At 43.1% G+C, this 576716-nt stretch overlaps 1 protein-coding gene and 1 pseudogene across 1 annotated transcript; both read right to left on the bottom strand.

Moving 5' to 3' along the window:
- Positions 1-183728: 183728 nt before the first annotated feature.
- On the bottom strand, positions 183729-451605 carry RPH3A (rabphilin 3A). The gene is made up of 20 exons (XM_088449094.1): positions 451264-451605; positions 339596-339685; positions 308551-308697; positions 281857-281986; positions 279726-279809; positions 274051-274210; positions 272029-272070; positions 265689-265859; positions 239544-239627; positions 239069-239134; positions 236167-236400; positions 234658-234737; positions 222451-222525; positions 221612-221721; positions 219972-220098; positions 219554-219610; positions 204431-204582; positions 196646-196727; positions 193505-193601; positions 183729-184584 (listed from the first exon to the last, which is right to left on the bottom strand). The coding sequence occupies exons 2-20, from the start codon at positions 339670-339672 to the stop codon at positions 184454-184456; spliced, it is 2106 nt and encodes a 701-aa protein (XP_088305220.1). The 5' UTR covers positions 339673-339685; positions 451264-451605; the 3' UTR covers positions 183729-184453.
- Positions 451606-548153: 96548 nt separating this feature from the next.
- LOC148502967 (5S ribosomal RNA) lies at positions 548154-548272 on the bottom strand (annotated as a pseudogene).
- Between the last annotated feature and the right edge of the window lie 28444 nt (positions 548273-576716).

The raw sequence follows: 576716 nt of genomic DNA, 5'->3' as shown, positions 1-576716 counted from the left end.
GGTGGTCACTAGGAGGCCACACCAAAAAAAAAAACGCCTAGATTCAGAGCGAGCGCTCTTTTAGAGCGTCCGTCTCTGAATCAGGGCCAGAGACCCAAATGTTTCATGAGTAACAGTGTGATAGATGGGACAGAGTATCAGTGTGATAGTCTGTCTCTCCAGCCACCCATACACAGGTCTCTTTAAAGTATTACTTTTTCCTCTAAAAGTTATTGTGTCACAAGATTCACTGCTGAGTTTACTTCTTTTACCCATTTATACAGCCCAATTCCTCAATCTTCAAAGCTTTAAGAGGACTCTGAAAATTGCAGATGGCATTTAACAAATGAAATACTGTAATAAATATAAAGACTTCATCATGCCTTTCATGGTGTGTAATAGTTTAGTCATCTTCCATAGTTACCTATATTATCATCACCCCTCACTTTTATTTATTTACTTCCACTTCAGTTCTGTAAGAAATTAAAATCACAGTATTTATGTACTTCTGCAGTGCAAATCCATTGGCAATACATTGCTAGCTCAACAGGTATACTATTTTAAAAGAAAATATATATTGCATATATACAGTGCTTAGCACTGGAGTACTTTAAATTAATATAATATGATAATAAATCAGGCCTAAATTATGCAATGGTATGATGACCATAAAAACCTGGAATAATATAAATAATATATATTTTTATTAGTTAAAATACAACATAATATAGCCACTTAAATAAACAGTGGTAAACAGGTATAGATCAATAGAGCATGTATAATCTTGATATCTAAAGTTTACCAAAACAATGAACAACAGCAGCAGCCACAGATGAAACTGTCTGGGCATCCATGTCTTAATTGTAAACATTAAAAATAATTCTCAATTGAGTGCACTTTACGAATTTCAAAGAGATATCAAATATTTAACAGTTTTGATAGAAGCATGGAGTCCGGATAGGCACACATATGCAATACATCCTCCTAGGCAAATATGTATTTTCAATATGTCTTTTGCAGCAATAATGACTGGAAGCTTTTTGTACTTTCCACAGTCCTGATTATAAATCTATATAATACATCTAGTTTCCATTAAGTAAATATATGTCTCTGATGAAAGTAGAATAGCTCTGGAAAAACGTGTCAGCATTGATCTTTGCTACAGATGTGTCCTCACTTACTGGTTGTTCGTATGCCACATGATGCAAGACACCAATCGCGACTGAGATGCCCCGAGAGGTGTAGCTTATCATATTTTTCTTTACATTTTGCAGTGAAAAGTCACTCATAGTGAGAGGCTTGGCGGTGACTTTAATAGCAAAATAATTGGTTTTACTCAATGTCACACATCAAACTAATCATTGTAAGCTAGGAATGGACTTTTGCTGCTCTCAGTTGTTTTATTTATGCAAAAAAGATGAAAATGTAAGCAAGAAAGAGGCTCGATGGGGCCGAGTTGCACAGGACCAAAAGAGGGGCTATTTCACACTATTGAAGGCTCAATAAGAAAGGACACATCTGTAAGTCCCAAGTATGTGGGAAATGTTTTTTTCATCCTGTGCTCCTTTTATATGATAGCCAAATGTGTCATTGATTATTGTAGCATTGACATTTTAACTATTATTATTATTATTATTATTATTATTATTTTTACTATTATTTGGTATAGCAGCTTTAAAGTTATGTGCAGCAGAATAATAAATGTGATCCACACAACAAATTGCTGTTATCTTTAAATCAATGAATTCAGGTACAGGGTATCCAGGCAACCAATGATGATGATGATGAAGATATTGCAGCTAAGATTTGTACTGATAATGGGGAGGGAGTTAATATTTGATCATTGATAATGTTGAAAACCAGTTGAAGTATACTGTACTTTGAAAATACAGTATTTTCTATGGAAATTTAAGTTTCTGTGTAGTTTCTGAATGTTTTCCCTTCCATCTCCCTCAGTGGCATATCTAGGGTGCAGGGTGTGCAGTCTACATGGACACATCATTTAAGGGAGCCCAATGCCACCCACTCTTCACTCAGATTGCCACAGTTTATTCTTCTATCATAAGTAGCTTCTATATTTCACCCACTTACAGCATTGGCGCATTATATGACCCTACCTCCCCAGCTTTCATAGTACAAACTCTGACTCCTCCATTCCTGTCTTTTTGGATGAAGTTGACAAGACAATAGATTCATCCATCACTTTCCACCAGTACCACTCTGTTAATGAATAAAGATATATCACTTCTGGCCAGGGAGCAGGGGTAGTCAAAACATTCCAGCATTGATTGTGACCAATGCTTGTTCCCCTGGAGGAGGAGGAGCAGGTGTGTATGTGTGCGTGTGTGTGTGTGGGGGGGGGGTGGATGGCTGGGGGTGGTAGTCTGTGTGCAGTAATTTGTCCCACAGGCCCCACTATACTCATAAACACCTCACATTTCCTTCTTCCACTCCACACCCTTCTGCCTTTTACACAATCACAGCAGGATCAGTAAAGGTGCCCATACACAGTGCGATATTCACCTTGCGACGTGACCTGCGATCCGATGGATGACATTTCGGGCGGTCCCCGCACACGGAGCGATCGGGTGGCCGACCACCCCCCTCCCCCACCCGCATAGCGTTGCATGGGATCGTACATCTCATTCCCAGATCAAGTGAACCTGCAGTAAGATATGGAGGTGCGATGTACAACCCCACAGGAGCACTCACTGGCTGATATGATGCCCATACATGGTACGATATAGCAGTGATATCGTACCAATCCGTCGGATCGGCTGCTATATTGCACCGTGTATGGGCATCTTAAGTGTGTAACAGCGAGTGACAGCTAAGGAGATTATTTAGCTTGTTACTAGAAAGCTTGTAGAAGAAAATAAAATATACATATGTAATCTTTCATTGTTAAATACTGTACTAACATAGCTACCAGATTTGAAGAAAATAATAAAAGAAATGCAGGACCATTATTGTTTTTTCCAATTCAATAGACCATGACCAATACTGTATTTATTTAAAAATAATATTTTTATGATTGAGTATGGACATGAAATATATTTTTTAATATATTTACTATGTAAGTGTATAGAAGCACATACAAACTGCTTGCTGAGACATTAGTTCTATTGAAGAAAATTGGTGTTCAGTGTCGGACTGGCTGGTAAACAATTTTACACCTTGACAGTTATACGATGTACTATATACTATATTTTAAATATATATATATATATATATATAAAATTTTTATATATATATATATATATATATAATTATTTTATTGTATATAGAAATTGCTGATATTTCTTCCTTTAGCTCTCTAAATATTAAGCCATTGGGGTTTTTATTGCACAACATTGATATTGAGAAATAATTACTTGAAGCAAACTGCCCTTACATACTGGTTCTGTTCTAGACATTAGAAACCTAATCCAATAGTTTTTGTTTTTTTTTTTATTTAAAAAGACTACTCAAACAATAACATACCTACTCTAATGTTTTAAAACACCAGAGACAAAACTATTAAATTTATAAAACAGTAATACCAGTGGCGGTTACCATAGGGGGTGCCGTTTAAGCAATAATACTAAGTCTGCTCCAAACTCTGCTGCTGGGGATCATTAAACTCAACAGGGATCAGCTGGATCTCAGTGTGTGTGATAGGTGCGCCTGATTAGCCTGCCCCCAGACTTTTATGTCAGCTAGCTCCCATTGTCTAGTTTTGGCCAATGGGAGCTAGCTGATACAAGAGTCTAGTGGCGGGCTAATCTGGCACGCCTATAATACACAGAGAAACTAAGCTGATCCCCATGAGTTTAACAATCCCCAGTAGCAGCCGAGGAATACGAGTAGACTTAATTTTATTGTTCAACAGCTCCCTCTCTGGCAGTTGTGGACTGCGCTGCTGCCCAAACCTTGCAACCACCACTGAGTAATACCATTCTCACTTTTTAAACATCTTCCTAAACCAAACAATAGAAGAAAGAGTCTGAGTCTTAGTCAGACGCAAAGTGGCTGTTTTGTGTGATGCCGTGGGAAGCCTGCTTTACTAACATATGCCAATGCAAGTATCTTTAAGGCGTGGATCCATGCAGCTTCAAGCGGGAAGACCTATCTGAAATAGGCTGCCCTTCTCTGTACGCAGGGAACTCAAGCTACATGCCCATTACACTCCTGCGGCACCATGACCAGCCCACAAGACAGAACAACTCTGTACAAACATATTGTCGCTTCTCTGTTCCCACCCTCAATCTGGCAAAGATCCATCCATCTCAGAATAGGAAAGGGATATGAAAAAATGTGCACAGTATATTTGCATCTGCACATGCGCAGTGTGATAACACTTGCTATTTGCTTCTGTGCAAAGAGATCCGTCCAACTCAGGATCAGCCCCAAAGTAAATAAAAGCCATACACTCAAACATTCCATATTGTGTAGGTGAAACTGATGCTGCTCTGACCAAAACATCCATCTGCTCCTGTACCTTTTCCAAGCCCTGCTCCAGGACAGAGGCTGTCAGACGCAGCAAACAGAGCAGTGTGTTAAGCCTTACAACAATGAAGTGCTCTTGGTGGTCGTAGATACAGACAATTAAAGCAGGAGCACAATAAAGCAAGAAAAGAGATTTGTTGACACTCATGATATTGTACGGGTGATGGACAACTGTATGATCTGTCTCCACATCTTTATTTAGTGATGTAACAAAGTAAATGGGTGCAATGCTAGTCCTGCTGATGGCATTAAGGGCCTAAATCAGAGATGTATGCAATGCCGGTGTTTATGCAGTATTGGTAACCTGTGCATGCGTCTGAATCGCACTGCGCATGCGTCAAGTTTCATTTTCAATGTTGATCGCAGTGAATATTTATTCGCAAAGTGATTGACAGTCAGGGTCCGTCTGTGGGCATCAAAGGGGAGGTGGTGCCTCAAACACAGGCATGCCATGACCGTTTTCATAGTATCTCTCAGACTGTGACTGCGATACCATATGCAGTAAAAATGGCTCCAGCGTCTCAGTTCCTGCGGCCATTCTGTGCAACCATAGGGTTCATCAGAAGTCTGATAATCGACTGATCAGTGACCGAGCTGCGTATTTGTACTGCATGGATTTGCCACGCTGCCGGTGGGTGTCTCAATACAAATCCAGGCGACTGCAACATACATATTTTCTGTGTACAAATCTGCAGCTGCATACTGTACATACAGTATCTGAATCAGGCCCTCAGCCATACACCAACAAGGAATGTGGAGGAACTAAACTTCAAAGCATTGAGTGTATATCTGCAAGGAGGATCCTTATCTAACATATCCCTTGGTGCATAAAAGAGGATGATTGAGGATGACAGATCTCCAGCATCACCTCAGGTTCCAGTCTGGGGTCATTAAAGGTGAGCAATGCACAAGTGTTCTGTCTGAATAAGCAGCAGATTGTATGCACCTCTCTCCCCAAAAGACACCCTTTCATAGCAAACACATGGGCCTTAGCCTATATGTCATCTCACCATAAAGGGGCTGAATGATACTTTGGCTTATAATTTGCCCTTCTCCCCACAATAATGTACTTTATCCCAATTATTGCCTGGGGCTGGGAAAATAGAGCAGAATGTATTTTTTGAACAATTTTTGGTTTAGATAGATGGTTTTCTCCTTGCTACATTGTGTTTTGTTGATTATCACAACACTTGGATTTCTAGTGGACTTTTGTCCCAATCTAACCTGTTTAGTGCTGCTAGTCCAGGGGTGTGGAGTCTAACAGCCTTACTGGTGTTCACCAAGAACCACCACAAACCTGCATGTACTTTGCAGCAGAGAGCTCACCCCCCCCCCCCCGACTAGCACAGGATGTGATTAGTAGGGAAAGTAGATACACTCATTAACTGGATCAAGAAGCAGAAAGTATTCTGGTATAGATGATGCATTGTAGAGCAAGCAAGGTTTAATGTACAGATGATGCTGCAGGATTGCTGAAGTAGTGAAAGGTAATTCACGGTAGATGTTGCAGGACTGCTGGAGCAGTGTGAGAGACAAAGCACTAGAGGTTGGTGGACACCACAGTGAGAGGAAGAGAGTCCAGCAGCCAACTGACCCCGGTAAGTTGGAGCTGCAGTCTGGGGGTTTGTGACATTAATTGTATTTAAAATATTATCATGATAGTACCTCCTATTTTATATATATTGCAATATGATAGGAATGGCGAGTAGGAGCATAAATTGTTCTGAAAGTGTCTTTTTTAAATTAATATTCATTGAAACCTAAATATCTTTTTTCACCCGGTACATTTTGGTTAGTGCAGTCTATAGCTGGCCTGTCTAGTGATGCTGTACAGTGTACATAGCAGAAATCAGTGAGGTTGCAAAATCTGAATGCACAATCCGGGATGCAGTTATGTGACGACAATCCCAACAGCAGAATGCCGGCTAGGGATTTATGTTAAGCGTCGAAATACCTGCGCCTATCATAATCCCGATGCCAGAATCCAGGATGACGCGTGCCCGAATGAGGTAAATCCGGGGTGCCCGTCCTGTTAGCTGCGGGGGGAGGGTTAGGTTTAGGGCAGTTAACGGGGTTAGCACTCGATTTTGGGGGGCTGGTTAGGGTTAGGCACCCCTAGGGGGAAGGGTTAGCATTAGGCACCCCCATGGAGAGGTTAGGGTTAGGCACCCCCCTGGGAGGGTTGGGTTTAGGGAGCGGTAGGGGGGGTTAGGGTTAGGAACCCCTGGGGGAGGTTAGAGTTAGATACCACTAAAGGAGGGTTAGGGGGGGGAAGGGAAGATTAGCATACTTACCTGCCTCTGACGGGATTTTCATCCTGTCGGGCAGCCGCTGTCGGGATTTGAACCAGCGGCTGTTCAACCCCATTCCGCACAATCCTATTGTCAGCACTGTTTGCAAGAAAGTAAAGAGGAGCAATATTTTGGATGTGGGCAGTTGCAGATTCTACCAAGGGGCTGCAGCCCCCCCAGTTTAAATCCGCCACTGCTCCTGATTATCACTATCAGGGCAGGCACAGCTGGGAGCAGGAGACAGTCTCCCTGCGTAGATCTGCCCTGCATGTGTTGGCAGTGTAGCGGCTTTCTATTTGAAGCCCTACCTGCTAATCTCACACAGGGTTAGCAGTCTCAGGTGAGGAAACTCCTCCTGTTGTGGGACTGCCAATAGTGTGATAGCACAGTAAAGAGCTTACAGCAGGAAGCCTGATCTGTGCTTTTCTTTACTTCCACGAGCCCAGTTTCTGTGCATGCATAATACAAGATAGGGACTCTAGTCAGCGCTGACCTAAGCTGCAGCCTGGGCAGCCCCCCGGACTTGAAAAGCTAGGAACCACCACTGGATGTGGGGATTGGGTTTTCAGGAGCAATCCATCAGAGCACACATGAAAAAGGAGGCATTTTCACACATCACACCCACATTACATGTCCTGCTGCGGGTATGCACATTGCTTCCCAGCTGCTGGGTTGCTCCTAGCCTCACACGTACAGCAGGTAAGAGAATTTCCTCCGTACAGTATCTTTTCTCCCTGGACACTGCAGTCCACGGGTGTGACAATACCTGCAAAGTGGGGCTGTTCTGTTGAAATCAGGATGGTTGGAGGGTATGCAGACATACAGTCACACATATATAGACATATATACATACAGTCACACACATACACAAACATACAGTAATACATTTACATACAGCAACATATATTCATAGTCACATATACATGCATGTATGATTAATGTGTAATTAATAAATTGCTATCCAGAAATGCATAGACATGAAGAGCAATGTACTGTATACAAAGTATGTCTCACTGGAAAGTTAGAAAGGGCCGAGTCAGGACTGCAAAAAATCTGCTTTTGATCGATATGATGATTCCCACATCAGCAATATATGTAAATATAACTCCTTGAGAGTACTAACACTATAACCATAATTTATTTATATACTATATAGAGCTTGTTAAATTCCAGAAAAAATTATTTAATTATTGAACTTAAAATATAATTTTTTTACTTTTTAGTGTCCTTGGCCCCTATTTACTACAATCATCGTTTCAAATGCGGTTTTAGTGTGATATTTTGGACTAAATTTGCATTGTGAATTTAGGAAATATCACTTGGATGTACTAACATCCCCATGCAGGGACAGAGCCTATGATAAAGCTCCGTCCCTGTGAATCCCCTCCGCACACTTCTCACTGTAGTTTCCGGGAAAAAATACAGTGAGAATGTGTCTGTTCATGTGCCACCAATCTCTGAAATCCACTTTTGCTGTAGCATTCACTGGAATTGCGTTCCACATTGTGGGCCTGATCCAGATCCACACGCAAATGCCATCGCAGCTACAATCTCTCACAAAATTCTAATCGCTGTGTATGCGCAGTGTAGCTTTCACGCATTGCGCAATGGCTAACAGTCGCTCAATCTGTGTGAACATCGCCATTTGTGTGCGGATCTGAATCAGGCACTGTGTTTGTAAATTTGCCTTTCATGGAATTTATAGTCTATAAATAGAACTGGGATGTAGATGGGTAATTTATACTGCTGTTCGGTGTGTTTACATAGAACAGGGAACACCTAAGAATAAAGTCTGACAATGAAAAATGTTGTGGAATGAGGCAAATATTAGTTGTGAAAATTTTGCTTATGTACAGTATAGTAATTTCCAGTTCTCATCCTCCAGTGTATATACAGTAATTTCCTTATACATGAGCACAGTCCTTCTTACTTTACAAAGAAAGAAATAAATAAATAAAAATGAAGTATTATAAAAATAGCTGCATCTCTTGGTTTATATAAAATGAGAAAATACATTTTTCATTTTTATTCCTCACTTGATAATAACATGATTTGCAAATACTGCTATTCATTTCCCTTCAGTTTAGTTGTGCTTGATACAGTAATCAATAACAACTATTTTATTTTAGTTTCTGGTATTTCTATGTACTCCTTTTAGGCAATTAGTCTGTTGGGACCAAATGCAAGAAGCTCTCAAGCATACTAAATTATGAAAGCGCTTCATAAAATAGCAATAAAAATATTTCACTTTGTTGCATTCATAATATATGGATATAGGTGGCACTTTTTCTTTATTGTGGTTTTTAATTTTTATAGGCTATTAGTAAATGTATTTGAATTTAATTAAAATATTTATTATTAAAATGTATTTATACATTATTTAGATAGGATAGTTAGACAAAAGCCTTATCCAATAATTCGTGCTCAGGATTTTAAATTGATTCAGAATTTAAGAAGGTTATTGGGACATTTACTATGTAAGTAATGACACTGGAAGACAAGGTTCAAATCCTGAGGACTGCTTGTAACAATGGACAAGTTAATTTTTCTCCTACTGTCCCAAGAGACTGTGGGCCTGATTCAGACTCGGTCGCTAAGCCGCTATCGCACGCTATGGCCGATAGTCACCTGTCTGCGCATGCATATGCGTTGCAGTGCACGTGCGCGAGCCAGTCACTGCAATCGTGAATCGTGCGCTCGTAGCACAAAGATTCTGGAAAACGGGAGTGGATGAACGTACGCAGGCGTGTCTGAGCGTCAAAACGGCGTTCTTTGGGTGTGCATAATTAGCATGGAAGCATCATTGTACACGTCACCTGGTTGTATTTCAGCCTGCAGTGATTGCAGTGGGGTAGGGTCTACCTCAATGGTTGCGAGCAGCTCCGATGGCCCTCGATGTTACTGAATAATCATACACAGTGGGCGTCATTACACCGGCGTGCTATCACTCTGCCGTCTCTCTCTATAGAGGGCGTCTTTAAACCTGGCCCTGCGATCGCAGAATTTGCATACCCGAACCCTGGCGGCTGCGAAAGTGCGCTGCGTTGCGTCTGGGTCTGAATCAGGCCCTGTGTCTTGCTGATTGTAAGGAAATTATTTCATAAGAAGGTTTGTAGCAGAGAACAGAATTGTAAAGCTGCACACAAGCGGCTGTGCAATTCCATCCTGCAAAAATGCAAATGCAGCAGGTGGTGTCTGACACCTCCTTGCTGCATCTGTGATCCTAACATTGCAACCGAGGTCACAGCCTGGGATCGCCATCGCAACCATCATGACCATAGGTCGCAATGGTTGCCCCTTTGATCAGGCTGTGGTAGTGCCGCGCGCTGTGCCTGCTGGCTTGCTGGAGATTCTAACCGGCAGTTGTCTAAGCTGAAAGTCTGCCGGGTGCCAGCATCTGAAGCACTTCCGTCTTGTGCCTTGTGCGCAGGGGGCCCCAGGGGTTAGAGGGGCAGAAAACAGGGCAGTGGCATAAGAACGGCCCCCGCAGCGGCTAGGGGGCATCGCCGGCCGTTGCTTCCCCACTGCAACTGTGAACGCTGGCCTCTGAAGTGACCGGAGGCAAAGGAAGCCTCTGATTGCTTCAGAGGCCAGCGTTCCCACTGATGCAGTGCGTGGGTGATGTCATGATGTCACCCGTGCACTGAAGGAGCCTGCGCAGCCACGCCTGCTTGATCTAGTTACATCCAGTCAGTATGGCAGCAGGAACGACAGCCCGGACGACGGCTGCGATGGATCAGGTAAGTACCGGGTGGAGGCACTACTTTAAGGGACAGAACAACAGGGGCACTACTTTAAGGGGCACTGTTTTAAGGGACAGAACAACAGGGGAACTACTTTAAGGGGCACTGTTTTAAGGGGCAGAACTACAGGGGCACTACTTTAAGGGGCACAACATATAGGCATCTACACAGAGCACTGCATATGGGCACCACTACAGGGGGCACTGCATATGGGCACAGCTACAGGTGGCACTGTATATGGGCACAACTACAGGGGGCAATGCATATGGGCACTACTACAGATGGCCCTGCATAATGGGTACTACTACAGGAGTGATACAGAAGGAGCATGGAAAGCTGGGGCAGGAGGATGGAGAGACAGGGGGAAGAAGGTGGAATATATTTAGCTCTCCATGCCCCATTTTGATGCTGCCCCTAATCTTTATTTTTACTTCTCCTTACTTTAATCCTATATGGATCCACCTCCTCCCTGGAACACTTAAGAGGGGTGTGCCATAGCACGCACGTACTCCAGGCGCCCTGTCTACACAGTACACGTCAGCCTACGAGGCCAGGAAGTCTGCATCCATGGACGCAGATCCTGGCCTTGTCACTCCTGGATAACAGATGCGACACGCCCCCATTTCCGGGAACGCAGGTCGTCCCCGCCATGCCTCTGCCTTTCAGGCAGTGGCAAACGGAACCCTACATGCAAATCACTGCTTAATCAGGCCCAGAGTCAGAGAAATACTTTAACATAAACACATCAACAGGCACACATACACACATACACACATGCACACAGGCACACAGGCACACATACACACAGGCACACATACACACATAATAAACACATACACACAGGCACACATACACACATAAACACATACACACAGGCACACATACACACATAAACACATACACACAGGCACACATACACACATAAACACATAAACACATTCACACAGGCACACATACACACAGGCACACAGGCACACATACACACAGGCACACAGGCACACATACACACATACACACAGGCACACATACACACAGGCACACATACACACAGGCACACATACACACATACACACAGGCACACATACACACATGCACACAGGCACACATACACACAGGCACACAGGCACACATACACACATACACACAGGCACACAAGCACACATACACACATACACACAGGCACACAGGCACACATACACACATACACACAGGCACACATACACACAGGCACACATACACACAGGCACACATACACACAGGCACACATACACACATACATACACACATGCACACAGGCACACATACACACAGGCACACAGGCACACATACACACATGCACACAGGCACACATACACCCAGGCACACAGGCACACATACACATGCACACAGGCACACAGGCACACATACACATATACACACATACACACATACACACAGGCACACAGGCACACATACACATATACACACATACACACAGGCACACATACACACAGGCACACAGGCACACAGGCACACAGGCACACATACACACATGCACACAGGCACACATACACACATACACCCAGGCACACAGGCACACATACACATGCACACAGGCACACATACACATATACACACATACACACATACACACAGGCACACAGGCACACATACACATATACACATATACACACATACACACAGGCACACATACACACATGCACACAGGCACACAGGCACACATACACACAGGCACACAGGCACACATACACACAGGCACACAGGCACACATACACACATATACACATACACACAGGCACACATACACATATACACACATACACACATACACACAGGCACACATACACATATACACATATACACACATACACACAGGCACACATACACACATATACACACAGGCACACATACACACAGGCACACATACACACATACACACATACACAAAATCTGCCAGATATTGTAACTCACAAATTTGAGGAAAACTATTTTTTTTTATTGATCTTCTTTCCTTGTTTGCTTACCAGGGACCACTGTTGGTACAACTGATTCACTAACTTACCCTGGTATGGCACTGTCTCTTACCAATTGCAGAATGTAGGTCTGAGTACAACAAGAGCGTGTTCACGCAAATGAAAGAATATTCACATTTGACTTTTTAAAGGGAAGTACAATGTACAATTATGTATTTTAACTGAATTCGAACTTAACTTTTTGTATTTGCTTCCATATTTAGATTTATATTACATGCTAACTCATTGTCTTATGTATATGACATTTAATTAAATTACTATATTGTGTACAAATTAAATATTGTAACTTTAGCATTTACTCCTAGCATTGTCAAGTCACATCACCTGGTGTAAATCAGGTGCAAATAATAGTATACAGTTTTAGCATGGCATAAATCTTATGCATATACTACTATTTTTCCCTAGTGTAAATCTGAAGCATATACCACCATTTCAGAGCTGGCATCAGCCCCATTTCGATTTATTTGCGCAGTATAATTTATATATAATTAATTATAATGATCTTCAATGTATACACTTCTCAATAAAACACCACAATTCCATATGCAAGTAGTATGCACTTATGCTCTCAGTTCAACATAGCTATGATGCTTTGTGGTTTATAACTTGCATAACTGATACAGAAAATTTCCTTAACCAAAGAAACACTAAAATCAGTATTTAGTCTGACAAGCCTACACCTGCAAAATAATGTATACATTTGTATTGAATAATTAATATAGCGAATATTAATAAACAATATTTCTGAATTACTTACTGTAATTTGTCATTTTGAAGTATATAACTGCATAAGAGAAACTGGAGGAAAAAGTAACTGTAGAGCAAATTTGTAATAAAAAGTATAAAATGAGCTCCTACCTGTACGTGACTCAGGCTGGTTGTCAGGAACAAAATACTTTGCCATGCTTGGTTTGGTTTATATGTTCACACACATTCTGGCTTGTACAAGATGATAAAAGTTTACCATTTAATTAATTTTACAGAAATGGAGACAAATGCCACAATAATGTATCCACTTGTTTGGTTCTACTTGGAATGTAACTTGAAACATTATTACTATATACGGGTCTATGTATCAAGCAGTGAAAAGTGTGGACAAGTAGACCAGTGGAGAAGTTGTCCATAACAACAGCTTTGAAGTAGCATTTATCAAGTACAGTCTATAAAATAATAGGTTGGAGCTGATTGGTTGCTATGAGCAACTTCTCCACTGGTCCACTACGCCACACTTTTTACTGCTCGATACATAGACCCCATTGTCTGTTCCTTAGCTTTTAGGCAATCTAGGCAGGTACAGTCAGTTATTACACTCTTATGGGGCACATCCACTAGCAGTCATAGGGGTCTATTTACTAAGCAGTGTTAGGAGATAGAGTGAAAAGTGATAAGAAAGTGATAAGGTGCCAGCCAATCAGCTCCCAACTGTCATCTCACAGGCTGTGTTTGAAAAATGACAGTTGGGAGCTGATTGGCTGGCACCTTATCACTTTCTTACCACTTTTCACTCTGTCTCCTAACACTGCTTAGTAAATAGACCCCTTTACCCACACAACATTGTAATCGTGCAGTCGTTTCACAGTCTAGTGCTGTGCCTACACTGAATGATCAGTTGTTCAGTGTAGGCACATCAATCATCCCCTAACATGCTCAGCCTGACGTTATCGTCAGGTTGACAAGCATATTTGGGTGAGGATTGATGTCAGAAATGACCAGCGGGAGGGCGCATCACTGGTCGCTTACGACATTTACATCCCAGATGTATGCCCGATTACTGAGTGATTGCACAATTACGATGTCGTAATCATGCAATCGCTCAGTAATGTCGCGTAGTGGATACACGGCATTACTGTTTTCATTTGGCCAAGGAAACTTCAGTCTTTCTCCAAGTCATGGCCCATCTCTGTTCTATCCCTCTTGAGTATCTGTCGTAATCAGGTATTGCTTGCCTTGTTTCTCTTTGATATGCATCATATTATCCTTTTTTGCTGTTTAACCTTATTTACCACTCCTGATCTTGTCATCACAACTTGTTCTAATGTATATCAGTACCAGAAAGAGAGCCCTGAGGCACAAACACACTCTCCACCAGTGGCTCAGGTGTTAGACCATTTACCTCTGTTGTGTCTGTGGCTTGCTACTATTTCTGTTGACTTACTGATACTGACCTATGACCTGTCTAACAGTCTCAGTTCTGATCTAGCGTAATGGTCCACTCTGAACCTTGACTTGTCTAAATATCCTATTCTGACCACTTGCATGACTATGTCCAGCTTAACTCATACACCTACAGTAGTTTCTATATCAGCCTTTCCTACACAAGGGCACCTAACACCTGATTGCCGACTCCCTGCTGCTTATTTTGAATGTTTTTATCACTATTGCAGCAATGTATATAAACCATGTCCTTGTCCTGCAGTATACTGTACTGTAAGTTACTCGTTTCTTGTTCACTTATTTGTTTATGTACTTTGTAAGGCGCTGCAGAACACTTGTGGCGCCATATAAATGAAGGTTAATAATAATAATAATAATAATAATAATATTATGTTATTGAGTTATAGTTACACAATGTCCTCCTAACCTACCTATCCTGCTCATTGTTGCTAGATTCTGCCCTTGGATTTCATAACACATCTGTTCTTGGTCAGTAGTCTTATGCTGATCATTACATGCTTCACTGCTTTATTAATATGAGAAGAAATTAATAAATCAAAGGTTGAGATGAGATAAAGAGACCACCCATTTTAATTAAGCATGGTAAATAGGTATGTAAATGTCCAGGTATTAACTCTGCATTCTTGAAACTAATGTCTTGTAGAGATTTGAAGTTCAAGCCAGGACTCTGGCTGAGCATAATTAAACCCCTAGGTAGTGGCAGACTGGGGCGTGCAGGGCGCACTGGGGGAATGCAATATTAGGAGCCCACAAAGTGGCGTGACCAGTCACAAAAGGGACTGTGGTGGCCAACTGCCAGAGATATTTAGTCATCTGGATTTTCTCTCTCGCTCTCTCTCTGGCACTTACATATATATAGGGGAGAATTCAAATAGTCACAGGCTTTACAGCCTGGCCTCAGATTCCAGGTAAAGTGCCTGGAGCTATTTAGTTAATGGCCCACGATCAGCCCTCAACTAGCCCCGAGGCTTCACTTAATGCAGTATTCTGTTTGTAACTCCATAGAGTATTAGCAGAAATCCACGTTATGCAAATTTACAAATTAACTACAAATTGGCAATCCCCCACGGTATCACAAGGCAAAAGTGGAAGTTTAACATTTATCATTGGAAACTTACACTGGAAATGCAAAAATGCCAAGTTCTTCTGCAATCTATTGTTTGCATGACATTTAATAGCAGCTGAGTTAGCTCGCTGCTGAGCTTAAGGCTGCATTCTACAGAAACTGGAGAATGACACTTTTTGCCAACAGAGTTTTTTCTTTGTTCAAATTCTATGAAATATATAAAAATATAAACAGCTGATAATAATAATAATAATAATAATAATAATAATAATAATAATAATAATAATAATAAGCAATAGATCCAGAACTTATGGAAAAGTTATTATTTTTAACAATAATTACTCTTGTTATTCTATTAGCAGAAATTGTTCAGACATCTCAACCATATTTAGTAGAGTTTGGTATATTATGTTGATCTTCCTCATGGTGACATTCAGAAACTGACTGCAAACCTTTCACTCACTGATGGCTCCTGACTTGTCATTCATACATTTTAGGGCTGACAATAGTGCGTAGTATACCAGTTTACATAGTTCATCTTGTGTAAATGCAGCTATGCTCACTCACACATACAACCTTTACAACTGGAGAGCTGGAACTAGGGTATGAAAGGGCTTTTCCCATGTAGACAGTTTACATAAGTGTGGCCATGCAGACCAGCAAGTAAACGCCTGTTAGGGGGAACTAAAGATGAGTAAATTAGGCACATACTGTATGTTGCCAATGCAGAGGCTTATGCATCACAAGATGAGTACAGTTCTGCATGTCCTTTTGTCCCGAAGAGCTTCATCTGGGCAAAAATTACTAAAGGCCCCCATACATCAGCAATCGATTGTGGCAATTCTGCAAACTGCAATCGATTGAAAAAGGGAAAGATTTTTATACACAATCGATTGCAAATTGCATAATTGCTGCAATCAATTGCTGATGTATGGGGGCCTTAAGATTCCCCAAAATTATATATAACACTCATCATTAACTTCTCAGTCAGAGTTGTATGCAATCCATACTTGCCTACTTTTGAAAAAAGCATTTCAGGGAGATTGTGAAAGCAACAACTATGAGCGCGACGGTAAAGTGGACTGTACTGTTATACCTGAGAGGAGTGTCATAAAATCGACTTTCACCCAAATGTAAATGAGCCACAAAGCAGTTAGTAAGAGCAGTGCCAGATTAAGGTTCACATGGGCCTGGAGCTGAAATTTATGAAGGGCCTACTGTGTGCCGCAGTAAGGTGTGTGACCAGCGGCGTGAAAGTATGACTAGTTATATGGTGTGTGTGACTACTGTTGCGGAGATGTGGCCTGCACAGGGGGTGTGGCCTGTGCCGAAGGGGTGACTAGCACCTACCTTCAAAAACACAATCTTTCTCCCCTCTTCGCTTAATGTGCCTAAAAATGAACAAAGGGAAACACCCATTGTTAATGTGACTGTAATATGCCAAAATAGGTTAATAGCTATAGGAGCATATCTATTAAAATATGTGGTCTGTCCTTCGATAAGAGCCCGTCCCACGATCAGGAAGAAATAAAGTGAACTTATCTGCAATCTTACTTTTATCTACGGACCCCCTTGCGGCTACTGGAAAGCTACGTATGCGCAGTAGCCGCAAGGGTGCAGAAGGTAGAAGTAAATTGTGTATGTGAAGCTCTTAGGGACGTCCTACAGCCCACCAGAGAGGGATTGCAGGGCAGCCCCATAGTAGGTGAAGATGGCGTTAGCCCAAGCAGGCAACATCCACAAAGCAGAGCTTTACAGATCTTGTTAAATTTTGTCCCTATAGAAAATGGGTGCAATAGATGCTGCATGAGCAGGCGGACAGTAAGCAGGATATAGCTCAGACACTGTGGGGCCTATTCATCAACACTAAAATAAAGTTTTTAAGGACATTTTCCTTAATTAACGTTATTTTAGGATTCATGAACACACTTAGCACATGATATATCACTGATATCTCCTTGCTAAGTCCCCCTGTGTTAATTTCCACACTCCCCATACATTAGTATGCGGATATGGAAATTATGCTATTCATCAAATTTCGAAAATTATGTATTTTCGGAATTTGATGGTGTTACTATTCGCCACTGTGAGGTAGCGTATAGTAGGTAACACTTACCTGCTTCCAGCCAGGCATGTCCCCTGGCGTCTTCCCCCATTGCTCTGGACTCTCCTCTGGCTCCGTCTGCTATGCTGTCATGTGTTTTCCTCAGCAGAACACAATAAAGTTTAGAAAAAAAAAAAGTTTTTTTTCCCCGTAAACTACCGAGTTCTGCTGGGGAGAACACATGACAGGTAAGTCGGGGATGGGGACGGGGAGGTGAGCATCAGCTGTAGGTAGTGCTGCTCATGTGCTGGGTTAAAGAATGTAACGGATTACAGCTGCAGTAAGTTAGTGTAGGTAGAGATAACTATATATTTCCTGAAAAGCTGTCATTGCAAAAATGACAGCTTTTCGGAATAGACAGTTATGGGGAGGAGGAATGATGAATTCCTCCGGTAATTAGGTAGAACTCCATGCGAGTTCTAAACCTAATTACCTCCAGAGAAATTTTAGGTATGATGAATAGGCCCCTGTATCTCCTGCTTTCCTCATTTGGCATAGTGTAGCCCACCAGAGAGGGATTGCAAGATCCCTCTATGGCAGCGCAGCCCCATAGCAGGTGGGGATGTGGCTACTGCGGGAGCTGGTGGATGGAGATATCTCCTGCTCTGCTCGGTGCATCTGAGAAATACCTTATTCTGTCCTTGAACATTGCGGAAACTGCAGTTTATACACACACATTTATTTATATATACAGGTTGAGTCTCCCATATCCAAATATTCCGAAATACGGAATATTCCGAAATACGGAATATTTTTAGCATGACTGAGCAAGTGAAACCCTTGATTTTTGATGGTTTAATGTACACAAACTTTGTTTAAAGCACAAAAGTATTAAAAATATTGTATAAAATAACCTTCAGGCTTTGTGTATAAGGTGTAAATGAAACATGAATGAATTTCATGTATGTACACAAACTTTGTTTGAGCCACAAAATTATTGAAAATATTGTATAAAATCACCTTCAGGCTGTGTGTATAAGGTGCATATAAAACATAAATGCATTCTGTGTTTAGATTTGGGTCCTATTCCCAATATATTTCACTATAGTATGCAATTATTCCAAAATACGGAATATTCCGATATCCAAAATACCTCTGGTCCCAAGAATTTTGGATATGGGAGACTCAACCTGCTATATATATATATATATATATATATATATATATATATATATATATATATATCTACTATATAAAATTGAAAATTTGTCCTTCTATCATTCTGTCCTTCTGTCTTTCTATACAAATCCACAGTTTACAAGCCAAGATCGTGAAATTTTACATACGAGCGTATTAAAACACGGCGGAGGCAACTAAAAAATTGAAATTGAAATTAATTACTGGTCATTTTTAATTAATTAAAAAACACCATTTTTGCATAGCATTCGCCCTCTACAGGTCAGGTACGGAATTAGAAAAGGATTTCGCTTATCTAATTCTTTCTTTTCTATCTCTACTGTCTACTATATAAAAGCTAAATATTTTCCTTCTGTCTTTCTATACAAATCGACAGTTTACAAGCCAAGATCTCTCATGGTTCTACACCTTAAACACCAAAGAAGAATAAAAGCATTATCCTGTTTGGTTTACTGTTAGATGCAGATTTGGACACCATTCTTCTTGGGCCATCTGCAAGGTCAATAATTTGATTTTATAACATGCATTTTGCTACATACTAAGGAATTATGGAATTTTATTCTGTAGCATATAATTTAAGTCACTGAACATCATTTACTATGGCTCTCGCGTGGAGTTTACAGTACCTTTTAAATGTTGTATAAATTTATAACCACTATTAATTAGGTATGAGCAGATTTGGTTTTCAGAGAACCGAACCCACCAGAATTTTGGGGATCCGGGGCGATCCGAGCCGACACCCCCACTGGCAGCATCCCCCACTGCCGGCACCCCTGCACTGCTGCCCCACGTATTGAGGACACCGTCAGTGACCCCCACACTGCTGACACTGCCGGCACTCCCACACTGAGGACACCACACATGCACTGAGGATACCGCTGGCATCCCCGCTCTGCCGACACCGCCGCACCCTGCATTGAGAACACCCCTGCACTGCCGACACAGTCAGCAAACCTGCACTGAGGACACCGCTGGCACCCCCGCACTGCTGACATCGCCGGTACCCTTCACTGAGGATACTGTCAGCACCACAGCACTGCCATTCCATGTACTGCGGACACTGCCAGCAACCCCCGCACTGCCAACACAGCCAGCAAACCTGCACTGAACACGCCGATGGCACCCCCGCACTGCCGACATTGCTGGTACCCTTCACTGAGGACACTGCCAGTACCGCAGCACTACTGCCCCACGGATTGAGGACAGCAACCCCCACAATGCCAGCACTTCCACACTGAGGACACCACCGGCACACCCCTGCACTGCCGACACTGTCAGCACACATGCAATGAGGACACCGCTGGCACCCCTGTTTTGCCAACACCACCAGCACCCTGCACTAAGGACACTGCCAGCACCCCCGCACTACTGCCCCATGGATTGAGGACTCCGTCAGTCACCCCACACTGTCGCTACTCCCACACCAAGGGCATCCCTGCACAGCCTACACTGTCAGCACTCCTGCACTGAGGACACCGCTGGCACCCCCGCTCTGCTGACACTGCCGGCACTATGCACTCAGGACACTGCCAGGGGCCCCCACTCTGCCAACACCGCCACACTGCCAACACTGACGGCACTTCCGCATTGAGGACACCACTGGCACTCTCGCATTGAGGACACCTCAAGCACCCCGCACTGCTGACACTGCTGTCACAGTAAGTGCACTATTGGTGCATCCAACCAACACTGTATAACACACTGTATCTGTGTTGGAACTTGGAAGCTGAACTTCCACATGTTAGTGCCGCCCACTGTGTCTCTTAGCTTAGTCAGCCAGCTAGCTGGATGCAACCTTTTGGCCTTAACTAGATGAAAAAATAATATTGTGAGGTGGTCAAAATTGATTGGAAATGACTGGAAATAAATGTTGTTGAGGTTAATTATAATTATAAAAACAGGCCCATTTTATGTGATTTTAGCTGTTTTTATGATATTTTAAGAAAAAAATCCAGATCCAAAACCAAAACCGAAAAACAAAACACCAAGGAAAAAAATTCAAAACCAGATTCAGATCCAAAACCAGGGGAGATCCAGATCCAAAACCAAAACACGAGGGTAGGCGCACATCTGAGTCTGAATATGGTACAAATTGCTATCTGTATCCATGAGGAGAGATCCATCTGATTTAGAATCAGGCCCATAAAGATGGCAACTATACTGGGAGGCAAAACGCAGCTCTGCAGCACATATTTTTATTTATACTTGCTCATGCATCAGCTTGCACAACTAGATGGTGTCAACAGTGGAGACCAAACTTTTTTGTCTACCACCTTGGTTCCTGGACCGTACTATGGAACGCACAGAGGCTACTTCCGGTTCATTCCTTTGTCAGCCCCTGAAGGGTGAAACCGATTGGATGAATTTTATACACTGTGGAGACCCTGAATGCCGGAAACAGCTGCACAAGGAGCTGGAAGTAGTTGCTGTGCATTTCATAGTGCAATCCAGCAACCAGGAAGTACACAGTCATCCTGGTATCAGAGCAACAGAAGCTCTTGGCCGTGTTTACACTGTACATCCGACAAATGTTGAATGCTTCTATCTCTGAAGTTTGCTTTACACCGTTACAGGTTCTACTTCCTTCAAAGGCCGTAGGACTGTGGATGGGGAAGTTTGTCACAGTTTTCGTAAGGCCTGCCTAAGGAGAAGATTGTTGGAGGCTGATGTGTAAACAAACCTTCTTAAAATACCGGGCACTGCCGTGTACTCCAGCTAGTATATATATATATATATATATATATATACACACACACACAACAGTCCCTGATGAAGCACAGCGTCAGTGCCGTATCAGGACGGCAGTGCTCCCTGTGCTGCACTGCCGCCTCTCTCGCTCCCCGCTTACTGCCGAAGTTTAACTATTACTTATTTAAAAATTGTTGTCTCTATTACTATATGTGCTTTTACATCAATAGTGCCTGTGGTGTTTTATAAAATTTTAACTACCTTGGTTTTTATACAGTATGTATGATCCAATGTTTTATGAATTATTTTGTTTATAAACTGTTTTTATTTTAACCATGTATTGAGTTACATAAAGCATATTTTAATTTATACAATCTGTATTGGTCTAATATATACTAATTATTCACATAATTTTCAAGTCATTATTTGTGCAAGATATTTATACATTATATATATATATATATATATATATATATATATTTATATACATATATATATATATAATACATATATAAGCACCTCACCTTGGGGGGACTCAGAAGTTCACACCCTGCAGTGCTGCTGCTGTCACCAGGTCACCTTCACAGAGGTGCTGTGACTGAGTCTGAGCGGTGCCTATGCTGCTGGTGGTCGGTGCACAGGGACGGGCTGCGTGAGGGCACAGTGACATCACGTGATGCAGCGCCGCTGCCGAGTCTTTGAGTGCTAGCGGCGCTGGGAGGGCTAGTTAAGCCCAGCCCTCCATTGTGCTGCCTTCCTGTTTATGCACCGGTGCCATGGCCGTTGAGGAGTGGGGGTGCAGCCGAGGAGGGAGGGTGCGCGGATGGGGGGGGGGGAGTGGGTCCTCAGGCTGCTGTAGACAGAAAATAAAATCCGGTCTACAGCAGCACACACATCAGATGGCTATGGGCCTATTCTGATGGTGGATCTGGAGCTGTAGCTCCATCAGCCCCATTAGTAATCCGGCCCAGAGTAAGAGCTACTTGTTGATGAAAACATACTGTACTGATACTTTTCAATTTTCATGTACTGTATGGTGTTTTACATGGGGTTCCATATAGGCATGCTAACTACATCCCCCAAGAGGGTCTACTTACCCGGGCCCGTGCCTGCTAGAGGTGCCCGGCGCCACTCCATTCCCTCTTATCTCACAGCAGCCCAGCACATGCAGCAGTCTCCTATGCCTGTGGGGGGGAGCGATCACACTGCCCTCCCCAGCGCCCCCTTTTTTAGCCTAAGGGGGCATGGCCACGCCTCGTGCAATTACACCATGCCTCTTGACGCCCCTGCCTGGACCCCCTTCTCGCAGGAAGGAGCGGGGCTCTGAGAACCAGCGCCATCTGAAGATGATATTTGTTCTTGCAAGCTAGTTTCCACATATTTTATGGCCATTCATTATTAGGGGTCCGATAGGGCCGTCTAATATTCAGCAAACGAGTAAACTTAAATCTTTTGGAGTTTGCTTGTGAGAACAAATTTCATCTTCAGATGGCGCTGGTTCTCGGAGCCCCGCTCCTTCCTGTGAGAAGGAGGTCTGGGCAGGGGGAATCGGTATGATATCCCGGCTGCCGCATGGCCGGGAGTTCGAATCCCAGCAGCGGCAACCCGACAAACCAGTAGAGCCCGGCAGCTGAAGCCCAACAGCGCTGGAAATCCCGATCGTCCTAAGGTAAGTATCTACTAACCTAACCCCCCTAACCCTAACCCTCCTTAGGGGTGCCTAACCCTAACCTCCCCCCTGTGTCTAACCCTAATCCTCCTCTAAGTGCCTAACCCTAAACCCCCCTTCCCCGCTGCCTAAACCTAAGTCTTCTGGGGGGGTGCCTAATCCTAAGTCCCCCCCGGCGGAGCCTAACCCTCCCTCCCCCTAGCCTAACCCTAACCCTCCCGGGGGGTGCCTAACCATAAGTCCCCCCCGGGTGCCCTAAACCTAACCCTCCCCCCCTCCGGCTGTCCGTTCGCGGCGCCCTGCATCCCTTTGATCAGGATGCCGGACGCCTGTCTCCCGGCGTTGTGGAAATGACAGGCGTATAGATACAGACGCCCGGCATTTCACCCTGGCCGGCATATGAAGGAAGCCGGTTGCCGGTATTAAGGTAGCCGGCTTCCCGATTGTATAGCGGACAGGGGTGTCAAGAGGCACGGCGTAATTGTGGGAGGCGTGGCCATGCCCCCTTAGGCTAAAAAAGGGGGCGCTGGGGAGGGCAGTGTGATCGCACCCCCACACAGGCATAGTAGACTGCTGCATGTCCTGGGCTGCTGTGAGATATGAGGGAGGGGGGCGGTGCCGGGCACCTCTAGCAGGCCTGGGCAAGTAGTACCTCTTGGGGGATGTAGTCAGCATGCCTCCACATGACATGCCGTCAGACTATATCTAGACTCCAGAATACCGACCGCCGGCATGCCGTAAGGTAAGTATCGGGGGATTAGGGGGGTCGGTTTAGGGTTAGGAACAAGGGGGAGGGTTAGGTTTAAGCACTAGGCGGAGGGTTTGATTTAGGCAGTAAGTGGGGTAGGGTTGGGATTAGGCACCGAAGAGGTTAGGGTTAGGCACCAAAGAGGGAGGGTTAGGGTAGGGATAGGGTGAGGGTTAGCATACCGACCAACAAGTGTCGGTATGTTAACCCTGTCGGGATCCCGGCATCAGGATACTGTCCGCTGGTATCCCGACTTTCGACATTACATACCCATCCCCCTATTGGCGCCCCTGGGTCTTGGGTTATGAACAGGGATCTGAATAGATCCCTCCGCCTCCTCACTGCATACCCAGCGGCTTTGCGCATGCATGACTTCCGGTCACACATGCGCAGAAGCCGGCACGTGAGGACTGCTGATTTTCAGAGCAGCCGTCCCCGCACCGGAGCAATGCAGCCGTCCCCTGCAGCGAGTTAGATACTTAATCATCGTGGGCCATACGGCGCTACCTGATGAATGGGCCCCTTACTGCATGATAGTGACGTTTGTTCATAATAAAGAGTTTCTCATCTTACCATTTAAAATAACAGTTGCCATTCTTATCAGTGGTAGCAGTCAGATGTGGATTATTATCTAGTTAAATAAGTGAATCAGGGGAGAGTTAAGGAAAGTAAAACAAAGAGGAGAACCCTTTCATTCTATGAAATAATTCATATGAATTCAAGTGAAGTTCATAAAAGGAAAGTTATATACAACAAATGCTTTGCAGACAAACAAAATTATTGTTTTGCTAAAATATTAGATGCTTTCCACTGTGACTCAAAAATCATTATTTATTTATTTATTAACAATTAACATCATAAATAAATTTAAAAACTGCTCACTATTTTCTATCTGAATGCTAGAAGGAAATATTGTTCTGCAAATGAAAAAATCCCTTTGCATTCAGACTATAAATGTCTGGATGGAGTCATACAGTGCGTAACAAAGGATTTTCCTCTTTCTTACAACACAGCTTTGTATGATTTGTATGTTTTTAGGTTCATATACATAAGTCCATATCAGTCTATTGTCATTTAAAATGGTAGCTAAATGCACACATACAGTACTATAACAACATTAATAAAACCTATGGATGTAGCATATGCGCACAATACCATAAAAATAAATAAAGAAGAAGGTCCACCTTACTTATCAAATAGAATTTTTGAAATTATAAAGTATTTATATCTATAAAAGCGCTCTTCCTAGTGATATGTATCCTTATATGTTTCACCATGTGAAAGAGAAAATAATGAAAACAAACAGTGTAATCAAATAAACAAATTGCAATGATTGTTTATACCTTTCGGGTAGTTAAAATAGAGGAAAATGTGTGAAGGTCATTTTAGCCTTTCAGGGTAACTATCATCAATTCCCTTTTGGAAAGATCCTTACGAGAAATACGAATGGATGGATCATCTGTGGGATATGCAATATGAAAAAGGAATAAAACTATGGGGGTCATTCAGACCCGGTCGCAAGCACCGATGTGCTCGCAGCCGGGTCGATGGGTAGCCCTGCGCACGCGCAGCGGCCGCACTGCGCGTGCACAAGCCCCGGAGTGAAAGAGAAACTCTCTCGCTCCGGAGCTCACTACAAAAGGGACGGCTGTTGATGTTGATCGACAGCTCGACCCTTTTTGTAGGCGGGCCCGGGGGGTGGCTTCCAAAATGGAGGCGTTCCTTAAGGAACGCCTACTGTTTTGTGGGCGGCCGCACTGACATCATCAGTGATGTCAGTGGGGAGCTTCCTGCTCCATCAGAGCAGAAAGCTCCCTGGGGCTTACCAATGCCCAGACCTAACCTCAGGGTCTGGTCGCAAGCCCCGATGGTCGCGATGGTGATCACCATCGTGACCATCACCCTGGTCACTAGCTAAGCTGTGGGTGGTAACCCACAGCTTGGCCTGCGACCAGGAGGCCGCACCAAAAAAAAAGCAGCGCCCACCCTCATTCAGAGAGAGCGATCGCTTCTTGCGACCGCCTCTGAATGAGGTCCTATGTGCTTGATGATTAAAGTTCATTCCTGGGTACTGCTCTGGACCCGGCAAGTCTTTTACCATTGGCATCTACAGTATAAAGCGATAGAGGATATTGGGTCGGTTTCATTATGGATCGCAACTGCAAATGCAATAGTGATTACGCATGCAGTTTAACTGCGATAGTATGCTAATTCATTGCGATCGCTATGCCGCCTCAGCATTACATAAGGACGCCCACTTTACCTAATGGTACATACACATGGTCAGATTTTTCTTCAGAACTGAACGATAACGATTTTAAAAATATCTGAAAGAAAAATCTGACATGTGGGCAACGATGAACGATGTGCGTTCCCGTTTGTCAGATAACGATATCTGACATCTGATGCGTTTGCAGTCAGATTTGGTCGATTTCATTAATTTTAATACAGGCTGAAATTGTTCAATCGTTCAAATCATTGGTAAAATCGTTCAGTCGTTCATCTGACATATCTGACCGTGTGTATGCACCATTACACACATCCGTAATGTTTAGCAAGACTGCGAAAACATCGGTACAATTGAGTAGCATCACAGCCTCTGACACACTTGCACAAGCTCTGACCTTACTCAGAAATTGCTAACTTCATCGCACGCTATGAGGCCTCAACAGCTTATGGCATCGCAGTGGATAATTTATGCACACCCATGCAATGGCATTGAAACGCACCGGCACGTCTGCGTTTCCCTGACCACCCCCCCATTACACCCACAAATGGCACCTCATGTCAATCACTCTGTGATGGGTCTGCGTAGTCACTGCGATCATAATCCTGATCACAATGGCTAGCGCACGTGCACTGCGATGCATACGCATGCACAGTACGCAACAATTGGCCGATTGCGTGCATATTAGCAACTGCATTCCTTGCTGAATCAGGCCCATTGTTCGGATTTAGAAATAGAGTAAAAGAGGGCACTATGCTCCTTGGTGAAACCATGCTGCACTGCAGGTGGGGCAGATATAAAGTGTGCAGTGAGATTTAGATTTGGGAGGGGTGTGTCCAAACTGACATCTAAATTGCAGTGTAATAATAAAGCTGTCCAGCATTTATGGGCTACATGCAAAAGCCACCAGTATTTACACCACATGCAAAACAAATGTCTGTATTTGCAGCACCCCTTGCATTGCAACATGGTTTGTCCATGTACACAGCTACTTGCTCTATCTTACTCTATTTACAAATCTGAATCAGGCCCTTAGTGGCATGCAACTTTATATGCGGCTGCATCTATCTAACTTCAGCCAACGTTGCATGTGCTGCAGAGTATATGCATCTTTGCATAATCTCTGTTCAATTTTAGTTTGGACAGATCTTGGCCATTTTCTCAGTCCACGAAATGGGTATTTTTGAGTTCAAGCTATCCAGACTTTGCAAGAACAGTTAAGCTGAGCACACACTTACACGACAGATCAGTTAGTGTGGCCACAGGGGTGTGGCCACAGCATTTTAGGGACAGGGCTGTATCTCTTTGGGGGTGTATCAGATTTGTGCCTTGTATGATGATGACATGGTTATATTCCTACACAAACAGGCATCTTCTGGGACCATGTGATCTCCAACATGAATAGTGAATACTGACTGAAGACAACGTCTGCCCAGGGAGGATCAGTTTCTTCAGAGGTTCTACGTTGCAGAGAAACCACCATATAGGTAAGGTGTATTTGGAACAGAATGGAGAGGAATGTTCCCAGAGTGACTAGAAATGGGTGGAGTGTCATGATGACATGCCCCCATTTCCAGTGGCCACGCCTCTAATGACACGTAACCATGCCTATTTTTTTGATGCGCGCCGAAGGCGTGCATACCCTACATGTTGCTTTGTTTTCAAACTTGCGCCACTAAAGTTAACATAAGTTATGGAACTGGGACCACCCATTATCAAATGGCTAGTTTCACCTATGGCTGCCGACAGTGAGTCGGAACAAGACTGTCACTGTCTGTGAAGGGATGCCTAACCCTAACCTGCCCCCGTGTGTAAATATCTATCTATCTATTTATCGATCTATCTATCTGTATGTGTGGAGAGATAGATAGAGATAGATAGCAATATATGGAGAGAAGCGGCACTCAGTCTTTTCAATCGAAAAGTGAACCCTATGCCAGGGTGATTTATTTGGACAATGTTTCGGTACCGTATCCCCTTCCTCAGAACAACATCAATTGTAATGGGAGCATGCCATAATACCACGCCCCTCTTTGGTGCGCGGATGTCCCAACCGCTGAACACCAGTGTTGGGAGGTATGATCCTAATAGTGAATAGCTGCTGGTAGCCATGTCATGCTCCTGTGGGTGGGTGCTACTCAAATGAAAGACACGCCCCCAAAGAGATACAGCCCTGTCCCTAAAATGCTGTGGCCACACCCCCTCCAGGGGGGGCCCTGGGAATTTGCTGTAACGGGGCCCAGGATTTCTCTTGGCAGCCCTGCCAACCCTAACATAGTGCATATTCCTAAACATAAACATAACCCTCCCCCTAACCCCTGGTGCTCTGGATTCTGGAGACAGAGGGACTGATTCAGAGCCGGACGCTCTGAAAGAGCGCTCGCTCTGAATCAGGGCATTTTTTTTTTGGGCGCGGCCTCTGGGCCGCTCGCATAGCTGTGGGTGACCACCCACAGCTATTGCGAGCGACCAGGTGCCGGCTCCAGCGTGCGCATGCGCAGTGGCCAAACATCGACCTGCTCGTGAGTGGGTCTGAGTCAGGCCCAGAGTCCCGACTGCTGTTGGGATTCCGGTGCTGGTTTTTGAATGTCAGCATCCCATCTGCCGGGATGCTGACTACCTCCTTGTTGGAAGTTGCAGAGTTTAAAGACATATATTTTTACAAAGTTACATAAAAATAAAAATAAAGAATGAATAAAAATAGGGATTCCCCCCATTACAGAGTAATAAATCACAACAAGCAAAGGAAGCCCCACCTTCTCCCCTGCAAAGCTGCAGCCAGAGACATTGCCTTACCTGGGGAAAGCAAAGAATTGATTTAAATCAAATTCTCTGACGTCTGATCCCCTCTCCTCTTCTGCTACAAACAGGCTATCACTGACACACAGACTGACTGTAGCATGGTGGCTGGGTGAAGCGTTCTCCTCGGGGCCTTGGTGCACAGCTTCTCCTCCATTCCTCTCCACAGCAGCATACTGAGCAGAGCAAGTGCGCGCGACCTGACGTCACGACGCCAGACTGCGCCACATACTGTAGGCTGCCCGCGGTCACCTGTCTCCCTCCCAATCTCCGCCCGGAGCCTGGAACTGGTACTGAGAGAAAGCCTTGCGAGATGATGACGTAATTATCTCTCAAGGCTTTCTCTCAGTACCAGCTCCGCGGCTGCACTGACTGCAATGAATGAAAGTCAAGTGAGTGACAGTCAGTGCGCCACTACTCTCCTCTCCCCACCCTCCTCCCTCCTACTCCCCCCGAACTGCCGCCAGCCGCCACCCCCGGTGGTTTTAGTAAAGCATTTAAAAAAATTGAAAAAAAAAGCGGTGATGTGCTGTGGGTGGCCCGGGCCCCCTGCCAAGTCCGGGCCCGGGTAATCTGTACCCCCCCCCTCACAGCGCCCCTGCCGATTGGTAAGCTATGCACACTTGCCAACCGATATGTCTGAACTGACATCACAACTGGGTGGGCATTTAAATTTGCCCACCCAGTTGTGATGTCAGTGTCTGCAGTCCCTGCAGCCAGTGTACGAGCTATCGGCAGGTCACCGGTACACACATGCAGATGCACCACTATATCTTTCAGATATATTGGCATCCGCTTTGCTGCCGGGCTGACCTGAAATGTGAATGTATGACATGGTGCACAGACATATTGGGTGTAGACACATATTGCCAATGCACTTGCGATATATATCGTTCATCGATTGAACTAACGATATTTTGAAAACTATGTACCCAGTATTAGCCACATTACAACAGAGAAAGGAGTCAATACAAGATACACAGAATATGCGTACTCAGAGCCTGACTCAAATGTACGCAATGGCGATTTTTACACAGAAGGAGCAATGTGCATTGTGCATGCTCCAAAGTCACACCGCGCACGTCCAGCAATTTTCTTGCGATTCTGCAAGCACAGAGAACCCATTTGCAACGTAAGTGAAAGGTAGCTAGCGTTTGGGGGAAGTAACAGTGGATAGTCAGAAAAATGCAGGCGTATCCCTTTTAAACGCCGTAGGCATACATAAATTAGTCATTGCGATCACATACACAGCATGAGAGCTCTGGGCCTGATTCAGACCCGCTCGCAAGCGCTCGCAAGCGGGTCTCGCACCAAAGGGGGCATGCTGTCGATGCTGATTGACAGCACGCCCCCTTTGGTGGGCGTGCCGGGGGCGTGGCTGGCCAGACGGAGGCGTTCCCATGGGAACGCCTACCATCTGGGGCCGGCCCCACTGACATCACTAGTGATGTCAGTGGGAGTGCTTTTGTCTCTGATAGAGCCAAAAGCACTCCAGGGCTTGCGGCAGCGAGACCCTACCACAGAGTCTCGTCGCAAGCCCGATGGTCGCGATGGTCTTGACCATCGCGACCATCACTTTGGCTGCTCGCTATAGCTGTGGGTGGTCACCCACAGCTATGCGAGCGGCCAAGAGGCTGCTCCAAAAAGGAGAAGGGACGGCCCTGATTCAGAGCGAGCGCTCTGTCAGAGCGTCCGGCTCTGAATCAGGGCCTCTGTGTGTGCCGGGATAGCCGCTGCATTTGAGACAGGTCAGACTGGCCGCAAATGCTGCATGAGTTGTAGGGGCAGACAAACAGATGGGCTAGACAGGGAGGAAGGAGCATGTAGCAGCGGGTTAGGATGAGAGCTGGAAGGCCATGATGAAGTAGTGGGTCTTGAGAGCCCATTTGAATATTTGTAGAGCGGTGGAGAGTCTGATAGGGGGATGGAGAGTATTCCAGAGGTAGGAAGAAGCATGGACAAAATCTTGGAGGCAGGAGTGGGAGGAAGTAATCACTTGGCAGGAGAGGCGACGTGCATTTGTTGAGAGAAGAGGGCGGACGGGAGAGTGAAATGAGATGTGGTCAATGATGTAAATTGGAGAGGAGTACAGTAGGTGAGGACTTTGTAAGTGAGTTGAATTGGGTTCTGATGGGGAAGGGGAGCCAGAGAAGGGATTGTAGGAGAGGGGAGTCTCAATACAGTATCTGGCCCCTACAGAATTGCTATAATAATTCTCAACATTCATCATTTCTGCAAAGTCCATTAATCATCAATTATGGATATCACACTCAGGACCTGATTCAGAGAACTATACGCTATGCTGATGTTTTGTCAGCTGAACGATTATTGGTAAACTGTGCATGCATCTAAGTCACATTACGCATGCGTCAAGATACAGTACCATAGACTCTTGCTGCAACTTTTTACTCTGTGTGATTGACAGGGCGGCAGTGGTTGGGGGAGGTAACAGGGAGTGGCAGCAAAGAATGCAGGCATGTTGCAACAACCGTTATCAGGGCGTGCGCTGCCTGCTTCTGCAATCCCGTATGCAGGAAACATGGCTCTGGCGTCTCACTTTCCACATACTTTCTTTGGGACTATAGACCTACTCAGGACTGCGACAATCTAATGATCTACGACCAATGCTACAACTTTTTGTGCAAATGCTGCAGGCTACACATTTGCAAATTTTCACATAGCAGCTGCATACAAATTAGTAGCTGTGGTGGCATTAGCGTACTTCTCTGAATTAGGCCCTCAGTCATTCCCTGTCTCTTATAACTCAGTGAAGTTCGAGTGAGAGCGTAAAGAAATACTGAAAAAATATTCTAATAATTTACAATGGGCACAACTTTAGCATAAAGATCATGATTATTGGAAAATATTGACACCTCCAGATGCAACATTTTTCCAATCTTATTATTAGATTCATATGGCCATTGAATGCAGTTTCTGTTCCTTAGTCTGTGACAGTTAAACTTATGGGTTCAATGAAAGGATACAGTACACGTGTTATTACATGGGAATCGGTATGATATACCAGCGGAAGGATTGCCGGTGATCAGAAGACCAACAGCAACATACCAATGGTGAACATCCCAATAGGGGCCAGTAAGTAGCCTAACCCTCTCCCCCCTAACCCTCACCTTCCCCCGGTAGTGTCTAACCCAAACCTCCCCCCAGTGGTGCCTAACCCTAACCCCCCTTCCCGCACCCTAAACCTAACCCTCCCTGGATGGGGCATAACCCTAACCTCCCCCTGATAGTACCTAGACCTAACCCCCCCTCCCTGCAGCCTAACCCTAACCCTCCCCGGTCAGTGCATAACCCTAACCCACCTCTGCAGGTTCCTAAACCTAACCCCCTCATCCCCGGCCTAATCCTAAACCGCATACTTACCTTCGGGATGCCGGCAGTTGGGTTGCCGACGTTGGTATCTTGATCTTGATCCCTTTGGGTTGCCAACATCAGTATCTTGATGTTGATCCTTTCGGGATGCCGGCGTCGGTATTCTGACGGGCGTCGGGATTCCGGCTTCGGTATCCTGACTCCGGCATCACGTCCACTAGCATCTTGACTGGAACCCATTTCATGTATCCTAAATCAAACTAGAACTATGTTATGCTCCTAGTGCAATGACTTCTGTTAAAGTTCAGGGTCAAGATTAATTTTTAGTAGAGAAAATACTGGACTATTGAATAAGAGGCAAAAAACTGTCCTTCTCTATAAAGTGGAAAAGTTATGGATTGGAGTAGAGGGCCTGATTCAGCTTTGGGAATAGAGTGAGATTTAGCACGTAACTGATCATCTTGGTGAAACCATGTTGCACTGCAGGTGGGGCATATTTAAAATGTGCAGAGAGATTTAATTTTGGAAGGGAGGTGTCCAAACTGACATCTAAATTATAGAGCAATAATAAAGCTGTGCAGTATTTGTGAGCTACATACAAAAGCAGCAAGTATTTACACTACATGCAAAAAAAAATATGTATTTATTTACACCCCTTGCATTGCAACATGGTTTGTCCAGGTACACAGTTAAGTGCTAATTCTCACTCTACTCCAAAAGCTGAATCAGGCCCAGAGTTCCCAAGAGACAGTTGAAAATGTTCATTCTGTACAGCTGATTGGGGAATTCTTCAAACCTGGAGATAGTTTCTCATTCTGGGTCATGTTATGCAGTACCTGCAGTCAGGATAAAGAGTGCATTATTTGGGACATTGGCTAAATGTTGTGGCTCTCAGGCCTTTGACAGTATTGCCCCTGGCTTTAAACAGAGACACTCATCCCATTATTTTCACATACAGGGCCTGATTCAGAGGTAGACGCTTTTGTGTATGGACGTTCTGGCATTAGAACCAGTGAGGCATTCCAGGGTGGTGTCTGGGAGGTGGCCTGAAGGGAATGCAAAAAAAGGTCTCATGGGCATTATGGGAGAGTCAGTGAACGTGGCTGCATTCCCATATACAGGGCAGCAGCCACAGAGACCATGTTTAGCTGGAGTTGAAAAGGAGACGCTGTGTCAGCCATAGGCTGGATTAAATGTCAATGGTGGACGTGATGGTGCATCGATGGTGGAGTGTTTGGAACCAAGGGGCGGATTTGCACTGTCCATGGGCATCAAAGTGGGCATCTCAGGACTTGCACAGTCTGATGCACGCTAGTGCACAAGGGGAAAGCTGAAATGAACATTCGCCTATTACAGCTGCTGCGACTCTGCGGCGGTAACTGTGTCCACCTCTGAATCAGGCCCGTAAAGTGTACCTGCACAGAGTTAAGAGAACTGCTTATGTAATAGGTGTGCAAGTTTGTGCCGCTGCGGGAATGCATATGAGTGTTCCCGTGTTTTTAAAGCGGCAATCATTTTAAAGGTAAAATTAGCTTGGTTTTGCCCTTAAAATGATTGCTGCTTTAAAATTACGAGATCACTTGCATGAATTCCCGCAGTGGCACAAGCTTGCACCCCTATTACATAAACCCTTGGATATCCCATATAATCTGCAATAAAGACGGAATGTGGCTTAAACAGAATTCATATAGGTCAAATTATTATAGAAACATAGGATGATCAGAAATTCATGGGAAAGGATTCCAATGGCTGAAGTCCAGTAGTGAAGATTACATTCAGTGTCAAGTGTCAGGAACATAGTTGTTTAGGGCCGATGAGGAAACAATTCTATCTAACTAGGCTGGATTAAAAGCGATGTCAGATGCAGATTGAGGTGAATATCAGGAATCAATAGTAGGAACCAATGAGTCAGAATCACATACAAGAACAAGAACATGCCGAGGTCAATATTAGGCAGAAGGACAGGAACAAGATGAGGTGCAGGAGTATTGTTATATAAACTCAATAATCTGGCAAGGTGTTAGTGCTAGTGGGCATGAGAAATAGTGAATCCAGACCACTGCCAGAAAATAGAAGAACCCAGCACTACCAGGACAGTGCTAGTTTTAGGAAATTATTTCTACATTGTACAGATGTGTCCTCACACCCCTTTCCTTTTTTGCTTCATATGGCACGATATGTTTAGCAAGGCTAAGACGCTCCACCACGTCTGACACAGAGTTTCCAGAATTTAACAGTGTAAGTCACTGATGCAAGACTGGGAAGAATTTATCTGATGAAAATTATGGGCAATGGGTCTGATAACATTGTACAAAACATGCACATGATTCTAGAGTAGTATATTCTAAAAATGATTAAGCAACCTGGGTTGTATTAGGTGTGTGTTTAATTTTCCTGTTTATGGTTCAGCGAACTGACTTGTGTTATTATGTAGCTATTCCACTATACATAATATATATATATTTATTGTTTTATATTGTGAAAATATGTTGATAAATAGTAACCAGCTCTCTCATAAATTTCCATCAATGCTGTCAACTTTGGACAGATTTTACTTAGGCATCAGAAATATGCAGTTTCAAGGCTCAGCAAACAACTTTTCAAAAGCAACTTCAATACTTTCAAATATGTGCTGAGTAATGACAGCAGGCCACAGAGTTAGCATAACACTGGTTGGTTAGAGGGCACAAGATCATCTCACTTGGCTAAAGCACAATTTTATTGATTTTGAACTGAAACAGGTAGCGCTGCATTAATATTATATTTTGTACTTTCCCACTGAAGTGATGCCTACTGTAGTTTTTAAGCTATCTGTAGATGAATATAGAATATAAGTTGTGGCAATAGAGTATCAGCTACAGCCTTTGCAAGTCCCGTTGCCTCTGCAATGTCGCTCGCAGAGAGGATTTAAATGCAGAGTGATTGACAGTTGTAGGCAGTTTGTGGGTGGCAACTGGTGGTAACAAAGGGGTGGTTAGATAAACGCGTGGGGTATCGCAACTGTTTCTGGGGCGTGTCGGATCCAGCGCCTGCGCCTTTGTACGCAGTTTCACTGGTGCCAGCGTCTTCATTTTGTTACCATTCTGCAGGACGATACGATTACTCGGAGGGCCAATGATCGACTGATCTGTGGCCTATTCTACAACATTTTACACAGATGCTGCAACATTTTACGCAGATGCTTGGATTTGCAAAGCTGCAGGTGATTATCGCAATACATTTCCTGGCAGCTGCGTCATTTGCATATTTTCTCAGAGCAGAAGTATAAAATGTTGCAGTTACGAATGGATTAGTATACAACTCTGAATCAGGACCATAATTGGGCATGGAGTATCAGTCCTTCATGGACTGGTAATCGTTTAATCAATCACTAGTGTCTCCATGCTATACATTACATTGGGGGAGATGTGTCTAAACTCTACAAGTAGACATGTATCCCATCGCAAAAAATAAGCTTCTGGCTATCATTTATCAAGTACACTCAGTGGTGTAACTATAAATTTTGCTCCTCCCTGCCAAAAAGTTTCTGGTCAACCCCCTCCCCCACCCCTATTTATATATTTCTCTGCATGCACAAATAAAATGTCACAAACATGTACTCACAATATGAGATGATTGCAGGGCAGTGTGGTGCTGCTGGGTATTCATTCTGCAACTAGCAGCCAATCACAGGTCAAGATGAGGGAAGCCAGATACGAGGGATTCTGGGAATTGTATTTCTGGGAGACAACAGCTAATGACAGCAGTAAAGGAAAGGACTACATCCCCCAGAGTGCACTGCAGGAGACAGATCTGGGAGGCTAATGGGGCCAGAGATTGGTGAAAACTGGAGGATTCTAGGCATTCGGTATCGCAGTCACAGTGCAACAATGTGCACTGACCGGGGGGGCCCACTGAGATAGAGGGGCCTGGAACACCACACCTCCCACCCTTAATCAGGCCCTGCCGCCACCCCCAAGCCACCACAGGGTCTGCAGGGGCTGTTGCTACGTCACTGAGTACACCCTATAAAATGTTAGGTAGAAATTGTTTAATTGCTATACACGACTTCTAAACCTGACCTTTGTAAAATATTTGAAACATCTAAACACTGTTACGAATGATTGTCTCCAGCCTATGTGGATCCAACTCCAGCAGGGTAAATTCATCCCCACTCCAGATAAGAAAAACCAATGCAACCCGACTGTGGTAAACAGGGAGACTACTGTATGAAACCTGATGTCAGTGAGAAGTGACACTGGCTGGGAATTAAGATTCCCGATGAATTTAGATAATTGAGGGACAGGTACAAAGCTGCTGCTGACTCCAGGAAGACTTTGGATGATATTAAAGAAATTTGTATGTTGAAATTAGGATGTCACTAGACTTATATCACTACATCGCTAGTAGTGAGTCAGGAAAATATCTTTAGGAAAAAAGAAAAAATCAGTTTCTTGGTCTCCTGTACCTACTTGTAGTTTATTCGAAAATCTATTTTACGAAATATAAATGATAAAATTGGGTATATGCAGGGCTAGCTTGAGGTCGGTTCCAGAAGAGCGGCTGCACAAAACCGCCACCCCATGGGGGGTGCCATGCAGTGAACAAATGCTGGGAACAATGAATTCTGACCGCTGGAGCCAGCTCCTACATTAACTTCTGGCCTGGGCAACGCTGGGCTCATCTTCCAGCTCAGACACTGCACTGACTGTGGCCCATATTCAACATAGCTGCTGCGTTACATCATGAAGGTCACATAGCCCAGGTGGGAGCAGGTAGGGAGTTTCAGCGGGATAGCGGGTACAGACATGTCATGCTGTGCAGCTGCAGCAGATTCTGGCCATCATCCTTACACTGGGAGAGTAACTGCATGTAGGCAGCAGCAGTGTGAAGAAACTAGATCTAAGTGAGGCAGTGATTGTGCTAAATTTTTTATCTATGTAGTAAGCGAGAAAACCTGTCTGTCTGTCCGTCCTTTTGTTCTTTATCCACGGCCAGAGTTTTGGACCTAGGTCCACCAAATTTGGCATGGTGGTGTAGTTTGACCAGGATTAGGTTTTTGCCTAGGTTAGAACTTTGTCAGGCTCACACACTGTCACGCAATCGCTAAAAATGGGGACACTCTTAAATTACACAGGGTCCAGGGCTGGCTCCAGTGGAAATTGGCAGTCTGACAAAAACCTGTGAGAATGCAACAAAAGTATCCTTTTTACCTCAGTCTGAACATGCATGATCATATTAAGTCCAGAGCCTCTGTGTTTGCATACAAGCGTCGCATAACTAGAACTTTGTGGGCCACATAGCAATATCTTAAAAGAGCCACCAGAGGTAAAAAAAACCCACATACATTTGCCTCCTCACAGAGCCCATTCATGTTATGCCCCAAAGAACCCATTCAGATTGTGCCACACAGAGCCCATTCAGGTTATGCCACACAATAGTACCCCTTATACACATTATGCCAGACAGTAGTGCCCCTTATGTATTATGCCACATAGTATGCCATATAGTAGTAGTGCCCCATATAACACATTATTACATACAATAGTTGTGCCCCTTACACATTATGCCCCCCAAGCAACTCACCTCCCCATGTCCCTCCAGCAGCCTATTGTCTCCCCCTGTGTGCCATCAGCAGCCAGCAGGTGTTGTTTTGGGGCCAGGCTGCCAGTTAATTACAGCTAGCTCACCTGTAGGCAGCGGCAGACATGGACATAGAGCGCAATTTAAATCTGGCACTGGTCACAAGCCAATCAGAGCTTGCGGACCGGCAGCCAATAGGAGCTGCCACTGCTGATTGGTTGCCAGTCTACAAGCCTAGATTGCCTCGTGATCGGCGGCACTATCTCTGCATGACTGCCTGCCAGTGCGCCAGCTGTAGTCAGCTGGAGAGCCAGCACTAAATCAACATTGCTGAAATCCGGGTCCCCCTCATCGGCCCTGACTGGACCGGCCCACCTTGTGTGCATGACTGTGTGGTCCACAGCGGTGGGCCGCAGCACAGCTTGGGCACCATAGCAGCCGCAACCATTGCATCCATGGTAGTTACACCACTATTTGCAAGCACCTTAGCAATCAATGGAATGGGGATATAGGTGAGGACAATGAAAAACAAATAAAGGCTGCAGGTGTACTTAAGGGTCCTGTCTTCAACCCGGGAAATGTCAGGTATCCCAGCTAGTTTAAAATAATATTGTGGTTTCTACAGCAAATGTTTTTTTACTGTATGTATTGAAGATTTGGTAAAAGTTCAGAACATGGGGTACAATGTGTTGTAAGGGACATTTCTGTGTGGCATAATGTGTTGTAAGGAGCAGTACTGTGTGGCATAATGTGTTGTAAGGAGCAGTACTGTGTGGCATAATGTGTTGTAGGGGGCATTACAGTGTCAGAAAACCATGCACCAAAGGCCTCTTTATTGTTTTGTTTCTTTTTTTGGGGGGGGGGGCACCAAATTACTGCCTTACCCCAGGTAACAAAAAATCCTAGTTTCGGCCATGGATAACACAACAGCTCGGCTCCAACAACTCCGGTGACTGTCAGCACTGTACACTGACTTCAACAGTCAGTCGATGAGTGAAAAGGCGCACAGAACCTTGTGGGTGGTCTCTCGGTCAGTCAGTCTGGTCAGTTGGTCTCAGACAGTTAGTCAGTCAGTCAGTCAGTCAGTCACGGTTTGTCTACAGATAGTTGGTGAGTGAAAAGGTGCACAGAACCTTGGGGGTTCTGTGCACCTTCTATATACTCAGTCAGTCGGTCTCGTACAATTGATCTCACAGACAGTTGGTCAGTCAGTCAACCACGGTAGGTCCAAGAATAGTTGATGAATGAAAAGGCACGCAGAACTTTGAGGGTAGTCTCTTGGTCAGTCAGTGAATGAGTAACAGCATGGAAGTCAGTGTACCCCATGTTCTGAACTTTTACAGAAGATTTTCTTTATCATATGCCTAGGGGTGTATCTATAATGGATGCAATATGTGCGGTGCACACGGGCTCCTGGATACAGGGGGGCCCACACACCCTGCATCCATCCGTCCTCCCCACACACCCTTACCGATCCATCCGTCCTGCGCAGGCTGCAGAGCCATTTTTCCGTGATTTGCACATGTGCAGTACAGATGTCCTGGGAATGCGGCACTGGCACCATGTTCCCGGAGACCTGCGCATGCGCAGTAGACTCTGGCACAATGTGAGAGTCTACTGCACCGCCGAAGAGGAGGGGGCCCGATCGGAGCCTGCACACGGGCCCACTTCTCTCTTAAACAACTTCTGCATATACCCCCTACTTTAAAAGGCTTAAAGGAATATTTATTAAGCTTTTTTTCCATAAAATTATGTAGCAGTGTTACTGATGACTGGGACAGCTGCTTTTTGGAGCAGCTGTCCCCAGACTGGTGCATTGCTAAATTGCTCTGATGAAAAGTATCCCCCCGGCCTCCCATGATAAATAAATAACCCCATAGTGTTTTATTTCAAAAAGGGATAAAAACCCTAAATCTGATGAAAACCTCTCCCAGATTATCAAGCCTCACTGGATATGTAGGCTATTATTGGGTAATACCCATGCAAAGCAAATCATAGAGAAGCTATTTACTACTTATCTAAGAAGGACAGCATACTGTACTTGGGGCCTGATTCACACTTATACGTAAACCTTTGGAGATTACGCACATGCACACGACTCATTCTGCGCATGTGCAGAATGGGTCCTGCTTGGTTACACACAGTGCTGCCTAAGCTGCAGCTTGATTGACAGGCTGCGCCCATTTTTGAGCGAAGAGGAAGTGACACCAGGCAGTGTGTTGTCCCCCCCCCATTTTATTTGTAACCAATAAGTACCAAGAAGGGCAAATATAGGCCTCCAGCTGCAGTGCTCCTGTGTGATGCAGTAATGCAGGCCAAACATGCTGCATTGATCCCAACTGGCCAGCAATGCAGTAATACTATGCCTACTGCTGCCGGACAGGGAGCTGAGCATCACTCATCTGCCCTGGCGATATTTCTTTTAGCCTGAAAGCTATTTTCTATCACTGCAAAACCCCATATTCTTCTCAATGCATTACAAGATAGTGAGTTTAATGTCTCTAGATGATAACTGAAGTCTTAGATGTGAAAAATAATAATGGGATATAGCAAATTGCTTTCAGTTTCTAATAAAGGGCTAAGGGTCTGATTCAGAGCCGCTCGCAAACGGGTCGATGGTGGCCCAATGCGCACATGCGATGTGCGCAATGCGAGTGCGCGAGTCCAGGAGCGAGTGAGACCTTCACTCGCTCCGGAGCTCGCAGCAAATCAGGGCGGCTATCGATATTGATCGACAGCTCGTCCCGTTTTGTAGGCGGGTGGGGGGGTGGCTGATCAAACGGAGGCGTTCCCGAAGGAACGCTTGTCGTTTGTGGGCGCCCCTACTGACATCACTCGTGATGTCAGTAGTGGACTTCCGGCTCTATAAGAGCTGGAAGTCCACTTGGCATTGTGAGTGCTGAGACCCTAACCACAAGGGTCTCCTCGCAATGCCGATGGTCGCGATAATCGTGACCATCGCCAGGTCGCTCGCACAAGCTGTGGGTGGTCACCCACAGCTGTGTGAGCGGCCTGGAGGCCAGGATAAAAAAAAATAGGGACACCCTGATTTAGAGCAAGCGCACGCAAATAGCGTGCGCCTCTGAATCAGGCCCTAATTTCCTTAACTCCTTCATATTTCAGTGTGACAGGCAAATAATCCTGCAGTCCATAAATAGTTTCTTCTACAAAAGTACTTAAAGCTTACTTTTACTTATATACAGTGTTCACGAGAACAAAAAATAGGAATGCATACAGTTTAAACTTACTGTAAATGGTCTGTAAACTCTGCATGCCAAAATTAGGCTACCTAGTGTGGCACAGCAAGGATGGCACAGTCAGCCCAGTCCATAGTCTGTCCTTCTCAGTGAACATCTCTGACTGTCTTTCAAGATATTTTACCACCTACTAAGTCTCACTGTTCTCTATGTTTATGTATCATCATTTGCTCATCTGAAGCTTCACAATGCTTTCTTGCTCATCTCTTATGCTGGGTACACACCTATATAATCATTGTGTTGTTCTTTCAATTTCAAACTGTTCATGCAATATCGCAAGAGTGTGTACGCACCTTCAATCATGTTTTGTAGGAAGAAAACTGGTTGAATCAAAAGATCACATGTTATGTGCATTTTAATATTCATCCGATTCCCCAGGACGAGGACTTCTGATCAGGGGCGGGATGCAGTGAACGAAAAATGCGGTAAACTTCCCGTTTACCGCACTATTCTTATGCATCATTCTGCTAGCCGCCAGGCTGCGATGTGGAGGGTAACGCCAGCTTTTGCTGGCGTTAGCCTATAGAAGCCTATGGGCTTCTGCCGCATCGCACTGCTATGAGGGATCCGATTGGATCCCTCCCAGCATGCCCTGCGGCCGTCGCTTCAGTCTGCACATGCGCAGATGGACTCCCGGGTCATAAACCCGGAAGTCCACTGTGCAGGAGAGATCGCAAAGGACAGCTCTTATCGGAAGAGCTGTCCTTCGCTGTACAGATCGCATATGTTAGTGCATATGCGATCTGTATGTTTGCGATGTCTGGCGGTAAATATTAGTGCATGTCGCATCAGGAGTGGAGTCCATCAAACCATCGTTTTGAAAGAGTGATCACAAAGGTGTGTACCAAGCTTTACTGTTTTGGTATCTTTTCTCTGTAGTTAGTAATGGTTGTGCTTTAGATCAGCTTTGTGACCTCCTTCCCACATAATAATCATCTCAGAAATATAAAACAGTTAAACATTTGTGAGTACAGTGGGAGATTATGGTTTTGCCGCAATCACACCAAGGACAGGGTTATTTAAAAGATTTACAGAATACCATCGCAGCTCAGTTGCTGGTCAAAGTGAGTTGGGAATTGCTGTCAACTGTTATTGCTGCTGCTCTCTCTGTTACTCCTCTGGTGACTTCCTATACCTCCAGGGCCGTAACTAGCGGTGTGTGAGCTGTGCTCCCTCACAAAATACAGGGGTCTGTGGGCATCACCAGTGCTGCCCCACGGCCCATGCTTCTGCCTAGCAGGATGCCAGGAACGGTCCCTGCAGCCAGGATCGCTGCTGCAGTGCCGTTGAACACTCCAGACAGGCACCCTGCAGTCTGAACAGTCAGTTGGAGCATCCTCCGGACACTCCGGTCAGTTCTGCACTTATCGGTGATGGCAGTTCTGCCCACTCTGCATGACTTAATGGTGGGGTCAGCACAGGGCTCAGTTGAGCACTGTTACAGCACTGACCACTTCCTTTGTGACAGCAGCTATAGGCTGAGATGCATGACGCATCGCACTCTGGATGCGATGCATTCCGCCGGTCTTCGTATGCCTACTGGTGTTGCTAACACCGGTATGCATGATGATCACCACAAAGGACTGCTCCGTCAGTAAGAGAGGCCCTTTGCGATGGAGGGACTTCCGGGTCTATGACCAGAAGCCCCTCCAGCGTCCTTCTGTGCATGCACAGAAGGATGCACGTGCCGCATGGGGTGCTGGGAGGGATCCGATTGGATCCCTCTATCAACACTCTGTGGAGAGAAGCCCATAGGCTTCTATAGGTAACTCCATTAGGAAGATGGCATTACCCACCGCAACCAATGCACTCCAGGGCTTGGTGAATATGAGAAATCTGGTCAAACCTGCATTTTGGGGGTTTGACTGCATTTCTCCCCTTCCTGCATCTCGCCCACTGAGAGACATGGGGAACAAGTGTTTGGTTTCTGGGATAGACACCGAGTTGGTAGCAAAATGAGCACAAATTGCATTTAGCCAAAGCGAAGGCAAAACTACCATCTCTTTGTACATATTTAGTACAATCCGCATTTAAAGTGCGGTTGTAGTGTGATATGTTTGCCTAAATTTATATTGTGAATTCAGGAAATATCACTTGAACTTATAAAAAATCACTTGCAGGGACAGAGCCTGCGAGAAAGCTCTGTCCCTGTGAATCCCTTCTGCACAATTCTCACTGAGAATGTGGACCTCATTCAGAGTCGGTCGAAGCGGCCGCACGGTCGTACGGAAAAAGGGGACGGATATGCAAATGATTCCCTCGCAAGTTGCATCCCTAAGATCGGATCGGTAGTTGGCCGACCAAGGGGAGGAAGCGGTCGGAAGACAAAAAAATACACCCCCTTCTCGTACGCATTGCACGTCATCTCCGGGCATATAAGGATTAATCGAGACCATTGGGAACCATCGGAACTGGTCGTAGAGCTTAAGGTTGACGATACCCTCTCTTAAGCTCTACGATCATGTCAGTGTAAAATCTTCCCATGTCACATGTGCCATGACGCTACTTTGTTAATTATGCACTCTCATAATCCGTATGCACTCCCATAAAACGCCGTTCGCATAATGAGGCACGCCTGCGTTCGGATCTCCACTCCCCCGTTTTCAAGCTGTGGGTGGGTCACCCACAGCTATGCGAGCGGCCAGGAGGCCGCTCCAAAAAGGAGCAAGGACGGCTCTGATTCAGAGCGAGCGCTCTGTCAGAGCGTCCGGCTCTGAATCAGGGCCAGATTTCCTAAAACTTGTAAAAAAAAAAAAGTACATGGTGCCCAAAGCAGTGCGGCAGCAAGCAGCAGGGTGCACAAGTGCCCTGGTTTATACCCCATCTCAGCTACACATGATGCCATGAAGTCACACAAAAAAGTGCTGAGGGAGCAATAAGCTAACTGCTGGGCGTGTCCTCTCCAGGGTAGTGGCACCGGTTACACACCTCTTATTACAACCCTGACCATAGCAACCCATGAAATGAACCAAATAAATAATAGCTAGAATCTGAATGGTTGATATACCTAACTAAGGATGTGTGAGCAATGCTGTTGCACCATACTTGCCTACCCTCCCGATTTGGTTGGGAGCCTCTCGAATATCGGGTGCCGCTCCCGACCTCCCGGGAAAGCGGGCAAGCCTCCCAGCTGCTGCAGACCCCTCCTATCCCCCCCTGCAATTCCATGTAAAACCCCCGCAGCAGGGGGGGGGGCGGTGACGCAATTAATGAGGAATATCGGCAGTGTGTAGCGGGGTCGGGGCCAAAATGACACGATCGCGTGGCTCTGTCCCCCGCCCACAAACACTTGTCATCTGCCCGGCCCCGCCCCCGTGTGCTGGCCACCCCCCCCCCCCCTGTGATGCTGATCTGGCTGCTCCCACCCAGAAGGGGCAGCCAGATAGTCGGCAAGTATGCGTTGCACAGAGCTCAGGGCCTTGGAGGTTACATGGTTGATGCTTTATGGGGCCTAAACATGGCTTGCAGGTTGCCTGGAACAGCACCCTGCAGCCAGTAGCACAGCAGCAGAGTTGCCCGGAGCCTGCAAGGGCACTCCAGGGAAGCACTCTACAGCCTGTGGAACTGTTTGGAGTGCCTTGGGATGTTCCAGACAGTGCTCTACTTCCTAGAGCTGGCAGCCTTGCCCCATAGGCATACCAACATGGCATCATGGGTTTAGTGGGCAAGGCAGCACAGGGCATCATAGAGCCCTGTTCCAGCCTTGTCTAAATTCACTTCATAAGCAGGAATTCTAGCTAAAGCTTTTCACTGGTCATGCAGAAACTGCCACCAACATATTGGACATTACAATGCCAAAGCTATATTCAAGAAAACGTCACCCAGAACAAGCATATTCAAGACCTTATTTCAGAGTTGGATGTAAAGGTAATAGCAAAATGTGGTCATAGTAAAAACCTATGCTACCTAAGAGTTGATCACATAAGTAGCAAGGGTAGCAAAAGTGGGGCATGACTTTGAGTACAAATATGCTCATAAACACTGTACATAATGCATACACATTACAGTAGCTGGCCAGAGAATGCAGAAAATACAGTAAGTACACAAGTTTGATGGAGCATGTGAAATACTAAATCAGAGAAGAAGCACATGTAAAAAGTTATTACTTTTAAAGTCAACAGTACTGTAATAAACCTTACTTACCAACTTCATCAATGTGTAGGGAGTGATACAGAAGAAGTGGGCAGTGTGAGGGGGCATGATGGTGTGATTGTGCCATCATAGCCCAACCCCTCCCTCCCTCCTCCGCCTCGCTATTCAATGCCATGATTACCAACATAACATTGGGGGTGGAGCCTCAATGTTACTCACTTTACTTGGTAAGTGGGCTGCACCAGGCAACTGCGGGCGACCTCTGTGATACTTGTCTGCCTGAGAATCGGGATCCTCCAGGATATTCTGGGACAGTAGGAAAATATGTAATACCATATTCCCCTTCCCAAACTGAGTAGTAACCATCATTTCTCTTTGTAAAATGAGTGTTCATTAAAATGTAATCTTGTTTTTAGATTACAGTTGCAGCAATTTAACTTCACTTGCATTACTGGTTGTGACTTAGTTGCATTATACGAATCAGAAGCGGTCTGCGGCTATCATCAGTTTACAACCTTCAGACAGGTACATATGTGACCTTCTGCTGACACCAATTCACATTATAACACCCACAAGTATGCTCTATATGATGAAAGATAACATTTTGGGGTTTATGTATCAAGCAGTGAAAAGGGTGGAGAAGTAGACCGATGAAGAAGTTGCCCATAGCAACCAATCCGCATTGAAGTAGTATTTATCAAGTACTAGTCAATTAAATAGGTAGAAGCAGATTGGTTGCTATGGGTAACTTTTCCAATGGTCCACTTCTCCACGCTTTTCACTGCTTTATATACATGAACCCCTATGTCTGAAAAAATTGCACTTGTTATCCATTTAGCAAATTAAATCCCAGTATGTATAGTATAGTTGGTGACAGCGTATTGCAGTTGTGCTAGAAAGAGACAGAATTCGAACAGAAAAGGTTTGACAGTGGTTAAGGGGCAACCCTGCCTAGTGCAGTTATGGATTGAGAAAGACAAGGAGGCAAACCCATAAGGGAGGACAGTGACTGAGGGGTTGAAGTACAAGGAAGACACTCCACAAAGAAAGTTCCCACAAAATCCAAAAGTCTGAATGGTGAGGTGCATAAAACTCCAATCTACGCTATCAAAGGCCACCACCATGGCAGAGAATGACCTCTCGTTGGCTAGATGAATAAGATCAATAGCTTTGCAGTTATTACCAGCCAATTGGCCACTGAGGATAAATCCAACTTGGTATGGATGGACTTGGTCTGGAGGGACAGATGTCAATAGAAGAGAAATCTGTCTGTCACAACTGTCTTTTAGGTAAACCACAATCTGAGCCCTGGTGGTGGCAACATTGAATTTATCGCCTATTAGAATCACATTATAAAGGCTAAGGAGAACAGGAGAAAGGACATTCTGGAGCTTTTTGTAGAAAGAGACGGTGTAGCCATCCAGGCCTGGGGTAGCAGAGGATTTGAGTAATTTAATTGCTGCCAATGATGATCAATTCAGGGACCTGCAAGACAAAAGATTGTTTTGTTTCGAATCACCTCTGCAGATGAGATAGTAGTAGAGGATTGTTTGCAGAGGTTCTAGAGAAAGGCATAGAATTTGCAAAATCTGTATATAATGGCCTGCTGGTCATAGATTGAGGGACCAGCAGAGTTGTTTATAAAGAGGATGCAATTCCTAATGTGCATAGATCAGAGCTTCTGAGCCAGAATGGAGTCTACCTTGTTGCCACACTCGTAACTGCGGTGGGTGAGCCAATGGAGCATACGAGTGGCCTTTGAGGAAAGAAGCTTGTTAAGTTGGCTCCTCAGAAACTGAAGCTGACAAAGTGATTCTGCTTGGGGAAGCAGTGACATTTAGCAGTCAATTCTGCTATGCACAACTCAAGGAAAGTGATTTCAGCTTGCTCAGCCTTTCTTTTGGAGGCCAAGATCTGGATAAATGGACTTCTTATTGTAGCTTCAGGGCTTCTCAGTTAATGGAGTGTGATGTTTGGTCTGGATTATTATGGATGAGGAACTCCTCAATTGCCTGGGAGACACAGTGGGGAAATCAACCACCAATGAAACCGTAAAATAGTTCAACCTGGAGACAGGAGAGATCTATGAAACACGGAGAGTGTGAGTATTGGAGTGATCCACTAAGACCATTTAATGCATGAGAAAACCCCATGGGGGGGGCAGAGTAGTGCAAGATATCACAGGCTGTAGGGTAGAGCACTCTGCAGGAATCATACATGTTGTGGGATTTTGCAAGGAGTTTTATATATTCCATGGACTGAGATGGTCAAGGTTTAGAACCATTGGACTTATCAATGGCCTGCTCTAAATTGTATTAAAATCACCACCCAAAATAATTTGCCCACTTGCTAGCTCGGATAGTTAAAAAAAACGTGGGAAAAGAAAGCCTCCTGGCATGGGCGTAACTACCATAGGTGCAAGGGGTGCAGCTGCTATGGGGCCCAGAGCTAAGAGGGGCCCATCTTCCTTGTCAAATTTACATCTGTTATATACATTTTTCACCATTGGGTTGTACATAGGGGCCCTTACAAACTTTTGCTATGGGGCCTTCAAATACCAAGTTATGCCCCTGCCTCCTGGACCACATTGGGAGCATATACATTGGCAATAGTTGAGGGAGTCCCATTTACACTGCCCACTAGGAAAGATAAGGATCCTGCAAGTCAGCATGGGTATACTCAACTGAAAGTGTGAAGATGTTATGTAGGAGGATCAATACACCTTTTGATTTTGCAATCAGAGGTAGTGTAATACACCTGAGGGAAGGTTTTATTGGACTGGCCGGGCTACGTGTAGTAAATGTGTCTCTTGAAGCAGGGCTACGTGGGCTTGCTGACACTTGTGAAAATGAAAGGCCATAGTACACTTATATCGGGAATTGAGGCCATTAAAATTATGGGCAAAAGTCAGCTGAGGAAGGCTGTAGTCACTGTTAACCAGCAGCAAAAATGGAAAGGGAGAAGAGAGAAGACACGGGAGGGAAAGACAGGAGTGGGGTGGGAGAAAAAGAAGGAGACAGGGGTTGTTAGTAAAGGGAGGGAGGAAAAATGAAAGAGTAGAAAAGAGGACATGACCCTAACAAGGAAAATATCTATAAGGAAATATAAATATCTATATCTAAAAGGAAAGACAGTGCATCCTGTGCACTTAGGACATGGGGAACATGGACAAGGCAGAAGGTGAAGCAGTACATAGAAAGGGAGAAGCTTGAGGGGCCTAAAGGTACTGTATATGATACCTAGGAAAGGACACGTAGGGAGTGAAAAGGAATGGAAATTAAACAGCTGGAATAGACTACTCTAAAGCAAAACAGGGAAAGACACAAGTAAAAAAGTATGTAACATTATAACATTATTATAACATTATAGCAATATAAAACAAATTAACCATGATGAGCACAAAGTAACATGTGGACCATCAGGCGGGAGGGGCTCAGTCAAACCGCAGTTCTAACCTAACCCCAAGAACCACAGTAAAATAAATTACAGATTAATCAATGTGGAGAGGGCATTGAAAACCACAAACATTACAATAAGTAACAAGTAGGTTATAGTAAAACATGTGCACCTTCTAAACAGTAGAAACTACTGCTGGTACATCTGGGCCCTAGTCAGTTTAACTTTAAAATAATTTAAAGTACTGTAACAAACAATAAAATGTAAACCACAACGTGTTCACTCAACTCTAATTCTTCATAATTTGCAGTAATCTACAGTTTTTTCTAAATAGTCTTTTTTTTAGATGTGGTATTAATTAAAAATATATTTCTGCAATTCTTGATCATACTATAAACATGTTAGTTGCAAATACTATAGTGAAAACCGTTGACTGCACTCTCCACTAAGCACCAATTTATAGCAAGTTGTAGGTGGATAAAGTACTTAGAAAATCAGAATATAGATTGAAGAACATTCAATCTGAATATACAAATGAAAGACACAAAAGAACTTTTCTTTCAGTGATAGAAGGTTAATCAGCAGATGGAAGGCAAACAATTAAATGAAGATTCCATCATAGCAACCAGACCTTGAATAGCAGTTAGAAGTGTCCTTATGAGTTACAAAACGTGACAAACTCTGCTTCATAATAATTTCTAGTATGCTTTTTCGAATTCTTTGATTCAAATAAACTTACAATAGGATCATAGTATATGCTGGTATAAGAAATAATTACTAAAAGAGCATTAAAATCACAAATTATTTTATTTTACAAATTGAAATATCAGAAAGTACAAGAGTATAACTAGCAGTGGCAAATGCAGGATTTCCAGAGGGGAAGTCAAATGCTTGATATTAGAGTGAGTGTGTCCATGAAGAGGGCATAATTAGCACTTAACCAGCTTTAATATGTGTCATAGAAAGTGTATTGTGCAGAGGGGTGTAGCAAGTGTGGTTCCAGTGGAGCATGACCTCCAGGTGCAAGAATGGACAGGGGGCGCCATCCAGGATTCTGGAATTCATGGGGTGCTGCACAGTTTTATCTCAGTTTGTTTGCTCTATATCCCACATAAATTAACGATCTGAGATCCGTTTCTACATTTCACGCTCCTTCAAACTGCCCAGATTACCTCCCCTCTGTAAAGATCTTCTGTCGCCTCTTTACTGTCAGTTTGGTTACATTCACTTCTTTCATTCCTCCCCTCCCTGTGATCGACTTTTTATTGTCTTCTATCACCACCCCTCTCCTCTCTTTTCTTATTGTCTTCTGTCACCACCCCTCTCCTCTCTTTTCTTATTGTCTTCTGTCACCACCCCTCTCCTCTCTTTTCTTATTGTCTTCTGTCACCACCCCTCTCCTCTCTTTCTTATTGTCTTCTGTCAACACCCCTCTCCTCTCTTTTCTTATTGGGTTCTGTCACCACCCCTCTCCTCTCTTTTCTTATTGGGTTCTGTCACCACCCCTCTCCTCACTTTTCTTATTGGGTTCTGTCACCACCCCTCTCCTCTCTTTTCTTATTGGGTTCTGTCACCACCCCTCTCCTCTCTTTTCTTATTGGGTTCTGTCACCACCCCTCTCCTCTCTTTTCTTATTGGGTTCTGTCACCACCCCTCTCCTCTCTTTTCTTATTGGGTTCTGTCACCACCCCTCTCCTCTCTTTTTTTATTGGGTTCTGTCACCACCCCTCTCCTCTCTTTTCTTATTGTCTTCTGTCACCACCCCTCTCCTCTCTTTTCTTATTGGGTTCTGTCACCACCCCTCTCCTCTCTTTTCTTATTGGCTTCTGTCACCACCCCTCTCCTCTCTTTTCTTTTTGGCTTCTGTCACCACCCCTCTCCTCTCTTTTCTTATTGTCTTCTGTCACCACCCCTCTCCTCTCTTTTCTTATTGTCTTCTGTCACCACCCCTCTCCTCTCTTTTCTTATTGGGTTCTGTCACCACCCCTCTCCTCTCTTTTCTTATTGTCTTCTGTCACCACCCCTCTCCTCTCTTTTCTTATTGGGTTCTGTCACCACCCCTCTCCTCTCTTTTCTTATTGGTTTCTGTCACCACCTCTCTCCTCTCTTTTCTTATTGAGTTCTGTCACCACCCCTTTCCTCTCTTTTCTTATTGGTTTCTGTCACCACCCCTCTCCTCTCTTTTCTTATTGGGTTCTGTCACCACCCCTCTCCTCTCTTTTCTTATTGGTTTCTGTCACCACCCCTCTCCTCTCTTTTCTTATTGGGTTCTGTCACCACCCCTCTCCTCTCTTTTCTTATTGGGTTCTGTCACCACCCCTCTCCTCTCTTTTCTTATTGGTTTCTGTCACCACCCCTCTCCTCTCTTTTCTTATTTGGTTCTGTCACCACCCCTCTCCTCTCTTTTCTTATTGGGTTCTGTCACCACCCCTCTCCTCTCTTTTCTTATTGGGTTCTGTCACCACCCCTCTCCTCTCTTTTTTTATTGGGTTCTGTCACCACCCCTCTCCTCTCTTTTCTTATTGGGTTCTGTCACCACCCCTCTCCTCTCTTTTCTTATTGGCTTCTGTCACCACCCCTCTCCTCTCTTTTCTTTTTGGCTTCTGTCACCACCCCTCTCCTCTCTTTTCTTATTGTCTTCTGTCACCACCCCTCTCCTCTCTTTTCTTATTGTCTTCTGTCACCACCCCTCTCCTCTCTTTTCTTATTGGGTTCTGTCACCACCCCTCTCCTCTCTTTTCTTATTGTCTTCTGTCACCACCCCTCTCCTCTCTTTTCTTATTGGGTTCTGTCACCACCCCTCTCCTCTCTTTTCTTATTGGTTTCTGTCACCACCCCTCTCCTCTCTTTTCTTATTGAGTTCTGTCACCACCCCTTTCCTCTCTTTTCTTATTGAGTTATGTCACCACCCCTCTCCTCTCTTTTCTTATTGGGTTCTGTCACCACCCCTCTCCTCTCTTTTCTTATTGGCTTCTGTCACCACCCCTCTCCTGTCTTTTCTTATTGGCTTCTGTCACCACCCCTCTCCTCTCTTTTCTTATTGGTTTCTGTCACCACCCCTCTCCACTCTTTTCTTATTGGGTTCTGTCACCACCCCTCTCCTCTCTTTTCTTATTGGTTTCTGTCACCACCCCACTCCTCTCTTTTCTTATTGGGTTCTGTCACCACCCCTCTCCTCTCTTTTCTTATTGGCTTCTATCACCTTTCCTCTCTAAAGGCACTTACCTCTTGGTTAGGTCTAGAATGAGGTGGTGTACTGGACCTCTAATGTCACAACCACGTGATCCATGATAAAGGAGGGAGGGGCAGGGTTCAGAATGGGGGGCCAAAAGTGGCCCCTCATGGGCTTATTTCACTCACCATGCTTCGGGCATAAAGGCTCGCTTCACTCACTACAGGTTTATATACCCCCTCTATGCCCACGTGTATAGTCGCTAGTGGTCCGGCCCTGCTGCAGCGGTCACGTGGTTGTGACGTCAGCTGGTCCTGTCTCCAACTTGAATCTAGCAACAACGCACTCCAGTGAAAGCTGCTTGGGGCAGTAATTGCAGTCATAAGCTGTGCACCCTGTCGAATCTCACTCTTGCACATTTATTCTGTTAATTTAAGTAAAATGATCAGCATATACTGTATAATACAATCTCCTCTACTGACTAATAGTTGATTTAAATGATTCAAAATAGCTAAATTCAGATCCTTGGTGCTATACATAAATAAAGCAGTGCCAAAGGAGCTACCCCTTAATGTCAGATAGTGCATCACCGAAGCATTCTATTACACCAATAGGAACTCCATACCCTAGTGTGATACTACCAGTGTTTGCTATTTTCTCATCCCTTCAATTTTCCCCCGCCAGCTGGCCATACCCCACTGGCACAGTTCAGCACAGGGAGAGGGGGAGGGGGGGCATTATGGCATGCAGTTTCTCTGGGCACCATGATTCTACGCTACTCATCTGATTGTGCACAGGCATAACTAGGGTTTTCTGGTGCCAAGGGTGAATTGAAAAAGCCCCCCCCTAAAAATAAAAAAGGAGAGGAGACATTTACAAAAAATATTTTTCTCATTCACATCAGCCCTTGCCCCAGAAGAATCCTTGAGTGCTATGCCTGCTGCTGCTGGGAGTGGATTTTCATCTCAGAAGGGGACCAGGAAGACTACTAATAGTGGTTTCAAAAATAATTGACTGTTAAACAATCCTTTGCAAAGATCCCACTTCACTAGAAAAGCATTTCCCAATCTGTACAGAAACATTAAAAAAACTTAATTAGTGGCCTCCAAAATGCTGTTGTACCCACTGTCCACTTAACCACAGATATGTGGACAAGCCAAACAGAGCAAATGCAAGATTTAAGATTTAAGGTGCTGCTGCTGGGAGTGGATTTTCATCCAAGAACGGATGAAGACGTTGTGTCTTTCTTCCCAATGGACATAGATCTGAAGAGATGCAAAGAGCTGTTGGTAAGCAATTGTCAGCTCAAGTGGCGCATGATGCAGCGGCGGCTTCGCCTTTAGTTTCTCCAGCAAGTGCTTCTGCCGAGAAAAAACTAAACTTTCCACAAAAAGAAACACTGGCAATGCTGATGAGTCAACACAACCAATTTTTTTTGTCTTGTGCCCAAGCATTACAATGGGCTTTTTCTTATCATGTGCAACAACTGTTTCATCCACTGGTGCCTAATTTACACAAACAACATTCTCATCAACAACATCCTCATCATCAACATCCTCATCAACATCCTCATCATCAACATCCTCATTAGCATCAGGCTACACAAATATCGTGCTCATCCTGGTGCACTTCCACAGAAGCATCCTCCATTTCTATGTCAGCATGTTCACTTGTGCTTACATCATCATAAGAGGCAGAACCACCAGTCATAAATAAAGGCCAAGGCCTTAGCCTTTCCTTGCCACTTCATGTGGTGAAAGGCATATTGACAATTTTATGTCTTTCTGCAGCTAACTTTCACTTTGATGTTTTCTTCTTTACTACTGTAAAAGATTAATTAGATGTCCTGACTTAAGTCCTGTATGCCCTTGGGCATCAGCTTTAATAGATGATGTAGATGGACTAGTATCATCATGACTGGTGGCACTGGAAGCAGCTCCAGCACTAGTATGTGGTTCCTGCTCTCCTCTCAAGTCTCAACTGATCGTTCTCAATATCAACAAACACGAATGAAGTGGGGTACAACACACACATCAATTTGTACCAATTTTAAATATTACACTGCTGTATCAATGACCTACAGTGTCACAAGATTTTTTATGAATAAGAAAAGAATAACACACTGCTCCTCCACTTACAGTCTCACAGGATTATTTATGCATAAGAATAACACACTGCGCTACCACTTAGTGTCACAAGATTAATTATTTCTGAATAAGAATAACACACTGCACTACCACTTACAGTGATGTCATTATGTTTTATGTATAACGCATGTTATTTAGCACTTTGTTGTGGTCTGGTAGTCGGCGTGTAGAGTAATCATTTATTCACAATTGAGGAAAAAAGTGAAAAGTTGAATATTAGATAGCACTACCACTTACAGTGTCACAAGATTAATTATTTATGAAGAAGAATAACACACTGGGCTGCCATTTACAGTGTCACAAGATTTATCAATAAGAATAACACTGCACCGCCACTTACAATGTCACGAGATTATGTATGAATAAGAAAAGAACAACACAAAATGCGCTGCCACTAACAGTGTGACAATATTTTTAATGAATACACTGTTTCCACTATCAATGTGACAATATTTTAAAGAAATACACTGCGTTTCCACTAGCAGTGTCACAATATTTTTTATGAATACACTGTGTTTTTCACTTACAGTGTGACAATATTTTTAACAAATACACTGCGTTTCCATTAACACTATCACAATATTTTTTACGAATACACTGCGTTTCCACTAACAGTGTCACAATATTTTTAACAAATACACTGCATTTTCCACACTGTCACAATATTTATTATACACTGCGCTACCACTTACAGTGTCACAAACAATATGTGTATGAATAAAGTGAAAAGTAAGTGTTATGCCAACACCTGGGTGCAAGGATACTGTGACAGCTGCAACTGGGTAGTCTATGGTGTCACGCTATAACACCAATGTGGAACAGAAGTATAAAATAGATGACAACCCAATATCGCTAGTGACAAGAAAGCATATGAAAAATTCACACATGTAGGAAGAAAAATAATTCACTTCCCCTCAGTAGAAACAGAACTGACTGATGGCTGTGATATTCTTTTCTTTGTAGAACGCCACTCATGCCATGTAAGATAAAAAATAGGTATATGCATATGTCCCTAGTAATAGGGCTTGTAGACAGATGGTGGAGATCTCCGGAAACCCCTTGTAGGAACCTAAATGGGGGACCAGGTACTAAATGGTATCTCCAACAGATATCCTAAAGTCTTTAAAGTCTAATATAAACTGGTTAATTGCTATAAAACCCAGATCCACATCAAATACATTGAAAAATCGAGATTCATGTTACATTATAACAGCCAGATCCATGCTAAATTATATGTACTGTAATATACTGCCCCCAATTCACATTATGTCACATAGTGCCCAAAATTCCCATGCCACACAAAAATTCCCCCCTATTTACATTTCACCACACACAAATGCTCCCTTATTTACATTTTACCACACAAAAATGCTCCCCATTTACATTCATCACACAAAAATGCTCCCCTATCTACATTTCACCATACAAAAATGCCCCCATATTTACAATTGACCACACAAAAATGCCCCTTAGTCAGTAGCAGAGTTCCTTATAAACAATATGCCCCTCAGGGAGGGGGCTATTCTGTGCTAATGGGTGATGATGATCTGTCTGTGGGCGAGGGGGGCTATTCTGTGCTAGGGGAGCATGGTGCTGGGGATGATGGTCATGTGACTTTGACTTACAGGTCAGAGCTGTGAACCTCTGGTGTTCCAGTTAGTATTTCTCTTTTAACCTTAATTCCTACCCCTAACCTAAACCTCCTTCTAGTGCCTACTGTAACCCTAACCCCCCCCCCCACAGTCTAACCCTATCCTCCAACCACAGTCTAACCCTATCCTCTCCCCACAGCCTAACCCTAACTTTCTCACCTGTGTCAGATGAGGCAGGGCCATAGCAAGTGGTGAGCTGTGCCTTTGCCTAGAGGGCAGGACCCTGGGAGCAGCACCAGGCCATTGCATCTGGCTAGCAGGAACAGCACCCTGCAGTCAAAGGATGCTCCAAGCATGCACCCTGCTGTGTGTAGAGCCACCGAATAACAAGGCAGCTCTCCACTTTCTGCTATCGCCGAGCCAAACCCACGCTTGACATCACAGGTTGGACGGGTCTGACACAAGGTGGCAGCGAACCCTGCTCTGCCGCTGAGATGTGTTTGGAATATGACTGGAGATGTGGTTTCACTGTGAGTAGTAAAATACTAAAAACCAGACTACAAAATGGAAACACGTTACAGTTAATGGCCAAAGAGTGCAGATAATAAGCACTCAAGTGGCTTGGAGCATCTGACATGGCAAACAAAGCAGATACAAATAGGATTTTTCTTTTTATGACAACACTTAAAAACATATGTGCAGGCTTCCCCTTTCCTGATAATGATGATGCTGACACAGTCATCATCATCAGTGTGCAACTTACTGCAGGGTTTTACCACCCACAAGTTAGACCAACTCCAACCAGCTACAGTATGTTCACTACTTTCTACAGCAATTCAGACTACACACCAATACTATGCCCTTACTGTACTTTGCTATATCTACAGGCCCACTGTTCACGTCTGCATGTCCATTTCTGCCCCAGACCCTGCCCCCTAGTTGTACACAGCTGCATGCCCCACATACAAGTGACAAATAAAAATAACATTGCCCTATGACCAGCACCACTCTATATGTGTGCCTATATTGTCTATATGGTAAATACAGAACTGGTGATGCAGGGGAATAGCATGGGGGATCATATGCTAGAGATTAGGTTACTTGTGTTATCTACCTACCACACAGCGGGTCTGATTCAGAGGTGGACACAGTTGCATTCGCAACTGCGATTTTGGATGCAGTGGACTTGTGAAAATATGCTAATGACCCAGCTGCTGTCTTGGATGCAGAGATACCCACGGCCGGCGTCTCAGATTCGCTGCTTATGTACTAAAAACAGAACATCAGTCACACCATTGAACTTATGAGCAACCCAATGGTTTCTCAGAATATCCGTCTAAACTAAGACGCCAGGGCCAGTCCACCTGCAAAAAAAACTTCAGTAGCTGACTAGGATACGCCCAAAAAACGGTAGTGACACGCCTGAATTTTTGTAGTCATCCCGTTACCTCCCCAAAACAGTCACTACCTGTCACTCACTTTGTGAATACATCCTCACTGCATCCACCATCGCTAATCAATCGCAGTGCTTGCGCAGTGCGGCTATGAGGAATGCGCATTGACAAAAAGTCACTCCACTGCGTCCGACGTCCACACTGTGTCCAACTGTGAGCCCAGTGTAACTAAAAGACATTTAAAAAAGAAGCAAAGTTGATTTTTCAGACATGATGGGTAAATAGAAAACTCTGAAACAGTTTTGGAAAGAGTTAAAACTTTTGCCCTTCTTGGAAAATTTCTAGGCTGCAATTGGGGCTCCACATGCTATACTATGCCAATGCCACAGAGCCACATTGCCTTAAAGTTGAGCATGTCCAAGATGTAGAATAAATAAATGTGTACTAATACTATTTAAAAAATACTATGCATTCTGCCCCAGCACACTTGTTATCTTACTGACAGGTTTAGCAATACGTACTGTTAGTATATTAGGGGTGAAGCAGAGTATACAGCTGCCATCAGTTGGCTGTACAAGGGTCTACTAGTTATACCCTTTCTTAGGCCAAAAATCTTTTATTGGCAAAATGTACAAAAGAAAACCCCATCAGCTGAGTATACTTCCCGGCATTAGCTATACCTAAAACTGAGCTCACCTCTAAATGAGGCGCAGTATCATTGTCTGATGGAGCGTATAGGTCATTTATTCATGCTTAAATTTTATTTACTGGAAAACTTTATTAGTACTATCAACTTAGATGCAGTTATCAACAGAGAGGCATTCTTTTATATGTGGTGCCTCATACAGACTCTCATTTGTCTAGTTCAAAATACGGTTCAGCAAAGCTTGCTTTTGAAACGCTGGTTGATGCTGCCCTTGGCTTCTTGTCTGCATCTCTGTAACTATAGTACAGTATGTTTGTAGCACAAGATGCGTTACAGCTATACAACGAAAGCAACATTATACATGGAAGTCAGATTAATTGAAGTGGACTGCTTCCCCTCTAGGAACTCCGCACTGCGCTTTAATCTGCTTCCTCGGAAATTATTACTCAAAGCAGGGATGTAGGGAAGGCTGAAATTTTCGCCCTGCAGCTTTACATACTATGAAATGTAAATGTGATGGGTGGCAGAATACAAAGTCAGAAATCTAGCTTTTCTGCCCATTTTTTCTGAATTTCCCTGTGGTTTTCATTCTGAATAGATTGCCATTTTATTCTGTGTTTATTATCCTATATAACAGCTTTGGGGGTGAAGCCGATCGGCTTTGCCTTTTGCTTTAATCAGCTATTGAAAAGGATTTGAGATTCAGATTCTAGAACTTAAAATTCAGATTCCTAATAGCGCTCAGCAGACGCCCTTCTGAAGAGTCATTCCATGTTCCAATCAACCTTTCGCTGTTCTGTGGGAAGTGCCGAGCAACAATCTGAATTAATCCTTTTTACAGCCACAGCTAATTCCATTACAATTGCATTAAAAATGTTCTGCAAATGGAACTGCCAGGATTATGATTATGCAAAAGGCTTATTGTCCCTGAATGTTCTGTAAAATTATTTGAGGGCAAGTTCTGTGCGATACTTAACATGAATGATTCATCATGAAATCTCAAGACCAGGGGGCAATCTTACTAGTCACATGGAAGTCTTTGGGAATATGTGACATTTTTGCTTTTAGCTGTTTGTATGGTAGACGGATCATTTATTGTAAAACTGACATGATTCCAGTCCAAGCTAACTTTAACAGACATGCGGTTCTTCCAAACGAGACAGAATATTTTTTTTTCAGTTTGAGGATAGCATATTAAAAAGAAAGTGATTGTTGTATAAAGCAAGAAAAATTCAAATAAGTGAGACTTCTATGACTGAAATGATCACATAATGATTCCTCTCGTGTATTAATGTTCAGCTATCTGCTGAAATAAATCTAAGAATATGGAAATTGTTGCCAGGCTGGCTTGACAAAGTGTACATTGTCAACAATTTTCAGATTGGGCCTCTGAATAATTACCTGGCTGAACCAGACAGAGTGACAGCATTAATATTTTCTCTCCTGAAATTGGTTTGCTGTTGGCATTTAAATTTCCCCTTAAAATCTGTTCTGATATTTAGAAGACATCAGGTGAGAGGTAATAATTGGTGGCCCAGTTTATGACAAATGACAGATTCATATATAGCACTTATGCTGTATACTGTACCATTTCACAGGATATTGTGTATGCAGTGTAACAGTTCTAAGAAAAGTGGCAGTAACGATCCTAAGTATTGATGTGTATCCTTATATTTCACTGTAATTTTCCCCTCAATTGCACAGCTAATGCAGCTTATACTAATGCTTTATAAATAACAATAATTATTAAAAACACTAGATGTAAACCCTTCACATTACAGGCTATAATGTCAATGGCTAGTGCATGCTGCCTTTAAGTACTGTCCTCTTACTAGGGGCATTCATACATTCACTAAGTGTTTTCAAGCATAAAGATTCAGAGCCCATTTATAACATATACCTGACGCTGAAACTGATCTGAGCTTAAAAAAAAGAGAAAAAACTCTTTGCCACTCCATAGACAATATGAAACCCAAAAGAAACAGCTAGAAGAGTTTATGTTGTGGTGCACTTATTATTACAGATGAGTCTTCTTGCCGATCACACTACAAATGTGCGCAGGCATCACGCCATGTGATTACCCGCAGCAGCGTACACTATGGTACTCTATGGCGCACACTGAGATCGCACCATGCAGTCCTATGGAGTCGTGAGTGCGAATGTAGTGCGTGAATCCACTCGCAGGCACACATCTCGCACCATGCGTGGTGCGATTTGCCATGTACGCAGCAAAGATGTAGCAGGTCAACATTTTCGTTACATCATTATCCCTGGAAAATAGTTAAAATACAATTAATCTTTATTAGTTACTATATTAAAATGTGTTCAGAATTAGGGTGGAATATTATTAAAATAAACATAGTATAGATAGTCAAGATGTGAAGAAAAAAAAAAGATATTGATTAGAAAAGTGTTTCTCAAGGCACTGACGAAACGCACATCGCCGTTTCCAATGTAGCCGCTGGTCACTGCATTACCAAATGCGGCACGTGCTATACATACAGTAGAAGCATGTTGATCTATAATGAAATGTCAGCCGATTAACACTGCTTACTGTGGATGTGGTGTAAGGGTAATTATAGTGAATGATAGTGAATGATTAATAGACCACTTACATTAGGGTGTTAGATACCATCGAGATATAGGGAGGAATATAACTATGTAGCATGTGATAGTTTAGATCTAAATATAAGGGATACTGTTACCAGGAGTTTGCAACAATTGTATCTTAACCTGCCTGCCACATACTCTTAAAAAGTGAAACTGTGATATAGCTACTAATAAGGGGGAACAATTATAGTAAAATTGGTTTATTGAAATATTGCTACAGAATTAGCTAATGAGATATGAGCAGGGATATAATACAACACTGATACTATAAAAGTGTCCCTTTTTGAGAACCAAAAAGTTCCTATGTAGGTAATCCTATGTGTACACACTAACACTGCTTATAATGGAGAAAATTCCCTACATGTGAAATAATAAATTATTTGATCTACATATAGTTACCTAATTTCCACAGTAGTAAATAGAGTCAGTGACCTATATAATAAGCTATTTTTCACTGATAAAAAATACAAGTCAGGTACAATGACATAGAATAAGTATGGTTGTATCAAATAAATTCAAAAATGTCATGTGACCAGCGATTAAAGGAATTTTTAAAAACACTTTTCTAAGCAGTACCTTTTTTCTGTTACATCATGACTATCTATACTGTGTTTATTTTAATAATATTTTGCCCTAATTCCGACCACATTTTAATACAGTAACTAATAAAGATTAATTGTATTCTAACCAGTAGCGGATTTTACCTAGGGGCTGTGAGGCTGCAGCCACCCCAGTAAAATCAGCTACTTCAGTGACACAGTGCAGTCTGTGACTGCACTGGCTTCACTGTGACTGGAGGTGGCGTCCCACTGGAAGCGCCACCTGCCAGTCACGCTGAAGACAGGCAATCACAGGAGGAGGTGTCTCCTCCCCCTGGGACTGCCAGTCCGAGCTGAGAACAGCAGAGAGCAGTTTCCAGTGGAAGCCGCTGCTCTGCCTTTCGGACAGTCCTAAAGCATTTTTCAGGGCTGCAACCAATGCAGCCCCGAGAAGCTGGTGATATGCACTTGTGTGGTGCCACCGCTGCTTATGTGCATGCGTTGCACCACCGCCCCTTATGCGCATACGCCGGTTGCGGCTCCTGCCAGATTCATAGAGCAGGCGCTGGGACCCAGGCCAGCATCAGCGGCAGCCCCCCTTCAGGTAAGAGAGCAGGAGCTGCTGCTGATTCAAACTATTTTTCAGGGCTGTAACTAAAATGTTGACCTAATAAATGCACCATAACATACACTATTCTTGCTGTTTTTTTGTGTATTATAGATGTAAATCTAAGAGTGATCAGTAGCACCTCAGCAGACAATTACAGAGCAATACAAATAAGAAAGAGTATTATTTATATATATATATATATATATATATATATAGGCATGAGAGTTTGGCTCATCAATATTATTTCTCTGGATTGGACATAAATGTACATTTAGCACTGGTGCAGGACCATAAATAGTTAATTAAAATAGCAAGTTAAATGTTAAGTAGCATCTGATTGTTAGAAGTGGATATGTTGTCCATAGCAACCAATTGGATTCTAGCTATTATCATCTAGATTCTAGAAGGTGCTAGTTAAATGTTAAGTAGAATCTGATTGGTTGCTATGGGCAACATCTCCATTTCTGAAAACTCTCACTTCAGTAAATATACTCCCTTATCTTATATCTAATAATAAGGCTATTATTGAAAATTATTTACATTAAGCCATGTAGCTATAGTGCTGTCGAGTCCCCTAAACAATTGCAATAAATATTGTTATAAATTTAGGAGTTTACATTTACTTTTACAATGAACTCTTGATATATTTATTTGGGTAATATACATAGGATAGTATGTATTCATCGTAAAAATGTAATAAAACCTTACAAAATTTAAATTTTCTGAGTTTTACGCAGCAAATATTAATCCTATATGTATTAAAAAGGTCCACAGCAGGTATCAACCACAGCACAGCAATCTCCATAGGATTCTATGGGGCTGCCATTTGCCCACATTCCTACAAACTCCAGCAAGCGTAACTTTCCCGAGCTTGTGTCTGCTATGCAACACCATCAATAGATGCAGTGCATATAAAAGCCTATCGGCTTCTTATCGCAAGATATAAGGAATTAGGAATGTTAGGGACCCATCCGATGGGGTTCACCAAGTCGGGGTAGATGGCAAACATTCTTTGCCAAATGAACCTCACTTATACTCCATGTTAATTGTAGAGTTTATCAAAATGATTTGACTATTAGTATTCCTAGTGCTTAGAGCGTGCACCTACATGTACTTTTCCTGCATAGTGCTTCAACAGTAAACTCAATAAGTATTTCCTATCTTTTCCATAGGTAGAAAAACTCCTTAAAATGTAATCCGATGGCAAAAAATTAATACAGCAAAGTAAAAAAAATTCACAAGAAAAAGCCATAGACATCATCAATTGTTTACAAAATAATAAGCTATTACTACTGTTCCTGAAAGGGGTAAGACGTGTAGTCCCCAACTGCATAATAAAGTGAAGCTGACATGATCTGCAGTTGCAGTCACAGCTGAGATTACATACACTACATATGAAAGTGCAAAATACTTAATTATACCAGAATTCTTAAAGCACAGAAAGGGAGTGCAACCATGGTTATACCTGAAAATAGCACTTACTGTATCTCCACAGTATGAGCTGTATGACTAACTCTTAAGTGCTGCCGCTAAGACACCATCAGTCAAGTATTCTTTCTTATTATTATTGTTATTATTTTTTTATACATAAGGCACAAATGGTCTGCAGTGCAGTATAACTTAGGGTGTGAACAAAGAACAAAAGTAACTATATTAAACAATGCACAGACAACAACGAACAGTTCCACAATACAAAATAATCCAAAGATTTATCAGCAAATGAACAGAGTATAAACAGAACATTGAATTGCAGATCAAGCGATTGACATGAAAGTGAGCATCTGTGATAAGTAGCAGTTGGCAGTGTTTGTCACAACCCGGGCCTGCTTTCCTTGCCGCCGAGTCACTTACCTACAGGATTCTGCTAGCGCTCTCTGTTACATCCTGGTCATACAGGCTGCAGTATTTCCCGGCCTGCTAGGCCTCAGACAACATCAAAGCCTGTGCTAAAGTTCTGTGATGACAAGTCCCGATCAGCTGACTGCAGCATCCAATTGAGTGACAGCCTGAGCCTCCCTGTACCACCTGACTTGGTTCAGCCTATCCTGGGGAACTGAGGGGTATAAATCCCAGCTGCTGACTCTACCTACAGTAATTGCCAGTACAATGTCTATCCTCAGTCCTTGCTGAGTAAGCTATACTGTGCTCCTATTGCATTCCTGTGAAGTTTTGTTCCAGATTGCTGCACGGATCTCTGCGAGTGTTCTACACCTGTGTCAGCTATCCCACTGGCTGAACAGGTAATCTCTGCTGGTTCCAGTTACCCCAACCAGTATCCTGCCTGCTGCTAGTGAGCCTGCTGGTTCCTCTCCATCTGTTCTGTTCCTGGTACCAGTTTCCGCTACCCATTCCGGGGTTGGTCTGCTTCCGGTCCTGCTATCATCTGAGTGCTCCTGGATCCTGGACTACAGCGACAACCCAGTTCCAGCCTGGTTAATCCGTTGCTAGGATCTACCACTCCAGCATCTCCACTATATAATATCTTCAGTAATAATCCAGTACCAGCCTGGTTAAACTACTGTTCCACTCTTCCCTGCAACACATACCAACCTGTCGCCAACACCGAAGTCCTCGTGGTCTAGTAGGTACGATCCGGCATCTCTCCGCCGAGACCCGGGTTCGATTCCCAGTCAGGGAGGTATTCTCTATCTCATGTCAGACCTGCCAGCTTACTATACACACCTCAAGACACCCATACAGACTTTCTTCAGACACCAGGTTCACAAACTAATAGAAGTCTGACAGTGTTAGGCTGAGTAAAGACTAGGACGACGGGCAATTGGCTAGATAGTCGGGATGAATTCCTTTCATCGCGGACCAAGAGAGATTGCCTGTCCTATGAATAACGGAATGATATCTCATTCCGTTCTTCATTGAATTGCACCACATTGTACAGTTCAGCACGGCCAGCCAGAAGATATCACATATGACCTATGGGAGCCTGCAATCAGGTGTACACACTGTACGATCCACACGATATGTCATTCCAATTTGCTTGGAAATGACATATTGTGCAGATATTGTCCTAGTGTGTACTAGGCCATAAGGGAAAAAGAGGATGTGTAACTAGAAATTAGGTTAAAGATGTATAGGAGCAGAGCGCTCGCTCTGAATGAGGGCCGTCCTCCATAAAAATGGAGCGTCCTCCTGGACGCTTGTATAGCTGTGGGTCACCACCCACAGCACATACAAGCGTGCAGGATGATGGTCGCGATGGTCTTGACCATCGCGACCATCGCCAGTGCGACCAGAAGCCTGTGGTCGGGTTTTTCGACCACAAGCCCTGGAGTGATTTTGGTTCTATCAGAGCCAAAATCACTCCCACTGACATCACTAGTGATGTCAGTGGGCCGGCTTCTGACGGTAGGCGTTCCCTTGGGAACGCCCCCGTCTGGGAGGCACGCCCCCGGCACGCCCACCAAAGGGGGCGTGCTGTCAATCAACATCGACAGCACGCCCCCTTTGATCAGACACAACGAGCGAAGGAAAGTCCTTCGCTCGACGCGTCTCGCGCATGCGCACGACGGAGCTCCCTCCGTCGTGCGCATGCTCAGTGCACACCATCGACCCACTTGTGAGCGGACAGCCACTCACGAGTGGGTCTGAATCAGGCCCTTTATTCGGTAGGAGTCAGAAATTAAGTGTAGCATTAGTCAGAGAGGGTGAGCTGAGGTGGAGCTGCGAGAGAGGGAAAAAAGGCAGGCAGCAGTTTGTACAATAGATTAAAGAGGAGCAAGGTGGGATTTGGAAAGATTTAAGAGAAGGAGATTACAGTAATTGAGTCTAGAGATAATGAGGGTTTTAATGAGAGTTTTTATCACTTCCAGTGTGAGAAGGGGTCCGATCCTGGAGTTGTTATGGGGGGCAAATGAGCAAGATTGGGATGGACTCAATATGTGTAGTATAGGAGATGCAGGAGTCGAGGATGACTTACAGGCAGTGGAATTGAGAGACAGTGGACTTGCTGTCAACGGAGAGGAAGAGGAAGAGAAATAATAGGAGCGGACAATAAATTTAGACATATTTGATTTCAGAAAGTGATGTCTGAAAAACAACTGGAAACACAAATCAGGAGGGAGGAGGGGAGGTCAGGAGAAGAGAGATATATTTGTTTGACATCAGCATATAGGGAATTTTAGAAACCAAAAGAGCTGATGAGATCACCAATGGTGGAGCTATAGAAGGAGGTGAGTAGAGGGATAGAAGAGAGAAGTGCAGTCAGGATTTGATAGAGAACATAGGGATTGATTTACTAAGCCTAAAATGGAGATAAAGTGAACGGAGATAAAGTACCAACCAACCAGCTCCTAACTATCATTTTTCAAACATAGTCTGTGACATGGCAGAGAGGAGCTGATTGGCTGGTACATCTCTGTTCACTTTATCTCCATCCAAATAGACCCCATACTTTCTTAGAGTACAGTTACCAGATAACTTACAAGAAGAAATTCTCACAGAGGGTTTGCTGTACAGCCATGGCCAAAAGTTTTGAGAATGATACAAGTATGGTTTTTCACAAAGTCTGCTGCTTCAGTTTTTATGATGCCAATTTGCATACACTCCAGAATGTCATGAAGAGTGATCAGATAAATTGCAATTAATTGCAAAGTCCCTCTTTGCCATGACAATGAACTTAATCCCAAAAACAACATTTCCACTGCATTACAGGCCTGCCACAAAAGGACCAGCGACATCAGTTGACACAGGTGAGTGTTGACGAGGACAAGGCTGGAAATCACTCTGTCATGCTGATTGAGTTAGAATAACAGACTGGAAGCTTTTAAAGGTAGCTTGAAATCATTGATCTTCCTCTGTTAACCATGGTTACCTGCAAGAAAACATGTGCAGTCATCATTGCTTTGCACAAAAAGGGCTTCACTGGCAAGTATATTGCTGCTAGTAAGATTGCACCTAAATCAACCATTTATCAGATCATCAAGAAGGATAGTTGTGAAGAAGGTTTCAGGGTGCCAAAGAACGGCCAGCAAGCGCCAGGACCGTCTCCTAAAGTTGATTCAGCTGTGGGATCGGGGCACCACCAGTGCAGAGCTTGCACAGGAAAGGCATCAGGCAGGTGTGAGTGCATCTTCACGCACAGTGAGGCGAAGACTTTAAGAGGACAGCTTGGTGTCAAGCCACTTCTCTACAGGAAAAACATCATGGACAGACTGATATTCTGCAAAAGGTAAAGGGATTGGACTGCTGAGGACTGGGGTAAAGTTATTTTCTCTGATGAATCCCCTTGCAGATTGTTTGGGGCATCTGGAAAAATGCTTGTCTGGAAAAGGAAAGGTGAGCGCTACCATCAGTCCTGTGTCATGCCAACAGTAAAGCATCCTGAGACCATTCATGTGTGTGGCTGTTTCTCAGCCAAGGGAGTGGGTTCACTCACAATTTTGCTTGAGAACACAGCCATGAATAAAGAGTGGTACCAAAACATCCTCCAAGAACAACTTCTCACAACCATCCAAGAACAGTTTGGTGATGAACAATGCCTTTTCCAGCATGATGGAGCACCTCGCCATAAGGCAAAAGTAATAACTAAGTGGCTCGGGAACAAAACATCTAAATTTTGGGTCCATGGCCAAGAAACTCCTCAGACCTTATTCCCATTGAGAACTTGTGGTTAATCATCAAGAGGCGGGTGCACAAACAAAAACCCACATATTCTGACAGGCTCCAAGCATTGATTAGGTAAGAATGGGCAGCCATCAGTTAGTATGTGGCCCAGAAGTTGATTGACAGCATGCCAGGGCAAATTGCAGAGGTCTTGAAAAAGAAGGGTCAACACTGCAAATATTGACTCTTTGTATAAACTTAATGTACAGTAATTGTCAATAAAAACCTTTGATACTTATGAAATGCTTGTAATATTAGTTCAGTATACCATAGTAACATCTGACAAAAGGTCTAAAAACACTGAAGCAGCAAACTTTGTGAAAATCAATACTTGTGTCATTCTCCAAACTTTTGGCCATGGCTGTACAGTAAGACGCATAATTGGAACACAGTTTCACAGGCGACCATGAGCTAATAACAAGAGCATGGCCACATATAAACCTCTAGGCAAAACTATAGGGAAGGCTAATGAGGCCGGGGGAGTGGGCTGAATGCCCAACAGACATGGTAGAATGAAGAGGCAGAGAATGGCATTAAAACAAACAAAATAAATTGATGAAGGTGTTAGACTTTAAGCATTGCCAACCACTGGTGTGAGCGGCAGCTTGAAACTGGTGAATGACACACATGCTAAAACACACTGTATGCAGGAACAGGTCAGAAACACAGGATAAATGCTATTCTATGTGTGTGCTACTTAAGACTGCAATAAATAAGGAACTAGTTCCACACTAGGGGCTTTATTTACAAAGCAGCGGTTTGTGTAAACCGATGCTTCCTGGCTGGTTGCAGGTGAAAATTTAAAATGGCACCCTCGGTAAGTGTAAAGCATGCCGAGCCTTACACTTACTGTGGGTGCCGTTTTAAGTTTCCACCTGCAACCCATCGAAAAGCAGCAGCTTACACAAACCACTGCTTCGTAAATAAATCCCTAGGTATATGGTCACAGGAACACTAGATCACAGCACCGTATCTGGATGGCAGTGCACCCTGTGCAGCACTGCCGCCCCTCTCGCTCACTCTCCGCACCCCTCCTCCCCCTGAGCGCTTACCTTTCCTTTTAGGGGGTAGAGGGCGGGATACTGCGCCAATGTTATTCATGTGCTGCGCACCACTGCCGGAGGTCTCTTCCTGCAGACCTCCGGTGCCAGGAAGTGTGTGGCCGGTGCCGCTGGAGGATTCCGCCCTGTGCGTAGGCACCGGCTGCACCACCATCCCTACAGCCCTGCTAGATCATACTTGCCTACACTCCCGGAAGTTGCAGGAGCAGTGGCGTAACTAGGGGGAGTCTAGAAGGGCTTGTGCCTTTGGCGCCATGAGGCACTGCTGGGCGCAGTCCAGTATACTCGTCAGTGTAGTGTGAACTGCACAGAGTGCGGTCCATACTACACAGTAACAAACACCACCGCCGGCTAGTACACTCGTACTACCCGGTGGCAGTGTGTTTGATTTGGCAGCCAGTGAGAGTCAGACAGACTATCATTGACTGCTGCCCCCACTGTCAGAGCTGGGCTGGAACTCACTCATGAGCTTCATCTTCCAGGCTCCCGCAGTGGATGATGAGAGAGACGTCATGATGGGCCGGCCCTGGAGGATGAAGGAGCGGAAGGTGGCGGGCGCAGGAGTGGGGATTCAGGTAAGTGGGGTTTTTTTTGTTTTGTGTGACTTTGTCTAGCACTGTCAGGCACTGCTGGGGGGGGGCAGTGCATAAGGGGTCTACTATTGGGGACACTGCATAGGAGGGACCACTACTGAGGGCACTATATAAGGGGAACTACTGGGGGCAGTGCATAGGGGGGCTACTACTGGGGGCACTATATAAGGGGCACTCCTGGGGGCACTGCATAGGGGGGACTACTACTAGGGGCACTATATAAGGGGCACTACTGGGGGCACTGCATAAGGGGGACCACTACTGGGAGCACTGCATAGGGGGGACCATTACTGGGGGCACTGTAGAAGGGGCACTATTAGGAGCACAGCATAGGGGGGACCACTACTAGTGGCACTGTATAAGTGGCACTACTGGGTGCACTGCATAATGGGCACTGTATAAGGAGCACTACTGGGGGCTCTACTGGGAGCACAGCATAGGGGGGACCACTACTGGGGGTACTGCATAGGGGGACCACTACTGGCAGCACTGTATAAGGGGCATTACTGGGGGTACTGTATAAGGGGCACTACTGGGGGCACTGTATAAGGGGCACTACATAATGGGCACTGTATAAGGGTGCATTACTGGGGACACTCTATAAGGGTACACTACTGGGTACTGTATAAGGGGCACTACTGGGGGCACTGTATAAAGGGCATTACTGGAGGCACTGTATAAGGGGCACTGTACAAGGGGCACTGTTGTCGAAGCCAGATAATTGGCTGAGCCCTAAATTGTAAAGATAATATCTGCACGATGCCATTTTGCGAATGGCTACACAACACCATTTTGTGAATGGCTACACAGCGCTATTTTGCATCGTTACAGAAGAACCAAGAAGAAGAACCAATGGGATTATGCCAACTCGTTCTATTGTATTGCCTATCTCTGTAAGGGTATACTATATATGCAAGTTTTCTATATCTGGTAGCTAGTCTTCTCTTTCTTTCTGTTGGCGGAGGTTTCATAGTTGATGCCGGGAAATCTGGATCCAGAGCGCATGCGTATGTATTGACTGTACCTTGTGATTGTATAATCTGTTTGCGCTAATTGTATTTAGATCACAGCGTGTAACTATATGCTTTTTGGTGAATAATATCTTTTGGTGCTTTGGAACCACAATCAAAGTCTGGAAAGCAATTATTTCTTGTGCGACTTACAATGCTAAATAGCGACATTTAGGGTGTATAGATAAGCAGGTATTCATACTGTATAAGTGGCACTACTGGGGGCACTGTATAATGGGCATTGTATAAGGGTGCATTACTAGGGGCATTGTATAAGGGGTATTACTGGGGGCACTACTGGGAGCACAGCATAGGTGATACCACTACTAGCAGCACTGTATAAGGGGCATTACTGGGGGCACTGTATATGGGGCACTACTGGGGGCACTGTATGAGGATGCATTACTGGGGGCACTATATAAGGGTACACTACTGGGGGCACTGTATAAGTGGTACTACTGGGGACACTGTATAGGGACACTACTACAGCGGGCACTGCATAAGGGGCACTGCTACTGAGGACATTGCATAAGGGGCACTACTACAGTGGGCATTGCAAGAGGGGCACTACCACTTGGGGCATTAAGGTGCATATGGAATGGAAAGGAATGTTCCCAGAGTGATGAGAAACGGTGGTGTCATATTGCCATGCCCCCATTTTCCAGTGGCCACACCCCTTGTGGCATGTGACCATGCCCACTTTTTCAGCACACACCGACTAGGGGAGGCTCCATTTTTTTACTTGCCCTGGGCTCCTAATACCCTAGTTATGCCACTGTGTGGGAGGCTCTTGATTTTTCAGGTAGCCACCCGCACCCCCAGAAGTGTAGGCAGTTCTCCCACATCCTGCCCAACTCCTAGTGAATCGGGAAAGATGGGGAGATTTAATGGGGAACTTGCAGGTCCACGAAGAGGGGACAGGGCTAAATGGAGTGATTTGAATCATTTAGCCCCACCCCCTCATCATGGACCCGTGAATCAAAAGCTTTTCTGAGAAAGGGGCAGGGCCTAATTATGTCACCAGTACGGCCCGCCACTTAAACCGGCCTGCAGAAACAGCTCTCCGGGCTGCTCCAGTGAAAGGATGAAAACAAAGTCAGTAAGTATGCACTAGATAACTGATAGCAGGGCCACAAAGTACAGATAATCAGGGTCTGGATCACATGAATTACAAATGTATAGCAACATACTGTACACATATTCATAGTACTTACAGACTCCCAGGAGAGTAAGCCAACTTCCTGGATCCCGCTCACCTCCATAGCTGTAATTTATGCTATGCAGTTGCATACTTCTTTGGAAGACCCTCCATGAGGGAGTAGCAAGGGGCAAGTGTGCGGGATGTGATGTTGCAAATCACATCACCATAGACCCGCTGCACAATGTTGCAAACCTCAGAGGGAAGATCCGAAAAAGCAGGCAAGTATGCCTAGAATATAGCTCAACAAAGATCTACAATTGATTGCAAGGATAGCCAGACTCTTAATGGCCAGGAAACATGTGCAGTATGCTAATTGATGGATAAAGAAGCATTGCTGATTAACAATTAATTTGCCAGAGTAGGAAATGTCCAGGAGAGAACAGCACCTTTTGTTTCTAATGAAGTACTACAATAGCAAGGTTTAAAGAGAGCAATACCAGAATGCCAGATGCAGGGCATTTCTTAAAATTGGGATATCCTGGGACAAGGAAAACTTTATTGATGCCTTCAGTTAAGGGATCTTTGGAGACTGAGAAGAGGCATCAGAGTGGGGACTGCTGGATATCCCAGAGTGACTGAACCAGTGTCACTGTGAGGCTGCTGAAAGGGACCATCAGGAACAACTTCTCCCACCGTGCCTTTTTATATATTGTGGCTCATACAAAGACTCTACTGAAAGTTCCGCTATTTACAAGACATCCGTCTGTTCACCCGTTACATGTCATTTGATACTGGACAGCATCGTTCTCTACACCTTGCTGACAGTGGAACAAATTGTCAGCTGTTTCTGATATGTCTGCCGCCCGTTCCCTTTGCCGAGAGACAGAGTTCCGTTAAGCCGGGCAGCACTCCGGCTGCTGCACTGTGGATGCCGCTCTATCATCTACAGATATGTCCAGTGGCATCATTGCTGCTTGTGCGGCAAATCGTACCATGCATGGCATGAGTCGCGCATCCGTGAACGAGTTCACACGCTGCATTCGCAACTGTCTCCCCATAGGATTGTATGGTACGAACGTAGTGCGCGGCATGGCATACCATGGTGCACGCAGCCGCAACTAATCACATGGTGGCAAGGATGCAGCACGAGCGGCAAGGATGCAAGAGGACACATCTGTATTTGCCTCCCATCCCCCCTGTTGAGGGACGGAGATCGAGAGGAGCCGGGCAGCAATCCCATCCGGCCGCTCTACTGCGGATACTGTATCAGGTGATTTATACTAAACACCCCTTTCCTACTACAGTATAGTAGGACTACAATATAAGCGGTGTCAATAAAAGACAGCTCTTTACACTGATAGCGGAAGTCTGCTTATACTCCGATAACCATTGCACTCACAAAGTATAGTGCCTTATTTATATTCTCTATATAAGGAAGACATATAAGTACTTATTTAAAGTTATTTGTTAAAGTTACAACAGCAAGCTTTTGGCACTAGCCTGTTGATTAATTATTGGACACTAAACGCAGAGGTTTTACCGACAGCTGGATGCAGCTGTTAGGTCATATAATTTGCCACACAGAGTTCAGATATTTCATAGTGCTGGAGCGGGATGCAGTTAATTTACCGGCGTCCGGAATGCCGGATGTTGGAATACTGATGCTGGAACCCCGACTCTGTACTAAAGATAGGCGTCTAAATACGAACACCCGGCATCCCGAACGAGGCAAGCTGGGAATATTAACTGTTAGCCGTGGGGGGAGGGTTAGCTTTAGACACCCCCGTGGGGACTTAAGGTTAGGCACCCCCCGGGAGGGTTAGGGTTAGGCTAGCGCAGGGATGGGGAACCTTTTTATCAGGCCCAGACAGCTGTGGCTCTCTCTTTGTTTTTTGGTGAGCAGCGCTGAGCCCTGAGCACTCGGCTCAGATGCTACCCGGCTGTGTGCGGCTGTGCACGCTGCCAGGTGTGACATCAGAAGTCACACAGCGCCCTGCAGCCTCACACCTCCCGTCCTCCTTTAGCTCGTCCACAGACATCTTAAGCGGAGGAGAACGGAGAGGTGCAGCGCAGAGCAGCGGTGTGGCCGTGGGACACGGATTCAGGCAGCCCTCAAGCTGTCTTCAATTAATAAAAATACAGTGCTACTGAATCTCTGGGGGATGGAAGGAGGGAGGGAGCCCTGCTGATGCACTCCCAGGGAGCCTTGCTGCTTCACCCCCACACCCAGTGACTGATGACTGAGTGAGGCAGTGGGTGTCTGTGCCTGCTGGAGCACCCCTTGCTGCTGTGCTGTAGCCATTTTGGAGGAGGGGAGACTGGACTGGAGTCATACAATACTGGCCTGGGTGAGTCTTATAATTTTCCTGTTGAGCTGGCCTCTATATAGCAGGCACATTTTTAAGTTTATAATTTTGTATGGCCCGCAAATGATTTTATAAATATACAAATGGCCCTTGGCAGAAAAAGGTTCCCCACTTCTGGGCTAAGGGAAGGGGAGGATAGGGTTAGACACCACTGGGGGAAAGGTAGGGTTAGGCACCCCCCGGGAGGGTTAAGTTTAGGTCGTGGGAAGGGGGTTAAGGTAGGCATCACCGGGGGGGAGGTTAGGGTTAGGCACCATAGGGGAAGGTTTGGGTTAGGCACCACTAAGTAAGGTATAGGGTACTTACCAACCCCAGTCAGGATCCTGACGGTTCAAGCTTCCAGCGTCTGTATTTAGTCTGCTGGCAATACATCCAGCAGCATTACATACCGATTCTGCTGGAGCTGTGGATATTATATTTACAATATTGTTATTATTGTTGCTTTATAGACTTCTGTTGATATTATTCTATGTTTTGATTTATTGATACATTTTTTTTTCTATTCTCTCTATATGCATTTGCAATTCTTAAATATTTTGTCTAATATGCACTCACAATCTTTTATAAATTCTTAAGAAGCTATTTTATGTCGATGTACTAAATAAATTGTGCTTGAGGTTTCTATTATTTTTTTAGGGTACATTTTAATTATTTACTCCTCATAGCACTGTTCATCTATCTCAAATTTGTTTTTTCTTTTTGGCTTGCAACCAATCCAGAAAAGCTGCGTGAGGTGTAATATTTATATGATTTATAATATTTTTAAATAGTTTAAATTTAATCTCCATTAAGCGCCTATAATTACTATATTGTTGATTTTCTGCTTGTTTTGTTATACTAGAGGATGTCAAAGAGGAAATATTTTCCCATTTAGCAATTTGGATGATAAAGAATTATAATTTGTATTTCAGTACAAAATGGCTCCATCTTCCTGCAAAGACCAGGCTATCAGGAAATGTAATAAAATCAGAGCCAGAACTGGAAGGGATTTGTGAATCCACTACTTTTTGGCACTGTATTGGGAAATGTCAGACCGTGAAAGAGTTATTTATCCAGATTGGCAAAAATCTATAGAAGTAAGAATTTTAATTAATTATTGAAAGTTATGGTGGAAATGCGAAAGGAAAACCATGGGAAAGGCATTTGGGCATTGTCGGTAGGAGGAGCCAAAAAGCTGCAAAGAGTAACTCTTTGTATTTTCTATTTTTTTTTTAAAGTAACATAAACTTAAAGAATAAGTAAGAACCACATACCGGAGCCAAAAATAAATAATAACAATAATGGTGGCCATTTTGCTGAAGCCATTAAATATATGCAGATGCAAAATTGGTTTTTAGAGCCTCCATTAAAAAAAACTAGCACTTTGTCTGCCGTCTAACTGGGAGGTTCTTAGAATCTATTTCCTTATTCTCAACCATATAACTTTTGTGATCAGAGTATGGGGGAGGAAGATCTAGGTAATTAAAAAAAAAACCTATGGGCATTCCCTTGCTTAAAATTTGCAGAAACGAGAACACCAAGTCCTGACATTATCTGTACAGTATATGCTTAGATTGAGCAGGTTTTTCAAATATGGGACACTGTAGTCCAAAAGAGACTTGCTGCTATCATAACTCTTAACAATTCCAATTTTGACAGGAGAATCCTAATTTCAGGGCACTGTTCTGCCATTCCATGATCCGGAATTTCAGCTTGATTTGCTGTAAGTTGGTATTTATTTCCATAAAAATGCTGTCCATGGGCATGGGCAATGCCCACTATGACGTTGTTACTCAAATGACCAAAGGACAATGTTGGGAGGTATGTGCTATAGTAACCAACAGTTAGGGGTATATTTATTATGATTTGCAGCTAGCCCCAAAATATTAAGCATCCTAATTGCTGCATATTACGGCAATAAGGAATATTCAAGGAAAACTATAGACATTATGGGAAAGATGTACTAAGCCTTGGAGAGAGATAAAGGAAGACATTTATCAAAGCTTGGAGAGAGATAAAGTGGAGAGAGAAAATGGACCAACCAGTCAACTCCTGCTAATTTGTTGGCACTTTATCTCTCTCCACTGTATCTCTCTCCAAGTATATTTGCACTGCCATAGTGCACTATTCACTGCAGCAACTTCTGCTCTATCCATATATCCTGGGACATTTCAAATGAACATTCTATAGTGTTTTTTTTATATATATATATTATTATTTATTAGTAATAGTATTGTTATAATTATTATTATTATTCAATTAAAAACTATTTTTTGAATATGCCCAGATCTTATTGTGAAAGTGTATTACAAAATACTTTGTCATGTTTTTGAAATTGAGATCACATACAGTATACCTACATACCTACAGACTCAGGATACGGTATAAGTGCACATTAATGGTCATGTTCATGGTTATTTATCATCAGATAATACAGTCATCGCTGAACTATTTAACTAGAAGTTACTCTCGCAGCTTCCATGCCGCTAATGGCTGTTGAGCTGTTCTTGATTCAGCTAGCTGTGCCAAAGCGTTGCTTGGAGATCACATTATAAATTAAACGTTGAGCTATGTTGAGAACCATTAATGATGGACAAGCTCCAGAGAGAAGGGCAAATTATGCTGGACAAAAGCAGAATAGATGGATGGAAATCGCAACTGCCAAAAATGTGATAGATAACTACAAGAGATTCTAGACAATTTAAATTAGGGTAGATGAAGTACACAGATAAACGAGGAAATCATGAGCGTCTTGTCAGACTGATAGATAGAATGTATGTAAATAGTCATACAAATTCTTAACCATTCAAGCACAAATCTTAGAATCACTAGCAGTGCAGGAATATTGATTGACCTGTTTGAATGGGCAAATTAAATTTTTATATTGTCTCAATTTTTATTTTAAAGCCACTCATGCATTTTTAAGAAAAATATCCTAAAACATTTAGTTTTTTTTTTTTTTTATAACAAATGTAGACCTACTACACAGTTATAAAAAAAATGACAATGCCCTTTTGAGCCTTGGTTAAACTGCTAAAACATATTCTGAAAAAAAAAAAACTGTAATTATGGAAGTTTAGTGATTTGGTGCACAATAGCACTGACATGCAGATATGCAATAATGTTTAACATGTTATATAATGGATTGCAATTGAATATTCAACACAACTACCACAATAGGTAATTTTTAATGATGAATCTGTGTTACTAGATCTATACTGTTGGATTAAGAATCCATGGGGCCCTAGGTAGATTCTGGATCAGGGCACTCCTCGCATACAGCGACTTGCAAAAGTATTCAACCCTCTAAACTTGACTGCATTACAAATGACACTTACACAGATTGTTCCAGACAGTATTTATATTGAAACCCAGTAGGCTATTAAAATTCAAATTCAGAATTCATTATTTATTTGGAGATTTTTAAAATAAATAAAACCTGAAAAATGTTTGCATATGTATACAACCCCTGAGCTTTGGAATTCCCACGTTTACACAATTGAAAGATACAGTATTGCCCTAACAATTAGTTTTCAGTTAGCCACTACGTTTGAATAGTGAAAAATGGTCAGCTTTTATAGATAAAAGACCCCATAAATCAAACAACATTATTTATACTGTTAATCTGAAAGAATGGAGACCAAATTATATAAAGTTATAGACAAGCACAAGATAAGAAAAGGCTACAAAATAATATGTAAGTGCTTAGGTATCCCAGTGAGCACAGTAAATAAATGCTTTCAGACTTTGAATGTGGTTCCAAAGCACAAAAAGTTATTATTCAATATAAAAACAGATGGTTACACGCTGTGATCTAAAGACAATTAGCGCAAATAAATCATACAGATCCAAGGTACAGTTGTTATATACGTACGCGCTCTGGGCCCAGATACCAGCATCAGCATTAGAAACCTCCGTCAACAGCACAGCAAGAAGACTCAAGACTGGGGTCAGAGAGCGTACATATATACTCTTACAGGGATAGGCAATATAATAGACAAGTTTGACATGATTCCATTGGTTCTTCTTAAAAGTGCTTCTGTTACAGGATAGTTCATAGGTCAATTCGAATGGACACAAACAGCCTCTAACAACCCTTTGTGTCCTTTTCCCGCTGCATACTAATCTAAGCTGCTAACATTACAGAGTACATTTTAATGTTTTAACTCTCTATAGTCCATAGTGTGCAGACGCATGTTGCGATCTTCTCACCGATGATACCGGAAATCTGTGGAGACACAGTGGATCAGTACAACACCAAACACGGTCTGCTTACCATATACTAAACCTTAGATATCAAATAACCTGTATTACACAACATTAATAATCACTGAATAAACCTTGAATATTACACTTTAATACTAGGGAACCTTTCATGTAAGTGTGCAGTGTGTAAGTATTGGGGAATTGGGAAAAGATGCTAGTTAGCGTTGTGCGACTATATGTTTTGTGGCGTACACCATGGTACGTATTTTGCAGGGATAATCTTTTTATATGTTTTAATGACTGTCTGTATTTGTATGGTGAGGACCTTTAACTTCTTTCTATTGCGTGTGAATCACACGACGCTAAATAATAGCATCGCCGTATGTACTTATAATGGTGAGTTTCACTAAAATGGCGCTGGGCGGCCAGTCGCAAAATGGCGTCTCATTGCCATTCGCAAAATGGCGTCACCCGATCTAATTTTACACTGATCCTGTCTCAGCCAATTATCTGGCTTCGACACCCCCATTCCAAACTGTGCCTCTGAGGCACCATTTCTATTTAAAAAAAAGTCTGCAGAAAATTATTTAATCATGGGCCTGATTCAGATATATACACTATAGCTGTCTTTATACACAGCAGCTGTGCTAAAATATGAAAAAGATACCCCGTGGGCCAGTTTCTGTGATTCGCTGCTGCATCCAAAGATGCAGCATCAGATCAACTGCATGAACATCAGACATCTTAGTAACCCTCAGGTTAAATCACAGTGACAGGGCCAGAGTATATCACATACACTACGGCCAAGTGTATCACCACCCTATCTGGCACAAACAATTATCCAGCTTTGTATGTTGAAACACTCTGCTACACATTACATCGTAAAACACTATACTCTGCTAATAGGTTATGGGTCCAATGCCCACACCAACAGCAGTGTGATAATTCTATACTCTATTAATAAATTACACTATTACCTCCACACCCATAGCCCCAGGGCTTGATGTCCTTGGGGAGGGTTACCTTATGTTTGGGAGAATCCCCACTTCCCTCTAGAGATGAGCAGGTCCGGTTCTCAGAGAACCAGACCCATCTGAACATAGTGAATCCAAGAAGGATCCGAGTCAAGCTCGGGTTTGCCGATGAGGCAAAACGTCATCAATCTTGCGTAGGATTCTTGCGGATTTTAGATTGTATATAAGTCCTTCCCCATGGTGATCGGCTCCATTTGCTTCTGAGTCTCCATGTAGGGAAGGCGGGCTGGCTGGCCAGGGGTGTGCTGTCCATCTAGTGTGCTGTCCATCCAGAACACTAGATGCATCCAGGGGTTGCTGTGCTGTCCATCCAGGGGTGTGCCGTCCATCCAGGGTGCTGTCCATCCAGGGCTGTGCTGTGCTGTCCATCCAGGGGTGTGCTGTCCATCCAGTGTGCTGTCCATCCAGGGGTGTACTGTACTGTCCATCCAGGGGTATGCAGTCCATCCAGGGGTATGCATTCCATTCAGGGGTGTGCTGTCCATCCAGAGGCTGTGCTGTCCAACCAAGAGCTGTAAAAGAAGTAAAGAAAAGTAAAAAAGAAATAAAAAAAGAATAAGTTAAAAAAAAGAGTTAGAAAGTAGATTTTTTTTTGTGCGTACCCCAGTGTATCCATATTAGCACTGTGATGCTGCAGGCTGTACCCTCCCCAGTGTATCCATATAAGCATTGTGATGCTGTAGGCCGTACCCCAGCATATGCTTCCATACCCCAGTGTATCCGTTTAAGCACTGTAATGCTTCAGGGCATTCTTCCATATTAATCAATCCTTCCATCTTTTCCCTGTCTTCAAGTACTCCATAAACATACTCCAACTCCCTTGGGCCTTTGACCTAGATCTTGATTAATGAAAACATTCATGGTTTTAACTTCCTATGGGGTCATATAGTTTAATAAACTGCTATCTTGTCTGCCACAGCAGTGCCACTCTGTTTCCTAGATGTGCCATGTTGGAAGCTGAACTGCCACATGTTTGTGACTCCCACTACTGTCGCTTAGCTTAGTCAGATAGCTACTGTATCTTGATGCAATCTTTTGGCCTAAACTGGATGAAATCAATATTGTGAGCTCTGAGGTAGTCAAAATTGACTTGAAATGACTGGAAATAAATTGTATAGAGGTTAATAATACTGTAGGAACAAAAACAGTGCCAAATTATGTGATTTCAGCTGTTTTTACAAATTTCTACAAAAAATACAGATCCAAAACCAAAACATGCAAGGACGGTTTTGGAAAAACCAAATCCAGTTTCAAAACACAAAGGAGATACAGATCTAAAACCAAAACACGCGGGTCGGTGCACATCTGTACTTCCCTAGGGATTGCAGCCCTGGGCTGACCAATCAAGGGCTTTGGGAGCTGACCAATCGAGGGCTGGTAGCCATTATGGCAGGTGGAACCCATGCTGTGTGTTTGTCTTCTTGCTATGTCTTCATCTTGCCCAGTTGGATCAGCCTAGAACACATGCTCCCCCCCACCCATTTTTCAATACCAACCTACGCTCAGAGGCCCATGGCTGGTCAATGATTTCGGATGGGATACCCCATGCCATTTTTTAAAATAAATTCACAACCTTTAATACTTATTAATAAAACAAAGCCTGCACAGATCATAGTGAAATGTGCAGAGATTTAAATCCGCTGCAGATTGACAGCAGATTGCCTTCGGACTTGCTGCAGAATAGTGGTCTGAAATCTGACGGGTATCAAAGGCAGCTGACAAATGACAGACAAAACAAATTCATAGTAAATACTGTTTATTGAGACTGCATTTCGCTGTGGATGCCCATCAGCTTCAACTAGACAGCAGATGTGATGCTTATTACAGTAAATATACCCCGTAGGCTCTAAAGCTCAATTAATAAATAATATTTACATATGTTTTTTTGCTCTGAGAAAATACATTTGAGGGGGAATTCAATTAGCTGTGAGGTTTACCCAGCAGCTAATTACCCATGCCTCACAGGGAATTGCTATTCAATTACATAGCATTTTCCCAGCATGATAAACCATGGGTTATCGCCCACTTATCCACTGCGGAATCAATGGGTTTTCTTCACATTTTAACCCACAGATGGGGCCTTTTCTTGCAGACATTTTTCTCACAGACCTCACTGATTGAATCTCCTGGTGTGGTTAATTAGCAATGGGATAAACCCCACAACTAATTGGATTGCCCCTTGAAAATGTTGTAAGAGTCCTAAAATTAAACTTCAAAACATACTGTACCTATTAGGTATTTACAATTTCAACTAGTAACCATCTGTACAATCTTCGAGGCATAATGCATCATGAAATGACTCAAACAAAAGTTCTGAAACCCACCCCTCCTTATTTATACTACCAAACAGATGTTAGACATTTTTCAAATATAAAATAAACAGAAGTGTGAGTTGTGATGCTGTTTTAGTCAGTAATTAAAAGGCAGGTGCCCCTTCCACCCAAGGTACTTGTACTGTAACAAATGGATTAACCAGGTGTCCATTTGTTCTAAAAGCCTCTTATGGATTGTACTGTAAATTGAATGATAAATTACAATGCATTTCAGGGACCTGGATCTGTGACCCCTCCTTAACCATGTCTATCTCTTCAGAGCAATTTTATTTTATTGATGAACACAAGCAATACCATGATATTGCTCATCTAAATTGAAGCTAAATGAAACCAGCATTTATAGTGTGTTTATGATGATCCTTACACAAACTGACCTGTTTCACACATACTTGCTGACCTTAGATATTTCCTCTCCGGGGCTGGATTATTCATGTCATTAGGCCCCACCCCTCATGGCATAATGCATAATGCCACCAATCGCACATATTTGAATAAGGGAAGGGCCAAATGGCAAGATTATCATAGAATAATGTCCTTAGGCCCCACCCCATCCTCACAGACAGTGGATTTCCGGTAAGAATCTCCCCATTCTGTCCACTTCACTAAGAAGGCGGGATGCTGGCGAAGTGCCTATTCTTCCAGGGGTGCAGGAATCTACCTAAAATATAAGAGCCTTCCTCAGGTTCTGGGAGAGTAGACAAGTATGGTTTCATGGGGCTCTCAACATTCATATACAGCCTCAACAGGCTAAGTGCAACCTGATTGGCCTAACATTCCTGCTCTATTGGAGACCCAGATCTAACTGCATGTTTGGTGGAGAAGTTTGCTGCTAGATCCTGAGGGTATCAGCCTTCTTTGCGGCTGTGCTAGAGACTCAACAAACTGCAAAGACCTACGAATTTGATATGGAGCAAGGGCAGACATAAGGTGGTGCCCAAATAAGAAATAAAAAACTTTGGGCTATACATAGACCATATAAATGTATTTATTTATTTATTAACAGTTTCTTATATAGCACAACATACAGTATTCCATAGCACTTTACAATTGTAAACAATAATAGAACAAAACTGCGTAATAACAGACAGATATATAGGTAGGAAGGCCCTGCTCACAAGCTTACAATCTATAGGGAAATAGGCATTGTTTCCCAAGGATAAGTGCTATGTATTGTGATTTGGTCCAGCCAGAATGCACAGTTTCTTGGTGGGCTGCATGATCCAGTCACACAGGAATGTCGGCCAAATGTCAGGAGAATGTGAAAGAAAGACAATGTGTGAGGTTATGTGTGGACTGTGAAAGGGGATGTAATTAGATATGGAAGCTATGAAGGTTATGTGGGTGGTTCTGGAATCTGATAAGCTTGCCTGAAGATGTGAGTTTTCAGGGAACGCTTGAAGGATCGGAGACTAGAGGAAAATCTTATTGTGCATGGTAAGGCATTCCATAGAGTGGGTGCAGCCCAAAGAAAGTCCTGTAACCATGAATGGGAGCAAGTAATGCTTGGGGATGAGAGACGCAGATCTTATGCTGAGTGGAGAAGTCGGGTTGGGAGATATTTTGAGATGAGTGAAGAGATGTACAGTATGTTGGTGTAGCTTGGTTAAATGCCTTATGTGTAAGTAAAAGTATTTTGTATTGAATACAGTAGAAAACCGGCAACCAATGGAGGGATTGACAGAGCGGGGCAGCAGACAATGAACATTTGGCAAGGAAGATAAGCCTCGCAGCTGCATTCATAATGGTAATAGCCTGTTTTTTGGGAAGACCAGTAAGGAGGCTATTGCAATAGTCAATGCGGAAAATAATAAGTGTATGTATTAGAGTTTTTGCAGTGTCTTGTGTGAGATTTGGTCGAATTTTGATATGTTTTTTAGATGTATGTAACATGATTTTGAGACAGATTGAATGTGGGGAACAAAGGACAGTTCAGAGTAAAAGATGACATCAAGGCAACAAGCTTGTGGGGCAGGGTGGATTGTCGAGTTATCAACAGTGATAGAGGATCAGGTTGGTAACTGTTATTGGCCGGTGGAAATATAATTAATTCTGTTTTAGAAATATTAAGTTTCAGTTGGCGGGATGACCTCCAAGATGAAATGGCAGAAATACATTCAGTGACACAGACCAATACAGATGGTGAAAAATCTGGAGAAAATAGGTAGATATGAGTGTCATCCACATACAGATGGTACTGAAATCCAAAAGAGCGGATTAGTGTGCCAAGAGAGGTGGTATAGATTGAGAATAGTAGAATACCTAAGACAGCGCCTTGCGGTACTCCAACTGATAGAGGTAGCGAAGAGGAGGCAGAATCTGAAAAACGAACAGTAAAAGAGCGATCAGATAGGTAGGAAGAGAACCAAGAAAGAGCTGTGTCCTTAAGACCTAGGGATTGTAGTGTTTGTATGAGAAGAGAGTGGTCAACAGTATCAAAAGCAGCAGAGAGATCTAGAAGAATTAGGAGTGAGTAATGGCCTTTAGCCTTGGCAGTGATCAGATCATTTACTACCTTAGTCAGTGCTGTCTCTGTGGAGTGTTGGGAATGAAAGCTGGACTGAAGAGGGTCCAATAAGTTGTGTGAGTTAAGAAAGTGTGTGAGGCAGGTGTAGACAAGTCTCTCAAGTAGCTTGGAGGGGCATGGGACCTGGGAGATAGGTTGGTAAGTTGAGAGAGTGTTAGGGTCAGAATTTTGTTGTCTTACACCAGCCAAATGTATTCAATATGAGATACAGAATGTGTGCCCCTGCATGCTGGCTTTATTGATGGCCTTCGACTATCGATGGCTAGAAAACCATCAATGGTATATGATTTTACCATCTATGTCGGAGATGCAGATACTTTAGTTTTCCGCCATTGATGTGGACCAGATGGGTTTTTTTCCCCACACTTGCACTGCAGAGCTTCTAAGCTGTCAGCCAGTAGCCCTGCACTGTGGCTTGCAGGAATATCCATAGGTTCATACCATTGATGGTTCTGTCCGTATTTTCCATCAATGGTAACCATTGATGGAGGGCAAACCGATGACCATCCCTAGCTGACTCAGCTTGTCCCTGGTGCTAACAGTTTTACAGTTGCAAAGAAAAACATATGCATAGTTTTGGAATCCGAGTTACAATGAAGGTACCCAGCATTTGACTTGTGGAAGCAAAAACAGGCAGTATTTATCCAGCAAGCAAGAAACAATACAAATGTACTACATCTCCTCCCACTTCCCCTTCAGAACCCAATTCAAGCTTCTCAAACTAACTTACAAAGCAGTCACCCAATCCTCTTCCATTTACATCTCTCTCCTTATCTCCATCACACTCCAGCCTTCCCTCTTCACTCCTCAAATGAATCCTGCCTCTCCTACCCACTGATTACTTCCTCCCACTCATACTTCAAAGGTTTTGCCAGTGATGCTTCCTACCTCTGGAATTCTCTCCCTCTCCCTATCCGACTCGCTACCTATCTACAAAACTTCAAATGGGCTCTCAAGACCTACTTCTTCACCAAAGCCAATCATCTATCATCCTAACCCTCTGCCCCATGATCACTGTCTACCCCATCTGTTTCACCCCTGTCTGTCTGCCCCGCCCCTTTAGAAAGTAAGCTCTCACAAGCAGGACCCTCTTCCCTCAAGTGATTTTCCTTTCCTTACTTATACTATCATAAACTCCATACTCCCTACCACAACACCTAGCACTTGATTTCTGCCACCCTGCAACCAATAATGCAGAAATGTTTATAAACCATGTCCTTGTCATGCATTGTCTTGTACTGTAAATCACTGTTTTCTTGTTTTTGCTTATATTTTATGTACTTTGTTAGGTGCTGCAGAACCCTTGTGGCACCATATAAATAAAAATTATGCACTGGGACAATATGGTTTGTCCCAGTGCAAATATGCGCAGTATAACTGTTGCTCCTACAGTAACTCTAAATAAGGTTATATGTATGCTATCAGCATTGATTACTGAACACTAGCTACTACTCATGTGGTTTACTTGACACAAATCCCATAATTCTTTAACTGAGAAAATACCTTCCATAGCAAATAATTGCTTGCTAAGTTAGCCAATGTAAATCCCCCACTAAACCGAGAACATCAATCCCTGCAGACTTATTTATCATCATATTTTATAAAGTGCTTTTACCTTAAGGAGAATTTCTAGCTCAAAATCAATGTTGTTTCAATAAAAACATAGGGGCCTATTCATCAACACTAAAATAACGTTTTTAAGGACATTTTCCTTAAATAACGTTATTTTGGTATTCATGTAGCCACTTAGCACAGGAGATATCTGTGATATCTCCTTGCTAAGTTCCCCTGCGTTAATTTCCACACTCCCCATATATTAGTATGGGGATGTGGAAATTGTGGTATTCATCAAATTCCGAAAATTATAAATTTTCGGAATTTGATGCAGTTACTATTCGCCACTGTGAGGTGGCGAATAGTAACACACAAACTTGATGCACCTGTAGGCAGTGCTGCACATGCGCTGGTTTTTAGAGATGTAACAGCGCATGCGCAGCACTGTTTCCAGATACGATAAGGTAGTGTAGGCAGGGAAAAGTATCTATTTCCCGAAAAGCTGTCATCGCAAAAATGACAGCTTTTCGGAATAGACACTTATGGAGAGGTGGAATGATGAATTCCACCTATAATTAGGTAGAACTCCATGCGAGTTCTAAAGCTAATTATCTCCAGAGAATTTTTATGTTTAATGAATAGGCCCCTTAAACAGAAAGTTGATTTATTCTGTGACCTTGAATTGTGATATATTCAAATTAGATTAGGTGAACATGTTGGTTGTGTTGTAAAGATGCTTATGAACCAAATCTATAAAACATATTTACCTATGTTCATTTTTTTTTTTAAATACTGTGTTCAAAGGCAATTTTTCTTTGTCAGTGTCACTTCTCATACTATATATAACTGTATTTATAACTATATATAACTGAGTACAGACACTATAACTCATGTTATAGTGCCTGTACTCAGTGTGTAGGTTCTTACATGACCTCATGCTAATTGATTCTTAGCTATAACTCAAAATGTATGAATAAGTAAAGAAAAAGGGGCTGCCCATCTTCAGATATCTTTAATTTATTGCAATGTTAGCACAATGGGACTGATGCATAGTTACACACAAGTCCAATTTGCAGTCGGATTTTTAATGTTTTTGTTGGAAATATGTACATATCATAGATGGTGGTTTGATAGAACACACATCAGCGGAATATGTGATTAACCATAGGATAGGTCCAGTGCAGCTTAAGCAGGCAGTGTGGTTTATTGAGCAAATGATAGTACAGCTGTACACACTGTTACACTGGTTGAAGAGCATGAAGCGGAGCGGGGTTCAGAGAGATTACCAGCCGGTGACTGTGTCTTGGATGCAGTAGGGTGCGGGTAATAGTTCACAGGTCTCAGGAGCTAAGGGGGAGATGTCCGTCTCCCACTATGTCACTCATGCACAGTGGCAAGATAGCACCGCGCATGAGCAGTAGTAAGGTCCAGTGGCCATCTTGGTAGGAGAATAAATGCTGGCATCCCAACAGGGTTAGAATACCGACACCTGTTGGTCAATATTCTAACCCTCCTCCTCTCCCTACCCCTAACCCTCCCTCCCTCCCCGCTGCCTAAACCTAATCTCCCCCTAGTGCCTAAACCTAACCCCCCATACCCTAAACCTATCCCTCCCCCCTTAGTACTTAACCCTACCCCTAGTGCCTAACCCTAACCCCTAACCCTCCCTCTTACTCCAGTACTTACCGTTGGGATGCCGATGGCCGAAATTCCGGTGCCAGGATTCTGACAGGTGTCTAAGCGCCGGCATCCTGACTGTCAGTATTATGAGTGCATCCCGTTGCGTACCCTCTTGTTAAATAGACATGACGCTCAAAAATGCAAGTTTTCCTCAGCTGTTTTCGAAGGACTGACTGCAGTTTTGGGCGCTTAATAAATAGGCCCATAAGTCCCTTTCGTCCTTTTGAGTATGTAAAAATAATTATTATCACTGTATTAATAGAAACAGTATTTTAAAATTTTAAAAATGATCCAGTGGAGATCAGGGTAAATCTAGAGGCACTATTCTGTTTCTCCAATACCCTTGGAAAAAAGAACTTCTGATGGCGCATCCCAAAGTTCCAAGATCCTACCCTGTTCCTGTGAGACAGGGTCACACTAAGACCCTATGGTGCCCTAGACAAGATACTGGTTTGCACTCCCTCCCCTACTCGTAGGGGAGCGGGAGACGGACGCATGGTTACGCAGCAGTTGGTTTTGAAGAGGAGTGTGGTGCGGTGCAATGTGTTGGAAATTCTGTGTGTGCAGGTGTTGATATTGCATGTAGGCACACACCAGCAGATAACTCAAATTATGAACAGTCCAGTTACTTAACAAGTAGTTTTGGTTTATTGAAGGATAGCCAGTACAGCCGTACTCACAGTTACATGTTGTCACAACTCTCGGACGGAATGTGGATGCGGCCCATATTTAGGGAATTGGCTAGACCTATACCTGAGGCGCGGTGTTTAATATGCTGCCGGTATTCACCAGGGACCCTCGCAAGAAGGTATGGGCTTGGCTGCGTCCAACACACAGGTCGCGGCCCTCAGGTTAGGTTCTCCTATACAGGTACTGGTGGACACAGGATCAGGTGAAGAAGAATAAACATAGTCGACAGGCCGGGTCATAACCAAACGAACGAGATGGTACCAGGGAGCAGACGTAAACGGGTCACAGGAATCAGCCGAGGTCAGAACCAGATATCAGGAGCAGTACAAGGGGTCAGATGAAATCGGAGTCATAACAAGCCAAGGTCAGAATCAGGATAACAGGTAAGTGCAATGAACGATGGAGTATGGAATGGAGCCTATACTCTGGCACTTGTCTGGTGCCAGAGGCTTCCTCTTATGGAGGAAGTTCAAATCTTGAAGTCACGTGAAGTCACGTTTGGCGCGCCTGTGCCTTTAAATATTTTTGCAGGGCGGCGCGCGCGCTCCTAGGAGAGCCGCGGCTGCCTGCAATCCAAACCGGCATGTGGGGGACCCGGGAGAGATGTCATGGCAGTGGGCGCCGGGGACTTCCCGCCCACTGCCCGCCACAGACTCCAGTGCTGCCGGACCCTGTAAGAGGAAGCTGGGTTCCGACGCACTGTGACATTACCCCCCCTTCTAGGGGTGGGCACCAAACACCCCATGAATGGTTTGTTGGGAAATTTGCGGTGGAATTTCTGAAGAAGCTGAGGTGCATGAATGTCAGAGGCCTTGACCCAACAATGTTCCTCAGGACCATAGCCCCTCCAATCTACAAGAAACTGAACAGCTCCTCTAGAAACCCTAGAGTCCAGAATCTGTTTCACTTCATATTCTTCTTGATGGTCTACCGGAAATGCAGGAGGAGGGCTGCAATGAGTTGACAAACGATTGAGCATTAAGGGTTTGAGAAGAGAAATGTGAAACACATAGGGTATTCTTAGAGTGTTTGGAAGTTTCAAATGATATGCCACTGGGTTGATCACCTATAAGATCTGAAAAGGACCAATAAATCTGGGAGCGAAATTTATTGTCGGAACCCTTAATCTCAGATGGTTGGCTGACAGCCAGACTTTATCACCAGGAGCTAGCACCGGACCCTAAAAAATCAATTCACTGTACCACGTATGGCTGGGAGTGATACTGGCTGAAGGCCTGGTAACTCGGGTAACACTGGATGCAGACCATACTGAACAAAGAATGGAGAATGTCCCGATGCCTCATAGGTTATTGTGGGCAAATTCAGCCCAAGGTAGCAGAGTTGGGCTGAATTTGGCTGAAACATACATCCTAATTCATTTTTCCAATTCTTGGTTTACTTGTTCAATCTGGCCATTACTCTGAGGATGATAGGCTGAAGAAAAGCTCAGATTGATGCCAAAGCACCTTCATAATGCTCTCCAGAACTTAGAGGTGAACTGTACCCCTCTGTCGGAAACAATGGCCCTCATTCAGAGCCACTCGGTAGCGGCAGTACGCTCGTTCCGAGCGATGTTCGCACATCTGCGCATGCGTACGGATCGTTATACGCATGCGCGAACCAGTCAGTGCGGCCGAAATTCATGTGCTCGCAATATAGCGAATGCCTGCTATTTTGAGTGACAGAATGAGGCGTATGTGGGTGGTAACAGGGGAAGGTGCTTGAAAATGGGGAGTGGAGATCCGAATGCAGGCGTGCTTAAAGGTCAAAACGGGCGTTTTATGGGTGTGCATAATTAATACAGCAGCGTCATTGACCACGTCACTGGGTTATTTTATAGCCAGAACTGCTCGCAAGATTGTGGTAGCAAAAACCAACCACAAGAATAGCGAGCAGTTCATACGCTGGTCGATGTACTCGATTAATCTAATAAATAGCGGACATGATGTATGGTGCGTGCGGCCAGGGGGCGTTTTTAACAAATAAACGAGCGTATGTTTTGCTCGCTCATTCAGACTTAGAGGTGTGAACAGACTGCAATTTGCGAACGGATCATTTGAATAGCCACCCCTTGTTTTTGAACGAACGACCGCAAATAGCGAACGGCTCTGAATCAGGCCCAATGTCCTTAGGAAACCCATGTAACCTAAAGATTTATTTTACAAAAATCTCTGCCAACTTCGGTGCTGAGGGTAGACCTTTCAAAGGAATAACGTGAGTGGCCTTAGAGAACCTATACACCACCACCAAAATTGTGTTGAACCCTTGGCATGAAGGCAGAGCAGTCATAAAGTCCATGGAAATGTGAGTCCAAGGGCAATCAGCCACTGGCAGTGGCAACAGGGAACCCAATGCAGAGTGCATGGAATCTTATGCTGAGCACAAATATGACAGGCTGCAATGAAGTCCTTTACATCTTTATGGATCGTCGGCCACCTGAGGATCGGTTCCAAGTTTAGCCCGAAGTTCTGAAGCTATGAATGTTTTCCCTAGTGGAATCTTGACTCTCTTGGTGGCTGCTAAGAAACAGGCAGGGTTTAGGATGGCCTTATCCTCCTTTACTTCTTCCATTTCAGCAGAACTGAATGCTCGAGACAGGGCATCAGCATTGATGTTCTTATCACTCGGCCAGTAAGTAACCACTAGATTAAATCGATCGAAGAACAACGACCATCTGGACTGACGATAATTTAAACAGTAAGCTGTCCTGAGGTACGTCAAATTCTTATGATCGGTGCACACTGTTACAGGGAATCTGGGTCCTTCTAACAAGTATTGCAACTCTTGTAGAGCCAGTTTGATGGCAAGTAGTTCCTTGTCACCGACAGCATAATTCCTCTCCTATGTAGAGAACTTTCGGGAGAAGAACCCACGGGAGTACCACTTATTTCCTTTGTCTCTCTGTGACTGGACTGCCCCAACCCCAACCGTGGAAGCGTCCACCTCCAGAAAAAATGGTTGGTCTCAATTAGGATGTCGCAGGGTGGGTGCTGAAAGGAAGTGCTGCTTTAAATGGACAAAGGCTTCCTCTGTCTCAGATGATCATTCGCGAGTGTCCTGAACCTTCCTGGTAAGAGCAGTGATGGGAGCAGTGATGGGAGCAGCGATGGAAGAGTAGTTCCTGATGAATTGGCGGTAGAAGTTGCAAAGGCCCAGGAAGCATTCTATTGCTTTCAATCCAACTGGGCGGGACCAGTTGACAATAGCTGCAAGCTTTTCTGGGTCCACTCGAAGGCAGGAACCCGAAATTATGTACCCCAGAAATGTCAGTTCATTTTGTTCAAAGGAGCATTTCTCAAGTTTGCAGAAAAGGTGATTAGCTAGGAGACGAGACAGCACCTCACAAACATGTTGACGATGACTTGCTATATCTTCAGAGAATATTAGGATATCGTCCAAATACACCACTGCTAATTTATACAACAGATCCCGGAAAATATGATTCATATATTTTTGAAATACAGCTGGGGCGTTGCTTAATCCGAAAGGCATAACTAAGTATTCGTAGTGGCCATCTCGAGTGTTAAAGGCCATTTTCCACTCGTCTCCAGATCTTACTCTGATCAAATTGTGGGCCCCGCGAAGATCTAGCTTAGTGAAAATCTTTGCCCACTTAATTTGATCAAAGAGTTCTGAAATCAGGGGTAGCTGGAACCGATCCTTGATGGTAATTGCATTCAGGCCCCGGTAATCAATGCATGGTCTTAAAGCCCCATCCTTTTTTTTAACATAGAAGAGACCCGCTCCAGCAGGAGATTTAGACTCTCTGATAAATCCACGTTCCAGGTTCTCTGTAATGTATTCAGAAACTGCCTGGGATTCAGGAAGTGAGAGGGGAAAAATTCTTCCATGAGGTGGGACCTTTGCAGGCAATAAATCTATAGCGCAATCCCACTCTTGATGGGCAGGAAGCGTATCAGCAGCCTTTTTGCTGAACACATCTCTGAAGGACTGGTATGGTGCCAGAAGCTGATCTTCCGACAAGACAACGGAGGTCCGAATGATGCGATGAGGTGGTTTGACAGATAATCAACAAGACCCTCGGCATTGAGAACCCCATGACAGGATTTGCGGCTCTCTCCAGTCCAGGACAGGGGCTTGCTTGCGAAGCCAAGGAAGACCCAGGATAACAGGACTTTCGGCTGACGGGAGGATAAAGAATGTTATTGATTCCCGATGAAAGCCCCTATTTCCATGGTGATTTCTGTCATCTGAGAATGGATGGTAGCCATGGGAAGTTTATTTCCATCCACGCAATACCTAACTCTTGGACCTTTTTAGCCGTGATGAAATTGCCATCGGCACCTGAATCCAAAAAGGCTTTGACTTCTTCACAGGAATCTCCTACGACCAGGGTTACATTGATGGAAAACTGGGAAGTAACTGGATTTTTTGGGGTGTATTTCAACGCACCTAAACTGACCACCCCTCAATCATTTAGGCCTTCTCATTTCCCGGACACTTTGGACAGCCAGAGAGGAGGTGGCCTGATTTGCCACAGTACAAACAAAGTTTATTCTTGAACCTCCTTTCTCTTTCTACGGCAGGAAGACGACATTTTCCAATCTGCATGGGTTCTTCTGGTGACTCAATAGGTGCCGTGAATCGTGAAGCCAGCTTAAAAGTGAAGCAATGAGATTGTTCCTTTTCTCTTGCTCTCTCTCTCTGTGATGAAGGTCTACTTGGATACACAAGGAGATCAAGTTGTCCAAGGATGTTGGCAATTCCCTGGATGCAAGGACTTCTTTAATTTGATCTGACAGTCCCTGCATAAATGCGGAAATCAAGGCTTCATTGTTCCACCCCAATTCTGAAGCAAGGGTTCAGAACTGTACGGCATACTGTCCCGCAGATTGAGTTCCCTGCTTCAGTTGCAAGATGGCCGACCCTGCGGAGGATACTCGCCCAGGTTCATCAAAGACCTTCCGAAAGGCTCTCAGGAACTCGGAACTGTTGTTGACAAGCGGATCATCTCTTTCCCACAATGGAGAGGCCCAAGCAAATGCTTGACCTGACAATAGCAAGATTATGTAAGCCACTTTAGTTCTGTCTGAAGAGAAACTTGCTGCCTGTACTTCGAACTGGATCGAGCACTGGTTCAGGAAACCACGATAGCCTGTCGGTTCTCGATCATACTTTGTTGGATTCGGAATCCGTATCGGTACGGAAGCCCCTGCGACTGATGCTGTAGTAGATGGACCTGGTTGTACCGAAGGTGCTTGAGCGACACCGACTAGCTGCATCAGTGTCTGCAAACACTGCATAATCTGAGCCTGGTCTTGTTCTTGCTTCTCGACTCTAGCAAGTAGGTTCTCAAGCAGGTCTCGTGGTAACGGATTACCAGTAGCATCCATGTTGTCGGCCAGAGTATTCTGTCACAACTCTCAGACGGAATGTGGATGCGTCCCGTATTTAAGGAATTGGCTAGACCTATACCTGAGGCACAGTGTTTAATATGCTGGCGGTATTCACCAGGGACCCTCGCAAGAAGGTATGGGCTTGGTTGCGTCCGACACACAGGTCGCGGCCCTCAGGTTAGGTTCCCCTATACAGGTACTGGTGGATACAGGATCAGGTGCAGAAGAATAAACGTAGTCGACAGGCCGGGTCAGAACCAAATGGTCGAGATGGTACCAGGTAGCAGACGTAAACGGGTCACAGGAATCAGCCGAGGTCAGATTCAGATATCAGGAGCAGTACAAGGGGTCAGACGAAATCAGAGTCACAACAAGCCAAGGTCAGGATCAGGATAACAGGTAAGTGCAATGAACGCTGGAGTATGGAATGGAGCCTATACTCTGGCACCTGTCTGGTGCCAGAGGCTTCCTCTTATAGAGGAAGTTCAAATCTTGCGCCAAACGTGACTTCACTTCTTTCACTTTGCCTGTGCCTTTAAATACTTTTGCAGGGCAGCGCTCCGGCGCGTGCGCTCCTATGAGAGCCTGCAATCCAAGCCGACATGCGGGGGACCCGGGGGAGACATCATGGCAGCGTGCACCGGGGACATCCCCCCCCCGCTGCCCGCCACAGACTCCAGTCCTGCCGGACCCGGTAAGTAGAAGCCAGCGTCCAGCGCACTGTGACACATGTACACTGGTAATGGAGCGCACCTTGAGCGAAGCAGGGTTTGGTACAGCTCACCAGCCAGTGTGTGTGTGTGCTGCAAACGGGCAGCGGTGGTATAGAGTTGCCGGAACAGCTTTAAATGCAGCTATTAACCAGGTCTTTCATAGGATTATGGGATGTGTATTACTTGTATTACGTAGAGTTTGTTAATAGCTGGATATGTTTAATACCAAATATGTAATGTGTTTTATTCTGTATTTGTTCTACAGTATTTTACCCAAATTTAAACAGATTTCGGTGCTGTCTGTGGACTATGGACGTCTTCTTTATCAATCACAGTTATGCGATGACAAAACTAACTAACACAATAATACACCCTTAAGCAATTTTATTATGGGAATTTATTTTTAAGGTTTAAACTGCGGTCTGTACAGTTTGTAAGGGGTTTAATGTTATTGCAATCATTGGGAGGCTGTGGTCACTGGCATGTTATCTGTGCTGTATAGTGGTCACTGGGAAGCTCTCCACTGGTGTCCACTGGAATGCTATCTGTACAGTATGGCGGTCACTAAGATGATTGATGTACAGAATGGTGGTTACTGGGCTGCTCAATGTATTTTATGGCAGCACCTGGGATTCTCAATGTACAATATAGCAGCACCAGGGATGCTCAGTGTGCAAAGTGGCAGTGATTGGATGCTCAAGCTATGGTACTGTAGGGCAGTCACTGTAGGGCCATTGTGGCTAGGGCTAACAGTTTACTAAACCTTCTTAGATTTGAGGTAGGCCCCAACTACATTTGATTTGGTACTTCCTACATGAGGCCATTTTCAGTTCTGAGTTCGCTCCTGACTGCTGGGGTAAGTAAGTGCAGGCTTCTTTGGAGTGAGAGTTCCATAGTGACTTTGTATACTGACACCCTGAGCCTTGGACACATTTTCCTATTTAAAACAGTGTCTAGGCCCCTCAGATATCAAATATAATAATGGGTAAGGTTCATTTATGTCCCACAGGGAGTCTAGACTGCTGAACGGGTGATCCGGCTCTATTGCAATGCTTATACCAATTGTATTCCTGTGACCGTCAGATAACCGCTAATACTATAATTCATCCACCCACTGTCCTGCTGTACCCCCTGCTCAGCAGATTTGATCAAAATAAAGAAGTAATCAGAATCCAGCAAAGAGCTACTGCAGCAGTTACATACAACACTAATATGTAAGCAGATTTGGGTGCTGGTGTAGGAGCTTGACACTTAGAGCTGTTGGAAGGAGTGTGCTCCTGTACTGCCTCATATCCAGCACCCAGTAAGGTAAGCACTCTTGGCGGTCACTAGGACCTGCCAGAGCTCAGCCAGCTAGGCCCGACCTCAGACATATGTGCAGTGCCTCTGCATGTCTTTCCTCCCTGGTGTTCCATGAGAACGGATGGACCAAGGAGACTCACCGCTGCAGAGCCATACAGAGCCCATACTGGACACTGCAAGTACACTGTATCACCACCACTATAGCGGTATACAAACATATGCATAATACTGTTACACCTGTTACATCCCTGTGTTTTATACTACTTGTTGTTCTACAAGATTCGATAAATCAAAGAACTGCTTAAGCTGTACCACGTGTGGACTAACTGCACCAACAACTGCGTTACATATTCACCACCACATGTACCTTGGCCAAGTATATTGTACGCCGTCATAGCAATCTGTCTGGAGGACAACAGTTCCCAGCACGTCAGTTCACACTTCACACTCCGCTGACAAGTCATAGGCTAAATGCACAGATCTCCAGCATCGTGTTAATTTTATACTCTGACAATAGGTTATGGGGCCAGAGTGTTGTCACAGATTACTCTGCTAATAAGAGCATGTCAGGACTATCATAAAAGAAAAAACACAAACAGTACATTGACTTTGTTCTAGATCATGTGGACTGAGGAGTAGTAATTCTGTCTGGTGAACTACAGCAGGTTCTGTTTGTTTAGAGTACTTTAACATCATTTATATGCCTGATCTCAATCCACTTACTGGCTAAAATAAATTCCCTGAAGCCTGCGGGTATAAACCTGGAAACCAACAACACCATTGCCTGACTATTGTGCCTTGCACTCTAGTCTAATACATTCTGTAAACTTTTGCTGCTGTTTAACTTCCAGAACTTTGACCCCTGGCTTTGTCTTGCTTCCGCTCTGGCTCTGTTTTCCCTGGATTTGTTCCTAAACTTGTACCTGGGTCATCCTTGGCTACCAAGAACAGAACCCCTACTGCCTACTTGTGTACCAAAATTTTGGCTTTATCTCTGACTGGTTCTGGATAGCTAACTCTTCTATCAGCAACTGGGATCTATCTGGTATTTACACAGACAATCTCTATTCTGTACAGATCTGGTGAGTCTTTTGGCCAAAGAGCACCAGTAGTGATGGTAGGAATTGATTGTAGGGGAAACCCAATTTTGGTAAAATATGCCCAATCTGTCACAAGGTTACACATTTATAGTTTTCAAAGCATACAAATAGCACCAATACATACTTGCCTACTTCTAAAGTTTCCTCTCCGAGAGAAGCCCAGAGAGGCGATGCAGCATAACACTTGAGGGCAGTGGTTCCCAAACTGTGCGCCGTGGCACCCTGGGGTGCCTCAGGACAGTTGCAGGGGTGCCTCAGGACAGTTGCAGGGGTGCCTCAGGTTGGTGGTCCAGCACCAAATCGAATTATTTATAGTCAATGTAATTTAAATATGTGGGCAAATAGAAGCTCAAACCTGTCCACAACCACATAAATGAACCTAAGGATGACATGTAAGCATCATTTATTTCACTTTACTATTTTACTACATTTTTTCTGAATTTCTCAACAACAAATGTTTGTTTTAGGGGAGCCGTGAAAGCAATGCTGATACTCTAGGGCGCCGTGATTCAAAAAAGTTTGGGAACCCCTGTTTTAGGGGGATAGGGACGGACTCTTATGTCATTCATGTAATATTAGCTTTGCCTCCTCTCTACGGACCAGCGATTCCTGGTATTCTCTCCCTATTCTGCCCACTTCACCTGGGGTGTTGGGACTACCCGAAAAATCAGGAGTCTCCCGCACCTTCTGGGAGAGTAGGCAAGTATGCAGCAGGTTTCTACAAAAATAGTTTTCTGAAAATTCTATGTATTGGGATTTCTTGTATATGACGCAGTATGGGGATTATGTGTCACTGAACACTTCTAAATCTTAGCACGAAAACTGAAGTCTATTGTTAGATTATGTAAATCAGCGAATAAGCTGTGGGCTAAAGCAGATAATATGCCCAGATATGTGAAGACTATTTAAAATAATTGGCAAGCTGCTTAATACATAGAGCACTGCATCCTGAAATTCTGCATGGTGATATTATCAGAGATAACTGGTTTAGATATCGCTTGATGTGGGTTTTTGTTTATTCCAACATTAAAGCAGGCTCAGATCAGAATACATCTTTATAGCTCCTATCTTTGACTATTACTGAACAAAGGGCTATCTCAGTTTACAGTCAATTTAGAGTGGACAATAAAATGGAGACAATGATATAAAGTTACTTAATTGGTCATTTAGCCACTATATGCAGCCAGTATGACCTATATGTGTCATGGCATTGAATCTACCAATGTGTGGAATTGTACAGGAGGGCTGCTGTGCCTTCCTTCCACAAGTATGTCACTCAATGGAACCATAGCCATGATTATACTGTAGTTTTACAAAGTCCAGCACTTATATGTCGGGTAGTTCAGTACTACTTCAGTTAGTGTTAACAGGGGTATTGTACAGCCATAGGGACCTGTGTTGCTGGATATGCCTGCAGCTAAAACCTTGTCAGAGAGTGAAATAACAAGAGTAGACTACTGTTTGAGGAACAGGAGATCCATGAAGAGCAACAAGGAGAAACCTCTGAGAAAGTTTCGTGAAGATTTGCTGGACTTGGTCACTGTGTACCTCAGATCTCAGAACTACATGATCTTAAACAAGGCGTGCCATATCATTACTTTAATTTGGGAAACGTGTGAATTACACAGGTTATGTGGCTAATTAAATCCAGGGGAAATGGAGACTTGAAGTCAGCCAGCCACATAATCTGTGTAATTCATATGTGTCCCAAATTAAAAAGATGATATGGCAAGCCTATCTTAAACCAAGTTATAATTGGCAAGAGTGGAAGTCTACTATAGATCCTGAGATCCAAGATGAGTGGTCATGAAGTATGAAAGCATCAAGTGTTCTGTACCCAACTGCAAAGGAAGGAAGTGGAAGAATACCTGCAGATGGCTTTACTTATTTAGGGGACTATGGGGTCTATGTACTAAGCCTTGGAGAGAGGTGATATGAGATGAAGTGCCAACAACAGCTCCTGTCACTTTACAGGCTGTGTTTGAATAATGACAGTTAGGAGCTGATTTGTTGGTTATTTATCTCCATTCACTTTATCTCTCTACAAGGCTTAGTATATCTACCTCTAAGTGTAATTTGAATGTTTATAGTTCAGAGAGTGCCATCAACATTGCTGCTAAACACTACTTTATCAATAGTGTACTATAATGCCCCCAATTCACATTAAGCCACATACAGTATAGTACCCAAAATCCCCATGCTACACAATAGTGCCCCAATTCATATGACACTACACAGTAGTATCTTTTATTCACATTACACCACAGTAGCGCCCATTATTCATGTTATACCAAACAATAGTGTCCCTTATCCACATTATGCAACAAAGTAATGTACACAATGCATGTTATTCCACCAAGTAGTGCCCCTCATTCACATTCTGTCATGGTAGTGTCCCTTATTCACATTATTCCACATAATAGTCTCTTATTCACATTATACAACAGTAGTGTTGCTTATACACATTATGTCACAGTAGTGTCCCTTATTCACATTATTCCACACAATAATGCCCCTTATTCACATTATGCAACAGTAGTGTTGCTTATACACATTATGCCACAGTAATGTCCCTTATTCACATTATTCCACACAATAGTGCCCCTTATTCACATTATGCAACAGTAGTGTTGCTTATACACATTATGCCAAAGTAGTATCCCTTATTCACATTGTACCACACAGTAGTGTCCCTTATTCACATTATGCCACAAAATAGTGCCCCTTATTCACATTATACTACAGTAGTATCACTTATACACCTTATGGAACAGTAAAAGAATGGGGTGAGGACACTAAATTTCTGGTTCACCTGGTGTAAATGTGTGTATTTGATATATACTTTTCTTTCACTATGGACAAAGGTAGTCCTGGTTCCTTTATATGTTGCAGAACACATCCTCAATGTATAATGTATAAATGAAAAAACAAATTTTTAAGCTTTCAAGATAAGTTGATTAAGGATCTAAATAAGATGTATTTAGGCATACTCCCACTCACTGAATAAAGATAGTTTGTGCTCCCATCAAGGTATCTTTTTAGGCCCAGGCAGTAGTCATCTCTGGCCTCTGGAACATGATTAGTGCACAGTTTGTCAATAACAGAGGTAACGCCAAAAAAAAGGTCTCATCAGGCAGCAAGTCCTCTGAGCCAACGCATTTCGACTTTAATGAACTCTTTATTGTAAAGGTGTGACCATTAATTTTATTTACATCCACCCCGGGTTATTGGTACATAATCGGTGGAGCACCCTAAACCCCTTATGCACACTTTTTGAAACATTATGGAATAGTAGTGCCTCTTATACACCTTATGCCACAGTTGTGCCCTTATTGGCATTTGGCATCACAGCAGTCACCAGACTCACCGCTCCGACTCCTCCCAGTGATAGGCACTGTGACCTGGGCTCTCAGCAGCAGCACCTGACCTTGACCTCCCCCCAGCCGCAATGTTCTCTTCTTCTGTGTGGTTGATGCTCAATCTGTACTGGCTGATGTCAGGACCAGAGTGGAAAGTGGGACCCAGCTCAGTGGAGCCAAATAGGAGAAGCCAGGGAGATAAAAGGAGAGGACTGTTTGTTATTGCTAATGGCTCCATCACCCCTCATTTGTGCTCAGTTCCATAGCCAGATTAAGACCTCCACAGGGCCCTAGGCAAAATACCGCCTCAGGCTCCATATTAATGTATATATATATAAATACATGCAGTATATATAATCCTTACACAGCTCTTCCACTCTCAATCAGATCTCCCCATCACATAGTTCTCCCCTCCTCAGACATATCTCCCACAAACACACAGCTCTTCTTCCTCACTTAGCTCCCCTTCCCTCAGACACACACAGTGCTCCCCCATCTCTCAGCCCCCCTCACACACACAGCTCTTCCCACTCACTGAGATCCCCCACACAGATTTCTCCCCATCACACAATACTCCCGCCTCTCAAACATACACAGATCCCCTCTCACATAGATCTTTCCTCCTCCCACATACCCCCCAAACACACAGCTCTCTCCATTTACTGAGATACCCCCTCTTTCAGTTCCCCTTCGCACAATACCCCCTCCTCTTAAATACACACAGCTCTCCCCACTCAGTCAGATCCCCTCCACACACAGATCTTCCTCCTCTCACAGAGCTGTGTATGTGTGGGGGGGGGGACCCACACACACACACACACAGCTCCTCTCCCTTCAAACACATATATTACACAGCTCTCCCCCTCAAATCTTCTCCTGTGTCCCCTCCTCACTTTCACAGGGTGCAGATCAGACATCAAACGGGGAGCGGATCATCTGCTAAGTCTGAAACACAGAGAGATCAGTGACTCCATACTGGGGGCGTGGTTTGGGCAAAGCCGTAAGCGTTGCTCCGCCCATACACCATGCTCCCTGTCTGAAGTCACTGATCTCTTTATGTGCTTCAGACTCTGCAGATAATACGCTCCCTGACGCTCTTCTTCCTCACTTAGCTCCCCTTCCCTCAGACACACACAGTGCTCCCCCATCTCTCAGCCCCCCTCACACACACAGCTCTTCCCACTCACTGAGATCCCCCACACAGATTTCTCCCCATCACACAATACTCCCGCCTCTCAAACATACACAGATCCCCTCTCACATAGATCTTTCCTCCTCCCACATACCCCCCAAACACACAGCTCTCTCCATTTACTGAGATACCCCCTCTTTCAGTTCCCCTTCGCACAATACCCCCTCCTCTTAAATACACACAGCTCTCCCCACTCAGTCAGATCCCCTCCACACACAGATCTTCCTCCTCTCACAGAGCTGTGTGTGTGTGTGGGGGGGGGGCCCACACACACACACACACACAGCTCCTCTCCCTTCAAACACATATATTACACAGCTCTCCCCCTCAAATCTTCTCCTGTGTCCCCTCCTCACTTTCACAGGGTGCAGATCAGACATCAAAAGGGGAGCGGATCATCTGCTAAGTCTGAAACACAGAGAGATCAGTGACTCCATACTGGGGGCGTGGTTTGGGCAAAGCCGTAAGCGTTGCTCCGCCCATACACCATGCTCCCTGTCTGAAGTCACTGATCTCTTTATGTGCTTCAGACTCTGCAGATAATACGCTCCCTGACGAAAGTCTGATCTCCTGCGCTCTGACTGGAGCAGGCGTCCAAAGAACACAAGATCCACCGGGACCACCCTCGCTACACCCCTGTGTAGGATAGTTCAGTATATGAACCTGATCATCCCGGGATGTTCTTTGCTTAATTCAGCATTTCCCCGCTCAGTCAGAGAACCTTTACAGTGCAAGTTCCATATATCATTCCTGGCGCACAGGTCAATTTATTATTGAGCACATTTTAATAGAACCACAGGTGGTGTCAATTACTCCACTTGTGACTCTAAAGCTGGGTACACACCATATGCTATATCGTCCTGAAACGTAGACATCATATAGTATGTACGCCCGAACCGTTGCTCATGACGGTCGTTCATCGCATCGTCCCATCTGCTGTTCTGCATGTCACATAGGACAATGCAATGCACGACACATTGCTGTTACATGCAGCATATAACGATACATCCTACCTCCATACACTGGATCGTGCAGTGTGTACAGCGAGTTTGAGAAACACTGAACATTCTAAATGTTCCCATATCTTAACTGTTTTCATGTAATTACGCACATGGCAAATCATTACTGACTGCATTTATTATTATCTATATGTAATGCATTTTCAGTATGCTTCCTCATGTGTTTTATATGCTGTAAGTCATTTTCACAAACACGCCTTCAGTATCCGAGTGTTCCTGTTGTGTTCTGCAACATCCTTTAAAAGCTTTCTCTCTGAGCTTTTGTGCTGCCTGGAAAGAGTGTATTTATGAATACAAGACAAGCTGTTAGCGAGAAGTGAATCTACTTCGCTATCAAGTACATATTTACATATTTTCTTCCTGGCATCATCATCTCATATTCATAAATACACTCTCTTGGACACGCAAACTGCAGCCATACTTTATATACAGTCAATTAAAATACTGTTCTAAATGTAATGGTTTTGTGCAGTCTGATATGAAGAAGCTAATTTAAAACACACAAACTGATGTGTTTGCTTCCATTATTCAAATAATATAACAGAAGTTATTTACCAGCACACTCTGAAAATATGCATTAACTCATAGCAACTAATCAGACGTGTTCTCATTACCTTACTCGTACTAGATCAAAGCAAATGTTTGGTTGTTTGATATTGGTTACTACTACTAGTACTACACATATGAATTGATGCAGCTTGTTTGCAAATTATTCTTATATATATAAAATAGCTTTTTATGTGTTTACCTTTTTTTCCTTACATGTCCTACAATCTACAATATATACTTTAAATTATACTTACTGAAAAATGTACTTTTAGGGGGATATTTCATTATCGGCAATGCGGTGCACAGATTCCAACTGTTTCTCCAGCAATTCGCGACGGCCTGCATCTCAGATTTTTTTCTTCCACCCCATAGATCTTGGGGCACCGTAATTATCAGTAATGTATGCAACCGCATATCGTGACTGCACATCACAGATAATTGAATACCCCACTTAGTTACTTAAATAGCTATTGCTGGGCCTCTCGCTGACCTTCTATAGTTGGAAGGTGAAAATTAACAATAAAATAGCCATAGTTTATATCTATAACAAAACTAAAAGGGTGATTCAGAAGGAATCGTTATGTAATACCGCCAGCCGCAAGGCCGGCAGTTCGAATCCCGGCAGCATCAGGCCAACAGAGGAAGAGATCCCGGCAGTGGCAGCCTGACAGCGTTGGAAATCCTGATCGTCCCCAGGTAAGTACTAACTAACCTAACCTACCCCCCTAACCCTAACCCTCCCTTAGGGGTGCCTAACCCTAACCTCCCCCCCAAGTGCCTAGCCCTAATCCCCCGTCTAAGTGCCTAAACCTAACCCCCCCTTCCCCACTGCCTAAACCTAAGTCCCCCGGGGGGGTGCTTAACCCTAACCTCCCCCCGGGGGTGCCTAACCCTAACCCCCCCTTTGCCTAGCCTAACCCTAACCCTCCTGGGGGGTGTCTAACCATAAGTTTCCCCCGGGAGCCCTAAACTTAACCCTCCCCCCTTGCTGCTGTCCGCTCGCAAACGCCTGGCATCCTTCGATCGGGATGCCGGGGGATGGGCTCCCGGCGTAGGGGTAATGACAGGCGTCAAGATTTTAGACGCCTGTCATTTAACCCTAGCCAGAATTGAGGAGTCGGGAAGCCGGCGGTCGGTATTGCGGCCGCTGGCATCCTAAACGTATACCATTCAGAGATGGACACAATTAAAACATTGGACACCCGTAGGCTGCGACATTACCATATAAAAGTGGCTGTGACAAAATACATTGGAAATTAATTTACATGGCGAGAAAAGCAACAGATAGGATAGCCTTCTCCTGGAGATGTACTTTAAATCCCAGTTGTCGGGATGTCTGCGCTCAGAATGCCAGCGCCGGAATCCTGACACCAGTCAGAACCCCGACACTGGCATCCTGATGGTAAGTAGTGTAGTTAGGGGGTGGGTCAGGGTAGAGATTAGGGTTAGGCACTAGTGGGAGGGTTAGGTTTAGGCACTAGGGGTGAGATTAGGTTTAGGCAGCAAGGGAGATTAGGTTTAGGCTGCGGTGGGAGGGTTATGTTTAGGCAGTGGGGAGGGAGGGTAAGGTTAAGGGTTAGGGTAGAGTTAGGATGTAATGGTCACTTTAATATAAAAATCAACTATGGTTTGATGTATGATGTGTGATGTACTGAAGTCTAGCATCATGTATACTCGCGCATCCACTCTAGTGTGAGTGATACAGGAATCAGTTCTGTCATTGGATGAAGAGAAAATAGCAATGAACTGTAACGGGAGAAAGATCTGTAAGCACGCTAGCCACAGGATTGTGCTCTGCATTTATAAACACATACAATGATTATGTTCGTATAATGAATGGCATTAGACGTGAAACTTAGCTTAAAAAGTGACAAGGTACCATGCAAGTAGCACTGCAGGTTACGGAAAAGATTATGGAAAATTTTGAGATAACTAAAAGAGCATCTGTATTGAAGTCCAGTTTAAGAGTGATTCTTGTTTTCCCATTTCATACTCCATCAGTTTCTCATCCTCTATAAATTCCCTGGTGATCGTACTAAATAATAATTGGCACCTTGTTAATGTGTATGAACAACTTCCAGAAAGCACCCTTCCTCGCACGGAGCTGCAGAAGAAGTCAGTATCTGTTCTCAGATACCTGGAGTATACATATACAGTATAATGCATTTCACATGGTGGATATATTGCCAGCTTGTTGGTCCCTTTGGGGACATGTTTGCTTCCATTTTAAAACCTGATTCTGTAGATATTGTATCATCGACATTTGTCTACACTCACTTATCATCCTTTCTCGTCTCATGACCTGTCCCTAATCATCTCCTACTCATCATTTCTTACATATCACTCATAAAGTGCCAATCACAATACATCAGTTTTCCCTATCTTGTACTGTATGCACATCACATAATTGACTCTGACAAATGATACAAAAAAAACGGACAATGTAGTTTTATGATTTTAAAAATAAACTTGTACCATGCACATATTATATATACAGTATACTGCATTCTACTGCTCAGTTAAAATGATAGGAAGTTTGGTATACAGTAATAACAATATTTCAGGCAAAGGTTATTGTAAGTATAATGTAATTCAGTAACATCTGTTAAAGGATGTTAATTGCAATTAAGGAAAAAAGTCAACTTGTTTCATCTTGTTTTCTGTTTTAATGTAATGTGCCATACAATATCCAGGTATATGCATTTCTGGAAAAAAACAATGAACAACACCGCTGTGTAACACCTAAAGATTAAATCAAGAATAAAGAAAGAACATTAAATAAAAAATTGTGCCAGAAGTAAGAAATAAAAAATAATGAATAATAATCATAAGAGATACTTGAATATATAAAAAATTAAATTTAATAATATGAAACAGACATCAATGGCCAATGTAACAAATGTATATGCATATAAAAAAAATATGTCTAAAAACACAGAACATCAAAAAAGCCAATAAATACTGTGATAAAATGATAACTAGTGAAATATAGGTCTAGATCACCATTGTCACCTAGTATAGCAGCTGTGGTTTCAGATGCTAAATGTATGAACAGGGATGGTTATAACTCAAACTAGTATCTCTTTCCCTGCTACCTCCAATTCATACTATGCCACATATTAGGGATGCTAATTTATACTATGTCACATAAAAGAGCCCCAAAATCGTACTCTGCCTCATAAAAACAAGCAATAGGGAGCGCAAAAGTAGAGTATTACAAATTCATTTAATATCGTATAATTACCAGGACATACAATTGAAACATAAAATGCTACTTAAACCCACAAAGGGTGGCCCAAAAAGGGTTATTAATTAAGATATATAGTAGGGAGAAGTTTAATGTAAAGGAAAACTTCTTAACATATAATGCAAATATAAAGTCCACCAAAGCCTCTAGAGATCCGGTATATTTTAGAAATCCAATTGGGTATGGGACAAGGACAATTGAATAGAGTTTTTTAGCCCAAATGCTGATGTTATATTCAACCTCACTACTGTGAGTGCACCTCACCACCGCTGTAGATCTTATTCACCAGTAGCAATCCCAGAGTAACGGCAGCGGAGGGGGGCAGAACCTCCGTGAATTACGCTCCCCTAGAGATGTTAATAGCAATCACCTGATGTTGTTGTGGAGCTAGGTCAGCAGGAGCAACACATCATTGGTCGGTGTATAGAGGGAATGCACGGCTTGTGCTGAAACCAGAAGTGGCAACTTTGTATCCAGAAAAGTCCCAGCTGTTAGAGCGCATACCACTTGAGAACTTTGGCGATGATGGACCAGCATATAAAGGAATCCTCAATCCTCTGCCTCATAACACTGCCCCAAATTCATAATGTTATGTTCCACAATTCATTATACATTATGCCACACAGCTGTATCCCCAATTCATAATTATGCTACACATCAATGCCTCAATACATAATATGCCACACGATAATGCCCCAGTACATAATATGCCACATGATTATGCCCCAATACATCATATGCCACACATTTGAGTCCCAATACATCATATGCCACACATTTGAGCCCCAATACATAATTTGCCACACATTTGTGCCCCCAATACATAATATGCTACACATTTGTGCCCCAATACATAATATGCCACATATTTATGCACCAAAGTTATTGTTTGCCACATAGCCATGAATTATGCCAAACAATGCCCCTAGTACATATGCCACACAGGTGCCCCAATTTCGTTATATGCCATAAAGCTGTGCCCACAATACATTATGCCACTCATTCATTCCCCAATATATTTAAGACACCATCTGTGCTCCAATATATGTCACTACCATTTACCCCCCCCATATACACACACACTCACCTTGCCAGCACTCATTAAACCTACACACATACACTAACCCTGTCAGCATTCAATAAAACCACCCCACAGACACACTAAACAAACCTGTCTGGGATTGAAAGAGACATCCTTTTTTTTTGTGGACTCAGCGGCACCATCCAGTGGCCCGGCACACCTAGGCAGCCGCCTAAAGCTGCCAAATGGTACGGTAGCACCAGCCCTGCTCTTTTCTTTTTGATCACCACCACACATCCTGGTCCTGCAACACTTACCTTCACAAGGGCGCACGCAGTGGAGGAGTTAAAGTCTGCCATTGGATTAACTGCATGGAGTAGGGCTGGACAGAGCCTGACCCACAGAGACACCTCTATTTGCCAGCACGCTGCTGTGAGACACCGTAGGTGGCAGAATAGCAGACGCCATCCAAAAGTCGGTCCATTGCGTCATCTGCCACAGCACTGTGTAGAGATTGCTCCCCGCTCGACTTACGGAACACTGCAAACCTGCCAGTCCATCGTCGCATAGTAGTGCAGACGGCAGCAAAGAAGACGCCATTTGGCAGCGGAGCAGTAGTGCATCACCAACCGCAGATTAGCACAAAGTAAGTGCATGTTCTTTTGCTACGAGACGGACGGAGCCGACAGACTGCCACATTGTCATCCAGCGGCTGAGCAATAGTGCGTCACCTACCGCAAATCAACACAGAAAAAGTGCATGTCCTTTTGCCACAAGACGGACGGGGCTTGCAGACTGCCACTCTGTCTCTATTATGAGGTATGAAACGCAAACTTGGCTATGAGACTAGTGGAGCATGAGGTGCGTTGGTGAGTGAGGATATATTGTACATATTACACTCACTTTGGGACATTAATCTCATAAAACCTGCAATGAAATTGATAGTGGAAAACTAAATTCACCAAAATGTCATTTCTGGACAGTGGTCATCAGTGTTCAGCTGGATTCAGTCTGAGAATTACTGTTTAAATTTGTTATATCACCTATACGGATAAGACATTTTTTTTGAAAGTCACCATACTTTCTATTGCGGAACTCTAAACAGTTTTCAGGTTCCATGATTTTATGCATGGGGTTATAACCATCCCTGCCCATACATTTAGCATCTGAAACCACAGCTGCTATACTAGGTGAAAGTGGAGATCTAGGCCCTGATTCAGAGCCGCTCGTAAGCGGCCGCTCGTTCGTTCTGACCGATGTTCGCACATCTGCGCATGCGTACGGATTTTAATACGCATGCGCGAACCAGTCAGTGCGACCGAAAATCGTTTGTTCGCTATATAGCGAATGCCTGCTATTTTGAGTGACAGAAGGAGGCGTATGTGGGTGGTAACAGGGGAAGGTGCTTGAAAACGGGGGTGTGGAATTCGAACGCAGGCGTGCTTAAAGGTCAAAACGGGCGTTTTAAGGGAGTGCATAATTAATACAGCATCGTCATTGACCACGTCACTTGTTTTTTTTTTACTCAGAACTGCTCGCAAAATAGCGGTTGAAAAAAACAGCCACAAGAATAGCGAGCAGTTCATACGCTGTTCGATGAACTCGATTAATCTAATAAATAGCGGACATGACGTATGGTGCGAGCAGCAAGGGGGCGTATTTTTCAAAATTACAACCGCAAGTTTTGCTCGCTCGTTCAGACTTAGAGGCGTGAACAGACCGCAATTAGCGAACGGTTCATTTGAATAGCCACCCCTTGTTTTAGAACGAACGACCGCAAATAGCGAGATGCTCTGAATGAGGGCCCTAGACCTATATATCACTAGTTATCATTTTATCACAGTGTTTATTGGCTTTTTTGATGTCTATCTAGCTATCTAATATATATCTACTGTAACTATATTCTATCTATCTATTTCATATCTATCTATCTATCTATCTCATATCTATCTACCTCATATCTATCTATCTATCTCATATCTATCTATCTATCTATCTCATATCTATCTATCTCATATATATCTATCTCATATCTATCTATCTATCTTATCTATCTATCTCATATCTATCTTTCTACATATCTCATAGTATATGATTATGGTAGCTTCTCAGGTGCCGGAAAGAGGTGCTATTTCAGGTTCCATGCTTTTATGGGTGGGTGTGTTTGTGTGAAACATTTTTTGTATACATGATCTCTCTAAGAAATGCTTCACTTTCTTCAAGTCATATCTCATGTGATTGCAATGGATAATGGCTAGCAACTGAAAACTCAGGCAGGTAAATCTGGCAAGAAGATTAAAATGGTTCTTTGCATACTTACATTGATTTGTATTGAGTTCAGAGACTCTTTATTAGAGGAAAAGTAAACATACAATACATCTCACAAGGAGGCTCTGTGATTAATAGAGGCGGTTGGTCAGTTTAACAATATCCCATCTTTTTTTCCTCTAATGAATATATATTATGGACAAGCACAAGCACTATAGATGTGGCTAATCAATAAATGGAATCCTCAGAGTCTAATGTCAAAATCGTATTTGTTCTCGCAGCCTACGTTCACTCAGTTGTGCATCAGTCCTCTTGCTGATTATACCATAGTTCCTTTTTAATTGCGCTGGATCTAATGCAACACCAGATGGGGTTCTGCTTCCATGTCAGCTGTTTAGTGAGACTGCTGTCACCCTTGTTATACAGCTTTCCCAATGAAGCACAAATCTATATTGATTTTAGAAGAACCAGAGCTGTAAATTACCGTCCATGACTGGCTTGGTCAGACCCAGATGAAAATCCATTGATTGCTCTGAGGGTCTAAATCTAATTAGCACGCAGGATAAACTATAACCACTCAGAAAGAGAGCGTATTTACAGCAGCAATATTTCTCTCTGAACAATTATACAGCATTCAGTGTTAAGAGGTCAAAGGTGGAAGAAAATATCGCCGGTTGTGATACTTACACTTGGCACAAATGTTCTAGGTTTCTGATATTTAATAATGCTAAGCATTGACATGACTAGACGGTGGAATCAGCTTGTGGTGCACATAATTTCTATTATTTTATTCGTAGATAACTCAGAAGCATCCAATCAAGCAGGATTTTGTGAGCATAAAGAAGGGATAGTATACAACTAGCATAATTCCCAAGCTCGATCTTTTGCCTAGATCCAAATAATCAATAATCATTCACTGTATTGATACAAGATGAAATTAAACTTCAAATGCTAGTGAATGAAAATTAAAAAATGAAATTAAAGGATCCACCATAGGGAAAGCCGGAATGTAAAGAGGATGTGACGGCATCGACAATGTAACATGAAATGAACAATACTTAGGTAATAATAATAATATTAATTAGTAGTAGGATAGTTTATTTATATGGCACCACCATGTGTCCATAACGCAATAAATGTAAAATTGCAATGAAACACAAACAGTACAACATAAAAAGTTTCAAAGAGACAGTAAAAGAAGTGAAATCAAACAGTGAGATATTTAGACAACTAAGCGAGCGAAACAGAAAGGATCATAGTCGCTGACTGAGTAGAAACGCACTGTAGATAAGCATAGTGCAGAGTGAGACCAAGAGGGTGAAGGGCCTTGCTCATATGAGCTTATCATCTAGGGAAGCGTTCCTCAGGCACGGTCCCTTAGAATCCTTAACAGTTCACGTTTTCCAGACCACCCAGCAGCTGCACAGGTGTGTTACCAAATGTCACATTTCAAAGTTAGGTGATCTGGAAAACATGAACTGTTTGCGGTTCTGAGCACCTAGTTTGAGAACCACTGGTCTAGGGAAATGAGGCCGAATGCATGAAATGTAATTAAACTGATGGTTTGGCAATATTCCTTCAGTCTTCATTTCCAGAAATGAATTGTTTAAATAACTAGCTATATAGTCAGATATCATAGTACCAACCAATCAGCTTCTAACTGTCATTTTGCAGACTGTGTTTGAAAAATGAAAGTTAAAGTTGATTGGTTGGTACTTGATCTCTCTCTACTTTGTCTCTCTCCAAGCTTCAATACTGTAAATATACCCCAAAGTAACAACCAATCAGCTCCTAACTGCCATTTTACAGGCTGTGGGGTAGATGTACTAAGTCTTGGAGAGAGATAAAGTGGATGGAGATAAAATACCAACCAATTAGCTCTTACATGCCATTTTCAAACACCTGTAAAGCCTGTAAAGTGACAGTTAGGAGCTGTTTGGTTGGCTTTAGTGCATAGAATACCTTTATCTCTCTTCACTTTATCTATCTCCAAACCTTAGTACATCTACCCCCCATGTTTGTAATTACCCACAATTACAAAGAGATCTGTGTAGATTTTGATGAGTTTCCTTCTATTTGTTAATAGGCCACAGGTGTTGGATTTGCGCTATATCACCTCTTTTGTATACATAATGCTGAAATAAATCAGGATAGCACCTTAAATCGAACCATGTTTGAAAATCCTGGTTTTCTGATGATTCTCTTCTTTGAGCTTTCCAAACACAAAATCCACATATTTATCATCTGTAGGGTTTCAACTTCAGTTGTAGTTCATACCCTATGGATGATAAATATGCGGATTTTGTGTTTGGCCCGTTGATGTTGATAGATTTTAAATCGATCTAAATTGACCTTTAGTAAATTTCCTCCTAAATCAGCTCTATATATGTTTGAAGAGTCCAAATGATGTTAACATATATTGCTAACATGAACCAAATGTGCTCACACAACTTCAGAATTGGAAGCTTGTCTCTAAATTTGTTCCAATAATACCCACATGTGCAGAACAGGTCCTGCGATATCACTCTCAGATCCCCCAAGCTGCAGTGTTTGAGGACCGAGGAGGGGCATGTCTGGCTAGCACTCCCAGAAATGAGGGTGGGTAGCCCCCATTTTCCTGGGAGTGCCAAGGCCAGGGTCTGAATCAGTGGACACAGATTTCCTGGCCTCACAGGCAGGGGCTGGCTGGCAACTTTTAGCCTGGGGGGGCAAATGCATGCAGGCAGCCCTGGCAGAGGAGTAGCGTGTAGCCAGGGTGCCCGAAGAACGTGCGTGCTAAGGCGCCGCCCCCCCCTCAAGTGTTTCAGGGAGGAGGCGGGTCCATATGGGATTAATGTAAGGTAAAAATAAAGATTAGGGGCAGCCCCCTGTCGTAGTGCTCATATGCAGTGCCCCCGTGTGCCACAGGAGAGAACACCCTTATGCAGGCCTCCAGTAGTGCCCCCAGTAGTGATCCCCCCCTATGCAGTGCCCCCAGTAGTAAGACCCTTATATAGTGCCCATAGTGGTCCCCCCCTGTGCAGTGCCCCTTGTGCCCCCAGTAGTAAGCCCCTTATATAGTGCCCCCAATAGTGGTACCCCCTATGCAGTGCCCCATAAATAGTGGCCCCAGTTGTAGTCTCCCCCCTATGAAGTACCCCCAGTATTGCCCTTTATATAGAGCTCCCAGCAGTGGTCCCTCGATGCAGTGCCCCCAGTGGTAGTCCCCTCCCCCTATGTAGTGGCCTTAGTAGTAGTACCCTCCCCCTATGCAGTGCCCCTAGTAGTAGTAGTCCCCTCCCCTTGTAGTGCCCCTAGTAGTAGTCCCCCCCTTGTAGTGCCCCCAGTAGTAGTGTGGCACCCCACCAACACCCTGTGTTCCTACCTACACTGATGTGCCTCTATGAAAATGTAAAATATTAATGTGACTCCTGCCATTGTCTAATATAGGGCATGATTTCACTGGTTTCATTAAGGGTCAAGGACTATTTGCACTGGCCCCTCAGTGGTGGTGGACGTTAGGGGACCAGTGAGTACTGTAGCAGGCTCAAGGATTTGAATTAGAGAAAAATGGCAGTTGGTGTGGGCAGTTGGTGAGGTAGCTGGACAGGAGAAGGGGCTGCGCTGCCTTGATGCTTACCGGAGGGCAGCGACCGTACTCTGGGACAAGCAGCGGAGGTCTCTGAGGCGGGGAATATCCAATGGGACTAAGCAGTGTCATCCGGGGAGGTTCTGAAAACAATCAGCCTAAGAGGGGTGTGTTGGACGACCCCTAAGGGAGTGCCTCAGGCTGAGCTGCGGAAATATAGAGAGACTGAGCTTGTAAAGGAGCCGGAGGTTGAGAGCTGATACTGGAGGGGTAAGAAAAGATGCTGCAACCTCCCAAATAGACACTCAGTGACATTAGGGCCTATTAACTGGAGGCCTACAGTTGTCCACCGTTACATATGCACAGCAGTCCTTTCAGAGATCAGCGCAGGGTTTATAGACTACATTCATAATAGTAAGATTAACCCCCTGATACCGCATATTGGAGGTTAGGTACAACAGTTACCAGCAGTGTTAGGGCGACACTTCAGTGCCAGCACTTGTAATACTATGAACTAAGGTTGCTAAGCAGAGAAGGAACTGACTGTAATACCAACACCATCGCAGCAGGATCATTTACAGAGGATTACAGTGTTGCATTAAATACAGACAAGTACTGTAGCTGGAGCAGTTGAAGAACTGTTCTTCATATCCTGGGCAACGAAGGGTGCACCCTATTAACTATTTCAGCGCTGAACTAGCATTGTATGAGACATGTAAAGTGCAGTAGTGTGAGAAAAACATTTTCTTAAAAAGGTGTATAGAAAATTTTGCAATTGTATTCTTGATGTAACCTTGTCCGTTTATCATACTCATGTGAGGTTTTTGTATATATTTTAGAGATGTTAGGGGAATTGCAAAATTAGTCATTTGTTAATTGCCACTAGAGCATACTTACCCATTTATAGTTTGCAGGTTCGAAGTCCAGAGTTCGCTAGTGATCTGCAGGTTCCTGAAAAATAAAATAAACATAAGAAAGGATTCACTATTGCCATCTTTATTGTTATACTATATTGTCTGATTACATTGTGAATAAACTCATAGTTTAAGGTATCACAGTAGTACCCCCTTGTAGTGCCCCCAGTAGTAGCCCCCCTTGTAGTGCCCCCAGTAGTAGTAGTCCCCCCCTTGTAGTGCCCCCAGTGGTAGTCCCCCCCTTTGTAGTGCCCCCAGTAGTAGTAGTCCCCCCCTTTGTAGTGCCCCCAGTAGTAGCCCCCCTTGTAGTGCCCCCAGTAGTAGTAGTCCCCCCCTTGTAGTGCCTCCAGTAGTAGTAGTCCCCCCCCTTTGTAGTGCCCCCAGTAGTAGTAGCCCCCCCTTTGTAGTGCCCCCAGTAGTAGCCCCCCTTGTAGTGCCCCCAGTAGTAGTAGTCCCCCCTTGTAGTGCCCCCAGTAGTAGTAGTCCCCCCCCTTGTAGTGCCCCCAGTAGTAATCCACCCCCTGGTAGTGCCCCCATAGTAATCCCCCCCCTGGTAGTTCCCCCAGTAGTCCCCCCCCCAGTAGAGAGAGACTTAATAAAAAATAAAAAAAACACTTACCTGAAACTCCCGCTCCTGGTCCTGACACTTCTACCTGCTCCTCCGGCCGCTTTGCATTATGGGAGAGACGTCGTCATGACGACGTCTCTCCAATTACCCACTGTGGGAGCCGGAAGATGGCTCCCGCAGTGGGAGCAGCAGCAGCTGATGAGAGTCTGACAGACTCTCAGCGGCTGCTGATTACAGCAAACACACAGCTGCCGGCTCCGGCGGCTGTATGTTTGTGCTGTGTAGCGCTGACCAGTCAGCGCTACACACGCGGTGCAGTCTGTGTCACAGTGACACAGACTGCCCGCGGCCCGCATGACGCTGCGGCCTGGGGGGCACATGGCACCCTGCCCCCCGGCCTAGCCGCCACTGTTCACAGGCTGTCAGCCTGAGTAAGCTGAAGCTTACACTGGCTGGTGCTGCCTCCATCTCGACCAATGGTCGTAATGGTGATCCGAGTCAGCGTTTGTCGAAGCTGCACTCAAGTTACTATTGCTGTGAGGAAGTGTCTGCTTCCTATAGATGCCTCCTGCAGTATTTTAATATTTGCTGGACAGTATTGCACAGCCGCTTGCATGCGGCTGTGCAATACCGTTCGGACCTGTATCAGGGTCTAATTATGACAAATTGTACACAAGTTGTAACTCTACATCAGTCCCTGCTTCATGTTTGTTGTCTCTAGAAAGTATTGTTGTCAAGTGTATTTATAAACTGGGACTGAACCGTCATCCCTACATGACCCTATAATATCCTGAACAAGAATAATAACTGTCCTAATAGTAAATCTATAATGTTTAAAGCTGGACTATTAACTACATGCAATAAGACATCACCCACTAATTAAATAAAAAAGATTTACCAAAAGTTTATCATTTAAAACTATCAATATTTGTAGTACATGACAGTTGTACTGTACCTATAGGATTTTAAAGAGAAATTATGCTAGTACCTCCTCACAAAATAATGAAGGTTTTGCCCCCAAAAGTACTTTACCCACCAAGTACTATTGATTGCTAGTCCAACCATATCACATTCTCAGTGCATGCTATAAAAAGAAACCTTAAAGTGCAACTCTATTCAAAAATTACTTCTGCCTGCTGGAATACCACAAATATAATATTGCTACAATTTCAGTGGTACAGTAAGTTGTAAATGATTGCATCTTTAGCAATACTTGTAACCACTGAACCAACTAATGCAGCACATAATCTTTTTTCCCCCAATTTTAGATGCTGCTAAGGAAAATCAGTTATATAGTCAATTAAATTGTGGACAAATTGTGGGTGATGTTTGTGATGTACCAAATTCAGTAACTGTACACCAAATCACCCTCAATTTGCCCCAATTTCTGCCTAATACAAGTATATCAGGGGCAAACACAGGATTCCTAGAGGGGGTTTCCAAAGGCATGATTTAAAGCCAGTTTGGCCAGTCCATGAAGAGGGTATATTTAGCACTCAACCAGATAATATATGTATGTGATAAATCTGATAATTACAGGACCAGTGATCACAGTAAGCCATTATATGCGGAAGTAGAGCCATCTTGCCTGAGCTGAATATTTTTATTTCAGATGTGGGCACCATTCCAGAACATGAGAGCAAACCGGGAGCCTGGGGGAGCAGCAGAATTACCTAGCACTGCCCTGGTCATATATGTACAGAATAGTCTCCTTATGCTATGGATAGTGTATTATTATACAGTATTAATAACTGACCCTATAGATGGTCTATATCAATGCACGCCTAACAATGCATTCATTACTGTCTCACACATTTTAAAAGATCAAAAGGTGGTGCTAATTATTTCATTTGTGACACTAATGGAATCTTAAAAACATGCAGCTTTAGTATTGTATGCTATTTCTATTGTGGTCATCATGGTGTGGATTGGGGAGAAAGGTTTGCCTATGTATACTGGTTCACAGCACCATAGGGGTACACCTTAAGAAAAGTGATTTCTCGGCTTCTTACAGTAAGTGCAGAATAGACAAGGATTAGATAGTGGACATCGCTCACAATTGAATTGTGTTTCTTGTACAAAGTATCAGCAGTTATCCCAGTAATTTGTAGGGACTGCAACCATTATAAATAATTATACCAGATAAAAATATCTCTGGCACTGATATAAATATGAAAAAAATATGGAGAAAACCTCTACTAATTGAGAGCAATATTGTAATTATTTTAATGTTTTAGAAAGTGTGATAAATGAAATCAGTGAATAAGCAGCTGCAGTCACCTAATGTGCGTCAGTGGAAACTCACTGTACAAACAGAAAAAGAATATAAGAAAAAAGGAACTGTGCTCATATACTAGTTTAGTCTCACCGTAGCCAGAGCTAATTTTCTGGAAAAATAGGTTTAGGAACTGTGGGTGGAGCTACTGGGAGTGGAGCTGTAGAAAAACAATTATAATAATAAATTGGAACCCCCCCGAGCCCCCCGATCTGAGCTGGGAACCGAGTCAGGCTCAGGTTTTCCCGCCTGGCTTGGATCTGAAATCGAGGCAAAACTTCATCATCCCACTGTTGGATTTTCACAGGTTTTGGATTCTATAAAGGTCCCGTGATCGCCGCCATTTTTCATTCCGCCTGTGGAGTGTGCAGAGTTAGGAGGGAGCTGGGAGCTCAGTGTTTTAGACAGTAGACTGTTATAAAAATAAAAAATAATTAAGTACTGCTGGCTGGCTACTATGAAGAGGGAGAGAGGGAGCTGGGAGCTGTTACTGACACTGACCATAGGGGCTGGCTGGCTACTATTGTCCGTATACAATATATAGAGGCTGGCTGGCTACCATTGTCCTGTCCATAGGGGCAGGCTGGCTGTAGTGCTGTGTTGTCCAGGAGGTGCTCTGTCCTTCAAGGGTGTTCTCTTCACCCACCCCCAGTGTGAAAAGCAAGGCTGGATGGCTGGCTACTGTTGCCCTTGTCCATATACATGTAACACGCCAATTAGTGACCGGACTGGATATTACTGCCAGACTACCCAACTGCTGGCTAGTAGACTATTTGCAGATCCCGCCTAATAGCAAGTATACGTTCAATGCATTCGCAAGTATGAAGATCATTGCCCCCCCAAATGTACGACCAATCAGGGTCCCAATCTGGCTTCTGCTGTCCATAAAACATCTAATAAAGGTCACCCCAGTGCATGCCCCTAAAACCAAACCACTGAATCTTATTAGTACCTAATATATGCGGAGCCTGAAATGCTAAAGGATGCTTATTAGCCCAATAGATAAATGAGTGTCCCACGAACCACACCCGACAGTTAGCATTCCTGTAATCCTGCAAAAAGGGGTTAATCACGTCTGGACAGGCTTTACAATTTATTGAAAAAAACAGCCTAGCCAAGAGAAGGAAAACCATAGTTGGGTAACCCATCTAAAGATGAAAAACAGAAAACCTATGTCTGGGCAAAACTGAAAAGCCCTTTAAACTCCAAAGCGGCAGTAGGCATAAGGCCTCTGGGTTTCCCAACAAACTCACAAGAAGTTCTGCTAACTACGCAACTATCTCCACACAACTAAATTCTTGGCGGCTGACGACTACCATCAACCTAAATGTTATAAGGCGTCAGTGGAAGCACCTGCAGCTACCATGCAGGTTGCTGCCCCAATCCTGAATATGTGTAGCAAATTGTTCTAGTGGCAAATCTAAAGCAATCAAACAGCTGCAGCTCCTCCCTGGCAGCTCCCATGTGCCAGTGATGTCACTCACTGCTCTCCTCCAAGTCCTCATCTGCTCAAGTCCGGACGCAGCATGTAGTTAGCACCAGAGCCGTAACTAGACTTTTTGGTGCCCTGTACCAGAAAGAGCATTGGTGCCCCCCTCATTTTTCAAATGGACATAATGTACCCAAAAAAGGGCCCTGGCTTCATGGGGAAGTGCCAGGGAAGAGATAGGAGAGGCCAGGAGATGCTGGGGATGAAATAAGAGGAAGCTACAAGCAAGAATGATAATAAACAAAAATTTGACAGGCCCAAACAGCGCCCCCTGACCTGTGGTGCCCTGTGCGATGGCACCGGCTGCACTACCCTAGCTACAGCCCTAATTAGCACAGCCACAAAGTAACATTGTCACAGGTACCTGCTAGCTCTGTGTATACCATGGGTGTGGGGAAGATGGTCTGTAGTCCGAGTGTGTGTAATCTCCAGTGCTAGGTGTCAGTGTGTAATGTGCTCTGAGTGTAAGTGTGTAATGTGCAGTGTAAGTGTCTGTGTGTAAAGTGCAGTGCTAGGTGCCAGTGTGTAAGGTGCAGTGTGTGTATGTGTGTAATGTGCAGTGTAAGTGTCTGTGTGTGTAATGTGCACTGTGTGTATGTGTGTGTAATGCGCAGTGTGTGTAATGTGCAGTGTAAATGCCTGTGTGTAGTCTGCAGTGTAAGTATCTGTGTGTGTAACCTGCAATGTAAATGTCTGTGTGTAATGTGCAGTGTAAGTGACTGTATTCTGCTGAGTGTCTGTGTATGGGAGGGGAGGAGGGGGCAGTCCAAATTGGGAATACAACTATACTTACACAATACATTGCAAAAATGTAACTATCCATGTGTGAGAGAGGCATGTGGGTGGTATATATGTATATACAGAGCCGTAATTAGACATTTTGGTGCCCTGTGCCAGAAAGAGCATTGGCACCCCCCTCGTTTTTCAAAGGGACATAATGCACCCAAAAAAGGGCCATGGCTTCATGGGGAAGGGCCAGGGAAGAGATAGGAGAGCCCAGGAGATGCTGGGGATGAAATAAGAGGGAGCTACAAGCTACTTTGACAGGCCCAAAGCAATTCGCATGCAGACAAGCTATAGATAGACGAAGGCAGCAACTGATCGTGTGACATGGAAGCTCTCCACTAGTGTATGGTGGCTTCTCAGGTGCCGAGAAGGGGTGACATGTATTGGGCGGCTGTGACAGTACACTCCGGGTACATAGTTACAGCCCTACGTGGGGTGAATATATTGTGGACAATGGAGGAGGTGCCCCCTTCAGAGCTGGAGCCCGGCGACAGGCGCCTCCATTGTCTCCCATAGTTCTGCCCCTGTAACTGACTGCTCTTAAAGGGCATGTGGTAAACTTCAGTAATACTTACCCACTCTCCCAAAATGGTCAGGAGCCTCCTCAAAATCGGGTTGCGCTCCCGGCCACCCGGAAGACTAGGCAAGTCTCCCGGAACCAGACGTAGCCAGCCTGCATCCCCCTTTGCCGGCCACTTAGTATGCAGTCCGGGGGATCAGATGAGGCGATTCGCGTTAAATCGCGTCATCGACGCCCCGCCCCCCGCTTTACAGTGACTGACTGTATTATGGGCTCGGCAGCGCCATGATGACGCGATTGAGCCGCCACGCCCCCCTGCTCCGCCCACCTGCTGTGTAGAGAGAGTCGACCAGGCTGTCCCCTCCCGGAAGGGACAGCCTAAAGGTAGGCAAGTATGACTTGAGTCTGTTAATTTTTAATGTATGATATAAATTTTTACTATGATGAATTCAGGATAAATATTTGTGGTAATGTTGCACTTAAGTGAATTTAAAGAGTACAGAAACCACAGATTATGGGCCTGATTCAGCATGGAACGCAGGTCTGCAATCGCATATACCCGGCCGCTGCGAAAATATGTTAATGAATGCATTACCTTCTTCTCACATCTGTACTAATGTGCAAGTTTGCTAAAAACATCGGTAACATTAAGTAAAATCGGTTGACAACTCAGAATAGTGGATGACCTGACCTTGCTGCAGACCTAGCTAAACTTCTTACATGCAGTGAGACACCAGGCTGCATATACAATTGCAGTGGGTGGATAATATATGCACGCTACTGAAAAAGCAATGGAACGCCCTGTCACGCCTGTGTCTTGCTAACCCCCGTCACACTCCCACACAGCATTTCCTGTCAATCACCAATGTTTCTGCATACACACCGATCCCTTACCCGATTGCAGTGCATGCAATCGGGTAAGGGATGTTTGTGTTCCATGCAATCAGCATGGAACACAAATATCGTCCGGCTGCGTGTGTCTTTTGCACTTGCGTTCCTTGCTGAATCAAGCCCTATGACCAAAATGCTTATCTGAGAAATATACAGTGTCAGTTCTTCCATTAGGCAGCTTTAGGCAACTGCCAAAGGGTCACCAGAACCTGGGGGGTGGCCCGCTGAGGCTGCCAAAGACTCCCTGGCAGCCTCAATTTTGCACAGTGTACTGTCACTGTGTTTTTCACATGGAGAAGAGCTGACAAGCTTAAATAAGTATGATATTCCAGAGGGCACAGGAGTATATACAAGAATGTAAGGTAAGGAAGGTGTAGGGGTGTTTGCGGCCATGTCCTGGGGGAGCCGGCATGTTTGCAGCAGCCGGTTATGTGCGATTTGGGAGTTTACAGTGACAGCAGCTCCTCTGGTCTGTGGATTGAGGGGAGTGAGGGCCTGATTCAGACCCGCTCGCGAGTCTGATGTTGGCCAAGTGCTCATGCGCACGATGGAGCCGGCTCCGTCGTGCGCATGCGCGAGACCCGAATAACAACGGCCAAGCCGTCGCTATGGGTCTTGCACCAAAGGGGGCGTGCTGTCGATGGTGATTGACAGCACGCCCCCTTTGGTGGGCGTGCCAGGGGCGTGGCTGCCCAGACGGAGGGGAACGCCTACTGTCTGGGGCCGGCCCCACTGACATCACAAGTGATGTCAGTGGGAGTGCTTTTGGCTCTGATAGAGCCAAAAGCACTCCAGGGCTTGCGGCAACGAGACCCTACTACAAGGATCTCGTCGCAAGCCAGATGGTCGCGATGGTCTTGACCATCGCGACCATCATTTTGGCCGCTTGCTATAGCTGTGGGTGGTCACCCACAGCTATGTGAGCGGTCAGGAGGCCGCTCTTAAATTCAGAGGGATGGCCCTGATTCAGAGCGAGCGCTCTGTCAGAGCGTCCAGCTCTGAATCAGGGCCTGAGGGGGTCATTCAGACCTGCTCGCAAGGGAAGTTGTTTGGCAAATGCGCATGGGCACGACGGAGGGAGCTCCGTCGTGCGCATGCGCGAGACCCGGCGAGCGACGAGAAATACGTCGCTCGGGGTCTCGCACCAAAGGGGGCGTGCTGTCAATGGTGACTGACAGCACGCCCCCTTTGGTGGACATGTTGGGGGCGTGGCAGCCAGATGGAGGCATTCCCATGGGAACGCCTACCGTCTGAGTCCGGCCCCACTGACATCAGTAATGATGTCAGTGGGAGTGACTTTGGCTCTGATAGAGCCAAAATCACTCCTGGGCTTGCGGCAGCGAGACCCTACCGCAGGGTCTCGTCGCAAGCCCGATGGTCGCGATGGTCTTTGACCATCGCGACCATCATCATGGACGCTCGCATAAGCTGTGTGTGGTAGCCCACAGCTATGCGAGCGTCCATGAGGACGCTCCAAAAACAGGTAGGGGGGCCCTGATTCAGAGCGAGCGCTCTGGTCAGAGCGTTCAGCTCTGAATCAGGCCCTGAGTGTCTACAGCGGCAGCAGGTCCTGGGTTGAGGGCTATTAGCAGCAGCGGCTGCTCCCTTATTTTGTGGTGGCCAGTCCTGAGGGGGTTCGGGGGGTGCATGTGTCTGCAGCGGTAGCAGGTCCTGGGGGGAGAGTGTTAGCAGCATCTGTTCCAGTGGGGGTAAAGGTATTAGTCAGGAATTAGTGCTGACCTATGGACTAGTACTATAATATATTTTTAATGAGGGCAAAGATGTTTAAGATCCTGTATTGTAGCTTGTAAAGTACCCTAAGATAAGTCTTGATCTACTGAATACTTTATAAGTACATATACATTTCCTGAATATATCCGAAAGTCAGGGACACAGATATTTTATTTTTAATTTTACAGTGCACAATTATGCATTTATATTAATATTTTTTAATAATGTGTTATGCATCGCTATGTCTAGTGTCCTCTGTCTACTTTTGTAGCAGCATTGGCAGGTTGGGAGCGGAGCTGGGGGTGTTAGCGTTAGCCAGTCTGGGAGGAGGGTGTATGCAGTGGTGGTGGCTGGTTCGGAGAATGATGGCCCCATATCGGTGTCTTGCTTAGGGTTCTTATGGGGTCTAAAATTGTCTCTTCCAGGGAGAAAAATGAAGGATGTCTCCTTCCTCGATAAGGGGCAGCACATCTTCCCCAATTGGTGGGAATCATGATGAAGGTGGCAATCCATCATGATTCCCACTGAAACGGGCGTCAGGCTTATGATCATACTTGCCGACTTTCAGCTCCCTCCTTCCGGGAGGGGGCTGAATGTCAGCTTACAGCGGTCGGGCGTGGCCGCACGATAATGCTGTTGTGGGGGCGTGGCCTCGGTGAGCCTGGGGCATGGCCACGAGATCACGTCATTGCGGCTCTGCCCCCTCTTCACAATTCTGGAGATTCAGCGTGAGTCACGTCACTGGGCCCTCCTGCTTAGAGGGTTTTGATAGTAACTCTGCTTTGTAGGGAGGTATGGCAGCTTTCAGGAGGCTTGCCTGCCTTTCCGGGGGGCAAGTGAGCAGCACCTGATAATCGGGAGGCTCCCGGCCAAATTGGGAGGGTAGGCAAGCCTGCTTATGATGTATCTGTGCATATGGTCACCAGGGATTTATAAGTCTTCTATTGGCCTAATTGCATTGCAAATGTGACACACAACAAAGTCTGATGGATTAAATATCGATGCCGGAAGACTGGCAGATGGATTAGTAGGGATAAGTATGAACCCTATCCCTACCCCTCTTCCCCCCCCTAACTCTAACCTCCTCTAATTAGTGCCTGTGCCTAAACCTAACCCCCCTCCTTGCACCCTAAACCTAACCCTCCTGGGGGGTGCCTAAACCTAACCTCCCACCAGAGGTGCCTAACCCGAACCCCCCTTCCCCTAGCCTATTTGGATGATATATGAATTTTTTCATCTTCAGTAGAAGAACATCACAAGCATGTGTAGGAAGTACTGTCCTGTCTGAGGAGGAATTGCCTCTATTGTAAATTGGAGAAATGCATTTTTGATGTACCCAGTGTGCCATTCCTTGGCTTCGTTATTTCTGGCTCTCGTCTAGAAATGGACCCTAAATAGGTGCAGGAAATCTTGGACTGGTCTCGACCTCAATCCCTGAAAGCCATCCAGAGACTACTTGGATTCACCAACTACTACAGGCGTTTTATCAAGGGATTTTCTTCTTTGATGGCTCCAATTACTTCCCTGACCCATAAAGGTGCTAATCCAGCCCTATGGTCACCAGAAGCAGAGACTGCCTTCCAACTGCTGAAACAAGCATTTATTTCAGCTCCAGTTCTAAGACAACTAGATCTGGATAGGCCCTTCCTGTTGGAGGTGGATGCATCGTCTGAAGCTGTGGGAGCAGTTCTGTCCCAGCGGTATGAAGACAACCGAATCCACCCTTGTGACTTTTTCTCCAAGGAGTTTACTCCCACCGAAAGAAACTATGCTATAGGTGAACAAGAACTCCTGACAGTAAAGCTGGCATTAAAAGAGTGGAGATACCTGCTGGAAGGGGCCAAATTTCCCTTTACCATCTTCACAGACCATAGGAATCTTCTCTTCCTTAAGAATATCCAGTGTGTGAGCCCCCATCTAGCCCGATGGGCAAACTTCTTCGCTCGATTCCAGTTTGCCCTGACTTTCCGAGCTGGAGCTCTAAACCAGAAAGCAGATGCTCTGTACAGGCCCCTCCTTTGTAGCGACAATTCAGAGACCATACATAGTTCTGCAGTACTGGAATCAAGAGTGTTTACCAGTATACAATTACAACCTCATACTGGGAAAACCTCCGTGGCCCCGGAGATAAGGAAGCAGCTCCTCACTTGGGCTCATTCCTCTCATTTTGCAGGTCACTCAGGTACTCGGAAGACTCTGGAACTTCTAAGAAGGGGCTACTGCTGGCCATCTATGAAGTCTGATGTGATGGAGTTCATTTCTTCATGTACCTCTTGTGCTCAGCATAAATCTTTGCATCAGGCCCCAGCTGGTGAGTTGTTACCCCTGCCTATTCCATCACATCCTTAGTCACATCTCTCCATGGATTTTGTTACAGATTTACCAAATTCTCAGGGTTACACCACCATCTGGGTTGTGGTAGACCGATTCTCGAAAATAGTCCATTATGTACCTTTAAAGAAGCTGCCGACTGCTCCTGATTTGGCTCACTTGTTCGTCCAACATATATTTCGTCTCCATGGACTTCCTGCCAAAATAGCATCAGATAGTGGTGCTCAATTTGTGGCAAAATTCTGGAGAGCGCTATGTTCTGTTCTGCAAATTAAACTAAACTTCTCCACAGCCTATCATCCACAAAACAACCGATCTACAGAGAGGGCTAATCAGGACCTTGACACCTTTCTAAGGATCTTCATGACATCTTCTCAAGACAACTGGTCTGATTTACTGCCCTGGGCTGAATTTGCGCATAATGCCTCTTACCATTCATCTACAAATCAAACTCCATTCCAAGTAGTCTATGATCTTCATCCTCGGGTTCCCCAGTTTCAAAGCCTGCCTGTTTTTGATGTGCCTGCCGTGGAAGACACTATACGGAGATTTGTATCTATATGGACTAAAGTACGTACTGACTTGGAGAAGGCATCCTCTCGTTACAAATTTCAGGCAGACAGGAAACGTAGGAAGGTACCACACATGCAAATTAGAGACCAAGTCTGGCTATCCACACGGAATCTACGTCTCAGAGTGCCTTCGATGAAATTCTCCTCACGTTTCATTGGTGCCCTTCTCAGTTATCGAAGTGATCAATCCTGTGGCTTATCGCCTTCAGTTACCTCCTTACCTAAAAATCCCCAATTCTTTTCATGTTTCCCTGCTCAAACCCTTGATCCTGAACAAATTTCGTAAAGTTCTTCCTGTTCCTCCTCGGATTCAGACTGAAAGAGGTGTGGAATTTGAAGTCTCTCAGGTTCTGGACTCTCGTATCCGCAGGGGGTGACTTCAATATCTTCTGGAATGGAAGGCTTACGGCCCGGAAGAGCGCTGTTGGACCGATGCCCGAGATATTCATGCTTCCGCCCTGGTCAAGAGATTCCACACTGCTCATCCGGAAAAGCCTGGTGAGTGTCCTGAGGCAACCCATAAGGGGGGGGTGGTACTGTCACGACCAGAGTTTCTTGGCATGGTGGTCGATGGGTATTACCTGTGAGGTCCCTATGGCGGGGGGCGTCTGGCATTGGCGCTGATGTTTGGTGAGGGGCGTTGGCTGTGCATGGTTCTGTGTGGGCATGTTGTCACTTTGGACTGATGAGGCCTGGTGGTGCTTCCGTTCTGCTTCGGCATGGGCGCCGCCATCTTGCCTCCAGTCACGTGACCAAATCGCCCAATCCTGGTTTGTCACATGCTCTTTCTGGTCAGGCACGGCACAGCACTTGGTGTTTAGGGAGGTTCAGAGCTTCACTTCATTGCCAGTGCAATGTGTTTCTCAGCATAGCTGAGAAAGAGTCCCCTGTGCTCACCACCTGTTCCTGTGAAACACTACCTGCATACCTGCTTGTCTGTTCCAACCCCGCTGGACTACCCTGCATCCTTCATTACCTTCCCCTTGCCTGAGTACCTGAGTCTGCTGTTCACCCTGCACCTTGCCTCCAATGACATTCTGCTGGATGATTCTTCCTCAGCCTGCATTCTTCATTTCAACCACTACACCTAATTTTCCCTGCCTGTCATTACCTGGACATTTGCTCTATTAACCAGTCATTACCTGGACAGTTCCCATTGTCTGCCACTACCTAGACATTTTCTATTAACCAATCACTACCTGGACATTTTCTATTGCCGGTCATTAACTGAACTTTCTCCCATTACTTCACCACTACTCCCAAGTGCACTTAGTGCTATATCTGGACTTTAGTTTTTTGTCATATTCATGTCTACCAAACCACTCATTACCAAACCTGCTTCAGTGTCTGCTCCTATCACCACCCCGGGCCCACAACAAAACCAGAACCTCACACATATAGTATGTATCAGATATTGTGATGTTCTGTTTTAAATAAAGTTTATACATAAAACAAATATGTACAAATGTACTATCCACATAAGTATAATAGACCTCTCCTCAGTATAACTAATGAATGAGAATAATGATTGCATTATCGCATCACAGTTCCCCAATCTAAGCTCTAACCCAGGGATGCAACTAGAACTTTGAGGGCCCCATAGCTAAATTTTTAAGGGGCCCCCAAAGCTTTTGTGGGTGCAATTGAAGTGATCTGGGCCCAGTGCCCAGAGTCACTTACTCCAGGGCTCAGGTCTAGCGCCTGCATACTATGGTCTCAATTGAAGTGCCCTGGGCCTGAAGCCTAGAACCATTTATACCAGGGCTCAGGCTTAGCGCCTGCCTACTGTGAGCCACACCAGTGACCTGGGCCTAATGCCCAGATAACTTTAATTAGTGGTGGCACAGGGGCCTAACGCCCAAAGTCACTTTATACCTGCCTAACATGTCCCACAGGCCTGAGGCCTGACTATTCCCATGGGTCTAGTGCCTGACACCTGGTCTACGGCGGGATTAATGATTACCAGTGGCCAAGGCCATCTTCCTGTATTGGAGGAGAGGCCACCTCTTCTTCTCAGCATCAAGCCATTTTCGAGGTGGGCCCTAGAGGTGGTACAGGCCCCATAGTAGTTACGCCATGTTTTAACAGTAACATTTATGTTTTTCTATAATTGTTTCTTACAATATTGTGACAAAAACACTGGAAAAGTTGTGAAGGGAAGATATATACGCCCTAGATTTTTAGTTTCTGTCTAGACAGAATCTGATTAACAGCCATGATTGCCAGATCACTTGTGAGAGGTTGACAAAGGGTGTTTCAGTCTCTGTAGTTAGACAGAGGCCAGTTGAGAGACACTGTGATTACTGAATGTAAGTGCTGTGTTAAAGACTTCTGTTTTGTGATAGGCACATTAGGGCCCTTCACTCTGAGAGATGGAATAATTTTGTATAGTTAGAGCCGGACAAGCCAGGATTTACTTTTATGTTTTCTTTATTTTTGTGCTGCTAATAAAACTAGCTATGTATACTTGTACCAATGGCCTGGATTGGTGTACTACTACTTGGCTGCTGCATGACAAGTGCAACTCTTTACCCCTGTAAATGGCACCCTTACCCTGATCTTGCCACAATATATATGATCATATTTTTATGGTACTGTAATGTACATATAATAAATTTATAAATGGGATGAGGTTACCTTCCCGACAGTCGGGATGCCAGTGCTCAGAATACCGGCGCCGGAATCCAGACAGTAGTCAGAATCGCAGCTCCAGAATCTCGACCGGGAGGGTTAGGTTTAGGGGTTAGGGGTTAGGGTTAGACACTAGGGAAAGGGTTAGGCTATGGGAGGGGAGGGTTAGGGTTAGGTTGTTTTAGGTTTAGGCTGCAGGGGTAGGTTAGGGTTAGGCTGCAGGAAAGGTGGGTTAGGAGGAGGGTTAGGTTTAGGCTGCTGGGGAGTTAGGGTTACCCTGCAGGAGGGAGGGTTAGGCTGTGATGGAGGAGGGTTAAGGTTAGGAGAAAGGTGGATTAGGGGGAGGGTTAGGGATTAGGACACTTACCTAATTGGGTCGGGATTCTGACTGTCGGGATGCCGCTACCGGTGACCCCCGGGAACCCGTACCCAGTCCATATAAATACATGATTGCTAACACTGTAGTTGTAACTTATAAGCACCTAAATTAGTTCTGTTGTCTGCATTGATATATTTGCTAGTTTTTTGTTTCTAGACAAGTGTTGTGAATTAGTGAACAAGTATAAATGTTTAAAAAAATTTAATTTCTGGTATGAATTTTCCTGTTAGCGAAAACAATGTTGCCCATGTCACCTTCAAATTAATGTCGGACTCAATGCTATTTGAGAAATTATATATATTTATGAATTTTTTGGCAGTAATATCTCTTTATTTGGAATATTGGTATAATAGAAAACAGCCACAATAAAACATGTTGTTACAATATAAGATGTAATACTTATATGTAAATAATGTTACTGAATCTGTTGTGTATACCACTATGAAAACTATATATCAATATATGTAATAATAACTGGGCATGGCCTATTTATTGTGTCCCTATGGAGAAACAAATCAATCATGAGAATGTTACACGTGTATAATACACCTATAGCAGTTGTGCAGCACTAGACTGAATTAGCAAAGATATTTACTCTTCACACTTAAACAATAGAAAATTCAGTGAGACGCACAGGATTCAGCGTGTGTTTTATAGAGGGTATATAACAGGGGAATTGCCTTTATTATATCATGTGAGCCACATTCAGAAATATAAAGCCCATGATATATGCTGAGGTGACTAAAAGTCAGTGCATGTCAGAATGACAACTTGCTGCAATCCCTCAGGTACAGAAGGGGTTACTAGGTGATGTGACTGGTAGGAGCACACACATATCCAAGCATAAAAAGGCAGATTTATCTGAAGCAGGAAGCACAGACACACAAGTAGTGAGAGACATCCATATTTATGAGGCTCTTTAATCTGTTAAGGTATTGTTCTTCTGAGTAAAGTTTATTCCCTATGAGGCAGGCAAGCCGTTCTCACTTTTCTAAGTAAAAGGAAATATGACTGAGCTGGTTTTCAATAATAGCAAAGCCTTTTAGTGTTGCATTGAATATGCTTAATGCTCACTAAAAAGCTTTAGCATTTAAATTATGCTATTTTGAAGGCTTTCTGGGGTCATAAACTACATTAACTCCAAGCAGCTCTAGTGAAGATATCGGCGCAGTGAAAAGATACAGAAAATAGATCTATATTACAATATTACTGTCTAGATTTTGTAATTTGCTCTTTTGTTTTTTTCTGGTCAGTGACTCTGAGAAATTGGCAATTTTTCCAGCACTTAATGATGCGTTTTTAACAGTGGCAGAAAACTGTGTGCATGCGATGCATATAAATACGTACATGTTTACACATTTCATTGTCCTTCATGATTCAGAGGTGAACAATGTTTTGACCACTGGATGGGAGAAGATCAGAACTTATAGGTTTGTAGATTCCGGTTCATTTACACAGTGGGCTAAAGACAAGGATTACTGATCCGTATGAAAACAATGGGTGTAAAGTGCTAATGGACAAAATGACAGCAGATAACTGACAGAATGATTCATGAACCAATTTGATCTGCCGGAGCTTCATCATCTGTTTCCTTTTAATTTCATGTGAATGAAGCAGCCAAATCCTGCGTCTGTCTGGGGTGGCAAGTTTTTGTGTATATGGTGTTTGCATCATAAAGATAAAAGTTATACTAAAAAAAAAAAAACACGAGAAACAAGTACAGAAAAGTAAATAGTATTGGAGCCCAGTTGTCACACATCACCCTGTTAGGCTCAGTTATTGACATGGCGGTATCGCTTTGCTGCCATCATGAATCTGATGGATCACCACAAGCATCCTCCACTATCAGCCCCTTCAGTCAGCCATGTGGGTAGCGTTCCTGCTGCACCCTTTCCCGCTCTGCCTCAGCATGGGCGCTGCCATCTTGGCCAAGTAGCATAATATATTTTCCACCAATTAGGTCCACAGTTTTGAACACCTGACTTGTACAGCCTATAGGGCTGCAGGGTGACCTATTTAAGTCAGCTCCTGTGATCTGACCTTTGCCAGAACAGCATCACTCCAGTGTCAGTTACCTGGCTTCAGGCTGTATCTTTTCCTGTTCAGTTCACCTGGGCAGCCTCCGCTTCAGCTCTGTTCTATCACTGCTGCAGCAGCCACCAGCGCAGACACCAATACTCTCTGCTGTTACAACTCAGCAGCACTGTCTCCAATCACTAGCGCCATCACCAGTACTCTTTGATGTGACAACTACTGGGCTGTATCCAACTACCAGGGAATCGGTATGAGATGCCGGCAGCTGAATAGCCGCTGGTTCAAATACCAACAGTGAAAGGCCAAACGGTGAAGATATCAACTAGGGGTGGTATGTAGTCTAACCCTCCCTTAGTGGTGCCTAACCCTAACCTCCACGGGGGGTGTCTAACCCTAACCTCCCCTCGATGGTGCATAACCCTAACCCCCCTTCCCACATCCTAAACCTAACCCTCCCAGGGGGGTGCCTAACCCTAACCCCCCTTCCCTGTAGCCTAACCCACCCTGGGGGGTGCCTAACCCTAAGTACCTCTGGGGATGCCTAATCCTAACCCCCCATCCCCTGCTAAGCACGCATACTTACTGCCGTCCAGACGTTCGGGCTTCTGACGGTTGGGATGTCGATGCCGGGTGATAACAGGGGTCCTGGCGTGTGTGTCCAGCAGAAAGAGGAGGCTGCCACGCGCCAGAGAGAGGTTGATAAAAACATACTGCACTCGAAGTAAGTGTCCAGTTCAGCTTTCTAGAGATTGCCACGCAGCAGACTTCCTGTCAGCAGACAGACTCTCACCCTCCAGTCAGCCTCCTTTATAGTAGGATATTACACCTTGGACATATTATACATCACCCCGCCAGGACAGTGTGATTAACCAGAAAGATTTCCCTGTTAGAGGGCCGGTCCTATTCTCCTGCCTTGTTGCTAAATAACATAATTCCTAGTAGACGAATCATTAGAGACCACGCTTGTGGAGTGCAAAGTTCAGGACCCACATTAAGGACGGGAGTGATCTGAGTATTGAAAATATATAACCAGCTATAGTGGGAAAGAACAAATTGCTCTGCAGCAAGGGAGTAACTTAATTACTGTTAATACCATAGTCCAGTGGTTCCCAAACTTTTTCGAATCGTGGCGTCCTAGTGCATCAGAATTGTTTTCACGGCACCCCTAAGCCAAAAGTTTGCTATTGAGAAATTCAGAAAAAAATTGAGTGAAGTAGTAAAGTGAAGTAAATTGTGCTTACCTGTCATCCTTAGGTTCATTTATGTAGTGGGTGACAGGTTTGTGCACATATTGACATTACATTGACCATAAATTATTTGATTTGGTGCTGAACCACCAACCTGAGGCACCCCTACAAGTGTCCCGAGGCACCCCAGGGTGCCGCAGCACACAGTTTGGGGACCACTGCCATAGCCTAAGGGATTGTAACCAATTTGATACAAAGAATACTATTGCATCTAGCTACGAAACTGTTACATAGTATTATTTCTTTAGTTGTTACTGTAGCTATTTCACCAGCAAGTATTCTGCTAGCCGAATCTGTCAAGAGAATTATACAGGGAGGCTATTTCAGATAACATTAAGGAAATTCACTTCATTGCCATTGATAGCCCATCAGCAACTGATAACTTCAAACAGTGTGATCACCAACTTATATAAACTCCATTAACCTGGGCAACTGATTGTGCACCACTGAAAGAGAGAGCGCTAGACTGGTACCATTGGACATTTCATGCCTTGTTAGTATAAGATGGTAGTTATTTAAATAAGGAATTAGTTAGAAAAGAGTTCTATCAACTAATTATGGTTTTAGAGTATTGTTAGGTGTAGTCAGTATATATTAGTTGTATAAGAATATATTACCGAATGTGAAATGTACTAACCTTTAAGAATCCGCAGGGTTCCAGATAAATTCAGCTACTTCTCCGGATACTGAGTTCTTGAAATAAAAACAGTAACCACATAGTTTTTAGTATGTCTTGCTTAAGGATTGGAATGGGGAGGAGTGAGGGGGGTGGGGAGAATAAAGGATGTGTGTTTGTGTGCGGGAAGGGGGGGGGATGAGTGCTGCAATGTCTACAGGAGTACTTGATCCTGTTTGGAATGAGATCTGATTATGGGAGTCGGGTTCGCTCTCTAGTAGGTATAGGGTGAGGTGTTGTGATTCGTGTAATGAACTGTGTTGTGTTGAATAAAAGACAGACAACAAAAGGGATGTAGTTATGAGACAGTGGAAATCCGGCTAGGGATTTAACATAGGCATCGAAATACCAACGCCTACAATATGTTAATCCCGACGCCGGAACGCCGAGGATGCCAGCCTGAATGAAGGTAAATCCGGGGCGCCTTTAGGATTAGGGAGTCTAGCGGGGTTAGGTTTTTTGGGGGGAGATTAGGGTTAGGGACCCCTAGAGGGGAGGGTTAGGGTTAAGCACCCCCAGGGAGAGATTAGGGTTAGGCACTGCTCCAGAGTGGTCCAGAGGAGAGTGGGGAGTTGATGCGGGGTCAGTAGAAAGTGGAGAAGGGAGTGATATGGAGGGGGGCATGTATGTGACTAGCTCAAGGTGGGAATTCCCTGCTGGACTTTTGGTCGACAGTCTTGTGAACAGTCTGGATGTGTATGATGCCAGTATGTCACGACCCTGTCTAGTTGTCACCTTTTGCTTTGGGACTTACCCCTGTCAGCTTTCCCATGGATCTGTGTGTGTAATTTGCCTGGAGGATTTGCTCTGATTATTGCACCTGGTCTCTCCTCTGTCTGTGAGCACTGCTAGCCCTGATTGGAATCGCAGGTGTGGTTCTGATTCTCAGAGCTGCAGTGATGAATACTCCCTCTGCATGTTGTGCCTTCCACCACTCAGAATGCTACTACCAGACCACCTGTCCATATCCACCAATTGCTGCCAGACCCATGATATATATATCCTCTCCTGATAGAATTCTGGGCCTGAACATCTCGTCTTCCCGTGGTGTATGGTTCATGCATTTTGTCCCTGTAACCTGCTACAGCAATCCCTGGCGCTATCCAGAAAACCTGTTTCAGCTGTACCTGGCAATCCAGTAAATCTGCTGGCAGCAACCCCCGGTGCTTCCAGAAAACCTGTTACAGCCAAGCCTGGCAATCCAGTAAGCCTGCTGACAGCAACCTCTGGTGCATCCCGAAAACCTGCTACAGTAATACCTGGCATCCAGACATCCTGTTACAGCAATACCTGGCCTGTGCTCTGCTGCTAGTCCTACTCCTGGTTGGTCCCTGGCACTCTGTAAACCTGCATCGTGTTACCCTGCCTTGCTTCCTGCTGTGGATCAACTCCTGCCCCTGTTACCTACCTATTCCCTCCCTGAGCCTGCAAATTCCCAAACCTACCCATTCCTTCCTGAAACTTGTTATTTCCAATTATCCTGTCCAGCCTGCAAATTCCCAAACCTACCCAATCCTTCCTGAAACCTGTTATTTCCAATTATCCTGTCCAGCCTGCAAATTCCCAAACCTACCCAATCCTTCCTGAAACCTGTTATTTCCAATTATCCTGTCCAGCCTGCAAATTCCCAAACCTACCCAATCCTTCCTGAAACCTGTTATTTCCAATTATCCTGTCCAGCCTGCACCTGAGTTCCAACCTTGTCACAGCATTTCCGGATCACCCTGTTTAACCCTCGTCTCAGCATTACCTGATTTCCCTTCAGCCATTGTCACGTTATTCCAGTTCAATCCACATTGTTCCAGTCCAGAGTCAAGTTCCAAGCTCATAAGTTCAGTCCACGTTGTTCCAGTCTAGAGTCAAGTTCCAAGCTCATCAGTTCTCCACGTAGCTACCCAGCTACCAGCGTCCACCCACAGCGATCCTGCCGCTCCACATAGCTACCCAGATACCAGCGTTTACCCACGGCTATCCAGCCGCTCCATGTAGCCACCCAGCTACCAATGTCTACCCACGGCTTCCCAAGCCACAACAAGTAGCTTCCACGCTACCATCCGTCTGCAAGCCCATCTACTAGTAACCCGACCAGCTCAGTCAGCCTACCTGTCGGTCCCAGTCCGGTCCCTCCAAGTTCCTTCTGGTCACATTCCAACGTCTCAAGTTTCCAGTTCCAGTCACTCATCACCAAAGGCAGTTCTCACTGCTACCCACTTCTTATAATAAAAGAGCTATTCATCTACATCATCTGTAGTTCCAGTCATGCCGGCCTCCGTTGAAATCCGATCACCACCTGAGACAGGTAACTCGCAGACACCAATTGTGACACAGTAAAGTTGGTAATACATTCTAGTGTTGGCGGCATCCCACTCGGTGGTGTGGCAAAGTACTTACCTAATGGTAGGTGCTTGTGAGATACTGTATACTGATGCAGCCAAAGTGTCTCTTAATGAAGTAAGACTTCCCTTACCCAGCGTGGACTGCTGGTTCTGTCACAGGAACTCTGGTGGTGCAATACATGTCTCGGTGGGATGCAGGCCTCCCCAGTGCGTTGTTGAAACCCCACAGGCCCATGGGGTTCTAAGAGCAACCATCTGGTGGTGACGACGGTGTGGTATGGTGGAAGTATCCACCTACCCAGGACATGATGAGGGTGCCATTAGCTGAAGCTGCTGCCGGCTGGCCTGAGGCGGTGGGTGCCCTTCCTCTCTGTGATGTAACTGTGCTGTCCATCTTTGCTGAGCGGGGTGGTACTTGTGGCTGGGTGCAGTAAACAGGGCTGTGCTCAATCTGGTTCAGGACAGGCTGCCAATTGCTAAGGGTGCACACGGCTACCTGGACTGGTGAGTGCCCTGTGTCGCAGTGGGTGCCCACGGTGTTGATGGGGCAGAAACTGTGGGTTAGATAGCTCTGCGTGATGCATTGATAAGCACTGGTTAAGGTATCATGGTGCTAGGTCCGGATACCTGTGTGGATGTGGGTCTGACTGCGGTCACATGACATGTCTCAGACTCATCGGTGCTTGCAAACGTGGGTGTGCTGTGGAGGGTATGTGTGCTTGTGTGTGATACATAGGTGGGAATGGCTGGACCTGGGGTGAGGGAGCACTGACTGATCGCCCCTGGATCACTCCGGAGCAGCATTGTGTCTCCTCAATAAATGGTTTGGCCCCCCATTTTGTTGTCTGTCTTTTATTCAACACAACACGGTTCATTACACAAATCACAACTCCATTGGTAAGGTGACTGACTGCAAATCATGAATGTGCTAAGGCCCTCATTCAGAGCCGTATGCTCTGAGCAGAGCGCACGCTCTGAATGAGGGCCGCCCTCCATGAAAATGGAGCGTCCTCCTGGACGCTTGTATAGCTGTGGGTCACCACCCACAGCCTATACGAGCGTGCATTTTGATGGCCGCGATGGTCGTGACCATCGCGACCATCGAAACTGCGAGCCGGAGCCTGCGGTTGAGGTTTTCAACCGCAAGCTCCGGAGTGATTTTGGCTCTATCAGAGCCAAAATCACTCCCACTGACATCACTAGTGATGTCAGTGGGCCGGCTTCTGACGGGAGGCGTTCCCGTGGGAACGCCCCGTCAGGGAGGCACGCCCCCGGCACGCCCACCAAAGGGGGCGTGCTGTCAATCAACATCGACAGCACGCCCCCTTTGATCAGACACAACGAGCGAAGGACTTTCCTTCGCTCGTCGCGTCTGGCGCATGCGCACGACGGAGCTCCCTCCGTCGTGCGCATGCTCAGTGCATAACATCGACCCACTTGCGAGCGGACAGCCGCTCGCGAGTGGGTCTGAATCAGGCCCTAAGTTCGAATCCTAGGTATGACTGTATTTTAGATTAATAAGAATGTGAAGTAGATTGATATAGTTAGAATTCACAGCCTTACCTTGTAATAGCAGATGGCTCCATTGGTAAGCTGTCTGCCTGCAAACATGAAGTGACAAGTTTGAGTCCCAACTATGACTGTATTTTAAAATGTGAATATGATTTAAGGGGAGATGTGATCAGATGCAGAAGGAGATGCCAAGACTCACAGACCAGGAAGTTACCTTGCCAAGGCACATTTCTTCTATAACCGCAGCTTCCGGATACGCTGCCCTGGCTGGCAGCGCCTGCCCTGCTCGACCGCCACTGGGGGCCACACTGATGCAATGCATTGTCATGCTCTCAGCACAACCACCTCTGCCTCGATAAACCCCCTACAGTGGTTACCTAGCTGCCCCCTCCCTTGTTCAAGATGATAGCATGCTCTAAAATTTGGAGCACAGGAGTGTGTTTGTACCTCACATTCTCAGACACATGAAGACTAAGGGGGATATGTACTAAGCCTTGGAGAGAGATAAAGTACCAACCAATCAGCTCCTAACTGTCATTTTTCAAACACAGCCTGTTAAGTGACAGTTAGGAACTGATTAGTTGGCACTTCATCAATCTCCAAGGCTTAGTACATATCCCAGTAAAAATAGTAGAGCAACCAGAGTCAACTGTCAGAGATTAGCGCTTGTTGCATAGTGAGATGATCTTTAAGATTAAGGAATATATTTACCAAAGTGAGAGTTATTAGAAGTGGAAAGTTGTCTATAGCAACCACTCATATTCTAGCTATTATCTTCTAGAAGGTGCTAGTTAAATGTTATGTAGACTCTAATTGGTTGCTATGGGCAACATCTCCACTTGTAAAAACTCTCACTTTGGTAAATATACCCCCAAGAGTCGACGCACTACAGTTGCATATACAGTAAGAGACTGCATTAAAATAAAAATGTCTGCTGTGGCAGTCATAAATACACATTCATTTAACAAAGTTATACTGTACTCAGCATCCTAATGGGTAGAAGACACCTTGAAAGAAGTGAAGTCCTCTATTGAAGTGATACAGGGTTGAGGATAAAGAGTGAACTGAGAGACATTGGGCCTCATTCAGAGGCGGTCGTTCGATGCAAGCGGTCGCTCTGAATCAGGGCGGCCGCTTGCATCCTGAATGGCCGCCTCCTTGTCGATCGTTAAGCTGTGGGTTAACATGGGTGATGGTCATGGGTGACATAGGTGATGGTCGCAATGGTCAAGACCATTGTGACCATCGGGGCTTACGACATGACCCTAGGGTAGGGTCTGGGCACTCGTAAGCCCCTGGGAGCTTCCTGCTCTGTTCGAGCAGGAAGTTCCCCACTGACATCAGCAATGATGTCAGTGGGGCCGCCCCCAAATGGCAAGCGTTCCGACTGGAACACCTCCGTTTGGCCAGGCACGCCCCCGGCCCGCCCATCAAACAGGGTGAGGTGTCACTCAACATCGACAGCTCACCCCGTCTGCTACGAGACCCCTAACAATGGAGCGGCCGTCATTAGCCGGGTCTCGCGCATGCGCACGACGGAGCTGGCTCCGTCATGCACATGCGCTGTGGGGCAACATCGAGTCGGCTGTGAGCGCTCAGCGCTCACGACCGACTCTGAATGGGCTCCATTATCTATTCTGCAGACCTAATCATGGACATTAGTCTGGGATATATTTACTAAAGTGCAAGTTTATGGGAGTGGAGTTGTTGCCCATAGCAACCAATGCAATTTTTAACTATTATCTTCTAGAAAGTGCTAGGATAAATGATAAGTAGAATCTGATTGGCTTCACTTCTAAAAACCTGCAGCTTAGTAAATAGCAATTCCCAGGAAGGTACTATAATTGTTTTCCTTACAATAATACCCAGGTCGAACAATGCTGGAAAAGTACACCAGTGTCATAGTTGCCTACCTTTAATTTCTCCTCCCCGGGAGATGCAAGTGAGTTGTGAGCCTCCTGCGAAAACCGGGAGGGTAGGCATGTATAACCAGTGTATAAATGCCCATTAGTCAGTGACTTTGTTTAGAACTGTAAATTAGAAGCTTGCTATGGCCCTTTTTGTACAGTATGTCTATCATTACCCTTTCTTGTTTTTTTACTGTTCTCTTGCTGTGTTTTTCCTAATTGTGAAGCACAATGGACAATGCTGGTGCTATATAAGTACATTTTATTAACAAATGTTATTGACTACTTACGTTTAATTACAGTATATACTGTATAGTATTACAGCATGTGAGTGCTTGCTTAGTGAGAGGGTGATTGGGGGTTAGGGTCTAAAGCTGGGTACACCATGCCGATGGATCCGCCGATGCAGCGGCCGAACAGGTAAGCTCTACTGATCGGCCATTCAATGCATGATCCCTGACATCACAACTGGGCGGTCACTGTCACCGGCAGTACCTGACTACCCATACACACAGCCAGATGCACAGATAGATCTGCAGATACAGTATATCAGCCATCTGTTGTGCTGCAGAGCAGATGCGATATGACTGTGAACAACGTTGTTCATAGACATATCGGGGGTACACACCAAATATATCTCAATATATCGGTTATTCGATTGAACGACCGATATATCGCCCAGTGTGTACTCAGCTTTAGCTTTGGAGACAATTTTTTCTATTTATAGTTCGGAAGTTATATAAGGGGTAAAGTGTTGCTATTTACAAACTCAAATTATATTCTGGGATTACCTTGGGGGGTATACAATTGGGAAACCGGCTGCCTTAATACCGACAGCCGGCTTTCCGACTGTCATATCCCGGCGAGGGTGAAATGCCAGGCATCTATATCTAGACACCTGTCATTTCCCCGACGCCGGGAGACAGGCGCCCAGCATCCCGATCAAAGGGATGCCGGGTGCCGCGAGCGGACAGCCGCGGGTGGGAGGGTTAGGTTTATGGCACCCGTGGGGGACTTAGGGATAGGCTCCCCCCCGGGAGGGTTAGGGTTAGGCTAGGGGGAGGGAGGGTTAGGGTTAGGCACCCCAGGGGGGGACTTAGGGTTAGGCAAACCCCCGGGGGACTGAGGTTTAGGCAGCGGGGAAGGGGGTGTTAGGGTTAGGCACTTAGAGGAGGGATTAGGGTTAGGCACTTGGGGGGGAGGTTAGGGTTAGGCAACCCTAAGGAAGGCTAGGGTTAGGAGGTTAGGTTAGATTAGTTTATACTTACCTTAGCGATGATCGGGATCTCCAGCGCTGTCGGGCTTCCGCTGCAGGGAACTCTGCTTTTGTCGGCCAGGCGCTGCCGGGAATTGAACGCCGGCGGTATTTCATACTGATTCCCATTGGGGATGGGATGTAGTTGGGATCCCAGCATGGGCGTAACTACCATAGGTGCAAGGGGTGCAGCTGTTATGGGGCCCAGAACTGAAGGGGGCCCATCATCCTTGTCAAAGTTACATGTGATAAACATTTTCACCATTGGGCGGTATAACCTTTTACTATGGGGCCCATAAATACCTTGTGCTTCAATATTTCCATACAATTTAAATCTGCCACGCACAACATGGTTTTAACAAGGTGCAAAGTTTCTCCTTATTTTCGCTTTACTCCTGAATCAGAAATTTGGGATGCAAAATTTACAAATACAGTGAGGAATATTGTGCAGAATAGCATAGAAAATGCTGAACCCAAAAATGATCTCACCGGAAATTCTCATCTCTGCACTAATCTCTATGCCCAAGGCAAAATAACATTTCTGGACACCACTGTAAATATTTATATCATTATATGAAACTTAGGTTACAGTTAGCCTTAGCCAAGCACAATGTGCAGATTGTCAGATTATTGTGGCAGATTCTGTATGTTTGATCTAACTTCAGTTATAAGTAGCAAAGAGAATGTCCTCATGCACCACAAAGAGATTTCTAGCAATACACTGCCTTTAAGCTCACCTTTAGGCTATTATTCAAGGTTGCATTATGAATCTTTCTCCCTAGAAGAAGAAAACAATTGAATACAAATCTCATGATATATTAATGTTGTCACGCAGTCACCAGTCTCATATCTTAGCATGTCTTTGTGCACTGATAAAATGTTAGTATTCTGCACCATAAATGCAACTGCATATAGCCATAAAACATGGTGCAATCAAATATGCTGCCTGCTATTTACAACCAGTTGTCTATGTCTTCATCCCCCAATTCTTAAAGTATTGTGTTATTATAAGTTTGAACACTGGGCCTGATTCAGACCCGCTCACAAGCGGGTCGATGGTGGGGCACTGCGCACGCGCAAGCCCCGGAGCGAGTGAGAAATTCACTGGCTCCGGGGCTTGCTACAAACGGGGCATCTGTCGATGTTAATCAACAGCTCGTCCCGTTTTGTAGGCGGAGAGGGGGGGTGGCTTGACAAACGGAGGCTTTCCTGAAGGAACGCCTGCCATTTGTGGGTGGCCCTATTGACATCACTCGTGATGTCAGTAGTGATCTTCCTGCTCTTAGAGCAGGAAGCTCACTGGGGCTTGCGGCAGACAAGACCCTACCACAAGGGTCTCTTCGCAAGCCCGATGGTCGCGACCATCACCTGGCCACTCGCAAAAGCAGTAGGTGGTCACCCACAGCTTAGCAAGCAAGGCCGGCTTAAAAAAAAAAGCGGCCGCCCTGATTCAGAGTGAGCGCTCGCTTTTTGTGAACAGCTCTGAATGAGGTCCACTGTCCCTGTAACCTGGTAAATAAACAACATTGCAGCACTTTATTGATGTGATTTAGTAAAATATATTAAAAAATAATCTACATTTTAGCACATGAAAGTCACTTCATTAGGAGTGTATGTCTTGGTTTTCTCTTTAGTCTGGTATTTGATTGATACTGTCACTGATTTCTTATATTACACTTGGTTAGTTTGACCCATCCTGCTAGATTACTAGTAACTGTGTATTTGTATCACAGGTCTCTCTATCCTGGGAACTGTCGCATTATTTTGCAGTCATACAGAGAAAGTTGCTAACTGATATTTTATAAAGCTAATTTGTGGTGGCAGATCAATTTTACAAATGTCTGTACACCTAGATGGGATAAATCATATTTACCGACTCGCCGGATTGCCTGGGAGATGCCCAAGTTTTCAGGAATTTCCACGGACCATCCTGCATCCTGCCCACTCCCTACTGAAATGGGGGAGGGGCGACACAATTATCAGAAAATGGGAAGAGCCAGGCCCGGCCCCCTTCGCTTATCAGCTGTATTTATTACAGTATGTAGGGGTTTAGAGGGGTAAAACTAACCAACAGGTGTGGTTTCATACCTGCCAAAACACTCCCAACCACCACAATATTTAAGGAAATGCTTTTATCCCACATGAAAGTAATACACACTTCGTGGCATAGTTTCATGAAACACGCTCCCGATACCCAAACAATTCAATTAGAAATGTTAGGTTGTGGGCAATGTCACACGTTACTTGTTAAGTTTAAACCGAATGGGGTTAAAATAGTTATTATTTACATAATCTGATAATTAAAAAAAGAGATACTTTTGGGTACAATTTTGATACAATATCAGCCAGTTAAGAGGTTAAACCTGTTTCTTTACTTTGTAGAGAAAAGTACTTGAACAATGAAGTGTCTTTATTGGTCATATTTTACTATTTAAAAACCTCCAAAAACTGTACATTATTATTCAATGGGAGGGATGTCCCAGCGGTACTCTGCTATGCCCTGATATCTTTACCTACTTCGCAGCTAATTGAATGTGCCTCAAAATGCACCATTTCTACCTCATCTGCATGATACAAAGTTGCCTATCAGTGGCGGCTCCTACCTCCTTCGACAAGGGGGGCTGCCGTGCTGCAGTCTGGACTCAGAGACAGTCGCAGTCCTGGCATCTGTATAATGGATGTAGCAGGCTCTGGGACAAACACTGGCTTCTAGGGACTGCATCGGCTGCAGCCCCTAGAGCCAGGTAGGGCTGACGGTAAGGCAGGGGTGTGGCTTCCTGATGTTAATCGGAGCCCGGACTGGCAGTCCCAGGGGGAGAAATTTCCTCTCCCAGGGACTGCCTGTCCTGTGTGTGATTAACAGATATTGCTTCCAATGGGAAGCCACTGCCTGAGTGAAGCCAGTGCATGGATTCACTTCATCAATGGGGGTGGCAGATTTACTAGGGAGGTTGCAGCGCTGCAGCCCCTAGGTAAAAACCACCACTGATGCCTACTGTCACACTTAGCTGATAAGGATTGCAGGAGTTAGTGGTTGCAGAGAGAGCAGGGAAATGAGAAAACAGTTTAGTGTATTAATATAAGTTGACTGTGGATTACTGTATAGTAATATTGTTTCTGTTTAACATATGTTGGTCATTGTTTTTATTTCACAATTGTTTTCTGTCTTGTGTGTGTGTGTGTGTGTGTGTGTGTGTGTGTGTGTGTGTGTGTGTGTGTGTGTGTGTGTGTGTGTGTGTGTGTATGTGTGTGTGTGTGTGTGTGTGTCATTGTCTTCTGACTTGTCCATCTTATTTGTTTCTATTTGTCGGCATGGCTTGTGGGGGGAGATGGATGAGGATGATGATAGTAGTCAGGAGGAGGTAGACATTCTTTTAGAGCACCAAGTAGCAGAGGAAGTAGGAGGGGTGTTAGGGAGCCAGGTCCTTAACCCACCTGGGACGTCTAAGGGTGGGATGTACTAAGGTAAAACTGCAGCCACAACTGCCATCATCATGGCCGCTCGCTATAGCTGTGGGTGGTCACCAGGAGGCCGCTCTAAAAAACAAGAAGGCTGGCCCTGATTCAGAGCGAGCGTTCTGTCAGAGCGTCCGGCTCTGAATCAGGGCCTGAGTCCCGGCTCGGCTCCCTTTGGGGGTTTTGAGTAAAACCAAGTCCCAGCTCGGTTCTTCCCGCAAGTCGTAGCTGGGATTTAAAAACTGGATCTTGCGGGTTTTTAATTGCATGTAAGTCCCTCCCTCATGATTTCAGGTGCCAAAATTGGTCAAAATTGACTGGAAATTAATGTTATTGATGTTATACTATAGGAACAAAAACAGACTCTTTGAAAAAGCCCCGTGGAAAGGGGCAAAACGCGTCAGGGGATTCCCCCTTACTACACAGTAAGTTTTTTTTCCTACTTGTGGGCGATCTCCAGTGGAACCGCCAGCTGGTTTGTTTGCAGACGCTATTTGTTCACGCAGCATCACTGCAGAGATGCATCGGCATTGTTCTTTAAATGGACGGCACTGCTAAGTGAGCAGAGACGAGGAGAGATCGAGGGACTTCTGAGTCCAAATACTCCTGCTCTAATACCTGCTCACTTTAACTGGAGAAACAAGCTCCCATTACACACAGTGGCGCTGCACCGCTTGACCTGTATTTAGGACAGCTGAGGATAACATATCAGCGCAGCAGGAGCCAAGGGAGACGGTATGATTGTTTGTGCCTAGCCATAACTGCTATAGCATTAACTTATTTCACTGGAGAAATTGGCATATTTTTTTGCTCACCGCAACGCTATATTACCCGACCTGTACAATGGATAGGTATTACATCAACACAGCGTTTTTTTAATATTCGGCTGGCAAGTCATTATATGACATTCAACTGTTATATGATGGACACATGATCAATATTCTAATTGGACTGCTCCGGGCATTTCACCCTCTGTATTGATCCTAAATATTCATGCCATATCATACACAAGTAGCAAAGTGGTTTCTAGTGTAGATATATATGCTCAATAGAGGTTTATTGTCTTGTGTAGTGTGTATTTTGAACAATGTGAGTTATATTTGTCTATAGATTATGTGTATTTTTAATTGTGAACAAACATCAGATTAAAAATCAATATATTAACAAATTAGTACAAATTTCCTATTTTGGAGCCATTATTATTATTATTATTATTATTATTATTATTATCCTTTATTTATATGGCGCCACAAGTGTTCCACAGCACCTTACATAGTACATAGAACTAATAGGTGAAACAAGTAACTTACAGTACATTACAGTGCAGGACAAGGACACGACTTATATACATTGCAGAAATAGTGATTAAAGCACTCACAATAAGCTGCTGGGAGTTGGCAGTCACGTGTTAGGTGCCCTAATGGGGATTAGAGAGCAGAAGAAAATGTAAAGAGAAGCACAGGAGGGAAGAGGTGACTGATTTATGTATGCATGTGAAGTCTGCTATCTTGCAGTAGATTCCTTTATATTAGCGCAGTCTGATACAAATTGCATTCTTGTTTTTTTATGGGTGTTCACATATCCCATCATTTGAGACTTGCTGCTTTTAAGTAACTGCTTGTTGCATATCTATTTGGTAAAATTTGGATTTCCAGATTAGCGCCGGGATCATTGGTTTGGTGTGAGGAACAAAAACAGGCCCAAGTTACATGATTTTAGCAGTTTTTATCAATTTTTTAAACAAATCCAAATCTAAAACTGAATCAAAACACTTGAGGGTGGTTTTGCCAAAACACAACAATGATTTAGAAATAAAATGAAACCAAAGCACCGGGGTCTGCACACATCTCTAATTATAACAGCAGCAAAAATTAAACCTAATTCTAATTTGAATACTTTTAGTTTAAGCTTCTGAATGACATGCAGTAGCTGCAGAATACAGAATACATTGTACCGAGAAGGGATTTCAAGCCATGTTACATTTAGATTTAGTACTGAATCTTCTATGGAGAATTCATATATTTACATTCACTTGTTGCAAAGCTGCTAAATTTGATGGTATTCCTTTCATCCATTCAGAGTATGAAAATATTTCAAGCAAATATATAGTATGTTTCCTTGTCTATATTAGAGGACAATCTAGCAGTTTCATTTCTATTTTCTACCCATTTAATGGCAAATCTTGTTGCTGAACATACTCAAGCATTATAATTCACTTGAAAGCACACAAAGCAAACTTCACATGAAGTATTCCACTCTTCTTCGTAATCACGGAAGCGAGAGGCTAATCTTTCTGCATAAGTGGAACATCTAAAGCTCTATTTTCTATGAGGCTTGAGCAATTTTTTCCCACTTGCTAACTAAAACAAAAATTACCATTGTCTATGTTAGATAAGATAGAAAATGTTTCTTTTCCCACATGAGGGAGTTTATCACTTTATGAAACTACATTTTTTGACCTTCACGATCACAGTGTTAATCTTGAACCAAACAGACAAGGCTTGGCTGATGGCACATTTCACACATTAAACCTTGGTGGCTGTTTTTGGATACAGATGGGGGATTACAGATATCATTTGACTTTGCCCATTCTTTATAATATTGTGGAAAGTACCCAGTTACAGGTTTTCCCAATTGTACTTGATTTGTGTCTGACTCTTGTTAGCTGCTGCTCTCTGCATTCTTGCTTTTAATTAGTACTGAGCTGTAGTACAGGTGCGTCTCCCTCTGAATAAAGGCCCCCATACAGTACATCAGAGATGGATCATCGCGATGCGGCGATTCTGCAACACGGCATCGCAGGGTCGGTGAAATCCAACATGTTGGATTTCACAGATATCCCGATCACGATCAAAAAATTACGGATCGCAGAACATTGAAGGCTGTCGGTCGGCATTTCCGACCAGCGTTTCCGATCCCATCGCTACATCGCGACGATCCATCACAGATGTATGGGGACCTTTACTCTTATCTGCATCCATGCTGTCTATTAGATGTAAGCTGCTGTGCAGGTGTGTTTCCCTCAGAGTAGCTGACTGGTGAGCTGCACTATTGCAGACACCTCCTGTCTGAATCCCTTTGCCAGTGGTAGTGTTCAGCACTAGCCTCCTGGTTGTGTGGCCCAGAGATCGGGTTGGGTATGATATCCCAGCAGTCGGGATGCCGGCTGTCAATAGACTGACAGTGGCATCCCGATGCCTACAATCCTGACAAGGGAACGGTAAGTACTGTTCCCCTGCCCTGTTCACCCCCTAACTCTGCTTCCTGCACCCTAATACTAACCCTTCCTACCCTGCACCCTAACCCTCCCGGTAAGTGCCTAAACCTTACCCTCCCCCATTAGTGCCTAACTCTAATCCCCCCCTCTTAGTGTCTATCCCTAGCCTCCCCCAGGTGGTGCCTAACCTTAATCCCCCCTGTCTGGAGACTTCCTCCTTACATAGCCTAACCCTAAGCCCTCCTGGAGTGCCTAAACCTAACCCACCCCCCCATGGCTAACACCTACCCGGCCCACTATGCTTAGGATCGGGATGCCGACTGTCAGGATTCTGGCGTCGTCATCTCCAGCCATGTTGGGATTCCGGCGCCGGTCTTCCCAGGATTTCTGCAGCCGGCATCCCGGCTGTTGGTAAATTAACCACATCCCCAGAGATCAGCTGTCTGTATTGTTGGTGTTTCCTGACTCCTGACCTCTGGTTTTGTATTTGATAACTCTCTGGCTCCTGCTTCCTGGCTAGGGATGGCCACTCAAAGGTCACGTAACAATATTTTGTATCGACACCGGATCGGCATTTGTGTATTAATACAGGGGGAATTTAAAATTACTGATATTCTCAGATATCTTTATTCGATACTGCATGTGCTCAGTTGCAGTCTGCACCATGTGTGGGAGGAGGCTATTGCTTCAAGATTCTCTGTGGCTGTGAGATACTATCAGAAGATATCAAGAAGTTCTTGGGTAGACCCAAATGAATGCAGGAAAGAGCCAGGATGGGAAAAACAGCTGGGTGGCTGGAACAGATATATCATAACAGCAGGATTCATTTTAACAATATGTCTTGGGTATAATTTCACTTAAAATATAGTATTGGACTAAAATATCTCCAAAAATAAAATATTTGTGCCCATCACTACAGTACATCTGGCCTTGTATTTCACAAAAAGCGAGATCCAGCAAAGATCAGTCCAACTCAGAGAAACTAAATTATAGGAGGGAGCTGCCTGTTAGTGAGTCTGGGCCTGGGCACATCTCCAATTGTTAAAGCGCAGTCCTCCATCTTAGAGTCCAATGGTCTCAAAGCTGATCCCAGGTTGGGATCGCAGATGCCTCCTGCTGCATTTGCATTTGGGATCGCAAATGCCTCCTTAGTGATGGTGGTGAGAAGTGGTGGGCCACTAGTAGTGGTAGTGAGCCAATTGTGGGCCGTTAGTGATAGTGGTGAGTCAGTGGTGGGCTGTTACTAATGGTGGTGAGCCAAGGGTGTGCCGTTAGTAATGGTGATTGCCAGTGGATTTCTGTTAGCGATGGAGTGAGCCAGTGGTGGGTCGTTAGTGATGGGGGTGAGCCGTTAGTGATGGTGGTTAGCCAGTGGTGGGCCATTAGTGACTGATAAATGGGAATCTCAATGAGTCTGTTGTGGCCAAACCTTAATCCGACTCTAATAGTATACTACGCATTTACTAAATTTTTATTCTTCTCTTCTTAACTTCTACCAAATGCCACTGACATGACAATAGATTTTCAGCCAAATGTGGTTTTACTTTGCTATCCTTTATTTTCAAGGTTTTATGTCTATGAAGGAACAAGCTAACTCATAGATTGCAGTAAAAATATATTAGAACATATGGGTAACAGCTTATTAAGATTTTAAATTAATTCTGGAAAGCTGAATTAGTGAGTTTTACAACTCATGGCATAGATTTTGTAGAAGGAAAGTGCTCTGCGCTGTCTCCTCTGTTGCCGTTGGGTTGCCCGGAACTCTGAACCTTAGACGGAGGTGCAGTGATGTCACCTCGTGACCTCCATCCCAAATGTGATATTGTGCATGCACTACGCATCCACGCGTCTTCCTCCTCTGTCCTCCATTGTGGAAAGACATGCCCCTGAGTGGAGACTACATTAATAATACAAGAGAGCCTACAAACTACCACAGTCTCACCACCGCTAGGCACAGTATATATTCCAAAAAAATTATTATTATTATATGTACAGGTGGGTGCTTTACCACACCGCTCACCCAAGTGTTAACCCCACACATTCCCGGCTGGACCTGTTGTAACTGTATTCCTGCATTGTATATCTGCTGCATTAAGCCTGTGTTAATCTGCATCCTGTGTTCTACCTGGTTAATAAACCAATCCTGGTTTAGCTAGTCATCGTGTGGACTAAATCTCAATCACACCGCTGACACCTAAAATTGACACTAATAGATTCTGCCAATAGATTTATTGGTTTGTTAAAGTGCCAATCTTCTTTCGTTCAAAGCTGCTGATGGTTGGTGCTTTGACAAACCGTGGGTTAGTAAATCTACCCCTATAAATTTCAAAACTCCCCATGAAGATACCTTTTGAAAATTAGGGAAATTGAGATTTTCCTCTCCTTAAGCTTTTCAGATAAAAAATTGTACATACTGTACACAGGATTTGTGAATTGTATTTAGTGATTTTGTGTTAGGACAGCCATTATAAACATAGTTTGCTCTTCTGATATTAAGAGTTTTCATTTTCATTTTACTTTATTTTTTTTTAAAAAGGAAAACCGTTCTGATCTTATGAAAATGCTTAATTCATTCCAAGGTAGTCTTTGGATTACCAATCTCTTTACAATTCAATGTTTCGCATTTAATAGAGCTTTAAACTGAACTGCTATTTTATCAGTTTTAGAAAGTAATTTACTCCCAAGTCTGAAGATCTGTATTCCCGCCCTTGATTTAGTCAGTTTCTGTCAGTATAATAAATAGTTGTAAATAAAATGTCATGAATCTAGTATTTGCCTAATTAATGTCACACAATAAAATTCTTTACAGTCTTTCTTATTTCATATGTATATCATATATTGAATTTCAGTCCAAATCTCTGTTGCTTGTTGAACAATTTCACTCCCAACGATATATAGAAAAGAAGGGAAAAAAAACACTATATAGTGTAGTAATTTTTCAAAATTTAATGACATATACACTTACAAACAGACATAAATTTCAGACTTTCTGCTATCATATATAGCTGAGTCTCACTTGTTCTGAGACCATTTAAAATTGGAACATATATAGAACCAAAATATCAATAAAAATAAAGAAGACAGTATATAATTCATGTACTAATGTATCCAGAATTGTAAAAGGTTTAAACCGTACCGTGGTCAGCACCAGATTTGGTGCCCTTAAAGAGTATAGATGGGAGAATATCCGGATATGCAGCCCAGCTCCCTTTAAGCCTCTGAATGCTGTCCACAGTCACAAGATTTAACCAGCAGATAGATCCCAGCTTCCAACGCGTTTCGAGTGATATCCACTCTTCCTCAAGGCTGTATGGGATCTATAGCTGTGCTATCTGCTATTTATAGGTCTATCTGACCCGGAAGTACAAATTCATGATCATGTACATTTCACTTAAGACCCTACACAAAATTAATTAAAAACATACACCCTTTCCAAAAACCACCCATTTTAGGAATAAGAGTCAAAAGATACATAAAAAACCCGGAGTTTAGCTGTATATCTGCGTTCCACGTGTGTCACCGGAAGTTATAAGTCCGTCTGCTTTTTTAAGAGGACTCCTAGTCGCAAAGCTAGTATTTACATCACGTGACTATCCACGTGTGCTTACCTCTTGGATAAATACGAGGCCCGAATACTTCCGGTTTCACTCCCGGATATGACGTTATAAAACCGTCTACTTCCTCAAGGGGACTCCCGGCCGTAAAGCTCTCTTATGTTTACATCACGTGACTACTCACGTGTGCTTACCTATCTGATATATCCTAAATACGAGGCTCGCATACTTCCGGTTTCGCTACCGGATGTGCAAACCAAACACATTGTTTAATATGTTTACATAATATCCGCTCCGGTTGTCTTGGCAACGCTTACTCCAATACCGGAAGTTGATCTTTATAAGAAACATTATTATATGTACCTATATATACTTAAAATAGGTGGTATTTGTAACAAAATGAACATTATAAAATATATAAAAAGGCCATAAGAACATCAAGAATCATCAATGAAATTCATAATTCGAATTGGTGGTATAAATATAAAATATTATTATCACATTGAATAATAAAAATTAATAAATAAAATAATACAAAAATCAATCAATACATAGATAAAATATAAATATCACAAAAACCACTTCAATTCAAATTCTTTATTTAATCCCAGAATTTGAATTGAAGTGGTTTTTGTGATATTTATATTTTATCTATGTATTGATTGATTTTTGTATTATTTTATTTATTAATTTTTATTATTCAATGTGATAATAATATTTTATATTTATACCACCAATTCGAATTATGAATTTCATTGATGATTCTTGATGTTCTTATGGCCTTTTTATATATTTTATAATGTTCATTTTGTTACAAATACCACCTATTTTAAGTATATATAGGTACATATAATAATGTTTCTTATAAAGATCAACTTCCGGTATTGGAGTAAGCGTTGCCAAGACAACCGGAGCGGATATTATGTAAACATATTAAACAATGTGTTTGGTTTGCACATCCGGTAGCGAAACCGGAAGTATGCGAGCCTCGTATTTAGGATATATCAGATAGGTAAGCACACGTGAGTAGTCACGTGATGTAAACATAAGAGAGCTTTACAGCCGGGAGTCCCCTTGAGGAAGTAGACGGTTTTATAACGTCATATCCGGGAGTGAAACCGGAAGTATTCGGGCCTCGTATTTATCCAAGAGGTAAGCACACGTGGATAGTCACGTGATGTAAATACTAGCTTTGCGACTAGGAGTCCTCTTAAAAAAGCAGACGGACTTATAACTTCCGGTGACACACGTGGAACGCAGATATACAGCTAAACTCCGGGTTTTTTATGTATCTTTTGACTCTTATTCCTAAAATGGGTGGTTTTTGGAAAGGGTGTATGTTTTTAATTAATTTTGTGAAATGTACATGATCATGAATTTGTACTTCCGGGTCAGATAGACCTATAAATAGCAGATAGCACAGCTATAGATCCCATACAGCCTTGAGGAAGAGTGGATATCACTCAAAACGCGTTGGCAGCTGGGATCTATCTGCTGGTTAAATCTTGTGACTGTGGACAGCATTCAGAGGCTTAAAGGGAGCTGGGCTGCATATCCGGATATTCTCCCATCTATACTCTTTAAGGGCACCAAATCTGGTGCTGACCACGGTACGGTTTAAACCTTTTACAATTCTGGATACATTAGTACATGAATTATATACTGTCTTCTTTATTTTTATTGATATTTTGGTTCTATATATGTTCCAATTTTAAATGGTCTCAGAACAAGTGAGACTCAGCTATATATGATAGCAGAAAGTCTGAAATTTATGTCTGTTTGTAAGTGTATATGTCATTAAATTTTGAAAAATTACTACACTATATAGTGTTTTTTTCCCCTTCTTTTCTATATATCGTTGGGAGTGAAATTGTTCAACAAGCAACAGAGATATGGACTGAAATTCAATATATGATATACATATGAAATAAGAAAGACTGTAAAGAATTTTATTGTGTGATATTTGAGGATATGAAACAACTAATTAGCGCCGGATATATGTGACCAAAAATTTTTTTTGTATTGTGTGTTTCCTTTTTAGCTGTTCTTGGTGAGGACAGCGGGTTACGTGCGGTGGCTGCTTTATATTAGGTTGCGCCAGTGTTTTTTCCAACAAAAACCTATATTTTGCCTAATTAATGTGTCTGTGTTTTTATATTGTTGTTGTGACATATTATCTATAAAGACCTCTTTATATATTTATTTTTCCCCAGCATCAGTTTTCACTCCAATGTCCAATGTGTTTTACCATTGATGGTGAGAGGTAGATGTTTCCTCACTAACGACAGTTTTGTGCTGTTCTTTGTTCATAGTTATCCTCCTTAGCAGAATGCATTAATGTTAAGAATGAGGTCATACCCACAAAAATGCAGTTTTCGGGGATTTGACCACAATTTCCAAATGTACCAAGCGAAGAGAACTGTCCTTTGCTAACATCATCATGCATACAGCGTTACCATACGCAGGTTTGCATGCGATGATTGGCTGGATACATCGCATCCAAAAATACAATGCTTTATGCATCCCACCACCTGGCTCCGATTGATGTCACCCTGAAGGAGAAGACAATGAAAACCAGAATCGAAGATTGCTGTTTTGCAAACATTAATTCCCCCCCCTCCCATCGAGACCGATGTTTTGCCACCACCAATGGTAATGGTGATAAGGCTTCAATGTCCCATCCCTAGTACATACTTACGTGAACCCCATTAGCAGGTTTTAGCTTTGTCATTTTAAAGGACATCCTGCGGTGATATTACTGCACTGTGTAAAGATGCATAAAACTATAGCTCCTTTAGTTCATCCAGGAGTAGATTGGAAACTGGAGATTTTTTAAAAGTGGCCTCATGTGGGTAGAATAAATTTAATAGAAGGCAGGGCTCAGCACAAAGCCACAACACAATACAGAGAGTATCCCAGTAACTGCCCTACAATGAATTAAACATCCAGTGACTGCCACATTGCACATTGAATATCCCAGGGGCTGCTATATTCTACATTGAGCATCCCAGAGGATACTGTAAAATTCATTGTGTATCCCAGTTACCACCATATATTACAGTGAGCATCCCAGTGAGGGCATGTACTACATTGAGTATCCCAGTGACAACCATACAGTACATTAAGCATCTCAGAGACCACAATCTGGAATGTTGAGCATCCCTGTGACCACCATACAGTACCTTGAGCATTCCAGTGACAACCATACAGTATATTGAGAATCCCAATGACAGCCAAACAGAGCATTCCAGTGACTGCATATATATCTCATCCAAGTAGACCCGGCACTCAGGTTTCCCACAAATAATTAATTGCCGGTGGTTTTGAACACTCCACCATCGGCGCATCATCACGTTCACCATCGACTCTTGCACCAGCCTATGCAGTTTCCTCCTGAACTCTGTATAAACATGGCAGCCGCTTTCACTAACATCCCCACAACACTCCCATAACAAGCCTATGAGATGACCTTCATGCCACCTACCAGTCACAACACAGGAACGCCCCTGGTTTTGCCTCGCCATATCTAATGCCAGTGGTCCCACATGCAACAGTGCATTTGTGCCCTCACACAGGGTAACACATGCTCCATAGGGGTTTTCAGAATAATCTGTGCATGCGCAATAGCAAATAATTGCTCAACTGCGCAATTATTGGCATTGCATCCACCTCTGAATTAAGCCCAGAGTCTGTTAGCTGGCAGGTTGGCAGCTTCTCCTCATAATAATCCAACAGCTGCCAATGGGTATCAAATTAACCTATAAAAATAATGGCATGGAAGTGCCCATACTGGCTTATACCATTGTGAATAGAGCAGGGGCGTATCTATAATGGGTGCAGAGTGTGCATCAGGGGTCTCAGCGCTGCTGAAAATGCTGGAAAATGGGAGCTGCAGCCATTTTTCCAGCGTTTTGCTCATGAGCAGTGAGGAAATCACTGAGAAAATGGTGGCTGCGCTGTTTACCCGGTGATCTGACTCTGACTCTGGGCAATGTCAGTCGGCTGCCGGGGAGAGAGGAGTGGGCCCCAGATGGGGAATGCACATGGGCCCCTACCACTCTTAAGATGCCCCTGGAATAGAGCCAAGTCTGCACAAACTTGATCTAAATAAACTTAAGCTTATCTGTGAATTCTTAGAAAATCTCCAATTCAGACAGTACACTTCATACCGCTTTCTGATATTTTAAGAAGACTCCACAGGAATGAATACAATAACATGGATCACCACTCTGGTGCATATAGATCTTTTATTGAAAGATAACATGAAAGCACAGTTTATCCATCCAAGTCACAATTGATCCAGGTGAAGGTTCTGATGTTCCAAATAACCAGTTCACAACTTCACAGATCAAACGCATGACAAACACAAAGTGGGAGGACACCCTAATATGAATTCATGCACACGTGCACGCAGGGGGGTTTCCGAGTAGCTAGAAATCCCCATGCCCGTTGCTCCATTTGCCACCGGCCCGAGCAGCTGAACAACAATAGTTTCCTTTTTTTTTCTTTTGTCAAGAGTCCCTGTTATACTGCCTGGGCTGGCTGTAGGGGGAACTCAGCGCGAGAGCCCCTTCCAGTCAGTTCCCATAGGGGCACCGTCGTGACTGGCAATTTGAGAGGGTGAGTGTGCCTGCCGCCGGGTGACACTGTATTCCACTACTGCCAATGCTCTCGAGTCCTGGAGCCATACGCCGTAGGTGGGGGGGCGGTGGGCAGGGCTGTCTTAACAGCAGTGTAGGTCCCTGGGCAAAGCAATGCACTGGGGCCCCTATTAAACAATCCTCTGCCGGGGATGGGATGCTAATGGTGGAGGCTGTGTCGTGGGGAGGGGGGAGGTGTTGGCTATAGGCAGAAAAACAGATGTCATTTACAGGGAAAAACACAAGTCACAGTCTGAACATGTACAGTAAAGCAAATTGGGAACATACATTATATTCTAATTTTCCAGTGGAGGACAGGAAAAAAAGCTATTTTTTAAAAACATTTACTGAAAACACAGATAACATAGCACTTGCTGTGAATGAATAATGAGAATATACCATCAAACATACACATCTAAAGGCCATAAAATGCAGAGTGCGTCGCAGTGAGAGCCATATAATGCAGATAGCGTTGCAGTGATGGCCACATATCATAGAGAGCATTGCAATGAGCGCCATTTAATGCAGAGAGCACCGTGGTGAGTGTCAAATATCGCAGAGAACATCAGTGACCATGCATAACTTATAACACACCCCTCATACCCACACATAAAATGAATACACCCCTCCCTCATATACACACTACATTAATACTGCCCTTAATAGTCATGGGCGATAGTTCCGTGATCCCTGCCGCCGAGCCGCGGGATGCCCCTAAGGCATTTCAAATGGCCTAGGCATTTGCCTTGAATGCCTAAGGCCGGCTCTGGTGGCAGCTATGCGATGGGGGGTAAGGGTGCTATCAGCCAAGGGCCCTTGGAATCCTGGGGCCCTTGGGTAACTGCCCACTTAGCCTATAGGTAGAGATGGCCCTGCCGGTGGGGGCCCGGGTGGACAATATTTAATAAATGATGCCAGACTGCTGTATTTATTTGAATAAGTCTGCATGTGTGTTTTTAGGTAAGCGCTGGCTGCGCAGCGGTGTGTGTGTCTCTGTTAGTGTATATGCCTGTGTTAGTGTGTGTGTATGAGTGTGTCTGTCAGTGTGTGTCTCTGTTAGTGTGTGTGTATGAGTGTGTCTGTCAGTGTGTGTCTCTGTTAGTGTATATGCCTGTGTTAGTGTGTGTGTATGAGTGTGTCTGTCAGTGTGTGTCTCTGTTAGTGTATATGCCTGTGTTAGTGTGTGTATGAGTGTGTCTGTCAGTGTGTGTCTCTGTTAGTGTATATGCCTGTGTTAGTGTGTGTATGAGTGTGTCTGTCAGTGTGTGTCTCTGTTAGTGTATATGCCTGTGTTAGTGTGTGTATGAGTGTGTCTGTCAGTGTGTGTCTCTGTTAGTGTATATGCCTGTGTTAGTGTGTGTGTATGAGTGTGTCTGTCAGTGTGTGTCTCTGTTAGTGTATATGCCTGTGTTAGTGTGTGTATGAGTGTGTATGTCAGTGTGTGTCTCTGTTAGTGTATATGCCTGTGTTAGTGTGTGTGTATGAGTTTGTCTGTCAGTGTGTGTCTGTTAGTGTATATGCCTGTGTTAGTGTGTGTGTATGAGTGTGTCTGTCAGTGTGTGTCTCTGTTAGTGTGATATGCCTGTGTTAGTGTGTGTGTATGAGTGTGTCTGTCAGTGTGTGTCTCTGTTAGTGTATATGCCTGTGTTAGTGTGTGTGTATGAGAGTGTATGTCAGTGTGTGTATCTGTGTCAGAGAGTGTGTACTGTATGTGTGTAGTCTTAAGGGGGTGGGGAGGGGTGGGAGCGAGAAAAGCATGGAAGGTGATTCCGATCAGGACCTGTAGGAGTATGTAGCAGCAATACATTGTAGAGCAATTTATTATGAAAGGGTCAGTATAGTGAAATAAGTACTGGCAAAAGGAAATGTATAGCACAAAATGGCAGCTGTAAGATGTAAGCAGAGGTGATGAAATGCAGAGGTCAAAAGCTATATAGATGGCATGTACCTAACACATGATGGAGAGAAACATACAGATATAAAGGGTACAAATAAAGAATAACATAATGGAAGCTACTGTATAGATAATAATTGTAGAAAATATCTAAACAAAGTGGTACAAATCAATAAGGGGTCTATTTACTAAGCCTTGGATGGAGATAAAGTGAACTGAGATAAGGTACCAGCCAATCAGCTCCCAACTGCCATGTCACAGGCTGTGTTTGAAAAATGACAGTTAGGAGCTGGTTGGTTGGCACTTTATCACTGTTCACTTTATCTCCATCCAAGGCTTAGTAAATAGACCCCTAAGTAGATAATGGAAACTAGGTTGAGTGGTGTCAGGTCTATGGTGTCAACAGTACATTCAGACCTTTTTGGAACTTGGGTATTGTTAGAACAACATGATTACTCAATGGTGGTAGTGCTGTCTGTGGAGGGGTGGTGCTGGGGTGGGAATGGACAATGGTGGCTGTGTGCTATCTGTGTATGTGGGGTGCTTTCTTTCTATGGAGAGGGGGGTGTCCTGCTGAAGCCACATACTTTTATTTCTGATGGCAGTCCTGGTTAATGCATTTTTTTTTTTACTAGCATTTGCTGTTATTTATATTAAAACACTTGAAGTACACAATAAAGTGTATGTTGCAGGCTTATTCTGGTTAGACATTTTTGTCATGTGGTTCTGTAACCAATTATTTGGAAACCCCCCATTTGAAATCCTGCATTTGCCACTGTCATGTATGTGTAGATACAGAAGGAAAAGTCTATCGGCTTAATATGAGTAATCCTGTAAAATTTATTTTATATATCAATGAATCTGCAAGATCATTAACTGTCTTAGCACTTAAGCTTACATTCCAATGACCATGACCTACAGTATCTCAGCAACACAACTGTATGCTCTGTGCTGAGAGCTCCATCTTCTGTACTGATGAGGGAGCAGGAAGCGTACATATAGCCCAATACATTTATTTACAGAACAATCAGCTGCACAAAAATGATTCACATTATCTGGGAACTACTGTAACATTAATTCACTTTTTCAGTTTGGGGCTTGCTGGAACACTCCTAAGAAGCTATTGTACTTTTTATGATGTGAAACTATGAAACAAATGTTATTTTAGTTTTTAAAAGGAAAACAAAATGTCCTTGTAGACATTGCCCTCTAATGGCACATCGTAGAAACTGTATGCAGACATTTAGAAATATGAAGTATGTTTCTTTACCATAAATAAAACATTAACTCACTGTTTCATGTGTATTATGTGGTTCAGTTTTTTTGTACTGGTTCTCATGTTGGAAAATATTAAATATATCACTTAATAGTCACTAACGGTTACTATTGTGTGTGTTTATCAGTGATAGTTATTTTGTTAGCAGTGTAAACTGATTTAAAATAAGGATTTGTATTAAACATGTTTTGTATTCCTCTAGCGCACTTTCTAATGAACATTTCATGGTGATTTTTTAACAATAAACATCACTGTATATCCCTAAATGTCTTCTAATATTATATTGGAAAGATAAGTAAATCAAGTTACACAATGTGTGAAGTAGCAAAATTGCTTAGCAGCCTATTTATCAATTAATATTTGCATGATATCCCCTGAAATGACCCATTTTCGGGGAGTATCCACAAATATACAGTATGTACAGGGGACCACAGAAGATATCAGAGATTCTCTGTTTTGGATAGTAAAAGCAGTAACCATAGGTTTCTATGAGGGCTGTTTTTTTGTCAAATTTACCAATCTCTGCAATACTGATGATTCTGGAGCTTGGCCCAGGTAGCAGACATCTACAGATGGCGTTAGTCACTGTAGCACATGGGTGACATACCACAACAGTTACTGGGAGAGGGATCCATAGGAATATGCCCCTTAGACTATAAGCTCAGTAAGCTATGTAAGGCCGATAATTAATAAATATGCCCCTTAAACTATCAGCTCTCACAAGCAGGGCCCTCCACACTCTTGACCATTCCCTGCAATATTCTTGTCTCCAGTGCCACTCATGGTCTAGATCTGAGATTCTTTCTGTTTGCCAACCCAAGGGCACTGGGTCATTGAGTTATTTTTGTTGTTGTTTGTTTGTTTCAATGTCATTCACTTTGTCATCATATTATATCACTGTTTAATTCCCTTGTGTGGTCTGGTTGTACTTCTTATATTGAAATGGTTGTTCTTCAATGTAATTTTTTACTTGTACAGTGCTTCACACATCTGGTGGTACCATATAAATTCATGATAATAATAAAGTACTAATAATAGCAGCGAAAGAGACAAGCAGAACACTGTCATGTACAAGGAATCAAATAAACCACCGAACTTCCATTGGTGTGTTGTAAGGGGACGTTATAAGCAGAGCCGTAACTAGACTTTTTTGTGCCCTGTGCCAGAAAGAGCATTGGCGCCCCCCTCATTTTTCAAAGGGACATAATGCACCCAAAAAAGGGGAATGGCTTCATGAGGAAGGGTCAGGGAAGAGATAGGGGAGGCCAGGAGATGCTGGGAATGAAATAAGAGGAAGCTACAAGTGAGAATGATGATAAACAAAAAATTGACAGGTCCAAACAATGCCCCCTGACCTGTGGTGCCCTGTGCGATGGCACCGGCCGCTCTACCCTAGCTATGGCTGGTTATAAGCATTTGTACAGTGGGAGATCATAGAAGTATTGTTTGTATTGATCGCCTTCCAGTCTCTGGATCCCTCAGTATCTGCAAAGTTACTAGTTCCACTAGGTGGCAGACTTTAGCTCCAATGACCAAAATTAAGACGGTAGACAAGTAGATATGTTTATTCTACATTTCCTTTCATTTTCATCCTTCTGTTTTTTTCATAATGGAACCAAGAGCACTGAAAATAGCTCTATACTTTTCAGATGAATTCTGATTTTGAAATTCACCAACTCATTATACATCTTCCATAGGCAATATTTGTTCATTGCAGTTAGAATGCAATAAAAGTGCTCACAAACATCAGCACACAGTATCTGACCTCTCATGTGGTATGACCTTTAACTCTCTCCCTTGAGTTTTGCAATGTTCCTGCTGCTTCTTTTCCTTTTATTATCTTTCCTGCAAGAATAAGAACAATCATATGTACAAAATATATTTGTTACCTATCTGACTATACTGCAAAATGGTATTAATGTTAATAATAGAGAAAGTCCAAAGAATGGTCATAGAACAAGAAAATATAATAATGATCATTACTAATTGCAACATCTGTGAGTGGAAAATACATTTCTGTTTACGCCAATGCTCCTAATTGTTCCCCTCATTCATAGTAAGAGGCATGTCAACAGTATATCATCATTCCAGTTTTTGCAATGCCCCCCAATAAGTGTGTAACCTTTCTTGGCTTTGCAGGAGAGCTGGAAGTTCATCCTACTAACACTTTAGGATCACCCTCTTTAATAATATCATTCAATGTTTTCTACTAAAATACTGCTTGGATTTCCTCTATTATGTCTTAGCATGAGTGTGAAGAGGCCTAGGATCTCTTTCTATTTCCCTAAATGCAACACTTTTGGTGTTTATTTTTATTTATACCTAGTTATGTGCTTTTCTGTAATGCACAAAATGAGTTCCACAGAAACTATAGGTCATGGCTTGATTGCCAACACCAGAGCAGTAAGTACTAGTTGACTATGATGGCACTCACCAGGGACACCGGTCGAAGGGAAGAGGCTGCCACCCACAAATTTTAACCCCTGATGGAATCACAGCTGCTCGATGACAGGGAAGACAAATTACCCCAGACTTGCCTTTTGGTCTGAGCTCCTGGCTCTGGGCTGCATCACGAAGCCTACATGATGCTGTGCCAGTTTGTGAGATGCAATGATGTTGTGATGCAGAAGAGCAAGTCCATCACTTTGCCAGGGGTGCCCTGAACCCTAGATAAGCTACTGCCCACCACCTTTGAGGACATGCTAGGAAGAATATGTTCTGTGTTCTTGGAATGCCCATAAATTATCCTTCTCTGCCCCTTGAATGTCTTTAATGTAATTTATATAACAGTGTCCTACAAAATCAAATACTCCTTTTCACACAGAGGTGTATAATAATGTAGGCACCAACAAAGAACACCCAGATCTTCCCAGCTATTCTTATTAGATGAATTTTAGACTCCCGAAAGGGCTTTTACTGAGAGAGGAAACAGAGGCTGGGAACAAACTTCCAGCAACTGTAATTGAAGAAACTACAGTAAAGGAGATTAACTATGCAACAGAGGATTAATGCCGGGTACACGTTAGATGATATGTCATCCGATCTGGCCGGATCGGACGACATATCGGACACATCGTCTAGTGTGTACCCTCAATCTCACTGACAATACACACTCCCGCGCATCACCAGTGACATTGCCTGTCGGATCTGCTCCGACGGGCGACATTGTTACCAAGGGCCATACTGCCAAATGCAGCATGGGTCGTCGCGCCATCACTGCTGGCATTGGCAAGTGTGTATGCACTTGCTGATGCTAGCACCCCGCTGGGTCCAGTCACTTACAAGGTTGGTATAGACATCGTCTAGTGTGTACCGGCCTTAAGTTATTAAATAAAAGAAAGGTCAACACAGTGGTGCGGAAATTAATTGAGACACCTCATTTTTTTGTTGTAGTTTGTTTCTTAAAAAGGTAAATAGAATTATTTACGTACTAATAAATAATATGACCACCATTAGCTGCAATAACTTGCTTTACACATAAGCATATTCAGTTCTTTGTATTTCTACTTACAGTAAAGCCATGGGGTAATGGAGGAATGGATGTTCACTGGCTGGCGTATGTAGGTTCTTTAATTACTGTTAGCGTATAGTGCTACATACTGTAAAGCTGCCCATACACAGGTAGATTCCATGCCAAACAAATGTGTCCAGTATATCCACACAATTTACTAATAACCAGCACCCTTTTGACTAGTAACCAATTATGCAATTGACAAAAAAATCACAACCTACAGTTGTGTCCTCGCTCAACTTTGCCGCCACTGCATCTTGCCACGGCACACATGCCGTGAGTCACGTGCCAGCGAATGAGTGCATGCATCTTTTTCACTCCTGCGATCCATAGGATTCATGATGCAAATGCTGGCTTGGCCTCGTGTACTGTGGCATACACATGTATGGCAAATTGCATGCCACAATACGTGCGCAAGTTTGCTGCATCGGTGGCAGAAATGAGCCAGGACACATCTGTATATAACCAGTAATTGCAACTATTTTAATAGCAGTACCAAACAAGTTTTGCCCAACAGTGCTCATTGACCACCCTTTGACTTGTAATTTAGCTGCAAAAGATCCCTGTTAAAAATGTTCTCCCATAAGCAGACTAACACTGATTGGTGCTAAATTATTAAGCCAATTGTTTCATATATTCCCCTTCCTAGGCAACTCCTTTTTGTTCCCCATGCTTCTCAATGTTTAGCTGGTACAATCAGTCATACAGAGTGTAAGCAGACACCTGATCTCATGAGCTTTATTCATTTAGGGAGTTTATTTTATTCACCAAGCAAACTACTTGCCTTTGTTAATACTGTATCTAGAAACAAGTGTCATTAAGTGAATACAAATTGTCTGTAGGGGAGTAAGGCTAGACGACAGATTGCCGGAAACTCCGATCCGCCAGGCAGAAATGCCATCTATGTTTTGCAATCTGTCAGAGGATCAGTGAAATTATAAATGTTAAATATCACCGATTTGCAAATCACAATCATATTTTGATCATGATCAGCAAATGAGTGAAATCCAACGTGTTGGATTTCACCAATCCTGCAACTCGGCAACTCAGGATTGCGGCGCCATGACAATCCATCGCTAGTGTATGGGGGCCTTAAGGCATTATTTCTACCTGGTTGCCTCTAAATCCTCAACAGCAGATCAGCATGTATTTGGCTGTTCACTTGGCCATAAGAGATCAGGTTAGCTCGCAACATCATCCATTGCCCAGAACCCCAGCATTTGTATTGGGATGGTAGTATCTACAAGGGGATAACACTACATTTGTTTGGCCCTCTTCCTCACTTGATAGAGACATTCCGTCCTGCTCTGACAGCAAAATGCTGGTTATCCCTCTGCAGTAAGGGCCAGACCTGGCTCCTTTACTGATTACAGCTTATCCATAGAAACTAACAGGAATTGCCTGGCATCATTTTTGCACTAAAAAAAGTGTGATAAAGTAATGTTGAAGGCACATCAATACTTTCCAAATAGCTTGTGATGAGTGATTTCCAATATATCATTATATAAGTTGTTTTGGTTGCAATGTACATATGGCAATAGTTGCAAAGTACATGACAAAGTTATTTTTTAAATAGTCAAATGAGTGTAATTGGCTCCTTCCAGGCAGAACACGATAACTAGGAGAACCAAAGGCTTTCTGCATTATGTTCCAGTTGCCTAGCAACTGAGTGTATCACATGATGGAGATGGCTGATGCTACTTCATGGCCTGGACATTAATGTCAGATTTTCCATACATCTAGCATATATTATATAAGCTACAATGCTATCAGCACTGCAGTGTGCACCGAGGGATTGTCTTAATGAATATGCAAATAGCTTATTATTTCTGGAGTTTTAATTAAAATAACATAACCTTGGTGAATAATGCTCCAGCAGCAACATCAGCAGCAGCAATAATGACAAAATTGGCCCAAAAATTTATCTTTACCTGTTTGAGCCCAGAGTTAAAGCAATTCCTAAATATAAACTGTTTAATATGAATTGGATCACTCTCACACAAGTCTGTACATTTGGTCTTCAAAAGTCCACAAGTTGCCTGTGTGTGGAGTTATCTGCTGACTATCTAAACAGGTGCACAATAGTTTTTCAGTCTGAATTAAATATTCAGAAATACTGAATGGATATTCCTGGTGTGAACAGTTCTGTGGAGCTGAAGTTGCTGCCTTACAAGTGTTGTAAAAACAAATTCTTCTACAGTACGTACTTTGGGGGAGATGTACTACACTCTGGAAAGTGATTCTTTGGAGAGTGATAAACTACCAGCCACTTAGGCCCTCATTCAGAGCCATACGCTCTGAGCAGAGCGCACGCTCTGAATGAGGGCCGGCCCCCATGAAAATGGAGCGTCCTCCTGGATGCTCGTATAGCTGTGGGTCACCACCCACAGGCTATACGAGCGTGCATTTTGATGGCCGCGATGGTCGTGACCATCGCGACCATCGAAACTGCGAGCCGGAGCCTGCGGTTGAGGTTTTCAACCGCAAGCTCCGGAGTGATTTTGGCTCTATCAGAGCCAAAATCACTCCCACTGACATCACTAGTGATGTCAGTGGGCCGGCTTCTGACGGGAGGCGTTCCCGTGGGAACGCCCCCGTCAGGGAGGCACGCCCCCGGCACGCCTACCAAAGGGGGCGTGCTGTCAATCAACATCGACAGCACGCCCCCCTTGATCAGACACAACGAGCGAAGGACTTTCCTTCGCTCGTCGCGTCTGGCGCATGCGCACGACGGAGCTCCCTCTGTCGTGCGCATGCTCAGTCCAGAACATCGACCCACTTGCGAGCGGACAGCCGCTCGCGAGTGGGTCTGAATCAGGCCCTTAGTTCCTAACTGTCATGTTACAGGCTGTGTTTAAAAACTGACAGTTAGGATCTCATTGGTTGGTAGTTTATCACTCTCCAATTTATCTTTCTAGACCTTAAGTACATCTGCCCCCAGGGATTCACATGAGGCCTTTCTGTAACAATGAGCAGGAAATGATGTGTAGAAATAGGAAGTGATGTAAGCCATCCATCGGCTGTATTATATCATGCATATTTATGGTATTAATATTTATGTTCCTAAATTAGCAAGATAATTTGTAATTTTCTTTTTAAATATTAAAATATCTGTTTGATGTGTGCTGCATTTGAACATAGGGCATGATTCACTACGGAAGCAACTGCGAATGCAATAGCGATTAAGCACGCAGTTCAACTGCGATAGTATGCGAATCCATTGCAATCGCAATGCCGCCGCTGCACTACACAAGAACGCCCACTTTACCTTACACACATCCGTAATGTTTAGCAAGACTGCAAAACCATCGGTACAACCGAGTACCATCGCAGCCTCACATACACTTGCACAAGCTCTGACCTTACTCAGGAATTGCTGACTTCCACGCACGCGAAGACCTCAGGCTGCATAGGCCATTGCAGTGGATAATTTATGCACGCTCCTGCAACATTGATGAAACACACTGGCACTCCTGCTTTCGGCCGACCACCACCTTGTTACCACCACAAACGGCACTTCCTGTCAATCACTCTGCGATGGGTCTGCGCAGTCATTGTGATCGCAGCCCCGATCGCAAAGGCCAGTTCGCGCATGTGCACTGTGATGCATACGCATGCGTAGTACGCAACAATCTGCTGACTGCGTGCATATCAGCAACTGCGTTCCTTCAGTTGCGTTCCTAAGAGCCTGATTCAGGCTCTTAATGCACAGTGAGCTAACACAGTGATTATGTGGTTTTAGATTTTCAATCACTAACAGTGTAGATAATAAAACATTGTTAAAATAAAGTTTTTCCAGAGATTTAGCCTATAAGCCACAATTAGAACAGAATTGCAGTGTGTACTGAAGGCATGTCATAATGAAAATGCAAACAGCTCACTGTTTCTGCATATGGAGGTCCTGCCGTTTTAGTTGACATAACAGATGGTGCTAGACATATTTTAAGCCAAAGGATTCGAGGTGACAGAGACGTTAAGTTTGTTGCAATCATAAACTATCAGATTAATCAAGGACACAGGCAAGTTTAGCTTAGTGACAGCACCTAATTTCTTTAATTTATTTTCATTGCTGCTGGAAGTTACACTTTAGTTGCCAGACCGATACACATTTTATACGCACACGCGGGGGGGGGAACTGAGTACCCAGAATCCCCCTATGCCCACCAATCAGTAAGTGTAGTGCTGACCGCAGTGAGTGCGGTTACGTTTGTTTTAGCAGCCAATGAGAGTCAGACAGACGGAGGGAGCTGGGCTGGAGCTCACTCATGAGCTCCACCTTCCGGCTCCTGAAGTGGGTGATGTGAGTGACGTCATGATGTCTCTCCCATAGTGCAAAGCGAGGGAGGACAGAGGAGGCAGGCACAGGAACGGTGATTCAGGTCAGTAATCTGTGTGTGTCGTGTTATACAATATATATAAGGGGCACTGCATAGGGGGACCACTACAGGGGGCACTGTATAGGCGACCACTACTGGGGGCACTGTATAGAGGGACCACTACTGGGGGCACTGTATAAGGTGCACTGGATAGGGGGTACCTACTACTGGGGGCCCTGTATATGGGGCACTGTATAAGGAGCACTACAGTTGGCACTGTAATAAGAGGCACTACTGGGGACATTGTATAAGGGGCACTACTGGGGGCAATGCATAGGGGGACCACTACTGAGGGCACTGTATAAAGGCAGGGCCGAAACTAGGATTTTTGCCACCCGTGGCAAGACCATAATTTGGCGCCCCCCCAAAAAATTACAACATAGAGGACGAAAAGCATGTGTTGTTTTGTGACACAGTAGTGCCCCTTATAATATATTATGCCACACATTAATGACCCTTATACCACATTATGCCATAGTATTGCCCCTTACAACACATTATGCCACACAGTAATGGCACTTATTCAGTAAGTCACAGTAATGCCCCTTATACATTTATGCCACAGTAATGCCCCATATACATTATGCCACAGTAATGCCCCTTACACATTATGCCATAGTAAGGCCACTTTTACATCGAAAGGCCCCATCTCCCTTCTCTTACTTGCCAGGGTCGTGCGGTGGGTGAGCTCAGGGTGTTGTGAGACGGGGCTGCCACATGCTGGGGAACTGTCAGTACTGCTGTCATTGTAATGTGGTGCCGCTCGCGGACCAATTGGAGATCACGGACCAGCATTGGCTAGTGACAGGCACCAGATTAGACTGGGGGGGGAGGGGTGTGTGGTCACAGGCTGAGTGGTATATTCTACTGTCGTGGTCCTAAATTCTGTGTAAGCTGTGTGTGTGTGTGTATATATATATATATATATATATATATATATATTATTTATAGTAACCAATGATTTGGAAACCCCCCTTTCAAAATGCTGTGTTTGCCACTGCATTATATCAGACATTTCTATTGGCGTTATCATACTACAGTTTAAGGTGACTATGTATCAAGCGTTTTTTTTTCAATAAAATTAGGTAGAAGCTGCAGTTTCTGCATAATTGTATGTATTGTACCTAATGGCACAATGCAGGAGATTTCACGGAAATTTCACAGCTACTGCTGTTTCTGTAAATGCCCCTTTGTACATAGCGGAAATATTTTCATTAAAAATTTAAATATCCCCCCTCATAGGTGACTTAGAATAGAACTTACAGAATCCCACAATTGTCCTAAATGTGTACGAGAGGAAGCGGATCTTTACCATTGGTTATGAGAGTGTACAGTGGTTTAGGGCTGTTGTAGACAAGTAAAACAGGAAACCGAAGCCCACTTAGTTAATTATATTCCATTCACTCCAGAATGGGCCTTTCTGGATATCTTCCTGAGCGGGCAGAGGATTACGCATGGTAGTAGGAAATTATTATTGACAGGGTGCAAACAAAGAAAACAATACTGCATGAATGGATACACCCTACCCCTGTAAGCTTCCAATTATATAGGGACAAACTCCATTTTATCTTTTGTATGGATTGGGTGGAGAGAGAAGAATAAAGAGAAGAAGGTAGCTTTATTTTTCGATATATGGGAAAGTTATATCACCACTCTATCAACTTTAATGCAATCTCAGATTTTCCCATTGTTGTGGCTGAAGGATGAGTACCAGAACTTCAGTTTCATGTTCTCTGTATCTGCCCGATTTCACTCCAGCTCTGCCTATCGGCACCACAGCTACATTCTACTTTAAACGTTTGGGCCTTAATCCTTTGGATTTGTTAATACATTCACAATGTATTAAAAAGAGAAAAGGATTGAACAGCGCTAATACCAATTATTAGACTAAAATTAATGTACTGTAATGAATATCACTGAAACAATTATGCATATGTCATACTAGATATAAATAAACAGTCAGATAATGTTTGTAACTAATAAATACATTGATGGCTCTCCTATTCAAACGTCCAATACGGCTTGGTTCATGATATATAAATATTTAATGATAAAAGACCATAACATAAAAATCAATGCATAAAATCAGAACATAGAAAATAGTAGACAATAATATTCTGATCCTGAATTGGATATATTGGATAAGTTATCTCAGTCTATTTAGAGCCATTATCCATGGAAAGATATGTAGATAAAAGTCACATAATCAATGGCAGTGTTCATATAGAGGGAAATGGAGTCAGAAATTAGGGCAATCTGTTCACAATGTAATCTCATATTCTATACCCTTATTTTTCTGATTTATACATGGAAATATTATTTCAATGTACCTTTGAGTTCATTGTGCAATGTACTATTCAGTCTATATATTTTATTGTACTTTGTATAATGCTTATGTTTCAATAAAAATAAAATGTTAAAATTTAAATATCCCCTGCATATAGATACTTAATAATTGAGGCAGTTCCACGAGTATTAGTACATAGGCCCCTAAAGCAGTGGATCCTATACTTTCTTTAATCATGGCGCCCTAGAATTTCAGATTTTTTTCCACAGTACCCCAAGGCCAAACGTTTTTTATTACAAAATTCAGCAAAAATACTTAGGTGTAGTTATGTGGTGAAGGACAGGGTTGTTCACTTCTGTTTGTCCTTATATTTTAAATAACTGTTGAGTGTACTACAGTATGTGTGCACCTTGACAATGGCTGGAATGTCCAGCAGAAACAGGGGTGCATTTATAATGGGTGCAGGGTGTGCGGGGCACACGGGCCCCTGGGTGCAGGGGGGGCCCGCACCGCACACCCTGCACCCATGAAACTTACCTCTCCGTAGTCCCACGCCAGCTCCGGTGTCTGCACCTGTAAAAATAAATGGCTGGAAAATGTCCGTCGCGGCCATTTTCCCATTGTTTGCGCATGCGCAGTAAAGGGATGATTGCAGCCTCAGCCATTTTCATGGTGACCTGCACATGCGTTATAGACTCTGGGCACGCTCTAGTGCCCAGAGTCTATAAGTATGGCGCTGGGCGCGCACCACTCACTGCGCAGCCGGCCGCCGGACGGAGAGGAAGGGGCCCGTGATGGAGACTGCACACAGGCCCCCTTCTCTCTAGAATCACCCCATAGCAGAAACATTGCATAAATTGCATGCCTTAATTTCATGCTAACATGTCACCAGTTAATATTTACGTAAAATTATAAATATACTTTATGTAATTGAAAAAGATGATATTATTATTATTATTTATTATCATTTATTTATATGGCGCCACAAGTGTTCAGCTGCCCCTTACAAAGTACATAAACAAACAGGTTGACCAGTGACTTACAGTACAATACAATACAGGACAAGGACATTGATAAAATACATTGCTACATTAGTGACCATAACACCCAGATAACCAACAGAGCATAAGCAACCAAGTGTTACTGTAGGTGTCCTAGTGGGGAGTGAGAAGTAGATGACAGTAAAGTAAGGAAAAGCACAAGAGGGTAGAGGGCCCTGTTTGTAAGAGCTAAAGGTGGATGGTCAGACAAACATGTGTGACACAGTTGGGGTAGACAGGGAGGAAGCAGCAAGTTAAAATGAGAGCTGGAAGGCTTTGATGAAGTAGTGGGTCTTGAGAGCCCATTTGAAGAATTGTAGAGAGGTAGAAAGTCTGATGGGAAGAGGGAGAGAGTTACAAAGGTGGAGAGCAGCGCGGACAAATCTTGGAGGCGGGAGTGATAGGAAGTAATCAGTTACCAAGAGAGGTGGTGTGCATTTGTTGGACGAAGAGGGCAGACAGGAGAGTGAAGGTAGATTATGTCAGAGATGTAAATGGGAGAGGAATGGGTGAGGGCTTTGTAAACAAGTGTGAGAACTTTGAATTTGGTTCTGAAAGGGAAGGGGAGCCAGTGGAGGGCTTGTAGGAGAGGGGAGGCAGATTTAGAGCATTTGGAGTGGAAGATGAGCCGAGCAGCAACATTGAGGACAAACTGGAGAGGAGAGAGATTGGAGTTGGGGAGGCCAGATAGAAGAAGGTTACAGTAGTTCAATCTGGAGATGACCAGTGAGTGCATGAGGGTTTTAGTGGCATCCTGGGTGAGAAAGGGTCTAATCTTGGAAATATTTTTAAGATGGAAATGACAGGACTGCAAGAGATTTTGGATATGTGGTTTGAAGGAATGGGACAAGTCCAGGATAACTCCAAGACAGCGCACTTTGGGGCTAGAGGAGATAGTTGTGCCATCAATTGATAAAGAAATGGTGAGGTTATGTTGGATGGTGGAAAAATTATCAGCTCAGTCTTAGACATGTTAAGTTTAAGAAATTGCTGAGACGTCCAGGAAGAGATAGCAGAGAGACAGTTGGAGATACGAGTGAGGAGAGAATTGGAGAGGTCATGGCAGGAAAGGTAAATCTAAGTATCATCAGCATAGAGATGATAAAGCAGGTCAAAAGAACTGATGAATTCACCTAGAGAGGACGTATAGAGGGAGAATAGGAGAGGTCCAATAACAGAACGTTGGGTAACACCTACTGTAAGAAGATGGGGGGGGGGGAGAAGAGTCCTGAGAGGAGACAGAAAAGAATTGGTCAGAGAGGTAGGAGGATAGCCAGGAGAGGGCAGTGTCACAAAGACCAAGGGAGTGAAGGATTTGCAGCAAGGAGGTAATTGCTGACTTGTGTGTATTCAGTTTCAGTGGAGTGGAGAGAATGGAAACCAGGCTGAAAAGGGTCAAGGAGGGAGTGGGTGGAAAAAAAGGTAGTAAGGCTGTGTAAACAACATGCTCACGGTGCTTGTAGGCAAAAGGGAGGAGAGAGATGGGACGATAGTTGGAGAGAGTGTTAGGATCAAGGGTAGGTTTTCTAAGAATGGGGGAGACAAGGGTATGTTTGAATGCAGAAGGGACAGTGCCAGATGAGAGGGAGAAATTGAGGAGGTGGGCAAGATGGGAATAGGCACAAGGAGAAAGGTAGCGAAGGAGACGTGAAGACATATAGTCAAGGGGGGAGGTGGCAGGAGGGGAGGACCAGATGTGGGCCATGACTTTCTCTCCAGATACAGGGGAGAATGATGTCAGAGTTGGAGTTGGTAAAATGGATTAGAAGGGGTGATCCAAAGGAGGTGGAGAGCTGGGGGACTGGTGGGATATAATGTTCTAATGTATAGAATCAATTTTAGATGTAAAGTAGGTAGCAAAGTCAAGGGCAGAGAGCAAGGAGGGGAGGGGCAGAGGAGGGAGTTGAAGGTGGTGAAGAGACACTGGGGATTTGAGGACTGGGAGGAGATGAGGTTCTTGAAATATGACTATTTAGAGAGGGAAAGGGCAGCACTGTAGGATGAGAGTATACATTTGAAATGGAGAAAATCTGCCATAGAGCGTGAACTTCTCCACTGTCACTCAGCATTTCGTGAACACTTTTGCAGGTATCTGGTGCATTTGGAATGCCAGGATTGAGTTGTGGATCTGCAAGGGTGAGTAGTGATCCCCGGAGCAACAGAGTCCAGAGCAGGAGTAAGGAAGGCATTGTATAGGGAAGCAGCTTGTTCAGGACAGGAGAGAGCAAGGATAAGGGAAACAAGTGAGTCAAGCAGGGAGGAAAAATAAATGGTATCAGTAGCGTCAATGTTATGCTTAGTGATGGTGGCCTTAGGAGGTAGAGGAGGGGAAAGAGAAAGGGATAAGTTAAAATAGAGAAGGTGATGGTCAGAGAGGGGGAATGGGGAATTGGAGCAATCAGAAATATCACAACGGTGAGTGAAGACCAGATCAAGCGAATGCCCACTCACATGGGAGGGTGATGAAGGTCCATTGGGAGAGACCAAATGAAGATATGAGGGTAAGGAGTTTGGAGGCAGAGGATTCTGTGGGGATATCAACTGGAATATTGAAGTCACATAGGATAATGGAGGGAAGGTCAGAGGAGAGAAAGTGAGTGAGCCAGGAAGCAAAGTTGTCTAATAATTTTTAGGGAGGGCCAGGGGGATGGTAAATGACAGCTACTCACAGGTGTACTGGTTGGAAGAAGCATATAGCATAAACCTCAAATGTAGAGAAAATATGGGATGGTTCAGAGGGTAGGAGTTGGTAGGAGTAACCTGGGGATAGAAGGACCCCCACACCACCATATTATAAATTGTTATATTACTATCATATTTAACACAACTGAAAAAGAAGTTAGGATATTGAAGGTGGATGTATCAAACCTTGGAGAGAGAGAAAATGGAGTGAGATGAAGTACCAACCAAATTTGTAATTTTTCAAAAGCAACCTGTAAAATGGCAGTTAGGAGTTGATTGGCTGGTAATTTATCACTCTCCACTTTATCTCTTTCAAAGGCTTGATACATATCCCCCTATGTCTTGCTTGGCTGGGAGTTCATTGTTACTCAATTCTTTAAGCTATTTGACATAGCAGATACTAAGGTTCTCTATAAGGAAGGGGTAGGGATTACAGAAAAATGTTATTGAATCACATTGGACCACCTAAAATTTTAGTTTCATGTAGATTACAACCCATTCTCATTGTTTTCATATACTGAAGAATGGCCAAGTCTTCCTAAATGTATATCTCTTATAAATGTGTTAATATTTGTTTCGGAGCAAGTTAAGATAATGATCAAAATAAAATAAAATAGAATATTTTATACCTTGTGGAACTATTATAAATAAGTTGAACAGTTGTTTGTTACTGAAGTAGCATTCATTAACACTGTTGTGACAATGTTAAGAGACAAATAGTTGCCAGCTGACCCTTAATGTCTGGGTACAAGGGCCGGCATGCCGAAGCAGGCTGTCTGGCACTTGTAGTCCACCAGTAACAAACAATATTGTTTACTATTTTATTACCATTAACCCTGCCCCCATGACTGGTAGTTCCTTGGGAAAGGAGCCCCCAATTTATTTTTGGGGTCCTTGCATTCCAAGGAATTCCAGCCCTGGGCTGACCAGTTTGGGGCTGGTTAATGAGATGGCAGGAGGACCCCACACTGTGTGTCTCTCTGCTATGGCATTATCTGCGCCAGCTGGTTCAGCCCGGTGCAGATTATTGTAAAAATAGGGAATCCCCACACCGTTTCCCCCCCCCCTATTCTCCCATACCAACCCAGGTCGAGACACACATTTTTTTAAATTATCCCTGTCTTTACAGTATACAGTAACAAAGCCTGCACAGATTATAGTGATCTGTTCAGTGCTTCTCCCAAACTCGCCTTCCACAGGCAGGTCTATTGTTTGGACGGGATTTCCGAAATTTTTTGGGTCAGGTTTGGTCAGTTTACAAACCTACCATTAGTAAATCTGTGTTTTCTCATCTTGTCTATGTAAAAAAAAAAATAGATTTTTGGTCCAATGTTCTAAAATCGGAATTTTGTTCGCTTTTCCTTCGGTTTGTAAAACAGACGGAAAAACTAGCAAAACCCCAAAACTAACCTTTAGTAAATAAACCCCTCAGAGACCACAAAGGTTCTGTACATCGAGGCACCCAAACATAGGAACAACTACCAGGGTATTAGATGAGGGAATATATTGCTAACTATGCATTTCATCTTCTGGACTGTCTACTCAATTACACTACATTGTGAATTATATCTAAGGACAATTGATGAACACTGAACACTACCAGCATGCCTATAAAAATATTAAGACTTGTTGCTTATTGTAAACAGTTACAGTATCTTCATAGTATCTATTTTCCCTACCAAGGAGAGGCTACTTATAACAAATAGTACTTACAGTAGATGATTGCTTTATGTGTATCTTTTATGTATTCATTGTTGGCCATGAATCTTTTTAAATGTATACGATACTACTATTTTAGGATTGTGAAATAAATTGGATTTCTGATTAACAGTGCTTCCTACGGATTCCCCCCCTTTTTTGGGATAATAAAGAGGGTTCCAGAACTCCCTCTTATTGGAGATATATATATATACCAACGTAAGGCGGCACTCGTGGAATTTGTCAGCAAAAAAAAAGAGTCAACAACACACTGTGTGAAGAGTCCAACGTTTCAGTCCTCCAGGACTTTTATCAAGGGAATCGGTATGATTTGGCCAGCGGTTCGATTCCCGGCAGTGCCTGGCCGACAACAGCAGAGTTCCCGGCAGCGGAAGCCCGATAGCCCTGGAAATCCCGATCGTGGATAGGTAAGTACTAACTAACCCTAACCCTCCTTAGGGGTGCCTAACCCTAATCCCCCCTCTAAGTGCCTAACCCTTACCCCCCCTTCCCCGCTGCCTAAACCCTAAGTCCCCCCCGGGATGCCTAACTCTAACCCTCCCTCCCCCTAGCCTAACCCTAACCCTCCCGGGGGGTGCCTACCCCTAAGTCCCCCCCGGGTACCCTAAATCTAACCCTCCCCCCCACGGCTGTCCGCTCGCGGCGCCCGGCATCCCTGTCTCCCGGTGTCGGGGAAATGTCAGGCGTCTACATCTAGATGCCCGGCATTTCATTCCTCGCTGGGATATGACAGTCAGGAAGCCAGCTGCCGGTATTAAGGCAGCTGGCTTCCCGATTGTATATCTTATCAAGAACACATCAAACACATATACAAAACATACCTTTATAGAACATGTCCCCTCGTTGGCGCCACCCTCCTCGTGCACACATGGCATCCTCACCGACGTCATCGCTGCATCAGTAGTCGCGGCATGATGACATCACCAGCTTTGATGTCATCATGCCACGACTACTGATGCAGCGGCTTTCCTGTCCTGCGACGATGACGTCGGCAAGGATGCCGTATGTGCACAAGGAGGGTGGCGCAAATGAGGGGACATGTTCTATAAAGGTATGTTTTGTATATGTGTTTGGTGTGTTCTTGATAAAAGACCTGGAGGACTGAAATGTTGGACTCTTCACACAGTGTGTTGTTGACTCTTTTTTTCCTGACAAATCCCACGAGTGCCGCCTTACATTGGTATATGTTCTATACCAATGTAAGGCGGTATTGGTTCTAGGAGGGAACCAGGGTTAAAGTGTGTCTTTTTTGAGTGGAATGCCGGCATTGCTGTTTATATATATATATATATATATATATATATATTAGGGATGTGCAGGCTCGGATAGGTTCGAGTTTGCACGTGGAGTTCGGATTTTTCCCTCCAAAAAAACGGAACTCAGAATGAGGCAAAACGTCATCTTACATGGACGAACATCATCATTCCTGGACAAAAGACCAGGAATGATGATGTTCGTCCATGTAAGATGACGTTTTGCCTCGTTCTGAGTTCCGTTTTTTTGGAGGGAAAAATCCGAACTCCACGTGCAAACTCGAACCTATCCGAGCCTGCACATCCCTAATATATATATATATATATATATATATATATATATATATATATATACACACATACATGTACACACACACATACTGGTCAGTCAAAACATTAAAACCACCTGCCTAATATTGTGTAGGTCCCCCTCGTGCCCACCAAAACAGCTCTGACCATACCAAGACATTGAATCCACAAGACATCTGAAGGTGTCCTGTGGTATCTGGCTCCAAGATGTTAGTAGCAGATACTTAAGTCCTGTAAGCTGTGAGGTAGGGCCTCCATGGCTTATTTTTCCAGCACATACCACAGATGCTCGATCGGATTGAGATCTGGCAAATCTGGAGGCCAAGTCAACACCTTGAAATCTTTGTCATGGTCCTCAAACCATTCCAGGGAATATTGTTGCCATGAAATGGTGTAATTGGTCTGCAACAATGTTTAGGTAGGTGGTCTGTGTCAAGTACCATCGCTTCAATGCCAGGACCTAAGGTTTTCCAGTAGAATACTGCCCAGAACATCACCCTGCCTCCACCGGCTTGCCTTCATCCCATAGTGCATCGCAGTGCTATCTCTTCCCAGGTGAACAGCACACACATATCCAGCCATCCACATAATGGGGGTCATTCAGACCCACTCGCGAGCGGCAGTACGCTCGCAAGTGGGTCGATGTTCCCCACTGTGCATGCGCACAACGGAGGGAGCTCCGTTGTGCGCATGTGCGAGACCCGATGAGCGAAGGACTTTCCTTCGCTCGGAGTATCTCATCAAAGGGGGGGTGCTGTCAATGGCGATTTCCAAGGGAACGCCTACCGTCTGAAGCCGGCCCCACTGACATCACTAGTGATGTCAGTGGGAGTGATTTTGGCTCTGATAGAGCCAAAATCACTCCTGGCCTTGCGGTTGAGAAACCCAACCGCAGGCTTTCACTCGCAGTTCCGATGGTCGTGATGGTCAAGACCATCGCGACCATCAATTTCCACGCTCGTATATGCTGTGGGTGGTGACCCACAGCTATACGAGCATCCAGGAGGACGCTCCATATTAATGGAGGTGGGCCCTGATTCAGAGCGAGCGCTCTGGTCAGAGCGTCCGGCTCTGAATCAGGGCCTATGTACAATAAAATGTGATATATCAGACCAGGCCATCTTCTTCCATTGCTCCATGGTCCAGTTCTGACACTCACATGCCCACTGTAGGCACTTTTGGCGGTGGACATGGTTCAGCATGGGCACTCTTACAGTCTGTGGCTACGCAGCAAGCTGTGATGCACTGTGTGTTCTTACACATTTCTATAATAGCCAGCATTAACTTTTTCTGCAATCTATGCAACAGCAGTTCTTCTGTGGGATAGAACCAGACGGGCGAGCCTTCACTCACCACATGCATCAATGAGCCTTTGGTGCCTATGACTCTGTAGCCGGTTAACAGATTGTCCTACCTTGGACCTCTTTTGGTAGATACTAACCACTGCATACCGGGAACACCCCCCAAGATATGCCATTTTGGAGATGCTCTGACCCAGTTGTCTAGCCAGATCCTCATGCTTGCCCATTTTGCTTGCCTCCAACACATCAATTTCAAGAACTGACTGTTCACTTACTGACTAATATATCTCAGCCCTTGACAGGTGTCATTGTAACGAGATAATCAATGTTATTTACTTCACCTGTCAGTGGTTTTAATCTTATGTTTGATCAGTATGGGTGTGTATACTGTATATGTAAATGTTTACATATCACATACCAGTTATATTTTGTATTTGATGTGGATGATATTAAGAAATTTTGCATTTATCAGATTTCATGAAGTACTTGCTTTTTTTGTAACTTGGGCATTTGTTATGTGCCATGCAATCCACATTTAAATTTGATCTTGAGTGCTGCCTGTTCAAGTTTTTCTATATAAATATTAGTGCAAATAGTGCATTAAAAATATAAACACCAAAATGCATGTTTTTCAGACTCTGTGGTCATATGTGTAATCTGGCGCGGGTACAGGATGCCAACTGGGTTGGAATGCCAACAACTAGAGGTAAGTTCCCTCTCTACCCCTAAATCCCCCCCCCCCCCCGCAGCCTAATCCTATCCCCCCCCCTAGTGCCTAACCATAACCCTCCCCCTAACCCCAATACTTACCATCGGGATGCTGGCCTCGGGATTCTGGCTGGTGTCAGGATCCCGACTGCCTGAATTATAACTACATTCCATGTCGTCTGTGTGATATAAGTGCTTATTAAATATGGTATTGTCTCAGGACTTCTATAGATATAAGCACCTCCGTGAGATGGGATGAGAACACAGATGGTGTAGTATGTCTATACATATAATAGTGAAACCATACACACAGTATAGTAATATGCATACCATACAATAATATTTTTTCACCTATAGGTAAGTACTTGCACCTGTAGTAAAGGGATCAATGTTTCACCCTTGAATATTCCACATACACAATGAATGAATAAAAATATAACTTATCTTTGATCGATTTTAGTACATTAAATTAGAAATGTCTTTTGGCCATGAGAATGTAGCAAGAAATGTCCAGATAAAAAGTAACTAAAACAGATCTCAATTTCTTTCACAACTTAAAGAATGTTTTCCTATTACATGTGTATTTTATCTAGCTAGATAGATTAAATAGATAGATAATACTACTTGTATGAAATGGGTCAAGTGGACTTTTCTGCAATGTGTGGTACAGATAAAAGGTCTAATAAAGAAGTGTGAATATTACAGTAAATATCCTTTAAAGCAAACTTCAATAGTAAGTGAAATACTTTATGAATTCAGGTGAGATTACATGCACTGTAGATTATGAGAAAACAGGCATGTGTATGCTACTGTAATACCATTATATCTAAAAAGTTCAATATTAAGTTTACATAAAATTACACGACCAAGGTAAAATAAACAAAACAATACCAGAGTTTCTTGAGTTTTCTTTATTAGACACATCACATAAAGAGATCAATGTGTGTTATTTGCATGCAGAGGAAGACAGGTTAAATTCTAGATTCTTGGTAACATCAGTTTTAGATCTGACATTGTTTCTGTTAAATTCACATCATGCTATTTAAATGCAAACATCAGCATATAAGTCTCTGCGCTGTTTCAGTCCATATGTGCATGCGTTATATACAGAGAAAGCAAGTTCTGCTCAGCTGATGTGTCTGATGATGGTGCATTAAATTGAGTGAATAAATGCACAAGTGAAGATGGCTAAATTATCCTAACCACGTTTATCTGGAAAACAAGTCATAACCAAGGTGCAGTTATACTGTGCTTGTATTGCTGATTGTCTGTTGAAAGAAAAGTCGCAAGAGCTTAAACAAACTGCTCAAATCTGGCCACAAAAGTGTGAACTAGATAATGTAAATTCAGTCTCTAGTTGTTCCTTGTCTACGGAAAGCAGAACATTATCCATACGGTCCCATACAACCCCTGACAAGCACAACCTATTTATCTGTATGAACAAGTAACTTGATTTTATCAAAACATATCACCGCACAGAGGGCCTGATTCACAGCCGGACGCTCTGACAAGAGCACTCGCTCTGAATCAGTGCCCTCCTACCTCCTGACCACCCACAGCTTATGCGAGCAGCCAAAAAGATGGTCGCGATGGTCAAGACCATCGCAACCATCGGGCTTGCGACGAGACCCTGCGGTAGGGTCTCGCTGCCGCAAGCCCAGGAGTGCTTTTGGCTCTATCAAAGCCAAAAGCACTCCCACTGACATCACTAGTGATGTCAGTGGGGCCGGCCCCAGACGGTAGGCGTTCCCATGGGAACGCCTCCGTCTGGGCAGCAACGCCCCCGGCATGCCCCCCAAAGGGGGCGTGCTGTCCTCACCATCGACAGCACGCCCCCTTTGGTGCGAGACCCATAACGATGGCTTGGCTGTCGCTATGCGGGTCTCGCGCATGCGCACAACGGAGCTCCCTCCGTCGTGCGCATGCGCACTAGGGCACCATCGACCCGCTTGCGAGCACTCAGTGCTCGCGAGTGGGTCTGAATCAGGCCCAGAGTGAGAATCAATAAAAACTATTACTCTGTCACAAATGTCAGAGCTACAACTGTCATATTGTAAATGTGGAGCCTAATGAAAGTGACACTTGTGAAGCGGCTTCCACACACATGGGGTCATTTTTTAAAACAAGTGCACCGGGAAACTGTCAAGTAGCAATCAATGAGATGTTTGCTTTCATCTTCTAACCTGCACAATGCCTAACTAATTTTGGGACCTCCACCTAGGGAGATACTGGAAGTGAGATCCAAGCGGTAACTGCAGGGGAGTGGTCCTATCATGGCTTGCCCCCTAAAGTGCAATTCCGTGTTTCAGGATCCAGGAGGCTACACTTCTTGCCTGGGAGAACTCCCTTATATTCGGGAGTCATTCTGTGAGAGCATCATCGCAGTTTTATTGTGCACTATTTTTCATTAAATATCCCACAGAGTAATAATACATCAAGAGCCCAAATAAGAGCTTTAGGTATTGTTATGTAAAATAAAGTTAGATGCTCAAAGTGACTTTAATATTTTTTCTATAGTTTTCCCATTTCTTCTGCTGCTATAAGATTCTCTTAACACATTAGACTACATACAACTACATGTATTTTATTTTGTGAGATTTGGATGGTACCAAGTTAATATATATCGTAACTGCAAAACAAACACAGAATTTAAAAACAGTTTCTTAAGCAAACATTACAAATCTAGACACAAATTAATCAATACATGTTGTTTGACTTTCTCTAGTTCTAAAGATTGTTCCATCCTATCAGTGTGTCGCCCATTTACAACTGAATGGGTTAAATACACTATGGCACATAATGCGGCACCCTCACATCACTCTAGAAACGCGGAGTTCCACAAGGTTTTGGCATGGAAAGAAATCCCATAGAATGCACCTTAAAATTACATAGGACATAATATAGGCTTTGTTCAGATCTCATTTATGTTGATAAAAAAAAGTTATAAAAGTCCCAGAGTAAAACAGACAGGAGTTCCTTTCAGATGGCCTGCTTATTAAGCCGTACAACACTACAAAGATGACCAAATTGTACTTCTTTCTAGATAGAGATTAGTATGCTGATGCATTTTGTCTTCCCATTAGAAATGAATCAAGAAAAATGGCTTCCTATGGAAAATGAATCACACTTTTTATAGTTACTTAGATATTGTATGTAAGCAGTTGAAACATGCACAAGTTACTAATGCACTACCACTGAAGTTATACTGAGCATTGAGCTTCTGTTCCTATCTACCTATAAGCAGAGGGTTCCAGGCTTAGTAAGAAAAGCAGATAGTGAGCTGGAGGTTAAATAGAAAAATTCCAAGAAAATTCAAGACCATGAAGTTGCCATGCTGAATTTTAAGTCAGGAGCAGTGAGTAGATATCTAGATAATAGCTGTAGCACATTTATAGCAGGGCGGAATTATATAAATAATACATATATAAAGCATTACTGCTGCAAATACCAGACTCCTTGGATGTGCTAATGGACCCTGAAGGTCACAAGGGTGTCTGCAACACAGCATAAAGATGAGGTGTACTATCTACAGTACTAGACCTGAAGAATCTTGGTGATGCACTTGGTAATTCAATGGATCTCCGAAGACAAAAATACTTGTGTCAAATTATAGAGTTTTTGAATTTAATGTCAGTCCAGTAGCCTGCTGACAGACAGGACAGACCGACTGTTCCTCTTCAGGAAAAAAATGTATGTGTGATGAATAATAACTGAGATAAAACTTTGAGAGTCCCAATCACTGGTATGAGATTCTCCAGTTTTTCTTTACAAGATATTAATATCTAGCAAGAGATGAGACACATCCACATTGGCAAAATGCATGGATTAAACTAAACTCAATAATGATTGGCTATGCGAAATACATTATCACCAACAGCATCACAGCTTCATGTCACCTGTTTAATAGTACACATATAGACCATCAGGCAGAATAGATCGTTATTGCCCTCTATGTAGATTCTCATTATATATTCAGTCCACAGGGAAATGCTGTCACATATTTCTGGCTATATAATCACTGTAGTATAAACGTACATATTATAGAAAAACACATTTTAGAAACATATCTCAATGGTTCAGTACAGTTTTAGCTTCCATTATGTAAAACAGTCAAAAACACACTAGAACAGCACATTGTCATGATACAGTTTGATGATAGGAGATACAAACAATATTTTGGATTATATTGTACTATTCACGATGTATGTATTAAATATTATCTAGTCTGTACAGTTACAAAATAATTATATATTTGTATGGATAGCGGTGTTTTACTTACAGCAGCTCCTAAGAGAACTCCTCCATAGTACAGTGTAAAAAATTGCTCTGCTTATTAAATATTTTTCAGATTTTTAATTTGCCAAACAAAACTTGAAATGGTAATACATCGATAATTGTTTGTTTTAGCTTATACTTTATGAAGTATATGAATAAATGTATTTACCAAGGAACAAGAAAAGAGAAAAAAGCAATATTATATGCTCAAACAAATCACTTGCCAATCCTATTCACTAACTGCATTATCCTTTTTGAAAAGTGCTTCCAGTTCCAAGGGTGCCTAATACAATGGTCAGCAATCCTTTATGGCAAGGATGGGGAACCTCCGGCCCGCGGGCCGTTTATACGGCCCCCAAGACCATTTTATCAGGCCCGGCCAGCTGTGGCTCTCTTCCCTCTCTTTGTTTTTTTTTGGGCAACGCTGAGCCCTGAGCACTCGGCTTAGACGCTGCCCACCTGTGCGCGGCGCCGCAGTGTGACATCAGAAGTCACGCAGCGCCGTCCAGCCCCATGACGCCCGTCCTCCTTCAGCCCGCCCGCAGACATCTTAAGCGGAGGAGGACGGAGAGGTGCAGCGCAGAGCAGTGGGACACGGAATCAGGTAGCCCTCAGGCTGTCTGCTGAATATCTGAGGGATGGAAGGAGGAGGGAGTGACCCCTGCTGATGCACTCCCAGGGAGCCTTGGTGCTGCACCACCACACACAGTGACTGATGACTGTGTGAGACAGTGGTTGTCTGTGCCTGCTGGAGCACCCATTGCTGTCTGGCTGCTGTAGCTATTTTGGAGGAGAGGAGACTTAACTGGAGTCGTGCAATACTGGCCTGGGTGAGTCTTTTAATTTTCCTGTGGAGCTGGGCTCTATATAGCAGACAAGTTGATAATTTTGTATGGCCCGCGAATGATTTTATAAACGTCCAAATGGCCATCGGCAGAAAAAAGGTTCCCCACCCCTGCTTTATGGACTAACATATCCTTAACATGTGTCATGTGTCAGATTACTAGGTGTGCTCCATTTCAGGCATGTGACTTCATAGACGCATTTGGTATGCCAAATTTCAGCTACGTTTGATGAACACAACTCAGTCCAGAAGCTACAGCATTCTGTGTGTATGTCTTAAGTACAATTAGTCCTATTTGACAACTTGGTTCCATCTCCACTGATCTACAAACATTTCATAATACTAATAGTGTCTTCTGTATAACTGCCCTTTAGCTAATAGTGAATCTTTAGTTAATAGTGGATGTTTTGTGCTAAAAAGTCAATATTGGGATATATTGAGATATATTGAAGATCCTATAAGTTTTCAAGATCTTAGGAACTATAGTTTGGTCTCCTATTTATATTAACTGAAAGCAGCTAACTGCAGAGAATTCTGTTGTTCAGACCCTTTCCTTTATTTTTGGGTTAGATATAATTTTACCTACACAGCAGATCTGTTGTCATATCCAAGTACAGTACAAAAATTGCAAACAGCTCTGTCTGAACTACAGAATTAGTTGAAAGAGGAACTTCCCTTAAAGCTGCAAACAACTGGAGCTAAATATTTCCTCCCCTTCTTGGAACCCATAGCTGCTCCATGCAGTCATGTTTTCCAGGTCTATCTGGTTTATCTCAAAGACACGTCCAAAAACCAGGGCAGTGTAATGCTGCAAAAGGGGTTTGTAAGCGGAAAGACCAAGCAGAAACCTGAAACACAGATATTGTGGTTTATGGTTGCTCCTTACACCCACAGGCAGAGGAGGGCTGGGCCGGGTGGCAGGGGGGCATATAACCCCAAGGCCGGACCCATGTTGAGTGCTCTGGGCCGGCATCTAGCCAGCTATTCATTACTGGTTGTGATCGCGGCAGTGTTGATAGCCTGTGCAGCCACGTCATTTACTGGAATATAATGAGATGACCAATGATAAACAAGGAGGCATACCAGAGTAGGCAAGGTGGGTTGCAACGTAGTATAGCTGCAGTGTTGCAGCGCTGGACACATAAATGTTGTGTCTGCAGACTGCAGCCCTCATAACTACTAGAGGGGACTCCGTGTCGGGGTAACAACAAATAGTGAATTGGCATTCAGGTGCTAAGTCTAAGGGAGCCTCAGAGAACTAGTGTGCTGAGCAGTGAGTGGAGGTCTGTGCCCACTGCACAGCTTACCCTCAAAATTCATCTTGCCTGTCACAAGCAGGTACTGTAAGCAAATTTGTATATCAGGGAGGGTATAAGCTGGGTACACACGGTATGATGTGTACCCAGCGATGCGATCCACAATCCGACATATTGGGCAGTCCCCACACACAGAGATCCGGTGCCCGATATGCAGCCCCTCCCCGCATAGGATCGTACATCGTTTCTCCAGATCTCTTGTGCGTGCAGAAAGATCTGTAAGAGTGATGGATGACTCCACGGGAGCGCACAGCGGACGATATCATGCCCACACGCAAAACGATATAGCTGCGATATCAATCCAATCCGTCGGATCGGCCGCTATATCACTCCGTGTATGGGTGCCTTCAGACTGTGAGAATTGTCCCTATCTGTGTTTCCCAATACATTTTGTGCAAATGTGATACTGATTGAGAATACATAGTATAAACTTTTATATAGTGTGCTGTGCTCACTTTACTAGTTGTCTACAGCAGAGGCGGCTCTTACCTACTGTAGGGGCTGCGAGGCTGCAGCCCCCCCAGTAAAATCAGCTACTTCGGTGAGACTGCACTGGCTTCACTGTGACTGGAGGTGGCTTCCTATTGGAAGCGCCACCTGCCAGTCACGCTGAAGACAGGCAGCCCCAGGGGGAGATGTCTCCTCCCCCTGGGACTGCCAGTCCAGGCTGCGATCAGCAGAGAGGGGCTTCCAGTGGAAGCCGCTGCTCTGCCTTTCGGGCAGCCCTAACAGGCTTCTCAGGGCTGCAACCAATGCAGCCCTGAGAATCTGGTGTTGTACCTATGCAGCGCCACCACCGTTCATGCGCTGGTCCCGATGCCTGCCAGAGTCATTTACCAGATGCTGAGACCCAGGCTAGCAGCAGCAGCAGCCCCCCTCAGGTTAGAGCGCAGGAGCAACTGCTGGTCTACAGCATATAGAAATATAGAGATTTTTTATTATACAGTAAAGGACTTTGGGGGTGTTGATTAAATTATGAGGATATATATCTGTTATGCTGTGTGAGAATGTAATAAAAAGGATTAAAAATGCCCGTTATGGACCTGGATGCAGAGATAAACACAAGTCACCCGTATGTGCTACTGTATTGCCTGCATGGAAAAATATATGTGTATATGGCTGTATGCAGATGTAAGTATCTGTGCAGTCCACTGGCCCCTATCTGTATGTCTGGTTTGCTCCTCTCCATCATCAGTGCACACGGGTACCAGCCAGTGGTGGCACCAGAGGTGGGGCTGCAGTGCAGTCCAAAATTCAAATAGGGGAGCCAGACCAACTACCAGTGAGTCTCGGCCCCTACCTTCCCTCTGGTGGCTCTACCTAACACAACGGGATCTGATTCCTCCACAGTGCCACCTTTTAAGGATGAACTGCTTGCTGATGGGCCAGCGCCTTGTACTTGCACCCCAGCTCTAATATTTGCCAGACAGCCCCTGCCCACAGAAATGTATTAATGCAGCATCAGTATAGGTGTAGCCTAAGAATAACGTGTAATTACTAAACTTAGATTTTTCTACTTTTGAATATAACTCTTTTCATCTCATCTGAAGCAAAGGTACTGAAAAACTATCACTTTTTATATATGTCTTTCTATAAACAAAAAGTTTCTTTATTGGACCTCTCCAAACTAACAAGGTAAACATTTCATCTCACAAAATGTATAGGAGTAGCTACTATATAAAACTATAGTTTGTTCAGCTGATTCTGGTTAAAATGTAAGGTAAACCAAGCTGAAGAAACACATTTAGGTTCTAGGACCAAAACTTGAGCTCGCAGAATTCACAATGGGTTTGCTCAAACACCACCCAATATGTAAACTTGTTAAGTCGCTGTTTCCTTTTGTATAGCTGTTAAGTAGTAAATAAATACTGTACTTTGATATCAGTAAAAGTACAGCTGTATCTATTTTTCTTGTATCAATCTTTATATTTCACTATATATAATGCAAAACTATCTACTGAACTGTATGTGGTATCACATATATGTTTAAAGCGATACATTGCAGAATAACTTAATGATGAATTATTGATCCAGCATTTTTATTTATATAGTGCAATTAATGCAAGAGTCCTTTTTATTATGAGCTTGCACATTACTGAAATAACCAGATGTGCTAAAGGTAAGTTTTAGTGTAACATTTGCTAATCAATATGGATTAAACCAATGTGCAGGAAACAGTGTGGAGATTTATTACAGGATGTAAAAAAACTGGACTGTTGTAAAACTTTCATCGGAATCTATATTGATGTTGTGCTCTGTAATACTGTATCAACTCATGAGCCACACAGAAAGTTGCAGGAATTACAACCTGTACCTTTTAAGTAAGCAATAACAATTTCTACCGGTAATAAGACAAGTAGTGCACAAACAACGTATGAATCATTTACACAAAGACATTGTGCCTTAGTAAAGGTTTAAAGAAAATAAATTAAATTTATATGATTCGTCATAGCTTCACAGCAATGAAGATAAAGACTGTGTTTCATAAGCAATGGGCAGAAATGGGTAGAAACTGGCAAAGGGAAGGCTGAACAACACATGTATCATTAAAATACCATTTCTGTCAGCATTTGTCCCGAGGACATACACAAATGCAATTTTAGTTTATTCGATAAAGGATATAATAGCCTCTATTTTTTATATTATTTTTTTTGTTCTATCGCTAATAGCTAAAAGTGTGAATGCTTTGGAAGACAAGACATAAAAAGTTTACAGTGACTTGGTACGGAGCGTAAATGTTTGTAAAACACCGCAGCTGCCATTTAATCACTTGCTACGTGGTTTTCGTTCTGTAGTACATGCCAGCGCTCAATCTTCTTGTCTTTGTTCTTCAGGCACTCGTACCAATGTTTCAAGCGCTCTCCTTTGGCCGTGATGCCCAACTGACATCCACCTGTAGGGAGACATCCATCCATAATATAGTGCTTACACAAGGCAATCAGACTATCTCCTGTCTACTCTAAAAGTGTATCCACAAACTAAGAGACAGACATTTTCTGAACTACACCAATATGTCCGAAAATGTAAAATATTACATGTGCCCAAAGCCCCAGCAATGTCACAGGGTCCTAGAGAATGTTAAATATTGTTTTAAACAACAATACCATCCCCTGAAGAGAGAGTATGTGTATTTAACAAATATTAACATTGTTTATATAGCACCAGCATATTCAGTTGACAATTGTTAGGTAGGGATTGGCAAAATAGACTATGGGGTCCTACTAGCTATCATTTGTCAAGTGCATATCTATGATAGATAGAAGCTGATTGGTTCCTATGGGCATCTATTCCACCTGTCCTATTTAGAAGCTTTGATACATCATCTCCTAATTGTGATTAAAAATGTACTATTAATTCAGGTCAGTTGCCCTTTAAAGTGTTGGCGAACATATGTACTGTAGATATTTTCAAAGATAATTCTGCTTGTTAAATGTAAATTAAGCTTTGATTAGACTTTATATAGCTGCAGATCATCTGCACTCCAATCATGATGCATTCATGCCTGGCCAAGCCAATACTTAACATCTCTATATTCTAAATACACTATATAAAACTTTAGCCACATTTAGTTTTCATTTTATTTTTAAAGATTTATTGGTAATTGATTGTTTATAAACGTGGATCTAGAAATTAGAGTTCTAGAACTGAACACTCAGTGAAACCTGTATTAATAATAAAATATGTCTTGTGTCCTTCCTATATATCTCAATATATAGATTATATTTTGGAATCTGTATGCGTTTGTGTCTGCAAGTAACAATTTATTGTAATACTCAAATGCTAGTTGCTTAAAGTGTGCCGGGAACTAGCACTGTACCTGTAATCATCAGCTACACAGAGCCAAAAACCAGCACTATACCTATAATCATCAGCTGCTCCACACTGTACCTGTAATCATCAGATGCTCCGAGCAAAAAACTAGTACCATACCTGTAATCATCAGCTACACAGTCAGAAACAAGCACTGTACCTGTAATCATCAGCTACACAGTCAGAAACTAGCACTGTAGCTATAGTCATCAGCTGCTCCAAGCTACAAATTTGCACTGTACCTGTAATCATCAGCTACACAGAGCCAGAAACCAGCACTGTAACTATAGTCATCAGCTGCTCCGAGCTACAAATTTGCACTGTACCTGTAATCATCAGCTGCTTTTAGCCAAAAACTAGCACCGTACCTGTAATCATCAGCTATGCAGAGCCATAAACCAGCACCATACCTGTAATCATCAGCTACACAGTCAGAAACTAGCACTGTACCTGTAATCATCAGCTACACAGAGCCAGAAACCAGCACTGTACCTATAGTCATCAGCTGCTCCAAGCCACAAATTTGCACTGTACCTGTAATCATCAGCTGCTTTGAGCCAAAAACTAGCACTGTACCTGTAATCAGCTGCACAGAGTCAGAAACTAGCACTGTACCTGTAATCATCAGCTACACAGAGTCAGAAACCAGCACTGTACCTTTAATTATCAGCTATGTATATCCAAAAACTAGCACTGTACCTGTAATCATCAGCTGCAGAGTCAGAAACTAGCACTGTACCTGTAATCATCAGCTACACAGTCAGAAATTAGCACTGTACCTTTAATCATCAGCTATGTATAGACAGAAACTAGAACTGTACCTGTAATCATCATCTACACAGAGCCAGAAACTAGCACTTTACCTGTAATCATCAGCTATATAGTAAGACACTAGCACCCTACCTGTTATCAGCTGCACAGAGTCAGAAACTAGCACTGTACCTGTAATCATCAGCTATGTATAGCCAGAAACTAGAACTGTACCTGTAATCATCATCTACACAGAGCCAGAAACTAGCACTTCACCTGTAATCATCAGCTATATAGTAAGACACTAGCACCCTACCTGTTATCAGCTGCACAGTCAGAAACTAGCACTGTACCTGTAATCATCAGCTACAGTCAGAATGTAGCACTGTACCTGTAATAATCAGCTATGCAGAGCCATAAACTAGCACTGTACCTGTAATCATCAGCTACACAGAGCCAGAAATTAGCACTGTACCTGTAATCATCAGCTACACAGAGCCAGAAACTAGCACTGTACCTGTCAGGGGCGGAACTAGCGGCGGTGCAGCCGGTGCATTGCCCCAGGGCCCGCTGTGGAGCAGGGGCCCACAGCCACTCCTGCACCGCCGCTACTCCCCCGGGCCCCACAAGTGTAGGGCAGACCGCAGTAAGAGCGCTCTGCCCTACACAGTTTACAAACACACAGCTGCCAGCAGCGGCTGTGTGTTTGTAATAGCAGCCGATGAGAGTCAGACAGACTCTCATTGGCTGCTGTGTCGTCCATGGAGGGAGCCAGCTGGAGCTCACTCATGAGCTCTGTCTTCCGGCTCCCCCCGCAGCAGGTGATGATAGAGACGTCACGTCATGACGTCTCTCTCATCCCCCGGGAGGAGCGTCCGGACAGCGGCGGTCGTCGGCAGGAGCGGGGATCAGGTAAGTTGTGTGGGGTTTTTTGTTTGTTTGTGTAAGGGGGCACTTGCACAGCATAAGGGGAGGGGGTGCTACTATGGGTGCATTGGCACAGCATATGAGCTACTGGGGGCACTTTATAGGATGGGGGGCGCTACTATGGCCACTGTATAGAGGGGCGCTACTGGGGGCATTGTATGGGGGGGGCTGGCCACTACTGGGGTCACTGTATAGCGGGGACTACTACTGGGGGCACCGCATAGGGGGACTACTACTGGGGGCACCGCATAGGGGGGACTACTACTGGGGGCATCGCATAGGGGGGACTACTACTGGGGGGATCGCATAGGGGGGATTACAACTGGGGGAACCGCATAGGGGGGATTACAACTGGGGGAACCGCATAGGGGGGATTACAACTGGGGGAACTGCATAGGGGGGATTACAACTGGGGGAACTGCATAGGGGGGGATTACAACTTGGGGAACTGCATAGGGGGAATACAACTGGGAGCACTGCATAGGGGGGCTGCTACTGGGGGCAATGCATATGGGGGCTACTATTGGGGGCACTGCATAGGGGGACTACTACTGGGGGCACTGCATAGGGGGGACTCCTACGGGGGGTACTGCATAGGGGGGACTACTACTGGGGGCACCGCATAGGGGGGACTACTCATGGCCGGATTAAGGTCTGTGGGGGCCCCTGGGCAACAAACTTGACGGGGGGCCCTATCAGTGATCCAAAAATATATATATACAGTCAGGTCCATAAATATTGGGACATTGACAGAATTTTCAGATTTTGGCCTCTATTCACCACCACAATGGCTTTGAAATGAAACAAACAAGATGTAATTTAACTGCAGACTTTCAGATTTAATTTGATGGTAATTACATCCAAATCAGGTGAACGGTGTAGGAATTACAACGGTTTCTATATGTGCCTCCCACTTTTTAAGGGGCCAAAAGTAATGGGACAAACTAAACAATCCTAAATCTAACATTCACTTTTTAATACTTTGGGGCGCTACTATGGCCACTGTATAGGGGGGCGCTACTGGGGGCATTGCATGGGGGGGGCTGGCCACTACTGGGGTCACTGTATAGCGGGGACTACTACTGGGGGCACCGCATAGGGAGACTACTACTGGGGGCACCGCATAGGGGGGACTACTACTGGGGGCATCGCATAGGGGGGACTACTACTGGGGGGATCGCATAGGGGGGATTACAACTGGGGGAACCGCATAGGGGGGATTACAACTGGGGGAACCGCATAGGGGGGATTACAACTGGGGGAACTGCATAGGGGGGGATTACAACTTGGGGAACTGCATAGGGGGAATACAACTGGGAGCACTGCATAGGGGGGCTGCTACTGGGGGCAATGCATATGGGGGCTACTATTGGGGGCACTGCATAGGGGGACTACTACTGGGGGCACTGCATAGGGGGGGACTCCTACGGGGGGTACTGCATAGGGGGGACTACTACTGGGGGCACCGCATAGGGGGGACTACTCATGGCCGGATTAAGGTCTGTGGGGGCCCCTGGGCAACAAACTTGACGGGGGGCCCTATCAGTGATCCAAAAATATATATATACAGTCAGGTCCATAACTGTAATGGCTTTTTTAGATGTTGTTTGGCAAACTCTAATCTGGTCTTCCTGTTTTTGTGGCTCACCAATGGTTTGATCTTGTGGTGAACCCTCTATATTCACTCTTGTGAACTCTTCTCTTCATTGTTGACTTTGACACATATACATCTACATCCTGGAGAGTGTTCTTGATTTGGCCAACTGTCGTGAAGGGGTTTTTCTTCACCAGAGAAATAATTATTTTGTCATCCACCACAGTTGTTTTCCATGGTCTTTCGGGTCTTTTGGTGTTGCTGAGCTCTCCGGTACGTTCTTTCTTTTTAAGAATGTTCCAAACAGTTGATTTGGCCACACCTAATGTTTTTGCTATCTCTCTGATGGGTTTGTTTTGATTTTTCAGCCTAATGATGGCTTGCTTCACTGATAGTGACAGCTCTTTGGATCTCATATTGAGAGTCGACAGCAACTGATTCCAAATGCAAATGTCACACCTAGAATCAACTCCAGACCTTTTACCTGCTTAATTGATAATGAAATAACGAGGGAATAGCCCACACCTGTCCATGAAATAGCTTTTGAGTTGATAGTCCCATTAATTTTGGCCCCTTAAAAAGTGGGAGGCACATATTGAAACTGTTGTAATTCCTACACCGTTCACCCGATTTGGATGTAATTACCCTCAAATTAAATCTGAAAGTCTGCAGTTAAAGCAAATCTTGTTTGTTTAATTTCAAAACCATTGTGGTGGTGAATAGAGGCCAAAATCTGAAAATTCTGTCAATGTCCCAATATTTATGGACCTCACTGTGTATACATATATATATATATATATATATATATTTAATTTAATATTGTGCCCGCCCAACCCCACAACCAGTAGCACCACCACACATATAAAAAAAAAAACATTGTTTGACTCACCTTCCAGGCTCCAGGCCAAGGCAATCACACAGCAGCAGACCCGGGGCAACAGCTGCAGCTCCTGTATTTTCACCTCCGCGGTCTTCAGATGCGGCCATCTAGGAAGTGGGCTGGCATGGGGCTGCGCAACGCGACCTTTGACGTCACGCCTGCAGTGCCGTACAGCCCCACCGCATAGCCTGTCCGCTTTCTGAAGCAGCGCTGCGCTCTGAGCTAAAGTGCTCAGCGAGCGCTGCCCGCCTGCAGTCACCGGTGACTGCCGAGGAGGACTAAAACACAGACAGCTAGATGCTGTACTCTGCCAGTATTAGTAGGGGAAAGGCAGTAGTGGCAGGGGACAGAGTGTGGGGCCCCCCTATGTGTGGGGGCCCCTGGACAACCGCCCCTGTCGCCCTGGCTTTAATCCGGCAAAGGGACTACTACTGGGGGCACAGCATAGGAGGGACCACTACTGGGGGCACCGCATAGGGGGGACCACTACTGGGGGCACCGCATAAGGGGGACCACGACAGGGGGCACTGCATAGGGGGGACCACTACTGGGGGCACTGCATAGGGGGGGCCACTTTTGGGGGCACTGCATGGGGGGCCACTACTGGGGGCACTGCATTGGGGGGCCACTACTGGGGGCACTGCATTGGGGGGCCCAAAGCATCTTCTTGCACCTAGGCCCACCACTCTCTAGGTCCGCCACTGCTACCTGTTATCATCAGCTGCTCAGTCAGAATCTCGCATTGTACCTGTAATCATTAGCTGCCTGGAACTAGGAAATAATTCATTAACATGTATACCAACTAGTAGATACACTTGTTTTTCCAATATCAAGTGTTTCCCACACTTACTTAGAATGTAAGAGTAAGAGACTGCACTTACTAATGATTTGAGTACTGCTAAATCGAAATGCCATTTAGTCACATCAGGGGCGTATCTATAATGGGTGCAGGGTGTGCGGGGAACACGGGCCCCTGGGTCCAGGGGGGCCCCGCAATGCACACCCTGCACCCATAATATTACTTACCTCTCCAGAGTCCCATGTCGGCGCGGGGGTCCAGCGCTGTAAAATGACTGGAAAATGGCGGCGGCCATTTTCCCATCGTTTGCGCATGAGCAGTACACAGAAAATGGCCGCAGCGGCCATTTTCCCAGTGACCTGCGCATACACTATAGACTCTGGGCACACTCTAGTGCCCAGAGTATATAACTCCGGCGCTGGCAGCGCACATCTCAGTGTGCTGCCGGCCGCCGGGCGGAGAGGAGGGGGCCCGTGTCGGAATCTGCACACGGCCCCCTTCTCTCTAGAAACGCCCCTGAGCCACATCTAATTCTCTTGGATCTCTCTGCTACATTTGACACTATTGACCACTCTCTTACAAACGCTACAATCGCTAGGACACTATCCTGATACTCATCCTACTTAGCAAATCACTCTTTCATTGTTCATTTTTATGGATCCATCACCTCCTCGCTTCCTATATTAGTTGGAGTACCACAAGGCTCAGTACTCTTCTTTTTCTTAACCAACTTCTCTTGGAAAACTTTTACGCTCATTCAGATTTCAGTATTTTAATTATACTCAAAAATACCTATTCTCACCAGATCTCTCACCATCAGGTTTGGCTCACGTTACTGAATATCTCTTTGTCTTGCCATCTCTCAACTTGTCAAACTCAATCTTTCAAAAACAGAGACAATAATATTCCCACTGGCCAACAGTAGTTACAGACATGACGGGCCAAATGTAATAGGGTGAGAGTTTAGAAAAGTGAGAGTTTCTGACACTTTTTAAACTTTGCCAATGTAATAGAGTCCAAAAACAAAGTAACAGAGCGAAATTGCATGTTTTTTTAGACTTAAAAAACTCTCACGATTTAAAATCTCATTCAGATGTTTTCCCATTTTGAAGATAAAACTCAACCAATGTGAGAGTTTACTGCTAAACTCTCACATTTTCTAAACTCTCACCCTATTACATTTGGCCCGACATCTCTAATTCCGTTGACAACACCACAATGACCCAAACCCCTGAAGCTATTATCTTATAGAGTGTAAGCTTGCAAGCAGGACTCCTTACCTCTCTGCCTGTCTGTTTTATTACGGTTTTGTTTGCAAATGAAAGCACAAATTTACATATACAGTGCATCCAGAAAGTATTCACAACGTTTCACTTTTTCCACATTTTGTTATGTTACAGCCTTATTCCAAAATGGAATAAATAAATTTTTGTCCTCAACACAATACCCCATAATGACCACGTGTAAAAAGTTTTTTTGCTCATTTAATTTAAAAAAAAAAAAAAAAAACACTAAGAAATCACATGTACATAAGTATCCACGCCCTTTGCCATGAAGCTCAAAATTGAGCTCAGGTGCATCCCGTTTCCACTGATCATCCTTGAGATGTTCCTACAGCTTATTTGGAGTCCACCTGTGGTAAAATCAGTTGATTGGACATGATTTTGAAAGGCATACACCTGTCTATATAAGGTCCCAAACTTGACAGTGATTGTCAGAGCACAAACCAAGCATGAAGTCCAAGGAATTGTCTGTAGACCTCCAACCAGGATTGTCTCGAGGCACAAATCTGGGGATGGGTACAGAAAATGTTCTTCTGCTTTGAAGGTCCAAATGAGCACAGTGGCCTCCATCATCCGTAAATGGAAGAAGTTCGGAACCACCAGGACTCTTCCTAGAGTTGGCCGGCCATCTAAACTGAACGATCGGGGGAGAAGGGCCCTTGTCAGGGAGGTGACCAAGAACCCGATGGTCACTCTGTCAGATCTACAGCACTCCTCTGTGGAGAGAGGAGAACCTTCCAGAAGGACAACCATCTCTTGAGAAATCCACCAATCAGGCCTGTATATTAGTGTGGCCAGACGGAAGGAAGCCACTCCTTAGTAAAAAGCACATGGCAGCCCACCTGGAGTTTGCCAAGATGCACCTGAAGGACTCTCTGGTCTGATGAGACAAAGATTGAACTCAGGCATTATGTTTGGAGCAAACCAGACACCACTCATCACCAGGCCAATACCATTCTTACAGTGAAGCATGGTGGTGGCAGCATCATGCTGTGGGGATGTTTTTCAGCAGCAGAAACTGGGAGACTAGGCAGGAGGGAAAGATGAATGCAGCAATGTACAGAGACATCTTGGATGAAAATCTGCTCCAGAGCACTCTTGACCTCAGACTGGGGCGACGGTTCATCTTTCAGCAGGACAACGACCCTAAGCACACAGCCAATATATCAAAGGAGTGGCTTCAGGACAACTCTGTGAATGTTATTGAGTGGCCCAGCCAGAGCCCAGACTTGAATCCAATTGAACATCTCTGGAGAGATCTGAAAATGGCTGTGCACTGACGCTTCCCATCCAACCTGATGGAGCTTGAGAGGTGCTGCAAAGATGAATGGGCGAAACTGCCCAAAGATAGGTATGCCGAGCTTGTCACATCATATTCAAAAAGACTTGAGGCTGTAATTGCTGCCAAAGGTGCATCAACAAAGTATTGAGCAAAGGTTGTGAATACTTATGTACGTGTGATTTCTAGTTGTTTTTTTTCTAATTAAATTTGCAAAAATCTCAAAAAAACTTCTTACACATTGTCATTATGGGGTATTGTGTGTAGAATTTTGAGGACAAAAAGGAATTTATACCATTTTGGAATACGGCTGTAACATAACAAATGTGGAAAAAGTGAATACTTTCCGGATGCACTGTATGTCTGAAAACTATTCTTGCATTCTGAAAGTATTGTATATCCCACAAATGCAGTGATATATAGCTTGATATATTGTGTGTGGCAATGGATTGTTTTAACATACATGTATTACATACATATGGTGATCTTACCTATATAATCATTGGATTTCCCAATATCATAGTCCCACACCGATACATCTAATTGTTTCTTTGCCAGGTCACTGTGCTTTATATCAAAGAAAAATTCCTAGAAAAAAGCAATACAAATACTGTCAATCTGGAACACACTAACATAGCTGGTGCATTACTGTAGGGGTTAAATTTACTAAAGTGAGAGTTTTAGAAGTGAGTTTTAAAAGAGATGTTGCCCATAGCAACCAATCAGACAGATTCTAGCTATTATTTTCTAGAAGGTGCTAGTTACATGTTAATTAGAATCTGATTGGTTGCTACGGGCAACATCTCTTTTAAAACTCACTTCTAATAACTCTCACTTTAGTAAATTTACCCCTAGGTGTTTACTTTGTATGGCCCCTCAATACTAGGGTAAGAATCATGGCAACAAACTATAGATTTTGAGTTTAATCTTCATTTAAAACTCCGTTCTCTAACACCATCCAAAGCTTCATCTTCTAAGAGCAGCATCTTCTGAGTCCCCCTCCCCAGACAGAACATAGGCATACCACATATCATTTTAATCAACAGAAGCTTCTAGTGTGTCCTATTAGTATCACTTTGCGAACAAGATGCATTTTAAGGAAAAAGTTGCTTGAAAAGACGCTCAAAGCTACAGAGTCACACGGTGCTCACACGTTATCTGTAATGCGTCTCGTAGCGCATGGAGGATAGATGTATGTGGACACATCTGTATGTGGATCTCCAAAAAGTGAATGCTGTGACCAAGTTTGATGCATACGCAAGGCCAATGGTGAACAATTTGCTTGATGCCTGTATGTAGTGTGAAGAAGTAAATAATTACTCTGGATCTTCCTAAAAGATCATTGCTCATTTATTTCCTAGAGGAATCCAAATGCACTACTGCCTATTTGTCTGTGCTAATTTTAGTTACAAATCTTGTCACCAGGTGGCGATGAGGTGATACACCATCTTGCATGAATAGGATATCTTGGGGATACTAAAGTTGTTGCAGTTCTGGTACTGAAAAATTGTCCAACATGCAATAATACCCGTGTCCACTGATGGAACAAGTGCGGGGTCCTGTCTGTTACCACTTCAAAAAACTAAATTTGTAACTAACATTTTTTTTCAATAAAAGGTTAGAGCAGGGATAGGCAACGTGTGGCACTCCAGCTATTGTGGAACTACACATTCCAGCATGATAAAACTATAGCAGGGCATGCTGGGATGTGTAGCTCCACAACAGCTGGAGTGCCAGATGTTGCCTACTTCTTGGCTTGTGCTTCTTCTGAAGTACCTGTTGTCCACATTTCACTTCATTACAAGCCCTAGATCTCGCTCCAGAGTGCTCTGAGCAGGACTGCTCTTCTAGCAGCCTTGTTTAATTAACAATCACCAGTCGAAAGCACACCTACCTAGGGGTAAATTTACTAAGATTCGAGTTTGGTCGAGATGGCAATCTCGGGTGAGTTTAGGCATTTTTTTTGATCTTGCAAATTTACTAAAGACAAACTCGGGTGAGTTTGGGAGAGATTTCTATCTTTTCACTGATAAAACTCAGGTGAGATTGCAAACTCGAATCAACTCACTATCGGCCAAACTTGAAAGTTCTTTTCATGAAAAAGATACAACTCGGGACTTTACCAAGAATCTAGATTCCAATCTCGGGTGAGATTGTCGCAAACTCGCTGATAAATTGAAGTTTCAAACACTCCACCTCCTGAGCTGCGAGTTTGGCAGAAACATACACAGATCAGTGTGATTTGTGTATGTTTCTGCATGCATACCTAATTTAAAGTGTTTTTTTTTAAATGGCGTAGGGTCCCCCCCCACAAAAGCATAACCAGCCCTGGACTGCTCAGCCAGTCCTGGTTCCTAAAATTATGGGGAACAAAAAGTGTAGGGTTCCCCCGTAATTTAGGAACCAGCACCTGGCTGCAGGGCCAGTCCTGCTTTTAAATATAGGGTGGGGGGAATGAGTAGGGGTCCATCTATATTTAAAACCAGCACCGGACCCAAACCGACCAGAGTGTAATGTCACAGCCAGGTGACCCTATCATCGGGTCTCCATGGCCAAAGCATTAACACCCCAAGCCGGTAAGCCCAAGCCGGGGATCTCAGGGGATGTGGGGATCCCCCCAAGAAGGCGTCCTCTCTCTCCTGAAACTCCAGGCTTAGGCTGGGGCTCTTCCCCACACCCCTGGAGTGGTGGGTACAGGGGTAATAATGGGGGAAATAGTTCAAAACTATTGTACTTTACAGTGGAACTACAGGTGCTAGCATGCCTGACCCTTGGCACTTGTGGAACTACAAGTGCCAGCAGGCGGCCAGCACCCGTACCCCCACTGTAAAATAAATAGTTTAAAAAAAAACACAGTACACACACACACCATCTAAAGTACAACTTTATTACATTCACCTGTAATTCACCTGCTGGCACTTGTAGTTCCAGAAGTGCCAAAGGGTAGACATGCTGGCACCTGTAGTTCCACGGTAAAATACATTAGTTTCTCTTTTTTTACAATACTAATACCCTTGTACCCACTGCTCTAGGGGTGCGGGGAAAAGCCGCGGGCTTCAGCCTAAGACCCTTTCTTGGGGGTCCTCACCTCCCCTGAGATCCCTGGCTTGAGATGACCGGCTTGGGGTGTGAATGCTTTGGCTGGGGAGACACAGTGATAGGGTCTCCTGGCTGTGGCATTATACCCCGGTTGGTTACGTTCCGGTGCTGGTTTTAAATGTGGGACCCCTATGCATTTTTTCCCCTATATTTAAAACCAGGACTGGCCCTGCAGATAGGTGCTGGTTCCTAAATTACGGGGGGAACCCTACATGTTTTGTTCCCCATAATTTTAGGAACCAGGACTGGCTGGTTCTATCTCGCGCCACGCATGGCGCAAAACTCTGCGCTACAGACAAGGATGCAGCTGGACATATCTGTACCATTGTGGTAAAAACCATTGTCAGTAATGTTGCAGCCTTAATTAAAGCAGCCACCAAACACCAAAACACAAGTTGTCTCTTTTCTTGGGTTGGCTGGTTATTATTACAGATATTCATGTATGTAAAGTCTCAATGTTATTCTGGTCAATATGATGATAGTTTATTTATATAACACAATAATACTTGAATTATTAGTCATTACCACCTCACCTCATTGAATTCTGGATTAAGAGTTTTTTTTTTAATTTGAGTCTTCTGTTTTGATTTCTTGCCCCCCTCAGGTTTTAGCCATCTAAAAATGCAACAAACACAGGTTTAAAGACAAACAGACACAAATGTGCGTGCATATAGTATTATATATAGATACAAATGGGTCCAAACTTTTTCCTCATATCAACAAGTAAGCAGAGCCCTAGGACAGACCATTGTGTTTAGCCGATATGTCCTCCCCCAGACAGGATTCCTCTTCCCTACACAGCAGGACAGAAGAACAAATTGATTTGGACAGTACTTTAAATATTTAAATATTTTGTTTTCCTTGGAGAATGAAATTGCATGGAACGTAAAGAGGATTTATAGCCTTACAAAAAGAGATCTGTGAATGATATTATTTAAGATGGTGACATGAGCAGAGATTTACCAGTGGCCTTGTTCTCTGGCTATTGTAGTCTTTATTTTCAGTTCTGGTCTGTGAGCACTAGTACCAAGCAGCATTGATGGATTTGGCGGTTTTTTTTATTTTTCATGCTAAGGTTGCCTTATAATGACCCTATGATGTCAAATAGATTTGTGTAGTTTTTTTCCCATGCTACAAATCCTCCACAAACAGCTTTATATCTAATGTAGTACTACAGTACATACATCCAAGAGCATTGTGTTTCTGTATACTGTACCTCATTACCCATATAGTTGTTAAACACAATACACTGTTTGCTACCTAAACTTTGTTGTCAACCCTTCTAATGAATGTTATTATTGTTAATGTAAAATATTATATATATATTATATATATATATGTCATTATTGAGTTCTCTTAAAGATACCTGTGAAGAAACAGATTTGAAAAATCTTTGCTTAAGCTAAAGTTGTGGTTTTGTAGATATGGGTCAAACACAGTATAATATTGAATGGCTAGCCCCTGGTGACAGCTCTGATTATAATAAAGTATGTGAATCCATATCATCTCCTTCATCAACTAGTAACACAGGGTGTGGTATATTTTGTCGACAATTGTATTTTAAACTAATACGTAAACCTAACCCTAATTGCAGTCTTTTCCTAATCTAACTCTACCGGTAATTGCAGCCTAACCCTAACCCTAATTGCAGTCTATCCTTAATCCTTATTGAAGTCTAGTCCTAAAATCATGTGTTGACATGCTGGCTGTCGATATTCGCAATGATGACATTCTATCAATGATGACATTCAGATAATGTTGATATTCTGAATGTCAACATAATGACTACATTTAATTGCGGACTTTGAGGACAATATGTCAGGTCATAGCAGCGGTGTACGTCTGAAAGTACAATCAAGTTCCATTGGCTTGTCAGAGCAGTTTTAGGATGAGCATCCTAAAACTGCTCTGACAAGGGTATTGCTTACCCTGCTGTATAAACATATACTGAAGGAAGGTTTATGTGCTTTTGCTTCTATGTATGAAGACTTCAGTGTAGAGACACAGTAACTTATTTTGCATACCTGTAGCTGGAGATATTCCTGTGTGAATGGACTGTTGAACAGCAGAAAATCTTCATCTACAGTACTTGTTAGAAGTTACTGAAATGCACCTATTTCCTTGCCTAAGAAATGGTTTGAACTGATACGTCTACACATGCAGACTAGTTTAAAGTTTTGCACTTAACGCTTTTCAAAGAGTATTCATGTATTAAAATGTATTTTAATATTTAACACTAGCGACCCACCCCGGCTTCACACAGCAGCAATCTTTTTTAACCAAGGTCTTATAAGATTGCCTTGTAGATGACTAATTTTGTCCTGACGTCAACACAAAAAGATTTAGTTTTGACGTGAAATGTAAAGGGGCCACGTAACGTTGTCCATGAGAAAAACAGCCTCCACTTGGGTCAAGTCCAGCCACGTAAAGTGTCTGTCCCTGTGCTTTATTTACTGTCTTACCAAAGCAGCCTCTTACCGGGAATTGAACTTGTTTGAAATTACAGAATCGTTTCGGACATAAATGAAATAGAAACAGTAAAAAAAATGGGACAAACTGAAATCTTGTATCAGTAAACAGGGCTTACATCACTTTTTTTCAGGGAGAAACCAGATAATATGTATCAGTCTCTACATGGTATAAAATAAAGTTCAACATTGTGATATATCTTTAACGGTTTTGTCAGCGTAAGCCAAGAAAGTGCTCAGACGTCCGCTTTTTCATTGATTTGCTTCACTAAAATCGTCATTGCTTGGCTCCCTTTTGTCATACTTTAATGGTTCATACACATAAACCTTCCTCGACAAATGTTCTATAGCAGAGGTTCCCAAACTGTGCACCATGGCTCCTGGGGTGCCGTGGAATCCGGTGGCCTAAAGCGGCCGGCCGGTGTATTTTTTTTTTTTTGAGCAAAATATATATTTTTTGCATGGGTGTGAGAGGGGCGGCAGCGCGGTGTATAGCAGAGCAGCAGGAATTGCGATGAGAGGAGGGAGAGTTGTCGTTGTGAAGCAACAGGCAGTGAATACTAAGGCTGCCTGTTGCTGAATGGGGTCCTACAATGGGAGATCATACAGGAAGTGGCTGATTTGATCTGAGGAATGATGCTACAGAATGGTGCTGATGATTACAACTTAAGGAAAGAAAGTGGGGTACATGGAGCGGAGAAAATCTAGAGACAGAGGGGGTAAATGGAGATACATGGAAGGGGCAAAGGTTTATGCACGGCCAGAGTTTTGGACCTAGCTCCACCAAATTTGGCATGTTGATGTAGTTTGACCAGGATTAGGTTTTTGCTTAGGTTTGATCTTCGTCAGGGTCACACACTGTTACACAATCCCTTAAAATGGGGACACTTAAACTACACATGTTCTGGGGCTGGCTCCAGTGGAAATTGGCAGTCTGCCAAAAACCTGTGAGAAAGCTAAAAAAATAGGATTTTGGTACTTATCGATAAATCCCTTTCTCCGATTCGATAGGGGACACTGGTGCATATACAGTGAGGTATAGATGGGTGTGAGAGTGGAGCCTGGAACTTTAGATTTCTTCAGAAGTGTAGTTGGCTCCTCCCCCTCTATACTCCACCTGACTTCAGTTAAGATTAACCAAGTCCGAGTGGAGCCAGGGAGCATAGCCAACAGAGAAGGAGAGACAAAAACAGTAGGAACTAACCAATAAAGTTCTAAGACCTGAAACAGTCATCCCAAGTGACTACCAAACTACAAACTGCAGACAATCAAGCTACAGCTAAAAGTTGCCAATACTGCAATAAGGGACAGCGCAGGGAGGGTGTCCAGTGTCCCCTATGGAATCAGAGAAAGGGATTTATCGGTAAGTACCAAAACCCAATTTTCACCTTCATCCACTAGGGGACACTGGAACATATACAGTGGGGACATCACAGAGCTGACCTCCCAGGTTGGGAAGCCGCTGAGACCTGCAGAAGCCTGCGACCAATATGAAAAAAGAGGCCAAAGGACAACGGATAACCATGACCCTGTATAAACCAATTCCCGTAAAACCATATGTCAAACTGACAAGCACAAGTACAGGCCTGGACCACTTGTGGGACCCTTTCTGAAACCCAGAAAATAACTGAGAGCACCAACAAAAAATTTGTTAAAGCCTGTAAAAGAATATGAGAACAAGACATAAGAACCTGAACCACATAGAGAGACTGTGAAGATGAGTGTGCAGCCTACCAAGAAGAATCAAGAATGAACAACCTGGGAGGCCGATGCCAGCAGTTACAAAGAGTTCAACAATGTGCAGAACTCATGCCCATCAGAAGAAAAGATGAAACAATAAAGGAATTGAACAAAATTCCAAGTCTTAATAATACGTAAGAAGAACCAACAATCGACTAAGATCATAAAGAAGGTCCACCTCTTGTAGGAGCTCAAATTCAACCAATTGGAGAAATCAGCAGATTATCACCACAAGATTAAGAATCCAGAAGTAGGGAGTCCAAAAGGAGGTTGGAGAACTCCCTGCAGTAGGGAAGCAGAACAGGTAGGCACGCAACAGATTCCGAAATCCAGGCAAAAAACAAGTAACCACTGGCGGCCTAAGGAAGATAAGACCGAACAGCAAGAAAATTACGAGAACCACAGTGTGTAATACCGAGTAGTAACGAACTTCCATGTGATGGAAGCACATCAACGACATCAGACCATGTCTGGTTGGTAATAAGATTGAACTGTTAGACTAACACAGCAATTATCACAGCACAGCGATGGGTCACCTTGCGAGGATTAAAGAGACATGAAAACCCATAAAGATAAAATAACAAACGGCCTGTGCCACAGACCTCTAAAAGAGGGTGTAGAACAATTGGAACAACTGGTCAGTATCAACAGTGTAAGATAAAAGGTCCAAACTCCAAAGGAATCCACAAGGAAAACGTAGGCTACGTTAAGGGAGTTAGGTTCATGACCTCGGACATTCTGCATGTAGAGCAGACGTGACAACCACTATATTATGAAACCAAGACCCACAATAGGTCTTAAAAATTGCCATGGACAAGTGACATGAAAGACCGCTAGGAAACCATGAAACCTAAGCAAGATAACCTGCGGTATTAAACATGTTTCAGTAACGTCTGTTTAAAGTTTAAAGTTTGTAAATCGGAACCAAAGGACAACTAAGATCATTTTAATAGAAAGAAGGGCATACTCAGGAAACACTAGAAAAAACAGTGAACCGAAGAGCAATACCTATAACCAAGGTAACCAGGAAAAAGTAAGCTAATACACAAGACTGGTATACCCTCCCATATCAACCTAGTAGACAAAATAGAACACGTCAACCAATCGCGGTCTTTTAGAAGCCGCATTGTGAGCCCACATCTTGCTCAGAAGTTCTTTTCTGTTCAACCACTTGGTGATTGAGACTGGACAAACAAGGCAAATTTAGTTGGCCTATGAGAGGCCCGAATCACCACCTAGGTATTACTCAACAGATGCAGTCCAAGAACTGTACTGTGTACCAACCAACTGCTCTACTGGAGCACCATGACACTAAAACAACAAAAGATAGTCCCCCAATTAAAGGAGTAGCACCTCACAACATCAGAAACATGGAATCCTTGCTGACAAGGAACTAGATTAGGCTAGTTTAAAACGTATCTGTCGTAAGTATAGAGCCTGTGGCAGTCACAGTCTATAGCTGAAGAACATGAGCTCTAACCAATTGAGCCACCAGATCTACTTTCAGGGTGGAAAGACTGTAGTCTGTAAGACAATGAAAAGTATGAGAGCTCCTAAGTAAGGAGCCAACGAACCAGAGGGTACCCTAAAGATTTAGACAGTCATTGCTGTGAATCGGAACTTGCACTGCATGCTTCGCAGTCAGATAGCCTACCATTGAGCTACCTGCTACTACGACAAGTTTGCCAGAAGCAGGAACGGTGCCATATGTCTACAGCACCTGGTATTTCCAGGTGATCTCCCATCCAAGTACTAACCAGACCTGACCCGCTTAGCTTCCAAGATCTGACGAGGTTGGACTGCTAAGTGTGCAAGTCACACAGGAGCTCGTTACCCTAAAAAAAAAATTACAAGTGTTAACCTCTGAATGAAGTGAGGAACCTCTTACGTGTGAGCGGCTAGAAACTGCTTGGCCATGCAGAAACCATACTGACCAGAGGATCACTCTGCAGACACCAAAAGCATTAGGTATGTAGAATACCAACAACAGTCATAAAAGGTCAGAGAGTTTACGTTCTCAATCCTGGTCTTTAGGCTGGAGCTGCGCTAGTGGGAGATGTGGCCTGTGAACAAAACTTAGCAGATTTCTTAGTAGAGACATTTGTGATTTCTAAATCACCGCACTCCTATGGGAGAAAACTCTTAGGTTATTGGGCCTGGAGTAGGGTGTAGCCAGATAACAGCCCATCCACCCCAGAGAGTTCTAATGAGACGTACTTACTGTATACTGATGGCTGCAGTGCTCTGACCCACGGGGAAACTCTACTTACCCCCACCTTACCGCCGGCAGCTAGATAAAAAACTGAGCATGGGAACTCCACCATGTATCCTGAGGAGCGCGCTGCTATGTGGAAGCGCAGCGGACCGCGGGGACCCAGAACCAACCACATGCAGCTGCGACTGGTCTCCCAGCGATTTCTGTACTTAGACTACCTGACTAAACTAAATGTCCCTGCCATGGGAAAAGCTCCCTTCCGATAACTGGCAGGGAGCCATTGTGTGCCTGCGCAGAGTGAAACTCTGCCTAGCCGGTAATAATAAACCATCCTCTCTCCCTGTCATGTGCTGAGGACAGAGCAGCGCCATATGATGACCGCTTGCGTCAGCTCCCTGAGAGATGGACTCCCAGTCCACAAGATATGCCGGGAGTCCAGGGAGCTATGCTGTAAACGCTTCCTACTTTAAACAGCTCCCAGGTGTAGGGAATTCACTTGGGGCACCCAAGCCACATTACCCATCCCCCATTCTAAAAAGGGGGCAGGGGTATACTTACCAGTCCTGACGCCGATGCATGAGTGGTAATGGAGACCCAGACATTAGCGCGTGCGCTGTGGTGGGTCTCCCCTCTGATTGTTGCCGGCGGGTTCCCACGTTGCAGGCAGACTGTGGTCTTCCAGTCTGCCTGTAGAATAGAATAAATATAAAGTAAAAAATTAAAAGTAAAAAATAAAAAGTTAAATCTAAATCGGACACAATCTAAACTGAAGTCCGGTGGGGTATAGAGAGGGAGGTGTCAACTACACTTCTGAAGTGCCAGGCTCCACTCTCACACCTGTCTATACCCCACTGTATATGCTCCAGTGTCCACTAGTGGATGAAGGAGAAATATCCTTTTAACCTCATTCTGAGCAAACTTGATGACTCATGCAAGTTCATATTAAATCCAGAGACCATGTGTTTGCATGCAACTAGAACGTTGTGGGCCACATAGCAAGATCATAAAAGGGCCCACCCCAGACCACCCCCCCAAGGTAAAAAAATACATACATTTGCCCCCACACAGAGCCCATTCATGTTATACCACACAGAGCCCATTCAGGTTGTGCCAAACAGTAGTACCCCTCATACACACTATGGCTTATGCATATGCCATACAGTGATGCCCCATACACATTACAGTAATGCCCTTTACAGATTATGCCACATAGTAGTAGTGCCCCTTATAACCCATTATTCCACACAATAATAGTGCCCCTTACACATTATGCCCCCCAGAAACTCACCTCCCCGTGTCCCTCCAGCAGCCCCTCACCTCCCCATCAGGCGCAGTGGCAGACATGGACAGAATCTGGTGCCGGTCGCAAGCCAATCGCAGCTCGCGGACTACCAGCCAATCTGAAGCTGCTACTGCTGATTGACTGTCGATCCAAAAGATCTAATTGCATCGCGACCGACAGCGCCATCTCGCCATGACTGCCTGCCAGTGAGTCAGCTGTAATCAGCTGGCAGACCGGCACCAAATCAACACCACTGATGCACGGGCCCCCCTCGGCAGCCTGACTGGCCCAGCCCACCTTTTGTGCATGACTGGGTGCAGGGGGTGGGTCACAGAGACACCATAGCAGCCGCGCCCCTTGCACCCATGGTAGTTACACCACTGTTTGCATGTATATTAGCAAACAGTGGGTTCCTTTTCATGATCAATGGAATGAGGTTATAGGCGAGGATAACGTAAACAAATAAAGGCTGCAGGTGTACTTCAGGGTCCAGTCTTCAAACTGGGCAACACCAGGTATCCCAGCTAGTACTATATATAGCTATAGTTAATACATCCTTGCCCAGTAGTTTTAAGTATGGAACTTCAAAAAAAATGTGTTAATTGTTACTTACAGTTTAACAAATGGATCAGAGTAGCCATTAGCATCCATTGCTGCCAAGTGTACACAGCGTACAATGCCAACAATCAGCCCTCCTTGCTGAGTACTGTACATCAGTGACACCAGGACCTTCCCTCGGTCTTCTACATCACCTCCACGATCTGTCTGCAGAGAGACAAGAGTAGTTATGATGCATTCAGTCACTGTGTGCATTTTACCTGAAGACTATGCTCAAACCATAGCACAGTATGCAAAGACTGGGTTTAATCTATTAAATCAATGCTGCATACAGCAGCGTTTTCATAGAAAATAATACATTGAACATTTAAACTGAAACCTACAGTATATTGCAAAGGAAAGGTCCTGTTCAAATATTCACATAGGCAAGAAAGAAATGCATCACAGATAGGGAAAGCGCTTACACCACTGCAGGCAAACAGCAAAAACACCAGGGAATTCTGCCACTAAAAGAAACAAAATTAGTGGATTCACTGGCTTAAGCTGGCCACACATCTAAAGATTATCTGTCCAACCAGCCAACTAGTTGATTGGTTGGAATGAAAATCTGGTAACATATAGGAGTAAATGATGATCAGCAATTTGCTCCTAAATGCCAGAAAACAGATGAAAATGGTCGTCAGACAAGTTTGTTAAATATTTGATTTAAAAAAGTTGTGCAAACAACAGTTTTTGCCCATTTTCCGGCGTTTGGGAGCAAATTGCTGATTGTCATTTGCTTTTATACCTTACCAGATTTTCATTCCAACCAATCAACTAGTTGGCTGGTTGGACAGATAATCTTTAAATGTGTGGCCAGCTTAAATCGTGTCCTCACACATGATCCCAAGGAAAGGAAGGCCACTGACGTCTCTAATTCTTACCACATCAATTAGTAAATGTATCATTTAAAGATTGCAGTTTTTTTCCAGTCTCAGTAATTTGGGCAGAATTCAAGGTTAATTCAAATGGAAAATGGGGGAGAAAACAAATGTGGAGTAGCCCTATTGTGTATACAGTATCTGGATGGATGGCATGAAATGTCTATGTGATTCATTTGTGCAAGGAGCAGTTTGGAATCTGGTTTCAACTCCTGCGTAAATTGAAATCAGTGCCAATAATTGTCTATGCAAAGCAGCCTTGATTGACTGTACACCCTTCAATCACAGAAATGATGAATACTCCAGATGGTGCTTGAAATTAGAACAGGTGCTGCAATCACAAGGTACAGGGAAAGCGAAGAGGCACCACACACAGCGTGTCAGACAATTGCTCTCTGTGTGTACCAGGCAGATCCTTATTCATGCACTTTAATATAATGTAGTTGTTTTTGGTTCTTATTTTATCATACGTGTCTTGCAAACATCTTAATAATTTACACATACTTGCATTATGGAGCAGATTCCGTTAGCCACAAACCTTGAGCAAGGTGCGGCTGAGTGCTCTTCTTTATAATATTATTTGTTAAAACAATGTTGTGTAAGCAATGTTTTATTATATTAATATCTGTGCCATTGTGTGAGGTTCTGTAGGCGAAATGAATTGGACCACCAGTGTATATCGTATAAACCAATGATTTATTGAACTTCCATGGCTATATTGCTTCAAAAATATCCATGTGTTTCTGTTTGCTGACAAGACTATACTTTTAAGTTTAATATTAAAAGGGCCCTGTTTTTATTATCCCTTTCTAGTAAGAAAAAGTCAATAGGAAAAGTCAAATGAATATAGGAAAATAACCTTAAAGTTTATTACATTGTAAATACAGTGTATATAACATGTCTACTACATCATGTGCAGTGAGAGACAGGGGAAGGTGTGGCATACACCTGCTCTCACTGGCTGCACGGAGGTAGCCAGCACGTGCAGTTCATGCATGTGACGCAGGATAAAACTGGCTGCAGTGAAGTAGCCGCTGAGAGTGCCGTAACTGCATGTGTGCAGCATACCAGTGGCCTGTGAAATAAAGTTTTGTTTATTGTAGCGCAGTGCCTGTGACATCATGCCGCGCCACACCGCTGAGAGGAGCCGCAACCCAGAGAGGATGAGGCGCAGCTAAAAGACACAGTAGAAGATAAGTGTCTGTGGGCTGGATGCGGGGGCTGGAGTGACCCTGGGGGCTGGATATAGAAGGGGCTGGAGAGACAGAGGAGTGCTGGCTGGACCTAGAGAGATAGAAGGGAGCTGGCGAGACACTGGAAGTCTGCAGCTGGAGAAACAAAAGAAAGCTGGAGCAGGCAAGACTCTGGGGGGCTGGAGAGACACTAGGGGGCTGCAGCTGGAGAGATACTGAGGGGATTTTCTGGAGAGACATAAAGGAGCTGGAGAGACACTGGGGGTCTGGAGAGACACTGGGGGGCTGCAGCTGGAAAGATAGAAAGGGGCTGGATTAAGGATATGATTGTGACCAAGTCCTCCTGCAGCAATAGGACGTGGTTACAATTATATACTTTTTCGTAGGATACAGATCCCTATTTCTAACTGCTGCACTACTCAAGACTTCCAAAGTTCTGGCGAGTTATTATTACATCTATGCTCCACTGACATCTCTACATGAAAGCTGCTATTTTGTTTCATCACTGTATGTGTACATCATACATTTTATGGAGAACTTAGCCACCACTGACAAAAAGAACTGCTATATATTTGTATGTGGTTTGGCTGTAAAAGATTTTATTGATTAATTTTTATCATACTATGAAGTTTTTCTTGGTGTATTCAAGTCAATAAACGTGTTTTTTTTTTTAATCTATATTTGCCTTTTGAATGTAAAGTAAGGACATTGTTGCTAAATTCTGGATTAAAGAAAGTAACATTTCTATCCACTTGTCTGTATACAATTACAAAATCCTCTCCAAGGATTGCTATTGAGATTGTGGTACACACCTGTCTCACCAGTATTATAAAAGATCAGACCAAAGTCTGTGAACATTTTGTTTATTCAGCGCTGTATGAAACATTTTTTTGTGCAATATTAGACAGTAAAGCATTCAGAGACTGGAAGGGCAGGCAGGAGGTAGAGTAGTAATCAGAGAAACTTTGCAGATGTGTCCTCATTCCCCCATCCTTTTTGCACTACAGTATATTTCTTCTTCTTCTTCAGGGTCCATAGTGCTCCACAGGGGAGACAATGGGGATGTCCCAAAGCAGTTGTTTAAGGGAGGGGACGCTCTTTAGCTGAGAGAAGAACCCTGCGCCTGAAGGAAGCATCCTGAGAGGCAAAAGTATCAAAGGCATAGAACCTAAGAAAGGTGTGGACAGAAGACCACGTAGCTGATAGTTGTTCAGCAGAGCCACCACGCCGGGCTGCCCACGAGGGACCCACAGAGCGAGTAGAATGAGCAGATACTGTAGCTGGCACAGGAAGGCCAGTCTGCATGTAAATTGAACAATACAGTGGTGCGCTTTGTACACCCAGGGATTACAAGTGATTAAACAGCAGCTGACATATAAGGGATACGGCCCAAGAAATCCCTTCAGAGCACAAGACTACAGGAAAATATATAAGTCTGCGCTAATAACTACTAAAAAAATGTACATACACTCTGGAGCTGACAATAATAATTTATTATGAAACAATGTAATAATCACATTGGAAAGAAGAACTGCAGTTCCTTAAAATGAAAACAAACTAACAAATACTCATAGATACATATCATTCAATCATAGACAGAAATGTGCACTAATGAGTCCAATGGATCATTAGGACCCCACTAAAGACCTATATTGGTCAAAGCAGCAATGGTATATATGGATCAAACCAGCAAAGGTATGTATGGGTTAAATTCCCACTTGTAGGAAAAGTTAGTAAGATGTACATGCTGGTTAACAGGTGGAGTGTTAAACTTTTCGCATAAACTCAATTCCAGATGTCTCTCTATTCCCACGGGCAGACACCCAACGAGTATAGTGACTTTGGGCATTAGTCACTCACTGCTTACCCACTCACAGTATTTGCAATCTTGAGGAGCAGTTAGCATAAGTAGTGAATGTGGCTGCAATGTGTCTCCTATATCAGCAGTGAGTCACTTGAGACAAAGCACGGGGTGTGCCTCGTCTCCAGTGGCAGTTTGGAGAGTTATTCAGGCAGTGAGCTTACACACTATAGTGCAGTTGGCCGTATGGTAATCACATGTATGGTAAAGCATGGATGGTTGTTAACCCTCTTCTATTTAAGCCGCAGTAAGTTGGATAAACCACGGCAGCATGTAGGAGATCCACAATCCAATACTGCGAATATCAGGAACAAAGAACTTCTAGACATTAAGTCCCTTGACGCGTTTCTCCCCTTTCATAGGTTTTTTTTTTGCAAAAGGTTGTAATAATCACTGTGGAAGCCAGTGAACACTTATACCAGGAACCACCATTCAATATAGCAGTGTTCCAACAGGTACTAATTAAACAGTTATTACTTGCACTCATGATAACCTGCACACTTACTTTTTAAAAGGCAGCTCACAGAGTGTATGTCATTACTCCATATACAATATAGCTATATAACAATAATAATAAAGTAAATAATATATATATAATAGAACCCATCGATTCACTGTATATATATATCATACCTAATAGTTTAGACATATTAGTTAAAATATATAAAATATAAAAAAAAAGAGGTATAGTTTATTAGGTGAAAGTAGGATTGTGTGTATAGAAAGATAAATAACAAAATAAATATATATTATGTAGAGAATGTAGAAAAAGTATGCATATTCTATAATGAATACATAATGAAATGATGAAATGAATAATAATTAAAAAATGATAATGAGAAACAAAAATAAAAAGACAGAAATGTACATTTCATAAATAGAGGTTTGTCCCCATATTTCTTACTATAGCTAAAATACAATAATGATCCACTGGGTCATTATTCATATAGCTATATGCTCTTTAATATAATAAAAAAATACAAAACTAAAAAATGAATGAAAATAAAAAAAATAAAAAAAAAGATGGAACGAGCAGCAAGACCACAGTGGAATGGCGCCCTGAACTGGGAGAGTGGCCGCAGGGAGAGCGCCTTCTCCCCTATGCTGACTTTAACCACCGGGACCCCTGGCCTTACATATGGCCTGCGCCAGTGCTAGTAATGCCCTAGTTGGCCTAGTGGAGTCCCGGACGAACCGGTGTCCACGTCAGCTCCTCCGGTCTGTCTCCTAAGACTGGAGGTAAGACTGCACATACAGTCAGGTGCATAAATATTGGGACATTGACAGGATTTTCATATTTTGGCCTCTATTCACCACCACAATGGCTTTGAAATGAAACAAACAAGATGTGCTTTAACTGCAGACTTTCAGATTTAATTTGAGGGTAATTGCATCCAAATCAGGTGAACGGTGTAGGAATTACAACGGTTTCTATATGTGCCTCCCACTTTTTAAGGGGCCAAAAGTAATGGGACAAACTAAACAATCCTAAATCTAACTTTCACTTTTTAATACTTTGCTGCAAATCCTTTGCAGGCAATTACAGCCTGAAGTCTGGAATGCATAGGCATCACCAGACGCTGGGTTTCATCCCTGGTGATGCTCTGCCAGGCCTCTACTGCAAATGTCTTCAGTTCCTGCTTGTTCTTGGGGCATTTTCCCTTCAGTTTTGTCTTCATCAAGTTAAATGCATGCTCAATCGGATTCAGGTCAGGGGATTGACTTGGCCATTGCATAACATTCCACTTTTTAGCCTTAAAAAACTCTTTGGTTGCTTTTGCAGTATGCTTCGGGTCATTGTCCATCTGCACTGTGAAGCGCCGTCCAATGAGTTCTGAAGCATTTGACTGAATATGAGCATATAATATTGCCCGTAACACTTCAGAATTCATTCTGCTGCTTTTGTTGGCAGTCACATCATCAATAAATACAAGGGAACCAGTTCCATTGGCAGCCATACATGCCCACGCCATGACACTACCACCACCATGCTTCACTGATGAGGTTATATGTTTTGGATCATGAATAGTTCCTTTCCTTCTCCATACTCTTCTCTTCCCATCACTCTGGTACAAGTTGATCTTTGTCTCATCTGTTCATAGGATGTTGTTCCAGAACTGTAATGGCTTTTTTAGATGTTGTTTGGCAAACTCTAATCTGGTCTTCCTGTTTTTGTGGCTCACCAATGGTTTACATCCTGTGGTGAACCCTCTATATTCACTCTTGTGAAGTCTTCTCTTGCTTGTTGACTTTGACACATATACACCTACCTCCTGAAGAGTGTTTTTGATTTGGCCAACTGCTGTGAAGGGGTTTTTCTTCACCAGGGAAATAATTCTTCTGTCATCCACCACAGTTGTTTTCGTGGTCTTCCGGGTCTTTTGGTGTTGCTGAGCTCTCCGACGCGTTCTTTTTTTTTAAGAATGTTCCAAACAGTTGATTTAGCCACACCTAATGTTTTTGCTATCTCTCTGATGGGTTTGTTTTAATTTTCAGCCTAATGATGGCTTCCTGCACTGATAGTGACAGCTCTTTGGATCTCATATTGAGAGTCGACAGCAACTGATTCCAAATGCAAATGTCACACCTAGAATCAACTCCAGACCTCTTACCTGCTTAATTGATAATGAAATAATGAGGGAATAGCCCACACCTGTCCATGAAATAGCTTTTGAGTTGATAGTCCCATTACTTTTGGCTCCTTAAAAGTGGGAGGCACATATAGAAACCGTTGTAATCCCTACACTGTTCACCTGATTTGGATGTAATTACCCTCAAATTAAATCTGAAAGTCTGCAGTTAAAGCACATCTTGTTTGTTTCATTTCAAAACCATTGTGGTGGAGAATAGAGGCCAAAATATGAAAATTCTGTAAATGTCCCAATATTTATGCACCTGACTGTACACGCGTGTCTCCGAGAGCGGGGATCTGCCTTACCTGTCCTCTTGATTCCCGGCTGCAGTCTGGGGTCTGGGGGGGCTTCTGCTAGCTCGGTCCCCCTCAGAACCCCGCCGAGAGTACCTAGCCAAGGGCTGGTGTCACGGCGCCGCAGAGGGGTGATGGAGCAGCAGTGCAGATGTCCCATGGACTGTCTCGTGCTGCTGCTCATTAGTAGAATAAATGAAAATTAATAAAATCATAAAAATAAACGTGGGCTGCTTAATACACGGTGATCCAGCTCTTGCCGGACACCAATGAAACTGGGTTGCCCTCAGGCTGTGGGCAGGATATAGGGGAAGGACCGGATCATCCTGGGACTGAAAAGCTTTGCTGTTGGTGTCTGGTCCTCCAAGTCCCACCTACACCCCATTGTCGCCCCTGTGGAGCCCTATGAACCCTGAAGAAGAATTAGTCCACACTGCCCTCTTACACTCTTCTGCAGCAGGCTGTTTCTTTAACATAAAATACATAAAGTGACTGATATAAAAGTTTCTGTTTACTGTAATTTAGAAGTTAGAATTATGTAGGCCACAGGTAACACAAAAGTAAAATAGAACAATGTCTGAAAATCTCCTGAATTTCGGGGAGTTCTCCCAGTCACCCGGATCCCACCCACTTCCCTAGTGAAGTAAGCAGCTCTTCATGCTGCGATATGCTGTGAAATGCACCTCCAGCAGTATGACAATTTATGGCTTTACGATACGGGGAGAGCAGCACAATGTCACAATCGCACTATCACACCCCCTGCACTTGCCATTTGGACCTATGGGAGCTCCCTGAGCCTAGGTTCCTAAAGTTGACAAGTATAGATGACTCCTCATACATTTAGCCTCAATATGCCACGTGCCAGGTGTGAGTGAGTTGCCAGGTCCCGTGCTACTCTGCTAGCGTCGAGTATCTTTTTTTGCCGAAAATGCGTCTAAGTCACAATACAATGTGAGCAGGATGCACCAAGAGACTGTGCTGATTAATTTAATATGTGACACTTGTATATCTGTGTGCACCTGAATCTGTATGTGAAGCACAACGAAACTTGGAATAAAAAAAGCTGCGGCAGCTACATTATTGTAGCACTTTGTATACAGATTCAGAGACCCAGTCGCACACAGATATATAATTAGCAGTGTCTGCTGGTGCTTCCTAGACTCATCGCATTGCAACTTAGATGCATTCTTGGCAAAAAAGACGCCCATTGCTAGTAAAGTGTCATGGGACCTAGCGCGATGAGAGGGGCTTTTTAACGCAACTGCAGCTAAGATGTGTAACGACACATATGTATGTAAAAGTGTTTGCTGCTGCTGTATGCGACTTTGAACCCATCATTTTTTTTTCCTGTAACTGCCTCTATATTTTTTCATGTAACTTTCTTGTGTGTTGTTCATCTCCTCCATCTGGCTGGCCACATGGTCCATGTACAAACACTGCACACTGTGTAGAGTCATTGTGTAAATCAGGGATGGGGAACCTCAGGCCCGGGGGCCGTATGAGGCCCGCGGAATTATTATTATTATCTTTTATTTTTATGGCGCCACAAGGGTTCCGCAGCGCCTTACAAAGTACATAAACAAAGTACATAAACATTTGAACAAAACAAGAAAACACTGACATACAGTACAAGACATTGCAGGACAAGTACATGGTATATAAACATTTGGAGTATAGAGTAGATAACGATGTAAGTAAAGGATGAAAAATACATGAGGTAAGAGGGCCCTGCTCGTGAGAGCTTACACTCTAAATGGGGGGGCAGACAGACAGGGGCAACACAGAAGGGGTAGATAGTGAGGAAGGAGCCTGGAGCAGTGGGTTAGGATTTTTGTCGCGGAATGTGTATAAGATGACCTTGTGTTATGTCAAAGTGAAGTTCTTCATTCATCTATATGACAAAAATAGATTTTATTTATGTGTTATTTGCATAAGAAATGTACAAAATAAAGTAGTTTGCCCTTTAATTTTTGTCTGTTAAATTTTAGCATCTAAATACATCCAGCTAAAATGTGGCTATTATGGGACTGTCCCGCCATCCTAATAGTGAGTACTATAGTCCCGGATGCTGGATGCTTTGCCATGCTCCTGTGAGTGGGTACTTCTTACATGCTGGGTACTTCATTTGGTCTGGCCCTCTGAGTTTTTTTCTGCTAGCCTCAGCTGGCTAGCAGGGTGCTTAGTATGGCACCTTGCAGAAAGAATCTATACAGCGGTGCTGCCTGTCACATACTGTATATCAATAAGGCCCTCGGCAGAAAAAAGGTTCCCCACCCCTGGTGTAAATCAAAGCAGCTACGAAGCTACTGCTGCGTAAGAGTGGATTATGGGCCCATTTGTCAATATGGCCCGAAAAGAGCAATTTTCTGTTCTTGCTTATTGTACCAATAGAGCGCATAGGCTTTGCCCTGGATGTATAATATTTGTTTAAAGAAGAAAGACCATCTTTATTTTAGCAATAAAGTTTTTTTTTCTTTACCGCCCAACTATCCATCCTAAGCTGGCAATAGGATCAATGCCACACATAGCTACCACTAGCAATACTCAGAGATGCGGCTTTTTAGGATTTTATAAATAGGCCCCTACAGTTACAGTACAGCAAAGGAGTATGTACACAGACGGTGTCATGGTTAGCATTACTGCCTCACAGCACTGAGTTTGTGAGTTAGATGCCCGCTACGGCCCTAAATGTGTGGAGTTTGTACATTCTCCCTGTGCTTGCATGGGTTTCCTCCCACACTCCAAATATGGTATGTTAATTGGCTCCGAAACAAAAATGAACTCCAGAGTGTGTGTGTACATGTTGTAGGGATAGATTGTAAACTCCGCTGAGGCAGGGACTGATATGAACGGCCAATTATTCTCTGCAATATGTGTGCACTATATAAATAATTGGTAATAAATAATTAATGTACAGCACGTCCCTATGTACAGCTGAATACCTGAAATCTGTGTTAAATGACTGGTATCTATGACAGCATCTCTATGGACACAGAATTAATGGTCATCCTCCAGTACTGATAGAAACACAGCAGAGAGATGTGGGAGTTAATCTGGATGGATTGCAAACAACAGCACAAAGGTTGTTGGGAAGCAGAGTTTCAGAGCTGCAGATTTAAGGCACCTGCAGGCAGGGTTATAAGAGGCCAAACCAACACTGTCATCCGTATCGCTGATGTTATGTGGCTGTGCCTTACTAATGACTTTTTGTGGAGGAACTTATAATGAGTCTTCAAACTAGTACATCCTGTATCACTATTCTGAAATGGAGGTAAACATGTATTCAGTGTACAGTACATGTCTAAAGTATATTTAATTACAAATACAATTTCTGCTGCCTAGCACTCACAATGCCCCAGGCATTTTCCTCATTAGACTGTTTAGCAGTGCTCCTCACAATGGTGCAGAGCTTGGTGTATGCCTGTTTGCTTAGTATGAAATGCACATATGCACATATGACACTTGCTAGTGATGATGATGACCGACACCAGAATTAGCTAGCCACTTCTGCAGATAGGATGCTGACGGCGCCTACATTATATCATTTTGTTAGCTCTAAGGCAGATTTTCTCCATTTCAAATTTATGCTCTCATCCTATAGTGCTGCGCTCTCCCTCTCTAAACAGTCATACTTTAAGAACCTCATCTCCTTTCAGTCCTCTAATCCCCAGCGTCTCTTCACTACTTTCAACTCCCTCCTTCGCCCACCCCCTCCTCGTCTCCCCTCCTTGCTCACTGCCCTTGACTTTGCTACCTACTTTACATCTAAAATTGATTCCATACGTCAGGACATCATATCCAATCAGTCCCCCAGCTCTCCACCTCCTCCTTTCCCTAGTCACCTCTCCCCATCAACTTTACCAACTCTAACATCCTTCTCCCCTGTATCTGGAGAGGAAGTCATGGCCCTCATCCGGTCCTCCCCCCCTTCCACCTCCCCCCTTGATCCCATCCCCTCCCGCCTCCTCCGCTTCCTCTCTCTCTCCTGCTCCCATCTTGCCCACCTCATTAACCTCTCCCTCTCATCAGGCACTGTTCCTTCTGCATTCAAACATGCCCTTGTCTCCCCCATTCTTAAAAAACCTACCCTTGATCCTAACCTTCTTTCTAACTACCGTCCCATCTCTCTCCTCCCCTTTGCCTCCAAACTCCTTGAGCGGATTGTCTACAACCGCCTTACCACTTTTCTTTCCTCCCACTCCCTCCTTGACCCTTTTCAGTCTGGCTTCCGTTCTCTCCACTCCACTGAAACTGCCCTCACAAAAGTCAGCAATGACCTCCTTGCTGCCAAATCCCAAGGCCACTACTCTCTTCTCATTCTCCTTGATCTCTCTGCTGCTTTTGACACTGTGGACCACCCTCTCCTGCTGAATATCCTTCACTCCCTTGGTCTACGTGAAACTGCCCTCTCCTGGCTGTCATCCTACCTCTCTGACCGATCTTTTTCTGTTTCCTCTCACGACTCCTCTTCCCCTCCACAGCCTCTTACAGTAGGTGTTCCCCAAGGTTCTGTTCTTGGTCCTCTCCTATTCTCCCTCTATACTTCCTCTCTAGGTGAACTCATCAGCTCTTTTGACCTCCATTATCATCTCTATGCTGATGATACTCAAATCTACCTTTCCTCCCCTGATCTCTCCCCCTCTCTTCTGACTCGTATCTCCAACTGTCTCTCTGCTGTCTCTTCCTGGATGTCCCAGCGATTTCTTAAACTTAATATGTCTAAGACAGAGCTAATCATCTTCCCACCCTCCCACATCACCTCACTTCCCACTATTTCTTTATCAATTGATGGAAAAACTATCTCATCTAGTCCCAAGGTGCGCTGTCTTGGAGTTATCCTGGACTCATCCCTCTCCTTCAAACCACGTATCCAGAACCTTTCACAGTCCTCTCGTTTCCATCTCAAAAATATTTCTAAGATCAGACCCTATCTCACCCAAGATGCTACTAAAACCCTCATACACTCACTGGTCATCTCCAGATTGGACTATTGTAACCTCCTCCTATCTGGCCTCCCCAAATCCCATCTCTCTCCTCTCCAGTCTGTCCTCAATGCTGCTGCACGGCTTATCTTCCTCTCCAAACATTCTGCATCTGCCTCCCCTCTCCTACAAGCCCTACACTGGCTCCCCTTCCCTTTCAGAGTCCAATTTAAGGTTCTTACACTCGCTCACAAAGCCCTCACCCAATCTTCTCCCATATACATCTCTGATCTCATCTCCCTTCACGCTCCTCTCCGCCCTCTTCGCTCAACTAATGCACGCCGCCTTTCATGCCAGCTGATTACTTCCTCCCACTCCCGCCTCCAAGATTTTGCCCGCACTGCTCCCCACCTCTGGAACTCTCTCCCACTCTGCATCAGACTCTCCACCTGTTTGCAATCCTTCAAACGGGCTCTCAAGACCCACTACTTCATCAAAGCCTTCCAGCTATCATTCTAACTCCTTGCTACATGCTCATTCGTCCCCATCTACCCCATCTGTGTCAACCCAGTTTGTCTTCCCCCACCTTTTTAGAATGTAAGCTCTCATGAGCAGGGCCATCTACCCTCTTGTGCTTCTCCTTACTATAGTGTCATTTACTTCTTACTCACCACTAGGGCACCTAACACTTGGTTGCTTATCTAGGTGATATGGTCACTAATGTAGCAATATATATTATCCATGTCCTGTATTGTATTGTTCTGTAAGTCACTTGTATACAATTTGTTTTTGTACTTTGTAAGGCGCTGCGGAACACTTGTGGCGCCATATAAATAAATGCTAATAATAATAATAATAATAATAATTAGCGTATTTTATAATTATTTTTTGTGCTTATTTTATTTGTCCAAGAGGATGAAGTTTTTACCTGCTGTATTACAGAGTTTTCTATTTACATCAAAATAATAATGAATGCTATCAAAGTAATCATAAAAAAAACTTTTCTTGCTCTTATGACCAGGTTGTGTATTCAGTGTAAGTACACCTGACATAAACCTGGTGCCTATTGTATGTGTGCTACTGGAGCAGAGCTGGATGCATCTAAAAATGCCTCTGATTATGCATAGGGGCGGTAATACGCTGATATATGGGGGAAGCAATCGGGAAGCCGACTGCCTATATACCGGCAGCCGCCTTCCCGACTGTCTTATCCCGGCAAGGGTGAAATGCCGGGCGTCTAGAAGTAGACGCCCGCATTTCCCCGACGCCAGGAGACCGGCGCCCGGCATCACGATCGTAGTGATGCCGGGTGCCGCGAGCGGACAGCCGCGGGGGGGAGGGTTAGGTTTAGGGCTCCCGTGGGGGACTTAGGGTTAGGCACCCCCCCGGGAGGGTTAGGGTTAGGCTAGGGGGAGGGAGGGTTAGGGTTAGGCACCCCCTGGGGGGTACTTAGGGTTAGGCACCCCCCCGGGGGACTTAGGTTTAAGCAGCAGGGAAGGGGGTGGTTAGGCACTTAGAGGGGGGATTAGGGTTAGGCACTTGGGGGGGAAGTTAGGGTTAGGCACGCCTAAGGATGGTTAGGGGGGTTAGGTTAGTGGATACTTACCTATCCACAATCGGGATTTCCAGTGCTGTCGGGCTTCCGCTGCGTCGCACTCTGCTCCTGTCGGGCTGCCGCTGATGGGAATCGAACATGCGGCCGGCGGTATATCATACCCATTCCATATATGGGACACATGCGTGCAAACTCAGCATTAGCCACTATGACAGCAACAATGATTATAGTGAGTAGCAATCCAGCTAAAGGGGTTCAGATGTGTACCTGGATGAACCGTGATGCATGGGGTTCTAGTGCAATATTTATGACATGTAGGGAAAACGCTGCCATATATTACAGAAAGAACGCACCCCCTACCTACTCTAACTCTGTTGCAACATTTTACATTTGAGCCCCCTGCAATGTACCATGGTTTTGCCAAGATGCAAGAATCATGTTCTAACTGGATTTACTTCTAATCTGTAAATGCTATGCGGTCAGTTTGTCAATGTTCACTACACAAGAACGTCGAAATGAGTAATATGTCGACATCTTCTGTAGCATGTCAACATGGACATAATGTTGGCATTAGCTTTAGGGTTAGGCTTACGCTTAGAGTTAGGGTTACTTCAGAAATAGATTGTCGACATTTCATCAGTGTTGACATAATTACCATTTTGTAATTCTCATTTTGACATTCTGAATGTTGACATAATGTATCGAACCACCTCTAAATGATGCCATGCAGGACAGGATTACAAAATATTAGCTATAATTTTTATTTTTCTGGTTTGCTTAACTTTCTGGATAATGGATTTGGATAAAATATCCTATACAATGTGCTGTGAGAGAAGAAAAATAAATACATTGAAAGTGATGTGTTTGTTGCAATATCGCTATCTGTATAAGGTGTCAGTTTAGTACAGTGGGGTCAGTAATGTCAGAGAGTTTTGCTTCATTACAGCTACTTGATGCCCACACACACTTACGTAACCTGCAGTGCGCGCAGAGTTGCCTGGTGCCAAGGTGACTTAAGATGAAAAGTATATGAACCCTATGCCGTCTATCTGATGCCAAATTCCTATACCCGCTTGAAACCAATTCAAAATTAGATTTTTTAAACTGCTAAATTACTATGTCACACCAATATCAGCAGGGGCAACCTCGCTGAATCATAGTGTTGTTTGCAGCTCTCTCCATGTAAATGGAAGACAGATGAGCAGGGCCGGCTCTAGGGGTGTTTGACCAGTGTGGTTGCACAGAGGCGCCACCAGTAGAAGGCGCACCCCTCCCCATCATCCCGATTTCAGCGGGACAGTATTGTCCCGCTGTTCCACCCGTGGGCCGAAGTAGCCCACGGGTGGTCAGATCGGTAGGTTGGGGACCCCCACCACCGCAGCTGTGTGGCGGTGCCAAGCCCCTGGAGTGTGAATGGATGCTGCGTACATGCGCGCGGCATCCATTCGCTGACAGGAGAGTGCTGGGGGATGCCCAGCCAGTGACTGAGGGCTGGGCTTTACCCCCAGCCTGACGTTATTTGGAGGTGTGCCATGCAGGCACGCCTCCAAACAATGTCATGTAGGGGCGTGGCCTATGGTAATTAGACCACGCCCCCAATTTCGGTCGCGCACGATTTATGGGCACCTACTTTAGGGTCGGCACAGGGTGCTCGAACCCCTGGAGCCAGCCCTGCAGATGTGATTGATACCATTAACATTATTACTCATCAAAACATACTTAAGGTGTATTAGAAGCTCTTACTGTATGTGAACCAGTTCTAGTTGTTTAAAACAGAAAATCATCCCTAAATAAGACTTACTTCATCCTCATAAAGAGCCATGCCCCTTACTGATCCTGTTGTTCCAGCACGCTTCATCTAAAGCAAAAGCAATGAGAAATAAGTTCAATTAATTATTTCATTCATAAGAAATCGAGCAATACCATGTAATTTGTAATGCTTACAGGACAACAGATGTTAGCAGTATCAGATTATATGTACATACAGAAGATAAGTATTATGATCTACAAATGATGCATAGGAAAGGAATCCATTATTCAGAAAAGCAACTCAAGCAATTGTCAGTATGATGCATAGTAAGTGATGGCTAGGGGTGGAAGCTACTGATAGCTTAATAGAATCCCATGCAGAAAACACATTAGTGTCAGATTTTGTCATAATAATAGAATGTATTTAGGCTACTAGACATGAGCCATGGTCTCACACAAATAGGACTTACCGGAATAACTCGCTCCAAGCAGACATTGAAATTCTTCTTTTGGTTGGGTTTTAGTTTCTTCAAAGAAAACCGGGTCTCACCAATAAATTCATTATGGCCAAACTTGTCCTCATCACAAACTGAGATTCTGAAATTTAGAATAACCAAAAAAATAAACTCTATGGGCCCCATTTAACAACGAGTTTCACTACCAGCGGCATATTTTGTGTAGTATCGCAGTGATACCCATGAATATGCCACTCTGACGAGGTTCAGTGACTTCCCCCTCCTCAGCGGCATCCTCCACACTCTGTTGCTGGCAGCCTATCACTGCCAGCGACAGGCTGCTGTGTCATTTGCATGTTCAGACGGCCATTCTGCACATGCAAATTACGCTTTCACCTGGTGGGGACTCAGCAATGCCTGGAAGGCTTTGTTGAAACTGGAAAGGCTATGGCTTAGTCTCCATTGCCAGCAAAGGGGACTGTATCACTCTCTACAGCTATAGATGGCATACGTGATACAGTGACAAACAGCGATAATCTTAATTTACCACAGTTTGTTAAATACTGGAAATAACACTTTTAGCGAGTGCTAAAGGGGTTATGTCCCACTGTTAAATGGGGTCCTATGTTTGATGCCATATCTGTATCCACAGTGGATAAAAAAATAAAATCTGTCATAGGACAATTTGTGCTGTATGGATGAGGCCACATGATGGGGTCACTTCTTTTGGAGACGCATATGCTCAATGTCTAACCAGGAAGGGTTAAGCTGGGTACACACTATACAATCTGTTGTCTGATATAGTGTTCCAACGTGGATCAAAATGATATATCGTACACGTGTAACGATGCATTTAGCAGACATGTGATAGATAACGTAGTGTGTACGGCGACGTGAAGCATCATTACATCACATCGCTGCATTGCACCATCATAAGGTGTGCACCCAGCCTAACTCTAAAGGGTACAGCTGGTGAATGGTTCTCCCAAGTGCAGAGGAAGAGAAGGGAAAAAAATCCAGCTGGGGAAACAGGTATAAGTAAAAGGCACCTCGATAATCTACATATTATAAAGATGTGACAAAAAAACAACATTCTATCATGTTCAATCTGTTCTAAATTCTGTCAGTGCTGAGCCAAAGGAAGGCAAAGCGAAATATCAATGGCAATTAGATTACTTCCCTGGATCAATTATGTTGTTATAGTTGCAATCTTGCAAATATTATTTTCCATAACAAATACTGTACATGAAACCTAGTTATTGTTGAAATGATACAGCAACATTTCTGAGGGAGCCTGAGTCTGTCTAGAACAGGAGTGGGCAATAAGCGGCCCTCCATCTGTTGTTGAACTACAAATCCCATCATGCATTGCAACATTTTTTGCATGGTCAAATTGCAAAACTGTGGCAGGGCATGCTGGGATGTGTAATTTTACAATATCTGGGGGGCCGCTTATTGCCCACCCCTAGTCTAGAATGACCAGTCAGCCTACGTACTGATCTCCAACTGTCTTCAAAATCCTCATTAACTGGAGCGATGACCATTTAGCCAATATAGTCAATACTTTGCATACCTCTCTTGCTTAAAGAGGATTAATGCTGATTTTAGTAATCTTACATTACATTTGCAACTGTGCATCAAACAAAACCTCTTGCCTCAGCGTTTTCCTCTGTAGCTCTTCATCCGTGATTCCATGGTACACGAGGGTCTCATTCCATATTGGATTACGAGTGTTTCTGAGTGTTTTAGTGCGCAGTTTGTTTGCCTGAAAACCAAATAAAACATCAAGAAAACCATGCACTCTCGCATTTACAATAAGTACCATTTTATATAAGTTTCACATGGATAAGATAATTACAATTATTGTGTTGTAGCCTCCCAGTAACAGAACAAAAAAAATTTAGTAAAAATAAAAACAGTAACCACTGTGTGTAGTGCATAAATAAACTGTATTATTAATATAAATATCTGACATGCCGTGTATAAAACAGTCCGAAAACAAACTAAGGGGTAGATTTAGTTAGCGGTTCCTTCAGAACCTTGAGCAATAATGTAATACAGGTTATCTGACTGTAAACTCTTATTAATTCTTGCTCACACCCCCTGGAGATACAAGCAGAAATGAGTAAGTTTCTGATGGAACCCCGCTATCAAATGAATCTCCCCCTAAATATACAACAAGAGCATTCAGATCAAGCACCTGATACCAAAGTAGCAGCAGCTCACCTGCAGATGATGTGATATGACGCCAAATGCAGGGAAGACCACATTACCAGTTCAATATAATTATCATCATCCTAGGGTGCCACAATATTCAGCAGTGCTGTACAGTGGGGAAAGATGATGTGCTCAAACCATGTCCAACTGGTATGTGCTAATAACAAGTACCTCTATCCCTTTTTTAAGCGTATCAAGTAAATAGATGTACACATCCACAAATGACAAACGGCCATAATAACACAGAATGCTTCTCTTTCTCCATTGCCTACATTACCTTACTAGCCCCAGGTAGCAGATGCAGCTTCACATATGGATCGGCTAATCCATTTGAGTCCATAGGCTTTAACCCCTGGAAGAAAAAAAAGGATATGCAGGAATGAATAGTTTAAAATGATAATTAACATATGTGTTAAGTCAGTACAGAATTAATTACAACAGCTGGGGAAGCTACAACTTGTTTGTACACACTTATAAGTGCACTGGGGCTGCCAACAGCTAGCTGAGATTAGCTTCTCAAGATTGCATCTCCCCAGCCATGCATGCCTGTATAAAATCTAATTATGTTCAAGAAGATTACTGTCCTTCTGAACTGATTTGAGCTTTGCATCCTATGTACTCCATTTGTGAAGGTATGACTAAGGGCCTATTCCCCATAACTAATGGGCCAATTACACATGTGAAAAAGCTATTTTCAGCATGTTTTTTCTTGTACAGTACCCATTCATAATTGGGGGCCCGATGAGGCCGCCTAACATTCAACAAACTCTTTCATTATGGAACATACCTGTCACAAATTAGAACAGGTGCAATGACATCACACCTGTTCAAAATGCAATTTTGGAGAGAGTTCCCATGTTAAAAAAAACCCCAAAAACACATCTTTGCGCTCATGCACTGTTTTATAAAGTAGTGCACATCGATTGTAAAGTGTTAGCAACAGGTCAATCAGCACATTGTCCAGACCTGACGTGTTCATTGCAGAACAAACCTCATCAGTTGCTTCTAAAGCTGGCCATACACTGAATGATAATAGCTCAGATCCGACCATTGCACTACAGTTGTGAATGATTATCCTTCAGTGTATGTCCATGAATTATAATCGCTCATTACTTGAAAATGGCAGAAAAACTGACAGTCATTCTGCCAATTCCATGCTGTGATGTGGAGATTGTGCCCACACCTTGTGCAGTGTATGGAGGCATGGCAATTATTGTTACACCTCTCAGCCACTTTACCCAATTGGTCAGATCATCTCCCTCCTTCGTTTAGACCAGCATTACAGTGCAGCAATGCACATCAACTCAACTATCAGCTACTAGGTGTTTTTCTGGTTTATTTAGAAACTTTATAAACAACATGACAGTGCAGTAAGTGTCACAAAAAGAACACATAAAGAAACACTCTCACACCATCACTCTACAATGACTTAATATAGCCAGTCCTATGTTTGTTCTGTGTTCTCAGCTATGGAGCTGGTTGAGAGAGTACATCTCTGTATCGGCAGCTTAGATCCACTTCTGCCTTTCATGAATAGGAAATCTTTGCATCTCCTTCTACAACCCCGGCTCAGATTATGGTATTATAGGAATAATGTAGGACAGGCGTTTCCAAAAGCGTAACAAGATTTAATAGATATGGGCAAGGGCATTATAGGGAACTCCATAAATGGGTAATAGCACAGGGATGTCTTGTAGACACGAGTGAGAGGTGGTGATCAGAGATGAGATGTAAATCAGTGGTAGATCTAAAAAGGCATGAGGAAGAGGAGATTTAAGATGTATTAAGGGTTGGTGTTAGGGAGTGCTTTATGTCCATTAAAGTCTTATCTCTCCTCCAATGCCTCATAGGCGTTTTAACATTTCTATGGTGCGCATTGTGCATAATACCCATGATTGAAAGTCACTAAACTACAAAATGATCACACTTCCTCCAAAATGTCATTATGTCAGGGGCATGGCCATATCACAATGGGCATGGTCACACCTCCGGGAGCATGTCTAGAGCTTCTTTAGTGCTAGTCCACCCCAAACTCACCTACCCTCTGCCAAAAATATCCCTTCAATTGCCACAGGCATCAGAGGCACCTGAACCTGGTGACCGCACTCACCATGGTGAATGGGGAAACAATTCCCTACCTACTTCTGGTAAGTTGGGACAAAAGTGCTAATATATATATACATATATAATTATATATATATCCACAGTTCTGCCGGCACTCTGACAATTTGACCCTGTGCTAGAATCCAATATCATACACCTCCAAAACACAAACGACACTAGGACACTGGTATAAAGTATAACAGCTTGTATTGTAGAATCTGCAATACAAGCTGTTATACTTTATACCATTGTCCTAGTGCCATTTGTGTTTTGGAGGTATATATATATATATATATATATATATATATACATATATACACACACGCACACACATATATAGGTATATATATATATATATATATAGATATACAAATTAACACCCTTAATATATAAGGCATAGCACAAGCATATCCTACAATATTCACAATCCAAACAATACCCATTGTCACCAGCAAAATGTCCTTTTGCCTTTTGGCAAATATTATGCAACAGCTGGAAATTTTAATAAGCAAATCTTGAGGAGAAGTGAAGAGAGTAGAGACATGAAACTTCAACACTGGTGGCTTCCTGCAGTTCTGCTACAACACAAGTGTGTCAGTCAGTCATCATTAGTACTACAAACTTTGTTCTGCATAAAAATCCTGAAAAAGTCAATAACACTCAAGAATTCCCTTTTCTATTCTCCTTTGCTCAAGACAGAAAACGCCTCTCACACAATGATGAGACACGACCACATGACAGGAAACAAAATAAGTTGAATACATTGTCACAAGTTGCAGATAACACTTGTACATGTTCCTGACACAGGCTTACTTGGTGTTGAAGGTGGGTGGTCCAAATATCCAGAGACTATTTTGTGAGATCTGTACCATGGTTAATTACTCTATTTTAGTAAAGAAAATGTGCTAATAATAAGACTCAGAAATCTGCTGAGCTAATTTAGGCAGATTTATTATTTGGAAAAAATTGGCTTCTATTTTTGTTGAATTACTGTTTGCAATATATACAGAATATGTGGATGAAGAAATTAACAGTGTTTATTTCTAGCAAATGCCTTGCTAGTTTGTAAGACTTCTTTTAATTGTGTGTAATACAGGTTGAGTCTCCGATATCCAAAATGCTTGGGACCAGGGGTAATTTGGATAACGGAATATTCCGTATTTTGGAATATTTGCATATCATAATGAAATATCTTGCGAATGGGACCCAAATAGACACACAGAATGCATTTATATGTTATATACACCTTATACACACAGCTTGCAGGTAATTTTATACAATATTTTCAATAATTTTGCGGCTCAAAGTTTGTGTACAAACATAAAATTCACTTATGTTTCATATACACCTTATACACAAAGTCTGAAGGTCATTTTATACAATATTTTTAATAATTTGTGCCTTAGACAAAGTTTGTGTACATTGAACCATCATAAATCAAAGGTTTCATAATCTCAGTCATGCCAAAATAATTCCGTATCACAGAATATTTGGATATGGGAGACCTAACCTGTACTTTGAACAGAATGAATTGTTTCATTGATCTTTACTGTTCTTATTATTTTCTGCCTTTAATTGTGAACACCAGGATAGGAGTAACTGAACATAGCGCTTAGAACAATTAGACAGTTTTGAATATACGGACATCTCTCAACACTAGTATAATGGATGGCACCTACTTACAGCCGCAGCTGTCATTAGAAAGTGTAGGGCCCAGTGCAAATGAAACTGGCTTGTCTCCCCCACTTCTTTATTTTCTCCCCCCACCCACTCTTTTCCATTTCCACCTCCTCATCTATTGTTGAAATATGCAGCCCATCTTACTTACATAACGATTGGTAATGTAGCATGAACAAGACTTCAATATTTCATCATTTATATATACAGCACAGTTATGAAAACATCATCATCATATAAATCAATCTTATTTGAATATTTTAGCCAAACATTATCTCCAACCTCTCCGTACGCCCCTTACATACCCATCAGCCCTCTAGACATGCACCAAGACCTCTCCGTACGCCCCTTACATACCCATTAGCCCTCCACACATGCACCAAGACCTCCCCGCATGCTACCACATGTACCCCATTTTTCCTTTGTACTCTTTTATTTCCATTTTACAAATGAAGCACTGTTCCTATTGCTACCAAACTTTTCATGACCCTGATTTATTTATGGCACTTATAAGATATAAATAATCCAATATGGAGATAAGATACTATATGTTATCTTAAAGTTGCAATGGTCATATGATGATCTTCCTAAATCAAGTAACCAGTAAAAATCAAATGTAAAGGGTTCAGTATCACTTATACTCATCTTGTAGACTAGAGAATACATACTTCATGGATCTGATACATGAGGCTGAATCTGCTGACCTGTGCTGTGCTGAGCAACATTGTCACTAGCGAGGGTGGAATGGGCTCTCGGGGCTGATGGAGCCAATGATCGCAGCCGAGTGCTGCAACCCTGTACATCACTGATGGCAGCTATGCTTATAGCCTAATGCAGTGGTTCCCAAACTGTGCGCCGTGGCACCCTGGAGTGCCTTTGGACACTTGCAGGGGTGCCTCAGGTGGGATGCAATCGGGAAACTGGCTGACGTGATCCCGACAGCCGGCTTCCCGACTGCTTTATACCGGTGTGGGTTAAATGACAGGCATCTATATCTAGACGCCTGTCATTTTCCCGACGCCGGGAGACAGGCGCCCGGCATCCCGATAGAAGGGATGCCAGGCGCCGCGAGCAGACAGCCGCGGGGGGGGGTTAGGTTTAGGGCTCCCGGGGGGGACTTAGGGTTAGGCACCCCCCCGGGAGGGTTAGGGTTAGGCTAGGGGGAGGGAGGCTTAGGGTTAGGCACCCCCGGGCGGACTTAGGGTTAGGCAGCGGGGAAGGGGGAGTTAGGGTTAGGCACTTACAGGGGGGATTAGGGTTAGGCACTTGGGGGGAGGTTAGGGTTAGGCACCCCTAAGGAGGGTTAGGGTTAGGGGGGTTAGGTTAGGTTAGTTATTACTTACCTTAGGACAATCGGGATTTCCAGCGCTGTCGGGCTGCCGCTGCCAGAATCTGTTCATCTGTCGGGCTGCCGCTGCCGGGAATCTAACCATGCGGCTGGCGGTATTTCATACATTCCCCTCAGGTTGGTGGTCCAGCATCAAATCAAATTCTTTATGGTCAATATAATGTAAATATGTGCACAAACTGAAGCACAAACCTGTCCACCACTAAATAAACAAAGGATGACAGGTCAGCACAATTTACTTCACTTTACTACTTTTTTTCAGAATTTCTCAATAACAAACTTTTGGCTTAGGGGTGCCGTGAATACAATTCAGATGCACTAGGGCGCCGTGATTCAAAAAAGTTTGGGAACCACTGGCCTAATGGCATAACTATACAGCTGTTCATGAGGAAGCTAACCCTATTAGAACAATCATCAAAACTGTTTATTTGTAAAAAGCCACAATATTCAACAACTTCTGATGGTAGGGAAAACAAAACATGTATAAAGAAATGTAGTAGGCAGATGAATATGTATGTATGAGAGTAGAAAGGGGTAAGGTACGGGATGCCGGCGGTCAGAATCTTGACGTCATCATCCCGACTGGGTCACAATTTTAACAGAAGGAGATAAGTATACTACTCTTCCCCTACACCTAACCCTCCCTCCCCGAAGCCTAAACCTAACCTTCCCCCTTTAGCGTAAACCTCCCCCCACCCCTTAGCTTAAACCTAACCCCCCACAGCCTAACCTTAACCCTCCCCCTAGTACCTAACACTAACCCTCCCCCTAGTGCCTAACACTAACCCTCCCCCTAGTGCCTAACACTAACCTTCCCCCTAGTGCCTAACACTAACCCTCCCCCTGGTGCCTAACACTAACCCTCCCCCTAGTGCCTAACACTAACCCTCCCCCTAGTGCCTAACACTACACCTCCCCCTAGTGTCCAACACTAACCCTCCCCCTAGTGCCTAACAGTAACCCTACCCTTAGTGCCTAAGACTAACCCCTTCCCCTAACCCCCATACTTACTGTCAGGATGCTGGTGCCAGGATTCTGACTGGTGTCAGGATTCTGACACCGGCATCCTGACAGCCGGGATAATAACAACATCCCATAGAAAAAATAGGGAAAGTCTTCTTCATGATATCTCCAATCTAATGCTGGGCATACACTCTGCAATTATCTGTGAGATATCTGTCCAATCTGTCTGGTGGGAAGGAAAATCTTGTCTGTTTTCTAGTGTTTGGGAGCAAATTTCTATTGTTATTTACTCCCATAGATTACCAGGTTTTCAATCCAACCAGCCAGATTGCATAAGACAACTAGTGGATATTAGACATCAGTAAAGAGAATGGGCAAACTAGTTATAGCATGCTCACTTTGGGATATTTTGAGGCCCATAAATGTTCCTCTCACCTTCATAGTTTGGTTGCGACTAAGAATTTTTAATTAAATTCAATAAAATAAGAAAAAACAAAACAAGGTTTGTTCTCCAGTTCTTCCAGTGGAGTGAGTGTGGGCCCTATTAGAGGAAATTTGTCCCTTGCCTACTTTATCCATTCACATCATACTGCCATGTCATTTAACTTCTCATCTTTACACTACAATAACCCTAATACCAGCATCTAAAAGCACGTTTGACAAAATCTACTTCCATCTATCCTCCCTTGTTATTCATAAACCCTGAGACTGACAGCAGTAGTGCTTCCAGCCATACAATTACGCTATCACACCGCCCAGCTCTGTCAGTTATCATAACAGGTTGGTTGTTATAAAGCGTCCTGACCATGATCATCAAATGCTACTATCACAGCTATTCAGATCCAGTTCACTTTCTGTTTAATGACCAACAGCTTCAAATACAAAACCGGTATACATGAACAAGCACTGTGAGTCTGGAATGCCGAGATGAAAATATACTACACAATGCGTTCAAAGTCTGGAGGACAATCACGCCATGGCTTAGTTAAACAATCTTACAATTGCTGAAATATGGAAGTACGTATATGGTGGCCTGTTGTGATAATTATAATGAGGTAAGATGAGGCAAAAGTCTCTCAGTAAAGTCTTGGGAAGCAATAACAGATTGTATTGCTTTATTTCTTTTAAGGTTCATGGCGCCAGTTTAATCCTGAAGATTTTAACTTTGTAATACAGCCTACTTGTTATAAAGGATCAACTAGGCAGATATTATCCCCAACTCCACTCCCAAACATTTACAACATAATGCAGGGTACAAACATGTACAATGGTGTTACCCAGCAATGCGATGTAACAATATATCAGATCGCAGAACACACTGCACAATCCGCTGTATGACGATGCAATCTATCATTACAAGCTTCATGTAACAGCACTGCCTCGTCCATCACATCATCCCAGCACATCAGATGGGACGATGCAACCACCAAATTCATGAAATGATGAACTGGGTGGTTTTGTCCGTACACACACTATGGGCCAAATGTAATAGGGTGAGAGTTTAGAAAAGTGAGAGTTTCTGACACTTTTTAAACTTTGCCAATGTAATAGAGTCCAAAAACAAAGTAACAGAGCGAACTTGCATGTTTTTTTAGACAGAAAACTCTCACGATTTAAAATCTCATCCAGATGTTTTCCCATTTTGAAGATAAATCTCGACTAATGTGAGAGTTTACTGCTAAACTCTCACATTTTCTAAACTCTCACCCTATTACATTTGGCCCTATATGTTGGTCATTGCGATCCGTCGCGGATCGTAAGATCGGCCAATATATAGTGCAGTGGTTCTCAAACTCGGCCCTCAGAACCCCAAACAGTTCATGTTTTCCACGTCACCTAGCAGCTGCACAGGTGTATTAATTACTCAACCAAATCAAATAAAATTCAGGCGCATAAACACTTCAATCTACAAATAAAAATAATTTAAAATACTTCCTTTTTGCATAAATAAGAATTCTTTGCTGCTCCTATAGAGTATTACAGAGTTATGTTATTTTCCAACAACAAGGAGAGCAAATAGTGGTAAAAAGAATCAATTTAATAAAAATGTATATATACAGATGGGTCCTCATACATCTAGCCTCCTTGCGCGTTCAACAGCCCTTCTAGTCGCACCATGCCGTGGCGTGACTTGGTAGCGCAGAGCATCTGTTGTGTGACTTTTTACCTTCAAATGAGTTTTATTCACACAGCGATGCGAATGGATAGCACAAGCAGCTTTTCCTGATTAAAATGATATGCAGCATGCCTATGTTCTGTAAGTGAGTGCGGGTGTATCTGCATGCGAAATGCTGCGTTACAGTGATACAGGTGCTGACACTTTAACGCAGCGTTTTGCATGCAGATACACCCGCAGTCGCACACAGAACATAGGCATGCTGCATATCATTTTAGTCAGCAGAAGCTGTGCATCATTGTGCGAATAAGATGCATTTGAAGGTAAAAAGTTGCACGAAAACACGCTAGGTGCTGCTAAGTCAAACGGAGCTCCTGCGTTATGTGCGGCACGACTTGTAGCGCACGGAGGATAGATGTATGTGGACACATCTGTATACATACAAGTCCTAAAAATATTTTGCAACAATGTATAATACCACAAGATATACTCTAATACAGGGGTATTCAACGTGTGGCCCTCCAGATGCTGTAGAAATACACATCCCAGCATGCCCTTACAGCAAACCTGTGGCAGTGCATGCTGGGATGTGTAGTTCTACAACATCTGGAGAGCCACACATTGAATACCCCTGCACCTGTCATCACTTCAAATCTTTATCTCCAAAAATATGTTGTGGTAAAAAAATTGCAAAAAAGAAAGAAAGAATCCACCTTGCAAGAAAAAGTCCAATTAGGGGCAACCAATTTGTGTCCTTGAATCAGTGTTTACATAGCTGAGAACATATATACCCTTGTCTACAAGCTATATTGCCAGATATCGCGCATAACACCACCTCCCTTTTAACTTGATGTCAAAAACGGAATCCAGATCATCAGCCCACTAGGTATAGCGGTGTCACAAAACAAACATAGTCCTGAGAGGAGTGTTTTCCTTCATCTCCTTAGTCTTACCACACTCTTCTTAGAATGTACTGGGCTGTATTATCCCCGCTACTAATTACACTCATTTTTGCCATTTTTGTATTGAGAGGTAGGAAAGGATGTGACACGCTATCACGAGAGCTGCTGGTAGAGGGGTTGTCACTCCCTATGTATAGATGAAAAAACAGAAAGAGAAAAAAACCAGTGCTAGAACATTATATAATAATACTGGATGGATGGTTATGAAATGTAAAAAAGTACCAATTTGTGATTTATTAGCTAATATTAGCACTTAAAAGAATGCAATAGAAATGGACATTCATATAAACACATGTAAAATGTATCAATATACAAACAAACATTTAAGAGCTACTTTCTGACCCACACTCCATACTCCTGATGAAGCTGAGCGGTCATTGCCCAGCGAAATGCATTGAGACTCCACCTTATGATACTTGGACCTTTGGGCTTTTGGAAACTATTGGTACACACTCTCCTCCCTGATACAAGTCTTGGATTTACCCCTGCAGCCGTGGACGCTTCCTTGTAATGTGCTTCAGCCCAGATTTTCACCTCCGCTGGATGCTGGATTTCCCACACAGCTATCTTAGCCAAGAACTGGTAAAGTTGTGTTGCTATCTTTCAAATTGTTGTGGCTCAGTTTGCAATTCCCCTGAGTGGGATATAACAAAACTTCCTATTTATCAACAGCCACCTATTGCCTGTGTGGGGTTGCAACCATTGACTCTTGTGGGATTATTTAGAGAGAGTTTCATTTGTGCCTACCTACCCAACAGTGGTCCCTGGTGGATATATACAACCCATCAATTTGTGTTTATGTTGCTCTTAAATGTTTGTTTGTATATTGATACATTTTACATGTGTTTATATGAATGTAGATTTCTATTGCATTCTTTTAAGTGCTAATATTAGCTAAAAAATCACCAATTGGTACTTTTTTACATTTCATAACCATCCATCCAGTATTATTATATAATGTTCTAGTGCTGGTTTTTTTCTCTTCCTGTTTTTTCATAGTACTGAGAGGAGTGTTTTCCTCCCTTTCCTTAGTCTTACGGCGCCCTTATTAGAATGTACTTGGTCTGTATTATCCCCGCTCTTTCCGTTGTGGAGAGCAAGCTGGTAACATAGGGCAGGGTCGTTCCCCGGGAGGGAGTGTTCTGAACGGTCTCAATTTCTCCAGCTGGTAGACAGATTGATCTTAGAAGCGGCTACAAGGATCTTTCAAGCAGCTGCAGGCAGGCAGGATTTCCCTGTTCTTAACACGTTTCTCCGCTATTAAGAGCAGTGGTTTATTCAGAAGGCAAAAATGAGTGTAATTAGTAGCGGGGATAATACAGCCCAGTACATTCTAAGAAGAGTGTGGTAAGACTAAGGAGATGAAGGAAAACACTCCTCTCAGGACTATGTTTGTTTTGTGACACCGCTATACTCAGTGGGCTGATCATCTGGATTCCGTGTTTGACATCAAGTTAAAAGGGAGGTGGACTTAAGTGCGATGACCCTGGCAATATATCTTGGAGACAAGAGTATATATATTCTTGGCTATGTAAACACTGATTCAAGGACACAAATTGGTTGCCCCTAATTGGGCTATTTTGCAAGACGGACTCTTTCTTTCTTATTTGCACTTTTTATACACCAATATTATTGGAGATAAAGATTTAAAAGTGATGACAGGATGTATTAGGGTATATCTCGTGGTATTATACATTGTTGAAAAATATTTTTAGGACTTGTACAGTATGTATATGTATACATTTTTATTAAATTGATTCTTTTTACAACTATTTGCGATCCTTGTTGTTGAAAAATAACATAACTCTGTGTTAATTACTCACTGACATATTTTAAAGGATCCACAGGTGAAGCTAATTATTTCACTTGTGATTCTGTGAGGAAACCTGGAAAACTTGCACTGTTTGGGGTCCTGAGGACTGACTTTGAAAACCTGTGGTATAGTGTGTACCCAGCTTTAGTAAACAAGGAGCCATGTCTCCAACTGGTTAGGGCAGAGGTTCCCAAACTCAGTCCTCAAGGCTACAACAGTGCAGGTTTTAGAGATATCCATGGTTGAGCACAGGTGACTTAATTAGTACCTCAATAAATTTGATTTAGCCACCTGTGCTCAACCATGGATATCTCCAAAACCTGAACTGTTGGGGGCCTTGAGGACCATGTTTGGGAACCTCTGGGTTAGGAATTTCTCCCTCTACTTCCATTCCAACCCCAACCAGTCAAAGCCCAAATGTGTTACATGTTTATTAATTACCAAGTCCCTGACAGATCATTGCATTCTTAAAATCTTAAGAGATAATCCAATCTATTCTACTTACTAAAGATATTAGATTGCAGATTTAGATTATCCTCACTTGAAATGACCTCATATCTCTAGCATGCTAAAGGAAATACTGTATTCTTTATGGCACAGCAGAAGTGTTGAATGCTATCCTGTGGGTAAGTCTCATGATTACATATATCTTCCCCTTCCCTTACTAGTCAGGCATTAAATTAAAATTGTTCCTTAATGTAATACAATAATACAGCACAAGAAGCAAAATAAACTATATTCCATTGGCTTAGTCTGGATATTGAAAATGCAATTGATTTGTTATGTGAAGGTTCTATAAATACTCTCAGAGACATTCTCTTTGGGATATTCCAAAGAACAATTGAGAATTTTCATTTGGGATAAAAACATAAAATATGTGCAGCATTCTGTCATCAGTGGCTTGAGCCTACATAACTTAAAGATGGGTCCCCAAGCACTGTTGCTGCAGTCACGCCAAATTGGCCCTCTCGGTGTGCCAAGTCCCTTATAACTTTTTCAGGTGAAAAAGACACTCACCGCCAGCAGATTCACACTGGACCTGGCGGCTGACTCACCCCAGGCATCTCACGTCGCATGGTGTATTGAGGCTGAATGTAAGAGGACACATCTGTAATATCCTAAGCATAAACTTCTCTTATGGTTTCACTATCTCCTTAAACATGTTTGTAACTCAAATGTCAAAAAAGACCCCAGTAGTAGAACTGTGATCTCCTTCCACTGCTATGAAATTGTCACCAAGAGGAATTATCCACATTTATGCCTACGTGAGAGACCGACCTCTCCCTTCTTAACCCATCTAAAAACCTCAGTTATCAATATGGTATTTAAATGTGTACATTTACAGTAGACGTCCTGTCCAGTAACTACAACGCTACAGAGTCACACGGCACTAACACGTTATGTGTAATGAGACTTATAGCGCACAGAGAATAGACGTAACCTCTGTTTCTAGCCACACAGCAAACGATTTCAATAGTATGTAATATATATGAAACACTTACCTTAGCTTTGATAATGGAGCATTGAAGAGAGTTATTGGCTTGGTCAAATAACAGACTGAACTCCAAAGCTCCTAATGTGGCTGTATAACAAACAAAAACACAGGTCTTGTTTAAAATCACTAATGTGTAGAAAATATTAGTAAGTAGAGGTAAGCAATAATTATATCACTCTGGGCACATAGTGTACAATGATATGAATGTACATAGAACTTACATATGTACTTTTCTTTTGTTCACAAATAGTACAGGGAACTGTAATGCATTATTTTGTGAATGAATGGAAATCAACAATAGAGTTTGCTTAGTCACAAGGAAATGAGCCAAATTCTTTATGGTCCATTAATAAACAGTTTGTCATCTGCGACAATTGTTCTCCAAAAGAGAAACTAACTTAATGAAGCATTTCGCTTAGTAGCTATAAAAAAAAAAACATACTCTCCTTCACTCTGTGCCCTGTTCTGTAAACGCCAGTGTTTACCATAGTTTTTCCTTCCCTGTTTGTCTACTCAACAAGAAATGGAAACAGCAGATCATTACTACTGATTGTTCATCCTACTTGCAATCAGTAAATGTGGCAGCTGCACATGATGACATGAAATTAAGGAAAATAGAAATATATTTGCATGCAGGAACTCCAACGAAGCTGAGCAGTAAAATATTTGTATATCATCATGACACTGTAGGACATGACTTCCTAGATTATAAAGAAAAATATTATATAATATAATATACTCTAAGGGGCATATCCAATTAGGTGCGTGATTCCTGCAGTAAAAAGTACCACGGCCATCACATCCATTTTTTCATTAACACGGGCATGCACGCTCCCGATTCCCGTGCTATCCAATTGGGAAAAATATGGTTGCAGGTAATCTTTACCGCAAATACCCACAGGAAATTTTATTTTTAAAAATCGGGGAAAAGCCTGTACCCTAAAAATTGTAAAGAAAATATTGGGTAACAGTAATGATTTTTATTACTGCCGAAAAAAAAAATATATATATTTTAATCTTTAAAAATGCATTCAATTACTAATCTGCGCATTTTTTTCTTTTTAAAGTAAAAAAAAATTATAGAAAGCAAACTTTTATTGATTAATTACAAATGATTAAAAAGAGGCCACTTATTTAGAAAGAAAAAATTACAAAATTCAATTACTATTCATTTAAATAAATACTGAAATAAAATTTGGGGTGCATAAACTAACGAAAAAGTTTATTTTGGAGTAATTTGAGGCCATTTTTTTCACACTAATTATGACATGCAATTATTGGACTAATTAAGTGGAAACTTCCAATTGCCTAATTGGTCATTAGGGTGGTGTCCAAAGGGTTCTGAACTGGCAATTGAATAGGAAAAACTTGGCAGCTGTGGGAAAAACACAGGGTTTTTGGAAAATTGCGCTCGCAATTACATAAGCCCCTAAGTACTACTACCAGATGTCTTCATTGCCTTAAATGTGAAAAAAGTGCTTTGCAAAGAAGTCATTTACTCTTCCCATACACTCACTTGCTTCATCCGAGTCATAGCTATTAGCTTCCTCTTCTTCATCTTCTTGTGGTTGTGGCTGCCGTGCAGGAGCTGCTGTGACTGTTGAAGGTACAGCAGATGAGTATGATAAAGTTTGGCGAAGAGGTCTATCCTCCCTAACACTTTGTGCTGTGTATCCAGAAGGTTTTTCTTCCCTAGACACTGTGGCTGTGTAGGGTTGTTCAGCCTGAGACGCAGGAGAAGTAGGACCACCTATGGAAGAGTTTAGTTCCTTTTAAATCACATATCAATACAGGTACAGTCAACTCTTGTTCAGGGTATTGCAAATCCAATGCTGGGTACACACCTGTTGATATATCGTTCATTCGTTCAACGAACGATTTATCGTGAGTGCATCGGCGGGTGTGTACACCCGATAGGTCTACGAACGATGTCGTTCACAGACATTTCGGGCCGGCCCTGCAATACAACCAATGCATGTGTGTACGGGTGCCCGTACACTGGCTGCAGGAACCGTCAACTCTGACATCACAACTGAATGGGCAAATTTAAATGCCTGCCCAGTTGTGATGTCAACAAGACATATCGAGCAGCCGATTTGTAAGCTGTACACACTTACCAATCGCTTGCGTGGACGGTGGATCCGTCTGCTTACCGATGCATCGTTATAGTGTGTACCCAGCATTACCTGCATGCCGTAAACATGTATTCCAAGTTTACCAGGAACCAAATGTTTCAAATACATATCTTTATGTTACAATGAACCACTGCCATTTAAGGCTGCACAGTAACGTTCAAGGAAAACACTACAATGTGCCTAAAGAATACGTTATAGTTATTTAAAGGTTTGTCCACTTATCATCAAACGGGACTGTACATCTTTGTTGCGCTATGTGACTTTATGTGCTTTACCAATCCTACATACTTAGAGCCTGATTCAGAGACGGTTGGTAATGCAGCCGCTGTAGCAGCTGCTCTCTAAAGCGGTTGCTGGAAAATGCAAATGGTAATCTCAGCCATACCTTTGTGCTCCACTGTGTGATAGATTGTACGAGAGGTGAGACACCCACTTCCAGGCTCTGTGGTCTAAGCATTTGGAATGGAGATTGTAAACATACCAACAATGACGCGACACCAGTTGCACCATCGACATTTGCAGTAACCTAGGATCTACTCTAGCTACTCTCCAACTAGACATGGCCTCTGAAGCTGTGGATTTGTGATTGGGAACGCAGTAGTGTTCCCAGACATGCCCGTGACACTCCTATAACACTCACATGAAACAGCCTCTTTTTACGATCACTTTAAGCCACCTCCCAGTCTTTACCCTGATACTCCCAAGTGTTAGTGATAATGTATGCTATTGCGTATGGTATAGCACACTTGTAGTTTCACATGTACACAGTAAGGGATTTCTGGAGTTTTCGCGCTTGTGCAGTAGCAAAACATCACTCAAATGCGGGAACACTGGCACTGCCCCATGTCTGAATCAGGCCTTTAGTACACTATTAGCGAATTAAGGAAAAGTACGCAATCTGGACAAAAAGGTAAAAGACAGAGGCCCTATACAAGTAATTTACGCCATGCATCGTTATGCTTAATCTGCTACTTCATACAGTACCAATTCCTCTGCAACAAAAAAACCTAAAAACAGTACTTAGTACACTATTAGCAACTTAGGGCCTGATTCAGAGACTGGCGCATATTCTGTCTCTACTGCGTGTTTGTATGCAGTGACTGCGAAAATATGCAAATGTTTTGCCGCCATCAGGATTTGTATTGAGACGCCTACCGGCAGCTTTGCAAATCCAAACGCTTGCGTACAAAGACGCAGCATTGGACACAGATCAGTTGATTATCGAAGTTCTGAGTAACTTTATGGTTACTCAGATTGGCCGTCCAAACTGACACGCCAGAACCTTCACAACTGCATAAAGGATTGCAGTCGCAGGCTGATAGACTCCACAAAAACGGTAGTTTGAATCACTACACCCCATTACCGCATACAAAAGGTCCCTGCCTGTCAATTATATATGCAAATAATTTATCACTGCATGCGCCATTGCAGCACATCACTTCTATACATGCGCAGTATAAAAAAAAAGCTGTCCATTTGCGCAAAAAACATCAGCATTGTGACCATGTCTAAACCAGCTCATTAGTACAGTTAGTGAATTAAGGCTTCTAAGTCGTGCCAGCCGTCTAACACCATATGGAGGAAAAAAGATAGGGGTATGAGGACACATCTGTATAGTAAATATTTTACGCGGACTGAAATTATTTTCGAAAAACATGTTTCATGCTGAATAATTTAACTGTGTGACTCCATGACAAATGACACCAATACCTGATATAAAGTCAATGAATATGTATATCATATTTTCAGGAACGCAGTCAATGATTTTCCTTGTGCTGACCGATGGATAAACTGCCATGGCACCCGGAGGTGCTGGAGGGCACTTACAGGGGTGCCACGAGTTGGTGGTCCAGGACCAAATCAAACTATTTATGGTCAATGTGATATGCAAAACCAGAGCTGGTGACTGACAACCATAAAACACGTGGACAAACAGAATCGCAACCTAATCCACTACCACATAACTAAACCTAAGAATGAAGTATAAGCACAATTTACGTAATGTAATAATGTTTGCAGAATTTCTCAATCAGAAACTTTTGGCCTAGGGGTACCATGCAAATAATGCTGATATCTAGGGCACCCTGATTCAAAACAGTTTGTGAACCACAGATCTATACTATCTGTACAGTATCTACAGAGACCTAAGGAGCAAACAGGGTTGAAGTTGCCAAAAGGATAAATGAAAAGGGGCAGACTAGATGGGCCAAGTGGTTCTTATCTGCCGTCCAATTCTATGTGTCTATGTAATTCCTGTTACATGTATAGACATTCATACAGTACCATGGCCTTCTGGAAATCGGCTGCCTGGAGCTGGCCTTGGTGCTGATCTTCCACTTGCTGGAGCAGCTGTAGAGGTAAAAATATTAAGTTTATTCAAATGATACTGTATCTTGAAAGACCAACAGAAATTTAATTGAAAAGCTCAACATGTATTGTTTTAATTGGACCTGTATGAGGATCTCTGACATGGGGGTGCACAATCACTGTTAATTCTGTGTTTATTTTATTTATTTTATAAACTTTAATTACAACTTTTTTAATTACTGGTAAAACTGAATTGTAATGCCACAATGGCAAAACACAGCATTTTTTTTAATACAGATGCATTTCTGATACCTGTTACTACTAACCCTATTGACATACATAATTCTTGACAATATCTGAATGATTAAATCAAAATACATATAAAAATAACAGTCATCAGTCTATGCTGCTCTCTGCTGTATGGGGGCAATGATAGTCAGAGGTGTGATACCTGGCTGGGCAGACTGTTGGCTTGAGCTTTGGTTTGCAGGAGGTGCAGATCTAGCATTCTGAGCCACATTGGCACGTTTAGCACCTATAAAATAAATATAATTTCAAATTATACTTTAAATGACAGGAAACACAATGAGCATGGCTAATTTCATATGTTGCACTTCTTTAGTCAACATTTACTTTTGGACTATATGATCACAGTAATGCTGGGCATAGTGTCAGATAAAATGGCTATCAGGATTACAGGAATTTTATCTGACAGCCTGAAACCAGCAGATATCGTGGCCATACACTGAGATGTTTCACTGTGTATGGCGACAGTATCTGCTTTCCTCCTCTGGGGAGAAAACATTTCCCTGTTTATCCCCTGCGAAAGAACAGGGTGAAAAGTTGGCTGGTTGACCGTGGCAGTGTATACATGGTCAGATGCGGCTGACCAATGATCTGAGCCGTTTGGCATGTTAAGGGAGAGATCGCGCACTGATATTTGCCACTCTCCAATCACTTGACTAATGACATCATAATATTCTTGCGGGTGACCTCTAATTGGAAAATGTATTTCTGTTCTCTAATTCCAATTCCTATCTGAAAGAAGGAAGTGCCACATACACCCCCTATCTATACCCTGCTTTAAAAGAAATAGAAAAAAGTAGGGGTTTCTATTACTCAGTGCACTTTACTCCTATTACCATACAGTATTATGATAATCGCTGTTCATTCACGGCTTTACCATGCAATTATCCGCAGATCAGGCTGAACATTGCATAATGTATGCCTGGCTGAAGGTTGTGATCACATGGATTAGGATACAATTAGAGGTGGGAATATCTACAGATACCCATCAGGAGGCGTACGGTCTTTCTTGCGGCTGCTCAATGCCATGTGTGTAAACATAAGTAGAAAAAAACATGTACCCTCTCCAAAATAATCTAATCACCAGTCTGGTCTGTTTATTGCTAATTTGGTCTGCCCACAAAAGCCACAATAAACATCAGGATATGACAGGTTGGGCTGGTCACAAAATAGCAGGGAACAACACATTGGTGGGTCCTCTTGTCATAGTACCAGCCTGATCCGCATGGTGCTAAAGGCAATGAGTCTGCCCAAAAACATCCACGTCTCAATAGGAAAACCAGCCCATACTAATAGCACTGGGCCTAATTCTACATACACAGCAAGTCCAATTACTGTAGGTTAAGGTTGTTAGGCTTGCTGTGACAAATAGTGCCACATAATGCTATTTTATTACCTCAGATAGCACCACCTTGGGGTCCTGGGATGAGCCCCAGTGCTATAAACATGGAGCTGATTTTTCATAGGGTTGAAGGCTCCCTTTCCCCTAGGGATTCGATCCCCAGATAGGAGCTGTGTACTTCTATGTAAGGGGAAAATAAAGCTGTGTGCTTCACTATTAGTATGACCAGTCTAGCATGTTATAACTTGGCTGCGGTTCCTGCAGGGGAACCCCACACTGTTTGTACCCCTTGTTGAATAATCAAGGCTAAAGACCACCATCTGTTTAAAAAATAATATAATTTTAAATAAACAAACTTCAAAAATAAATTTATTACAATTCTACAGCAATAAGAACAACATGTGGAATTTAGATCTAGGGAGTGCTGAAAGCCATTCATAATACAGTGCATCAACTGAAAACATTAATCTCATTTTTACAGTCCATTAAAACATAAACTGAAAATTCAAGGGAAAACTACTTATCATGATTCTTCAAACAGCACATATGAATGAGCACTAAAATGGGTTCCAGTAACGGTCATCATTTTACTCCTTTCACAGGCAGCGCAATCCTTCCAAATGTGTGTGATATATATATATATATATATATATATTATATATATGTGCAGTCAGGTGAGGCAGAGCCTTTCCTGTCATACTTACTATTAACATGATGAGAACAAATAAAAGAAAATATTCTAAATATCTTCTTTGTATTATTCCAATCATTTTTATAGTCAAAAGTTTGGAGAAAAAGTGTATGACAAGTGAGGCACTGCCTCCCCATCCTACCTTTTACGAGCACACACACACATACATACAGGGGCATAACCAGAGAAATGGGGTCCCTATTGCAAAATTTCCGAGGGGTTCCATAGGTCTAGCTATGCCCCCCACATCGCCCCACCCACCAACCTCCAGCCCCACACTACTGACCTCCTGAACCTGGTGCGCTGCTCCATCTCTCCTCACGGAAGCTGAGAGGAGGCGTGGCTGTGGTGCAGGGATGTCATCCTAGCCACGCCTCCCAGTTTCTCTAGTGAGAGAAGTATCAGAGGAGAGGGGCTTGCACCGCTGATTATCTGGCCCATGCAGCAAACTGCTTTCTAGTCACAGGCTGAAGTGTGCCTGTGACTAAAAAGTAGTTTGCAGAAAGGATAATCAGTGGCTTCTATCCCTGTAATGCTGCTGAAGTGAGCTGGGTGCAGGGGGAGGCGGGCCCCGGAGGTGCTGAGGGCCCCATAGCAACCGTACCCCCTGCACCCATGGTAGTTACACACCTGCATACATATACAGTATATACATACATACATACATACATACGTGTCAAAACTGCTCCTGTGTTTAGTTACCCTGAGCATCATGTCTAAATATACATATATATATATATATATATATTGTGATAGAAGCTCTAGAGAAGTCTGGGATGGCATATATGTGTGTCCCAGATTCCTTTCATATGTGTTTTAAAACCCCCAGGAAAAGTCTGTTATGCCAAACAGACCAGAAATGTCGGCTTTTGGTAAAAGCCGGATAATGGGTCCTGGGGGTGTGGATGTGAGAAGAGAGGGAGGGCTCCATCCACAGGCTATTCCAAGTGTTGGGCCTTTCAGTCTGAGAGCAGGCTGATTAGTAGTTGCACCTGGAAGTGGCTCAGATAAGCTGTGTTAGGTTTTGGTTCAGTGTCTCACATACGCTGGGGAGAACAGACACTGAGGTTTGTTCAGAGACACTGTGATATTTAAAAGTGCTGTGTTTGTGGTAAGGCAGTAGGCCTTGCCACTTGTAGAGAGGGAATAACCTGTCTAGTTAGTGCCCAGACAGGCTAGGATTTATTTTTATATTTTATTTATTTTGTTGTTTATATTGCACAATAAAACTGGTTCCGACCAGCTTGCACGAAAACCCTGGACTGGTGTGCTGTTCCCTGGTGTGTAAGGAGGTGTCGGGTCCATCTACCCCAGGAGAGGGACCCCCTACCGTGATTATATATATATATATAAAGGATATCACATCTGCTATATTTAGAGATAAAGGCACTCGCCAGACTTTTGAAGTCAAAATATACTTTATTAGCATGCACATAATCCATAGTTGCCAACGTTTCGGTTCCACTCCGGACTGGTGTGTTGTTTCCTGGCTGCTGTGTGTAAGGAGGTGTCCATCTACCCCAGGAGAGGGACCCCCTACCCCGACTATATCACAAGTGGTTGACAATGCGGGGAATGATGGTGGCTCACCAAGTGATGTACCTCCTACTGAGATGGGAAGTGTTGTGGAGCCAGCTGATCGTCTGCCTGATCTTGAAGTCAGAAAAGAGATCTTTGCCGTGGAGCAGTTAAATTACCCTACTCTGGTAAAAGCCAGGGAAAATGTAAAAGTGATTGATGGTAAATCCGTAGACCCTGATAGTCCGTTGTCATATCCTCACATGGCAGTACACAAGGAATTTTTGTATCAGGTGACTAAGAAAGGGGAAGATGTTGTGGAACAATTAATAGTTCCAAAGGCATATAGAAGAACCACGTTAGACCTGGCTCACGGTCACATAACTGCAGGTCACCCAGGGGTAGAAAAATCCACTGAGCGAATTTTACAGAGGTTTTTCTGGCCTGAGGTCCATAAACAGGTTTCTGACTATTGTGCAGCAGTGCCCTGAATGTCAATATCATGCTCCAAGACCGCATTTTAAAAGTCCACTTGTCCCATTACCCATTATTGAAAGAATATCTATGGATCTGGTTGGACCATTAATGAAGTCTGCCCGGGGCCATCAATATATTGTGGTGATAATGGATTATGCTACCAGGTACCCGGAAGCGATACCATTGCGCAATACATCAACAAAGACCATTGCTAGAGAATTAGTCCGTGTCTTTAGCAGGTTGGGAATACCTAAGGAAATCCTGACTGACCAAGGTACCCCATTTATGTCCAAAATCATGAAAGAGTTATGCCGCCTGTTTAAAATTGATCAGTTAAGAACTTCTGTGTATCACCCCCAAACCAATGGGTTAGTGGAGAGGTTTAACAAAACTTTAAAACACATGCTAAGGAAAGTAGTGGACAAAGATGGTAGAGATTGGGATTACTTATTGCCTTATTTGTTGTTGGCCATAAGAGAGGTTTCCCCAATCCTCCACTGGCTTTTCACCTTTCGATTTGTTTTACGGGAGACACTCTAGGGGATTACTAGACATTGCCAAAGAGACATGGGAGGGGCAGTCCAGTCCATATGAAACGGTTATTGAGCATGTTTCCCAAATGCAGGAAAGAATTGCTGCTGTGGTGCCGATAGTGAGAGAGCACTTGGAACAGGTCCAACAGGCACAGCAGAGGGTATACAACCGCAATGCTCAGTTATGTATCTTTGCTCCTGGGGACAGAGTGCTGGTGTTGGTTCCACCAGTAGAAAATAAACTTTTGGCTAAGTGGCAAAGACCCTTTAAAATTCTAGAAAAAGGGGAGGTTAATTATAAAGTTTACCAGCCTGGGAAAAGAAAGCCAGAGCAGTTATACTATGTAAATCTTATAAAACCTTGGAAGGATAGAGCAGCACTGTCAGCCATCCCAGCCCCTCCAGTAAACCCAGGGCCCTTGGTTCTTGAAGTGACAGTAGCTAAAACCCTATCAGCAGTTCAACAGCAGGAAGTTAAGGAATTTCTGATCAAAAATAGGGTTTTGTTTTCAGATATACCAGGCAAAACCGCAGTCATTAAACATGACATAATCACTGACCCAGGGGTTAAGATTGACCTAAAGCCCTATAGATTACCGGAAGCCCAAAGAGAATCAGTATCTAAAGAAATTGAAATAATGTTGGAATTGGGTGTAATTGAAGAATCACATAGTGAGTGGTCAACTCCCATTGTGCTTATTCCAAAGCCCGACGGGAGTGTGCGTTTCTGCAATGATTTCCAAAAATTGAACAGTGTGTCAAAATTCAATGCCTACCCAATGCCTAGGGTGGATGAACTAATTGAAAGACTAGGAACAGCCAGGTATTTAACCACTCTAGTCTTAACCAAAGTGTATTGGCAAGTGCCATTAACTGAGAATGCCAAAGAAAAGACAGCTTTTTCTGTACCAGAAGGATTGTTCCAGTACAAGATGTTGCCCTTTAGGTTACATGGGGCACCGGCTACCTTTCAAAGGATGATGAACAGAATTAAAAGGCCCCATAGACAGTATGCTGCTGCTTATCTAGATGATGTGGTCATTCATAGTCCTGATTGGCAGTCTCACTTGCCCAGAGTACAAGCAGTGTTGGACTCCATCTATAAGGCAGGATTGACAGCCAACCCAAAAAAATGTTGCCTAGGGATGGAAGAAGTAAAGTATCTTGGATACACCACTGGCAGAGGTTTGATAAAGCCACAGCTCAATAAAATTGAGGCAATACAAAACTGGCCACGACCCCTGAATAAGAAGCAGATGAGAGCCTTCTTAGGGATTACTGGGTATTATAGGAGATTTATACCCAATTTTGCCACCATTGCAGTCCCACTGCCTGACCTTACCAAAGGCAAACAGAAAGTCATGGTTAAATGGAATCCTGAAGCAGAGAAGTCTTTTCAGGAGTTAGAAATGGCAGTGAGTACCCAACCAGTTCTGATGACCCCTGATTTTGACAGGGAGTTTGTTGTGCAAACTGATGCATCAGATGTAGGCATAGGAGCGATCCTGTCCCAGAGCAAAGAAGGTGAAGAACACCCTATTTGTTACTTAAGCAGGAAATTGAATGTACATGAGAGAAACTATGCTACGGTCAAGAAAGAAGCGTTGGCCATAAAGTGGGCATTAGAAACTCTCAGGTACTAATTAATGGGAAGGAAATTCAAGATGATCAATGACCATGCCCCTTTGAAATGGATGTCAGAGAACAAAGAGAGCAATTGGAGAATAACAAGGTGGTTCTTGGCATTGCAAAACTTTAAGTTTTCAGTTGAACACAGGCCAGGGAGCAAGCTGGCCAATGCAGATGCTTTGTCGTGTGTTTATTGTTTGGGTGTTGCAGTTGTTCCATAGGTCGAAACAAAGGGGGGGGATATGTCATAGAAGCACTGGAGAAGTCTGGGATGGCATATATGTGTGTCCCAGATTCCTTTCATATGTGTTTTAAAACCCCCAGGAAAAATCTGTTATGCCAAACAGACCAGAAATGTCGGCTTTTGGTAAAAGCCGGATAATGGGTCCTGGGGGTGTGGATGTGAGAAGAGAAGGAGGGCTCCATCCACAGGCCATTCCAAGTGTTGGACCTTTCAGTCTGAGAGCAGGCTGATTAGTAGTTGCACCTGGAAGTGGGTCTGATAAGCTGTGTTAGGTTTTGGTTCAGTGTCTCACATACGCTGGGGAGAACAGACACTGAGGTTTGTTCAGAGACACTGTGATATTTAAAAGTGCTGTGTTTGTGGTAAGGCAGTAGGCCCTGCCACTTGTAGAGAGGGAATAACCTGTCTAGTTAGTGCCCAGACGGGCTAGGATTTATTTTTATGTTTTGTTTATTTTGCTGTTTGTATTGTACAATAAAACTGGTTCCGACCAGCTTGCACGAAAACCCTGGACTGGTGTGCTGTTCCCTGGCTGCTGTGTGTAAGGAGGTGTCGTGTCCATCTACCCCAGGAGAGGGACCTCCTACCGTGACTATATCACAATATATATATATAAAAAGAATATCACATCTACTATATGTAGAGATAAAGGCACTCGCCAGACTTTTGAAGTCAAAACATACTTTATTAGCATGCACATAATCCATAGTTGCCAACGTTTCGGTTCTACTCTGGAACTTTTGTCAAGGCTTCATAAGAATACAACAGACTGCGGAGCTGAAAGAGTGTATGTGTGCATATATATATATATATATATATATATATATTTATTTCGAATGCACAAGCCCACAACATATCCTAAAAATAGCTTAAAATAAATACAAATAAAGTCCAGTATCAAAAAGTCCCAAATAATGGCGATGTACGTGCTGCCGTCCTCTTATTAGCCTTACCACAGGCCAAATAGTATCAATCATGAAATGAAAAGAAGAAGACGAGGTGAACCCACGTGAGTAAAAATGAACACTCACTTTTACTAAGTGTAATAAACTCACATACATCAAAGTAATCAGCGGTCGGCACACACTCAACCCTGACGAAGTCCTTGGCTGACGAAACTAGTTGGGCGTGGTCCAGTGTCTGATGTTAGATGTGGTGTCGTCACGAACTGAGTCCCAAGTTGTTTGTTGCATGGAGAGCTAGACGGGATTGCCACATGGTATAGCGTGAATATCCATTACCCTGGGTGCGATCCGGAGGCACCGGAGGGTTGAGTGCGAGCCGGCCGCTGTTTACTTTGATGTATGTGAGCTTATTACACTTAGTAAAAGTGAGTGTTATTTTTTACTCACATGGATGCGACTCATCATCTTCTTTTTGTGATATATACATATACACACACACACATTATATATATATATATATATAGATATATAGATATATAGTGCTATTTTTCAGCAGGAACAAGCATGACAATGCCCTGGGCCAAGATGTACTTTCCATAAGATAAGTTTCATTTTAAGTCCCTATAGAATGCCTTCTTTTCTAAATACTATATATATGTATACAGTATATAATAACCTGTAGTTCATTAACCTATCTATCCAGAAAAATAGCCTTGTGTGTATATATATATATATATATATATATATATATACACACATACACACACATACATGCACGCACATGTATATACAGACAAACATGTATATACAGACACCCCCCCACCCTGACCAGCCTTCTGTCTTGGCTGGTCGGGGTGGGGGGGCGCTGTAATTTTGCACATGCGCAAGATTGCGAGCCCCACCAGTTAACAAGCTGGCCCTTAAGGCCGGGAAGGCTGCCATGATAGCAGTGGAGTAGCGCTCTCTGCCATCGCAGTCCAGACTGGCAGTACCAGGAGAAAACGCCTCCCCCCTGGAATTGCCTGTCCCTCATGTGATTAGCAGGGAGTATTTCCAATGGGAAGTCACTGCCACTGCTAGGCAGTCCCTGCGTGTGGCAGATTTTACTTTATATATGCATGCAGGAATTGCACCTGTCATGGGTTAATAGAGTTTAAAGCTTCTAATCCAGGCTGATGGTGATAAGATAACTGTCTCCTTAGGTACAATTTGGAATTTACTCTGCTATCTGTCTGATACCCGGCAGGATTTGCTTGCAATGCCAAACAATATGAATAAAACACAAGAAGTAGCTGCATAAATTGGCTATACAGTATTACTCTAATACAATATAAATATTGATGATTTTCGTATTACGGGTTATTGAAACATGTGATAAAAAATAATAACTACAGAGGAAACCCTCAGGAATTTTCTAAAACTTATGTAACCTATGTATTTCCTAACTCACTACTGCTGTATATATAATGAGGTCCTATATGCAGATATGAGGGAATAAGTCGGAACAAGAGGATGAAAAAATGAGTGGGCCTGATACATGAAGCACAGTGGGTGAGTACCACAAGTACCTGGCTACAGTAGGTGATCTTTCCAGCACACTACAAGGTGCCCCCATCTTCTCCATTGTCATCAGCCACAGAGGGAGGGGTTGGAAAATGTCAGGAGGAGAACTATACAAAAGTTTCAATGTCCCATCAGAATTGCAGCCTCCTGCCACGTTAGAGCCACCTTTTTCATTAAAGTAAACTTCTCTGTTTCAGTCCTAGCAAACTGCTCGGTTAAGCCTCATCTTGTTGAGGCTCTTTTAGCCGTATAAAGTTATATTCTACATTGGGCACAGGGTCATCTCTTCCATTGGGCTTGTTGGGCAGTTGCCCAAGGGCCCGAAGCTTGTAGGGGCCCGCCAAACTACCCCCCTGCAGCCGCGGCCAGATGGTAAATTTGTGATATTTTTATAAGCCAGCCGCTGGTGCACTGTATTCTGATCCAACCTCCCCCACCCATCCCCCTCCCCGGTGACGAATACTCACCTCAGTCCCAGTTTCACTTCATCCGCCAGCTTCAGACCAGTCAGACAGAGTCTCTCTGCATGTATGGGAGGTCTGGTGGGCATTCAGGAGGGTTTAATTTTATTGACCATTTACATTTTTTTCCCGTGAATGGGTGGGTAGGGGCCCCAGTGCATTGCTTTGCCCAGGGCCCACACTGCTGTTAAGACAACCCTGATTGGGCAATCTGTACTTGGTAATGCACATCTTTGTCAAAGTGATAGAAATAAGAAATACATATCTCCCAACTGTCCTGATTTTAGCAGGACATTCCCAATTTGTAGATGTCAAAAGGGGCAGAGTTTTAAGTAAGAGTGGAGTTTCCTATTTGGATTGGGTGCTGGACTTATTATGCCCCAGTTTAAAGTATATACAGTAAATATTGGGAGTTATGAAAATGTGTCACATATAAGCTGCACACACACGGTCAGATCTGTCGGACGAATGACGAACTATGAACGATTTGAACGATTTTACCAACGATTTCATGAACTACGAATGATTTTTGACAGTATTAAAATGAATGAAAATCGACCAAATCTGACTGCAAACACATCAGATGTCAGATATTGTTATCTGACAAATGGGAACGCGCACCATTCATTGTTGCAGGGACACATGTCAGATTTTCTTTCAGGTTTGAACGATTGAACAATTTTTAAAATCGTTATTGTACAAATCTGAAGGAAAATCTGACCGTGTGTATGCACCATAAGAGTAAAATAGGACACCTAGGGCCTGACTCAGAGCCGGACACTCTGAAAGAGCGCTCACTCAATCAGAGAATTTTTTTATTTTTTTGGTGCGGCCTCCGGGCTGCTTGCATAGCTGTGGGTGATCACCCACAGCTATTGCGAGCGGCCAGGTGATGGTCACGATGGTCTCGACCATCGCAACCATCAGGGCTTGCGACGAGACCCTTGCGGTAGGTTCTCGTTCCCGCAAGCCCCAGTGAGCTTCTGGCTCATAATAGAGCCGGAAGCTCACCACTGACATCACTTGTGATGTCAGTGGGGCCTCCCCCAAACGGCAGGTGTTCTGTCGGGAACGCCTCAGTTTGGCCAGCCCCCCCTGCCCGCCTCCAAAACGGTGCGAGCTGTCGACCAAAATCGACAGCCGCCCCCTTTTGGTGCGAGACTCGGAGCGACAGAGCACCCGTAGGTAGCCGGGTCTCCCGCATATGCACATCGGAGCCGGCTCCGGCGTGCGCATGCACAGTGGCCAAACATCGACTCGCGAGCGGGTCTGAATCAGGCCCCTAGTTCAGAGCATTGTTAAAATGGAAGTATTTTTGCAGAAATAAAAAAGGTGCTGTGTGTCCTACCAAAAATCAATAACTATGTTGCATTTTATTAATCTCTATAAGCACCAATACACCTACTCCATACTCAGGAAGGATTACCTCCATTTTACACAACTCCTATTGGCTGGCCCATGCACTTTGCTGGAAATCTAGACACACCAGGGCAAATTGCAATGCATTGCCAAATATTTGGCTCTGCGTCTGGGCTGTTTTATGTGTTGTAAATTACTTTCAGTGTCTTAGCCTTTTTTGTGTTTTTTTTTAAGTTTGTTAGTTGTAGTTTAAGAAAAACTGAAAAAAAAAACTTGGAAGACCTGGAAACGCAGAGAAAATTTTCATCATGATAAAAAAAAACTTGTGGAAATGAATTAGATTCAGTATACACTGTCATTTGAATTAGTAAATGCCATATATAAATAAAAAAATATAATTTGTGGGGTTTTTTAGCCACATCTATTTTAGAAATGTGCACGGTAGTGCTACAGGCAAAGGATAATTTTAATATTTGCAACTTGTCAGAAACAATAATCAAACAAATCATGTTTTGCAGAAGTCTATGCTGTGAGCTGCAGGCATTTCATTATAGTTGGTCTCCTGTAATCAGAGATTTTATCGCTGTACAGCATTTCGTTTTATCTGACAACAAACATTTCACTCAGGCTTATTTACTTAAATTAATTGCATGAGGTACGTAGAGTTATAAGGTGATTTTCACATTATTTAATTTTTTTCAACATGACAGCTTCACAGGCAAGATTATTTCGCTACATATCTCTGCAACAATGAACTGCTTTAGTAATATAGATAGAAGTTAAATTAATGTTTAAAGATCACTAGTTTCCTTTTCTGGGGAAACGATTTTGTCCCAAATGGTTCATACTTAGTATTTTAATGTTGAGTTTAATGTTTCTGTAACTTGTCAGTCTTTAGTGAGCTGCAAATATTAGACTTGTAATCTACTTGTCTGAGCAAGAACAGAGCAATCTAATGTATCCATTAGAGACCAAGCTAAATATGGATCTGCTCATGCCTAGAATACCGCCACAGTAAGGGCGGGTCCTCACTATCTGAACAGATGTGGCCTGACACATAGATGCTTATACCCATATGAAAACTGTATTATTTGCAGGTAGTCGAGGGCAAGTGCAGATACCCCAAAACAATGATGACGGTTGTCAGCATTAGAGAACCACTTCTGACTGATTGCGATTGCAATAGTGGCACTGATGGATGCTAGTTCCCTTTACCTATGTAACACTTTGGAAGAGGGATCGCCTCCACAGGCCAGCCATATAGGATAGAGAGCTAGCACTGGAAGGCTGAGCCTCCACTGACAGGTTATAGGCATTGGGGGAACACTACATCATTCTAATAATAAAAATATAGTGCACCTTTAAAAGTAATTCCTTATGTCACTTATAAACAGAATTACCGTAAGCAGAGCCGTAACTAGACTTTTTGGTGCCCTGTGCCAGAAAGAGCATTGGCGCCCCCCTCATTTTTCAAAGGGACATAATGCACCCAAAAAAGGGCCATGGCTTCATGGGGAAGGGCCAGGGAAGAGATAGGAGAGGCCAGGAGATGCTGGGGATGAAATAAGAGGAAGCTACAAGCAAGAATAATAATAAACAGATATTTGACAGGCCCAAACAGCGCCCCCTGCCCTGTGGTGCCCTGTGCGATGGCACCAGCCGCACTACCCTAGCTACGGCCCTGACCGTAAGACACAATAAGAATCATTTGTGAAATTGTTAAATTAACTCCCATAAGCTTAGCGTAGATTATCTCGTATGATATTTTCTGTTGCCAGGTACCTATTTTAGGGCCTAATTCAAATATGTGCATAAATTCGATACTTACGTACATCTCCGATGTTTGCAGATCTGCGCACGCGTAGGAGCTGCACTGTGCCTGTGCAGATCGGTTTCTGCAATGTCGCTCGCAGTGCCCCAAAAACCTCAGCATAATTGACAAGCTGCTGGCATTTGGGGCGGCCATGGGCAGCGTTCCAGAAAACAGGAGTCGGCCCTGTTTTCTGGGCATACTGAAGTCAGTGGCTGCATCCTTGGATGCAGCCTCACTGGCCCCGGCAGCGTGATTTCACCGAACATCCTGAGTAAGCTGAGGGTTACTCAGAGGTCTGATATTCAGGCAGGTGGTCTGATGCTTTTTGCACAGATGCTGTTACAGTATGTGCCTTTGGGGTACATAATGTATATTTTATGGGTGGAAGAAGTGGGGAACTTCCTTACTGAATGTGAGTTAGGGCATTATAAGGGCATTCCCAGATTAGTAAAAGCAGGCTAACACCCATAGGGCCTGATTCTGAGTTGCAGGCAATGCCAATGTTCACGTACTTGAGTGATTATGTTTAGAAAAGTTTTGAAACCCCCATGCGATGAATGCGTTAGAGTGTGCGCACAAAGGTTATACTGGAAGGCATTTTATCAATTTATATCAAGTAAGGGTACAATACAAATACACTGGTAGCTGTGGACCTGCTCCTCTCTGTCACTGGAGATGGAACATTTCAATAGTTTTCATCCTTGGACTCATCGCAAAGACTATTAAATGACTGTTTGACTGTATTACACTATCAAATGTTTCTTATTTTTTCATATGTATTATTCTATGGTATATATATATATATATATATATATATATATATATATATATATACATATATATATATATATATATATTGAAGGCATTGTGAGGATACACGTTAGAGCGCTGAGAGAAAATGATTCATCTGCAATCTTCTATATAATCACAAGGTGTGAAATGTCACCTGCCAATTTTTACTTACGCTGCAGTAATCAACTGCACTGTGTTTTTTGTTTGTCACTTCTATGTTTAGAATTTATTAGGCCCGTATTCAATTTGATGGCGAAAAGACAGAGGTCGAACTTTTCGCCATCATCGCAGGTTTTTCAGGGATAAAGTATCGGGCGCGTGCCTGCTTTATCCCCGTATTCAACTAGTATCCGGCGAAAACGGGACCTGGCGGAAAGGTAAGTATAGAATAATCCAGGGAATTTTCGGGAAATGTTCCTGGCACCCCCCTAAAGATGTCCAGACATGGGGGATCACTATGAGTACCCCGTATTTGCCTGCTTAAGGAAGTAGGGGTTTTTAATAGCCGCGGCAGGAGCATAAATGCGGCTTTAGTAGAAGGGGTGAAGAATAGCATTTAGATTTTTTTTTTTTTTTTAAATAACTAACTATTTCCATCAAATTTGGGGTACATGAAAATAGGTGCAAGCAAAAATATTTTAGTCCCTAACGTTATTTTTAAAAATTCTTCAAAAATGCACCTGCAGCTACCACCCGCAATGAAGAAAACACCTGCCGCATACTTGGGAACCCCTCTGGAATCAATTTAGCTACTTTAGATTTTTTGTCCTCCATTTTTTATAACCCCAAAATGAAACTTAATTTTTTGGGGTGTCCCGATTTTTTTTTTTTACTTTTTATGACACAAATTACTTTTAGGGGACATTCCCAGGGGTGCAGGCTATTTTTTTTAAGCCTGCACACCTACACCACAATTCTGCACTTTTTTTCGCCACCTATTCAGTGAAGAAAATTTATCCCCGTTTTTTTACAAAGACTTTTCGCATCGACGAAAAGTCTTTGAAATTGAATACGGGGATAATTAACACAGGCGAAAATGAGGTCATCGGCGATAAATTATCACCGATAACAGGTTTTCGCTCCAAAATTAATACGGGTTATAGAATCAGTTCATTACCTGGTAATATGGAACAATTATTTCAAAAGAGCATCATGCTGATTTACCATCAAGAGCACTAGCACCTAAAAATAATGACGGGGATGCAAATATGTATAAAATAAAGTGGCAATGACAAGTCTAGTGCACTGGATGTTATGTGTAAATCATGTTCCATTAGATAAGCAAACACATTTTTGCAAACATGCGTTATAATCCAATACAGGTGTCTGCATATATCCCAACCATAGTATCGACCTCATTAAATGTCTAAACCAGAGGCTTTAAAAGAAAATGAATTGCAGCAGAAATGTCAATATACAGGTAGGCATTCAAAGAAAGAAGAGTATACATATATATTTATTGTTCCAAATCATTCTCTGTACTTAATTCTGCATACTGTACATGTCAAAAACATAAATATAAGACCAAGGGGGAGATGTATTAAGTCTTTTTAAAGTGGAGAATTGGACAAGCGGGGATATTGTTATCAGAAATACAGGCCAAAGTATTATCTAAAATTAGCTTCTGCATTTCATGTACATAATATACAAAAGCCATGGCATTGAGCAGGTGAAATTGTTGTCAACTGACGCACTCTTGGCCCTTTAACCCTCCATCAAGTTTGGAATGATACTGTACTGTACGTTCAATATTTTCTGCATTCTCTATAGTTAATGATTCTGTGTGATCCAGTAAGACCACCACAGTATGGCATTGGTAACAGGTCAGTGTGAATGTATGTTACATGCCAGCCTACTATACAGGTCTGTAAAGGAAAAGGGTACAAATTTTAGGATGTAGGCATTTGAAGACTGCAGTTCACAAGGCATGGAACATTTTATGTACACCCGTCAACTACACACCTGTCAGGGCAACCATATCGTGGGCCGAAGGTGTAATCATGGGAATGCATTAGATCACAGGTTCTCAAACTCGGTCCTCAGAACCCCGAAAACAGTGCATGTTTCCAGGTCTCCTCAGAGAATCACAAGTGAAATATTTAGCTCCACCTGTGGATGTTTTAAAATGTGTCAGTGAGTAATGAGACAACAGTGCACCTGCTGGGTGACCTGGAAAAACGTGACCTGTGTCCTGAGGACCGAGTTTGAGAACCACTGTATTAGATCAATTCACTAGGTCAAACCCATACATCTTTTAAAAAAAAAAACGTTTGTGAAAGAGGTACTGTACGTAAAAGTTTCTGCAACTAGTAATCATTGTTTCTAGAGGGAAAGGGGTAGGGTTAAGGTACTTACCTAATTGGATTCTGACTATCAGGATGCTGCTATTGGTATTCTGACCACCGGCATCCCAACCTCCAGGATCCCATACCCAAACCCATCCTCTACATCGACTACATATGCGCTTGGTTCACTACAAGTCATCACCATCAGGGTATATCTGTACCTGCCCTATATCAACTGTAAATATGTGTTTCTGGAGGTCTGTATAAGCAGCATTTACTGTACTAGAATGCCCTTCCCTCCCTAAACCAGCCAGTCTCCGCAGACGCAGAGGAGTGTAAATGGCAGATGCGAGCAGGCCTGCAATTGCACATCTGTTTTCTTTATGAGTATGCACAGAGCAAAATATGCTACACAGCCTGCCATAGCGCACGCTCTGCACCAGGCTCTTACGAGCCTATTCATCATCACTTCATTTTAACAAAAGAGGGTGAAAATTAAAATTTTCCCCTACTTTTGTAAAAATTAAGGCTCAGGGCTATTCATTAAGCATGTAACACAGGAGATAACACTGATATATTCTGGTTACAATTCTGCCCTGATAATTACCACAGTCCTTATACTTTAGTATGGGGATGTAAAAATTATGTTATTCACCAGATTCTGAAAAAGCATTTTTTTCGGAACTTGACAGTGATGCTGAACCCCACCCTGAGATGGCGTACAGCATCCGATAACATGCACAAGCTGCCGTTTACACAGCAGCTTGTGCAGCAGAAGGGATCAAGGGATCTATTCAGATCCCTCCTGCTGTGTTTACTAACCTCCGGCGTCTCTGGCTGTCACTGGCTCCCTCCTGTGCTCTTCTGCTGGGGGGAGCTTGTGCTGCCGGGAGCTGGAGGAAGCGGCAGCGGGGACGAACACTGGTGGCCACGAAGGGAAGGGGGGCCAGATACCGGCCACTGGGAGGAAATGTGCAATGAGCAGGCCCAAACAGCGCCCCCTGCCCTGTGGTGCCCTGTGCGACGGCACCAGCCGCACTATCCAGCCGCTCCACGTAGCCACCCAGCTACCAACGTCTCCACGCGGCTATCCAGCCGCTCCACGTAGCCACACAGCTACCAACGTCTCCACACAGCTATCCAGCCGCTCCACGTAGCCACTCAGCTACCAATGTCTACCCACGGCTATCCAGCCGCTCCACGTAGCCACCCAGCTACCAACGTCTCCACACGGCTATCCAGCCACTCCACGTAGCCACTCAGCTACCAATGTCTACCCACGGCTATCCAGCCGCTCCACATAGCCGCCCAGCTACCAACATCTATCCACGGCTGTCCAGCCGCTCCACGTAGTTTCCAAGATATCACGCTACCACTACATTCCTCAAACTCCTATCAGTTCGCTGCACCCTCTCATGCGGAGAAACTTTATTAAGCCAAGTCTCCTCCAGTGAGCGTCTGCGCCAAGTAATACAGGTCCAAGGCCCAGTCCGGGAACACAGCTTCCAAATCCCACGATTGTGACAGTGCGATGGCACCGGCCGCACTACCCTAGCTACGGCCCTGCTAATAAGAGATTGTAGGACAAGTAATATGTGGAAATCCATTAAACATGTATTAATTAAAGGTGCTCTCCACCTTACATGAAATATTTATATACACTTCATTCCCCTCCCCTACACACACTAATGCCAGAGAAATACCTGGCCCTAAACTGATGAGTAATCATGTATCATAGCTGCCGACTGTTAAGAGGAATATACGCCATATACTTCATTATTTACCAATAACGTTTGCTAAGAAACAAAAATAATTTTAACCCTATTTCAACTCAAGGGCAGAACTATGGGAGACTATGGAGGTGCCTGCCACCGGGCTCCAGCTCTGAAGGGGCACCTCCTCCATTGTCCACAACATATTCACCCTAATTATTGCTATAATTTTGTACCTGGAGTGTAGCGTCACGGCAGCCCAATACGTGGCACCCCTTCCCGACACCTGAGAAGCCACCATAAACTAGTGAAGAGCTCCATGTCAGACCATCAGCTGCTGCCTTCGTCTATCTATAGCCTGTCTGCATGCAAATTGCTACATTACAGTGTCAGCGGCTGTGACGGGGGAGGGGCACCAAAGTATAACTTGCCCCCGGGCGTCTGGGATGAATTTACGCCACAGTTTCAACTATAATCTTCCTGCACTGTGTAATGTTTATTTTATTTTAATTCAAAACACAAATGCTGCCTATGCAGTCTATGTATATTAATGAAATGTTAGTATAGCATGATAATAAATCTTGAATACCCCTTTGGACCAAGGAATGCAATTTGTGTTGTGTAGGCCTTTAATCTCTTCATATTTATTATCTTAAATATATTTTCTATATTACAGATCCAGTTTTGTGGGGTTACACTCTCTTCATTCTAATGGTGTGTACACACGGTACGATTAAAATGGACTATATGAGCGATAACGATATCAATCATATCGTTATCTTCCATTTTTCGGTGGCCAATGACCTGCGTTGCGCTTGCACGCATGGACGATAACGATATCGGCCATCGCCCGTGCATGGAGGCCAACCTGGTCGATATTGACCAGGTTACTATAGGGACCCACGATCGTTGATCACGGGTCGTTATATTCGTTGGTGGATAAATGGTGTGCTGGATGATCGATATCGATCATCCAGCACACCCGGGAAATTGTACAGCGATACCGTTATCGATCGACCCATGTGTACGCACCATAAGGCTGTATCTAGTTAAATCAGTCCACTAGTTTTCACAAATGATGTATCCATTAAAGGCACCACAATACTTCCTGCACTGAATTACTACATTGTTACTAATTAACTGTATCCGCAAACATCATTTAATTGGTCTGATTTATTCTATACATTAACCCTTGACTGTCATATAAAATAGCTAAAAAAAATTGTTAATATATAAAAAAAGAGATTATTACAATCATAATAAAGCTTTGGAGAAATCAATTTTAATACAATTATATTGTTTAGTTGCTCCAGAGATGGTGTTATTGTAATAAATATGTTGATGTTAATACATTATGTTGTTCACCATTTTCTTTCCATATTGAAAAATGGATTATGATGAATGAGGAAGAGAAAGATTGATCTGAATTATATTTAAAGCAACAATAAGAGAACATATCCTACTACAACAGAAATGACTTTGCTTTGTCGACAGTTCTACATCAGTCTTAACAATAAAATAAACAGAGAGTGGACAAGGTTATGATGTACTGATATACCTAGGGACTATACAAAGCATATAAATAAATTCTAATTCGTGCACCAACTGTTAAGTCAGGCATCTTCAATAAGTAAACACTGCAGAACATCACTGTGATGGAAATGATTAATTGTCGCGGGTACCAAGAATTTTCCCATGCCCTTAAGTTCTGGAGACATAACAAACTTTGTAAATCATAAGAATGTGGTAGGCACGTATAAACCGAGAATATTGGGTGTATGTCTGGAATCAACCGGTATTGGGGTCACCAAATTCCCTAATAAACAGAAATAACGAGAAACACACAGCGGTCACCAATGGGTGATTGACAAAGCCTGAGTGTGAGAAGGAACACATTTACCCCATAGAGCAACACATTACTCCTTTATAGCGTAAACATTCTCCTCTCTGGTAACAACACATTCACCCCATATAGCAACACATTACTCCTTTATAGCGTAAACAATATCCTCTCCGGTAACAACATATTCACCCCATATAGCAACATATTACTCCTTTATAGTGTAAATATTCTCCTCTCCAGTAACAACACATTCACCCCATATAGCAACACATTACTACTTTATAGCGTAAACATTCTCCTCTCTGGTAACAACACATTCACCCCATATAGCAACACATTACTCCTTTATAGCGTAAACATTCTCCTCTCCAGTAACAACACATTCACCCCATATAGCAACACATTACTCCTTTATAGCGTAAACATTCTCCTGGCCGGTAACAACACATTCACCCCATATAGCAACATATTATTCCTTTATAGCGTAAACATTCTCCTCTCCGGTAACAACACATTCACCCCATATAGCAACACATTACTCCTTTATAGCGTAAACATTCTCCTGGCCGGTAACAACACATTCACCCCATATAGCAACACATTACTTCTTTATAGTGTAAACATTCTCCTCTATGGTAACAACACATTCACCCCCATATAGCAACACATTACTCCTTTATAGCGTAAACATTCTCCTGTCTAGTAACAACACATTCACCCCATATAGCAACACATTACTCCTTTATAGCGTAAACATTCTCCTCTCCAGTAACAACACATTCACCCCATATAGCAACACATTACTCCTTTATAGCGTAAACATTCTCCTCTCCAGTAACAACACATTCACCCCATATAGCAACATATTACTCCTTTATAGCGTAAACATTGTCCTCTCCAGTAACAACACATTCACCCCATATAGCAACACATTACTCCTTTATAGCGTAAACATTCTCTTCTCCGGTAACAACACATTCACCCCATATAGCAACATATTACTCCTTTATAGCATAAACATTCTCCTCTCCCATAACAACAAATTCACCACCCCTATAGCAACACATTCACCCCTTCATAGCAAAACATTCTCTTCTCCCATAACAACACATTCACCCACCATATAGCAACATATTATTCCTTTATAGCGTAAACATTCTCCTCTCCCGTAACAACATTCAGCCCATATAGCAACATATTACTCCTTTACAGCATAAACATTCTCCTCTCCCATAACAACAAATTCACCACCCCTATAGCAACACATTCACCCCTTCATATTCTCTTCTCCCATAACAACACATTCACCCACCACATAGCAACATATTATTCCTTTATAGCGTAAACATTCTCCTCTCCCGTAACAACATTCATCCCCTATAGCAACACCTTACTCCATTAGAGTGAAAACATTCTCCTCTCCCATAACAACACATCCATTCCTTCATAGCAAAACATTGTCCTCTAACATAGCAACATTCACACTATTTCTACATACCGAAACATTCTTCTCTCCTGCAACCCCAGTCACTCCTCCTTGCAGAAACACATTACTCTTACATAGCAAAACATTCGCCTCTCCCATGTAACCCCAGTATAGCAACACATTACCTCTTCATAGCAAAACATTCTCTCTCTGCAGTAACAACACATTCACCCCTTATAGCAACACATTACTCTTTCATAGAGAAACATTCTCCTCTCCCGTTACACCACATTCACTCCCTTATAGCAACACATTGCTCCTTTATATAGAAAACATTCTCCTCTCCCGTAACAACACATCCACCCCTTCATAACTAACATTCTCCTCTCCCAAAACACCACATTCACCCACCTACTATATAGCAACACATTGCTCCTTTATAGCGAGAACCAGCGCCGTATATGGACGGCTGTGCACCCTGTGCAGCACTGCCGCCCCTCTCGCTCCCTCTCTGCCCCCCTCCTCCCCCTGAGCGCTCACCTTTCCTTCCAGGGGGTGAAGGGCGAGCGGGATCCTGCGCCGACGTTTTTGTCTGCTGCGCACCACTGTCGGAGGTCTCTTCATGCAGACCTCCGGCGCCAGGCTGTGTGTGGCCGGAGCTGCTGAAGGATTCCGCCCTGTGTGGAGGCACCAGCTGCACCACCCTCCCTACGGCCCTGGCGAGAACATACTCTGGTTCCACAACAACATATTCATCCCTACCTGCAGCAACACATTACTCCAACATAGCAAAACATTCTCCTATCCCATAACAATACATTCATCCCCCTATAGCCAAACATTACGCCATCATAGCAAAACATTATCCTCTCCCGTAACAACATATTCACCCCCATATAGGAACACATTGCTCCTTTACAGCACCCACACTCCCTATAGCAACACATTACCCTTTCATAGCGTAGCATTCAGCCCATCTAAAGCAACACATTTCTTCTTCATAGCGAAACATTCTCTCTCCTGTAACAACACATTCCCCTATAGCAACACATTGATCCTTTATAGTGAGAACATTCTCTGGTCCCATGAGAACACATTCATCCCTACCTGTAGCAACACATTACTCCTACAATACCACACATTCTCCTCTTCTGTAACAACACATTCACCCCCCTATAGCAACTCATTACTCCTTCATAGCAAAACATTCTCCTCTCCTGTAACACATTCACCCCCTATAGCAACACATTACTCCTTCATAGCAAAACATTCTCCTCTCCCGTAACAACACATTCACCCCCCTATAGTAACACATGACTCTTTCAAAGCAAAACATTCCCTTCTCCTGTAACAACATATTCACCCCATATAGCAACTCATTGCTCCTTTATAGTGAAAACATTTTCCTCTCCCGTAACAATATATTCACCCCTACCAAATAATAGCAACACATTACCCTTCATAGCAAAGCATTCTCCACTCCCATAACACATTCACCCCCCCTAATATCTACACATTACTGCTTTATAGCAAAATATTCTTTCCCGTAACAACACATTTACCCCTTTAGCAACACATTCACTCCTTCAAAGCAAAACATTTCCTTCTCCCATAACAATATTTTCACCCACCGCCCCCTATAGCAACACATTACCCTTCATAGCGAAGCATTCTCCTCTGTCGTAACACATTCACCCCACTATAACAACACATTACTCCTTCATAGCAAAACTTTCTGGTCTCCCGTAACAATACATTCACCCCACCATACACCAACATATTACTCCTTTATAGTGAAAACATTCTCCTTTCCCGTAACACCACATTCACTATAGCAACACATTACTCCTTCATAGCAAAACATTCTCCTCTCCCATAACACCACATTCACCCCATATAGTAACACATTACTCCTACATTCCATCAAAATGTCATGTTTAATTTTTTTGTCTAAGTTTAGCGCAGTTTACATGTACTGAAATCTTAAAAGTTATACATTTCATTAAAGAAAATTATAAATACATAAATTGAGTTAAAAACAGGTTACAGGATACATAAGCATATGTATCTGATGTAATTATTATGATTACAAAAAATTAATGACCCACTGCATTATATACATCTATTTCCTAAAGTAGGACTGACCCAAAGCCTTAATGATTGCAGCCAGACTCTCTATGGCATTATTTCAAGGTGCATGGCCAAATTTCCAACGTTTGGAATTAACAAGTAAAAAGGGGATGCACTTTCATGATGTATTTATGGACACTGCTGATATTGCACTCATCGAAAGTGGGGCACGCAGGGTGGGTTTTGAGTGCCTAGAGACGCCCCTGATGGAATAAATCCTTTTTTTCTAAGATGGAGAGAGCTCTGTCTTCATCTCTACACTGTGATTGGCTAAAAACTGCCTGCCCCATCCCATCCTCCATTATGCCTGCCCAACTCCCTAGCTGCTGTACTGATCCCTCACTGTCACAGACTCTCCCTGTTCCTAGCGGCCGCTACTCCTCTTCTAGGTCTGCCATGTCTCCTTCACAGAGGAGGGCGCAAGCGAATTGAGGAGACAGGACAGACCGTACTATGTACGTGTGTATGTGTGTGCGCGCGTGCATATGTCCCGGTGCCTAGTCCAAAAGCAGGCTATGCCTGTACCATACATATGCAAACAGAAGGTACAGCACTCAGACTTTTCTTCAAAATATATTGTATTATTCCTACAGTATAAATATGTATGAAGCAACTAGCCATTGCCAATGTTAACGCTTCGGTATACAGACATAACGTCCTTAGGTCAATAAAGTAAAATCATGCAGATATCGTTGTTTGTCCGCTGAATTTGTCTTTATTGTCTTGAGGATGGATATATATATATATATATAATGACTAATCTTCTGCAAGAAGAAGCAGGCAGCACTCCACCGGACTTGTTTTGTACAACTTTAGTGCATATTTGTTTTAGCCGACATTTCAAAGCCGGAGAAGCTTTGTCATCAGGATTCTTTTATTTACACCCTGACGACAAAGCCTCTCAGGCTTTGAACCATCGGCTGAAATAAATATGCACTAAAGTTGAACAAATCAAGTCCAGTGGAGTGCAGCCTGCTTCTTCTTGGAGAAGACTAGTCCAGTATATGCTTATACAAAGAATGCACCCGGCATTATACTAGTTACCTAGAGTGCTCATCCACATGCCTATATATATATATATATATATATATATATATATACACACACAGTCAGGTGCATAAATATTGGGACATTGACAGAATTTTCATATTTTGGCCTCTATTCACCACCACAATGGCTTTGAAATGAAACAAACAAGATGTGCTTTAACTGCAGACTTTCAGATTTAATTTGAGGGTAATTACATCCAAATCAGGTGAACGGTGTAGGAATTACAACTGTTTCTATACGTGCCTCCCACTTTTTAAGGAGCCAAAAGTAATGGGACTATCAACTCAAAAGCTATTTCATGGACAGGTGTGGGCTATTCCCTCATTATTTCATTATCAATTAAGCAGGTAAAAGGTCTGGAGTTGATTCCAAAGAGCTGTCACTATCAGTGAAGCAAGCCATCATTAGGCTGAAAAATCAAAACAAACCCATCAGAGAGATAGCAAAAACATTAGGTGTGGCCAAATCAAGTGTTTGGAACATTCTTAAAAAGAAAGAACGCACCGGAGAGCTCAGCAACACCAAAAGACCCGGAAGACCACGGAAAACAACTGTGGTGGATGACAGAAGAATTATTTCCCTGGTGAAGAAAAACCACTTCACAACAGTGGCCAAATCAAGAACACTCTCCAGGAGGTAGGTGTATATGTGTCAAAGTCAACAATCAAGAGAAGACTTCACAAGAGTGAATATAGAGGGTTCACCACAAGATGTAAACCATTGGTGAGCCACAAAAACAGGAACACCAGATTAGAGTTTGCCAAACAACATCTAAAAAAGCCATTACAGTTCTGGAACAACATCCTATGGTCAGATGAGACAAAGATCAACTTATACCAGAGTGATGGGAAGAGAAGTGTATGGAGAAGGAAAGGAACTGCTCATGATCCAAAACATACCTCCTCATCAGTGAAGCATGGTGGTGGTAGTGTCATGGCGTGGGCATTTATGGCTGCCAGTGGAACTGGTTCCCTTGTATTTATTGATGATGTGACTGCTGACAAAAGCAGCAGAATGAATTCTGAAGTGATTCGGGCAATATTATATGCTCATATTCAGTCAAATGCTTCAGAACTCATTGGACGGCGCTTCACAGTGCAGATGGACAATGACCCGAAGCATACTGCAAAAGCAACCAAAGAGTTTTTTAAGGCTAAAAAGTGGAATGTTATGCAATGGCCAAGTCAATCCCCTGACCTGAATCCGATGGAGCATGCATTTCACTTTATGAAGACAAAACTGAAGGGAAAATGCCCCAAGAACAAGCATGAACTGAAGACATTTGCAGTAGAGGCCTGACAGAGCATCACCAGGGATGAAACCCAGCGTCTGGTGATGTCTATGAATTCCAGACTTCAGGCTGTAATTGCCTGCAAAGGCTTTGCAACAAAGTATTAAAAAGTGAAAGTTAGATTTAGGATTGTTTAGTTTGTCCCATTACATTTGGCCCCTTAAAAAGTGTGAGGCACATATAGAAACCATTGTAATTCCTACACCGTTCACCTGATTTGGATGTAATTACCCTCAAATTAGTTCTGAAAGTCTGCAGTTAAAGCACATCTTGTTTGTTTAATTTCAAAGCCATTGTGGTGGTGGACAAGCTAATAAGAAAACATGTTTTGCCATTTCCGGTCCTGACTAAGTTTTACAATGTGGCACTGCTCACCTTTCATATGATGCAGGCAGCAGTAACCGGTAGTGCAGGGACAAGGCAGCCTGATGTCACCACTGTGTACAGAGGTACAATTGGACATTTCAAGCAGTGTTGGACTGGGGCATGAAGGGCCCACAGGGAGAATGCAGTGATAGGGGCCCATGCTTAAGGGGTGTGACCAGCCTCCAGTGGGGTCTAACCATTAGATGGTCTGGGCCCCTTTATAAATATATATAGTAAATACTGATAGTGCATGCATGATCATGTACCAGACTGATAACTGCAATACATTGTTGTGAATACACCATAATCCTGGAGGTGTAGTATAATGTAACATATGCAAAGTCTGGAACCAGACCCCTAGAAGAGGGGGTGGTCCCCTGGGATTTCCCCTGTTCCCCTGTGGGCCAGTTCGACTCCGTTTTCAAGAGAAGTGTCAGTGAGTGGCTGTACAGCCCATCAATAGCATAACTACCACCATTGCAGGGAGTGCAGTGGATATAGGTCATGAAGGTGAGGGAGGGGCCATAGTCAGCCAATACCCTGTAATGGTGATAGTGTTTCCATTGTCTGCACCCACCCACTAGTACAAAGCAAATGCAGTGAAGCACATGCTGACAGGTTGCAGTGTAGTAGCTAAGGGAGGTCACACTACTTGCCAAGTACAGTTCTACTCTTGCAGCCCAACAATCTAGTTATTGTACATATAGTCATTATTCATCCATAAACCATTACGATGAGGCCTAAAAGTAGTAATACAGCTAATGAACTTATACAAAACCATAGTCTATGAAGCTAAAGGGACCCCTCCCCCTTCTAATTAGTATATAAGTAGGGACAAAGCAAGTAAAAGAATGGCAAACCTCCAGGACTTCTGTTGGCCTCATTGTCTGCAGTGCTATAACTGTAGTCTCTTCCTTCTTGGTCAGCTCCTGTATAATCCCCCCCAGTCGGTGCCATTCGGGACTCAGGTTGCTTACGATTAGGAGGTGGGCAATTCCCTCTTGCAGATGAAGCAGCAGTTGATTCAGTTCCTGCAGGCAGAAAACTTTTGAGTCACTAATGCACAGAATGTCCTAATCACATCTTGCACAGATAAATATAAAGCAATAAATATGAGCCGGTAGCAATTCCTTAGTTACATTTACTGCAAAATGTTTCACTGCAGAAACGGAACAGATGTCTTGTCCCCAGGAGAAAAAGTGTGAAGCATGATATCATCACAGCTTGCCAGCTTTTACACAGGAGACTGATATGATAGACTTCACTTATTTTGCAATTACCAAGCCATAGCCTGTACCAACCAATGGCCCATACGCTAAAGGTCATTTGAGCTCCCTCAGTAACAACAGTAATCCATATTGGCAACACAGGGCACAGAGTGTTGCGGTTTTCTTGACATATGAATGACATCCTTTTGTTCCCATGCTGCCTGTGCTGTGAAGGTGTCCTACTCTAAGTTTAATAAGATCTAATTGCTCAGGGAAATAGCCTTACAGCACAGAGAAGATTAGCATTCTAGAAATTGAATTGAACACTTAGGGGCCGATTCAAACCCGGATGCTAAGCCGCGTTCGCTCGCTATGGGCGATTGTCGCCTGTTTGCGCATGCAGCAAAATACGCATGCGCGGACCAGTCTTTGTGATGGGGAAGTGCTCGCTCAAAGCCCGCAGGCGGGCTGCTCCTTTGAGTGACAGATAGTGTCGTTTGTGGGTGGTAACAGGGGCAGGTTCGGGAAAACGGGGGAGTGGATGTGCGAATGCAGGCGTATCTGAGAATCAATACGGCGTTCTTTGGGCATGTATAATTAGCATGTCGGCATCATTGTACACGTCATCTGGTTGTATTTCAGCCTGGAGTGATCGCAGTGCTTGCGGCGGGGTAGGGTCTACCTTAAGGGCTGCGAGCAGCTCCGATGGCTCTCGATGTTACTGAATAATCATACACTTCCTGGAGATGATGTGTGCTAAGAAAGAATAGTGGATGTCATTACACCGGTGAGCGTTCACTCTGCCGTCGCTCTCTAAGACATAGATGGCGTCCTTTATCCTGGCTCTGCAAAGTTACCTATTATCCTTTACTCTTTTTTTTTTAATGGTTTTAGAAATTGAATCATGGTAATTTGGAGAGGACAATGACAGCCCATTAAAAATACACAGCTCATACAGTATAGATATTTTTGTCACTTTGAACTAAATGTTCTGCTTGGGGATGTTTCAAACAAATGTAATTAATTACACAAATATTTTAAGTTCCCACTTTGGTAACAAACTTGCCATGTGTTAATTAGTAATACTAAAATAGATTATTATAATTATTATTAGTAAACTAACCAATTGCCCCTATAATAAATAGAAAGTGTTGACCACAGTAATATCAAAGTATGTATAATAAAACTATAATTCAGCGATAACTGAAAGAAACATTAATGGGTTACTCACAACTAAATGAACCAAAAGTCACTAATAAGTTAATAACCAAAAGGAAATGAAGTAATCGGCTGCAACAGTATGGGAATTATAATGGAATAAATAAAAATACAGCTCAGAAGAATACACTGTTTGTGAAATATTTAGAAATTAACAAAAATCGGTCCGTCCATAATAAAATTATGCAATAATAATAATTATAATAATACTGTTTTGCCTATAATCATTTTACCTTGATTATTCAATACGTCAAAAGAAATTAAATTGTAACAATAAATAGTATTCACAGAAAAGCATTTGATCGATGTTGTGATTTCTACATACAAATATGTTTGCCATACTTAACCATTCTGCATTTATATATTAATAGAGGTAAAACTACATTTGTTTGCTGTTATTTCATTTGATATTTCAAAAAGTAATATAAGAACCAGAACAAAGAAATGTATGGAAGCCAGACAGGATAGGATTAGGTAAACAGCATTAAGCTCTTTTTCTAGCAACTTCAGCTAGAAATATATAAGTTCATACAAATAGTAGGACACATCAAAGACATTAATTGTGATATGAAAACATTACAGATAAGGTTACACAAGTAGCCGTTATCTATCATCTGCATTAAGGTTTATCTACAAGTAGCCTATAGCACTGGAAGATTGTGTAAATAATCCTCAAGATAGCATTTTATATTACCTTTTGGCTATACAAACAACATATAAATGAACCGAATCAATTAGAGCTGTTATTCCTAATTTGAAAAATCAGATGGAAGACATGTATTTCTCTGAAATGTTTTGTATAGATAGGAATATTCCGTTAGAGTATAATGCTTTTATAGAAAATAAATCAAAGTTCCGCTATGTGTACAAAAAAACTGCTTTATATATGTAAAATTTATATTTATAGTCAGCAATGGCTTTGATCCTACTAAATTACACATGATACTATTATTATGAGAAATCATGCATCAATGGGGTCATAGCCAGCATTGTGTATCATGGTCATTTGATTAGACAAGTAAAGTAGCAGCGTCATAGTACAATTTGTAAATGTTATAAGTACATATTTTATTCAGCTTTCTTTTTAGATGGAGATAATGCATTCTTGCCAACTCTCCCTGATTGCAGGGAGACTCTTTGAAATAGTAGCAATCTCCCTGACTCCCTGACAGTGGCGTCACTAGGGGGGTGCGGGGGGTGCGGCCCGCATCGGGTGTCACCCTTCAAGAGGGTGACACCAAAAAGAGCAACACACACACGTGCGGGCCGCACCCCATCCACAGACCCGTCCGCTGCCCGTACACCCGCACACCCCCTGCCGACCCCAAATGGACTGGCCCTGCAGCCGCCGCTGCGGGCCAGTTAAGTCTCTCACTGCGGCGCGGCCGGCGTTCAGAGCCACACACAGGCACAGAGCATCTCTCTTTGCCTGTGTGTGGCTCTGGCCGCTGGCCGCGGTGACGTCATCAGGCACGCGGCACGCCGGCTGAAGGGGAAGTATACCTTTCCATTCTGGGAAGGAGAAGAAGGAGGTGTGTGCCCGCCGCCCGGACAAGCCAGCCTGGACTTCGTAAAGGAAGGTAAGTAGTACTGCACAGGGGTGGGGGCACAGCATAAGCAGCATTACTGGGACCACTGCATATTGGCACTACTGGGGATAGTGTATAGGGGGCACAGTATAAGGGTACTACTGGGGGCACAGCATAAGGGGCATTACTGTCTGGGGACACTGCATAAGGGGAGCTCCTGGGGGTATTGTATAAGGGGTGCTACTGGGGGTACTATATAAGGGGCATTGCATAAGGGGCGCTACTGGGGTACTGTATAAGGGGCACTGCATAAGGGGCGCTACTGGGGCCACTGTGTAAGGGCACTACTGGGGGCACAGTATATGGGGGTCTAATACAGGAGGCATTGCATGATGGGCTATAATACAGGGGACATTGCATATTGGGCACAGCTGCAGGGTACATTGCATAAAGCGGCACTACTTAAGGGGGAACTGCTTAATGGGCAGAGCTACCAGGGGCATTGCATAAGGGGCACTACTACTGGGGGCATTGTTTAAGGGGCACTACTACTATGGGCATTGTGTATAAGGGTCACTAATGTGGGCATTATGTAAAAAGGGCACTACTGTGGGCATTGTGTAAAAGGGGCACTACTGTGTGTCGTAACATAAATAAGGGACACTAATTTATGGTGCAATGTGAATAAGGGGCACTATTTGCGGTGTAATGTGAATAAGATTGTGCTACTGTGCGTTGTAATTTGAATTGGGGATAGTATTGTATGAACATGCCATTTTCTTTCGAGATCACGCCCCTTTTTTGCACCATGTGCCTTAGGCGCATGCTGTCCTTTTATTGATAAATTGCTGAGGATGGGGTGGTCGTTCCACCACGTCTCTAGGACCACTTTAAGTACTGCTACCCAGAATACCGGGCGTGGCATCATTACGCCCACCGGGTGCGCCCGGCATCCTGGGAGGAGCACAATGTGAATGCTGGACAGGTAAGGGGGAAAAGTTTGCGGCGCTGCGCATCTTGATCTAAATTTTTTTTTTTGGGGTGGAGGGGGGGGGGGTGTCACCATGCATTACAGCACCAGGTGACACCAACCCTAGTGACGCCTCTGCTCCCTGAAGAGTCTAGTAATCTCCCTGATTACACCTTACCCCCGTTACGAGGCTGTTATATATTACAAAAAAAAAAGAAGATATATACATTCAAATGGGATCATTTCTATCATTTCCCTGCATTGGTAAAAGGCACAATGGGCCTGATTCACTACGGAACACAACTGCAAATGCAATAGCAATTACACACGCAGTTCAACTGCGATAGAATGCTAATCCAATGCAGCTGCTGCACTATATAAGGACGCCCACTTTACCTTACACACATCCATAATGTTTAGCAAGACTATGGAAACATCGGTACAATCGAGTACCATCACAGCCTCACGCACACGGCGATCGCAGACCCGATCGCAGTGGCCGGTTCGCGCACCGCGATGCATGCGCAGTACGCAATAATTGTAATCGCAGTTGCGCTCCTTGCTGAATCAGGCACAATGATCCCTATGGCTACATGCATTTCCTGAAATGTATCAGTGTGTTTTCATCGACTTGTAGATCTTACTAACCTCTTTGGGGCTAGTTTACATTTAAACAGGGCCGGACTGCCCATATGGCACTTCTGGCAAATGCCAGAAGGGAGATGGGCCGGTCCAGCTGCAAACCCCGGCCGAGCAGCTCCGCCTTCCGGCACTCCTTTCGGCCAGGACACTGAAAGACGGGAGTGTGCAGTGACTTGCCCCAGTGAGGTGTGGCCACTCCCCCTTTGAGCGAGGACACTCCCCTTTTGCGGACAGCTGCATTAGGAGGACTGCCAGGGCTGCTGAGCAGCCCCAGTCCGTCCATTCATTTAAATGTAAATCAAGTTTATGGCACACCTCTCAGATGTAGCAGCACACAACCTCTTTAACGCACGCTCATAGGTGGTGCTTTTCACAATCTCCCTGAAGTGCTTTATCAAAAGTAGGCAATTATGAGATAATGCCAAGTGGAGATTATGATGCCCGGCTGTTATCAATGGTGAGACCAAACCTACAACCTATTCCATACAGGCATAATCACTCCATATTAACTTGCTGCACACAGAACTAACAGTATGACACTGACTTTATTACCTCTAATTTCACTAAATAAAATGCTCCAGTTCTTTGTAGTAAAATACAGAGTGCTTTAGCCTCGATTTTGGGTTCAATTGATCACATGTCATTATTACAGGGATCATTTTTGAGAGTGTGTGAAAAAAAATGTCACTGCTTTAAGCGCATCTGAAAATGAGCTTCTCCACCAAAGACCTGAAGTCCGGCAGGTCTGGGTTGGATAGAAAAATAAACCCTTGAAATCGGCATTACCACTAGGATGGATTATTATTATTATTATTATTATTATTAATATTATTCCTACAGCTCCTCTATTACTCTGATAGCTACAATGTGATTGGCAGAACCTTGGGAAAATTGACTGCATGCAGCAACTCAAGGGAATCTGACTAGGGGTAGAGTACAAGTGGTAACGCAGCTCTAAAAATCGCCTTGTATCTTTTTAATTCACATTTCACTTTATTATAAGAAGTTATCATTCAGTATGTTCATTTAATACATTACAGTGCAATTGAGTTAAAAGACAGAAAATAAAATTCTAACGGACAATACATAATATCTGCCTCACAATCACTGAATCAGTTTCCTCCCTTTATCTAGGACAAGACACACAAGCTGTAAACAGATGTCCAACCCAAGCACTTTAACAAATCAAAACTACAGTTCCTACTTATCCTTGCTAAGTGCTGATTACTAAGCTTGAATAGAGTCTCTGATTGGCATTGAAAATTCATAAACTAATTTATTCAATTGTCTCACTATGCACAAATGTTGCACATGAAAATCACATTATTGGGGGATTTACGACATTTGAGAAGCTTAATCCTTATAATATTTTGTGTAAAAATACACTAGTGTATCAATACGATGGAAGACCCCTTTATATAGATATGCATGTTGAATTGTTTCCATTTGAAGTGCAGGCTAATCACTTGCTAGTCCACCGGCAAATTGTATCTAAGCCTGGTTACCATAGCAATAATCATAATCGAGAGTTAGAGACAATTCTTCCTGAATTATTTATCTGCCATGTAACAGCTGAAACACAATAAATGCACATATTTCTATAAAGTAATGTATTCCATATTTAGTCTCTCACCGTATGAATCTTGATCAGGCGGAACCGTAACCTCTGCTTGACCTTGAACACAAAAATAAAACAAAATATATTGAAAAAAACTAGTATAAGTAGAACCTATTAAGTAGGTAATATGCTGAAGTTCCAGTACTTATCTTAGCATAACACTACTAAACTTCCATTTTGCATCTGACATGATAGAGATCAGTTTCCATGTAATTTTGTGCATAGAATCCAAATATACCATCAGAAATGTGTTACCGCGTAAAGTTTCTTGAGATATTTAGCAAAATGTAAATTAAAAAATGAAAGTATTTAATCACAGTAAGTGGGCAGCACAGACGGTGTAATGGTTAGCCTTACTGCCTCACAGCACTGAGGCCATGGGTTCGGTTCTCACTATGGCCCCAACTGTGTGGAGTTTGTAAATAATCCCTTTGATTGTGTGGATTTCCTCCGGGTACTCCGGTTTCCTCCCACACTCCAAAAATATACAGGTAGGTTAATTGGCTCCCCATAAAATTGACCATAGTGTGTATGTTTGTGAGCATGTGGTAGGGAATATAGATTGTACAGCGCTGCGGAATATGTGTGCCCTATATAACTGGTAATAAATAAATAATAATAACAGTAAGTGCTCTGCAAGACTCCCTTCTGCCTGTGATATGGGGTACACCTCCTGCCCAGATGCCCACCTCATCTTCCTCATTCTCCTCCATTTCCTGGTCCTGGGACAGAACCCTCCTCTTAGCGCTGGAAGTTATATAGTTTGCTGGCTCCTGACGCAGCTCCCGGCCAGTGTACAGAGGGGGAAGTAAGCAGAAAGCTCCCTGGACTGTATCCACATTAGAACATCAGAAAAATTCAAATTCAATTGAATGTGTGTGTACTGATGTCAACGGTGTAATGACTGAGTTTGGTGTACAGCACAATACTAGTGAGTGGTGACTGTTTATGGATTCCTCGAAGAGTAGCCTGAAAGCTTCATAATGGGAACAAACTCCCTTCAGTGCCTCTGACCTATGCAGTGGACATGAAAGAAACTTAGAAAAGTATGGCTGTGTTGTTGGAGGGAATCATATATAAGGAACATGGATAAAATCATTGTTGTGACTAAAAGGTAGTTGCACTGCTGTTAGATTTGCAAGTTGGAGTCACAAAGTACTGCTGTTTTCTGTGTTTATGGTACAGCAGAGACACTAAAAATCACTATCACAAAGAAGTGGCCTGAAGTTTTATTACGATTTTATAAATTAATATGATTAGAATATTTAAATTCTATAGAGATTACGTCAAATTTTTACTTAGCTTTTTTTCAGATCTAGTTATTACCACTTTTGTTATTTGTGTATATCTAATAAATGTGTTGTGATAGAAAAAAAATCAGATTTTTCCACTGAATTCAGAATCCCTAAATTAGGCAAAAACACATATTCACATGCCTGATGCAGAGATTTTTTTAAAAGTTGTTGAGTAGTGTAAACATTGCTATAGTTTCTCTTGTTAAATAAAACTACAGTAATTTGATGTATGAGAAATGTTCTGTTCAAATATTACAAAGCAAGTATGCTCCCTCGCTAAGCTGTCCATTGTGGCCTTAGTTTGAGTATCCTACAACAGGCACAACTAAGGATAAACTTTCCCATAGGTTATTCTATATACGGAATACCATGTGTACCTGTAACGCTTTACTAAACGGTGTATGGAGTGAACACAAACATAAAAATATGGTACTGTATACCTTATTCCTGTTTGTATGGTGCACAGTATGATTCCTATACAAGTAGAGCAATAATATAAGAAGCAACCTAATAGGAATAAGCAGTAATAATAATATGCAAAATAATCTTACAACTAGAGAAGACCTTTTGTACAAGGAGTTACTTTCATTTGTTTTATCAGCAAAATATAATTTTTTGCTTTAAAACCATCATTTAATTAATATAGCCAATAATTTATATACACATTTAATAGACCTTTACTCTTCTGGATTGTTTTTGCTGTACTAGTATGTTGTTTGAAAAGATCACACTGCTCTATCACCTCGGCCCTGGCTACGGGGGTAGCGTTTTTGCTCTGAAGCAACTGATGCAGTTGAGTCACTTGGAGGCTTCTGGGGTTTTGACTTGCTGACTGGCATTGGTTGTGGAAGTTCATGTTTCGGGAAGCCCTTGAAGAACCAAGCTCCAGATCTTTTCCACACCTAGAGATAAGGAAAAAGTTATAACTAGGTGGAAAGTGATTATGCATATATTCATAATTAGCTCCTGATAACAATCACAAAAATATTTGCAATCTCTTCTTTGTGTGTATATGACAAAAAGATCAAAAAGATGGTGCATAGTATTTTGAATACTGTGAAAGTTTATACAACGAATATATAGATATTAGGCCTGATTCAGAGGTAGACGTTAATGCAGCCATGACTGTGTGGATTTCAGCAGCGTAGCCGATGGAATTTGTACAGAGATGTCCACTGGCATTGTCGCTAATCTAACGCTTCGCATAAAAAGTCGCACCATTGGTCTCATCTTTGCATATTGCACCAGCCCTATGGATGCTGAAGAATGTCCGTCTGAACATGGCCGCCGAAATCAGTGCGGTTAAAGTCGCAGTGGCTGACCACGTCATGCTTGCGTCGGACTAGCCAACCCCGTTAACTCCCAGGAACTGCCACAGAAATTACCTTTCTCTGCCACTAGATCTGTTCTGCGACCCCTGGCGATAACTATCAGGACGCATGCGCAGTGTGCGACTTGGATACACGAGTAGACTGAAAACATCGGCCACAACAGCATCCACCTCTGTTTCAGGACCATTGTGTATTGGATAAAGCTCATTAACATCATACATTTGTATTATAACTTCTTTAGTTCACAACACATGTGGTACACACACATGTGGAATAATATGCATTAACTGGACAAGATATTATATTTAGATAGTATGTGAGTAATAAAACCTTTTATACCATAACAATTGAGATTTTCAGTTTGTCCGTATACAAGGACAAATATGTAAAGACTTTTTCACATACTTAATGCCCAATTAAAACTATTTAGAATCAACACATGTATGTGCATGTGACATATTGACTCAGAGTTTCATCCATATAATGATCTAGGAATAATAATACGGTCACACTGCAAGGGTTTTCTTTTCTTTTTCACTAATTTCAATTATTTTCACATTTTCACATTATTATTTTTTCTATTTTTAACCCCTATTTCGCTGGTTTTGTCCCATGTTGGGGCATTTTAATGTATACCCACCCAATAAAGATTGATTTTTTATTTTTTATTTACATTTCTGTGCGCCATACCACAGACAATCTTTCCTCTTCCCCTCCTTTGGGGTTTTTGAATATATACTTTTATTTGTCTCTTGGCAGCACCTCTCATCTATTGAAGGGTTTTCTATAATATCATTGTGTGCAGATATTTATGTTCCTTTGTACTTTCCCCCTCTTAGAATACATATGTTCATTGTATACATTTCTGAACATTTCCAAGAAAAGACACGGGCACCAAACACTGTGCATTAAACATTATCAAACATTAAAACTATTTGTATTATGTAGGGTTGAGCGGGTTCGGTTCCCTGAGAACCGAACCCACCCGAACTTCGGGGATCCGGGGCGATCCGAGCCCAAGCTCGGATCTCCCTGTCTGCCCCGGATCCCTCTCCCGAGGCAAAACCTCGAGATCTGCTGTCGGATCTCGAGGTTTTGCCTCGAGCGGCCATTTAAAAAAAAATGCCTTTGCCTTTAATGGGCAAAGTGCTGATTGGCTGACAGAGCCGTCTGTCACGGCTCTCAGCCAATCAGCATTATGGTGCTCATTTGCATGTAGCACGGACTCGTGAGATCCGTGCTACATGCATCTGTGTGATTGACAGTGACACAGAGCACAGATGGGTCAGTGAGACCCGTCTGTGCTGCTGTGTATTTCAATGACACAGATGCACGCACGGACCAGGAGATCCGTGCTACTTGCATCTGTGTCATTGACACAGAGCACTAACGGGTCCGTGAGACCCGTCTGTGCTGCTGTGGTAAATAAAAAAAAAAAAACCTGTGTAAAAAGAGAAAAAAATGGCGTGCCCCCCCCCAAAAAAAAGAGCAACCAGCCCCGGGCATTAGTGACCCAGTGCTGGGTGTGCTTAAATACAGGGGACAAACGACATAGGGGTCCCCTGTACTTAAACACAACCAGCACCGGGCTAGTCAGAACCAGAGCTGGTTGCCAAAATACGGGGGACAAACGACGTAGGGGTCCCCCGTATTCTGCGCAACCAGCTCTGGGCTCTGATCCGGTCCTGGTTCTGGAAATACAGGGGAAAAAAATGAGTAGGGTTCCCCTGTATGTTCCAGAACCAGCACTGGACTTTTTCTAGCGGGGGGCTGATGCCACAGCCAGGGGAGCCCTTTCACCGGGCCCCCCAGCCGCAGCATCAGCCCTGACCGCTAGTCAGCCCAGGCCGGGGATCCCTGGAGAGCTGGGGACCCCCCCAATAAAGGGGTCACCCTCTCCAGGGCACCCCAGGCCCAGGCTGATAGCCCGGGGCTATCCCCGCCACCCCTGGTGGCGGTGGGTGGCGGGTTGATTGTGTGGTGTGGTGTAAATAAAGAATATCAAACATTGTCTTTACAAGTAGAACTGCAAGTCCCAGCAAGCCTGCCCCGCATGCTGGTACTTGGAGAACCACAAGTACCAGCATGCAGGGCATTAAGGGCCCACTAGTACCTGTAGTTCACCTGTAAAAAAATGTTTAAAAAAAACACAGGACACACACACCGTGACAGTATAAGTTTATTAAACATACATACACACACACACACATGTACACATACTCACCTATGTAACCCTGTAGCATCGGTCCACTTGTCCGGTAAAGTATCCATAGGGGACCTGTGAAAAAAAACATACTCACCATCTCCTATGCGAGGTTCTGTCCTCTTCGTTCCAAAGTAGGCATCCCCGGACTTGGCAAAAAAAAAAACGAAAACGCGATCCACGAACTTAGTACCGTTCTATAGAACGGTACTTCCCGAATGAGAGCTTAGCGGCGGGGTATCACCATGGAAACCCCGCTGCTAAGCGTTCATTGGCTGAGAGAGGCCATCTCCCGTCTCTCAGCCAATGAACGGCTCCCTCCATTGTAGTCAATGCTGGGAGCCGCAAGGTTATTAAAGTTTACCCTGCGGTTCCCACCATTGACTACAATGGAGGGAGCCGTTCATTGGCTGAGAGACGGGAGATGACCTCTCTCAGCCAATGAACGCTTAGCAGCGGGGTTTCCATGGTGATACCCCGCCGCTAAGCTCTCATTCGGGAAGTACCGTTCTATAGAACGGTACTAAGTTCGTGGATCGCGTTTTCGTTTTTTTTTTTTGCCAAGTCCGGGGATGCCTACTTTGGAACGAAGAGGACAGAACCTCGCATAGGAGATGGTGAGTATGTTTTTTTTCACAGGTCCCCTATGGATACTTTACCGGACAAGTGGACCGATGCTACAGGGTTACATAGGTGAGTATGTGTACATGTGTGTGTGTGTGTATGTATGTTTAATAAACTTATACTGTCACGGTGTGTGTGTCCTGTGTTTTTTTTAAACATTTTTTTACAGGTGAACTACAGGTACTAGTGGGCCCTTAATGCCCTGCATGCTGGTACTTGTGGTTCTCCAAGTACCAGCATGCGGGGCAGGCTTGCTGGGACTTGCAGTTCTACTTGTAAAGACAATGTTTGATATTCTTTATTTACACCACACCACACAATCAACCCGCCACCCACCGCCACCAGGGGTGGCGGGGATAGCCCCGGGCTATCAGCCTGGGCCTGGGGTGCCCTGGAGAGGGTGACCCCTTTATTGGGGGGGTCCCCAGCTCTCCAGGGATCCCCGGCCTGGGCTGACTAGCGGTCAGGGTTGATGCTGCGGCTGGGGGGCCCGGTGAAAGGGCTCCCCTGGCTGTGGCATCAGCCCCCCGCTAGAAAAAGTCCAGTGCTGGTTCTGGAACATACAGGGGAACCCTACTCATTTTTTGTCCCCTATATTTCCAGAACCAGGACCGGATCAGAGCCCAGAGCTGGTTGCGCAGAATACAGGGGACCCCTACGTCGTTTGTCCCCCGTATTTTGGCAACCAGCGCTGGTTCTGACTAGCCCGGTGCTGGTTGTGCTTAAGTACAGGGGACCCCTACGTCGTTTGTCCCCTGTATTTAAGCACACCCAGCACTGGGTTACTAATGCCCGGGGCTGGTTGCTCTTTTTTGGGGGGGTGCACGCCATTTTTTTCTTTTTTTACACAGGTTTTTTTTTTTTTTTTTACCACAGCAGCACAGACGGGTCTCACGGACCTGTCATTGCTCTGTGCCAATCACACAGATGCATGTAGCACGGATCTCCCGGGTTCGTGCTACATGCAAATGGGCACCATAACGCTGATTGGCTTCCTGTCTGCCACTGCAGTGCCACTCCTAGATGGGCCATGTGTTTGTGCCGCCCCCTTGTGTCGCTTAGCATAGTCATCCAGCTTCCTCGGTACAACCTTTTGGCCTAAAAACAATATTGTGAGGTGTGAGGTGTTCAGAATAGAGTGGAAATGAGTGGAAATTAATGTTATTGGGGTTATTAATAGCGTAGGAACAAAAAAAGGCCCATTTATGTGATTTTAGCGTTTTTTTTTTATTTTTTAAGAAAAAATCCAGATCCAAAACACAAAACCCAGAACCCAAAACACGGAAGGGTGGTTTTGGCAAAACCAATCCAGATCCAAAACACGAAGAAAGATCCAGATCCAAAACCAAAACACAAAACACGAAAAGTGTCCGGTGCACACCCCTAGTATTATGTACCTTAGGCACTGGAGCAGGGCTCTGTGCTCCCCCCCCCCTCCCTTCCAAACCAGTGACATCATGCCTAGGGAGCGGAGCACCCAGCACCAGGGACTAGAGCACTGCCCGGAGTGTCCTTATGACCATAGTTTTAAAGTTAAACTTAATGTTTTGCAGTTTCACACAATGGTAATTATTTTGGTTGAAGTTTTACGAAGTAACGTAGAAGATCTGAATTCAGTATCCATTGTGTAAAAATGTTTGCTGTTTTTCCGAGCTGCGCACAAACCAGCTGATGGGCCTTTTGGATTGTTTATAAGATATACAGTTCTAAAGAATTTGGACTTAACTACCTGCATTGTACATTCTACACTATTTACTTCTCATTCCCTTTGATAAACGTCCAATCTGGATAAGAACACCAGACAAGTCCAGTGAGTTTAGATAAGCACTTGAGTTACTTCTTTTCAGTAAACACATATACAGTATATTCACTTGAAAAGATTTAACCGGCTTTAATAACTTCTAATGCACAAATATGTTTGGCGCCCCCTATCTCTTCTTGTTTATACAACGCACAGCAAGTTTCCTAAGGTTGTAACTAAAAAACATGTCCAGTAACATCTTCTTACACTGCACTGTAAATGACAATGTCATTGTATGTGAGATGTTTCCTGTATGTATTTGTGAATGTAGAGTATATAATTTATAGACTGGTAAGGTTGCATATTGGTATTTTAGGTGTTTTCACTTAAAGTAATCAGTGTGGTATATCTTTGGCAGTAAAAACCATACAAGGCCATTACAGATTATAGATGTATTGCTGACGTCTGAACCAGCACACACTGTGCAAGGTTCTATAGAAACCCCAAATACTGCTTACCTCACGCTGCTCACTACATATTTTGCAGAGCCAGATGGAGTGGGGGCGACTGTTGGTCTCTACACCACACTTTGTGCAAACATTCTGTAAAAATCAGGCATGATATTCTAAATTGAGAAGTCACATCATAGACAACCTATCTAATAAAGCAGGCATAAACAATGTACTCATGGACTTAATCAGATATGTTTCTTACTGCATTATAAACACACCCTGCTATTGGTTGGGTATGAAATACCGGCAGCTCAGTAATCCCGACAGTGGCAGGCCGACCATGCAGAATCCCGACGGCGGCTGTAAGTATACGAACCCACCCCTGCTCCTCCCCTAACCCTAACCTCCCTGGTGGGTGCTAAACACTAATCCCCCCCGGTGGTGCCTAACCCTAACCCCCCTTCCCGCACCCTAAACCTAAGCCTCCAGGGGCGGTGCATACCCCTAACCTCCCACCGGGGGTGCCTAACCCTAACCACCCCTCCCTGCAGCCTAATCCTAACCCTCATGGGGGGGTGCCTAGCCCTAAAACCCCCCCGGAAGTTCCTGAACATAACCCCCCGCAGCTAACACATACCTGGCTCCGCTGTCTTACGATCGGGTTGCTGGCTGTCGAGATTACGATGCCGGTATCCTGATCTCTAAGGAGATAGCGGCGTTGGCATTTTGCTGGGCAGCGGGATTCCAGCTGCGTTATATCGCCGCCCACCATCCCGTCCGCCCGGCAATATAACTACATTCTACTACTATAAATACATTACTTAGATCTAGGTTGAGCTGCATCAAGCGTTGATATGATAGGTAGAAACTGATTGGATGCCGTGAGCAACTTCTCTGCTTGTGCAATTCTCCACTCTTAAGAAGGTTACATCTGTCCCATGTGTTTTTGACATATATGCAGGATCCACAAAGGGCCTAGCAGAGCGTAAGCTCATGGCCACCAACATTTCCCACGCACCTCATAAAAGGTAAACCGGAAAATTTCCAGTGATCTGTAGCAATTCTCGTGGATGTGTGTAGCCCTATATCGTAGTGAATACCTTACAGTCCCAAAGCATTATTGACAAAGACAATTAGATGGGATCTGCTATAGAGAATGTTGGAAGCATGGAATTGCGCACAGTATTGCAGTTAAAATTAATATTATTGCTTTATAATCAGAGGTTCCCAAACGCTGTCCTCTAGGTTTCCGAACTGTTTTAGAGATATCCATGGTTGACCACAGGTGACTTAATTAGTGTATCACTTAATTTGATTAAACCACCTGTGCTCAGCTATGGGTATCTATAAAACCTGCACTGTTGGGGAGCCTTGAGGACCACGTGTGGGAACCTCTGCTTTATATCATACTTGTGTATAATATATGTGATTCCAACATTGCAAATATACACACAAAAGCTCATTACATACAGTAATCTTCTCAAACCAGACATAAGTTCTGAACTTGGAAACATTACTTACTTTTAGAGGCACAATGACTGAGACATAGACAAAGCAAATGTGGAGTAATTTATTGTTTAAAAATATATAATTTTAGAAAATAAAAAATTAATAGATTAAACAGTTGTAAATTAGTGGAAAAGGTATATATTTGTGTAGCAAATGGCTACCATAATACAGAACGTTTTTGATAAGCTATTGTACTGGTAAACTATATTTCAATGTTATGATCACTTGTATCTAGTGGCCATTGGAATCTAGTTATCCTGGGGGAGATGTATCAAGCCTTGGAGAGATAAAGTGTGGACGTTGCCTAAAACAACCAATCAGCTTCTAACTGTCATTTATCTAGCATAGTCTTTGAAATGACAGAAGCGGATTGGTTGCTTTGGGAAACTTCACTTTATCTCTCTCCAAAGCATGAAACATCTCCCCTCCAATAAGAACACTGAGGTATAACATTATTATTATTTTCCATTGGTTTATATCTCCCTGACTTTGGTCTGTAAATCGTAAATAGTTTTTTTTTTTTAAATAACTTTCTGTACAGCAAGTAATACAAATGACTTACCATAATATTTTTATCACATGCAGTTGGCAGTCCAAAACATTGTGATATAGTGTTTTATTTTATTATCTACCTTGGTTCATGATAATATATAGCATTATGAAAATGATTAGAAGTAAGAATAATAACCTTTTTGCAGTCTTCACATACAACACACTTTGCTCCCGGCAAACCCAGTTGCTCCCCGCAGAGAATGCAGCGATTAACTCCATCCCCAGACACCCCCTTTCTCATGTCCTCTAATTTGTCGACCAAACGTCTACAAAAGACAAAAGATAAAGGTTAATAACTACACCTTTGCCTTTGTAAATGCCACAACCTGCAAGTTCAGAGTCAGAAAATAGTCTCAGTAAGTAACAGCATAAGAAGCTCAGTGTTTGAGTGATCCCAGCGAGATGGCAGATATAGAATGTGCAGAACCCTATTTACAATACGTATTATGCCTCAGTCTACAAACGTGGCCGCACACACCTGTTCTCAAATCGCACCAAATAGCCCTGATATGGTGCAAAATTGATGAAAAAGTAGCAAAATTGATTAAAAGTATGCGGCCTGTGTAAAAAGGAAAAAGACAGGCCGGATACGATTGACCTGCGCCATGCATTGTTATGCTTCATCTACTAATTTATACTAACTACTTTGTAACAAAAAATCATAATCCTAAATGAAGTAAAATTGAGGAAAAAGTATTCAAATTGAGGAAAAAGTGCCCAGCATGTGAATTGCAACTGGTGTTATGCACCAAATGGTTCAAAAAGTATAGATGTATACTGTATAAGGACACATCTGTATATACTGTACCAGTAATGATAGCTGTTGTCCAATTATAGTTATATATTATACTGGAACATATTTGTCACTTTCAAAAAATTATTATAAAAAAATAATAATTTGGAAATAATTAAAAACAACAACACCTAAAATAAATATTACAGCTTCAACTTTGAAATGCGGCTGGAGTTTCGTTTATTGTGTATTATACAGTATATTTAACGTCAGTTGTGTTATTTTTATCACATTAATGCAATTGCCTTTCAAATCAGTAGTAATATTTGTTTTTAATTTATTTATGTGGTGTCAACATACTCCGCAGCATTTTACAATGTACTTTTTTTACTTTGGTTTTAATATATTGTTAATGAATGAAATATATCTTGCTATGCCAAAGAGCATCCTTGTTTTAGTGATTGCCCAAGCTAGAGTGTGAAGAGCACTATTGCCAGAAATTGCCATATACAGTACATCAATGATATTACCGCTGCCAATTCATTAAATATGTTCTGTTATTGCCATATCAGTAAAACATTAACAAAACAAAAATATTAATAAATGCTATATTCTTAGAGAAAAAAAAATATTTTGTTTAATATATATAATAGTTTTTTTACATCAGTTATACACTGTACTGTATAATGTTGTTTATATGGTTGTGTGTTTTTGTGTTGGGATTTTCCCTCTTTTTAACAAATGGAACTGAAAGCCAAATCTTAGCTTCCAGCTCCCTAGTAAATGTGTGAGGCTGGTCAGGTGAAGTGATAAGTTACAGTAACTACTACAGCTCTAGGCCAGTATCGCAAAGGGTAGTGGAGTAATGCTCAGGTGCCTCAGCAATATACAGTATTTGTCATAAATGTGGAAGATAATTTTTTATTTTTGCTTATTAGGACTTTAAAAAAAAAAGTTATCACCATGATGGGGGGGGGGCTGTATTAATAGATAGACTGAAACGGATGTGGCTATACTTCATTAGAGTGTATAGCTTGCTTAGAGTTACTTTTTCAACATTCTATTTGCTGTCATGTAGTCAGTTGATGAGTGTTTCCTATTTTCAACTCTAATCCCTTTTTTTTCTTAATTTAATTGTTCTTTGTCAACTACATTTGTTGGTACTCACTTTTTAAAAGAACAAAAATAGGATTAATGATTTAGATTAAACAAATATACAACTGTAATATGTAATTCATGAGATAAACATATTTATGGTACAATATGCCTTCAGATGTAGAACAAAGTTTGCGAGTAGTAATACTCTGAGCCAAATGTAATAGGGTGAGAGTTTAGAAAATGTGAGACTTTAGCAGTAAACTCTCACACTTGGCCAATGTAAAAGAGTCCGAGAATATGCAAACACGCATGTTTTTAGACTAAAAAAACTCCCACAATTTAAACTCTCATTCAGATGTTTTCCCATTTTGAAGCTAAAACTCAACAAATGTGAGCGATTACTGCTAAAACTCTCACTCTTTTACATTTGGCCCAATATATTTAAAAACATAAAATAAATTTATCGCACAATCGGTACAGATAAAGCAATGTTGGCTGTAGCTTCAGTTATTCTACAGTCCCAAAAAATATAGACATGCAACAAAAAGAGATAAGCAGAGTTAAAATAGGCTTCAAAAATCCAATATATTTAAAATATAAAAATCTATATTAATTCATGAAATACCTACCATGTGAATATAAACATTTGTAATACATAAAATTTATTTAAAACAGTTAGCGACTTCACGTTTACTGCTGTTTTAGTATGCATGCTGTTAATAGCTACTGAATGTGGATTATTTTTACATTTTTATGTACCTTCACTACTAAAGAGCAGATACTATTTTACACAGCTCTTACAAATGTGTTATACTTGTTACTTATCCATCTTTTAAAAGCGATGATGTGACATTAATATAAATATTTTTAAGCAGATCTAAACTTGTAACAGAAACAAATTGCTTGTATTTCAGCAATTCACATGAGCGTCCACCACAGTCAGTCCTGAATTTGATGAAAGGTCATATAGACTTGAGTCGAAGAAACCCGAATCACAAGGGTGGCAGGTTGACATTCTCTCCCCATTTATAATTACTACAATTTCTTAATTTTATATCTTATATTGGATATATTTGTAGTTCTTCTGATTTGGACACACATCAGCCAGTATAAAGAATTCAGGTCATTTTTAATTGCAGGAGAATATTTATTTTTTTATAATGCAGATTGGAAAAAAAAATATGGATTCAGGGAGATTTGGAAAATGTATGAGTGTTGGGAGACAGCAAATTTAAATCTAGACTTGGCCTCAGTCCACTGTCAGATTAATATACTGCATGTCTATTATCTGTAAGTTTTACAGTCACAGCTTTACTTTGATTTGTGTGACAGTTGTCTCTCGGCTGGTCCTTCAATAGAGAAAGCAGAGTCCTCAAAATTAGGATACTTGAGGTTTTCAGTCATTTCAAATGACAATTCTCATAATTTAATTCAGGACTACATTTTTGTCACACACTTTACACTTGTGTGTATAAGTCTACCTAGATGTACGTTAGTGTCTGTATGAATGGAATGATAGCAACACTGCAAATTTACATTCATTTTGACTGACCATTGTGACAAGTGGATATAGTGGAAGCAGTCCAACTGCACAGTTTTGCCATTTAGGTCAAAGGTTACCCGTTGGCTACAAACAGTGGAGGCAGCCATTCTGTGGACAGAACCAATATATCAGTTCACTATGAACAAGACAATAACAGATACTGCAGATATGTCCCTGGTTCCAAGTATATGGACAGGCTGCCTTCTCCTTCATGTTGGTGAGACCCCTGGGTGCATTGATATTTTAAACATACAATTATTTTATTTTAGGGTGGTACAGTACGATGTTGACATTGTTGAAATGTTAACAGGTAACATGTCAACATCAGCAAAATGTCAACAAGTTCACAATGTCGAAATCACAAATGTCAACATGTGAAAAGCTGACATGATGAATGCTGACAATCTAACGATCAACAAAATATACCGGACCCCTATAAAACATTGATATCTCCACCTATTATACTATAAATACTATCGTTCGGCCGCAGCCTTGATGTTGCGGCTGAATGCACAAGCCACCATCACTAAAAATAGAACAACCATGACTAGATAATTTAGTCACTCAAAAGACAGGCCTCGGGAGATGAAATTAGGAATCTCAGATTCATGGATGCTTCATACGCTCCACTTGTGTGATGACCTATATCTAACAAAGCACTGGAGTGCAAGGATGCAATAAAACACTGCCGGCTTTGTGTGTTTCTTTCCATCGTGTGTCGAGACAGGGTCTGTGTTTGATGATTGTTTAGTTATTGTACAAATTGAGACTTTGGAGAGAAAGATAAAAAGCACAAAACAGTCATCAGTGTGCCATCCTGCAACATCACATGATTGATACCTCCAACCATTAAAAGATGTCACAACTCAAGTCAGATGATTTAAATAGAACAAGGTGTACAAGACAGATAATAGAAACAAATAATTTACAGACTTTAACATTCTATTTCTAGTTTGGGTGATACAGTAAAATCACACATCCCTGTCTTCTATTTCTGGCTGGGGCGATACCGTAAAATCACACATCCATGTCTTCTATTTCTGGCTGGGGCGATATCGTAAAATCACGCATCCATGTCTTCATCAGCCTATAGAATTAATTTTTTTGTGACAAAAAAAATTGATATATTTTAATGTACAATATTAAACAAGGTTTGAGCAATTGGAAGCTCTTTATTATATCCTGCACCCTCTGTGTAACTTTGCTTAGGAGATTATAAAACACCTGTACGATAGTGTGTAAGTAAATTCTCTACATTGTGCTGTTAAAGTGAATTTGCCATTGTGCACTTAAATAGCTCATGCTCTTACTACCATTGTCAAAGCTTTATTTTGGTGTATTCCTGTTAGTGCTGGGTCTGTTTATTTAATGGTAGAGTAAATTGGCAAACGAGAATGTTTTTGCACAGAACAGGTGGATCTTTATTTTGGAGAAATTAGTGATTTTTTTTTTAACAAAACATTGACTGGTCGCACATACTGTACTGTAGATCATCCTTCATTCGCTTCTGCATTGAACAAGCGATTATTATTATAGATCTGTAAAACGCCACAGTGACAGAAAGTAGGGAAGAACAGAACATACAAGACAGGGGCACACAAGGTAGACAAATTAATGCACACAAAGGGTAGTCTGTGGAAGAGTTTGATTAGGTATGGTAGGTTATTCCATAAGTGTATAGTGGCACACGAGAAGTCATGTAGGTGGGAGTGAGAGGTGGTTACTGTCACAAATCTGGGTCTTAGTATTTTCTGACAAGCTCAGACACTCCTTCATTGCTCTCTCCAGACCTATGCAGAAACATTCTATTGCAATTACCTGATGCACCTGAGCAGCGCTCACCGGATTCTCTTATCCAACGGGGCTGGACTGTCTGCTATTTAACCCTGCCCCTGGAGTCAGCACGTGGCTGGAACAACGTGTTCCTTACCAGGACAGTGGTAGGCTCCAGGATTCATTCCTTGCGTTTTGATATCGTGTCTCCTGTGACTTCCATTGCTAATTCGTGGAACGACTCGCTGGTTACCATCCCGAGCTATTTCTGCCAGAGTTGCATCTTCCACGCTACATACAGACATCAATTTGCTGCAGTTACCTGCATTCTATCTGCCTGTACCACAGCTTCCACACTGCATACAGACCTGCTCCAGCTACATCACTAAGCCAAAGTGTATGCCGTTACCTGCATTCTATCTGCCAATACCGCAGTTTCCATGCTGCATACAGAACTGCTCCAGCTACATCACTAAGCTTGAGTGTATGCCGTTACCTGCATTCTATCTGCCAATACCACAGCTTAAACCCTGCATACAGACCTGCTCCAGCTGCATCACTAAGCCGGAGGGTATGCCGTTACCTGCCGCTGTATATTGTTACCTATCAGCGCCGCAGCTTCCAAGCTGCATCCAGACTTGCTTATCCTCAGTACTGAGCCAGTGTGTGCAGCCGCAGTTTTCATTTTATCTACCGCTAGTACATCTCTGTGGATTCCGCTCTACACCAGTGCCGCTGGGACAGAGCATGCAAGTTACCTAAACAGTGGCATAGGTTCATCCCAGATGCATGGAGGCAAGTGAAAAATTTGGTGTCCCCCCCTCCCCAGCCGCTGACTTTGTAATGTAGCAACTTGCATGCAGACAGGCTACAGATGTCTGACATGGAGCTCTCCACTAGTGTATGGTGGCTTCTCAGGTGCCGGGAAGGGGTGCCATGTATTGGGCGGCCATGACGGTACACTCCGGGTACATAGTTACAGCCCTAAGTGGGGTGAATATGTTGTGGATAATGGAGGAGGTGCCCCTTCAGAGCTGGAGCCCAATGGCAGGCGCCTCTATTGTCTCCCATAGTTCTGCCCCTGTAAGGAGGTGATATATTTAAAGAGCATATGTTTTATCACTTTGTCATGTTAAATAATTTAACATGGCAGAGTGTTAAAATATATAATCTTTAAATATACCCCCCCTAACATGACTGAGTGATAAAACATATGCTCCTTAAAAATATAATTAATATATTATCCCCCCCTCCCTCAGCACCTACCCCAAAAGTCGTAGACCAGCCCCCCCCCACGTCCCCTCACTGCCAGGCAATGACCCCACCCCACCCTCATCAGGCTTGGCTTGCCCAGACACTGAGACTGACAGAATTACTACAGTATATTGATTTTTACTTTCTGTCTCCAGTCACAGTGCCACAGCCCACAGAGACACAGAGCCCGGGTCCAGGCCACTCTCCACTCACTGTCCGCAACTCTGCAGTAGTCAGTGCTAGCGGCCGCCGGTGCCAACCAAGTTGCAGTGTCAGAGGCTCCTCAGAAGGGGCAGGCACAGGGTCATGGGCAGTCACATGATACGTGACATCCGCGGCCTGCCGTGACCAGAGAGATGGTGGACTACAGGGTGTAGTGGAGCCGGAGGAGGAGGAGCGCCACTGATACTGATCGGTGCTCAGCTCAGCGGCTCCTCTGGCTCTGTTTCTTTTTACTGCTAGTTAGAACGAAGAAGCCGGTAGCTGGTAGGCGTAGGTGGAACGGCCGGGACCTGGGTGACAATGGAGCCAGGTGCCCCCTTCAGGGCTAGCGCCCGGCGGCAACTGACTCCATTGCCTCCGGGAGTTCCGCCACTGTACCTATATTATATAACTCTGTGCTTATTCAGGTTATAAGGTTATACTATTGTGCTGGACCTGTATTGGTTTCCCTGTGCTGTGTGCTATTGTCTTGGGCTGGTTCAGAGAAAGGTGCAGGTTCCAGGGTTCAGTGTGCAGTATACAGTCTGTACACTGAGGTGTCCAGTAAGCTGTATTACTTATCCTGACTCTCAGCTTCTGAGTTCATCACTGGGCTCCAGTTCCAGGTCTTGCATCAGAGCAGTACCAGAGTTGCAGCTTCCTTAAGCTATACTCTGACTACATTAGATGCCGGTTCCTAGCCAGAGTTCTGAGGACCAATCTACCAGATTGCTCACCTTTGTCTATGGAGTGTATAGGTAGTCTTGCTGGCCTTCGCAGGTCACTTAGTAAAGGGTTGCCACGTGGGTCTGATCTGTTCACTCTGGTTCCAGATAAGTATCAATGCATATCACAAGTCTGTGGTTCCAACATCATCACTAGTGTGCCTAGACTACTGTTTATTCCCATAAGTCAAAGTATCATTAGTCCTCCATGTTTTCTACACACATCCACCATACCTAAGGGTCCCGGGCCTGATTTACAAAATATCAAAACCGACAGTTACTTGAGATGATTCATTGTAGGTAAGGGTGAGGAATTTGAATTGTATTCTTGGGAACAAATGGAGATAGTGTAGGGATTTGTAAAGTGGTGCAGCAGATGTGGAGCAGTCATAAAGGAAACTTAGTGTTGCAGTGGCTTTTGATTGAAGAATGGATAGATGGGTAAGGAGAATGCCTGAGAGTAGTAGGTTGCAGTAGTCATGTTGGGAGAGTAACTCATGGGTATATTTACTAAAGTGAGAGTTATTAGAAATGTAGATGTTGCCCATAGCAACCAATTAGATTCAATCATAAGTATCAAAAGGTGTGTAGTCTGGCAATAATAAGGTGGACGGTACTGGGAGTATGGATGTGAGGAAAATAAGTAGATGCGAGACAAGTGTGACACCAAGAAAGCAGGCTTGGGAGATGGAAGACATTTTGCGAAGGAGAGAGAAGTTCTATTTTGAATATATAGAATATATTAGGTAGTGTTGGGACATTCATGTAGAGATAAAGCAGCAGAATGGTCCAGGATGAAGAGTATTGAGAAATTACCTTTAGATTTTGTTGTAAGTAGATCATTGATCACTTTTTAAAGTGCAGTATTGGGATTGCAGAGTTGAGAATAAAGTGAGAAGAGAGAAAGTGAGATAGGTGGGTGTGCAATACACAAGTCACTAGTAGTTTGGAGGCAAATTTGATGGCTTAAATAGGGCAGTGGTGAGAGAGAGAGAGGCTGGGATGAGAAATGACATTCACGTACCGCTGAGCGTCAGTGAAGGAAATCCCGCTCTATGGTAAGCTTCCTCCATTTCAAATGTATGCTCTTATCCTACTGCTGCCCTTTCTCTCTTGTATTTCAATAACCTCATCTCCTCCCAGTCCTCAAACCCCAGCATCTCTTTGCCACCTTTAACTCCCTCCTCTGCCTACCCCCTCCTCACCTCCCCTCCTCAATCTCTGCCCCTGACCATCTCTAATATTGACTCCATACATCAAGACATCATATCCCACCAGACCCTCAGCACCCCGCCCCCTCCTTTGCCAGTCTACCCCTCTCCATCCATCTAATCAACTCTAAATTCTTATTCCACCGTATATGTAGATGAAGTCATAGCCCTCATCCAGTCCCCTACTCCACCTACCCCCTTGACTCTATCCCCTTCCACCTTCTCCGCTACCTCTCTCCTTCTGCCTGTTCCCATCTTGGTCACCTCCTCAATCTCTCCCCCTCATTAGGCACTGATCCTTTCATATTGTTTACAACTACATTTCATTCCTACCACTCTGTGCTTGACCCATTTCAGTCTGGCTTCCATCCTACCCACTCCACTGAAACTGCCCTGACGAAAGTCATCAATGACCTCCTAGCTGCCAAGTCCAAGGACCATCACTCTCTGCTTATTCTCCTTGACCTCTCTGCTGCTTTTGACACAGTGGATCACCCACTCCCCAAATCCTTCATTCTATTGGTCTATGTGATACTGCCCTCTCCTGGCTGTCCTCCTACATCACTGATGGCTCCTTCTCTGCCTCCTCTCATGACTGCACTCCTCCCCAACTTCCACTAACAGTAGGTGTCCCCCCAAGGCTCTGTTTTTGTACCCCTCTATATGTCTTCTGTAGATAAGCTCATCAGCTCTTTTGGCCTCCAATATCATCTCTATGCTAATGATACTCAGATCTACCTTTCCTCACCTGACATCTCGTACAGTATCTCCAACTGTTTCTCTGCTATCTCTTCCTGGATGTCACAGCTCTTTCTTAAACTTAACAGGTCAAGACTGAACTAATAGTCTTCCCACCCTCCCGCATAACCTCACTTCCCAGCATTTCATTATCTACTGACAGCATATCCATCTCCTCTATACCCCAACCAAGTCCACTATCTTGGAGTTATCCTTGATGGTTCCTTCTTCAAACCACACTTTCAGTACCTTATGCAGACCTGCTATTTCCCTCTCAACAATATTTTCAGGATCAGACCCTTTCTTACCCTGGATGCTAATCTTCCACTCACTGGTCATCTCCAGATTGGACTACTGTAACCTCTTCCAATCTGGCCTCCATGACTTCCACCTATCTCCACTCCAATATGTCCTCAATGCAGTTGCCGGTTCATCTTCTTCTCCAAACTACATCTGACTCCCCTCTCCTACAAGCACTACACTGGCTCCCTTTCCCCTTCAGAACCCAATTCAAGCTTCTCACACCCACTTACAAAGCCTTCACCCATTCTTCTCCCATTAACATCTCTGACCTTATCTCCCTTCACACGCCTGCCCACCATCCCACGACCGCCTCCAAGAATTTGGACATGCTGCTCCCTAGCTCCGGAATTCTCTACCTCTCCCCATCAGACTCTTCACCTCTTTACAAACTTTAAATGGACTCTCATGACCCACGTCTTCATCAAAGCAATCATCTCTCATCCTAACCCTCTGTCCCATGCTCACTGTTTACCCCCATCTATGTCACCTGTCTGCCTTACCCTCCCTTTCAGAATGTAAGCTCTAATGAGCAAGACCCTCTTCCCTCATGTGCTTTTCCTTCCCTTACTTATACTACTATCTACTCCATACTCCTTACAACAGCACCTAACCCTGGACTTCTGCCACACTGCTACTTATTTGAGTGTTATGACTGTTGTTGCGGCAATGTTTATATACCATGTACTAGTCGTGCATTGTTTTATACTGTATGTCACTGTTCTCTTGTTCTGCTAAACTGTTTATGTACTTTATTAGGCGCTGCAGAACCCTTGTGGTGCCATATAAATAAAGGATATTAATATACTCAGTCGGTGAGATGTTCATTTTTAAAGGAAGATGGAAATGTGCCGGTAGAAAGATACAGGTTGAAGAAGTTAGCTAGAGGTATGCATGCTGTGGGGGAGCGGTGGAGATGTAAGAGAATAGGGTAGAGGAGGCAGGTTGTAGGGTAAGACGATATGAGTGCAGAGCCATTGTCTTTGGTTAATGAAGAGAATGTAATTAGGGTGGACTAGAGACTATAGGAGAACATTGGTGGAGTGTGCCGGGTATGTTGCAATGAACTATCCTGTTGGATTATGTTAAATTTGGTCTTTGAAGTGGCTGATAGGCTTCCTGCCCCCTGGCAAAGCTAGAATGAACACTACGTATGGGGACTGGACAGATGGGGGAGCACAGTGGCTCCAATGATCCAGTTTACAAACTGCTTCTGTGAAGCAGCGGCTGCAACAGGGCCAGATTATGATGAAGGTACCTGCTACATGAAGAGACATAAGGATTTGAGCAAGCCTACATCCACAGAAGATCTGTTGTTAGTTCTCCAAGATGTTTGGAACAACCTCCCTGCTGAGTTCCGTCAAAAACTGTGTGCAAGTGTACCTAGAAGAATTGATGCTGTTTTGAAAGCAAAGGGTGGTCACACCAAATATTGATTTGATTTAGATTTATCTTCTGTTCATTTACTCTGCATTTTGTTCATTGACAAAAGTAAACTATTAACACTTCTATTTTTGAAAGTATTCTTACTTACAGTAGCAGCATTTTCTCCATACCTGCCTAAAACTTTTGCACAGTATTATATATATATAGTAGTACTCTGGAACTTGTTAATTAAAGGCACCTCCTTAGTTGGACTACGGATTTAATTAAGTGCCACCACTCAAAAGTCATCCCTTGCCTAGATGTTACCTCTGTTCCTGGGAGGTGAGTGCATTTCACTGTAATTTAATGGTGTGTTAGGCATTTATATAGGGACTTGCAGAGAATTGGGGTCCCTTGGGCTGCAAGTGACAGCTTATTAGTTTCAAACTGTTTATCCATTTAATTTCAGATTATCTTTACTGTATGGTAATTTAATGTATGTTATACAATTCCAGGTGTGTGTAGCAGCCGTGGTTCCTGCCTTGGCAGTCCCAGGGGGAAAAATACTTCCCCCCTGGTATTGCCTGTCAATCATGTGATTAGCAGGGAGCGCTTCCAATGGGAAGTCACCGCCACTGTTAGGCAGTCCTTGTGGGTGCTGAATTTTACTGGGTAGGGGTAAAATCCACCACTATTCTATAGTATATTGGACTTGCATGATTTAGTTATACAACTACAGAACCTACCCAGTCTCGTGTCTAATTCTTTGTACACAATTTCCTGCATCTGTAGAATAAATATCCTACTTACATTTAATGCATGAAAGTAATGGTTCATAATGTTAGATTTTGTAACTATGCTTTCTTCTGTCACAGCTGCACTTGGGTATAGGAGAGAGGCATATTTATTTATTACAAGTTATTTATATTGCGCACACATATTCCGCAGCGCTTTACAGAGAATATTTGGCCATTCACATCAGTCCCTGCTCCAGTGGAGCTTACAATCTAAATACCACCCTTGCCAAACCCCACCAACCCATATTTTTTTAAATTTAATATTAGCAACTGATTATTTTAAAGATCTAGATTGAGTGGCCCATGTGAGCATCTAACTGTAGGGCAGACAGGTAGCAGTGTGCCTGACCAGGCTGGGTCAAGTGCAAATCTAAGTCAAACAAAGAAAAAAGAACTGAAAGATTACACCCCAAATCACCCGCTGTTCGCTGACTAGTAATGCCCTTACCACGACCACTGGCCCCAACTGTCACTGAGGCTGCCTTCTGTTGCCAGTGAAAATTTAATGAGACAAGCTCTGCAAGAAAAGATTTTAATCACAGTGTGCTATTTTCATTTAATAAACCTGTAAATAAAATATTGAAATGATTGACCTGTGTCTGCCTGTGTGCCATAATGATATGCCCCCCTTTTAAGTACAGTAATTGACTAGCCTAGACAGTAACCAGGAAGAAGTAGAGTATATATTAGTTTAAGTACATTAATCTATTCTCAACCAAATAGTGATGACACTGAATAACATCTAAAAGTAATGTCAAAAGAAAAGCTACTAAATTAAAATATTGCAAACTGCACACAAAAAAAATAAAAGACCAGGTTTTAAGATTTATTATATATAGAATAACATATATTTTGGAAGAAATTGATTATTCCCAGAAACTTGGCACTGCAGTGACTTAGAAGAATTACATGATCTTCCAAATTTCTAGATACCTACTATACATCTTAATAACCAGGTAAGATTTCTTATATTTGATATGACCAGGAGAAGCCAAAAGCACTCAGGAGATTTGTTACAAAACACAATGCTAATTAGCACCATTCAGAGCGGGTTGCCTAGAGCGCCAATATTTCGGGGCTGCCTAAAACACTGAATGAAATCATAAATCATGTCACTCATTTAGTGTTATTATATTTCCCTGCAGCGCCCAGGCACTGAGCGCTGGTCGAACCTGGGATTTAAATTAAACACACCCTTTTCCACATTGACTGACAATGAAAATAGATACAGTAGCCATTCCAATTACAGAGCTGCTGTAATAGTTTGCCAACACAAATTCATTGTGAGATACAACTTTACAGTCAGAAACATCTGCTAAAATTGCAATAGAGTGAAATATTTGCTGTCCCAGTGGTTTTCCATGCAAAACTGCTGCATCTCTATTATGATTTTTTGAAGGATGAGAGCCAAGGTATGAATATTAATTCAAAATAAATATACAGTACAATATATTTTTATGTTCAGACTCTAAGGAAATGTATTTTAAAAAAAAACAGGTTACTGGTCTTTTAAAGAAAAACAGCTGAGTGTATTAAGGTTTTATGGTATCACTGATTGTGGCTGTCTGCAAAAGGAGCATTAGCGATGTAAAAAAAAAAAAAACAACAAATTTTCCTTGGCATAAAGAACACTGTTGGCATTCCACCAAATATGTAAGACTCCAGGCTGGCTGACTATCTGTGTGGCAGTGCCTTGCATCTAAACTAAGAGAGCACAAAAACTTGCAATGATGTAATGAAACAGGCCTGTATTGAAAATTAATGGGCATGGGGCATATCTAGAGCAGTGGGGAGCCCACCCCCCTGTAATATTGTTCCAATTTTTTTTCAATAGACCCTGATTTCCCACTTTTCTAGAGCTAATACTCATATGGAAACATAACTTGCAACACACGGCTATATAAAGTTACTCCTCCTTTTCTGCTTTACTCATCCTCCGTATTTGGGGATCTATAGTATCAGATAATAAACGTAAGTGAAACCCAGCCAGAATATACAGTGCCTCCAAACAGTCCCATGTTTGGCAGTCCACTTCTACTGTTTAGACCTGATAAGGGTTGTGGCCTATTGGTGTGGATGGTGGGTGAGGTAGGGCTTTCTTTGACTCCTTTTTTTTCTAGGAAATATGTCAGTATGGGCCACCTGGGTGTCTTTGTTTTTCATGGCCAATCTCATTTTTGCTCAATAATCTCAAATCAGTTGACCTCATACAATATGCACAACTGCTGAGGCACAGGGAAACCGGATTTCCCGCAAAGCACATGGGTTTGTGGAGCACGATTCTGTAATTTTCCAAATGAACATAAATATAGTACTTCTAACTGGAAATAAAGACAGTAGAATATGCCCTACTTCTGATCTGCCACAGCTGCACCCACCGTTACTCAAACAATTATAACAAGCAAGCAGAAAAATGATGGTTTCATTAACTGTTTCCATCACATCACAGTTCTGTCAGGTAAGGCATGAGCAGAGCACCAGAGTTGTGTTTAATTATTTATATTACACAGGAGCACAAGCCAAGAATAGCTAAGAGCCTGAAAAGGACTTAGCAATTAAGCTACTTTGCCAGATATATGCAGAGTATCCCAATAGCAAGCACAGATAGTCATTCTTATTAATTAACCATCCTAACACTGCACACACAGACATTTAGTCAGACAGACACACCCCATATACTGTTATTGGAGGAACACTATCTGCAACACAGCTAATAAAAGGAGAAAACATAATGAAGAGAACCAGGAGGAAATTGTGTAATTCTAGTCTTTTGTAATTAACACTGAATATAATGTAAACTAGCATGTAAATTACCATGGTATTCAATAACACTGACTGTCGAGTACTTTAAAAAACTTAATTAAGAATGGGCAGTTGCATTCACTTGGTACAGATCTCACTCTCACAAGAGAGGTTTTAATTTATTTAGTGTATGGCCTATATTAGTCTTGCAAATCTTAAGTTGGGTACACATTGGAGCATTTCGTAATGAGAAATTGCTTACATCGCTCAGTGTGCACACTCAATATGAGGGTGCTTGCAGTCGCTAGCGACGTTGTCAGGTTTGACGTACTGCACATCAAACCTGACGATAACGTTAGCAATATTGTGCACATCGCATAGTGTGTACGACCAACCGGATGACCAGGCCACTTCCAGGCAGTGATCTTAAAGATGGTTGTTCTAGTGTATACAGGAGCAACAATAAATCATATAGAAGAAACAATACAATATATCATTATCGCTTGTTCTGGGCCCAAGGGAAATCATCGGAACGATTGCCTGTAGCTACAGTGTGTACCCAGTTACAGCAGCTAGCCTTCACATATTGTAGTAGCTCCATCAATAAGTGTATTACAAAACACAGTAGCTTTGCTCAGTATCATTGCTACAGCATTTGAAAACTTTAGCAATATTAGTGGAAACTGGAAAGTAGTGATTAATGTAATGGCAAAATCCCCCATAATTCCAGGGCATACTTGCCTAATTTTTATTCCTCCTCCCCGGGAGGAGCCCGGGGAGGAGAAGCAAGTGGGTGGCGATGGGGGGGACTTTTTGCGTCATTAAGCCCCGCCCCATGTGGTAAATTGCGAATAATGCATATTTAAATAGGGGGCAGGGCCAAATGACACGATTCTTGTAGAATCGCATCATTAACCCCGCCCCCTACTCGGACTACCGATCTCTGTGAAACTTCTCCCCACTTCTCTCGAAAATGGGCAGGATGCAGGAGAAGTGCCTACTATTTTGGGGGTGTGGGAAGTTACCCCAAAAATCGGGAGCCTACCGCGACATCCGGGAGAGTAGGCAAGTATGTTCTAGGGTGCCACCTAAAATAAATAGCTGCATCAGAGTGGTAGCCTGTCCCATCTACAGTGCTTCCGGAAAGTATTCAAAACGCTTCACTTTTTCCACATTTTGTTATGTTACAGTCTTATTCCAAAATGGAATAAATTCTTTTGTGTCCTCAAAATTCTACACATAATACCCCATAATGACGACGTGTAAAAAGTTAGTGTTTTTTTTAAATTAAATTTGAAAAAATCTCAAAGAACTCACATGTACATAAGTATTCACAGCCTTTGACATGAAGCTCAAAATTGAGCTCAGGTGCATCCTGTTTCCACTGATCATTCTTGAGATGTACCTACAACTTAATTGGAGTCCACCTGTGGTAAATTCAGTTGAGTGGACATGATTTTGAAAGGCATACACCTGTCTATATAAGGTCCCACACTTGACAGTGCATGTCATAGCACAAACCAAGCACGAAGTCCAAGGAATTGTCTTTAGACCTCCAAGATAGGATTGTCTCAAGGCACAAATCTGGGGAAGGGTACAGAAAAATATCTGCTGCTTTGGAGGTCCCAATGAGCACAAGATATCAAAGGAGTAGCTGCAGGACAACTCTGTGAATGTCCTTGAGTGGCCCAGCCAGAGCACAGACTTGAATCCAATTGAACATCTGTGGAGAGATCTGAAAATGGCTGTGTACCGACGCTTCCCATCCAACCTGATGGAGCTTGAGAGGAGCTGCAAAGAGGAATGGGCGAAACTGCCCAAAGATAGGTGTGCCAAGCTTGTGGCATCATATTCAAAAAGACTTGAGGCTGTAATTGCTGCCAAAGGTGCATCAACAAAGTATTGAGCAAAGGTTGTGAATACTTATGTACGTGTGATATATTCATTTTTTTTTATTATTATTAAATTTGGAAAAATCGCAAAAAAACTTTTTGCACGTTGTCATTATAGGGTATTGTGTGTAGAATTTTGAGGACAAAAATTAATTTATTCCATTTTGGAATAAAGCTGTAACATAACAAAATGTGGAAAACCTGAAGCGTTGTGAATACTTTCCGGAAGCACTGTATATGAAGATGTCTACTCTATGCATACCTCCCATCCAGCCCACTTTTGGTGAGAGAGCCCTGATTTTTAGGACTATCCCACAATCAGTACATTCATCCCGATTTGTGTGGCGTTGGCAGGTGTTGCACTGCCGCACACACTATGATGGCAGGAGGGTGTCTGATGCATGCAGGATGCAGCATAAATTTTTTTATTTTTTCTGAAAATATATAAAAATACTCACCGGCCACGACTAGCCCATTTTGCCATTGCCACATCCCTGTTCCGCTTGGGAATTATGGTTATATACAGGGACATAAATCACATTTACATCTAAATCATTAAGGATCTTTTGTCTGTCTAACTTGTTAAAAAACTTTTACAAAGTAAAATGAAAATTATTACCCTAACAAGCACGTCCTACTGTCCTAGCATATGTTATTACTAATGCACACATTAGTGCACAGCAGTGGTGTAACCAGGGGGTACTGCATAGGGGGGACCACTACTGGGGGCACTGTATAAGGGGCACTACTGGGTGCTTGCATAAGAGGGACCACTACTGGGGGCACTGCATAGGGCAGAGGGGGGTCCACTGCCGGGAGTACTGTATCATGGGCACTACGGCGGGTGCAGTATAAGGGGGACTCTATAAGGGGCACTGCATAGGGGGACCACTACTGGCCACACTACTAGGGGCACTGTATAAGGGGCACTGCATAGGGGGGAACACTACTGGGGGCCTGCATAAGAGGGGCCACTACTGGGGGCACTGTTAGGGGGGAACTATATAAGGGGCACTACTGGGGGTGCACTGCATAAGGGGGACCACTACTGGGGACACTGCATAGTGGGGACTGTATTAGGGGCACTGCATAGGGGGGCACTGTATAAGGGGCACCACTGGGGGCATTGCATAAGAGGGACCACTACTGGGGGCACTGTAAAAGGGGCACTACTGGAGGCACTGTATAAAGGGCACTACTGGGGGCACTGTATAAGGGTGCACTACTGGGGCACAACTACATGGGGCACTGCTTCTGGGGACATTGTATAAGGGACACTACTACAGTGGGCATTGCAAGAGGGGCACTACTACTGGGGGCATTAAGTTGCATATCCCAGAGTGAAAAGAAACGTGGGGGTTGTCATGTTGAAAAGCCCCATTTTTCAGTGCCCACGCCCCTTGTGGCATGTAACCACTCCCACTTTTCGGCGCGCGCAGATGGGGGGGCGGCTCTGTTTTTCATCTTGCCCTGGACTCCAAATACCCTAGTTACACCACTGGTGCACAGACATTCATGCAGGTTATTATAGCACAAACTCATTTTCCTCAAGATATTACAAGCTTTACCAGGAGAAAACTTCATTCTATTAAATCTGCCATGTAGTCACTTGCTTTCCACCCTGAACATCCAGTGGACAGATGGGAATCATTACATTTCAAGTGTAGTGCTAAAGTGTTTTGCATTTAAACAGAGCTGGAATTCTCTGCAGCGGATGTTTAATCACTAAACACATTACTGTGCAGTCACGCTGAGGCCACATCGCTCCATGAAGCAAGGTGAGAATCTCATTTCAGGTTTTACATTTCTAGGGCAGGCAGAGATGTGGTTCATATCTTCCTCATGCCGCTCTCATTGTAAGAGCAGGCACTGGTGAATGCAGGTGCCGATGGTCGGGAAACTGCAATGTGCAGTATGGGTCCTGCGTGATCGCACGCAGAGCGGCGGCACACTATCAGTGATTGACAATCTGCTGCCGTTTGTCTGCTGACAGACATTTCCTGGCCTCTTTGTTGTATCTGTGGCGGCCGGCTTGCGTGACCCCATAGGTCACTCAGCCGGCCGTTATTGCAGATCACCCGAAGCTGCGTCCTTGGACGCAGCTCGATTAAGTAACACATGCAGTAGGCATGACGCCTCCTGCTGCATTACCATAATTGCAAGGATGGAATTGCAAAGCTGCTTGCGTGCAGCTTTGTAATTCTGTCCTGTGCTGAATCAGGCCCACAGTGCGACTTCAATCACCGGTGCTGCCTCCTGCCATCAATGGACTCACAGAACAATAAATACATTTGGAATACTCTGCATTCCTATACCTATTCTCACACAGACAGCCACTGCAATCCTATTGCAATGACTATAGTGGGAAGCGATCATTGTTGCATCAGCAGTGACTGATGATTGATTAGCCGAGGGGCCAAAAATTGAGTCTTTCTTTTAGAAAAAAAAAATCTTAATGAGACAACAAGAGGTGTTGCTAGGTTCTGGTCTCTTCCCTAAAACACAGGTTAAATGGATTTCATATATTATTTTGTCAAATGATTTAACCTAATTCTAGTTTGCTAGACCACTATAGCTAAAATAAAACCATTTTCTCTGTCATTAGTGTGCCTTGTAGCTGTGACAACAAATGGGGCGAGCTTGATTGTGTGGCTTGCCCTGAGCTCTTCTGAGAACCTATGATTTGTTCCTGGAGACAATTCCTGAGACATTTGTGTTACTCCCCATAGCTCCCGGGCACAGCATGACAACTGAGGCAGTTCCTGAACCAGATATGTGACTTCAATTAAACATTGTACAATGCAATTCTACAGATAGTCTTCACATTTCAATAATGTTACTATATTGGTGTGATAAATGAATGTATCACGCTAAAGCCATTTAGATCTCTTGTCAAATAATAAAGCACACAAATTTTTAATTCTATTTACTGTATACTGTTATTAAAATAGATGATTCAAGGGCAGGACAATATACAATAATATGGTACAAATATATATATAATTATGTAATGTTTTTATCATAAAATGCAGATTACACTTGACTATGACCATTTAAACAGTTGCCCTGTAAGCATACAGTATCAATCTTTTACTGTTTAATCCTCTTTATGGGTCACTTGGTATAAGTCATGGATACTGAACATATCAAGGACTACAAATACTTTTAGAGAACCTTGTTAAAGCGGAAATAAAGTTTAGCAATAAATGCGCTCCAAACACTCTATGTTGGCTGATTAGGTTGTGTTCAATTGACCTGTCACTGTGAATAACCTTGCGGGATGCCAGACAATACTTCCATGGCGTAGTTCTATATGCAGTGTGAGGGCATAAAACAGATTGGAATAAACCATTCATCCAATATAAAACTGACGGTTATAGATGAGACAAGCAAAAATAGACTGTATTAGCGCAGCATCTAAGAGAGGCATGTAAGTGTCTCTCGCAGACCAATTTATAGCGGATTGTCTCCGCTTTCTATTCCCAAGGGTTGCATACTTTTCACTCCTCAACACACTTGGGAAACCCTTAATACATTATGTTCTAAAAATGACATATTTAAGGAAGTTAGACCAACCGTCTTTATTACCATATTGTGTGCGAGTTTATATCTATGAAACTTTCCTTGTTAAAAATGTATTAGGGTAGCACAGTAGATAACACATTAGAGAGATTAAAAATCTCAACCTTTTAACACTTCTTTAGCCAGTTGTGATTTTAGCTCATCCAACAGATGTGATCACTGCTTTCACACCGCAGTTTTTTTCCAGTTTAGTGAACTTTAATTTACATTCCTATATACAGCAGTTTAAAAATGTGGAAGTTATTATTGATGAAACGGTATGCTCACCATTAATTCAATAATATATAAAATGCATCATTATGATGCACTCAGAATGGCTGTTAATAATACAAATGACCAAATAGTCTTATAATATATATTATATATTTAAAACAGATGTGTATGGTTCATTGTGGCTTTAGAAATGGAAGCATTATTGGGATCTGCATGGACTAATGAAACAATGTATGCATCGTATTTGCTACAGAATTTATTTATACATTTTGTGTTTTAATGTTTCAAAAGCAGGGTACACACTAATGGTGCATATCCACTACACGATACAAAGGGACGATTGTACGATAACGACATTGTTATCGTTCCATCGTTCATTAATCATGCAGTGAATATGCCAGCAACGACCAGCGATGCGTGCTCCCGCTGGTCGTTGTCGGTATCTGTCATCGCCTGAACATACTGCCCAACCTGTGACTATATCATCAGGTTGTGCATGTTTGGGGATGAGGGAAATTGCCTGCACTGAATTACATATCGTACAATGATACACTGCACAGCATAATGAACGCTTAAACGATAACGTTATCGTTCAGTCGTTCATTAGTCGTGTAGTGGATATGCACCTTCAGTCGACTTGGCGGCTGACTGGTTGTTGCGCCGAGCAAGCAGCCGATTCAGGTAGGTATACACACTTACCGATCGGCCGCTCGACATGTCATCCTGACGTTACAGCTGAGCGGGCATTTGAATTTACTGCCCAGCTGTGACGTCAGTCTCTGCAGCAAGTGTATGGGTGGTCAGGGGACGAACAGTGAAAACTCAACAAGGCTTCATATGCAGCACCAGCTTTTGCAGGGGCTGCATGCTCAGCCTACAAGTTGCAGCTGCATCAGTCCCTGATATTCCTTTTGGCAGCCGTGAATATGACAAACTGTAGCAGGAATCAAATTGAGCATTATATACATACTTAATTAAGAATTTAGTCAATTATTAAATATCTAGTAAAATATTAACATTCTTCATATCATGTACAGTATATTATTCAGTTCAGCCTTTGATATATATTAATGCTGAATAGTTACTTTACTTGCTGTTTCAACACATTAACTCTCTAGCCAATGATATAACAGATAATTATACCACCCAGACTCCCAGGCAGTCAGAATGATGAATGATGCATGAGGATGTACTTTATCACATTCTACATCACACACCAGTTTTATTTATAAATTAAAGTTTATGTCTTCATAGAGGGCTTCTCTGAGATAGGAGAACAGCTAACTGCGTATACCATTTGGATCTCGCTTTCTGACTGGTAGTTTGATAGATTTGCTCTGCAGAAATGCACATTATACAAAGAGAAAAAGCTACTATTATGAACCACCATAACATTATTACAAACCATCCAGTAAACTATAACCTGGCAAAAAGCAAGATCATCTATTTGCAGCAATCATAACATAACACTTGATTATGATAGTATTAGGCATTTCCGTTACATTTAAAATTCCTTCTGCAACTTGTGATTTGATTTGCTGAACAGCTGCTGTAAATAGTGGACACAAATTCCAAACTTACATGACCAGTGTCCAACCTATTGTAATGTGTGATGGAACAGAAAATACGTAGTGTGTAGATTGTATTCTGTGTAAGTACCTAAGCAGTAAAGGCCACATACTGTATGGCTAATTTAGCTGACATTTATTACTATCCGCAAGGAATGAATACATAAATCCTAGTTTGGAAGAAAAAAAAAAGGAAATGTTGTAAACCACAATAAATATCACTTTTGCTTTATCCATCCCACTTTGAAGCAAAGACATTGGCATGGGACATTGGCATGGGACATTGGCATGGGAAAAGTTATTTACTAACAATACTCAACTTTAGTGCGAATGCACACTAAAGTCATAACAACCACTCTGACATGTGATTTAATTGCCTAATTTGCACAATGACAAGAGCTAATTGCTTATTGGTTGTTGTGGATTACTGCACACTTAAACTTTTGATCCTTTGAGTAATCATCGTATACAACCCTTACTAGTGTCACCACAAGCATAGGGTGTCCGTATATTTCATATAGTGTTCCTGTTAGCTTGCTTTAGCAGGGCACCGAGCTGCGCCCTGCCCTATTTTAAAAGCACAAAATGCGCCCTGCCCTTCTAACGGCACCCCGCTAAAACAGCATGCCCTTAGCCTTCCCTATTCGCAGGCAGCAGTGTCCCACGGGTGGGAAAAGTTGCAGGGACCGATCACTGCCGGGTGAATAAACGCCGTGAGGGGAGAGCTTGGGGGAAGTCCAGCGCCTCCATAAGTGCCGGGCACGCCCCCAAGTGTGACAAACTGGAGACGTGTCCCAAGAACACGCCCCCTCGCAACCGGTCATGTCCGTTTTTTGGGAGCGCACACAGAGACTCCCGGCCGCCCCCCCAGTGCCCTGCCGTTCCCGCAGCCTAGCGGGAACTCTATCATAAATCCATACAATCCATACAATTGTTCTGTATTTCTATAACATTTCCATATAGTGAATAAACTGTATCAATTATTATTTAAACTCTCCCACTAATGAGAGGGAAGGAAAGAACGACCAGCCCAGAACTAATTTTGAAATGTATTGTTTGCCTCGCACTGTCTTCAAATAATTGCATCTGTCCATATGATTGGAAACACACAGCTACCATATAATTCCAATTTATTTTACTTGTCAATCATGACCACGTATTCCAGTTCTGATATGAAAGGTTAAAATCTGCATTTGCTGACTTTGACTACAGTGGGCATCTCATACTGTGCTAGTACAGATCTGTGAGGTATGGCAGATTTCATAGCCTAAAGACAAGTTACTTATTCAATGTTTTTTTCCTCTCAGCCAATAAACCAAATTATAATCTCCATTAAGTTTGATTTGTCATTAATAAAAAAAAAAAAGGTTGCAGTGCAGTTCAACTGGCAGTACAGATGTGTCCTGCTATGACTTTGCTGAGTACACAGCAAATTGCACCATGCATGGCGAGAGGCGCGTGCCTGAGAGCGGATACGCACACTGCATTCGCACCTGCGCTGCCATAGGAATTCATGGTGCGAACGCAGTGCGCGCCATAACATAGAATATGCTGCTGAGGGTAATCACATGGCGCAATGCGTGCGCATTTTTGTAGCGCGATCGGCAAAGATGTAGCAGGACACATCTGTACCTTTACTTTACCAGTAGCTCCCGGTATAAGGACATGAGCAGATATGTACATACCATATAAAATTACCCATGCATTGACAGGATGTGCACATAAATCTTCCCATATATACTGTACATAATAATAGATAAACATATAAACACACACATTTGTTCCTGGTGCTGCCTGGGCTTTTGATGAGTTAGTTATCGGAGAGGTAGTAGTTGAGACGGTTGTAAACAAGCCCAAGCCGCTTGAGTATTTTATTATTATTATTTGAGGAGGATTCAAGGTTGTTTCTTTTTAGAATACAGAATGAGGGGAAGATGCCAGTGGAGAGGGATAGTTTTAAGAGGTGAGCAAGGTGGGCGCAGGCAGTGAGGGAGAGAGCACGAAGGAGGCAAGAGGGGAATGGATCCAGGGGGCAGGTAGAGGTGGGGTGGAAGGCGCAAAAGGGTAGGTGGTTAGAGGGAGGGAAGGGTGGCATAGTAAGGAGGGCAGAAGAGTGATGGAAGGAGGAGATTCTGTGATGCATGGCCTCAATTTTGGAGGTGAGAAAGGAAGCAAAGTCAGTGGCAGTAAGGGAAGGTGGTGTCACAGTCTGGGGTTGATGTGGATCCATCTCGGGACCCTTAGGCCTCACCAAAGTGTACATAAAGTGAGAGGTCTTTGTGGCAATTACACTCATGGGGTGAATCACCCATCAGGTTCACCCAGAAATCATGGAGGTATCCAATACGCAGGAGTAGGAGGACAAGGATACATAACTGAAACCTGATAGCTGGGAGGCCATGCACCAGTCATGGCAAACTCAATCAAATGGCCTCACCTAGCCACACAAGATTGGAACCCACTAGTGGGTACACCAGCAACTTCACCACAGGGACCCAGAAGTGTAGTATATTAAATCTATACTCGCACTCGGAACTCGGGACCGACAAGAGGGAATGGACTCCCCTCTGGCTGACACCCTGGAACTGAAACCTGGGATTGGGACTCAGCAAACTGAAAGTCAAAGTGGAGAACTCAGAACCTGCTGACTGAACCAGTCGAACAAACCTGGCACCCATGGACTGGCAACAGCCCTGGAACCAGTGAGACACAGAACCAGCCCTAGCTGCCTAAACCTAGAACTGAAAAACCTGCCACTGATCAACCAAGAAGATCAGGAATCCTCACAGCAGCAGATGACAGGAGCACTGTAGGAATTCTAAGGGCAGATGGAAACCCCAGGAGTCTGCAGGTCAGCTGGAGTACCAGGGTGATGGCAACAGCAGAGCAATGGAGACTGGCAACAAGGTACAGAGGACCTCATTCAGAGTCGGTCGTTGCGGTCGCATGCCACCAATGTTCGCTAAACTGCGCATGCATAAAATTCGCAATGCGCAAACTAGCTATTACGATCAGAAATTGCTCTCTTCTTCAACTTGGCCAGGTCGTTAGTTTGAGTGACAGGATGAGGCGTTTGTGGGTGCTAACAGGGGAAGGTGCTTGTGAACGGGGGAGTGGAGATCCGAAAGCAGGTGTGCCTGACTATGCAAACGGCGTTTTATGGGAGTGCATAATTAACTAAGTAATGTCATGGCACATGTGACATGGGAGGTTTTTACACTGACTTGATCGTAGTGCTTAAGAGAGGGTATGGTCAACCTTAAGGTCTACGACCAGCTCCGATGGTTCCCGATGGTCTCGATTAATCCTTACATGCCCGGAGATGACATGTAATGGGAACGAGAAGGGGGCGTATTTTTAGTCTTACGGCCGTATCCTCCCCTCGCTCGTCCAGCTAATGATCCCATCTTAACGACGCAACTTGCGAGCATTTCATTTGCATATCCGGCCCCTTTAACGACCAACTCTGAATGAGGTCCAGAATCTCATAAAGCGCAGAAAACACAAGAACAGAATGAACTGGTGCCAGGTATGAAACTCAGAAGGAAACACTTGTTTTGGCACTGAATGAGTGCAACAGGAAGGTTTAACTAGTGTGTAGTCAGTGTCCATGGGTGGAGCAATCAGATTAGTGCGGCTGCTATTAACTGAGGGGATCACGGAGTTACATGACAGGATACAAGATGGTCACGCCCATGAAGCCGGCTGTATGTTTATATCTAATACTGTGATGATGAAAAGAAGCAGGGAGCACAGTGATGTAACACCGGATGCGCTAAGTAGGGCTAAGATCCAGATGCATGACAAGTGGGAGGGGGGCAAAGGAGTGTTGAATGTGGTAAAGAGGTGGTGGGGTAATGGAGGATGAGATGAGAGACATGAAGAAAGACTGCAGGCATAGAGAAAGGTGAGCAGTATGAAGAGAAACTTAACTTGAAGTGGGGGAAGTCTGCCAAGGAGCGAGAGTTCCTCCAGTAGTGTTCGGCAGTGCACATGTACTTTTGAAGGAATCGGGGCTTTGAGCGGCAGTAGTAGTTATAGGGTGAGGGGACCTGTGGCCCCTTTAAGTATCACAGGTGGTGACAGTAAAAGAAAGCATTGTATCATCTAGGTATCCAAATTATACCACTTACTGAGGTCCCTGCCACCGCTCTCAGCCCTGCTTGTGTTGAGTACTGTAGGTGCTACATTATGGTTTGTAGTCATCAATGGACTCCCTTTACCACTGATGGAAAGGACCACAGAGTATCATCGATGATGAACCCTAGTTTGGAGACTATAGCGGTGTGTTATGCCGGAAATCTCTAGAAGTAACGTCAATGACACTGGTGGGAGGGGTCCACACCAACTGAGATTACATGACAACATACAGGAGTGACAATTTTTTCACTCTTCAGCTTTATAGATATACTGTAGCTACTGTATGTGTGAGTGTCTCTGTGTACAACAGAGAACTCTTGCAGGTGGTGTGTATGGATATCTGAGCATTAGTACTTTCTAGCTAAGAGGTATATTTACTAAAGTGCAGGTTTTTAGAAGTGGAGATGTTGCCAATAGCACCCAATCAGATTCAAGCTATTATCTTCTAGAAGGTGTTAGATAAATGTTAAGTAGAATCTGATTGGTTGCAATGGGCAACATCTCCACTTCTAAAAAGCCACACTTTAGTAAATATACCCTTAAAAGTGAACACACAAGGTTTTGAGAAATTAGAAGAAGCACAGCCTGGCTTTGCTAAGTGTAAGGGGGGAAAACACTTATAGCATACATATAATAAACACAGAAGACCAGTCTCCTCAACTCATACCATATTTTATTAATCCTAGGGAGTTAAACCTACTTTATACTGCATAAAGGGGCAAATAGGGAAAATATCTGCACAGCCAGACTAATTACTGAAGACTAATGTTACAGCAGCGAACAAAATCCACAATAGAATGCAGTACAAGGTGAATGAAATATATGCCACAATTTCCTAAATATTTTCATTTAACTAATTACTTATACTATATAATCATAGGCATTGTTGTAGTGCTGGGTGATACTGAAATGCCAGTTAAAATTGCAGTCAATACACAGATCCAGTTCATCTTACCCAATGCGCTCTTGCTCCATCTCTTCCATCTTGGAAGCCCTCGCGATCACTCTGTTAATAATTTCTTTTTCTTCATCGGTTAGGTCTTCGTGCTTTCTTTGCCGGTCTCCCTGATTTGCTGGGTGTACAGACCATCCAGCATCAAGCCTAGAAATGGCGGAAGGAATTTACAATTCAGCAAATCGCATTGCAAACACAAGTCAATTTATGCATTATTTAGTTGATGTGAAAAATTTAAAATCGATATGGAAGTATATGCTTGCTGGATAGATTCGATTAAATACATTCATTTGCACAAAACGGTAACAGAATTACTGGTGTAGTTAAAAGGAAAAAAGCAACAACATTGATTGCTGGGTATTTTCATCCCTATGTTATCCATAGTGAGCATGACCGTTCCAACAAACTGTCTGTTTTGTTTGTTTTTGCCTCTTATGTTACTCATTAATTATTGCATTTAATATGCACATATTTTGAAACAAACCATAGAATGCATATAACTGTCTCTAGACAGAGAAAGAGGCACAGATGATAAGTTGAGTTCTCCAGTACTGCAGATGTAGAGCAGCCAAGCAGATCAGATTGCAATTCATGGTTACTAAGCTTTTCTATAGGAGAGACGTGCTGTTTTTACTGTTACTAAATAACCCCAAAGGTCTATACATACAGAGGCATACCACTGGTGTCTCTGAGGGCCCTGCTGGAATCTCAGTGGCACAATGACTCAGGGTTGCTTGTTATTTCCAATTCTTTGAAACCATGGAAGCACCAGCATGGCCTTCACAGCATCTACAGGAGGCTTTTTAATTCGGGAGCAGTGTGTGAGAATTCAGATAGTATTCCTATACTAAACAAGTTGTAGCTTCTGAATATCGATAGGGCCCTGGCTCCGATTGTTACATGTGCCGATTTATACACCATAAATTTTTAAAGGAAACAGTAATCTTTTTCATTATGTATTTCAATTATACAATTCAGCACTCTAAACAGAAAACAACACTTCCTTGAGACATTCAATACAATTTTCTACAGCAAGAACAATGGAGGACAAGCAGACTGGGCCAGGCTGAGCCGCACTATGATGTCTGGTTTATATTACATTTTATTATTGCTCTTATCTTAATATGTAATTTTTCTCAGATGAGATGCACTTGTATGTTCTTCCCTGGCACCATTGATACGCTTCTATGTTGCCATTAGAAGCCAAATACAACGTTCTACTGCACCAGTATCCAGACAGACTTGTTAGTGAACTGAATGTTGACAATAGTACAATAGTACAATAGTACTAGTTTAGGTAAACATTTTGTGCACTGAAAGCCCAGAACCCGATAACGTACTAATCTATAGGTGGGAGAGCTTTCAAATTCAATAAACACTTTAGAAAGGCTAAATACAAATCTTAACACTACTTAACACTGTTATTTAAATTCATTTCAATGCTAGATTCATTTGGGTCTGCTCCATATATTAGAGGTGTTGGAATACAAAAATACAGTAGAGACACAAACACCTGAAACATTCAATAACAAAGTGCTCCTAGTATTTGGCTGGAGAACTAGATAAAGAAGCCTGATATGAATCAAAGACCATGAAGCTAATTGTGTGGGCAGTGAATATATTCTATGCTAAATGCTTGTAGGCAGGCATTGAGGGATCAGCTTTTCTATGACCTGCTTAAAAAGGAACGTTTCTTGCTGTTCCTAAACCAAATCGGTCAAGTATCCAGCCAGAGCGAATATGTTAGTATGGAATGTCAGAAACAAAGAGCGAGTGAATGCATAATCCAGATGAAGGTAAAAGGCAGGTGGAGTAGATTCGAGTGTGAGAAACAATATAAAATCTAGACAGGCAGAGTGTCATTGTCAGGAACGTCGCAATCGCAACTGAAATCGCTTATAGATCGCAGTTGCTAAAATATGCCAATGCCTGCCAAAGCAAAGCCGACATAAAGACGCCCACTGCTGCCTTCTCATATCCATCCAGTGTCGCACTCCTGCATAAACATTGGTACCATCAACGCACATCAAGCAGTCACAGAATGTACGGCGAGTCTGACCTGCCACAATCACTGCAGCTCTCCTTAGGAGCAGAGAGCTCTAATGCTGCGAATGTAATTGCAATGATTAATTTATGCACGCCCATGAAATGGCGTTAAAACGGTCAGAAACGTCTGCATTTACTTAACCACCATGACACTCACTTTGTGAATGGATCCTCTGTGCATATGTAATCGCAATGCAACTGTGACGTGTGTGCAGTGCGACTTGCACGCATACCCAATGGCAAGTAATCGCTCAAACTGCGTAAATATTGGCATCGCGTCCGCTGCTGAATCAGAGGGACACTAAACCATGGGCAAATAATAAGTGAGCATCATTCAGGGAAAGCAGGTGTATGGAACTAAAGAAAAAAATAATTTATGTTTCATATTGTGACAGACCAGACCCACCATAGCAGGTGCCTTTATAAAAACAAATGTAAAGCTGCTCAAATTTTCCACCTTTTATTAAATAATGCAAAAGCTAAAGCAATATTTTTCAGGCCGACCGGAAACATTAGTTTGCCCTCAGCATCTGTTATTTCCACTTCTTAAGTAAGATATGCAAGCATGAAAATGGTTGTTGACATTTGAAAGAGGAGTCTCAATACTGTATATTTTATAAATATATATATACATACATACAGTACCAGTCAAAAGTTTGGACACAACTTCTCATTCAATGTTTTTTGTTTATTTCAATTATTTTCAACATAGTTGATTAATACTGAAGACACCAAAACTATGAAAGAACACATATGGAATTATGTTGTAGACAAAAAAGTGTTAAACAAATCAAAATGTGTTTTATATTTTAGATTCCTCAAAGTAGCCCCCTTTTTCTTTGATGACAGCTTTGCACACTCTGGGCATTCTCTCATCCAGCTTCATGAGGTAGTCTCCTGGAATGGTTTTGAATTAACAGGTGTGCCTTGTCAAGAGTCAATCTTTGGAATTATTTGCCTTGTTAATGTGCTTGAGACCATCAGTTGTGTTGTGCAGAGGTAGGCTTAGTACACAGTGGACACCACTATTTGACTACTGTTGTAATCCATAGTATGGCACCAACCACTGAACTCAGTAAAGAGAAACGATCATTACTTTAAGACATGAAGGTCAGTCAATACGGAAAATTTAAAGAATGTATCCAGGGCCGGTTCTACCTGTACACATGGTACGCAGCTGAGTAAGGCGCCACATAGTGGAGGGTGCCTCAACTGCGACCATGCGGGCCGTTGGCAGACTGTGTCTCTGTGACACAGCTGCACCGTGCATGTAGCGCTGACCGGACGGAGATCGGTCGGCACTACACAGTGACAGATACACAGCTGCCGGTGCTGGCAGCTGTGTGTTTGTTTAATTAGCAGCCAATGAGAGTCTGTCAGACTCTCATTAGCTGCTGCGCCCACTGCAAGAGCCGCTCCATCTTCCGGCTCCCGCAGTGGGTAATGGGAGAGGCGTCATGACTTCTCTCCCATAATGCAGAGCGGCCTGGCCCGGGAGGACGGACTGAGAAGCGGATGGCGGCAGTGGGAGCAGGAGACGGAGCGGGGATTCAGGTAAGTGTTTTTTTATTACATGTGTGTCTACTCGGGGGTGGGGGAGGACTACTACAAGCGGGTGGCTACTACTGGGGCCACTGCATAGGGGGGGAACCTCCACTGGGGGGACTACTACAAGGGGGGACTACTACTAGGGGTACTACAAGGAGGTGACCACTACAAGGGGGGGGACTGCCACTGGGGTCACTGCATCGGAGGACCACCACTGGGGGCACTATATCAAAGGGCAATACTGGGGGTACTGCATAGGGGGGGGGAACTAAAACTGGGGCCACTGTTTAAAGGGCACTGCATAAGGGGTACCACTATTGGGGACACTGCAAGGGGGGGACTACCTCTGGGGGCACTATATAAGGGGCACTGCATAGGGGGCACCACTACTGGGGGCACTGCATAATGGGGAGTACTACTGGGGGCACTATATAAGGGGCTTACTAATGGGGGCACAAGGGGCACTGCACAGGGGGGACCACTACTGGGGGCACCATAAAAGGGGCACTGCATAGGGGGGCACCAAAAAATATACTCGCTTACCAAAAAATTTGGGCTAGGGCCGGCCCTGAATGTATCCTCAAGTGCAGTTGCAAAAATCATCAATCGCTATGATGAAACTGGCTCTCATGAGGACCACCACAGGAAAGGAAGACCAAGAGTTACATCTGCTGCAGAGGATAAGTTCATTAGAGTTACCAGCCTCAGAAACAGCTAATTAACAGCACTTCAGATTAGAGACCACATAAAGTCTTCACAGAGTTGAAGTAGCAGACTCTTCTCGACATCAATTGTTCAGAGGAGACTGCGTGAATTAGGCCTTCATGGTCGTATTGCTGCGAAGAAGCCACTACTGAGGATGAACAACAAGAAGAGAATTGTTTGGGCCAAGAAACACAAGGAATGGACATTAGACCAGTGGAAATTTGTACTTTGGTCTGATGAGTCCAAATTTGAGATTTTTGGTTTCAACCGCCGTGTCTTTGTGAGACGTAGAGAAGGTGAGCGGATGGTTTCTGCATGTGTGGTTCCCACTGTGAAGCATGGAGGAGGACGTGTGATGGTGTGGGGGTGCTTTGCTGGTGACACTGTTGGTGATTTTTTCAAAATTCAAGGCACACTTAACCAGCATGGCTACCACAGCATTCTGCAGCGCCATGCCATCCCATTACATCTGGTTTGCGCTTACTGGGACCATCAGTTGTTTTTCAACAAGACAATGACGACAAACACGCCTCCAGGCTACTTGACCAAGAAGGAAAGTGGTGGAGTGCTGCGTCAGATGAACTGGCCTCTACAATCACCCGATCTAAACCCAACTGAGCTGGTTTGGGATGAGCTGGACCACAGAGTGAAGGAAAAGCAGCCAACAAGTGCTCAGCACCTCTGGGAACTCCTTCAAGACTGTTGGAAAACCATTCCAGGAGACTACCTCATGAAGCTGATTGAGAGAATGCCAAGAATGTGCAAACCTGTTATCAAGGCAAAAGGGGGCTACTTTGGTAATCTAAAATATATAATATTTTGAATTGTTTAACACTTTTCAGTTTACAAAGTAATTCCATGTGTTCTTTCATAGTTTTGATGTCTTCAGTATTAATCTACTATGCTGAAAATAATTTAAATAAACAAAAACCATTGAATGAGAAGGTGTGTCCAAACTTTTGACTGGTACTATATATATATTTATGTTAAATTACATAAAATAGTCTGCCTATGGTTGACCATCCTACAATTCTATTATTCTATTAATATACTTGTCCATAGGAACAAAGTCGTTTGAAGCGATAGAGAACAGTATGTAATGATCTGTTGATGTACCAAGAGCAGAAAAGAGAATATGCTATTAATGTTAAATACAATCCTGTTATCAAAGTACTGTAAAGTAAATGTAGCATGTAAAAAATAAATGTTTCATAAATATCCCATTGAAATACTTAGGGCCTGATTCAGAGCCGCTCGCTATTTGCGGTCGTTCGTTCTAAAACAAGGGGTGGCTATTCAAATGAACCATTCGCTAATTGCAGTCTGTTCACGCCTCTAAGTCTGAACGAGCGAGCAAAACTTGCGGTTGTAATTTTGAAAAAAACGCCCCCTGGCTGCTCGCATCCTACGTCATGTCCGCTATTTATTAGATTAATCGAGCACATCGAACAGCGTATGAACTGCTCGCTATTCTTGTGGCTGGTTTTTTCAACCGCTATTTTGCGATCAGTTCGGGGTAAAAAAAATCCAAGTGACGTGGTCAATGACGCTGCTGTATTAATTATGCACTCCCTTAAAACGCCCATTTTGACCTTTAAGCACGCCTGCGATCTAATTCCACACCCCCGTTTTCAAGCACCTTCCCCTGTTACCACCCACATACGCCTCCTTCTGTCACTCAAAATAGCAGGCATTCGCTATATAGCGAACAAACGATTTTCGGCCGCACTGACTGGGTCGCGCATGCGTATTACAATCCGTATGCATGCGCAGATGTGCGAACATCGGTCAGAACGAACGAGCGGCCGCTTGCGAGCGGCTCTGAATCAGGCCCTTAGTTTCCACCCATAGGCAAATTTTAAAATTAGGTTTAGGGATTTCAAGTGCTACAATACTGTAGATTATACTTATCTAAATGATTCCACTCACTGTATACCCGTTTTACTCCTTACCAAGGGGCCGATACAGAATTGAATGCAAGTCGACTGTAATTTCTGCCACATTGGGTGCACGAACAAAGGCCTGATTCACGTTAGTACATAAACCCGATGGTTTAAGTACTAACACAATGGTGGGTGAGCTGTGCATACATCTGAATCAGGCCCTAAATGCATATATACACTCACATGCACAGCTGTAAGCAACTCTTTGGCTGGACCACTTATATCTGTATACTTGGCTTGATACTACTCATTATCATCATCAGTGCGCATCTGCAACGGAGTTGTGTCCAACGCTGTATCAGCTCCCATGACGTTATAAGAACAAGCATCTGTCACGTGGTTGATACGTCACAGAGGTCCTTTTCTCCACATAGGATCTGGCAGTAACCTTACCTTTAGCCCTGATCCTATGTCCGCTGCCGTCCGCCGCTCTTCGGAACTATGGGAGAGACGTCATGACGTCTCTCCCATAGTGCCCGTGGTAGGGGGGGGGGGAGTGCTCCGGCTGTCGCGGCCGGGGAGGAGGTGGGGGGGAGTGTAGGGATGGCGGCGAAGGGGGGGTGGGGAGAGGAAGAGGAGTGTGACGGCGCTAGGGTGCGAGAAGGACTGTGGCACTCTACGCAGCTGCGTAGTTTGCGTAACGGGCAGGCCAGCCCTGTACCTTGCACCCGTCCAGTTGGGCTCTGTCCAGTTGTCACAATCAGGCCTACATTGTTCCAACCGCAGGGTAGTGGAGGAAGTACATTATGTCCATTCACTACTGCTATTTTGCATGCAGTATTTAAAGGATTACAGGAGGGGTGTCACACATCAAGGTCTTGCCCCAGTTACTGGGTCTAGCGGTGTCATATCACTGCCCTCTCTGTCCCCGCAGGCCGCCTATGGCATTCCTGAGTGCTGTGTCACTCATCTCTAAACTAGGGATGGCCATCAGGGTAGTTGCCATCAATGGTGATGGTGCCATGAACCATCGACGTTATGAAACGATGTGGTTATATAACATCGATAGTTTAGAACATCGGAGATTTGCACATGCGAAAAACAAACTGCCTGTAAAGCTGGGCAGTTTCCTTTGTGCATGCGCAGCGACCGGGCAGCTTCTAACTATTGACATAGTCCCCGGGGAAGGAGTCTGCTTTTATATCCCAGCAAACTGTGGGCCTGATTCAGAGCCGGACGCTATTTGCGCTCGCTCGTTCAGAAAAAGGGGCCGGCTATTTAAATTGAGCGCTCGCTCTTTGCGGTCTGTTGACGCCTCTATGTCTGAGCGAGCGAACTAAACATGCGCTCGCTATTTTGTAAAGACGCCCCCTGGCCGCTCGCATCCTACATCATCTCCGCTATTTATTTCATTAATCGAGTACATCGAAAGGCATCTGAACTGCTCGCAGTGCTTGTGGTTGGATTTTCCTACCGCAATCATGCGAACAGTTCAGGCTAAGAGACAACCAAGTGACGTGGTCGATGATGCTGCTTTGTTAATTATGCACACCCTTAAAACGCCCGTTTTGACCGTTTGGCACGCCTGCGTTCGGATCTCCACTCCCCGCTTTCAAGCACCTTCCCCTGATACCACCCACAAACGCTTCATTCTGTCACTCAAATTAGCAGGCATTCGCTATTTTGCGAGCACACGAATTCCGACCGCACTGACTGGTTGGCGCATGCGCATTACGACCCATATGCATGTGCAGATGTGCGAACATCGTTCGGAGCGAACGAGCGGCCGCTTACGAGCAGCTCTGAATCAGGCCCTGTGTGCAAGTTCCGGAGCTGGGGGAGGTGCAAGAGCGAGATGGGCCATCAGCATCCCAATTGCACGACCACTGTATACGTGTCACACACCTACAGTGTGCCGGGATGCCAATGGCCTGCAGCACTATGTAATGGGGGGAAGGGGAGGAAACATTGGGCCCATGGCTACCATCGATGGCTGGAAACTATCTGGTTCTCCGCCCTCGATGGTAAAACTACATTTATTTAGTGCCTTCTGCAGCAGTCTCAGGGGCTGATTCAGCAAGGAACGCAACTACTAATACACACGCAATCGGCCAATTGTTGCATACTGTGCATGCATCGCAGTGCAAGTGCGCGAACTGGCCACTGTGATTAGGACTGCGATCGCAGCGGCTATGCAGACCCATCGCTGAGTGATTCACAGGAAGTGCCATTTGTGGGTGGTGACGGAGGGGATGGTTGGGGAAATTCAGGTGTGCCAGTGCGTTTAAACGCCGTTGCAGGGGCATGCATAAATTATCCACTGCGATGCCCTACGCAGCCTGAGGTCTCATAGCGTGCGATGGAAGTTAGCAATTTCTGAGAAAGGTTAGAGCTTGTGCAAGTGTGTGTGAGGCTGCGATGGTACTCGTTGTATCAATGTTTTCACAGTCTTGCTGAACATTACGGATGTGTGTAAGGTAAAGTGGGCGTCATTATGTAGTGCTGCGGCAGTAGCAATGAATTAGCATACTATCACAGTTGAACTGTGCACGTAATCGCTATTGCATTCGCAGTTGCGATCCATAATGACTCAGGCCCTCAGACACCAATGACCTGTGGGCCCGATTCAGACCCGGACGCTATACCGCGAACACACGCTATGGGTGATTGTCGCCCATGTGCTTATGCATCGCAGTGCGCGTGCGCAAACCAGTCATTGTGATCGGGAATCGTGCGCTCTTAACACAAAGACTGAGCGCTACTTTGAGTGAAAGATAGCACCATTTGTGGGTGGTAACAGGGGAAGGTGCTTGTGAATGGGGGGTGGTGCTGCGAATGCAGACATGTCTGGGCGTCAAAACGGAGTTTTATGGGTGTGCATTATTAGCATGGAAGCGTCATTGTACATGTCACTTGGCTGCATTTCAGCCTGCAGTGATCGCAGTGGGGTAGGGTCTACCTCAATCGCTGCATGCAGCTCCGATGGTTCTCGATGGTTCTGATTAATCATACACTTCCTGGAGATGACGTGTGTTAAAAAAGAAAAGTGGGCATCTTTAGACCGGCGTACGATCACTCTGCCGTTGCTCTCTAAGACATAGAGGGCGTCCTTACACCAGACAGTGCGATCGCGGAATTTGCATACCCGGCCCCTTTTGGGAGCGAGAGAGCGCAGCTTAGTGGCTGGGTCTGGATCGAACCCTGCGTTCCAAACACATTCTGCACCTGCCACAGTCTGCTTCCATTCCAATCACTCACCACCAGAGATGTTCTGCTTTTCACATCCATACCAGTTTTGAGCAACTTGCAGGTTTCCACAAGTACTAGTACAGAGGGCCTGATTCAGAGCCGGACACTCTTTGAGAGCGCTCGCTATGAATCAGGGTGTCCCTTTTTTCTTTTTTAAAGATGGCCTCCTGGCCGCTCGCATAGCTGTGGGTGACCACCCACAGCTTATGCGAGCGGCCAGGTGATGGTCGCGTTGGTCAAGACCATCGGGTTTGCAACGAGACCCTTGTGGTAGAGTCTCGTGGCCGCAAGCCCCAGTGGACTTCCTGCTCTAATAGAGCAGGAAGTCCACCTACTGACATCACGAGTGATGTCAGTAGGGCCGCCCACAAATGGCAGGCGTTCCTGCAGGAACGCCTCCGTTTGCCCAGCCACCCCCCCCTGCCCGCCTCCAAAACGGGGCAAGCTGTCAATCACCATCGACAGCTGCCCCGCTTTGGTGCGAGACCCATAGCGACAGAGCGCCCGTCACTGGCCGGGGCTCGCGCGCACGCCGGAGCCGGCTCCAGGGGCTCGCGCGCAGGCCGGAGCCCAGCTCCGGCGTGCGCATGAGCAGTGGGGGACTATTGTACCGCTTGAATCAGGCCCAGAGTACAGACACACCATTGTGCTCAAAGTACTTCCTATCACAGCACTCTGGCATTTACACCTCCTGAAGGCTGTTAAAAGTATTACATGTATTCCTTCATGCTCCTGGTATCACATCCATATTGTTACTGTGAAACCAGCATCTACAATAAAGCTGCATAATCAAGGCCCCAAACTTCATTCACTCTCCTGCTAACCAAGCTAACCTTACAGGTCCTGATCTGGATTAGCAAAACCCCAGATACCTGACAAGGGGGCTGAGGGTAGACTAGATCAGAATGCCCAAGTGTATGCCCACTCCACTATGTGGCCACGCCCCTTTTCCTGAAATGCTAACATCCAATGTTGTGTGGTATGGTGGTAATTGGAAACATACCAATAATAACTTATAGGCAAAACAAGGAAAGGTGTATTATCGTACTCCGGACAATGAAATAAAGTTTCTGTCATATACCATAACATCAAGTCGCCTGGCCAAAAGTACGAAGCGTGTGTGCGTGTGTGTTGGGGTCCCAATGGTGTTACACATACAGAACCTGAGAATAAAGGTTCCTTCTTCGTCACCTATCATGTGACAGTGCTGATTTATTTATTTATTTTTAACACAAGCAGGGTCATTTATCAAATTCACATGCAAATGTCATTAATGTGCATGGAACATAAAAAGCCATTCTGATATATGGGGCTACACATGGATTTGGGTATTAAAATGTCCATTGTTAAGGACTGTGCAAATATTCCGCTACTGGTGGGCTAAGGGGATAGGCATTTCTTGATGTTATATAATTTCATCATATCATTCATCTTGATATAATGATTTCATTACAGCAGCTTTTCATGTCAGATCCTCTTTGTGGCTGACCAGTTCCTCAGGGTCTCCTTGTCTTTACAATCATTGCAATATGTAATACATCAAGGCTCACTAGAGTATTTCAGACAGTGCAAATTAATCCAAATTCTGGCTTTGAAAGGATTTCAGAAGACAGCCATATCAAACTCTGTCAGTGGACAAAATAAATGACATATTCAGTTTGCTTTTCCCATTTAATAAAGGTCAATGACTAGCTGGAAAATATGCAGCACATTTGTATCTGAGCAAAATCACGTAACAGTTTGCATCTTTAAGTATGAGCACAGACACAGCACGCCTTCTATCCAGCTCCTGCCCCAATAATAACGCTCTGTGTGACCTTTCGCAGGTCCAGCAGATAATGCACGTAAATATACAAATGTCACTTCAAGCCTATCTTACTTCCACTTCGTTCATGACAACATTTCTCCTAAATATATGCATGCTTAGCCTCATTGATGTCTTGAGAGTGAGCAGTGAGGGGACATCAGGGCTGTATCTGCTTCATGCGTCTATATCAAATTATTAATGGTTTTATTACATTGGTTGAACTGAACCTATAATGTGCTTTCCTGCAGAAAGTGCATCATGAGTATGCAAAAGGAGTCCTATAGGAAGTATGGGGCGATGAATAGTTTCCACCTTCTTCCATGACATGTAAATATACAGTCCTTTTGTAGATAGAGCAAAAGCTCTGCGGTCTCCTGCTAAAGGAGAACCACCTTCCTTTCCTACATATGGCAAAATGAAATATCGTTTTTGCATGTTTATACATAAGTAACACTCAGGCACCTGGCCTGCACTCAACAAGTAGCCAGCGCAGAAAGCTGTTGCTATTACAAAGATGCAGAATTGTGGGGGGCATGAGGATTCCGGGACCGGTATTTAGACCATCGGCATCCCGTCTGCCAGGATGCTGACTACATCCTCTCCTGGTTTCCTCCTCTGGGAGATCCCTTATTGTTGTCACAAGCACCTGGGTGGTCCTGTGTTCTTGGGGCTGATGTTTTAAGCTCTGGAAAGTAATAAAGTGGAGAATGATAAACGACCAGCCACTCCGCTCCAAACTGTAATGTTACAGGCTGTGTTTGAAAAACGACAGTTAGGAGCTGATTGATTGGTCATTTATCACTCTCCAGAGCTTAATACATCTGCTCCCTTGTGTGGTCTGCTTTAGGTGCAGGATCTTTTGCTCCTGTGGCTGTGTTCTTACCCAGAGGTGAGTTATAGTGGCTGGCTTTAGGCTGCATTCTGGTTGTGTCATCCCACTGACTGTCATATTGTGCAAACATGTGCACCTTGATCTAGATACCATCAGCTCCTGACTACCTCAACTCTGACTGCGCTTTTGGACCCACGTACTGTTCCTCCTCTTGCTGCAGCCAGGTATTTCTGACAATTCTAGATCTCCCATTGTACTGGTCTATACTCCTCCATTAATAGACTTGATGTCTGTGTGTTTGCAGCTTCCGTAAGTCCATTGCAGTCACTGTGCCTCCTACTCACATCACTTCTTTAATTAATTTGTTATAACATACAGTCCGGTCCATAAATATTGGGACATTGACAGAATTTTCATATTTTGGCCTCTATTCACCACCACAATGGTTTTGAAATGAAACAAACAAGATGTGCTTTACCTGCAGACTTTCAGATTTAATTTGAGGGTAATTACATCCAAATCAGGTGAACGGTGTAGGAATTACAACGGTTTCTATATGTGCCTCCCACTTTTTAAGGGGCCAAAAGTAATGGGACAAACTAAACAATCCTAAATCTAACTTTCACTTTTTAATACTTTGTTGCAAATCCTTTGCAGGCAATTACAGCCTGAAGTCTGGAACGTATAGACATCACCCCCGCTGGGTTTCATCCCTGGTGATGCTCTGCCAGGCCTCTACTGCAAATGTCTTCAGTTCCTGCTTGTTCTTGGGGCATTTTCCCTTCAGTTTTGTCTTCATCAAGTGAAATGCATGCTCAATCAGATTCAGGTAAGGGGATTGACTTGGCCATTGCATAACATTCCACTTTTTAGCCTTAAAAAACTCTTTGGTTGCTTTTGCAGTATGCTTCGGGTCATTGTCCATCTGCACTGTGAAGCGCCGTCCAATGAGTTCTGAAGCATTTGACTGAATATGAGCATATAATATTGCCCGGAACACTTCAGAATTAATTCTGCTGCTTTTGTCAGCAGTCACATCATCAGTAAATTAGGGGTGAGCGGGTTCGGTTTTACTCGGATTTACTCGGTTCTTATCGCCACTTTACCGCAAATTCGGATTTATTATATTGGCTATCCAAAACACATGATAGGCGATAGCCAATAAAATGACGTTTAAAGATCCGAGTAAAACCGAACCCGCTCACCCCTACAATAAATACAAGGGAACCAGTTCCATTGGCAGCCATACATGCCCACGCCATGACACTACCACCACCATGCTTCACTGATGAGGTGGTATGTTTTGGATCATGAGCAGTTCCTTTCCTTCTCTTCTCTTCCCATCACTCTGGTACAAGTTGATCTTTGTCTCATCTGTCCATAGGATGTTGTTCCAGAACTGTAATGGCTTTTTTAGATGTTGTTTGGCAAACTCTAATCTGGTCTTCCTGTTTTTGTGGCTCACCAATGGTTTGCATCTTGTGGTGGCCCTTCTATATTCACTCTTGTGAAGTCTTCTCTTGATTGTTGACTTTGACACATATACATCTACCTCCTGGAGAGTGTTCTTGATTTGGCCAACTGTTGTGAAGGGGTTTTTCTTCACCAGGGAAATAATTATTTTGTCATCCACCACAGTTGTTTTCTGTGGTATTCCGGGTCTTTTGGTGTTGCTGAGCTCTCCGATGCGCTCTTTCTTTTTAAGAATGTTCCAAACAGTTGATTTGGCCACACCTAATGTTTTTGCTATCTCTCTGATGGGTTTGTTTTGATTTTTCAGCCTAATGATGGCTTGCTTCACTGATAGTGACAGCTCTTTGGATCTCATATTGAGAGTTGACAGCAACTGATTCCAAATGCAAATGTCACACCTAGAATCAACTTCAGACCTTTTACCTGCTTAATTGATCATGAAATAACGAGGGAATAGCCCACACCTGTCCATGAAATAGCTTTTGAGTTGATAGTCCCATTACTTTTGGCCCCTTAAAAAGTGGGAGGCACATATTGAAACTGTTGTAATTCCGACACCGTTCACCTGATTTGGATGTAATTACCCTCAAATTAAATCTGAAAGTCTGCAGTTAAAGCACATCTTATTTGTTTCATTTCAAAACCATTGTGGTGGTGAATAGAGGACAAAATCTGAAAATTCTGTCAATGTCCCAATATTTATGGACCTGACTGTATTTAGTGTCTAAAGGGTGATTATCTTTTTCTGGATACACTACGTGCTACCTGCTGGACTATTGCTTCAAATGGGGAAGTCTCATCAAGTATCTGAAACAGGAAACTTGAAGTTCCTCATCTACTACTGCTCATTCGAAGGGAGAGCCTCAGGTGACACCCTTACAATCTTTCTCCCCTGTCTCTGAGACGGGTTTGGCCGCACTGCCGAAGAACAGGTGCTGGATGCTGTAAGCACTTTTGAGAACTTGTTACTGATAGACTGGGTGAAATTCTGGCCGATATTTCTATTATTATATGGCATAATCAACAGAAGGTAAGAGAGAGGGTGGGAGAGGCAGGAAATCTTATCTCCACACTTGAGAATGCTCACTCTCCCATGAACGTCCAAATTGAAAAGTTGGAATCTAACTTAGCTGCTGTGCAAAACAAAATTGTCCGATATGGAAGGACATTTATTCCGTAATAATAGGAAATTTGTTGGTCTTCCAGAAAAGGAGGAGGGCTCCCAACCAGTGGCCTTTTTGGAGAAGTGGTTGATTGATAGCTACGGGAGAGATGTCTAATCTGAACACTTTGCAGTGGAACAATGCCCAACAGATCTCTACCTCCTTTATTTCCCCCTATGCTTTTATAGCTAAATCTCATCATTATAAGGATATTGACACCAACCTTCGTTTGGCCCATACTAAGGGTGCATTTGAAAGACATAACCAGAGGGTCTTTGTATTTCCTGTTTCTGTAATGGATATTTTGATACTGAGGCGCTTCAGAGGTCTCCAACTGCTTTATGCAATTATATTTCAATGCAAATTGTTGGGTCTATTCACAAAGAATATATCGTGCTTAATGATACTTTTCATATGACATCGCATCATATCGTTGTCATATTTAAATATCTTATCATTCAATTCATAAAGATTCACCACCTGTGCGAAAAGAAGTAAAAACTCTGCACTCCTGCGAAGAGCTGCTACAATTCCTTTTATCTGAAGATCGGTAATGTGAACCTAAAATGTGACGCTGGGACTGGACTGGTGGCCAAATTATTGGTGGGATCCGAGAGCCAACACTTAAGTCCAATGGCATGCAGCTCAGGCGAGTCACACACACTGGGCAGGAGCACTGAGCTATTGAGGACTCCTATATCCGCCTAAAATAAGAAGGGATGTAATGGCCCTTCCTGGAAGTGACAATCGAGTGGCTGGGGAGTGCACATGCTTGAGAGGAGGGAGGGAGGGGTATGAGTTTGTATTTTAGCTGAAGTGGAGAGGGATCTGTGTGAAGAAAGTATTCGGAAAGGCACCACAAGTGTAAAACACTGTGCACAGTAGGGACCAGCACACAGGACAATGACCTGCTGCTATTATTTTCCCACAGCATTATGTATGCTGTAATACTGGGGTGGCGTTTTTAAATAAGTTATTGGATTATAAAAGGGTATTTATTGCTGTATAGGGATGATCTCCCCCAGGCTGCATGATTCCAAGCTCCGGTGAGCAGCTGCGGCTGGCACACTAACAAGGGGCAGAGCAACATGCTGAGGACGGAAGAAAGCAGAAAGAATATGCTCTCTTCTCTGCTTTTCTCCTCTGACAAGGCTTATTGCATGACATAATGCCATCCTGAGATGGCGTTATGCTGTCTTCTAAAACTGCAGTTAGCTGACCTTACCGATCGCTTTCCCCTTACTTGTGTATAGGGAAGCTAAATTACCTGAAAAGAGGTAGACTGCAGAAAATAATCTGACTGGTACATGAATAGCTTGAAGCAGTGAAAAGCCCTGTTATCACTGATAAAGGGCTTTTCACTGCTACATGAATATACCTCTGAGTGTGGTGGGTGATGGCGAAACAAAGTTCTTTGCAACACCTAGTGAGACGGCTAGGCTGGACCTCCGTGAACTTTTCATAGTTTCTCTCTTTTTTCATAATTATGCATAGTAATCACTGTTATATGTTGAATGGTATTGTTGTGCTTATCCGATTATTATTATACTCATGTATGTTTTTTTTCAACTACGTAAAGAGGAATGTATAAGCTGTATTTCACCATGGTTATATGCTGATTATTACTTCTTTTTCTGTTTTTTTTTCTTACATTTGAGTCATTCATGTTTTGGATTCTCGGTCGGTGTCCTTTCTGATGCTTTCATTTTCAAGATATTCTTTGCAAGGGTAATTCATTTTTCAGCCTCTCATTTGTATATCATATTGAACTATTGTTGTTTCTATATTTACCTCTTTAGCTCATGCCTAGGGATTTAGTCAATGTCCTCCTATGGATTGTATGGCAGCTTAACAAAATAAAGCATTCATTGGTCATTAAACAGAATAAACTATATCTGCAAAATGTAATAGGGTCCGAGTTTTCTTAGCAAGACAAACCCGGACCTTCTTGCACATTTAAAGGTCAGAGTTTGTTCCACAGCTTGGCAAATATAATAGCCTGCGATTACATTGTGCGAGTCCGTGTGAGTTTACTCGTATGAAAATTTGGAAATTGTAATGCAACTTGCATTACAAGGTCCGACTTATACAGAGGCCTTCACAGATCACTGCAATCCGTGCAGGCTTCTTGTGTAAAAAAAACTAAAAAAAAATTGTAAAATGTCAAAAAAAAAAAAAACATAACCAGCACTGGACTCTGTTGAGCCTGTCCTGGTTGTTAAATACAAAGGAAAAATGCATAAGGGTTCCCTTGTATTTTATGAACCAGCACCAGGTTCTGTTGAGCCTGTCCTGGTTGAGAAATTATGTGGGGGAAATTACGTAAGGATCCCCCGTATTTGAGTGAGCCGGTCCTGGTTGTTGAAATATGGGGGGACAAAATGAGTAGGGTTCCCTGTATTCTCCGCAACCAGCACCAGACTCTGGGGTGCCATGCTACAGCCGGAGAACCCTTTCATCGGGTTCACCAGGCCAAAGTATTGACACCTGACAGTTAGTCATCCCAGGCCAAGGATCCCAGGGGTGGATCCCAATAAAGGAGTTCCTCCTTTCCAAGGCACCTCAGGCCTGGGCTGATAGCCTGGGGTTATCCCCAGCACCCCTGGGTGCCAGACTGATTGTGTAAAAAAAATAGAATGATTAATAGTCTTTTACTGGAGAACTGAGGCTTCAGCAAGCCTCCCCCGCATGCTGGTACTAGAAGAACCACAAGTACCAGCATGTAAGGCAATAAGGGTCCGTCGGTATCTCTAGTTCACCTGCAAAATAATTATTAAAATAACCACAAGACACACTGGGGGGGTGGGGACCGCCAAGTAATGGAGTTTCTACTCTCCAAGGCACCACAGGCCTGGGCTGTGAGCCCGGGGCAATCCGAGGCACCCCTGGGCGGTGAGTGCCAGGGGGATAATTAATAGTCTGTTACTGGAGAACTAGAGGTTCCAGCAAGCCTCCCCGCATGCTGGTACTATATTTAAAAGTAAAAAGTTGCACAAAAAGACTCTCTGTGCTACTGAGTGGCACAAATATCACGCATTATGTTTAACACCACTTGTAGCGCACGGAGGTAAGATGTATGTAGACACATCTGTACACAACACATTGCAAGTGTAAAATACAATAAAAGAATATTGTCCCAAAGAAAGTGATCAAAATATAGGCTCTGGACAGACATATAAGTATTGTTAGTCTATAAGGCATACAATTGTCTAAACAGCTGCCGGTATTTCATAGTTTGGAATTATATAAGTTATGAGTTATATCACCATCATTTTGGATCATACTAACCTTAGTTACTTAGTTACTTGGTGACTTAACTACATTCCTTTACTACATTTAACATCCAACTTGATTTGTTTTTATTTATTTATTTTTAAATTGCCTGTAATATGTAAAACCATCTGTATAGTTGCAGCATGAGATTAATATGAACAGACATTTGCTGGCTACTTAAAAAAGAACATTAAGCCGGAATCTTTAAAATTCTGTTAATACAACCAAATGCCCAAAAACCAGTTCCTCTGGTAAAATATCAATTCATTATTGTGCCTGCAGTGCCCCAAATTTAGTGAACATGTAGATCCAACATATTATATTGTAAGGCTCCAGCAAAGGATTCATTTAAGCTCTTAACCAGCAACTTAATGCTGCATATCCATTACACAATATCGTAGTGTGCTTAATGTCATTAACGACATTGAGCACGCAAACTGAACGATATCATTCACAATATCGTTCGGTGCCAGCTCCCTCCCTCATCCCCGAACCTGCACAACTTGATGATATTGTCAGGTTGGACAGCAGGTTCAGGCGATGAGAAAAGTCGTCAACGACAAGCGGGAGTGCGCATTGCTGAACATTGATGGCATATCCACTAGACGATATAATGAACGATTACGATATCGTTAACGTTCATTATATCTTCTAGTGGATACGCAGCTTAACAGTCTCCATCAATTACACTTAGCTTCTGTGAGTGATTTAATTTCAATATTTCACCAAATTCACTAGTTATACGTGGAATGTGACAATTGTTCCTGTACCAACAACAACTCATAGACAGTGATGTTAAATTAATGTAATAATAATACAGGTTGAATCTCCCATATCCAAAATGCTTGGGACCAGGGGTATTTTGGATATCGGAATAGTCCGTATTTTGGAATATATACATACCATAATGAGATATCTTGGAAATGGGACCCAAATCTAAACACATAATGCATTTATGTTTCATATGCACCTTATACACACAGGACCTCATTCAGAGCCACTCGCAAAATGCAAGCGCTCGCTCTGAATGAGGGCGGCCGCATCTCTAAAATGAGCCGGCCTCCTGGCCGTTCGCTAAGCTGTGGGTGACCACCGACAGCTTTAGCGAGCGGCCAGGTTGATGGTCGCGATGGTGAAGACCATCGCGACCATCGGGGCTTGCAACGAGACCCTTGAGGTAGGGTCTCGTCTGCCGCAAGCCCAGGTGAGCTTTCGGCTGTATTAGAGCGAGATGATCACCTCTGACATCACGAGTGATGTCAGTGGGGCCGCCCCCAAATGGCAGGCGTTCCGTCGTGAATGCCTTCGATTGGCAAGCCACCCCCCGCCCCGCCTACAAAACGGTACGAGCTGTCGATCACCATCGACAGCTGCCCCTTTTGTAGTAAACCCCGGAGTGAGAGAACTTCTCTCTTGCTCCGTGGCTTGCGCACGCGCAGTGCGGCCGCTGCGTGTGTGCAGGGCCTCAACATCGACCCGCTTGCAAGCGCATAGTCGCTTGCGAGTGGGTCTGAATGAGACCCACAGCCTGAAGGTAATTTTATACAAATATTTTTAATAATTTTGTACCTTAAACAAAGTTTGTGTACATTGAACCATCAAAAAGCAAAGGTTTCACTATATCAGTCATGATAAAAATATTCCGTATTTCGGAATATTTGGATATGAGAGACTCAACCTGTAGCAGCTAACAATAAGTAGTACTATAGTAGGTAAAGTCCCACAAACACTATAAAAAACAAATATACTTACTGTCCTTTTTCACTGTGAGCACAGAAGAAAAGAAACAGAAATTAGTAAAACATTTGCTAAGACACTAAATTCTTTCACTGGTTATAACATTACATAGAGAAAGTAATATAACTTAACAATTAATAGTGATTTCTGTGCATCATTGTCCTTCTTGAACTTGTCTCATACTATTAAAAATGTCTAAATAGAGGAAACATTCCTTTGCAAACAATCATGGACAATACGTTTAAATTACAACATACAAAGTACATTAGCATATACTATAGTTCTATTTTATTTTTGTTAAATAATAATTACTTATGTAATTTATCTGTAATTGATTAACTCAGCAGTATAAGACTTAGAAACACAGTCTAGGATAGCGTGGTGCACAGTGGACAGCATCGAGGCCACACAGTGATAGGTGAGATTCCAGGGCCCTATTTATGTGCAGTTTGTGGACGTGATACACAGTTGGACACAAAGCAGGCATATGTGCTCCTGCACTGCATGCACTGAAATAAATATATATTCGCCTCTACACAAAGTTGTATGTATCTGGTTTGCTGTTATGGTGCATACACACGGGATGACCGTCAGCGATAACGATATCACTGAACGATCTCATGGGTGTGCTGGACGATCGATATTGATCAACCAGAACACCACCAGTGACTGCCAATGACCCGCGATCAACGATCGTGGGTCCCTATAGTAACCTGGTCGATATCGACCAGGTTGGCCTCCATGCACGGGCGATGGACGATATCGTTATCGTCCATACCTGCCCGCACATCGCAGGTCATTGGTGGGTTGGAAGAGACCAAAAAATGCACGATATGAACGATAACGATATGATTGATATCGTTATCATTCTTATCGAGCATTTTAATCGCCCCGTGTGTACGGACCATTACTCAACATCATCAGTAGGTACTTACACTAGCCCTATACCAGGCCTAACAGAAACACTTAACTTCCAACTCTGCAAAGCCCACAATTGCATGAATGACATTTTCCTTAGTGAGAATGCCTGGTTACAGACCAGTTCCGCCTCTTCAGATGTCAGCATAAATGCGATCAAAATGCGTACCACTCTATACAGCCATACTTACTTACATGCACACAGTTACGGAACATGAGCAATCAGAAACACTTGCTGGATACACTCTGAAAACAGGTACACGCTCAACTAAGCACCAGCCCTTGTGTGTGCCACCAGACCATGCAAGATTGCATAGTTTACTATTTCGGCTGTTGTGATCATAAATAGACCATCAACATAAACAAAGCGGAACTTTCAGTTTTGTCCAAATTAGGGCATAACTGGTAATGCAGTATGATTAAATACATGGTAAAGTACATCATTTTACTAATAATTTCTAAATATAAAGGAGGGTCTCTCTAATTGCTAATACATCTTTCAGGAATGTAAACTTGTAAAACACACACACGGATGCAATTATTTGTATAAATAAGTGTCTAATGATTTGAAAGCCTCAATGGTTCAAAATGAAACTAGAGTAAGCAAATGATAAATGTTTTCTCCCTTAGCAAAGTTTCAGCATAGTCGGAATGGCATTAAATAAATTAGATATTTTCACTCCAACTAATTATAAATGAATAATGCGTACAATGTAGAACGCAATTTATTAATTCCTGACAACAGCCGATAAAGTGGAGCGATTAATGGAATTAAGGTTTTCTAGAGGCATAGGGAAATCATTCAACTTAACTGGAGTGATTTATCAAGTCATAAATATTGGCATAAAGCTGATATCTTAATAAAAATGCTAATTGTTAGCTCGTAACTAATTGCACTTCTTGATGAGTAGCTAGCATACAGTATTCCTAACATGGCATTTTCTTGTGTAATAAAATATGCACATTTTAACAAAATTCAGTGAAATTAAATGAGTTAATTAATTTATTCCCTAGGTATTTGTGAAACACTTAATTGGATGAGTTCACTTACAATGTTACAGTGCCAAAATCATAACTTTACTGTAAAATGAGAAAAAAAAATTGTACATCTACATATTATTTTATTTTATTTATTGTGAACTATTCTTACATGATTTGGCTATGTGCACACAAGCCTCTTTTTAAATCATTCCTCCTCTTTATGGTAGATGTGCACCCAGAAATAATGGATGTCTATACAGAGCTCCTAGAACAGTACAAATGGCTAATTAACCACAACGAATAATGGAACAATGATCGAGAAAATTAAAAATGTCCTTTTTTAATCCCTGTAATCTACTTTGGTTAATCAGAGTTATGCACTGTTCTCTTGTCAATTAACAATATGTATGCATCCATCTCCGTTTTGTTCAGCTATCAAAAACACATGGACATAAATAAAAAAAATAAAAAAACAGTAGTGAATTTATTTAGGCCCTGGTTCATAGTTACACACAATTCTGAATGTGGTCGGACCTTGTGATTTTAAGAAATCTGCGCATGCGTCGTGGCCTACATACCTAACCTAGATCCTTTAGGAGTTATACACCTCTTGGACGCATCTCATTTGTTGATTGTATCAACCCATTACCCTTATGTTCTGTTATGCTTCTGTTTGATCTTATTACTCCGCTGCTCATGGCTACTTCATTAGGTTCAATGAAATTTAAGATATTTCCCGTACAACACTTACAATAAGCATAGGATATTTAAGTAACTTAGCATTATTTATTTTAAAAATATGTGTGTATATATCTTTATTGATCTATTATAAAACATTATATTATCAGACCTATTGTTTAATATTGTAATAATCAATGTTATGTACACTGTTTTGTCTTATTGGTCTCCCTTGACATCAATACAGAAATTTCAATTGATTCAATTGTTTTGGGCACCCAATGTAGCAATTCAATTGTTTTGTGTGCCCATCAAGTATCGTGCTTGCCACGCGTAATTAGATCGGGTTTAGCTGCATAAAATGGCTCAACCCGTCTAAAGTCCTGGTTAGGCAGACTTATTCCGCATTTCTGCTTGACACCTCAGGAGGCTGCAAGCAGAAATGCTGGCAAAAACAATTGAATAGCCCACTAAACACATACACCAAAAAGCAGGAGATAGATGATCAGTAGTATAGTGCAGAATCATAAAATAGATCATTTAATGCATCCCAAATCTCAGTGTAGTAAATGCCCAGTCATACAGCCATTTTCTTTGAGTTTGCATCGGCATGCATCGGTTAATTGGTCACTGCTCTTTGTATTTCCACTGATCAGCCATAATATGAAAACCACTGACAGGTGAAGTGAATAAAAGTGATTATCTCATTACAATGACTCCTGTCAAGGGGTGGGATATATTAAGCAGCAAATGAACACTCCGTTCTTGAGGCCGATATTTTGGAAGCCGGAAAAATGGGCAAGCAAAAGGATCTAAGTGACTGACAAGGGCCAAATTGTGATGGCTAGACTACTGAGGGCCTGATTCAGCAGGGAAAGCATGAATGCAGATGTACGCAATCGGCAGATGTTCGCAGTCTGCACATGCGTCTGGGTCACAGTGCGCATGCGCGAACTGCTCTCTGCGTCCGCAAAAGCGAGCCCAGTCAATACACAAAACCAGGTAAAAATGATTGACAGAAAGTGCCATTTGTGGGTGGATATGGGGAGCGGCCGGCCAAACGCACACCGTTACAGGGGCGTAAATAAATTAGCCACTAAGAAGTCTCTCAACTCCTGCGGCAGGGTCAGGTCTACCTTTAGTCTGCGTGCTGCTCCGATGTTACTCGACGTTCCCGATGGTTTCTCAGCCTTGCGCATCAGTACGGATGTTAGCAGAAGGTAAAGGGGGCGGCATTATGTAGTGCTGGGCATCTATCTTTGTGCTGCGATTGCCATGCGTATGCATTCAGTAGCATATTCTCGCAGCTGCCGGGTGCGTGTGTCTGCATCCGTGCGTTCCTTGCTGAATCAGACCCTGAGTCAGAGCATCTCCAACACGGCAGTATTGTGGGGTGTTCCTGATATGTAGTGGTTAGTACTGTAGCTACAAAAAGGTTTGCAAGAAAGGACAACCAGTGAGCCGGCAACAGGGTCATGGGTGCCTAAAGCTAATTGACGAGCGTGGGGTGCAAAGACTAGCCTATCTAGTCCCATCACACAGAACAGATACTACAGCACGAACTGCAGATAAAGTTAATGCTGACTATGATAGAAAGGTGACAAAACACACAGTGCATCACAACTTCATATGTATGGGGCTCTGTACCCGCGCAGAACTGTCAGAGTGCCTATGATGACCCTTTTCCACTGCTGAAAGCGCCTACAATGGGCACATGAGCATCAGAAGTGGACCATGGAGCAATGGAAGAAGGTAGTCTGGTCTGATGGATTGTATTTTCTTTTACAGTACACCATCTAGACATCTTGGTGCATGTGCATCGTTTACCTGGGGAAGAGATGGCACCAGGATGCACTGTGGAAAGAAGGCAAGCTGGTGAAAGGCAGTATGATGCTCTGAGCAATGTTCTACTGGCACATGCCTTGGGTCCTGCCATTCATGTGGATGTCCCTTTGACACATACCATCTACCTAAACATTGTTGCAGACTAAGTATACCCCTTCATGGCAACGGTATTCCCTGATGGCAGTAGCCACTTTCAGCAAAATAATGAGCACTGCCACACTGTAATGTTCCTCAGACCATTCCTGAACAATTTTTGCAAAGAGTTCAAGGTGTTGACTTGGCCTCCAAATTCCCCAGATCTCAATCCAATTGAGCATCTGTGGGATGTGCTAGAAAAACAAGTCTGAGACATAGAAGCCCCACCTTGCAACTTATACCCCTTTTCCACCGACTTGAAAATACCGGGTTATTGCATATGAACGCGCAACAACCCAGGATTTTTGTTAGTGGAAACGGCTCCAAGTGAGTCCAGTCACCCAGAAATCCTTCCCTGGTACCTAGCAGGGTTGTACACATGAAAGACCCGGGTGAGCTGCAGTGGTAATGGGTAACCCGGGTCATCTGGGAGAGTCGCATTCCGGTGCAAGGAGATGATGTCGACTCCAAGCTCCGCCACTGAACTAGTGTGCAGTGTGAACACCGTCTATCCGGGTATGACCTGGATCAGCACCAAGATGGAAAAGGGGTCTGTCCCAGGTCTAATCTGGTTTGAAACCATGTTCCAAATCCCAGGTCAGACCCGGGACTTTGGTGGAAAAGCGGTATTACAGGACTTCAAGGATATGCTACGAACATCTTGTTGCCAGCTACCATACGACACCTTCAGAGGTCTTGTGTAGCCCATGCCTTGATGGGTCAGAGCTGCACAAGGGTGACCTATACAATATTAGGCAGGTGGTTTTATTGTTATGGCTGATGGGTGTAAAAACTGACATTTGCAGCATTGAAATCTGTATACATTCCTTAGATGCATATGGGGAGTTCTGGTTCTGTGTTTTGTTATCTGGATTGGGTGACTTGAGCATTACAGATGTGTTCACATACACTATGGCTCAAGTTGCGCCAAATAGCTCCTCTCGGTGCATCAGGTCTTGTGCAACTTGACTGAGCTGAGCCTCTTTATAGATCAAATGTGTAACTTATTTGCATATTTAAAACTACTGGAAGCGACAGAACTGCACTAGTAGCGTACACTGACAACTGGGGTTTGCGACATTTGTACATCTGTGTGTGACTGGGTCTGAATATGTGTAAAGAAGGGCTCTGACACAAGCCGCCACGGCTTTTCCTTATGCCAAGTTCCTTTGTGCTTCATCTGCAACATTGTGCATGTGCAAAACCAATTCCTGTGTGGTTAAAGTCGCAGCCTAGAATCTCAGGTACTCTGTAAGCGGCTTTTTTGCTGCATCTGCGATGCAACTAAGGCGCAAAATGTAAAGAATAATACAGTACGCTGCTTCTCCTGGAGTGTCTCAGCCGCGCTGGGTGTCTCGCACCGTATGACGTAAAGACACTTATCGTATGAGGACTCATCTGTTGGTCTGGATCAGGCAGCCTGTGACGTAAGTTTTACTAGGGGAAGTGAGTGCTGAGCTTGGACACAATAAGCAGAACAATTATAATCATTAAAATATAATATAATAGCTCACTGCACATTGTTATATTATACTCTTTTGTTACTTGTAGTTATTTTCAGTGTCAGTTTCCAGGAAAAGAACATGTTTTTATGGCCAAACAAAATGTCTCTATTGCAAGAACAGGCTTAATATAAAGATGATCATGGAGGTTCTTACTCTGGAGTCAATCCAATTTTGTAATGTTCTGGTTTAGTTGTGGGCCCGGGGTGATGACAGGAGCAAACACAGAAGCAGATTTAAATAAAAAGGTAGAATTTTTAATGAGTGGCTTAGAAGACATGGTAATGGCAAAAGCAAAAAAGTCCAGGTTTAGCACTAAAGTGCATTTGATTACTGTAGTGAGGATTATGGGAGAATGTCCAGAAAGTGGCAGATAAGAACAGTCCGGTATGCAGGCAGTGGTGATGAGTCCAGCTGGGAGTGAAATAAATACAGGCGAGGTAATGAGTCCAGCTGGGAGTGAAATGGAGGCAGGGTGTCAGCAGGCTCAGGCACTCAGGCAGGGGAAAAGGTGGTGGAGGATGCAGGGTAGTCCAGCAGGTTTTAGGAGTGGACAAGCAGGCTGGCAGGTAGCGTTTACACAGGTAACAAGAGGTGAGCGCAGAGAACTCCCTCTCAGCTAGGCTGAGATACACGTTGCACTGGCAATGAAGGAAGGCTCTGGACCTTCCTAAATACCCCGTGCCACGCTATGACTGGCTGGAGGGAACACATGACTCACCAGGATTGGGCAGTTGAATCGCATGGTCAGAAGGCAAGATGGCGGCGCCCATGCCAAACGGAACAGAAACACCGCCAGGCCTTATCAACCCTAAATGACAATGTGCCCACACAGAACCACGCGAACCAAAGCCCCTCGCCAAACACCAGCGCCACTGCCAGACACCCCCCGCCATAGTGACCTCACAGGTAATATTCGCCGACCACCATGCCGAGAAACCCTGGCCGTGACAAACTTCTTGCGAAAGGTGAAAGTTGCCTTTTCCACGGCATTAATGTGCCAGCAATGCCACGGCATCTCGCACCCCTCGTGGTCTGCTCCAAGCCCAAATTTACATAATTTTCGCGTGTAATTGGATTGACCCCTCTGTATACAATTTCAGAACATGCTTGGCAGTGAGGCACTTTTTATGGATCAGAACACCAATAGCGGCATCCTGACAGACTGCGAAGGTAACAGCAATTCACTTTTATTTTATTATAATGAGTTTCAGTATAAAAAAATCTAAGGATTGTAAATACTTTTAAAGGCATAAATAAACTAATTTGTTTAATTTGCTGTCTGTCATAATGTTTGTACATATTTTCACATCCATCCCTGTGGTCTAGGATGGAAAAATTGATCATTATGATCAGCATGGACTTATATATCATCATCATCATATACACTATATGGACAAAACTATTTGGATGCCTGAGCATTACACCAACAAGGACTGTAAACATTGTATTCAAATACATATACTTTAATATGGAGTTGGTCCCCCTTTTGCAGCTATAACAGCTTCCATTCTTCTTGGAAGGCTCTCCACAAGATTTTGGAGGGTTTCTGTGGGAATTTGTGCCCATTCATTTATGAGGCCAGTCACTGATGTTGGACGAAAAGGCCTGGCTCGCAATCTCCTCAAAGTTGCTCGATGGGGTTGAGGTCAGGGCTCTGTGCAGGCCAGTCAAGTTTTTCCACACCAAACTCATCAAAACTATGTCTTTATACACAGTCATGTTGGAATAGAAAAGGGCCTTCCCCAAACTGTTGCCACAAAGTTGGAAGCATAGCATTGTCCAAAATGTCTTGGTATGCTGAAGCATTAAGATTGCCCTTTACTGGAGATAAGGGGCCTAGCCAAACCCTGAAAAATAGCCCCATACCATTATCCCTCCTCCACCAAACTTCACAGTTGACACAGTGCAGTCAGGCAGGTAATGTTCTCCCAGCATCTGCCAAACCCAGACTCGCCCATCTCACTGCTAAACAGACAACTGTGATTCATCACTCCACAGAACACATTTCCACTGCTCCACAGTCCAGTGTCTGCTTTACAGCACTCCATCCGACACTTGGCATTGGACTTGGTGATGTGAGGCTTGCATGCAGCTGCTCGGCCATGGAAACTCATTCCATTAAGCTCCTGCCGCACAGTTTTTGTGCTTACATTAATGCCAGTGGAAGTTTGGAACTCTTCAGCTATGGAATCAGCAGAGCGTTGGTGACTTTTACGCACCATGTGCCTTAGCAATTGTTGACCTGACCCAGCTCTGTGATTTTGGTATTCAGTTTTGAGGATTAGTTGCTATTGTTCCTAAACACTTCCATTGTCTAATAATATCACTTACAGTTGACCGTGGAATATCCAGCAGGGATATCATTTCACGAACCGTTATATTGCAAAGGTGACATCCTATCACAGTACCACACTTGAAGTCACTGAGCTCTTCAGAACGACCCATTTTGTATCATAAATGTTTTCAATTGGAGACTGCATGGCTAGGTGCTTGATTTTATACACCTGTGGCAACGGGTCTGTTTGAAACACCTCAATTCAATAATTAATAGGTGTGGCCAAATACTTTAGTCCATATAGTGTAGCATAAATAGCTCATGTGGCCTCTTTCCCACTCCGTATTGCATAGGTACATGTCCCCAATTGGACATGGGCTAGCTCATACAGGCCTTTTTAAGCCTGTTCTCACGCCAAATTCAGTTACAAATATAGCGGCCGATTTCTTAACAGGTATTGATAACTATTTTTAACGGTGAAAATCAGTTACCGCTGCAATCTATCTATACAATTTCATAGGTGCAGCTGACTACTGGACTGGAGCACTAAGGGTTAACTTACAGCTTTGCCAGGCCAGTCTCTGCAGATTTGCGCAGGTGCAGAGAAACTGACCATCCAGACTTGAGCATTCAAGTTCCATACCTGCCTACCACTCTAATTTCAACAGAACAGTCCATGTTTTGTGAGGCTGGGAGGTATTTCAGTGCCTCACACAGTACAGGCAGAGCATGTAACCAGGGCCGGCGCTAGGCAGCGCTGCGCCAATTGCCATCCTGTGTTGCCGCCCTTTCCCTCCTCCGCTCCCTCTCCCCTGTGCTTAAATATGTCCTATACCGCCGGGCGGGTGGTGGGCGTTTCCTGCGCCCTCTGGAAACAGTAGCGCTCCGGGCGACGGACCGGCTTGCACGTGCCTGGAGCTGCTACTGCATGTAACAAACATTTGCAATGCCTCCTATTCAGAATCGTTCCAATGTTGGCTAGTATGTGGTCCCATTTGTTGGACAAAACAAATACAGGTTGAGTCTCCCATATCCAAAATGCTTGGGACCAGGGGTATTTTGGATAACAGAATATTCCATATTTTGGAATAATTGCATACCATAATTAAATATCTTGGGAATGGGATCCAAAGATACACACAGAAAGCATTTATGTGTTATATACACATTATACACACAGCCTGCAGGTCATTGTATACAATATTTTCAATCATTTTGTGGCTCAAACAAAGTTTGTGTACATACATGAAATTTATATATGTTTCGTATACACCCTATTCACACAGCCTGACGGTAATTTGATACAATATTTTTAACAATGTTGTGCTTTAAACAAAGTTTGTGTACATTTCAGTCATGCTCAAAAAATTCCGTATTTTGGAATATTCTGTATTTCGGAATATTTGGATATGGGAGACTCAACCTGTATATAAATAGTTAAGAATAGATAAATAAAATATTAACAATAATAATTTTTTTTTTTTAAATATCTTTAAACATTGAAAAATAGTCTATCCAAGGGATAAAGATTTTTTTTCTGATTTGTTTTTGCGATTGCCAACAGAACAAGTATTGTGGCTGCAATTGTACCACAGCTATCCTTGTTATGTAGACTTTCCCATGCAAAGTTGGAGTATCATTTTGCCATAGGGCTTTTCAACAGTTCTTAAATATGCACCATAATGGGAGGGATTCAGAGTTGGATGCAAGGAAATTATTGGGCACAAGATGGTTTCCCTGGGTTGGGTACGGAATGCAGGCAGTCGGGATCCCGGCTTTCAGAATCCCGACACCGGCATCCCTGTAAGGCTAGCACAACGACACTTGGTGTTCGGTATGCTAACCCTCCCCCCCTCCCTACCCTAACCATAACTCTCCCTCTTTGGTGCCTAACCCTAACCTCCCCCCTAGTGCCTGAACCTAACCTCCCTCTTCCCGCACCCTAAACCTAAACTCCCTCCTTAGTGCCTAACCCTAACCCTCCCCCTAGTGCCTAACCCTAACCCCTAAACCTAACCGTAACCCTCCTACCCACCCCACTACTTAACTTCAGTATCCTAGCAGTCGGGATACCGGCATCGGTAATATCAGCGCCGGCATCGTGGCTGCCAGGATACTGACTGTATCTCGGTTTTCCTCTGCGCATGTGACTGGGCTGCATAAAACGTTACGCAAGGGTTAGAGATGCAGATGAAAAGTGCATGGAGATTCAATGGGCCGGTGATGGTGCGTCGTTTTTTACGCACTGCAGCGGAATTGTGCCGCAGTCGGTGGGTGTATCAATAGGACGCCACGGCTTTACCATAGAGATGCTGCTGGAACTGTGTCCATGTCTGAATCACCCCCTGCAAGAAGCGTGCTCTAGAAATGGGCAGGCATAGTGATCATACTGATGTGATAACGTCTGACTGAGGCAATAGGCACAGACAAATCATTAAAATGTTTCTTTAGGTAAATATTGATTACACACGCATCTTACATTTGTTTCCTCTTCCACTACTTGTCTTTGCTTCCTCTATATCTTGTCACATTTCTTATTCCCTCCTGGATCAGCCACAACTTGTATTTTAATATCTCTATTCTAACCACAGTTGTCAATGATCTGCTCACAGCTTAAGGGGGTCACAAGTTCATTTTAATTTTCCTAAATGTCTGTGCTGTTTCAAAGCCTCTGCTACGAGGCACATACAGATTCCATTTCCTTCTTGTCCTATCCAATATCCCTTTTGAGTTTCAGGCTGCTAGCTACAGTATATGTCTATATGAATTTTAATTTAACAAATTAATCAAATCTTTAGAAACAATTTCTACACGCTAGAGATATCCTGCAGCTTTTTGACATTCAAACTCTCTGTTCTTCTACTATAAAAAAAAATAAGCTTACAGATACAGAAATGTTCTCTTATTTAACTTGCACAAAATCAACTGAAGTAATTGGCAGCAACTCTTAATTATAGAACATTTATGAACTAAGCAGCAATAGAACACTCACTTGGATCGGAGGGCCATTGGTCTGTCATTGGGACACACCCAGCGGTTAGAAGAGTTTCCAATCACTGTATCGGTCATTGTTCTTCAGTGCCTGGGTACAAAGAAATACATATATAAATACATTGCTATCACAGTTTAACCACATTGGTCACACTCAGCTTAAAAGGAAAATATGCCATATACAATAAAGTGTTAACAACAACAACAAATAGGCATTAGTTAAGGCATGGAGAACCTAACATGTATTAACAACAGTGAGAATTATCATTCTTTATTTCCTTAAAGATAGTTGCTACCCAACCAAAGTGAGCTAAAGAAATGAAATATAACATGGAAGCAATAAAAACTCTGTGTGCCTTTTTTGTGTGGGTTTTTTGTTATTTACGTTGAGGGTTTAGTTGCTTTTAGTATTCATATCTTAAATACAAGTCTTAAAAATATGTTTTTCCCATGCACAACTGCTGAGAGGCCATTCCATGGATTTACAGTCCTTTCAGTAAAAAATAAAAATTCCTATGTTATCTTTCAGTTTTTAGCTTTCCAATTTCAAAATGTGTCAATTTCTCCTAGAAGTCCCCTTATTTATAAGAAACACTACCATTGATAAAGTATATATGAATAATTCGGTCATATCAAATCTATCCTCCTCCAACTTGTACATGTACAGGTATTGAAGTCAACCTGATTGAGGGCAAGTAATGAAACTTGTAGGTTGGCCTCCCAAGTCGTGTGGTTCATGCTTGATGAATTTGTGTTGAATACAGCTGTAACCAGGACTCCAGTGGAAGCTTGTGAATGGTGAACTTTTATATCTGGTATATCTGTAGTGAGTAATCTTTTTTATGTTTATTTGTGAGCGTATTTTAATTGATGAGCAGCAAAACATCATCTTTCAAGGACATCTCTGCACAAATGGCCGTGAAACTTGACATTTTGCCTCGTTCTTGTCAGAAGTGATGTGTGGGCATGTTATAAAGGTGCACACTAGCAGGTGACTCACACTATGAACTGTTACTTAACCAGTTGTGTTGGTTTTTGAAGTATAGTAGGTACAGCTGTACTCACTGTTACATACACACTGGTAATGGAGCGAAGCTTGAGCAGGTGTTCTATACAGTGCACCAGCCGGTGAGTATATGCTGCTTGCTGGTAGTGGTGCAGGGATGCTTGAACAGCTTTATATGCAGGTTTTAACCAGGTCTCTCATATAGGAGATAAGTAGTAGACTTCTGTCTCACACCATGTCACTATTACAGAACAGACAAGATGGCCCCTGCACATGGTCAGTAATGAACACGGTGGCCATCTTGGGAAAGGGCATAAAGCCTCCCTGGAGAACAGGAAGATTGGAGTCTGCGCAGTAGCACACTCCTCTTTCAACAGTTTTGAGATCCGAACTTGGTGGAAAGATCAGAGCCAAATCCGAACCGCTCATCTCTAAATTTAATATGAGTTTTGTGCAATAAATTTGGTCTGATGATAACTGCACCAGAGTGGTAACTAACCAACTCTAATTGTCTAAATGACACTGGCAGCATATTGCTCTATGAGTGCTTTAAGATATATGCCAACTGTCTGGCTCCGTGAGGGGGTAGCCAGGTCGGCACAGAGGGAGCACTGCGTAGGGTGTAGCGTGACATATGGAGGAAGCACTGCACGGGAGCGAGGCGCGGCATTGGAGGCAGTGTAGGGATGTGGTGGTGAGATTGCGTCATCGTGACCACGCTCTCTGCTATACACTGCAGAGATTACTGGCATTGTACAGTGGGGCGTGGCTACGATGATGCAAATCAGCATGATTAGCATCATCTGCCATGTGGACCGCCCACTTCACCCTGAAAGTAGGCGGTTGGGGGCAGTTGGTAGCCAGCTCTGGGAGACTTGCCGACTTTTCCAGGCAGCCAGGAGCGTCACGCGATTTTCAGTAGCCTCCCGGACGTTGCGGGATAGTAGGCAAGTACGTTTTAGACCAGTCATTATACAGCCTGCTAGCTAGGATGGCAGAAGTCTTTCAAAGCCTAACTGCACAGATAAAATTCAAAGATGTTATTAAAATCCAAAACAATACATTTATAGTTTTGGTTCGTGATTTGATTTATTGTTTGTTATTATAGAGAGTGCAGAGCCCCTGTGATTTCTATTTAAATAATACTATGTTGCACCCCAAGTCTAGGAATGGTGAGTGCCATGGATTATATATATACTGTATAATAAAGTCCCCGATTTAGGGTTCTGTCTGCTTGTTTGAGCTATTCTCCTGAACCACTGGATGGATTTTGATGGGGTTTTCACTATTCTATACAGCATTGGTTGAGGAAGGTTTAGGTGTGAACCATTCATCTGTGACAAAAGTTAGCCGAGCAGTGACGATTTTAGTGAGGTAAGTCACAGAAAAAAAATCTTTCACCAAGTTATTGTATAGGAGCTGGCCAGAGTGCTGAAACAGCAACAGGGCATCTGAAACGGAGGCTTGGAGAGAAGCAAGTTAAAGGAATAACTGTTGTGCTGTGAGTAACTGACTGCTGTTGCAGGGCCGAGGGCTGCGCTCTGATTGTATCTCTGAGACAGTGAGAACCAAAGCTGTCCTGGGTGCGGCGAAGTGTTGAAGAATACAGACTGACCAACCACTGTAAAACTGAGACCCAGCTCCCGCTGTCTGCACAAACCTGCCCTGGTATACCCGCTGCGGGGCACTGCTGTGACAAGCATCGGCACCTAGGAGCCTCTGTTTACACTCAGGCCACTGCAGTTTACAAAAAGGAAATACAGTTCACCATTCTCCCGCTGCTGAATGCCATTACTACAGCCTGCAAGTGTCCACGCTCTACATACAGTATATGGCACTACTGTGGGTCATTAAAGTGATTAAACCAACAGCAGCATTACCAAGACAATGCGGACATATATTATTCATACTGCAGTGAGATTATGCTCATATTCACACTTTTTCATTGAACACCACAGGTACTAGCAACTGATTACTTTACTATTCTAACTTGAGGATCACTGATGTGGTATTAAGACACTGGTTTATTGCTGGATTGCCTTTACCACCTGACTGTGTAGAGACTGACAGCAACATTTGAGAGTCTCCACAGCCTCTACCAAGATCAAACATTGTTTTTATCAAGGAACTCTGTGACAAGCTGACAGCTACTGTGAGACATTAATATAACTCTGCAGACTGGGACCTTGGTATCTATATTAAGTTGAGACTGAGTTTGATATTTATGAATCACAAATTTAAAGTGCATGATGATTGCTGAATTTATTTATACTCCACTCCCAGGAGATTTATTATTTGTTTGAAGTTAATAAATGTGTAATATTATATTTTTAAAATAATGATGTCTAATTTGTGTGCAGTTAAGCGTCATCTGTGGTTCTATATTACCTTTGTGCTGTGTGAGTGATTGACTGCTGATGCAGGGCCGAGGGCAGCGTTCTGATGGGCTCTCTGAGACAGTGAGAGCCAATCAGAGATAGCAATGTGAGGGGAAGGAGTCAGGGACTGAGCAGGGTCACATTTGAGGCAGACAGAGAGTGAGAAACAGCCTCCAATGAACCCATGAAGATGCCCTGATGCAGCCACAGTAGCCAGGAGGGAGACAGGGGAGGCATAGCTATCAGGGGGGAAAAAAACAAGCAATCATCAGAACACCCTCAAATTATTTCCATTCAATAGTGGCAAACATTGGGCTGTCACCATCAAATGTTAAAAACACTACCAAAAGAACAAAAACAATGATGGCTAGTAACCATCAGATTCCGATGTCCATCCCTACGCTGAACCTGCAGGCAAACTATGGCCACCACTACACCGTGGAGTGCTCCCACAGCACGAAATTCGGCTCATCCACACGCCCTCGGTGAACAGGAGGCACCTCCCATGGACGTCACCACTGTTCTCATACAGGGGTACCACATTGAGGAAGATCAACAGGAAGCCCAGGAAATACTGTACAGGCTACATTCTGCAAAAAGGACATTGCTGATTGCCATGTTCGGCAGCCTAGGAAGGGTGGGTATGGAGGCTGCAAAAATATGCACAGGTGCCTCAGCCCCGGAGACATGCTTCTAATAATGCTTATGATAGCGACAATACAAATCTCTCATCCATGATAATCCTGCCCTTCCCAGCACATCCAAGTGGTCGGACCCCAGCCAGCTGCAGGGCACCAGCAAGGGGGTTGTGGTGAGATGCAGGGGGCAGGAGTGAGAAGCAGGGTGTTGTGGTGACATGGCAAAGGTTGTTATGAGATACAGAGGGCTTTGGCGAGATGAAATTGCTCCTGTGCGAAGCCGGGGCAGATATTACATTTAAAAAAAAGTTTTCTTCATTTAAATAGGAGAATTGAAGAATAATCTTGTCCATTTATATTTCTCTCCCCACTTGCTCTATTGCTGTCTATTTTAATAGGTGCAAGGTATCTTCGGTAAAATCCTCATGTTCCTATTCTGTTGCACTGAATCTTCAGAGAGTCTCTGACAAGAGTCTATTCAGATTTGCCTTTCAATAATAGACCAAACAATGTCAATGCCACTTGCAGTATTAATATAAGCTAATAAAGCATTTGCATTTTACAGCAGTTAATTGAAGTGCCTTCCTTGTACAACCTGACCTCTTTCTTTAGGAGTGGTTTCAAAAGCAGAACAGAAGTTTCATTAGTTCAATATTCAATTTTAGAAGCAACTGCAATTTAAAATTGTGTTGGCAAGGAAGCCTTTTTGTAGAAGGTAACAGCTAGATGAGCATGAGGACAATAGGCTCCTAAATATAATAGAAACGGCTTTAGCAATGTGAATAGAACAATAATGTTATATATTTGCCTGAGTTCAGTGCTTTGTATATGAGATTATCATGTTTACTTTAGGTGTATGTGGCTGTATGGTTTCTGATTACCCCAGTATATCAATTCCGCATTTGTTCAGAAAACTGTACATTTGTTAAACAAATATCCACAGTCAATGTAAGTTTTGTCATTGGAAAAACTAAAGGGCTGATCACAGTTGTTTGTAAACCCGATGGTTTGTGTGCACCTTCAATGGTTCTTGATCTGCGCACGCGCAGCATCTGTTCTGCAAATGTGCAGATCTTGTATTGTGAGACGGCTCGCAGTGCTCCCTAAGCAGCATGATGGACAGGCTGCAGTAATTTGGCAGTGGGGACAGGGACTGTTTCACAAAAACACAGACGTGTCTCCTCCGTTTTGTAGTGGTGCAGAGGCCAACCTCTGTGTTTTCCTATGTAAATTTACTGGCCTTGGCCACAGAGTGGTGACAGCCATTTTGAGCAGCCTTAGGTGATCTTCAGACGCAGCACTTGGATCTGTGATGGCAGCAGTGCAAATAGCTCCCATCTTGTATCGGGCCTTAAGATATTTAGAACTTGGAAATTGGCCATTTCAGCAATCTCCATAGAAAGCAATAGTGACTGCTTTTTTTTATCAAAACCAATGGATTGATGCAGATGTATTAACGTGTTGGCAAATGGTCCCGATACTTCCTCCGAAAATAGCTCCTAGGACTGATGACTAAATTTGTACAGTAAAATGTATCAGTTAATTTCCAAAAGTATATTTGGCTACAAAGAGTAACTCTCTGGTTAGTGTATTGTGTTTGCAACTGTGTATATTAAACTATATTTTATAATTAATTGTCTACTGTGATGCTTTAACAGATCTATGAAAACAAAAAAGTAGATCATTTTTATAACAAATCGTAAGTGTTCCTCCATGGCCATGATTAATAGAGAAATATAAAATCCACAAAATACATTACGTGCTAATGCTGCTGAATGTGGATAAAACTAGGGATGAGCGGGTTCGGTTCCCTGAGAACCGAACCCACCCGAACTTCGGGGATCCGGGGCGATCCGAGCCCAAGCTCGGATCTCCCTGTCTGCCCCGGATCCCTCTCCCGAGGCAAAACCTCGAGATCTGCTGTCGGATCTCGAGGTTTTGCCTCGAGCGGCCATTTAAAAAAAAATGCCTTTGCCTTTAATGGGCAAAGTGCTGATTGGCTGACAGAGCCGTCTGTCACGGCTCTCAGCCAATCAGCATTATGGTGCTCATTTGCATGTAGCACGGACTCGTGAGATCCGTGCTACATGCATCTGTGTGATTGACAGTGACACAGAGCACAGATGGGTCAGTGAGACCCGTCTGTGCTGCTGTGTATTTCAATGACACAGATGCACGCACGGACCAGGAGATCCGTGCTACTTGCATCTGTGTCATTGACACAGAGCACTAACGGGTCCGTGAGACCCGTCTGTGCTGCTGTGGTAAATAAAAAAAAAAAAACCTGTGTAAAAAGAGAAAAAAATGGCGTCCTCCCCCCCAAAAAAAGAGCAACCAGCCCCGGGCATTAGTGACCCAGTGCTGGGTGTGCTTAAATACAGGGGACAAACGACATAGGGGTCCCCTGTACTTAAACACAACCAGCACCGGGCTAGTCAGAACCAGAGCTGGTTGCCAAAATACGGGGGACAAACGACGTAGGGGTCCCCCGTATTCTGCGCAACCAGCTCTGGGCTCTGATCCGGTCCTGGTTCTGGAAATACAGGGGAAAAAAATGAGTAGGGTTCCCCTGTATGTTCCAGAACCAGCACTGGACTTTTTCTAGCGGGGGGCTGATGCCACAGCCAGGGGAGCCCTTTCACCGGGCCCCCCAGCCGCAGCATCAGCCCTGACCGCTAGTCAGCCCAGGCCGGGGATCCCTGGAGAGCTGGGGACCCCCCCAATAAAGGGGTCACCCTCTCCAGGGCACCCCAGGCCCAGGCTGATAGCCCGGGGCTATCCCCGCCACCCCTGGTGGCGGTGGGTGGCGGGTTGATTGTGTGGTGTGGTGTAAATAAAGAATATCAAACATTGTCTTTACAAGTAGAACTGCAAGTCCCAGCAAGCCTGCCCCGCATGCTGGTACTTGGAGAACCACAAGTACCAGCATGCAGGGCATTAAGGGCCCACTAGTACCTGTAGTTCACCTGTAAAAAAATGTTTAAAAAAAACACAGGACACACACACCGTGACAGTATAAGTTTATTAAACATACATACACACACACACACACACACACATGTACACATACTCACCTATGTAACCCTGTAGCATCGGTCCACTTGTCCGGTAAAGTATCCATAGGGGACCTGTGAAAAAAAACATACTCACCATCTCCTATGCGAGGTTCTGTCCTCTTCGTTCCAAAGTAGGCATCCCCAGACTTGGCAAAAAAAAAAAACGAAAACGCGATCCACGAACTTAGTACCGTTCTATAGAACGGTACTTCCCGAATGAGAGCTTAGCGGCGGGGTATCACCATGGAAACCCCGCTGCTAAGCGTTCATTGGCTGAGAGAGGCCATCTCCCGTCTCTCAGCCAATGAACGGCTCCCTCCATTGTAGTCAATGCTGGGAGCCGCAAGGTTATTAAAGTTTACCCTGCGGTTCCCACCATTGACTACAATGGAGGGAGCCGTTCATTGGCTGAGAGACGGGAGATGACCTCTCTCAGCCAATGAACGCTTAGCAGCGGGGTTTCCATGGTGATACCCCGCCGCTAAGCTCTCATTCGGGAAGTACCGTTCTATAGAACGGTACTAAGTTCGTGGATCGCGTTTTCGTTTTTTTTTTTTGCCAAGTCCGGGGATGCCTACTTTGGAACGAAGAGGACAGAACCTCGCATAGGAGATGGTGAGTATGTTTTTTTTCACAGGTCCCCTAGGGATACTTTACCGGACAAGTGGACCGATGCTACAGGTTACATAGGTGAGTATGTGTACATGTGTGTGTGTGTATGTATGTTTAATAAACTTATACTGTCACGGTGTGTGTGTCCTGTGTTTTTTTAAACATTTTTTTTACAGGTGAACTACAGGTACTAGTGGGCCCTTAATGCCCTGCATGCTGGTACTTGTGGTTCTCCAAGTACCAGCATGCGGGGCAGGCTAGCTGGGACTTGCAGTTCTACTTGTAAAGACAATGTTTGATATTCTTTATTTACACCACACCACACAATCAACCCGCCACCCACCGCCACCAGGGGTGGCGGGGATAGCCCCGGGCTATCAGCCTGGGCCTGGGGTGCCCTGGAGAGGGTGACCCCTTTATTGGGGGGGTCCCCAGCTCTCCAGGGATCCCCGGCCTGGGCTGACTAGCGGTCAGGGTTGATGCTGCGGCTGGGGGGCCCGGTGAAAGGGCTCCCCTGGCTGTGGCATCAGCCCCCCGCTAGAAAAAGTCCAGTGCTGGTTCTGGAACATACAGGGGAACCCTACTCATTTTTTGTCCCCTATATTTCCAGAACCAGGACCGGATCAGAGCCCAGAGCTGGTTGCGCAGAATACAGGGGACCCCTACGTCGTTTGTCCCCCGTATTTTGGCAACCAGTGCTGGTTCTGACTAGCCCGGTGCTGGTTGTGCTTAAGTACAGGGGACCCCTACGTCGTTTGTCCCCTGTATTTAAGCACACCCAGCACTGGGTTACTAATGCCCGGGGCTGGTTGCTCTTTTTTGGGGGGGTGCACGCCATTTTTTTCTTTTTTTACACAGGTTTTTTTTTTTTTTTTTACCACAGCAGCACAGACGGGTCTCACGGACCTGTCATTGCTCTGTGCCAATCACACAGATGCATGTAGCACGGATCTCCCGGGTTCGTGCTACATGCAAATGGGCACCATAACGCTGATTGGCTTCCTGTCTGCCACTGCAGTGCCACTCCTAGATGGGCCACGTGTTTGTGCCGCCCCCTTGTGTCGCTTAGCATAGTCATCCAGCTTCCTCGGTACAACCTTTTGGCCTAAAAACAATATTGTGAGGTGTGAGGTGTTCAGAATAGAGTGGAAATGAGTGGAAATTAATGTTATTGGGGTTATTAATAGCGTAGGAACAAAAAAAGGCCCATTTATGTGATTTTAGCGGGTTTTTTTTATTTTTTAAGAAAAAATCCAGATCCAAAACACAAAACCCAGAACCCAAAACACGGAAGGGTGGTTTTGGCAAAACCAATCCAGATCCAAAACACGAAGAAAGATCCAGATCCAAAACCAAAACACAAAACACGAAAAGTGTCCGGTGCACACCCCTAGATAAAACATTCACAAACTGTGATGAATTTCACAGAACAAACCTTTGGGAATTTATTATGTGATGCCTCTTTTATATCACTCCATTGTGTGCACGCGCAGTAAGGTAGTGCTTATCATACACTAAAACAAAACAGGTGTCTCATTGCTTGATAATGAAATGAACAACCAAATTCCTAGAATACCTAGCATGCAGAGCTCCTAGCAGTTTTCTGTCAAACGTGGCACCTGTATAACATACAACTACCAACCATTTATATAAAATAATCTACATTTTAGGTATTAAGTGCAATACATTTTAGGATAGCTATTGTCACGTTCGCCGTGGAGAAATCTGCTTTGGAGGGAGTGAAAGCTGAGGTCCCGGGTTGAGGGAGGAATCGGATGCGTGGGGCCTGTATATATGATCTGCTCATCCACGGACGTCAGATGTTGACGAGACCAGTCCAAAGGAGCGGAGTCTAACCAGCTGGGAGGTGTTCACCAGTGACTCCACCAATCGAGATATGGTTTAAGCTGCATCCAACTGGCAGGTCATGGCCCTTTGGACTGGTGTCTGATACCGTAGGAATAGAGACAGATATAAATGGTCCAGGAGATCTACTCCTAAAAGAAGCACCTGTACTGAAGATGGATACTTGTACTAGAATGCTGGTAGCACTAGGTGTCCCATGATGACAAGGAGAGCCATGAGAATTGTACACTAGAGAGGAACCTTGACGCAATACTGCGTCAATAGACTTGCGTCAATAGACACGTTGTACACCAGAAGGGGGTCTTTGATGCAATGCTGCGTCGAGATAGGCACAGATAACTGGTACACCAGTAGGGGTCCTTGACGCAATCCTGCATCGGAATCCGGAATTTGTAGCGCACACAGGCAAGATGTTAATGCACTGTTGCATGGGGAGTTGGTATAGCTGGCACACAGGCTAGATGTTCTGGACGCACTGTTGCACAGGGAGTTGGTTTAATTAGCACACAGGCTAGATGTTCTGGACGCACTGTTGCTCAACGATCTGACACTGGAATCACAAGGAATTACAGAGGAACCTGGAACGAGGTAACAGCAAGAATACTCTCGGTAGCGACAACGTTGCACAGGCAGCTTCCTGTTGTCCGGAGGGCGGCTAAATACCATGCAGTAGCAGATCATTGGTGGACAGCGTCAGCTGACCACCACCATGCTACCATTGGTTACAGGGTAGTCAGGTGATGTAAACTGTCATGGCTGTGTCCATGACGGCGACCTCAGTAACCAAGGCACAGCACAGCTTAAAGAAGTCTACATGGCTCTAAGAATAATATTCAGCACGTCACAATCCGCCACACCTGACGTCTGACCACACGAGAGATCAGGCGAAGCCGCCACTGGGGTGAGTAACAGCCGATCCTAGGCTGCAACCTGACAGCTATGTATATTTTTATATGAAACATATATTTTATTCTTATCAATTATAGTTGTACTACTTCCAAATTAGAAACAGAGGTAATTGCACTTTAAATGAACAATATAAAACAGAAAATTCAAACAAAATCTAGAATAAGTAATTTAATTAATTCTTCTGCTTTTCTCCATTGATGAAGAAGCAGATTTCCCAATCCACCTTTGCCAGGATCCAATAACTTCAGCCAGTGACATTATTAAAATGACATGTAAATGAATATGCACAATTTTTACTTTAATCTACTTTGCCATACATCCCTTTTAGCTAATACCTGCTGTGTAATGCAGCTTTTCAAGCATAGCTTGGTTTTCGTCAGAAGTGTGTGATCAGCAGAAATGTTTGGCATCCATAAAAACCTGAGCATTGATGAAAGCCATCTAAGCTACGAGCCAAGAATATGCTGCAGTTAAAATGTATCCTGGAATCTTCCTGGCGACAAGACCTACACCCATGATCGAAGATTGTTCTCTCTTGTTTGTTCACTATGAAACTACATTAAGACTTCTTCAATTTGTGGGGTCAATCCTAATAGGTGCGATGATCTCGAATGTGTGAGTCATCGCAGCAGTGGACGCACTTTATGGCAACCCGGGTCCACCTAATACTGCTCGCAGTCCCATAGGGCTCTGAGCAAAATTATGCGAATCCAGGCACGGGTCAGGTAGCGAAGGATGTGAGATGCAGTGCCGTTGCCGGTGTTTGAACGCCATTGCAGGGGCACATCGCACCCTTCGCACCTACTTGGATTGACCCCTGTATATTTGTAAAAAGTCCACATAAAGCCGTTTTCTGTGAAAAGTTTCCGCTGATGACATCATTTCACTAGGTGAGAATTTATCCCCGTATTCAATTCTAAAGACTTTTCGCCGGTGCGAAAAGTCTGCGCCTTGTAACCAGCAGAAAGGATTCACCTCTGAATGCAGGCGAAAAAAAGTGCAGAATTGGGGGTTTGGGGTGCAAAGTTGCGGAAACACCCCTGCAGCCTTGGGACAGTCCCTCAAAGGTAAACTGCGTAAAAAAAGTTAAAAAAATACTTTAGATCACCCCCAAAAAGTACTTTCATATTGGAAACAAAAGAGTCCAAAGTAGGGAAACAAACTTAAAAACTAGCGAAATAGACTCCAGGGGGTCCCCCAAGTATGCCCCAGGTGTTTTTTTGATTGCAGGTGTTTGCTGAAGGTGCGTTTTTTAAAACCTCACTTTAGTGATTTTTAACCATGCTTGCCCCATTTTCATGTCCCCCAAATTTGCTGGGACTACTTATTTTTGCAAAAAAAAAAACGGTTAATGCTATTCTTCGCCACTTGTGCAAAGATGCTAAATAGCAGCTATTGAGACCAATCAAGTACCCCAAATACCTTCAGCAGGGCTATTCGGGGATATCCATAGTGATTCCCCATGTCAGTCCATCTTATGGGGGATGTCAGGCTGATTTCCCCAAATCTGACATCGCTTTTCGCCTGTTTGAGTTTCGCCAGGACGCTTTTTCGTGTCCTTTGGAATTGAATATGGCGAAAAGTGGCCGCGCGCTAAAAAAGTGTTTTCTCCAAAAACATGCGATGTAGGCAGAAAGTCCGGCAGGCGAAAAGGACGGGACTTTTCGCGGCTAATTGAATATGCCCCATAAGCTTCAATCACATGGTCCCTTTGGTTCCGTTAGCCTTATTATTTGCCAATTTTAAGAATTGGACGTTGATTGATGGTCAGAAACGTTAAAGACCCTTCCTCACTATCCTTGTCACGGTGGCCAAGAAAATTATTTTAACTGTCTGAACTTCAAAATCCTCCCCTAAACTAGCAGCTGTGCACCATTTGTTACTCGTTATATCTAGATAGATTGTCTGCTTTTCCTGATATTGACAAAGGTGTACTCAGATTTTATAGAAAGTGGGGTCATTACATTGAAACTTTATCCGATGATATTCAGAATAACATATTCAAAGTATTTGAAAACACGGAATGGTACCTACATAAGAAACTATTAGAAGCTCCTTAAAAAGAATTTTCCTTATATATTATGTTTTTTATTATCGGCAGATTGCTTTAAATGTATATTGTTGATTATGTTTAAGGTGGCTGGAATAATGGTTTGTTGACATAGTTAAAAAATTGTTACATAATTTGAGTCATATCACCGACAGTTTTATATGGAACTTCAGATCGGACTTTGTTTAGCAGCTATAACTTCACACTTCCCCCTCCCTCCCCATTCTCTCCCCCTTTCTTTTCCTTTTGGTGGGGTTGGTTTATTATTGTTTGTAGAGGATATCACTGACTTGTATGTTCATGTTATTCTAATTGTGAATATTATCTATATACGCTAAGTGTACTTTGCTAACAATATTTTTCTACTGTTTGAACATGCAATTAATGTTTCCGACTCTGCTTTTTCTTGTGATTGTTTGGTATGTTTTATTGAGAAAATCTGAATAAAGATTTTTAAAAGAAAAAAAAGTATCTTGGATAATTATACAGTATTAGCCATATGCTGATTTTCAAACAGACACATCAGATCATGGGAATATCCAAGCTGTTGAGTTACAGCTGTATGCATAGAGGACAAGTAAGATACTAGCCAAGTCTCCCAAAATATCCGAGACTCATGGCTTTTAGGGAGTCCCCCAATCTCACAGGAGAGCAGATCACCCTTCCGTATCATGCCCAACTCTTAGTTAAATGGGTAAGACAGGGTGCATGAGGATGCGATTATCAGAGAATCACTAATTATGCCCCCAGCCCCTCTGTGTGAGGATGTGATTTGCTGCATAATGGAGCTTTTAAACCCACCCCACACAATGACAACCTGCATTGCCCCTTCGGGAACCTTCCTGGAGAGGAGAGGAGAGGAGAGGAGAGGAGAGGAGAGGAGAGGAGAGGAGAGAAAAAGTCAGCATGCGGTATATGTACTAATATACACATTTGAAGACTGAGATAACAAATCACTTATAGGTAAAATTACTAAGCTCGAATGACATCGAATGCAGCAAAATCGCCTGTGAACTGCATATTCGGAATTTACTAAACTCTGCCGACTTTGCTCCATTTGATGGCTAAATCTCAGCTGAGAACACCAGCAAATCGGACGGTAACATGTTTTTGTACATATAGACCATTGATTCAACTCTGCAGCCTTTTGCCATAGACATCAATAGGACCACAAAATTGAATATGGATTCGTATTTGTTATAACGGCCGAATTATAGTGCAAATCGGCCGCAAAAGACGCCAAATGGAAATCTCAAATACAGCACCTTTTTCAATTTGAATTTGACATATGAACATACTAACCATCACTGACAACTCTGCACACACTGATCTGGGAGATCCGTGATACATGCATCTGTGTGAAAAAGAAATAAACAGATACACAGATGGATCAGTGAGATCCGTCTGTACTTCTGTGTTTAATAAAATGAAAACCTGTGTAAAAAAATAAATAAATAAAACTGCGTGCCCCCCCCAAAAGAACAAACAGCACCGGGCTTTAGAGACCTAGTAGTGGTCGTGCTAAATAGAGGGGACAAATAATGTAGGGGTCCCCTGTATTAAGCACAACCACCACCAGGCTATTGAGAACCAGCCCTTGGTGCCAAAATACAGGGGACAAATGACGTAGGGGTCCCCTGTATTTAGCGCAACCAGCACTGGGCTCTGATCCGGTCCTGGTTCTGGATATACAAAAGGACAAAAACGCGTACAGGTGCCGTGTAATTTCCATAACCAACACCAAACTTTTTCTAGCGCGGGGGGGGTAATGCCACAGCCAGGGGAACCCTTTCACCGGGTGCCCCAGCCAAAGCATTACCCCTGACCGCTAGTCAGCCCAGGCCAGGAATCCCTTAGGCGCTGGGGACCACCCGCAATAAAGTGCACCCCAGGTCTAGGCTGATAGCCCGGGGCTATCCCCGGCACCCCTGGTGCGGTGGGTGCCGGGTTGTTTATGTAAAGTGTTATGTGATTGAAAGTTAAAAATATTATCTTTTGCAATGGAACTACAGGTCCCAGCAAGCCTCCCCCGCATGCTGGTACTTGGGGAACCACAAGTACCAGCACGCAGGGCATTATGGGCCCGCTGGTACCATTAGTTCCACAGCAAAATAACTACTTAAAAAACCACAGAACTCACACACCGTGACAGTAAACTCACTATCTGACATACTCACCTATGTATCCCACCCATCATGTCCCCATCTCCAGTAGGAATCCATAGGTATCTTTAACAAAAAAGCCATACTCACCTCCTCCTATGCGTGGATCACGTCTACTTCGTTCCAAAGTAGGCATCCATAGGGCTTGGCAAAACAACAAACCGAAAATACGCGGACCAGCGGACATTAGACAGCTCCGCCGCAGGATCTCACTATATAAATCCCGGTGCCAAGTGCTCATTGGCTGAGAGAGGCAAGCTTTCATTAACTTAAGGTTACTTTCATGGTTCTCACCGTTGACTTCAATGGAGGGAACCACTCAATGGCTGAGAGGCGGAAGGCTCGCCTCTCTCAGCCAATGAGCGCTCAGCACCGGGATTTCTATAGTGAAATCCTGCTGATCCATTTGTGCGTCTGTGGGGTTTTTTGACACACAGATGCATGCATCACGGATCTCCCTGATCCATCCGTGCTTCTGTTTGTTCGAGTTAGTCAAAATCGAACCCTAAATACAAATGAATAAAACAAGTGATATCGAATGAATACACCATCGAACAACACAAATGACAGCAACTCGGCAGCCAGTCCAAACCATAACATTCCAGCCGTGGTAAGAGAAATTAGTGGTCTTTAGTGTCTGTAATCCGTATTTCCCCAAATCTACCTATTTAGCCAGGACAGACTCAGGGGTCTATTTACTAAGCTGTGTTAGGAGATAAAGTGAACGGTGATAAGGTACCAGCCAATCAGCTCCTAACTGCCATGTCACAGGCTGTGTTTGAAAAATGGCAGTTAGGAGCTGATTGGCTGGTACCTTACCACCGTACACTTTACCTCCTAACACAGCTTAGTAATTAGACCCATCAATCTGCAGAAAGCTGTGAGGTATGTTCCCAGTCACCATGCTCATCGTGGTCGTCAGCTTCTTCTGGTGACATGCGGCAGAACAAGGGTGGATATAGGGTGTATAAAGGGAAGAGGTTTGACATGGCAAGCTCCCAGTATGAGGTAAACAATCTCCTTTATGCATGCATGGGATAATTAGTAATTTAGGTACCCCGTTTACATTAGAAACTGGCACACCCTTGTGATATGAATTTTACATTTTATAAGACATTTCAGCAATTTTTCAAAGGACAAAATTCAGTACAATAGTTGAACTAGCGGGATGCAGTCAGGAAGCTGACGGTTGAAATGCCGACCGCCAGCTTCCCGACTGTCTAATCCTGGTAGGGATCTAATGACAGGCGTCGAAATCCTGACACCTGTCATTTTACCTATGCCAGGAGCCCGACGCACTTCATACCAATCGAAGGTAAGCCGGACACGGACAACCGCGGGGGGGGGGGGAGGGTTAGGTTAGGGTCTCCAGGGGGGATTTAGGATTAGGCACCCCCCGGAGGGTTAGGGTTAGGCTAGGGTAAGGGAGGGTTAAGGATAGGCACCCTCGGGGGGAGGTTAGGATTAGGGACCCCCTCCCCCGGGAGACTTAGGTTTTTGCTGTGGGGAAGGGGGGTTAGGTTTAGGCACTTGGGGGAGAGGTTAGGGTTAGGCACCCCTAAGGGAGGGTTAGGTTTAGCAGGGGGGGGGTAGATTAGTAATAGGTGAAATACCTGTCGAGATCTCCACTGCTGGTCTTCCACCATCGGGATTTGAACTAGCATATTCTCATGACTTTATTTAGTTTAAGAACAAAAGTTCTCTCACCTAGTAAGAGCTTACATTTTTTTTAATATGGAGTCAATTCTATTGCGTTTGAAGGGTATGGCGTCAAAATGCTGGCAATTGCACCGCACCCTTCGCAGCCTGCTCAGAGCCCAAATTCGCTTAATTTAGCTCTGAGCTCTATGGGGCTGTGACAACTTTTAGGCGAGACCGGGGTGCCGTCAAGCACGACAGTTGTTGCGATGACTTGCATCGGGTACAAATGGAATTACCCCTATGTATTCAAAAGTGTAATATAATACTGGATCAGTACCCACTCCAAATACAAAATATGTTGAATTATAGTAAATGCCAAATCAAATAAGTGTTTTCAAATAAGATTAAATACCCATACCAACTATATGCATTTACTACAGTTTTTAACACAGTTTAGAGGAAAGCATCAATAAGGGAAACATTGGCAAACATTGAACAGGATGCAGTTCTCCAAATGCGGGGGGAGGGGGGCTGTTGGCCCCATTTTGGGAGCACATAGGGCCTGATTCAGAGCCACTCGTAAGCGGCAGTACGCTCGTTCCGAGCGATGTTCGCCCATCTGCGCATGCGTACGGTTTTTAATACGCATGCGCGAACCAGTCAGTGCGGCCGAAGATCATTTGTTCGCTATATAGCGAATGCCTGCTATTTTGAAAGACATGAGGAGGCGTATGTGGGTGGTAACAGGGGAAGGTGCTTGAAAACGGGGAGTGGAGATCAGAACGCAGGCGTGCTTAAAGGTCAAAACGGGCGTTTTATGCGTGTGCATAATTAATACAGCAGCGTCATTAACCACGTCACTGGGTTATTTTATAGCCAGAACTGCTCGCAAATTTGTGGTGCAAAAACCAACCACAAGAATAGCGAGCAGTTCATACGCTGGGCGATGTACTCGATTAATCTAATAAATAGCGGACATGTCGTAGGATGCGAGCGGCCAGGGGGCGTATTTTTCCAAAAAACGACTGCAAGTTTGGTTCGCTCGTTCAGACCTAGAGGCGTGAACAGACCGCAAAGAGCGAACGGTTCATTTGGATAGCCACCCCTATTTTCTGGACGAGCGAGCACTAATTGCGTCCGGCTCTGAATCAGGCCCATAGTGCATACACACTTGTAGATTTGAAGGATTTGTCGTTCTGATGCGTCAGAATCAGCCAAATCGTTCAAAATATTGTCTAGTGTGTAGGGCCCTTAAGATGCAAAATTTAAAGAGAAATACTATACGCCACATCTCTAAGCACAGCTCAGTCACACCAGGTGTCTCGCGCCATATGGCGTACAGACAGCCAGTAGGTGAGGACACATCTGTATGTTGACGGTGCCTCACAATGCCGACAGACTGTCCACTGTTTCGACCTTTTTGTTATAGTAGTTAAGGACTGTTACTATCTTTCATGCTTGAATGTCCACAACTGACTAACTAGCTTGGATGGAACAGTAAAATCTGCAGCACTTTCTTGGGTTTGACTGATACACAGAGATTAGTCACAGCTCAGTGAATACAGCAAACAGTACAGAGAACAGTACAAGGCAGGCCAGCTACTGAGGGTCCTGTTACAACAACATTTTGAAATTACTGAAACAGAAAATTAGTGTGTGCTCGAAAATGTTCGAGTTAGAACCGTGTAGAAAAAAAAAGCCACTAGAATGTGAATACAAATAGTTTATTTTCCGTAATATTAGCAGTAAAGTGACAGATTTTATTTTCTTCTATGCAGTAACTTTCCTTAGTGAATATTTGCATTTATTTAATATTTGGATAGCAAAAATACAAGCAGCCATATTTAGAGCTGAACCTGTTGGCTGGCCTTTGTATGTGTAGCTTGGGAGGAGGGCATTTGTACTCCTTTTTCCCTGTAAAGGAAAAGTCACCTAATTACATTTCCAGAATAGTGACCATTAGGTGCTTCTTGGTGGAACTGAGGGACATATGTTAGGAGCTCGCTCACAGGCCTCATGTCCCAAGGAACAATTGGAGGATATTTATGGGGCAATACAATTCTCGGCGAATGCACACATTGCTGAGGATTACAGTAGGGCTACCTCACAGCTCTATGGGCTTCAAAGGAAAATCTGTTATGTTTGTGGGCATGAGTTGCTGGGGAAATTATCTGAACACCAACAAATCATGTCCATAACTTCATTAAATTGCCCCCATTTCAGATGGATTTCCAACACCCTCTGAGGATAAGATCACAGTTCCACCCAAGATTATCTCTGAAACTGAAAGGGTTAATACACACTACAGCTGGATACACACTATGCAATATTTTTAACACTGGCTAATAAATATATAAAGGGAGTGTCAGGGGGCACAACTTAAATATGTATAAGGGCCGGCAGGTGGCACAACGTAATTAATTATGTAAGGGTAGGACAGGTGGCACAGCTCAATTTAACATGAAATTAAAGCACACATTCGGGGACAAGTGGCACACATCAAACACCCATTGCCTCACCCTGCCACCCACTGCCCCTCCCTGCCACCCTCTGCCTTTCCCTTCCAACCACTTTCTCCCCAGTCAACCTTTGCCTCTCCCTGTCACCCTCTGCCTCTCCCCATGGTACGGATGAAGAGGGACCCAAAGCATATTTTTGCACCTGACCCACCACTCGCAAGTTCCGCCACTGAAAAAAGTGTAGTTAACTCTCAAAGTTTAAATTTGGTATAAGGCATTTTACTGTATGACAACCTTTATTTCACTTGTGTTGTACACAAACATAATATTGTCTGCAAAATGAAAAACAATAGTAAAATACACATGGAATTCTGTAAAAGTCTTGGCATTTGTGGCTCACATAGTAACTGATAAATAATAATAATAATTTCCCATTGTAATTGGACTTTAGCAGAGAACAAAGCAAAGATATTATAGCAGTGGATTTACAGACAATATAATGATACAGAAATCAATACTGTAGGCATACTTGCCTACTTTTGAAAATGCATTTCAGGGAGATTGTGAAAGCAAAACCTATGAGTGCGGCGGTAAAGTGGGCGTGTACGGATACATCTGAGAGGCGTGTCATAAAATAGATTTGCATACAAATGTAAATGAGCCCTTGAGCAGTTAGTAAGATGTACTTGAAAAAATAAACTGATACTTTCAGAAAATGCATGTAGCCATAGGGATCATTGTGCCTTATAACCAATGCAGGGAAATGATACTAATTATTATTATTATCCTTTATTCATATGGCGCCACAAAGGTTCAAGCCTTACACAGTACATAAATGAGCACACAAGAAAAACAGTTAGGAGTAATACAAAACATGAATGACAAGGACATGGTTTATAAACATAGCTGCATAACACAAGCAGCAGGGCGTCAGCAACCAAGTGTTAGGTGCCAATTGGGGAGTTAGGAGTAAATGATAATATATGTAGGGGAAGGAGAAGCACGTGAGGTGCTAATGATCCAATTTGAATGTATTTTAAATATATAACAGCTACATAATGGGGTAAGGTGCAATCAGGGAGATTACTAGACTCTTCAGGGCAGTGGCGTAACTTCATCCCAGGTGCCCGGAGGCAAGAAAAATGTTGGTGCCCCCCACCCCCAAATTAAAATGTACCACCCCCCCAGCACCTATGCCAGCCCCAGCTGCAGCCGCCCCCCCTATGCAGTTCCTTTTATACAATGCCCCCAGTAGTGGTCCCTCTATGCAGTGCCCGCCTATGTAGTGCCCCCCAGTAATGGTCCCCCTAGGCAGTGCCTCCAGTAGTGAGCCCCTGGTAGTTGCCCCCAGTAGTGAGCCCCCTGTAGTTGCCTCCAGTGGTGAGCCCCCAGTTGTTGCCCCCTGTCGTGAGCGCCCTGTAGTTGCCCCCAGTAGTGAGCACCCAGTAGTGAGTCCCTAGTATTTGCACCCAGTAGTGAGCCCCCTGTAGCTGCCCCCAGTAGTGCGGGCACGCGCACACAAAAAAAATACTTACCTTTATCCTCGCCCCAGTGCTGCTGCCATCCATCCCTGGCGTCCATTCCTCGGCACTATGGGAGTGACGTCATGATATCACTCCCATAGTGCACTGCGGGACCCGGAAGACGGGGGTTTGAATAGGAGCCGGACGCCCGCTGGTAACACACTCAGCAGGCGCCCGGCAAATGGAGGGTGCAGGGGGTGCAACCGCACCCCCTGCACCCTCCGTAGTTACGCCAATTGAGGTGAAGCGCCGATCAGCGGCGCTCCTTCTCCATGCAGCTCCCGGGGACAATGGAGCCAGGTGCCCCCTTCAGGGCTGGCACTCAGCGGCAAATGACTCCATTGTCTCCGGGGACTTCCACCACTGCTTCAGGGAGTCAGGGAGATTGATACTCTATGAGCTATTTCACACATGCCGGTTTTGACCGGGCGGCAAAAAGTCGCCCGGTATTTAACCGGCTGTGAAATACAGTACTGCAGGGAAAGGACAGGCTCCTTTCACACGGCATGGTCACGGCACGGTCGCCGTGATATAGCCGGAAAAAACTACTGTGCAGGACGGTGCCGTGCCGTGGCCATGCCGTTCCTGCACGCCAGTAGTGTGAAGGAAACAATGTTTCCTTTCACACACACTGGCTTCTGCTGGCCGGGCTTGTGCAGCAGCAGCTGCAGCGCATGCCCAATAAGAAAAAAAAAAACCTGACATAAAAAGCGTCTCAAAGCCGCTGCTTATGAAAGGCACGGAAAAAAGCCGTCCGGCTACCGACCGGTTCTTGCCTGGCCGACAAGAACCGGCATGTGTGAAATAGCTCTATCAGGGAGTCTCCCTGACAATCAGGGAGAGTTGTCAAGTATGACAGAAGGTGACAGAAAACAAAAACAAAAAGATATACCAATGCACAAAACCCCTATTTACACACAATTCCATTACATTTAATATATAGATCTTATTAATAGATCATGACAAATTCTTTGGAGTACTCTTTTGAAAATGTGAAAGAAAAAAAGACTCCTCCAATATGCCATGGATGTAACTTGTAAGGTCAGCAGTTATCTCTACTGCTGTCCCAGTGACATGCGGTGAGGTCAATGGCTAGGGAGGCACACATAGAGATGGGTCAGAGTGCTGGGAGCCTGTCTCACCCCTGCTCACTGTAACTCTCGCCTTACTACACTTAAGCTTCAGTGTCTACTGATGCTCCTACCTGATTCACTGTGTTTTCTCTTGCTGCTGCTGACTGTTTCAATCTCTAAACACTGCAGTCGACTACCTGGTCACATGACACATCCAAAGTATCCATCAGTGCTCAAGACCAGGGCCGCCGACAGCTGCGCCAGGCCCAGGTGACAGGGGGCGTGGCCTAATCGCGGGAGACATGGGCACTCCCCCTTAGAAGAAAAAAATCATTTTTGCAGCGCCACTTTCGCTGGGGAGGGGGAGCTGTGTGCCCTCAGCCCGGCGCACAGCCAATGGGGGGCATGATCAGCGTGATCGCTCCCCCCATAGGCATAGCTGACTGCTTCGGCTGCTGCTTTAGCAGCCACGAGCAGTCTCCCAGTGCAGCCCAGCACACAGCAGCATGTGCTGGGCTACTGTGACATAAGAGGGAGGTGGAGCGGTGCCGGACCCGGGCAAGCCTGGGCTCGGGTAATTAGTACCCACACCCCCTCTCGGCGCCCCTGCTCAAAGCACACGCTCCATACTCATTTGTCTATTAGCTCTCTTTCTGTGCAGCTTACGGTCTGTGGTGTGGCCCCGCCCCCAGCTCTGAATATACAGAAACGAGGCTTAGCTGTTGCTGCCTCGTCTCTTGTCATATTGCAGTCCCAGGGAGCTCCACAAAGCTGGTGAGTGTTAAGTATAAAAATTATATAGGTTGAGTCTCCCATATCCAAAATGCTTGGTACCAGGGTAATTTTGGATAATGGAATATTCCGGATTTTAGAATATTTGCATATCATAATGAAATATCTTGGGAGTGGGACCCCAATATACATACAGAATGCATTTGTGTGTTATATACAACTTATACACACAGCCTGCAGGTAATTTTATACAATATGTTCAATAATTTTGTGGCTCAAGCAAAGTTTGTGTACAGAAATAAAATTCATTTATGTTTCATATACACCTTATACACACAGCCTGGAGGTAATTTTATACAATATTTTTAATAATTTGTGCTTTAGACAAAGTTTGTGTACATTGAGCCATCAAAAATCAAAGGTTTCATTATCTCAGTCATGCCAAAATTATTCCGTATTCGGAATATTTGGATATGGGAGACTCAACCTGTACAATAAACAAAGAAGAAATTTATAAATTATTAATATCTTCTTTGTATTATTGTAATTATTTTTATATCAAATCTCAGGGGAGGCTCTGCCTACCCTGATTGCACATCCCTGCACTGTCCTGCAAGTTATATTTAGTACATAGAAGGGAAACTGTTAAAATTGAAAAAGTCTGTCATAATACAGGCTGTTAATTATTGCTGCACTGCCACAATGATTAAAGCTGGGAATCCACTATACAATTTTCTGTCAGATATCTGTCCAATCTGGCTGGTTGGAATGAAAACCTGGTAATGTATGGGAGCAAATGACAATCGTCCATTTGCTCACAAACACTGGAAAATAGCCAAATATGGTTGTTCAGACAAATTGGTTAAAACTAGGGATGTGCAGGCTCGGATAGGTTCGAATTTTCCCGCCAAGTTCGGATTTTTCTCACCAAAAATCGGGTCTCAGAAAGAGGCAAAACGTCATCTTTCATGGACAAACATCATCTTCCATGTACTTTTGTCCAGGAATGATGATGATTGTCCATGAAAGATGACGTTTTGCCTGTTTCTGAGACCCGATTTTTGGCGGGAAATATCTGAACCTGCACATTTCTAGTTAAAACACACAAATTTAACCAATTTGAGAAAAAAAATGTTGTCCTTTTTTCAGTGTTTAAAACCATATGATCGACTGTCATTTGCTCCCATACATTACCAGGTTTTCATTCCAACCAGCCAGATTGGACAGATATCTGACAGAAAATTGTATAGTGGATGCCCAGTTTAAGACATAGGCTTCTTAGTGGTGGCCTAATTTCCATCTTGGTTGTTTTTAGGTGTAAGTTGAAAAACAGTTTTACCAACACATTTTATTATACAATTAAATATAAATGTGTTTTTTTTTCCTTTGGGGCCAATATATGAGTTGTTTTTTCCTGTGGGAACCACATTGTAGTTTTATGTTACTGGGGGGGGGGGGGGGGGTTGGGGTGTAGTTGGATATGAGGGTTTGGGGCAGCCAAAAATTCTAGCACAGAGTGCAAGTAGACCTGGGGCCAGTCCTGATAAGAAGTTAAAAAACATCAAATAAACATCTGACTTGGAATTTTAAGTTGAACAACAGTCTATTTTACAACAGAGGACCCTGCTAGAAGAAAATACTAATATATGAAGGGGTTCCCTGCACTCGCTGAAAGGTTGATTCTGAATTCCGTAAAATCACTGGGTTTACTTAAGTGTCCCCTTCATCTAAATACATACTTCATGTTTAATTTTCTCATCAACCCCTGTCATGTAGATTGTAGGCTTTTAATATCCTGTGCTGTGACTGTTCAGGAGTTAAGCGCTAAATGCTTTGTTTTAATCTAATGACTATGAACCATCCAATTAAAGTCTTGGAAGGAAATGTGAATTATGTGAATTCACATCCTATAACAAAGTAATTTTTTGTACAAGTTGGATATTTTATTTATGCAGACTTGTTTTTCTTGTGCAATATAGACAACATAACAAGCAAGCCAATTGAATATAAACAAAGCAGCATACTGTAATGACATTTTCACTTGCACTGTGTAGTATACTGAGAAATATTATAATACACAAGGGTAAAGTAGATTGTAGCCTAGTAATATCCTGTGCTGTATCTGTTCATAAGTTAGGTGTGTTATATTACTGGCTGTGGGGCAAGTTTTAGTAATTGTGACAGCTATGAGCTACAGCAGGGGTTCTCAAACTCGGTCCTCAGGACCCCACACAGGTCATGTTTTCCAGGTCACCCAGAAGGAGCACAGGTGTATTCATTAATTAATGACACAATTTAAAAGATCCACAGGTGGAGCTAATTTCTGTGATTGTGATTTTGTCAGGAGACCTGCAAAACATGCACCGTTTGGGGTCCTGAGGACCGAGTTTGAGAACCTGTGGGCTAGAGTAAGCAGAGCTCTTGTTACATACATAAAGGAGCAAATTGCCCTACACAGATTTTTTTTCTAAATGTATTTCTACCCTACATCAAGGAGAGGTGCTATGGATTGGGAAGGCAGTACAGTTAAATACACTGTGAGCGATATGGCTGCGGGGCCTGATTAAGTGATACGGCTGCCCTAGGTGCATATATTTGAGGCATACAATACAGAAAGCACCATACAGACCGCCATACAATACAGAGCACATCAAAGTTACATATTAACTGACTGATAGCTGTTTAGTAGCCCAGTGGGGTGAGGGAAATTGCACGTATTTCTCTGGTTTGGGGTATCAAAGATTCAAATAACACTAAAGAGTAGGCAGTTGTGAAACTGAGTTTTTCAAAGCAGAAGATAACACGGGATCCGCTCTCCAGAGAGGGCAATACCCAAGGACAGCTATGCTGTTTTACCCTTATTTGCCAGTGGTACCTGTATCAAGACACTTTTTCTTTCTGCTTCATCCTCCTTCATTTATGAAAGAATTATATTCCTCATTTTCTCTATCCTTTGCTTTCAACTTTTCCATCCTTTATTCTTCCCTATCATCTCCCCCTTCATTGTTCTCTATCATCCTCCTTTTCCATCCTTCATTCTTCGCTATTCTCCTCTTTTTCCTTCATTCATTGTTATTTATCCTCATTTTCCAATTTTCATTCTTCTGTATCTAGCCCTTCACCCTCTTATTTCTTCTCTATACTCCACCTATATCCTCCCTTAGGCATCATGTCAGAGCACTGGAGCATTGCGTACTGAGCCCTGGTTCGGTGCAGCTCAGGACATATAGGGGGAGATGTACTAAGCTATGGAAAGTGATAAATTGGAGAGTGATAAACTACCAGCCACTCAGCTCCTAACTGTCAGGCTGTGTTTGAAAAATGATAGTTAGGAGCCGATTTATTGGTAGTTTATCACTCTACAATTTATCACTTTCCAGAGCTTAGTACAGTACATCTGCCCCATAGTCAGTGTCAGGTAGTGCAGTGAGTGCAATAGTCCAATATCTCTACCCAAGTCTGCCGGTTGCAGGGGTCAAAGTAGTGTGTGAAGGGGCAAATGGCCTGATTCAGAGCCGGGCGCTCTGACAGAGCGCTCGCTCTGAATCAGGGCCGGCCTTCTTGTTTTTTAGAGCGGCCTCCTGGCCGCTCGCATAGCTGTGAGTAACCATCCACAGCTATAGCGAGCGGCCATGATGATGGTCACGATGGTCAAGACCATCACGACCATCGGGCTTGCAACAAGATCCTTGTGGTAGGGTCTCGTTGCCGCAAGCCCCAGAGAGCTTTTGGCTCTAACAGAGCCGAAAGCTCTCCCACTGACATCACTTGTGATGTCAGTGGGGCCGGCCCTAGACGGTAGGCGTTCCCATGGGAACCCCTTCGTCTGGGCAGCCATGCTCCCGGCCCGCCCACCAAAGGGGGCATGCTGCCACTCAACATCGACAGCACACCCCCTTTGGTACGAGACCCGGAGCGACGGAGTGCCCGTCGCTATCCGGGTCTCGCGCATGCGCATGACGGAGCCGGCTTCGTCATGCGCACTGGGCTACCATCGACCCGCTTGAGAGCGCATAGCGCTCGCAAGCAGGTCTGAATTAGGCCCAGAGTGTGATGGGGTTGGGAGTCAGTATAGAGAAAGAGGGAGACTGATCAACCAGCAGCACACATAAGAAGGAGGCTGGTCTCTGCGGAGGGGCCAGCCACCAGGTATCAGAGACATCAATGACCCTGAAATAAATCCAGGTAGCAATCTCCCGGCACCCAAGGATGATGTCTGATAAGTCTACTAACTGATCTGGCGCTGGTGGGAACATGATATTGGTGTTTATACACAAAAAAAGTGCTGCTTGGCATCTTCTACCTTTCTTTCTATATATGTGGAGAGAAAGAGAGAAAGAAACTGGATATCATTAGAAAAATTGCAAGAAATGAAGGAGCAGATATCAAATACAGATGTGTCCTCATTCACTGTAGTTTCAGCTGCGCCACCAGCCCCTCTCTGTGCACCAGGTCCTGCGCAAATCGGCTGTACTGAGCGTCTTATTCGCACAAATAAAACAACTGGAAGTGAAATAACTATTTAGCTAGACTGCACTGATCAACATGCGACATTTGTACATCTGTGTTCTAATGAGTCTGAATCTGTATATGAAGTGCTACAATGCCGCGGCCTTTTCTCACGCCACGTTCCGTGGTGCTTCATCTGTGACTTTGTATGTGTGTAATACAAATTCCTGTGTGGTTTGCAGTGTCTCTAGTACACATTGGGCAGGCTTGCCGACATTTAGCTCCCTCCTTCCGGGAGGGAGCTGTCGGGCTTACAGGGCTGGGGGCGTGACGTGGCCAAAGGGAGCGGGGCCCGGCACCTGACGTGTTGTTGAGGGCGGAGCATGAGGCGTGACAACGCGATCGCGTCATCGTGGCTCCACCCCCTCTGCACAATGCCGTGACTAATGGCATTGTGCAGCTGGGGGCGGAGCCACGATGACGCGATTCAGCGTGACTCGCGTCACCGGCCCCCCTGCTGCCGGTGTTTTTACCTAAAAGGGGGTGCGGGCACATCGCCGGGGCCGGGAGGATTGCCTGCCTTCCCAGGAGGTCGGGAGCGGCACCCGATTTTCGGGAGGCTCCCCGACCAAATCGGGAAGGTAGGCAAGTATGATATTGGGTGGTGTTTTGCCACCTCAGGAGGGTGCAAGTAGAAATCACACTATCGTTCCCTTTAGCAGGACCAATTAAATAGCTGCTATTGGGCGTGCAATACTGCTGCGGGCGGCGGAAACAATTCAATTCCCCCTTATGGCTACTTTCTAGAACTTTTTTTTCTACACTATTTTTCTATTTGTAACCAGTGTTTCCAGTAATCATTGGTGAATGGAAAGATGATTATGTGACATTATAGCATACAGGGACAGTGATCTCATTACCATATGTATCTATATGAGAACTGCAGCTTAGAAAGATGTGTGAGTGGATGCCAGCTGAAGCAGTGAAATATGCCATGGGTGCAGAAACGTTGTCATCCCCTGCAACCTGGGCCACTGCCACCTTACTCTAATGCCGGCAAGGTAACTGGAATGAGTGAATGAGGTTTTGTTCTTGGAGGATGTTTTGGTACCATTCTTTTAGTCATGCCAACAGTAAAACATCCTGAGATCATTCATGTGTGGGTTTGCTTCTCAGCCAAGGGAGTGGGCTCACTCACAATTTTGCCTAAGAACACAGCCATGAATAAAGAATGGTACCAAAACATCCTCCAAGAGCAACTTCTCCCAACCATCCAAGAACAGTTTGGTGAGGAACAATGCCTTTTCCAGCATGATGGAGCACAGTGCCATAAGGCAAAAGTGATAACTAATTGGCTCGGGGAACAAAACATTGAAATTTTGGGTCCATGTCCAGGAAACTCCCCAGAGCTTATTCCCATTGAGAACTTGTGGTCAATCCTCAAGAGGCGGGTGGACAAACAAAAATCCACAAATTTTGACAAACTCCAAGCATTGATTAGGCAAGAATGGGCAGCCGTCAGTATGTGGCCCAGGAGTTGATTGACAGCATGCCAGGGCGAATATTGACCGTTTGCATAAACTTAATGTAATTGTCAATAAACGCCTTTGACACTTATGAAATGCTTGTAATTTTACTTCAGTATAACATAGTAACATCTGACAAAAAGGTCTAAAATCACTGAAGCAGCAAACTTTGTGAAAACCAATACTTGTGTCATTCTCAAAACTTTTGGCCATGGCTGTATTTATAAATGGGAGTGTTTAGTAACATGGGGGTCAATGAACTAACATTACCATTATTCTCCATACCAATTGACAGAGTGATGCAGTCTTGGCATTGTACTAAAAAGAGTCACCAGAGAGGTGTTACTATAACTCACCCCTCTGGAGACTGCTGTCCTACCTGTATTGGATAAGCCTAGTGTTGATGCTATACAGAATGGTTCTGTGCAAGTGCAGTGTACATGCGCGAGATCGTGCAAAACAGCGAGATCTCATTTAGGACTGATGGAACATGTGCAAAAATGCCCAGCGGCAGCGGCGAGACTGGGATGTAACACATTGTGATAGTGAACAAGCAACGAAAAGCAGCTTTTCAGCGCTTAGTAAATGTCCATGATGCAGCTATGGCAGTGGAGTTATTAACAAAAGCTGAAGGCGCTGCAGGAGAGAGCTCTGACATTTCTACAGTTTTCCTTTTCATACATTGTAGAGAAGCGATTTTACTGGCGTTTTGCAGGTTATCACCACTTTATACTTTTACCTGATGTTTTTAAGACCTCATTACAACGTTCTTTAATAGTTTTATCATTTAATTTTATTACTTAAATTAATGCATGGCTCCAAGACCAGTACATGTATAACAAATATAAGGTCCCTCTTCTATTTTATCCCTATGCCATACACCAGAGGTTCCCAAACACAGGGCCTGATTCAGAGCCGGACGCTCTGACCAGAGCGCTCGCTCTGAATCAGGGCCCTCCTATATGAAAATGGAGCGGCCTCTTGGATGCTCGCATAGCTGTGGGTGACCACCCACAGCTATAGCGAGCGTCCATGATGATGGTCGCGATGGTCAAGACCATCACGACCATCGGGCTTGCGACGGAGACCCTGCGGTAGGGTCTCGCTGCCACAAGCCCTGGAGTGATTTTGGCTCTATCAGAGCCAAAATCACTCCCACTGACATCACTAGTGATGTCAGTGGGGCCGGCTTCAGATGGTAGGCGATCCCATGGGAATGCCTCCGTCTGGCAGCAACGCCCCCGGCACGCCCACCAAAGGGGGCATGCTGTCAATCAACATCGACAGCACGCCCCCTTTGGTGCGAGACCCGGAGCGACGGCTATGCGGGTCTCGCGCATGCGCGCGACGGAGCTCCCTCCGTCGTGCGCATGCGCAGTAGGGTACCATCGACCCGCTTGCGAGCGTCCTGCGCGGGTCTGAATCAGGCCCACAGTCCTCAAGGCTCCCCAACAGTGCATGGTTGAGCACAGGTGGTTAAATCAAATTGACTGAGGCATTAATTAGGTCACCTGTGCTCAACCATGGATATCACTAAAGCCTGAACTGTTGGGGAGCCTTGAGGACCGCGTTTGGGAACCTCTGCCATGTACCATATCATGTTATAAGCAAGTACAAATACTTTGAGCTTAGTTGTGGCATGCAAGGGATTTTTGAGAATCTACAATGTCCCATATTATTAGCATACAGTTATAAAGCAATTCATCCATAAAGTGAGGGGACACTTGTCTCAGAAGTAGTGACAAATTTACAATGTAGACTCTCACTGTGCCAAAAAGTGTCAGAACTCATTAGGACCACATTAGATTATATAATGTACAATACATGCACATTTGGGCACTATAAAGAACTATGGCCCTCATTCAGAGCCGGACGCTATTTGCGGTCGTTCGTTTAAAAACAAGGGGTGGCTATTTAAATGATCCGTACGCACATTGCAGTGTGTTCACACCTCTAAGTCTGAACGAACGAGCAAAACATACGCTCGTTTATTTGTTAAAAACGCCCCCTGGCCGCACGCATCCTACGTCATGTCCGCTATTTATTAGATTAATCGAGTACATCGACCAGCGTATGAACTGCTCGCTATTCTTGTGGTTGGTGTTTGCTACCACAAATTTGCGTGCAGTTCTGGCTATAAAATAACCCAGTGACGTGGTCAATGACGCTGCTGTTTTAAATATACACACCCATAAAACGCCCGTTTTGACCTTTAAGCACGCCTGCGTTCGGATCTCCACTCCCCATTTTCAAGCACCTTCCCCTGTTACCACCCACATACGCCTCATTCTGTCACTCAAAATAGCAGGCACTCGCTATATAGCGTACAAAGGATTTTCGGCCGCACTGACTGGTTCGCGCATGCGTACTAAAAAGCGTACGCATGCGCAGATGTGCAAACATCGCTCGGAACGAGCGTACTGCCGCTAACGAGCGGCTCTGAATGAGGGCCTATATTTTCTACAGTCCTTAACAAATGAGATCCCCTATGTCGCGGGTGAAAAAGGACTTGGACCCGGAGTGGAACCAGGAGAGGCTTTAAGGGCATATTGCTGGTACTGGAAGGATGCAGGCTTCAGATGGGTATTATTCATGAGTGGACCGCTGCCAGGTGGTGATCCAGACAGAAGTATACCCGATAGGCACAGGCGACTGGTAACCAGATGACTGGGGAGAAGCACAGACTGTTTGGATATCAGCAGAAGTTCCCCTAGGGGTGGTAGCCTGGAGTAGCACTGCTGTCACACAGAGGTCTGACGAGGGTGACTGGAGCGAGCAGGGTCTGAGGATAGCAGCTAGGAACAGGTAACAGCAAGGGAGCGCAGAGAACTAGTACCCAGCTTGCACTGGGATAAACGTTGCACTGGCAAGGAAAGGACTGCTCAGCAGCCCTTAAATACCAAAGGAAGTACATGGTTGCTAGGATTCCTGATAATGCTCTGGCTGGATTGGCTGAAATGAGTCACCTGATGAAATCCAAAATGGCGACTCCCATGTCGTGCTGCAGCACTGCCTAAAGTGACCCAAACTGATACCTGCATTCAGGAGTCTGTGCCTGCGTGACCCTGAACTATGCAGCGCTGACCTCCAGATGCCCACACCCCTGCCAGAGGGACCCTGCCACAGCGTCCGAACAGGTAAGGCTCACTGGCCCCGGACACACACAGCCCTGGTCGTGACACCCTAAAACTTTGCCTTCTATTCTCCTGCTTGTGAAACAGCATAAAGATAATAGATAGTGAACACATGTAAAACAAATCTAGTCTCTTTTTTGCACTGAATGGCTCATTAATATCAGCTCATATGAGACATTCTGATTAACTGTGTGCTGTGTTCACAGCACAAGGAGTCAGAGAGGATGAAAACTAACGAATGCTCCAAATGGAGAGCATCACCTCACTGAGCCCAGTTACTTTTCTGTAACATAATTTTTCCAACTCTGGAAAATACAAATATTCATAGGTTTGACCTCGGTCACTGTTTTGTGAATCAGGAGAAAAGTAGAAAACTGGACATTCCATTTAATGTCTTGAAACCACCAAAGTGCCATTCCATAACAGGAATCATTGGTCAGTAGGGCTCTTTTAATGAAGGGACTATAGGGGCATTTACCCTGGGCTCACCATTAGACTTTCTAGTTATAGATCATCATTGTTTAGTTATAAGTCACCACAAATCTCTCTGGACAGTCAGAATAAGAAATAAAGAAACAGAAATAGAACAAGGACAGACCAGGATGATGGAGAAGGTTTAGACATTAGACAGCAAGTAAGGAGGGCCCTGCTGTGAGAGCTTGCACACTAGAGGGTCACATTAAAGAGAATAGGGAATAATGTCCAACTCTGCCCTTAAATTGAGAGTTTGAGACAATGTAAAAAAAAACTATAACAAATACAGCGTAATTCATACCAGTGGAGATCAAAAGAAAAAAAAATATATTTTGGTCTGGTTTTGTTCTCTCGTCTCATGAACAAACATGATTCACTCTACTCTGGGGAGTGTTTGCAAGTTCTATTTCTTAAAGGGGACACTAGAGCCGATGAAGGGCACACACGTCTGAAAATGTTCAGAAACAAAATATTTACTTTATTTGTATTATTAAATGAAATTTCAAATAGGTTTACTTTATACTAATAATATTGATATGTTTTGTATGCAGTAGCTTTCCAGTGCGTCTCATGGTAAAAACTTTAATTGGTGTCACTTTGGATTTTGTAAATGAAAGTAAATATTTCCCACTTGCAGTATGATTAGGTTTGGGAATGCCACTATAGTATTCTATGCAGCTGAACTAGATAAACGTATGGACAGCATTTATGAACCGCAGGGAAATGCAGTATAGCATGGCAGGTTTGTTGTTTCTCTGCTAGTATTCCACTTTGTATCTTATCAGCCTTCATTGTTTTGCTGTTACAAGTGTATACATTGCAGTGCATTGTCAGTGTAATACGAGTAGGTCTGAGGTTGTAGACAAATTAGTACAAGTACTGTGGCAAATACTACATCTGTAATCAAACACTGCACTGCAGGCATTACCTAGCAAGGCGCACATAGAACACTGAGGAATATATGTATAATCACAGTAAATTACTCTCACTAATGTTAATGTGTCCACATCATACAAAGTGTATGCAAACGTTGGCTGATTATTTTATAGTGATTACTACCAGACAAGACAATTCACGTAAAATGAATGGCATATATTAATCTGTAAGGCAGACATTGTCCCCTTTTTCATGTTGAGCTAAATAAATTTATAAAATAGTCTATAGATGTTATTCTATATATCTGTCAGATCACTATGATTTATTTCAAAACGTGACAATGACATACAGCATGACCTTAGCGGAATCATCTTCATAAAGAAGTAGCAGAGTTATTTTATCCAGATTTAAAATGAGTGAAACCTAAGGATGCGCGAGAGAGAGAGAGCGCGAGAGAGCAAGAGGCGCGCGCGAGAGAGAGAGCGAGAAAGAGACTAAAAAGACAGACTGACTCTTACAAATATATGTCATTGAAATACTACAGGTTCAGTCTCCCATATCCAAATATTCTGAAATACGGATTTTTAGCATGACTGAGATAGTGAAAGTTTTGCTTTTTGATGGTTCAAATGTTCACAAACTTTGTTTAAGGCACAAAATTATAAAAAATATTGTATAAACTTACCTTCAGGCTGTGTGTATAAGGTGTATATAACACATAAATGCATTCTGTGTGTATATTTGGGTCCCATTCCCAAGATATCTCATTATAGTATACAAATATTCCAAACTACGGAATATGCTGATATCCAAAACATCCCTGGTCCCAAGCATTTTCTGATATGGGAGACTCAACTTGTATTACAATACATGTAGCATTTATTACTCATATTGTCACACTACATCTCCTGATATAAAACTGCTGCCTATGCTACTTCTTGAGATGCACCAGTGCAGCTTTTTTGACACATCGGGAGTCGGACGCTGCTGGAACCGTGTTAGCATCCTTTGCGGTAATCGCATCTGCAACTTTATGTAATGCTAGTATCGGTCCTTCTTCTGGTGTACAAAAGTACATCTGAATGTATGGCCTCCAAACAGCAAGGATATAAATGTACCCATGTACTGTACTGCTTTCATTTCGTTATTGGGGATTGAGGAAATTATCAGTGTTTTTTAAAATACTGCAAAGCTTCATAAGCTGTAAATCAATTACAATCTATACTTCAAATGAACACATTGGTCCAAATGTAATAGGGTGAGAGTTTAGAAAATGTGAGAGTTTACCAGTAGACTCAATAAACGCTCACAATTAAGCTCTGATCCAGGTGTTTTCCCATTTTGAAAATAAAACTCGACAAATGTGAGTTTACTGCTGAGCTCTCATATTTTCTAAACTCTCACCCTATTACATTTGGCTCATAGTGGTCAATCCAATTAGGTGCGAGTTGGGCCCTGCGAGCTGTTCTCATGGCAAATTCCATTTGCAATCCAATTCCAAACTCGCATTTATTTTACAGAGGAAATTTGAGTTTTTATGTGCGCACCCACCTGAACAGTTGAAAACATAGGGAAAATCTTTATTTTAAGATAAAAATGAGGGGGCACAGTGCGGAACCTCTGGTACACCCCTACTAATGAATAATCACACACTTGGTGGAGTTTAAGCATAATTTAAAAAAGACATGTCAGCTTTCAGGTGAATTTCTATAAAAGGCTCAATAATGGGTTAAATGATGTGGGACAGGTATGTGGAGGTGTAAATGATGTGGGACAGGTATGTGGAGGTGTAAATGATGTGGGACAGGTATGTGGAGGTGTAAATGATGTGGGACCGGTGTGTGGAGGTGTAAATGATGTGGGACAGGTATGTGGAGGTGTAAATGATGTGGGACAGGTATGTGGAGGTGTAAATGATGTGGGACAGGTATGTGGAGGTGTAAATGATGTGGGACCGGTGTGTGGAGGTGTAAATGATGTGGGACCGGTGTGTGGAGGTGTAAATGATGTGGGACCGGTGTGTGGAGGTGTAAATTATGTGGGACCGCTGTGGAGGTGTAAATGATATGGGACAAGTATGTGGAGGTGTAAATGATGTGGGACAGGTATGTGGAGGTGTAAATGATGTGGGACCGGTGTGTGGAGGTGTAAATGATGTGAGACAGTTATGTGGAGGTGTAAATTATGTGGTACAGGTATGTGGAGGTGTAAATGATGTGGGACAGGTATGTGGAGGTGTAAATGATGTGGAACAGGTATGTGGAGGTGTAAATCATGTGGGATAGGTATGTGGGGGTGTAAATGATGTGGGACAGGTACAGTATGTGGAGGTGTAAATGATGTTGGACAGGTATGTGGAGATGTAAATTATGTGGTACAGGTATGTGGAGGTGTAAATGATGTGGGACAGGTATGTGGAGGTGTAAATCATGTGGGATAGGTATGTGGGGGTGTAAATCATGTGGGATAGGTATGTGGGGGTGTAAATCATGTGGGACAGGTATGTGGAGGTTTAAATCATGTGGGACATGTTACGGTTCTCGCACAGTTGTGTAAGACCTCTAGAGCCAGGGAGAGGATCTTCCAAAAATAACAGCCACCCGCTGTTCCCTTGGTGTGTTATTTACACACCGGTACTTAGGTGGCCGCCTGGATTTATGCCTGCAGCAGTAGAGGCTTACACAACCCACGAGAAACCGCAAGACTGCTGACTAGGACAAGACAGGATGGTGGTGTGGCAGTTCTTCCACAACTGGCTAACTGGAGTGAGGCTGCAGGTAATGGTATTTAAACAGGCGGAATGGACAGGATACTAAAGCAGTGACAGATAATGGGTCTCAGGAATGTCCAGGGACAGTGATGCAGCTGGGTAGTCAGGCAATGAGTAACATGACAAAACTAATTGCTGCAGGGCAGGAGTGACCTGGACTGGACGAGACAAGACTAGAATAGACTATGACAAGACTTTCAGAAAACAGACAAGAACTGGACGGACACAATAAAAATAGACACAAGGGCCCTCATTCAGAGCCACTCGCTAGCGGCAGTACGCTCGTTCCGAGCGATGTTCGCACATCTGCGCATGCGTACGGATCGTTATACGCATGCGCGAACCAGTCAGTGCGGCCGAAATTCATGTGCTCGCAATATAGCGAATGCCTGCTATTTTGAGTGACAGAATGAGGCGTATGTGGGTGGTAACAGGGGAAGGTGCTTGAAAATGGGGAGTGGAGATCCGAACGCAGGCGTGCTTAAAGGTCAAAACGGGCGTTTTATGGGTGTGCATAATTAATACAGCAGCGTCATTGACCACGTCACTGGGTTATTTTATAGCCAGAACTGCTCGCAAGATTGTGGTAGCAAAAACCAACCACAAGAATAGCGAGCAGTTCATACGCTGGTCGATGTACTCGATTAATCTAATAAATAGCGGACATGACGTATGGTGCGAGCGGCCAGGGGGCGTTTTTAACAAATAACCGAGCGTATGTTTTGCTCGCTCGTTCAGACTTAGAGGTGTGAACAGACTGCAATTTGCGAACGGATCATTTGAATAGCCACCCCTTGTTTTTGAACGAACGACCGCAAATAGCGAACGGCTCTGAATCAGGCCCAAGGTACTAGATGGCCTTGCGGGCCGTGGTGCAGCTATGACAGCCGAGATGAGATGCAGGCTATGATGCAGCCTTGCGGGCCGTGATGCAGCTATGACAGCCGAGACGAGATGCAGGCTATGATGCGGCCTTGCGGACCGTGATGCGGCTACGACAGCCGAGACAAGATGCAGGATATGATGCGGCCTTGCGGGCCGTGCTGCGGCTATGACAGCCGAGATGAGATGCAGGCTATGATGCGGCCTTGCGGGCCGTGATGCAGCTATGACAACTGAGATGAGATGCAGGCTATGATGCGGCCTTGCGGGCCATGATGCGGCTATGACAGCCGAGACGAGATGCAGGTTAAGGTGTGTCTGGAGCAATATGGCAGACAGGTGAACTCAGGCATGACGCAGACTGACACGGCTTGGCTGGACTCTGAAATCAACGTGCCACAGGCAGCAGCAGGATATATTCCACAGGTAAATATTAAACAGACAAATAGGTGCAGGACACTGGGACTGTGGAACTTGGAGAGACCGGCAAAAGTTCAGACTTCAGAGAGACATGCATACACTGGTTGTCAGACAGTATAACCGGCAGTGAAGTGAAAGCCTGGCTGAAACATAAAGGAAGCAGGGTCCAATCAGAACCAATCCCTGGAGAGAGCACTTCCTAATCAAAGGCATGTGTGCACCTGAGCTCTGCAGAGAGAGCTAGTTAGTTAGTGAATAAATGAAACAATACACAGACAGACATGAATGACAGGTCATGAATGGACACAGACAAGACAGGATTTCCAGCTACTTGCAAAAAGCCAGAAAAAGGTCAGGACATGATGCAGTATCCCAGTAACACTAAGATTGGGAACTACCACCAAGATGATTTGCTAACTGCAAATCCTAACAGGACAGGTATGTGGGGGTGTAAATTATGTGGGACAGGTATGTGGAGGTGTAAATGATGTGGGACAGGCATGTGGAGATGGAAATGATGTGGGACAGGTATGTGGAGATGTAAATGATGTGGGATAGGTATGTGGAGGTGTAAATGATGTGGGATAGGTATGTGGAGATGTAAATGATATGGGACAGGTATGTGGTGGTGTAAATGATATGGGACAGGTATGTGGAGGTGTAAATGATATGGGACAGGTATGTGGAGGTGTAAATGATGTGGGATAGGTATGTGGAGATGTAAATGATATGGGACAGGTATGTGGTGGTGTAAATGATGTGGGACAGGTATGTGGAGGTGTAAATGATGTGGGATAGGTATGTGGAGATGTAAATGATATGGGACAGGTATGTGGAGGAGTAAATGATGTGGGACAGGTATGTGGAGATGTAAATGATGTGGGAAAGGTATGTGGAGGTGTAAATGATATGGGATAGGTATGTGGTGGTGTAAATGAGTGGGATAGGTATGTGGAGATGTAAATGATGTGGGACAGGTATGTGGAGATGTAAATGATGTGGGACAGGTATGTGGAGATGTAAATGATATGGGACAGGTATGTGGAGGAGTAAATGATGTGGGACAGGTATGTGGAGATGTAAATGATGTGGGAAAGGTATGTGGAGGTGTAAATGATATGGGACAGGTATGTGGTGGTGTAAATGATGTGGGATAGGTATGTGGAGATGTAAATGATGTGGGACAGGTATGTGGAGGTGTAAATGATGTGGGATAGGTATGTGGAGATGTAAATGATGTGGGACAGGTATGTGGAGATGTAAATGATGTGGGAAAGGTATGTGGAGATGTAAATGATGTGGGACAGGTATGTGGAGATGTAAATGATATGGGACAGGTATGTGGTGGTGTAAATGATGTGGGATAGGTATGTGGAGATGTAAATGATGTGGGACAGGTATGTGGAGATGTAAATGATGTGGGATAGGTATGTGGAGATGTAAATGATGTGGGACAGGTATGTGGAGATGTAAATGATGTGGGAAAGGTATGTGGAGGTAATTAGAAAGATTCCTAGCGCTAAATAAGCAGGACGATCAAGTAGTAATGCAGCAGTATGGAAGGAGGTAATTGTCAACCTCCCATATAAGAATACTGGAATAAGAAAAATACTGCGCTCCAAAACCTATGCTGGGACACTGATATTGCACTAATCAATTGAAAAAATAACAATTTGTTGATACAATATAAAATCAATTAGCAACACATGAAAAAAGAAAAAAATATTAATAGGATAAATGATAATAAACCATGAAATGACAATTGCTAAATATAATATTCAACACATAGAGTTGATCATGGTCTGATGCTGTGTAAATAAATAATAAATGAAAAATAAATAGAAAATAAACACATGAATAATGGATTAATGACTGAGCAAAAACTGTGTTGCTAAAAAAATTAGTTAAACAAGGTTTGTCCAGATAATGAAGCCAGTGAAAGATACACATGTAAATTAATGTATCCAGAAACTGATACACATACAGTATCTTAACAATGAATTCCTTGGAGATCCTGTTCAGAAAATATTATATGTATAGAGATATTCCAATAGTTCCTCTGTATCAGGCCACCAAAATATAAGTCTCTAAACCAACTGCTGTGTATAGAAAAGTCAGTCCCGTGCACTTGAGGAGTGCAATGGCATAAAAGTACTGTCAATGGTTAGCACTGGTATGGTAACTTGTATATAGTGCTATACCTTACCAAATCGGAACACTGTGGCAGACAGGAGGTAGTGTGAATGCATGTCTTAGGGGAATGAGGCGGCGTGGATGGTGCTCCTACAGATGGCCGCAATTAGCAGTCAGACAAGAAGATGCTAATCCCCATGGACTCCCGGCTGTATCAGGCTTGTAGTCAGCATGAGCGGACGAACTCCGCGAGGCAGCAGATCAAATAGCATTCAATGGAAGAGACATCAGACAGAGAGCCGAAGACAAGAGTGTAAAGCCGGCATAAGTCACAATGAACCTCCCAGCCAAATCAATGCTGCAGCTAGCAAAAAGGAGTGGATGGCATCTGTATTGCAATAGGTGGGGTGGCCGTTAAGTATGGGATAGCTGAAACCAGGGTGGATCTCCAGTGGAAGTGGACAGGAGCAGCAACGTGTTTCGGCTACCACCGTAGCCTTTTTCAAGTTTCATACACACTGAACGGACGTCATCTATCTAGCAGCCGCAGGTCCCGCTGGCAGGGAGGCAGGGCCACCCCCCTCCCCACGGCTGCTGCTGTGTGTGTATGGGCACTCTGCAGACATATCTGTCCATCAGCTGTGCAGCACAGCCAACACAATATGTCTGTGAACGACGCGGTTCACAGACATATCGTCTATACACACTGGCCGACGGCCAGCAGATATATTGGCAATCAATTGATCGCCCAATATGTACCCTGCATAACCCTAACCCTCCAGTAAGTACCTAACCCTAACTGTCCCTCTAGTGCTTAACCCTAACAGTCCCTTCTAGAACCTAACCCTCCAGTAAGTGGCTAACCCTAACAAACCCCCCCAAAAAAACAATGCTTCGAGCATTCCAAATGTCGACCTTTTGTACATGTCAATCTTCTGTACCTGTCAACTATTGACTATAAGTTGGTGTCTTACTAGACACAGTCGACCTTTTTACTGTAGAGGTGGTTTTTGAACTTGCACATGAGAGGTAAAAGTGTTTATTTCAACTATTCACTAATATGCATACATTTTTGTGTACCCCAAAATGCTGGAAAGCCTTTAATTTGCTAGAAACACTTGCTTGCTATAATTTTTACACCATTAAAAAAAAAAGCGCAAAAATAATTTGACACCAACAACCCCCAGTACTTTACTTATGGCCACTAACAGCCTTCTATATGGTCCTAATAACTCAGTTGTCACTTTTTTTAGGGTCCAGGATGGTTTTCCCACTTTTTCATGCAGTTCTTACAAGTTATTTGTTAGATTTTTCAAAGCAACCCATTCTTCTTTAGTAAAATTACTCCTAGTTGATGGTAATTCTTTTAGTGTTGTATCAACTTCCTGATCGAGAATGCACATAAAAGTTTTAATTGTAGGGTTAAAAGACTGAGGGTCAAATGTAGACCTAAGTTGTAATTTGGCTAATTTGGAGGGAAGTATATTCCTACTATCAGATGTAGAAGGTATTTTGGAAAATGCTCTCTAAGTTTAAGCTGTTGATGTAAACACTGTTTGTCAATCAGCCATTGGAAAAAATCAAAGGCACTTGTAGGGTTAAAGGAAAATCCTTTAGATAGAATCCGTGCTTCAATGGGAGACAAATCATAAAAAGATAAGTTGATTGCTGGGCTTTCCGCCCCCTTGGAGGTTTTGTTCCAAGTGCTCTACCTCTTCCTCTGCCATTGTTGGCCACGTCTGGTGAACCTCCTTCTCCTGGGCCATCTGTCCATTTTGCCCTTGTAGTGACCCCAGGGGGTCCAGCCAAGTTTTTTGATATCTGCGTAATATCAAGTTCACTAGCTGAAGAAGTGAACTCATAGGAGGATTCAGGGTCATGATTCTTTTTAAAGTTTCTACGTAAAAATTATTTTCTAGAATTGTGGTACCTATAGCTGTCAGTCCATCTATATACAGTATGATTATCACAAACTATATCCACCTTAACGCTCTTTTCTTTCTTAAATTTGATTAGTTCTCGTTTGTATGGTTGAATTAGGTTAAGTTTAACATACCAATTTGTGCTGGTATCGGAATCTAAAATGGGTTTTTGGATCAATTCAAGTGCATTAATTTTATTTTTAACCATATTCATTTCTTTGGTAGATTTCTCAATAATAAGTAACATAAGGTCCATAGAACACTTATTTAGTACCCCTACCCATTTTTTACAAAATGCTGGGTCATTGCGGCCAATAGTAGGACTATTACGAACTCCGAGACCTCGTGGGATTTTTTCATCCCTATAGTAATCACTAAGGGATATACAATGATAGAGGAAATCTGTTTCCTTTTTCTTCGTGCGCAATAAGCCATGATAAATATTGTCAAAATTTGCAGCCACATCCTGCTCAATTAGTTTCTCTTTATACAGGATTTTCTCAGCTTCTGGATTCTGAGAAACTGAACATATCACCGAAGTCATAGAGCACATGTGTGAAGCCACTGACAGCTTCTATATCCTCTGATTGCATTATCATATAGCAGGCTAGACTAAACACCAAAATATATTAAATCAAAATACTACAGTAATATATATATATATATATATATATATATTAGGGGTGAGCGGGTTCGGATTTCTGAAATCCGAACCCCCCCGAGCCCCCCCGATCCGAGTCCGATCCGAATCAGGCTCGACTTTTCCCGCCTGACTCGGATCTGAAATCGAGGCAAAACGTCATCATCCCGCCTTCCGAGTCTCGCGGGTTTTGGATCCTATATAAGGTACCCACGTCGGCGCCATTTTCTCACTCGGCTGTGGACAGTGAAGAGGGAGGGTGGGAGTTAGGGCTGTGTAGTGTAGTGTAGTGTAGTGCTGCTGTTGTCCACTACTTCAAAGTCCATAGGGGCTGGCTGTGTTGTGCTGTGCTGCTGTTGTTAATAGGGGCTGTGTCCACTACTTCAAAGTCCATAGGGGCTGGCTGGACTGTGTTGTGCAGTCAGTTCTCCATAGGGGCTGTGTCCACTCCAAAGTCCTGTGCAGTGTCCCAGTCCTAAAGGAGTGCTGCAGTGTTGTCCAGGGGGTGCTCTGTCCATCAGGGGTGCTCCCCCCAAGTGCTAAAAAAATAATATATTTTCTGTGTTTGTGAATTGTGTGCGCAGTAGCCGCACGTGCATCAACAAAGTAGTGCCAAGCGTGCGCCTGTGTCATAAGTAAAGGGCCGGCTGGCTTGACCGTTAAGGGTGCTGTAACCCCCGAAAGTACACTCCAGTCCAAACCAAAAAAAAAATTATTTTCTGTGTTTGTGAATTGTGTGCGCAGTAGCCGCACGTGCATCAACAAAGTAGTGCCAAGCGTGCGCCTGTGTCATAAGTAAAGGGCCGGCTGGCTTGACCGTTAAGGGTGCTGTAACCCCCGAAAGTACACTCCAGTCCAAACCAAAAAAAAAATTATTTTCTGTGTTTGTGAATTGTGTGCGCAGTAGCCGCACGTGCATCAACAAAGTAGTGCCAAGCGTGCGCCTGTGTCATAAGTAAAGGGCCGGCTGGCTTGACCGTTAAGGGTGCTGTAACCCCCGAAAGTACACTCCAGTCCAAACCAAAAAAAAAATTATTTTCTGTGTTTGTGAATTGTGTGCGCAGTAGCCGCACGTGCATCAACAAAGTAGTGCCAAGCGTGCGCCTGTGTCATAAGTAAAGGGCCGGCTGGCTTGACCGTTAAGGGTGCTGTAACCCCCGAAAGTACACTCCAGTCCAAACCAAAAAAAAAATTATTTTCTGTGTTTGTGAATTGTGTGCGCAGTAGCCGCACGTGCATCAACAAAGTAGTGCCAAGCGTGCGCCTGTGTCATAAGTAAAGGGCCGGCTGGCTTGACCGTTAAGGGTGCTGTAACCCCCGAAAGTACACTCCAGTCCAAACCAAAAAAAAATTTATTTTCTGTGTTTGTGAATTGTGTGCGCAGTAGCCGCACGTGCATCAACAAAGTAGTGCCAAGCGTGCGCCTGTGTCATAAGTAAAGGGCCGGCTGGCTTGACCGTTAAGGGTGCTGTAACCCCCGAAAGTACACTCCAGTCCAAACCAAAAAAAAAATTATTTTCTGTGTTTGTGAATTGTGTGCGCAGTAGCCGCACGTGCATCAACAAAGTAGTGCCAAGCGTGCGCCTGTGTCATAAGTAAAGGGCCGGCTGGCTTGACCGTTAAGGGTGCTGTAACCCCCGAAAGTACACTCCAGTCCAAACCCCCAAAAAAATTATTTTCTGTGTTTGTGAATTGTGTGCGCAGTAGCCGCACGTGCATCAACAAAGTAGTGCCAAGCGTGCGCCTGTGTCATAAGTAAAGGGCCGGCTGGCTTGACCGTTAAGGGTGCTGTAACCCCCGAAAGTACACTCCAGTCAAAACCAAAAAAAAAATTATTTTCTGTGTTTGTGAATTGTGTGCGCAGTAGCCGCACGTGCATCAACAAAGTAGTGCCAAGCGTGCGCCTGTGTCATAAGTAAAGGGCCGGCTGGCTTGACCGTTAAGGGTGCTGTAACCCCCGAAAGTACACTCCAGTCCAAACCCCAAAAAAATTTTCTGTGTTTGTGAATTGTGTGCGCAGTAGCCGCACGTGCATCAACAAAGTAGTGCCAAGCGTGCGCCTGTGTCATAAGTAAAGGGCCGGCTGGCTTGACCGTTAAGGGTGCTGTAACCCCCGAAAGTACACTCCAGTCCAAACCAAAAAAAAAATTATTTTCTGTGTTTGTGAATTGTGTGCGCAGTAGCCGCACGTGCATCAACAAAGTAGTGCCAAGCGTGCGCCTGTGTCATAAGTAAAGGGCCGGCTGGCTTGACCGTTAAGGGTGCTGTAACCCCCGAAAGTACACTCCAGTCCAAACCAAAAAAAAAATTATTTTCTGTGTTTGTGAATTGTGTGCACTGTGGCTGCACGTGCATCAACAAAGGAGCAGCGCCAAGTGTGCGCCTGTGTCCCATAAGTAAAGAGCCGGCTGGCTCATTTCTTAAAGGGTGGTGTAACCCACAAAGTGCACTACTCTCCAGCAAAAATAAAATAATATTTTCTGTGTTTGTGTGCGCTTTAGCCGCACGTATATATATCAATATAACATAAATGGAGGACCAAACTTTCTCCGATAAAAATAAAATAGGCAAAGATCAAGAACCACTTCCTCCTAGTGCTGTTGCTGCTGCTGGGAGTTGTTCATCATCCCAGAGAGGAAGTAGGAACATCACTACTTTTACTAAACAATTGACCCTCCAACAGTCCCTAGCGATGAGGATGAAGTACGACAGCAGTCATCCTGAAGCAAAACGTATAACTGAGGCCTTGACTGCTATGTTGGTGTTAGACGTGCGTCCGGTATCCGACATTAGTGCAGTGGGATTTAGACAATTGATGGAGGTAGTGTGTCCTCGGTTCCAAATCCCGTCTAGATTCCACCTGCATCCTCAAAGCAGCAGCGACAAGCGTGCGTCTGTCTGTTAAAGGGTGGTGACACCCTCAAAGTGTGCTACACAAACAATTAAAATATTGTTCTTTTTTTTTCTGTCTTTGTGAATTGTGTGGGCTGTAGCCGCACCTGCATCCTTAAAGCAGCAGCGACAAGCGTGCGTCTGTCTGTTAAAGGGTGGTGACACCCTCAAAGTGTGCTACACAAACAATTAAAATATTGTTCTTTTTTTTTTGGTCTTTGTGAAATGTGTGGGCTGTAGCCGCACCTGCATCCTTAAAGCAGCAGCGACAAGCGTGCGTCTGTCTGTTAAAGGGTGGTGACACCCTCAAAGTGTGCTACACAAACAATTAAAATATTGTTCTTTTTTTTTTGGTCTTTGTGAAATGTGTGGGCTGTAGCCGCACCTGCATCCTTAAAGCAGCAGCGACAAGCGTGCGTCTGTCTGTTAAAGGGTGGTGACACCCTCAAAGTGTGCTACACAAACAATTAAAATATTGTTCTTTTTTTTTTGGTCTTTGTGAAATGTGTGGGCTGTAGCCGCACCTGCATCCTTAAAGCAGCAGCGACAAGCGTGCGTCTGTCTGTTAAAGGGTGGTGACACCCTCAAAGTGTTCTACACAAACAATTAAAATATTGTTCTTTTTTTTTCGGTCTTTGTGAAATGTGTGGGCTGTAGCCGCACCTGCATCCTTAAAGCAGCAGCGACAAGCGTGCGTCTGTCTGTTAAAGGGTGGTGACACCCTCAAAGTGTTCTACACAAACAATTAAAATATTGTTCTTTTTTTTTCGGTCTTTGTGAAATGTGTGGGCTGTAGCCGCACCTGCATCCTTAAAGCAGCAGCGACAAGCGTGCGTCTGTCTGTTAAAGGGTCGTGTAACTCTCAAAGTGCTCCAAAAAATAAAAAACTATTTTTTTAATGTGTTTGTGACTTGTGTGCGATGTAGCCGCACCTGCATCCTTAAAGCAGCAGCGACAAGCGTGCATCTGTCTGTTAAAGGGTGGTGACACCCTCAAAGTGTGCTACACAAACAATAAAAATATTCTTCTTTTTTCTGTCTATGTGAATTGTGTGGGCTGTAGCCGCACCTGCATCCTTAAAGCAGCAGCGACAAGCGTGCGTCTGTCTGTTAAAGGGTGGTGACACCCTCAAAGTGTTCTACACAAACAATTAAAATATTGTTCTTTTTTTTTCGGTCTTTGTGAAATGTGTGGGCTGTAGCCGCACCTGCATCCTTAAAGCAGCAGCGACAAGCGTGCGTCTGTCTGTTAAAGGGTGGTGTAACTCTCAAAGTGTTCCAAAAAATAAAAAACTATTTTTTTAATGTGTTTGTGACTTGTGTGCGATGTAGCCACACTTGCATCCTCAAAGCAGCAGCGACAAGCGTGCGTCTGTCTGTTAAAGGGTGGTGACACCCTCAAAGTGTGCTACACAAACAATTAAAATATTGTTCTTTTTTTTTCTGTCTATGTGAATTGTGTGGGCTGTAGCCGCACCTGCATCCTTAAAGCAGCAGCGACAAGCGTGCGTCTGTCTGTTAAAGGGTGGTGACACCTCAAAGTGTTCTACACAAACAATTAAAATATTGTTCTTTTTTTTTTGGTCTTTGTGAAATGTGTGGGCTGTAGCCGCACCTGCATCCTTAAAGCAGCAGCGACAAGCGTGCGTCTGTCTGTTAAAGGGTGGTGACACCTCAAAGTGTTCTACACAAACAATTAAAATATTCTTCTTCTTTTTTCTGTCTTTGTGAATTGTGTGGGCTGTAGCCGCACTTGCATCCTCAAAGCAGCAGCGACAAGCGTGCGTCTGTCTGTTAAAGGGTGGTGTAACCCTCAAAGTGTGCTCCACAAACAATAAAAATATTCTTTTTTTTTTCTGTCTTTGTGAATTGTGTGGGCTGTAGCCGCACTTGAATCCTCAAAGCAGCAGCGACAAGCGTGCGTCTGTCTGTTAAAGGATTACATCGGTGACAGCATCCAAGTAGGCATGTCAGACAGTCCGTACCTGTACTGGCAGGAAAAAGAAGCAATTTGGAGGTCCCTGTACAAACTGGCTCTATTTTACCTGAGTTGCCCCCCCTCCAGTGTGTACTCCGAAAGAGTGTTTAGTGCAGCCGGGAACCTTGTCAGCGAAAGGCGTAGGAGGTTGCTTCCACAAAATGTGGAGAAGATGATGTTCATAAAATGAATTATCAACTCTTCCAGGGAGACCAGCCTCCAGAACGTACAGAGGGACCTGTGGTTCCAGCAGGGACGAATTAATACTCTGTGAGGATGAGGATGTACACACTGAAGAGGGTGAGGAATCGGTGGATGAGGAGGATGAGGATGACATCTTGCCTCCGTAGAGCCAGTTTGTGCAGGGACAGATAAATTGCCAGCTTGTTTTGTGGGGGCCCAAACGAACCAATCATTTCAGCCACAGTTGTGTGGCAGACCCTGGCGCTGAAATGATTGGTTTGTTAAAGTGTGCATGTCCTGTTTATACAACATAAGGGTGGGTGGGAGGGCCCAAGGACAATTCCATCTTGCACCTCTTTTTTTTCTTTGCATTATGTACAGTTTGGGGCCTAGTTTTTCAATGCCATCCTGTCTGCCACTGCAGTTTCACGCCTAGATGGGTCACGTGTTTGTGCCGCCCACTTGTGTCGCTTAGCATAGTCATCCAGCTACCTCGGTGCAACCTTTTGGACATAAAAACACTATTGTGAGGTGTGAGGTATTCAGAATAGACTGGAAATGAGTGGAAATTAAGGTTATTGAGGTTAATAATAGCATAGGAGCAGAAAAACCTACAAATTCTGTGATTTTAGCTGTTTTTATGCTTTTTTTCAAAAAAATACAGATCCAAAACACAAAACCCAGAACCCAAAACACGCAAGGGTGGTTTTGGCAAAACCAATCCAGATCCAAAACACGAAGAAAGATCCAGATCCAAAACCAAAACACAAAACACGAAAAGTGGCCGGTGCACACCCCTAATATATATATATATATAGCCAAGGAATGACAGTCCTGTTAGAGGTGGTATTAAAAAATGGCCAATAAGCAATGATCCATCAGATACATACAGCAGATAAAATAAGTATTGAACACATTAACATTTTTCTCAGTAAATATATTTGTAATGGGGCTATTGTAATGAAATTTTCACCAAATGTCAGCAACAACTTATGCAATCTACACATGCAAACAAAGAAGTCATTACATAGATGTCCATAACGTAAGTTATGTGTAATAATGTGAAATGACACAGGGAAAAAATATTGAAGACATTAAGAAAGGGAGGTGCAAAAGGGCATGAAAAGCCAAGACAGCAGCTGAAATCTATCAGTAATTAGAAAGCAATCCTGCACCTTGTCAGTGCAAATTAATATAAGCTTGTTCAGTCCCAACTGATGGCCTATAAAAAAGGTGTCATTACCAAGGTGTTACACAAGAAACATCTAATGATGGTTAAAAGCAAAGAGCTCTCTCAAGACATTTGCAACCTTATTGTTGCAAAACATACTGATGGCATTGGTTACAAAAGGATTTCTAAACTTCTAAATGTTCCAGTTAGCACTGTTGGGCCATAATCCGGAAGTGGAAAGAACATAATTTCACCATAAACGGGCAACGACCAGGTGCTCCTCGTAAGATTTCTGACAGAGGAGTGAAAAGAAATATCAGACTAGTTGTTCAAGAGACAAGGACCACTTGTGGAGAGCTTCAGAAAGACCTGGAATTAGCAGGTACAATTGTTTCAAAGAAATCAATAAGTAATGCACTCCAAGGCCTGTATGCACGCTCACCACGTTGCTGAAGAAACAGCACGTTGAAGCTCGTTTAAAGTTTGCTGCACAACATTTGGACAAACCTGTGAAATACTGGGAGAATATAGTCTGGTCAGATGAGACCAAAATTGAACTCTTTGGATGCCATAATATATACCATGTTTGGAGGAGAAATGGCACTGCGCATCACCCCAAAAACACCAAACCACCAGTGAAGTTTGGAGGTGGGAACATCTTGGTATGGGGCTGTTTTTCAGTATACGGTACTGGCATACTTCATGTTATTGAAGGAAGGATGAATGGAAAAATATACCAAGACATTCTTGATAAAAATCTGCTGTCATCTACCAGGATGCTGAAGATGAAACGAGGGTGGACATTTCAGCAAGACAATGATCCCAAGGACACTCTCAATTGGTTTCAGAGAAAGAAAATAAAGCTGCTAGAATGGCCCAGCCAATCACCTGACTTTAATACAATTGAAAATCTATGGAAAGAACTAAAGATCAGAGTTCATAGAAGAGGCCCACGCAGCCTTCAAGATTTGAAGATGGGCCAAAATCACACCTGAGCAATGCATAACTACATTCTCCATACAGGAGGCGTCTTGAAGCTGTCATTACCAACAAAGGCTTTTGTACTAAGTATTAAATACATTTCAGTAAGTGTGTGCAATACTTTTTCCATGCGTCATTTCACATTATTACACATAACTTATTTTATGGACATCTATGATATGATTTGTATATGTAGATTGCATGGGATGTTGCTGAAATTTGGTGAACATATTACAATAGTCCCATTACAAATATATTTACTGAGAAAAATGTTGATGTGTTCAATACTTGTTTTACCCGCTGTATATCATTTGGGTATTTGTTTGTAAAGCAGCACATGCAGAGTATATATAAAGGTGGATAACAGAAAAACAGATAAAATCCAGCATCCAAAGAAATTCTTTTGTCTATTGCAATAATCCCATGTGAGTTTATACATTGCACAATTCCATAGCAGCCATTTGCTCAGTAAAGTGCAGATACCATATGCAGACAAACAATGTAAACAACATCCAGACATACAAGGAAATTATTTGTATATTCCACAATAGTCCCATATAGATTTATGCATTGCACAATTCAATAGCTGCCATGTGTTCAATAAAGTGGAAGTGCTGTATGCAGTCCAACGGTGTAAATAACTGGGAAAAAATCCAAAAAGTGCAGAAAATAGTGCAATCCAATTAAAAACAAAAGTACTCCAACTAGGTGATGACAGCGTACTGGTACTGAGATGAACAGTAATATAATCGCTGGGAGCCTTGGGTAAGGGATGTGCTGCTGCCACTAGCACACTCCTATATGTAAACAAACCAGATGGCCTAGCTCTCAGGATAATACTCGCCCTGGTGCCCTAAACCGAGCACCCTTTTAAAGAACGAATGGCAGCACACCGATCTGCTATTCGCGCTGCAGTAACTACCAGCAGTAGCGACTGACCTGTCGCACATCATTTTTGCAGTGTCCCTCACTCGTTGTCAACTCTTCGATATAGGATGATAGACCACGTCCCTTTTTCTCCTAGGGGTGATAACAGGGGCTTAAAATTATTGCAGTTAGAAACTAAATGGATATACCAGTTGGGAACCCTTGTTCCCAAGGGGCTCAGGGGTCTATTTACTAAGCTGTTAGGAGATAAAGTAAACAGTGATAAGGTACCAGCCAATCAGCTCCTAACTGTCATTTTTCAAACACAGCCTGTAGTACCTTATCACCGTTCACCTTATCTCCTAACATAGCTTAGTAAATAGACCCCTCAATGAGCATTTAGGTTTGAACTATTTCCTCTAAGCTACATTTATATATGTTTTGATAAGTAAACTCTTTGCCCCTATTACATGTCTATATATGGATAGCTGCATATCAAGTTAGAGGTATATGCCTGTATTAGTTATTTGATTTTAATAATACAGGATTAATTTGTATATTAATTACTTTTTTCTATTACTTTTTCCTATTAGTTTTCCCTGTTAGGTATTAAGTTGAATTGATTATAGAAGTTACTGCATATATGGATCATATTACTTGTTCTATTATCTGCTTAAGTGTTTTTAACATGATTGCACATAGTTCTATTTAGTGAAGTTGATACATTTCAATATGTCTTAAGGTGGGTACACACCTAAGCGATATATATCTGCAGATGATGGTCGTTCATACACAGTGCACAACTATCATCTGCATGCTGCAGCATGTCCAGGCGGTCGTGTATGAGCCGTGTCCCGCCCCCCTCCCTGCGGTTGCTGCTGTGTGTGCAGATCGCCCGTACACACTTGTCGATGGACAGATATGTCTACAGACATATCTGTCCATCAGCTGTGCAGCGCAGCCAATGCAATATGTCTATGAACGACGCCGTTCCCAGACATATCGCTGGTACACACTGGCCGACGTGCAGCAGATATATTGGCCGATCAATTGATCGGCCAATATATCTGTCAGTGTGTACCCAGCATTACTGTATATTCTCTGCTGCATCCGTTTCTGCATTCATATGCTAATAAGCTATCTTACAGTGCCATTCATTAATTGTTCTCTCTAGTAGTTTACTATTACTAGGATGATGGGATTGAACTGATGACTCATCGCACACGGTGATGACATCACTACAGCGCTGCGGGGCAGGGTGTGTGGTCCCACCCCTGGAGATGGCGTCCATGTGGAGCTGCTATGAACAGGTATAAGGTAGGACTTTGTTTGTTATTACCTTTAGCCTGGTGACTGTGCCTGTTGAGCACTGAAACGTTGCTATGTTTTCACTGCTGTAATCAAACTTTATCTATATCCAAGACTTGAGTGCCACATCGCTGAACTTATGTATGTATGTATATCATACATGCCGACTATCTGGCTGCCCCTTCCGGGAGGGAGCAGCCAGATCGGCATTACTGGGGGGGCGTGGCCAGCAAACGGGGGCGGCCAGATGACAAGTTTTTTCGGGCGGGGGCGGAGCCACACGAGCGCGTCATTTTGGCCCCGCCCCTGCTACACAATGCCGATATTACAGGCATTGTGAAGTAGGGGGCAGTGCCAAAATGATGCAAATCGCGTCACCGCCCCCCTTCGCTGCCGGGGTTTTTACAAGTTATTGCGGTGGGAATGGAGGGATCCGCGGCACCCGGGAGACTTTCCTACCATCCCGGGAGGTCGGGAGCGGCAACCGATTTTCGGGAGGCTCCCGACCAAATCGGGAGGGTAGGCAAGTATGATGTATATAAAATAAAAAAATAAATAAAATAGTACATCTGGTACCTCTCCATTTTACTAATCCCATAGACTGTTGCCTGTTTCTGTAGCAGAATTTTATTTTTTAATGTGCAATGAGTTATCTGACTGCAAATCCAATTAACATTGTGCTTAAAGTGACAGATAAATAGAGCTGATTGTGTGATGTCAATAACTTTTTACACCCTGTGGGCATACATGACGACTTCGTATTTCTCCTCCCTGGGAAAAGCCTGATGAGGAGAAGCAGGTGGGTGGAGGTGGTGGGCAGGGCCGGACGAATCTGTGCCTTTAAGCCCCGCCCCCTTGCAGGAATTTGCCGCGCTGACGCATATTTTAATTAGGGGACAGGGCTAAATTACGCAATTCTTATAGAATCGCGTCATTAGGTCCCGCCCCCAATGCCCACCCGCCAATCGCCGCTAATAGTCTCCCCATTCTGCCTACTTCACTAGGAAGTGGGTAGAATGCCGGAGAAACGCCTACCGTTCCAGGGGTGCAGGGGTTACCCGATAAATCGGAAGCCTCCCTCAAATTCCGGGAGGGTAGGCATGTATGCCTGTGGGACACAACAGAAGGCCCAGGAAGTGGTTTTAGTCATGTGTTCAGTATGAGGAGGACATGGACAGGATCCCCTCCTATCTCTTCCCAATCATTGAGAATTATTGAGAATTATGAAATTATATGAAGTAAAAGAAGCTAGTTTGTGACATATATTTATTTTGGTAAATAGACATGGTTTGTACTTATACACATTGTTTACAAATAAATTGAGTTTTAATTTCCTTACATTTTTCTCTCATCAAAGTATCCATTCTCACAGCAGTGCACATGCGGGGTATTCTGACGGTCAACTTGTCTAAAGTTTCAGCTCCGATTGTGGCCCACGTGTCTTGTAGCAACTCCCAAAGGTGATTTTGGCTTGTTACTTGCACATCTCAAACAACTGTCCAGATGATCCCAAAGGGGTTCAATTAGATAGCAATCTGCACTCTGGAGTGACCAAACCATGTTTTTCAGCACCTGTTATTTTGACTGAACATTCTTTTTGCAAAGACTGAGGTTTTTGGGTCGTTATCTTGCTGGAATGTTGTGGTAGCATTTGGAGTCCACGATTCCTTAGATTTTTACGAAGTTACTAACCGCACTGCCTCCAAACAGACCTCTACCAGAAATAACTGGCTCGTCTTCATTCCAACTGTATTTACGGACTGCAAATTCAGTGGAATTTACAAATACAGGGCCTGATTCAGCACAGGACGGAATTGCAAAGCTGCACGCAAGCAGCTATGCAAATCCATCCTTGCAATTAGGGTAATGCAGCAGGAGGTGTCATGCCTCCTGCATGCATTACTTATCCGTGCTGTGTCCAAGGACGCATCGGATAATCTGCGATACCAGCGGCCGGCTGAGTGACCCATGTTATGCAAGCCGGCCACCACAGATACAACAAAGAAGTTAGGAAATCTTCATCAGCCGACGGAGATCCTGGCCTCTTCCCTCCTCCCCAATGGCGGCAACACACCTCCATTTCAGAAAATGGAGGCCATCGCCGTCCCCTCCTACCCACAAATGGCAGCAGACTGTCAATCACTGACAGTCTGCTGTCGGACTGCGTGCAAACACGCAGGACCCATACTACACATGAGCAGTGCGGATTCGGTGCCTGCACAGATTCCCAACCAGCTGCTGAATAAGGTCCACAGTATGCAAACTACATTTCCAGGAATGGTGAAACCAAAGTGGAAAGATTATATCATCAGCAAATTGCACCCAATGCCAAATAATCTGTTCTGCCATGAAACTCTGCACCAAATTTAACTAAGTTACACAATTCCAAAATCCTTTTTGTATTGGTTCAGGGGAAGGCAAAACAAAACTCTCAATGGGAAAATTGTCAATTAAAAGGCATTTTTTTCCCCTCTACGTGCTTAATACACTTTAGCGACGGTACACAATGGCTTTGAAATCATATGTTCAAAGCACATTCTTAAGGCCTGGCTAAATGTCTTTTGACATTAAGGGGTTCAATTTATTGAAGTGCGGTTTTTTAGAAGTGGAGATGTTACCCATAGCAACCAATCAGATTCTAGCTATTATCTTCTAAGATGCTAGGTAAATGAAAAGAAGAACCTGATTGGTTGCTATGGGCAACAACTCCACTTCTAAAAACCCCCACTTTAGTAAATATACCCCTAAATGTCAAAATAATGTCAGTGATTGGACCTGTATAGCTCCACACACACTTTCTGACATGTATTCACTATGCTTTGTTTTGTGTGAATATTAATGTTGCCTGCAGCACTTACAAGCTTTTACACTCAGTACTTAGACCAATATGATGGAGGCTTTGTGAACAAATGTACAAGATTGTATATTTGATTTACTATTCTACACATTTTCAAAATACAGTGCGAGCACTGGAATTCTTCCACGGTGTATGTGTTGATGAATCGGTTTCAAAACAGCATTGGGCATGTATCTGATATCACTATGAGCACCTTGTGTGTGTAACTTGTTTATTTTCAGGGACCAAACATTATCCGGTGGTTAGCATACCTCCCAACTTCTTTATCTCAGGAAGAGGGACCTTTGCGCATGGCACAGCCGCAATCCCAAAATTAGGGGGCGTGGCCTCACGGTTAGGGGTGTGACTTCGCTGGCAATGCTGTAGCTGCGAGTCACAGCAGGTGGCCTCATTTCTGTGCAAAACACATGATTTAAGATCATTCTTTATGGAGAAATCGAAAGAATCCCTTTAGAATGTAAGCTCTTACAAGCAGGACACTCTACCCTCTTGTGCTTCTCCTTACTTTACTTTCATCTACTTCTTATGCCCCACTAGGACACCTAACACTTGGTTTCTTTGCTCTGTTGATTATCTGGGTGTTATGGTCGCTAATGTAGCAATATATATTATCCATGTCCTGCATTGTATTGTATTGTACTGTAAGTCACTGGTCAACCTATTTGTTTATGTACTTTGTAAGGTGCTGCGGAACACTTGTGGTGCCATATAAATAAATATTTGTATTATATAAATATATATTAATAATAATAATTATAATCTGGGAGTGTATTGAAATGAATGAGCTGTAATATAGATGCATTATATAGTTATGTACAATGTATTGTAATTGTTTTACTTTGTTACTGGCAGCAATGTACTTTAGCAGCTGGGGGAAACTTATGTTAGATACATAGATTATATATTATTTAGCATGTTTAAATGAAGTCTTTCTGCATTATGTACATAATTTTCATCAACAAGCAAGCACAGGATTTTCTCAAGGGGGGGATTTGTTTGTCTCTTACTAAAATATTCATATGCTTTGTATTTGCAAAGTTGACAAATGTGTCATACATACAATGGAGTACAAATGTATTTGGACAATGTAGATTCTTGTGCTTTCTGTTTTTGTTTTTAGTATATAGAGATTGGTGCCTTTTGTTTTTGGAGATTGTGTGAGCTCACAGATTTGGCTTTGAAACGTTATAAAAGGTGTATTCAGATGGTTCTGTCCACTTGCAGTCAAGTTTAGGTCAGTTTAGAGCCATATTTTGTCACATGAAGATTATTCTACATTCTTGTTAGATATTGTTGTTCATTTTTTCTTCTTTTTTAAACTATAAATCAATGATTATTCCTGATATTGCTGACTTTGTGGGAGTCCGTAAATCTAATGTTTCAATGCTCCTTAAAACTCATATCGAATCTGGATTTTTGTCACTGAAATAGGAGAGGCTGGAAATGTGGCTGAAAACATAATACAATACCCCAAACCAACAAACTATTTTTTTTTTTTATATAATTTCTTTTATTCATCAGAGCAATAATAAAACAAAACATACAACAAAAAATAATGGTAAATAATAAATAGAACAAAGGCCCATTAAGGGCAATAATATACAAGTATTACAGAATAAATACATAAAAGTATTTTCTTCACAAAACAGAACCAGAATAAAACATATATTCCTTAAAGTAATCTAGACACTACTGGCACCCCCCTCAAAAAAAAATATAAAATTATCCAATAAAAGTAAACCAGGAAATAGAGATCTAAATGAAAACAGGTTCCCTCTTAACCTATAACTGGGAGCGATATAGGCGGATTGTCCAGTAAAATTCTTGTTTCATACCAAGAAGTATTTCTGAAGCATAAATAGATTTGGTGTCATAATTCCAACGTTAAGGAGTCTATAAAGCCTTCCCACAGCTGAAAAAAAGCCGCTGTCTTGTCTCCTTATGTAATGTGGTCTCCAGCCAATCCATTTGAAAAGCAAAAAATAATTTGGCCCTAAATAAAGGAACGGATGGGGGATCTGCATGGGTCCACATCTGCAATATGCATTTACGAGCCACCGCAGATATAATCAATAATAGTTTTTTACTATCTCTCCTACCCGAAACAGATGGTGGTAAAATACCCAAAATTGCCCATTCCGCCGATAATGGAAGATAACTAACTAGACGCCTAGATGAAAATCTATTAACTGATGACCAAAATCCATGTATAAGAGGACATTCCCACATACAGTGTATGAAGGTTGCATCAGAAGCCCCACATTTAACACAAACACTAGTATCGGACAATCCCATCAAGAACCTGCGGTGGGGAGAAAGATACCCATTGTAAATATTATAGAACATTTCTCTATACATACTCGATGAGAGCACTGATTGTGAATAGAGGAATGAACGTAATAAACTTTCTATGGTAATATGGGGGAATACAGTACACCAAGTAGATAGCACCATAGATATTTTAGAGTGGTCTAAAGGAATCTGGAGAATTTTGTAGTGAAGAGAAATGACTCCCCTTCCTCCCATAGGTCTATCTAATAATAGGTCCAGAGAGTTGGACCAATCTACTGGAGAAAGAGTACGTATCATGAAGCTCACATAGTGTTGTGCCTGATATAGCGCCAAAGAGTGGGACTGAGGACCAACAAACTATTGATTACTTAAAGTGTTATGTGTTCAATCAAAACTCACAAAGACTTACAAAGTACGCTACAGGCTTCAAGATGTAGAAAGAAGTAGAAAGAATTTAAATAAACAGACAACAATAAAATAAAATTGAAGAAAACTCACTTCCAAAAAGGCCAAAAAGTACAAGACCTGGACTAGTGATGATTGGAAAAAGGGTAAAGGTTAGGTATGACTGTTCAACCAAGAAACTTGATTTGAAACAATAAAAGTGGTTTCATCATGGTGAAACCAGAAATATACTACAAGTCGCGACACACATATAATGCGGGAGCTCCGTGTGCCTCGGTAGCAGCGAGCTTCTTTCGTGCAACTTTTTACCTTCAAATGCGTCTTATTCACACAGCGATGTGAATAGTTAGCACAAGCAGCTTCTGCTGATTAAAATTATATGCAGCATGCCTATGTTCTCTTTGCGTCTGCAGGTGTATCTGCATGTCAAATGCTACGTTACAGTGTCAGCTGCTGTAACACTCTAACGTAGCGCTTCACATGCAGATACACCCGAAGACGCACACAGTATATAGGCGTGCTGCATATCATTTTAATCAGCAGAAGCTTATGCTAGCTATGCGCATCAGTGTGAATAAGACGCATTTGTAGGTAAAATTTTGCACAACAAAGATGATCAGCGCTACAGAGTCACGCCCTGGCATGGCGCAATTAAAATGGCTGTTTAATGCGCAAGGAGGCTAGATATATGAGGACACATCTGTAAAACAAGTTATTGCAGATATGGGTGTTCATATCACTATTATTAGAATGAAGCAGATCAACTCACAGGACCAGCATGCTGTAAGGATCATTCCTTAAGTCACATTTATCTTACCTTATTGTCTGTGAAGAGCCTCATACTGTTGTCGATCTCTAACATTTGAGGTGAAAGGACGGGGACACAGAGTGAGTAAGGAACCAGAATAGGAGGAGGCAGATATAAGGGGAGATTTAATAAAGCTTGGATAGAGATAAAATTGAGAAATAGTGCATCAACCAACCAGCCTGTAATTTTACAAACACAGCCTGTAACATAAGTTAGGAGCTGATTGGTAAGTGCTTTATCTTTTAATATTTTCCATCTCTTCAAGCTTTATTAAATCTTCCCCAAGTAAGCAGACAATTTGGACTATAGGAGACCAAAATTAACATACTGTTTATATATCAGACTTTTTACTCCATGTTGGACAGCTTTACGAGACTGGTAAGTAATCAACAAACACTTCGGTCTTCTATGTACTATATTTAACCTGATGTTTTAATACTTGCTGGATATCATTGTGAGACTGTGAGCCAATCGAGGACCATTTCTTATTGCATTGATATTCTGTTGCATACCCCATTGCTGATTCATGGAGCAGTTTCCATATACAAATTAAGTGATATACAGTCAGGTGCATAAATGTTGGGACATCGACAGAATTTTCATATTTTGGCCTCTATTCACCACCACAATGGCTTTGAAATGAAACAAACAAGATGTCCTTTAACTGCAGACTTTCAGATTTAATTTGAGGGTAATTACATCCAAATCAGGTGAACGGTGTAGGAATTACAACGGTTTCTATATGTGCTTCCCACTTTTTAAGGGGCCAAAAGTAATGGGACTATCAACTCAAAAGCTATTTCATGGACAGGTGTGGGCTATTCTCTCGTTATTTCATTATCAATTAAGCAGGTAAAAGGTCTGGAGTTGATTCTGGGTGTGACATTTCCATTTGGAATCAGTTGCTGTTGACTCTCAATATGAGATCCAAAGAGCTGTCACTATCATTGAAGCAAGCCATCATTAGGCTGAAACAAACTCATCAGAGAGATAGCAAAACATTAGGTGTGGCCAAATCAACTGTTTGGAACATTCTTAAAAAGAAAGAACGTACCGGAGAGCTCAGCAACACCAAAAGACCCGGAAGACCACGGAAAAAAACTGTGGTGGATGACAGAAGAATTATTTCCTTGGTGAAGAAAAACCCCTTCACAACAGTTGGCCAAATCAAGAACACTCTCAAGGAGGTAGGTGTATATGTGTCAAAGTCAACAATCAAGAGAAGACACAAGGGTGAACATAGAGGGTTCACCACAAGATGTAAACCATTGGTGAGCCACAAAAACAGGAAGACCAGATTAGAGTTTGCCAAACAACATCTAAAAAAGCCATTACAGTTCTGGAACAACATCCTATGGACAGATGAGACAAAGATCAACTTGTACCAGAGTGATGGGAAAAGAAGAGTATGGAGAAGGAAAGGAACTGCTCATGATCCAAAACATACCACCTCACAGTGAAGCATGGTGGTGGTAGTGTCATGGCGTGAGCATGTGTGGCTGCCAATGGAACTGGTTCCCTTGTATTTATTGATGATGTGACTGCCAACAAAAGCAGCAGAATGAATTCTGAAGTGTTTCGGGCAATATTATATGCTCATATTCAGTCAAATGCTTCAGAACTCATTGGACGGCGCTTCACAGTGCAGATGGACAATGACCCGAAGCATACTGCAAAAGCAAATAAAGGGTTTTTTAAGGCTAAAAAGTGGAATGTTATGCAATGGCCAAGTCAATCCCCTTACCTGAATCCGATTGAGCATGCATTTCACTTGATGAAGACAAAACTGAAGGGAAAATGCCCCAAGAACAAGCAGGAACTGAAGACATTTGCAGTAGAGGCCTGGCAGAGCATCACAAGGGATGAAACCCAGCGTCTGGTGATGTCTATGCGTTCCAGACTTCAGGCTGTAATTGCCTGTAAAGGATTTGCAACAAAGTATTTAGTTTGTCCCATTACTTTTGGCCCTTTAAAAAGTGGGAAGCACATATAGAAACCGTTGTAATTCCTACACCGTTCACTTGATTTGGATGTAATTACCCTCACATTAAATCTGAAAGTCTGCAGTTAAAGCACATCTTGTTTGTTTCGTTCCAAAGCCATTGTGGTGGTGAATAGAGGCCAAAATATGAAAATTCTGTCAATGGGCCTGATTCAGAGCCGTTCGCTATTTGCGGTCGTTCGTTCAAAAACAAGGGGTGGCTATTCAAATGATCCGTTCGCAAATTGCAGTCTGTTCACACCTCTAAGTCTGAACGAGCGAGCAAAACATACGCTCGTTTATTTGTTAAAAACGCCCCCTGGCCGCTCGCACCATACGTCATGTCCGCTATTTATTAGATTAATCGAGTACATCGACCAGCGTATGAACTGCTCGCTATTCTTGTGGTTGGTTTTTGCTACCACAATCTTGCGAGCAGTTCTGGCTATAAAATAACCCAGTGACGTGGTCAATGACGCTGCTGTATTAATTATGCACACCCATAAAACGCCCGTTTTGACCTTTAAGCACGCCTGCGTTCTGATCTCCACTCCCCATTTTCAAGCACCTTCCCCTGTTACCACCCACATACGCCTCATTCTGTCACTCAAAATAGCAGGCATTCGCTATATTGCGAGCACATGAATTTCGGCCGCACTGACTGGTTCGCGCATGCGCAGATGTGCGAACATCGCTCGGAACGAGCGTACTGCCGCTAGCGAGTGGCTCTGAATGAGGGCCAATGTCCTAATATTTATGCACATGACTGTATTTGGTGATTTCTGGAGTGCTTATCCTATGTTTTGTTTCTGCAAAGAAAGATACAAGACGGACCAGGTCCATAATATTCAACTAGAGATGAGCAATACTTTCCATAGAGTTCTGGAATATTCGTTTCATTCCATGTTAAGCTGCAATTTTTTGCAATTTTGAAATAATTTGGTCAAAAGTTTTCCACATGGAAATTCTCCATGTAATCAATGTTCTGTACAGGCCTCGACCGGAAATAACAGGCCCATCAGTATCCCAACTCTATTTAATTCAATGGAATTTAAAAATACAATGTGCAACTGCATTTCAGGGAATGGTGAAACAAAAGTGGAACTTAAATATTATATCATCAGCAATTTGCACCTGATGCCAAATAGTCTGTTCTGGCATAAAATACTGCACCAAATGTAATTAATCTCTATGTCAAACAATTCAAGATCCTCTTTGTATTGGTTCAGGGGAAGGTAAAACAAAACGATCATTGTGAATATTTCCAATCAAAAAGGCAGTCACCCCCCCTCAACATGCTTAGTACGCTATAGGGACAATGCACAAACGGCTTTGAAATCATATGTTCAATGCCCACATTCTTGGGCCCGGCTAAATGTCCTTTGACTCTAAGGAGTATATTTACTAAAGTGAGAGTTTTTAGAAGTGGAGATGTTGCCCATAGCACCAAATCAGATTCTACTTAACATTTAACTAGCACCTTCTAGAAAATCATAGCTAGAATGTGATTGGTTGCTACGGGCAACATCTCCACTTCGGAAACTCTCACTTTAGTAAATTTACCCCTAATAGTCAAAATAATGTCAGTGATTGGACCTGTATAGTTATGCCCACACTTTCTGACATGTGTTCGCTATGCTTTGTTTTGTGTTAATATAAATGTTGCCTGCAGCACTTACAAGCTTTTACACTCAGTAATTAGACCAATATGATGGAGGCTTTGTGAACAAAAATACAAGATTTTGCATTTAATTTTAAAAGGCACAGTTATTCAATATCCGTGTGAATGGCCACAGAAAGGAAGCTCAGCCTCAGTCAGTGCCTGCCACTCCTAAGTGGTCAGTTTTCCCTGTGTGGAATCTGGGTCAGATGGGGTTGTAGATGGAGCCATAGGTATCAAACAGCTGCTACACCTGCTCCCAAAGGTATTCTGCCAAAACAGGAGTGTCTAGGTACTTTATAGCAGTTCCCTACCACCACTTCCCAGCACCCTTGACTATATGTTCAGGGCCTTACAGTACAGAAACTCTTTTCATACTGATGGTGAAGCCATCCTTCTACCATTCACTAGTAATGTCCTTTGGTCATAAGCTCAATCCTCAGCACAAGAAGTTAATTAAATAAATCTTTACGTTGGATATATTTAAACATATAAATGAGGTCACATCTACATCTAGTGAGGTCTTCCTTCCAAGGTAAACAAAGCTTAAATTTAACCTCTATCCTTTTATTATTGATGTTGCTTGCCCACCTCTGAACCCCTAAAATGGAGATATTTCTTTGATTTTGCTCCTGGTTTTAAAGATAGGGAAAACCAACCTGGTGAGTTTGGTTAACCTAATTCCACCATCCCAGATTTGACACTGTTTGGGATTAGCCCTGATGAGGAATTGGTGAAATCAGAAATATTGGACCAAGGGGATGATAGATGACAACTACACGAAGGTGAACAAGTTGAAATAGGGGAATAGCGTATACCTCAAATGTGGAGAATGAAAGGGACAGTTCTGATGGTATGAGTTGGAAGGAGCAACTGGAGAAAAGAAGTACCCCTACACCACCACCATGCCGACGCCCGGGCCGGGGCTGTGTGTGAGAGAATGCAAGGCCCTCAGAGGAGTCAGCCGTGATAGAAGTGGTGTTTGAGGAAGAAATCCAGGTTTCGGTGGTGGCCAGGAGATTCAGGGAGTTGGAGATGAAGAGGTCATGGGTGGGGACCAGTTTATTACAGAAAGATATGGCATTCCAGAGGGCACAGGAGACATGGATTGAGATAATGGCAGAGATGTGATTGAGATTATCAGGGTTGCTGTAGCGTGGAGGTGAGAATAATTTGGAGGACAGAGATGTAGAGAGTGTAGTGATGGTGCGGGAATCCTGAGTGTGGAAGGGAAACTGCAGGTAGTGGGCAAGGATGTGTGATGCAAATGGAGGTGAGGAGAGGTGAGAGGGAGAGGTGAGAGGGAGAGATGAGAGGGAGCAGAGCTTAGTGGTGGGGTAATACAAACATTGTTGGAGAGAAGTGAATGAGAATGGAGAAAATGAAGCGGTGGTTTATGAAAGCAGATGGGTAAAAGGGAGACAGAGGAGGGGAGAGAGGGGGAGTATAGGGGGAGTGAAGGAGTATAGGGGGGATAGAGGTGGGAACAGGAAATAGAGAAAATAATTATGTAGGCACTGGGTGAGAGGGGGTTGAAGAAAAGTTGGTCATGGTGTGGGTGAGGGAAATAGAGGTAGGTAAACTGGAAGTAGGAATGGATGCTGTGTGATATAGACAGTGCAGGTAATTTAGCAAAAATGCAGGTAAAAGAACAGTGCTGCTAAATATATAAGCATAACTACACTAGTGTATTGGTAATATTCAGGAGATGTAGTGGGCGCAGGAATAAAATAGTAAAATGAAGTTAAAAATGGATAAATGGGAATGCAGAATGGATTTTCAAGGTTATAAAGGCACATTTACATTGGTACACAAATGATGTAGGCAGATGTGTTTTTAAAAAACAAAAGAAATCACTAAGACTAGCAAGCTGAGTGTGAATTCCATGTACAGTCCAAGCTGGGAGATCAGTAAGGAGTGTCAAGGACATGCAGGAAGCAGGTGTTTGAGCTGGTGATATATTTCGACATAGTAAAACATTAGGGTTAGGGATACTGCAGAAATACTTTGTCGACATTGTAACCATGTCAACACAAGCATATTGACATGTTCACTGTTGACATTATGGATAGATGGTCACTTTCAACATAATATACCAAACCCCTTGGAGACCATTTTGGCAAAATAAAAAAAATGGCTTCCCAGTTCTTTGACTGTATAACTTTCCCAACTATCACTCTCCACCTTGCATTTAAACTACGAATCTGAGATTCACTTAAACATTCTACTTGGTTTGTCCAATGATCCATTGGATGTATTTGACCCCTAGCATGATGCAATTTACTATACGCCCCCTCTTCCAACTCTGCTTGTTCTCAACTTGTTTTAAGGGGCCTACACATGGAACGATTGTACAAACGATCAAACTATATAGATGGGGCATTAATAACTGCAGATTGTTAATGATATATCATTTGCAGCAAACAACCTCACAGTGCATCTTCTGTCTCCCCGCCGGCTGGCACAAAATAGTGGAGGGGATTGGCCAGGAAAAGTGACAACATATCGTCCATCGCATCGTCCATCGTGCATACACAGGAACAGTGTGCCAAATCGTCAACAATAGATCGATATCTTTCTGCAGGTTCAATTGATCAGCAACCACGAATAACAACAGAATCGCTATCATGCCCACACATGGCACTTTTTAAACGATTTGTCGTTCCAATCGGTTCGAAAATGGCCAAATCGTTTATATAAATTCTACAATCTTTGCTGTTGCTGGCAAGAATCTGCCTCAGTACAGTGAATGAGTAGTATGCAGTATATATGGATTAAATAAAACTTATAACATAATGGGTATTTTTTTTCTGATTGTATATATTTAGTATGATAAACATGATAAAAAGAGTGATTTCAATAAGGTTCACAGGGTTTCGGCAGAAATAGCTTACTGCCTATTTAACAAGGATCATGGCGGTACAAGTGCCATAAACAGTCCTTGTTTTGTTTTTATTATCTTCACTTTGGATTCTAGAACATCTTGTCCTAGCACTGCTCTGCCTCTCTCCACTTGTCGGTCCCCTCCGCACGGTATTCTAATCATTACATTAGAAGCGAATGTAATATAATGTTGGCTGGGTCAAAAAGACTAAAGGTGCGTACACACGGTACAATATCTATGTACGATATGAACGATAATATTCAACGATAAAGTGTTCATATCGTTCATTTTTATACAGTGACTGACCAATGATGCGTGTTCCCGTATGGTCGATAACGATATCTATGGTCATCCATACACGCAGGCCAACTTGGACGATTTCATCACAATTTGCATGTTCAGAGATGTGGCAGGATGACTTCACTGAAAAATATCTATCATAGATAGTTTGTCCTGCACTACAGAAAGTTCAAGGGAAATCGTTCAGCGATATCATTGGTTGTGCAGATTGCACTGTGTGTATGCAGCTTTAAAATAGATAAAGGGGGTGATTTATCAAAGATTGGAGAGAGATAAAGTACCAATCAGTCACTTCCTACTGTAACTGTCATGTTATAGGCTGTGTTTAAATGACAGAAGCTAATTGGTTGGTTACTTTATCCATCTCCACACGTAGATAAATCTCCCCCTGAATTTGGCACCCATCACCACTGACAGCAGTACACCACTGCTTACCTTTCCTAGCAGGGCTTGTTGTGTGAGTGAACCAAATGTTTATGCGCTTTACAGTGAGCACAACAATATTGTCTCTGCTCTGGATTAGGCTTGCTGATTTATCATTATTCCAAAGAAAAAAAATAACAATGAGAATATTCACAAATATCTATGTTTTTGCCTTATTTGAATTTATGACCTTTATTATTTGATTGTAGTCCCAATCAGAGACACTTTTATTCTGCCAATTATGTGTCACAGTGACAACAAAATGGGATTCAGTTTATTATTGATGGCTTTGTTGTTACTTTTGTACCATTATATGTATGCTAATATACTGTAAGCTTCATCAATCAAGAGAGTAGGAAGAAAGGAAGCAGGAAAATCTAGGTTCTCAGGAATCTAAAAGGATTTTTTCAGTTTCCAAAGGGTTAATCAATTGAACCTTTATTTATTTATTTTGTTAGGTTTCCAAAACTCCCAGCTCTCGTTTTAATCAATATTCTTTCCCGTAATCCAGCCCGACATTGCACTTAGTCTCCAGACATACCCAGTCACAGTCAGATATAAGGGGAATATTACTTTTGCTCACCCTCTTGGCAATTCTTGTCTTGCAGCCTGACAGTGTTCCAAGAGCTTCGGCTGGACTGGCAATTACATTTTCAATTTATTGTCAATTAGGATCTTCTGCTTACTGTTTTCTTCCCTGCTATAGGTTTCACTGATATCTTTTGCTGCCCAGCTGTAATGCCCATCACTTTGAATTACCCAGATGGAACACATTTGGCACAATACTTCCCAACATCACAGAGAAGACATGACTGCCTAGTAGCATCACGCATATGAAGCACATTTTATTTCATTTTAGCTATTTATTGAGGGATTATTTTCTGTGTCATTAAATCAGTGCCATTGACACATTTGTGCTAAACACTGGATAAGTCCTTCAGGTTGGTGAGCCATACAGAAATGACTTTTACCTGCTGATAGAGGGGTGCATTCTCCAGTCCTGCCATTGGCAACCAATCTCAATTCTTTAAAGTACTCAGTGATTCAACTACGACATGTAGTGTGCTATGTTAGCTCAATAAAGCAGATGGCAACAAGCAGAACGGGCACTCAGTATTAATTTTAAGTGAAACTTATAACTCACATTAATGCATGATGTAAATTACATTATTGGTGATATTTAAAAAGTATCTATGTGTTATATATTTTTAATCTTTTTTTCTTTTTTTTTCCAGTTCAGTGGAAATGATAACCCACTCCCCAGAGTTGCTCCAGATGTGAATTAGAGACAATCCAGAATGCAAGCTGCAAGGTAAGTAAGCATGGTCTATGGGCCAATGCTGTGTTCTTGCCCACAGGATACAAAATTTGACAGCCACACACTGTAGTGCAGATATGCTATATTCCCTTTATACTTATGTTGTGTTCTTTCTAGCACCCTGCACCTGTCATAGCCTGCAGTTCCTCTTTTCTGCCTGGGGTGTCACACTCTGCTCTGGTGCTTCTAGCACACTCAGCTGATGTAACAAACTGCTGAGATACAGATCAGAGTGTGCTAGAAGCACCAGAGAAGAGTGCGACACCCCAGGCAGGAAAGAGGAACTGCACAGGTTGTGACCGTTGCAGGGTGCTAGAATGAACACTACTTACAGTATGTGTAATTTGGGCTTGTTACAACCCATCAGCCGCTGGGCACACCTCATGCTCTGTTTCGTGGACCCATACCCTTGCATTCCCCCCAGTTGGTCCTTCATGCCACAGACTATGATGCCTACTGCTGCTGTTTATTTTTAATGCATCTCACTCCAACGTGCATCCACATGGTGGTCATGCCCCACAGACAATATTCAGTACAGGGGGGAGGGGGGCACCTGGCATGTGTTTGCTGCATGCACCATATGCCACTGTGCTCACTATTACAAAAAAATGGAAACCTCCAATTTAGATATTCTTGCAGCAAAAAATGAATATAATTTACATTTTGCTCCAGCACAAAACACTCAATTTTGTTGAATTATAGACATCGTCCTTCTGTTAGTATCAGTGACACTATAACCAATCTGCCGCATGGGACCTCAGGGCCTGATTCAGAGCCGCTCGTAAGCGGCCGCTCGTTCGCTCTGAGCAATGTTCGCACATCTGCGCATGCGTATTGGTCGTAATGGGCATGCGCCAACCAATCATTGGCGTCGGAAATTGAGCGCTCGCAAAATAGCGAGTGCCTGCTAATTTGAGTGACAGGATGAGGCGTTTGTGGGTGGTAACAGGGGAAGGTGCTTGAAAACAGGGAGTGGTGATCCGAACGCAGGCGTGCCAAAAGGTCAAAACGTGGCGTTTTAAGGGTGTGCATAATTAACAAAGCAGCGTCATCGGCCACGTCACTTGGTTGTCTCTTAGCCTGAACTGTTCGCATGATTGCGGTAGGAAAATCCTACCACAAGCACTGCGAGCAGTTCATATGCCTTTCGATGTACTCGATTAATCAAATAAATAGCGGAGATGACGTAGGATGCGAGCGGCCAGGGGGCGTCTTTACAAACTAGCGAGCGCATGTTTCGTTCGCTCGCTCAGACATAGGCGTCAACAAACCGCAAAGAGCGAGCGCTCAATTTAAATAGCCGGCCCCTTTTTCTGAACGAGCGAGTGCAAATAGCCTCCGGCTCTGAATCAGGCCCTTATTTCACTCAAGATTTAGCTTATTAAAGGCTTTGTAGTCAGATGAGGAAATGATGTTTTAAAAGCTTTTAGTGGTTTCTTACGCTAATAAAATACAGTGCAGGAACTCTGCAATATACTCTTACATATCAAAACATTGATTTTTGAAGATTTCCTACATCAAAGTATTTTGTACTATTAGAGTCTTTTAGCCATATTTAAATTAGGGGTGTGCACCGGCCACTTTTCGTGTTTTGTGTTTTGGTTTTGGATCTGGATCTTTCTTCGTGTTTTGGATCTGGATTGGTTTTGCCAAAACCACCCTTCCGTGTTTTGGGTTCTGGGTTTTGTGTTTTGGATCTGTATTTTTTTTTTAAAAAGCATAAAAACAGCTAAAATCACAGAATTTGTTGGTTTCTCTGCTCCTATGCTATTATTAACCTCAATAACCTTAATTTCCACTCATTTCCAGTCTATTCTGAACACCTCACACCTCACAATAGTGTTTTCATGTCCAAAAGGTTGCACCGAGGTAGCTGGATGACTATGCTAAGCGACACGAGTGGGCGGCACAAACACGTGACCCATCTAGGAGTGACACTGCAGTGGCAGACAGGATGGCAGTTAGAAAAACTAGGCCCCAAACTGTACATAATGCAAAGAAAAAAAAGAAGTGCAAGATGGAATTGTCCTTGGGCCCTCCCACCCACCCTTATGTTGTATAAACAGGACATGCACACTTTAACAAATCAATCATTTCAGCGCCAGGGTCTGCCACACAACTGTGGCTGAAATGATTGGTTCGTTTGGGCCCCCACAAAACAAGCTGGCAATTAATGTGTCCCTGCACAAACTGGCTCTACGGAGGCAAGATGTCATCCTCATCCTCCTCATCCACCGATTCCTCACCCTCTTCAGTGTGTACATCCTCATCCTCACAAAGTATTAACTCGTCCCCACTTGAATCCACCACCACAGGTCCCTCTGTACCTTCTGGAGGCTGGTCTGCCTGGAAGAGCTGATAATTCATTTTGATGAACATCATCTTCTCCACATTCTGTGGAAGCAACCTCCTACGCCTTTCGCTGACAAGGTTCCCGGCTGCACTAAACACTCTTTCGGAGTACACACTGGAGGGGGGGCAACTCAGGTAAAATAGAGCCAGCTTGTACAGGGGCCTCCAAATTGCCTCTTTTTCCTGCCAGTACAGGTATGGACTGTCTGACATGCCTACTTGGATGCTGTCACCGATGTAATCCTCCACCATTCTGTCAATGGTGACAGTATCAAATGCAGTGACAGTAGACATGTCAGAAATTGTTGCCAGGTCCTTCAGTCCGGACCAGATGTCCAAACTTGGTCCTGCCTGCCCTGCATCACCGCCAGCGGGTTGCTTAGGATACCTAAGTTTTTTCCTGGCAGCCCCAGTTGCGGGAGAAAATGAAGAAGGAGCCGTTGACGTGTCACGTTCCGCTTCAGCTGACAGTGTGTTCACCAGCAGGTCTTTGCACCTCTGCAGGCTTGTGTCGGCCGGAAAGAGAGACACCACATAGGCTTTAAACCTAGGATCAAGCACGGTGGCCAAAATGTAGTGGTCTGATTTCAACAGATTGACCACCCTGGAATCCTGGCAAAGCGAATGAAGGGCTTCATCCACAAGTCCCACATGCCGAGCGGAATCGCTCCGTCTTAGCTCCTCCTTCACTTTCTCCAGCTGCTTCTGCAAAAGCCTGATGAGGGGAATGACCTGACTCAAGCTGGCTGTGTCTGAACTGACTTCACGTGTGGCAAGTTCGAAGGGCTGGAGAACCTTGCACAACACGGAAATCATTCTCCACTGCGCTTGAGTCAGGTGCATACCCCCTCCTTTGCCTATGTCATAGGTGGATGTATAGGCTTGTATGGCCTTTTGCTGCTCCTCCATCCTCTGAAGCATATAGAGGGTTGAGTTCCACCGCGTTACAACCTCTTGCTTCAGGTGATGGCGGGGCAGGTTCAAGAGTGTTTGCTGGCGCTCCAGTCTTCGGCACGCAGTCGCTGAATGGCGAAAGTGGCCAGAAATTTTTCGGGCCACCCAAAGCGTCTCCTGCACGCCCCTGTCGCTTTTCAGAAAATTCTGCACCACCAAGTTTATTGTGTGAGCAAAACATGGGACGTGCTGGAATTTGCCCAGATGTAATGCCCGCACAATATTGGTGGCGTTGTCAGATATCACAAATCCCCAGGAGAGTCTAAGTGGGGTAAGCCACTGGGCGATGATTTCCCTCAGTTTCTCTAAGAGGTTGTCGGCGGTGTGCCTCTTACTGAAACCGGTGATACACAGCGTAGCCTGCCTTGTAACGAGCTGGCGTTTCTGAGATGCTGCTACTGGTGACGCTGCTGCTGTTGCTGCGTAAGGTGATACATCTACCCAGTGGGCTGTCACAGTCATATAGTCCTTAGTCTGCCCTGTTCCACTTGTCCACATGTCCGTGGTTAAGTGGACATTGTGTACAACGGCATTTTTCAGGACACTGAGGACACTTTTTCTGACGTTTCTGTACAGTCTCGGTATCGCCTGCCTAGTGAAGTGGAATCTAGACGGGATTTGGAACCGGGGACACACTACCTCCATCAATTGTCTAAATCCCACTGCACTAATGGCGGATACCGGACGCACGTCTAACACCAACATAGCAGTCAAGGCCTCAGTTATACGTTTTGCTTCAGGATGACTGCTGTCGTACTTCATCCTCCTCGCTAAGGACTGTTGGAGGGTCAATTGTTTAGTAAAAGTAGTGGTGTTCCTACTTCCTCTCTGGGATGATGAACGACTCCCAGCAGCAGCAATAGCAGCAGCGGCAGCAGTAGGCGTAGCAATGCAGGATCCTCCAGAGGAATCCCGGATAGGAGAGTCAGTCATGCCAGTGAGATGGCCTGCAGGACTACTTCCGATCCTGACTAAGGAGGAAATTGACGAGGAGGGAGTTGACGGTGTGGTTTGCAGGCGCTTGGATACAACAGGACAACGGGATTTAGGTGTCCCTGGACTGCTTACGGTCTTAGCCAAAGTTTCTGAACTTGACAGTAACTTTTTATGAACGCGCTGCAGGTGCCGTATAAGGGAGGATGTTCCTAGGTGGTTGACGTCCCTACCCCTACTTATTTCACCTTTACATATGGTACATATGGCAAGACAGTTGTTGTCCGGATTTGGATAGAAATATTGCCAGACCAAAGAGGTGGAATGTTTGGTCTTCTGCCCAGGCATGACCGTGATGGGCTTTTTCATCCCACGGACAACAACTGTCTCCCCCGGAGCCTGATTTAAACAAACCACATCACCATCAGAATCCTCCTCGCCAACTTCCTCCTCAGCGCCAGCTACACCAGTATCCTCATCCTGTTGTACTTCAACAGTGACATCTTCAATTTGCATATCAGCAAGTGGACTGTGGGTGCTCCTTTCAGCACTTGCAGGGGGCGTGCAAATGGTGGAAAGAGCCACCTCTTCACGTCCAGTGCTGGGAAGGTCAGGCATCGCAACCACCACCACACTTGGACTCTCCTTGGGGATTTGTGATATCTTCTTAGAAAGCACAGTTCGTCGCTGTGCTTTTGCCAGCTTAACTCTTTTGATTTTTTTAGTGGGAGGAGGGCTTCCATCGTCATGTGAAGCTGAACCACTAGTCATGAACATACTAGGGATCGACCTTAGCCGTTCCTTGCCACTCCGTGTCGTAAATGGCATATTGGCAAGTTTACGTTTCTCTTCAGCTGATTTAAATGTCTTTTTCAAGGTCATTTTCCTGAACTTTGCCATTTGGGATTGTATGTGCCCTCTACTATGACATTGGGCATCGGCCTTGGCAGACGACGTTGATGGCATGTTATCGTCTATGTCATGACTAGTGGCAGCAGCTTCAGCACTAGGAGGAAGTGGTTCTTGATCTTTCTCTATTTTATTTTTATCGGAGAAAGTTTGGTCCTCCATTTATGTTATATCGATTTGATATATACGTGCGGCTAAACACAGAAAATAATTTTTTTTTTGGTTTGGACTGGAGTGTACTTTGTGGGTTACAGCACCCTTTAACGGTCAAGCCAGCCGGCCCTTTACTTATGACACAGGCGCACGCTTGGCACTACTTTGTTGATGCACGTGCGGCTACTGCGCACACAATTCACAAACACAGAAAATAATATTTTTTTTGGTTTGGACTGGAGTGTACTTTGGGGGTTACAGCACCCTTTAACGGTCAAGCCAGCCGGCCCTTTACTTATGACACAGGCGCACGCTTGGCACTACTTTGTTGATGCACGTGCGGCTACTGCGCACACAATTCACAAACACAGAAAATAATTTTTTTTTGGTTTGGACTGGAGTGTACTTTCGGGGGTTACAGCACCCTTTAATGGTCAAGCCAGCCGGCCCTTTACTTATGACACAGGCGCACGCTTGGCACTACTTTGTTGATGCACGTGCGGCTACTGCGCACACAATTCACAAACACAGAAAATAATTTTTTTTTTGGTTTGGACTGGAGTGTACTTTGGGGGTTACAGCACCCTTTAACGGTCAAGCCAGCCGGCCCTTTACTTATGACACAGGCGCACGCTTGGCACTACTTTGTTGATGCACGTGCGGCTACTGCGCACACAATTCACACAGAAAATAATATTTTTTTTTGTTTGGACTGGAGTGTACTTTGGGGGTTACAGCACCCTTTAACGGTCAAGCCAGCCGGCCCTTTACTTATGACACAGGCGCACGCTTGGCACTACTTTGTTGATGCACGTGCGGCTACTGCGCACACAATTCACAAACACAGAAAATAATTTTTTTTTGGTTTGGACTGGAGTGTACTTTCGGGGGTTACAGCACCCTTTAACGGTCAAGCCAGCCGGCCCTTTACTTATGACACAGGCGCACGCTTGGCACTACTTTGTTGATGCACGTGCGGCTACTGCGCACACAATTCACAAACACAGAAAATTATTTTTTTTTTGGTTTGGACTGGAGTGTACTTTGGGGGTTACAGCACCCTTTAACGGTCAAGCCAGCCGGCCCTTTACTTATGACACAGGCGCACGCTTGGCACTACTTTGTTGATGCACGTGCGGCTACTGCGCACACAATTCACAAACACAGAAAATAATTTTTTTTTGGTTTGGACTGGAGTGTACTTTCGGGGGTTACAGCACCCTTTAATGGTCAAGCCAGCAGGCCCTTTACTTATGACACAGGCGCACGCTTGGCACTACTTTGTTGATGCACGTGCGGCTACTGCGCACACAATTCACAAACACAGAAAATAATTTTTTTTTTGGTTTGGACTGGAGTGTACTTTGGGGGTTACAGCACCCTTTAACGGTCAAGCCAGCCGGCCCTTTACTTATGACACAGGCGCACGCTTGGCACTACTTTGTTGATGCACGTACGGCTACTGCGCACACAATTCACAAACACAGAAAATAATTTTTTTTTTGGTTTGGACTGGAGTGTACTTTCGGGGGTTACAGCACCCTTAACGGTCAAGCCAGCCGGCCCTTTACTTATGACACAGGTGCACGCTTGGCACTACTTTGTTGATGCACGTGCGGCTACTGCGCACACAATTCACAAACACAGAAAATAATTTTTTTTTTGGTTTGGACTGGAGTGTACTTTCGGGGGTTACAGCACCCTTAACGGTCAAGCCAGCCGGCCCTTTACTTATGACACAGGCGCACGCTTGGCACTACTTTGTTGATGCACGTGCGGCTACTGCGCACACAATTCACAAACACAGAAAATAATTTTTTTTTGGTTTGGACTGGAGTGTACTTTCGGGGGTTACAGCACCCTTAACGGTCAAGCCAGCCGGCCCTTTACTTATGACACAGGCGCACGCTTGGCACTACTTTGTTGATGCACGTGCGGCTACTGCGCACACAATTCACAAACACAGAAAATAATTTTTTTTTGGTTTGGACTGGAGTGTACTTTCGGGGGTTACAGCACCCTTTAATGGTCAAGCCAGCCGGCCCTTTACTTATGACACAGGCGCACGCTTGGCACTACTTTGTTGATGCACGTGCGGCTACTGCGCACACAATTCACAAACACAGAAAATAATTTTTTTTTTGGTTTGGACTGGAGTGTACTTTGGGGGTTACAGCACCCTTTAACGGTCAAGCCAGCCGGCCCTTTACTTATGACACAGGCGCACGCTTGGCACTACTTTGTTGATGCACGTGCGGCTACTGCGCACACAATTCACACAGAAAATAATATTTTTTTTTGTTTGGACTGGAGTGTACTTTGGGGGTTACAGCACCCTTTAACGGTCAAGCCAGCCGGCCCTTTACTTATGACACAGGCGCACGCTTGGCACTACTTTGTTGATGCACGTGCGGCTACTGCGCACACAATTCACAAACACAGAAAATAATTTTTTTTTGGTTTGGACTGGAGTGTACTTTCGGGGGTTACAGCACCCTTTAACGGTCAAGCCAGCCGGCCCTTTACTTATGACACAGGCGCACGCTTGGCACTACTTTGTTGATGCACGTGCGGCTACTGCACACACAATTCACAAACACAGAAAATTATTTTTTTTTTGGTTTGGACTGGAGTGTACTTTGGGGGTTACAGCACCCTTTAACGGTCAAGCCAGCCGGCCCTTTACTTATGACACAGGCGCACGCTTGGCACTACTTTGTTGATGCACGTGCGGCTACTGCGCACACAATTCACAAACACAGAAAATAATTTTTTTTTTGGTTTGGACTGGAGTGTACTTTGGGGGTTACAGCACCCTTTAACGGTCAAGCCAGCCGGCCCTTTACTTATGACACAGGCGCACGCTTGGCACTACTTTGTTGATGCACGTGCGGCTACTGCGCACACAATTCACAAACACAGAAAATAATTTTTTTTTGGTTTGGACTGGAGTGTACTTTCGGGGGTTACAGCACCCTTTAATGGTCAAGCCAGCAGGCCCTTTACTTATGACACAGGCGCACGCTTGGCACTACTTTGTTGATGCACGTGCGGCTACTGCGCACACAATTCACAAACACAGAAAATAATTTTTTTTTGGTTTGGACTGGAGTGTACTTTGGGGGTTACAGCACCCTTTAACGGTCAAGCCAGCCGGCCCTTTACTTATGACACAGGCGCACGCTTGGCACTACTTTGTTGATGCACGTACGGCTACTGCGCACACAATTCACAAACACAGAAAATAATTTTTTTTTTGGTTTGGACTGGAGTGTACTTTCGGGGGTTACAGCACCCTTAACGGTCAAGCCAGCCGGCCCTTTACTTATGACACAGGTGCACGCTTGGCACTACTTTGTTGATGCACGTGCGGCTACTGCGCACACAATTCACAAACACAGAAAATAATTTTTTTTTTGGTTTGGACTGGAGTGTACTTTCGGGGGTTACAGCACCCTTAACGGTCAAGCCAGCCGGCCCTTTACTTATGACACAGGCGCACGCTTGGCACTACTTTGTTGATGCACGTGCGGCTACTGCGCACACAATTCACAAACACAGAAAATAATTTTTTTTTGGTTTGGACTGGAGTGTACTTTCGGGGGTTACAGCACCCTTAACGGTCAAGCCAGCCGGCCCTTTACTTATGACACAGGCGCACGCTTGGCACTACTTTGTTGATGCACGTGCGGCTACTGCGCACACAATTCACAAACACAGAAAATAATTTTTTTTTGGTTTGGACTGGAGTGTACTTTCGGGGGTTACAGCACCCTTTAACGGTCAAGCCAGCCGGCCCTTTACTTATGACACAGGCGCACGCTTGGCACTACTTTGTTGATGCACGTGCGGCTACTGCGCACACAATTCACAAACACAGAAAATATATTATTTTTTTAGCACTTGGGGGGAGCGCCCCTGATGGACAGAGCACCCCCTGGACAACACTACAGCTCTCCTTTAGGACTGGGACACTGCACAGGACTTTGGAGTGGACACAGCCCCTATGGAGAACTGACTGCACAACACAGTCCAGCCAGCCCCTATGGACTTTGAAGTAGTGGACACAGCCCCTATTAACAACAGCAGCACAGCACAACACAGCCAGCCCCTATGGACTTTGAAGTAGTGGACAACAGCAGCACTACACTACACTACACTACACAGCCCTAACTCCCACCCTCCCTCTTCACTGTCCACAGCCGAGTGAGAAAATGGCGCCGACGCGGGTACCTTATATAGGATCCAAAACCCGCGAGACTCGGAAGGCGGGATGATGACGTTTTGCCTCGATTTCAGATCCGAGTCAGGCGGGAAAAGTCGAGCCTGACTCGGATCGGACTCGGATCGGGGGGGCTCGGGGGGGTTCGGATTTTAGAAATCCGAACCCGCTCACCCCTAATTTAAATGTATTCACATTTGATTAAATTGTAAATGTAAAATCACATACAGAATTTTAAACCATCAGACAACGATCATCTATTAATATATGCTTCTCCCTTATTATAAACACCCCCAATTACCACCATATATAATATAAAAATGTATTAATGTAATTATATTTTATGCTCTATACAAAGCCAGACTCTCTACAAAGCCAGTTTTAATTTAAGATATGGATATTTATAGCAGGGAGAACTGTGTTCGCGGAATTCAACTTTCCCTGCTTTGGGGAAACTCTTTTGAACCAAACCCTGATTCACAAATGGACGGAAATACCAGTCTGCTGCGGCAGTGCTAAAATATGCAAACGCAGCTGCTGGCTTCTGTGATAAAAAGACACAGTATCGAACTCAGGGTGTCTGGTGAAATTACATTGCTGGGGCAGTGAAGCTGCATCCAAGCACGCAGCCACTGACCTCAGCACGGCCAGAAAATGGTGCAGCCGTTTTCTAGAATGCTGTCCGTCAACACCCGGTTTTCCCCTCCTAACACCAGCAGCATATAATTTTTGTGGCTCACCAATGGTTTGCATCTTATGGTGAACCCTCTATATTCACTCTTGTGAAGTCTTCTCTTGATTGTTGACTTTGACACATATACATCTACCTCCTGGAGAGTGTTCTTGATTTGGCCAACTGTTGTGAAGGGGTGTTTCTTCACCATGGAAATAATTCTTTTGTCATCCACCACAGTTGTTTTCCGTGGTCTTCCGGGTCTTTTGGTGTTGCTGAGCTCTCTGGTGCATTCTTTCTTTTTAAGAATGTTCCAAACAGTTGATTTGGCCACACCTAATGTTTTTGCTATCTCTCTGATGGGTTTGTTTTGATTTTTCAGCCTAATGATGTCTTGCTTCACTGATAGTGACAGCTCTTTGGATCTCATATTGAGAGTCGACAGCAACTGATTCCAAATGCAAATGTCACACCTAGAATCAACTCCAGACCTTTTACCTGCTTAATTGATAATGAAATAACGAGGAAATAGCCCACACCTGTCCATGAAATAGCTTTTGAGTTGATAGTCCCATTACTTTTGGCCCCTTAAAAAAGAGGGAGGCACATATTGAAACTGTTGTAATTCCTACACCGTTCACCCGATTTGGATGTAATTACCCTCAAATTAAATCTGAAAGTCTGCAATTAAAGCACATCTTGTTTGTTTCATTTCAAAACCATTGTGGTGGTGAATAGAGGCCAAAATCTGAAAATTCTGTCAATGTCCCAATATTTATGGACCTGACTGTATGTACACTAGGGAAGAAGAAGACTGGGTGCCATTTGCATAAACTTGGAGACAGGTAACCACCAATAGACGCTGCTGCGTTCACTTTTGCATGCGACTCAGAATCATCTCAGTAACTTAAACACACACAGTATTGATACAGCCGGGACCTATTAATATACTGGGGTGTAACGTTTCCAGTGGTCTCATTGGGTAAAGTAACTAGTTTTTCAACTCCTGAAATATCTAGTCCAAAGATTATGGCCAGTGATGTGTGTAATTTGGCAACTCACCATGATCTTTACTATACATACAGTAAGTTTGTATAATGCAGAGCAGACGTTCCTTGCTGTTATTGGGCCTGATTCTAAGTCAGACGCAGTGGAGTAAAGTTTTCCTTTGTGCATGCGTCCAAATTCCATGCACACAGAGTCGCAGTTGAGATTGAGGTGCATGGGAGCCACCTGGTCTCAGGAAATGTATTGGGTGCTCCAGGGCGGTGGCAGGGAGGTGGCTAAGCGAATGCGTGGAGATGGTTCGTCTTATGGGCGTGTTACCGGAGTGTCAATGATGGAAGTTGGGTACAGAGAAGCAGAATCGTTCACATAAATGGCGATAATTAGACCAATATCAATGAACATGATATTGAGCATAACAACCGAACGCGGGACCCCTGCACAGCTGAAACATCTACAGCAGCAGCCGGTGAACAAGTGCCTAGGAAGGCAGTAGGGTAAGATAGGGATAGTGTTTTCAACCCTGCAGTCCTCTACGCATAGGACATACCACATCTTCCAAAAGGAGTTATAAACGGAGACCGTAAGGGACCTTATTAGGTTCTATATTTGAGCTGTACATTTTTATACACATATAAATAATATATATATATATTTTTTTTTTATTATTTTATTGATTGTTTTTCCTTTGTTTTTTTCTGAGTGTTTAGTTTATTTTATTTGGTATTATTTGCTGCTGCTATTTTTCATTTATATATTTCTACTTAGCATACTTATATATTTCTATTCAACATACCTTCTGTTTTAGTGCTCTTTTTTCTCTAATCATTACTTCAGTAATATAGTCATAGTGAAAAGCAATTTTAAAATAATCTGATATTTTCATGATACAACATAAATAGCAGTTGTTTCAATTCAATGAATCACAAATAAGAACACAAAACAAAACATTCAGCAGCCAAATGTACTATATCTCACATAGTACGTGGCCTATTCATGAGAGCAATTTCTCTTTGCTTGTCACTTGTACTCCTCTTCTGGAGCATCTCTTGTCACCGTACATCAGTAATCAGCAAGCATAGAAGCGTCCCACCTACCCTGATATCTTCCTTCCACTGCTGAAATGTCTTGGTAGAATCACTCACCGTGCTCATCACTTGCTGCACGGCAGTTGTCAGGGAAGAAGTCCAGATGATGGTCGAGAAAGTGGATTTTGAGTGACAAGTTGAAGCCTAATTGATAATACTTTTCTAGAAGGTTGTTCACAATCTCAACATAGTTTCCAGCTCTTCCGTTACCCAAGAAGCCATGCACATCACCTTCAGGCTTCCCAAGCGACTTTCTCATTAACCTGGGGAACTCGGTCGAAGTTTTCATCCTTAATAAGTTGACGAATTTGCACACCAACAAAGATTCCATCTTTAATTTTAGCATCACTCAGAAGTGGAAAGTTTCCTCTAAGGGATTTGAAAGCTTCTCCATCTTTGCTCATTTGATGTGTAAAGAGGGCAGAAGAATTTTGCTTCGATCAACCAGAGAACTGTGATGGACAAAACATGGCCTCCAATGACTCAGCATTCCTGTATTTAGGGTTTGCCAACCTATATATTCTTTAGACGCCAAAATTCCCTAGTATTTAGCAAAATACCCCATCATCATCATAAATGGGCTATATCTGAGAAAAGAGCTGAGAGTTTTACTGTATATGTCATAATAGTTCTTCACATGCTGATATAAATGACAGTAGAAGTACTGTAACTATTATAATGCCGGAAACATTTTCACTGTTGCGCAGTGTAATCTGCACCTGTCACAGGGCTGGTACAAATTTCAACTGTGCATCTAAAGAAGCACCAATAAATAATTCAGCGTATACAGACCATGAAAGTAGATGTCTCAGTCCTTGCACATTCGGACACACGGCTTATACCAGGGAAAAAACTGTGTAGCCGCATTTGCATAAAGTCGCAGAAATGTGACCGACAAAAGACACCGACTTGACTGCGTCCAAGTCAGAATCAGGCCCATTGCCAATATACAGTCTCCTCATTCAGGGGCATCAGAATGTTTTTAGGTTGGAGGGGGCAAGATAGAGACTTTAACTTTGGCGCTCTCCCTTACCCCACCTTTTCCAACTTACCTGGTATTGGGTCTTCTGTCACGGAGACAGTACCACTGGATGGAGGGGGGGGAGAAGCCAGCGCCATGGAAGACCAGGAGGACGGGACCATCAGGGAGGCAGAGGCGGTACCACAAAAGATGGGGGCAGGACCACCAGGGAGGAGTAGGCAGCAGGTGCTGTGCATTATAGGAATAGACTGCACGGAGGTGTGATGTGCGGTCTTTTAAGTTAAAAGAACGCACATTACACCTCCTTCTCCGTGCATTGCAGAGACCGTGCAGCCTATTCCTATAATGTACAGCCCCTGACCGTCCGCGGCCACCTCTCTTCTGACTGCCGCCTCTCAAATGATTGGTGGGGGGTGCGCTGAATCACCCCCTTGCCCTCCCACCCCTCGTTTCAGCAACTATGTCCTTATTACATTTCCATGTTGCTATAATTGGAGTTTATACCCGTGGTCTATTTAAAAGCATCACTGCTCATTGCTTTGTTCATATCATCAGTGTGAGTTACCATGTAATCTACATTTGCAGTCACTGGTATTGATGCACCTTAGATCTTTTTTTCTATTTAAATTAATCTGAGGTCTGAACACTCTTTGATCTTGGCAGCTGTTTCACTTAAATCTAAATCTAGGGATCTATTTATGCAGCAGCGGCAAAGCATGGCTGCACAGTACTCAGGATAAGGGACTAGTCCGGGGGATTGCGGGCCTGATGCTGAGTGCACTCACTGCTGAAGCACACAGAGTTGAGTGATTATTTGCTATTGCGCATGCACGACCATCCCTACACATGTGTACAGCGCATGCGTTATACTGTGTGCACACAGAGGCGCAGCTGCCATTCAGATGTACGGTATGAGAAATGTACTGAAACTGTGCTGGGCATTCCTGGGCGGTGACTGGGAGGTGGCTATTCAGAAGCACTAAATATAGACCGTCTTATGTGTGTTATGGGCGTATTGCTGGACTGGTTGTGTACACAGACACTTCATGCCCAATACCGGAGGCCATACTCAGACGGAAAATCTACACCTAGCATGGGGCTGCTGCAAGTTTCCATGGGGCATCTAAGGAGGCACCAAGTGGTATTACAGCGTCTATAGAGGAGACTATTCTGCTGCAAATACACCCTTGAAAGCTGTGCACTAAGGACCCATGAGAAGAAAGCACTAAACAGCTGCCAAAAAGGAAAAGCCAAGCTGGCTGCAGCCGCACGCTCAGTATACCTGTCAGCCGGGAGGATTCCAAAGTTCCCACAGTGGAGCTTAATAAGGTCTGTGTTCCGGGCACACCTTTACATCAGTTGCCTGCAAGTAGCATATATCGGTATATCCTTGATGACTGTTACAGAGGATTGTTTATTTTAACCCACATTGCATAGCGTACAGCTATGCCCGGCTACATCCTTGCCGCTGGCACGGCAAATCGCGCCACAATGGTGCAAGACACGCACCCGCGAGCAGATATGCGCACTGCGTTTGCACTCGCGCTTCCATAGGAATGCATGGTGCAATCACAATGCGCGCCATAGTGTACTGTAGTGTATGCAGGTGCAGGGAAGCGCATGGCGCGATGCTTGCACCCGTTTGTGGCGCGGTCAGTAACAATGTAACTGGGCACATCTGTACCTCCAGCTCATCTATATTAAAGACTCTGATATAGGTATGAACTAAAGGGTTTGGATAATATTTACAAGTGCTCTTGAGAAATATATAAAGCTTCCAGTGGGATATGTAGTTGTTGCAAAAGCAATTTAGTCTTGATAAAATCTACCTCCTATGAGATATCTTTGCATGATACATTTTTGCATGAAATATTGTATTTATTATTGTACTAAGCCTCAGAGGAGGACATCATTTATATTGGCATGTTATATGCAACCAGTTGCGATTACTATTATTCTTATTATAAATAAATACATATATACAGTATACAGTGCATTCGGAAAGTATTCACAGCGCTTCACTTTTTCCACATTTTGTTATGTAGGTACATCACAAGGATGATCAGTGGAAACAGGATGCACCTGAGCTCAATTTTGAGCTTCACGACAAAGGCCGTGAATACTTATGTACTTATGTACAGCCGTATTCCAAAATGGAATAAATTCAATTTTATCCTAAAAATTCTACACACAATACCCCATAATGACAACGTGTAATAAGTTTTTTGAGATTTTTGAAAATGTAATTTAAAAAAAAAAAAACTAAAGCTGCATACACACACAGCGATTCTATTACCAACGATTTTCTGAACGATTTTTTAAAGTGCAATGAACGATTTTTTTGAACTACAAACGATTTTTGTAACTTCCCTTAATGAAAATTGTTCAGTTGGTCAGTCAGAATGAACTACAAACGGGAACGCGCATGAACGATAATGGTTCATCGTTATAACTCAGAAACTGAACGATTTTTTCAATGATTGAACGATAACGACGCCGTTATAGGTAAATCGTTCAAAAAATCGTTACGTGTGTATGCACCTTAAGAAATCACATGTACATAAGTATTCACGGCCTTTGTCGTGAAGCTCAAAATTGAGCTCAGGTGCATCCTGTTTCCACTGATCATCCTTGTGATGTACCTACAGCTTAATTGGAGTCCACCTGTGGTAAATTCAGTTGATTGGACATGATTTTGAAAGGCATGCACCTGTCTTTATAAGGTCCCACACTTGACAGTGCATGTCAGAGCACAAACCAAGCATGAAGTCCAAGGAATTGTCTGTTGACCTCCGAGACAGGATTGTCTCGAGGCACAAATCTGGGGAAGGGTACAGAAAAATATCTGCTGCTTTTGAAGGTCCCAATAAACAGTGGCTCCATCAGCCGTAAATGGAAGAAGTTCGGAACCACCAGGACTTTTCCTAGAGTTGGCCGGCCGGCCGTCTAAACTTAGCGATTGGGGGAGAAGGGCCCTAGTCAGGGAGTGACCAAGAACCCGATGGTCACTCTGTCAGAGCTACAGCATTCGTCTGTGGAGAGAGGAGAACCTTCCAGAAGGACAACCATCTCTGCAGCAATCCACCAATCAGGCCTGTATATTAGAGTGGCCATCGGAAGCCACTCCTTAGTAAAAAGCACACGGCAGCCCACCTGATTGAATTCTTTGGCGTGAATGCCAGGCGTTATGTTTGGAGCAAACCAGGCACCGGTCATCACTAGGCCAATACCATTCCTACAGTGAAGCATGGTGGTGGCAGCATCATGCTGTGGAAATGTTTTTCAGCAGCAGGAACTGGGAGACTAGTCAGGATAGAGGGAAAAATTAATGCAACAATGTACAGAGACATCCTGGATGAAAACCTTCTCCAGAGCGCTCTTGATCTTAGACTGGGGCGACGGTTCATCTTTCAGCAGGACAATGACCCTAAGCACACAGCCAAGATAGTGGCTGCTTCAGGACAACTCTGTGAATGATCTTGAGTGGCACAGCCAGAGCTCAGACTTGAATCCAATTGAACATCTCTGGAGAGATCTGAAAATGGCTGTGCACTGACGCTTCTCATCCAACCTGATGGAACTTGAGAGGTGCTGCAAAGAGGAATGGGCGAAACTGCCCAAAGATAGGTGTGCCAAGCTTGTGGCATCATATTCAAAAAGACTTGAGGCTGTAATTGCTGCCAAAGGTGCATCAACAAAGTATTGAGCAGAGGTTGTGAATACTTATGTAAGTGTGATTTCTTAGTTTTGTTTTTTTTATTAAATTTGCAAAAATCGCAAAAATACTTACACATTGTCATTATGGGGTATTGTGTGTCGAATTTTGAGGACAATAATTAATTTATTCCATTTTGAAATAAGGCTGTAACATAACAAAATGTGGAAAAAGTGAAGCGTTGTGAATACTTCCCGGATTCACTGTATATTTTAATAATATAATAGTAAATTGATGTGTGGGGTTTTCATTCATATCAGACCTCTGGTTTATGAGCGCAGAGTCACACTCATATAATCAGTGTCTATAGATGCTAAAGTGGGCGTCTCAGTCCTTGCACAGTCAGACGTATGGTTGTACACCAGGGGAAGGGCTGAAACTAGCCTTAGCATATAGTCACAGATGTACGCTTGTACACCAGGTGAAGGGCTGATACTAGCATTAGAATATAGTCACAGGCATACGCTTGTACACCAGGGGAATTGATAATAGCATTATGCAGATGCGACTACGGCAAAAGACACTAAAGAGGTTGCAGCGAATCAGGATCTATATGCTTAAATACTGTACAATGGAGCGGTGCAATGGGTTTGGAATATTCACAGCAGTAAGCACAAGCAGTATCTGCAGGGTCTCCAGGAAAGCACACTTTTCTTTCCGTGATCCCAGAGCAGCAGTTATTGATGGCATACTTTAATAAACAGCAAAAACCTTTCAATGTTGCACTTGGCAAGTTGATTAGAAGGCCATTGCACAGCCAAAGTGTTGAAGAATTCCCACTAGGTTAAGCTTAAGTGCAAAAAGCATTCACACATGCACAAACTTCTTCATATATGATCAATATCTTATAACGGCTAACTCACAAAGTGATTCTGCTATATGAATGGGGAAAGAAAGTCTACTATTAAGAAAGCATTTCTCAAATAATCACCTAGTATAATGGTGCATGGATGAAGATAATGTGTCTGATGTGATTAAGCATCTACAAAATAATAATGATTTTGCGTTTAGAATATTTATCTGCTGCTGCAAGAGCCAGGACTCTCAAGAACATAAAAATACAATCACGGCACAGGTTCTATTAGAAGAACGGCACGCACATAAATTCACAATGGATAAAGGTAAATGCTAAATTAGAATACATTAGACTAAAGTTTAAAACAATGCCTGTAAGCAGCACCTGTGTTGAGAATAAATGAACTTATTACATTTAAAAACATTAAAAAGAAGCAAGTGATAGGATTTTATTATGTCCATGTTAAAAGATAAGTTACAGATGTGTCCTAGACATCTTTGCTGTAGTTGCGCCAAAAAGCCCCTCCCAGCACGCCAGGTCCCGAGAGACTGTGCTGATTAATTTTATATGCGACACTTGTATATCTGTGTATGACTGAGTCTCTGAATCTGTATACAAATTGCTACAATGTATATATGTATACAATGCACACCTGGAGACGTCTCATATCTTCAGGTGTGCATGGGAGCACACTAAAAAGAGTATATAGAAAAGGGGGCCCTAGACTGCACACCCTGAATATATATATATATATATATATATATATATATATATATATATATATATATGGGAGGTGCTACCTGTGGAGACTATTGTTGCAAACACAAGAAGAGAAAGTACAAGTGCACAACTCCAACATTACTAATTATATATAATACATTATGTAATAGAATTTTGCAATACATAGAGGTTTTAGCATAATCATGGCCATGGTTATGGGCCTACCCACCGCGCCCAGGTAACCTCTGAGGGTAGGTCCCTAACATACTGGGGTTGAAATCCAGAGCGCAGGACACCCCCAAACAGGCCCAGCTGAGCCGCCCCAGGGCATCACTCTAATGAGAGACGGTGAAGTGTAAGAAAGTATAACACAGATAAGAGCAGCTGCTGCTGCATATATAAGAAGGTGAAAAATGGAGGTTTAAAAACAATACATTTATATTAAACAAACAATAGAGGTGCTAAAAGTGCAAAAAGGAAAATGTGTTTATAATGTGATGCCCTGAAGCCACCCAACCAAAGCAATCCAGGGGACCCACGCCTCAAAAATCAACCCTTTGCTGCACTGCAGTTTAAAAATTTATAGGACTTACCTAGAATTGTGCCTTGTACGAAGGAGCAGTCAAAATGCCAGAATCCCTGCTTAAAACCAATGGGGGAGGGGGTGTTAATCTAGGCTGAAGGTGTCTCATACCTTCAGGTGTGCATGGGAGCACACTAAATAGAGTATATAGAAAAGGGGGCCCTAGACTGCACACCCTGAATATATATAGTGGAAGGTGCTAGCTGTGGAGACTATTGTTGCAACAATGTAGCGGCCGCAGCTTTTTTGATTACAAGTACCATTGTGCTTCATATACAGCCTTTATTTGCACACAGATATAAAAATGTCACATATCAAATTTATCAGCACAGTCTGCTGGTGCATCCTAGTCTCATCGCATTGCGACCTAGATATGCATTTTCAGCTACATGTATGAGGAGTCGGACACATCTATAATTAGATTATCACAAATTATACCCAAATCCAAACATTAACTTACCTGAAAAAAAGGGTTACTACTGCTTCTCCAAAATGTATTAGTAGGCATCCCGTGGAAAAAGCAGAGATATGATAAGTGGCACCTTTGGTTTCTCTTAATAATGGGCTACCATAGCCAGCTATAGCGGCAAAGTATGATGGCCACTTGCTAAGCAATGAAGAGCTGAGCTTTCCAACACATAGCAACATTTCATGATGGCACTATGCTTACCTACAGGTCCTGCCAACACCGCCAGACATCCCCACAGATGTGCAGTTCACTCTAATTGCAATCTGGTAATATTTTGAGATCTCACAGTTGCACATTGGGGCAGCCCAGGAGTCATCATTCTTGTTTCTCACCCCTCAGAAATCACCTGAGGGGTGAGAAACAGTGACACTCTTCCAATTACTTTCTTCTTTATACATTGCCGTGCCAAGACGTCCTACTGTACATTGCTGTGATAAGTGGCAATGCAGGATCTTTCTTAATACATCTCCTAAAGCTAGCTACACACTATCAGGTTTTTTTGATTGGGATGAAAAATCGGGCAATTTTTCCGAAAATCGCCCTATTATCTGTGCTACACATTATGCAATTTTTCCATAGACGTTAGCGATTTTCCAGCACAACACACTGATTCTACATATGTCCACCCACAAGGAGGAAGACATAGTGACAGGAAAACATAGGAAATATCAGCAGATTATCACAAATGCGCACACACACTGCTCGATGTCAGAAACTGAGGGCGAGATTTTCGTTCTTGGCCGAATGATCGCATAATCAAAAGAATGCGTTTGTGGACTTTTTTAACCATTTTATTGGTGAAACGCTAAAACGATCGTTCATACACTATACAATTAATCAGGCGAATCACCCGATTATTGGCAAATTGGCCCAATAATTGTATACGGTGTAGCTAACTTTAGTCTTTTGTTCAAGTGTCTGTCCTACACTCATCTCTGACTGTCAGCCAGAGTTTAGTGATTCAAATGAAACTGTACTGTCAGCCAAAGGGATGATAGTGGCTGCAAGACCTGAAGAAAGGTATCCTTCAAATGAGGAAACAGAGCTAGCATGAGAGGCACCGAATACACATACTGGAAACAAGATATGGCCCTGCATATTAGACTTGGCAGCAGGTGTGTCTTTGTATACCTGTCTTGGCTCCAGGTATCAGCTCCTAACTGTCATTTTTTAAATCCAGTCTGTAAAGTGACAGTTAGGAATTGATTGGTTGGTACTTTATCTTAATTCACTTTATATCTCTCCAAGGCCTAGTACATAGACCCCCCAAGTCTCTGGCCGACACAGGGGACTTGTCAGAGAAAGCCCTGAGGTCTGCTTCGAGCAGTAGCGGATTTACCGCTAGGCAACACAAGCGGCCGCTTAGGGCCCGGCAGGTCCCAGGGGGCCCGCAGACAGGGCTGTAGAACGGAGGCTTGTTATATTATTGTTTTGCCCAGGCAGACTGTCAGCACAGTGATTGGACAGCTGCCAGGTGCTGCTCTGTGTCTCTGCACTCCTCTAGACTCCCCTGCTCTATGCTCTGCTGTGCTGCGTGTGACCAGTAATGTCACACGCAGAGAGAGGTACCTAGAAGAAGCTGAGTTACCCTCCATCCCACCTGCTCCTGCTATAACCTACGGGGGGATGTGGGGGAGGGCAGCCGCGGGTGAGAGGGGGTGTTTGTTGTTTCCATTATCCGAAAAGGAAACAGGGAGCGCTAATAGATGTCTTATAGCGTACTAGTATAAATTAACAGTGATCACAAATCCAAATTGAGAGAGGTTAATAACTCTGGATCTTTAATAAAATATTCTGAAATATTGACCAAAAAAGTTCTATTTGCTTTACTAAGCAATGGCATCTATCATATTGAATACACACATTGAAGCAATTTCAGAGTAAAAAAGAAACAATTGAAATAATTCAAGAAAAAAAAAAATAGTTAAACTACTGGGTCTGCTCCACAACTGATCCCGGCCGGGTGAAATGAATAATGGTGCAGGCTATGAGTCCGCTCTGTCTGCAGCTGTATGTGACTGCGGCTACCATTGATTAAAGCTGCTAGATTTGTCGTGTTGCGTTTGAAGCACAGCTGTAAATCAGGGTGATCCGGGGTAAAAATAAGTATCCCAACAAGTGGAACCAGGTAGTGTTGAGAGTACCTAACCCGTTTCTCGGCCTTGTATCAACTGGCTGTTTCCTCAGAGGAGGCTGCCTCTGGGGAAACCATTATTATTCATTTCACCTGGCCGGGATCACTTGTGGAGCAGACAGCGGGTGCTCCTTCCGTGACTATTACAAGATTGGAGTCACAGGAGCTTACCAGGTAAGAACTTCTAACTACAAATGAGACTTACGGTACTTATTACCAGATATATATATACAACCTATTTAACCTTTCATGCTGGATACAAAAATACGGGTCACCTATTATCCGGGGAAACATTATCCAACATACTTATTATCCGTATTTCTGTTACAGCAACTGGACTTTTAACATACAGTATATGTGCATATTTATCTACCACCCAGGAGTGGCATCTTTTTTCTTTCTTGATCTGCAACAAGTGTTTCTTTTTTACTCTGAAATTGTTTCAATGTTTCTGTTCAATATGATAAATGCCATTGCTAATTAGTAAAGCCAACAGAACTTTTTTGGTCAATATTTAAGAACATTTTATTAAAGATCCAGAGTTACTAACCTCTCTCAATTGTGATTTGTGATCATTGTTAATTTATAATAGTACGATTTAAGACATCTTATAGCGCTCCCTGTTTCCTTTTCTGTTTAGTATACCCAGGGTTAGCCAATCCCTTCATGGTGAGCTGCTTTTAGATTACATGTCATCTTTAACCACCTGGAGCGCCTAACTGTGTATTTTCTCTTTGCTTAATTCCCATCATCCACCTGCTCCTGCTATAATCTATGGGGGGGGGTGGGGGAGGGGTAAATGCTGGGGGGGTGGGGGATTGGCTGTTTCCTGGAAGCACATAAAGACTGTCTTTTTGTGCTGTGTGAATGTATAATAAATTAATAAGTGTATCAGTAAGTGTATGTGTCAGCAAGTGTGGTGTCAGTACGTGTGTCAGTAAGTGTATGTGTCAGTACGTGGTGGCAGTGTGTCTCAGTATGTGGGTGACAAAAAGTGGTGTCAATAAGTGTGTGTGCCAGTAAGGGTCAGGAAGTGGTATCTGTGTCAGTAAAGGTGGGTACACACTATACAGATATATCTGCAAATGATGGTTGTTCGTACACACTGACCAACCATCGTGCATGCCCGTAGGTCCCGGCGACCAGGGGGCGTGTCCCGGCGGGCAGGGTGGCGTGTCCCACCCCCTTCCTCGCGGCTGCCGCTGTGTGTGTACAGGCGGTCTGCAGACCGCCCGTACACACCTGTCGATGGACGGATATTTCTGCAGACATATCTGTCCATCGGCTGTGCAGCACAGCCAATGCGATATGTCGGTGAACGCCGATGTTCGCCGACATATCGCGGGTACACACTGCCCGACGGGCAGCAGATACATTGGCCGATCAATTGATCGGCCAATGTATCTGTCAGTGTGTACCCAGCTTAAGTTGTATCTGTGTCAGTAAGGGGTGACTGTCAGCATGTATGTATGAAAATGTGCCAATATGTGGTGTCAGGGGTATCTTTCAGTATGTGGATCTGTGTCAGTGAGTCGGTAAGGTGTGTCAGTAACTGTCTGGGTCAGTAAGTGTGTCTGTATCAGTGTCAGTAAGGGATCTGTGTCAGAAAGTGGTATCTGTCAATAAGATATGTCAGTGAGGCAGTGTGTGTGTGTGCGTACAGCTACTGTATGGGGGCAGTGTGTGTATGTATGTGGCTATGGGGGCAGTGTGTGTATGCACAGTGCATCCGGAAAGTATTCACAGCGCTTCACTTTTTCCACATTTTGTTATGTTACAGCCTTATTACGTAATGGAATAAATTAATTTTTGTCCTCAAAATTCGACACACAATACATAATGACAACGTGTAAAAGTTTTTTAAGTTTTTTGCAAATTTAATTAAAAAAAAAAAACAAACTCAAAACAGGAATTGGGCTAGGGGGCAGTAGAGGAAGCCAATGGGAGAGGTGATGTATTAGGCATGGCCATCGACCATCGATGATTCATAATCATCAATGGTTTATGGCCAATGTCGAATGCTTTTGCCATCGATGTCTAAGCATAACCAATTTTTTTTTTTTACCAAGTGCCGGGACACTGAGTATAGCTCCGACCCCCGGCACCCACAAAGCTCCACCCCCATGTTCTGATTGGCCCACGGGCCAGTCAGTCAAAATACAAGGATGACCAATCGGTTGGTGAAGCCATTGATGGTCATCCATTGAATAATTTGTAACCAACTATGGCTACTTGCTATTTTGCCATCGATGGTAACAATAGATGGTTACACCACCGATGGTCATCCCTAGGATGCATAGGAAGCAGGAAGTGACTCACTCACTAAGAATCTGAAAGAGTCTGGTCAAAGGGGAGGGGCCTGCTCACAAAACCGCAACTAACTAGCCACTGATTGTGTCGGGGGCAGGGCCGCAGCTGGGTACAGATGGAGAGCTCCGGCCCCTTAGCAACAGAAAACAGCACCCCATGGCCATGCACCCAGGTACTAAGTTACTCCCCTGTCCTGCATAGATGTAACCGACATCCAGCAATAAGCAGAGGACGCTCCCAGGTCACTCTAATTGTGTTATAAACTTAATGTAATGCAGTGATGCCAGGGCCGCAACTAGGGGGGGGGGGGGGGGCTAGAGGTGCACATGCACCGGGTGCCGGATTGCAGGAGGTGAAAAAAGCTGGCTCGTGGTGGCTTGGGGGCTGCAGATTCAGAAAACAGCCATCCAAAAATGGCCGCCATCAAAGAGGAGACAAATGCTAGAGATCCTTACTGGACCTCTAGTGTATGTCTCCTCCTTGGTGGCGGCCATTTTTGGATGGCCATTTTCAGCAGATTCCATGCGGACTAGCCGTCCGCATGGACTCTGCTGAAAATGGCCATCCAAAAAGGCCGCTGCCAAGGAGGAGACAGATGCTAGAGGTCCTACTGGACCTCTAGTGTCTGTTAGCAGAGCGCAATGCACACAGCATTCCTGGAAGTGCCGGGAACGCTGGCGCTGCCGGGAGAAGATGCTGAAAGCTGCATCTTCTCCCGTGAAATCCCCTGGCAATGAGCATAAACCCCATGGCAACAAGCATAAACCCCGTGGCAATGAGCATAAACCCCCCTGGAAATGAACATGAAGCCCCATGGCAAGGAGTATGAAACCCCCTGGCAACGAGCATGAAACCCCCTGGCAACGAGCATAAACCCCATAGCAAAGAGCATGTAACCCCTGGCAACGAGCATAAACCCCCTGGCAACGAGCATGGATCCCCTGGTAATGAGCATAAATCCCCTGACAACAAGCATGAAACCCACTGGCAACGAGCATAAACCCCATGCCAAAGAGCATGTAACCCCTGGCAATGAGCATAAACCCCCTGGCAACAAGCATGTAACCCCATGGCAACGAGCATGTAACCACTGGCAATGAGTATGTATCCCCTGGCAACGAGCATAAACCCCCTGGCAACGAGCATGAAACCCCTGACAACAAGAATGAAACCGCCTGGCAATGAGCATGTAACCCCTGGCAACGAGCATGAAACCCCATGGCAACGAGCAGGTAATTTTAAAGAGAAGTCTTACTGTGGGGCATAAAATGGTGTCGGGCAAATATGTAAGTGGCACTTTGGTAATGGGCATTACAGTGCGTGGCATAATGTGTAATGGGCATTCTGGTGTGTGGAACGGCTTTATGGAGGAGAAAGGACAAAATCCAGGTATGTGAAGGGAGGGGGCGCAAAATTGCTGCCTTGCATCGGGTGACAGATATCCTAGTTTCGGTCCTGGTGATGCATTACTATTGAGGTGAAGGATGTGTTACTGGAGTGGTGAGATGGAAACTGTAAATATCTAAGGTCTACCCAGGTGAAACCGGGTACATCAGCTAGTGTAGAATATAACCATAGATGAGGCTAAAACTTCATAGATATAAATTATATAGATTCAGCATACAGAGGACAAGATGGCCTAATATTAGAATCATACTTACCGACTTTCTAGCTGCGCAGCAGTGGGCTTGGCGGCGTGAGTGGGTGGTGCGGGGTGTGGCAGCATGATCGCGTCATCGCACTGCTTTATAATTACCGGCATTATAAAGCAGCGCGAATCGTGCAATCGCCCCCCGGACTGCCCAATTTCACTCAATTAGTGGGTGCAACAGGGGGGGAGGAGTTTGGGGAGTAGCCAACGCGGGAGAGCTGCCCATTCATCCGGGGGGCCAGGAGTGCCATCCGTTTTTGGAAGGTTTCCCGGCCAAATCTGGTAGGCAACCCTGATTAGAATGCAACAAAAGTAATATGATATGTAGCTTACTGCAATTTTGTCAAGAATAGAGTATTAAAATACAACAAACTATATTCAACACTGTGGTTCACACCATAGCTCACTGAAACCTTAACGTGCATTCAAGATTTCCAAACACGTGTTCAGTTCATCACTCGTTAGTGCTCATTTTTCCATCACTTTGTTTAATGGAGAACGGCTTTAGAATATGGAAAACAATTGTATTAAAACCATATCAAGTACACTAATGTGACCATAACCTATAACAGGCCTGGTTTTATGCATTGGTTTATCTGCGGGTAATATAAATAAACATGCTTCATTGTTTAGTATGTGCCTTGTCTTACAAAAGAGCCAAAGCGATGCTTACCGCCATATGCAGCTAGGATTAAATGATGTTGCTGACACATTACTTTTTCATAAAACCTAAAACACTTTGTAAAAAAAATGCGGTAGTAGCATTACTGGCTGTACTAATGTTGATAAAAATGCATCAAATGCATTTTAGTCCACTAATTACACAGCCTACCTTACCAACATGTTCCTACATGAGAACAGCCAGGATATAAGGGATGTGAAGCTTTCCTGTAACAAAATTAGAATTAAACATAGAAGTCCCCATTTTAAATTGTATGTGCAGGCTCAGACATATGACACAATTACTATAAAACATCTTGCCCCATCATTTCAGCATTATTTATTCATTTTTATTAAAAATTTATTTAGAAAGCAGCGGCACATTCCATTGCACATTACAATTGGGAACAAAACAGTAATAAAACAAGACTGAGGGCCTGATTCAGCAAGGATCGCTGATGCGATCGCGGCTACAATAGCGTACGCAGGTCTGCTGCGAAAGTATCTAATACGTGCAATCACAAAGCACTGGCACGGACAACATACAGATGCCAACTTCCCCTCTTGCATATCCGTAATACCTTGCAATCCAGTCGAAACACCGAAGTACATCGGAGCCACTCGCACATTTACAGCAGGTCAGACCTTTCTAACTTTCCTGTACACAGTGAGCACTCAAGCTGCATATGCCATTGCAGTGGCTAATTTATGCACGCCCCTGTAACGGCGTTCAAACGCACTGGCACGCCTGCCTTTCTCGGACCACCCCCCCATCACCACCCCCAAACACTCACTCAATCACTCTGCAATTGCTCTGCGTGGTCTCCGTGATTGCAATGCGATCACAGTGAGGCATTCGCACACACGCGCTGCGATGCATACGCAGTATGCAACAATCGGCCATCTGCGTACACAATCGCATCAGCGATCCTTGCTGAATCAGGCCCTGAGTACATACAGACAAAAAGATAAGAGGGCCCTGCTCACAAGCTTTCAATCTAAAGGGAAATAGGGATTTCATACACAGTATGAAGATAAATGCTTGTGTTGCAAACTGGTGGACCAGATTGTGAAGGCTCTTGGTAGGCTCTATGATCAGTGGCGTACCTAACATATTTGGCACCAGGGGTACGTTCTTAATTTGGCACCCCCCCAGTAAGTCCCAGTCCCCCCCCAGTTTGAAAGTGCCCCCCCATCCCTCACCACATGCTACACAGTGCCCAGAACCAGTGCCCCTGAGTACTCACCTACTACTCATCTCTATAATTCATATAGCACTAAGCAGCTCTCGAGTTCCCTCATCAGCGCCACGGACGTGATGTGTCATGTGATGCTGATGACGGGACTCGGGAGCTGATCTGTGCTATATGCACTGTGCTTGCAAACTGCAGACCCGTGGCAGCCCCTGCCACTAAGTCATACAGCAATGTTTCCCTGGGGTCAGTGGGATGTGTGAGTGTAGAAAGAGAACATACGGTACAGTATGTTCATTTTGTGTGAACTGTACAGAGAAGAGGTAGAATAGCTTATGGAGGTTATGTGTAGTGGTTCAGGAATTTGGTAAGCTTGAAGGTTTACAGGTTGGAAGAAAAGGATTATGGTGGGGCCCAAAAGGCAGGTAATCAGTGTGGATAAGAGATGAGATGTTGCGTAGAGTGGAGGGGTTTAGCTAAAAGATATTTTGAGAGAAGCAAAGAGAAGAATGTTGGAGTAGTCTTGTTGATAGTCTTATATGTAGGCAAATGTATTTTACATTGAATATGGTAAAATAAAGGCAACCAATGTAGAGACTGAGAGAGCGAGGAGCAGGAGAAAAACATTTTACAAGGAAGATCAGTCTAGCTGCCACATTCAAAATAGTTGTAGAGGTCAAAGTCTGTTTAGAAGAAGACCAGTAAGGAAACTATTGCAATAAATAATTGCAGTGTCTTGTGTGAGATATGTATTTTGGATACAAACGAAAAAATGCCAGTGGTATCCATTAATACATACCCCTCCGGCGAGGTCCAGTGATGTCCTTCTCGTCGGCGAGGTTCTCTGCTCGGCTGCTGGCAGCCTAATGCTGCCAGTGACGGGCTCCTGTGTAATGCGCAGTGTTCCGTCTACACATGTGCATGACACTGTAACTTGGCGGGGAAGGCTTTGCTGAAGCCAGAAAGACAGCGCTAAAGGGGTTATGCTTTGTTGTTAAACGGGGCCCTGAGAAGGCATACTAGTATTGGAACAGGGTGTTATGTGGACAGCTTACAGACTAATCTGGGACATCCACTTTTGCCAGGTAGGCTCCGCTACTATTGAGTTTCCTAGTGAAATCATAATAAATAAAGGGGGATTGTTTCCTTCCCATTTACAAACTAATTTCAAACACAAATTGTCCCAAAATATAATCTACTACCTACTCATCTGAATGGAGTTTGGGCAAGTCCAAAGTGGAGCCTACTACTTCTATACAGGTGAGACCCTGCATGAAACTAATACCTCTTTTACACCAAAACCCGGGTCCGACCTGGATTTTTGGACATGGTTCCAACCCAGGTCAGACCCCAAATACATTGCAACTTCGATCTAGGTTACTCCCCGGTTAGCCCTGTTCTCACTGAACCTGGGTCTACCCTGCTAAACTTGTGAGGTCATAAAAAGTGGGAGGTGACTGCTCCACAACCACCAATCAGCTCATTTTAGGTATGACCCAAGTCGGATAACCCGGGTTGCGCTGTTTACACTGCACCATTACCCAGGTCCATCCTGGGTCCTTCCCTGGTAGCTACCTGGGTTGGAGTGACGGGTCACTTGACCCAGGTTATTTTTCAGGGACACTTTAACACTGAGTTGCGACCCGTGTAGACCCAGCAAAAACCCAGGTTTTTGCTTTGGTGTAAAAAGGGGTATAAGTGGAAGAGGCAAATTCTGACTAGACCATAGTAGAGCCTCTTTTCTCACAATCATGTAGCTTCAACCCATCGCACAAGATTTTAAATGAGAAAACTATTGGTACTGGTTTTGAACATTCATGTCATGAAGGTTTGTGATGATGTGGCAAGAAGTGTGTAAAATAGAGGCTCTAGTGTGACCCAATTTGAAATTGAGCCCTTATTTCAATGTAATTTAGGGTCCCAAAGAGTGCAGAGGAAATTTGTTGTATTGAGATAAGTGGGACTACTAAAAAATAATGAACAAAAGGTGATGTTAGGTGTGGAGATGCCCTAGATATTAGCTTCAATACCTAAACAAATAGCCTTAAAAAAGCTACCAGGTTTTTATTAGAATAACATAAAACTGAAACATTGGCCAGATAACTTAAATAATAGACATAACATTTTACACTATAAAAGAACATAATGTTCCCGCTAGACTGTTTTAGCGGGGCGCCGCACCCTGCTCGATATTAAAGGGGCAAAATGCGCCCTGCCCTTTTAGGGGCGCCCCGCTAAAACAGCCTGCCCTGGCAAAGTTGCGGTGACCGATCTCCGCCGAGTGAATAGATGCTGAGTCTCCCTCCCAGCACCCTCAGTGCCCTACCCTGCCTGCAGTCTAGCTGGAACACCAAGGGGGTGGCACCCAAGGGCCGGATTATAGGCGGGGCAAAAGGGGCGGTCGTCCCGGGGCCCCCACACAAAGAGGGCCCCCACACATTGGTAAGCTTCCCCCACTATGTTTACAATTAAATCGCTGGTGATCCCGTGGACAGCGGCTACTTAGGCGGGCGGCGGCTATAGCGGCTACTTAGGCATGCAGGCAGGCGGCTCAGCTGTTTCTTACAGCGGCCACCGAGGAAGTTCTCCACAGTCGGGGTCTCGCGAGATGATATCATCATCCCGCGAGACAATGACTGAGAGTGACTGTGGTGGTGATGCTGCTGCCGCGCTGCGACGTGAGGGAGGCGCCTTTTCACTCATTGTCGGTCCTCAAAGGCTCTCTAATCAGCCGCTGCAAGCCACAAGTGAGTGTGACACCCAGTGAGATCATCTCACTGTGTTTGATCCCTGCCCTGTGAGAAAGAGCCAGAGAGCCAGGTAGTAATCATGTCTCCCACTCAGTAAACAAGCACCCCAAGTCAAATTATTTAATTTATATATAGATCCATATATATATATATATATATATATATATATATATATGATATAGATGTATCTGGTGAAAATATATAGAGATACAGTCAGGTCCATAAATATTGGGACAGACAGAATTTTCATATTTTGGCCTCTATTCACCACCACAATGGCTTTGAAATGAAACAAACAAGATGTGATTTAACTACAGACTTTCAGATTTAATTTGAGGGTAATTACATCCAAATCAGGTGAACGGAGTAGGAATTACAACGGTTTCTGTATGTGCCTCCCACTTTTTAAGGGGCCAAAAGTAATGGGACAAACTAAACAATCCTAAATCTAACTTTCACTTTTTAATACTTTGTTGCAAATCCTTTGCAGGCAATTACAGCCTGAAGTCTGGAACGCATAGACATCACCAGACGCTGGGTTTCATCCCTGGTGATGCTCTGCCAGGCCTCTACTGCAAATGTCTTCAGTTCCTGCTTGTTCTTGGGGCATTTTCCCTACAGTTTTGTCTTCATCAAGAGAAATGCATGCTCAATCGGATTCAGGTCAGGGGATTGAATTGGCCACTGCATAACATTCCACTTTTTAGCCTTAAAAAACTCTTTGGTTGGTTTTGCAGTATGCTTCGGGTCATTGTCCATCTGCACTGTGAAGCGCCATCCAATGAGTTCTGAAGCATTTGACTGAATATGAGCAAATAATATTGCCCGAAACACTTCAGAATTCATTCTGCTGCTTTTGTCAGCAGTCACATCATCAATAAATAAAAGGGAACCAGTTCCATTGGCAGCCATACATGCCCACGCCATGACACTACCACCACCATGCTTCACTGATGAGGTGGTATGTTTTAGATCATGAGCAGTTCCTTTCCTTCTCTTCTCTTCCCATCACTCTGGTACAAGTTGATCTTTGTCTCATCTGTCCATAGGATGTTGTTCCAGAACTGTAATGGCTTTTTTAGATGTTGTTTGGCAAACTCTAATCTGGTCTTCCTGTTTTTGTGGCTCACCAATCTTGTTTGCATCTTGTGGTGAACCCTCTATATTCACTCTTGTGAAGTCTTCTCTTGATTGTTGACTTTGACACATATACATCTACCTCCTGGAGAGTGTCCTTGATTTGGGCAACTGTTGTGAAGGGGTTTTTCTTCACCAGGGAAATAATTCTTTTGTCATCCACCACAGTTGTTTTCCGTGGTCTTCCGGGTCTTTTGGTGTTGCTGAGCTCTCTGGTACGTTCTTTCTTTTTAAGAATGTTATAAACAGTTGATTTGGCCACACCTAATGTTTTTGCTATCTCTCTGATGGGTTTGTTTTGATTTCTCAGCCTAATGATGGCTTGCTTCACTGATAGTGACAGCTCTTTGGATCTCATATTGAGAGTTGACAGTAACTGATTCCAAATGCAAATGTCACACCTAGAATCAACTCCAGACCTTTTACCTGCCTAATTGTTAATGAAATAACGAGGGAATAGCCCACACCTGTCCATGAAATAGCTTTTGAGTTGATAGTCCCATTACTTTTGGCCCCTTAAAAAGTGGGAGGTACATATTGAAACTGTTGTAATTCCTACACCGTTCACCCGATTTTGATGTAATTACCCTCAATTTAAATCTGAAAGTCTGCAATTAAATCACATCTTGTTTGTTTCATTTCAAAACCATTGTGGTGGTGAATAGAGGCCAAAATCTGAAAATTCTGTCAATGTCCCAATATTTATGGACCTGACTGTATATCTATATATAGATAGATATATCTAGTTATAGATATATATGCAATGCATAAAACCTTGTCTGTACAGGTCTAAGAGAGATGTGTGTGTGTATATATACATACATATATATATATATACACACAGGCCTATTCCTTTTCTCTGGGGCTTGCACAGCTCCTAAGGAGATACCCTGCATATATTCAACGGAGGAAGGCACCCACACTGATGTGTTATTACTTATATGAGTGCCAAACTATGAACTCTTCTATATATATATGTATATATATATATATATATATATATATATATATATATATATATATACACACACACACACGCACACACACATACATATATATATATATATATATATATATATATATATATTGGGGCCCCCACAAGTTTGTTGCCCAGGGGCCCCCACAGACTTTAATCCGGCCCTGGTGGCACCATCACTGCCCCATGGCACCTACAGTGCATCCGGAAAATATTCACAACGCTTCACTTTTTCCACATTTTGTTATGTTACAGCCTTATTCCAAAACAGAATAAATTAATTTTTGTCCTCAAAATTCTATACACAATACCCCATAATGGCACAGCAGAACTGCTCAGAGCATTAAAAGACGTCCCAGGAGATCAGCTTCTCCCCTGGTGCCAGCGGCCGCGCCCCCCCATTGTGATGTCATGGCGTCACGTGTACTGGGGTGGGGCCAGCACAGGGTACACTATTAACCAGCTACGGACCTGTTAATATGAGTATGATATATAAATGTTAATAAACAAGTGAATAAAATAACAGTAGCTAAATTTTTCAGCACAAATAGTATTTTTCAGCACCATATAAAATATTCTATTTTCTCTGTGTGTCCAAACAGATATTTTCCCAAATGTTTCTGTTTTGTGTATGATCATGATGTGATTAAAGACTCTTTTATTTGAGTGACTGTCTGATCAATCCAGTCACTGCAAAGGCAAAGCTAATTAAAGTATATGATCCTGATTATTAATGCATGGTGCATGTCATATTGATATAAATTCAAGTGTGGAAACATTCTGCGCACCCATCTGTTTTATCATCTCAGCCCTGTACACAAAACAAATACACAGGGCTGCATTCCAAATTTCTGAGAAGCACGCTATTAGAATAACCAGACTATGAAAACAATTAACATTGGATTAACCTAACTAAAGTGATTTTTTCAGTCTAATTAATCATTGCAGGCATGAAAAAATGACAAATGAAAAATATAACCTGGTATCATTTACAAGGCACAAAATAGTCCAGACACAGCACTAAAAAACGTTGGTGGTGCCATGCACCATGATTTAGGCAGCGTTTGCAACGGCCCACGGAATTTCATTTTGCTGAGCTATTTTTTTAAATGAGATAAGCGATGGAGAGGGTGCCTGTTTAATGGCATTCCTTGCAATCTCTATATTGAAAACATATTATATAGACACATCATCATATCAAAGTGTGAATATCCTTCAATGACAAATGCATTTCATCAATGGGTCGCAACAAAATGAACTGATAGCTATATTCCTAAATACAAACAACTATATGAACAAAAGGAAAAGTTTTTGAAAAACAATCATTATATTGTTTTAGTGATAGATAGATAGATAGATAGATAGATAGATAGATAGATAGATAGATAGATAGATAGATAAAAAAAATAGCAATGTTTCTAATCTGACGTGATCCTTTACAGTAAGCAATGGGGGATTACTGCATACTCTCCAGAGTGTAGTCTTTTTCAGTTCTCTATACAAACAATTTGGTCTGGCACATCTATTGGTGAGTGTCTGTTTTACTATACAGGTATTTTATACTCCACTGTAATGTTTACATACTGGCACTTTGCATAAAATACATCTTTCTACGGTGGCACTCACAGGACCTTAGCATCAGGGCCGGTTCTCCCGTTACGTATGGTACGCAGCTGCGTAAGGCGCCGCATAGTTAAGGGCGCCTCAGCTGCGTACCATGCAGGCCGCGGGCAGACTGGGGGCCTGATTCAGAGCCGAACGCTCTGACCAGAGCGCTCGCTCTGAATCAGGGCCCTCCTCCATGGGAAGGAGGAGGCGTTCCCATGGGAACGCCTCCGTCTGGCAGCCACGCCCCCGGCACGCCCAGCAAAGGGGGCGTGCTGTCAATCAACATCAACAGCACGCCCCCTTTGGTGCGAGACCCGGAGCGACGGAGAGCCCGTTCGTCGTACGCATGCACAATGGGGCAACAACGACCCGCTTGCGAGCGTCCTGCGCTCGCGAGCGGGTCTGAATGACCCCCTGTGTCTCTGTGACACAGCTGCACCGTGTGTGTAGCACTGACCGGACGGAGTTCGGTCAGCGCTACACAGCACAAACACACAGCTGCCGGCTCTGGCAGCTGTGTGTTTGCTTTAGCAGCTGATGAGAGTCAGACAGACTCTCATCGGCTGCTGCTCCCACTGCCAGAGCTGGACATCTTCCGGCTCCCGCAGTGGGTAATGTGAGTGACGCGTCACTCCCATAATGCAAAGCGGCGGACGGAGGAGCGGATATCGGCGGCAGGAGCAGGAGAGGGTTTCAGGTAAGTGGGTTTTTTTTTTTTTTTTATTACGTCTCTACTGCGGGGGGGGGAGGTGGATTACTACTGGGGGCACCACAAGGGGGGGATTACTACTGGGGGCACCACAAGGGGGGGCTACTACTGGGGGCACTACAAGGGGTGGATTACTACTGGGGGCACCACAAGGGGGGATTACTACTGGGGGCCCCACAAGGGGGGCTACTACTGGGGGCACCACAAGGGGGGCTACTACTGGGGGCATCACAAGGGGGGCTACTACTGGGGGCATCACAAGGGGGGCTACTACTGGGGGCACCACAAGGGGGGCTACTACTGGGGGCACCACAAGGGGGGCTACTACTGGGAGCAGTACAGGGGGGCTACTACTGGGGGCACTACAAAGGGAGATTACTACTGGGGGCACTACAGGGGGAGAATACTACTGGGGGCATTACAAGGGGGGGGAATACTACTGGGGGCATTACAAAGGGGGGGAATACTACTGGGGGCATTACAAGGGGGGATTACTACTGGGGGCACTACAAGGGGGGGATTACTACTAGGGACACTACAAGGGGGGGATTACTTCTGGGGGCACTACAAGAGTGGGGACTACTACTAGGGACACTACAAGGGGGGGACCACTACCGGGGGCACTGTAAAAGGGGCACTGCATAGGGGGTACCACTACTGGGGGCACTGCATAGGGGGACTACTACTGGGGGCACTATATAAGGGGAATACTTCTGGGGGCACAAGGGGCACTGCAGAGGGGGGACCACTACCGGGGGCACTGCATAGGGGGGCACCAAAAAATATAATCGCTTACCAAAAAATTTGGGCTAGGGCCGGCCCTGCTTAGCATGAAAGAAGACACACACTCTTCAATTGTTTAAATTAAACATTTCGGATTTTACTCTCATCTCAGTCACAAGATTAGCTTTTTCACTGAACACAAAAGATAAAATGACTATACACCACAAGACAAGTAAACCTGCCCTGTGCACAAGATTAGGAGGATGGTACTTTGTTCTACAAGAGAGAGATGGGGTATAATATTCGTTCCCTCTTCCTGTCTTGTCTTATTATCTTCCATAACACACTAACTCCCAACCTACAAACACACTGGCTTTCCGCAACACTTATCCCTGTCACATAGACCTACTTTTGCATGACTTATTCCTTTAACGTTCTGCCTCATAAAGCATATCTCCCTACTCTTATTCCTACATGCTTGCCAGTAAACAAATGGCTTCATTTTGACTTGTATGTATTAATAAGAACCATCGATAGGTTCTAGCCATAAATGAAGGGTCATTTCTAAACCACAAAAGTTTAAATCTGTACAATAATAGTTCCCTGGTGATGCCATGTGCCGATGATAGGGACACGTATGGATTTACAGCCTGAAGTGCAGCTACAAATGTTAGCTTTGCAGAGTTTGGCCCCATTGGTTTAAGCAATCCTCAGATGGCCTAAACTGCTTTAGGTCTATGGAGCCATTCTCACAGGAGAACTCTAACAACAGTTTTAAACCCACATTGGGCACGATTCAATTTAACGTGATTTGAATAGTGCCGGGAAGGAGCTCCCAGAGCTATTCAATTCAGCACGCTGTTATGTTGGAGAATGCCCGTTCTTGCGCCTTAAACATGGTGTTTAGTTGCGAGTGTTGGCATTCTCAGACATACAGTAAGTGCCCGGCGAGATGCAGTTTCCGCCAGGCTACGGGTAGAAAATGGCATCACGCCAGCAGTGTTGTCGGATTTCTGCTTAATAGCATGCTGAATTAGCGCTAATCAATTCGCGTTGAATTGAATTCCGCCTATTGTTTATTATACATATAAATACAAACATGTGTATTTTTTTTCTATGGGGGCAATGAAGGGGGGAAGGGGGGCGGGGGGTTGGGAATTCAACTGAATGTGATTTGAATAGTGCCGGGAATGCGTTTCCACGCTGTTAACCCCAACTAGAGTATTTCAGCTCAGTGTTATGAAGACAATGATATATTGTACGGTCATTCAGCTCACACCCTCCTGTCCCAGGTCGCTAGTAGACCTGGGACAGACCCTGGATATAGGGTCTTGTCCCTATACATACTATAGGAGGCACTTTGTACCATCTAGTCACATTTCTCTAGCAAAGCACTTTATTGGGCACCTTTCCAGTAATAATGAAATGCTTCAAAGTCATCAAAGTGACACCTGGGATAAAAAGAATCAAAGTGCCCCCTTATTCTCATTGTTAATTTCAGATATGACTGAAGCCAAATGCAGTAGGTTGTTAATTAATGTGATGTTTTTACAGTTTCAATGCTGCACATTTTCCAGGGTGTCCATCAACACACAATACTAGGCCGCAAGCAATTTACCATGGTATTTTCAAAGACCGTGAAATTACTGAGCAACTTGTGGTTGGCAGACTAGTGACAGAACCCTTAATATTTGGAGTACAAGGCTTACTAACACCAAAATACCATAAAAACTTCTTTTAATAAAAAATAAAATGTGTCAAACACATTTGTCAGAATAATCAGTTTATTTGAACTAAGCAATGTACAAATATACTGTAAATTTGCTGCCACTGTTGATCAGTAATCAAGAAAAATATTAATCTTTAGTAATTTTCTGTTTTCTTATTTAACAAAACTGACAATTAAACTAAAATAAAAAATTATAAATACATAGTAGAATCATATTGCCAATATACAATTTAGACACACCATTAAAAAAAAAAAACCTGGATCGTTATCTACTACATATAGTATCATTAAGGGAGAGATACACTGTGAGGCCAGGGTGACTGTGATATAGGAGATTCTACTAACAATTAATCTTATTGAGAGGATCATTTAAATTAATTGGATTTTCTTAGTGATTAACGGTTGATACACTTATGCTACTTAGCTATGCATGGAATCATTCTTTTAAACCTCCGATTGATAGAAGTACACGATTGTGTTAACGGTTTAACTCTGTTAATTTACCCATTTATCTTCCAACCCCAATCTTATATCCTTTACCTTTAATAAATATTATATAAACAGATAACAAAACAAAGTGGCTTGTTTATGAGTGATACAACATATGTGCAATCAGATGTCAGAGGACCTGCCAGGTTCCATGAACAGCTGAACCCAGGTAAGTAACCTTCTTGGACTGGGTTTTATATTTAATTGTGAGTGTAAATTATTCCCAGCACGTCTGTATATATATTATTACAGTACCTGTGCACATTATTGTTAGAAAACAAAATCGATGATTTTTTTCAATACATGTTACTAACATAAAATGAATAGGACATACAGCTCCATAAAAGGAAATGTATATAAAGAAGTTATTTTCTTTGCGGTCAGAACACACATTGGGCAGAGGGTTGAAGCAGACCTACAGAAATAAAAGTGCAGTACATTACAAACTGGATTGCCCATTTACAACAGCAGAACAAGTCACGTGTACAGTTGTTTTGCCAAATCCCTTTTTAATCACTTTCAGTTGTGGTGTGGTTTCCATAAAAGTGTTATGAAGACAATGTACAAATTTGGCTTACTAAATCTTGCTAGAAATCAATGGCGCAGTATACATCAGAGAGAATTAAGCTGTAGACTTCATCTATAACATGCACTGGAAGAGCACCACAGAAGCCTTTGGTTCATTTGGCATCACACTTTACTAGAAACAACATTTCATCAAATATAACTGTTCCATTTTCTCTTTTAAAAAAAAGTATCCTGTGTAGCTTTGTATCCCAAGCTGAGTACACAATAAATGATTTTTTTAACGATTTGCCCAATTCCGACGGAACGGAACAACAAATTTTTCAAATCGTCAAGTGTGTACAGACTATGCGCGCTCCTGCGGTGTCGTCCATCGCAATTTCAGGTCGGCCCTACATGCAGCTCAATCTGAAGATGCAACTGATGGTGCCATGCATGTGGATAAAGTGAGGGAACGATATATTGTATGGTCATTCACCAAATATTGTGGGGTGTACAGACCACACGATATGTCGTCTGTCACATCTGCCGTCAGCTTGATCGTCCATCGCATCTGCCGTTGTCTAATGTGTACCCATCAATAGATTAATCGTAAACCAAGATGACATACGGATATGTCCATTAAAAATACAGGACAAGACTCCATCTCTACCAGATCTCAGCATTTTGAAAAATTCAAGTAATTTTTCAAAATTAAATGTCTGCATGGCCCTCCACACAGCAAAGAAGACCCCTGACCCCCATCGCATTTCAATAATCTCTGCCACATAATCAAATTTTTTCAATGGTCCACTAACTCTGAAGCATTGAAGTGCCTATGCCATACAAATAGGAGCCACCTCTGTGGGTCTTTAAGGACCCCCAATATTTGTGCTGCCATTATCCATGAATATGCAAGCCATTTTTCAGAACTATGGAAAAGCACCCCTGATGGCCATATATAGCAGTCTGCCCAACAGCAAGTTTCTGAGTTGAGAGATAAAACGTGTCAGTGTTCATATACACTTTCCTGTCCAGAATAATTTATGGAGTGGAGGAATTAACAACATTGCTTTCATTGTAGCCTTTACTAAAAGCTGTATAGTGCTAGAATTCTAAACAGCTGATTGACCCAGCGCACATTAGCAAAGCATTTTAACAACACTACTTCCGAATCTTGTGGCCACCATAACTTAAACATTACGTTACAATTACTTGACTACTATTGGATATTTCATCTACCTACCTACTTTCAATTTATAGGACCGATATTTACTTGACCATTCCATAATCAATGTATCAGAAACTGTTATCTTTACAATTGTGTATTACTGTTTTGAGACAGCAAGCGTCTCTAACAGATTTTCATGCATGCGAGCATTGTATGAAGAAAACCGCAAAGTGATGTGTGTGACCACCAAATGGCGCTAGAACCATAAAATAAAGAGAAGTTTTAATTACTTTTTTCTTTCCTGACCCCTCGTTGAACCATATGATAGGAAATTTAAAATTTATGTCACTTATTCTTTATTAGGGGTGTAAGGTACGCTTGTGTCTCCACTAGAGGCTGCTTGACCTGGATGCACTTAGGTGTTGTATAAATTTACGTTCATTGTATCTTTACAACAGAAAGACTTCCAGTTTATGATCCGGGAGTTCCTCTACACATGTGTCATGAGACGCGCAACGCGGGGGGCTCTGGGAGAGATCCCTCTCACAGCACACTGCAATAAGAAGCCCATAGGCCTCTTTTGGGCATTGTCATCTGAAGATGGAGGTACAAACCGGGTCCAAGCTGCAGAAAGCTTAGAATTCCGAGGCTTGATGTATGAGAAATGCGCTCAAACCTCCAAAAACTGCATTTTTGGAGGTTTGACCAAATTTTTTTTAGCTTTGACGCATTCCTCTCTGAGTAAAGAGTTCCTATATGTGAATTTGTGCATACTTGTCTCTGTTTACTTGTGATGATTTATAAGCGTGTTGAAATATGCTTTCTAAATATTTGTTTTATAGCGGTGTGGTATAAAAGATTGACAATGAAAAGGTCGACAGTTAATAGGTCGACAGGGACAAAAGCTTGACAATGCAAAATGTCGACAGGTTGAAATGGTCGACACTTTTTTTTCTGGTCTTAATCCTAATCCTTCCCCTAGTGCTTAACGCTAACCCTCCTCCTAGTGCCTAAACCTAACACTCCTCCTGGTGCCTAACCCTAACCTCCCCTAATGCCTAAACCTAGCCTAACTCTCCCCCAAGTGCCTAATCCTAACCAACCCTTATAGCAGCCAAACACTAACCTTAAAAATGTTGAAAAAAAAAATTTTTTTGTTTTGACCACTTGAACATTTTGCACTGTCAACCTTTTGTCCCTGTCGACCTATTCATTGTCGATATTTCATCCAGATACAGGTTTAGAGTATTTTAATAAATGAATATATAGCTGACCCATCTGCTAATTCATGGTTTACATTTTTCTATACTAAAAAAGTACTCAATCACTTTATGGTCCCCAGCTCAAGTTTACCCAGAGCAACTGTTCTTCACCTTTTGCCTCTCTAAATGTCACCATCTCTCTGGGCAAACCTATGTGCTTAGGGGGAACGCTAGGTCCCCCTTGAAAATGAAGGATGACAGCAAGGACAAAGGGAATTTTGCACTGTGCATCAGCCATTTTGCAATTAGTAAATTCACTGTATTGGCTGCAACTATAGGTCTTTCCGCTATAAAGACAGAGGGCCTGATTCAGAGCCGGACGCTATTTGCGAACGGTTGTTCAGAAAAAGGGGCCGGCTATTTAAATTGAGCGCTTGCTCTTTGCGGTCTGTTGACGCCTCTATGTCTGAGCGAGTGAACGAAATATGCGCTCGCTATTTTGTAAAGACGCCCCCTGGCTGCTCGCATCCTACGTCATCTCCGCTATTTATTTGATTAATCGAGTACATCGAAAGGAGTCTGAACTGCTCGCAGTGCTTGTGGTTAGAAATTCCTACCGCAATCATGCGAACAGTTCAGAAACAACCAAGTGACGTGGCCGATGACGCTGCTTTGTTAATTATGCACACCCTTAAAACGCCCGTTTTGACCATTCGGCACGCCTGCGTTCGGAACTCCACTCCCCTTTTTCAAGCACCTTCCCCTGTTACCACCTACAAACGCCTCATTCTGTCACTCAAATTAGCAGGCATTCGCTATTTTGCGAGCACACAATTTCTGACCGCAATGACTGGTTCGCGCATGCGTATTACAACCCATACACATGCGCAGTTGAGCGAACATTGCTCGGAGCGAACGAGCGGCCGCTTACGAGCGGCTCTGAATCAGGCCCAGAGTGAGACAGGACAATAAATCAAAATATATTGTTTTCTGATAAAGACATAAGACTCATTTATAAAAGTAGAAACCACAGTGAAAATGTTCTTTTACCACATGCAATAACTATTTTTGCTCAAATGTGACCTGTTAATAGGGAAGTACATGGATTTGTGGGTCAAGAATGCAGCATTTGCGGTGTACAAATGTTTGCACTGTTTAATAAGAGGAGATGAGAGGATAGGTTGGACATTAGAAAATGAGGTAATCCTAAAGTACTACTAATTTTCTCTGTAAAGTGATATTTCACCATTCCCAATGGGATGTAGTTTTAATCCCGGCTGTCGGGAAGCTGGCACTCTTTTCCCACATAAGGATTCTCAAGTGTGTCAATTCCACAAAGATATAGTAGTTGTAGATTGACTTTCTGGGGGTAGTTCCTAAAATAAGGAAGTGTGATGCCCCTAGAAGTGCACTAGGAGGACACGTTAGTGCACTTGTGCAAATAAAGAAGCAGTATGACCATTAGTTTTAAATACCAACATTTAAGTTCTTCACAATTACCATGTCTGCTTTGGAGATATTTATCCACTGGCAGTTATAGTGCTGCCCATGGTGCAATGTCTGTCTTCTTTGTTCTGACTTTATATGCAGGATAAACCAAAAATGCAACATACTGTGCCCAGGATCTGTACAGTGTTTAGGTCAGTACTGTGCATAATGACAGTGGGAGATTCAAGGTTATCTATTTATCATTGTTTTTAAGACTACACAGCCACATGCAACCGTGAGGACAAAGGTCACTGAGTAGATTGGAGAGGGAAAGGAGCCACTTTAATGCTTTTAACATAACCACACCCCTCTTTGATATGGATATTCCCTTGCATCCTAGCGCTTTCCAGCATGGCCACACCCCTATGCAACACAGACATGCCCTTTTGACATCATGACACGCCCCCTTTTCCCAATCCAGGCTGCTAAATTGTTGGAAGGTATTTGTTAGGTCGTCACCAGATCATATGGTATGGACCCCTTTGAAACATGGTCATTGACCAATTCCCAAACAACTGATGTGCATTCCTGATTTTCCCCTTACTTATCAAACTGAGCACAGATCTGAGTATTCAGCAGTTATGTCAAACTACCACATCTGCCAAGCTTTCACCCACTACCAATGAGAGGTGGTTGATTCAATCAACAATTCTTGAAGCAAAAAAGAACAGTATTGTTAATGAAGAAAACACATGTGTAAAGGCGCCCATACATCTGCGACGGATCATCGCGATGGGATCGGAAACGCCATCGATGTTCCGCGATCCGTCGCAGTATCAATGAAATTATACATGTTAAATTTCACCAATCAATCATTTTTTGATCGTGATCGGCAGATCTGTGAAATCCAACATGTTTGAGTTCAGCGATCCTGCAATGCCGGGTTGCAGGATCGCAACATCGCGGCAATCCGTTGCAGATGTATGGGGGCCTTTAGAAAACAGAATGATTAATCTCTGCATTGTGTGACAATGGCTAGTCATAATCAGTAAATTGCGGTCTTTAAGAATTAATTATAGTATAGAAAGATGAATATACTCAGCTGCAGTACTTTTTACTAACTCACTGCAGTAATATGAATGCCAGCTCTGAAAATGTGGAAGCTAAATCTAGAATCAATAGAAGCTCGGGGTCAAGTTATCTGCAACCCTGAGTCGTTAATATTTCATTATCTGCCTGTGACCTGGAATTAATTGACATATATTTTTGCATGCAGTAAAACATGGCTTCCTTTATTCAGCAAAATGATGTGTGCAGCAAATGTAATAGTGGCACTCTGCTTTTTAGAAAACTTACCAAGACCTGTAGCTTCCCCAAATAAATCATTTAGAGTGACCTGTGCAATGCCAACTACAATACAGGTGCTGAAAATAGTTATATGGAGTGCCTATGGTGCAATATTATTATTCTATATAGGGCCCTATGAATTAATAATCCTGGAACTGCTGTGATTATAAAGTATCTGTCTCGTGGCGGATATTTAAATTTTTTATGAAAATATCCCCACTATGTACTAAGAGAAACTCGCAGGGAAAGCGGTTGCGATAACTGCTCTTCATGCAGGTTACATCCTCAGCATTTTGTAGGAGTCTTTCACATTTGTGATAGACTCCACGATGGGAATCTGACACTGCGCATGCGCACAGTGTCAGTTACTGCCCGCCGGCCGGATGCTGAAGATCCTGCTTGTCAAGCTGGGTACACGATATACGATGAATCGTATGATATATCTTTCTGCAGCAGATCGGAGCGATATATCGTACACGTCGTATAATGGGTGTTCACAACGGTCGTTCATCGCATTGTCCCATCTGTTGTTCTGCACGGCAGATGGGACGATGCAATCAACGATGCGGTTACATGCAGCATGTAACAATACATTGCGCCATCGTACACTGGATCGTGCAGTGTGTATGGCACAATGTATCATTACGTTGCATCATCGCTGGGTCGCACCGCCATATGGTATGTACCCAGCTTTAGCCTCCACATGCCACAGCAAATTTACACCATTTGAATATGGTGTAAACTAACAGGGCCAGGTTTAGTACATAGGAACCCATTAGTCCCCATTGATAATAATGGGGACGTGATCTGCAGCACGAATTAGCATTCTGCCGGAGATTACTGTGACATCTCCTGCATTACGCTATTAGCACATAGCAACAAACCACAAAATTATGCAGAAACTGCAGTTTCTACATAATTTTATAGCACAAAAGCTTGATAAATAGACCCCTAATTATTTTAATGTGCTTTTATGTACAGTATATTATATAATTTTACATATATTAGTTAATTGACTATATACTTTAGGTAGACCTCAACTGGAAACTCCTGCCCAGCAAATTATAAATCTAATATTGGGCATGCCAATTCAGATTAAATATTTTCCTCAAGGTTATTTATCAGTAGCGAAGATTGCCTATATATATACAGGCATTTATATTCAGCGTTCAGTGCACCTTTTCCCTGGTCAATAGAGCATGCTATGGTCTATGGCAAAGTACAGACAAGTGTTTTACTAGCGCTTTCAATTCCATTGATTTAGAGAGTCATTTGGGGGGAGGATGGGTATTCTAAGCCACTCCTTCCCTGATTCTCCCATATTTGAAGGCTACTGAACACATGAACAGCTTTCTAGGTGCAGTCTACTAGCACTTCCAGTCATGCTCCTTAATGGTATAAGTGTGCTTTTCATCCTTTTTGTTTTATCAAGTATTGACAAAACAAGTCATTTTATGTTTTAAAATATAAATAAAAATATTAGAAACATCTAAAAAAGCATGTTGCCACTAGGCATTACTACGGATAATCAAAATCCCCTACTAAAAATTTGGAATGCAGTGTGTACATACAAAGCAGTTTTTCAATGTCCGCTTTAAGCACAGCCAGGTTCAATATTGGTTTAAACACTTACAGAATGAATAATTCACTCAGCTTTATAACATAAATTTGCACTGCAGGGGACCAGCAATGAGAAAAACAGTTCAGAAACAGCTGGTCTGAAGGGTTAATTGTTATTAGTGCTAAAAAACCATTGCTAATCCGTATGATAATTGACAATCAGAATTAGGTGCTAGTGACAGCAAGTGTAAAATATAACATTAGTCACATGTCCCTTCACAAATGGATAAATAACTAGTGAGAACAAGCAAAACTGCTGCTTGACAATTACATAACGGTCGTGTGTTGTTTTAAAGAGCTTGCAATCTACTGCAGATAGACAAGCTTTGAACTGAGAGTCCAATTCTTCAGCAAGTAAGCCAGCATGAGTGGTTTACCATTATTTTCCCACAGAAAATGGAGACAAATCTTTCCACTCAGTGTTGCAGTCACTAGCATTCTTCCAGCACATGAGAGGTTAATGAAGCCTTGTCAATTGTGTCATCTGTGCAGGATGCCACTTTTAACCCCTGTATTGTCTGATGGATACAGCTGCAGTAAAGGAGTTAAATGCATCATGTTCCCAGACAAAGGGACTGACAGTACCCTGCACAATGCTATGCAGCACACATCTGCAAACTTGGTGCAGCATTTTGACAGCCCCATTGTGCAGCCGTCCTGTTTTCTGTTACAGGTGCAATCAATAAAGGAACCCCCTAAGATCTCTACTTCTGAAAATGATATCACTTTGCAGCACGAAAGCTGTGGCTCCCCTATATCAGTATGATTACAATGATTCTAGGATTTCCCATTGTAATCAATGAAGAAACCGGATATAACCTGCTCAAGTTTAGAGAACAGGCTGATTAGAGAGACATATTTGTACAAAGACCCTGGAAAAAACACTGCAAACATTTCATAACAGACAAGTTGAGTGACCTGGAATTATTGTTGTAATGGAACTGAAATTCCCCCTCCCTTGCTGTTGTAGTGTAGACATCATAATCGTATTATATGAAATATCAGATAACAGAGCAAATTCAAGTCTCCTTATTCAGACACAATACAAAACAATGAACATTATCATCCTCCATTAAAGGTCATGTACAATACCATGCCCACCAATGCCAAGCAAATCAGGAAATAATTTCATTTACCTTTAGGTGTATAAGCAGCTGAAGAAATTGTTGAAGCAACAGAGACTGGTTCTAGATCTAATACGCTTTTACTAGCAATCTCTGTTGAGTTGCTTGAAATGTAGAGGCAAAGTAAGTGCTATACTACATTTCAGTCCAAGCTTGTCTGCAGCTGACAGGTCTCTGGGAAAGACAGCAAATGCTTGTTCTGTTGGATCCCTTGCTGAGCAGGCAATGTATGCGCACTCTCCTGGGCTGGGAGCAGTGGGAGAATCAATACACCTCATCAGCTCAGAGGCTGCCAGAAGCAGTTAGCTGCAGAACACGCCTGGCTATGCTATGAATGAATCTCACACAACATGGCATGGGAGTGCTTAGCACACACCATGCATGTGTTCCTGTGCTCAGCCTTCTAGATTAATGACCTGGAACCTGCAAGCTGCACCCAAAATAAATACAATGTGTCTGTGCTGCTGCTTGTACAGTAACAGCACACAATTCTCCTGATACACTATGTCATTCTTGTATGATCAGTATGATTTAGATATAATCATTTGCTGATCATGCATATCCTTTGATAGTGAAAGCATCTTCAGGGGACATTTAGAGCTCGCTCTATTATGTTTCTTATCTAAACGACATTAACTGGAGAATTATTTAAATAGCAGTAATGATGATACACTTCATTATTACAATTCATTGTGCCCTGCTTGCATTGCTTGCTTATGTGTGCACGGCAGTAGGTTGCTGACATGGCTGCCAGGTACCATTACATATAAGGAATGACATTTTCAAATCTTTTATTTATAGACAAACGCACAGTAGTATGTTTCCCATTACCAATGTGAAAGACTTCTAATATTCTGGAGAGGGGCATAGCTAGACATGACTGGACCCTATAGCAAAAATATCCCCCCTTCTGATCCACTCATCATGCTCTGTCCTAAAGTCAGACATGCACCACCGAGATAAATGATAATAAATGGCAATAAAGTAATGCTATGGTGCACACAGGTTACTGAGCTAGAAGTACATTCCTCTTCCTTTCAGTCTGAATTAATCAATATGTATTATAGGCTTACTATATACATACATCTCACATGTAGCCGATTTGAGAACATTGCCCTCCGGTCATGGCCAGGGGTGAGGCTAGGTTTGCTTTCGGCCAAAGCATAAAATCAGCTTGGCGTCACCCCTCTCTTTTGGATCCAAAAGTGGAATATTTTGAAAAGGTACTTGGCATTTGGTCAAGCGGAAGACATATCACATTCTGCATGCAGGACTATAAACACAAATTGCGGGGTCCGGTACTGATGAAATAGGCAGCCCACACACCAGTTGGGGGATGCGGCAGAGGGGGATGGAGCTGTGGGTAATAAGGGTGGAGCTATATCGGGGGGCATCAATTGTTTAAAAATTCTCAAAGTTTGGGCTGTGGGGGCATGTCCGTCAGTTCAAATCCCGACGCCGGAAGATCGACAAGTGAAGATCCCGACAGGTGAGTTTTTTTAAGTATTACTAACCCTATTCTCCCCCCTAACCCTATCCCTCCGTTAGGGGTGCCTAACTCTAACTTCGCCCCCAAGTGCCTAACCCTAACCCCCCCCTGTAAGTGCCTAAACCTAACCCCCCCTCCCCCTCAGCCTAAACCTATGTCTCCCAGGGGGGTGCCTAACCCTAATCCCCCCTTCCCCTAGCCTAACCCTCCCGGGGTGTGCCTAACCCCTAGTCTCCACCAGGGGCCCTTAACCTAAACGGCTGTCCACACCCGGTGCCCGGCTTACCTTCGTTTGGTATGCCAGGCGTCGGGCTCCCGGCATAGGTATAATGACAGGCATCGGGATTTCTACGCCTGTCATTAGTCCCCTGTCGGGATTGCAAAGTTGGGAAGCCGGCGGTCGGCATTTCGACCGCCAGCTTCCTGACTGCATCCCGTGGGGGTGGTTGTTATTATAACATGTATTATAACATGTCAATCTATCATATGATATATAAAACTATACAAATACAGAAATATAGGTGAGAAAACTGCCATGAATACACACACACACAAAATCTATACTAAATATATAGGGAAAGCAATATCAATTCTACACACACACACACACACATATATATATATATATATATATATTGTCGAAGTCAAATAATTGAGTATGATCGTTTGCAATTATTATCTGACGATCTAGTCGTCTGTTGTCTGATAAAGGGTAAATCGGACGCTACTTTGCGTCGGTGCATTCCAATGTGCACAATTGCAAACCCACCACACACATACACTGATTCACATGAAGCACACACATAGACTTATATGCTTACACATAGACGCTATTTTGTGTAACCACATGCGTACACATAGATGCCCACGTGCGTCCTCACATACATACATATGAACATTTCCTACATCAATACACAGATGCACATATGCGAACGCATATATATATATAATGGTTCCTAGTTACAATAAGTTAATAAAGGTCTTTTTAACAAGTAATTTTGATGTAATATGTACTTAAATAAGATCTAAGGTTTAGAACATAGTAGACATGTCATGTTTGGCATTATATTAAATCACTGTTCATTTGCAGATCTCCGGTTCCATCGGCAAGGAGATCGCATCATGCATATGCAAGTTACGAACTATAGGGAGTTATTGGTTAGCATGTTAACATTTTGTATGTAGTGTCGGTAGCCAGTTTAACCAGTCCTTCGGCGGGAAACTACACAAAGCAACTGTTGGAGAACTAGGACACCCCTGATGACACCGTATGAACTAACCAATGAACAAGATGACCAGGAGCAAGGACCAATGGAATTATGCCAGCTTGTCTCTATTGTTTTATCTGTGACCTGTAAGGTATATAGGCTAGTGCTCTGGACACCATAAGGGAGTCATTTTCCCTTCTTTGATGACCGCAGGCTTCAGGATTGATACTTTTTCTTGTAAAATATAACATTTTGTGCTTTGGAACTAGAATAGGATTGGAAAGCAATTATTTAAATTTAGCGACTTGAAGCGCTAAATAGCAATTAAGGGGTATCCATAATATATATATATATATATATATATATATATTTATATTTAAAAAGCCAGATCCTCATAAAATACACAGAAAACGCCAGATCCACATAAAATATATTAAGAAAGCCAGAAACAGGCGGAAGGGGAAGTGCAGGAAAGGGAGAGCTGGACCTATTAAGGGCACAGGGATGGCTGGACATGGTGGAAAGGTGGCACAGGGCAGGGAAGGCTGGACCTTAATGGGGGGGCACAAGGCAGGAAAGGCTGGATATGGGGGCACAGAGCTGGAAAGGCTAGATTGGGGGGGACACAGGGCAGGGAAGGCTGGACTGGGGGGGCACAGGAGAGAGAAGGCTGGACTGGGGGGCACAGGGCAGGACAGGTTAAAAAACCTCCAGTTAAAAATGCCTATAAAACATATAATCTGATAAAAACACAGGTGCGTTCCACAGAGGAACGCACACCAGTTCTGCCGGAAATGACAGCCGGTTGATGACACACTTCCGGTACTCTGCTGGACTCATTACATGTGCCTCCACTTCCCTCTGGTCTGCAGGGTATAGACATCGCGTCTGCCCACTTCCGGTACTTGGCCGGACTCACTGTACGTGAGCACAGCTACATTTTCTGCATAGTTTGATCCACTCTTCAAAATCTTTTCATCTGTCTAGGGTCCCTCTCTCTATATGTCCACTGGAAATGGTTATTTTCCTTATATTTGTATATCTGGGTTCTCTAAATGACTTATAATTTTTATATTCCCTCTGGGGGGAAGGATTATACCTTCTTCTATATCCCCTATTTCTACTGAAAATATGATTCTAGGATCTATGAACAGGTATATGATTGGGAATAGCACATGCTGATTTAAACTGTACCTCCGGTTGGAGCAGGTGTTCAACTCCTCGTTTTCTTGTTTTAAAGAACATTCTTTCTTGTTTTAAGTCCTCTAATGATTATCTGATCTGCTATGTACCTCTCTAACGTTACATTTCTCACCATACCTCACTTTCCTTGATCAGGATACGTTCTACAGTAGATTTTGCGAGCGCTCGATTTCCGACCGCACTGACTGGTTGGCGCATGCGCATTACGACCCATACGCATGCGCAGATGTGCGAACATCGCTCGGAGCGAACGAGTGGCCGCTTACGAGCGGCTCTGAATCAGGCCCATAGTTCTAGGAAATCGAGCGCTCGCAAAATAGCGAGTGCCTGCTTATTTGAGTGACAGGATGAGGCGTTTGTGGGTGGTAACAGGGGAAGGTGCTTGAAAACGGGGAGTGGAGATCTGAACGCAGGCGTGCCAAATGGTCAAAACGGGCGTTTTAAGGGTGTGCATAATTAACAAAGCAGCGTCATCGGCCACGTCACTTGGTTGTCTCTTAGCCTGAACTGTTCGCATGATTGCGGTAGGAAAATCCAACCACAAGCACTGCGAGCAGTTCAGACGCCTTTCGATGTACTCGATTAATCTAATAAATAGCGGAGATGACGTAGGATGCGAGCGGCCAGGGGGCGTCTTTACAAAATAGCGAGCGCATGTTTCGTTCGCTCGCTCACACATTGAGGCGTCAACAGACCGCAAAGAGAGAGCGCTCAATTTAAATAGCCGGACCCTTTTTCTGAAAGAGCGAGCGCAAATAGCGTCCGGCTCTGAATCAGGCCCTATGTTCAGGCGCCGTGTGCAGTGAGGCAATGATTTAGATCCATAACAGTCAAGGTGTGTTTATCTTCACTTGTTTGCTTGACAATAGCGCTGAAACGTTGCACTGGAAAGCTATGTGATTCAGTGATTATTTTCAGTCTGGAGTGCCGCCGTTGGTTTTATATATTACAGCAGGTCTCCCAGGGGACTTTCTGAGGAGGGCAGCTATTGCAACAACCATTTGGAGTGCCGGATCGTGGAACTGTTTGTGTGTATATATATATATATATATATATATATATATATATTAGGGATGTGCAGGCTCGGATAGGTTCTGGTTTGCACGCCGAGTTCGGATTTTTTCCTCCAAAAAAACGGAACTCAGAAAGAGGCAAAACGTCATATTGCATGGACAAACATCATCATTCCTGGAGTCCAAGAATGATGATGTTTGTCCATGCAAGATGACGTTTTGCCTCTTTCTGAGTTCTGTTTTTTTGGAGGGAAAAATCTGAACTCGGCGTGCAAACTCGAACCTATCCGAGCCTGCACATCCCTAATATATATATATATATATATATATATATATATATATATACACACACACACACAGGGCCGGCTCCAGGGTTCTGAGCACCCTGTGCCAACTCTTGAGAGAGCACATAACCGTGCGACCGAATTTGGGGGCGTGGCCTAATTACCATAGGCCACGCCCCCGTGTGACGTTATTTGGAGGCATGCCCGCATGGCACGCCTCCAAATAACGTCAGGCAGGGGGTAAAGCCCAGCACTCCGTCACTGGCTGGGCTTCCCCCAGCCCTCTCCCGTCAGTGAATGGTTGCTGCGCACATGCGCGCGGCATCCATTCACTCTCTGGGGGTCCGGCACCGCCGCACAGCTGCGTCGGTGGGGGTCCCTAGCCTCCCGATTTGCCCACCCACGGGCCACTTCTCTGAAAAGCGGGATGCTGGGGAGGGGTGCCGCCCTCTACGGGTGGCACCCCTGTGCGACCGCACTGGTCGAACACCCCTAGAGTCGGCCCTGTATAAATATATATATGTATGTGTGCGCGCGGAGCAGTCAATACAGGAGACCCCTATGGACTAAAATTCTGTTTGTATAAACATATGGTAAAAGCAATTCACCCTACTCTGCAACCTCTCTTTCTCTATACATACCTCTCAACTCTTTCATCCCTTGAAGAGGGACACTTCATCCCTTGAAAAGGGGGCGGGGCTTCCCGGAAACGGCGCAGCCTTGCAGCAACCCCCTTTTGTGTCATTATAGGGGGTGTGCCCAGCACTCTCTGAGATGCTGGGCAGCCCCTAGGCTCTCACTACACAGGGACATTTTCATCCCTTGAAAAGGGGACGGGGCTTCGCTTGAATGGCTGTGCCTTCCCAGAAATGGGGCGGAGCCTCATGGCAAACTCCATTTGTGTCATTATAGGGGGCATGCCCAGCACCCGACGAGATGCTGGGCAGCACCCAGGCTCTAACTACACAGGTGAACAGATGCAGTGCACAGTTCACCTTTGACACACCCGCTGCTCTGCTATGCAGAGCAGCGGTGTGTGCTCTCCCCAACTTCCCCACCCACCACGGGACACTGCAGCCCGTGGGTGGGACAGCTGGACTGTCCCAGAAAAACGGGACTGTCCCGCTCAAAGTAGGATAGTTGGGAGGTATGCTCTATAATATATATATATATATATATATATATATATATATATATATTATACTTATACATACTTTGAGAACACTCCAAGCAAGTCATTTGAACACCAAACCTCCTTGTCACACTCACAACCTGGGTATGTTTCCCCTGCCGCCAGGTCACTAATCGATTCTGCCAGCATTCTCTGTCACGCCCTAGACACGCAGGCTTCAGTATTTCCTGGCCTGCCAGGCCACAGACAACAACAGAGCCTGCCCTAGGGTATTGCAATGACAAGTCCCGATCACCTGACTGTAGCGGCCAAACGAGTGACAGCCTGAGCCTTCCCGTACCACCTGACTCTGCTCAGCCTATCCCAGGTAACCCAGGGGTATATCTCCCAGCTGCTAGCTCTACCAAATTGCCAGTACAATGTCTAACCTCAGTCTCTACTGAGTAAGCTATGCTGTGCTCCGATTGCATTCCTGGATTTCCATTGGTGCAGTTTGCTGCACGGACTCCTGCAAGTGTTCTACACCTGTGGCAGCTATTCCACTGGCTGCACAGGTAATCTCAGTCTGAACCAGTACCATGTCTGTGTATATACCATCCATGCTACACAGTGAGTTTTTGCTATTTCCTGCTCCGGTGTCTGGTTTGCATCTGGTCCTGCTACCATCTGAGTGATCCTGGACTACAGTGACCACCCAGTTCGAGCCTGGTAAATACATTGCCAAGATCTAACACTCCAGCATCCCAGATTACAGATACAAGAAGAGTATTATTATATTATCTACACTAACAACCCAGTACCAGCCAGGTCAATCTACTGCTCTTCTCTACTATACATACTTACCAACCTATCTCCAACACCGAAGTCCCTGGTGATCTTGTGGGTACAATCTGGCATCTCTCTCTGCCATTTGAGTCCTGGTCAGGGAAGTGTTCTCTACCTCAAGCCTCAGGCCTGCCAGCTTTCTCTACACACCTCCAGACAACCATACAGACTTTTCTGAGACACCGGGTCCACAAACAAATACAAGTCTGACACTCCTATACCATATTTATACATTTAATCATAGTTGCCTACCTTTAGAATATCCTCTCTGGGAGAAGCCTGGAGAGGAGACGTATGTGGGCAGTAATGGGGGCGGAGTGGACTATTTGTGTCATTAGGTCTCACCCCCTTAAGGCAAAATGCTATGAATTGTGCACATTTAAATAGGTGGCAGGGCCAAATGATGCAATTATCATAAAACCCTGTCATTAGACCCTACCCCCTCCTCATGGATTTGCAGATTCCAGGTAAGATTCTGCCCACTTCTCCTGAAAGTGGGTGGGATGCAGGAGGACTGCTACTCTTCAGGAGGTGCGGGGGTTGGAATGAGTATGTAATGCCGGCTGTTGGTGTGATGTCTCCTGTCAGAATACCAACAGCGGCATCCCGATGGTTGGGTAAGTATACTTAACCTCCCCCCTAACCCTAACCATCCAAACTTGTAGTCTAAACCAACCCCCCCTAGTGCCTAACCCCCCCCCCCAAAAAAAAAAAAAAAACCTAACCCCCTAACCCTAAAGGTGCCCACACACATACCGACTATACTCACATTCCAACAATGTGTCCGATTTCCCTTGAAACTTTCCCGGCAGCTCTGCACACAATATGCTATCCAATCTTCATCCAATCTTCATCCGATCTCCTGCAGCCAGACTTTTTCACAGTGCATTTGAGTCTAGATCGTAAGATCTGCCCCACAGTGTGGCAGATCTGAAGATGTGATGTGCGACCTGCGGGGGCGCGCATCGCATCGTGAGTGGCCAGCTTAAACCTGCTACGCTCTCTAAATCAACACCCCCCCCGGTCGGGCTGGCATCCTTCGGCATTCCGGCGGCAGGATTAAGATAGGCGTCTGTATTTCGACGCCTATCTTAAGTCCCTTGTTGGGATTTCATTGTCGGTATTGAGACTGGTGGCATCGCGACCACTGGTCTCATAACTACATCCTGTGTGGGGGCTACCGGAAAAGTGAGGAGCCCTCCGAAAGGTTCCGGGAGAGTAGGCAAGTAAGCACTTAACATGTAAGTTATCAGTAACAGTGTGATTTGTGTGCACCTTGTAATTCAGCTAAACCCAGAATACTCCAGAGGTGCCCAAATGCAGCCCTCAAGGCTCCCCAACAGGTCAGATTTTAGAGAGATCTATGGTTGAGCACAGGTGACTTAAATAGTACCTCAATCAATGTGATTTAACCACCTGTGCTCAACCATGGATCTCTAAAACCTGAACTGTTGATGAGCCTTGAGTTTTGGAACCTCTGGAATACACAATTATCTGCATACCCTACCTGGGGCTTGAACACACAACATTATACTCCAGTCAGACACCTAAAACATGGAGCCATTTACATCTGCATGGGAAGCCTAGTAATACCACTTTTTCACCAAAATTCCGGGTCTGACCCGGAGGTTGGAACAAGGTTTCAATCTGGATCAGACCCAGAGTTTAGCCGACGCTGACCCAATATTTTCCCGAGCCGGCACCGTTCACACCGGAGCCGGGTCTGCACATAGACCCGGCTTTTCTGGCGTTGCAGTAGACACTTGGAGATGCCGTCATCTCCAAGCGGCACTAAAGCCAGCCAATCTGCAGGCACACGGCTCGATCCAAGTCACGGTGACCCGGATCGCTCCATTTATACTGCAGGGTTTCATGGGTTATTCCCGTGTTAAATCCTGCTAGTTATCTGGGTTGGATTACCGGGTCACTCGACCTGGCAATCCAACCATTTCCCCTTTTACACCAAGGAGCTACCCAGGTTAACCCTGCAATAACCCGGGTTTTAGCTCTGGTGTAAAAGGGGTATAATTCTAACAATATGAAGCTAGTTGTAGTTGTCAGTATAAAACCATTGCAGTTAAGCAGATCTATGTAGTGTGCAGCCACACATCCAATCCTCTGCAGCCACACACTACATAAATGTGACCATTTCAGTCACAGGCATCTGAATTTGTGATCCTGCAAAAGGACCATAGAAAACAAATGGCACTGTTCAATTAATAAATTAAGCAGCACCTGATTAGATAGCTGCAGTTCTGTTCAATTTGGTGCTACCTGGAATGAATAATTCCATTGACAAATTTTACATATTGATGTGTGCCTTCTGTGGCTCAAATCAGTTTAATGACAGGGGCTAAACAGTGTGGGTGCTGTGTAGGAACACCTGTCTTTCTATAGCGCAGAGTGTAGGACATGCCTACTGAGATGGCTCTCACTTGTTGGATTTCTCTGATAAACTGCAAAGCTGCAGCTACAAGTCAGAATAAAACAAAAATAATGCATTTTACTATTATACCCCATATATGAAATGCTCTAGTTTTTGGATTTAATCATCCTTTAATACATTTGACCACAGTTAATACATTGTGGGGTAAGTCATTTTAGTTTCAAGTTGCAGAAATAATATTCAGCTATCATTTGCTCTAGTGTGCTTTCTCCTTCTGAGAAACAATCCAGGCTTCCTGCTAGGATCATGTTTCAAGGTAACTTACTGCACAGTTTGAATAGCTTAAGGGCCCCATACACGGTGCAATATGCACCTTGCGATGCGACGGCCAATCCGACGGCTGACATATTCGGCTGTCCCCACGCACTGAGCGGTCCGGTGGCCGACCACCCGATATGCCTTCCCCCACCCGCATAGCGCTGCATGGAATCGTTCGTCGATCCCCCAGATCAACTGGACATGTAGAAAAATATGTCTGGAAGAGTGACATACGACCCCACGGGAGCACGCAGCAGAACGATATCATGCCCACACACGGAACGATATAGCGGCAATATCATTCAAAACCGTCGAATCGGACACTATATTGATCCGTGTGTGTGGGCCTTTAGAATTCATCCTGGGACAAAGCAGAAGTTATATGGTTTCTATAGCAAGCAAAATCTGAAATGCATTTAGCACTAGTTACTGTATATTTAGCAAGCAATATAAACAGCATATTATTATAATCAAATATATTATAACGCTTTGCTTCTGATGCAGGCCTGGAGAATTTGCTGAATTACCTCACTGTGATTTTAGCTTGTGGACAAATTTATCCTTGTTTAATAATATTTTATTTAGTGTATTATGGAACTGAAATAAGGTTAATGCTTCAACTCCTAATATTCGTTTAGACCTATGCAAACAATGTATATGTTATCATCAGTTTGCAGAGATGCTTGAAAACATCAACTATATGTGCATAATTACCAACATATAATGTCATTATTCTTTCATTGTGGATTTGCCTATATTTTACTTTTCCATGAATGAACGGTGACCTCCTTCAAGATGACTGACAGATCAGAAAATTGTTCTGAAGTACTGTCCAAAATTACTGGTGACATAAAGAGTCCTTTATGAAGCACAACATTTGCATACCCACAATATCTTTTTCCTGTGCATATCAATGTAGCAGTCTTCAGAAAGACACTATAAAAATATCCTTTGCCTATTATTTTTTTTTTTTTAATAAATCTGTTTGTTTGTTTTACTGTACAGCACAAAGAACACCAAGGTGCATTCCATATGACTGGAGTGTCATAAACCTCCAGGCTGATGCACTCCGTAGCCACACGAGGCACATTGGGTTAAGTTTTGTGGGTTGGGACAACTGGTTGGTCATTTCTAGTTGGGGGTGTGGTTTAGCTATATGGTTTGAGCTTGTAGGAGAGGCTCTTTCTCTCATCGTTGACTTTGCTCACTCTTCCGCTTTTGTCTTTTGGGGTTTTTTGAGGTTGTTTTTTGTTGGGAGTTTGTGGCCATGTTCAGAATGGTTGGTGGTTTGAATGGGGTTTTTTGTGTTGTATCCCTGGGATGTGGCTCTTGCCCTGGTGAGGGGCACCACTGGGCCAGGGTTTGGGTTGGCATCAGTCAAAGCCAATGGCGGCTCTCAGTTTAATTGAGTAGGAGTATTCTACCCATAAGGGTTGGGGCTTTGGCCTTTCCCCTTGCGAGTTGTCAGACAAGAAGATTGGGCGAGTAGCTTTTCTCCTTGCCAACTGTTCAGATTTTTGTCCATATCTTTTAGGTTTTGTATGCCTTTAATCAATTAAGTTTTGTTATGCTAGGTCGTTCACCATACACAGTTTAAGAATATCTTTAAATAGGTAAAATTAATGGATGTTCACCTTATAATTAAAAGCTGTCCCATTTCACCCCCAATCCTGTTGTCAGTGTTTTTATTTATTTGGTTAAGTTTAGTGTGCGTGTGTTGGATGTGGAGTTGTTCAGTCGATAATAATACAAACACAATAATAGTATAATACATAAAGACATTGTTGTACAGTGTTTTTCTCAATAAATATATAAACACAGTGTCTTTGCTCTCTTTGTAATGTAAAAGCATAGCAGAGTATTGAGATGTTAAAATAAGAAAATGGATATAAGTGTGAGAAATTATCTTTTTTCCTGCACCAGTCTTTATGGTATTCCTGTTAAGTAGAAATGGGGTTAACACGGACAATGAGGGAGAATCCTCCTAGGGAATCTAGAACATAATTCTTCATTGCAGTAATTGTTGAGGATGAGTAATCATTAGCTGCAAATTACTTATATAACAAACAGTTTTAACAAACTAACTAAAGAATAACAGACCCTTATACCCAGTGGCGGACTAGAGCATGAAGGACCCACGGGGAAATGCAATAATAGAGGCCCACAAAGGAGTATGGCCAGTCACTGGAGGGGTTGTATATATATCCAGGGCCGGTTCTATGGTTACGTGTGGTACGCGGCCGCGTAAGGCGCCACATAGTGAAGGGTGCCGCGGCCGTGACCATGCAGATTTATCAGAGGCTTACCGCGGTGCAGACTGTGTCTCTGTGACACAGCTGCACCGCGCGTGTAGCGCTGACCGGACGGAGTTCGGTCAGCGCTACACAGTGCCAAACACACAGCCGCCGGTGCCGGCAGCTGTGTGTTTGTTTCAGCAGCTGATGAGAGTCTGTCAGACTCTCATCGGCTGCTGCTGCTGCTTCCACTGCGGGAGCCATCTTCCGGCTCCCGCAGTGGGTAATGGGAGAGACTTCATGACGTCATGAAGTCTCTCCCATAATGCAAAGCGGCCCTGGAGAATGGTCAGGAGTAGCTGATAGCGGCGGCAGGAGCAGGAGCGGGGGGTTCAGGTAAGTTTTTTTTTTTTTTTATTACGTGTGCCTCTACTGGGGGGGCTACAAGGGGTGATTACTACTGGGGGTACTTGAAGGGGGGATTACTACTGGTGGTACTTGAAGGGAGGATTACTACTGGGGACACTTGAAGGAGGGATTACTACTGGGGGCACTAGAAGGGAGGATTACTACTGGGGGCACTTGAAGGGAGGGTTACTACTGGGGGCATTGGAAGGGGGGATTACTACTGGGGGCACTTGAAGGGGGGCTACTACTGGGGGCACTTGAAGGGAGGATTACTAATAGGGGGACTACTACTGGGGGCACTACATGGGGGGGAACCTCCACTGGGGGCACAACAATGGGGGGACTACTACAAGGGGGGACTACTAGGGGCACTACAAGAGGGGGGATTACTACTAGGGGCACTACAAGGGGGGATCACTACTGGGGCACTGCATGGGGGGGACTACTACTGGGGGCACTATATAAGCTTACTAATGGGGGCACAAGGGGCACTGCACAGGGGGAACCATTACCGCGGGCACTGCATAGGGGGGCGCCAAATAACCTACTCGCTTACCAAAAAATTTGGGCTAGGGCCGGCCCTGTATATATCTATGAATATATAGATGTCCTTGGTCTGGAACTCCCAATAACAATGTTTAACTGCTGTCGGTGCCCTCACAAAAAGAATGTACGGTGCAAAGGTGCGGCACTCATGGCATCTTAGAATGAAAAGTCAAAGATAGGCTGGTGCAGATAGGTTGTGGTGAGTATGCAGGGGTCAGGGAGGTAGTGCAGTTAGGGATAGGTACTGGTGAGTATGGAGTAGTCAGGGAGGTAGTGGTAAGCACAAAGGAGTCAGAGGTAGTGGTGAGCCACCCAGTAACCTGTGCAATGCTCATCAGTTGTGGGAAAATGAGACCACTACACATGTACTAACATTATGCCACACTGTAGTGCCCCCCACATTGTCAAACTGTAGTGCCCACATGTTATGCCACCTGTAGTGCCCACATGTTATGCCACCTGTAGTGCCCACATGTTATGCCACCTGTAGTGCCCACATGTTATGCCACCTGTAGTGCCCACACAGTGTACTCAGCAGCAGCATCCTCAGGCAGCCGGCAGAGCGGCAGTCACAGCCTCACAATACGAGACACCCATGAGGCTGCACTGCTGCTAAACTCCAGGTCAGAGGAGCATGTGATGGGCTCCTCCAATCAGAGCACAGCACATGCTCCTCTGACCCCGCTGCAGAGACTACTGGGAGTTATTACCCAGTAGTGCACTTCAGTGCTGAGTGTGACTGCTCTGTGCTCCTGTCCCCTGCGTGTAGCTGCTGGCCGGGGTCAGTCACAGCCTTGATGACTGCCCGGCAAGCAGCTGGACTGCACCTGCCATGCAATTACACACAGCGCCGTAGGCCATGCCCTCCCATGATAGAGGACGTGGCTACAAATCAGTGGGGCCCATCGGGGATTTCACCTAATCCCCGGCGGCCCAGTCCAAGCCTGCTTATACCTTATACTAGAGAGAATCCATGTTAATATTAGAGACGTGCGCAGACCCTCATGCTTTGTTTTTGTTCTAAATTATCGTGATTTTGAAAAAACCACCCTCAAATGTTTTGGTTTTGGAGTTTTAAAATTTTTTATAAATAATAAAAACCACTAACATTATGTAGCTTAAGGCCCCCATACATCAGAGAGGGATCACTGCGATCGGATTGGAAACACCGATCCGCCGGTCGAAATGCCGACGGATGGACATCGATGTTCCGCGATCCGTGACAGGATCGGTAAAATTATACAGGTTAAATTTCACCGATCTGCCAATCACGATAATTTTTTTTGTTTTGAACATGATCGGCAAATCTGTTGGATTTCACAGATCCGCTGACCCAGCATCTCTGGATTGCCGCATCGCGATGATCCGTCTCTGATATATGGGGGTCTTTAGACCTTATAGCACCATAATGTGTCATGTGACACTGGTCAGTGGCCCAGTTATTTTGGGACTGGTAAGGCAGAGGGCTGGAATGATAGATTAGTGAGGATACAGTTAATATTTATAAATTGTAGTGTAAAATTATTGAAGTGCGTTACAAAACTGTTTATATTTTGCTACTGTTAAATTATCATAGAAATCCTTAATGCCCATGGGACCCAGAAATGGCCAGATAGGACCCCAATTTTCTAAAGTGAGGGGTCACAGGGATCAGCATATATATTTTTGTTTAGCATGAACATGGATCGCAGTTGCTAAAATATGCTAATGCCTTCCAAACCATAGTCAAGTATAGGGCCACCCACTGCTGCCTTCTCATATCCATCTGACAATGTACAACAGCGTAAACATTGGTACCATCGATGCAAATCTGGCACTCACACAACATGTGAGTCAAGTCTGACCAGCCGCAAACACTGCAACTCTCCTGACACGCAGAGATCTCTCATGCTGTGAAGGCGCTATGCAGTCGGGAAATGCCGACCGCTGACTTCCCGACTGTCTAATCCCGACATTGGACTAACGATAGGCCTATCATCCCTACGCTGGGAGCCCGGCATACCGAATGAAGGTAAGCTGGGCGGCGGGCACGGATAGTCGCTGGGGCGGGGGGGTCAGGTTTAGGGCTCCGGGGGGACTTAGGGTTAGGCAACCCCCCAGGAGGGTTAGTGTAGGGGAAGGGGGGGTTGGGGTTAGGGACCCCTGGGGGGAGGTTAGTGTTAGGAAGTCTTAGGTTTAGGGTGCGGGGAAGGGGGGTTAGGTTTAGGCACTTACAGGGGGGCTTAGGGTTAGGCACTAGGGGGGGAGGTTAGGGTTAGGGGGGAAAGGGTTAGTAACAGTTAAAATACTTATGATCGGGATTTTGGACGCTGCCGGTGTTCCGCTGTTGGTATTTGAACCATCGGACATAGGTCCGGCGGTCTTTCAGACCGATCCCGTGAAGGCGACTGCAATGGCTAATGTATGCACATCAATGAAATGGCACTTAAACATTCAGACACGCCGTTGTTTATCTAACCCCCCCTGCTGTTACCACCCCACCAAATGCTGACTGTCACTCACTAATGGGGAAAATGCGGTAAGACCACCGACAATGTCGTATCCAGGGGTTTTACTTCATACCCCATATCTACTAAGCAACAGAATGCAACGCTTCATCCCGGTGGGTAACACTATCTTCAGGTGGCGTTGCCCAATAGAAGCCTATGGGCTACTTTTCGGGATGCCTCTCCTGAGAAGGATCCAATCGGATACCTTCCGTGGTCCTCCCGGGACCATGGGAGGTGATGGGAGGGATCCGTAGAAGGACAACAGAGGGACTTCTGGGTGTTAAACTCGGAAGTCCATCTGTCTGGAGCCAACGCAAAGGACAGCTCTTATCGGGAGAGATGTCCTTTGCGATATTCTAGGTACAGTACATACCACAGTAATCAACCACGGTATGTACCCAAAGACAGGTGGGATGTACCGCATCACTGATGCGATGCTTAGTACATCCCGCCCTTTGTGAGTTCCTCTGTAGAAGTGTAATCTCAATGCAATCGCAGTGTGGCTTTCATGCATGCACAATAGCAACCGATTGCTCCATCTGCAAATATATCGGCTTTGTGAAAATCTCTGCATCAGGCCCAATGAACACTACAGAAATGTATATAATACTCACAATCAGTAAATGCTTTATGCTTAGAACATCTAGATATTTGTAATATGTATTCGTTTGCATTTATTTCATATTTAAAGGGGCTTTCTCAGTCAGGCTGATGTTGTTTTTGGTTTACGTATGCCTTTCTGCAACTTTACCAAAAACTTAAACTTTCTTGCTTCCTTCTGTATCTTTCATCAAATCATTCACATCATCAAGCACAATACTTTATTTTCATTGTTCTTAGATAAAACAAATAAATGACTCAATTGGATTCAAGATCCAATGCAGAAAGCAGAATCGACTATGTCATATCCAGTAGCCAGAAAAAGGGGGAAAGAAGACTCTTTTGTTTGGGGGCACTCTAATTCTAATGCAATTATTTAAAAATTTTTAATATATCCTACCATAAAAAGTCACCGTTTAAGTGAGAACATATTTTTTGTGAGAAGAAACAGACACAGAATTTAGTTAAACAATTATTAAATGAAAATCATGTTCTATTGTTTCACTAGGTCCTGCCAATCATCCTATACAGATTAGTTTCCAAGGGTCTGTTGATTATTCCTTTACAATTATCAGATGAGAGAAATTTCCCAAAAAATAGGATTATAAATATAATCCCTTGCCATTGATTGCAACATATAACATCCTGGTGCACTTATTCATATACTGGATGCTGCCCAATGGCAGACTACACCGATTATAACCTATATCATCCCAATGCAACTGTTCATATAGTAGTATGCTGCACAGAGGCAGACTGCACACAGTGGAAATCTTCAAAATTTGCAAATATAGAATATATGCTTCACATCGGTATACTACAAATAACCTCTAAGTTATGAGTATGCCTTAAATGAAGCAGACAAGTAACAGAATACATTTATCTCAGTTCATCAATAGTTATACGGAGGATTGTATATAGTCAGTTATGAAAAGCATACACATTTGGTTGGAATAGAGATCTGCTGTCAAGTATTTGCCCTTCGGCAGAGAATGATTAATGAGTCCCTTATCCCAATGTGTATGATAAGAAAGATTTCCCTGCATCTGCTATCAGCCCCAAGATACGAGGCTGATGAGATTACAGAAAGTAAAGCAGACAGTAAATGTGGTAGTCCCTTGTTCGTAATATATGACTTCCCCTTTTTTCTGTCTATAATGACTTTTTTGACTCTTGGGGAGCACCGCCGAACAAGAATACATAAAATTATAATCTTGTATAGGTAATGGTGTTATGTATACCAGACATCAATGATATCTTCGGCTATATATCTTATGTCACACCACTTAACTGTGTGAATTTACCTGTGCACTGACCACCTCCTATACTTCATATCCTATCCAATAGCCACAGGGAAAAAAAACTTTAAAATAGTAACGTGATATCCACATCTACAGCATATAGCTCCAATATTAATGGAAGTAGGAATAGACTACCAGTCCTCTCTAGTTTTTAAAAAAAGTCCTGAGTGGACTGAAAAACATTGTCCCTACACCTGTAAACAAAGCAGATCCTTCTACTGAGATAAAAGCAGTCTAGCGCTGAAATTAGTATATATGAAACACACAGTGGTTTTATAAAAAGATCGCAGGACTGCAGCTTCAAATATCACGACAGGCTATACTCTACCTGTCAATAAGATAAACAACTAATACTAATAGAACAATGAAGCGCAATCAAATATTTATTGATAAAAATGTATAATGATAAAAATATCACAATGGGAAAAATATATATAAATATGTCTCCCCTAAACAAAGGCTATCTTTAGGTCAAAAGATGGATACTATTTAAACAAAAAATAAATGTTTAAAAAATATACATATATATATATATGTGACAATTGAACTTGTTTAGTACATAAAATACAGACATATGCAAGATCAAATATTGAGTCCAATTAATCCGGAATTATTGAAATAAGATATTTTATAATGTCTGTGGATGCGGATAATAAAATAGACCAGAATATCTGAAGTATAAACACCTTAATTCGTTTGTTGCAATAAACTGTAAGATAACGAATATCTGTGAATTGTCTCAATGTAGCGAGTTCTTAGTAACGCTATCCTTGCTTAAGTCCCATATGAATCAATACATATATATTATAAACATGATCCTCCAGGAAGATAGGATACTGCAGAATCAGTCCATATAACAAAGGTGTATTGTTTAACAACACGTGGTGCACTCATGTTTGTAACGAATACCGGGTTTTCCTCTCTGTTATCCGGAGGTATGTAACTTGTGTTTTTTTGCAGCAGCAATTGCCGATGAGAGTGTCAGGTGGACTTAACCTGTATAAGTGCCAGGTCTAGCCCCTCTATCCTCCAGAGGCCTGCGCACCTGTGGTCTCCAAGACCGCAATGTATCAGACACCTGTAAGTCTGTATTCTCCACAACGGCAATAATGGAGGTCGGGTTGTATAAGCAGGCACAGCAACGGACAGTGTGATCACACGGGCAGTAAATGACTTGCTGCCGTCTATTCTTCAACGCGTTTCTCCGCCTGTATAGAGGTCAGCGGCTTCATCAGGAAGTGAATAGATGTGTGGCTCCCGATTACCCATGTTTAAATAGTACCTCAATTGCCATCAGCTGCATATAATTAGGAGTTGCTGCAGTCAATCAGCAGCTCTAGATTTCTCTTACACGGAGATTATACATTTACCAAACTTTAGTATAGTAGTATTGATGTTAAATCATTACTTAACATAATCTCATATAGATATATCAATAATAGCTAATTGCAACAATAAATAAATAAAATGAAATAAAAATAAATAAGAATAAAAATTAATAAAAACTAAAATACAATAAACATAAAAATAAATATGAAAATAAAAATTACAATTATACATACAATTGACACCAATAATATTATATATAAAAAAGATATGGCCATAAAATTAATAAATAGCTCAAAATATAACCTAAACAATAATATATTGTACAAATAAACCTGATTATAAACAATTAAGTAAAGAATTTTGATAAATATATATTTCTAACCCTCCCTAATTATAGGCTATTTGATACATAATTATACATACATATTAACCATTAAAACATTTTATATATCTATTAAAAAATTCTATATATGCGGTCATATGTTTGGACATATACTTTTTGACATATGGACAAAGTACCATTAACCTGTTCAGTATAGAGTATATGAAAATATACAATAAGACTGATTCTCAACTATAGACAATAATTACATTCGTTATTATATATAAACTCTCTATCTATACAATGATGCAAGACTGATTATATGGTTAATTAGATTACTAAGAGTCAGGCAAGTGCTCCGCATAGGGGGCATCACCCCAAGATATATTTAAACTCGGGGGAAAACCCCCCCATAAGAGAGCCTCATAGCCTGGCCCCCATATTCCATCTACAAAAGACTATTTATAATAAATCGGGAACCAGAGGGTTCCCCTTCACACAACCAAGATATATTTAAACTCAGGATGTGCTACAACAAAACCCCTAGTTCCTAATCAGATGTTATTAAGTTCAACCATATCATTTAAACCCTGCGGTACTAAGGTTTTAAGGCGAAATATCCAATATGCCTCTTGTTTGCATAGCATATGGAACCTATCACCACCTCTAAGTGTAGGTGAAATAACTTCAATGGCTACTAACTTTACATCTTTAATATTTTTCCCTTGACACTTAATTATATGTTTAGATAAGGGTGTGTTTTTATCTGTTTTAACCAAGATCGTCTATGTTCCATAAACCTCTTATGTAAAGGACGTATAGTACGTCCTACGTATTGAAGACCGCATTTGCATTGTATAACATAAATTACATATGCAGATCTACAGTTAGAAAATTTTTTTATTTTAAAACATTCTTTAGAGACATATGACTCAAATTGTGTTGTTTTTCTTATGGTATGTTCACATGTAATACATCCATTTTTCCCACACTTGAAGTGTCCCACTGATTGTTGTGGGAGCCAGTTTATTGATCCATCTTTTTTCTCTGATCTATTTATCTTGCTAATAGTTTTGTTCATAAATAGACTTGGTGCAAGTTTTGATTTTAAATTTTCGGCCCTTCTAAATATTACATTATCTGTTAATTCTATTGATGAGCTTAATATATCGTCTAGCCTAAGAATAGGTAAATTCATTTTAATAATTTTCTTAATGTCGTAATAATGAGTGTTATACTGAGTTATGAACATGGCTGATTTGTCACCATATATATCCTTGCCTCTTGTATTTCGTGAAAGGGACCTTTCTTCGAATAGAGAGGATCTATCTATATGTTTAACATTTTCATATGCCCGTTCCAGTATATCATTTGGGTATCCCTGTTCAAAAAAGGAGCCATATATTTTCTTGACCTGTCTCTGAAAAGTCTCTGTCACTGAGCAGTTACGTTTAATCCGCAAGAATTGGCTTTTTGGAATATTATTCCGCCAGTTTCTAAGGTGACTGCTCACCTATGGCCATATCTTTTTTATATATAATATTATTGGTGTCAATTGTATGTATAATTGTAATTTTTATTTTTATTTTCATATTTATTTTTATGTTTATTGTATTTTAGTTTTTATTAATTTTTATTCTTATTTATTTTTATTTCATTTTATTTATTTATTGTTGCAATTAGCTAGTATTGATATATCTATATGAGATTATGTTAAATAATGATTTAACATCAATACTACTATACTAAAGTTTGGTAAATGTATAATCTCCGTGTAAAAGAAATCTAGAGCTGCTGATTGACTGCTGCAACTCCTAATTATATGCAGCTGATGGCAATTGAGGTACTATTTAAACATGGGTAATCTGGAGCCACACATCTATTCACTTCCTGATGAAGCCGCTGACCTCTATACAGGCGGAGAAACGCGTTGAAGAATAGACGGCAGCAAGTCATTTACTGCCCGTGTGATCACACTGTCCGTTGCTGTGCCGGCTTATACAACCCGACCTCCGTTATTGCCGTTGTGGAGAATACAGACTTACAGGTGTCTGATACATTGCGGTCTTGGAGACCACAGGTGCGCAGGCCTCTGGAGGATAGAGGGGCTAGACCTGGCACTTATACAGGTTAAGTCCACCTGACACTCTCATCGGCAATTGCTGCTGCAAAAAAACACAAGTTACATACCTCCGGATAACAGAGAGGAAAACCCGGTATTCGTTACAAACGTGAGTGCACCACGTGTTGTTAAACAATACACCTTTGTTATATGGACTGATTCTGCAGTATCCTATCTTCCTGGAGGATTATGTTTATAATATATATGTATTGATTCATATGGGACTTAAGCAAGGATAGCGTTACTAAGAACTCGCTACATTGAGACAATTCACAGATATTCGTTATCTTACAGTTTATTGCAACAAACGAATTAAGGTGTTTATACTTCAGATATTCTGGTCTATTTTATTATCCGCATCCACAGACATTATAAAATATCTTATTTCAATAATTCCGGATTAATTGGACTCAATATTTGATCTTGCATATGTCTGTATTTTATGTACTAAACAAGTTCAATTGTCACATATATATATGTATATTTTTTAAACATTTATTTTTTGTTTAAATAGTATCCATCTTTTGACCTAAAGATAGCCTTTGTTTAGGGGAGACATATTTATATATATTTTTCCCTTCTACTGAGAGTTTGTTTTTGGACAGCACACAGGCAACTCACAGTTGAGTTATACGTATATAAAGGATGTTCTATGAATGTTAGACTGTATTGATTTATTAAAACCTTTCTACTGTTCTCTACTTTATTTAGTATATGTGTTTATTTTCAGCGCCACATTCTCCTACTATATTGTTTGTTATAAAATGTTAATAAATGTTTAAAGGGACTGTTTAAGTTATGTAATACCTCATATTGGGGCCTATTCATCAACACTAAAATAACGTTTTTAAGGACATTTTCCTTAATTAACGTTATTTTAGTATTCATGAAGAGACTTAACCAGGAGATATCAGTGATATCTCCTGTGTTAAGTCCCCCTGCGTTAATTTTCACACTCCCCATACATTAGTATGGGGATATGGAAATTATGGTATTCATCAAATTCCGAAAATTATGTATTTTCGGAATTTGATGGAGTTACTATCCGCCACTGTGAGGTGGCGAATAGCAGGTGACACTTACCTGTGTCAGCGTGGGCAGGTCCCCCGGTGTTTCCCTCTGGTGCTCTGGTCCATCCTCTGGCTCCAGTGGCTGTTCTGTACTGTAAGGTGTGCTGCTGGGAGATCACGGGTCAGAACAGCAGGACGGAGCCGGAGGCGCTGCAGCGGGCAGGTAAGTGCAGGGACGGGGGGGAGATATATGGAGGGTGGAGGGGGGGACACAAAATTACTGCATCTATAGGCAGTGCTGCGCTTGCGCTGGTTTTACGGATGTAACAGCGCATGCGCAGCACTGATTCCAGCTGCGGTAAGGTAGAGTAGAGAGGGAAAAGTATCTATTTCCCAAAAAGCTGTCATCACAAAAAATTACAGCTTTTCGGGAATAGATAGTTATGGGGAGGAGGAATGATGAATTCCTCTGGTAATTAGGTAGAACTCCATGCGAGTTCTAAACCTAATTACCTCCAGAGAATTTTTAGGTATGATGAATAGGCCCCCAGATACTTATTTTATGTCCTATATTTACCGAGGTTTATATTTCTGTGATAAGCAATGTTTTCTATCTATTGCATGTTACTGTCACTGGCGCTGTTTCCCCAGTGCCCCTATACCGCCGATGTTTTTCCTAATACTCGGAAGACTTTTTCTTTCCATTCTTATTAGGAGTGGTATACACTTTGTTGATATTCTACTAACTTTACTAGCTAATTTTTGGAATATATGCTGTATTTTTTTTCTCAGTTTGCCCCTCGCTTATTGTTCCTTTCTTTTTTTTCCCCTTCCTTTCCCTCCACCAGGACCTAATATATCTGACCAAATTTTGGGCATTATTGTTTCTCTAGGCTCTTTTACTGCTGTGGTTTTTGTGAAAGCTCTCTTCTCTGTCTGCCCTGACGACTCTTAAACTTAATCTAGTCTCCATAAACACCAAGGGATTGAATAATCCAGAGAAGAGGTCCAGACTTCTCACAGAGCTCTGGGCAGATAGAGTGGATGTGGTCTTTGGTCAGGAGACTCATTTTAAAGAAGGTAAGCCTCCACTACTTTGCAGCCATGACTACCCCCATTCCTATTTTAGTAATAATAGTCTGGGTAAGATGCTAGGGGTAGCAATTCTTTTTGCTCAACATCTTCCACTCTCTGACATTGACCTACATGTTCCCAATGAGGGGAGAGGCCTACTGATTAACTGCAAGATTCATGCTCAGACTTTAACATTTGTCAATATCTATGCTCCGAACATGCACCAATGGTTATTTGACCAGGTACTCATACTGGACACTTCACCCTTTAGTAGATTCATCCTCCTCTAACTCTTCCAACCATCCTGACTCATAACACCGCAAGGCACGATGTCTACTCCACGAACACCAACTAGTTGAAACATGGAGGCTGCGTCATCCTACAGACCGTGTCTACACCTTTTACTCCCACCCACACAATGTATACTCTCGAATAGATTACTTGTTTTTATAACAAACATTTGCATATGAACCATGATGCGAGAATTGGTTCCCTAACATGGTCCAATCATGCACCTGTTTCCCTTAGGGTTTCCATTTGCCACACTCCCACCTCTGTTCGATCATGGAGACTCAATCAACTTCTTCTAAAGGACTCCTATTGTGGGGACCAGCTGAAGTAGTGTATTGAGGACTATGGGCCTGATTCAGACCCACTCGCGAGCGGCTGTCCGCTCGCAAGTGGGTCGATGTTATGGACTGAGCATGCGCACGACGGAGGGAGCTCCGTCGTGCGCATGCGCCAGACGCGACAAGCGAAGGAAAGTCCTTCGCTCGTTGTGTCCGATCAAAGGGGGCGTGCTGTCAATGTTGATTGACAGCACGCCCTTTTTGGTGGGCGTGCCGGGGGCGTGCCTCCCTGACGGGGGCGTTCCCACGGGACCGCCTCCCATCAGAAGCCGGCCCACTGACATCACTAGTGATGTCAGTGGGAGTGATTTTGGCTCTGATAGAGCCAAAATCACTCCGGAGCTTGCGGTTGAAAACCTCAACCGCAGGCTCCGGCTCGCAAATTCGATGGTCGCGATGGTCTCGACCATCGCGACCATCACAATGCACGCTCGTATAGCCTGTGGGTGGTGACCCACAGCTATACGAGCGTCCAGGAGGACGCTCCATGAAAATGGAGCCCGGCCCTCATTCAGAGCGTGCGCTCTGCTCAGAGCGTACGGCTCTGAATGAGGGCCTATATGTCTACTAATGACAGCCCCAATATATCCAAAATCTCCCTTTAGGAGGCGCATAAGTGTAATTAGAGGTAAGCTGATTCAGCTTGGTTCCTACATGAAAAAGAAGAGGGAGGCTCAGAAGGTGAGCTTGCTAAAACAGATCTGAGAGCTGGAGATGACCCATAAATCCTTCCTATCTGGAGATGTCCTGGTGCAGCTTACAGATACTAGATGGTTCTTGAACAAACCCATGTCGGTTAAACTTGTTGGACTTTCATAAATGTAGAAGTCGTTTTTTTCAATGAGGAAATAAACCCAGTAGAATGTTGGCCAGGGCCTTGCGGGCACAAAGAGCTTCTATGCATTTTCAGTCTATCATAGATGCCTCGGGCCGAAATTGCTGATTAGCATCAGAGATTGCTGAAGCATTTCATTGATACTATTCTGAGCTTTATAATCTCACTGAGGGTTCCTCACAGACAGTTAATGGGGAGGGGGCTGAAAATAAATGCTTTTCTTTCTAATATTGACTTTCCCACTCTGACGCTCATGCTCTTTATAGCCCTTTTACATTAAGAGAATTTGGCAAGGCAATCAAGTCCTCTCCATCTGGGAAAAGTCCTGGTCCAGATGGGTTCCTGATTTCATACTATAAAACCTTCCGTGATACCCTAATGCCTATGATGCTGCAAGCATTTAATGCTGTTTCTGAGGAACATAATATTTTAGCACAATCTTTAGAGGTCCATATCGCCGTCATTCCCAAAGAGGGGAAAGATCCTTCCTGTTGCACTAGTTATAGACCTATATTCCTCTTAAACGTGGATTTAGATACTTGATGCAAAGCTTATCGCAAATAAATTGCTCTTACCTTCAGAGATCCATATGGACCTGGTGTGGTTTTGTCTTGGGTCGAGAGGCACGAGATAACACAACCAAAATGCTTAACTTTATTCACTTAGCGACCCGGTCACCAGAGGCTTCGATGCTTTTGTCCACTGATGCCAAGAAGGCTTTCGACCGCATTAGTTGGACATTTATGTGAGGTCTGTTAGAATATTTGGCATTAAACTCAACAATCCTGCACAGAATTTTAGAGCTCTATAGAAGACCCTCCACCAGCATTGAAATTAATGGAGATTTCTCTAACCCGGTCCAGATATCTAACGGGAGGCGACAAGGGTGCCCGCTGTCTCCGTTGATATTTGTGTTATGCATGGAGGCTCTTGTGTGGGCCATAACAGCAAACCCTAATATTTCAGGTTTAAAGGTTGGGGACTCGGAATATATATTATCCCTCTTTGCTGATGATTTTCTAGCAATAATCACAAACCCCGCAATCTCCTTTCCCAATTTGATGAAAGAATTAAAAATTTTAGCAAACTTTCAATTCATATGAATCTCACTGTTAACACTTTACTCGAAAAAATTAGACAGGAGCTTACCACTTGGGCACGTAAGGGTATCTTGTTGAGTGGAAGGATTAATGTAATAAAAATGAATATTCTACCTCGGGTGCTCTATTTCTTACAAACACTGCTAATACTTATTCCCCATGGTTGGTTTACGGATCTTCATCGTGGGGTGGAAGACCCCTCGGTTCAAACATGATGTTCTATTTAGACTAAGGCATTTAGGAGGGTTACAGCTCCCGCACTTCAATACCTATCATTACATTGTTATGTTTAGCATAGTACTTGATTGGTTCAGGGTAGATTCTGTCAAACAATGGGTAGATTCTGTCTATTGAGGTGTCCTTTTTGCAGTCGCGCCTGAATGCTGTGCCCTGGCTGTCACGTTTACCTAACATTTCACATCTCACCATAGGACCTACATTAGGGACTTGAAAAAGGCTTAGGGGCTGAGACTGTATCACTACGGTTATGTCTCTAACTCAAATGCTGGTCACACGCAGGGATATCTAGGGTTGGTCAGTTGATGGGTGCCTCCGGAGTACTGTCTTTTCATGGTATTCAAGCTCAGTGGCAGTTACCAAACAACGAGATCTGGCGATACCTCCAGGTTAAACAATTTCTCCACTCACTAAATCTCTCCTCCTCAGGGATTCCTAACCTGTTGCCCTTTGAGCAATTGGTTCTGTCTTCAACTATCGACACCCACGTAGTTTCTACTATATATACTCTTCTGATTGAAAATCATTTTTCCTCATTGCCAAATTTTACTACAAAAATTAGAGAGATCTTGGTATAGAAATTAGTGATACTCAATGGGCTTCTATTTTTTGAGAATTCCTGGAGTAGCTCTACCAACATGCTAACTACTGAGACCCATTTTAAAGTACTCTCTCGTTGGTACCGCTGTCCATCGGTCTTATCTAAAATGTACAATGGGGTGTCGGTGAGTTGTGGGAGATGTGGTAAAGACTTGAGTAATAACCTCCTTATATGGTGGTCATGTCCGGTTCTGAGGCCCTTCTCGGATGGGGTGGTCTCGGTTGCATGGGAAATTGTGGGCTCGGATGTTCCAGATGGGTGTCAGGACCTGGGGGGTTTTTGGACCTGGGATGGAATCAGGAGTCGAGGCAGGAACGGTCTTGTTAAACTGAAAGGCAGCTGGTTTAATGGGAGTATTTGGATTCATGGGATTAAACAAATATATAAATACTGTAACAAAAGTCCAAGGGTGAACTGAGGATAAATGTCTGGCAGAGAAATAAAGTCCAATTGCTGTGGAACTGAGAAACAAGTGTCTGATAATAAAACAAATTAATTTGATGTGAAGCAGAGAAACAGGTGCCTGGTAATGAACTGACAGAGAAACAAAGGAGCTCATTCAGACCTGCTCGCAAGATGCAGGTGCTCGCTGGCAAAAAGGGTCTAGATATTCAAATTCCACGCTCGCACTGCGTGGCGTAAGGATGCCCTCTATGTCTTAGCAAGCTACGGCACTGAGCCCTCGCTAGTGTCCCCTTTCCCCTCGCAAAACAGGCGTCATCTCCAGGAATTGTTGGATTAATCGGTAACATCGAGAACCATCGGAGCTGCTCGCAGCCCTTGAGGTAGCCCTACCCCGCTGCAAGCACTGCGATCAGTGCTGGCTGAAATACATGCAGGTGACGTGTACAATGACGCCACTTTGCTAATTATGCACACCCTTCAAACAACGTTTTGTTGGCCTGACATGCCTGTGTCTGCAAAACCACTCCCCCGCTAACAAGCACCTTCCCCTGTAACCACCCACAAACAGCACTCAAAGTAGTGCTCTGGCTTTGTGCTACGAGCATACGATTCCCCATCACAATGACTGGCTTATGCATGCGCACTCCGACTTATACGCATGTGCACTGAGCAGCAATCGCCTGGCAGCAAGCGATCGCACCTTAGCGAATGGATCTTAATCAGGTCCAAAGTCCAATAGAAGTATGCTGAGGATCAGAGGTCTGTAAACTGCAGTGGGTTCTGAGTGCGTGAAGCTGGTCAGTCACAAGCGGAGGGTGAGACGTGGGGCATAGCTGGTGCAGGGATCCTGGGAACTGCCTGGAATGCTGACAGGAAGCAAGCGAGACACTGCTGAGACTGCAATATACCAAGGCTACAGAGCACAGAGAATTCTCACACAGCAAGGCTGAGTACATGTTGCACTGGCAACTAGAGGGTGTGCTGAACACCCTTAAGTACCATGGGAAGGTGCAAAATAGGCGGCTGAGAGTCACATGCAGAAGCTCCAACCTGATTGGCCTATTCAGGTCACATGCCCAAAACCAAGATGGTTGCGCCCAGCAGTCTACAGCGTGGAGAAGCTGACAGTCTTACCTGTACCAGCATGGCCTCTTCCTCCGGGACCTCCTCGTGCACCTAGTGCCAACCTCCAGGAACCAGCACCACCACCGGTAGGACCGTGCCAGTTCGCTCGCACAGGCAGAGACCGTGAGCCAGCAGGTAAGGACGCTCTGGTCGTGACAATGGGCCTGAATTTTGGCTCTTGAATTTAACTACCATGCCTTTATCTGCATATAAAAAATCCCTTTTAAAATACCTTAATAGTGCTGCCAAGGCCGTTATACCCTTGCAATGGAAGTCCACCTACCCCAATCTCTAGTTGACTGGTTTCATAGGATCAAGCTATATCGCTCGATGGATGATATTATACTTTCTTCTGCAGATCAGTCCAAGTATTACCTAAATGTATGGTTGGCATTTTGCGAGTCTGCTCGCTATAAATCCCTGATGGGAGTCTCGGAACTATTAATATGCTTTGTATATTGTTATGGATATTGAATATTATGTCATGCTATTGTGCTTATATATTTGTATTTCAAAAACTTTAAAAATTTTACTTGCAAAAAAAAAAATGATTAAATATTTAAAGAAGGAAAATCTGTCATTTGAAAAGCAAAATGCTTAATTTAAATATATAAAGCATTTTTTCTGTTTTCTTTTTCTACCCCTGCTATTGCGTATTGTGGCGGTACATGAACTATTACCGTAAACTTTATAAATAGGATTTCCTATGCTTTGCAAAGGGAACTTGCACCAGGAACACCTGGCAAACTGTTTCTCTAGAAGGGTTTATTACTGGCAATATAGTCAAAGGCTGCACCATAAGTAGAGCGTCCGGTGCAGGCCACGCCCCCTCCATGTAAAATCATGTGAAGGTGACGGGGCCACAATTGCCGGTGATTACAGCACTGTGTGACCGCACTGCTCGCACACCCTTAGTTACGGCCTTGGTCAGAGGTAAACCCTTAATACTGTAGCTAGGCAGGGGACCTAACGGATGTTTTCATCAGATCAGAAAAAGGTGTTATCTTCCATTCATAAATACAGCACCTATAGAAAACCATCATACCCTGTCAGATCCTTACCTTTTGACACATTACACCCTGGAAAATATGATAAATAAAATCAAACTTTTTCCAGCTTTATTTACACATTATAACTAGACATGAGCGCGTTCAGATTTCAGAGATCCAAACCCACCCGAATTTAGCAGATCCAAGTGGGACCTCAAAACCGAGGCAAAACCATAGAGTCAGAAATCTCGCGGTTTGCGAGCTTACATCTCTATGATCAATGTAGTATATAGGGACCACGCGGTGGATGCCATTTCACTCCGGCTGTGGAGACTGAACAGGGAGGGTGGGTAGTTGCTGGTGTTGTTTGGTGTTGTGCTGTCTGCTATTTGCTGTGTCCTGGGCTGGTGCACTGCTGATCCATTCTGGGCTGGTGCTGTCTGCTGTGTCCTGGGCTGGTGGTGCTGTGCTGTCTGCTGTGTCCTGGGCTGGTGCTGCTGATCCATTCTGGGATGTGCTGTCTGCTGTGTCCACCTGGACTGGTGCAGAATACATCTGGTCTCTGCTGCGTCCATCTGGACTCAAAAAAAAAAAAATAGTAAAAAAAAAAAATCAATAAAACTGTAGTATTTTTCTGTGTGTGCGTGTGTGTTAGGCTTAACCGCACAAGATCCAGCCAGCAACGCAAGTTGCAACCTAGTGCTGCCCAACTCCAGTCATGATCAATCGGTGCTCTGGGCTCAAGTTCAGGAGCTGAAAAAAAAAAACCTTGTCTTTTTTTTTTAATAATTGTCTGTGTGTCTGTGCATGTTAGGCTTAGCCGGACAACATACAGCAAGTCGGCAACACAACCTAGTGCTGCCCAACTCCAGTCATCATCAATCTGTGCTCTGGGCCCAAGTTCTGGACCTGAAAAAAAAATAAAGTGTCTTTTTTTGTCTAAAATTTGTCTCTGTGTGTGTGTGCGTGTTAGGCTTAGCCGCACAAGATACAGCAATGCAACCTAGTGCTGCCCGACTCCAGTCATCACCAATCTGTGCTCTGGACCCGAAAAAAAAATATAGTGTCTTTTGTATATTTTTTTTCTGTGTGCGCACGACTGCATGTGTGTGAATTTTGTAACCGCACCTTGGCTACACTATTGGTGCTTGTGACACTGCTTCAAGAATGCAGAAAATATGGAGGGCTGTCATATGACAGGAGAGCAAGGCCAAGAACCACATGTTGTAGCTGCCACCAGCAGTCATCATGATAATGCAAGGCCGTCAACTTCCTTGTCCTCTATGAAGGCCCATTCCTTCAATCCTTAAGGATATCCCAACCATCATCTTTGCACAATCCTCAACTCTATTAATAATTATATCAATCAGTTTTGAGCCAGCAAGCTGGATGCAACCTTTTGGTCCTTTAACTAGATGAAAAAATCAATATTGTGAGCTGTGAGGTGGTCAAAATTGACTAGAAACAAGTGGAAATAAATGTTATTGAGGTTATTAATTTTGTAGGAACAAAAATAGGCCCATTTAATGTGATTTTAGCTGTTTTTTTTTTTTTTTTAAGAAAAAATCCCGATCCAAAACCAAAGCACGAAAACAAAACATGGAGGTGAGGTTTTGGCAAAACCAATCCAGATCCAAAACCAGGGGAGATCCAGATCCAAAACCAAAACCAAAACACGGGGGTCGGCTCTCATCTCTAATTATAACCCTCAAAATTAAAGTGAAAATAGCATTTACACAAAATCTTAACAATTAATGTTATTGCTTAGTAAGTAACCAATATACATTTGCTCAGGTACAACCAATTACCTTCCAGATCACACAACAGACAAATTGGCCATCAACTGACATCAATTGTGGTGGTTTTTATTACTTCAGGATAAAAACGGCTGTTCCTACTAGTTGTACATGGTAATGCAAAGAATTTGCCATGGTAGGAAAGGTGCTTTCAAAAGGGCCCCAGGATAAAGTGTGGAAATGTACAAGTTAGGAGAAGGATACAAAAGGATTTCAAAGGCATTTACTCTCCGTCTGAGTACCATTTATAGAATTATTTATAAATAGAAAGCAACCAACAGCTTGACTAAATCGGACCATCACTCCAAACCAAATGATAGAGCCAGAAGGATATTGAGCAGGAAAGCTATCAAGAGGTCAATGGCAACTTTGAAGGACTTACAAGTCTTTATGACTAAGATTGGTGGGTCTGTGCATGTTAAACCTATCTCAAAAGCTTTACACAAAGCTGGCCTGTATGGCAGGTCGGTACGAAGGAAGCCTATTCTTAAAGTGCCACATTCAGTCTTGTTTGAATGTGCAAAAGACACTTGGAATATTCTGATGCCATGTTGCAAAAGGTTGTATGGTCAGATGAGACCAAGAAATAACTTTTTGGACTGAACTTTAAGTGCTATGTTTGGTGAAAAACACACCATACCTACTTTGGAGCATGGTTGTGGCAACATGCTGTGGAGGTGTTTCTCTTCAGCAGGGAGTGAGCAACTGGTCAGGACTGAACGGAAGATAGATGCAGCCAAGTACACCCAAATTCTTGAGGAAACCTGGTGACCTCTACTAGACAGCTTAGGGAATTAACACAGTGGCTTAAGGGTAGGAAGGTGAGTGTCCTTGAGTGGCCAAGTCAGAGCACAGACCTAAATCCGATACAAAATCTATTGATTGACTTGAAGAGAGCCGTCCATCACCACTTACAGTACTACGACTGAACTTGAACAATTCAGGGGAATATTTGCCAATTCTTCTTTTCAATCTAATGGAGGTGCTCAAAGTTGGTAGAAACATATCTAAACAGACTGAAGGTGGTCAATTCAGAAAAAGGTGGCTCTACAAAAGGATTAAATCAGGGGACTAATCACTTTCCAACCCAATTATTCTAGCATTTAATTTTGTATTAATTTTCAGATGTTGCCTTTTTTTCATTAGCTAAACTATGTAAGGAAAAATGTGCAAATAAAGCTGGAAAGTTTGATTTAATAAATTTTACTTTTCAGGATATAATGTGACAAAAAGGTAAAGATTTTAAAAAGGATATGGCAGGCTCCCTCCCCAGCGCAGCAGACGCAGCTGTGTGCTGGGCTATGGAGGGTCCAGGGAGGCTGCTGCCACTGAGCAGCAGCAGTCTGCTCTCTCTCACTGAATGATGTGCTCCCCTCTCAGAGCCACCCCTGTGCACGCTTTCTATTTAAGAAAAAAATGTGGTACTGGGCGTGGCCACACCTCCCGAATTTGGCATATCTGCCAGTACCTGGGCCTGTCTCAGCTCTTGGCGGCCCTGGGTATAATACATTTCTATAGATACTGTAGATCCCAGGGAGATGTTTATCTCCTTTAAACACTGTGTATTTAAAAAAAAATGTGTACAACCACCTTCTGTTATAGCAGAGTGAAGGGTAGAAAAGTGTAATACACTTATTGTTAATACGCTTGTATTATCCATTACTTGTTAGTCCTGTGTGGGTTCACATACATGTCTTGTTTCATTCCTAGTTCTTTTGTATTTGATTCCAAATAATGTAGAAGCATTTTATGGATATTTTAATATTGAATTATTTAACCATGAATAATTATGTTTATTGATTTAATACTTGGCTTTTGCTCTCTCTACCATGTATATTCACGAAGGACAATACATGTCAATGTGTTTGTACATGATTGGATCGGCTAATCTTCAGATTACAAAGACAAATGTTGAAGCACAGAATTACTAATTAAATGTTGCCATATGGACATTAGTACCAAAAGGTTGAAATTATCACAGGTTGATAATTTAGCAATAATTAATCAAATTAACTGAGGTATTATTTAACTCAACTGTGCTCAAGCATGGATAGCCTTTAAACCTGGACTGTAATGGTAGAGTTTGGGAAACTCTGCTATAATACATTACAGTATAGTGATTAAATAGAGGAACACAGAGGTTCCCAAACTCTGCAATTGCAGTCCACGTTTTAAGGATATGCTTAATTAGTACCTCCAGTCAATTTGATTTAACTATCTGGACTTAAGCATGGATATCCTTATATCCTGGACTATAATGGCGGAGTTTGGGAACCTCTGTGTTAACAGATTAAAAATGCTATATGCTGTGTTGGTAAAAGTGTAATACATAATACCATCAACCTAAACAGAGGATGGTAATATAAAAATCTATGTTTATTCATGCATTTTTATAAAAAAAAACAATAATAATAATTAATAAAAATAATAAAACGGTACAAATGTTTAATTGCTGCTTTAGGTTTGGGTGCAGAGTTCAGTTTGAAAAGCATCCCTAAATAGTATTTCTTATACCTCCCAACATTCAAACAAAAGCCATACCCTGGATCCATCCAAGCCCATCCCACATCTACCAAAAGATGCTCATTTTACCTTGTAGCAGCAAACACTGTCAAACAAGACATTCTCACTAAAATCAGGACTGTTTAAATATATGATTAATTGAATTCACAGAAATGCAAACAGAATAAATTAGCATAATCCAATCATAACACTAATGATCAGTGTCGGATTAAGGTCTGTGGGGCCCCTGGTCAACAAACATGTGGGGGCCCCTATTAAATGTGGACGAACTGGGGGTATGTGCAATGGGGACCTTATGCAGATCCCACAGTAGTGGTGCCCCTTAGTAGTGTCAGTAGTGCCCCCAGTAGTGTCAGTGCCCACAGTGGTAGTGCCCCGTATACAGAGCCCACAGTAGTGGTGACTTTTATGCAGTGCACCCAGTAGTAGTGCCCCCAGGAGTAGTGCCCCTTATGCAGTGCCCCCTATGCAATATCCCCATTAGTAGTGCCCCCTGTAGTCATGCCCAAGTAGTAATGCCCCCTATGTAAATGCCCCCAGTAGTAATGCCCCTGTATTAGTGCCCCCAATAGTAATGCTCCCTCTGTAGTAGTGCCCCAGTAGTAATGCCCAGGCCCCCAGTAGTAGTGCCCCCAATAGTAATGCCCCCCGGGTAATGCCCCCAGTAGTAGTGCCCCCAGTAGTAAAGCTGCTTGCACACACAAAAAAAAGCATACTTACCTTAAGCCCCGCTCCCGTGTCTGCTGCCGTCCGGTCTGCGTTGCTGCTCCTCTGCACTATGGGAGAGATGTCATGATGTCTCTCCCATAGTGCACTGCGGGAGCTGGAGCTCACGTGTGAGCTCCAGCCTCCGGCTCCTGCTGCCGTTGCGGGGAGGGAGAAGGGCGCCCGCTGGTAACAAAATCTCAGCAGGCGCCTGGCAAATGGAGCCTCCCTGCAGCGCCGGGCTGAGGTGGGCCGGACGAGACGGAACTGGTTCCGTCTCCTCCGTCCCACTTTAACCCCGATGGGTGTGGGGGCCCTTTACGTGTGGGAGCCCAGGGACGACCACCCCTGTCGCCCCCCCCGTTAATCTGGCCCTGCTAATGATAATATGATAATGATGATATTTATAGCAATTCACTTACGATTGATATTCCGAAGAAAATCCTCAGAATATTATATTTGACATTATCCATATGAGCATTCATTATCCAATTATATATGCAAATTGCATATCCAATGGCGATTGTTATTTGTTCCATTCTTTCTTATGGTACTGCAGCTAATAGCGCAGCTGGTGATATTTCCCTGGAGACTCAATTTAATGTCTGAAATACCCACTGCAAACAAAACGTTCAACCATGAGATACTGTCAGGTGTGTTTGTCTGGCATAAATCCCAGCAACCAGGTGTGACACTGTCCGTTCCTCATCCATGGAAAGTTTATTATTCATTATTAGTTATAATTATCAGTATTATTGCGTCATAGCTGTAATCTGTTGTAATTATAGATGAAGGGAATCTGGTTAAGTAAAAATATAATACAAAGTTCTTCATAATTACCGAATAGAATGACTTTAATTCAAGGTTTATGTACTAAACAAATTGTACTATAATACATTTCTTATATTTTAGTAAGGAGACTAAAGCTGGGTACACATAATGCAGATCACTTGGCAGATCAGATAAACATTCTGATCCACGGCGAGTTTATTCGATCAATGTGACCACTGTGCACACTGACCTATTTCTAGCTCAATGTGTACGATCTGCAATGGATCGGGAGACTGGATATCTTAAATATTAAACTGCATATAAGATGCAACCTCCTGATCTGACCATTTGCAGGAGTGTTTTAAGCTGTTGATCAGCTAACGCTCGTGCATACACACCTATACAATTATTAGGCTGACATGCATAGGTATAGGTGTGTACCCAGCTTTAATCTGATGGACAAATTGTAATAAGCACTTCTACTAAAACTGTAACTGACAATAGTTACATGCTACATCTAGTAGTCACCATCCTAAATGGAAGAATAATATACTGTACTCCTAATTTATCAGATTAAGGTGCAACTGTTATATTACAGAACTATAATAACAATTTACCGTTTTCCTACAAAGATTCAAGGAATTAGGTTACTTATAAAGTATGGTACAAGAAATAATAAATGTTATTTATATGAGCACTAATTTAAATCTGGTGCCAACTGAAAGTCACCCTTTTATTATAAGATATATTTTTAGAAAGTGTTTGAAAGATCCTCTCTTAGGTCCAACACTTCATACAAAATCATACAAAACCAGCAGTGATCTATAATTATGCAAAAAAAAAAAAACACTTTAAAAATCCATCATTATCTTATTCAAAGAATATAATGATGGAAGAAAAAAAAAGTTATTCATATATATTCACATTGTAATGTCTGTATGTGGACAAGCAGTACAAACTTGTGAGTATGAAAACTAGAGATGCAAGGGCTTATTGGGTTTCTAATGCTCAAAAGAAGCGTACATGTAAAAGATGCCTATATTTGACTGATTCCAGAGCTGTACATCTCAACAGGGTTGGGTATGAAATAACGGCGGATCCGGACTCCGGAAGTCCATTTACTGAGGATCCCGACAGGGGCACGTACTGAAAGTAGCCTAACCCTCCCCTCTCCCCCCCTAACCTCTCTCCACGTGGTGCCTAACCCTAACCCCCCTTCCCGCACCCTAAACTTAACCCTCCTGGGGTGCCTAACCTTCACCTTCCCACGGTGGTGCCTAACCCTAACCCACCCTCCTCACAGCCTTACCTGTCAATTTGGGCCTGTCAATTTTCTGTTTATTATCACTCTCACTTGTAGCTTCCTCTTTTATCCCCAGCATCTCCTGGCCGCCCCTATCTCTTCCCTGGTCCTTCCCATGAGGACATGGCCCTTTTTAGGGTGCGCTTCTTATGTCCCTATTTGAAAAATAGGGGGGGCGCCAATGTTCTCTCAGGCACAGGGCACCAAAAAGTCTAGTTATAGCTCTGCATATTCATATGCTTGTTTCATATCGTTATCAGTGCACACTTGCACCAGCCTTATACTGGCATGCACATGGAGAATGTACACAGAGACAAGATATACACTTGCATTCATTTCTGCATCCACCCCCATAAAGCTTCATATTATTTTTTTTAGCAACACAATCTTTGGTAATTTAAATTCAAAGGATTTAAATGTGTAAAAATTGGATTTCAAAATATTACTATCTAGGTAAGAAACATACTGGATTACATGGGGATGTGGATGCTGCTTCATTCCACTGAATCAATTAGATATCAATAATTTATTACATTATTAAATTATCTTAATATCCATAACGGACATCTATGTATATAATGTATAAGGTAATGTTGGCAGATGTACTAAGCTCTGGAAAGTGATAAATTGGAGAGTGATAAACTACCAACCAATCAGATTCTAACTCTCATTTTTCAAACACAGCCTGTAACATGACAGTTAGGAGCTGATTGGTTGGTAGTTTATCACTCTCCAATTTATCACTTTCCAGAGCTTAGTACATCTCCCTCTATATGTTTTATATATTAAAGATTTTTTAGATATGTTTGTATCATTTAGGCTTCTATAGCCATATTATTTAAAATGCATATTTTCAGATGTGACTCATTCTTGAGCGTGTTTATTTTCCCCAGACAGCAGTCATTTGCTTGCTTGGACTTTGCAGCAGAACAGTTGTTTATTGATACTCTTCTATTGCCCCTACTTGCAAGGATTACAGGGTTCCTATAAATAAAGTTCACAGATACAGAAACCATGCCCTGATGAATGGCCTAATTGTGAGATGTATTCAGCTCTGACCGCAGACATTTATCACCAGCAGTGGCTCCTGGCCTCTTACCTGCGGGGGGGCTGCTGCTGCTTCTGGTCCCGGCGCCTGCACAATGAATGTCAGGCACCGGGACTTGCACATGCGCGGTGGTAGCGCTGCACATGCACATAACACTAGACCACCTTCTCGGGGCGGCATTGGTAGCAGCCCCGAGAAGCCCTGTAGGGCTCCCCAAAAGGCAGAGCAGCGGCTTCCAGTGCGGAAGCTGCTCTCTGCTTATGGCAGCCCGGGCTGGCAGTCCCAGGGGGAGAAGACACCTCCCCCTGGGGCTACCTGTCCTGTGCGTGACTGGCAGGTGGCGCTTCCAATAGGAAGCCACCTCCAGTCACAGTGTAGCCAGTCCAGTCACGGACTGCACTGGCTCACTGAAGTGGAGGATTTTACTGGGGTGACTGCAGCCTCGCAGTCTCTAGGTAAAATCCACCACTGTAATTATCACGATTATTAGCAGATTGAGCAAAGCACTGAACCATGCATATGCACCTTGATGGAGCATATGAGAGTGGCCAGTTCACTTTGTGCGTGGCCAAATCTCTCCATCTGTGGAATGGACAACATCTGGTCGGCTACTTTGCGAAAGACCTTGTCATGAGAGTGTTGTGGATGTATAGCCAGACTTTCATGCCAGAGCAGTGATTTTCAACTAGGGATGTGCAGACTCAGATTAGTTCTGATTTTCCCACCAAAATCGGATTTTTCACGCCAAAAATCAGGTCTCAGAAAGAGGCAAAACGTCATCTTTCATGGCCAAATATCATCTTTCATGGACTTTTGTCCAGGAATGATGATGTTTGTCCATGAAAGATGACGTTTTGCCTCTTTCTGAGACCTGATTTTTGGCGTGAAAAATACGAATTTGGCGGGAAAATCCGAACTAATCTGAGCCTGCACATTCCTATTTTCAACTTTTTTCAACTCGAGGCACACTACACAAGATTTTAAAATTGCCATGCACACTAAACGGCTATGTGGTGTACGTGACCAATGAAAAAAACATACACATTGGTCTCATAGGAATAAAATACTACATTGGCCTCCACAGGAATAAAACACACTACAGTACAAGTGCACTGAGCTGACTGCCGCGGCACACTTGACAACCGCTCGTGGCACAGTAGTGAGGCTTGCATTAGGACGCAGATCTTTTGCACCCAGCCTGGAGTAAGTGTAAGTGCCGATACTAATGATGACTGTTTTGGCTATGGACGGAAAAACAGTGAACGGTGTGACCATAAGTATGAAGCCATACAGGTACTCGTATTGGCATAAGGTAGTAAATGTGACTGCCACAGCCTTCCACACTGGCTCAGAATCAGACCCAGAGTGTCTAATACAATAGTTCTCACCCTTTTCCCACCTGAGTGCTCCCTGGCAGCCCATTTGTGTTATTTGTACCAACATTTGCAAAGCAAAACATTTGTTATGAACATATTTACTATTAGATAAACTATTTTGATGCTGCTATATATACAAGCAATAAATGTGTTATAAACAAGATTTTATACAAATGACACAAGCATAGAATGAATCGTACATATACATTTCTCACATGTTCCAATTTTAGAAACATATTGTAATTTTAGAATCTATCAAAACGTCAGTAAATTTATGCATATGCTTTCTTATTCATTTTGTTATGTTATATTATGATCTAACAATTACAGGGATACCGAATCTGTGGGCTTTTTTACTTTACAACTTTTAGAGGCAAATTCAATTAAGTGTCGGACTCGTTTCGACATCTCCCATTCGTTAACAGCAGAAGGCAGATTTTGCTGGCAGCCTATGAAGGTGTGATGAGAATGTGCCTACCGTAACTGGCAGATATTTGCGCAATAGGAGCTGCTGGTGGCGGCTCACGTTGGAATTGAATCTGCCCCTTAATGATTACATTTTTTTACTTTATTATTTTGAATCAACTAAAAACTGGTAAAACATATTAACATGCAGTAATCTAGGCTGAAGTCTCAAAGTCTGACATTAGGGACACTGGGCCACAAATTGTCTGCATTTCTTGAATTCCTGATCTCTTTTATGCAGGAAACACCAGTGATCACGTCACAGTATTTTCCTGCCTATTATCGGGGTCCTACTGTCCTACACAGGGGGCAGAGCAACTTGCCAATTTTTAAATAGCATTTCAGTAGAGATTTTGAAAGAAGCATCTATGTGCAAGGTGCTGATCAAGAGAACATGTATTGCTCTGTCTGACAGGCATGTCATAAAATGTGCTTGCAGTACACCCAACTGTAAATATGTTGTTCTGTACTATTTTCTAGCATCGTAACCCTCCCATCAGCTTCATGCAATTCAGCACACATCCCTGTAACGCAGCACACACAGAGCTGTCACCGGGTCTGGTGACACCCGGTGCATACTCTGGATAACCCCTGCATGCCAGAGGTGCGCCCATGCTGAAAAATAGGTGTAGCCTAATAAAGGGGGTGTGGCTTCACGGGGATCCCGATAACATCACTGCGGGGGCAGCCCAGCATCACAGGCGGCACGCAGGGGATATTCAGAGTGTGCACCAGTTGTCACCAGACCCGGTGACACCTCTGTATGTGCTGCATTACGGGGATGTGTGATGAATTGCATGAAGCTGATAGGAGGGTTACGATGTTAGAAAATAGTAGAGTACAACATGTTTACAGTTGGATGTACTGTAAGTACATTTTATGACATGCCTCTCAGACAAGGCAGTACATGCTCTCTGGGCAGTCTGTACTGTCAGCTCCTCTTCTATGATAGGAGCCGGGTGCTGCAGGAGAATGTCACACTCCTGTCACTGCAGAGGAGCCGGCATTTTGGTGTCACCACCTCCGAGACTGACACCGGGTGGGGCCCACACCCCCCTCATGACGCCACTTAGCACACATCTTTGAGCACAGATCCTCCGCAATGCAGGACATACAGGACGCCCTGTAATGAAACACACACCCCCTTTAATGTGGCACTGTATACTCTGCATATATCACCTATAATGGAGCACATATCTCCAGCAAATCATCACACTTCCTTGGGCACAAATTACCTGTAATTCATCTCAAATCTTGGGCACACCTTCACCCATGTAGCCATCAGTGTGCTGAAGAGCCACTGCCATTTACTTGTAGAGCATGTTTTTCTTATTCTTCTGTCCAGTTTTTCCTTCATGGTTGGTGGAAAGTAATGATATTATAATAGAAAGAGTTGGCAAGTAAAGATCACTAGAAAACTGCTGTCCCTTATGTCTAATTATCATTGGATGTCCAGTAGGAAACATTATCAATATATTTATGTAAGTTGGGTGCTATTGGTCTTCTAATTGTGGGACAGGTTCTGATATCATTGATGGCAAGAAAATAATTGAGTTCATCAAATTGCAAGAGAAAAGATGGCCAAGGGCCAAAAATCTGAAACGGCCAGAAGAGGTGGCAACTGTCTCTGTTATTATACTAGTTGGGGTAACTAAGCTTCTGCTCATGGAGCATCAAGGAAGCATGTCTTCCATTGATTGCTACTAAAACCTGCCCTGCATCCTCATCCATTACCAAATGTTTTTGCATATTCCTGAACAATTCATCAAAAACCCCTGGGCATACTCATACCCCACATTGAGAACCGCTGGTTTAATGAATGAAATGCTTTCTGTTCCTTGATGACTTTGCTGCGATTGTCTCTGTTGAAATCATTGTTCCTATTGAGGACGAAGAAGACATGGGTGCTCTAAATCGTGACAGCTTATGGAATTCTCAGGTGGCTCCTGGCAGTAGCTCAGGACTGAATGTGGCTCTCAGGGGAATACTTTCTCTATGAATTTGATGCTATTAGAATACTACAATTGCTACAAATTTTTGTGTCATTTAAACCAATTACTATAGGTTTTATTAAATAAGACTCCACTTAACAATCCATCTGGAAATTGCTTCAATATTTCTAATCAGGTAAGCATGATACATCATAATTAATGCACATTCAGAGGAGGATAAGAACATTTACTACTATTAAGATAAACTTACTTGTACATGTGAAAAGGACAAACTACAGTCATGCTGACTACTGTGCAAGACTGGGCCTAGAAAGTGGAATCTATCCATTACCATGGGTCATGTGACAATTTCATTTCAGTTTCACTGACTGGTTTGCTCTATAAAAAAATAACAGGGACATAAAATAAGTCACACTGGGGCCAGTACTGCTGATGAACTCTTGAGTCAAGCGACATGATTATCATCTACAGGCAAAGCGGCTGGACCCCATCTGCTCTATTGCATTCAGAATAATACAGCATGAAAAGGTCCACAGCAGTCACCTTCCGATACCCTTGTATGACAAGCCCAATTTAATATCATTGTTGTTTAGAGCCTAGAAGAACTGCAATACTGGACTGTATGTTCTGTAATTAGGTCAAATATGAAAGGAGAGGCATTACTAATACATCAGGAATTTAGGACCATAAATTAGGCAAGAAATTAATTAGCATACAGGTCTTTTTCTCCCTGTGATCGCTTTATCCTTGTGATTGCCGAGGAAGGGAATTCAGATAATGGAAACAATGTTTAAATGCATTTAAATTATATTGCAAATTGTTAATTTCTCAGCAGACTAATCCCATATAAAGTATCTAATTCTAGACTTTCACCAGTCTCCTGAATTCACCAGAAAGTACATACTCTACTTTTACCTTTCCTACGTGTATTTCTGCATTGCTTTTAAAATTGTTTACATTTAAGTTCATATTTCTAAAGCTACTTTTATCAATAGGACTATTTTGTTGCAATATTAAATATCATTTAATTTATAATATTCTATCTTTGTGTTCTTTGTAGATTAAAGTGTAAAATAGACTTGTTTTTACAATGCTACATGCATTCAAGGAATTGTTTACTTTACACTAACTTTATAAAAATTCAGTGTGGATAAAGCGAGTAACTTGAACACCCTATGATTTTCAGCTCTTACATTAAATCTTACTGGTAACATTTGTTTTTAATAGTGAGCATGACATAGATTTTGGGAGGTTTTAGTCATTTGTAAGTGTAAGTTACAAGTATGTATTGTATGTGTTTTAGCATGTGTATGTATGTGTCTAGTGTTAGTGTGTATGTATGTGTCTAGTGTTAGTGTGTATGTATGTGTCTAGTGTTAGTGTGTGTGTCTAGTGTTAGTGTGTATGTATGTGTCTAGTGTTAGTGTGTATGTATGTGCCTAGTGTTAGTGTGTATGTATGTGTCTAGTGTTAGTGTGTATGTATGTGTCTAGTCCTATAATTATAACAGGACAAAATCTCACTATGATGGGGCTTATTGCTGCAATAATACCATATCATGGGTGGGTAGGGTCATTGCTTTGCCCAGTGCATTGCTTTGCCCAAGACTCACACTGCTGTTAATAAAATACCCATCGTCAGGGCTGTCTTAACAAGTTCCAATTATCATCACCAGATTGGTGCTGTTGTGGAACAGAGGTACAAATTTCAAAATAAATGATGGTGTTCCGAAGATTGACTTTCTTTAATTCCTCAGAGCTGTCCTGGCTCCTTCCTGGCTGCTGGTGTACGTTTGCATCAGGGGCATCTTGTATTCATTGAAGGCTGTCTCTGGGAATCAGTCAGCCTCAGTGATATCTCTCATCTCTAGGCTGCTGCTAGGCAACCAGACACATTGGTTATCACTGTATCAGTGAGCCAATCAGAGCTAGCAAGTAACATTATAGCCAATGCCATGTATACACACCTTAATAAAGAATGACATATATACTTGTCTGTTGTACATCAATCAGTTTCATCATCACATCTCATTGCATTCTATGAGTATATTCAGTACGTGACTTAGGGCTCTATTTAAGGACTAGTTCTTCTTACCCCTTCAGCACTTGCTAAAGGAGTTATAACATCCGTTCATTATTTAGCAAACAGCGATAAGCTTAGTTTACAGCTGTTTGTGACTGTACAGGTTACTCCATCTATACTTGGTGTCAGTGGTATAGTCCCCATTGACGCCAATAGCGACCCAGAAAAAGCCTTTCTGGCTTCAATGAAACCTTCCAGACATTGCTGTGTCCCTGCCAGGCTGAAGTGCAATGCATATGCACAGACAGTCATCGCACATGTGTATTAGATATCAATTTGTAGCTGGCAGCAGTGGGCTGCAGGGAGAGAGGGCACCACCGAGGAGGGGGACGTCGCTGGACCATCAACAGGTAAATAATGTGAAATGCCATCAGCATATTATTATTACCAGTTATTTATATAGCGCACACATATTCCGCAGCGCTTTACAGAGAATATCTTACCATACACATCTGTCCCTGCCCCAGTGGAGCTTACAATCTATATTCCCAACCATATGTTAACACACATGCACACTATGGTAAATTTTTGTGGGGAGCCAATTAACCTACTAGTATATTTTTGAAGTTTGGGAGGAAACCGGAGTACCCGGAGGAAACCCACGCAAGCACAGGGAGAATATACAAACTCCACACAGTTAGGGCCGTAGTGGAATCAAACCCACGACCTCAGTGCTGTGAGGCAGTATTGCTAACCATTGTGCCTAATATTCCTTAGTATCACTGTGATACTAAACAAATATGCCGCTGGTATTTAGTATCATTGTTAAATGGAACCCATAGTGTGGATGGTCCTTTGGTTAGCAAATGAGAATGATGTATTTTATATTGGTCATTCCTATTTTAAGTCCATATGTCATCTGCTGAATGTTATTGTTTCCTACACTTTGAATGCCTTATACCCTCTCATAAATTTGAATTATTAGAGAAGTAATGAGAAACAGATTGTGGTAATAAAGAATTTTGAGAGAAAATGAATGTTATTGAGGTGTTTAATAGTGAAATAATGGGAAACAGATTGTGATAATAATGTTTTACAATAATTTATGTAATAATTTATGTAAATAATGTGTGTAATAGAGAAATAATGAGAAACAGATTATGAGCTTTTTTCTTTAGAAAGATCTCATATTACTAATGTGAAGTAAACAATTGAGAATGTGTTCCTCAGTCCTACACCCTTCCTGCTCTCTGGACCGTTGAATGACTGTCACGTTCATAGCCGCTCTCCCCTTGGCATGAAACTCTAAAATAAGAGCATGTAAGGCATTCGGGTCCAGAAGGCATTCCGTAAATTGGTGCTGTGATAAGTAGAGAGCAGGCCTCTCAGCCTCAGGAGATAGTACCTGTAGCCACAAAATAACACCAAACAGGTGTATGTGGAGATGTAGCCTACTCAGAATGGGCCGCACCTCCAGGGGGCATGCCATACTTACACATGGACAACATTATTGTAAAGGGGTTGCACTTGTACACTCCTAATGCAGCTCTCCAGGCAGAGAACACTGTAAGTGCAATTTACACTAAAACTCTAAATTCCATGCTGTTTTAATGCAGGTTTGAAGTCAAACAAAACAGATTTTATGTCTGAGTGTTGTATTTATTGTTGTGTTACTTCACAGTAGTTAATAATCCCTCAATATAAAAAAAACAGGTAATACACAAAGGTACTGATATAAAGTCAATTTGATATCAGGAATATAAGTCAGATCTTTGCTGTATATTATTCTGTTAATCAATCCTCCATAGATCCTTTGAATAATTCACAATCCCATAATCCTCCAGGATATACTGTACATAAAAGGGAAGGAGAGAGAAAAACACAATATAGTGTAGTATATTATTTAATATATCAAGACAAGGTAAAATATCCAAGCAAAAAATAAATAATAAAATATCCAGAAATCTTCTTTAAAATTTCTCAATAAACAAGCAATAAATATATGACATGGAGCACTTTCTGGGATCACCCAGAGTGAAATAACTTCGAATGTGTATAAATTGGAACCGTACCATGTTTAGCACCAGATTTGGTGCTTCCAGAGAGTGTAAAAGGGAGATCTCCAGATAAACGCCCTTCTCCCTGCAAGCATCTGGTTTGGCCAGCCGCACACAGTTCCAGGTCCCTAAAGGCTCAAAGCAGGTGAATCCCAGTTTCCAATGCGTTTCGAGTAAACACTACTCTTCCTCAAGACTGTATGGGATTACCTGCTGACCGACCTGCTATTTATGGGCCCCTTGACCCGGAAGTGTAAACTACTTCCTCTTCACAAACATCATGCAAAATCATGTATACAACCACTCGTTTTTAAAATATAAACTAATAAGTGTAGACGCTAACCATTAATAATCGGAGGATCCAAAATAATATACTTCCGGGTGTTAATTGATCTTTTGGGGAATAAACAAAAATCATAACCCCTCCTGCAGTGTTCGTCTTATTAAGTCCCGGGTTTCAGGAGACCACATTGCCAACATAAACATTACAACTTCCGGCAATTACCAGAAGCTGTCGGAACACCGTTCTCCATTCAGGGAACTATACTGGCAAGTAAACATTCTATTCCCACCTCCGATGCACACGGCCAGCTCCACGTGCATGAACCTCCATCATTGAAAACATCCGGCAGGTTCAGGAAGGTCATTTGGTTATAAGGACTCACTTCAGTTTTTAACCGGAAGTAGCAGCCGGGGCCACATGGTCGTCAATCTGTAAAAATAGTGATAGTATATTTAAAAATGAGTGGAACTGATATGTATAATGGACAAAATCATAATTCAAATTTATACAGATAAAAATACAGGTAAAAAGTGCGACAAGAGGGGGAGGAGTTGCAATCATAGATAGAGATTCCTATATGAATTACATCTACAGATAACTTATAGTTGGGAAAACCTACCAGAAATTGAATAATGATCCTACACAGAGAATTAAAATTAGCTTCTCAAGGTTTCTGAATAAATATTTAAACAAGGGGACTATTTCTAAACAAGAATATGACTTTCTATCAATAGATCATCCAAAGACCCCAACGATTTATATCCTACCAAAAGTTCACAAAAGAACATCGCCGCCAGGAAGGCCAATTATGGCAGGAGTGGAGGGGATTACAACTAATCTATCTGAGATGATAGATCATCACTTACAGCCCCTGGTAGTACAGAATAGATCGTATATTAAAGATACCTCTGATATCATAAACAAACTAAATTAAGTGAAATGGGAGGAATCAATGTTCTTAATGACAGGGGATGTTACATCCTTATATACGATTATATCCCACTCAAAAGGAGTTAAAGCAGTAAAATGGTTTTTGGATTGATCAGATCTCTCATAAGATATTAAGGAATTTATTATTGAGGGAATAGAGTTTATATTCAATAATAACTAATTTTTCTTTGAAGGGGTGTACTACTTACAAAGAATCTGTACCGCAATGGGGACCAAGTACACGCCCAGCTACGCCAACCTTTTCATGGCCTATTGGGAGCAGACAGCCATTTGTGGAAGTAGCTGGGTGCAGAACTTGGTCAATTGGTACCAATATATTGATGACGTTGTATGTTTATGGAATGGCACCAAGGAGGATTTAGAGGCTTTTTGTGATACCCTGAATTCTAATGAGGATGATATTATCTTGACTTTTAACATTAGTAGAGAAAGTATCAATTTCCTAGACTTTACAGTGTACATCAATAAATGGAGGGTAGAAACTAAAGGATATGTAAAACCTACTGATTCCCAACATTATATTAACAAAAGTAGCCTACATCACAAAAATTGGCTGAGAGGTATACCCAAGAGCCAGTTTATACATCTAAGAAGAAACTGCAGCAATGAAAGTGAGTTTATGTTGCAGAGTAAAAAAATGAGCATAAAATTCCATAATCAGGGATCTGATAAGTCTGAACTGGAAGAAACCAGGAAGGCTGTATCCCAGATGGATAGAAAGACAATCTTGGCACCAAAGATATGCTCTAATAGCAATAATAAGAACTATGGCCCTCATTCAGACCCACTCGCGAGCGGCTGTCCGCTCGCAAGTGGGTCGATGGTCCGCACTGCGCATGCGCACGACGGAGGGAGCTCTGTCGTGCGCATGCGTGAGACACGATGAGCGATGGACTTTCCTTCGCTCGGAGTGTCTCTTCAAAGGGGCGTGCTGTCGATGTTGACTGACAGCATGCCCCCTTTGGTGGGCGTGTCGGGGGCGTGCCTGCCAGACGGAGGCGTTCCCAAGGGAATGCCTACCGTCTCAAGCCGGCCCCACTGACATCACTAGTGATGTTAGTGGGAGTGATTTTGGCTCTGATAGAGCCAAAATTACTCCTGGCCTTGCGGTTGAAAAACTCAACCGCAGGCTTTTGCTCGCAGTTTCGATGGTCGCGATGGTCAAGACCATCGCGACCATCATCCTGCACGCTCGTATATGCTGTGGGTGGTGACCCACAGCTATACGAGCGTCCAGGAGGACGCTCCATATTAATGGAGGTGGGCCCTGATTCAGAGCGAGCGCTCTGGTCAGAGCGTCCGGCTCTGAATCAGGGCCTATGACTTCTCCTTTATAACCACTTTTTGTTCAAATCATAAGAAGCTCGAGGGTATTATAAAAAAACATTGGCATTTATTAAGACTGGACCCTATTTTAAAAAAATATAATTCCCATTGTACCGAAATTTATATATCGGAAGGCCCCAAACCTGAAAACACATCTGGTCAGAAGTGCCTTAGATTACAAATTTGCTAATCCACAGATGTGGATCATGTAATTTTTGTTAATTAATACCCAGTAAGGTTTCCAAGTTCACAAACTTTATGGTAAATGGAAAGGAATATAAAATCAATAATTTCATTACCTGTCACACTAGCAATGTAATATATCTGATTGAATGCATGTGTGGATTATTTTACGTAGGGCGTACTTCCAGGGCTCTGAAAACTAGGATGTCCGAACATGCGAGAAATATCAAAAAAGAGCTGGAAACACATAGTTTGTCCAACCATTTTAAAACTGTTCACCAGTGTAAAGTCAATGATGTGAAATTATTTTTAGGGATACAAAGTGTAAGGGCTAACTGGAAAAATAGGGACATTGAAGGGATTTTAGCCAAGACAGAAATATCCTGGATATTTAGATTGAACACTATTTTATCTATGGGTCTTAACAAAGAATTTTGAATTGAAATGGTTTAAAATTAACTATTTTTACCTGTGTCATTCAATATCCTATATCATATTTAATATTTTAATACCAAACTTTTTTTATATATAGCCAACATAGGATAATTAAATCCCAGTATCCTGGTGTGCTTACTTTTGTTCACTTTTTACCTGTATTTTTATCTATGTTTAAACTTGAATTATGATTTGTCAATTATACATACCAGTTCCACTCATTTTTAAATATACTGTCACTATTTTTACACACTTACGACCACGTGGTCCCGGCCGCTACTTCCGGTTAAAAACGGAAGTGAGTCTTTATAACCAAACGACCTTACTGAACCTGCCGGACGTAGTCAATGACGGAGGTTCATGCACGTGGAGCTGGCCATGTGCATCAGAGGTGGGAATAGAATGACTACTCGCCAATTTAGTTCCCTGAATGGAGATCTGCGTTCCGACAGCTTCTGGTAATTACCAGAAGTTGTATTGTTTATGTTGGTAACGTGGTCTCCTGAAACCCGGAACTTAATAGGAGGAACACTGCAGGAGGGGTTATGTTTTTTGTTTATTCCCCAAAAGATCAATTAACACCCGGAAGTATATTATTTTGGATCCTCTGATTATTAACCCAGTCAGATAGAGAAAGATTAGGGGGAACCATATGGACATAATGTTGAGCCTGAAGGAAGGCAAAATCAAACCTGTCAAAGGCTTGAGCAAAAGTCGGAGGTCTGTGAGCCCCATTATCTACCAACAATCTAATAGAAGATAAACCCAAAATAGAAAGGTAGCATGACCCATAGATTGTAAGCTTGTGAGCAAAATCCTCTTACCTCTTTGTCTGTTTGTTATAACTCAATCTTGTTTTATTACTGCACAGTATGTTCCCAATTGTAAAGCACAATGGAATATGCTGGCGCTATCTAAGTAACTGTTAATAAGTAAATTACCACTCTAAGGGGTATATTTACTAAAATGAGAGTTTTTAGAAATGGAGCTATTGCCCATAGCAACCAATCAGATTCTACTTAATTAGCACCTTCTAGAAGATAATAGCTAGAATCTGATTGGCTGGTATAGGCAACATCTCCGTTTCTAAAAACTCTCACTTTAGTAAATTTACACCTCAGACCCTTTACAGGGCTTCTTTATGGGAGCCCCTGTAGGATCAATTCTATTCAGTAAATAATGCAACTGCATTAAATGGTACCAGTTTGAAGGCATTCTAAAGGGTTCTGTGCAAGGGGAACATGCTCCCTTGCCCAACCTGCAACTGTTAACTACATTAAACTTTAGTACTGTTATAGGGCTAAAAGTAATAGCCTCCACACTTCCGATGTTGTAAGGATTCATGAGAGTCTCCCCAGCTTGGGTTAGCCTTTAAAAAGATTGTCACTTTAAAAATATATCCCTGCAGCATCGGAAGTTCAGAGGCAATTACATTTAGTCTCAAAATCCAGAGCCCTCAAGTCAGGATTACCAACCAGAGGGAGAAATAGCGAAGATGAGGCCTTCAACTGCCATATTTTTCTAAGTATAAATCACACCATCCTAATGGTCATCAGCAGTGGATTGTCCTGAACCAAAGGTAGCATGTCTTTTCTTGCCATGTGCAGAAATGCAGTCAGGTTAAGGCCTGGGAACAAATGTTGTTCAAAATGGGCAAACCGATTTTGTGAATAGAGACAATCTTTTGTATAATGACAAATAGCTACATGATTATAAACGGAAAGGTGAGGGACATTGATGCTTCCTTCTGACTTGGTTTTTGTAGTGTTTTAGGACTAATTATAGGTTTGTTGCTATTCCAAATAAAATGATGAAAGGCTGAGTTAATGACCTGTTCATCCCTAGTCATCAGCAAATAGGGCAATACATTGTAACAGGTACAAAAGCTTTGGGAAGGAAACCATCTTTGAGATGAGACTTGGAAAGAAAGTTGCCCTCACTGCATAAGTTCAGGCATAACTTTATCAATTGTCTTGGTTAAATTCAATGAGTATAGCAAATGGAAGTTTTTGGGGAGCCTGATACCAAGATAAGGAATGCTAATTGGGGCCCAGGTTAGATTTAAAGATTTTGCTCAAGAGGGGCTCATTGTGGGGTACAAGGCCAAAGCCACAGACTTGTGAACATTAACCATGAATCGAGAAATCTGGTCAAATTGGTAGCTCCTGTCTATAATCTTAGTAAAACAATCTTGAGGAGTGAGGATTAGAAATAAAGAGGAGTAGGTAATCCACAAATGCCAGGGAACAATGGCCAATAGGGAAGCCACTGAAGTCTTCAAACATCTGCAGGATGCATAACATGGGAAGCCCTGCATCATGCCCCAATACATTTTGACAGGGTCCCCTTTCAGATAATTAATAATGACACTCTTTGTAAGGTCAGTGTACTAAACAGGTAAATGGGGAATAAAAATCATGTTCCTCCATGGATCAATGTAAATGTGACCAAGAGATTGTGTTGCCTTTTCGGCATCAAGGCTTAACAGGATATTATGGAATAATCTAGAGGCTCTGGATGTGGCAATAGCAGACCAAATGCCAAGGATAGGGTGACGACTAGCAGTAAAACCAAGTTCACGATGGGTTAGGATAGAGGGCATCAGAGATTGTAGACAGGAGAAAATTATATTTGCCAAGAGTTAAAAATTTTAGTTTTAAAGGTAATGGGACAATATCAGTCGACCAATTCACTGTTTTTATTAGGTTTTTGGTATTAGAATAGTGTAAGCCTCATTAATGGCAGGGTAAGAGACATCCTCTTAAATAAGCTTTGGAAAAGATTAGTAGTGGGTACTTGGTCATCCATCAAAAGTCTGTAGTATTCCCCACTGATATAATCAGGGCCCAGGTATTTTTTGCAATATTTTTTTTTAAAAAAGCACTTAAGTAGATATTATTTGCTGTTTTAGAAAAGTAAGAAGACATACTATTAAAAACATACAGATATTGAAATGTGATCATTTTAGAAAGTGTCAAAATAGACTCAGTACAGGGGTGAGAAAACAGCTATCTGTGAAATCCCACTCTTTCCCACTTGCAATGAAGATAGAAGAACTTCCTGTTTCCAAGGGAAAAATGTCAGTACTCAGTACCAATGAGTACCATCACAAAAAGCACCATCAGTACCAATGAGTACCATCACAAAAAAGCACCATCAGTACAAATAAGCCCCATCACAAAAAAGCACCATTAGTGCCAATGAGTACCGTCACAAAAAAGCACCATTAGTACCAATGAACACCACCACAAAAAGCACCATTAGTGCAAATGAGCACCATCACAAAAAAGCACCATTAGTACCAATGAGCACCATCACAAAAACGCACCATTAGTACCAATGAGCACCATCACAAAAAAGCACCATTAGTACCAATGAGCACCATCACAAAAAAGCACCATTAGTACCAATGAGCACCATCACAAATAAGCACCATTAATACCAATGAGTACCATCACAAAAATGCACCATCAGTACCAATGAGTACCATAACAAAAAAGCACCATTAGTATGAATGAGCACCATCACAAAAAAGCACCATTAGTACCAATGAGTACCATCACAAAAAGCACCAACAGTACCAATGAGCACCACCACAAAAAGCACCATTAGTGCCAATGAGCACCATCACAAAAAAGCACCATTAGTACCAATGAGCACCATCACAAAAAAGCACCATTAATACCAATGAGTACCATCACAAAAAAAGCACCATCAGTACCAATGAGCACCATCACAAAAAAGCATCATTAGTGCCAGTGAGCACCATCACAAAAAGCACCATTAATACCAATGAACACCATCACAAAAAAACACCATTAGTACCAATGAGCACCATCACTAAAAAAGCACTATTAGTACCAGTGAGCACCATCACAAAAAGCACCATTAATACCAATGAACACCATCACAAAAAAACACCAACAGTACCAATGAGCACCACCACAAAAAGCACCATTAGTACCAATGAGCACATCACAAGATAGCACCATTAATGCCAATGAGTACCATCATAAAAAAGCACCATCAGTACCAATGAGCACCATCACAAAAAAGCATCATTAGTACCTATGAACACCATCACAAAAAAACACCATTAGTACCAATGAGCACCATCACAAAAAAGCACCATTAGTACCAATGAGCACAATCACAAATAAGCACTATTAATACCATTGAGTACCATCACAAAAATGCACCATCAGTACAAATGAGCACCATCACAAAAAAGCACCATTAGTATCAATGAGCACCATCACAAAAAAGCACCATTAGTACCAATTAGTGCCATCACAAATAAGCACCATCAGTACCAATGAGCACCACCACAAAAAGCACCATTAGTGCCAATGAGCACCATCACAAAAAAGCACCATTAGTACCAATAAGCACCATCACAAAAAAGCACCATTAATACCAATGAGCACCATCACAAAAAGCACCATCAGTACCAACAAGCACCATCACAAAAAAGCACCATTAATACCAATGAGTACCATCACAAAAAAGCACCATCAGTACCAATGAGCACCATCACAAAAAAGCATCATTAGTGCCAATGAGTACCATCACAAAAAAGCACCATCAGTACCAATGAACACCATCACAAAAAACACCAATAATACCAATGAACACCATCACAAAAAAAAACATTAGTACCAATGAGCACCATCACAAAAAAGCACCATTAGTACCAATGAGCACCATCACAAAAAAGCACCATTAGTACCAATGAGCACCATCACAAAAAAGCACCATTAGTGCCAATGAGTACCATCACAAATAAGCACCATTAGTGCCAATGAGCACCATCACAAAAAAAACACCATTAGTACCAATGAGCACCATCACTAAAAGGCACCATTAGTGCCAATGAGCACCATCACAAAAAAGCACCATTAGTGCCAATGAGTACCATCACAAAAAAGCACCATCAGTACCAATGAGCACCATCACAAAAAAGCACCATTAGTGCCAATGAGTACCATCACAAACAAGCACCATCAGTACCAATGAGCACCATCACAAAAAAGCACCATTAGTGCCAATGAGCACCATCACAAACAAGCACCATCAGTATCAATGAGTACCATCACAAAAAAGCACCATTACTGTAGTGCCAATGAGCACCATCACAAAAAAGCACTGTTAAGATCTCGCCCCTTGTTACTTAAAACACGCATATTTACTTGCCCATTATTTTCGATGACTACTGTATTATGTTTATTCATGAGTTGTGAAATTGTATAAGTTCCAGTGAACAAAAGACTTATGTGTAAGAAGAATCAGTGACAGAGTTACTAAGTTTTAGTAAATAAATAATTTTTGCAGATTCCTTGTCTGGAATTATAGTAGGCAAACCCAGTGTACAGGCTGGTCTCCATTATGGAAAATGAGGGCATGTTGTCCCCATTTTCTGGGAGTACCAACTTAGGCCAGTGTCTCTGTCTTCCAACACAGACTTCCTGGCCCCGACTAGGGAGCTGCAAGGGCCAATCTGAGTATCCTTGGTGTTACTCAGTAACTCATTGTTACAGATTATGCAATGCTGTGTAATAGGACGCAGCATTTGGATCTGCATTGCTGTCAGTAGGCGTCTATTCTCCTCAGACACCTCCTGCTGCATTAGCATATTTTCACACATCTGCTGCGTCCAAATATGCTGCAGTGATGTGAACTGCTTCCATCTCTGAATCAGGCCCATAGTCATAAACATGACTAGTCTGCAGGTGGACATAGTTGCCAAACTATTATACCTACCCATCCAGGGCCGGCCCTGACCAATTTGGTGCCCTAGGCAAGATTTTAGAGCTAGGTCTCCCAAGACAAGTGCCTAGCTTGCCTCTTCCAGATCCAGCCCTGTACCCATCTCTCCATTCCTTCCTATAATAGACTATTATTTTAATCCTATAGTTTATACTGCAGTTCCAAGGATCATTTATGTGTCCCTTTATCTGAAAGTTCCATTAGTTCCTGTACTATGTACAATTACTAATGTATGCAATATATTTTCGGCAGCACAGGTCTGAAATACAGCTCTGTCTATCCCAAGTGCAGTACTGTAACAGTACAACTGCATTTGGTCCTCATCTTACCATGCTGATTTAATTTCAGACCATTCAGACTAATCATCTTCAGCATTCAGTACTACTGGTGATGTAATTACAGGCACAGCAATGTGTATAATGAGTGACATGTTACATGTAATTGACAGGGCAACAGATTTAACAAACAGAGACAAATTATGACATGAGGCAGCTGAGTGATGCAAAAATAAGGGAAAAGACATCTTGATATACTCTGCATGCTTAGAAGAAATTAAAAGTTATTAAGCCTCAACACCAAGATGTGTGCTGCCAAATGAATCCTGTCGTATAGTTCAGACATGAAATTGCAAAAAATAATAAGCTGACAATAATAAATCTAAACTTCAACATGAACATTTTGCAGAACAAAACTTCGAAAACGATTTGATAAATTTTTTTCACATACGGTATACACATAGGGCCTGATTCAGACCTGCTCACGAGCGCTATGCACTCGCAAGCGGGTCGATGGTGGCCCAGTGCGCATGCGCGAGACCCGGATAGCGACGGGCAAACCGTCGCTCCGGGTCTCGTACCAAAGGGGGCATGCTGTCGATGTTGAGTAGCTGCCCAAAGGGAGGCGTTCCCATGTGAATGCCTCCGTTTGGGGGCGGTCCCACTGACATCACGAGTGATGTCAGTGGGAGAGAATTCGGCTCTGTGAGAGACTAAATCTCTCTGGGGCTTGCGGCAACGAGACCCTACCACAAGGGTCTCGACGCAAGCCCGATGGTCGTGATGGTCTTGACCATCGCGTCCATCTTCCTGGCCGCTCGCTATAGCTGTGGGTGGTCACCCACAGCTATGCGAGCGGCCAGGAGGCCGCTCCAAAAAACAAGAAGGCCGACCCTGATTCAGAGCGAGCGCTCTGTCAGAGCGTCCGGCTCTGAACCAGGGCCATAGTTTGCTATATAGCCAAAGCAAACCATCTTACCCAGATATTACCCAGAATCCCTCTGTTACTTTCATTAAGTTCTAGTCCATCCCACTGTTCTATCTGGACAGGAGATTCATACTAGTGGTCATGCCCAGTAGCTGACTGGACAGGAGCCGCAGCCAATAATTGTTAGCTGCCTATTAGTAGCGCAGAGAGGAGGAGAGGGGAGACTGGCCACCTGATAGCGGTGATTGTGAGGATCTGCTGCATCTGGGCATTCGCAGCATCTTCCCCTCCGCCACCTGCTGACTGCTGTAAGCAGAGAGCTGATCAGAGCTTATCAACCATTAAGATCTTACCCCTCTTGCTGGAAGTCTCTCTCTTTCACCCAGTCAGGTTCTCTTGACTCTCTTTCTCTACTGGACATTGCATGGGCTCTCTGGTGTCCAATGCAACCCCACCCTTCTTCCTTGTTGGGGGAGTGCGGAAGATCCCTCCCGGTTCCCCAGCTCTGAGATCACTTCCAATTGTCACTTAGGCCATCCTGGTTCTAACTGTCTATCTGTGCCAGACCACACCCCCTAATGACTCATCCTCCCATGTCACTAATGGGCGTAACCAAACACTCATTCCATAGGGGGTGTTACACATGCCGTAGTGTAAAGATATTTTTTATATATATTATTATTAAATATTATTATTATTATTATTAATATTAATTGCATTCTATTTGATGCTAACCCATTTCATTGTAACTATAGAACTATTACTTTACTTTGTTCATAGCTAAGATTAACCAGGTAGTTTTGTGTATGAGGTGATCTTTATTTAAAGTGATGCTGAGTAAAACGTACACCCATTTGCGGATATCCTATGTTTTTGTACTTCGTATACACTGGAACTGGGCACATCCAGACTCTTCTGTTATCTGGTGGTCTTATCTTTCAACTTCTTATGTTTCTTATGTTTCTAACTTTATGGCACTTATGAACTCATTGCCTTCTATATCTAATACTTGAAAGTCATTATTGGATACCATTTTAGGCATAAAGGGCCAAATGTAATAGGGTGTCAGTTTTAGTAACAAAAAAAACTTGCACTTTTTGGTTTGGTTTGGTCGGCAACTCGCAAATGTAATAGGGTGTGAGTTTCAATCACAAATGAATCTGACATGCGAGTACCTGCGAGTTTACACTCCAAAAAAAAGTGATTTTTAGACCAACTGGAAAGCGAGTTTCAAAAGGTCACTTTCACAATTTTAAACAAAGTCACCCATTGGCACATGATCAATGCATCACACACCCTCTATAAACCCCTGATACTCCATTTTGTCCTGTGATAGGTTTTTGATGGTGACTGGGAAGGAGAGGAGAGCGTTTGCAGCAGAGTTTGATTTGGTTTATTCAAGTGCCATCATGTCTTTCAGACACAGGAGGAGTGAGGAGAGCCAGGAGGAGGAGGATGTGGTGATAGTCACCCAGGCTTTCAATGAGGATGAGGAGAGCAGTGATGATACACAAGAGGAGCATAGTGAGGAGGAGGATGGGGAGGAGGAAGCTGCTCCACGACCAGGGAAAATGTGCACAGGCCGCAATGTGCGTTTTTCACATGGTAAAAATTGTGCGTTAGTACGTGCCATAGTGCCTGTGTATAGTCGCCTCATGGGTGAAGATGCCCATAAAACGCCATTATCCCACTAAAAAACAATGTGGGAAAGTATAAGGGATGCAGTTAATGCTGTTGGATCCTGCCCCTGAGATGTTAAAAATATAAAAAAAAGGTACAATGATGTTAATCGGGGTGTAAAGGGCAAGATGGCTGATGAGCTATGTGAAGCCAGAAAAACCAGTGGTGGAAAACGTGTCTGTATAGACTTTACAAGCTATGAGGTGGAGCTGAGACCGGTTCTTCCTCCAGAAGTTCTCCCTGGTGAAGATACAGATCGGCCTCCATCTTCAAGACGTCCTGGTGAGTAAACAATCAAATGACTCCCTTAAAAGTATTTTATTATAGTATTATAGTTAAATAAAATATCCATTTCTTTAACTTTTACTGGCTTTTTACACAAATGGGTTTGCATACTGTGGGTCTGAATCAGACCCTCTCGCAAGTGCATAGCGCTCGCAAGCGGGTCGATGGTGGGCCAGTGCGCACGCGCTGCGTGTGCAAGCCCATAGCGAGTGAGAAATCACTCGCTCCGGGGCTCGCAACAAAACGGGGCGACTGTCCATGTTGATCGACAGCTCGCCCCATTTTGTAGGCGGGAAGGGGGGGTGGCTGACCAAACGAAGGTGTTCCCGAAAGAACGCCTGCAATTTGTGGGCGGTCCTACTGACATCACGAGTGATGTCAGTAGTGGACTTCCTGCTCTATTAGAGCAGGAAGTCTACTTGGGCTTGCGAGACCTGAGACCCTACCACAGGGTCTCCTCGCAAGCCCGATGGTCGCGATAATCACAACCATCTCCTGCCCGCTCGCACTAGCTGTGGGTGGGCACCCACAGCTTTGCGAACGGACAGGACAAAAAATAAAAAATTCCTCCAGGCCCTGATTCAGACCATGTGCTCGCAAATAGCGAGTCCCTCTGAATCAGGCCCTTTAAGTGGTGGGTAACCTGTGGGTCTCCAGCTGCTGTGTAACTACACATCCCAGCATGCCTTAACACAGTTTTGCAGTTAGGGTATGTAAAATCAAAGACAGGCCATACTGGTATATGTAGTTCCACAGCAGCTGGAGGTCTGTTCGTTACACACAATATTTGTTTAAACAATGTCTAGTTTATTAATAATCTTTAAAATAATGATTAAAATAAAACATGTACTAATATAAGGAGAACTTAAATTAAGTAATCTTCAAATTTTTACAAATATAATTAAAAATGTGAGTGTGATATCACTAGCAGAGTAAGTACCATTTGTAATGGTGCCAATGTGCAAAGTGCATTAGCACATAGTGGATTTTGTTTCTTATCCTTTCTTATGCTTACTCAATTATACCTAGCTGCATGTTTTAAAAATCCATTCTCTTATCTCTTACGTGTTACTTTAAACAGCTTCTGCATCTAAACGTAAAAAGACAGCTAAAAGGCAGCGTACACAGATGTCCGAGGAAGAGGCTGGTGAGTATTTTATGCAAAAAAAGTCATCATTTAAAAAAAAAAAAACATTAGGTCATGAGGACCCTGAAATCTGTAATGTCACATATACATCATTACATTCCCATTGTCACAATAACAGGGGTATTATTACTAAAGTCAGATTTGTAAGCAGTGGAGATGTTGCCCATAGCAAACAATATAAATAAAATTAACACTAAGATAACACCTTATACAAGATAAATTGTAATCTTATTTGTTGCTATCTTCAACATCTCCACTTCTAAAAACTGTCACTTTAGTACATATACCCTTTACAAACATTTAACTAAAGTCCACATTTCTCACCAAAAAAATGCACAAATATGCTACAATAGCAGTGATTATAAATTTGCAATGTGAATGTATGAATAAGGGCAAAGCTCATAGGGGGTATCCAATTAGTCGTAAATACCTCGCCCGGGGCTATCCAAATAGCCCTGAAGCCAGCACTTATCAGGTATTTTGTTTCACCTGCCTCAGGCGCGGCTGCGGAAGAGAAAATACATAGGTCCGCGACTTTTTTGGTATAATAAACAAGGGGTTATATTGTATAGCATGATAAAAAAAATTGTCGAAAAAATACCAAACATCGGTTTAAAAAACACATTTTTTACGGCCGAAAATTTTTCGGAGCTAAGGGAGTTGGCGGTACAAAAGAAGGTTGGCGAGGCACCCTCAACCATAGATGGTTGTTAATGTGATTTCAGCTGATAAATTTGTCAAAATGCAGCTGAGAACATATGATAATGTTATAAAAAAAAAAAACACAGGATCATAAATACATCCACTGCTGCCTTCTTACCTGCATGCAATGAAGCATACTATTGCCAACATTGCCGGAAATAAACACACATCTTGGCCTTGTGGAAGCTGTGACATGCTGCAGCCTTGGGGCCTATTTAAACATTCAGACCTGTGTATGTAATGTGAGTGTCTAAGTTTTGCACGCCCATGTAATATCTTTAAAATAGATATACAAGTCTGTGTTTCTCTGACCACTCCTCCTCAATGGCCACAAACACTGACAACATGTCACTCACCCTGCGGTTAGGTGCGTCTGTGAACGCAGTGCGATTGCTGCACACACTCAGTGCAGCTTAAACGCCTGTAAAATGGTAAACAAAACATAATTGAGTTAAAAAAAATCTTTTGGGTATGTCTTTAATTCAGGACCTACTGTAAGTTTGGTTTTAAAATAATATATATGCCAGTGTTTAAGGTAGGATTAGTGTATTGTTACGTAGCCTCAACTAGTTCAAGTATTGTTTTAAAGTATGTTTAGTCACCTTAAAAATCACATTTTTAGGACCTTCAACAAGACACTTGCCTCCAGCAATTGTGCCAACACCAGCACCTGTTGTCCCTTACAGAACCCTTGGCCTGCCTGGTGGCCTACTCTGATGTGGAGGAGGATGAGGACCTCACAATTATCCTCACACCCACCAGCCCTGCAGCCCAGCAAACACAACCCACACAGGCAACACCAGAACCCACAATACTCACTGTGGAAGAAATGACACATTCACTCCACAACTTCCGCCATTCTCAGAGAGACAAACTCGCCAACTGGATGTCATTGGCCACCAGCCACGGAACTTAAATCAAACATCCTCAGTGGCACAGGGGACACGCCCCATATGGCTAGTGAGATGAATGTGCATATGTTTGAAATGACACAGGCCTATACGGGACCAAACCATGGCCATACGTGAGCTGTTCCAGGCCTTCCTAAGCCACCAAAGGGAGTTGGCGGCATAAAAGAAGGTTGGTGAGGGACCCTCAACCTCACCTATTAGCTCACACCCCACCAGCCCCCAAACTACATCCCCACTCACTCCACCTAGACGCAGTGCACGTGTGCGTGGAGGTGCAGCAAAAGAGCCAGGGAGGGGCTGAGGTAGTTTGGGCTCTAAGTAAATATGTTTGAATTTTAAGTACATTGTGTTTGGCATTTTCGGTTAATGCTATACTTTTACAGTAAAGAGCTTTCTTACTACATTTGGTCTGTCTTTAATTTTAAATAAACTTTGTGTATATGCTGTATATAATTTAGGATCAACAAACACAAAGTTTATGAGTTACATGTAGTGTAGGCTGACTATTTGGGATAACCATTTTGAAATGGTTGTTTGTTGAGTATTGATGGCAAGAAAACAATTTTTTATTTTTCAAAAATGTGTGGACAATCATGCAGCAGTCTAGGGGAGTAGACAAAGGAGATTTGAATAACTATTCTGTACATGCAAATAATAATGGTGTTGCACAGTTGAAGACCCACACACATTGTAGATATGTGCGTTATTACTTGCATGAATGTACAGCTCACATAGAACACCAAATTATTTATGCAAATTACTGCCTAAATTATTAATATGACAGACATGACTAAATATTATTCACAATTTTATTTGAACATGAGAGAGAATAGAATGTGCATTCATCAACAGATGCAATAGAAATATTTTATGGACAAAAGGCTATTGGTAAATTTTCAACATTACCATCAGCTATATTTATGTTTGGCAACAGCAGGATCTTGGCAAGAAGACACGTCCACGCATCAAACTGGATACTGATCTGCTGATTTCAATGGATAAAAAATATATATATACGTTTTTAAAAACCTTCCACATGGGCCATTAAGGCAGACACTCAGCAACATCAATGTGACATAACAATAATAACATCTACATCATAAGTAATAGGTTGGTTTACATGAATGAACATTTAAAAATTTTAAAAAAATAACAGAAGAAAGGTTATGTCTAACACATGCATGTCTTGGTAGGATAGCAGCATTATTAAGGGCAGTGCATATAATAATAGTTTGTTAAAAAATACTTACCAATCCAAACATGGAAATGTCACCATCAAGTACACTACCACCGGGATCAGTTGTGCATAAAGATGATCCAGATCCTAGTACCGCCAGTGAATCCACTTCTGCTTTGTGCAGCTGAAGTAAAAGCTAATACAACTATATGAAATGATTTGTGTACAGCAATAAAACCTTAACCTAATAGCCAACCATGTGGCAACTGTGCTCCATCAAACCTCTCCCACAGGCCTGACTGGCGCAGGATGTAGGCATCATGGCAAGACCCAGGGTAACCTGTAACCACACTGAGAATACGAAGCTGGGCATCGCAGACCACCTGCACATTGAGGGAGTGTTAGTTATGCCTATTTACATAAATATAACTCCTCAAGTGCGGTGCTATGATCCCAATGTGTGTACAATCTATCACTCCCAGCACATTAGGGAATGCTTAGAGCCTCTAGAAAGCCACCTTCAGGTCCTGCCAGTCGGACAACTTGGGAATGAGATATATTTACGCCACAAATTCTTCATGGCACTTAACACTTGATATAAATGCCTAGAGAAAATGGCCCCAACACCCTAGAACAGTGCTTCCCAAACTTTTTTGAATCACGGCATCCTAGGGTATCAGCATGTTTTCACGGCACCCGTAAGCCAAAACTTTATTATTGAGAAATTCAGAAAATGTAGTAAAGTGAAGTAAATTTTGCTTACCTGTCATCCTTAGGGTCAGTTATGTGGTGGTGGACAGGATTGCGTTTCTGTTTGTCCACATATTTACATTACATTAACCATAAATAATATGATTTTTTGCTGGACCACCAACTTGAGGCACCCCGGCAAGTGTCCCGAGGCACCCCAGGGTGCCACGGCACACAGTTTGGGAACCACTGCCCTAGAGCTTACATACTGAAAAGAGCCTATGGCAAAAAAGTGCAGTGCACACATTAATTTATGCAGCCCAGGCACTGCATAGTTACTGCCTGCCAAAGGCTACAAATCATCTCTCACCTGCTCATATAAGTTCATGAGGTTTGTACGGTTCAGCCTAAAAAGCTGAACCACCATCTGATCTGAGAGGGAGTCCAGGTCCATCCTCACACAGTAGGTACGCAGCCTAATAGGGACCTGGATCTGGTCACGCTCCTGCACCATCCTACTGCGCAGCTCTTCCACTATAATAAGGCCAGACACATATAGCTCATCTGAAGTTAGCAAAAACGCCATTGCTACACACCCACACAGGTGAAATTGATGCAGATGTGGTTTATATAGGCTTACAATTATTGTTAATGTTGTTCTTCTGTGTTAATATGCCTCAGATGTGAAATTACAGTTATTGAGAGATTGAACTTGAGTTTGAAACTTGCACCTTATTATACTGGGCGAGTTGTATCTTTAAAATAGGAAAACATCTGGATGCGAGTTTGGACATGGTGATTTTTGGTAACAGGGAAAAAATGCGAATTTGAATGAACTCATACTCTATTACATGGGGCAAGTTGTGAAAAGTTTACCGCAAAAACTATATATATTTATATATATATATATATATATATATATATATATATATAGTAAGGTAACAAGACCTCTCACAAGTGTAATGTTCTCTGTTTCATTCTAATTTCCCTCTCTAATTTCCCACCAGGCCAGGGCAGGCCAGGGCAGGTAGACCACTGCTTCCCCTAACGACCATTAGACTGCACCTCATATCAGTCATACTGTCCCAATATCAATTGTAAGATGGCGTGGCTGGCGGAAACATGGTGTGTAGTGTGATCAGATTTCTGAGTGTAAAGGTCACATCAGCAGCTGAAATTCATTGACAACTTGTTGAGGTGTACAGTGATAATGTCATGTCACAGGAACAGGTTGGGCTTTGGTGCACTGCCTTTGAGCAGCGATCAGGCCGGCCTAACACGTCCACCACAGATGACAATTTGTGCCGCATTGAAGGTCTGATTCAGGAGGACAGAAGCATTCGAGTTAGTGATATTGCTGACGAACTGAACATCTCAGTGGGTACTGTGCATAACATCGTTCATAAGCAACTGGGGTACAGGAAAAAGTGTTCACAATGGGTACAAAACCTTGACGCAGTACCACGAGGAGGGAATGCAGATCCGCAGCTCATTGTTACGAGCAATGAAATGTGGGTGCATCATGTGATACCGGAGACAGAGCAAGCATCCATGACATGCATTGTACACACCTTCAATGAAATTCAAAACAACTCCATCAGCAAAGAAGGTCATGCCGATCGTGTTTTGGGACCACAAGGGCGTGCTTCTTGTTGATTTCCTCACCAAGGGAGATACTGTAAATGTTGTCTGCTGTTGTGAAACAGTGAGCCTTGTGGAGGGCAATTAGTCAAAAATGACCTGGGTTGGTGCGAACAGGCATCATATTGTTGTACAATAACTCCAGGCCACATTCAGCCAACAGCACTCATGAGTTGTTAAGGTGCTACCATTGGGAGGTACTGGACCATCCTCCCTGCAGCCCTGACCTGGCACCAAGTGCTTTCCATCTCTTTGGAACGATGAAGAAGCACCTGGGTGAAAGGCGATTTGCAACTGACGGTGAAGTTCAGCAAGCCCTCATGTCCTGGCTTCATGTGCTTGACACTGATTTCTTCTATGTTGATACACATGCCTTGGTGTACCGTTGAAGCAAATGCTTAGACAAGTATGGGAACTATGTGGAAAAATAATCTGTACCAAGGCCATACTTTCGATTAGTACGTGTTGAATATATTTATGCAATGAGAGGTCTTGTTACTTTATTTATTGAACCACCCTCATATGTGCATCATGAGTAAATTACTGTGATTAAGATATAGCAAGTGTCCGTCATTAGTTCTAAATACTGTAGTTATGAATAGTGTAGCTAGATGAGTTACTATGTTTCCCCAAATCTATATTTTGCATAATATTTTGTTTATACAGTATAACATTTTTTTTAAAATAACAAGGTTATCAAAGTCCACCAACAACCAAAACGTTACATTCATTCTTTTTGTTTTATTTTAGATTATTTACTGTTTAATTTTCAGCAGACTGAATGTTGTTTTCCTGTAGATGTTCACAATTGAAAGTATTTAATGAAAATATATAAAGTGATCTTGTATGTGTTAGGAATTCCATTCACCTCCTCGCACAGCCTCAAATACATTACTGATATAAATGATAATGTTATCACTCTTGAAAATGTAATTTTACCAGAATTGTTGGGAGGCAGAATAAAAATTGGTTATTTGTGATAAAAAGAGATATCGAACATATTTTTGCATTAGAATATAATTCAAGTCATCACTAACAGAAGTTCCTCTTCTAGGTTTTATTACGGAGAATATATTGCAATTTCATTCTTGCTGGAACTCTAGAAGGAATTGTACGAGACTACAATAAATTTCTGAGCTTTGGCAGTGCTTAGGTTTAGATGGCAGATCCCACATATTTATTCTATTGATGTATTTTATAGCACAGGCGAAATTCAGGAATATGATTTTTCTGCTATGACAAAAGGTTTTGTAATTTAAACCAAAAAGTTTCAATAGTGGCATGAAATTAATTGCAAATTGTGCTTTTCATAAAGACATTTATATTATAATCCTGTGTGGTCTATCCCATCGCAGCATCCATTGTCACACAGGGCCAGTAACAGGAATCTTGGGGCTCTGCACACTTACTGTATGTTTTTTGATAACAGCCCCCAAGACCCCCGACAGAGCAGTCCTGTGCGGTGATTGTCATGCATACCGCCATTACCAACGCAGACATGCATGCGATGACCGGTGGAATGCATCCCGTCCTACATGTCACATCACTATGCCCAAATTCACATTATATGCCACATCACTATGCCCAGATGCACATTATATATCACATCAATTTGCCCAAATTCACATTATATGCACATCACTATGCCCAGATTCACATTATATATCACATCAATTTGCCCAGACTCACATTATATGCACATCACTATGCCCAAATTCACATTATATGCCACATCACTATGCCCAGATTCACATTATATATCACATCACTATGTCCAAATTCACATTATATGCACATCACTATGCCCAAATTAACATTATATGCACATCACTGTGCCCATAATCACATTATATGCACATCACTGTGCCCATAATCACATTATATATCACATCACTATGCCCATAATCACATTATATATCACATCACTATGCCCAAATTCACATTATATGCACATCACTATGCCCATAATCACATTATATGCACATCACTTTGCCCAGATTCACATTATATGCCACATCACTGTGCCCAAATTCACATTATATGACACATCACTGTGCCCAAATTCCCTTTATATGCCACATCACTTTGCCCAAATTCACATTATATGCCACATCACTTTGCCAAAACTCACATTATATACCACATCACTTTGCCAAAACTCACACTATATGCCACATCACTATGCCCAAATTCACATTATATAACACGTCACTGTGCCCAAATTTACATTATATACCACGTCACTGTGCCCAAATTCACATTATATACCACGTCACTTTGCCAAAACTCACATTATATGCCACATCACTATGTCCAAATTCGCATTAGATGCCACATCACTGTGCCCAAATTCACATTATATGCCACATCACTTTGCCAAAACTCACATTGTATGCCACATCACTATGCCCAAACTCACATTAGATTCCACATCACTGTGCCCAAATTCACATTATATGCCACATCACTGTCTCCAAATTCACATTATATACCACATCACTTTGCCAAAACTCACATTATATGCCACATCACTATGCCCAAATTCGCATTAGATGCCACATCACTGTGCCCAAATTCACATTATATGCCACATCACTTTGCCAAAACTCACATTATATACCACATCACTATGCCCAAATGTATTTTATATGCCACATCGCTATGCCCAAATTCACATTATATACCACATCACTTTGCCAAAACAAGCAAGGTCGCAGCATACTACATCATGTCCGTGACACTGCTGGGAACCAACTCCTGCCAGCATAGCAGACATGATCTAGTATATTGCCCGGGGCAAATGCAGAATTTGAGTGGGGCATTAGAGAGAGAGAAAAGGGGAGAGGTAGGTACAAGAAGGGAGAAAGAGAGAGAGGGGATAAAGGGAGAGAGGGCGGGAGTGAGACAGAGAGGGAGAGAAAAATAGAGGGAGAGAAAGAAAAACAGAGAGAGTGAGGGGATGAGGGGGGGAGAGAGGCAGGGTAGGAGGGAGAGAAAGAGAGAGAGAGAAAGACAGGGAAGGGGAGAGAAAGAAAGCATAAAGTTCCTTAGTAGATAGGAGGAGTGGTGCAAATAATTCAGGTAATGGAAGTAAATATCAGTGTCCCACGTTGCAGAGATGTTATAGCAGAATAAAATTATAGAACTGAGCACCGTCAGGTGTGACTCAGTGCCCATCAATAGCTCACAGTCCATCAGAACATAACATTTCATCTGCATTGGGCTTTATAGATATCATTTCCTCAGGGGCATGATGTTAAGATTCTGTGGATCCGAAAGTTATAGTGTCATTGACTAGTGCCGACTGGTTCCCCTCCCTTTTCCCTCCTCCCTACTTTTCATTTCTGTCTTTTATCTTTTCTCACTTCTACCAGTTGTTTTTCTCTTCTCTACTTTGTGTTATGATCCTCTAGCAATTGCTAGGACCGAGATAGAGGTATTGGAGATACGTGGCACATAGAAGAACGGTCACAAGCAGAATATTAGAATAATGGCAGTTTACTTAATAAATGATATTGTGGACCAGGAGGGCCAGTACAAACACAACATGTCTATTATGTTATAACTAGTTGAAACAATAGGACAGTCAATAGAATATACTGTAAACTTACAGTCCAAACTAAAGTTGTTAAATGGCCAGGAGGCCTAGTTGACAGCGATGCTTGAAACGTGGTGTAGAAGCAGGATTGCTGGTGGCCTGGAGGGCCTAGTAGACAGTGATGCTTGAAATGTGGTGTTGAAGCAGGATTGCTGTACGGCCTGGAGGGCCTAGTTGACAGCGGTGCTTGAAACGTGGTGTAGAAGTAGGATTGCTGTATGGCCTGGAGGGCCTTGTAGACAGCGATGCTAGAAACGTGGTGTAGAAGCAGGATTGCTGTATGGCCTGAAGGGCCTAGTAGACAGCGATGCCTGAAACGTGGTGTTGAAGCAGGATTGCTGAATGGCCTGGAGGGCCTAGTAGACAGCAATGCTTGAAACGTGGTATTGAAGCAGGGTAGCTGTATGGCCTGGAGGGCTCTGCAGTCAGCGATGCTTGAACCCAGGGTACTTGGGTCACTTAGAAGCCGGTGAGCAGAATACACGCAGCATGCACAAATTATAGCTGGAAGTCTGGATGCACAGCAAGCAGGTTGCATAACCAAAAGTTCCACATGAAAACTCTATAGCCGACAGGGCGGCAACAGTTCAGGAAGTTCAAATAGGATCAGCTGCCAATCAGGCAAAACTAGAAAGAAACATGTGAAATCCTCTGATGTCTGGGTCTCCTAGCAACCGGCAACCTAGAAGCATGGTCAGGAGCAGGAGGATTACTAGCAGGAGACAAGTCCTGGACTGGACTTGTAACAGTAACCCCCCCCCCTTGACGCGGGGTTGAAGAACCCCCAGATCGAGGTTTATCAGGAAACTTCTGAAAGAAAAGTCTTTTCAGTCGGGGAGCATGGAGTGCATCTTCCGAAACCCAGGAATGTTCCTCTGGGCCGTAACCCCTCCAATGAACCAAAAACTGTACTTTACCTCTGGAGAACTTGGAGTCCAGAATTCTTTCAACAACAAATTCCTGTTGACCATGGACAGTCACTGGACCAGGTTTGGCACTAGGCTTACTTCCAAATCTCGTGGAAGAATAAACCGGTTTGAGGAGAGAGCAATGAAAAGTGTTGTTAATACGTAAAGAATTGGGTAGTTGCAACTTGAAAGTGACAGGATTCACTTGAGCAATGATGCGAAAAGGCCAGATGAATCTAGGTCCCAATTTATGAGTTGGTTAGCGCAGCTTGATATTTTTAGTAGAAAGCCAGACCAAATCTCCCTTTTTCAATAAACACGGTCTTCGATGCCTGTCAGCAATACTCTTGGAATGAAGAGAAACTTTGCAGAGACTTTGATGCACTTTGCTCCAAATACGGTGAAGCCAAGAAACAGATGACACACTGGAAACATTAGGTTCAAAGGAGTTAGCTCTGGGATGCTGACCAGTGACACAGAAAAATGGAGACACAGATGAAGCTGAATGACAAGCATTGTTGAACACATATTCTGCCAGGCAAATGCAGGGTCCAATCTGAATGACATTTGAAAATGAAACAACGTAAATATTGCTCCAGAGACTGGTTGGCATGTTCCGTCTGACCATTGGACTGTGGATGATATCCTGAAGAGAGACTGATAGAAATACCCATCGAGGAACAAAATGCTCTCCAAAATTGTGCAATGAATTGAGTGCCACGATCAGACACAATATCTAAAGGCAATCCATGAAGTCTAAAAATGTGTTGTATTAATAATGAAGAAAGTTCTCTGGCCGATGGCAGCTTGGACAAAGGAACAAAGTGTGCCATTTTACTAAATCGGTCCACAACCGTCCAGACAACCGAACATCCAGAGGAAACTGGAAGATCCACAATGAAGTCCATGGCAATGTGCGTCCAAGGTCTCTTAGGTGTAGACAACGGAAGAAGAAGAGCAGGAGGAGCTGTCAGAGGAGTCTTATTACGGGCACAGACTCCACATGCTAACACAAACTCACGGACATCTTTAGCTAAGGATGGCCACCAGACAGAACGAGAGAGAATGTCCATATTCTTAGTAATGCCTGCATGACCAAAGGCTTTTTTAGAATGAAAATCCAAAAGGACAGTTTTCCTAAGTCTCTCAGGAACAAAAAAAGATGAGCAGGAACATTGGAGTGTCTCAGGTTAAGGCAAAATTAATGAAATCTTTGGGAATGATGGGTTCTTCAGAAATGGAGACTTGTTGGTCAGAGAAGAAACTTCTGGAGAGAGCATCAGCTTTAACATTTTTAGAACCAGGATGGAAGGAAATAACAAAATAAAAACGAGTAAAAAATAAAGCCCAACATGCTTGTCTGGAATTGAGACGCTTAGCTGTTTCAATATAGGCCACTTTATTATGATCAGTGAGAACCGTGACTTGATGTTTGGCCCCCTCAAGCCAGTGTCTCCTATCTTCAAAAGCCCATTTAATGGCTAGCAATTCTATGTTCCCCACATCATAATTACGTTCAGCAGTGGCAAATTTGCGTGAAAAAAAGCACATGGATGCAATTTCTTATCTGGAGGACTTCTTTGAGAAAGAATAGCTCCAGCCCCAACCTCTGATGCATCAACTTCCAAAATAAATGGCAACTCAGGATCAGGATGACGTAGAACAGGTGCATGAGTAAAGGCAGTCTTCAGATCTTCAAAGGCCTGGATAGCCTTCAAAGGCCAATTAGCTGTATCCACTCCTTTCTTGGTAAGGTCCACAATAGGAGCCACAATGGTAGAGAAAGAATTGATAAATCTCCGGTAATAATTAGCAAATCCAAGGAAACGCTGGATGCCCTTCAAAGTATTGGGCTGAACCCATTCAAGAACTGCTTTGACTTTACTGTGATCCATTGAAAATCCCTCAGTAGAGATGACATAACCCAGAAAGGATACTTGAGCAATGTGGAATTCACATTTCTCCAATTTAGCAAAAAGGTGATGCTCACGAAGCTGTTGCAAAACCAAACGAACATGTTGAACATGGAGCTCTTCTGTCTTGGAGTAAATAAAGATATCATCCAAATAGACAACCACGAAAACACCCAAGAACTCTCGAAGGACGTAATTAATTAAATCCTGAAAAACAGCAGGAGCGTTAGCGAGTCCAAATGGCATGACGAGATACTCATAGTGACCTGAATGGGTGTTGAAAGCGGTCTTCCACTCATCACCTTCCTTAATGTGAATAAAGTTATAAGCTCCTCCTTTTGGAGAAAATTGTCGCTTCTCTGAGTTGATCAAAAAGTACAGAAATAAGAGGTAGCGGGTATGAGTTCTTGATGGTTATACTGTTAAGTCCTCTAAAGTCTATACATGGACGTAGAGACCCATCCTTCTTTTGGCCAAAAAAGAAGCCTGCACCGACCGGGGACTTGGATGGACAAATAAATCCTCTGGCTAAATCCTCTTTAATATAATCCTCCAAAGCTTTACTCTCAGGAATGGACAGAGAATACAAACGACCTTTAGGCAACTTGACTCCAGGAACCAGATTGATGGCGCAATCATATGGTCGATGTGGAGGCAATGCATTAGCTTTTTGTTTAGAAAACACATCAGCAAAATCCAAATATTGAGGAGGAATGCTACAAGCGGACGAAACTTCAGGACATTGTAGCATCCGCACACTGAGTGAAAGGCATGAGGACTGACATTCAGGGCTCCACTTAATAATCTCCCCAGAGGACTAGTCAATGGATGGATTGTGTCATTTAAGCCACGGAAGGCCCAATACAATTGGAACCAAAGGACAATGCAGAAGAAAAAATGAAATGAGTTCAATATGTAAAACACCCACAGTAAGCCGAATAAGAGGTGTCTTAGCCTTAAGAGTTCCTTTAGAGATTAAGCCTCCATCCAGGCCACAAATGGAAACTTCTTGCTTTAATGGAACTGCAGGAATCTTTAACTTCTGAAAGAATGCATAGTCCATAAAATTAGCTGCTGCTCCACTATCCAAAAAAGCCCGTATCTTGAACTCTTTAACAGCTAAATGAATGGATACAGGAACAAGTACTGAATTCTTGGAGGAAATTGAGGCTAGACCTAAGTGTAATCCCTTCTGTACACTTAGAGCCTGCCTTTTAACGAATATCAAAGGACAGTCTTTTATGGAATGAGCCTTGTCTCCACAGTATATACAGAGACCTTGTGAACGTCTTCTACGCCTTTCTCCCGGAGACAGGCGAGAAGCTCCAACATGCATAGGCTCCTCACGATCCAGTGAAGGGGGCCATGAAGAATATCGGGGAGACCTAGTAGGCAACTGCTACTCACTCCGTCTTTCACGTAAATGATGGTCAATACGGATAACTGTCTGCATGAAGTCATCCAGAGTCTTTTCCGGGGAATGTTGTACAAGAATGTTCTTTATTACCTCAGAAAGACCAATTCGAAACTGACTACGCAAAGCTGAATCATTCGAGCCTGATTCCATTGCCAATCTACGAAATTCAGAACAATACTCCTCTGCAGCTTTTTGTCCCTGTTTAAGAGAGCGAAGCTTGGATTCTGCAAGTAATACCTTATCTGGGTCATCATACAACAGGCCCAGCTGGAGGAAAAAGGCATCCACAATCTGAAGGGCAAAATGCGAGGAAGGCAGTGCAAATGCCCATGTTTGCGAATCACCCTGAAGCAGGGAAATAATAAGTCCAACTCTTTGTGTCTCAGAACCAGAAGAGACTGGACGCATGCGGAAATAAAGTTTACAACTCTCACGGAAATTCACAAACAAGTTTCTGTCCCCAGCAAATCGATCAGGCAAGTTTATTTTGGGCTCTTTAAGAGCAGCTTGTAATGAGGAGGTACGGACATCTTCAACTTGAAGTGAGAGTTCATTAACTGTTTGAGTAAGAGTCTGAATTTGCGCTGCCAAAATTTGTGCTGGATTCTGCGTATGCTCCATCGTAGTCCAAAGATTTGGTCGGCTATAATGTTACGATCCTCTACCAATTGCTAGGACCGAGATAGAGGAATTGGAGATACGTAGCACATAGAAGAACGGTCACAAGCAGAATATTATAATAATGGCAGTTTACTTAATAAATGATATGGTGGACCAGGAGGGCCAGTACAAACACAACATGTCCATGATGTAATAAGGAGTTGAAACAATAGGACAGTCAATAGAATATACTGTAAACTTACAGTCCAAACTAAAGTTGTTAAATGGCCAGGAGGCCTAGTTGACAGCGATGCTTGAAACGTGGTGTAGAAGCAGGACTGCTGGTGGCCTGGAGGGCCTAGTAGACAGTGATGCTTGAAACGTGGTGTTGAAGCAGGATTGCTGTACGGCCTGGAGGGCCTAGTAGACAGTGATGCTTGAAACGTGGTGTTGAAGCAGGATTGCTGTATGGCCTGGAGGGCCTAGTAGACAGTGATGCTTGAAACTTGGTGTTCAAGCAGGATTGCTGTATGGCCTTGAGGGCCTAGTAGACAGCGATGCTTGAAACGTGGTGTTGAAGCAGGATTGCTGTACGGCCTGGAGGGCCTAGTTGACAGCGGTGCTTGAAACGTGGTGTAGAAGCAGGATTGCTGTATGGCCTGGAGGGCCTTGTAGACAGCGATGCTAGAAACGTGGTGTAGAAGCAGGATTGCTGAATGGCCTGGAGGGCCTAGTAGACAGCGATGCTTGAAACGTGGTATTGAAGCAGGGTATCTGTATGGCCTGGAGGGCAGACAGCGATGCTTGAACCCAGATTACTTGGGTCACTTAGAAGCCGGTGGGCAGAATACACGCAGCATGTACAAATTATAGCTGGAAGTCTGGATGCACAGAAAGCAGGTTGCATAACAAAAAGTTCCACATGAAAACTCTATAGCCGACAGGGAGACGACAGTTCAGGAAGTTCAAATAGGATCAGCTGCCAATCAGGCAACACTAGAAGGAAACATGTGAGATCCTCTGACGTCTGGGTCTCCTAGCAACCGGCAACCTAGAAGCATGGTCAGGAGCAGGAGGAATACTGGCAGGAGACTAGACTTGTAACACTTTGCTATACTACTTTTATTTTAATAAGGGAAAACATGCCCACTTAATTACCTTTTTTTAGGGATGTGCAGGCTCGGTTCTACTCGGTTCCGTTCGGTTCTTTTTACCGAATCTTATTGGCTATCCAAAACTCGTGACAGCTGAAACCCAATAAGATCCGGTAAAAAGAACCGAACGGAACCGAGTAGAACCGAGCCTGCACATCCCTACCTTTTTTGTGTTGATTTTTTTATTATAAAGCTTTGTATTGATTTTTTCTGTAGCTACTATATGAAATTTTCTGTAAGGTTTTAAATTTCAATAAAAACAAGTATAAAAAGGTAAAAAAAAGAAAATGATATTGTCCATCTTAGAGAGAGAAAGGGAGGGAGATAGAAGTCATGAGGGAGATATAGAGAATGAGAGAGAGGGAGGGAAGATAGAAAGGGACAGAGAGGTAAAGGGAGAGAGAGAGAGAGAGGGAGGTAGGCACAGCGCGCACTGCCACACACACACACACACTATCTGTTGAAGACTTGCAGCTGCAGCATCATTCGGCTTCTAAAGGGGGCGGGCAATTCACAGGCATTAGGCGCTGGGCTTCATCGTCAGCCATGGACCGGCTCATCAATGACTGTTCTCAGAGTGTGCTGTCTGTCACTGCTGTCGAGATGCAGCCAGAGCGGGTATAAGTGGCAGGTAATGTTTGTGGGAATGTGGGGGCCCCTAATGTGTGGGGGCCCCTGGACAACCGCCCCGTCCACCCCGCCTATAATCCAGCCCTGTATACCACATCACTTTGCCAAACTCACATTATATGCCACATCACTATGCCCAAATTCACATTATATGCCACATCACTATGCCCAAATTCACATTATATACCACATCACTTTGCCAAAACTCACATTATATACCACATCACTTTGCCAAAACTCACATTATATGCCACATCACTTTGTCAAAACTCACATTATATACCACATCACTTTGCCTAAACTCACATTATATGCCACATCACTATGCCCAAATTCACATTATATACCACATCACTATGCCCAAATTCACATTATATGCCACATCACTGTGCCCAAATTCACATTATATTCCACATCACTATGCCCAAATTCACATTATATGCCACATGACTGTGCCCAAATTCACATTATATGCCACATCATGTGCCCAAATTCACATTATATGCCACATCACTTTGCCCAAATTCACATTATATGCCACATCACTGTGCCCAAATTCACATTATATACCACATCACTTTGCCCAAATTCACATTATATGCCACATCACTGTGCCCAAACTCACATTATATACCACATCACTATGTCCAAATTCACATTATATGCCACATCACTGTGCCCAAATTCACATTATATACCACATCACTTTGCCAAAACTCACATTATATACCACATCACTTTACCAAAACTCACATCATATTCCACATCACTATGCCCACATTCACATTATATACCACATCACTTTGCCAAAACTCACATTATATACCACATCACTTTGCCAAAACTCACATTATATACCACATCACTTTACCAAAACTCACATTATATTCCACATCACTATGCCCAAATTCACATTATATGCCACATCACTTTGCCAAAACTCACATTATATACCACATCACTTTGCCAAAACTGACATTATATACCACATCACTTTGCCTAAACTCACATTATATGCCACATCACTATGCCCAAATTCACGTTATATGCCACATCACTGTGCCCAAATTCATATTATATTCCACATCACTATGCCCAAATTCACATTATATGCCACATCACTGTGCCCAAATTCACATTATATACCACATCACTTTGCCAAAACTCACATTATATACCACATCACATTGCCAAAACTCACATTATATACCACATTAGTATGCAGCAAAAAAGGAAGAAAATGTCAATTCGAATAGTGACCCAAGGATCATGTGGAAATGTTTGCAGAGGCTCACTGATTATAAAGCTAAATCAATTGATGTTGGTAATGCAGATAATTCCCTTGTGGAAGATTTAAATGGGTTTTATGCCAGGTTTAATTGTACAAATAAGTCCGATGCTCCTGTATTGGATCAGAGAGTAGGTGAGTTACCCTTGTTGCTGCACGAATCAGCTGTCCATCAGTGTCTGTGCTCTGTGGACCCTAGGAAGGCGGCGGGTCCGGATGGCATCATGGGTAAAGTCTTGAGGAGTGTAGTGATCAGCTACATGGGGTTTTCATGTTTATTTTTAATTTATCCCTGGCTTCGTGCTCTGGGCCTGATTCAGAGCCGCTCGTAAGCGGCCGCTCATTCGCTCCGAGCGATGTTCGCACATCTGCGCATGCGTATGGGTTTTAGTACGCATGCGCGAACCAGTCAGTGCGGTCGAAAATCGTGTGCTCGCAAAATAGCGAATGCCTACTAATTTGAGTGACAGAATGAGGCGTTTGTGGGTGGTAACAAGGGAAGGTGCTTGAAAACGGGGAGTGGAGATCCGGACGCAGGCGTGCCAAACGGTCAAAACGGGCGTTTTAAGTGTGTGCATAATTAACAAAGCAGCGTCATTGACCACGTCACTTGGTTGTCTTTTAGCCTGAACTGTTCGCATGATTGCGGTAGGAAAATCCAACCACAAGCACTGCGAGCAGTTCATACGCCTTTCGATGTACTCGATTAATCAAATAAATTGCGGGGATGACGTAGGATGCGAGCAGCCAGGGGGCGTTTTTTCCTAAATAGAGAGCGCATGTTTTGTTTGCTCGTTCAGACATAGAAGCGTGAACAGACCGCAAAGAGCGAGCGCTTAATTTAAATAGCCAGCCCCTTTTTATGAACGAGCGTCCGCAAATAGCGTCCGGCTCTGAATCAGGCCCTCTTTTCCGAAGTACTGTAAACTAACTACCATTGTTCCTATCACTAAAAATGGGCCCCCGAAAAGTTTGAATGATTATCGCCCTATAGCCTTGTCATTTCTCGTGATGAAGTGCTTTGAGAGATTGATACTGACCAATGTAAAGTCTCGCTTGACCGAGGATGCTATTCTAATTGTCTTGCATCAGGTGCAGTCTCATTTAGAAGCTCGGGATACCTATGCAAGAATTTTATTTGTAGATTTTAGTTCAGCATTGAACACTATTGTATCAAGTGCTCTGATTACTAAGTTGCTTGGGTTGGGCTTAAATGGTTTTACTTGTAGATGGCTGCTAAACTTTTTTTCTGATAGACCTCCGGTGGTAAAGTTGGGGAATTCCAGTTCCAAGGAGTTGGTGCTGAATGTTGGAGTCCCGCAGGGGTGCGTCCTGAGCCCAGCTCTGTATTCATTGTTCACCCATGATTGTGCGTCTCAGTCTCGGTCTATTAAGGTCGCTAAAAATTTGCAGACGACATCACGATCATTGGTCTGATAACCAACGAGGATGAACTTGCCTATAGAGCTGAGGTGGCTAGATTGATTGAGTGGAGCAGTGAAAATTGCCTACTCCTAAATACTATAAAAACAAAGGAAATTATTATTAATTTCAGAAAGCGTAGTGTCCCTATTAAGGCCCCTGTTTGTTTAGGCGATCTGACCATCAAAGTAGTGTCTTCTTTTAAATTGTTGGAGTTTTTTTATCTCTGATATATTGTCATGGTCCTTAAATTCAGCCTTCTTGGCTAAGAAGGCACATCAGTGCCTGTTCTTTTTGCGTCGTTTAAGGCTGGCGTGTATGAGTAGGGGGACTCTTCTAAATTTTTACCGCAGTATTGTGGAAAGTGTCCTGAATGATGGGATTGTTATTTGGGACGGGAATTGTACTGTGGTTGAACGTAGGGCGTTGGATCGGGTGGTTGGGTTGGCTAGCAGAATTATTGGAGTTGTGCTACCGCGCACTCAGGAGATATATGAAAAAAGGATCCTGAGGAAAACTAGATCTATTTTAGTGGATCCCAGCCATCCTAACCATGCTCTCTTTGAGAAATTACCACCTAAGAGGCGTTTTAGAGCTGTGCACACTCGCACAAAACGTTTGCATAATAGTTTTTTTCCAACTGCAGTGCGTATGCTAAATGCCTGAATTAATTCTGGTCGATTAATGGTGTTATGTTGTTTTCTCTTCTTTTTCTTTTTTTCTTTTTATTAGTAGTGCTATTGCTGCCTGTTTTATTATGTGGATAGTGCTGCTTGTTTTTTCGTTGACATCCCTTGTGCTGTTAATGACAATAAAGTATTATTATTATTATTATTATTATTATTATTATTAAGTTTACCAAACCAGTCTACAGATTGTGTTTTATGTTCTTCCTCAAACTGTAAAATTTTCTCTTTAGTGATGTTAAATTCTTATGTGGACTCCTCAATCACTAACAGAATGAGCAGGGCCGCAACTAGGGGGGGGGGGCTAGATGTGCACGTGCACCGGGAGGGGATTGCGGGGGGGTGAAAAAGCAGACTCTGCCATCTGAAAATGGCCGCCGCCGAAGAGGAGACTAATGCTAGAGGTCCTTACTGGACCTCTAGTGTCTGTCTCTTTCTTGGCGCTGGCCATTTTTGGATGGCCGTTTTCAGCAGATTCCATGCGGACTAGCCGTCCGCATGGACTCTGCTGTAAACGGCCATCAAAAAATGGACGCCGCCAAGGAAGAGACAGATGCTAGAGGTCCTACTGGACCTCTAGTGTCTGTTAGCAGAGCGCAATGCACACAGCGTTCCCGGAAGTGCCGGGAACGCTGGCGCTGCAGGGAGAGGATGCTGAGAGCTGCATCTTCTCCCTTCAAACCCCCCTGGCAACGAGCATAAACCCCCCTGGCTGAGCATAAACCCCCATGGCAACGAGCATGGAACTCCATGGCAACGAGCATGGAACCCCATGGCAACGAGCATGGAACCCCTGACAACAAGCATGAAACCCCCTGGCAATGAGCATAAATCCCCTGACAACAAGCATGAAACCCCCTGGCAATGAGCATGTAACCCCTGGCAACGAGCATGAAACCCCATGGCAATGAGCAGGTAATTTTAAAGTAATTAGAAGCATTACTGTGGGGCATAAAATGGTGTCGGGCAAATATGTAAGTGGCACTTTGGTAATAGGCATTACAGTGTGTGGCATAATGTGTAATGGGCATTATGGTGTATGGAATAATGTAAGTCACTATACCAGGGATGTCTGAGTAATGCACTGCCTTATGGAGGAGCAAGGACAAAATCCAGGTACGGGAAGGGAGGGGGGCGCAAAATTGAAGCCTTGCACCGGGTGACAGATATCCTAGTTTCGGCCCTGGAATGAGGTTCATAGAACATTTGTTGAGGATAGATATCCAACGCTTACAAAATGTATTGTGGATTCTAAATCCATGCAGAATTTGTTTAGCTCTGTTATAATCAGACAAAGTTCTGATATGGAAGAGAAAATCCAGTTCTCTTTTTCTTAACTTGAATAGCTCCCTCCCTATACACCTCCTCATTAGAGGTCACTGTATCCGAATCAAATGCAGGTTATTTATGTAAGATTCTCAGCCATAATGTCAGAAAAGCTCAGGGTCTCATAGTTATCACACTGTAAAAGGAAAGATGTAAAATCACCTCCATCCAATCGTGAAGTAGCCATGGTGATGAAAAATCTGCTAATCCTGGCGGTATTACACACAAAACAAATCAGATAATCCTGAAGTTACACATGAATAATTCCAGGTGCCTTGAGTTTCCTGTGTGCCTGCGCGGCACGCCAGGACCCAATAAACCAGACAAAGTCCTCCGGCACTCCGGTCCCCTCCAGGGGTAGCTTCCTCTGGTGCTCGCCTATTGGGTCAGCGCCCCAATCATATAGAACAGAACAAAGTGGGACTCAGGAGACATAAAAGTGCGTGTAGCAAGTGAAAACTTTTACTGTTGTCATCAACAATTCGGGGACGTGCTCACCTTCTTCAGGACAATAACAAACATGTGCATAATAAAAAACATATTTTGTTAATGAGGCATGATGAATGCCTCCCAATGGTTTTTTACATTTGCAGCGAATTTAAAACATAATTATCACTAGTGATAATTATGTAATGATGAATAGACCACTAAGTGATATGGCAAAAGGCATTACATAAATATAATCCAATCATAGTTTAGCCCTAAAGATTTATATATTTAACTTTAAGTTATTAAATATATAAAACGTGGATGCAAACAAGAGGCTTAATATAGGCTTAGTAGAGGAAGAAGGGACAGGGAAGAGATTAAAGAATAAGAGAACATTATAGTTTGGTGCATTTCTAACATTAAAATGATGATATTGGAATATGTATGTCCTGAAAACATTTTACAAGTTGACCAGGTATAATAAAATCTAATAGGGTGGTCATGTAAAATGCTAGCTATGTACTCCATGTGGTATACATCCTTGGTTTTGTCTATGACTGCCGAAAGCTCTAGGCTTTTCCAATTGGCTGAGACCAAATAGCCAGGGTAGGGAGGACGGTTCTGGTGGAGCACGAGCTCCGGGTACTGAAAATGTCAGAGGGTGCCGTGTGCTGCGCCTGCTGTCTAAGATGACAGCCTGCCGAGTGCCAGCTCCAGGGGCTTCCGTCTTCTGCCGTGTTGTGCATGTGACCTCATGATGTCACACCCATAGCAGAGGAGCCGGGACGAGTCCCCCCCAAAAAAGATAAAAGATAACAGGTGCATGCTGGTTGCGCAGTGCCTGCTTGTAGTGCACAATGCACTTTATATTTAACAAATATAATTTTTAGGTGTCGGTATGAGGGAGGAGGAGGGGGGCACTTGGATTTAATACTGCCAGTGGCTGAGGGGTTTTATAGGGGATGGGGATGACCTGCTATAATCAGTGAGGAAGGGTAGGGGGAGCCTTGCCTGCTATAATCAGTGAGGGAGGAGGAGCACATATAGATACTCAGGTCACTAAATGAGGGGTGTAATAATGGGTATTATAGGAGATAGGGGCTTGCTACAATCAATGGGGGGAGGGGAGTTGGCAACACTGATATATAATGGGAGCTGATATATACAGGGGCTGGTGTGACAGGGGGCTGAACGCAGGAGTGACGGGCTGAAGGCTGGAGTGATGGGTCTGAAGGCTGGAGTGATGGGGTGCAGGAGGCTGGAGTGACAGGGCAGGAGGTTGGGAAGATGAGGCAGGAGGCTGGAGAGACACAGGGGGCAGGAGACTGTAGGGGACATGGGACAGGAGGCACAGTTCTGGTTTAACCTTTGTTGTACAATGATGACATTGGTTATATTCATACACAAACAGGCATTTTCCGGACCATGTGATCTCCTAAATGAATATTGGATACCGGCTGAAGACTGTCTGCCCAGGGAAGATCAATTTTTTTAGAGGTTACCCATTGCAGATAGTTAAGGTGTATTTTTATTGGGTACACACGAAACTGTAGATTTTATTAGTGGAATTACTTTAGAGGGTTAAAATAAATCTAGTCCTCCATGCCCCAGTTCTATACTGCCCCTAATGTTTATTTTTACTTCCCTTTAGTTTAACCCAATATGCTAGTCATGCCTCCTCCCTGGAACACTTGGGGGGGAGGGGGACGCCATAGCACACACGTGCTCCTGGTGCACTGACTACCCGCTACACCTCTGCAAACAGCCAAACTAAAAATGTGTGCAATGAGTGACAAGATTCACTCTATACAGAGAAGATGAATCATTATAAATAGTCAGGATTCCTCACCCTAATACTGGACCGTAACACAGGACCCCAGTTTGTCACTCACAGCTGCCAACTGTCATTTTTATTGGATGCGCCAGTATGACTTCCATTGTCACTGTGGCCTTTGTAAGCAATGTGCATAGGATGCACAAGCAGCTTATGCTGATTAAAATGATATGCAGCATGTCTATATTCTGTGTGCGACCGCGGTTGTATCTGCATGCGGAATGCTATGTTACAGCCACTGACACTGGAACGTAGCATAAAGGCAAGTTACAAAGCCGCAAACTTTTTTAAAACTATAAAATAATACAATTTGTGTCAACAAAACAACTGTAAGTAAAAATAAAAAAAATGTGCAACGTCAGGCACAACACTTACTAATGCAGACTGCTGCAGTATATTTTGCCACAAATATGTTAATTCATGACCTAAACTGTTTTACTTTGAATTTATGCAACGTGGCCATAACTAAACTGTATTCAGAGTTGTCTGTAGCTCTACCTAATGGGATTCCTCGGGGTGGGGGGGGGGGGAGAAATCTCTCTAAAACCTGTCAATAGGTTAAAATTTGGTGCTGTACCAAGTAAACTGCATGAAGTGGTGTCAACAAATGAATAAGAGAAAGCACATACATTTTTTCTCTTTGTAAAACTGAAAACTTACCTGAGATTTGAGTTCCAAAATCAAAAAGTGAGCAGTGCACTTACAGTAACAGAGCAAAAAATGTGCATAACTTCCTGATCAGTAATATCACTGAATATCGTGAGTGAACTGCGAGTGAGCTTAGAGAACAATTCCCCTGGAACGTTAGTACAGTTTATTTTTCAGGTTTTACAAGGAGGAATAGAGAAAAATGTAAATTAAAGTTTAGATTTCTTTGAGTAATTCATTTGTTATCACCTTTTCATGCATTTTACCTTGTACGGCGCCATATTTTCTCCTATCGGACGATTTTGCAGCCAAATTGTTTTCCAAGGAATCCTTCTCCCATGCCTTGAATAGTATACTTATTAAACTTGGTGGCCTTCCATCCATTGGATAGAGCTACAGACAGCACTGACCAGGTACATTTTCATTATGGCTACATTGGACTTTTACATTCTTTTATAAAAATTACATTATCAATGTACTTGATATAAATACACTACCTTTCAAAAATTTGGGGTCACCCAGACAATTTCGTGTTTTACATGAAAACTGACTTTTATTTATCAAATGAGTTGCAAAATGAATAGAACATACAGTCAAGACATTGGCAAGTTTAGAAATAATGATTTTTATTTGAAATAATAATTTTCTCCTTCAAACTTTGCTTTCGCCAAAGAATGCTCCTTTTGCAGCAATTACAGCATTGCAGACCTTTGGCATTATAGCTGTTAATTTGTTGATCTGAAGAAATTTCACCCCACGCTTCCTGAAGCACCTCCCACAAGTTTGATTGGCTTGATGGGCACTTCTTGTGTATCATACGGTCAAGCTGCTCCCACAACAGCTCAATGGGGTTGAGATCTGGTGAAACCGCTGGCCACTTCATTACAGACAGAATACCAGCTGCCTGCTTCTTCCCTAAATAGTTCTTGCATAATTTGGAGGTGTGCTTTGGGTCATTGTCCCATCCGCTCAGTGTCCTGTTACTGAGCATGGAGATGGCTCTCCGCAGCCTCTTGCTCACAGCTGGTTTTCCCAGCACGATGGTACAGGCACACAGGCTGCATGCCAGAGTTGCCTCTTAAACAACAGTATGGGCGCGGCCATGTTTGACTCTATCATCTGATGCTCTTCCTCCACTCAGAGCGCTGCTCCCAGACCAGCTGATTGCAGCATCCAATCCCTGGGAATCCTCCCCTATAAATTCCATTTCCTGACTGGCCTCTGTTGCCAGTACAACGTCGCTTCTTGCTGAAGTTACAGCTCAGTGCTGAGCTCCCAGGTACTCTGTATCTGAAGGGGTCCAGGCTATTATATCCAATTCCTATAACTGGTAACAAGTCTCCTATACCATCTTGCACACCAGTCTGGTTTTTACCACTGAAACTTGTACTTAAATCACCTTCAGTTCCAGCCGATACATCCAACCATCGGTCTCATCCGATGCTTCCAACATTGGACTCTTATCAATTAAGTTCTTCAATTCATTAACATCGGTTCCAACCGATCAAGTTCATTAATTCATCACCATCAGACTCTTATCAATTAAGTTCCTAAATTCATCAACATCAGACTCTTATCAATTAAGTTCTTCAATTCATCAACATCGGTCCCAGCTGATCAAGTACATCAATTCATTAATATCGGACTCATATCAATTAAGTTCTTAAATTTTTCAACATCGGTCTCAGGTCTGATTCAGACCCGCTCACTAGGCTGTGTTCGCACGCGGCCTGCCAATGTTTGCAATCTGCGCATGCGTATGCATCGCAGTGCACGTGCGCCAACTAGTCCATGCAATCAGGACGCGTTCACACGCAGCTGATAGATAGCTCACTAGAATGAGTGACAGGAGAAGCCATTTGTGGATGGTGACAGGGGTTGCTTGATGGAAACAGGGGAGTGGTGGTGCGAACGCAGGCATGTCTGAGCGTCTTAACGCCGTTTCAGAGGCGTGCATAATTAAGATACAGTGTCATAGTACACGTCACATGGTCACATTATACACTGAAGCACTCGTAAGCTTGCGGTAGGGTATGGTCAACCACAAGCACTGCGTTCGCTTCCCATGGTACTCGACTTTACCGATGGTTACATACACATCCTGGAGATGACGTGGGAAAGTGGGTATCTTAAGACAGGCTGGAGGGCGTCTGCATACACAACACGATCGCGCGCCAAGACATAGTGGACGTGCTAACGCGTTGCCGTGCGATCGCAGATTTACATACTTTCGCTGCATCGCTGCATGCGAACGCATCTAGCGAGCAGGTCTGAATCGAGCCCTCAAATCGATCAAGTTCATCAATTCTTCAACATCGAATTCAAATCCATCAAGTTATTTAAATCATCAACATCGGTCTCAAACCGATCCAGGTCTCAATCCAGCATCATCGGTACCAATCTGATTCTGCTCATTCATTCAGTATTATCATCTCCAGTTCTCATTCCAACCTGCTGTTTAATAAAGACATTCTATTACATAAGGAAGTCCTGGCTCAAGCCACCCAAGTTCCTACATGCATTTCTGCTCTCCCCTTCAGCCTCCCACGCCTTTTCCTACCCAAACCAACCCTCAGGCGGGACAACTACTCTGGGTTCTATGGACGTGCAGTGTGTGAACTGTCATGCCATACACTTCTTGGTAGAGGAGATTAACAGCCATTGTTCAGACTGCTGTCACAATGGAAAGGTTTTGTTGCCCAATGTGTTTGTTCCACCATATTTAGCAGAACTCTTTCTGACAAATACTCTCAAAATATGGACTCATTGGGGTAAATTTACTAAAGTGAAAGTTTTTAGAAGTGAGTTTTTGAAGAGATGTTGCCCATAGCAACCAATCAGATTCCAGCTGTTATCGTCTAGAAGGTGCTAGTTAAATGTTAAGTAGAATCTGATTGGTTGCAATGGGCAACATCTCTTCTAAAACTCACTTCTAAAAACTCTGACTTTAGTAAATTTACCCCATTATCTCCATAATATCCTCAGTAACTAATGTCCATAATATCCTCTATAACTAAGGTGATTACCACCGGGATTCCCTAGTAATACATTAGTTCCTCAAAGAAATTGAGAACCAAACAAATGTACTAATGGCATTACAAACAACAAAAAACACAGAATTCAAATTATCTGCCATATACTAAAACCCTTTTATAAAGATGTGATACTTAGCATAAGTGCCTCTACATAATAAATTATAGCGGTTTTGATAGTTTATCATTAATGCTATGTGTAAGTGTAAAAAAATACTTTAGTTTTGATGGCATGCATTATAATAAACTAGAGAAGTGCCCATGTTATAGTTTTGCTTTTGACAAAACCACTCTCAAGTGTTTTCGTTCGGTTTCATTTTTGTTTTTAAAAAATTGATAAAAACAGCTAAAATCATGTAACTTGGACCTGTTTTTGTTCCGATTGCTTTCTCTAAACAAAACATCAGAAGATCTGTAAGAAACCAGTCTGGGATAGTGCTGACAGTCCAATTCACCTTCTTGGTCCAGCCATGGGAAAACATTAGCGGTCTCATTCAGACCCGCTCTCAAGCGGGTCGATGTTGAGGCCCTGCACACACGCAGTGGCCGCAGTGCGCGTGCGCAAGCCCCGGAGCGAGATAATTTACTACAAAAGGGGCGGCTGTCAATGGCGATCGACAGCTCGCCTCGTTTTGTAGGCGGGGCAGGGGGGTGGCTACACAAATGGAGGCATTCCCGATGGAACGCCTGCCATCTGGTGGCGGCCCCACTGACATCACTCGTGATGTCAGTGGTGAGCTTCCGGCTCTAATAGAACCGAAAGCCCACTGGGGCTTGCGGTAGACGAGACCCTACCACAAGGGTCTCGTCACAAGCCCCTATTGTCGCGATGGTCTTGACCATTGCGACCATCAACCTGGCCACTCGCTAAAGCTGTGGGAGGTCACCCACAGCCTAGCGAGCGGCCAGGAGGCTGGCTCAGAAATTAGAAGGGGCCGCCCTCATTCAGAGTGAGCGCTCGCATTTTGCGAGCGCCTCTGGATGAAGTCCTAGGTGTGCTCCTGTGTCACCTTTCACACCTCTCTTGCTGTGTGGGCTAGAGGAAGATGAACACAGTCATAAAAGGAACCTTGTTTTATTTGTCTAGAATAGAGTTACATTATCTGTCCTTCTTCAACAGGTTATTCTAACTAGAGATGTGCCTCGACCCCCGTGTTTTGGTTTTGGATCTGTATCTCCCCTGGTTTCGGCTCTGAATTGGTTTTGCCAAAACCTCCCTTCCATGTTTTGTGTTTTGGATCTGGATTTTTTTTTTAAAAATCATAAAAACAGCTTTAATCACTTAAAATGGGCCTGTTTTTGTTCCTACAGTATTATTAACCTCAATAGCATTTATTTCCACACGTTTCCAGTCCATTTTGACCACTTCACAGCTCACTATATTGTTTTCATAGAGTTTAGTCCCAAAATTTGCACCAAGCTAGCTGGCTGACTAAGCTAAGCGGTAGCAGTGGGCGATACAAACACGTGGCAGTTCAACTTCCAACATGGCACATCAGGAAACAAATGTTTTTATTATTCAAGAGAGGCCTGAGAATGGAGAATGTATGTAGTTGGAGGCAGGGACAGGAAGGGTTGATTGGTAGTAAATTTAATAAAAAATTTTGATTCCGAAGTAAATTTATGAGGTAGGAGGGGAGGCATTTACAACATTTACCCACAGCTATGCGAGCGGCCAGGAGGCCGCTCCAATTTTAGGTAGGAGGGCACTGATTCAGAGCGAGCGCTCTTGTCAGAACGTCCGGGTCTGAATCAGGCCCTAAGTCCCATGCCATGCAAAAAACTGTCAGATATATGCTAATAAATCCAATACATTCAAGATTGACCTGTATGTTGATTAGGGGTGAGCGGGTTCGGATTTCTGAAATCCGAACCCCCCCGAGCCCCCCCGATCCGAGGCCGATCCGAGTCAGGCTCGACTTTTCCCGCCTGACTTTTACCCCCAAAGTGCGCTCCAACCAAAATAAAATAATCTTCTTTTTTTCTGTGTTTGTGTGTGAAATGTATGCACAGTAGCCGCACCTGCATCCTCAAAGCAGCAGCGACAAGCGTGCGTCTGTCTGTTAAAGGGTGGTGTAACCCTCAAAGTGCGCTCCACAAAAAATAAAAAATTCTTCTTTTTTTTTCTGTCTTTGTGAATTGTGTGGGCTGTAGCCGCACCTGCATCCTCAAAGCAGCAGCGACAAGCGTGCATCTGTCTGTTAAAGGATTACAACGGTGACAGCATCCAAGTAGGCATGTCAGACAGTCCGTACCTGTACTGACAGGAAAAAGAGGCAATTTGGAGGCCCCTGTACAAACTGGCTCTATTTTACCTGAGTTGCCGCCCCTCCAGTGTGTACTCCGAAAGAGTGTTTAGTGCAGCCGGGAACCTTGTCATCGAAAGGCGTCGGAGGTTTCTTCCACAAAATGTGGAGAAGATGATGTTCATAAAAATGAATTATCACTTTTTCCAGGGAGACCAGCCTCCAGAACACACAGAGGGACCTGTGGTGGTGGATTCCAGCGGGGACGAATTAATACTCTGTGAGGATGAGGATGTACACAACACTGAAGAGGGTGAGGAATCGGTGAATGAGGAGGATGAGGACGACATCTTGCCTCCGTAGAGCCAGTTTGTGCAGGGACAGATTAATTGCCAGCTTGTTTTGTGGGGGCCCAAACGAACCAATCATTTCAGGCACAGTCGTGTGGCAGACCCTGGCGCTGAAATGATTGGTTTGTTAAAGTGTGCATGTCCTGTTTATACAACATAAGGGTGGGTGGGAGGGCCCAAGGACAATTCCATCTTGCACCTCTTTTTTTTCTTTGCATTATGAGTGGAAATTAAGGTTATTGAGGTTAATAATAGCATAGTAGCAGAAAAACCAACACATTCTTTGATTTTAGCTGTTTTTATGCTTTTTTTTTAAAAATACAGATCCAAAACACAAAACCCAGAACCCAAAACACGGAAGGGTGGTTTTGGCAAAACCACTCCAGATCCAAAACACGAAGAAAGATCCAGATCCAAAACCAAAACACAAAACACAAAAAGTGGCCGGTGCACACCCCTAATGTTGATAGATTATTTTGTTCTATATACTATTATGAATTATGATATATATTCTATCGTCTATTCTTGTTATCTATGTTAGTGGATACTGCAGTATATAAAATATGTGTTTTTAAGGTTTTCTTTTTAATTTGTGGCCGCGTGCGCACATCCGTTAGGCATAGACAGTGTCGCTCCTGCTGCCACTAAAATTACTCCACTTCTCTGTACCAGTTTTTTAGCTGTCTATAACCACCTAGTTTCTGGCTTGATACTGTAAATCCGGGCCACAGAAGCGGCTTGCAGCAACGGCACCAGGTAAGTTAGATGTTTTTTTTATTATATTTTCTTGGTATCAGGGGTCGGGCTGATCATGGCCACCCGCCAGTAGGCTGGGAACTGGGTCAGTACGATCAGTTAATAAAGCACCTCTAGTACACCCTGCTGCGCTGGTAGCTGCTAAGATCACACACAAAGGGCCTGATTCACAGGTTGATGTTGCTGCATCACTTTTGTGTTTGTTGCCGTAGTTGCAAATGCTAGTATCAGCCTTCCCCTGGTGTAGTAGCCAATGTCTGAATGAGTATGTACTGAGACGCATTCTTTCAGTGTATCTGCACACTGTAACACCACCGGTGATTCTTGACACACCACCATCGGCGCACCATTGCATGCACCATTGGCACTTGCACCAGCCCTTGGGCAGGTACAGTTTCTCTGTCTAAACATGGCCTCTGTGGCTGTGCATTTGAGAAGCAGCAGCTTTCACTGGCACTTCCGCGACACTTCTGTAACACACCCATGAGACAGATTTATTTTGCGTTCACTTCAGGCCACCACTTAGTCACCACCCAGGAATGCCCATCATTTTGCCACCCCATTGTTACAAGTGGCCATCGCGACTTGACACTCTCCAGCACTCCAGTGACTGCATCTACCACTTCCATCTACCATGGTGGAACTGCATCATTGGTTGCTAGGCGATCTGGACGCCGGATGATGCCAAGAGTATTGTGAACACGGAATGATCGTCCGTATTTCTGCTTGGTTCTCTTCCTGTTTTTTACCTGAAAGCGTCCTCATGGATTTACCGGCTATAGCATCTCAGTACATGCCATTCCGGTTCCTGTTCTTGGATTTTGTTCCTGCATCGCTCCAAGCCTCACTTCGGCCACCAGGACGCATCTATTCCCCAGGCTGAAGTAGCCACATCATGGCTAACCAAGCCGCTTCTCGGTCATCAGGCCGCATCTAAAACCTCCGGTTCAAGGAGTCGCATGACGGCTAACCAAGCTGCACTTCAGTCACCGGGCCGCATCTAAAAGCTCTGGCTCGAGTAGCCGCATCACGGTTAACCAAGCTGCATCTCAGTCACCAGGCCACATCTAAACCCCCCAGCCCAAGTAGCCACATCTCGGCTAACCAAGCTGCACCTCTGTCATCAGGCCACATCTAAAACCTCCACCTCAAGTAGCTGCATTACGGCTAACCGAGCCGCCATCTCAGTCATCAGGCAGCATCTAAAACCTCCGTCTTAGGTAGCCGCATCACGGCTAACCAAGGCGCATCTCAGTCATCAGGCCGCTTCATGTCCTCTGGCTCCGCTAGCCGCACCCCAGCTAACCAAGTCGCACCTCAATCCTCAGGCAGAATCGTATCCTCTGGTGGTAATAACCGCACCACGGCTAACCAAGTCGCACCTTGACATTCAGCCACATCAATTCTACCAGCTACTAAGCTGCATTTATTCCACAGGCTATACCAGTCACATCGATTCTACCAGCTACTAAGCTGCGTCAATTCCATAGGCTATACCAGCCACATCAATTCTACCAGCTACTAAGCTGCATCAATTCCACAGGCTATACCAGCCACATCTATTCTACCAGCTACTAAGCTGCATCAAGTCCACAGGCTATACCAGCCACATTGCTACCACCAATACCAAATTTGCCGCATCCTTACCACCAGTGCTACATTTGCTGCATCTATACCACCAGTTCTACATTTGCTGCATCTTTACCACCAGTGCTGCACCAGCTGCATCTCATCTACCGGCTCTCGTGGGTGTCATATTCTATTCTGGTAGTCCTAGTAGATCTGTGTAAACCCTACTACTCCAAGTTTAAGTCCAGACGGCTGCTTAAGTACCGGTGAACGTTCCTAGTTCTAGGGGAAGAACGGGTGGCAGTTAGTGGTAGAAGACCTCGTCTGTTGAGCTCTGGGGGTTTACACAGTGTATTCTAGGGACACCATAACACCCATTTCTGATACTATCTCTCTCGACCGCAATAGAACCAGTGAGCCTACACCCTGTGTAACTAGGGCCGGTGCAAGGTTTCTCAGTACCTTAGGCACACCTCCGGACCCAGTTTCCAGCCAGTACATAGGCAGGATGTATATATATATATATATATATATATATGTATATATATATAGTTCCACTTCTGAGCCCGGCACTCCGTGAGCGATCAATGAAGAAAAATATGGATTATATAATGCTGTGGTGCCCTCCTTGAATCCATGGTTAACAGACTATATAATGGAAGAAAATGCAGGCGGCACTCGACAGGCTTGTGATAAAACCAAGTTAGTTTTCTTTATTCAGACCAGGTCTGAATAAAGAAAACTAACTTGGTTTTATCACAAGCCTGTCGAGTACCACCTGCTAAAGTCTAATAGGTCCAGCTCTCCCAGTATTAGATGTTATCTGGTCCCGGTGCCCTCGTAGTAGTAAAATCTAAACAGCCAGGAGACGCGGCACTCGAGAACTATAAATGCAGTATTTAATAAATATTAGTAACAACGTTTCAGTGCCTCTACAATCAGCGCTGTCTTCAGGTTAAAAGAACAAAACAAATTACATACCTTAAATAATTAATCTCCCGTGCATACTGTGAACGCTTACACCGGAAGCAGGACCTCACACTCGGACTGGCGGTGCGTGCTGCATGACGTCAGTACTGCAGAGTGTCATACTGTTGATCCCATGACCATAGTAACTAAACATAAATACAACATCACATTATAATTATACTAAAAAGCTAATGGGTACTTGTAGCTAACTTGAAACATCTCAGATCCATACCTATATGCCATAAAGGGGCAAAGTTAATAAAAAAAAACTGTATCCATACTAGCCCAAAGTATCACCGCAAACATATTAATAGTGAAAAATAGGCTAGTCAAGCTATGAGCCTAACGGTATATATATATATCTCTCACTGGCAATACTCACTCGATCTGGTGATATATTAAGCATCTATAAACTAACTCACACTTATCAACTGAGTAACTACTACTGATGACCCACCTAGTGAACAAATATCAATATAAGAACAACAAGTTACTTTATATCTAGAGACAATGTAGCTGTAAAAGAAGAAGCTTAACTATTATATTCAAAAGTATTCATAACAGAACAATGATTATATACAAGGGCCATCTTAGCTAATGTGTCCAATCTACTACCCTAAATATCGATTGCTGAAGTTAACAAATAGTATTATAAAAAGTTGTATAATCTTAGGTGGTCATTAAGGCCCTTGGGCACAAAAGTTCCTAAATGAAAAATCCACCTGCTTTCTAATTGCTTCAACTTCAAACCTCGGTCTCCACCCCTGATGGACGGGGGGACATGGTCTATCATTTTGTAGCGTAAGGTGGACAGGGGATGTGGGGCAGAGTAGAAATACCGCGCAACTGGTTGGTCACTGTGACCACTAACCAAGGCGGCTGTGATCGAAGATCGGTGGACCGCCATGCGTTCTTTAAACGCTCGCTCCGTCTTGCCTATGTAAGAGAGTCCACATGGGCATATGATTTGATAAATTGTAAACTTAGAATTTGCTGGCAAGACAGGATGTGTTAGATGTATATGCACTACGTGCAACTATTTGATTTCAGGAGATACGTTCTATCATCCACTTTCGAGAAAAAGATATATTATTAAGTTTAAACTAACGTGTAATTCTAAGTTTACAATTTATCAAAACCCCTATGTCATTTGTCCTCTGTATTTTCACAACCAGGACCGACGGTGAAAAGGCCGGGGCTGGTTGTGTTTGGGGGAGGGGGGGGTCATTTCCCTTTTTTTAATTTTTATTTTACACAAATTAAAATTTTAACACAGATGCATAGATGGATCTTACTGATGCATCCATGCATCTGTGTCTTATTTTCTCAGATGCATGCCCAGCGCCAGTGAGCACCTCTGTTGCCCGCTGATGCCCCTGTGTACTGCTCCACTAGCTGCCACTGGTCCGCACCCCGCTGCTACCGCTGCCCCGCACTCCTGCGGCCCTTCCCCATAGCCATCTCTCCCTGTGCATCCCCAAATCACCTCCTGTGTGCAGGCCTTCCTCCACCTGCACTAATGTACCATTTTGTTGCCCTTCTTCCCTCCAGGTTTGCTCCTCCAAACCCTGATAGTTAATAAATTTTAAAAAAGCATTGAAATTCCATAGACAAAAAACCTTACGGTTTCACATGTCCCATTAAGGCTTCTTAGACATGATCTGAAATTTCACAAAACCCATTGCATTTCTGCCACTCAAACTTCAAAAAGCAATGAAATTATGATCACTAAGGCTGACGCCTTAATGGATGTGTTCCTTGCATAATACAGATATGGAATGCCATGACACCATGTAGTTTGCAGATTCAGAACTCTCACAGAGTGAGATTGCTGTCACTCACAAAATGAAGGAGCTGCAAATTCATAGAATTGAGTGCTCATTGGAATACACACATGCAGTCTATGCAACTGAGGTCTGAGTAGAACGTAGAGCTGCGCAGATGGGATAAGAGTATGGTGGATGGGGCATACAGAAAGGCGTGGAGAGGGGAAGATTAAGCAGTACAGATGGGGGTGAGTCAAAGTGATGCAGATTGGTGGAAAACAGTGGTGCACATGTGGGGGAGACAGAGTGGCATGGTTTGGGGGAACAGAGCAACATGAATGGGGGGTTCAGAGTGGCATAGATGCGAGAAGACAGAGCAGCGCAGATAGGTAAAGACAGAGTGGTGTGGTTGAGGAATACAGACTAGCACAATGGGAGAACACACAACAGTAGGGATTGGGGAAGACAGATTGGTGTGCATGGGTGGAAAGACAGAGTGATGCAGGTGGGAGGGGAAACACAGAGTGGCACAGTTGGGGGGGACAGAGTAGTGCAGATGGAGGAAGAAAGAGTGGCAGAGATGAGGGGAAGACAGAGTGACATGGCTGGGGGCAAGGCAGTGGAGCAGATGGAGTGAAACACAGCGGCATGGATGCAGGAAGACAGGGTGGTGCACATGGGGAAAAACATATTGGTGTGGATGAGGGCATGCAGACTAGCACGGTTGGGAGAACACAGCTGTAGGGATTGGGGAAGTTATAGCAGCATGGAGACAAAGATAGTGTACATGTATAGACAGCGTATGATAGTTTTAGCAATTAGGGAGCTGAATGTGTATAATGAATGAGATGGATGTATTGAGTGAAAAGGATGTTGGAACCCAGTGGGATTATTGTGACTGAATGGGAAGATTGTGGGCACTGAGTGAGATGTGTGTGCCACATAGCTACTTAGTCCTCAGTTGTATAGACTGCATGTGTGTATTCCAATGAGCACACATGTGAATTAGCAGCACCATCATTTTGTGAGTGACAGCAATCTGACTGTGAGAGTGCTGAATCTGCAGTTAACCACATGGTGTCATGGCATACCATATCTGTATTACGCAAGGAACACGTCGATTACGGCGTCAGTCTTAATGATCGTAACTTCATTGCTTTTTGAAGTTTGAGTGGCAGAAAATCAATAGGTTTTGTGAATTTTCAGATCATGTCTAAGCAGCCATAATGGGATATGTGAAACCGTAATATATAATATATACATACACACATATATATATATATATATATATATATATTTATACACACACACGTACATACAGTATGTATATATATATATTTACATACACACATACTGTATATACGTATATATATATATATATATATATATGTATATACATACATAAATACCTATATATATAAACATATATATATATATATACACACACACACATATATTTATATATATATATATATATATATATATATATATAAATAAGGATATGGTGTTGATGGCACCAACCAATAGCAAAATTAGTGAGTGAAAGTGGTACAAAAAAATGACAATAAAACAGCGCTCTACCAATAGGTCAGCTAGATCATAAGAGGACTTGAGAATGAGGACCTCATTCAGAGTCGGTCGCAAGCACTGAGCGCTCGCAACCGGCTCGATGGTTAGGCCCTGCGCACGCGTGGTGGCCGCACTGCTCGTGCACAAGCCCCGAAGCAAGAGAGAAACTCTCTCGCTCCAGAGCTCACTACAAAAGGGCCGGCTGGCGATGTTGATCGACAGCTCGGCCCGTTTTGTAGGCGGGGGGGTGGTTACACAAACTGAGGCATTCCTGACGGAATGCTTGCCGTTTTGTGGGCGGCCGCGCTGACATCAGCAGGAAGCTCCCTGGGGCTTGCGCTTGCCGAGACCCAACCTTAGGGTCTTGTCGCAAGCCCCGATCGGTTGCTAAGCTGTGGGTGGTAAACCACAGCTTAGCTAGCGACCAGGAGGCCGCACTTAAAAAAAGAAGCGGCCACCCTCATTCAGAACGAGCGCTCGCTTCTTGCGACCGCTTCTGAATGAGGGCCTGAGTTCTCAGTATGCAAATAGGAAGAGGAGTAAATGAACCAGCGACTGGTGTCTCTGAGAGTATAAAGTGCAAGTGCAATTGTCAAAGTATATAGAAATAGATACACATGATGACCAATAAATAATGATAAAAATATACAAACAATTTATTCAGACAAAATTAACACATATAATAATATAGATTGCAAATAAATAAGAAATCTCTAAAGTGCCATACTTTTCAATATACAAGGTAGGTCTCTATGCAGTAAAGTGTAGCTTGTGCTTTAGGTGGAGTAGGAATACTACTGTCCCAATCTTTTACATACACAGTTATTCCACAGGTACCATCCCTTCCATTTACATAATTTGAAGTACATTCTATTAGGACTTTCACTCCTTTCTCTCTGCGCATTGCTGCTATCTATCGTCCACCTGGACCATCCAATCAATTTCTGGAACATTTTTATGCCTGGCTCCCTCACTTCCTATCCTCTGACATCTCCACCATTATTATGGGTGATTTGAATATCCCCATTGACAGTCCACAATCCCCTCATGCCTCCAAACTTCTCTCCTTAACATCCTCTCTTGGCCTCTCCCAATGGACTGACTCCTTTACTCATCAAGATGGCCACTGCCTTGATCTTGTATTTAGCAGACTATGCTCAGTCTCTGATTTCACTAATTCTCCTTTCTCCTTTCCCTCTCTCAGATCATAACCTTATCACCTGCACACTTTCTTCCATTACGTCAACCTCAATGCCAAGCAAATCAACCAAACCTCCTCAAACCTGCAGAGATATTAATGCTATTAATTTTGAACAACTATCCACCTCTCTGCAACAATCACTCTTACTTATTTCTAATTTCACTTCTCCTGAGACTGCTTTATCACACCTGAACCAGACCCTAGAACAAGCCCTTGATGAAGTAGCTTCAGCTACCCATCACATTCCGCATAGAATTAGGACCTCATTCAGAGCTAAGCACTTGCAACCGACTCGATGTTTTGGTCCTGCGCACGTGCAGCGGCCGCATTGCGCGTGCGCAAGCTCCAGAGCGAGAGAGGAACTCTCTCGCTCTGGAGCTCGCCGCAAAAGGGGCGGCTGTTGATGTTGATCGACAGCTCACCCTGTTTTGTAGGCAGGGTGGGGTCGTGGTTACACAAACGGAGGCGTTCCTGATGTTTTGTGAGCAGCCACACTGACATCAGCAGTGATGTCAGTGGGGAGTTTCCTGTTCGATCAGAGCAGGAAGCTCCCTGGGGCTTGCAGTTGCCGAGACCCAACCTTAGGGTCTCGTCGCAAGCCCCAATGGTCGAGATGGTCTTGACCATCGTGACCATCACCCTGGTTGGTTGCTAAGCTGTGGGTGGAAACCCACAGCTTACCTAGCGACTAGGAGGCCGCGCAGAAAAAAAAGAAGCGCCCGCCCTCATTCAGAGAGAGCGATCGCTTCTTGCGACCGCCTCTGAATGAGGGCCTTAGACGTCAACCGTGGCATTCCAAATTCACAAGACACCTACAAAAACTCTCACGTAAAGTAGAACGTCAGTGGCAAAAGTCTCATACTCCAAGTGACTTCCTCACATATAAGACGATCTACCACTCTTATCGTAATGCACTGGATATGCCAAACAGACTTATTTCCAATCTGTTATCTCTGCCCAAGCCTCTAACCCCAAGCAACTTTTTAATACATTTAAATTACTTCTTACCCCTCCGCCAACCAACCCACCTGCTACTATTAGTGCACAAGATCTTGCTTCCTATTTCAAAAACAAGATTGATGATATCCGAAATGAAATGGTATGCACTATCTCAGACAGGGTCTTGTTCAATTCCCTACCTGAACCCAGTGGCATGTTCTCATCATTTGACCCCACTAATGAAGATGAAGTAACTACACTTTTCTCATCCTCCTACTCTACTACCTCTCCTCTTGATCCTATATCCTCACAAATCAGTAAAGCTCTGTCTCCTGTGCTTATTCCACACTTAACTAAATTCTGTAATCTCTCTTTCTCTACTGGTCTCTTTCCATCACTGTTCAAGCATGCAGTGATCAGTCCCATTTTGAAAAAACAAAATTCTGACCCTAACGCTCTCCCAAATTACCATCCTATCTCGCAGCTACCTTGCCCCTCCAAGCTACTGGAGAGACTTGCCTACACTCGCCTCACACACTTTCTTAACACCCACAACTTATTGGATCCACTAGCGTATTGATATGAAAAATGTGAGAATGGATGGTCACTAGTATTAAGTTGAAAAACAAACATACGGGGGGCACATGTAGTTAAAACCTACAGATATGAGCAAAAACAAATATATAACAGAAAATTCTCTCATTTACAGATACAGCTTCTATGGATAGTTTAGGTGTGTTCCCCCACTAATAGAACAATAATAGAAATAAAAATAATGATAATATTCACAAGTTACTAAGGTGAAGAAATGAGAAAAATAAGAAAAATAAATGTAATGAATTATAATTTTATATACATAAAGGTGAAGTAGTAAAAAGTCTGAGATGAAAATATGATGTATTTGAAGTTTTTGATGATGGTGGCGGGGGAGGAGGGGAAGATCTTCGACATGGATGCCAATTGACAGTGCAGCTTCCTTCATTTTAATGTTCTTTCAGGAATCCAGTGGATTAGGTGCGCCCTTATATATATGCGTATGGATTCTACAACACCTGGTATTCCCAGGAGGTCTCCCATTCCAGTACTGGCCAGGCGCACATATGCTTATCTTACAAGATCAAATGAGGTTGGGTATATACACACTGGTGTGGTTGTAGGTTACTGTTTCCACATATAATTACCAACTCGTCCCCTACAAGAACGGAGCGATCTCATAACTCTCGTTAAATCCATGTGGGGCCATGGTGTTCTATTTGAAAATCCAAAACATATCTCTTCTTGAAAGTTTGTTTCCTAGGTCTCCCCTCTCTCTCCTAGTGTCACATGTTCTATGGCTTTGAAGGTTAAATCTTCAGGGTTCAGGGTTAAATCTTCAGGGTTGGAGTAATGTAGAACAGAGAAATGTTTGGAAACTGCATGTCCTTCAATTTTGTTCTTAATGTTGCGAACATTCCTGAATCCTCAATTTCAGTGGTCTTTTGGTCTTGCCTATATATTTAAGGCCACATTTACAATCCAGGAGATATATGGTTGATGTAGTATTGCAATTCATATAATGTTTGATTTTAAATTCCTTAGAATTGTCAAAGTTAGAGAAGATTTTCCTACATGGGTGGACAAATTTACACACATTGCAATGTCCACACTTGTAGCAGCCTAAACATCTTGGAAGAATCTCGTTGGCTCTGGATGTTTCATCCTTAATCATACTAGGTGCTAGTATATCTTTCAAGTTTCTTCCTTTTTTGTATATGATGTCAGGCCTCAAGGGAAGTGCCTCTCTAAGTATTGGATCCATGAGGAGTATGTGCCAGTGTTTCTGTAAAGAACTTCTAATTCTATTTTCATGTCCATTGTCACGAAGGGGACAAAATTCTTTTATTTTTATAATTCATCAGGTCATCCCTTGCTCTGCCTTTGATTTTCTCTGCCGCTTTTGAGAGTAGGTTGGTTGGGTATCCTTTGTTTGAAAATCTCTCACTATATATTTTAATTTGTTCATCACAGTCCTGTTCCGTCATGCAATTGCACTTGATTCTATGAAACTGAGAGTATGGAATATTTTCTTTCCATCTTTTCAGGTGGCCGCTCTTGTAGTGTAAATAGCTGTTAGTGTCTACTTCCTTGTAATGATCTCCCCGTTTTCACTAGTTAAAATCAGGTCTAAAAACTCCACAGAGGTGATGCTAAAATGGAACGTGAACTTCAAATTCAAACTGTTTAAAAAGTTCTTGAGACCCTTCCCATATGATGAGGATGTCGTCAATATATTTTCTGTAGAGTATAATATTCTTTAAAAATGGGTTGTTTTTGTAGACATAGTTCTCCTCCCAGTTTCCCATAAAAATGTTCACGAAGCTGGGGACGAAAATGGTACCCATGGCCGTGCCACAAATTTGTAGGTAAAATACATCCAAAAATGTAAAATAATTATGAGTGAGGATGAAAAACATCAAGTCACATCAAAATTCTCGGTGGAGGAGGCTGATGGAAACATCAGCCTCTGAAACTTCTCTATATGCATTGATTCCCTTGGTGTGCTCAATACAGGTGTAGAGCCTGTACATCGATCGTGACCCATGCATAGGATTGTTGCCAGACGATCCCTTTCAGGCATTGAAAAACGTTAGTGGCGTCTTTAAGATATGAGTCTAATTTGGTAACATATTTTTGTAGAAACACATCCACATATTCGGAAAGGTGGGAAGTGAGGGAATCTATGCCTGACACTATTGGACGTCCTGGTGGTGCTGTCAGGGATTTATGTATTTTAGGCAGGAAATAAAATATGGGGGTGACGGGATTGTCTGTATTAAATACTGGAATTCCTCTTTGCTTAAAATTCCTTTGCGGAGACCATTGATTAGTAGGGTCCTCAGTTCATTCAAATATTCTTCAAGGGGATCTCCATTCTTCAAGGGGATCTCCTTTTAATTTTCTATAAGATTCTGTATTGCCTAGTAGTCTCTCTGCTTCCTTGAGGTACGCTGCATGATCCATAATGACCAATCCCCCCTCTTTGTCAGCTTGTTTTATGATAACATCTTTATTGCTTTGTAGTTCCTTCAACGCATGTTTCTCATTGTTTTTCAAGTTTCGTTTCTTCCCCTCTTCTTCGCACAAGTCCTTTTTCACTTTCTCATAGAAGATCTCTATGTGGCTGCCTTTGGATTCTAGGGGGTAGTACAGTGATTTGCATTTTAGACCTGATTTTGAGGTGATATTTTCATAGTTCTTTATTGATGCTGTCTCTTTCCTTATGAAATGTCTCTTGAGTGTGAGGTTTCTCACAAACTTGTTCAAATCTATGTATACATCAAATTTATTCATGTTGGAAGTAGGTGCGAAGTTAAGTCCCTTACTTAGGAGTCTGGTTTCGTATTCTGTGATGCCTTGTTGTTTAAGATCTACTGAAGGTATCTTCTTTTGAGGTTTCTCCCTCCTGCCACCCTGTTTTCCTCTTCTTCTAGGAATCTTCTTTTTAGGGGTGAAGCTAATGTGGTAGTTTCCCTGGGGGAAGGTTTTCTTTGATCGTTCGGTGTGTCCAGGCCCGGAGATAAAAAATGCTGATGTTGGTCTACTTCACCATTAGAGTTAAGTCTTTGTAAGGCTGTATATCTGTTTCTTGTGTGAGTGGTCCTGTATCTTGGTGATTGTTCATCTCTAAAGTTGTTATATCTCCTCTTTGGAGCTGGTTTCCAATTTGGGTTGGTCCTTAGAGGAGTGAGGTGAGGTAAATTGTTAGAAGTTTGGAATATTGTCCATTGTTTGATTCTATTAGTTTCGTAGTCATGTTTATCTCTGATAAACTTCTTCTCTTTGCCTTTGATAACCAGTTCTTCTGTTCTTTCTAGTTTCTTTGTTAGAACCAGTTCGTTCACTTTAAAGGTATCTTTTGTCTTATGTTCTTCCATTTGCTGTTCCTTCCCTTTGATTTCTTGTTCTAGATTGAGCAAGATATCTTTTTTCTCTTTTATTATTAACTGCATGAGGTCTAAGGAGCATTTATGTAGGATCTTATCCCACTCTTTAATAAATTCTGTTTTGTCCAGACCGAAGTTTGGGCTTTTTTGAAGTCTTAGGCCCCTTGGGATTCTATTCACAGAAATTTAATGTTCAAGACCTTTGACATCCCACCAGGCCTTTATTTCTTTGGTCATCAGTTTCTCTATGTCCCAAAATAGATTATCAATATTTTCTGTAGGTAAATCTATATGCGGGACTATATTGTTCTCATTAGAGATTTTTTGGCAAAGATCACTTCTCTTTGTTGTATGTTCAGTGTGTCTGAACATAATTGAATATATTTGAATATATTTAATAATTGGTGCAAGTGTACAAACAATTTATAACTATATGCTGTTTTGGACGGCTGCCTTCAAACAAAAGAAACCCAAGTAATGTAAGAAATATGGTGTTGATGGCGCCAGCCAATAGCAAAATTAGTGAGTGAAAGTGGTACAAAAAATGACAATAGAAGAGCGCTCTACCAATAGGTGTCAGCTAGATCATAAGAAGGAGGACTTGGGAATGAGTCCTCAGTCTGCAAATAGGAAGAGGAGTGAATGAAACTAGCGACTGGCGTCTCCGAGAGTATAAAGTGCAAGTGCAATTGTCAAAGTATATAGAAATAGATGCATGTGAAGACCAATATACATATATATATATAGATAGATAGATAGATAGATATAGATATATAGATGTAAATGGAGCTTGTATTGTATATATTTAGATAGAGGGATGGGGGTATATAGGGGGAGGGGGGGTTTAAGAAGCACTCACCCCAGAGACGGCAGCCACAGGGACCACCAGGCAATTTAGTCATGGTTCTAGTCATGGTTGTGGCCGTCTCTCAACCGGCAGCGGGTCCCCTGTTCCGGCATCACATAGAGCAGCCGCTCACCCCTGTGCCTGGTGCAGAGTTGATGTGGACGCTGATGGCTCTGAAGGGCAGCAAGCACACTCCTTAGAGGAAGCTCAGGCGGTGGCTAACGGCGCCTGTCACGTGGCAGCTTTCAGCACCATTTCACACATGCCTCGGGGGTTGCTGCAGCTGGGGCATATATTCTATTATCATCCTCAGCACCCGGCGGCCCCACTCGGTGCCTCCAACAAGTACCTGCTGAGTCCCTTTCTTGGTGCCAGTGGCAGTGGCTATAGATTGCTGACCCATGGGCTAGTAGAAGTATGTGTCTTTCATCCTCAGCAGCCCATGCCTCAGGTTCCGGCGCCCTTAGGCAGCTGCCTAAAACTGCCTAATGGAAGTGCCGGCCCTGTGTGTAATGCATGCGTCATAGGGTTTTTTTTAACTTTCTGCACATGCGCAGTTGCAAATAATCGCTCAACTATGTGAATATGGGCATTGTGTGTAGTTAGAGTGCATGTCTTAATTTAAATAATTTACTGCACTCTTGCTACTGAACAGACAGTTTAACACAGCAGGAGTGCATGAGTAAGATCTCCAGCAGTAAGCATGAGGATCCTGTGCTCTGTTTTATTCACTTTGCTGTGAGAAGCTACATCACTGCTAAGATCTATGCCTACTGGGAACAGGGATGGTATTATCTCTACAGACTACAGTGAGACAGTAACTCACCCACATTTAAGAGAACAGACACCAGTGGCTGCTCCAGAGGTGCGACTGCAGCGCTGGCCAGAATTTAAATAGAGGAGCCACACCAACTGCCAGTGATGTTTGGTAGCAGTTGAGGTGGCAGTTGGTGTGACTCCCTTATTTGATTTTTGGACTACGCTGCAGCCGCACCTCCGGACCCGCCACTGACAGGCACCCTGAAATGTAGATATCATGCTAACACAATTGTAGTCTAACATGGAAAGAAAGAAATACTTAGCTAAAAAATTATACAAGAGTAAATGGTGCTGTACATATAGCGGTTTCTTTCACAGCCCCTTTCTCCAAGAGTATATAATAAATCGGGGAGTTCACTAAAAGTGCATTAAAAACACTAATAAGTGTACCCTACTCACAGTATTAGTTAAATATAGATGCACATCAGGGTTTGTTTGTATGACTCCCAATGCAACTCCTGGGAGCACTCCTCCTTACTAAATCTAAAGAGTAGTTAATACGTGGTAACAGAAAATCGCCCAATGGTCTCATGGTACAAGAATGCAACAAACTCCAATGGCGTAGTAAGTTTCAAATTAATGGTGAATCCATCCAAAATACTGATGTATGGTGATTTTAACTTCCTACACCCCTAAATAAAGTGGAGGATTATTAGTTATTAGTGTTTGTTATGCACTTTGGGTGAACTCCTCTTCTTATTATACACTCTCAAAGAAAGGGGCTGTGAAAGAAACCGCTATATGTACAGCACCATTTACTTTTGTATCATTACCAGACCAAAGACTGTCCCTTCTACATCAGTCAGGACTTCACAATTTGGGTAAATTCTGATGTTAAAAGTACCGCCAGGTACAGGATCATCAGAATTACTTTTTTCTAGGTCAAATTTATAGTGAACACATTTTCTGGCTATGTATTTGTTCGTATGTGACAGGTGACACTTTATTTACTTTATTGCAGCTCCTAATGTGCGCAGTAATTCTCTATATTGCTTCATTTGGTTACACTATTAATTTAGTTTTCTAAACATTGTAAGAAATTAAATTAATTTTGCACTCTAAAGATCATTTGTAACTCATTTTGTATTTAAATGTCCCCATTATTGGGTGCATTACAGTTTCAGCAGATCTTTTTCTCATTCAGCACTCTACATTTCCTTTCATTGCATTACATTTTGGGGCCTATTATCATTTATTATTTGTGGGATATCCATGTGGGTACCCACAAATAATAAGTATCCCCCAAATGTATCTAAAGGGGATGATCAATTTGCTTTAACACATCACAGGGATGGACTCTTTTTGAAGTATGTGTAGCACACCCTGGTGGAAATTTCTCATTGTGGTGAATAGTGGCAATATAACTTAATAATTATCGGGTTTAGAACATGATAATTAGTAATATATCCCCTTATCACACACATTCAAAATTGAGTCACCTTTATGTATTTACTGTGCCAATCAGGTCCACCTCCTGGTGGCTGGTCCCTCCCCAGGCCCCAGAGATCAGTCCTGGGCTGATACATTCTCTCCAATACTTCCACGTGCCCAGATTACTGTACCAGAACAAGGAGTACCGCCTTGGTTCTTGATAGATATGCTAGCCCAACAGAGGTTATCATTGGTGATATACCCTTTACTGTACAGGGTGATTAAAAATAAATCTCTTTGCCAGATAAAAACTCAATTTTCTCTAGCAAAAGTTATTTTTAATTGTTTATAGATCAGCTTATATTCAGTTCTATACATTAAATTGATTTTTAACCATTGGCCACTGCTCATGGGTGAGCGGTTGTCCCCCATGCTGAAATCTGCCAATCACCCTCTTCTCACAGAGATGGATGGATATTAATTTCTTGCCATCCACCTCCATTCTGATTCCTGTCTCTGCATCGACAGTCAGGACAACTCCATTCCAAATCAAAGTATATTTTGGATTTACATATGGAGGATCTAATTTTAGAGCCCAGTTGCAATTGTTTTCCTGGGGCTCTTCCAGTTCTGTAATACAGAAAGACAAAATAATTATGAAATGTTATGCTGCAGAGGAGTTTTGTGAGTGGGATGGCTAATCTTTAGATTGTTGCTTGTGATTGGTCTTCTTCCTCAACGTTTCCATGCTATTTCTTAGCCATGACTAATGGCTAAGAAATAGTATGGAAACGTTGAGGAGGAAGACCAATCACAAGCCCATGACTGTACAATGAACTGTAGACTCAAAGACTAAAATGGCTGTGCAGATTAGTCCCCAGGGCTCAGGCTAGTGCTGTGAGGGTGGCTACTGTACTACCTCTTTTTACTAGTTGGCAGTGCAGCTATAATAATTGGAATGAACTTATCTCAGTTTCCTATACATTCCCATATGCTAAATTCAGAAATGGATGCAAGCAATGCTGTAGCTCACGATATTACAATCAAAAATCTGCTTGCAAAATTGCCTAGCAGCAGGATTAAAGTCAAATGCTGATCCAAGCCTTTGATAACTTTACTGATGTGACACCTATATACGGGATGCAGTCAGGAAGCCGACTGTTGAAATGCTGACCGCCGGCTTCCCGAATGTCAAATCCCAGCAGGGGTCTAATGATAGACATCGAAATTCCAATGCCTATCATCATCCCTATGCTGAGAGCCCAACGCCCGGCATACTGAACGAAGGTAAGCTGGGCAGCAGGCACGGACAGTCGCGGGGGGAAGGTTTAGATTAGGGGCTCCTGGGGGGGACTTAGGCTTAGGCACCCCCCCGGGAGGGCTAGGGTTAGGCTAGGGGAAGGGGGCTAGGGTTAGGCACCCCCAGGGGAAGTTAGGGTTAGGCACACCCCCCCACCCCCCCTGGGAGACTTAGGTTTAGGCTCCGGGAAAGGCGGGGTTAGGTTTAGGCACTTAGGGGGGCTTAGGGTTAGGCTCTGGGGGGGAGGTTAGGGTTAGGCAACCCTAAGGGAGGGTTAGGGTTAGGGGGGGGGAGTAAGGTTAGTTTTACTTACCTTAATCCCCTGTCGGGATCTTCACTCCTGCCGGTCTTCCATAGGGCCGGCGGTCATTCATACTGATTCCCTATATACTGCTCTCTGCACAAAATAACCTTTCTGACTACTGTATGCCTTCTGAGAGATTATAATGTGCCTATAAGAAAGATGTAAGAGCATTAGACATGGTATTTTCTATAGTTGTAGAGTATCTAGCTATGTGCTTCTGTGCTAAGATGCGTTCCCTGTTGGATTCTGGGCAGCTTGCCCGAAGATACATTTGTCATTAGGACTAGCCTTTGCTCTCAGGAGAGTTTGACAAAGTCACCAGCATCGAAAGAAAATGTGACAGTTGTCATCATAAAAAAAGATGAAGTTTGAAGGTTTTATAGACTTATGTGACTGTCAGCGATCCACTTAATCCCTAAGGCCCCTTTTGCACATGCTGTGTGGCTATGTATTACACCACTGGAAATATCCTGCCTGTGAAGGTCTATCTGTCATTTTGTGATCCCATATTTCTGTTACATCTGAGATTAACTTTGATCAGTCTCAGTGGAAGTTTAAAAAATAAAATCCTAATTAGTTGCTAGAAACATGTCTGGTTATTTTTAAAGTCACATAAAAAGATTTTGTAGCCAGAACAATTTTGACAAAGTGCTTATATTTATTTCTAATTATTTATAAAGAAACTGTTCAACATTTAAAATCAAGTTCGGAATTCACAGGTTCAAATGCTTACTGTTCATCACAAGGACAAAATCCTTAAACTTAATGCAATGTAGTTTCTCCTTTTGAACTTGTAAGCAAATTGGTGGAAACAGTACTAACTTGTTCATTGCTGATATATATTTATTGATTGGACTTCTTTGCCCTGGTCAGCCAGCTGAAAAAACAGCTCAATTTGAAAGTGACAGTACAAAATGTAATGATTTATAGTAATGCATGGTTTTATTCCTAATAAAAAGTAAAATTTATGTTGTCTCATTGGAATGGGATTGAAATACCGGCCTTCGGTTCAAATCCCAACTGTGAAAACCCAACAGTAGGAGATCCCGATGGGCGGTGGTAAGTATCCTAACCCCCCTTCTCCCCCCTAACCCTAACTCTTCTTTAGAGGTGTCTAACCCCAACCTCTCCCCCAGTGCCTAAACCTAACCTCCACCCAGGGGTGCCTGAACCTAACCCCTCCTCCCCGCACCCTAAACCTAACCCTCCCGGGGGGGTGCCTTACCTTAACCTGTCCCTGGTGATGCCTAACTCTAACCCCCCCTTCCCGTAGCCTAACCTTTGCCAGGGGAGTTCCTAGCCCTAAGTCCCTCCGGGGGTCCCTAAACCTAACCCCCCCATCCCCAGGCTAAGTGTTCTACTTACCCATCAGACGATGATCGGGATGGCGGGGTTCGGTTTTCCGGCGTCGGGATTAACATAGGCATCGGCATTTCGACACCTATGTTAAGTCCCGTGTCAGCAGGGAGTGTCGGTATTTAGGCTGGCGGCATTGTGTCCTCCGGTCTAATAACTACTTCCCTGTCTCATTATGTTTAGGCTTTAAAATGGATAGCAGTCCTGAAAATGTTCTATATCATTGTGTAATATTTATATGGATGAGATGTTTATACAATACTAGCTGGGATACCCGGCGTTGTCCGGTTTGAAGACTGGACACTGAAGTACACCTGCAGCCTTTATTTGTTTACATTGTCCTCACCTATAACACCATTTAATTGATCCTGAAAAGGACTCCACTGTTTGCAAACATGCTTGCCAACAGTGGCAAAACTACCCTGGGTGCAAGGGGTGTGGCTGCTATGGTTTCCGATCTGCCTCTGTGACCCGTCACGCACATCAGGTTGGCCAGCCCAGTCAGGGCCATCGAGGGGGGCCCAGGTGTCAGCAGTGTTGATTTGGTGCTGGCCCGTCAGCTGATTAGAGATGATGCATTGGCAGGCAGTCATGGAGAGACAGCACAGCCGGTCGTGAGGCAATCTGAGCTTGTGGACTTGCAGCCAATCAGCAGTGGCGGCTCATGATTGGCTGCCAGTCCAAGAGCTCTGATTGGCTTGCAACTGGCACCAGATACATATTGCACTGGCGCTGTCTGTCCATGTCTGCCACTGCCTGCAGGTGTGCCAGCTGTAATTAGCTGGTGGCACGGTCCCAAATCCACACCTCCTGGCTGCTAATGGCACACAGGGGGAGGCAAAAGACTGCTGGAGGGACATGGTGAGGTGAGTTGCTGGGTAGGGGCATAATGTGTAAGGGGCACTATTATTGTATGGAATAATGTGTTATATGGGGCACTACTACTATGTGGCATAATCTGTAAAGGGCATTACTGTGTGGTACAATGTGTAAGGGGCATTACTGTGTAGTTTAAGGAGCATTACTGTGTGGCATTATGTAAAAGGGGCACTACTACTGCATGGCATAATGTGTATAAGGGGTACTACTGTGTGGCAGAACATGAATGGGCTCTCTGTGGCACAACCTGAATAGGCTCTGTGTGGCATAACATGAATGGGCTCTGTGTGGGGGCAAATGTATGTGTGTTTTTTTACCTCTGGGGGGCCTTTTAAGATCTTGCTATGTGGCCCACAACATTCTAGTTAAACCCTTGCCTGCAAATACAGAGGCTCTGGATTTAATATGGACTTGCATGAGTCATCAAGTTTGCTCAGACTAAGGTTAAAAGGATACTTTTGTAGCTTTCGCACAGTTTTTGGCAGACTGCCAATTTCACTGGAGCCAGCAATGTCATTTAAGAGTGTCCCAGTTTTTAACAAATGTGTGACAGTGTGTGGCCCTGATGAAGTTCAAACCTAGGCAAAACCTATTCCTGGTCAAACTACACCACCATGCCAAATTTGGTGGAGCTAGGTCCAAAACTCTGGCCGTGCATAAAGGACAAAAAGACAGACAGACACACATGTAACAACATTATAACTAGATCGGTCACCAGTATTTTTTTAGAACAGTCACATCTTAAAGGGGCTCCCATCCTGCTGAATGAATTGGAATTCAATCTAACTGGCTGAAGAGCAAGCTAACAGCACTCTCGAATAGCAATATTACTGCTGAACAGAGCTATATATCCATTGTAATCTAGCCCTACAATTTTAGGGCCTGCATAGTTCACTATTCACCAGACAAACATACTGTATACGGAGAAATGTAATAGCATGTAACTTGCAGGCATCGGCGAGATTGCTGCAAGACTGGCCGATGTTTTAAAGTGGCAATCATTTAAAAGGCAGAATCAACCTGGTTTTCCCATTGACTGCCAGTTTATAACGTCACCAACACTTGCCAGAATCTCACTGATGCCTGCATGTCGCAGGCTAATACATTTCCCCCATGTACTACTAAACTATCTGATACATAAAATTCATTGGTCTGTTTGTTTGTCTGTCTGTCCAGTTATGCATTCAGACACTCCTGCACCTATTGGGATGAAACCAATAAGAGGTGGTCCAGTTGGATCTGGCCACATTTTAGGGGGGATAGGGTCCCAGTCAAACCTCCTGTTGTTGTACACTGGACAGAATTTTGACCCACTGAGCCTGTTCTTTTCTTCAAAAAAAAAGGTTTTTATTGTCATTCAAAGCGTTGAACTTCAAAAATACAATCAAGGTTGAACATGGCTATACAGAGTTGGTTAAACATATTACATCATACTTATTTGAACAAATAACGTCTGGACCTCTCAGGGCAGAATACAATCAACTATCATAAATCAGTATAAAATGGTCACAGTGGAGCATTTGGAATATCTTATAATATGGTCATATTGGCTCAAAGGAAGTAATTGTCCAGTAACCAACACATTGAAAAACAAACAATACATTTGAACAAGAATAAAAAAAAATGACAAAGAAAAAATTTATAAAAAGTTTTCGTTCAGAGCTGTGTACCACCCTGTTCAAATATTAATAAAAAGAAAAAGGATGGGCTACCTCCTATGGTTTGGGAGGCCATTGGAGTGGTCACATTCTCCAAGGGCTCCTGGAAAATCTCGAAATCCAGAGCCTATATTACCCTCACCAATATCCAGAAACTACCCCTGGAGAGGTGAATACCCCACAGAAGCACTGGGCGGTGTATCCACACCTATATAGGGTGAGCTGTGGCCTATTTAGATACGGGGCCTACCCACAACGCCCGATCCCCGGGACTCGAGTAGTGGCTCGATCCTGCGGTCCACTCCCAGACCAGCTCAACTGCCGCGGACGCCGCACTTTACTGCTGGGGACATTGAAGATGTCCCCCCCCTGAGGCTCACCTAAGTAGGCGCTGACCCTCCCAGTTGGATCTCCCTCGGGGCCTTTCCTGATTACCGCCGGCGAGCTCCGGCTCCTGTGGAGGTCGTGCTGAGCAGCGGAGAAGAAGAGAGACGGTTATCCCCCTGGAGCCCGCCTCCTGGGAAGCTGCTTGAGTCCTGCGAGTGGTTCCTGAGCACCGATCTCCGGATGTGCGCTCCGGCTTCTGCTGAGGTCTGTGGTGCAGGGCTATGTGACCCCCCCTGACACATGCCTATTGGGACACTGCGGTTCTAGGCTAGGCTCTCCTCTGGCCCTGCTGCTTTCAATTAGGGAGTCCAAGTGTGCACTGGACCTCCTGGTGCTATCCCTACAGGTACCACCATCAATAAATTCCTCCACCACCAGCACTGAATAGCGCCCCCCCCCCGGGTACAGTCTCCTGTGGAACTCAGATAAGGCTGACAGCCCATTCTGTTACCCGACCCACTGCGGCCGCCTGACCCTGCAATCACCTGTATAATCTTACAATACTATGCGCAGGCCAGATACCCCTGCTTGAAGTTTAATATATTACACTCTCTCTCATCCTGAGAGGTACTGCGATTTTTATATAGAGTGTCTGTCTCAAGTTGCGATCCAGCTACTGAATTCCCACTTTCGAGACAGGATTGCCGTCTGGAGTGTCTGCAACCATCTCCACTGGGGTTATTGTTACTCACTATAGAGACGTTATTCTGTTTTTGGACAGGTGACTATCTCCTGGTCCCTTTGCACAGGATGTAAACTGACCTACCTCCTGCCTTCTCACCTTAAGCATGCTGCATAACTAACTGGAACCTCATTATCTTTTTATCTCTTTATCATCTTATTAATTAAAATATTATGAGAAGATCGAGCTACAGAACCAATAAAGGGGGATCACAGGATATTGCACATCATTTTTCCCGACGCGACAAGCAACCTTCTGCTTCTTCACCGGTTTTGGGTACTCCGCCTATAATGATGGATTCCGGATCAGCTCCTTCCACCAAGGACGATATTCAATCTCTACAGGCAATGATTTTGGATCTAAAATATACCTTCACATCTGCCCTGCAATCAGCTATTGGTGAACTCAAATCTGATTTAGCAGCCATAGACACACGTACCTCCACCTTAGAAACTCGTATGGATAAACATCAGGAATTCCAAGAAATGGTGGGACATGATATGGACTATATGCATAGAGAACTAAATTTCCATAGACATAAAGCAGAAGACCTTGAGAATCGGGAAAGGAGAAACAACTTGCGCATTCGCAATATACCCGAATCTGTTAATGCTCGTGACTTGGACCCCTATCTTAAGAGACTATTTATAGTATTGGTACCGTCCCTTACAATGGAATCCATTCATATAGAAATAGCCCGCTGGGCACTACGACCTAAGCCCAAAGAGTCTGACCTTCCTCGTGATGTGATTCCTACATTTCTGTCTTTCAAGACTAAAAATTACAATGGCTACAAGAATGGCCACGTCGACTCTATTCGAAGGCTCCCAGTTACAAATTTTCCAGGATCTAGCACCCTCAACCATTGCAAAAAAGGCGAGACTTTCATTTGATCACGACTGTTCTAAGAGAAAATGGTTACCAGTACCGCTGGGGATTCCCCTTTCGCCTCTCAGTGAACATTGATAGACGTTTTCATACTATACGATTACTAGAAGAGGGGATGCAGTTGCTTCGCAAGCTTCACCTCACATCACCATCGAGTTCTTCCATTAACAGTCCTGAAATTTCTCCTCCTACCTGACTCGTCATTGGCTTTGGTTTGGCTTGATATATATATTTGTATATATTTTTTGCTTAGTGTGTTTTCATATCATCAGAAGTTTTAACAAAAATGACTTCACTAATGTTGATATTGTTTACATAATTTGTCTATATTTTCAATTAGAATGTAGGTATTTCCTTTTCCTTTAGTCTCGGTATTTTAGGATTTGAATAATATTTTGTTACCCTTGTGGAAATGTTAATTATAATTTGTCCTAAACTTGATCCTATGGGGTTTAAAAATGTGTTTGGATCTTCTCTGCCACAGAGTTAATTAAATATATTATGGTTTCTCTTACTGGCTTAATGTGTTATCTAGTACATTACTATATGCAGAGTAGATCCTTTTTTTTTTTTGGCCGTCTGGAGACCCCCATTGTGTATCTCCCCATTATTATTATTATTATTACTAATATTGAGGTTGATAGTATCATTGACATGCAAATTGATAACTGATAAGTTTTCCTTTTCTTTTGCAAAGTAGTTTGTACTATTTTTCTATCTATATGCATTGATGACTGAATGATGGAGGTCCTTATCCTCTGCCACTTTCCCCCCAATGTGCCGCCACGGGTGGCGGTCTTTAGTAGTTCCTTTGGTACTATTCTTCTTGTCTCTATGTATGTCCTCACTAGCTATTATGCTCAAGATCTCCTTTTTCTTTTTTTTTCTCTATTTTTTTTCTTTCCTTCTCTTTTTTCCTGGTACACTGATAGATATATGTGCTTGCATTGTGTTCATATGTGCAATGGTTTTCAGTATGTCATTGCTCTTGCCTAATGGTTAGGATCCTCTCACTGAACACTAAGGGTCTCAATTCCCCTAATAAGAGAAGATTGGCCCTCAAATATTTCGCCAAAGCTAAAGCTCACATCGTTGTACTACAGGAGACCCATTTCCCTTTCTCTTCCCCTGGTTCCAAATATCCTAAATGTTACATGTCTAATGGACCCTCTAAGAAAGCGGGGGTCGCAATACTTCTCTCTAATTCTTGTAACTTTGTAATGCAAGAACAAATAACAGACAAGGAAGGCAGGTATTTAATTCTTATCGGTCTTTTAGATGATAAACAAGTGACAATAGCCTCTATATACGCCCCAAATACCAAACAACCTGCTTTTATTAGGAAATTCTGTGCGTCTCTCCAATCTTGTAGTAAAGGGTCAATTCTGATTCTGGGAGATTTTAACATGATTCTCGATCCCTCTCTTGATAAATCATCTGTCAGAACCATGGCCCACTCCCGACATAGTCAAGACAACTCCCACCTATTTAAGCGTATATTATGTGAATACGATTTGTATGATGTTTGGAGGGCCAAACACCCTGGTGAAAAAGATTACACCTTCTATTCCCACATCCATAAATCTTATTCGCGTATTGACCTGGCCCTTTCGGACAAATGGACACTTAAGTTTATCACTCGAACCTCTATATTGCCAGTCACCTGGTCCGATCATGCAGCTTTATCCCTATGTTGGAATGTTACCCATTCCAGAACCCCTCCTGGTCCCTGGCGATTAGGTGAACATCTTCTCCTAAATTCAGAAGCTAAACATACTATAGCTAACTCCTTTTCTTTATTTTTGGAGACTAATGATCCAGAAGATACATCCCAATTTACATTCTGGTGTGCCTTAAAGGCAGTGGTGAGGGGATCGGCCATTCAAGCCACAGCACGTATGCGTAAGAAGGCAGCGTCAATTCAGGCTGATATAGAATCTCGACTCTCTGATTTAGAAGTTAAACATAAGACTGACCCGTCCAATGATAAAATTTATCGTAAACTCCTTAAAGCTCGAGAGGAATGGAACGCATTGGCATTGAAAGAGATTCACAAATCCCTATTCAAGTTAAAGCAAAAATATTATGTTCAGGGTAACAGGGCAGGACGTATGCTTGCAAGGAAATTAAGGGGCAAACGAGCGAGGGACCGCATTAGATTGATATCCACTTTAGGAGGCAAAAAAATATCAGACCCTTTCTCTATAGCAAATGCCTTTGCTGAGTACTATACCACCCTGTACAATTTACAGGCTGACTCTGAGGTCTACCAACCAACGAAGGTTGATATAGCAGACTTCTTGGGGAAACTTAACCTCCCTACGCTGGATCCTGACTCGCTTATCATACTTGAGCAACCATGGTCTAGTGAGGAAATTGAGTCAGTTATTAAATCCCTTCCTTTGGAGAAGGCCCCTGGTCCAGATGGATACACCAATTCATTTTACAAACATTTCATAAATACCTTATCCCCACTTCTAGCTCAATTGTTTAATGAGGCTTCCAGGGTAGGATCTTTCCCAAAAGAAATGCTTGAAGCAAGGATCGTAGCGTTTCCTAAACCTGGGAAAAATCAGACCTTACTACCAAATTATCGCCCAATTGCACTCCTTAATACAGATGACAAAATTTACGCTAAATTAATTGCAAATCGGATAAACCCTTTACTTCCCACGCTTATCCATCGGGACCAGGTTGGATTTGTTCAAGGACGTCAGTCTTCTGACAATACGAGACGAGTGATTGACATAGTGGATGCCTTCTCCAAAATAGACCAGCCCCTTTTATTGTTAGCATTAGATGCCGAGAAGGCATTTTATAGGTTGCACTGGGGGTACCTTCATGCTGTCCTTCGTAAATTTGGCTTCAAGGGCTTAGCACTTTCATCGATAGCGGCATTATATTCCAACCCTTCAGCTCGAATTTTTATTAACAGTATTTTAAAATCAGTATTTCCAATTACTAATGGCACGCGGCAGGGATGTCTTCTCTCCCCACTAATGTTCGCATTAGCGATTGAACCCCTTGCCGAAACCATACGATCGCACCAATTTATTCAAGGACCAGTTTTATTTAATCAGACATATAAAATTAGTTTGTTCGCGGATGATGTCCTTCTGACCCTCATGAACGATACTACCTCCCCACCTTACTTACATTCAATACTAGACTCTTTCTCTAGAGCATCTTATTATAAATTAAACAGTTCTAAAACCGAAGCTTTGCCTATCAATTTCTCTTCGACAATGATACAATCCCTAAAATCAGAATACTCGTATTCCTGGCAAGAGAATAGTATCAAGTATCTTGGTATTCATTTAACTCCCACTACTAATAATTTAATATCGGCCAATTATTTACCCTTGTTGCGAAGCGTAACATCATTAACAAAGGACTGGATGATGCAAAACATATCCTGGCTAGGCCGCATATCGGCCATAAACATGGTGATTCTACCGAAAATTCTATATTTATTTCGGACAATTCCTATATTAGTCCCAAAAACAACTCTTAATAAGTTTCATGCAGTATTTATTATGTATATATGGAAGGGCAAGAAACCTAGATTAGCTAGGAAGACTTTGTCTTATCCAAAATCGGAAGGGGGTTTATCTTACCCAGACTTACAATGTTACCAACTAGCTACAATGATCTACCAACTTAACGCTTGGTTTACTCAAAGTAATCCAAAATCGTGGGCCTTATTGGAGCGTGATATGGTTTCCCCATTCCCCCTCATGGACTGTTTATGGCTCCCTTCATTGGTATCGGTGGGGGCTTTGGGACAGTCAGTGTCAGTTTTCAACTCCCGTAAAGCATGGCTTGAACTAATCACGATAACATCGAATATTGTCCTTCCCTCTGCTAACTTTTCACTTGAGGGATTGGCTACCTTAATTCCAAATCTATCTTTTGACACGTGGAAGGCCCGAGGAATCTTAACTTTAGAGGATGTAACTGCCCCTGATTCTTTGTTATCATATACCCAACTACAAACATTATTTTCTCTCCCCTCCAGAGATTTTTTCAAGTATCTACAATTAAGACATTGGCTCGGTAGTATTATTCCCTCTCCATACATAGTGCAGAGACCACCCAAATTTATCATTGATCGATTGTGTGGGATTGGAGGCAGAGGAGAAATTTCCTGGTGGTATTTATATTTAACTAATCCTCACAAATTCACCAAATTTAAATCCCTCCTGAAGTGGGAAGTAGATCTTTCATGTATAATCCCTGAGGAAGATTGGCATATCATTTTTCGAACTTGTTTTAATCTCTCTAAGTGTATTACCCACATCAAACAGTTCTATAAACTGCTCCATCGTACATATCTCATCCCGGTGCTAATGCATACCTTTTGGCCCTCACAGTCCAACCTGTGTTGGCGTGATTGTGGAAATGTGGGCTCTCTGATCCATATATTTTGGTCATGCCCTTGCATCAAAGTGTTATGGTCATCGGTGTTTGACTTAATCTATAAAATACTTAATGTCTCTATCCCACCTAGTCCATCAATAGCTCTATTCCATCTATACCATGGTGGCTTGACCAACAACGATCGCTATATTATGGGTCATGTCTTCCTGGCCACTAAACTGTTGTTGGCACGACAGTAGCATACACCTTATATTCCCAGCCTAGATGCTATCGAGAAGGAGGTGCAATCACATTGCGAGTTCGAGACAGCGGGAATATTGTACTCCTCCTCTGCCTCCAGCCCTCCTATTAGATGGCTTAGATGGTCTGAATATTGGGAGTCAAAGATGAGGGCCTAGCTTTGTGTTCCTCCTGTATTCTTATGATCCCTCAACGCAATGTTATGTATTTTCTAGATACTTTATTGTACAATATATCACTGTGTGAGCATTTTGTATTGTAGTGATATATTTTAAATATGTCTTGATAATGTGTACCTATGTTTGTGTTTTGTTTTTTTTCCTCTCTCTCTCCTTGTAATTCTTCTTTAATATTTTCTGTATCCTATTGTATTTTGCTTTAAATGTCCCAGGGGAATGTAATATGTCTACCATTTGGGAGGTGCATTAAGCAGTAATTTGAGGAGATATAATCCAGTTTGCTTCCCGTAGGAAAAAAGATCAAGACCAACGTCTTAACTCTCTCATCGATACTGTAGCAAATCTGGATAGGATTCATAAATGCACCCTTTCTAAAAGAGTTCTGTCTCAACTTTCTAAGGCCCGGGCTGAATTGCAAGCTATACAGGCCGAGAAGGTTGAACGTTCTCTGAGGTGGGTTAATCAGAAGTTCTTTTACAAGGGTAAAAAAGCTCACACTTTATTAGCTAATAAACTTCAGGCCAAAAGGGCCTCCCAAGCTATCTCTTTTATTAGAGATCCCTCCGATAAAATAACTTGCTACCCCAAACAAATCAATAATATTTTTTCTAAATTTTATGAAGCATTGTATAATTTACCTCCCCCTTCTGATCTTATACATATGGAGAAATGTCAAGAGTATTTAGATTCTTGTGATCTGCCTAAAATTGACCCAACCTCTCGGGACATGTTAAACAATGATATCTCTCTAGAGGAAGTGGAAGCTACAATTAGATCCCAAAAACCATCTAAAGCACCGGGCCAGATGGATTTCCAATGGGGTACTACAAAACATTTGCCCCCCAACTTTTACCTCATATGACTCATCTGTTTAATAAAATTATTCGTGGCAAGCCCTTTCATACTGAATCAACCACCTCCCGGATAGTGGTCATTCCTAAACCGGGTAAAGATCCCTCCCTTTGTGCTAACTCTAGAGCCATCTCCCTATTGAATAATGACATCAAGTTATTTGCCAAAATCTTGGCCAATAGATTAAGGGTCTGATTCAGAGCCGGGCGCAATTAGCGCTCGCTCGTCCTGAAAATAGGGGTGGATATTCAAATGAACCGTTCGCTGTTTGCGGTCTGTTCACGCCTCTATGTCTGAACGAGCGAACAAAAATTGCGGTCGTTTTTTGGGAAACTACGCCCCCTGGCCGCTCGCATCCTACGTCATGTCCGCTATTTATTAGATTAATCGAGTACATCGAACAGGGTATGAGCTGCTCGCTATTCTTGTGGTTGGTTTTTGCTACCACAATTTTGCGAGCAGTTCTGGCTAAAAAAAAACACAGTGACGTGGTCAATGACGCTGCTGTTTTAAATATGCACACCCATAAAACGCCCCTTTTGACCTTTAAGCACGCCTGCGATCGGATCTCCACTCCCCGTTTTCAAGCACCTTCCCCTGTTACCACCCACATACGCCTCATCCTGTCACTCAAATTATCAGGCATTCGCTATTTTGCGAGCACATGAATTTCGGCCGCACTGACTGGTTCACGCATGCGCATAACGATCCGTACGCATGCGCAGTTGGGCAAACATCGCTCGGAGCGAACGAGCTGCCGCTTACGAGTGGCTCTGAATCAGGCCCCAAGTACCATTTTGGCATCTCTGATTAACCCTGACCAGGTGGGCTTTGTTCCATGTCGACAGGTTTTGGACAATACGAGACGAACTATTAATATAATTCATCAAATCAACTCTACCAAACTTGCCTCGGTTGTCCAGGCCCTAGACGCGGAAAAAGCTTTTGACCGTATATCCTGGCCTTTTTTATTTTAACTTTGTCTTCCTTTGGTTTTCAGGGCCATTTTATGTCTGCTGTCAAAGCATTATATTCTCACCCCTCTTCTTCAGTTTTGACCAACGGTCTTTGTTCCCCTCGATTTGCTCTGTCTAATGGTACCTGCCAGGCACATATCAGGGCTAACATGAATATTGGAGGGATTAAAATGGGGCAAAATCATTATAAAATTTCTTTGTTTGCAGATGACGTCTTATTGACTTTATCCAACCCATTGATATCTCTTCCCAACCTACAATCTGAATTATCACTATATGGGTCCCTTTTGGGATACAAAATAAATCATTCCAAATCGGAAGCTCTGGCTTTAAATGCCTCTCTCCAAATTAGGACAACACTGACTTCTAAATTTAAATTTCTCTGGAGACCTTTAGCTATTAAATATTTAGGAATAAATATTACTAAAACTTACTCTTCCCTCTATAAAACTAATTATGTTCCCTTGATCAAGACACTCACACAAGACTTGGACAGATGGCACAGTTTGTTTATTTCATGGATAGGCAGGATAAATACAATTAAAATTAATTTCCTCCCTTGTCTATTGTATCTGTTTCAGACTCTCCCAGTAGCAGTTCCCAACTCAGCCCTCACCATCCTACAGAAAATCTGCAACAGATTTATATGGGTTGGACATAAACCCCGCCTTCGTAGATCAATCCTAGCTAAAAGTGTGGTCTCGGGTGGACTTGGTCTTCCTGTGCTTCAAGATTACTATGTAGCATGCCAACTCAATCATATTGTTTCATGGCATTCTCCAGCTGGACTTAAAAAATGGGTGGACATAGAAAATTATTTTCTCACAGGAAGTAATCTTGGCTCCTTAATATGGCTTCCCAGGCAGTGCAGACCAATCTCGGCGCTTTCGGCTCCAACTATCAGTTTTACTCTTTGGTTGTGGGATAGGATTTGTACTACCCGGAACTTAGCCTCATACCCCTCCCCTATGACTCCGATTTGGAACCATCCTCTGTTTACTACGGGATGTGACGTCATGATTGCGGCTATGTGGAGTAATCGTGGTATTGATCGTTTCACACATATTAAAGGTCCATTTGCGCCTACCTCGTTTTCAGATCTTCAGGATCAATATGGCCTGCCCTCCTCGTGTCATTTCCAGTACCTCCAGGTCCTTAGCTTTATCCGATCTCAAATTAAGTCTTTTTCACTTCGTACTCCTACCCCGATTGAAAGATTATGTCTTCATGCAGTTAACCGGAAGGGTAATATCTCTGTGATTTATCACTCGGTTTTACTTACCGACCCCCCCTTCTCGCGAACCCCACGAATTAGCTTGGGAAAATGATTTATCTTTGTCTATGGAAGATGAGCAGTGGGAGGAGATCAGAATGCGTATTGCAAAAGTCTCTATTAATGCATCTGTTAGAGAGACTTGCTACAAAGTTTATTCTCGCTGGTACTTGGTCCCAACTAAGCTCCATGCTATTTTCCCAGCCACATCAAATTTGTGTTGGAAGTCATGTGGAAAGGAGGGAACTTTTTTCCACACATGGCGGACTTGTCCCGTGATAACCTCTTTTTGGCACCAGGTTCGTTCACTGATCTGTTATGTACTTGGAATTGATGTGCCAGTGGAACCTGCAGTAGCTCTGTTAAATGTTCCTACAATTGGGATCTCCAGATCTCAAGACAAACTAATCATGCACATTTGTAACGCAGCCAAATCTTTAATAGCCAAATTTTGGAAAAATCATAGTCCTCCACCATTGTCTGCCTTAGAGACAAAGATTAATTATATAGCTTTCATGGAGTACATCACCAGTCTGCATAATAATGGGGTTGTTAAGTTTCAGAAGATTTGGTCCCCATGGTTCCAATATCAATCTCTACCTACCCCAGGTCTTTACTGACTCATCAATTTTCCTCAGTATATATTTTTTTTTTACTTTTCGTCTCTCTCTTTTCTTTCTCTCTTTCTATTTTATTTTTATTTTTTTTATATAGTACTAATAGAAATATGAAGCATTTAGTGTATTTATATATCTGATATTCTGTTTATGCAATATGATATTCAAGATTGTTTTACTTATCTGTATTGCAAACATTTTCGTTGTCTTTATGGGTTGACTCCCATTGTTTCTGACATTGATAATGTCTGTATATCTTATTATTCAATAAAAATGTAAAGATTAAAAAAAAAAAAAAAAACTCCTCAATAATAAATTCAGGCATCTAGTCTAATTGGAGGATCTCCTGCCGCACATTGCGTCAAATACCACGAAGAGTTTTGCAATGTTCTACGGAGCTGGAGATGAAGAGTTCCCGAAAGAGTATCCACATAGCTCTCCCACATACCAAAAAATCTTTCCATCTTAGTTTACTTTTCCATTATTACTTCTACCCAGCTCATCCTGAAAATATGGTGTAATTTTGCCTTAAAAAGAGCTATAGGAGGTGGCTGCAGATCCATCCATGTATGTAGGATTGTTTTACAGGCTGCTGCACTTATAGCAAATAATAAACATTTTCCTCCTGCAGAGATACGTGTATTATGAGGAAGAACGCCAAATATCGCCCATTCAGGCGTTAGTGGAATGAAATTAACTAATTGTGTGATAACATATGTCCGCACCTGTATCCAGAACCCTCGTACTATAGGACAAGACCACATGCAGTGATAGATATCTGCCTCAGGAGTCCCACATCTATAACATTTGAACTTTGCGATGTGCCTATTAGAAAGCTCCTATGAGGTGAAATATAGGATCTGTGCAAAATGTTCAGAAATATAGTAGTATATGATGAATAAGGCATTAGTGCACAGGCTTTATCATAGGACCGATTTAGGTCGTCTATCTGCAAAGCTGGAATCTGAGACACCCACTTAGCATAGCTTGCTGAAGATTTGTCAAATATAAAGACTGTGCGCAAAAGATTATAAATTTGCAAAATAGCTTTTATCTCTAATGATTGTGAGCTTAGAAAGTTGTCTAAGGAATTATTCCAGTCCATAGCTAAAAACTCAGAACTGTTACTTCGACGTAATGTTTAGCCTGCCAAAATGCAAGCGGGTTCCTCGTTAGTACAGGATATTTGTCCCTAGCCTCCTGGAACATGAGGGGCCTCCGACTTTGTGTCAGTTTACCAATATTGTTAATTTCTAAGGTTTGCCACAAAGTAAATGGATACGAAGCACCACCCCGCTGGAACTCTGGATTTGCGAGAAAAGGCAGACATAATGTTTTATGAGCGTTTAAAGCGAATTTACGTCTAACAATGTGCCAGGTTTTTCTCGTGAACCAAAGCAAGGGGTTTTCTTTGATCTCCTTCAGTATTTCCTGATCATGGGCATGTAAGAAGCTAATAAGACCGTCTGATTCCAAAAATTCCTTCTCAAGAGAGGAATTAGCATACAGGTCACAATGACACAACCAGTCCTTAATGTATCTTAGATGTGCTGTATAAGAGTACACCTGCACATTGGGAAAGTTAATACCTCCCTGACTTCTAAGCTGCTGAAATTTATGTAGGCCAATGCGAGGCCTTTTTCCATCCAACACAAATTTCTTGAAAACTTAATTAAGTTGTTGTGCATCTTTGTTAGAGATCAAAAATGGCAGAACTTGTATGGGATACATAATTTTTGGAAAATAAACCATCTTAATTAGATTTGCCCTTCCTGTGTATGAGAGCATTAACTTCTTCCAACGCTCTAATTCCAAAGAAATGGATTTAATGGCGACAGTAAAATTCAACTCATAAATTAGATGTGGGTTGTTAGAAACCTGTACCCCCAGGTATGTGATCTGTCTGTTCGCCCAGGTGATTGGGATATCTGAGAAAAAGGACCCAGACGTAATGCCACTGATTTACTAACATTGACTTTAAAGCCTGATATGTTACCAAAATCAGATAAAATATTAAAAATGTGACTCAAGGATTGTGAGGGGTTTGATACAAATAACATTACGTCATCGTGGAATGCCGTAATTTTGATCTCCTTTCTACCTATCCGAAAGCCCTGAAAGAGATGTTTGATTGTAGTATTCTAAGCACCGGGTCCATCACGATATTGAATAGTATGGGAGAAAGGGGACACCCCTGCCTTGTACCCCTGAACAAGTTGATGGGGGAGCTACAGTATCCATTGATCAAAAAAAGGTGCGAGGGTCAGTGTAAAGAAATTTTACAAAATGTATAAATAAAAGTGGGAACTGCCTTTTTTGCACGATTTTAAACAAGTTCGGCCATAATACCGTGCATCTAAGCTTATCAATACATTGCTAGTATTGTCTGAACTATGTGAAGCTACAATAGCTGCCATCACCTTCCTAATTCCCTTTACTATTTGTTTGCCTCTTATAAATCCCAATTGATGGTCCGTCAATATTTGTAGCATTATTGATTGCAGTCTCACTGAGCCTGTTCTGAGCCTTCCACTGGATGCATCTGAACAAAAACTTAACAAAGTGGTAATATTGGATCCCAGAAGACATACTAGGGGGTTGAGGTCCCGGTTGGACCTCCCGTTGTTGTATTCTGGGCAGAACTTTGACCCGGGGAGCCTGTTCTGGGCCTTCAACTGGATGGATTTGGATGAAATCTTCACAGAGGGTGGCAATTGGTCTGGGATACCTAATGGAGTGGTTGGGGTCCTGGTCGGACCTCACGGTGGAGTATGCCGGGCAGAAGTTTGACCCAGGGAGCCTGTTCTGGGTCTTCCACTGGATGCATATGGACAACATTTAATAAAACTTAATAACTTGAAGATTCAAACCCGGGCAACGCCAGGTACAGTACTTCAGCTAGTATATTATAAGAAAGAAAAGGTTCATAAGCCAAACTCAAGTACCACAAGAGAGTTCGTTATATTAAGACAAAAATTAGACAGCATGCCGACATATGAATTTCATTGTCAAATCGGACCTGATAGCGCCTTGGCAAACCAGACATGAAACAAGTTATAGGAAACAACAAGATGGACGAACCCAATAGTGTGCATTCATTCCTCTATTAACACTATCAGCACTTATTAAACTCAACACCAGTTGTTATTATTATCACAGTTGAATCTCGAGAAAGCCCAGAGGCATTGTGAACAGAAAATAATAAACGAGCTGTAAAGACAACCTGTAATAAGAGAGACCTGTCAAATATAAGACTCATAGCAAAACATAAGCCCCTATTATCTAATATGAGGTGATAACACAGATTTCTATACAAGTACTGAAGCCACCTCAATTAACTCAGCTGCTCCCGTGATAGTGGCTTGCAGCACTAAAGCAAAGATGTATCAAGTCATCTAAAGATTCTAGTAGTGGGCAAGTGGACTAATTTCACATAGCAACCAATCATCTTCTAGCTAGCATTTATCAAGTACATTCTATAAAATGATAGGCAGAACTTGATTGGTTGCTATGGGAAATTTTTCCATTTGTCTACTTCTCCGCTCTTAAGACGGCTGATACATCTTCACCTTCAGCTGAACTGGTATGCGTTCAGTATCCCAGCAGTCAGGATGCCATTGCTTACATTACCGGCGCCAGAATACCGACGCCAGTCAGAATCCTGGTGCCGGCATCCTGACCGCCAGGATGCTGAAGGTAAGTAGCAGCATGGGGGGGAGGTTTAGATTTAGGGGTTAGGGTTAGGCACTAGGGGGAGGGTTAGGGTTAGGCACTAAGGGGCGAGAGTTAGGTTTAGGGTGCGGGGTAAGGGGGAAGTTAGGGAAGTAAGGGGGAAGTTAGGGTCAGGCACTAGGGGGAGAGGTTAGGGTTAGGTACCAAAGAGGGAGGGTTAGGGTAGGGAGAATGGGGTGGGTTAGCATACCTACCACCAAGTATCAGTATGTTAACCCTGTCGGGATTCTGGCATCGGGATTCTGACCGCCAGGATCCCAACTGTCGGTATTTCATACTGATTCCTGCAGACCATGGTAAAGCTATTATTACATGGTTTTAGATATTTTAAATAGAGATAAAGTGCATAAGTCTTGTACACTATATTTTAAATATCTATAATAATGTAATAATAGTAATTGTCAGTGCACCCTTCCACCACACACCAGAGCTAAATATACAGCTCATTTGTTGCTGTATCTAGGCCTGATTCACATATGGATACTTTTGCACAGCCGCGGCATCTCTCTAAGCAGACGCTGTGCTACAATATACAAAAGCTGCAGGAAGCGTCTTGTGTAAATAGACTCCCACTGCATGCTTTTGTGATCTGATGATGCATCTGATGCTGGCCTAGGGGTGCCGCGAAAAAACTGATGAGGCACTAAGGGTGTCATGAGGTAAAAAAGTTTGGGAAGCACTGGTCTAGTGTCATACTTGCCTAGCCTCTAGATTCAGCCGGGAGCCTCCCAAAAATCGTGTGCCGCTCCCGACCCCCCCTCCCCCAAACCCCCCTCCGTGGGTATAAGAGAAAAGCCTGCAGCAGGAGAGGCCGATGATGCGATGACGCGATTTGCGTCATTTTGGCCAAGCCCCCTGCTTCACAATGCAGGTTATCTCAGCCACACCCCCGCTCCGCCCGCAAAACTGCCCAGCCACGCCCCCCTGCAATGCCAATCCAGCTGCTCCCTCCCGGAAGGAGCAGCCAGAATATCGGCAACCCTGTCTAGTGTGTACCCGCTTAAGAAGCACTCCACACTATAAAGATACCTTTTGGAAATAAAAAGCATTCAACACTGCATTTCTGCAAAGCAAGTCTGTTACTGCATCTCAATAGCACTGAGGATGCAATCCAACTTTCGTGCTATTGCATTAAAAGAACAATTAAGAAACTATTTGTCATTATTATATATCAATGGCTATATTTTTACTGAGCTGAACAATATTGTATAGGAAATCACTGGAGTGTTTATAATAAAATGAGAAAAACATGCTGTTTCTCTCCTCAACAGCAGGATGCCATGTTCGGAGGGTAGTGCTTATTAAATAGAACAGGACCTGCTAGGCAGACTTGGTTCGAAGAAATGCACAGTGTGGATTGGTTGATTTATACACAGATTCCGGGCCAGTGATGTCACAGTAACTAAGATGACTGAAAACCAGCTTTGTTACTTGCATTAGATCGAATTAGGACACCTTCCAAAAGATATGGGGGAAGTTCAGTGTCTGTAATGAAGGGCGATGTAACACTTTACAAAGCTGCAGTGGGTGTATGTGAATGTAGCACTGAATAATGGTTGCTGACTGCCCAGTAATATCCCCTAGTGGACAGTGATTCAAAATCTCTTGTATAACTTATTTAAGGTTCCAGTGCTGAAAAATCCAGGAGTATTAATTTTAGAGATATGCATTCGATTTTGCTGAAAACTGTATACACCCAGACTTTGGGGTTCTGAGACAAACCAAGTCCTGGCTTGGATCACTTTGGAGTTTCGAGTAGAATTTGGTCTCGACTTGGGTCTTCTTGCCAAATTCAAAACTTGGGTCTGAAAACCAGATCTTGCCTGTTTTGGATTGCATTTAAGTCATACTTGCCCACTCTCCCAGACTGGCTGGGAGACTCCTTAAAATTGGTGGTGCTCCCGGCCGCCCCGAAAAGTGGGCAAGTCTCCTGTCCCCACCCCCGCATCATCACACAAACAGCCACGCAGTGGGGTGGGGCATTTGACGCGATTTGTGCTGAATTGTGTCAAAGTGGTCCTGCTTATAACGTTGGTAATTTCTTGAAAGTGCACCTCTACCATCTCTCCCTTGTCCCTAATACTCTGATGAGACCCATGTGCGGTATGAAGCTGCATCATCTCTTCCACGATCACCATGTTGGTACCTATGTGTTAATATGTGTGTGCAATTTGATGGTGGTATGCACCGTTAAAAATAGCAACATCAGCAGGAGAGCCACGTATAGGGGGGGTGTATGGCGCGAACCTGGTCTACTATTGCCGCTTCATTGATGATCTTTTTATAATATGGGATGGGGATCTGGACACTGTTCCTTATTTTTATACATTCCCTCAATTCCAATTCTTTCAATCTCACTTTTACACATTCTTTTAGTCGGGAATCCATTTCCTTCCTGGATGTGATTCTAAGTGTGATGGATTCTACTATTGTTTGTTCTACGGAAGTCAATACTAATTCATATCTTCATTATTCTACCCATGGAAGAAGAATATACCCAAGGGACAACTACTGAGGGTCAGACGTAACTGCACTTTATTAGAGACCTTTGACACCCAGACCACTGTCCTTATGGAGTCTTTTAGAGAGCGGGGATATCCACAAGATCTTTTGGATAGAGCCCTAAAAGAGGTTAGAACCATAGATAGATCCACTCATTTTAAGAACACCAATACAATTAAAGGAAAACATCTGAATAATTATATTGGAGAGAATCAGACAAATAGAGATTTGGCTTTTATCTAGAAAATATAATAGCCTTTCCTGGGAGAAAGAAAATTGTTAATAAGAATTATGAGATCCTTAAACATGATATTATTCAGAAAAAATGTATCCCAAAAAAACCTGTAATCTACAAAAAGAATAAATCCTTGAAAACATTATTGGCATGCAGTTTCCTTAAACCCTTAGAAGATTGTAATCCAATTACAACCACAAAT

The sequence above is a fragment of the Taudactylus pleione genome, unplaced genomic scaffold (assembly GCF_031769625.1).
Source record: "Taudactylus pleione unplaced genomic scaffold, aTauple2 ptg000479l, whole genome shotgun sequence".
NCBI classification, from domain to species: Eukaryota; Metazoa; Chordata; class Amphibia; order Anura; family Myobatrachidae; genus Taudactylus; species Taudactylus pleione.
This window is presented reverse-complemented; position numbering and strand designations above follow the sequence as displayed.

Bases quoted from the DNA above. Each gene is read 5' to 3' on its own strand.
- RPH3A (XM_088449094.1), bottom strand. From the start codon at position 339,672: ATGACCGATACAGTGATTGGAAACTCTTCTAACCGCTGGGTGTGTCCC. The intron at 308,698-339,595 runs GTGAGTGTTCTA...CGCCATTTCTAG, and splicing joins CCAATGGCCCTCCGATCCAA to GCTTGATGCTGGATGGTCTG. The intron at 281,987-308,550 runs GTAAGATGAACT...TGTCTTTTGTAG, and splicing joins ATGGAGCAAGAGCGCATTGG to ACGTTTGGTCGACAAATTAG.